The sequence below is a fragment of the Oncorhynchus clarkii genome, chromosome 3, assembly GCF_045791955.1.
Source record: "Oncorhynchus clarkii lewisi isolate Uvic-CL-2024 chromosome 3, UVic_Ocla_1.0, whole genome shotgun sequence".
Taxonomy (NCBI): domain Eukaryota; kingdom Metazoa; phylum Chordata; class Actinopteri; order Salmoniformes; family Salmonidae; genus Oncorhynchus; species Oncorhynchus clarkii.
In genome coordinates, this window is record NC_092149.1 from 27,794,757 (window position 1) to 28,328,704 (window position 533,948).

General features: G+C 42.8%; 13 protein-coding genes and 1 long non-coding RNA gene across 38 annotated transcripts in view; 8 read left to right on the plus strand and 6 right to left on the minus strand.

The window, feature by feature from the left end:
- LOC139392213 (chondroitin sulfate proteoglycan 5-like) overlaps positions 1 to 10,150 on the plus strand; it is a 62,046-nt gene extending 51,896 nt beyond the window's left edge. Inside the window, exons 3-7 of one of the 9 annotated variants that reach the window (XM_071140067.1) lie at positions 734 to 922; positions 4,261 to 4,417; positions 6,326 to 6,382; positions 8,004 to 8,105; positions 9,298 to 9,389. In XM_071140067.1, coding sequence (XP_070996168.1) covers positions 734 to 922; positions 4,261 to 4,417; positions 6,326 to 6,382; positions 8,004 to 8,090 — 490 coding nt within the window. In that variant the 3' untranslated portion in view covers positions 8,091 to 8,105; positions 9,298 to 9,389. Of the gene's footprint in view, positions 1 to 733; positions 923 to 4,260; positions 4,418 to 6,325; positions 6,383 to 8,003; positions 8,106 to 9,297 lie in introns of all 9 variants that reach the window. The other 8 variants (XM_071140090.1, XM_071140022.1, XM_071140059.1 and 5 more) reach the window with 8 other exon arrangements.
- Positions 10,151 to 26,855: 16,705 nt separating this feature from the next.
- LOC139405872 (elongator acetyltransferase complex subunit 6) lies at positions 26,856 to 30,165 on the plus strand. The gene is made up of 7 exons (XM_071148310.1): positions 26,856 to 27,352; positions 27,442 to 27,520; positions 27,736 to 27,806; positions 27,951 to 28,075; positions 28,405 to 28,603; positions 29,212 to 29,370; positions 29,496 to 30,165. The coding sequence occupies exons 1-7, from the start codon at positions 27,299 to 27,301 to the stop codon at positions 29,616 to 29,618; spliced, it is 810 nt and encodes a 269-aa protein (XP_071004411.1). The 5' UTR covers positions 26,856 to 27,298; the 3' UTR covers positions 29,619 to 30,165.
- A 148-nt stretch (positions 30,166 to 30,313) lies between these two features.
- On the plus strand, positions 30,314 to 59,356 carry LOC139392256 (sterol regulatory element-binding protein cleavage-activating protein-like). Of its 3 annotated transcripts, none has more exons than XM_071140114.1 (21): positions 30,314 to 30,483; positions 38,377 to 38,583; positions 41,628 to 41,748; positions 41,975 to 42,132; positions 42,240 to 42,460; positions 45,179 to 45,457; positions 46,278 to 46,404; positions 47,194 to 47,306; positions 48,193 to 48,287; positions 48,447 to 48,545; positions 48,837 to 49,049; positions 49,498 to 49,877; positions 50,034 to 50,180; positions 52,631 to 52,832; positions 53,007 to 53,122; positions 53,505 to 54,006; positions 54,250 to 54,418; positions 55,207 to 55,373; positions 55,527 to 55,607; positions 56,217 to 56,423; positions 56,571 to 59,356. In XM_071140114.1, the coding sequence occupies exons 2-21, from the start codon at positions 38,462 to 38,464 to the stop codon at positions 56,814 to 56,816; spliced, it is 3,765 nt and encodes a 1,254-aa protein (XP_070996215.1). In that variant the 5' UTR covers positions 30,314 to 30,483; positions 38,377 to 38,461; the 3' UTR covers positions 56,817 to 59,356. The 3 variants fall into 3 exon arrangements, with proteins under 3 accessions (XP_070996215.1, XP_070996232.1, XP_070996223.1); XM_071140131.1 differs by lacking the exon at positions 30,314 to 30,483 and adding an exon at positions 36,527 to 36,749; XM_071140122.1 differs by lacking the exon at positions 30,314 to 30,483 and adding an exon at positions 37,859 to 37,951.
- A 102-nt stretch (positions 59,357 to 59,458) lies between these two features.
- Positions 59,459 to 88,651, minus strand: LOC139392250 (tyrosine-protein phosphatase non-receptor type 23-like). Its single transcript, XM_071140102.1, has 23 exons — positions 88,420 to 88,651; positions 78,745 to 78,819; positions 78,498 to 78,625; positions 69,987 to 70,063; positions 69,822 to 69,871; positions 69,511 to 69,642; positions 69,343 to 69,423; positions 68,979 to 69,110; positions 68,828 to 68,875; positions 68,674 to 68,730; positions 68,472 to 68,530; positions 68,200 to 68,279; positions 67,932 to 68,112; positions 67,670 to 67,815; positions 67,270 to 67,584; positions 67,026 to 67,180; positions 65,386 to 65,537; positions 62,614 to 65,134; positions 62,121 to 62,305; positions 61,913 to 62,017; positions 61,643 to 61,781; positions 61,340 to 61,456; positions 59,459 to 60,653 (listed from the first exon to the last, which is right to left on the minus strand). The coding sequence occupies exons 1-23, from the start codon at positions 88,501 to 88,503 to the stop codon at positions 60,048 to 60,050; spliced, it is 5,625 nt and encodes a 1,874-aa protein (XP_070996203.1). The 5' UTR covers positions 88,504 to 88,651; the 3' UTR covers positions 59,459 to 60,047.
- A 272-nt stretch (positions 88,652 to 88,923) lies between these two features.
- LOC139392273 (GA-binding protein subunit beta-1-like) lies at positions 88,924 to 94,315 on the plus strand. Of its 5 annotated transcripts, none has more exons than XM_071140171.1 (9): positions 88,924 to 89,063; positions 89,929 to 90,036; positions 90,185 to 90,352; positions 90,568 to 90,762; positions 91,032 to 91,137; positions 91,322 to 91,402; positions 91,590 to 91,754; positions 92,542 to 92,660; positions 92,747 to 94,315. In XM_071140171.1, exons 2-9 carry the CDS (start codon positions 89,929 to 89,931, stop codon positions 93,212 to 93,214), a joined length of 1,410 nt encoding a protein of 469 aa, XP_070996272.1. In that variant the 5' UTR covers positions 88,924 to 89,063; the 3' UTR covers positions 93,215 to 94,315. The 5 variants fall into 5 exon arrangements, with proteins under 5 accessions (XP_070996272.1, XP_070996244.1, XP_070996252.1 ...); XM_071140143.1 differs by having other exon boundaries at positions 88,930 to 89,063; positions 91,032 to 91,164; XM_071140151.1 differs by having other exon boundaries at positions 88,968 to 89,063; positions 89,926 to 90,036; positions 91,032 to 91,164.
- Positions 94,316 to 126,071: 31,756 nt separating this feature from the next.
- LOC139392297 (semaphorin-6D-like) lies at positions 126,072 to 283,559 on the minus strand. Of its 9 annotated transcripts, XM_071140216.1 has the most exons (23): positions 282,673 to 282,855; positions 263,950 to 264,030; positions 259,542 to 259,587; positions 253,651 to 253,756; positions 203,353 to 203,549; positions 171,467 to 171,675; positions 165,467 to 165,581; positions 165,041 to 165,098; positions 160,634 to 160,690; positions 160,100 to 160,201; positions 158,064 to 158,154; positions 157,679 to 157,801; positions 157,331 to 157,419; positions 153,696 to 153,913; positions 153,246 to 153,377; positions 152,917 to 153,072; positions 151,887 to 152,060; positions 151,416 to 151,553; positions 149,136 to 149,213; positions 146,361 to 146,419; positions 145,925 to 145,975; positions 141,773 to 141,937; positions 126,072 to 129,845 (listed from the first exon to the last, which is right to left on the minus strand). In XM_071140216.1, exons 6-23 carry the CDS (start codon positions 171,612 to 171,614, stop codon positions 128,479 to 128,481), a joined length of 3,321 nt encoding a protein of 1,106 aa, XP_070996317.1. In that variant the 5' UTR covers positions 171,615 to 171,675; positions 203,353 to 203,549; positions 253,651 to 253,756; positions 259,542 to 259,587; positions 263,950 to 264,030; positions 282,673 to 282,855; the 3' UTR covers positions 126,072 to 128,478. The 9 variants fall into 9 exon arrangements, with proteins under 9 accessions (XP_070996317.1, XP_070996303.1, XP_070996309.1 ...); XM_071140202.1 differs by lacking the exon at positions 263,950 to 264,030 and having other exon boundaries at positions 282,673 to 282,880; XM_071140208.1 differs by lacking the exons at positions 259,542 to 259,587; positions 263,950 to 264,030 and adding an exon at positions 173,465 to 173,622.
- On the plus strand, positions 218,862 to 422,327 carry LOC139385358 (soluble guanylate cyclase gcy-31-like). The gene is made up of 20 exons (XM_071130460.1): positions 218,862 to 219,020; positions 383,838 to 384,096; positions 384,203 to 384,236; positions 405,117 to 405,293; positions 405,599 to 405,731; positions 405,858 to 406,032; positions 406,173 to 406,264; positions 406,822 to 407,079; positions 409,045 to 409,137; positions 411,461 to 411,608; positions 412,231 to 412,428; positions 412,740 to 412,860; positions 416,206 to 416,335; positions 416,675 to 416,821; positions 417,145 to 417,291; positions 417,520 to 417,676; positions 418,416 to 418,525; positions 420,793 to 420,882; positions 421,185 to 421,303; positions 421,543 to 422,327. Exons 1-20 carry the CDS (start codon positions 218,862 to 218,864, stop codon positions 421,943 to 421,945), a joined length of 3,150 nt encoding a protein of 1,049 aa, XP_070986561.1. The 3' UTR covers positions 421,946 to 422,327.
- Positions 422,328 to 430,225: 7,898 nt separating this feature from the next.
- Positions 430,226 to 437,848, plus strand: LOC139392367 (tumor necrosis factor alpha-induced protein 8-like protein 2). The gene is made up of 3 exons (XM_071140310.1): positions 430,226 to 430,682; positions 434,693 to 435,016; positions 435,184 to 437,848. Exons 2-3 carry the CDS (start codon positions 434,699 to 434,701, stop codon positions 435,424 to 435,426), a joined length of 561 nt encoding a protein of 186 aa, XP_070996411.1. The 5' UTR covers positions 430,226 to 430,682; positions 434,693 to 434,698; the 3' UTR covers positions 435,427 to 437,848.
- A 319-nt stretch (positions 437,849 to 438,167) lies between these two features.
- LOC139392360 (lysM and putative peptidoglycan-binding domain-containing protein 1-like) lies at positions 438,168 to 440,744 on the minus strand. Its single transcript, XM_071140298.1, has 3 exons — positions 440,154 to 440,744; positions 439,638 to 439,960; positions 438,168 to 438,546 (listed from the first exon to the last, which is right to left on the minus strand). The coding sequence occupies exons 1-3, from the start codon at positions 440,334 to 440,336 to the stop codon at positions 438,390 to 438,392; spliced, it is 663 nt and encodes a 220-aa protein (XP_070996399.1). The 5' UTR covers positions 440,337 to 440,744; the 3' UTR covers positions 438,168 to 438,389.
- Positions 440,745 to 445,626: 4,882 nt separating this feature from the next.
- LOC139392372 (uncharacterized) lies at positions 445,627 to 446,891 on the plus strand. The gene is made up of 5 exons (XR_011629663.1): positions 445,627 to 445,691; positions 445,812 to 445,911; positions 446,039 to 446,143; positions 446,246 to 446,369; positions 446,656 to 446,891. It is a non-coding gene; the product is annotated as an uncharacterized lncRNA (long non-coding RNA).
- A 1,356-nt stretch (positions 446,892 to 448,247) lies between these two features.
- On the minus strand, positions 448,248 to 459,197 carry LOC139392345 (tropomodulin-4-like). Of its 3 annotated transcripts, XM_071140286.1 has the most exons (11): positions 456,171 to 458,892; positions 454,599 to 454,707; positions 454,207 to 454,388; positions 453,538 to 453,694; positions 452,828 to 452,950; positions 450,111 to 450,203; positions 449,871 to 450,001; positions 449,611 to 449,718; positions 449,342 to 449,485; positions 448,948 to 449,092; positions 448,248 to 448,677 (listed from the first exon to the last, which is right to left on the minus strand). In XM_071140286.1, exons 3-11 carry the CDS (start codon positions 454,312 to 454,314, stop codon positions 448,655 to 448,657), a joined length of 1,032 nt encoding a protein of 343 aa, XP_070996387.1. In that variant the 5' UTR covers positions 454,315 to 454,388; positions 454,599 to 454,707; positions 456,171 to 458,892; the 3' UTR covers positions 448,248 to 448,654. The 3 variants fall into 3 exon arrangements, with proteins under 3 accessions (XP_070996387.1, XP_070996369.1, XP_070996378.1); XM_071140268.1 differs by lacking the exon at positions 454,599 to 454,707 and having other exon boundaries at positions 458,873 to 459,197; XM_071140277.1 differs by having other exon boundaries at positions 454,599 to 458,881.
- Positions 459,198 to 498,280: 39,083 nt separating this feature from the next.
- Positions 498,281 to 500,814, minus strand: LOC139392375 (induced myeloid leukemia cell differentiation protein Mcl-1-like). Its single transcript, XM_071140331.1, has 3 exons — positions 500,139 to 500,814; positions 499,705 to 499,955; positions 498,281 to 499,573 (listed from the first exon to the last, which is right to left on the minus strand). The coding sequence occupies exons 1-3, from the start codon at positions 500,641 to 500,643 to the stop codon at positions 499,457 to 499,459; spliced, it is 873 nt and encodes a 290-aa protein (XP_070996432.1). The 5' UTR covers positions 500,644 to 500,814; the 3' UTR covers positions 498,281 to 499,456.
- Positions 500,815 to 501,249: 435 nt separating this feature from the next.
- On the minus strand, positions 501,250 to 509,992 carry LOC139392383 (alpha-endosulfine). The gene is made up of 3 exons (XM_071140344.1): positions 509,805 to 509,992; positions 506,820 to 506,942; positions 501,250 to 504,127 (listed from the first exon to the last, which is right to left on the minus strand). The coding sequence occupies exons 1-3, from the start codon at positions 509,856 to 509,858 to the stop codon at positions 503,957 to 503,959; spliced, it is 348 nt and encodes a 115-aa protein (XP_070996445.1). The 5' UTR covers positions 509,859 to 509,992; the 3' UTR covers positions 501,250 to 503,956.
- Positions 509,993 to 510,766: 774 nt separating this feature from the next.
- Positions 510,767 to 523,512, plus strand: LOC139392392 (HORMA domain-containing protein 1-like). Its single transcript, XM_071140354.1, has 13 exons — positions 510,767 to 511,370; positions 511,506 to 511,542; positions 511,638 to 511,658; positions 511,741 to 511,767; positions 511,892 to 511,959; positions 518,218 to 518,369; positions 520,191 to 520,348; positions 520,445 to 520,531; positions 520,674 to 520,731; positions 520,877 to 520,938; positions 521,126 to 521,209; positions 522,602 to 522,670; positions 522,911 to 523,512. The coding sequence occupies exons 1-13, from the start codon at positions 511,318 to 511,320 to the stop codon at positions 523,001 to 523,003; spliced, it is 969 nt and encodes a 322-aa protein (XP_070996455.1). The 5' UTR covers positions 510,767 to 511,317; the 3' UTR covers positions 523,004 to 523,512.
- Positions 523,513 to 533,948: the final 10,436 nt, after the last annotated feature.

Genomic DNA, 533,948 nt, shown 5'->3' on the forward strand with positions numbered 1-533,948 from the left:
GTTCCCGCATAGATGTTTCTATTGTGTTGTATGATCGAACGTTTGCCAATGTGTAACTCTGTCTTGTTGTTTTTGTGGCACTGCTTTGCTTTATCTTGGCCAGGTCGCAGTTGTAAATGAGAACTTGTTCTCAACTGGCCTACCGGGTTAAATAAAGGTCAAATGAAAAAAGTACAAATCTGAGATTGTCCATGATACTTCCACAATACGGATTGAATCCAGCCCTGAAAGCTTTCAGACTCACATAATGAAGCACTTGGGATAATTATAAACAGAAATCTTGATTTTCTTAAACAGAGTGGAACTGGATGTAAATGTGTGCCAACCATTCAAGCTTGAACTATGAATGGTGGTACTGCCCTCACCCTAATCTAAATCATTTAGAGCCTGCACACACACACAGACAGAGACACACACACAGACAGAGATACACACACACACACACAATTTTGTTGAAGTGTTCTATTTGGTAAATAAACCCTCTTCCATTTCTCACCCGCCCTTCTTTTCTCTCCATCCTTGATTTATTTCCTTTACGCTCCTCTCATGGCCTCTCTCCACTCTTCCCTTATCTGGCCATTTTATCTGTCACCATATCTTTCCCTGGCTACTTCCCCTCTTCGTCTTCATCTTCGTCTTCCTGTTCTTCCTCTTTCTTCTTCTTCTTCTTCTTATTTTTCTCTCCTCTCCTTTTTGCTCCCCTGTCTCTCTCCATCCCTCCATCTCCTTGCAGGTGTAATGCCCAGGACTACATCTGGCACAAGGGTTCCCGCTGTGAGTCGGTGGTGACAGAGTTCCAGGTGCTGTGTCTGACCATCGGGGCGTCGGCCCTCATGGTGCTGCTGCTCTTCATGATCATCGTCTGCTTCGCCAAGAAGCTCCACGTGCTCAAGACCGAGAACAGCAAGCTGCGCAAACGCAGGTAAGCTTACAGCGGGGGCCTGGGGAAACCTGCACAAATATAGGGGAGTCTATGGGCCAGATAAAACCAGTTAACACAAAGGTGTAAGAAAACCAGGAAAAAACAGGCAGAGCAACCAGAGATCATAGAACCCATGGAAAACTGGCTGTGCAAATGCAGGTGAGCTTATGGACTAGAACAACCAGGCAGCAGATAGAAAGATATTTGAGCTCTTGTATTCTCACAGCATATGTATGTGATTTTTTTTTTAAATCACACTCACTATCAACAAAGCTTAGCATTTCTAGCACTTTTTAAAATGATCATATTTAGTATTCGAGAGAAGAGGCTGAGAGGGAGGGAGGGAGGGAGGGAGGCTGGACTGGAAAGAGGAGGATGGGGGATGGGTCACAAACAAGAAGAGGCGATAGACAGAACAGACAGAGAATTGGATGGATCAGATAAAGGGGGGAGGATATTAAATGAGCGAAGGAGACAATGAAGGAATGCAGAGGAAGAGGAGGGGGCGGAAAACACGATGACAAGATAGATGAGAGAAGAAACGCAGAAAGAGAGAAAATATAAAGCAGAGAGAAAGAGAGAGAGAGAGAGAAAAAGGGAGGGATTGAGTTTGCATTGAAAGAGAACAGGATGAGGATAGATAGAACGAGTGCAGTATGAGATGCGGCTGTGCCTTCGCTGGTCGTTTTGCCTAGCAACAGTGAAGTCATGTAGGAGGGTGGATGAGTGTGGATGCTTCCATCAGCAATGCACATTTCTTAGCTGAGGATGATGATGTTAGCATTATGATGATGATGAAGGAAAATGGAGCAGTCAGTGCGGTGGATAGCGTGCTGATGGCTAGCGCGCGGTGCTAGCTGAAAATAGTGATGTCATTGCTGCTCTGGCTCCAGCTGAAAGTAGGGCAGTCTGATCAGGAGTGTATGAGAGGGGAGGGGAGACAAGGCAGGGGAGATGAAGTTGACCTACATACAGCTGTGCGACCTGAGGGTGTGTGTGTGTGTGTGTGTGTGTGTGTGTGTGTGTGTGTGTGTGTGTGTGTGTGTGTGTGTGTGCGCGTGCGCACGCGTGTGCACGCGTGTATAGGACACTGCTGATGAGGCTCATGTATACATGAGACGCCCACCTCTCTCTCCCTCCATCTGCTGCAGATAATTGCAGTGGCCTGCACAATGTATGTGCCGCAGTCAAGATGAGGTATGCTTCCCTGTCAGAGAGAGAGGCAGAGAGAAAGATGGAGGGAGAGAGGTGCTGGGGAAGGTGGGGAAAGAGAGAGGTCATGAATGGGAGGAAGGGGGAGAAAGGGAAGGAAAAATAGTAGGGATTGAGGGAGGGAAAGAGAGAGAAAGCGAGAGGGGTGACAAGAGTGGCAGAAAGTGAATGGCGAGAGAGTGTGACAGAGAGAGAGAGAGAGAGAGATGCAGGTAACGTTATCTTTGCAGAGAGGAGAGTGTGTTCTGGCTGAAGAGCCAGATTAAAACTGACACACCCTGGCTTTAGTCCCTTTTCTCCTGGGCCACGGCTTAGAAACCACACTTTCTCTCTCTCTCTCTCTCTCTCTCTCTCTCTCTCTCTCTCTCAGCCCTGTAGTATCCTCCTTTCAATTAAATTAAATTGCTTTATTGGCATGATATAACAATGTATGTATTGCCAAAGCTTACTTTGGAGATTTCAATATTAACATAATTAAAATAATAATAATAAATATTGTCAACTTCTTTCTGTCTCCCTATTTATTTATTTCTCTACCCCATCTCTCTAGCACACTCTCCCTCCTCATTACTTGAGCTTTGATTGGCCTGTCATATGAACGCCTGTCATATGAATGTTGGCGCGGCATCTCAGTCAGACAGTAGTAGGAATTGATGGGTCTACTTCAGAGGATGTTTAACTATGGATATGATGAGGAGAGGGAGAGAAGGAGATCGAGAAGAGACAGAGAAACTGAGAAACTCTTTCCAGCCAGCAGACGTTTCGAGAATAACATAAAATGACAAATGACTGTTTGGGAAGTCTGTTTTGGATATCAAGTTTCTCCAAGTTTTTAATTGGGTACACAAAGTGAATCACAGTGCTTCAATGGTAGGTCAATGGTGAGTCATTGTTGCCTGTTTGGAAAGTACCTCTCATTTTTGTTTTCAGTTGCAAAACATTTTGCTATACAGTGTGCCCTATTGAATGCAACCCAGGATTGACTTTCAGTGGAAATAGCTATAGTCTACTTTTGATTCACAGCTGATTTGTTGCATCACAGAGGGTATCTGTCTGTCTGTCATCTGCAAACTGAAGTCTTACACTTGCACTATACTGTAACTAACACTGCTCTCTCTTGCTTTTTCTCTCCCTCCTTCCTCCTCTCCCCACCTTCTTTGCCCCCTGTTTTCACATACTTTCCCCTCGTCCTTGAATCCTGATTGTGTCCTCCCTATTCTCCGTTCATCTCTCTTTTTTCTCTTCTCTCCACCTCTCGCTGCATCCTCTTTTTCAATCTCCCCCTCCCCATTGACACTCACCTTTTCCTCCACAATGTGACCACTCATACTTTCCTCCTCGTTTAATCCTCTTTTACCTGTTCTCCCTGGTCCCCTCACTGTCGTCCCTTTCTCTCGTCTCTGGTCCCCTCCCTGTCCTCCCTTCCTCTCGTCTCTGGTCCCCTCCCTGTCCTCCCTTCCGCTCGTCTCTGGTCCCCTCCCTGTCCTCCCTTCCTCTGGTCCCCTCCCTGTCCTCCCTTCCTCTTGTCTCTGGTCCCCTCCCTGTCCTCCCTTCCTCTCGTCTCTGGTCCCCTCACTGTCGTCCCTTCCTCTTGTCTCTGGTCCCCTCCCTGTCCTCCCTTCCTCTTGTCTCTGGTCCCCTCCCTGTCCTTCCTTCCTCTCGTCTCTGGTCCCCTCCCTGTCCTCCCTTCCTCTGGTCCCCTCCCTGTCCTCCCTTCCTCTTGTCTCTGGTCCCCTCCCTGTCCTCCCTTCCTCTGGTCCCCTCCCTGTCCTCCCTTCCTCTTGTCTCTGGTCCCCTCCCTGTCCTCCCTTCCTCTCGTCTCTGGTCCCCTCACTGTCGTCCCTTCCTCTCGTCTCTGGTCCCCTCCCTGTCCTCCCTTCCTCTCGTCTCTGGTCCCCTCCCTGTCCTCCCTTCCTCTCGTCTCTGGTCCCCTCACTGTCCTCCCTTCCTCTCGTCTCTGGTCCCCTCCCTGTCCTCTCTTCCTCTCGTCTCTGGTCCCCTCCCTGTCCTCCCTTCCTCTCGTCTCTGGTCCCCTCCCTGTCCTCCCTTCCTCTCGTCTCTGGTCCCCTCCCTGTCCTCCCTTCCTCTCGTCTCTGGTCCCCTCCCTGTCCTCCTCCTCTTCCCAGCAGTAAGTACCGGCCTCCATCGGAGCAGCACAATGATAATTTCTCCCTGTCCACCATCGCTGAGGGCTCCCACCCAAATGTAAGGAAACTGTGCGACACCCCTCCTAACGTCCCTCATGCCCGTGCTTTGGCTTACTATGATAACATTATCTGTCAGGTAACGTGGTTCTCGTCTCTCTCTCACCCTTTTCTTCCTTCCCTCCTCCGCATGGGCTTGAGTGTCACCTCTCCGGGGTACAAGGCGGGTGTTACAGTGGGGGCGTTCTCCTTCGCTATGGGACAAGTCTACAGGCGTAGTACTACTCCCGGTTACTGAGGCAACACTGTTACCATAGCAACAACGTGGCTGTAAAGTCTCTACTGTGTATTGCTTATTGTCAGTTATTGGTTGAGTTTTTTTGTTAGCTATTGATCCCACTTGAAGGTGACACAAAAACACACATGCATGTACACACACTGCAGATGTGAAATAAGTTGATCTTACCTATACATCTGCCTGACCCGGTGGTGTGGTCAGTTCTGCCTATCTGCCTAGGCTAAGACTTGACCAAGAGAGAACTCCTATAGCCCTCACTGTAACCCCCTCCACCCTATCTATCCCTGATCTGCTCTCCCTTTGATCGGTATGTCACTGCATGCCTGCTCTATCGCTCACATGGTGGCCCCCCCCGGTGGCCATGTCAGCCACTGCAGCAGCCTGTCCGTCGCTCTGCCTCTGTATCTCTGTCCGTCTGTTTCACTCGTTTATCCTGACTTGGGCTGGATAGGTTAGAAAAGTGAAGAAGGTCTCATGATTGGTCGATAATAGAGCTTTGGGCGGGGGGGGGCATTAAATGTATTTAGTTTATGGGGTTATTATCAGGTTGATAGAGGATGGTGTGCGAGATGTGTGCACGGTGGGCGGGGCTATTAAGTCAGGATAAGCATTTGAGATGCAACGTAGGTGGCGGGGGAGAGTATAGAACTAGATGCACAACTAACGGAAGCATGGGGTAGCATAGCGCTAACATGGTCGTAGCAGCATGAGTAGAAGTAGTGCTACGACATAAGATGTGGCGCCACATTCTCACAACTCATCAAATAGTTCTGGTCGTCATACTTGGTATAACCACAAGCAAATTGCTTCACTTAGCTTTCTTTTGCTCGTTTCTTTGTTTGTTTGTAGATGCAGTGTTATTCTTCCTTCCGGGGATTGCGATAATGTTTCTGTAAATATAATATATTGACAACTTGGGGGGCATCATATTGCAGTGGTTCATACCATGATACAGAACACTACTAACCGTAACCACAACCCAATATCATCCACAACCAAATAAAACACCATATAACACCCCCATCTTCCAGACATCTTCTAATCACTGAAACAGGATAGCTCTGCTCTTTGAGTCTCAACCTGGGTTTGCAGCTTAGCTCTACAGCTCTAAGTCAATGTATTAGTACATCTCTCTATCCATAGGAGTTCATATAGAGCACCAGTATAGAGTATCTGGAAAAAAGGTCCTTTAAAATACTATGTAGATTCATCTGCAGAGAACAGTCAACACCATAGAGACATACTTCTTACTAAAAAAGCTCAGAAAACATAAACTAATATTGTGAATAACCAATACCTCAAATCCCTCCATCTAGTTCATGAACTAAAACCCCTGTGTTTCTATGTCAACACGGTACCCTCAGAAAAGTTTAATCTAACATTTACTATGGTAATGTCAAGGCCACAAAGCACCATCGTTACTGAGACAAATCCTTCAGTGTCCTTATATGGGCAAGACAGTCTCTACCTCTCAATGTGAGCTGGGAATATCAGCTATCATCCTTAGGAAGTTCCCCTTACTAGGTCTCTTCTCTTCTCTTCTCTTCTCTTCTCTTCTCTTCTCTTCTCTTCTCTTCTCTTCTCTTCTCTTCTCTTCTCCTCTCCTCTCCTCTCCTCTCCTCTCCTCTCCTCTCCTCTCCTCTCCTCTCCTCTCCTCTCCTCTTCTCTTCTCTTCTCTTCTCTTCTCTTCTCTCTCTCTCTCTCTCTCTCTGAGGATGTTATGTATATAACCCTCTTCCCCCCCTTCAGAAAACCATGAGCAGATACACCTGGGAGTGTAAGACCAAAGAGGAGCCTGACAGTGAGGTAAGATAAACCCCCTCAGATGGCCCGTCCCCCTCTCCCTTAAACGGCTCTCGTTGTACTGTGACCCTGTCAGTCACCCTCTCTCAACTCAACGGACCAATCCACGGCCCCAAACTTGGCTAGTCAGAACCTAGTGCTGTTACTTCTAAGTGCTGATCTAAAGTCAGTTTATAAGTTAAGTTAGCCATTACCTCTTAATGGATCATTTCCGGATTCGAGTAAATGCTGATTTTAGACATGATCCATATCTTTACATATTGTGGGCTCTTAAAATAACAACTACGAAATAAACATAATTTAAAATATGAAATGCACAGTCTTATCTAGGTTAAATGGCACAGAGATAAGCATTGTAGCAGTCCAGTAGCAGTACGATTTTGTCCTTGTAGTGTCCTTCAGAAAGGGGATATCGACCCTTCCCACATGAGTTCTTAGCAGAAGAGAAAACACTGCAGTAGACTGAAACCAGAGAAATCTCATTAGACAGAGACTCTCTCTTCAGATAAACACACGGTCAGAAACGGTACACACTCCAACATGCATAAAAACACTATAATATATGCAGAAACACAGATAATACAACTAGAGAGTGAAATATTGTTGGAGGGAGAATAGTTTCTCTATTTTCAGCATTACATGGACCGAGTACAGTGGATTGTATCCGTTTACCCTTAATCTCCTATCAACATTAATACTTGTCCTTTTATGGACCATGCTGGTTTACAGCATATATTTAACTATGGCTTGTGTCAATTCCATTCTAACTCAGTCAATTGACAAAATTATAAAGATGATAAGTCTATATTTAGAGTAATTCATATATGTATATGTTTATGTGCTATGTATTGATTTAATTAATATTAAATTGATAAAGTGATTATGATAGGATTGTACTGATACTTAGTAACATGTTTTCATAATACTGACATGTCCTTGTTAAGTTGACATGCCAGTCTTGTGCTGTGGATTAAAGTCCCGGGATGTATAGTACCGGTGTCCCTATTGTCCAGTCCTGCCCCGTAGGCTGTGCTTTGCTGTGCTGTGCTGAGCCATACTGTACTGTGCCGTGGCAGTGAAGACCATTGAGGCTCTTTATCTATCTGTAACAAATCGTTTGACTCAGTCCTGTCCCACCCTCTTCGTGTCCTTCCTCTACTACGCATACACAGATACGCATACACACACACACACACACACACACACACACACACACACACACACACACACACACACACACACACACACACACAAAGTCGTTGTTCCAGACACACTCACATACACACACACACACACAAAGTCGTTGTTCCAGACACACTCACATCAACTCTGAACACACACACACACACACACACACACACACACACACACACACACACACACACACACACACATACAGACACACACACACATACAGACACACACACACACACACACACATACAGACACACACACACATACAGACATAGTCATAAAGCAGGAAGGATACAAAGATCTGTCCATGTTTCATCTTCATCTCAACACCCCGTATATCTCTGTTTCAAAAACTCCCCACAAAGTCCCTCTCACCCTCGTTCCCCAATACAATGGAAAACAACAGCAAACAAACAAACACATTTTCCAGTTTCACGCTGACGGAAGGAAAGATGGCCCCTATCCTGTAACCATGGAAGTGACGTATCCCCACGTCCTGCCCGAAGTTACTATCTAGGCCATCAGCCAATGGGTAAATGCTCTCGCCATCCCTTTTGTGTGCCATTGAATAACAAGCATTCAGCTCTGTTTCGTAATGGCACAGCCCTCAGGGTCTGCAGTGCGCGTGCCTGTGTGTGTGTGTGTGTGTGTGTATGTGTGTGCCTGTGTGTGTGCGTGTGTGTGTGTGCTTGCGCGTGTGTGTGACTGTGTGTATATGCGTGTGTGTTTGTATATGTGTGTGCATGTGTGTGTCTGTCAGTCAGCCTGAGCACAGGCAGACACTTCTACCTCAAGACAGCAGGGTCGATGAAGCTATGCAATATTAATGAGGATAACAGGCTAGGAATATCAGGTTCAAATGAATGCCAATCCATTCTTGTTCTTGACCTTAATTAAATGCAGCCAAAAGGATGAATTGAAGTGAAACAGAGTTGTCTCCTAATGCATTGTTTTTCCAGCTCCAGCTGTACTGTAGGTATGTATGAAGGTGGTTCCACAGACAATGTGTTTAATGCCAATGAGGGCACAGCTCATTGTGTTTTAATTGGGACAGTAGCGAGGTGAAGGGGGCTGGATGAGTGATGGTGGGGGGGGTTCTTGCATGTGGATATGCATGCGCTTCCTGGTTGGCCTGGATGGGGTGCTTGTTGGTGGGTTATGAAGGGTGGGAGGGAGTCGCTCATACAGTTCTCCAATCACCTCTATGTCACTTCAACCAAAACAAATGTGCAAAGAGAGCATGATGTTGAAACAATTGGATAGCCACGGCCAACGTACATGGGTCTTTTTAACAGTTAGCTGACTCACAGCTCTCTTCCATTGACGGATAGTCAGGTAGTGTGAGGATAATATGGGATTTTGGGATATTTATATCCAAACAATATATTAAATCGGATTACAGAGAGGGATGGAGGGGAGAGGGGTGGTAACAGGTGGAGTTAGAGGCTCTAATATTTGAAGATGTTAAGATGGTATTTCAGATATCTCTTTAAGGGAATGAAAATATGCAATAGCAGTGGTCTGTCTATAAGGGTCTATACATTGATTGGTTGAAGGCCATCTATTGGCCAATGCTGTGACAGTCCCAATAACAGGATGCAACAAAAGACCACATGGTAGACCAGAGGGAGGGTTTGGTTTATAACAGTTTTGGGCGGTCTGACTGGGTGGGCCTAACCGTGTTTTCTCTTCCCTCCGTCCATCTGTCCGTCCGTCCCTGGCAGGATGATCCTAATGCCCAGAACAAGCTGGAGGACCCCGTGAAGGCCCCGGTGCCCAAGGAGGACGACTCCCTGAACATCCATAACTCCCTGACCCCCAAACACGAGAACCACAAGGTACTGGGCGAGGAGAACTCCTCGGAGGTAAACTCACTGCAGAACAACATGATGTAGAAGCCTGGGTCGGGATGAGAGCTCCAGTCCTGCTCTCTATCCCAGCCACCACGCCTACAACTGCTACCACCAGCCAACCACCGTCTACAACACGGCAACACTGCCACCAAGCGGCCCACGCCGCTGCAAAAAAAAAACACCACCCCAGCTGAAACTCCCCCCTGACCTGCCACCGCCTATAGCGACCCCTTACGCCCAATCACGCCCCCCTGCCTCGCTGCCCTGCCCCTTCGTTGCTGTCACTCTGCTCCCCCTTACCCCCTGCCCGCACGCACATACACACACTAGAACACACAAACCGACACACCAGAACACACAAACACACACATATATGTACATACACACACTCACATATACACTCATATTCCCCTGCCTGCATTGGTGTATTTTGTAAAAAGAAAAAAATCATATGGAGTTTTAAAAAAGAAGTTAAACATTGTAAAAAAAATATAAAAGTTACTGAGAGGTTTCAATGTTTGTCTGACTAATTAAGTGAGTATGTATAAATATATGAAAAAAATGCTTGGATTGATATAAAAGAAACAACACAATGTGTCTTCGTTTTCATTGATGTGATTTCTAATCCTTTGATGTACTTGTTTTATTTTGTACTTTTTTGGGAATACAGACTTCAAAACAGAGAACAAAATCTGAGTTGTTGAAATAAACCTTTTTAACATGACACATTTGTCCCTGTGTTTTCCTGAACAACACTGTCCCTTTCCCTCTCAAACTCTTGCATGGCTTATTACATCTTGGTAGCTCCTTAGGTTGCGCTCACACACACACACACACACACACACACACACACACACACACACACACACACACAAGCACACACACACACACACCTGCAGCTTGCATGGATCCTGTAGTTTGCGTTCTCACAGAACTGCAGCTGAAACACACAAAACGAAAACTCTTCTCTCACCACTCATGCCAAACACACAAATAACTATCTTTCTTCCTTACACACACACGCGCACACACACACCCTCTGTTACATTCCCCGTTCACACATCATTTTTCATACCGGACAGCATTCTCAATGAGTCTCAAAGGAGGCCTCTCCGATGCCATGCTTTTGTCGGAGTGATCATTGAGAGAGTTCTAGACTGATTGGACAGAGTCTGGTATTGTAGGCCCCTTCTCAGGCTGTGGGACCTTTGGTTGGGTGGATGGGGGATGGAGGAACCATTTCCCATCAATAGGGACAGAGAAATATTCAAACCACTACAGAGGAAAAGTTTGGCTATGGGAATGAACAGCAGACAAGCAGCTACAACAGCACTTAACACATTCTCTCTATCTCTCCCTCAGTCTCTGTAATGTCAGAGAACAACACAGCACCCATGGTTCAAACGAGAAGACCTATTGGCTTTGCACCTTTCTCAGACAAAAATGTTACGCTTTGCACAAACACACACATACACACACTGAAGAAGGTGTAAAGCTGAAACGTTTGTGTGTCCTTGGGATGGACAGAGAATATAAAATCAATCAACCTGCATGAGCTAAAGCTCAGCAACTTGCTCCTCAATTGTGCCTGGGTTCCAGCCTTGGTGTGAGACCAATCAGGAGAAAGTGGTACTTGTTATGTAACAGCTTGACGTCCGTTACATTAGGGATTGTTATTTGGCATTTTAGCAGACCGAAGAACTCTCCAATGAATCTGTTATGTTTCTACCCTCATCTCTTTCATTTCCGCTTTATCTCCAATCAACACCAATGAAACTTGAGGACTCCCTTCCCTGGGGGCCACTCTGGGTTTGACTGTTTGTGTGTGTTTCTGTGTGCATGTGTGTGGGGGTGTGTGTGTATGCATGCGTGCGTGCGTGCGTTTGTGTGTGTTCAGGCTTGTCTCTGGGAAGAGAGAGCACAGTGTCCATCACACCACAGGAAAGAGGTGATGGTGTGGTTGAGAGAGCTGGGCACTGAGATAGATGTCTATCTCTATTCCTCTAAAACCCGTTCGCCCTTTCTAAATATATTTTTATACAGCCCCCCACCCCACCCTCTTTCCCTTTTGTTCCCTTTTGTTCTTTTTATACCTCTTTTTCTGGCATCAACCTCACCCCCTCTCTGTCTGGCTTATTCCCCCTCTCTCTCCAGAAAATGTTTCACATCGTTCCCCCAGTCCTCTCTCTCCTCTTCTCTCTCGTCTCTCTCCTATCGCTCCTCTCCTCCCTGTTGCTGGAGGGTCTTTACAAATGCCGTCTCAGACAGAGGGGGCACCGTTGCCATGGAAACCAATTCTGTCGCTTTGGTCCAAGCTTGAGAGGACCAACTCAATGACCTCACCATTCCTTTCTTTCTCTCTTTCTTTCTCTCTCACACACACACACACACGACTACACACACACACACACACACACACACACACACACACACGATTAGAACAGCCAGACTGTGTCGCATTGTACTGAGACTCTGATGTATAATAGATATATAAAATCAAGAATGCATTATACAGATTTCATGTTTATCTAGGAAAACATGAAATGTTGACGTTAAATACACTGATTCCACCCCCTTACAATACTCCCTCTCTCTCTCTCTCTAGCTGACATTAACATCCCTTTGTGTTCTTATAGCATTTTTACACCGTTCTGACGATGAATGCACTCCTGCTCACCTTTACCAAATAATTGATCTGGAGAGGAGAGAGGAAGGGCACACTTCAGGTAGGGAGAGAGGGGTAAGGGGGGAAGAGAGGGCACAAAGAGGGCGTGTCAAGATTTTTCTCTGCCTCCCTAAGCCTGCTGGGATGTTGGATTCATCCGCACACTGCCATTGGCTGAGGATGTGGTGGAACGATGGTGTGTGAATTCCACAGGGAGCCTCAGGATTGGCCAACGCAAACACATACACACACAGACAAACATACATGCCCGCACGCACAGTCACGAGCGCACACATACACACACGAAGCACACAAAATTGCACAAAGTCAAAGTATACACAAACACACAGACTGGCAGAAAAGCTCATAGAGCAGCTGGGAAGCAAGTGTTAAAACTCAAAGGCAGGGTGTGGGTGGGTGAGTTATGTCTGATTGAACCATTTTGGCATTACTCTGGTTTATTAATGAGGATGTCTGGAATGCAGACGATCATCAGAGAAGCCTTTCTGATGGAAATGTGCCCATACGTTACCACACTGAGGTCAAATCCTACTCCCACTTTCCCCAAAGAAAGGAGAGAGGGAAAAAATAAACATTTATTCACACCACAGAGTTTGGCCTTTCTCTGATGTGTTATCCTGTGTAGATCAATGTACGGCTGCAATGGAGGTTAGGGGTAGAAGGAAAGGTTATATGTAAAGAGCTGGATGGTACAGGTAACTGGCTAATTAAAATAAATACTTGAGTAAATGAGGGATGCAAAGTCAATTGAAAGCAGGTGCTTCCACACAGGTGTTGTTCCTGAGTTACAGTTTTTTCCGATTGCTAAACGACAGTGGGCACAACTGGAGTCACATGTGCAAAACTCAGTCTGCACTACCAACAGTCAACAGTCACCTGAGCTAAACAGTTCACATCACCTGCAAAACTCATTCCAAGCAACACAACTCTTAACACATGGCTCAAAACACGCTCAGTGCAGCCAAACACTATGCACAACCCTCACTGAGATAACACACACTGTCACTCAGAACACACTGAGAGTAAAAACACTAGCATCAAACACCAATACAGAAAATACAAACTTTTCATCTTTACAGTTTGAACAATTTCAGTGACTTCATACAAAGTAATATTTTCTTCAAAGAAAAGAGTGACATTCTTTCACATGATTTATTCAAATTTTTAGAACATACCAATTATTTAAGGTAAATGACAATTAGCAGTTTGCTTCAATAGTCTGTAGCAATTTACGGAATTACAGTAATGAGAAAAAAAAGGTAGAAACTAAAAGTACATACTGTAATTCGAACAAATAATTGAGGGGCTAATCCTGCCTCTCTCTAGCATCAAGCCACAGGTTTTCTTCAACATCACATCTAATGTTTTCTCTTGCCATGCACCTGGGGAAGAACCTTCTGGAGGGCCTTATCCATCCCTGGCAGTCCTCTGGACTCGTGTCCTCACATCCGGCACGCATGGCTTCCAAAAGAGACATTTGGTCATGTGGGTGGTGACCAAACACTTTCCACCTCCAGGCAGAGAAAAACTCCTCTATTGGGTTGAGGAAGGGTGAATATGCAGGCAGGTACAAAACCATAAATCTGTGATGTGCTGCAAACCAATCTGTGACAGCTGCAGAGTGGTGAAAAGCAACGTTATCGCAAACTATGACAAAAACTTGGGGGTTTCTTACTGGCTCCCCCTGTTCTGCTGGCACTAGCTGAGCATAGAGCTGTTCTAGGAAAGCTATAAGCCTTTCTGTGTTGTATGGGCCAATGAGTGGTGTGTTGAGAAGCAAACCATCATTGGCCATTGCAGCACACATGGTGATATTTCCCCCCCTTTGGCCTGGAACCTCCACAGTGGCCCTTTGACCTATAACATTCCTTCCTCTGCGCCGTGTTTTGGCAAGGTTAAATCCAGCTTCATCGATAAATACAAATGAATGTGGTCTTTCCAGTGCTTCCACCTCCATTACTCTCTGAAAAACAGTAAGTACACAGTTTTACTGTAGAAATGCTAGTGTTTTATTTTCCTGTAAATATTTTGTATAGCTGTGTACGTAACCTCAGACGTCTTACCTGGACATATTGGTATCTTTGCTCTTTTACCCGTTCACTGTTTCTCTCGAACGGTACAGTGTATAACTGTTTCATTGTAACTTGGTGTTTCTTTAGGACTCGAGCAATAGTTGTTGTGCTGACAGAATTAACATTTTCAAATATATCATTATCAGCCAGCACTCTATCTTGAATCTCCCACAGTTTTATTGCATTGTTGAAAACAACCATGTCAACAACAGCATTTTCCTGCGCATCTGAAAATATTTTTCCTCTTCCCCCTGTTGGGGGCAGCCTTTGGGTCCTGTGTAAAAATATATTTTACAGTCAAACTTACTGTAATATATATCTGTGTAAATATTCTATAATTGCAATAAAAAATAGATTCCTGTAATGTTTTAATTTACTGTAAGGATGTAACTCTCACCTGTTTGCATGATGGAAAATTTGCATTACAGATGCCACTGTGGATCTTTGCAGATTGGGTTGCACCCTCAACCCTGCCTCTCTCAATGAGAGACCATGGTTCACGACATGGTCTATAAGTGTAGCCCTTATTTCATCTGAAATAACAGCTCTTTGTCTTCTTTGTCTTCCTCCACGCATCCGCCCTCTCCCTGTTTCATATTCATCACCAAACCCACTGGCTCCAGGTCATCTTTAAGTCTTTACTAGGTAAAGCCCCATCTTATCTCAGCTCACTGGTCACCATAACATCACCCACCCATAGCACACGCTCTAGCAGGTACATTTCACTGGTCATCCCCAAAGTCAATTCCCCCTTTGGCCGCCTTTCCTTCCAGTTCTCTGCTGCCAATGACTTGAACAAACTGAAAAAAAATCACTGAAGCTGGAGACTCATACCTCCCTCACTAACTTTAAGCACCAGCTGTCAGAGCAACTCACAGATCACTGCACCTGTACATAGCCCATCTGTAAATATTCCATCCAACTACCTCATCACCATACTGTTATTTATTTATTTTTGCTCCTTTGCTCCCCAGTATCTCTACTTGCACATTCATCTTCTGCACATCTATCACTCCAGTCTCTATCACTCCAGTGTTTAAATTAAAATTGTAATTATTTTGCCACTATGGCCTATTTATTGCCTTACCTCACATACAGTGCCTTGCGAAAGTATTCGGCCCCCTTGAACTTTGCGACCTTTTGCCACATTTCAGGCTTCAAACATAAAGATATAAAACTTTATTTTTTTGTGAAGAATCAACAACAAGTGGGACACAATCATGAAGTGGAACGACATTTATTGGATATTTCAAACTTTTTTAACAAATCAAAAACTGAAAAATTGGGCGTGCAAAATTATTCAGCCCCTTTACTTTCAGTACAGCAAACTCTCTCCAGAAGTTCAGTGAGGATCTCTGAATGATCCAATGTTGACCTAAATTACTAATGATGATAAATACAATCCACCTGTGTGTAATCAAGTCTCCGTATAAATGCACCTGCACTGTGATAGTCTCAGAGGTCCGTTAAAAGCGCAGAGAGCATCATGAAGAACAAGGAACACACCCGGCAGGTCCGAGATACTGTTGTGAAGAAGTTTAAAGCTGGATTTGGATACTAAAATATTTCCCAAGCTTTAAACATCTCAAGGAGCACTGTGCAAGCGATAATATTGAAATGGAAGGAGTATCAGACCACTGCAAATCTACCAAGACCTGGCCGTCCCTCTAAACTTTCAGCTCATACAAGGAGAAGACTGATCAGAGATGCAGCCAAGAGGCCCATGATCACTCTGGATGAACTGCAGAGATCTACAGCTGAGGTGGGAGACTCTGTCCATAGGACAACAATCAGTCACAAATCTGGCCTTTATGGAAGAGTGGCAAGAAGAAAGCCATTTCTTAAAGATATCCATAAAAAGTGTTGTTTAAAGTTTGCCACAAGCCACCTGGGAGACACACCAAACATGTGGAAGAAGGTGCTCTGGTCAGATGAAACCAAAATTGAACTTTTTGGCAACAATGCAAAACGTTATGTTTGGCGTAAAAGCAACACAGCTGAACACACCATCCCCACTGTCAAACATGGTGGTGGCAGCATCATGGTTTGGGCCTGCTTTTCTTCAGCAGGGACGGGGAAGATGGTTAAAATTGATGGGAAGATGGATGGAGCCAAATACAGGACCATTCTGGAAGAAAACCTGATGGAGTCTGCAAAAGACCTGAGACTGGGACGGAGATTTGTCTTCCAACAAGACAATGATCCAAAACATAAAGCAAAATCTACAATGGAATGGTTCAAAAATAAACATATCCAGGTGTTAGAATGGCCAAGTCAAAGTCCAGACCTGAATCCAATCGCGAATCTGTGGAAAGAACTGAAAACTGCTGTTCACAAATGCTCTCCATCCAACCTCACTGAGCTCGAGCTGTTTTGCAAGGAGGAATGGGAAAAAATGTCAGTCTCTCGATGTGCAAAACTGATAGAGACATACCCCAAGCGACTTACAGCTGTAATCGCAGCAAAAGGTGGCGCTACAAAGTATTAACTTAAGGGGGCTGAATAATTTTGCACGCCCAATTTTTCAGTTTTTGATTTGTTAAAAAAGTTTGAAATATCCAATAAATGTCGTTCCACTTCATGATTGTGTCCCACTTGTTGTTGATTCTTCACAAAAAAATACAGTTTTATATCTTTATGTTTGAAGCCTGAAATGTGGCAAAAGGTCGCAAAGTTCAAGGGGGCCGAATACTTTCGCAAGGCACTGTATACTGTAATATGTGTGTGTGTTCACTAACAAGTCTAAAACAAGACACTTGCTTAGCCTTTCAGCTGAAATTGCAATCAGCAGTGTTTGAAAGGCACAAGGCTGAAATCTATTCCGTTTTGAATGTGTGGTTCACAGTTTTGACAGCAGTGTGTTAGCATTTGAACAAAGTGCTGTAAATCCACAGTGTTGTGCAGGTTGTGGTTAAAGTCATGGGATAAGTGTGTAGAGTTTTGAAAACTGTGTTCAAGCAATGAAAAACAAACTAGAGTTTGGTCCACATGAACTGCTGCTGTGCAGACTGTAGTTAGAGTTTTGCACATGTGACTCCAGTTGTGTCCACTGTCGTTTAGCAATCGAAAAAAACTGTCAATAAGAAATCCACATCCCATCATGCTTGGCGTTATGTATATAACCCAATATGGGAGATTCTGGAGCAGCGCCTGAGACTGCATTTTCCACCACCATCAATAAAACACCAAATTATGGAATTTCTTGTGGAATAATGCTGTCGCATCCCTCCAATAATAGAGTTCCAGACACTTGTGGAATCTATGCCAAGGCGAATTGAAGCTGTTCTGGTTTGTGGTGGCTCAACGTCCTATTAAGGCACTTTATGTTGGTGTTTCAATTCTGTAGAAAACCGTTTTAGGTAGAAGTAACCACACAGGTGTGTGTGTGTGTGTGTGTGTGTGTGTGTGTGTGTGTGTGTGTGTGTGTGTGTGTGTGTGTGTGTGTGTGTGTGTGTCTGTTGCTTGTGTTCTTAAAGGGCGAGGTGACCATCGAGATGGAGCTCTACCGTCCCAAAAATGCCAAGCCGAGGCCCCCCTGCAGTCCCCTGATCCAATATGACATGTACCTCTACAAGGTGCCCAAAGCCCTGTCCAAAGCTCCTGTTGTCAACCGGATAGGGGCCAGGCCCAGGGGTAAGGTATTGAGGTGGGAGGATGACATGTACCCCCCTTCACACCCCTGTCCTATGTACAACCCCCTTAGTATACGGTCATTACCGACTATAGACGCCAAGGGTTATAGGGCACGACCACAGACAGCCAAGGTGTGCACTCCCTAAGCTCTGGGTCAAACATCGCCACACATCTATCTATCACTGTACAGGACTATACTGACATACAGTATACATGCTAAAACAGAGTGTTGCTATGTACTGGAACTAGAGACTGAAAGAATGTACTGAAAAACAATGAAATAATACTCATATGGACAGTCATACTGAACTTTCTATCCATCGCCAGTGGGTGTTGGCGAGTTAAAGATTACTTTTCTATTCATAACCACAGGACCACAGAACGAAGACATATGGTATGGGAAGCACATGGAGCAGGGGATCACAGGTTCCCTGCTTCTTTCAGTTCATACAGTCTGTACTTGTGTAAGTGGCCTAATGGATATGGCACTTTCCTTCAAAGCCATGGATTGTAGGTTTGGGTCAATCTGGGTGGTTAGTAGCAGAGTGGAGCACTGGAAGCGCATTGGAAGCCCACTGGGCCCATAACCCAGAGGTCGATGGATCAAAACCTTCCTCAGTTGTCTTTTTTTTTTAATCTTTTTTTTTTTTAAAGGACATGAAAATGTAATGGGCGGATCTTCCATGCTGATGTTCCCACAAGCTTCTTACATTTGTGAGTTCAAATGATAGGTTTCGTATACGATCAAGATTCACAGAACTCAGCCTCCCCTGGCTCAGAGGGATATGCTACAAAGCTCAGCTCAATATTCAGCTCAATATTCTGACATAACTTTATATTTTTTTAGAAAGATAAGCTTGAAATGGCATGATGTAGTTGACTCCACAACCAAAAACACAAGTTTACATTTCTTAATGAACCAGACAATAGGTGGTTATTTCTCTTTTTTAATCTTTAGTTAGCTGACTAACTCATTGATGCTGCTTTTTGTAGTATACCCCCCAGGTGACCCCCCCCCCCCCCCATGCCAAACACACAACCAGACATTGATTGATTGGAGACAGTTTGTGTCAATTACTGAACATTTTTTAGAATTTTCTACATGCAGCGACATATGTGGCAATATATGTAGAATTGCAGGAAATTAGCTTTAAAATAGCAACATTTTCCCTCAGCCTCATGGAAAAATGTTAGAATAGCATGCAATTATTTACAAAACTGCACGCCACTCTGGAGAAAATCTTCATCAGTTTTTAGAGATTTTTTTTCTTTCAATTTTTGTGATTTTTTTTGCATTCATGTAATCTAAAGAAGCACATAAAGCACATACAAGCTTCATAATTCATAAATGTCATTACTGACTGATATTATCTCATAGAACAAAAAGTATAAGATCTCCTAAACCTGTGTTAACCTCAGACCTTATTTTCAGCGTTTATCCCAAAACCCCGTTCTTTCTGCATTAATTTCCCCCATAGGAATGGCTGAATGAACCAGAGCTATGGCTTGTTAGTGGTCGTTAGAATAATTAGCGCTTTTGTCCCAAATCCATTACAGTGTTTTAGGTGCTAAGCTTATGGTCATATTGTAGCAGTGTGTAGGAGGGAGATTCCTAGATGTGAGAAGTGTGCAGGAGGGCATAAGACAAAGGAATGTGTAGTTGCAGCCTGGTCTCATAGACTAGACATAACATAATAAATGAAAATATGTAACATTCAAATTAGTATCATATGTTACATTTGGTATGGTTTCATAAGACAGATAGTTACTTAAGGCAAAAACTAAAGTAGGGTGGTTGGTAGGGGAGGATGGGTAGGTGTGTAACGCAAATGTCGAGCAACCAAAGGTTGCGAGTTCAAATCTCAACACGGACAACTTAGCATTTTAGCAACTTTTCAACTCCTTACTACTTTTTAGCTAATTTGCAACTTCTTGTTAGCATGTTAGCTAACCCTTCCCCTGACCCAGGGGTGGGCAACTCCAGTCCTCAGGGCCCTGATTGGTGTCACACTTTTTCTCCATCCCTATCAAACACAGCTGATTAATCAAATTGCATTCTAAACTGAAGATCATGATTAGGTGATTTCGGAGTCAGGTGTGTTAGCTGGGGCTGGGGAAAAACTGTGACACCAATCAGGCCCCCAAGGACTGGAATTGCCCACCCCTGCCCTAACCCCTTAACCTAACTCCTAAACTTAACCATAACCTTAACCCTAACCCCTAGGCTAGCTAACGTTAGCTACCTAGCTAGAATTCATAAAATATCAAAGTTTTTGCAAATCATAACATAAGGTATGTTTTGCAAATTGGTAACATATTGTACATTTTGCAAATTCGTAACATATAATACAAATTGTAATTCGTAACATATCATGTGAAATTAGTGATGAAATCCACAAATTAATACATACCATACGTAACATATACTAACGAAATGCTCTGAGATCAGGTTGCAGCATCGGTGGGAAAAGTTGTGTGTGTGTTACCTGTAGGTAGGAGTACCCATGGTGCTGGAGATCAGAAGTGTCTGGTGATGGAAAGGCAGGTTGAGGTTGCCAGGATCAGAGTAGTACAGAAGGTGTCGTATGCCGAGGCAGTGAAGAGTGTAGTAAAGGAAGATGGGTCCAGGGAGAAGGATCCTAAGAGGCTCCCTTTAAGTAGCCTGTAGCCAATAGAGAGTGATAGGAATCACATGTGCTTCAGTAAGGTTGGATTCTCAGCATTCGTAGCCATGGCTATCAACTGTACATTAGAAAGGGAATGTAAATCACAGAAAATAGATGTTGTGGTGGCAGCTGCAGAGAAGTACTTGGGTGTATGACATTTTACTGCAGAAGAGTTACAAGGTGTGTTGAATGACAGTGGCCCGTCCTCCGAAGCTGCCGGCCTGGTGTAGGGTAAGATAGACCCAAGCAGTGGAAAAGTGCTGATGTTTTAATGGGTGTAAGGTTAGTTGGTCGGCCATTTTTTCTTCCCTTTTCCCCGTAAATTTCACTTATTCTTTGTGTCACAAAGTGTAATGAATTCACACTCCAGAACAGTAGGAGGAAACACAGGGCTAGAGAGGAGGAATTGATTAATAGAGAGGCCGTGACCTGCGTCACACTCCAGTACAATTGCGGTGTACGCACCTCTCGGTTGCCATCCGCCAATAAAACTTTATTGAAGATGAAGAATAACAAGCGTGTGTATGGAGCAAATGCATCAATTAAATGCATCCGTGATTCCTCCCTTGATATTTTCAAATGCAAATAGCGCTTCATATCAATAACCTATAATTGAGCAGTGCTCAATTTCCATGAGAGCAACATATATTTTAAAACATGTTGTGTAAAATTTGTTTGTGAAATGTCACAAAAAATGTCGACAGACTAAAGAAGCGGAGAGCTGAAGGTTTTCCACCGTGACGAGAGTAGAACAGTTAAGTTTGGGGCCTCTGATCATGAACAGAGTTAAGTTTGGGGCCTCTGATCACGAACAGAGTTAAGTTTGGGGCCTCTGATCATGAACAGAGTTAATTTAGGGGCCTCTCATCATGCTCTCAACATGTTGGCGTCCGGAGAAGACACGTTTCCGAGGTGAGCAGGATTATGAGAGGGAGTTATGTCGGGATGCCACCGGGCCGCAAGCAAAGTCAGGGGAAGAGGAATATTGGGATAGGGACACAGAGAGGTGTATTCTGATGAAGAATAGAGGGGAAAAAGAGGAAGAAGAGGTTGAAGATAAATGAGGAAAGGAAAGGTTGAATTTGAAACTGAGGAAGATGGTGATAAAAATAGAGATGGGGTGTTGAAGAGGATTGATGTCAAGTGCGAACAGGGTGAGCCGTGTGCCAGACCGAGTTCTGGAGGAGAAATGGAAGTGAATGAGGGCGAGTTAAGTGAGGTGGAAGGTGTAGTGAACAGCTCGGACCCGAGCCTGGCATCAATGGACATGATAAAGAAGAATCTGGTCCAGTAGGAGTGACATTTTTGGAGAAAGTGGGTCCTTACCTTTTGGCGGATCCATTTGTGGTTTCAGGGTGGGAGGGAAAGGAGGTGGGTGTACCTGTTGAATCAGGTAACATGTAGTGGACTTGTGATGTTTTTTTTGTGTTTCTTCTGACCAGAGGGAGTGGGCGCTCGGTGTCACGTTACTTGGTTCAAGATCTGTTTCTTGCTTTGCTCTTAGGAACAGGGCACAATTGAAATGAGTGATTTCTGGGGTAGCGTTAAGTGTGGAGGTGGATCAATTGAAGCTTAAGATTCCTGGTGTTTGTGATGCCCTCAGTTTGCAGTGACGCAGACCCAGTGGTGAGTGTGGTGAAACAGAGGAGTCACTGTCAGTCCTTCTGAGTTTTGAGTCATTTTAGGATTTATCCTGTTAGAGCTTTGGTACACAATCCCCTGCGCTGTTTCAGGTGCAGCGTTTATGGTCATGTCGCAGCAGTTTGTAGGACGGAGATTCCATGATGTGTTAAGTGTGCAGGAGGGCATGGGATAGAGAAATGTGTATCGTTTCGGGTTTATGAAGTTGTGTGTGTCAACTGTAGGGCTGCCCATGTTGCTGGGTATCGGAAGTGTTCAGTGCGAGAGAGGCAGGTTGAGGTGGCTAGAGTCAGAGTAGTGCAGAAGGTGTCGTATGCTGAGACAGTGAAGAAAGTATAGGAAGGTGGGTCATGGTTGAGGGATCCTGAGAGAATCCCTGTGAGTAGTAGATCTGTGCCACCACAGAGGGATAGGCCAACTAGTGTTATTCAGTACCAGTCAAAAGTTTGGACACACGTACTCATTCAAGGGTTTTTCTTTATTTTTACTATTTTCTACATTGTAGAACAGTAGTGAAGACATCCAAACTATGAAATAACATATATGGAATCATGTAGTAACCAAAGTAACCTGTGTTAAACAAATCAAAACATATTTCAAATTTGAGATTCTTCAAAGTAGCCACTCTTCGCCTTGATGACAGCTTTGTACAATGCTTTTCCAACAGTCTTGAAGGAGTTCCTACACATGCCGAGCACTTGTTGGCTACTTTCCCTTCACTCTTCGGTCCAACTCATCCCAAACCATATCAATTGGTTTGAGTCGGGTGATTGTGGAGGCCAGGTCATCTGATGCAGCACTCCATCACTCTCACTCTTGGTCAAATAGCCCTTACACAGCCTGGAGGTGTGTTGGGTCATTGTGCTGTTGAAAACAAATTATAGTCCCACTAAGCGCAAACTAGATGGGATGGCGTATCGCTGCAAAATGCTGTGGTAGCCATACTGGTTAAATGTGTCTTGAATTCTAAATCATTCACAGACAGTGTCACCAGTAAAGCACCCCCAAAACCATCACACATCTTCCATGCATCACGGTGGGAACCACATATGCGAAGATCATCTGTTCACCTAGTCTGTGTTTCACAAAGACACGGTGGTTGGAACAAAAAATCTCAAATTTGGACTCACCAGACCAAAGGACATATTTCCACTGGTCTAAGGTCCATTGCTAGTCTTTCTTAGCCCAAGCAAGTCCCTTCTTCTTATTGGTGTCCTTTAGTAGTGGTTTCTTTGCAGCAATTTGACCATGAAGGCCTGATTCTTGCTGTCTCCTCTGAACAGTTGATGTTGAGATGTGTCTGTACTTGAACTCTGCAAAGCATTTATTTGGGCTACAATTTATGAGACTGGTAACTCTAATGAACATATCCTCTGCAGCAGAGGTAACTCTGGGTCTTCCTTTCCTGAAACTGAGAGACAGTTTCATCATAGTGCTTGATTGTTTTTACAACTGTACTTGAAGAAACATTCAGTTTTTTTAATTTTCCGGATTGACTGACCTTCATGTCTTAAAGTAATGATGGACTGTCATTTCCCTTTGCTTATTTGAGCTGTTCTTGCCATAACATGGACTTGGTATTTTACCAAATAGGGCTATCTTCTGTATACCATACCTTGTCACAAAACAACTGATTGGCTCACACACATTAAGAAGGAAATGAAAATTCCACAAATTAACTTTTAACAAGGCACACATTCCAGATGACTACCTCATGAAGCTGGTTGAGAGAATGCCAAGAGTGTGGAAAGCTGCCATCAAGGTAAAGGGTGGCTACTTTGAAGAATCTCAAATAAACAAATCTAAATCTATGTTATAAAAATGTTTTGGTTACTACTACATGTGTTATTTCATGGTTTTGATGTCTTCACTATTATACTACAATGAAGAAAAAAGTCAAAATAAAGAAAAACCCTTGAATGAGTAGGTGTGTCCAAACTTTTGACTGGTACTGTATGCTTCAGTAAGGTTGGCTTCTTAGCATTCATAGCAATGGTTATCAATTGTACTGCAGAAATAGAACATAAATCACAGAAAATAGATGTTGTAGTGACAGATGTCACTAGATGTTGTAGTGACAGATGTTGTAGTGACAGATGTCACTAGATGTTGTCATGACAGATGTTGTAGTGACAGCTGCAGAGAAGTATTTGGGCATACAAGATCTGATTTCAGAAGAGTTACAGGAGGTGTTGAGTGGTGGTGTCCCGTTCTCCCAGGCCGTTGGTATGGTGCAAGAATAGATAGGGTTTATGTAGTGGAATGGGGTCGTAGATTTTTAATGTGTATGATTAGTTGGAAGTTTTTTAATTTAAAAAAATGTTGTATCACAAAGTATAATGGATTTATATTATAGTTGAGTTGGGGGCGGTAATGCAACATATTGGATGCCACCCGCCATTAAACTCCAACGAAGAAGAAGAAGGGTTCCATATGGAGATTGTGACAGCTGGCTAAATGGCATCCCTTGAGAAGGCAAGAACAAGATGCATGTCAGGGAAGTGTATGATTATCATAAGGAGTTGTATACTTGGAATAAGGAGGAGCAATGGAGTGAAAAGAGAGGCAGAGGAGATCTAAGAGAGAGAGAGGGGGGAAGAGGGTGAGCTTGAGTCTGTCACAAATAGTGGGGAAAAGGGAGATGGTTTGTTAAAGTGGAATGGTAGAAAGTGTAAGTAGAGTGACCTGAAGACAGGAAGAGAAATGGAAGTGAATGAGGTCAAAGTATCGGAGGTGGTAGGTGTGGTGAAGTTCTCGGAGAATGAGCCTTGCACCGAGGGTCAGGATAAAGATGGAGTGAAGTTTTTGGAAAAAGTGGACACTTGCCTTTTGGCTGATCCATTTGTGGTTTCGGGGTGGGTGAAAACAGAGTTGGGTGCTGTGGAGCTGGACCCCCTAGAGCTTCCTTCTACCAGCACGTGCATCGCCCCTCCTCGGCTGCCGAGGTCCTACTAGGTTCCATCCTCCAGTACCTGAGCTCTGAGCCACCCTCAGATGAGTCCATTATACCCGAGGTGGAGAGCACCGGGAACCACACAGAAGCCAAAGACAAGAGCCCATCCAGACGCAAGAGCCTGTCCACCTGCTCCCAAAGAAGCTAATCAAGTGCTGGCAACCCAGATGACCAGTCTCTCTCTCGCCGGGGCAGCCAGAAGCAGGACGACCAACCTCTCTCTCGCCGGGGCAACCAGATGTCAGATGACCAGCCTCTCTCTCTTGAGCTGGACCCCATAGAGCTTCCTTCTACCAGCACCGTGCGTCGCTCCTCCTCGGCTGCCGAGATCCTCCTAGGTTCCGTCCTCCAGTACATTAACTCTGAGCCATCCTCAGACGAGCCCTTTGTACCCAAGGTGGAGACCACCGAGAACCACATAAAAGCCAGAGTCGATAGCCTACCCAGACTCAACAGCCTGTCTTCCAGCTCCCACTTGAGCTTGTCCAGTGCTCTTGCACCTGTGGTGGAGATCACTGAGGACCTGAGCCCTGAGCAAGGCTCAGATGAGGCCGTTGCACTTGAGGTTGAGAGCATTGAGTACTACTCAGACACAAGAGACATGAGCCCACCCAGATGCAAGAGCCTGGCTGCCCGGTCCCGTCGGAGCTCGTCCAGTGTTGTTGGCGAGGATAATCAGAAGTGGTCTTGTGATAATTGTTTGTGTTACTGCTGGTCAGAGGGAGAAGGCGCTCTGCTTTAAACGAATGGAGGCAAGAAATGTGAATTGTTTTGCTCTCAAGAAAAGAGCGCCATTGAAAATAGTGATTACTGGGGTAGCAGTAAATATAAAAGTTGACCAACTGAAGGGGAAGATTCCCGGTGTTTGTGATGCTCGTAATTTGGTACAACGCAGACAGGGTGACGTGAGTGGTGAAAGAGAAAAGTCATTGTCTATTCTTTTGAGTTTTTATGTTGAGTCTTTGCCTGACAAAGTGATGTTAGTATAGATAAGTTATCCTGTATGAGTTTTTGTGCCGAATACATTACGTTGTTACAGGTGTCAAGCTTATGGGCATGTGGCAGCAGTGTGTAGGAGGGTGGTTCCTAGGTGTGAGAAGTATGCAGAGGGGCATGAGACAAAGGAATGTGTAGCATTGGGGATAGTAGTGGTATGTGTTAATTGTATGGGTGCCCATGGGGCTGGGGATCAGGGATGTCCCGTGCGAGAGAGGCGGGTTGAGGAGTGCAGAAGTTGTCATATGCTGAGGCAGTGAAGAAAGTAGAGGAATATGGGTCAAGGGGGAGGGATCCTGAGAGGAGTGGTGTGAGTTGTTGATCTTTACCAGTACAGAGGGATGGATCCTGAGAGGAGTGGTGTGAGTAGTAGATCTGTACCAGTACAGAGGGATAGGCCAACAACTGATATATGTTTCAGTAAGATTGGATGTTTTGCATTTACAGCAATGGTTATCAACTGTATTGCATGTATGGAAAGTAAATCACAGAAAATGTAAGTTGTGGTGGCAGCTGCAGTGAGGTATTTGGGTGTGCGAGACTTGACATCAGAAGAGTTACAGGGTGTGTTAAGTGGTGGTGTCCCATCCTTTCAGGTTGTTGGCCTGAGGTAGAACTAAATATATTTAAATAGTGGAGTAGGGAGATTTTTGGGAGGAATGTACTTTTAGAAGGTAGGGTATTTGTTTATTTGTTTCAAGCAAAGTATAAGGGAGTTGTACTCCAGTCTAGTAGGTGGCGGTAATGCAACAATTATTGGATGCCAACCGCCGTTAAACTTCATCGAAGAAGAAGTCGAAACGCTTTTCACATACTCAGATTCTACTGCACGAAGAGAGGGACAAACTACGGTCGTGTATCATGTTACTTTTTCACAACAAACATTCGGAAAAAGAAGTAGCTATGAATAGGGAATTGTTTTGAACATATTCAATTAATGTAGTTATTATTGATGAAAATGTACTTTGAGTTGTTGTGATTTGTCCTGGATAACGCAAAAAAAAATCGTGTCAACAATCTAGCCAACTTCATAGCCTCCCTCGACAGTCTGCACTACTACTGTAGCTAGCTAAATGTACTTTCCTGGTAGTGTTAAGCTTTTATATGTAAAGACATTGGTTAAGATATCTAGCTAGCTATTAATAAAGTATTATCTAGCTAACTAGCAACTCACCAGAAGACATCCCAAAGATTCGTATGAGATAAATCTTCATCCCTTCGCAAGATGTTTGCAGAGCTCAACAGTATTCTCAATACTAGTCCTGACAGCTTCAAGCCGGTAACCCTAACCTCACCTCTAACCGTAACCAATGTAAACCCCTATGCCTAATCCTAACCTTTGTGGATTTATGTGTGTTTTTTTTACAGGGAGAGTTTATTTTAGTGTCTGACAAACATACAGACGCGTCCTTCCTCATTCACCATTTCCTCTCCTTTTATTTACGAGGTGAGGATTTATGTGAGTGGACTGATGTCTAGTTGACTGATACTTGTCTGTAACACCATGCCCTCTATTGATGTTGACTGTAGTGTTAGGTGAAAAGACAATAATAGAGGGAACAAATGGGGCCAAGTTGTGTACTATGATGCACTCTCATAAGTGGTCAAAAATAAAATCTGTTGAGGCCAGACGAGCTCAGAATTTTTTTGTGTGATTTACAGCGGGCTGTAAGGTGTGTTTCCTGGGTCTTGTGCAGTCCTTCAGTCACTACAGTGCAATCAGTCAACGGTTGGTGAGTAAACTTTCCCCCAGCCCCTCTTATACATACTGTGCAAGTAAATGTGTCTTTACAGTTGTGTATGATTTGCTGTTGCTTGGTGGAGATGTATTAACTACATTTTGTATGGGTTCTTTCATTGTGTTCCATGTTAATCAGGGTGTGAGTTTGACCCAGGCAAGGGAGAAAGGGCAGCTGGTGTTCCTAGAGGGACTAAAGGAATCCTTGGGGGTACTGCTTCAGGGGGAGGCCAGCAAAGGAACCCGGACAATGGACTTCCTCAGGTACCACCTGTCTGTAGTGTTGACTTCGATTAAGCCTACTCCTGGACTAAAAAGCATGTTCATTCAGTGCAGAAGTTCCATTGAAAGTGCTTTTTGGTCCTACAATATCATAGACTTAATCTAGTTCTGGGAATCCAATATGTATTGTTTGACACACTCATACACCTTTTTTTCTGATGTAATCGAAGCAGTTAATGATAGTATGAATCTGAAAATCTCTTCCTGCTTCATTTATCTCCCCCTCTATGTCCCCTTTCTTTCTTTGTCTCTCATCCTTCGCCCCCTCAATCTTTCTCCCTGTCTCTCTGTTCCCTTCCACCTCTCCACAGAGATCCCAGTTCTGGCCTGCGGGGTCTATATGACTTTGTGCGAGACAATGTAAGGGGGGCAGTGGGTGGAGCTGAGGAGTGGGGTCCCCCTGTGCTCCTGGTGGATGACCTCAGTGTGGTCCTGAGTCTGGGGGTCAGTGTTGGGGCGGCGCTGGACTTCAGTCATTACTGCAGAGCCACTGTCTGCTCCGAGCTGCAGGTCAGATAATACAGTATATCACATTTTACATTTACATTTGAGTCATTTAGCGGGCGCTCTTATCCAGAGCAACTTAGTTAGTGCATTTATCTTAAGAGTAAGTACATTTTCCTCAAAGTAGAAAGGGTGGGGGGCTGTGGGATGATTTAAGGTACTCTTTGAAGAGGTAGGGTTTTAGATGTTTTCAGAAGATGGGAAGGGTCTCTGCTGTCTTAGCTCTAGGGGGAAGCTGGTTCCACCATTGGGGTACCAGGACAGAGAAGAGCTTGGACTGGGCTGAGTGGGAGTTGCTCTCCCATAGGGGTGAGAGGGCCAAGAGACCAGAGGAGGCAGAACGGAGTGCTCGGGTTGGGGTGTAGGGTTTGAGCATAGCCTGAAAGTAGAGATGGGCAGTTCCTCTTGCTGCTCCGTAGGCAAGTACAATAATTTTGTAGTGGATGCGAGCTTCGGACGGAAGCTAGTGTAGTGTTCGGATGAGCGGTGTGACATGGGAGGTGCACGCTATCACAAGTTCGCTGTCTCTCCATTGTCTGACTCTGTTCAAATAATCACACACAACAATCACACACATTCCTCTATCTACTATCCCTTTCCCTATTGATCTGCAGGGCAGCATGGTGATGTTGGTGCGATGTGAGGCAGAAGAAGAAGAGGAGAGTGATGATGAAGGCTCAGAGCGGCTCCTGAGGGGCCTTATACACCAGTGCAGCCTCACACTCCAAGTACAGGGTCTTCCCACCGGCTACTGCAGGGACATCCACGGACAAGTCAGATGGATTACATTATTTGTGTGTGTGAGTGAGAGAGTGGAAAAAAAGAGAGAAAGAGATTGCATGTTATATGCAGTAGAAAACTGTTAAGCTGAACCGTACTGTGTGTGTGTGTGTTTCAGGTGGAAGTGTGCTGGCGAGGACAATGTGACAGGCAGCAGGCCCAGAAGAAACTCTTCCAGTACAAGGTCCATGATAAGGGGGCTTCCTTTTTCGCCAGGGGAATGTCCAGTGCAGTCCTTTGAGCCCTCAATGGATCCCTTCTGCCTCCCTTCCCAGTGTTGATTCCCATTCCCTCACCTCTGTCACATGGCTCTCTGGGCTCAACCATAGAGAATGATAGAGACCAAAAGGCTATATTAGCATGGGCAGCTATTGGACCTCCGCCATTTTAAAGTAGTCAACCTTATGGAACTTCCAACTTCATTGGCTGATCCCTCCTGGTGACTGTTGGAATCATGTCCAACTGGGTCATCAGAAGGGATCAGTCAATTGTGAAGAAGAAAATGGACTACTTCAAAATGGAGATGCCTTAATGGAGCTGCCTATGCTGTCATATATGTAATGGCACAGCTACAAAGATGGTCATGATCATGAAACAGGTCGGGATCAGTTTTGAACTGGAGATGTGGTATTGAATTGAACATTGGATTTCTGCTTTAAAACCAACCCAGCACATGCATTGCAAAGCTGACATAGGAAGCCTGGGTGAATAGGTAATTTCTCAAGCAACATGTGAACTGACCTGACTAGGTTGCACGTGTTATACAAAACAATAAACGGCACATTTAAGACCAGTGTAAGAGTTTTTTTGGGCGTTGTTGGTCATGATAGTAAAATACTGTGTGGTTTACAGTAGTAAAACACGTTTTCAATAATATCCAGCGCGTGTCGCTATATCCTCATGCTTTCCTGTCTTGGGTGAAGTAAAGGGTGAGAGGTCGACAATTCACGCTGCTGATGAAAATACACAGTGGTGACATGGTTCTGTTGTTGCAGTCAGTTTTTTCCAGTTAAGTTACTATAATAAGTAGGTTAAGACCGTACACGAATAGCTCCTGGATAGCAGGACCAGCACTCGACGAAGACACGAGAAAGTTATTCAGCCAGGCAAGTCAAGTGTAACGTAGTAGCTAGTTAACTTTGGTGTGTGTTAACTTCGGTAGCTATAATTGACTCGATTAGCCAGCAAAGCGGCCCATAATAATATTTAAACTAGCTAACGAAGTTAGACGGGTAGAACCTAGATTGAAGATATTTTTTTCGATCTAGGGTAGAACTTAACTGTGTTTGGCGGGGGGATGAACGCGGGACTCGCGATTAGGTGGTTTTTGGTAGCTAACGTTATAGCCAGCGAAGTTCGCTTAACTATTAGCTATAAACAGACGATGTCACTGGCATTACTCGGCAAATCGCTAGCTAATGTGATTATCTAATTGCTAGCTGCCTGCCATACTATCAGCGTAAGGTCAACAACCCTGCCTTGCTGTCATGGATACGTTGCTGGTGTTGGTTGGCATCATTCAGCAAAGTGTTAACAAGCATTTACCATATCTGCTAACAGAAGCTAGCTAACGACGTAACGCTTGATTCAAGCGTTGAAGCTGATTTTACAACGTTCCATATTGCAGAATTGTGGATTACCATTGTTTTTGACATTTCAGTTGTATATGGTAATACGAAGGAAGTAAATATTGGCTAGGTAGTGGCATTCAAATTAAGTTGCCCTGCATTCGCTAACGTTAGCAAGCTAAGTAGCACCTGTTAAAGCTAACGCTACTGGTGACTCGTTTGACAGCGCGCCCTCTCGGGAGGCCTGTAAAGTTTGTTCTCATGGAAGAAAACTAACACTAATTATTCACCCATCAAATTAATTACCATTAATCTAAGCATTGGGAAAACTTTCACACAATTGATTTGAATGAGATCACGTGCAGGGATATTTATTGTGTTGCATCACCATCACCACCCTCACCTACTGTGTTCACAGACGAGGGTGACTGTTTCTGAATTATGTTTTAGCAGTAGTACTAACTGTAATTGGTACCAAATTGTGAAATTAAAATGTAAATTTTTTTTCTGTCTGGGGAATTTATATTGTTACAGAGCTTCGCCACACCAGTTGGTTAACGTTGACCAAGTGCAATTTGATTGATCAACAGCTATGCATTAAGTAACTGTGTATTTGGACCTTTGTCACTAAAATTGCTTTGACATTTGAAAACGGTCTGTTTTGTAGGCCTGGCCCAAACTTGTGTACTCTGTCACCTCTGGCTGCATCGCAAATGGCCTAAAACATACTGTTGAGGTGCGAACTTGTTAAGCACATTTGTATTCCTGAACTTATTTAGGCTTGCCATAACAGTGGTTGAGTACTTATTGACTCAAGACATTTCAGCATAAAAAATAAAAAAAACATTTATAAAAATGTCAAAAAACATAATTCCACTTTGACATAATGGAGTATTGTGTAAGAAAAACATATTTCTCTCCAACTTTGTGCACACATTTGTTTACATTCCTGTTAGTGAGCATGTTTTTCTTTGCTAAAATAATCCACCCACCTGACTGGTGTGGCATATCAATAAGATGATTAAACAGCATGATCATTACACAGGTGCACATTGTGCTGGGGACAAAAGGCCACTCTAAAATGTGCAAGTTTTGTCACACCATACAATGCCAAAGATGTCTTAAGTTGAGGGAGCATGTAATTGGCATCCTGACTGCAGGAATGTCCATCAGAGCTGTTGCCAGAAAATTTTATTTGAATTTCTCTGCCGTAAGCACAAGAAGTTCTGTTTTAGAGAATTTGGCAGTATGTCCAACCGGCTTCAACCGCAGATGGCGTCGTGTGGGTGAGCAGTTTGCTGATGTTAACGTTGTGAACAGAGTGCCCCATGGTGGCGATGGGGTTATGGTATGGGCAGGCAAGTTACGGACAACAAACACAATTACATTTTATCGATGGCGATTTGAATGCACAGAGATCCTGTGACGATCCTGAGGCCAATTGTCGTGCCATTCATCCACTGCCATCACCTCATGTTTCAGCATAATAATATACGGCCCCCTGTTGCAAGGATCTGTAATCAATTCCTGGAAGCTGAAAATGTCCCAGTTCTTCTATGACCTGCATATTTACCAGACATGTCACCTGTTGAGCATGTTTGGGATGCTCTAGATCAAGGTGTACGACCGCTTGTTCCAGTTCCTACCAATATCCAGCAACTTCACACAGCCATTGAAGAGGAGTGGGACAACATTCCACAATCAACAGCCTGATCAACTCTATGCGACAGAGATGTCTTGCTGCATGAGGCAAATGGTGGTCACACCAGATACTGACCAGTTTTCTGATCCACACCCTACTACCTTTTTTTTAAGCGTACACTATATATACAAAAGTATGTGGACACCCCTTTAAATTACTGGATTTTGCTAATTCAGCCACAACTGTTTGGTGAAGGAGGAATAATGGTCTGGAGCTGTTTTTCATGGTTTGGGCTAGGCTCCTTAGTTCCAGTAAAGGGAAATATTAACCCTACAGCATACAATGATGTTCTAAATGATTCTGTGCTTCCAACTTTGTGGCAACAGCTTGGGGAAGGCCCTTTCCTGTTTCAGCATCACAATGCCCCTGTGCACAAAGCGAGGTCCATACAGAAATAGTTTGTAGAGATTGGTGTGGAAGAACTTGACTGGCCTGCACAGAGCCCTGACCTCAACCCCATCGAACACATTTTGGATGAATTGGAACGCCGACTCTGAGCCAGACCTAATTGCCCAACATCAGTGCCCAACCTCACTAATGCTCTTGTGGCTGAATGGAAGCAAGTCCACACAGCAATGTTCCAACATCTAATGGAAAGCCTTCCCAGAAGAGTGGAGGCTGTTATAGCAGCAAAGGGGGACCAACTCCATATTAATGCCCTTGATTTTGGATGAGATGTTTGACGAGCAGGTGCCCACATACTTTGGTCATGTAGTGTTTCTGTGACCAACAGATGCATATCCGTATTCCCAGTTGTGAAATTCATAGATTAGGGTCTAATCATTTTATTTAAATGAACTGTTTTCTTTATATGAACTATAACTTGGTAAAATTGTTGAATTTGTTGTATGTTGCATTTTATATATTTTTTGTGTGTGTGTGTGTGTGTATATATATATATATATATATATATATATATATATATGCATGCATACATGCACAGTATTAGGCAAAGTTTGGACACACCTACTCATTCAAGGGTTTTTCTTAATTCTTACTATTTTCTACATTGTATAATAATAGTGAAGACATCCAAACTAGGAAAAAACACATGGAATCATGTAGTAACCAAAGAAGTGTTAAACAAATCCAAATATATTTTATATTTGAGATTCTTCAAAGTAGCCACCCTTTGCCTTTGACAGCTTTGCATACTCTTGGCATTCTCTCAACCAGCTTCATGAGGTAATCACCTGGAATGCATTTCAATTAACAGGTGTGCCTTGTTCAATTGTGGAATTTCTGAACTTCTTAATGTGTTTGAGCCAATCTGTTGTCTTGTGACAAGGTATGGTATACAGAAGATAGCCCTATATGGTAAAATACCAAGTCCATCTTGTGGCAAGAACAACTCAAATAAGCAAAGGGAAATGACAGGCCATCATTACTTTAAGACATGAAGGTCAGTCAATCTGGAAAAGTGCAGTCGCAAAAACAATCAAGCGCTATGATGAAACTGGCTCTGTTTCAGGAAAGGAAGACCCAGAGTTATCATTGCTGCAAAGGATAAGTTCAGTTGAGTAACCAGCCTCAGAAATTGCAGCCCAAATAAATGCTTCAAAGTTCAAGCAACAGACACATCTCAACATCAACTGTTCAGAGGAGACTGCGTGAATCAGGCCTTCATGGTCGAATTGCTGCAAAGAAACCACTACTAAAGGACACCAATAATAAGAAGAGACTTGCACGAGCAATGGACATTATACCGGTGGAAATCTGTCCTTTGGTCTGATGAGTCCAAATTTGAGATGTTTGGTTCCAACTGCCGTGTCTTTGTGAAATAGAGTAGGTGAATGGATGATCTCCACATGTCTGGTTCCAACTGTGAAGCATGGAGGTGTGATGGTGTAGGGGTGCTTTGCTGTTAGTGCTTTTATTTACAGTCGTGGCCAAAAGTTTTGAGAATAACACAAATATTAATTTTCACAAAGTTTGCTGCTTCGGTGTCTTTAGATATTTTTGTCAGATATTACTATGGAATACTGAAGTATCATTACAAGCATTTCATAAGGCTTTTATTGACAATTACATGAAGTTGATGCAAAGAGTCAATATTTGCAATGTTGACCCTTCTTTTTCAAAACCTCTGCAATCCGCCCTGGCATACTGTCAATTAACTTTTGGGCCACATCCTGACGGATGGCAGCCCATTCTTGCATAATCAATGCATGGAGTTTGTCAAAATTTGTGGGTATTTGTTTGTCCACCCGCCTCTTGAGGATTGACCACAAGTTCTCAATGGGATTAAGGTCTAGGGAGGTTCCTGGCCATGGACCCAAAATATTGATGTTTTGTTACCCGAGCCACTTAGTTATCACTTTTGCCTTATGGCAAGGTGCTTCATCATGCTGGAAAAGGCATTGTTCGTCACCAAACTGTTCCTGGATGGTTGGGAGAAGTTGCTCTCGGAGGATGTGTTGGTACCATTCTTTATTCATGGCTGTGTTCTTAGGCAAAATTGTGAGTGAGCCCACTCCCTTGGCTGAGAAGCAACCCCACACATGAATGGTCTCAGGATGCTTCACTGTTGGCATGACACAGGACTGATGGTAGCGCTCACCTCTTCTTCTCTGGACAAGCTTTTTTCCGGATGCCCCAAACAATCGCAAAGGGGATTCATCAGAGAAAATTACTTTACCCCAGTCCTCAGCAGTCCAATCCCTGTACCTTTTGCAGAATATCAGTCTGTCCCTGATGTTTTTCCTGGAGAGAAGTTGCTTCTTTGCTGCCCTTCTTGACACCAGGCCATCCTCCAAAAGTCTTCGCCTCACTGTGCGTGCAGATGCACTCACACCTGCCTGCTGCCATTCCTGAGCAAGCTATGTACTGGTGGTGCCCCGATCCCGCAGCTGAATAAACTTTGGGAGACGGTCCTGGTGCTTGCTGGACTTTCTTGGGCGCCCTGAAGCCTTCTTCACAACAATTGAACCGTTTTCCTTGAAGTTTTTGATGATCCGATAAATTATTGATTTAGGTGCAATCTAACTGCAGCAATATCCTTGCCTGTGAAGCCCTTTTTGTGCAAAGCAATGAAGACGGCACGTGTTGCCTTGCAGGTAACCATGGTTGACAGAGGAAGAACAATGATTCCAAGCACCACCCTTCTTTTGAAGCTTCCAGTCTGTTATTCAAACTCAATCAGCATGACAGAGTGATCTCCAGCCTTGTCCTCGTCAACACTCACACCTGTGTTAATAACAGAATCACTGACATGATGTCAGCTGGTCCTTTTGTGGCAGGGCTGAAATGCAGTGGAAATGTTTTTTGGGGACTCCGTTCATTTGCATGGCAAAGACGGACTTTGCAATTAATCTGATCACTCTTCATAACATTCTGGAGTTTTTGCAACAAAAAAAATGTTGCTTATAAAATGACCTGCTGGACAAAAAAAAGTCAAATATCGACTTATTGACATTTTGTACACTTTCACATTTTCAGACACACTTCTCCCATTCATTCACCTACTGTATGTTTCATGCATGTTGATAACACACAGATCCACACATTCACATTGTATACAGTTTTCTTTTTAAATAAGCAGATATTTTATTCAACTCAGTATGTGAATGTTAAGGAGTTTAGTTTTTTTTCACAATACACTACGTAGGCCCACTAATTTTCTATTTAAATATTCATTGTGTCTCATCACTAAAGCCTTTATGACGGGTCGCTCAACGTTTTCATTGTAGTTTTTGGACCAGGTTTTTGCCATTTTCAATGATATAATAGTGGTTACTGATTGACTGGGCCAGTTTGCTCCCTGTGTGTTTGTAAATTGGTGGCTGTAAATGAGTTGTGTCGCAATAAAGCCTGCAGGCATTAGTCCCAGCTGACATTGACTCAATAATGGTCTGTACAGTTATGGGGCATTAGAGTTGAGGAGCAAGTACTCGGTTCACTATGGGAGAAGTGAGCTGAAATACCATCTTGCTGCTTCTCAATGCAGCCTAAAATCTCTGCATTTATGGTGCTACTTGCCAGGAGTCTTAGCTTTTTTACGTTGGGTTTTAAGACCCCTTACACAGGTGTGGATTATGGCAATGGACTGTATAGGATCCAGTGATGCCTTCAAACTGGGGATTTTAGGAAGCATCGTTAGGAGGTAAGCATTTATTTGGTTTACTTCAGGCACACTCTTTTTCCGAGCAGCATATGATGAAATCTTAAGCCTAGTCTTGTGTAACTCTGTTACCAATTCCTCCATGAGCTAGCAAACATGTTTCTGAGAGAAGTGTGTCTGCACATTTGTTGGAAAATGTAGTCTACCGGTACGCACCATTTCACTTCTATTCATCTTATTTTCATTTCCTGGGAACTTGCAACTAGAAAAACATGTCTACAGTCCACACAGGCTACTATGTAAAGAAGAGGTTTATGGTTTCGAGAGGCATTTTTGTCCCTGACTTTCTCTCACATGTGCTTTTGGAACATAATGACATGCTCTGTTTTGTCAGAAGCTGTATTGTTTGCTGTATGAGTGGTTAAGCAGGTAGGCCTACTGAAGGGGAACTGCTGCCCCCTCCCTGAGCTGGGCTACTGGAATCCACAGTGGCACATGTCTCAAGACTTGGCATCATAAAGTCTCTGTGGTATTGCTGGCTGGGTCCAGTCGTTTTTTTTGTCTTAAAATGCCTCATAGTCTGAGGTATGCACTGACTCACTATCATGTGCAGACTGACTTGACTGCCTGCCTGATGTGTGTACAGAGTGTTACCTGTTAAGTCTGCCTCACCCGTGTAGCTGCAGGATGGAGAGACTAGGGGAAAAGAGGTAGAGAGGGTGGGGGCGTAGACCTGCGAGCGTCGTCGTGGCGTTTCCTATCCCGGATTAACTCACTGACGGAGATGATGTTGAGCACCTGCCAACTCAGGCCTCGCTTTCCTGCACCACAACACCAGGGAATGACCGAGGAGATGGACGCACAGGGCATGATGGGACCTACAAGCTAGATATCAGGTCAATATGTAGAGCAAAGTAGAAATGGGGTGAGTCAAGGCACTCAAGGTCTCTTTGATTAAATTCAACCCTCGGTTTACTCTCTACCCATTGTGTTGGTATGTGTGTTGTGCTGCCTGCTGTGTTTACTGTATATAGAGTATTTATAGTGGAAGATCAAGCCGCTCCAGAGGTAGGCTAAATTCCCCAGAGGAATGTTTCCAGAGTTCTCACACTTTGGCTGTGGTGCCTGAAATAGGACTCTGTTATTTTAAGCCAAGGATCTCCGTGAAACCTTTTAAAATCTGGTGCTTTTGGGGGACAAAGGCCAAACAGGCATGAGAGGCAGCCAAGCTTCCCTCTGAACAGGTACTGGGACAGAAATGCACTTTTTCCAATATCTATGGTGTTTCTGATGGGACAGGGAGTTAGAGGGCTTCTCTTTGGTTTCTGCAGTGTGTGGCCATACAGGGGTTTGAGGTGTTTTGTGTAATAAATTGGTAATAAGGCAGACCCATCCAAAGCAACATGAACACGGGCTACGTTCAGCAGCAGCTGATTATGTGATGAGTATCCTCCAGGGTTGCGGCCAATTCAAATTGAGAAAGTAAAATGGAATTCCAATTCAATAATATAAAAAAATACCTATGTTCATTGCTTTAATTCAAAGCTTTTCCATTCATTCATTTTAAATTCAAATAAATTCCTGAATTGACTGCATTCAATTTGAACCCCAACCCAGGTATCCTCTGAGTTTGTTTTAACCCACACCTCTTGTCTCTGTGGTTCCCTAGGTCCCTGGATGCCCCGCGGCGCTCGGTCCTCGCCCACCCGCGCACGGCGCCCCCCGATGGCCGGCAGCTGACCCCGCCCCCCAGGATGACGGTGAGAGAGCGGCTGCGGGAGAAGATCTCGGCGGCGTTCTACCGCCACGGGCTGCTGTGCGCATCCTATCCGGTGCCCATCATCCTCTTCACCTCCGCCAGTATCCTTGCCTGCTGGTACGTCTGAGGAAGGGATGTGTGTATGGGGAGGGATGTTCTGGGGATGGGCTTTCTGGGGATGGGCATCATCAAGAGATGATGTGAGTTCTTGTACTGCTTTCTCTGAACACGTTCATTTTTGCTATAAGGCAAGTTGTGAAAGGATTGTATCAATTTTTTTATCAACATGGGCAGAGGTGAGATGGTAGGTCAGGAGAAGAGAAGTGGATGGATGAAAGTAAACAACAGAGCTGGGAGAAAAAGGAGCAGACCCTGCAAAACCCAGTCAACTAAATGAAACGGCCGTAGCCATACACATAAATCAGCACTCGGGAACAGAACACACACTTTTCCACCTCAGAGTTCCACATTAGAGGTCAACCCTGTCACAGATGAGAAGTCAGGACACGATGGAACGAATATGGTACAGCATGGAACCGTGGAGGCAGCAGTGCAGTGCCAAAAGCACGGCTGGCTGACGGCTGCACTGAGTGCAGGGAATTAAGGGGGTGGGATCAGAGTTAAAAAGAGAGACACAGCAGAGGGCTGTGAGAAAGTGACCCCTGGAGAATAGGCCTATCTGTGTGTTCCTGGCCCTCCATCTGCCTCCCAGGAGGTGGGGGCTCCTGCTGCAAAACAAAAGCCCTTTGTGGCAGTACAGTGACCTTAGAGAGGGAGGGAGAGCGAGTGGGAGAGAGGGTGTAGTGTCCTCAAAGAGAAATCTGTGTCCCGTGGCCCCGGGCCTAACAGGCTGCCAAAGAACCAGGATGAAAGAGTGTTAAAGCACTTACTGAGCAACACTGTCAGTCACGCCACTATTAAAAAAACACAAGCATTTCGCTACACCCGCAAAAACATCTGCTAAATATGTTTGTGACCAATAAGATTATATTTATTGTACTATACTTTGGAACTATGCAAGCTGCACATATTGATGTGGTGCAGGTCAGGATACTGAGTCAGTGTTTAGTGTGTAGAACACCCAGAAACGTTTCAGTGTGTTCAGTCCTCACATGAAAATCTATTTCCCAATGACCTGTTGGAATCTTCAGGAGGTTTGAAATGCTTTTGCTCATCTTTGGAGGTGGGCTACAACTTCTCAGCAATAGAGCTAGGCCTATACCCTTCTCAGTGGGGTAATAAAATAACACAATTGTAGATTTTCACTCACAAGGTCTGGATATTTATAGAACTAGGTGGCACAGAGATTTTAACTGGCTATGGTTGGCATCATCCAAATGTGTACCTACCTTCATCCCTTTGCTACAGTATTGCCAGGCTGTCATCATCATTTCCGGTCGTGGTAAAGTGTACCCAATGGCCTGACAGAGACAGACAAATGCAGCACTGTCACTCTGGCTGAATTTTGGAGGTGTCCTTGAACGTAATGGGCTTGTTGGTTTTCTTTGTGTGTGTGTGTGTGTGTGTGTGTTTTCTCATTTAAAATTAGTTTGTTTGCAGGGCAAACGGGCCCTAGAAAGTGGGCCTTGAGTGAAGATGATGACAAACTGGGATGAAAGGTTGTAGTTACCTACTCATGCATTAGGGTGGAATTAGTGGGCATTAGTTAGACTCATATTTTAAAAACACACCAGCAGTGGCTTCTTCTTTTTTCTCTCTTACAGACATTCTCACACTCAGGGATGCTTATATACACATACATGTGTTATTATACTGAACAACAATATAAATGCAACATGTAAAGTGTTGGTTTCATGGGCTAAAATAAAAGATTGTAGAAATTCTGTCAAATTTTGTGCACAAATTTGTTTACATCCCTGTTAGTGAGCATTTCACCTATGCCAAGATAATCCATCCACCTAACAGGTGTGGCATATCAATAAGCTAATTAGACAGCATGCTCATTACACAGGTGCACCTTGTGCTGGGGACAATAAAAAGCCACTCTAAAATGTGCAGTTTTTTCACACAACACAATACCACAGATGTATTAAGTTTCGAGGGAGTGTGCAATTGGCCCACATTCTGCTTCTTCACCTGTGGGATCGTCTGAGACCAGCCATCCGGACAGCTGATGAAACTGTGGGTTTGCAGAACCGAAGAATTTCCGCACAAACTGTCAGAAACCACCTCAGGGAAGCTCATATGCGTGCTCGTCATCCTCACCAGGGTCTTGACCTGACTGCAGTTTAGCATCGCAACCAACTTCAGTTGGCAAATGCTCACATTAGATATCCACTGGCATCCTGGAGAAGTGTGCTCTTCACGGATGAATCCCGGTTTCAACTGTACCAGCAGATGCCGTCGTGTTTGCGAGCGGTTTGCTATTGTGAACATGGTGGCAGTGGTGTTATGGTATCGGCAGGCATAAGCTGCGGACAATGAACACAATCGCATTTTATCGATGGTCGATTTCAATGCACAGAGATCCTGAGGCCCATTGTCGTGCCATTCATCCGCTGCAATCACCTCATTTTTCAGTATGATAATGCACAGCCCCATGTCGCAAGGATCTGTACACAATTCCTAGAAGCTGAAAATGTCCCAGTTCTTCCATGGCCTGCATACTCACCAGACATGTCACCCATTGAGTATGTTTGGGATGCTCTGGAACGATGTGTACGGGAGCTTGTACCAGTTCCCGCCAATATCCAGCAACTTCGCAATAGCCTGATCAACTCTATGCTAAGATGTCGTGCTACATGAGGCAAATAATGGTCACACCAGATACTGACTGGTTTTCTGATCCACGCCCCTACCATTTCTTTTAAGGTATCTGTGACCAACTGATGCATATCTGTATTCCCAGTCATGTGAAATCCATAGATTAGGGCCTGAATTTATTTCAATTGACTGATTTCCTTATATGAACTGTAACTCAGTAAAATCTTTGAAATTGTTCCATATTGCAGTTTTATGTTTTTGTTCAGTGTACATACATTTAACTGTAAGGCAATGATCATTTTGGTAGAGGGTGTATATTTTAGTGCTGTGATAAGATTTCGCAATACTCAGGCCTGTAACTAATATTCAGACCCAACTGTCACTTATTCTCTAATCCCATGTTCTCCCATGTCAACGCTCTCTCCCCCCTCTCTCAGTTACCCCCTGCTGCGGCTGCCTCTGCCGGGAACCGGGCCGGTGGAATTCACCACACGGGTCCGAGATTACACCGTTCCTTCCCATGAGCCCCAGGGAGACCTCGGCGAGCAGCCTGACTGGGTAAGACTCATGGTTAAAAGATCACCCCACTTACAGTATCTACATGGCTTGACTGTTGACATGGTACATTTGTAACATCATAATCTTTCAAAATTAAACTAACACCACCAAGTACTATTTGCATTGAATTCTTTGAAATACCAACTGAAAAAGGGACTGTAAAATAACTAACTCATTCGCTTCTCTGACATGTTTTTCAAAACCCTCTATTGCTCTGTTCCTCCAGTATCGGGGTCCTCCGGTGGCCTACATCCAGCCGGTCCTGGTGAAGGCAGCTGTGTCTCCCTGGGACAGTACGCTGGTCCCTGTGGACGTGTTCCGCTCCCCACTGGGCCGTGTATTCAGCCTGCTGGAGGAGATCCGCAACCATGTACACGACGACGGGTATGGGAAACTACACACGCACATCCAATGTCTCTCCCCCACCTTTAGCTTGCTCTATCTTAAAATGCGCCTTGACTTGACCGGACTTACCTCTCATCTTTTTGCAGTTCTGGGATCAGGAGCTTGGAGGCGCTCTGCCTGCAGGTGACGGACCTGTTGCCGGGGTTACGGCGTATGCAGAGAGTGCTGCCGGAGCACGGTTGTCTGCTGGTCTCCCCCGGCAACTACTGGCAGAACCAGCGGGAGCTGTTTGACTCTGACCCCGACCTGCTGAAGACCGTCCACCAGCACGAACCCAAAGGACTGCACACCTCCGCCACACTGAGAGGTAGAGAGGGGAGGAAGGGAGGGAAGGGGTGAGGTAAATGGAGGGCAGAGCAGAGGAAGTATGAGCTAGTGCTCATTGAGCCCCAACCGGAGCGTGTGAGCAGAGCCGCTCATCACTAATGGAGCGGTGCTTGCGCTCGATGTCCTTTCCTCTAAAAACCCGCTCCAAATTCGCTCCATTTATTAAAATCACAATTTAACCAACACCCATCTATTTTTGTGACTACCTGGACCTAGAAATCAAATTGTATTTGTCACATGCGCCAAATACAACAGGTGTAGTAGACCTTACAGTGAAATGCTTACTTACAAGCCCTTAACCAACAATGCAGTTTTAAGAAAAATAAGTGTTAAAGTATTTGCTAGTGAAAAATAACAAATGATTGAAGAGCAACAATAAAATGACAGTAGCGAGGCTATATTTAACTTTTATTTAACTAGGCAAGTCAGTTAATTAAGAACATATTCTTATTTACATTGACGGCCTATATACAAGGAGTACCGGTACAGAGTCAATGTGCAGGGGCACAGGTTAGTCGAGGTAATATGGGTAATATCTACGTGTAGGTAGAGGTAAAGTAACTATGCATAGATAATAAACAGAGAGTAACAGCAGCGTGGGGGTGGGGGGTTCAATGCAAATAGTCCGGATAGCCTTTTGACTTGGGGGTAGCAGCTGTTAAGAAGCCTTTTGGACCTAGACTCGGCACTCTGGTACCGTTTGCGGTGCAGTAGCTGAGAGAACAGTCTATGACTAAGGTGACTGGAGTCTTGGGCAATTTTTAGGGCCTTCCTCTGACACCACCTGCTATAGAGGTCCTGGATGGCAGGAAGCTTGGCCCCAGTGATGTACTGGGCCGTATGTACTACCCTCTGTAGTGCCTTGCGGTTGGAGGCCGAGCAGTTTCCATGCCAGGAACTTATGCAACTAGTCAGGATGCTCTCGTTGGCTGTAGAACTTTTTGAGGATCTGAGGACCCATGCCAACACGACTGTGTTGTTGTGTTTGGATAATGATAGTCATTGGTGATGTGGACACCAAGGAACTTGAATCTCTCAACCTGCTCCACGAGAGCCCGATCGATGAGAATGGGGACGTGCTCGGCCCTCCTTTTCCTGTAGTCCACAATCATCTTTGTCTTGATCACGTTGAGGGAGAGGTTGTTATCCTGGCACCACACTGCCAGGTCTCTGACCTCCTCCCTATAGGCTGTCTCATCATTGGCGTCGGCAAACTTAATGGTGGTGTTGGAGTCGTGCTTGGCCATGTAGTCATGGGTGAACAGGGAGTACAGGAGGGGACTGAGCACGCATCCCTGAGGGGCCCTCATGTTGAGAATCAGCGTGGTGGATGTGTTGTTACCTACCCTTACCAGCTGGGGGCGGCCCATCAGGAAGTCCAGGATCCAGTTGCAGAGGGAGGTGTTTAGTCCCAGGGTCCTTAGCTTAGTGATGAGCTTTGAGGGCACTATGGTGTACCAATTGTTTTTTAAAGTATTGAAACCAAACCATATGGATTTGAATGAAAGGTATTTGAATAAACATGTAAAGGTGAATGTAAGAAGCGAACATAATTTAAAATAGGCTACATGTTATATTAAACAGCATATAAACACTCTAAATAGGTCAGGAGCCAGACAGGGAGCCTAAGAATTAACAAAAATGAATTATTTAGGCTATTATTTCAATTATTTCAAGGCTATAGCTTATAAAGAAATACATGCATTTGTGAATGCGACACCAGGCTGGTAGGAACATAAAGCGCTCAGCATTTAAACAACATTTAGTTGTATTAAATCATTATAGTCTGTTAATTGTACACTTAGGCTGTGACTTACTTATAATTAAAAACAAATTAAATGAAAAAATGCCTTATTACTCTGTCTACAGTGCCTTTTAATAAATGTTTTGAATACACGCCCGTCTGTGTCTTCGTGTGATGGTTCCTGGAGAGGTCAGCAGCAGAGAATTCCCTCTCCACGCTTGCAGAGCAACTGGGGATGCTAAACACCCTTTTGGCCACTCTTGCCAGCCTGAGCTGATATGTTTTAAAAATGTTCTATAGGTAGGCCTAAAGGTTTTTAGGCAAAATAAACCAAGCAAAACGGAAAGCTCCTTGAAAGTGGGAATGTAACATTACCAGGCCTATTGGGCCAAAATATTTATGGACTATTTTATAGATCTCTTCTAAGAGATCAGATTTTTTTTGTTTATAAATACTTTGCTACAATGACACACTTTAGTTATCTATAAACCTTGTTCCTTTCTTTCAGCATGTGCATGTAGTAAGTATACTATCATGCTTTCGGTAAACGTGTCAGATTCCACAATGATTCTGTGGTTGTAGACTCTACATCACCACACTCCCTCTCTTGCTTTCGGTCACCTTTGTTTTGCACCTGTGTGTTTTATCAGTTTCTTTATAAAAATATTTAGTGAACTCCATAGCTATAGCTAAAGCATGGGCATATAGCAACACACAAGTAGACTACAAATACATGCTGGGCTGGACATGCCCTGAGCTCCTGAAGTGAGCGTTACTTTTTTGGAGCGGGCAAGATGGCCGACGCTCCAGCCTTTTGGAAATCTCACTCCGTGCTCCAGTCAAATTGGGCACGCTCCTCACTGCTCACATACACTGGCCCCAACTAGTGTCAGGCAGACTGGTAATGCTGATATTGTTCAATGCTAATTGTGTGTGTGTGTGTGTGTGTGTTAGACCTGCTGTTTGGCGTCCCGGTGAAACACACAGGGGTGAGTCTGTACAGCAGGAAGAGAGTGGTCACCTACACCATCACCATGGTCCTGGGCAGCTACGACGCCAGGTTCCTGTCTAGCCTGCGGGCACGTCTCCGCCAGCTGCACCCCTCGGTGAACTGCAGCCTACGCGAGGACCACATGGTGCATGTGCACTTCAAGGAGGAGATAGGCATGGCCGAGCTCATCCCTCTGGTCACCACCTACATCATACTGTTTGCCTACATCTACTTCTCCACACGTAAGTCTCTGACTGGAGTCTGGGTGCTACGGGGGCATCTCAATAGTTTAGAGGTTCACTTCATCTGCACTGATCTGAAAGAGTTGGCTTAGTTTCAATTAGTTAAAGATGCATCCTTCTTTCCATCCCTCCTTCCTTGAAGTAATGTGTCCCATTACTAAGGCCGGTGGGGGGAAATTGGTTTCAAATGAAATGCTGAAGTCAACTTTCTTGCTTTGGGGGCCCCTCGTTTTCTCTGGGATATTGTGCCCGGTTAAGCCCACAGAGCCAAGACCCAGATTAGTGTGTGTGTTTGACTGAGTCCTAGCCAAGGCTGTTCCTGTCTAGTGCAGGGATAATCCCCTATACAGGAACACTAGACCACCATACGAATCTACCATGATAAGACTCACCAACAATATGCTGACACACACACACACACACACACACACACACACACACACACACACACACACACACACACACACACACACACACACACACACACACACACACACACACACAGTCTACTGTACACAAACCACATTTCAACTAAGAGCTGCATAAACTCTCATGCTCAGAGACATTCTTCTTTGTAGTGTGTGTAGACTCTGTCTATGTTAACTCTTTCCTCTCGGTGTGTGTAAACTCTGTCTATGTTAAGTCTTTCCTCTCAGTGTGTGTAAACTCTGTCTATGTTAACTCTTTCCTCTCAGTGTGTGTAGCCTCTGTCTATGTTAACTCTTTCCTCTCAGTGTGTGTAGCCTCTGTCTATGTTAACTCTTTCCTCTCAGTGTGTGTAAACTCTGTCTATGTTAACTCTACTTCTTCCTCTCTCCAGGTAAGATTGACATGGTGAAGTCAAAATGGGGCTTGGCGCTGGCTGCCGTGGTAACAGTGCTCAGCTCTCTGCTTATGTCTGTGGGGCTCTGCACCCTGTTCGGCCTGACGCCCACACTCAATGGAGGGTAAGAAACACACACACACACACACACACAACAAAAGCATGCCCACACACTTACTAACTCACACACACTCTCACACTAAAATCCCCTGACCATCTCCTGCTCATTGAGCTGTATGGATTACTGTGGGACTGCAGATGTTAATGTACAGTGAGTGGCAGGGGACTGTGTTACCAAGGGCAACAGATGTGGACTTAAAGGGGAGGAGGGATTCTTTAGAGGGCGGGGATAGATATTGATGTGGCGTACCTGGCCAATCACACCCAGCTTATTGGAATGTAGAGGATGGCATGACCATCTCACACCATCCAAATCTCATTGATCAAGATTCCAGGGTCCACACGCACATAGACCTACATACCCACTGTTGTGCATATTGACACAATGGCCACATAACACGCGCATTTAGTCTTTATCTTCTGTGGTGAAGTTTTGTTCCGTACTGACCTCCAACCCTTATCTTCACGTGTCATGATAGCATATCTCTGGTTTACTGTCCGTCAAACCTTGTCTGTCTTCAGTCGTCCCTTCTCTCTTTCTTCATCTGTACTCTTGTCTACTAAATGTCCCATTTCCTATTTTTAACCTGTTTTTTTATTTGTACCACAAACATAATGACAACAATCAAATCAATCAAATTGAAAAACCTGACCTCTCTCCCACCCTAACATCCAAACTTGCATCAATCACCTGATCCACAAATAAGTACTCTGAGAGCACTGGTTACTCAAATGAGATGATGAAGTATTATTCACAACAGCCTTGTAATCATGTTGTCTCTCTCTCTGTCAGTGAGATCTTCCCCTATCTGGTGGTGGTGATAGGGCTGGAGAACGTCCTGGTTCTCACCAAGTCTGTGGTGTCCACCCCTGTTGACCTGGAGGTCAAACTACGTATCGCTCAGGGTAAGAGTGTGTGTGGGTTGGTTCTTCTATCCCCATGAGTCCCCACAAGGATTAGTAAAACAAGGAAAATTATCTTTCCCATGGCCCCATGATGACAAAGGGTGTTTTAAGGTTAGAATTAGGGTAAGGGTCCCTCCTGAGTGGTGTAGTGGTTTAAGGTACTACATCGTGATTGAGGCGTCCCTACAGACCAGGGTTCGATCCCGGGCTGTTTCGCAGCCAGCTGCAACCGGGACACAATTTTCCCAGCGTCGTCCGGGTTAGGGGAGGGTTTGGCCGGCCGGGATGTCCTTGTCCCATTGCGCTCTAGCGACTCCTTGTTGCGGACCGGGCGCATGCACGCTGACTTCGGTTTCCTCCGAAATATTGATGCGACTGGCTTCTGGGTTAAGCGAGCAGTGTGTCAAGAAGCAGTGCGGATTGGCAGGGTTGTGTTTCGGAGGACGCATGGCTCTCGACCTTCGCCTCTCCCGAGACCGTATGGAGTTGCAGTGACGGACAAGACTGTAACTACCAGTTGGATATGACAAAATCGGTATATATATATATGTATGATAATAACAATTGGGGTAAGGGGCTAGGGTTACAGGTTAGAGTTATGATAAGTGTTAGGGGTTAGGGAAAATAAGATTTAGAATGGAAATTAATTTTAGGTCCCCAAGAGGATAGAAGAACAAAACGTGTGTGTGTGTGTGTGTGTGTGTGTGTGTGTGTGTGTGTGTGTGTGTGTGTGTGTGTGTGTGTGTGTGTGTGTGTGTGTGTGTGTGTGTGTGTGTGTGTGTGTGTGTGTGTGTGTGTGTGTGTGTGTGTGTGAGAGTGTGTGTGTGTGAGAGTGAGAGAGAAATCCAAGCATTTGTTAATGTGGTATTGTGTTGTCCCTCTCCAGGCCTTAGTAATGAGAGCTGGTCTATCATGAAGAACATGGCCACAGAGCTGTGCATCATCCTCATAGGATATTTCACCCTGGTGCCTGCTATCCAGGTAACACACACACATCTATCACACACTGGCGTATGAACACAGGTTGACGCACACTTTCATTCACATAGACAGAGTAGAGCATACTGCCACACAACATGCACACACCCACTTTTACTGTGTATGTTTTGAGTGGCCTGCTGTTTATTTCTGTGTTTCCAGGAGTTCTGTCTGTTTGCTGTGGTGGGACTGGTGTCTGACTTCTTCCTTCAGATGTTTTTCTTCACCACAGTTCTTTCCATTGACATCCGACGCATGGAGGTGAACACACACACACCTTTCCTTAGTAATTTACAGCATGGAAGTGAGGTTATAGACACACACACACATTTGCCATGTGAAGGTGAGATCTCTTGAGACGAGTCATTTCCTCAGTCTACAGTGCTCTTTAAAATATTGACAGTCTTTATCCACCTTGTTCCCCTGTTACAGTGATATACACATGCATACTCTAACACTAATTCATACACATGTACTCACATACTTGTTCTCTCATACGTGTTGCACACTCCCACATGCCCACGCTCCCTAAAACTGTCCTCTCACACACAGTTGGCCGATCTGAACCGGCGTCTTCCGGCCGAGGCGGGGATGCCCCTTCCCAAACCGGGCCCCCTGCGCCCTCGGGAGGCGCCTCCTCCCCCACGGCCCTCGCCCCACACCATCACCCTGCAGACGCCCGCCTTCAGGAACCTGCGCCTGCCCAAGAGGCTCCGTGTGGTCTACTTCCTGGCCCGCACGCGTCTGGCCCAGCGCTTCATCATGGTGAGACTGGCTGGAGGCACCTCCTGAAAAGATCGTTTAAGTTAGGGTTGCACGATTCTTTTGGAAAATGCACAGGCTTTTCAGAAATTAGGATTGGAAGACTCCTGATTTCCTTCTTATTCCCGTCTGATTCCGGGAATCTTCCAACTGGATTTTCTGGAATTTTGCGACCCTAGTTTCACTTAGTCCAGTGTTAACAAATGCTCGTGTGAAAGGAGGGTGAGTTAGCACTGGGATAAGAACATGCAGTGTGAAAAAGCCTTGAGGGTGACTGTCTCATGGCCTTTTCACAGAGAGTCAGTCTGTTGGGCCGTCGTGTCTGCGTGTGTTACGATCTGTCTTGCCTGTCAGTATTTGTCTCTGTATGACTGTCTGAACATTTCCAGTACTTCCTTGAAGTAGTCCTCTGTATGCGTTGACATGTCCCTCTATCCCTGTATTATTGTAGGTGGGTACAGTGATCTGGATTGGCATCCTGGCCTACACGGACCCCGCTGGCCTCCGTACCTACCTGGCAGCCCAGGTGTCAGAGCAGAGCCCCCTGGGGGATGGCGGGGCCGGGGGTCTGCCTCCGCACCTGGGAGTAGCCCCGGTCTTCCCTGGACCAGGAGGGGACCCCGCCGGCACCCTCAGTGTCCTCCCCGCCCCCGCTGAACCCACCCCGCTTCCAGAGAACCAGTCCCAGGGCCACCACGGGGCCCCCAGGGAAGGAGTACCCCTGGTGCCCCAGATCAGCTGGGGGGCGGAGGATGAGGAGGGCTGGAGGAGGCTGTCTTTCAGACACTGGCCCTCGCTCTTCAGCTACTATAATATTACTCTGGCAAAGAGGTAGGTCAGGGGAGTTGGAATGAGTTACTGGGTGTATGTGAGCTTATGTGCATAGTGTGTGTGTCACTGTTGACCCTATTTACCATGCTTTTGGGTTAGGTTGAATTCATTGTTTAATGTTAGGAAATGGAATTTTGTTACCTTTCTGTCCCACAGATACATCAGCATCCTGCCTGTCATCCCCATCACGCTCCACCTGAGCCCCCGGGAGGCCATTGAGACACGTCACCCCCAGGACACACGCCACCCCCCGCCGCCCAGCCTCAAAACTAACGACCTGCCCGCAGACCTCACGCTCTACAAGTCAGTATCGACATACTCACACACACACACACACACCAACCTCTATATCCAACTCCTTCAAACTACAGATTGACCAATATTCCCCCTACCACCATCCATGCACTTCATGTTTTTCAAATACACACACACACACACACACACACACACACACACACACACACACACACACACACACACACACACACACACACACACACACACACATACACACACACCCATGCACACACACACCCATGCACAGTGCACACCACTTCAAAGTCCATGCAGGGGAAAGATCAATGTTATAGTAAACGATTATGGCTTCAAGGCCAAGAGATACAGTGATAATCCACACAGTCCAAACCCACATCTCATACAGTATAGGCCTACATTTGTCCCAAGTAGGGTTGCAAAATTCTGGAAACTTTCAATAAATTCCCTGGTTTTCCCCAAATCCTGGTTGGAGGATTCCCAGAATCAGGAAGGAATAAGCAGGAAATCCGGAAGCATCCAACCAGGATTTGCAACGCTAGTCCCACACCTCTCTCTTCTTCCTCTCTTTCTAACCTTGCAAACAAAACAAGGCCAAACAGTCTGGTTATCTCAAAAAAGGTAGGAAGAAAGGAAATTGTTTTTTTTCTCTTATCTCTATAGTTGAGTTGATTGGCTATTGGGCGAGGTTGGTTTTGCATCGGTGCCCCCACCCACCCGGGGCACAGGGCCATGCAAAATGAACTCCCTCACTGACTCAGACTTTGGCCCTGTCTACCGGCTCATCTGATTGGCTGTCAGGTTACTCGTAAGATGTCCGTGGGTTGATGATGTCATGGTGGAGTGGGTGATGGTTGGTGTGGTTTTTGGACTGAGTGAAACGGTCTCTCAACTGTGTTCTCCCTAGTAGGGGGCAAAGGTTCCTCAAAGTAAGGCAGTACAGTACGGCTAACGTCAATGTTTCTATTAGAACAAACAGAATTATGCAGGGGGGTGCTGTGCTGCTTGAGACGTGAGGGTGGGAATATTGTTTTCAAAGACCATTTTCCTGCAGTATACTACGTCCTTGACCAATAGCATATTAAAATGGATCCAACATTGGAACTGTGTCCACTGTGATGTGTAACTCCAGGGAGGTTTTTCATTGGACGTGGGCGGTTTGAATCATATTCATCAGGTCATGGTCATCTGTGAAACCCAGATCCGTGTTCACGGTTCATATCTGAGATAAAGGTCACAGTGGTGAAGGTCATCTCTGGAACACAGGCCAGGCACAGATGGAGATTGATCTATTAGAATTGTTGGGTCAGGTCAAGGAGGAGGGGCCTGGATGGTTCTTCCAGAATAAAGTAGGATCTGTCGTATCTATGGTTGTCCAATCAAAGACGGTTTCCTGGAACTCTTGCTTAGGTGGACTCTGTTATTTTCAGAGAATCTCCCTCAGCCTGTTTACAATAGTCATAAAAAAATAAACTGGTTGCCAATCAATGTTAGGCACTTTTATTATTAATAATATTTTAATACACTTTTATTATTATTATTAATATGATAATTTTCTAACATTTCAAGCCTCAAATGGAAAGGCTGCTTTCTGTTGTCGTGTGAATGGAAAGGCTGCTTTCTGTTGTCGTGTGAATGGAAAGGCTGCTTTCTGTTGTCGTGTGAATGGAAAGGCTGCTTTCTGTTGTCGTGTGAATGGAAAGGCTGCTTTCTGTTGTTGTGTGAATGGAAAGGCTGCTTTCTGTTGTCGTGTGAATTGAAGTGCAACCTTAAGGTGAGGAAAAACAGCCATTTTGTCCCTGGCTGTCAACGGTCCACATATGCATACTTCCACTGAAGATGTCTAATTGGCTTGAACATGTGCAGCCAGTGTGCACACCACATGGGTACAACGTTTCCCTAAGGGGACAATAAAGTCAGTGTGTACACGCTGACTCCATGCATGAACATGTGTGGGAGAGTACGTGTGCTGGACCAATCAGACTCTGCCGTGGTTTCAGAACTGGTATTGCACGTCGAGCTGGTCACACCAGTGCGTCAGGCCCTGTTGTCATGACAGTGACTCATTCTACACTACAGGTGCTGTTTAGGCTTCTGCCTTTACCCCCGTCTCCACTAGAGGGACACACTGGACTCATTACATCTGCTTTCCAGGCTTTCCTCACGGGGGGGGGGGGGACAATGAACAGTCCGGTCATGTTATGGAATGTCATTCTGACGAGCTGATGATTTATGTCGGTACGTCATTGCGTCAAGTTCACACCGTTCTCAATGTTCAAGTCTTTCTATTGTAAGATGCTCTGTGGGCTACGTGATGGCTTGGTCTCCCCGTCATTGGTACTCTCTGTCTCTAACGTGCTCTCTCTTCACACGCTTAACCCGCTCTCTCTCTGTCAGTGCAATCCAAACCAGCTTTATTGGCACGTATGGAGAAGGCAGCAAACAGGTTATTAACCCTGTCTGTCTCTCTCTCTCTTTAGGGTAGCAGCTCTGGGCCTGGCGGCAGGGGTTCTGCTGGTGCTGCTGCTCTTCTGTCTCTACCGGGTCCTCTGTTCCCGCAACTACGGCCAGAACGGCGTGGCCCACGGGCGTCGTCGTCGCGGTGACCTGCCCTGTGACGACTACGGCTACTCGCCACCCATCAGCGAGATCTCCCCCCTGCTGCTGTGTGGACACAGCATGGTGAGAGACTGGGCGCACACACACGCTGACACAAATACCATTGTTCATTTGCATGAATATTTACAAGTATCTCTCCTCTGCGTTCTCTCTCTCTCTCACTCTCACACTCACTCTCACACTCACTCACACACACACACACACACACACACACACACACACACACACACACACTAGGATATAGAGTGTCTGGCGAGTGACGGCATGCTGTTGGCCAGTTGTTGTCTGGCAGGACAGATCCGTGTGTGGGACACTCAGACTGGAGACTGCCTCACCGTCATTCCTAAACATGGGTAAGACACGCACACAGCGTGTCCACATACCATATCCACAAGGTCACCTTGGCCAATACAGGATTACATACACACACGTACATACACACACCTATGGACAGTTCATGCTTGTGTTCATGCATAATGTGTTATATTTTTTGGCCTGGCACCACCCACCTCTTTGGAGTACAACTTGTATTATTTTAATAATAAATGTACAATATTAATTTTACATATGTAAGTACAAGTCATTAGATGTTGTTTTTTTTCAGCATAGTTTTTATGTGTTCTCCTTTCGTCCCATTCCCATGTCCTTTTATTTATTTCTACATGGTCTTCCAACCTGTTCTCCTATATGCATATCCAGCCTCCTGGTCTGAACATTAAACTGTCTCTCTGTCAGGCTGCGGCGGAGTAGCAGCAGTGGCTGCTGGGAGCAGCGGGATGGTTGGGACGCCGTGGGTGTGGCCGAACCTGAAAATCTGGGGGGCGGGACAGAACCAGGGGGCGGGGTTTTCGACGAGGGCGAGGGCTACCCCCTCAGGCGGCGGACCACCCCACGTCCTGCCCTCTTTGAGAACCAACCCGACCTCACCCCCCTCATCGACACCAACTTCGACTCCCAGCCCCCCTCCCACCTCCTCCTCACCCCGCCTAGGGATGGCTTTGACTTCGGGGGGCTGGTGGAGAAGGCCTACCTGGAGCACGAGCCTCCCTCGCCGGGCCTCACGGCCTCCTACCCCTCACCCCTGTCGGGACCCCCACCCCAGAGGAGACGCAGCCTGGGGTACATCCAGCCCCCTGCTCCACAGAGCCAGGAAACCCCGGACTGGGAAAGTGCCGTGTGGGCCATGGAGCTCCGGGGGAACCTCATCGTTGCTGGGAGGAGCAACGGCAAACTAGAGGTGAGACCCAATCCCAAATCAACCCCCCTACACCGTCACTAGACACTTTATGATGCTCCCTTGTAGAACAGAAAGAAACAACTGGATGGGTGCAGTGGGAGTGGGTGAGATGGAAAGAGAGGAGGTAGTCATAATGAGAAAGCAGGAAACAATATTTGCAAGAGGAGAGTGTCAGTAGGAGAAATTGACAAAGGGAAAGTGAGAAAAAGCCAGGGCAAGTGTACTAATGTGTTATGTGGTTAGCTGTGGGACGCAGTGGAGGGCTCGTTACGCTGCAGTAATGAAGACGGCGTCTCGGGGATCACAGCCCTGGCCTTCCTCAACAACAGGATCGTGGCGGCCAGACTCGACGGCTCTCTAGACTTCTTCACTGTCGACATCAACAAGCCTCTGGGCTTACTGCAATACAGAGGTGAGCTTCACACACACTGTCAAACGACCCAATGATGTCAATATACACAGAGTTTACAAAACATTAGGAACCTGCTTTTTCCTTGATATATACTGACCAGGTGAAAGCTATGATCCCTTATTGATGTCACTTGTTAAATCCACTTAAATCGGTGTAGATGAAGGAGAGGAAACAAGAAAATAATTAAATAATGATTTTTATGCCTTGAGACATGGATTGTGTATGTGTATCATTGAGGGTGAAAGGGCAAGACAAAATATTTAAGTGCCTTTGAACGGGGTATGGTTGTAGGTGCCAGGCGGTCAAGAACTGCAACGCTGCTGGGTTTTTCACGCTCAACAGTTTCCCGTGTGTATCAAGAATGGTCCACCACCCAAAGGACATCCAGCCAACTTGACACAACTGTGGTAAGCGTTGGAGTCAACATGGGCCAGCATCCATGTGGAACACTTTTGACACCCTGTAGAGTCCATGCCCCGACGAGTTGAGGCTGTTCTGAGGGCAACAGGGGGTGCAACTCAATATTCGGAAGGTGTTCATAATGTTTTGTACACTCAGTGTATGTCTAATATGCTTGGAAAGTCGATTGTGTCACAATCAGTAAAATGTTAACAACTGGAGTCACATGTTATTGCCCGGGCAGTACAACAGTAGCTATAAATAGTGTAGTTAACTAATTATCAAGTAAAGTGTCTCCAGACATGTTTACTTTTGACCTTTGTGACGTCCTGACTTTCGGAGCGTTTTAACTCTAAACGTATGTTGGGTGTGTGTGTGTGTGGTGCCAGGTCCCCCCGGGCGTAGTAACATGCCGCCCTCGCCCTGCTACAGCAGTGAGGATGTGATCTCATGCCAGCTGACGCGCTCTGTGCAGTGTGCCCACCAGAAACCCATCACGGTGCTGCGAGCCGCTGCCGGCAGAGTGGTCACGGGCAGCCAGGACCACACTGTCAGGGTGAGGGAGGACACGCTCACAGAAACACGCTGACAGATGTACAGAAACACATACACACACACGTGTATATCGTTCACCAACCTTTTGCATGATAATACAGTATAAAATCAACACTCACACACTAAAAGCCTGCTGTTTGTCCCTGTGTGTCAGGTATATCGTCTGGAGGACTCATGCTGTCTCTTCACGCTCCAGGGCCACTCTGGGGGAATCACTGCCATCTACATAGACCAGGTTAGTCAATGGTACAGTCTGTATCCCCCCCCATCGGGGCAGTCCGATGGTACGGTCTGAATCCCCCCCCATCGGGGCAGTCCGATGGTACAGCCATGTCCCCCAAAGCTGTGTTACAATGGCTAAACTGTTGTCTGGCTGCCTTCCAACCCAAAGTCTGCTCCCTTTAAGAATTTCCCCCAGAAGGATAGTTATGTAATGGGCTCACCTTGCTCCTAAAATTCCACCTTCTCCATACCTTCTGTACCAGTCTTGCTGGCTGTGCAGGAGAGTCACTAAGGCACAGGCAGCCCAATTCTGATATTTTTTACACTAATTGGTCTTTTGACCAATCACATTAAATCTTTTCAAATCAGATCTTTTTCAGAGCTGGTCTCATTGGTTATAAGTCTGCCTGTGTAAACGCGGCCTAAGGTACTCCTTTCCGATCAAAATCCATTCAACTGTAAGCCCCCCTTACTAGGGCACATCGTAGCAAAACGTCTTGCAACGGAATATTAGGATTTCTTATGAACAACTCCAGGTAGTCCCTCCTCATAGCAGTCCACTTTTTTCTGTTTGTACTTAATGAATATGACCCATGTGAAGTATGTCATTGTCGTGTTGCAGACCATGGTTCTGGCCAGTGGGGGGCAGGATGGAGCAATCTGTCTGTGGGATGTGCTGACGGGCAGCCGAGTGAGCCACGTGTACGGTCACCGCGGCGACGTGACCTCACTGGTGTGCACCACATCGTGCGTGATCAGCAGCGGCCTCGACGACCTCATCTGCATCTGGGACCGCAGCACGGGCATCAAGCTCTACTCCATACAGCAGGTGCGTCTCTGTATGTGTTTGGCTAATTTGGGAGAAATCAGGTAAACTAGTCTCCTGTTATTCAACGATAGTTTATGCCTCTTCTATCCCAATTTTTCCTTCCTTCTTAAACCTAACCTGTCTTTCTTTCTTCCCCCCCTCCCCCAGGAGGTGGGCTGCGGTGCCAGTCTGGGGGTGATCTCTGAGTCTCTCCTGGTGACAGGAGGCCAGGGCTGTGTGTCCTTCTGGGACCTGAACTTCGGGGACCTCCTCCAGACGGTCTACCTGGGCCAGAGCAGCGACGGCCAGGGGGTCCGCCAGCTCGTGGTGCTAAACAACGCCGCCATCGTCTGCGACTTTGGCTCCGAGCTCAGCCTGGTCTACGTACCCGCGGTGCTGGAGAAGCTGGACTGAGCAGAAGCAGAACTAGGACAGGCGCCACACAGTGGCCTGGAGGAGTAGACAAAATGGTCAGTACTGACAATGGGGATATATGCAAACTCAACTCATTTTGGCCCTACACTACGCTGCAGTTGGTCAATCTTCTTGGAAAGAGTTGTGGCTCATTCAGATCGTTAGCGCTTCACCTGATTTAGCTGGCAGGGCATTTCTATAGCAATACATAACCTTTTTTATAAAGCTAATGTCTGGTTGGAGAGACAGATGTACAGACAGACTTACAAGGGGTCAACCTGCCACAGGGTGAGGTCTGTCTGACCAGAAAGATGACCCTTGACCTTGTTACTAGCTTTTATCCAAGCATTGGATGGTTTGGGGTACACACACCCCAAGGGGGTTTCCATCCCAAAATCAGACTGTCACTGCACACTATGCTGCTGTCATTGGCGGAGTGTTTGATACCACGCCAGCCAATCAATGTAGTGCAGCTGTAGCAGGCTCATGTCATGAAGTCTGAGGGCCGCTGGGCTAAGCAAAGCAGTTATTAGCATGTGTGTGTTTTGTGTCCTGGGGAAGAAACAGTCCCTTTTTATGGTGAAAACATTGCTGACAAAAATCATTCATTATTGTGTGTGTGTGTGTGAGAGAGAACTGGATACGATTACTGTAATGAAATGCACCTTGAGAGGGGGTTGTTTTTATGTTTAAATCTATTTATTAGTGATACATTTTTAAGTAACAATTTGAGGTGTGCATAATATAATGTGGAGTTGATGTCATTTTTTTTAAAACATTGGTTATGATGAGATTAAGATTTGTAAAATTATTTTGGAACTGAAATCGCTTAAGTGTTTTCTTGGCGTTGGGGATTGAGGGGGAGAGGTTCCTTGCCTTACCCCAGCCTCAAGCTCTGATTTTAGGGCTACTGTTGCTGCAAGAGGACCCATCTGGCCCCTAAGAGCCCCTTAAACTGTAATAGGCTCTATACTTTCTGCTTGAATTTGAGATTTGCATCTGAAGGTGTGGCAGCTCTACATTGGCTGCTCTCTTCCCATGTTGACTGTTCCCAGGAGAAATGTCAGATCTTTTGAGATTGTGACTATATTCAATTGCACGGTGTTATGTTAGTAACATTTTCATGCTACCTTTGTACGTCTTGTTCTCTGACAAAAGGTTCCATTGAGGATATTGCGTTACTTTTTTAAATACCTAAAATGGCTTCCTCTTGAAAAGAAATCTTACAACTGTGTTTCTCTGTCCGCTATGTTTTTCCCAATTCACTGAAAAGGTATCTTTTCTTTCGGTCTTATGTCTGTAATTCTCTGCTTGTGAGTTTGAGAACCCTATCAGGCATAAAAGGAGAGGATGGGTAGTGTACCAGTAATGTGGTTAACTACACCTTGTCTTTTCATGTGAGCAAAGGAGTCAGGGGGGGTCTCAGACTAGGAATATGATGGTACCCTCTAGGTTGGAGCCTCTCTACTAATAACTCAACCTTTCTCCCAGCCCGTTACCTCTGAGTGACTGTAGCGCTAGCCTGCAGACACACACAATGCAGAGAGAGCGTAGTGTACTTGACCGTAGACGTTAGCCTACTTGGTTACTTACACCCATAGCTGAATGTAGATGCTTGATATTGAAAAGCAAATCCACTCAACTTCAACCAACAGAAATATAACACTAACTTGTGCACTAACTCTTAACCCTCTCAAATGCACATGCTCACACACACACTAGGCACTTTGTAACAATGTATAGAAAGACATTCAGAAAACATAAAAACGCACACATCAGACTTGTGAATGCACGGGTGGACAGCTTTAGTGTTGCGTTGTCTGCTGGTTTATGATGAATTGAAGAGAAACGAAAACCCAGACACACGCCATCCCAGAAGGACTGGAGTTGTGCACCCGTGTGTAATGGTTCTAATTTATTTCCTTTTTTTAATGTACATAATAGGTAAATGCTTTAGAGCGTGTCGATTCACTTATAATTGTAAGGATATAAACTGTTGCCTGAGTTAAATATGGTTGTGTTCCAAGTCCTTTTAAGCTGCCTTTCCTTATCTCCTTGCTTGCAAAGAATGATACGATAGTTATATGACACCCACATACACTGTCACAATATGTGGCCTATGCAGGAATGAAACCTCATCACTCTGGGGCTGCGAGCACTATGCTCCCAACAACATTGGAATGTTTATGGAACAGGAGTTTCTACATTTGTTTTACAGCGTTCTGCCACTGTAGTGATGAAAGGAGATGAGAAGGGAAGCATTTAAGATAATTGGAACACAGCCCATGTCCCCTTGATCTGACCCTTTTGGTCCTACAAAATAGTTGACGGAGGGAGGGGCAGAAAGAAACCGGTGTAAATATTGTTTTTGTGGAATCATAGGCCTGTTCTGCCTCCCTCCTCCTGAACCCCCTCCCTTCGGTTGGCTAGGGTGCCACAGACTGTAGTGGCGGTAGCAAATGTTCTGGGCAATTTTACTATTTTTAACACAGGAGCAAAACTTTTTACTAATTTCCAAATAAAGAGGCTTTGATACCTTGTCATGTGGTCTGTAGTGTGTGATTTTCTGTAGGGGGGGAGAAGTTATCTTATGGAATGTTTGAGTATCCACGGTTGGTGTGTTTTAAATACAGTAGTCAAAACCATGCCAACCTAAATTTATTCAAGATATATTTACAGTGTTAATGAAAGACAAGAAAAAAAATATTGTTAAGACGTGCTGATTCTGCTCTATGTATGCGGTTAACATAACGAGAGCCTGCGTCTGCAAGCTCCTCCCCCACCCTTTGGCAATCCTATCAGTCACTATCATCTGAGTCCACGCCAACCCCTTGCCCAGAGTGACCAGCTGTAAGAGGGAACCATAGACACTGCTGCTAGGAGTGCATGCTGGGATGCTGAGTGGCCAGCTCTGAAGCAGCGAGTGAAGAACAGACCCATCTGGTACAGGTAGAAAGACAGGGAAAGAAAAGACAAGTGCAGTGATTCGGTCCCAGAAGCACAGCCAGGCCACCAGTGACGGAATGTAGGACCCCTGAAGTGTCCCTAAAGCGTTCAAAACCAGGTTCAAACCAGCCCCTACCACTAATAACTTCTAGTTGTGAATCTTGGAGTTTCCACCATTCTAGTCATTTTGGTTCATTAGCCGAGAATCAAGAAGAAATAGTACTAAAGGCTACAGGTCAGTTTGACACAGCTATGAAGTGAGAACGAGGGCATCGTGGCTGTGTTTCAGTTCTTGTTGAGGCTCCAGAGGGGGTCGAGGTTGCTCAGGGGGTCGTCTCCCTCCTCCTCGCGGGGCCCCTGGTGGAGGCCCTGGCCCTCGGCAGGCTGCAGGAAGCTCTGCTTAGTGACACGGTGCTTCCCCTTGCACCCACCACCCTCCATGGAGAAGGCCTCGGCCGTCAGAGAGGCCAGCAGCTCCAGAGAGTTCAGGGCCGGGCCAGAGGAAGGGGCTGGATCAGGGGTCACCTGGTTATTGGCTGTGGGGGGTGAGGAAGGGGCGGTGGTATCCACACCATTGGGTGGTGGGGACTGAACCTCCTCTGGGGAGGAGAGTGGGGGACTGAGGGAGGAGGGTTGGGTTCCGCTGGGAGAGGGGTCCCGGGCAGGGGTGGCGGCTGGCTCTAGCTCTCTATCCAAGGGCAGGCCGGTGGGGGAGGTGAAGGATTGGTCCTCTAGGCCAGAGGGGGCACCAATGTCAGGGACAGGGTCCATGGCTGGGTCAGTGGCACTGGGGGGCCGGATGCTGAGTTTGGCGATGGTGGCCTGAATGGAGCTGATGGTCATGTCACCTCCCAGAATGATGTCCTGTTGGGACTCCTGGCGAGAGTAAGGCTACAGGGAGAAGACAACCAGACAATATTTAAACAGGAGGGAGCAGTAAAGCAGTAGTGTAGTACAGAAGGGTTGGTTGTTAAGCAACAAAACCAACACGTGCACAACTATGGGGAAAAACAGACGTGGTTGGCTTAGATTGTTGACAACGTGTAAACTATATTTAGTCTCCAATGTTTATTGAAAACAAATGTGCACAATGAACACTTGTCTCATACATCATTACAGTTGTTGATTAGCTAGCTAGCAAATGTTTTGCCATATTAACATGAAATCAGTCAAAACACGACATGGTATCAATATACCATGTCCATGATAAATATACCATGTCCATGATAAATATACCATGATGAAACTAGCTGACACGAGTCACGATTCCCCACATGGCAGTTTCTTGTCATTGTTGGTAGCTATCTTGCCATCCAGAATCACAACAACCCATGTAATTCTTGTGAGCCTGGTTTTCGTGACGTTGTCAGCTAACCCATCTATAGGGCCTCTCAATTTTAGCTTACATCGAGTACCACCAAAATCTAAGAAAATACAAAATAGTTTTTCGACTCACTTTTCAATAGGAGCATATTTACGACCTCAATCACCACTACTCACTATCCATGCAGGTGTCTGAGACCCTAAAGCCCGAATGCCAAAAGGATGAAAAACTGCCTCAGTGAGACTGGGCTCACCTTGGTGGCAGCAGTGCTGGGTGTCCTGCTGCAGGGGGCGGTAGGGAGGTAGCCGTGTCTCTGGAGGACCTGCTCAGCGTGTTTCAGCACCGCCTCGTAACAGAACTTCAGGTGCAGCTGCGGACAGACACCAGAGAGAGGAGACACCTTGAAGAGCCATCACACCAACAAACAACATTGACTCAATGCACTGGGAAAGTGACATGAGCTTTTACTAGAGAACTTGCCTATGTGACGTCACTCTTATGAAACTGCACAGTTAACCCCTTGTAAAGCAGGAGCTTGTTAGGAGTGTGTTCTTACCTTCTCCTGCAGCATGTTCTTCCTCTGCTGCCTCATCTTCTGGACCAGTAGAGGTAGGTCAGGGATGCTGTTCCCTGCCTCCAGCTCCTGTACCGCTGCATACAGCAGACAGAGGGCGCCGGTACGCCCCACGCCAGAGCTGAGGTCACGGAGAGAGACTGGGTTAGTGTCAATACTGACAACACACACATGTACACACACACACACACTTGGTTTTGATTAATCATCATGATGTTTGGTGACAGTAATAAAATAGAATGTGTGTGTTACCTGCAGTGCACAACAATAGGTGTGTGTAAGGGCCTCTGGTGCAGGTAGTATCCATGAACCTCCTGGATGAAGCAGATTAGATTGCTCTTGCTCTCAGGAAGACCCCTGTGGGGAGAAAGAGAGCGAGAGAAAGAGAAATGGTATTCGTTAGCCAGATATGAATTTCCATGCATACAGTGGTTATTCAGTTGTTACCGTGTGGACTCACAGCTCAGGCCAGGAGGTGAACTGTAGGTGTATGACGGTGCGTTTGAGGCTCTGGTCACGGTATTGCAGGCCAATCATTCGCTCCACGTGGGTGGGCGTGGTCTTCTGCGTAGTCAGGGTGACTGTGATTGGTCCCTGAGCAAGCTGCTGGCCGCGTTCTGTCGGGAAATAGCACAAAACCTTTCCCTACGGAAACACAGTAAAGAAACGACTAGGAGTTGGGGTTCTCTCAATAAATTACAATGTGTCAATCAAAATATGGACTGTTAACTTCAAATTAAATAAGAAATGTGTTTTCACAGACGTTTCTGTCAATAGTCAGAAAGTAAAAAAAACATCTAATCAAAGTTCTGCCTTATCCAATTCCTTACCTACCTTTTATTCCTTCTTGGGTAAAAACCAAACAGGTGGTACATCTACCACCCACAGTAGAAAGCCTTTATAAGCGACCCCTAGAATGGCCCATTCCTTCTCCCCTAAGTGTGTGTTCATACCTTATCTAACTCCTGCTCTGAGACCAGCATGACCACCAGCGAAACCTTCTGCTCCCACACCATGAGCCAGAAGTCGGCGGCCGTGCCCGACAGCGGCGCCTGCGTGGCGATGAGGCGCGGGCAGTAGGGCGACAGCTCCTCCACAAAGCTGCCGTTGATGTAGTCGTCCTTGCCAGAGCGCAGCAGGACGCGGTTACAGTCGTAGGGCATCACGTCCTGGTGACGGTTCTTCATGGTGTAGCAGCGGGCGATGGCGATGGACAGCTGCCTGGCGTCCCTCTCCTGCCCCTCCTGGAGCTCCTTCCAGCGGGCATCCAGCGGCGACAGGCCACCTTCGTCCACCGACGGGCGCTCCAGAGACTCCACGGCCGACCGGAAGAGTTCGAGTTCGCCACAGAGGCGGGCTACGCGTTCGGGAGCTTGGTACGGGTCACCCTGGATCAGCCGGACACCCTGGGAGCTCTTCTTGCGGCGCTCCCCGTCCTGAGGGTCAGCCTTGGTGGGTTGGAGGACGTTGGCGGGGGCTTTGGGGCCGCCGGGCTGGCTCTCTGGGCTGGAGGAGAGCAGGTCGTCTGTGATGGAGTTCTGGCGCGGGAAGAGGGAGGTGGAGGGGGATAAGGAGGAAGGGAGAGAGGGTGGACCACCAGGGGTGGGAGCTGGGGAGGGCCTCTGAGGAGCCAGGCCTAGGGAAGAGGGGCCCGGGGAGGGAGAAGGGGAAGGGGAGGGCGAGGGAAGGATGACGTTAGGTGGGAGGGCCACTGGAGGAGCTCCAGCGGTTGGTGGAATCATGTGCTGGGGAGGGGGCCGAGGTTGGCCCATAGAGGTGGGCTGTGGTGGGACTCCAGGAGAGCCGTTCACACCTGGAGGAGTAGGGTACATGGTGGGGGTCATGGGGGCTACAGGCTGGGGAGCCTGGGACTGTTGGGGGGCTGATTGAGGCATTATAGGAGGCTGGTAGCCCTGTGGTAACTGGGGCTGGTAGACATGTTGGGGGGGTTGACCAGGGTGGGGCATCTGGGGCCCCTGAGGTGGGAGGGGGCCCCTGGACAGGTAAGCCTGAGGGAGGTGGACATGTTGGGGCTGGGAAGCAGGGGGCATGGGCTGGTGCAGGCCAGGGGGCATGGGCTGGCTGGTGGGGGGCAGGTAAGCCTGGGAAACTGGGGGCATTGGCTGGCTGTTAGGGGGTATCTGCTGATGAGGGCCAGGGTGCATTTGTGGATGCGGGTGCATTTGCTGGGTGTTGGGATGCATTTGTTGTTGTTGGGGAGGTAGCATCTGCTGATGAGGGTGCAGGGGCATCTGTTGGTTGGCAGGTTGCATGTATGGTTGGGAGACAGGGGGCATGGGCTGGGAAGTGGTGGGCATCTGTGGGTGAGGGCCCCTTGGGATCATGTGTGGGGGCTGTTGGGGCAGGTAGCCCTGCTGAGGGTGTTGAGGCTGATAGCCCTGTGGTAACTGGGGCTGGTAGCCATGCTGGGGTTGTGGCTGGGGCTGACTAGGATATGGCTGCTGATACTGGGGGGGCATGGGTGGCCGGGGCTGGTGCTGGGGGGGGATGTACTGTGGGTAACCCTGCTGTGCCTGGGGAGGGGGTCGGGGCCCGGGCATCGCCCTGGGGGCAGACTGGTAGCCAGGGGGCAGCTGCCCAGGAGGGTGTTGGTACTGATGCTGTGGATGTTGGTGTGGCACCTGGCTGGGCGCTTGCATGGGCACCCCAGGCTGGGTCATGTACTGTGGGTACACACCCATCTGTGGGGGAACAGCGTAGCCTGCAGAGACAGTAGGTTGTACAGGGTGGCGTGGGGCTGAGTTATAACTGGGGATGGGAGTCTGGATACTATCTACTGTAGTAGTGGAGGGACGGAAAGGGGCACGGGCAGGCCCGACTCCCCCAGCTTGGGGGGCTTGCGGCTGGGGAGGGCCATAGCCAGAAACAGGGTTCTGCTGGGGGGGTAGCTGAGTGAAGGGTCCGCGAGGGAAACGCTGGGCGGGGAGTGGGCCGGGGAACTGAGGCGGGCGATAGTTTGGTGGGAACTGAGGGGTATAGAGCGGTGCCCCAGGCGCCCCTGGCCAAGGTAATGAAGCATTGCCACCCAGGTTGGCACTAGGAAGGAAAGCCTCAGGTCCCGGGCGAATGGCAGAGTGCAGGGAGGGGTGGTCGGGGGGTAGACTACGGAGCTCGTCAGGCAGGTCTCCTCCCAGGCTCAGTATAGCAGCGTTGATCTGGGCTAGCTCGGCATCCTCCAAACTAGAACAGGCAGAGTCCACGTCAGAGCCCCCCTTGGACCCCAGGGACGGTTTGGCTGCAGTGGGCCGAGAAGGGGGATTCTTCTGGGTCTCCCTGTCCAGCACGGCCTTCCTCTCCTCCTCCCTGGCCTGACACAGAGTCTTAGCTCTCTCCAGCAGGCGGGAGGACTTGGTCTCCAGGTCCTCATAGAACTCCTTCCCCTCCTGGGACTTCTTCATCAGGTCCTCGTAAGCCTCGTAGGACGCCACCAGGGTCTGCACCGTGCCGTTCCACCTGAGAGTTGGAGCGAGAGAAAGGAAGGAGAAGAGAAAGGGAGAGGTGAGAACTTCTTCAGTAACAATGACATGAGGCTAGTGCTTTATGTATCTAGTGTTTCCAGTGGACATTTGTCTGCTCCGATTTGTTTGTGTGTTCTGATTCCCTATATTGGCCCCTTCCCTATGACCTTGGACTGGAACAGCGTCAAAGTCCTTTGACCAATAATGGTGGTGTCCTACTAAAACCCTTCCCAAGCCCTTGCTCACTTGTGTTCCGTCTCGGTGAGACCCTTGCGGACCGAGGCGTATTGCACGTTGGCTTCCGTCAGAGCCTTGAGGATGTTCTCCTGGGCAGACAGGTTCTGGTCGATGTACACCTTCACCTGCTCATACTTCTTCAACTGCTCCTCAAACAACCTCTATAGGGAGAGAGGGAGGGAGAGGGAGGGAGGTGAGGAGAGAAGGAGAGGGAGGGAGGTGGGGAGAGAGGGAGAGGGAGAGAGGGAGGGAGGTGGGGGGAGAGGGAGGGGGGTGGGGAGAGAGAGAGGGAGAGGGAGGTGGGGAGAGGGAGGGAGGTGGGGAGAGAGAGAGGGAGAGCGAGAGGGAGGTGGGGAGAGAGAGAGGGAGGGAGGTGGGGAGAAAGAGAGGAAGGTGGGGAGAGAGAGAGGGAGGGAGGTGGGGAGAAAGAGGAAGGTGGGGAGAGAGAGAGGGAGGGAGGTGGGGAGAGAGAGAGGGAGGGAGGTGGGGAGAGAGGGAGGGAGGTGGGGAGGGAGGGAGGGAGGTGGGGAGGGAGGGAGGGAGGGAGGTGGGGAGGGAGGGAGGGAGGTGGGGAGAGAGGGAGAGGGAGGTGGGGAGAGAGAGAGGGAGGGAGGTGGGGAGAGAGAGAGGGAGGGAGGTGGGGAGAGAGAGAGAGAGGGAGGGAGGTGGGGAGAGAGGGAGGTGGGGAGAAAGGGAGGGAGAGAGGGAGGTGGGGAGAGAGGGGGATGGAGGGAGGTGGGGAGAGAGGGAGGTGGGGAGAAAGGGAGGGAGAGAGGGAGGTGGGGAGAGAGGGGGAGGGAGGGAGGTGGGGAGAGAGGGGGAGAGAGGGGGAGGGAGGGAGGGAGGTGGGGAGAGAGGGAGGGAGGTGGGGAGGGAGTGAGAGAGGGAGGGGGAGAGGCAGGAGGAGAGGGAGGTGGGAAGAGAGGGAGGGAGGGAGGTGGGGAGAGAGGGAGGGAGGGAGGGAGGTGGGGAGAGAGGGAGGGAGGTGGGGAGGGAGTGAGAGAGGGAGGGGGAGAGGCAGGAGGAGAGGGAGGTGGGAAGAGAGGGAGGGAGGGAGGTGGGGAGAGAGGGAGGGGGAGAGGGAGAGAGGGAGGGAGGTGGGGAGAGAGGGAGGGAGGTGGGGAGAGAGGGAGGTGGGGAGAGATGGAGGGAGGGTGAGGAGAGAGGGAGAGAGGGAGGGAGGTGGGGAGAGAGGGAGGGAGGTGGGGAGAGAAGGAGGGGGAGAGGGAGGTGGGGAGAGAGGGAGGGAGGTGGGGAGAGAGGGAGGGAGGTGGGGAGAGAGGGAGGGAGGTGGGGAGAGAGGGAGGGAGGTGGGGAGAGAGGGAGGTGGGGAGAGAGGGAGGGAGGGTGAGGAGAGAGGGAGGGAGGTGGGGAGAGAAGGAGGGGGAGAGGGAGGGAGGTGGGGGGAGAGGGAGGGAGGTGGGGGGAGAGGGAGGGAGGTGGGGAGAGAGGGAGGTGGGGAGAGAGGGAGGGAGGTGAGGAGAGAGGGAGGGAGGGTGAGGAGAGAGGGATAGAGGTGGGGAGAGAGGGAGGTGGGGGGAGAGAGAGGGAGGGAGGGAGAGAGAGAGAGGCAAAACATATAGTGTGTTAAGAGGCATGCGTTAGTCTAGAATGTCATGAAGATCAAACCCACACACAATGTCCTGTACCTTCATGTCAGTGCGCTCGGTAGTGACCAGGGAGGAAGTGATGTCGTCCTGCTGGATGAGGTCACGCAGCTGTTTCTCTAGGGTGCTCCTCTGGTCCCTCATCTCCTGCACCTTACCCAGGATCCTCTTCATGCACTGCAGCCCCGCCACCTCCTCTGTAGGAACACACACACATATATATTTAGAAACACACTCCAGATGACACCACAAACACCATAACTCATTTCCACTTTCCTATACCCACCCTGGTTGAGTTGTGGCCTCGGCAGGGCGTCTCTCAGGGCATCCAGTGGTCCCCCCAGCAGCCTCAGGTTACTGATGTGCAGGTTCATGGCTCTGTGCAGCTCTGTGTTGGTGAAGCTGGCCTTCTCATGGGCCTCCATGTACTTCTCCAGGTCCCTGCGGATCTCAGCCAGGGTCTGGGCATGTGCCTGGGGGTGCAGCTCCGCCGTGGGGCCTGTCGCCTCTTGCAGCGCCCGTACCCCGGCCTCGTCCTCCTCCAGCACGTCCCGGATCTCCCTCAGAGACGCCTCCACGTCCGTGAACACACCAGACAGGACTGACGGAGAGAGACATAGGGATAGTATCGAAAGGCTGTGTACATATATGTGTGTGTATGTGTGTGTCCCAGGCCAACCACTCACCCTGCATGGACTGAATGAGGCTCTTGACGGTGTCTGGTCTGACACTGAGCGCAGCACACTTCTCCATAAGTACAGGGGGGATGTGACTGTACATGTCCAGGTTATCTACAGAGTCTGGCTCCAGACCCAGAGAGTCCATAAACTGCCTGTAAACCCAGAGCTAGATCAGTAACCACACAAAGTCACTATATTAAATCGTAAAAGGCACGACACAAATAGACGACACAAATACACACACAGCCCTTCCGACTCTCCTACTCACTCTAGAGTCTCATTCCTGCTGTCTATCTTGGCCATGATGTCCCGTAGCAACTTGGCCTTCTCTTCACTGTAGAGAGAGGAGGCCTCGTGGGCAGCCATGGGCACCAGCTTGGCAAACAGGTCTGGTCCTGTGACACTGGGATCAGTTGGGTTCACGGGCAAGGCCTTCACCAAGGGGGCACCTAGAGAGGACATGATGAAAATATAGTATATGAAATGCAGGAGAGGTTGTGTGTGAGGATAGGTCATAGGTCAGGGTTCAATGTTACCTTTGACGGAAGCAAGAGTCTCCAACGAGGGGACAGTCTCATGGTAGATGAAGTCATTGTCTTTCTTGGCAGAGTTGAACCTACGAGGGACAGGGGATAAGGAATAGCAAAATAAAACAGGAGAGGAAGGATCAGAGAGAAACACTTCAGCAAGAGTGCCACTGTTTGAGTGACAGAGTGTGTGTGACTGTCTACCTATCTCAAAGGGTAAAGATTGTACCAACCTACCCACTATCATAAGTGAATATACAGTAGGGAATATAGCTGCTTACTTTCCCCCTATCACGTCCATGGTGAACTTCAAGGCCTCCTGCACACTGTCCGGCTGACCCTGTTCAAACAGAGAGAATGAGCGGAAGGTGCATAAAGACAGTTACTTTGTTATTGTAAGCTTGATAACAGATTCAAAAGAAACCATTTCAGAAGGCCAAATCGAAAAGGTTACACACAGAGTCAATTGGAAGGTGACTGTACCTTGGCCAACTTGATGGCTTCACTGAGTTTGTCTAATGAGCTCTGCAGGTAAGCCAGCTGTTAAAAACACGGAGAGACATTGGTATGTAGAAGAATGGAGGTATGCAGAGGAATATACACGAGGGGAGTAGGGATAGTCAAGAAGGTGACATACCCGCTCTCCATATTTCTGTTGTTCCTCAGCCTGCTTCCCCATATGCAGCTGAAAATAAATATGTTATTCAATAACAGAGTATCCGTTAACCAAATTGAGAACACATTCGCAATACACTCCCTCACAACTCACTGTCCTGTCTCAAACTCACATGGGCGATGGAAGCAAAGTAGGAGATCTTCATTTGCACCAGTTTCTTCCAGTCCTTCTGGATTTTACCCAGCATGGAAGCCGTGTCAGAGTTCTCCAGAGCCCTGCATGCCTCCTTATAGTAGTCCACCACCTGCACCAGGCCAACAACAGAACAGTCGCACACCTGGGTCGTATTCATTAGGGCACACCGTAGCAAAACGTTTTGCAACAGAAAACAATTAGCATTTTCTTATTGGACAAGTTCAGTTAGTCCCTCCCCGTTTGATTCCTATTGAGAACGACCCTGCTCTACGGCAACTGAGGTCTAGAGGGTGTTATCGTGCCCTGCTACTACGTCTTGTGTTGAGAGAAGGGAAATTTACCTGAGCACTGATGCGGGCTACAAGGAAACTCTTCCTGTTGTCCAGCATGGACTTCTCCAGGAGACACTCTTGAGCCTGACCCTGAATGGAGACAAATAACCACGAAGTGTGTGAGTGTGTGTGTGTGTGTGTGTGAGTGAGAGAACACGTGCGGTGTGCAATAGTTACCAGCATGAGGTTGATGTTGAGGTTAAGGATCTGGTGACTCATGTCCACGCTGAAGTTGTGGCTGAAGTGGTCCCTCAGGTAGGAGAAGGCCCCCGCGGAGCACTGGAAGTGTGTACATGATACCTTCATCCCCTAGGGGGAGAGAGAAAGGGGAAGGGAGACAGAAGGGAGTGAGGATGGAAGCGAGAGAAATAGACAAAGGGACATATTGAGTTTCAGAAAGAGGGGGGCAACACAATGGATGTCAGTGTGAGATGTCATGGAGAGAGAGGTTAACGTGGTAGAGATAGACGGCCATTGCTTCTGCCCACCTCTTCGGACACCCTGTTATCCATGGCTCCCAACATGGAGTGGAGAGCACCTACAGAGAAGACAACATTATGGCAATCAGGACATAGCTGTTTAGCGCATGGTTTTGCCCTCAGTGCTGATCTAGGGTCAGTTTTACACTACACCATTCAAATGGTTCAACTCACCCAGGTTGTAGAGGATGCAGGCTTGCTCATAGCTGATGTCATCATGAGTGACTGTTTTTCCAGAAAATATTTCTGTCCTGGTAAGAGAGAATGAAATTGTTGACACACTGTTTTGCATAAATGAGGGTGTGGTGTGTGTCTAAAGTTGAAGTCGGAAGTTTATATACACCTTTGCCAAATACATTTAAACAATTCCTGACATTTAATCTTAGTAAAAATTCCCTGTCTTAGGTCAGTTAGTATCACCACTTTATTTTAAGAATGTGAAATGTCAGAATAAGAGTAGATTATTTATTTCAGCTTTTATTTCTTTCATCACATTCCCAGTGGGTCAGAAGTTTACATACACTCAATTAGTATTTGATAGCATTGCCTTTAAATTGTTTAACTTGGGTCAAACGTTTCAGGTAGCCTTCCACAAGCTTCCCACAATAAGTTGGGTGAATTTTGACCCATTCCTCCTGGCAGAGCTGGTGTATCTGAGTCAGGTTTGTAGGCCTCCTTGCTCGCACACGCTTTTTCAGTTCTGCCCACAAATTTTCTATAGGATTGAGGTCAAGGCTTTGTGATGGCCTCTCCAATACCTTGACTTTGTTGTCCTTAAGCCATTTTGCCACAACTTTGGAAGTATGCTTGGGGTCATTGTCCATTTGGAAGACCCATTTGCAACCAAGCTTTAACTTTCTGACCGATGTCTTGAGATGTTGCTTCAGTATATCCACATAATTTTCCTGTCTCATGATGCCATCTATTTTGTGAAGTGCACCAGTCCCTCCTGCAGCACAGCACCCCCACAACACAACTTTTAATGACTCCAACCTAAGTGTATGTAAACTTCTGACTTCAACTGTACATGTTTTTGTATGTATTATGGATCCCCATTAGTTAAAGCCTTGTGTTCCTATTTTTTGGTTTTAGTCTTGGGCTGTTGGCGGTAGGTGCACTCGATTCAGCTGCCCTGCGCCCCGGGTAGGTGAGCTGTTGCCATTCTGAACCATTGCATGTGTCTGAAAGTACAAAATCTGCCTTCCCTACGGACCCAGAAAGCAAATGAAGTGCACTATAGACCTACCGCTGGCCAATCGGATGGCTCAGATGACCGTGTCTGCAGTAACGTAGCACGGCATAAAGGAAAGCCACAAAAAGTTGATACCGTGACATTTAAAACTATGAGTAGAGAGAGACTGTCAGCGAATACAGCAAAGAGATGCTGTTTTTATGACTGAGAGATGCTGTTTAAGTTCTTACTCAGCACTGTCAACACTTTGTATTCAACACTTTTATAAGCCATAAAATGTGCGTTGTTCCTATTTCCACTCAGCGCTACAACAAGCACTGCAGCAGTAATGAATGAGTAGGAAAGTGTATCTATAGGCTTGTGTTATTGTTATTATTAGCGGCTTGGGTCTTTTTTAATTTCGAGGAATATTTCACTTTCTCTGTTCGACATGACTTTGTGCATGAGGCAGAAATAATGCGGTGCGAGTCGAGTTTCGCCAGCTGGAAGAAGGTGTCCCTTTTTGGTCAGTGTCAGTGGAGGAAAGGGAGAGCGGAGGGATGTTGAGAGGCGGACCCTCAGTCTGCTGCTCTCTCCCACCGCTGAGACTCACCATCAGATGCAGGCACCATCAGCCCCCCCAAAAAATGTTTAAATGTATTTTTTATTGCCTGAACAACAATGCATTGGCAGGGCAATTCAAGCAAAGCCAATATGCAGTGATAATGTATTGGGCCTATAACTTACTGCACAAACCTCATTGCTACAGAACTGTTATTGATTGTTTCATAGGCTTACATTTTTTTAAAGTCATGTTTAAAGAAATATCTGAGTAGTAGATCTCGACTCAGTGATCTTGACTCAGACACGGTTGGTGACCACTGTTCTAGAGTTTTCCCTGTTAACACTATCAACGTTTCCATTTACCGTGGAAATTGTGATCGAATCAATGCAATATTACCGAAACAAAACAAACTATGCAAGAGATTTTGTTGTAGGCAGAAAGCATCAGAGTATGATTCTATTGCATTCCCACGCACTACTCAGCCCGTACTCTACACAGACCGGTGCGGTATGAACAATCAGAGCTGCAGTAGACCTATATGCAAATAGATCATTGCCATATATGGTATGTGCCATTTACTTTGAACTGGACTGTGTTAGCAGCATGAGTGGTCGTGAGTAGATGCTCTTCATTTGAGGTCAAAGTAAGGGCTGCTGTAGCCACGTGTGCACATTTTGTTCATATCCTTTGCTAGTTAGTGAGTTATTAGCCCAGTTATAGATCATTTGTAGTCAGCAATAGGGGGAGTGATTGCTTCCTACAAGAGCACAAAACGTACATTTCTAGACGTCTTTGAAAAGCGAGTCAGGTAAAGAGCTTTTTTTTATATCTTAAAGGGGCAGTTTTGTATTTTGAGATAGGGATGAATAAGCTAAGTAGCCAATAGACAGAGGGTAGCATAATTTGTCTGATTCTCTGTAATAACGGTATGGGAATAATAATGTATTTTGTAAAGTGGTTTCTTGCACCAAACAACAACAACATTTTCAGTCACCTCCTTGTCTGAAGGACAAGTGGATAAACAGGTTAATGTCAAGCCCTGTATGTTTTTCTCTCTCTCAAAAGTCTCATGGAATGTAGGCCTACAATGAACAACACACATTTGCTGCTACATTAGGCTGAATGACAGAACAGCCGTTTCCATGTTAAAATGTTATGGGATGCATTTTCTCCATTGTTTTGATGTTAGGCTACTCTGGTTGGCCTACATTATGATCAAATAGCCACAGTAGCCTACTTGGCCACTGTTAAAACTGTAACTTAAAGCGGGTACAACCTCAGTGTTCACAGTAAACGTGTGCTGAAAGTTGCACAGAATTTTCACAACATTCAGGTTAATGTTAAGCAGACCTGAAATTTGCTCAGTGTAGGAAAAACATTGAGGGAACATTACAAAACGCATACGCTTTTCCAGCAGCAGATTATTACAGATAATGTCAAAAGTTGCACTGAAGACTAACAAAACAATCTGTGTATTACTTATTATTTTATTAGCCAATCATCAGTGATTTGTGTAAGTAGCGTACATGTTGAATGCCCGTCCCTATAAGCGTTTTGAAAATCTGCTGTTAATTTGTTTATCGTGAAATAGCATTGTATCTGGTCAAACACTATTTTGATCCAAAAGTTTACTAAGGGTTGGTAACAGGCTGATTGGTTGGCTGTTTTAGCCAGTAAAGGGTGCTTTGCTGTTCTTGGGGAGCAGAATGACTTTTGCTTCCCTCCAGGTCTGAGGGAACACACTTTCCTGTAGGCTTAGATTGAAAAGATGGCAAATACAGTGCCTTGCGAAAGTATTCGGCCCCCTTGAACTTTGCGACCTTTTGCCACATTTCAGGCTTCAAACATAAAGATATAAAACTGTATTTTTTTGTGAAGAATCAACAACAAGTGGGACACAATCATGAAGTGGAACGACATTTATTGGATATTTCAAACTTTTTTAACAAATCAAAAACTGAAAAATTGGGCGTGCAAAATTATTCAGCCCCTTTACTTTCAGTGCAGCAAACTCTCTCCAGAAGTTCAGTGAGGATCTCTGAATGATCCAATGTTGACCTAAATGACTAATGATGATAAATACAATCCACCTGTGTGTAATCAAGTCTCCGTATAAATGCACCTGCACTGTGATAGTCTCAGAGGTCCGTTAAAAGCGCAGAGAGCATCATGAAGAACAAGGAACACACCAGGCAGGTCCGAGATACTGTTGTGAAGAAGTTTAAAGCCGGATTTGGATACAAAAAGATTTCCCAAGCTTTAAACATCCCAAGGAGCACTGTGCAAGCGATAATATTGAAATGGAAGGAGTATCAGACCACTGCAAATCTACCAAGACCTGGCCGTCCCTCTAAACTTTCAGCTCATACAAGGTGAAGACTGATCAGAGATGCAGCCAAGAGGCCCATGATCACTCTGGATCAGGGGTGTCAAAGTCAAATGGACGGAGGGCCAAATAAAAAAATCAGCTACAAGACGAGGGCCGGACTGTTCGAATGTTCATTGAAAATTTTTTAAATGACGCATATAGTCTAGTGAACCTAATTGAACCTACTGAAAACCTAACAAATATATTACAATATGATCAGATAAATAAAGCAATATTTTCTTATGGCTCTGTCAGTAATCTTTAATTTTCAACAGACACAAAAGACAAATTTCCTTTATATAAATATCCCCATAACATGAACATTAAATGAAAGAAACCGGTATTCAAGGCACCATCAGTAGACTATATTTTCTATTTTAGCAAAAGTGGGCTAAATTTACTTCAAAGAAAAAACAATAATAGCAATTTTCTATCATCCACTCAACTGAAATATTTTTAAAATATAATTGGATTGAAATACAAAAAAATAAAGTGCAAAAATCTATTAATCAAAAACAACACTTTGTTTAAGGAGAAGTAACATGCAGTGAAAACAAATATTAAATTTTAACTTTTAAACTTGAACTGAGTAAAAACTCTAAATATGTGATTGCACAGTAATGTTCACTTGTTTGAGGTTGAGGGTGATACTTGGTGGTGTCCCATCTTTTCCACAAGTTCATCAATGTTCGGGGTAAGGCTCTGAGCTGAAGAAATCCTCAGAATTGAGTGGAGGTGTTCAGCAGTAAGTCGACTTCTGTGTGATGTTTTGTTCAGGTTCATCAAAGAAAACAGTTGTTCACACAGGTATGTGCTGCCAAACATAGACAACGTTTGAGCAGCCTGGATGCGCAGCTGGGGCATTGTGCCGGGGAGGAAACGGGCGAACTCCGCAGCACCCACTGCCGCATATTTTGCCCTCAGTGCATCATTGCATTGGAGGTCAATCAACTCCATTTGGAGGTTTGGTGGTGAGCTTTCCACGTCAACAGCAAATGGGTTACCGAGCAGTTCCAACCTGCTTTTTTGTGCTTCAAAGTCAGCAAATCGGCGTCGAAAGTCAGCGGCAAGCATACCTATTTTATCAGCCAACTGTGTGCTCGGGAACGCACTGGTAGAGAGCTTCTCTTTCATGGTCTGGCAGCTGGGAAAGTGGCTCAAATTTTCTTTCCGCATCTGCGTCTCCCACAGAGTCAGTTTGGTTTTAAATGCCTTCACTGTACTGTACATATCAGAGATGACACGATCCCGACCCTGCAGCTGCAAGTTTATTGCATTCAGATGACTCGTAATGTCACACAGAAAAGCCATTTCACACAGAAACATTTCGTCTCGGAGTTGTGTTGTGTCTTTCCCTTTGCTGTCCAAGAACAGACAAATCTCCTCACGAAGCTCGAAACATCTTTGAAGCACCTTTCCCTGGCTTAGCCATCGCACCTCTGTGTGATAAGGCAAATCACCATGCTCCGTTTCTAACTCCGTCAGAAATGCCTTGAACTGGCGGTGATTCAAACCTTTGGCTCTGATAAAGTTAACTGTGCGCGTGATGATGCTCATTACATGCTCCATTTTCAAGGCTTTACCGCACAACGCTTCCTGGTGTATGATACAATGATAAGCTGTCAGCTCACCTGTCGCGTTTTCCTCTTGCATCTTTTCCCGTATCTTCGCCACCAGTCCGCTCCTGTGTCCACACATCGCAGGTGCTCCGTCGGTTGTCAAACCCACGAGTTTTTCCCAAGGCAGCTCCATCTCATTTACACATCTTGACACCTCTTCATACAAATCATGCCCCGTAGTTGTGCCATGCATAGGACGTAAAGCCAAAAACTCCTCTGTCACGCTTAGGTTGGAGTCCACTCCGCGGATGAAAATTGACAACTGGGCAATGTCAGAAATGTCGGTGCTCTCATCCACAGCCAAGGAATATGCAATAAAATCTTTTCCCTTTTTCACAAGCTGCTCTTTTAGATTGATGGACAACTGGTCTACTCTCTCGGCAATGGTGTTTCTGCTCAGACTCACATTTAAAAAGAGTTGCCTTTTTTCTGGGCAAACTTCGTCACAAACTTTAATCATGCAGTTTTTGATGAAATCCCCCTCCGTAAATGGCCGGGCTGATTTAGCGATCTCTTCTGCCAAAATAAAACTGGCCTTGACAGCAGCCTGGCCTTGTGATTTGGCTTTTTTGAACAGAGCCTGTCGAGATTTGAGGCCTCGTTTTAATTCCTCTGCCTTTTGTAGCCTTTGTTCCATGTCCATATTCTTGTTTTTGTCCGCGTGTTTCGTTTCATAATGTCGTCTCAGATTATACTCTTTCAGTACCGCCACACTTTCTCCACACAGAAGACACACAGGTTTTCCAGCTACCTTCGTGAACATATACTCCGACTCCCACCTTGTTTGAAACCCCCGGTTCTCAGTATCCACCTTCCGTTTTGCCATTTTTGATGGGTATCTGAAAGTTAATTTTACTGTGATGCTGACGACTGCTGTGCCAATAAATATTGAAATGAAGCAGCCTACTGCTCGGTGCGTCACCTTTGCATTGTGGGAAATGTAGTATTGGTGCGTGTAAAAGATCTGCGGGCTGCCGGCTTGCTGCGGGCCGGTTCTAATAATAAATCAAGATCATCCCAGGGGCCGTAAAAAACCTTCTTGCGGGCCGGATGTGGCCCGCGGGCCTTGACTCTGACATATGTGCTCTGGATGAACTGCAGAGATCTACAGCTGAGGTGGGAGACTCTGTCCATAGGACAACCATCAGTCACAAATCTGGCCTTTATGGAAGAGTGGCAAGAAGAAAGCCATTTCTTAAAGATATCCATAAAAAGTGTCGTTTAAAGTTTGCCACAAGCCACCTGGGAGACACACCAAACATGTGGAAGAAGGTGCTCTGGTCAGATGAAACCAAAATTGAACTTTTTGGCAACAATGCAAAACGTTATGTTTGGCGTAAAAGCAACACAGCTGAACACACCATCCCCACTGTCAAACATGGTGGTGGCAGCATCATGGTTTGGGCCTGCTTTTCTTCAGCAGGGACAGGGAAGATGGTTAAAATTGATGGGAAGATGGATGGAGCCAAATACAGGACCATTCTGGAAGAAAACCTGATGGAGTCTGCAAAAGACCTGAGACTGGGACGGAGATTTGTCTTCCAACAAGACAATGATCCAAAACATAAAGCAAAATCTACAATGGAATGGTTCAAAAATAAACATATCCAGGTGTTAGAATGGCCAAGTCAAAGTCCAGACCTGAATCCAATCGAGAATCTGTGGAAAGAACTGAAAACTGCTGTTCACAAATGCTCTCCATCCAACCTCACTGAGCTCGAGCTGTTTTGCAAGGAGGAATGGGAAAAAATGTCAGTCTCTCGATGTGCAAAACTGATAGAGACATACCCCAAGCGACTTACAGCTATAATCGCAGCAAAAGGTGGCGCTACAAAGTATTAACTTAAGGGGGCTGAATAATTTTGCACGCCCAATTTTTCAGTTTTTGATTTGTTAAAAAAGTTTGAAATATCCAATAAATGTCGTTCCGCTTCATGATTGTGTCCCATTTGTTGTTGATTCTTCACAAAAAAATACAGTTTTATATCTTTATGTTTGAAGCCTGAAATGTGGCAAAAGGTCGCAAAGTTCAAGGGGGCCGAATACTTTCGCAAGGCACTGTAGGGGGCACTGTAGGGGTCCCCTATTATCCCCAGTAATTTCCCATCCAAGTTGTCAGAACCAGGTGGCTTGTCATTGTTGATAGACAACAATATTTGTTTCACCTCTTCCACACTCACTTTACAGAATTACAATGCTTGTCTTCCATTATTTGGTCAGTTATGCATGGATGTGTAGGTTCAGAATTTTTTTGGGGCATGTCAAGCCAAAGTTTGCTAATCTTGCCAATGAAAAACCAATTTAAGTAGTTGGCAATATCGGTGGGTTTTGTGATGATTGAGCCATCTGATTCAATGAAGGATGGAACCGAGTTCGCCCAAAATGTAATGTAAAGTGATCCAAACCTTTTTACAAGTTCGCCCAAAATGTAATGTAAAGTGATCCAAACCTTTTTACCATCATTCATCTTTGTTTCATAGTAACTGTTTTTCCAGAAAATATTTCTGTCCTGGTAAGAGATAATGAAATTGGCGACACACTGTATTACATACCTGAGGGTGTGGTGTGTGTCTACGCGTATGGTAGGGAGGGCTTATGAAAGTGTGTGTGTGTGTTCGCTCACACTTTATTTGGATAGTCCAGATTGTCCATCTGTAGATGCTCTGTAGATCTGTTCATAAGCAAATGCTTGCTACGGTTACAGTTAGGGATGGTTCAGAATAAGGGTTAGGGTTAAAGTTAGGGTTAAGTTTAGGGTTAGGATAAGGGTTAATGTTAGGGTTAGTAGATAGTCCATCTGTAGATGCTCGACAGACTATCCAAATAAAGTGTTACCTTGTGTTCTTCCGGTCTTTTCGTAGCTGTCTGTTGTAGAGTTTATGAAAGCCAGTGTGTGTATGATAAGGATCTCATGGGTAAGTATGTAAAGATAGAGCCCTATGTGTACTTTATTGCCTCATACCATGAGATGGGTACTGCTGCTTCCTGCCCAGGCCCCAGAGGCACACGGCTCTGGAGGTAGTGCAGCTGCCCAAAGTACTTCCTCAAAATGCTGCAGCCCTCAAAGTCCCGCGTCACATTCACCGCACCCTGCCACAAACACTTACTTATTATAGGATAGAAAGACAGTACAGTATAGTATATGACCGACATAACAAATAAATCACAACATATGACATTTGCATAGCACGCTCAGTCCCAGTTCATACCTGTCTCAGTGTCTCTAGCTTCTTCAGTTGTTCATTATAGCTGTCTGGATTCTCCCCATAGTTCTTCAGGATGAACTGAAAGGACAGAGGGAAGCAGATAAGAGGGGCCATTGGGAGCACAGCAAATAACCTTTATTTAACCAATAAGGTCTATTCATTCAATCAGAAATAGATTTACAGTACCAGTCAAAAGTTTGGACACAACTACTCATTCAAAGTTTTTTTTTTTTTTTTACTATTTTCTACATTGTAGAATAATAATGAAGACATCAAAAGTATGAAATAACACATATGGAATCATGTAGTAACCAAAAAAAGTGTTAAACAAATCAAAATATATTTTATATTTGAGATTCTTCAAAGTAGCCACCCTTTGCCTTGATGACAGCATTGTACACTCTTGGCATTCTCTCAACCAGCTTCATGAGGTAGTCACCTGGAATGCATTTCAAATAACAGGTGTGTCTTGTTAAAAGTTAATTTGTGGAATTTCTTTCCTTCTTAATATGTTTGAGCCAATCAGTTGTGTTGTGACAAGGTAGGGGTGGAATACAGAATATAGCCCTATTTGGTAAAAGACAAAGTCCATATTATGGCAAGAACAGCTAAAATAAGCAAAGAGAAACAACAGTCCATCATTACTTTAAGACATGAAGGTCAGTCAATACGGTACTTTCAAGAACTTTGAAAGTTTCTTCAAGTGCAGTCGCAAAAACCATCAAGGGCTATGATGAAACTGGCTCTCATGAGGACCGCCACAGGAAAGGAAGACCCAGAGTTACCTCTGCTGCAGAGGATAAGTTCATTAGAGTTACCAGCCTCAGAAATTGCAGCCCAAATAAATGCTTCACAGAGTTCAAGTAACAGACACATCTCAACATCAACTGTTCAGAGAAGACTGTATGAAATCAGGCCTTCGTGGTCAAATTGCCACAAAGGACACCAATAAGAAGAAGAGACTTGCTTGGGCCAAGAAACACGAGCAATAGACATTATACCGGTGGAAATCTGTCCTTTAGTCTGATGAGTCCAAATTTGAGATTTTTGGTTCCAACCATGGTCTTTGTGAGACGCAGAGTAGGCCTAGAGAGTTGATTAGAGGAAAATGTATGCCTACAAGAAGCACAACAAACTTCTTCTTGAACGGATGATCTCAGCATGTGTGGATCCCACTGTGAAGCATGGAGGAGGTGGTGTTGAGGTGCTTTGATGGTGACACTGTCAGTGATTTATTTAGAATGCAAAGGCACACTTAACCAACATGGCTACCACAGCATTCTGCAGCGATACGCCATCTCATCTGGTTTGCGCTTAGTGTTTTTCAACAGGGCAATGAACCAAAACACACCTCCAGGCTGTGTTAGGGCTATTTGACCAAGGAAAGTGATGAAGTTCTGCATCAGATGACCTGGCCTCCACAACCACCAGACCTCAACCCAATTGAGATGGTTTGGGATGAGTTTGACCGCAGAGTGAAGGACAAGCTGCCAACAAGTGCTCAGCATATGTGGGAACTCCTTCAAGACTGTTAGAAAAGCGTTCCAGGTGACTACCTCATGAAACTGGTCAAGAGAATGCCAAGTGTGCAAAGCTGTCATAAAGGCAAAGGGTGGCTACTTTGAAGAATCTAAAATATATTTAGATTTGTTTAACACTTTTTTGGTTACTACATGATTCCACATGTGTTATTTTATAGTATTATTCTACAATGTAGAAAATAATAAACATAAAGAAAAATCCTGGAATGAGTAGGTGTGTCCAAACTTTTGACTGGTATTGTAGATTTGGAGGAACTTTATTGTCCCAACACTAGAACATTCAATTAGGCCTAGAGAGTTGATTAGAGGAAAATGTAGGCCTATAAGAAGCACAGCAAACTGAATGGCCCTCACATTGTCAAAGAATCCTGGGGAGAACCCTGCAGGCTTGTACACAAATATTTAGTTGTCCACATCGCTCATGGCCTGAGAGAGTCCCTGGATTTGTGTAGGGTGGGTGGTGTATGACTATAGTGCATTCAAGCAATGGTGATTCTATGTTTACCCAGACACCATTCATATGGAAAACCTATAGTACATAGTACCTGCATAGATGGTTTATAGTTTTATTAGGCATAATTGTTGGACGATTTCAGAGTTTAAAGCATGTTTGTTCTACTGCAAGGGTCGGGGAAATTCTAAAACGATTTTTTTCTGGTACCTTTTTGGCAACCAATTGACTATCAAATCAGTCAGGCCATGATAAACTGTTTTTTGCATCAACGTCTGAGATAAAAGGCTGTCCCACAGTTGCTGCCAATCATATTGGTTTTACAATAATAAAAAGGTGGAACATACTGTGTGTGCATAGGCTACAACAGATCATCAGTGGAATTCACACAAGACACAACATCGCAACAGATAGAAAGACTATAGTAAGTTCATATTTGTCATTTGGATCAAAGGTTTCAGGGTGGAGAGGAGGCCATTATCAGAAGGTGAGGACACACCACTTCACCTGACAAGACTGAATTCAAACATTACACTGTTGATTTTAAGTGCATTTTACATTTGCTGTACTTTTCACAGATTGATGCAATATAAAACAAAATCATTACAAGGGTTTGAATGAGAGGTCAAACTGGTGTCTCCAAGTGGCCACACAACTCTCCAAAGTGTGCACAGTTCCTAAGTAACTTCAATTGTCAGCTTCCCAGCACGCTGCTCTATGAATAGAATCCCGGCCTAAATCTAGTCTCTTGTTTTACTTGGTCATCAAGAGACACTGCAGTATTCTCCTGTAGATGTTGAGAAGAAGAGCAGCAGTGACGTCTGGATCCGAGCCTGGATCTTCTGACAGCGGAGAGATGAGAGACTCCCGATCAGGATGTGGAGGTTCCCACAGCCGACAGGAATGATGGCGATATCTGGAGATGGTTGTTAGGGGACGGTGGACCAAATGGATTAAGCCGATTGAATGTGTCTTGATTTTCCATGTGTCTTGATTTTCCCTGCCTGATTGTTCATCGCATCACTGATAAAATTCCTGTCAATGTTTTGATTGTGACAGGGATAATGAGGATCTTTGTAACAATCATAATGACGGTTGTTGTTATCAATGTTGTGTTATCATCATGATTGTTGATTGGGACACATGCTCATACAGATCCGGTGGCTGACCTGCACCAAACCAGGAGTCAGTTAGGGAAAGTCTGTTTGATCATCCTGCTGGGCCCCTCAAGGACATTCAGAAACTTGTCCCGAAGCCACTCCTGTGTTGTCTTGGCTGTATGCTTAGGGTCGTTGTCCTGTTGGAAGGTTAACCTTCGCCCCAGTCTGAGGTCCTGAGCGCTCTGGAGCAGGTTTTCATCAAGGATCTCTCTGTACTTTGCTCCGCTCATCTTTCCCTCGATCCTGACTAGTCTCCCTGTCCCTGCTGCTGAAAAACATCCCCACAGCACAATGCTGCCACCACCATGCTTCAACGTAGGGATGGTGACAGGTTTCCTCCAGAAGTGACACTTTGCATTCAGGCCAAAGTGTTCAATCTTGGTTTCATCAGACCAGAGAATCTTGTTTCTCATGGTCAGAGAGTCCTTTAGGTGCCTTTTGGCAAACTCCAAGCGGGCTATCATGTGCCTTTAAATGAGGAGTGGCTTCCGTCTTGCCACTCTACCATAAAGGCCTGATTACAACTGTAGTAATCCAATCCTTACTGGGTCTGCAGGCTTCTGTTCAAGCCCAGCACAAACCTGATTTAACTTACCAAACCTAATGAGTTGATAATAACATGTATTATTGCTGGACTGGAATAGAAGCATGCTCACTCTGTAGATCAGAGAGTGGAGCAAGGTTGGCCACCTCTGGTATGGACTTTTTTGTACACCTGAAATTATGCTTTAGTAATAATAGGCTAATTACTAAGATGTGTAACATTTACAAACAAGTTAGATTGTTTGTACTTTTGAAATGATTTTCTGATTCATTCCATGTTGATTCATTGAAGTGAAGTGTTTAAACGTGTTTTAATTGTTAACTTAAAAACATTATTCAAGATGAACTACAGTAGTGCCAATGTTCATTCATCACAGATCACAATTCTGCAATAAAGGTGTGAACGGGATCTGTCTCTAATTTATCTGTGTTTCTGTGTTGCTTTCTTAAATGAACATGAACTTTTTGTCCAGTTGTGTGTTCTCCAATTTAATGCGATACCAGCAGATAATGTATATGAGGCTAACCATGAGCCAGATTATTTACATGATTTTTCTGACCTGAAATTGTTTAGTGCAAATCCAACACTTGTATTCTAGGTACAGTACTGTACATGAAAATAAGGAGCTAGCAATTTGTAGGCTAATAAAAATGTAAAAAGGGAAAATAATGTGGTGTTGTACTTCTATCTTGTTTATTTGCTCAGAATAATTTTAGAATAGAGACTAAATCAGATGGTCAATTGCAGAAATGTTGGTGTTGATTGTGGGTAAAGAGAAATTTGCACAACAACATTTACAAGTCAATGCCCCAATTCATTTACCCAAAGTACCCATTCATGTACATGTACGCCTATGTATTTTACAGGAAGTGAGCTATAATCATCAATTTCATGACACAAGTATAATGAAAGTGCCATAAACTATAATATATGAGAATGTCATGTTAAGATACCATAATCCAAATTGGAAGCATTTTACATGGAAAAGTCATGCTTAGTGGATGATTTAGAATCTTATAATGCGTGTTACTGGTGTTTTCTATCCTTTAGTGGGCACATTTCACAATTTAATTTACTCAACACATTCACAAATGGTGGCTTTGATCACAGTTGAGGTTTAAGAGCACACGCTCATTGTTGTGTAAATCTCTCTTCACCCACCATGAATAACATCAACAATCTCTGCAATCCTCCTCCATGCCATTTACCTTATGATTTTGTCTCTGTATTCTAGCATAGCAAAATCATTAATATAATTGGAAAACCAGACGCTGCTCGGAACTAATGACAGGCGGAACTACGTTTCATGAATGAAAGATTATCAAGCAAATATCTGCTCCTCACTTGATTGGTCAGTGGCAGCGTGCATAAAGTAGAGCAGCGATACATGTTTTATATCGCTCCGCTAGCAGGGTTCCCAACGCTCACCTTCTCACAATCCCCTGCGCATTTCTCTGTGTGTTCCAGTTGAAAATAAATGGGGGCGTAACTTTTGGAAGTGGTGAAAACCCTTCGATAGAAGTACCTGGCCTGCTTCTCGCTAATGTCAAACGTAGGAAAGTGCCCAGCTGGGCGTATTTTCTTCACCTCACACAGTAAGTCAACAAAGACCTTTTTTTATTTTATTTATCCATTCAAATTATTGTGACGGTATGCGAATACTTTGTTTGAATGGTTTTGTGCGTCGAAATAGAAACTGTATTTAAAAAAACGTAGCTATATGCAAAAAAGCCAACAGACAAGGACCAGGTAGGCATATCAGTGGAGGCTGGTGGGAGGAGGTATAGGAGGACGAGCTCATTGTAATGTCTGGAATGGTATGACTGGAACAGTATCAGACATATGAAACCTTATGTTTGACTCTGTTCCAAAAATTCCATTCCAGCCATTACAATGAGCCCGTCCTCCTATAGACCAGAGTGGGAGGGGCTATAATAGCTATAATTGGAAACACAAAAACCTCAGATGTAAAGTAGGGTCTATGCTAACATATGTGAATATGAGGGGAAAAAATATGAGTTTAAGCGTTTAGATAATTGATGTTAAAGGTTCAAATCAGTTTTCTTATCTAGAAATTCTGAAATCATTTGACAACCCTGTTTGTAAGCTTTTACATTTTTATCAAACTCAACTGTTTATATTTTCCAGTGATGAAGACATCTCAGACGTCTCATGGTATGGTGGGGTACAACAAATGGGTAAACTTTGAGCAGTTTTATCTTCTGAATGTTTTGGCATTTCTGACCACTTCTTTCATCGGCAAACATGTATGGAAAGTTTTTTGTTTAAACCAAAAGGGATGCTGTCAAAAGGTGATTGAATTTAAATGGATTTACCCTTCAATGGTTTCTATTTGCATTGATGTCAAAGGTGACCAACGCCATGATACACACAGTACTGTAGGTAACTATTTTTGTTAAGAAATACATGTTTAATAATCAATGATGTGTAGTTTTGGAAGGATGTCTTAGTTGATTAATATTTTGATTTTGTCAGACGGATTATTGTACAGTTATTCAAATCTGGTAAGTGGTGGACAAAATTTTAATAGTATTGACATGACTACATGACCAAATGTATGTGGAAACCTGCTCGTCGAACATCTCATTTCAAAATCAAGGGCATTAATATGGAGTTGGTCCCCCCTTTGCTGCTATAACATCCTCCATATATGGGAAGACTTTCCACTAGATGTTGTAACATTGCTGCGGGGACTTGCTTACATTCAGCCACAAGAGCATTAGTGTGCTGACGTTGCTTACAGAGGCAGTTTGGAACTCGGTAGTGAGTGATGCAACCGAGGACAGACGATTTTTACGCGCTTCAGCAGTCGGCGGTCCCGTTCTGTGAGCTTGTGTGGCCTACCACTTCGCGGCTGAGCCGTTGTTGCTCCTAGACATTTTCCCTTCATAACAGCAATTACAGTTGACCAGGGCAGCTCTACCAGGGCAGCTCTAGCAGGGCAGGCATTTGACGAAATTACTTGTTGGAAACGTGTGTGTGCATTCAGAACGTATTCAAACCCCTTAACTTTTTCCACATTGTTACATTACAACCTTATTCTAAAACTGATCAAATAAAACACTTTTTCAATCTACACACAATACCCCATAATGACAAAGCAAAACAGGTTTAGAATTTTTTGCCAATTTATCCAAATAAAAACAGAAACACTTTATTTACATAAGTATTCAAACTCTTTGCTATGAGACTTGAAATTGAGCTCAGGTGCATCCTGTTTCCATTGATCATCCTTGAGATGTTTCTACAACTTGATTGGAGTCCCCCTGTGTTAATTTCAAGTGATTGGACATGATTTGGAAAGTCACACACCTGTCTATGTAAGGTCCCATAGTTGACAGAGCAAAAACCAAGCAATGAGGTCAAAGGAATTGTTCGTAGAGCCCGGAGACAAGATTGTGTCGAGTCGGAGATCTGGGGAAGGGTACCAAAACATTTCTGCAGCATTGAAGGTCCCCAAGAACACAGTTGTTTCCTTCATTCTTAAATGGAAGAAGTTTGGAACCACCAAGACTCTTCCTAAAGCTGTCCACCTAGCCAAACTGAGCAATCGGGGGAGAAGGACCTTGGTCAGGGAGGTAACCAAGAACCCAGTGGTTACTCTGACAGAGCTCCAGAGTTCCTCTGTGTAGATGGGAGAACCTTCCAGAGGACAACCATCTCTGCAGCCAGACGGAAGCCACTCCTCAGTAAGAGGCACATGACAGCCCACTTGAAGTTTGCCAAAAGGCACCTAAAGGACTCTCAGACCATGAGAAACAAGATTCTCTGGTCTGATGAAACAAAGATTGAACACTGGCCTGATTGCCAAGAGTCATGTCTGGAGGAATCCTGGCACCATCTCTATGGTGAAGCATGGTGGTGGCAGAATCATGCTGTGGGAATGTTTTTCAGCGGCAGGGACAGGGAAACTAGCCAGGATCGAGGGAAAGATGAACGGAGCAAAGTACACAGACCCTTGATGAAAACCTGCTCCAGAGCGCTCAGGATCTCAGACTGGGGGCGAAGGTTCACCTTCCAACAGAACAACGACCCTAAGCACGCAGCCAAGACAACGCAGGAGTGGCTTTGCAATGTCCTTGACTGGCCCAGCCAGAGCCCGGACTTGAACACGATCGAAGATCTCTGGAGAGACCGGAATCTGCCGAGAAGAATGGGAGAAACTCCCCAAATACAGGTGTGCCAAGCTTGTAGCATCATACCTAAGAAAACCCGAGGCTGTAATCACTGCCAAAGGTGCTTCAACAAAGTAGTGAGTAAAGGGTCTGAATACTTATGGAAATGTGATATTTAAGGGTTTTCATACATTTGCAAAAATATCTAAACCTGTTTTTGCTTTGTAATTTTTGGGTATTGTGTGTCGATTGAGTGAAAAAAACACTATCATCCATTTTAGAATAAGGCTGTAACTTAACAAAACGTGTACGTGCATCACATGCTAAATTTTAACCTGGATGACAAATACATGGTCAATCTGTTTTAACATTGAACCGAATCTTATCAACATTCCCTTGTCACGGTTGTCTATGACCCTGTTGGCTGGACTGGGAGGAGTTGGCCCCCAAATTGCTCTGGAGCAATCCCATCATGCCCTGCTGTGGTAAGTATTCTCCAGTCAGTGATGAGCCTCTCTAATAAGCAGCTACTTATAGTCAGACTCACTGGAGCCACAGTCTGGAGGTAAACAAGACCATTATTTGTCCTTATTACAAGCCACGCACACAAATGCCTCCAACATAATATCGGTCTTCAACAAAATATATTTGTCAGCCGTAGCCAAATAAATCACACACGGTTGTCTATATGTATTGTACTCCAGCTGCACTGCTAGTGTAACAGTATAGCTTCCGTCCCTCTCCTCGCCCCTACCTGGGCTTGAACCAGGGACCCTCTTCACACATCAACAACTTCCTCCAACGAAGCATCGTTAGCCATCGCTCCACAAAATCCGAGGCCCTTGCAGAGCAAGGGAAACAACTACTTCAAGGTCTCAGAGCTAGTGACGTCACCGATTGAAACACTATTAGTGCGCACCCCGCTAACTAGCTAGCTTGCCATTTCACATCTGTTACACTAGCCTAAACAATGGAACTCTTATTCTCTCTTCATTATTATCTGGGATGTCTTTCTCCTTCTTTCCATTACTTTTCCATGGACTGTTATGCTTAATTTAATTTCCAGATAAAATCTGTCGCTGCTATAATAAAAATCGTAACCGTCATTGAATGTCATTGACAAACGTTGCTAGAAAATGTATATGGTACTAAGGCAGCAAAAAACAAGGACCAAAGAGGGCAAAAGTCCTCTAGTAATATCTGGCGCAGGTGGAAGAAAGGAGATTGGCTAGTAAGGCATAAAACGTAATTGTGGTGGGTGTGTTACTTTGCAATATTTCTCAATACATATTGTGAGGGATCATTTCCTCAGACATATGTTATGATGACTAGGGCAGTTTTCCCTGGCTCTACTATGACCCTTCACCTAACGTTACTCTGCTGTTCTCTAATTTGAACTCATTCCAGCAATAGTTTCTGAATGTCTTGGCTATTTTTCACCCCCCGCCCCCTTAATGACAACTGGCAGGTGTGTGAACATACAGGATTCCAACCTGCCAGACTTGTCTCTATATCAAAGCAAACTGGTTCAGGGTGCATGTGACAATGACATCATTATTTTAAAGACTATTTATTTGTTGTGACTGGGGTATCTGCACATAAACTACATGTTGACATAAATAGCTAACTAATTATCAATTTAGCTAGCTAACTGTAAACAAAGGCGATTGTCATGGCTGACACAGCTAACCCGATACTAGCTAGCTAACTATCTTTACTTGATGCGTCAGGCTAATAACAGTCTAGATGTGCTCGATACGTATGATTATCTTAATCCTCGTCTGCTTGACTTCCGATCTCAACCGCCCGAGAGTGCCCGGTTATCCCACTCCCTCACCCATCTCACCTGCCTCACGGACGGGCTGAACTCAAACTCTCCTGCCTCTTTCAGATCCAGCCAGATCATTGGCATACGGGGGACCGCCTCCATCGCTGCCAGCGACTGCACCGAGCCCGAGTTCAAGTGACTATTTAAATATCACTTCAGCAGTTTTGAATTCAGTGGATTTATACTATATTGTTTCTTATAATCCCCAAACAACTGTCATGTCCCCATTTACACTTCAACAGGAAACGATGGATGCTAAGGGACGTGACGCCAGAAGGAATGTTCCAGTGTGCAAATGTTTATGGAAAATGTAGTTCACTATATTAGATCAGACTAGTTGTTTCACCAGAGGTTTGAATTTGAAACATCTTGCTATATTCAGTATTTTTGGTTGGGCAATAACTACATTACATATTAGTATCACTTTACATAAGATATACTAGTGTCTCTTATCATGTTTGAGCGTGGGAACATTTGTGGAACATTTTTGCTGCACACTACATACTATTACCACTTCCGGTGTGCCTGGCCGCCATATTTGATTCTGCAAAAAATATAAATATTATGTTTGTTTAGCTGTGTAGAAGTTACGAAAGTGTAATAAACACACATTCGGCGGCAGAAATTAGAAGAGTTGCACTTTTAGCTAACGACTAGCTAAGGTAAGCAACACTTGAAAACCTAATCCATTGTTAGCTGTAGCTAAATATCAACAAACCGTGTAAAAAAATAAAAAATAAAAGCTCAGCAAACTTAGCTTAACGTTAGATAGCTAGCTACTTTTAAAACTAAGCCATTGACATTATTAGCTGTCTATCTAGCTAGCTATCTTACACTGTAGCTAAATAACCAAAACGCCAACGCGAAATACTATTAAGATGTTATTGATTATGTGTCGGGGATATGCTCTCTTTGAAGTCTTGTGAAAATCAAAACCATCTTCAGTTCTGAATGCTAGTAACTAGCTAGCAATAATAGTGCGGATGTGGAAGTAGACAGATTTGGTGCCCACTTTGCCATCCGTAGTTTCATATTCGACTTCCACCGGAACATACCACCAACCAAGTATCAAAGCTTATATTGTTGATTGTTACATTATATGTATTACTAGCTAACGAGAAAAGTTCAAGCCCAGCTAATTGAACTGTGCGATAATTCAGTCAGTGTTTCTTCAGCTAGCCTGTGATTTGACACTGTATTTTAGCTAAATAAATCATTTCACTTTTGCCAAGTTGGTTCTTATTGCTGCCACAATTTCACATGTGTTCTGACTACGATTGCTTCAAATGTACACAAACGGAATATTTCGTAGTACTGCAATTTTCCTTCAATACAACCATCAACATTACACCAATAAATCACATTGATGCAACATGTTTCGCAGAGCATAAACAATTATATTTTGGCAGCAAAAACCTTTCTCTAGAGACTTTTTTTTTTAGCAGTGCCTGGCTTCTATTCACTCAAGGGGTTTGTCTTATTGTTTTGACATTCTTACGCAAAAGCACTCTTTCTCTCTCCCAGTAGATGTCACTGGTGGACCTGGGGAAGCGGCTGCTGGAGGCTGCACGGGCAGGGCTGGATGATGATGTCAGGACCCTCATGGTCAATGGAGCTCCCTTCACCACTGATTGGGTAAGGGTCTCACTGTAGGGATACTCCCATCTACACAATTTATGATTTCACACCGCATGTAGCCTAACACAGAGATATTGTTCTTTCACACAATCCAGACACAGTGTTGTAGGGACTGCGTCCTCATAAACCAAACCGTGTGTTCTAGCTGGGGACTTCCCCGCTCCATCTAGCTGCTCAGTACGGACACCACTCCACGGCTGAGGTGCTTCTCCGAGCAGGCGTTAGCAGGGATGCCCGGACCAAAGTGGACAGGACCCCACTCCACATGGCGGCCACAGAGGGTCACTCTAATATAGTGGAGCTGCTAGTCAGTGTAAGGGCAACCAAATGTAAAGCTGACAGTATTCAGCTGTTTATATGAAAAACATAATAGTTATATTTTTATTAAAGTGACTGACAAACAAATGTTATTTTTTTCATGTTGAATGTTCACCACCCACATTTTGGAATCTAGGCTACTCGTCTCACCTTCCTATCTCTTTCCTACCACTGGGGGGGGGGGGGGGGGCGTGCTGTGCTCCCTAACAGAGCGGAGCGGACATCAACGCTAAGGACATGCTGAAGATGACAGCCCTGCATTGGGCGGCCCAGCACGGTCATAGAGAGGTGGCAGAGCTGCTGCTCAAATATGGAGCAGACGTCCACTCCCTCAGCAAGTTTGACAAGACGCCCTTTGACATCGCCATGGATACCAGCAACACTGAGCTCATGATACTGTTACAGGTGAAGGGACTGTGTGTGTTGTTTTTTTATGGCTCTGATGTTCATTTGTTTTCACAAAAATGCCCTTATGTCTGTATAAGAAGGGACGTGAACACAGATGAATATTATTTTTTTATCTAAACATGTGCAAGTATGTGTTCTTATCACTGGTTTATGTAACACGTGTTGAGGCCCTGAAGGTTAAACTGTTGCCCAGTATGTGGGAGGAACTGTATCTGTGTTTTTGTGTTAGATAACACCTTCAAGGTGTGTTTTGTGTATGTACACAGGATGGCATGCAGAACCAAGTGAACATGAACCCCGAGCCCCAGTTCATCATCTCCTCTGCTGGGGTCGTGAACCTCTCTGACCTCGTCAACACCACCGCCAAGTCAGGTATGGGCAACTGGAGCACAGGTTACAGTAAGTTGGGTACAAATTAACTAGAGGTATATCAAATATAACTCGCTGACATTTATCATTTATATAAATGGGGAACCTTAGTTACCACCTGACGTCACCCAAGACACTTTTAAATGGGATGACTTGATTGAGGTTTTTCATTGTCTTATTATTCCAGGAGAATCTGTCTCTACCACCTCAGTCCTGGCAACACTGGCAGCCCTGGCAGAAGCCTCAGGTCCCATGGGTAAAAATGCAGGTAAGTGATGTCTATGCATAACCATGAGGATAACACTACAAATTACTCTGAGCTACTCATGTTACAATTAATAGTACTTTGATCTATATCATATTCTATAAAATGATAACTCTGTGAGTTCGGGCTAACTCAGATCTGTATTATAGTTCTTAGACTGCAATGGTAAGTAACACTATCTTTCCCACAGGCAAATCTGAGGACGCAATCGCTGCAGATTCTGTGGATTCGGCCATTCAGCATGTAGTGGGTGATGGAGGTCAGAGGGTCATCACCATAGTGACGGACCAACACGGCAACTTGCAGCCAGCGGGACTTGGGCAGCAGTTCTTTGTCACTATGCAGGGGCAGCAAAGTAAGTAGGAAACCACATCTATATATACACTCAGTGGCCAGTTTATTAGGCATACCACCCGTTCACGAAAATGGTTCGCTCCTACAAACAGCAAGTCAAGTCGCTGTAACTTGCTATGAAAAGCAGGTAGACAGGCATCGGGGCATTCAGTTACTGTTTGATTGACTGTTAGAATGGGTAAATGAGTGACCTATGCTACTTTTGAGCATGGTATGATTGTCGGTGCCAGGCTCACCAGTTCCAGTATTTCAGAAATGGCTTTTCCTGGGCTTTTCATGCATAACAGTATCTAGGGTTTACAGAGAATAGTGCAACAAACAAAACATCCAGTTAGCTGCAGTCCTGTGGGAAAAAACTTGTTGATGAGAGAGGTCGAAGGAGAATGGCAAGAATCGTGCAAGCTAACAGGCAGGCCTCAAACAGGCAAATAACAGTGCAGAACGGCTTCTCGGAATGCACAACTTGTCGATCCTTGTCACGGATGGACTATTGCAGAAGACGACCACACCGGGTTCCACTCCTATCAGCTTAAAAACAAGAAAAAGCTTATTGATAGGTCCCTTGATACCAATTGAGCAACATTTGAACACCACAACTTAGTAGAATCCATGCCCTGCAGAATTCAGACTGTTCTGGAGGCAGAGGGGTGTCAACCCGGTACTAGATATGTGTACCTAATAAACTGGCCAATGAGTGTATGTTTATATAGATTTTACTTGTGCTCATGTCAGCCTTTTTCAAGACATTACAATGAATGCATTCATGAGTTTGTGTTTTGTTTCTGTAGTGGTGGCAGTCCCGGCTGGTCAGATCACAGAGGAGGTGGTGGAACAGGAGCCTTATCCCTCTCCTGCACGCAAGAGGAGAATAGAGCCTGCAGCCATCCTAACCAGACCCAAAGACAAGGTCAGCAAAGGTCCCCATTTTTGTGGCTTGGCATAATATTCTGAAATAGTTTCTCTCCTCTTACTGTGTGTGTCCATTGTTCTCAGAAAGCGAAGTCGGGGGACAGCAGTCGGGAGCAGCTCCAGAAGCAGTTGCAGGAGGCCAACCGGAAGGCCCAGGAGTACCGCACACAGCTCCTACAGAAGGAGCAGGAGGCTGAGCAGTACCGCCTCCGACTAGAGGAGGCCATAGAGCAACAACAGAGCAACAATACCAGCAATGCTACTGGTTCTACCTTCACAGGTGTCCAGGAGGCAGAAGAGGAGGTGGTCCAAATGGAAAAACAACCCGAGACCGAGGAGAGAGTTGTGGAGGAGGACAAAGTGGAAGGGGAGGAGGACGTCCCATTTCCGGAAGACACCATTCTGGTTAAAGTGGAGGAGGAGCTGGATTCAGGGGAGGGAGAACAGATAACAGTGGATGATACAGAGGAAACGGAGAAGGCTTCAACTAAGGTCACAACGACCCCCAAACGGGGGAGAGGGAGGGGACGAGGACGTGGAAGGAGGCGGTAGTCAAGCGTCCCTCTGTTCTCTTGGTGTTCTCTCATATGTCTTGTTTTATGCATTTATATTAATATTAACAGTTATTACTTGTTTATTTTAGAACGATAACATTGTATTTGTAACTAGGTTTTGAGATTATTTTATTTACTTGCAATACTTTTGATGAAGAAGCCATTGGCGAGCACTTGTAAGCTAACGCTGAGCCCTGTAGGAGGAGTTAAGGATGCAGATGGCTCCACCGTGTACAAACATTTCTGTGAATTTAGAGAAAGTAAAAAAAGGTATGTTTGCATAGGAGTGTAAATACTGCAATGTGGGTTTGATTGCACTGTGCATTCATTCTCCTAAGAATAAGGTTTGCAACACATTCTAATATAGGATATTCAATCCCCAGCATTTCTGGTTCATGTCTTCAGCGTCATGTTTAAAATAGAATCAAGTTAGCTCAAGTGTATAGTGCTAACTGAGAAAATGCATCTGATTCTTCAGAAAATGTTCTAAGGCTGGCTAAGTTCTAGTTATTTGCGTACCTGTATGTGTGAGTGTTTGGGCATCTGTGGGTGAGGTCGAGGTGTGGGATATCGGTGTTTCTTTGCTAGATGGCCAGCTTTCTTAAATCTGTCTTGAATATCCTATTCTAGTACTATTTTAGCTGCAGACCACTCAGACACTAAGATACTGTAGGTTTTCCTTTTTTGTTCCAAGTAGTGTTAGATTTTAGAGTTAATGTGTAAGTCACTGTTATTCTTAAGCTCTTATTTTTGTTCCTTTTGTCATTTTAAAGCATTACACTCTGTATAGACCAGCATCTGTCAATAGACATTGATCTGTCATCGCAGTCCAGTTTAAACTAATACTCTCAGAAAAATATTGTTTACATATGCTCTCTTTATGGCTGGTTAATTTGACACTAAGTGTTTCTTTATGAACATTATAAAAGCACAATCAGGGGTTATCTTTCAGTTGGTTAGGAGAAAAAAAAATACAATTTTGCTACAAAATAATGTTAGTGAGAAAATATGGGAAATTGTTTTCTATGTTGAATACCCCTTTCTTAAATGTATTTTTAGAATTCAATAAATAAGCGTTTATTGTTATTCTATCCATGCATGCTACTTGTCCTTTTGATTTATTTATTCTATGACTATTGCTCATCGACAAACTGCATCTACATACAGTGTACCTAACATTAGGAACACTTTCTCCTTCCAGGACAGACTGACCAGGTGAACCCAAGTGAAAGGTTTGATGCCACTTGTTAAATCCACTTCAATCAGTGTAGGTGAAGGGGAGGAAACAGGTTAAATAATGATTTTTTTTATGCCTTGAGACATGGATTGTGTGTGTCCAATTCAGAGGGTGAATGGGCAAGATAAAAGATTTAAGTGCCTTTGAACTGGGTATGGTAGTAGGTTTCCCGTGTGTATCAAGAATAGTCCACCACCCAAAGAACATCCAGCCAACTTGACACAACTGTAGGAAACATTGGGGTCAACATGGGCCAGCATCCCTGTGGAATGCTTTTGACAGCTTGTGGAGTCCATTCCCCGATGGGGGGGGTGCAACTCAATATTAGGAAGGTGTTCCTAATGTTTTGTACACTGTGTATACCTGCAGGCATATACAATCTTGTGTTTTGAATTAGTGCTGGCTGACTAGTTTAAATTATTTTTTTTGGTTGCATAATGTTCATCATACAGCTTCTGTAAGTAATTGGCACAATGGGGCATTTATTTTTTGTCTCGTTGAGCCTGAGAGGTTTTTTTAATTTCATATTTTCCCTGGAGGACTGCTTAATAAGCTCGTCCAACTTCACCTCTATTTATAGCATTCATTTCACAATGATGTCCCTGGTGACCAATCAGGAAAATTCCAAGCAATTTTTTAAAGTGCTTAGCTGTACATGTACGTTGTCTATTCTGTTCTTTTATACAGCTGTGATGGTTTCAGCAATGTACCATAGTACATCAGTCTCTCTATGTGGTCATGGTATGAGCTGTGCGCCATGTTTCAACCCAAGAAGCTTAGAAGAAAGAAGTAGTATAAAGTGCATGTACCTTAAAGGCCCAGGAGCCTTTTCAAATGATATTGGTTAGATTCATTTTCCCTTTTTACCTACTGGACATGTATCCTGTAGCTAGTTTTCTCTACACCCATTTCTTCCTCTTGTCAGTAAATGGAGGTAAGATAAATGTTGTACCCCAACAGAGGAATCATTCCCCTGCACTGCAAAATTGATTGTGCAATTCCAATATCCTCTTTAAGTCCCACTCATGGCCATTCCCACTCACAGGGGAACATTCCCAAGAAAACTGTTTACGGACCATTAAATAAACTTGCATAGATTACAGCATAAAAACTAAAACAGCCCCTTTGGGAATGAAATATAGTCAGTACATACAGTATATGTAAGGTGGCTGAGTGTGTGTAGTAGACCTTAAAGAGCCACTAAACACACAGATTGGTATGTATCGGGAGGGGGAAGCTGAAAATGTAACAATTTTCACAATTTCATAATATTATTCCAATCTTATAGTGTGGAAATATACAGTGGGGTCTGAAATTATTGACACCCTTGATAAAGATGAGCAAAAATGAATGTATAAAATAAATAATTCAAATACTGAGGTATATTGAATGCCAAAAAAAGGGAGGGGAATTATATTATTTTATACTAATACAATTGCTCAGAGAAAGAGATTGTGTTGAACAAGTAATCTTTTTTTTTCTCAAAAAGGTATGGATCATAATTATTGACACCCGTTTTCAATACCTCAGTTTGCAAGGATAACAACACTGAGCCTTTAAAAAAATTTTTGAGAACACATTGGGAGGGATCTTAGACCATTCCTCCATACAGAATCCTTCCAGATCATTGATATCCTTTGTCTACGCTTATGGACTGCCCTCTTCAATTCGATTCACAGGTTATCATTGGGTTTCAAGTCTGGAGACAGATGGCCATTGCGAAATTTGGTCACTCACACCAGTGGTGGGTTTGGCGTCAAAATGAGAAGGCATGAGCAAAAACAATTCCATACTACTGTAAAATATGGTGGTGGATCTTTGATGTTATGAGACTATTATGCTTCCACTGGTTCTGGGGTCCTTGTTAAGGTCAATGGCATCATGAACTTTACCCAGTACCAGGATATTTTAGCCAAAAACCTGGTTGCCTCAGCCTGGAGGCTGAAACCTTGCAGCAAGCGGATCTTCCAGCAAGACAATAACCCCAAGCACACATCAAAATCCACAAAGAAATTGATAATTGGCCCCAAAATCAACAATTTGCAATGGTCATTTCAGTCTCCGAACTTGTGGTTTGAAATGTAGACGGCAGTCCATAAGTGCAGACTAAGGATATCAAGGATCTGGAAGTTTCAACTCTACACCCAACAATGCAATAATCAATAACAATGTAATACCAGGAGGAAAAAAACCCACATGAGAAATAAGAAGAACACAATAAGTAAGTAATTAAGCATACTTGCTTTCAGAAAATATTCAGACCCCTTGACTTTTCCACATTTTGTTACGTTATGTGTGTAGATTGATGAGGGGGGGGAAACGATTTAATACATTTTTTAATAAGGCTGTAACGTAACAAAATATGGAAAAAGTCAAGGGGTCTGAATACTTTCCAAATTCACTGTACACAGTGAGTTCCAATACCATATTTACAATGTGAAGGGATACAGGAATGATGGAGGTAGATAGGTACAGGGGTAAGGTGTACAAACAAACAATGCAAAAATAAAAATACAATTAACATACAAGGTTAACTCAGATACTCAGTGTTGCTATTTTGTTAGCTATTTATCAGTCTTATTGCTTGGGGATAGAAGCTGTTCAAGAGCCTGTTGGTGGCAAACTTGATGCACCGGTACCGCTTGCCATGCGGAAGTAGAGAGAATAGTCTATGGCTTGGGTCTATGGCTTGGAGTCTTTAACAATTTTCCAGGCCTTCCTACCACACCGCCTAATATACTGTAGATGTCCTGGATGGCAGGGAGCTCGAACCCAGTGATGTACTGGGCTGTCCGCACCACCCTCTGTAGCGCCATGAGATCGAGGGCGGTGCTATTGCTATACCAGGCTGTGAAGCAGCCAGTCAAAATATTCTCAATGGTACAGCTGTAGAACTTTTGGAGGATTTGAGGGCCCATGCCAAACTTTTTCAACCTCTTGAGGAGGTAAGAGGCGGTGTCACGCCTTCTTCACGACTCTGTTTGGACCATTTTAAGTCTTTACTGATTTGGACACCGAGGAACTTGAAGCTCTCGACCTGATCCACTGCAGCCCCGTCAAAGGATTCTGTATGGAGGAATGGTCTAAGATCCCTCCCAATGTGTTCTCTAACTCATAAAACATTTTAGAAAAAGGCTCAGTCTCGTTATCCTCGCAAGGTGAGGTATCGAAAGGTATTGAAAATAGGGGTGTGAATAATTTTGACCCCTACCCTTTTGAGAAGAAAATATATGACTTCTTAACCGTGCTTGACTTGGATTGAAATTGGTTCCGGTAGTCATTTTGGGTGACGGTACAGTTTGTATTTAGGTGCAGGAGCGCCACAATACTTTTAAGCTAACATTCTATAAGAGGAAAAGGAACATTTGAGGTGCAGGTACTAAGCTCCAGTGAGCTCCTACCCAAGTTAAGCACTACTTGATTATACAAAATCTTTTCTCTGAGCAATTGTATTAGTATACAATAAAATCCTTCCCCCAAAAAATGTAGCATACAATATAACTATAACTATTTGAATGATTTATTTTATACATTCATTTTTGCTAATATATCTTTATCAAGTGTGTCAATAATTTCAGATCCCACTCTATATAAAACACAGGAAAGTGAAGTTTTTGACTGCACTGTGCGTTTAAAATAGTCATGTAATTAATGGGTTCATTTCATTTACAAGAGTCATTATCAGTTATTGATAATTGATAGTTATTGATCCCCACAGGTTTATGTCCTTACCATGAGCAGAGAACTCCAAATTACTGTAGTAGAGTGTGTGGATATGGAAATGGAATTCCTGCTTCTAGCAGGAAGACACACAAAGGCTTTGTATTCCATATTCCAATGTTAGTGTATGTGTATCTTTAAAAAACAGACAAAGAGAAGTGTTGAAAATATAAAAAAATATATTTGGAAAACATTTAAGGTAGATAATATGAATTACTGAAGACCTCTACAGCTTATTTGAAAGATATGTAACAGCATTGTACTAAATGGCATAATAACAATTGCTTATTGCTTTACAAAAGCGTTTTAATGTTTCACAAAATGATTGTACATAAATGTTTTAAGATGTAATATTAAATAGGTTCCCCATCCCTGTCTGTCTATGCGATAATTATATATATCAAGGCACACCATTTGTGTGTCACAGTGAATTGTTATTCTGCATGGTATTGGATCCGTCTCGCTCGAAAGAGCAGCCCTTGCCTGCGGCTGGAGCAATAGCAGGTGTGTCTATTGGCCTGATGAGAGCCAGACAAAGTGCCTGGGTTCACACAAATGACACAGACGGCTGCGAGCCACCCCTGCCACAAGCTGGAAATGTGTTAAAGAGAAAGTTCACGTTTTTACCCATATCATGAGCTTGGAAAGGGCATAATTAAAAAATAATAATGATGTTTTTTTCCCCTTAACTTTTTGTCTGATGTTTGACGTAATAAAACAAAAAACAAAAAAGGTAATGCATCGTAATTACTTTTATTATGAAAGGAAAGAGGCTCAAGGCAAGCGTAATACACATTCAAAAGAAGACTCAAACGTTGACAGTGAATACTGTACTGTACCGGATAAATAACAGCAGCATCAACATGTGTAAAGCACTCAACATGCTTGGAGGGGAAATTTTGCAAAAACATGCAAAGACACTTGTGCACAGAAAGGTACCACTAAACTGATACATTGTGATAGCAAAAGACCACAGTTTATCACAAGAACATCACATGTCAAAGTGTGAAAGCACACTCATTTGGTAGGTGTATGACATCTGCTTGAAGTGCATAACATATTTTTCTGTCAGCTATTGACTATCTGTAAACATGCTACTCTATAAGGCGTACAGTTAAGGAGTTGCCCAAATAAAGAGACACAGACATTGTCCATAAAGGGATAGTCCAAGGTGTGATAATCTGTTCAGATGTAGCACACTGCTAACATGCCATCTGTGGGCAGTGATATGCTTTATTTTATTTCAGATATGAAAATGATATTACATAGAACTATAGCAAGATGCTATCTACAACAGAACTACTGGTATGAATCTTTTTGACTCATTTCCCTAAAATGCTCATCTAGATGTTCATAATTAGGCACAAGTTACGGCACAGTAAACATTTCAATAAACCTCATTTGGTCATTCAGATTTATGACTCTGCATCCTTTCCATAAAAAGTGACAAAGTTGTCTATTTGTAATTTCTTTTGATTGCAGACATTGAATAGTTAACATTTATCCCATTGCTAACATCAAACATCTAAGGCCCATTGAAGCCACCCAAAAAACAATGAAGTCTCTTTAAAGGATACTTTGAAACATTGTCTACCTCTCTTTCCATGATGGCAAGAAAACAAAGAACCTGGGTGACAAAGATATGGATATCAATGTTATGTTATAGGCTGGCTGATGTTAAAGGAAATATCTCTCTTCCAATTTCAAAAAATATCAACCAGCTCAATGAGGGTCAGGGTCTTTGTGAGTGCACAAGGCGCTGGTTGGCATAAATGTAACTACATTTGTTTTTTCTGTGTAAGTGTATTTTTGTTTGAGCGATACTTGATTGATTGTTTGTGCATTTTGTACCTTGGCCAAAGTAGACAATTGAAGTAAAAAAAATCCACAGGATACACTGTGTATATACTGAGGACCTTGCAGCAAACAAGCAACTTTATAGCTTCAAACGGCATTCAAATGTTTTTCTTGTTCTTACATGGAGTTTAATTCCTTTAAGTACACAATTGAAATGTAGGCCTATTTGCAGGAGGAACTGTTGCATAGAGCACCTGTAGCCCTTTCCTGCAGTCGAATGACCAAAAGTGGTCTCATGGGTGGAATGTTATTCATATTTCTCATAATTAATACAAATTCAGCGTTGCTATGTCAAACGGTTGTGTTATATTTCAGTACTCTGTGATGTCTATAAAATGTAATATTGAGATGAAAACTCAAAATTGAATACATTTCAACTCTATATCTGACATGGTAAAAGTGTCTTATTTTTTAAAACCCATTACTATGTGTGTGAGGTTTTCACTTTTTTTTCTAAGTCGATTTGTTTAAGACTACCAAGAAAGGTTAAGGGGGTGGGGTAGTGAAATGATGCAATAGTAGTGGCAACAAGGTAGCCTGGAGAGTGTCTTCAGGAGATAGATTTGATAGGTGTTACAGCAGGTACCTTAGGTGATTGCCTATAGTGTTAGACCATTTGGTAGAAGATGTTCCTTATAAGTGATTCTATACGAAACCAGAACAAACAAAATACGATGATTTGGGGATTTTTGAAACATTTCATCCATAGAATGATGCTTTGGAGAAAGGATTGTTGACATATATTTGACAGTTGTATCTAAACGCATAATTGAGAAATACTGAATCAAAGTTGCCATATTATGGCATTTTTGCCATACCCAGGCATCCTTTAAGACTCCATAAGGTTTCATCTGTAGATGCTAAAAAGCAAAAATTGGTGTCATATGTAACTTTAACACTTGCTCTGTAATATGAGTAGTATTATGATTTCAATAACATTTTTGTACATTCATTTATGAATATTGAAAAATATAAACATTTATTAACATAAACATGAATATTGAAAAATAGAAACAAATAGAATATTGAAAAATAGAAACATGAATATAGAAACAAATATGTATTTGGCAAATGTTTCATTATATTGTTGAACATAATATACTCTAGGGGCATATCAAAGTTCCAAAGTGGGATCAATGCTAGTTTAACTTTATGGCCCATTTTATATAGAGAAATTGGCACAGCAGACAATGTAACCAATCCCAGCCCTCCTTTTACTAGCATCATTGCACCTCATGCAAATCACCAGCAGAGGCCGACCATTTTGAATCCATTTTAGTAATGTTAACAAACTGGATCATAACTATAAAAGTAGCATAGATCCCACTCTGGAACTTTGGTATGCCCGTAGAGCAGTTGTGTCAAACTCATTCCACCGAGGGCCGAGTGTCTGCAGGTTTTTGGTTTTTCCTTTCAATTAAGGGAGTTCCTTATGTGGGAGGGCCGTAGAGTATTATGTTCAACAATATCAAAAAAAAATTGCCAAATCCAAAATGTTGTTTTTTCAATATTCAGGTTTTTATTTTTCAACATTCGTAAAAAATAAAAAATAAAAATGCTACTCATATTACAGAGCAAGCGGTAAAGATTAATATTACACCAATTTTCATCTTTGCAGCCCATACAGATGAAACATTATGGCGTATTTTAGGAGGCCTGAGTAAGGCCAAAATGTCATAAATATGACAACTTTGATAAATTATTTCTCAATTATGCTTTTAGATACAAATGTCAAATATTTGTCAACAATCATTCTTCCAAAGGACCATTCTATGGATGAAATCTTATTTTTTTTAAATCAGCAAAATGATGGCCTTTTTCCCCCCTGGTTTCGTATGGAATCACTCGTATGTGTTGTCATTAGGGTAATAAGGGCTGGCTATTACTGCTCATGACTGCAGTAATTGGTGAAGGAATTGATATAACATGTTACAATAGAGCAGACAAAGGCCTTTAGGTGATGCATGCTCAAAGGCTGCATCTAATACAAAGGGGTCCCTGGTGGTTTGGCACCGGCAGTCATACAGCATGTGGTCCTTGGGCAAAATGGATTAACAAAGTTGCTCCTCGAGCATTGCAATAGTTGACAGTGCTTCAACTGAAAAACAGTGTCGAGGGAGCTCCTTAGGTCCTCCTTAGACAATGCGGTAGTCAAACGTGTCCTTCTCTGTGTGGTCTGTCCAGTTGGAGGAGGGCATGCTGCGGTATGGGTCCAGCAGGATGCGGAAGCAGCGCACGATGAGCAAGGCCAGGGCGATGAAGAGGAGGAGGATGAAGACAAAAGCAGCCTTCCCCTCAGCCATCCTGGACCCCTCATCCATCTCGTCACTGCTCCTCCTGCCTTCCTCAGACAATCACTTACAGATGTGGGAAGATACTGGAGCACTGGTGGCTCCTGTAGTGAAAGCCAAACCAATCAAATATGAGTAAATGCATTGTATATAATCAGTGGCGAGCCGTCATTCAGGGCAGGTGGGGTTTGCCTGTTTTGCATGTTATTTTGGTATTAATACGTGTCACATATCAGTTTGCAAACAATATATATATATATTTGAGTTTGTTTTCTTGAGTAAGGCAGCTCCAAAATGCAGGTGTTTCAGCCTAGCTTAGTGCTTTCTGTGGTGGTGGGGCAAGCCAGCTGAAAATACGGAGTGTTGCGCCATGATTGGCTCAGTGTTCGGTCACTCATGGGGACACAACGTTACCGCCAAGTCTAAGGGTAGATATCGGATATTCTAGCCCCTTGGGTGCTGCCATAGAGTTGAAGTGCCCATCCAAGAAGGCTCAAGGTTATTGGCCACAGATAAAATGATGTCAAATCATGTTATTCAGTAGGTTTGATTGGACTGATCATGTCAACATCATACTTTACAAATCTTCACTAGCAGTCATCATGATGAACGGGACAGCAGGTAGTCTAGTGGTTAGAGCGTTGAACTAGTAAATTAAAGGATGCAAGATCAAATCCCCGAGCTGACAATGTAAAAATCTGTCGTTCTGCCCCTGAACTGTTCCTAGGCCGTCATTGAAAATAGAATTTGTTCATAACTGACTTGCCTAGTTAAATAAATACATGAATCAATCTACTGGCTAATCCTAAATAATGAAATAATGAAGAGAAATTATAGATAAAACGCATTGGTGCTCATCGGCCAATGGACATAAACATTACACAACAAGATGGAAATCGCAAATTCAACAATGAGTGGTTTGGAAGGAATCTGTAGCTAACTGCAAGCATTGCAAAGCAATCATTAGCCTGCTATTCAGTGGAGTGGCTGTGTGGTTCCAAGTCTAAGATTAGTTTAAAATTATACACATTGGCCATGCTGTCAATGAAGCAAGATTTGTGCTGCGCTCAAAACAACTGTTAACTCGGAACTGCAAAATCTGACTTTAGTGAGTTCAAGACAACTGGGAACTCGGTTGAGTTACGACAGGGAAAATACGTTTGGAACTTTCACTCAACTCGAAATTGTAAATCCGGAACTCGGGCCTCTTTCTAGAGCTACGACCTGAAGAACACTGACGTCATCATGATTCAAACTTTTTTTCTTCCAGTTTCCAGTTGTCTTGAAAGCATCCTAAATCCAGAGAATGCCAGACTTTTATGACAAAGTTTGATGACAAAATTTTCCCATGAAGGACCGCCATGTTCCTGTTCAAGTGAGCACAGCACAACAAGGTGAGTCCTAAAATGTCTTGTATGTTGCTGCATAAATTATTTAATATGCCAGGAAGATATTTTTACTGTAGCTAAGAAAGTAATAAAGTAATAAACTAAGTGTATGTTGTGTAGTAAGCTGTTAGTAGCCCATGTGCCTCACCCTAATAATTTTGCCTACTGTTCTGACTTGGTGGTATTTGAGAAATGTAATCCTTGAATATTGTAAGAGCTTTCATTGTCTGTCTCATTTATCCTACGGTTCTGACTTGGTGTACAGGGAGAACACTGTAAGAACGGCCCGTGTTCTGAATTAGGTCTCCGTACATTTCAAAAGTGCTGAACAAATAGTTATATCGACTACGTCCGTCCTAGCTCGCTCATTAGTCTTAATCGAAATTACAGATTGCCTCTGATCCGCATGTCGACCCCCTTATGCCATAGATTGTACATCTCAATTGTCAGTAGAAACCACATTTGTTTAAGAAAATCAGCCCTATCAGCTATGGTTTTTTAAAAGGCAGCAAATAAGGCTGAATGAACTGTTTCGCTGCCAGACAAGGCTCCACTGATAGCCAGGTGTAGCAGTGGTATAGTGCAATTAATGTATATTTTAGTGTTGTGTAGTGGCTTTGCTGGCATGCATCACACTTTTTTGTTTTGCCCCACCAAGATTTACATGCTAAAATCACCACAATGCTTTACAGTGGAAATAAAAATGTATTTTAGATTATTTCTTGGTCTACTAATGTAGAGGCTAGGGAAGAATAGTAAATACTTGCAAGGGTAAAAAGTATTCTAACTACTGGCTTGTCTACATCAGAACACTGCAACATGGCCATGTAATAGGACAAGCCAAGCGGGGGCAGCAAACACAATGCCAGCAGAGTGTGTGGTAACACTCTTAAACTGGAGCAGGGTGGCTCCCTGTTGCTTTGAATGGTTCAGGCTCCGAGCAGCAGCATTGTGTAAGAGTGTTTTGCTCCCTCGACTGTGAGCTTTAAGAGGCTCTTTTGGGCTGGATTTAGGCCTCATGGTTCTGTAAGCGTTATGCGTTGTCACAGAGATTGAGAACGTCACCTGGGAGGGGATGACAGGCAAAGCCGGTGGTGTTATGTGATGGCTTATGGTGAGGAGGAAGACGAAAGAGCCCTTTGTTCTAGACATATCTCTGCCAGTGACTCTCGGGAGAGAAGCCTTCAACCCTGCTTCTCTGTGAGGGGCAGAGGATGAACATCCTGTAATCCATCACACTTAGGGCTCAAGAATGATATTTCACCCTGCTGACTTATAGTGTTGCCAGAGGAAAGTGACAGGTGATGTGGCAGTAAGCACAGCTGAAGGAAAAGGAACCAAAATGATTTTTTGTCTGGTTTACGGTAAAAAAAATAAAATCGGTCTGATGTAAATCAATATTAGTTAATACAATATACTTGTTGATGAATGTAAGCTAATATCCATTTCTTACCACGATGAAATTAATAATTTAGACTACAAAAAAAGAGAACATGTTTAAGCAGTGCTTTTGATATAGGCTACCTCCTCCAGTTCTTTAATTCTGTCCCTTCGAGGTACTATTGTTGAGCAATTAAGTCTAGCAACCACATTTTACTCTGCTGATTGTTGTTAGGCAATATAAAATCAAGTCTCCTCACATTTACTTGACCCTTTTGCATTGTCATTGCATTATGGAAGCCTCAGTTACACAAAGAATCAAGGAGGCAGTTGACACATTAAAGAATATGATTGTTCATGCCTGTGTAGACATGGACAGAGTTGACTATCAAAGTGCCAAGAGAATGAGTTTTGTTTTGATTTATGTTTTTATTCTACAGCTGACTTCTAGTGTCATTTTGTAGGGTGGGCTGTGAACAGCATTAATTAAATATGTTTTTATTAGTCAAACTGGAGAGAATAATAATTTTATATGAGGGGTTCCATACGTTATGTTACTGATTCTACAGTGTCGAGAATATATCTCATAACAAACACATACTTGCCTGGGATCTACTGACTTCTGAAATAATATAACAGAATGGCACGTGTTGCGCATTGACAAGCCACACCATTTTGATAATAGAAAACAGCTATATTTAGAAAACAGGACACACCCTTAAATACATGTTTATTTTCAGATGTTTTGTAAGAGTTTATAGACTATTACAATAACAATCGATATCAGAACATATTCTATCAGTGAGACATTGGGAAATTAAAAGCAACATTCAAGGCATTCTCTTGCCTGCGCGCAGGTGCCGAAATGATAATACACAAAAATAGGCAAGTTTGTCTCTTTAATGTCACTCAATGAGCAGCATGGCATTAAAATGCTAAAATAAATTACCAAAACATTACTCAAAATAATGTATGTATTAGGCCTACTTTAGACTAGTGAGAAGATGGAGTGACGCTTACCTGTTGTATCAGAAGAGCGCGGGAAATTCCGTCAGCGCGCGCACCAAAGGCAATACATTTATGAATAGCGTAATATTTATCAGTATTTTGCGAGAAAAACAATAACAAGAATTTTATCTAAACATACCCATTTTCATTATCTTTCTTTCAAGCTGTTAATATTTCTGCCTGCTCATCCACCCAGAGCTTTTGTCGTCTCCCTCACTCACTCCCACCAAAGCGATGTAGTAGGCTATCTCGTCGCCAGTGGCAACCTGTTGCCATAGTAATCCATCCGTACAGGTGTAAGTGCACGAGAGAAAGCAAGGTGTGGTTCTGTCTGTGTGTTTCATGACATAGCAAATTGATAAGCTTCTGTTTGAGACATATACGAATAACTGGTTCTTCCACAACCTCATTGTTAGATAATTATTGCAAAATGTGCAGAATATCGCAATAGATAGAGATAACACATCGAAAAGACAAAATTCTGGCCTTTGATTTAAAACATTTTTTTTTACTTCGCTGGAAGAAACATGTAGAGAAACCTTGCACAGACTAGTATCTTGGTTTTGACTCATATCCCATTCCCTGAGTCCCACAGATAGTCCAGGCTACCAAACTATTGCCTAATATCCGAATTATTTTTCATAAAAAACAATGGTTTCCTAATGGTCTGTGAGTAATAGGCTACAATAGACATACCTCAGTGGTAAGATGTGACTGAATTACTTGATTCATAAAATAAGCAGACCAATATTGTTTTGGGTCACAGAGAGTGGGTTATTTGACCTCAGTGTTCGATGAACATGATTTGCTCTGAGCCAGACATCAAGCAGTTAGTCTTCCACATTTAAGAATGACGGGTCAGACTGCTTGCAAAAACCAAATCACCATTGTTGTTCACTAATCTAAAACTCACTGATGGGCCTGGCATACAAAGCCCCACAGAGCTCTCTGGTGGTTATTTTATGCATTGCAGTTCAAAGCACACAATGGAGACACTCAATGTACAAAACAGGAACCTTTGCTCTTTACATGACATATACTGACCAGGTGAATCCAGGTGAAAGCTATGATCCCCTATTGATGTCAGCTATTAAATATACTTCAATCAGTGTAGAGGAAGGGAAGGAGACAGGACAAAGAAGGATTTTTAAGCCTTGAGACAATTGAGACATGGATTGAGATGTGTGCAATTCAGAGGGTGAATGGGCAAGACAAAAGATTTAAGTGCCTTTGAACAGGGTATGGTAGTAGGTTCCAGACGCACTGATTTGAGTGTGTCAAGAACTGCAGCGCTGCAACAGTTTCCCTTGTGTATCAAGAATGGTCTACCACCTAAAGGACATCCAGCCAACTTGACACAACTGTGTGAAACAGCCTCAATTCATGCCCCGATGAATTGAGGCTGTTCTGACTGCAAAAGGGGGTGCAACTCAATATTAGGAAGGTGTTCCTCATGTTTTGTACACTCAGTGTATAAGAATATACTGTATAACCTGGTATTGAGCCTCAGGCGTTTAGTTACCGGACAGCGATGGGCCTATACCAGTGCTGCCATTGGCTCAAAGGGAAGCTGAATCTCATTCATCTACACCCTCACTGCATGCAGGCTATTATTATGCAAAAACAATACACGTATAGGTAAACAATATGTTTTTATGTTTAAGTAAGAATCAAAGATGTACTGTACTCATTTGTTGATCCCTATGGAAGTTCCACTGTTAACACTTTGGGAATTTGTAGCCGCTGACTGTGTCTTGCTTTCTTTCCAAAAGAGAACTGAAAACAGTCTTTGATTACCTACCCTCCAATTAGTAGACATTCTCACTTCATGTTCTTTTCTGGAAATTAATTGAAATGAACACCGCTCATATCAAACACCATTTGCATAGTAATTCAATAAGCTATATACTCAAGAAGCTGGCTACATTTGACCATAACACTTTAGTTCACACGCCAAAAACAAACCCATATGAGTTTAAAAAGGAGCATAAAAAATATATTTTACCCAGGGGGAAGGTGGTTGCAGAACAGATGTAACCATTTTCAAACATGCACTCAGGCCACCCCTTGATAGATGCTTTTCATGTTGGCTACATAGCTTACAGAGCTTTAAGGTCAAATTTCTACAGAGAAATGCATGCACATGGAAACCATATTTTGGATGAGTTCAATACCATTCCATTTATTCCAATCCAGCCGTTACTATGAGCCCATCCTCCCCAATTACAGATTTTTAAAAATCCGTTTGGTGCAATTTTCACAAGTATGTGGTACATTTTTACAACTCTTAGTACGAAATCTATAAAGCAGTTGTTCAAAACTCTAAGCACATTTTCAATTGACTAAGGCCTAAGGATTTCATCAGATCAAGCGTTAACCGGCGATAGCCGACACCCGCATAGCTGATATTTTGGCTGTGTCATAGCTGATGTTTTGGATGTGTTGGAGGTGTAACTGCATTGGACCTGTCAAAATCTGTAAGCAGCTGCTGTTGATCATCGTCACAAAGCCATAGGCCTACCCCTCCCGGCTGACATCTGATTGAACAACACACAAAATCATACAGTCACTTTTTCACCAAACTTAATCAGTGTTTCAGAAATACATGTTTCACATTGCAATGCATGTTCATATAAAGTAATTGCCTTTTACAATGCAATGCTCACATTACTTTTGATATGATATTACTTAATCCGAATGCTCTTTAATGATGATCACTTAAACGTTTGGTGAACCTATAGATTTGACATGTAAACTGGTTTGTCTACTACAGCTTTTGAGAACAACAATGAAAATGTATGTCTAAAAAGTAGAAACATAAAAAGTATGATATGTACTCCAATGAACTATAATAGGCTAAAGGGTGACTGTTATGATTTTACTTCAGAGTAAGTTTTCAAAAAAGTATATTGAAAAGATCAGAGATGTACTGTTCATAACAAATCCAATCAAATGAAAAGGGTTTTGGTTACACAGATTAGCAGATGTTACAGCAGGTGCAGCAAAATGTTTGTGTTCCTACAGTGCATTAATACAATGTCAATACGCAATACAGTACGGTATACCGTAATATAAGCCATTTAAGTAGCAGAAACTTTAATCCAAAGTGACAACAGTCCACACATTTTGGTATTTGACCCCAGTGGGAATCGAACCCACAGCTCAGGTGTTGCTAATGCCATGCTCTTATGAACTGAGACACGTACAGGACCACAACAATACATACGTACAATACTGTAAAATACAACACACGATTACAATTCAGGTGGAAGATATAGGACTTCCATCCCCATGAGCGTACCACTCTCCTTCAGGCCATGGATGATGAGGACACAATGATTTCAATCCAGACCAGTCAGGCTTGGATTAGCGATGCCAAAAGGCTTTTCCCCAAGTACTTTTACTGTGATGTTGATGAGAACCTATGAACCTATGGCCAAATGCTCAAGACATGCTTGATGCAATGGTGCCTGCTAAACATTGCTTCTTTAATTTGATAACATTGTGAAAGATGTCTTGAGTGATGACACCTTTGATCACACATGGGATAGACATTTTGTACACTTGATGTTCAGTCAATTTTAATGGGTAGTGCAAGTGTATTGAAATACGGTCATTGTCACACCCTAATCTGTTTTTACCTGTCTTTGTGATTGTCTCCACACCCCTCCAGGTGTCAACCATCTTCCCCATTATCCTGTGTATTTACACCTATGTTCTCCGTTTGTCTGTTGCCAGTTTGTTTTGTTTCGTCAAGCCTACCAGTGTTTTCCCCTCTGCTCCTGTCTCTCAATTGTTCCTGATTCCTAGGATTCCCGGTGTTGACCAATCAGCCTGCCTGCCGTCCTGTACCTTTGCCCCACCTATCTGGATTACTGACCTCTGCCTGCCTTTGACCCATCTTTTGCCTGCCCCTGTTCTGTTAATTAACTGTTGTTACTTCGACGTTGTGAGCATCTGTGTCTTACCTGAAACATGATAGTCATGTACTATAATCAACAAAAAAGCAAAGATATCAATATGTTTTGGTGATTAAACCAATGACCTCATATTTTTGAGAATTCAGATTCTCAATTGGATTGAGGTCTGGGCTTTGACTAGGCCATTCCAAGACATAAATGTTTCCCATTAAACCACTTGAGTGTTGCTTTAGCAGTATGCTTAGGGTTATTGTCCTGCTGGAAGGTGAACCTCCATCCCAGTCTCAAATCTCTTGAAGACTGAAACAGGTTTCCCTCAAGAATTTCCCTGTATTTAGCACCATCCATCATTCCTTCAATTCTGACCAATTTCCCAGTCCCTGTCGATGAAAAACATCCCCACAGCACAGGATTGTGTTCTCGGGGTGATGAGAGGTGTTGGGTTTGCATCAGACACAGCGTTTTTCTTGATGGCCAAAAAGCTAAATGTTAGTCTCATCTGACCAGAGTACCTTCTTCCTTATGTTTGGGGAGTCTCCCACATGCCTTTTGGCAAACACCAAACAAGTTTGCTTATTTATTTCTCGAAGAAATTGCTTTTTTTCTGGCCACTCTTCCGTAAAGCCCAGCTCTGTGGAGTGCACGGCTTAAAGTGGTCCTATGGACAGATACTCATACCGTCCCTGGGAGGGGTGCGTCACCTGAGTGGGTTGAGTCACTGATGTGATCATCCTGTCTGGGTTGGCACCCCCCCTCCCTTGGGTTGTGCCGTGGCGGAGATCTTTGTGGGCTATACTCAGCCTTGTCTCAGGATGGTAAGTTGGTGGTTGAAGATATCCCTCTAGTGGTGTGGGGGCTGTGCTTTGGCAAAGTGGGTGGGGTTATATCCTTCCTGTTTGGCCCTGTCCGGGGGTGTCCTCGGATGGGGCCACAGTGTCTCCTGACCCCTCCTGTCTCAGCCCCCAGTATTTATGCTGCAGTAGTTTATGTGTCGGGGGGCTAGGGTCAGTTTGTTATATCTGGAGTACTTCTCCTGTCCTATTCGGTGTCCTGTGTGAATTTAAGTGTGCTCTCTCTAATTCTCTCTTTCTCTCTTTCTTTCTCTCTCTCGGAGGACCTGAGCCCTAGGACCATGCCTCAGGACTACCTGACATGATGACTCCTTGCTGTCCCCAGTCCACCTGGCTGTGCTGCTGCTCCAGTTTCAACTGTTCTGCCTTATTATTATTGGACCATGCTGGTCATTTATGAACATTTGAACATCTTGGCCATGTTCTGTTATAATCTCCACCGGCACAGCCAGAAGAGGACTGGCCACCCCACATAGCCTAGTTCCTCTCTAGGTTTCTTTCTAGGTTTTGGCCTTTCTAGGGAGTTTTTCCTAGCCACCGTGCTTCTACACCTGCATTGCTTGCTGTTTGGGGTTTTAGGCTGGGTTTCTGTACAGCACTTTGAGATATCAGCTGATGTACGAAGGGCTATATAAATAAATTTGATTTGATTTGATACTCCAATCTTGTCCGTGGAGCTTTGCAGCTCCTTCTGGGTTATCTTTGGTCTCTTTGTTGTCTCTCTGATTAATGCCCTCCTTGCCTGGTCCGTGAGTTTTGGTGGACAGCCCTCTCTTGGCAAGTTTTCTGTGGTGCCATATTCTTTCCATTTTTTTTTATAATGGATATAATGGTGCTCTGTGGGATGTTCAAAGTTTCTGATATTTTTTTTATAACCCAACCCTGATCTGTACTTCTCCACAACTTTGTCCCTGACCTGTTTGGAGAGCTCCTTGGTCTTCATAGCACCGCTTGCTTGGTGGTGTCCCTTGCTTAGTGGTGTTGCAGACTCGGGGGCCTTTCAGAACAGGTGTATATATACTGAGATTATGTGACAGATCACGTGACACTTAGATTGCACACAGGTGGACTTTATTTAACTAATTATGTGACTTCTGAAGGTAATTGGTTGCACCAGATCTTATTTAGGGGCTTCATATAGGAAAGGGGTGAATACATATGCACGCACCACTGTTCCGTTTTAAATTATTTCAAATTATTTTTTTCATTTCACTTCACCAATTTGGACAATTTTGTGTATGTCCATTACATGAAATCTAAATAAAAATACATTTAAATTACAGGTTGTAATGCAACAAAATAGGGAAAACGCCGAGGGGGGTGAATACTTTTGCAAGGCACTGTACATGTGAAAACAGTACCAAAGCAACAACAAAAAAAGTGACACCAACCTCCTGTGAGACACACAACTAACCTTGTGGGGACACACAATTTAGTCCCATTCTAAATCCTATTTTCCCTAACCTCTAACCCAAATCGTAACCTTAACCCAAAAACCTAACCTTAACCCTAATTCCAACATTTGACCTTGTAGGGACTAACAAAATGTCCCTACACACACACTCTTGTACAACTAATCTTGTGGGGACACACAATTCAGTTCCAATCAAAATCCTATTTTCCCTAACCCCAAACCTAACCTGTACCCTAACCTTAACTGTAACTGTAACCTTAACCCAAAAACCTAACCTTAACCCTAAACCTAACCCTAGCTCCTAACCTTAACCCTAAAACTAACCCTAGTTCCTAGCCCTAACCCTAATTCTAACCTTAACCCTAAACCCCCTAGAAGTAGCCTTTGACGTTGTGGGGACTAACAAAATGTCCCCCAGTTGGTCAAATTTTTGTTTGTTTACTATTTTTGTATAGTAAAACACGTCCACACACATAAATGCCCACTCGACAAAAACACACATATCCTCTCATGTGAAATCCCGATTTTCCTAAACTATTCACCAGGCACAGCCTCAGAATAACATTAAAATTATTATACACTGCTCAAAAAAATAAAGGGAACACAAACAACACAATGTAACTCCAAGTCAATCACTCTTCTGTGAAATTAAACTGTCCACTTAGGAAGCAACACTGATTGACAATAAATTTCACATGCTGTTGTGCAAATGGAATAGACAACAGGTGGAAATTATAGGCAATTAGCAAGACACCCCCAATAAAGGAGTGGTTCTGCAGTTGGTGACCACAGACCACTTCTTAGTTCCTATGCTTCCTGGCTGATGTTTTGGTCACTTTTGAATGCTGGCGGTGCTTTCACTCTAGTCGTAGCATGAGACGGAGTCTACAACCCACACAAGTGGCTCAGGTAGTGCAGCTCATCCAGGATGACGCATCAATGCGAGCTGTGGCAAGAAGGTTTGCTGTGTCTGTCAGCGTAGTGTCCAGAGCATGGAGGCGCTACCAGGAGACAGGCCAGTAGATCAGAAGACGTGGAGGAGGCCTTAGGAGGGCAACAACCCAGCAGCAGGACCGCTACCTCCGCCTTTGTGCAAGGAGGAGCAGGAGGAGCACTGCCAGAGCCCTGCAAAATGACCTCCAGCAGGCCACAAATGTGCATGTGTCTGCTCAAACGGTCAGAAACAGACTCCATGAGGGTGGTATGAGGGCCCAACGTCCACAGGTGGGGGTTGTGCTTACAGCCCAACACCGTGCAGGACATTTGGCATTTGCCACTGGCGCCCTGTGCTCTTCACAGATGAAAGCAGGTACACATTGAGCACATTTGACAGACGTGACAGAGTCTGGAGATACCGTGGAGAACATTCTGCTGCCTGCAACATCCTCCAGCATGACCGGTTTGGCGATGGGTCAGTCGTGGTGTGGGGTGGCATTTCTTTGGGGGGCCGCACAGCCCTCCATTTGCTCGCCAGAGGTAGCCTGACTGCCATTAGGTACCGAGATGAGATCCTCAGACCCCTTGTGACACCATATGCTGGTGCGGTTGGCCCTGGGTTCCTCCTAATGCAAGTCAATGCTAGACCTCATGTGGCTGGAGTGTGTCAGCAGTTCCTGCAAGAGGAAGGCATTGATGCTATGGACTGGCCCGCCCGTTCCCCAGACCTGAATCCAATTGAGCACATCACGTCTCGCTCCATCCACCAACGCCACATTGCACCACAGACTGTCCAGGAGTTGGCGGATGCTTTTGTCCAGGTCTGGGAGGAGATCCCTCAGGAGACAATCCGCCACCTCATCAGGAGCATGCCCAGGCGTTATAGGGAGGTCATACAGGCACGTGGAGGCCACACGCACTACTGAGCCTCATTTTGACTTGTTTTAAAGACATTACATCAAAGTTGGATCATCCTGTAGTGTGGTTTTCCACTTTAATTTTGAGTGTGACTCCAAATCCAAATCCAAATCCAATTCCCTTTCATTTTTTCTGAGCAGTGTATATATATTTTTTAACTAGTGGGCTGAAATTGATTTCCTTTCATTATTTTTGTATGACTGCATGTATACATCTCATTCCAAAATCATGGGCATTAATATGGAGTTGATCCCCTCTTTGCAGCTATAACAGTCTCCACTCTTCTGGGAAGGCTTGCCCACTAGATGTTGGAACACTGCTGCAGGGACTTACTTCCATTCTGCAAGAGCATTAGTGAGGTCGTGCACTGATGTTGGGCAATTAGGCCTGGCTCGCAGTTGGCGTTCCAATTCATACCAAAGTTGTTTGATGGGGTTGAGGTCACGGCTCTGTGCAGGCCAGTCAAATTTTTCCACACCGATCTTGACAAACCATTTCTGTATGGACCTCGCTTTGTGCACAGGGGAATTGTCATGCTGAAACAGCAAAGGGCCTTCTCCAAACTGTTTCCACAAACTTGGAAGCACAGAATCATCTAGAATGTCATTGTATGCTGTAGCATGAAGATTTCCCTTCCCTGGAACCATAAAAAACAGCCCAGACCATTATTCCTCCTCCACCAAACTTTACATTTGGTACTATGCATTCGGGCGGGTAGCATTCTCTCTGCATCTGCCAAACCCAGATTCGTCTGTCAGACTGCCAGATGGTGAAGCTTGATTCATCACTCCAGAGAACGTGTTTCCACTGCTCCAGAGTCCAATGGCAGTGAGCTTTACACCCCTCATGTCTACGCTTGGCATTGAGCGTGTGTTAGGCTTGTGTCCGCTGCTCGGCCATGGAAACACATTTCATGAAGCTCCCGATGAACATTTCAGTTCTTGTGCTGACGTCGCTTCCAGAGGCAGTTTGCAACTTGGTAGTGAGTGTTGCAACCGAGGACAGTGAATTTTAATGCTCTATGCGCTTCAGCACTTGGCGGTCTCGTTCTGTCCCGTTCAGCTGTGCGTTCAATTTTATACACCTGACATCAACGGGTTGTTGCTGAAATTTCCAAATACACAAATTTGAAGGGGTCCGCAATACTTTTGTATATATAGTGAATGTGTACGTATGCGTGCATATACAGTTTATTATTATTTTCTTTGCTACTGCAGATGAAGTAAATAAATAATAATAATAATAATAAAATCAATCAAATCCCTGCTTTTCTTTAGGCATTTCCAGCTAAGACATACTTTGTCTGACACCAATAGTTCCTCTCCATTCCATGTAGACTCGTCTGTGTTCTCCCCAGCCTCAATTAATTAATAGCTTTGTGCTCACTTCAACAAATTTATTCCCTGTATTTTTTAGACAAAAATCCCAGTAGGAATAACCTCAATAGTCTAATTTGGAGAGGAGTGTAATAGTCAGAGTCTGCTCAGACATCATTAAGTATTACTTTGACTTTGAACCAAGAATAATACCTACAATGCACGTGTCCCACTTAGCAACACTCTTGAGACATATTTTCAAGTTTGACAAGGAGAAATGTGTTGATGACATTTAAATGTATTAATGAAAGGTCTATTTACTAGAATGACGTTTAGTGGCTTTGGGGCCTGAATGAACTCGGTGTGACGAACATATATTCTATTTGGAAACATACCTAACTCCACGTCTCAGTAGTCTGACTGATTTCATGTGTATATTGTAGTAATATGCTATGTTGTTGGATGGTGTTGATCTGTCAGTAAAACATGTGGTCTATTGAATGTGTAGTGAAAAAAATTAAAGTAGACCCTTGAATCTTGAACAAAATAAAGAAAATTAAATAAAGAGAATTCATTATTGACAGTTCATGCAACAGTTAACATGACATTTGTCCATCAGAGAGCTCATAAGGGCATGGGAGGACTTCGCAAATGGATTAACAGTTGCTACGTTTCTATCCACAAGAGGGCAGTATAATATTATAAATCTCATGTACATATCCAAAAAAGGACCTGTAGCCAGACGCCGTTCATGTAAAAAGCAGTAAATAAACATCTCAAATGTTTATTGACCATTGCCTAGATCCTGTCGAACATGGATTTTGCTGCTCTGTAAATTTGATTCACAACAGCAGCCCTGAAAGTGGCTTTTGTGCCTGGAAAATATCCTCCATGTACTGTACAGGAAGTTTGACAAGTGTTTAATTTCCTGAAGTGACTGTCTGGGAGAGTTGTGGCCTCTATGGTCTTGGCAGCTCTGCAGCAGAGCAGGCCCACTGTATACAACTGTAGAGCAGACCACTAAAAATATCAGAGTCCCAATCGCTCGCACGCTCTCTCTCTCTAAGTTATTACAGCATGTTCGCTTCTCTTCTATAAAAATCCATGTAGAAATCACTGTACTCTCATCTTTAGTGGTGATGTGGAGCTAGTAATGTCTGGATGCTTTTGACTTGATTCTGCTCTGTTTACAATGTAAATTAAGGGGATCACAAGCACTTTTAAAACATATACTTTGCTGTTAATTACCATGAGTAATCAACCTTTTGATTGCCACAACAGGATTCTATGATGTATCACATCATTTGAATTAACGAGGCAGAGAGCAGATACATTTGGTGTGAAAACAGAAATGAAATACAACATGAACTATCTGCTTCTCAGACTGCAGAATCCCTATTGGCGAGGATTCTTCATCACTCAAAGATTCCTCTGTTCTGTGGTCCATCTTTATTTTGTGTTCTTGTACTTTGGGGGCAATCTACTGTATGTAATATCCATTAGCAGATGAATGACAGATTTCTTTGTGAAAGTGAGAAATTTGTAATTACATGATACACACCTCTGTGTTATCAGCAGCCTCGCACTATGCATGATGGACAATATACATTCATTCTTCACAAAAACAAGTTGAAAAATCTATGAGCTAAGGCTTCATGATCAATTCTTAGGCAGTGCTTCTGGTCTTCACGTTCCCCTCTCTCATTCTCTGGCTTTTTACCTGATGGAACTGTAGAGAATCCGGAAATAGCCCAACTCATTTAAAATGACAAAGACTAAAATGTTACTGCCTGAAAAGAAAATCAGCATTTCTCCAAACTGTCATCTCCTCAATCTCCCAAAGACAGTAATGATCCTTAGGCTGAGCAATTTAAGGAAAAAATTAGTTTGGGGGAAAAAAAAGAAAGAAGGAATGATGTCTCGGGGAAGGATGGGAAGAGGTTCCGAATCATTAGCTCTGTGGAAGTGCCGCTGTTACAGGACTAATTGAGTGTCCGGGTGAGCCATCGTTGGGTCGGCCTCAAAGCGCCGGCGTCAGCATAACCAGGTGGGCGGCTGTAAAGCTAGGAAAATGAAGCCCCACTTCCAGGCAGGAGTGCATTTTAATAGGGGCGACTTTGAGCCGATTCGAGCGGTGGGCGGCATGAAAGGTCATGAAAGGCAGAGCGAGGGAGTGTATGGCGTGTTAAGTGAGGTTAGGTACACGTACTGCTGAGTTAAGCAATTTAATTAGAATGTACAAACACCCGAAGATGTGTAAGGAAGTGGAAAAATGGTCTATTGTCACAGTACACTCCCCGTTCTGTTTGATCTTGCTCATTTCAACAATGACTTTAGAATCCAGGTCACACCGCCTTTCTCAGACACTGGAACAAAGTGAACGGTGGTTGAATGCTTTAGCAGAGGATCTTATCTTTCTTCACTCCTTGCAGCCTAGAGTCTTGCAGAATCACCACACACGGGTGGAGGAGTCTTCAGCTTCATCACTTGTAGATCTTAACTTTTAGGATAATAATGATATCATTCCCTTGCTTCACATCCTGCAAGTCACATAAGCCATTTACATGACTCAGTGAACTTCACGTGAAGTTTATATACCCACTCTTTTTTTACGTCAAGAATTTAGAAATGATGGTATTCCTCAAGAGCTATAACCACATAGCTGCTAGACGAGCTACCCACTGAGCTGGAATTGGAAACCAGTTTCATAATCCATTCCACTTCATCATCCACAACTGGGCAGGACGTATATCTCTGCATTCAGGATTTCAGTGCAGAGGGGGGGGTCTGTTTTATTGCACCTATCCTCTTCAGAGCCAAGTTGAGAACGGCCTCTGTTTAACACTAGGATAACGGGACGCGCTGTGACCACCACTAATGGCCCATGATGAGAACACTCAACCTGTCACTTCCTGTTTCCTCTGGCTCTGATCACCTCTCTGTTTATGCTCCCCGGCCGTTCCATCACAGAGGCTTTAATGGGGCAACACAGAACCAACCAAACAAACAATAATCACCCTGTCAGGTGTTAAAACCCGGAGGTGTTCACCACATCACAAGGCAAGACTTACCTTCCCTAAAGACATCGATAGTTGATGTCGTGGTGTTGCTGTCGGGATAATCAATTTTGGTCCGCTCTCGACTGCAACAGAAAGCCTTGGGTTTGTCTGAGGACACAGTCTAAATATAGGTGTAGCTTCCAGGGCAGCTGTGGTTGGGGTTAAGTGTTATGATAGGTATCAGTGTGGACTGGACTGGCTGAAGGCTGTTTAGACTGGTTGTGCTAGGGGACTTCCAGTTGTCTGGCAGGTCTGAGGCCAGCAAGTGTTGTGTGTTGGGGGTTGTAACTGTGACGGGATGTCCTGGTCTGGACAGGTGCAGGGTGAACAGGTTGAGACAGGCAGGGAACATGGGAAGAAATGGGAGGGGGCACGAAGGGCGAGGAGTGGGTGGTGAAGGAGGGGAGGGGCAAAGGGGCTCGTCAGAAACGGACAAGCACAGGTGGCTTCTTGTCTCCGGGTGAAAGTGTCAGAAGTGCTGAGTCGAGACCTCTACTGTGCCGGAACCGGCCGGATTGAACCAGCACCCTTCCCCTCCGCCCTCTGCCAACTGGGGGTGTGCTACGGTCCACGGGTGCCGGACGTGCCAACCATACAGCATAGCTCTCTACTGACCTAAGCCCTTATTGTGGCTGAGCCCAGCGCGACAAGCCTCCTCACCCCACAGTGTAAAGGCCACATAGCTGGAACAAAGAGTGTAGCACTGTGGATATGGGCATATGTTTCACATTCCCCATTGAACAACATACACACAGTCTGGGGCTTTCCCAATGGCTAGCTCACAAAGGATTAATGAATAAGCCAGTGAATTTAGTTAAACATAATAACTTTCCTGTAAGCTCATTTTATCCAAGCCCATTTTAAATGTACTGTATATATTGTATGTTCCAGGTCCAGGAAATAGGATCTTGTTTTAGGCAATAGTTGAAAATGTTGAAATAACCCTTGAGGTCAGATTTGTGGGCAGAAAAAAAAGGAAAGCAATTTAGAAAGCCCTGAAGAGAATTATCCAATCAATCACAAAACATGCAGAAGAGAAACAGAGAAACTGTCTGGTAAACCAATACATTTCAGAGGGAGACTTGATGGTACGTGGTTGATTGCTTTGCAGTGGTAGGAGGCCAGAGGGTAAGAGAGGACAAGGTCAGTGTGATCGTGTTGGGCAAGCTACTGTAAGACCTGCATGGGTCCAGAGTCAGATCAATGTTGAACAGGGGCCATAAGAGGCCACTATATGGTTAGTATTAGTGTAAAAAGCCTCACCCCATGAGATCTATAGCCTAGCTGATAGGATTTCACCCGTAATTCATAATAGGTATGCCTGTCAATTACCCTCGCACGACACGTTTGAGTTGGTGATAATGAATTTTGAACAGAGAATGGATCCTATAGTATCTATGTGGTGTAGATGAAATACTATTACAGCACATTCCCCCCACATTATTTTCAGCATGAAAGGGTCTTTCATGAAAAGGCAATAAAGGAAGAAGGAGAGCATGAAAGAGAAATTTCATATTTTTCATACTGCAATTCTCAGGAAAATTAAATGGTTTTCACCCTAGTAGGAAAGAGACTAGAGGCTGCTTGTCTCTGTGCTGTTGAAGCCTTGTGTTTCTCCACCAGTGTTAATGGGCCATTTAAAAGGCTCCAAATGCACTGTGGTTTGTGGCCTACTAAACCTTCCCAACTCCTCTCTGGGAACGAGGCCAAACTGGGCCTACTGTAAAAACAAATACTGCAGAAATAGTGAGGAGTTTGAGTTACGGACACTGGTTCTGTGGATAGAGAGTTTTTGGCTTATATGTCTGTAAGCTCTTCCATCGTTCTGGCATCCATTTTTATTTCACTGAGTGTAGCTTCTACAGAGCTTAGCAATGATCTGGTCAATAAATGTTTTCATTTTTCAGAAGGAAAACCATTCTGAGAGGATCTATTGCACATACTCAAGTACAAGACCAAAACAAGATATTTGAGGATGTGTCCCTCTTCTTCTCAAACAAATAATAAATAGTATTCTTATCAAAGAGGAACATGATTAATTATGATTTGAATCTATCTTGACCAAATGCACTAAGGGAGTCTTGTAAGGAACGTTTTGCATCCAAGAACAAGCATCATAGGGTACTGGACCAAATTAGTCATTTCAATAACCCCCTTATCTGATCAAATGTGTACTAATGCCCTTCAAAGCGTACCAAAGTTAATTCAAAACTGACTTGATAAAAGCCTAACCTTGGTTTCATCCTCCCCTTGTGATACATACTGACAGAAGATAGCATGCCACTGACTTTTAAGTGAAAACTTCTTTACTGTCAACTTCAGCAAGATGTTTCTGTCGCCAAATGAGATGAAAGCCTTGGTGGTGGAGAATAAAACAAGCTCAAATTAATATCCATTTTAATGAGGAGCTTCCTCCGATCGTTTCCATCGAGTCTTGGGGGCATTCATAAATGGAGTCCTTGTATTCTACTCTCTAGAAAAAGCACAGGGTTGAATTTGCCCTCAGAAGGCTGGTCCCTACATCTCTTAGTTGACTGTGAAAAGAAAATTAGGAACTTTGAGGTTAGAGATTTTACAGTATTTATCATTCACCAAATAATGTGCAATCAAATAAAGTGTGTTAATATTGTAAAGCCTGGATTCACATTAGTTGAGAACTCAATCAAATGTTAGCAGTGGGAAAAGCAGTGGGAAAAGCAGTGGGAAAAGCAGTGGGAAAAGCAGTGGGAAAAGACTCCACCATATTTCTTTATTCTGTGGTCCTATTTGTTGTCTGGATTGTCAAACAGCAATGCTGTGGTCTGTATAGTGACAGCCAGGTTCAGTGAGGCCACCTTCTTTGTTTAAGGCCAGTGACAGTGATGAATGGGACTATATGAACGGGCCACAGAAAAACACAAGAAAGGTTGATGGAGGGAAAAGTATGAAAACAAGGAAGAGACAAGCAGCATTACACGTGTCCTGAAACCTGGATCAATGTTCTCAGCATCGTCTTTTTTTTTTGCAGGCAAAACCCTGTCAACTTTTCAGTGACAGTGATTATTTCACTGACAGGTCTCGCTGGTAAGAAATGGTGACTGCGTCTGCCCAGCCGTTCAGACGATCCTGTTGGGAGACATGTAATGAATTCTGATGCCAGCTGTCAGTGTGCTGTCGCAAGGGTGGACACATCGGGAATAGGAAGTCATTTTAAGGCGATTCCATGATTCCACTGGAGCTATATTTGTTCGGGTAGGGGGAGGGGGATGGCTTGGGTTGTGGAGAGTGGAATGGGTTGGGGGGTGCAGGTAGGTCACGATGGAATAGCTGACAGCATATAAACCTATTTAGAAGGAGAAAAATACATGGCTTGTGAAGTCAACAGTCAGGCGGATTAAGGGAGGTGTGGGACCATGCAAGGTAATTGGAAAATGTATTTTTCTGTCAATCATACGTGGTGTTTTCTTACATCGGTATTCTATTAGTTTTTCTTCGATGTAGAAAGTTGAAGGACCAATCTAGTCCTGGAATTTTCCAGACTGACTTATTTCAGGGCGTTTGATTTTTCTCATCAGGAGAAAAAGTGTAGGTGGTGTTCTGATCGAATTTGTTTCACATTCAGGGGTGAAATTCCTTTATTTGAGGCCAGAGGGCTTTCTCATACACCTTAATTCAAAGACCAGACACACACAAAAAAACAGTCTTCCCATATGGATTCAAGTCACACAGGTGTAGGCTTAATTTGTGTCAGATAAACCAGCTTTACGCGTAATAAACTGAATGCAAGCAATTTAATATACTCTTTAGTTTCCCAAAGTAAAATATTTGCAGTTAAAAGCACCAAAATAAGGTTTATACCTTCATTAAGGTGCAAAGTGGTTTAAGTGATACGTCTCTGATAAGCCATCATAAGTTATTTCAAGGGTCGTCTACTTATTTGACCACAGCAGTAGACTCCTATTAAATAAATAAAACGCCTCACCTCTGTGTGAGTGGGGCATTTTGACTCTGTAGACTCTCTTCACTCCCACCACTACACCCATGCTAATGCAGTCATGATTACCCAACAGGCACTGGAGATAATTGTGTACGCTAATCAATACAGGCCTGTCAGGTGGAGCCAAAGTCAAGCATTTTCAGCACAGCATTATTGCACCTCATCAACAACATGGAGAAGGTTTACAGCCAAGAGGACAATCCCAGGTCACATCAACACATGTAAACAGTCCTCTTGACTAGGATTGAATATTTCCCCGGTATTTTACAAATTCTTTATCCCAAAAATAAATCACTTTTCTCCTGGGTAACCCAGTGTTTCCCGCTAAAACCGGAAGTGTCAATCTTTAGCATACAAATACTGTATGTCTGCATTGATTCGAGCTTTGATCGGCATGACAATTCAAGCCGGATGCTGCCTGATAAGCCATAGACTATGGACATTTTATGAGCTCTACATTAAATACATTTTATGAGCCCAAGCCCAATGAAGCCCAAATGATTGTGCAGTCATCCAATACATAACCTATGGTGACTCCCTGCTTATATAAAGGTAAAATAAAATATATAGGTTACCTCACATTACACACGACAGAAAACATAAAAGCCCATAGATGTAGCTATTCTGTCTGAAACAAGCTCCACTAGGCTACATTTTCTTTTTTGAGTGTGGATGAAGGCCATTCAGAGACTTTCCTAGAAGCCACTCCTGCATTGTCTAGGCTGTGTGCTTGCGGTCGTTGTCCTGTTGGAAGGTGAACCTTCACCCTCAGTCTGAGGTTCTGAGCGCTCTGGAGCCGGTTTTCATCAAGGATCCCTCTGTCCTTTGCTCTGTTCATCTTTGCCTCTATCTTGATAAGTCTCCCATTCCCTGCCGCTGAAAAACATCCCCACAGCTTGATGCTGCCACCACCATGCTTCACCGTGGGGATGGTGCCAGGTTTCCTTCATGACGCTTGGCATTCAGGCCAAATAGTTCAATCTAGGTTTCATCAGACCAGAGAATCTTGTTTCTCATGGTCTGAGAGTCCTTTAGGTGGCTTTTGGCAAACTCCAACTGGCCTGTCATGTGCCTTTTACTGAGGAACGGCTTCCGTCTGGTTACTCTACCATAAAGGCCTGATTGGAGGAGTGCTGCAGAGATAGTTGTCCTTCTGGAAGGTTCTCCCATCTCCACAGAGGAACCCTAGAGGTCTCTCTGAGTGACCATCGGGTTCTTGGTCACCTCCCTGACCAAGGCCCTTCTCCCCTGATTGCTCAGTTTGGCTGGGCGACCAGCTCCAGGAAGAGTCTTGTGGTTCCAAACATCCATTTGTGGTTCCAAACATCCATTTAAGAATGATGAGGCCACTGTGTTCTTGGAGACCTTCAATGCTGCATAAATTCTTTGGTACCCTTCCCTAGATCTGTGTCTAGACACAATCCTCTCTCTGAGCTCTACAGACAATTAATTTGACCTCATGGCTTGGTTTTTGCTCTGATGTAAACAAGTGTGTGCCTTTCCAAATCATGTCCAATCAATTTAATTTACCACAGGTGGACTGCAATCAAGGTGTAGAAACATCTCAAGGATGATCAATGGAAACAGGATTAACCTGAGCTCAATTTCAAGTCTCATAGCAAAGTGTCTGAATACTTATGTAAATAAGGTATTTCTGTTTTTTCTAAAGACACGCTTTTGCTTTGTCATTATGGGATATTGTGTGTAGATTGCTGAGGATTATTTTTATTTTTAAATCCATTTTAAAATAAGTTTGTAACATAACAAAATGTGAAAAAAGGGAAGGGGTCTTTCCGAAGGCACTGTATATAATATACACTGAACAAAAATATAAATGCAACATGTAAAAAGTGTTGGTCCCATGTTTCATGAGCTGAAATGAAATGAAAGATCCCAGAAATGTTCCTTAAAACACAAAGCTTTTTTCTCTAAAATGTTGTGCACAAATTTGTGGAAATCCTTGTTAGTGAGCATTTCTTATTTGCCAAGATAATCCATCCAATTGACAGGTATGGCATAGCAAGAAGCTGTTAAACAACATGATCATTACACAGGCGCACCCTGTGATGGAGACAATAAAAGGCCACTCTAAAATGTGCAGTTGTCACACAACACAATGCCACAGATGCCTCAAGTTGAGGGAGCATGCAATTGGCATGCTGACTGGCAGGAATGTTCACCAGAGTGGTTGCCAGAGAATTTAATGTTAATTTCTCTACCATAAGCCACCTCCGTTGTTTTAGAGAATTTGTCAGTATGTCCAACCAGCATCACAACCAGGCGTCGTGTTGCAGAGGGGTTTGCTGATGTCAAAGTCGTGAACAGAGTGCCCCATGGTGGCAGTGGGGTTATTGTATGGGAGGCATAAGCTACGAACAAGAAACACATTTGCATTTTATCAATGGCAATTTGAATGCACAGAGATACCATGACAAGATCCTGAGGCCCATTGTCGTGCCATTAATCTGACGCAATCACCTCATGTTTCAGCATGATAATGCACAGCCCCATGTCTCAAGGATCTGTACACAATTCCTGGAAGCTGAAAATGTCCCCGTTCTTCCATGGCCTGCATACTCACCAGACATGTCACCCATTGAGCATGTTTGGCATGCAGTGGATCGACGTGTATGACAGCATGTTCCAGTTCCAGCCAATATCCAGCAACAACACACAGCCATTGAAGAGAAGTGGGACAACATTCCACCGGCCACAATCAACAGCCTGATCAACTCTATTTGAAGGAGATTTTTTGATTCACGCCCATACTTTTTTAAATGGCGTCTTCGACCAACAGATGCACATCTGTAATTCCCAGTCATGTGAATTCCATTGATTAGGGCGTAGTTAATTTATTTCAATAGACTGTTTTAATTATATGAACTGTAACTCTGAAAAATCATTGAAATTGTTGCATATTGCATTTATATTTTTGTTCAGTGTATATACACATCTTGAATAGGATGATCTATTTGGGACACAATTTGAATGAAATTGAACACTGAGTGCTCAAGTATCCACTGATTTAAAGCAATTATATTCAAGTGATAGGCTGTTAAAAAACTCTGCAGCTGCGAATAAAAATATGAATATTGTTACAATTAAAAAGTAAAGTGAACCCCGAAAGATGTGTAAATTAGACGTCCATTCAGTCCTTATATGATCCTACTGTGGCAAAGGCTATGCTGCAGCTAATGTAGACCTACCTGTCACAAATAAGTTACCATGATAAGATCATACATTGGACTGCGCTCCATAGCCTACTGAGATGCGCTCTGTCCCAACCCTGAGCGTTGATGATTGATCACGCAGATAGCAGAGAGAAGGCCGGTGAGAAGCCAGATTTAGCCAGATACAATTTAACATTTCAATTTCATGTCCTGTTGTTGATATAAATAATTGATTACAATTTAAGGGTTTTTCGCAGTTATTTATCCCGGGGAAAAGGGAGTGGGTTTGGGCGGGAAGTCTCGGTAACCCTGTTCCCACTATTCAACCCTACTCTTGACAATGGTTTATAAAGATGTTAAATACTTTTGCAATAAAACACAGGTAACTTCTATGTGAGAGTAACGTGACACACATCAGAGTCAGTGACACACTCGCAATGTATTTTATTTTATTTCTATTATAAGAGACATACAATGGTATTCTGTGAGACCAAATTCATAAAAGCCCAAGAGCTTCTGCCAAGAGAATGAAGACATTCTGAATCAACGAGCCCCCCCCCCCCCCCCCCAAGATAATGTATTTACACTCTGTGCAATACTGATAGCTATTAAAAGTCTAATAGACCATTCCCTTTCCCATACAATCTCAATGCAAACTCAAATAAACTTCACTTCAACTCACCAATAAGTACTGTAGCTGCCCTTTTCCTGTTATGAGATATGGTCACATTCAAAATAAAATACTGGTTTCATGTGTAATGAGAGGGATCCATATGGTCTGTGAGGATTCTACTTATGCGTGTGTTGCATCCACACAACTAGTTTGTCTAAAACACAAGAATGTAGCCATCTATAACTAATGTTGCAGTTTATGCTCATGTATCTATCAGTCAGCCCAAGGTGAATTCAAGTGTGAATGGTAAACTTGGGGTCAGACCAGCTTCATGAATCTAGGGCATAAATAGTATTTTCAGATACAGTAATAGTGTTTTTTTCTCTCTCAAATAATTGACCATGAATCCAGTAACCGATGAAGTAGCCCAGAAAGTGCAACAGCAGAGAGTTCCAGAGGGAGTGGTATTTCTGAGGCCAATCTGACTACTTTCCCTCTCTCTCCCTGAGGAGAACGCCTGGCAGACGCTTCCGGTCTACGCTCATCAGATCAGGGAGTCCATTCAATTTCTACCTAAAACAATTATAACATCTTCTGATCAGACAAGAAAACACTAAATCCCAACCTTGTGATCTTTTTCACTACCTGTGGTGTTGAGGTTGAGACCAAGTGATATGTAGGGAGTATCAGAGAGCCTGAATAATCTTAACATCTGAGGGACTGATGTCCCCCCTTTTAATCTATTGAGTAGCCTGCTATGCTACAAACAATCAAAAGGTAAAGTTAGCAATCAGGGAAAAAGCCAACCCAGTGAAAACACATGAAAAGGAGGCAAACAAAAAAGATGCAGCCTCAAGCTGTGGTAGTCGCTATGCCAGGGCTGGCAGGCTCACAGTTCAGGGATATCAAAAACCCTAGTTAGAAATACAAATCTACAATAGATATGACACATTCCGAACGACCATAACAAAAAAAAATCGAACACCTATTATATAGCATCTTGGCGCCTTGCATTTACCCCTACCCCATACCACATACTATATTAAATAAGGCACACATTTACACATACAATTAACATTTGGCTAGTATTATTCCTTTATTTACAACCAATAGCCAAAGTTAATAATTATAATAACTGCTGTCTGTACCATGTTGTGTTTTTTGGGGGTGGATGGTCTGATCTTGATCCTGATTCATTGGGGGTTGAGTGTCTGGTCCTCTTTGGGTGTGATACATGATCATTATATTATAATTTATGAGGATCAACTAAGCACCAATATGATAAAAACATTCTTTAGGAATTGTAGTAGACCGTATTTCATAGACCAGCTGTATTAATGCCTTTCATCTGTTTCTCAGGACTTGGCAGGATAGTAGGGTCTCCATTTTCCAAAAAAGAGAACCGCCTAGCATAGTTGCTTTGAGTAGTTTCCTTTGCTTGTCAGTATCCACCATATTGGCTCTTTTTTTGAATGTGAGTAGTACATTCACCATGAACTTGTTAATATGGTAAATTATTACTTATTCTCCTAGTCCACATACTAACCATGCTGAAACAGGGGCAGGCGGGGCCTTGTCTCATTTCGAGAACTTATATTTGAGATGCCAAACACCAACCAGTAATGTATTTCAACATAATGGGTTCAGTTTCAAAGTAAGGCAAAAAGACAGAGCTACCTTTAAAGGAGTTTTGTTGATGTCATTTCACGGGATACATATACTGCATATGTATATGTATACATATACGGTGTAGATATAAAACACACATATATATACACACACATGCATATATAGAAACACGTTAGGGGGATCAGGACTGTTTGTCAACACTACATAAGAAAAAGGTAAGCAAAAGCAAGTTTCATAGGCATCACAAGAAGCTCTAGATTGAATCTTAAGCTGTCCGATGTTTGATGGCAAACTCTTCCATAACTAAGTTGCATGGTAAATCCACACTGAGGACATTGGCAGCATAATGTAAGGGGGTCACGTTTCACCAACCCCAGTCCCTCACCTTCTATAAGCAAGTAGTTGAGCAATACCAATATGGTACAAAGATATTAAATTGGACAAAAAGGGGGAAATCACAAGTTTGTTTGAGGTTTGTCGACAGCGAGAATGGCTGCCATAAAATCAAGGGCACGTCTTCCACTTTTCACCAATTGAGAGGAGAGGACGAGTCCTGTTCTCCTCCTCTCCTCTTTCTCCTCAGTAGTTGAAGTTTCCCTGTTGGTTGACGGGAGAGGAGGCAGGGATGAAGAGGGGTTTGGGAGGGACATCGGGTTTGAGGGAGGTGGTCCGGCGGACTATGGCCCCTCGGTGGAGGTATCCTCCGGTATCCTCCTGTTGCTCTCCATTGTAGCTCTGCTGGCGTGTCAGGTACCCATTGGGGATGAGCGGGTAGTGGATCTCGCAGGCGCTGCCGGTGGAGTTCATTCGAGCCAGCATAGGGGGTGGTTGGTGCTGGTGGCCGTTACGCTGGCTGAAGCTTTGCTGTCGGTGAACCATCCCTCCACCACCCCCTCCGTTGGCAATCTTAGTGGCAGCGGTAATCAGTGAGTGTCTCTGGGAAGAGTGCCTCCGCTCCAGGGTGGACTGGTGGTGAGGGGGCATGTCCGGAGGTACGTCCATGCGGCGGGTCAGGCTGTCTCGGGGCAGGGTGGACGAGCTGTAGTAAGGCGCCGACTCGGTCTCTGGGATGTGCGGCTGGATGCGGTTGGCAAAAGCTAGTTGACTCCCATGGCACCCGCCGCTGGCTGACAGGCTGGATGAAGTCATGACCTGGGTGTTCTTGCTGGAGTTGGCCTCGTGGATGTGTTTGAGCAGCTCGTCCAGCGATGTGACCTCCATCACCTTCTGCGGGTAGCAGGGGTAAGGCTGCTGGACCAACATGCGCTCAGTATTGTGGATCTTGCGCTCCTCCAGGTGCTGTGGTCCACCGACCAAGGCTTGCCCATTGGCCAGAGCTTGCCCATTGGAGAAGCTGCGAGAGTATGGGTAGATCTGCTGGTGGAGCAGGCCTGAGCTGGGCCTGGAACCTTGTCCCATGTTGTGGGACTTGGGCTCCTTGGCATTGTTGCAGTTCTGGTTCTTCTCCCACTGGTTCTTGAAAGCCTTCATGTTCTTGATGGGCAGTTCAGGGGTGGAGTCTGGGGTGGGCAGACCAGAGAGCTCCGAAGAGTGGTGTAGGTGATGGGGGTGAACCAGGTCTCCCATGGTCATCCCTGGGTGGTGACCACCGTTCCGTCTGGGTGCTCCTTGACGATGCTCCTTCCCGTTCTGGAAGAAGGAGTTGTAGAGCTTGGGCGAGGACACCTCCATTTTATCCTCCTTGTTCTGGCTGTCCAGCAGGCCATTGAGCTTGGCCAGGCTGCGTAGGGACAGGGCGTGAGGGATGGGGGCCTCCGGGTCCTTGGCCAGCCTCTTGGTCTTGTTGCCGGTGTGGTTGCAGTAGCAGGAGACCAGAAAGCCTGAGAGGAAGGCTCCAAGGACAAAGGCCACCAGCACACAGGCGATCAGCAGGGTGTAGTGGACACTGTGGTTGGTCTTCTCCATCTCGGGAGGCCGTCGGACACCTTCACAGAAAAAGAGAGTGAGAACAAAATGGTCTTTAGTGTAATGAAACCAGAGACCTAGAAGAGACTATAATTTCTATGAGGTCAAGCAGGCAGCAGCTGGAAAAGACCGGTTGTGTTTACAGAAGCTCTACTACGTGGGAAGCAGCATTGCAGAGGTGTTGGAACTAGCCCCTTGGCTTTCCTTCCTCTGTTAATGAATCAATAAACTATTTCTTGCCAAGACCTCATCTTTCGTCTCCAACTGCAACGAGTGGCAGAGGGCAAGAGCTCCCCAGTCAGTGAGAAATCAACTCCAAAATGAGTTTGGGCTTTAAATATTGATGGGTGCACTGGCAGGAGTCTGATGTCTTTCACACTGGCTGTGCTTTGAAATGCATGGATCAGGGTGAGTGCACCTGCGATGAACTTGCCAAAAATAACCAACTCGACTAACTAGCTCATAGAATACATCACTCTTTAATTGAACGAGAGTCTGACTGATTCAAAATTTTGTTTGGGAAAACATCTGAACTGCCGCAACTAAGCACCTGAAAATGTCAAGGTTATCTCAACACTATGAAAACGCCCTTGGATGGTGTGACCCTGCCACTATATTTGCCTAATGGCATCTGAGATTCGACAAGAGGAGTGATACTAGCCACCTCTCCCACAATCAGAGCTCATTTACAAAGGCTGCTGCCATCTGTGGTGTCAGGCCCTTCTCCAACCTTAATGATAGTCTCTGTGAAATTGATAAGTCTGGGGAGGGGAATTGGCCCGCACTGGGAGGAGAAATGCAGGTGTCTCAAATAGGCTAATTTCATCCCGTAATGAGAGCTCAGGTTAGGCAGCAATGATAGTGCCAGCTTTAGACGTAACTGTGTTGATGGGATGTTGAAGATGATGAGGAGGGGGTGGGGGGGTCTAAATGATTGGGCCCAAGAGAGACTTGTCGAGGGTTTCTCTCTTTCGATGAAATTACAAAGAGTTGCCACATGCTTCAGCTTTAACAGAGTGAGGGCACTTGATTAGAAGGGAATTTCACTGAGGGAATTTACAATTAGGCGTTTAGCGGCATCAAACATCTCGTACAACAATTTCAATGACAGCAGTGTCTTACACTTCATAATTTCTTTAAATGGGTTGTGTTCAAATAGGTTGGCAAAACATTATTCTGTCTGAATACGAAAAACATTGTTGGGTCGAAAACTGGAGTGTGTGAGGGTAAATGCAGGCAGCATACCAATACCGTTTGAAAGATATTCATTCATTTATAAGGGAAAGGGAGATGTGAATAATAACTCACATGAATCTACAGTACATGCAGAACACAGCACAGAATGACCTTGGATACATTTATTTAAAAAATAAATGCTTTTAGGTCAAGTGTGTGTGTGTGTATATCATTAGGTATATATGTGGAGAACAAGTATGCAGTGCACACACAGTATGTTCTCAGGTATATTCTGAATGTGGAGAACAGGTATGCAGTGCACACACAGTATGTTCTCAGGTATATTCTGAATGTGGAGAACAGGTATGCAGTGCACACACAGTATGTTCTCAGGTATATTCTGAATGTGGAGAACAGGTATGCAGTGCACACACAGTATGTTCTCAGGTATATTCTGAATGTGGAGAACAGGTATGCAGTGCACACACAGTATGTTCTCAGGTATATTCTGAATGTGGAGAACAGGTATGCAGTGCACACACAGTATGTTCTCAGGTATATTCTGAATGTGGAGAACAGGTATGCAGTGCACACACACACACTGTAGGCTGAAGAAATGAGTAGCAAAGCTCCACTGTAGCTTCAAGCACAAACTTGTCATGAATCTATACAAGTAACAAAAGCACAACAGGGAAAATCTCAATGTGTCAATAGAGGAGCACAGACTTGAAGCTCCTGGCACTTTGCTAGTAACTCTAAAGGGTACTTGTCACCATTACCGTTTGTCTTCGACAGCCTCTTAATACAAACAGAGAGAAGATGCATCAAACAAGGATTGGTTATTTGGTCTTGAAGGAGCTGCCGACACGAGTGTCTCTTTGCCTGGTGTTGATGGAAAGTTATATGTAGGTCACAAAGTTACAGGAGAAGTGTCTGCTCCCTGTCTCTCTCCCAGCGCGATCAGGAAGTAAAGGCTTTTAGACCACTGTAAAGCTCTATATCACTATCAATTGGGCCATTTGCTCTACATCAGTGAGTAGAATAATGAGTGCCATTCCCCTATAGAGAGATGCAATATACTGTACTATCACATTCTCCTGGCGATAATGTTAAATTCACAGAGTAAGTTTGACGGGCTGCTTTGAAATCGCGAGTTCTATCCATTCAAGTGCTATATCCATTGTATTTCTATGGCGTTGGCATGGCGATGCTTCGTTTATCCTAAATGTCCTAGGCCAGTGTGTCAGAGTGAGCCGAGGCAGTGTGGCAGCATGGGGGTTTTATGAATAATACAGGCCAGGATGCCCATGTCTCTGTGTGGCTTCCCCCAGCCTCCCTGTGGCTCCCAGTCCTGTGACTCATCTGGGACCCCTGACCAGGACCCTATGACTATTGAAGAGTTCCACATGGCTGAGGAGCTATGAGTCAAGCGACACAGTGGGGATACACAGATCTTCAACCCCACGCACAACCTGTCACAACACGTTTGGGGCTGGAGTGGATGACTCAATCGGGCCGTATGCGTGACATATGGTGGCATGGTCACAGTGAAATTAATACCCACTGAATCATGCCATGGGGAGACTGGTGTGCTGTTAGATGTCACACAGGAGGCATAGCATGCAGGCAAACAGTTGACGATAAAGCATTGCCTCAATACAGTGTTGAAAGAAATTACCTTTAAAAATGGTCAAATGAATCATTTTATGAGCCAATATTGTACGACATCTCTGATAATGAGGTGAAACAAAAAGGTTTGAGAGCGCTGCTTTAATGTAACATGTGACCATTAATTGGAGTTGTCTGCACCTGTGTAGTGGTAGAGTTGCATTAAAAATGTTAGTAAAATATAGGTGTGGTATATAAAGATATATGGTGCCGCAGGATAATTGAAGCTACTCAAAGAGACAAAAACCTCCTCTCAATGGTTTATATAATGTTAATAACAGTGTTTTTCCATGTTTGTTTTTCTCGGTTGTCACACTATATCTTTAGCCAAAGTGTGGGTTCAGCATGGTCTCTGCTGAACAGAGGCCTACTATACGTGTAATCCGTGACATACAGGAACACACACACATTAAGAACTCTCAAGTCTTCTAAGAAGGTAAACACACATATGGTTGAGATTTGACAGGAGGGAAGGAGAGGAGAAATGGTGACAGAAAGGGAGAGAGAGGGGGGACAGCTGGAAGTATTCATGCTCGAGAGGAAGAGAGCGACAAAGAGAGAGAGATACAGTAGGGAGAGAAAATATAACTTCAGTAAGAAACTGCCAGGCAACGGAAAAGAGAGAGAGCAGAACAGGACAGAAAAGAGACGAGCAAGAGAACTAGAGAAAATAAAATGAAAAAGAATGTGGCAGAAAGCTGGGGACAAAAAGTGACAGAAATAGAGTGTGAGAAAGAATGTGCAGGGAGCAGATTGTAAGGGGGAGGCTGGGAGATGATGATGGAGAGAGAGAGATGTGTCAAAGTGAGTGACAGATTGTCAGCCTGGTGGGTTTTGAAGCCTCGCTCTCAGAAGCAGCTGTGTTTTGGTACGTAGAAGGACCCCGCTTGACGCTCTATACCATAATGGTAAAAATAGACAAGGCTGTGCATTATGTAACTGAGCTAAAGCGATACGCAACCTGTAGTCTGTTCTGTGTTTCACTAATTGGGGATGGGTTGCGCGAGGAGCGAATCTGGAGTGTAAAGTGCTATTTCGGCAGGTGATAAAATAACTCCAAAACAAACAAAAACAAAAGAAGTGAAACACAAACAACGCAAGCAGGGGTTTTCACCTTTGACTCACATCTAACCCTTCTCTGACATGCTTAAAACCGATAGCTATATAAATCATACAGATTCATTTATTTCCATAAAATGCCCAAATGAACTACTACTTTTCATACCTCAGAAGTGTATCAGCGTCATGCTGTGCTTTATTCTACTGCATGCACAGAATCAGTTAGCCATCTGCAGTGTTGATTGCAAAATGGATGGTCTTGAGAATCAGGGATTTAGGATAAACTGGACAGCAACCGATTATTGAGCTGGGATACTATAGTGCTTTTGGTAATCTTGATTGCTGATACCTAACTATGGCGTGGAATGTTGGAATATAGACACGGCTCGACTTTGGGACAATTTCAAGGTACAGTACGCAAATGTTGTTTTCAAAGTGAACTATCCCTTTAAAGATAACTTATCCATTGTGTCAATACACTGCTCAAGATGGCACTTACAGTGCCTTCAGAAAGTATTGATACCCCTGTACTTACTCTACATTTTGCTGTGTTATAGCCTGAATTCAAAATGTATCAAATGTATTATTTTTCTTATCCATCTACACACAATACCCAATAATCACAAAAAGGAAACATGTTTTTAGAAATGTGCAAAATGTATTGAAAATTAAAAACAGAAATATTTAATTTAATTAAGTATTCACACCCCTGTCAATACTTTGTAGAAACACCTTTGGCAGCGATTACAGCTGTGAGTCTTTCTGGGTAAGTCTCTAAGAGCTTTCCATACCTGGATGGTGCAACATTTGCCCATAATTTTAAGAATTCTTCAAGCTCTTCATCAACTTTCACGTCTTGCCATAGATTTTCAAGTAGATTTAAGTCAAAACAGTAACGTGGCCACTCAGAAACATTTATGGTCTTCTTGGTAAGCAACTCCAGGTGTAGATTTGGCCTTGTGTTTTAGGTTATTGTCCTGCTGAAAGGTTAATTAATCTCCCAGTGTCTTTTGGAAAGCAGACTGATCCAGGTTTTCCTCTATGATTTTGCCTTGCTTAGCTCCATTATGTTTAATTTTTATCTTGAAAAACTCCCCAGTCCTTAAAGATTAAAAGCTTTAAATTTTTTATGAATTTGTAAACATTTCGAAAAACATAATTCCACTTTGACATTATGGGGTATTGTGTGTAGGCCAGTGACCAAAAATCTAAATTTAATCGATTCGAAAATTCCGGCTGTAACACAACAAAATGTTGAAAAAGGGGTGTGAATACTTTCTGAAGGTACTGTAGCTAGGCACTGGAAACGACTCCTGAGTACTATATTTGCATCAAGTAAAGACGTTCCAAAATAGCCTGATTAGTTTCTGTTTCTCTACAGCTGAGGGGAGAATGTAATAGATCCATTAAAGGGTACTTCATTCCGTAGTGCCGCAATGAGTCAAAATGGCCCCAGGCTTCGCAGGCAACCATTAACCCCAACTAATGCCAGAGATGTATTTTCTGCTGTGGAAAACGCAACAACAAATCATCGGCTGATATACTACAAGCACTGTGAGTGTTTTCAAAATTAGACACGAACAGGAGTCTGCTAACTAAAATTCGGAGTACTTTGACAGTTCAAATAGCTGATGCTTGGGTAATGATGAACACAGTTAACGCTCTGTGTTTGTGTGTGTGGTGTGTGAGCGTGTGCAAAAGGGGGTCTGGGTGTTCATGTGAACGAATTCAATCATGTACTCTCATTATTAAGAATATGCATAATATTACACATCAGTGCCCAACCAATTGGACGCGGCTTGATTTATGCACACACGAGGTAATATGATACGCTGTAATGTAACTGGTTCAGTCCAATTGAAAAAGAGTGCTAATGACATGATGCCATTTTATTAGAAGTGTGCTGATGCATGTAGAGCATCAAGAGGTTTCACTGAGGAGACTTGTGTTGAATACTAGTCAAAAAATTAAAAAAGGTGCTAATGGAGAGATCGAAATGTACACATTAGTTACCTGGAGGAAAATGGGGGAGGGTCATGCTTTTTCAATTTCAGTCAGGGGGAGGGTTTAGTGTAACAACAATATCATGGAATAAAATATAATAAATTAGGAAATGATAGTTTCTCATATAGACTGTTCATATAGGCCTACCTGTTATGTGGATGCGGTGTTAAACAATGAGTGGCTTTTTCTCGAATTCAATGATGATCAGATACTTCAGTTGTATCTGGTTCTGTTGCGATACATTTTAACAGTTGATCACTTTAGCACTGTTCCAAACTTAGACTATCCTCTTTTTTTTGTGGTACTTTTACCCCATTTTTCTCCCCAATTTCGTGACATCCAATTTGTAGTTACAGTCTTGTCCCATCACTGCAACTCCCCCACGTACTCGGGAGAGATGAAGGTCTAGAGCCATGTGTCCTCCAAAACAAGCTGCAATGCTTCTTGACACACTGCTCGCTTAACCCGGAAGCCAGTCGCACCAATGTGTCAGCAGAAACACCGTCCAACTGGCGACCGTCCAACAGAGTCCACTTGCAGGCGCCCGGTCCACCACAAGGAGTCGCTAGAGTGCGATAGGACAAGGCACCCCCCCAGCTGGCCAAACCCTCCCCTAACCCGAACGACACTGGGCCAATTGTGCACCGCCTCATGGGTCTCCCGGTCAAGGACGGCTGTGACACAGCCTGGGATCGAAACGAGTCTGTAGTGATGCTTTAAGCACTGCGATGCAGTGCCTTAGACCTATGCCGACTATCCTCTTTTTTAACAATAGCCAGAATTTAAATCTAAATGGCTTCGGCGCTGCAGCATGCGTTCATTCGTTGTCATGCTCTGTTGTAGTATAAGAAAATATTCTGCTAGTCTCCAGTCATTTTCATAAAAATGACATAGAATTGCATAGAAATGCATTTATAAAAGGCATTTTTTCATAGACTAAGTGAATAAGAGGATAGATTCATGCAGTGCTTTTATTATAATGGATATCTTTTCACACACTCTTGTCTGTGGTGGTTTGAGAATCCACAACCTTCTGGCTACTTTGCATTGTAATTCTTACAAAAAAAGGCTCTCGTCTGTCCTAAGAGTGAGGGTAAACAGTAAGCATGTTTTTTGCTATCCACTTAATATTTTAATTATTATTTTGGGTATTGGGGAGTTCAGGGAGGGTCAGATAAAAATATATTTTACTGAAGGTAAGGCCATCCATTTTAATTTCAGAGAGATCCGATTTTCTCCAAGTATCCCTCATTACAAATTACAAATAACATAGTCGTGGCCAAAAGTTTTGAGAATGACACAAATATTAATTTCCACAGTTTGCTGACTCAGTGTCTTTAGATATTTTTGTTAGATGTTACTATGGAATACTGAAATATAATTACAAGCATTTCATAAGTGTCAAAGGCTTTTATTGACAATTACATGAAGTTGACGCAAAGAATCAATATTTGCAGTGTTGACCCTTGCATGCTGTCAATTAACTTCTGGGCCACATCCTGACTGATGGCAGCCCATTCTTGCATAATCAATGCTTGGAGTTTGTCAGAATTTGTGGGTTTTTGTTTCTCCACCCGTCTCTTGAGGACTGACCACAAATTCTCAATGGGATTAAGGTCTGGGGAGTTTCCTGGCCATGAACCCAAAATATCAATGTTTTGTTCCCGAGCCACTTAGTTATCACTTTTGCCTTATGGCAAGGTGCTCCGTCATGCTGGAAAAGGCATTGTTCGTCACCCAACTGTTCCTGGATGGTTGGGAGAAGTTGCTCTCGGAGGATGTGTTGGTACCACTCTTTATTCATGGCTGTGTTCTTAGGCAAAATTGTGAGTGAGCCCACTCCCTTGGCTGAGAAGCAACCCCACACATGAATGGTCTCAGGATGCTTTTCTGTTGGCATGACACAGGACTGATGGTAGCGCTCACCTTGTCTTCTCCGGACAAGCTTTTTTCCGGATGCCCCAAACAATCGGAAAGGGGATTCATCAGAGAAATTACTTTACCCCAGTCCTCAGCAGTCCAATCCCTGTACCTTTTGCAGAATATCAGTCTGTCCCTGATGTTTTTCCTGGAGAGAAGTGGCTTCTTTGCTGCCCTTCTTGAGACCAGGCCATCCTCCAAAAGTCTTCGCCTCACTGTGCGTGCAGATGCACTCACACCTGCCTGCTGCCATTCCTGAGCAAGCTCTGTACTGGTGGTGCCCCGATCCCGCAGCTGAATCAACTTTGGGAGACGGTCCTGCCGCTTGCTGGACTTTCTTGGTCGCCCTGAAACCTTCTTCACAACAATTGAACCGCTCTCCTTTAAGTTCTTGATGATCTGATACATGTTTGATTTAGGTGCAATCTTACTGCCAGCAATATCCTTGCCTGTGAAGCCCTTTTTGTGCAAAGCAATGATAATGGCATTTGTTTCCTTGCAGGTAACCATGGTTGACAGAGGAAGAACAATGATTCCAAGCACCACCCTCCTTTTGAAGCATCCAGTCAGTTATTCAAACTCAATCAGCATGACAGAGTGATCTCCAGCCTTGTCCTCGTCAACACTCACACCTGTGTTAACAAGAGAATCACTGACATGATGTCAACTGGTCCTTTTGTGGCAGAGCTGAAATGCAGTGGAAATGTTTCTTTGGGGATTCAGTTAATTTGCATGACAAACAGCGACTTTACAATTAATTGCAATTTATCTGATCACTCTTCATAACATTCTGGAGTATATGCAAATTGCCATCATACAAACTAAGGCAGCAGACTTGTGAAAATGTATATTTGTGTCACTCAAAACTTTAGGCCACGACTGTACAATCCCTTAGAACCTGGCAAGTAGAGACCAATTTGCCATAATATCTCAGTACAGTACATCACTCAACGCTGACTTTGAAAACCAAGATATTATCTGTCAAAACATGAGCGATAATACAGTTCAAAGACACATTTTCTATTTCAAACAGCTTTGAAACAGACATAGTTCAAGTAGTGTCTGATAGCCTCATCCACCATCAAATCAAGCATGGCACTACATGCATTGGGACATTTCACATGCAGTTGCATCAGGAATAAAGTAAAGAGAATAAAGAGGGCATTCACCATTCAGCACCTGGTAAAGCTACTGTATTCCAGGGCCAATCCCTAACATAACTCCCTAAACAAACATTAACTGTCTGGATAGAAAAGCAGCTCTGGAAGAACCATAGTGTCCCCAAACAGTGGCCTGAAACACACGCCTAAAGCCACAGAGAAACAACTGCTTGTAGGCAACAAACACACAAAAAGCACAGTTTCAGTCATAGGCTTTGAAACTGGGTAGAGAGTTCACAGGGGGAAAAGGGGGAGAGAAGGAGAGGAGGATTCAACCAAGGAGGCAGATAAGGGTTAGTCAGTCCAACCGAAAAACAGGCAGGTTAATAGAGAACTATTCCCCAGGGGTAAGGGGTCGAGGAGACAGAAAGGGATAATGGGTTGGGGTTAGGAGTCAGGACAACTGCGTGTGTGGATCTGTACACTGTGGGCCCAAACGTCACTGGGACACTCAACATTCTGATGTTGACTAACACTCTGGTTTCCATGGTGTTAACATGATAATACAAATGTCATGGTGACACTAAGCACTCTGAACCCGAGGGTGACAGTAAACATATAGGAAGTTTCCCCAGACTCAGATTAAGCCTAGTGCTGGATTTAAAAGCATGCTCAATGGAGAATCACCATCAGCTTTTTTGTTGTTGTCCAGGACTAGGGTTAATATGTGAACGGGAAACCAGTCCCTAATGTTGTCAAACAGGCAAGAACATGTTGTGAACAACTTTATGTATAGTGCATGTTTTGAGGTGTTAATTTTGCTGCGTATGGAAATATGTAGTATTGTGTATGTACTGTATATGACCAGTGGGGAGGTGTACAGTACAGAGCCCTACAGTGTATGTTTTCATAGTAAAAGCTGATGTTAATCATAGCTGTTATGAAGAGCGAGTAATTCGGGCAGAATAATTAAAGGAAACTGTGGTCTAGTTAAAGTAACCTTTATTTAATGTCATTACTACATGACTAAGTAGTGATGCTAAATTGGCTGTAACAGCTGTGACTGAGGCACTTTAGTGAGGTGGGTAACATTTTCCTGGTTATGATGAATAGCTTAATGTACACACCCAGCTTGAGGAGGATGCTGCATAGGATTGTTAAAATGCCTAAACTATCCATGTTTTTTGAGTTTATAATGCACAACTTAAAATGGATTTAACGACATAGCATGATGATGTCGTAATCAAGAAGAGAGGTGATATGAGTGTTGAGTTGTATTGATGGCTAGACAGGAAGTGATGTAACCTGGTGTCTATATTCCTCGAGCCACTGAGATATAAACAAGAGTAAGGAACTGGCACCGTCCCTCCAGGACACCAACCCCTTTTCAGCAGCAAAGAGAAGTTCAGCCTGAGTTCATTCTCTGCTCTTCTCCTAGTGCTTTAATGAGTTTCAAAGCCTTGCCTGCTTGCCTCTTATCGAGTTGTCTCCCTGTACTTGTCAGCTAAATTAGCTGCTAGCAAGGTTATTTTTTTGCCGTACCCACACAGGTTCATTTGAATATGGAGACGACCCCGGAGGTCTGTTTAAAATAAGCTAAGCAGGAAATAACACTGGGAAAACAAACAGCGAGGTCTAAAAGCTGGGTCTAAATAACGTGTGTTTGTGTAGGTTGAAGCATTCTGACACTGTAGGGAGGTAGGCGTTCTCCCTTGATGGAAACACAGTGTCGAACTGCAGCTAAATGATTGCTGGAAATGTTCATAACAGCGAGGTCTCAAAAGGGGTGCTTGTACTTGTATTTTGGTCAGTCAGTCTTTATATAATACATTGTTTCTATCCGTAGCTGGATGAATCATGTCACCTTGTATTTGCGTCTGTGTAGGCCTTACATAAAATAAAAACTAAAGCTGTTGGGATGCAATTCTAGAGGGCTGCAGAATTGCTATTACTAGCTTGCGGTAAATTGTTTTTGTTTATTGTGCCAAAGATGTTTCAAACCTGTCTCAAGGCCAACCTTAAACTTACATCAGCGCTATCTAGGCTCTTGTCAAATTAACCTCAGTTTACAGAAGTACATTATGAGTTGTACTGGTGCTGAGCTAGAACAAAAGCCTGCACCCACAGCTGCCCTCCAGGACCAGAGTTTCTTGACCCCTATTCTACCTACAGTGTTTGGGTGCATCAGAGAGAGAGAGGCCTTCCTGGAACTGCCACGCTGTTACTTCCAGAACAGTTCCTCTCTCGCCTTATCAGCCGGGTCCCCCGTGCTTTTGATTGAACCGGCAGCCAGGCGACACTAGCCCATGCTGAAATAGATTGCGTTGCCCAAGTTTCTATTACGGTTTCCCCTTGTCCGCACGCCGGCTGCTGGTTATTTATTTGTTACAGGCTTTTCTCATTTGAGCCTGGGTGGCTCATCATTGCAGCCGGAGACTCTGTCGGCCTGAATGGAACCCATCACTACACAGGATTTATGGACTCCTGACAAGGCGCCAGAGGAGCGTAGCAAGGAGAGCCTGGGCTAAAAGAAATAGCATCAATGAACAGTCTTCCCATCCTGCTGAATATTAGGAGCTCCGGTTGGTTTCCTATTGGGAGTAATCTGGGAATGACATTTAGGAAGCAGCGTTCTAGACAGCGTGAGAAGAGAAGACGTGCTTGGTCGTGTGTGATTATGAAAGTGTGTCCCGCTGGAGAGGGGAGAGTAAGCTACCCTAGAATATGGACAAATTAAGAGATGAGGAGACAAGCAGGAGTCTTGTTTGGACATTGATTTGAAGAGTTAATTGAAGGGTTAATTGGAGCCAATGCAGTATCTATTTAAGTGATTAAGCCTCTCTGACTCATGGTTGCTTCATTAAGTGAGTGGATATATGGTTAAACGCTCGGTGTCCTACTCAGAGTGTTAGAGTGTTAGTGATCAGCATGGTTAGCAGTGTGCAGTGAAGCTTCAGGGCCCATCAATGCAATCCAGTGCAGGTCAAAGTTCAGCAGACACAGACACCCCACCCCCTTACCCTCCATCTCCACACTGATTGGTTCCGAGTCAGGTGACCCCTGGTCCCCAACTGGGACTGGAGGACCGCCATCTGGACCTGTACCTCTTTCAGAGTCACCTGCCACCTTTGGGAATGGGGCCACCTGATTGGTTGTGCTGGCAGTTGTTGTGGGTGTGGTCTTCCCTGTTGTTGTGCAGGTGGGGGAGGGGTAACAAAGTAACCCGTTAGTGAAATGGAAATGCAGCACACAAAAACACCTAAATATAAAATGTTGTTTTATGACCAGGGAAGGATTCTTAGTGCCTTGGAGAAAAAATGTAAATCCAGCATGAAAAAAAGATTACTGTCATAATTACTGTGAAGCTGATGATGACAATGAGGACATTAACATAGAGTGCTTTGAAGAGAATTTAATCCATGAGTGCAATAAATAAAGTAGGTAGCCTATACATTACACGTAAAGCACTCCTCCATAGGTGCAACATGATTCAGTGCTTTAGAACCAACGTTTTCCCCCACTGTTTAATGCCCTTAATAGATAAAACATTCAGGTGTTGCAGCAATTACGAGTCATTGGAGAAATACACTCAGGGGCAATATGGTCATGAGTTGGCTGCAGTGCCGGCCTTAAGATTTCCAAACCTGCTGCCTTTGTTACCGAACCAGTGAGAAATCTCTTGACCCGGCACTGCAGCACATTCTACACAGCAAAACCCTGTTGTTGTGGACGCTACCAGCTGGTGCATGAATGACTCTTCCAGCACATACAAACTTTGATATACAGTTACCTTTCACAGCCGATTTTCTTTACTAAGTAGTTTGACAGATGAGGTGAAATGGATACCAGTAGCTGAGGTAATGGTAGGTAATGACTTACAGCAACTTCCGGTTCTCTGCTTCACTAAACTGTTTTACAGGTAGTTACCGTCTAACCTACATAGGGAATGGTCTATGGAAAATGTGACAATGTTTACAGAAAATGTGACAATGTCAACATATGCAATTAGGATCTATACTGGTACTGTGGGGTTATGTGGGGTCTGAGTCTGTGGATCCAATACGGGTCTGTACTGTGAAAGACCTGGCAGAAGAAAGCACTGTCATCGTCACAACACCCATCATGAGTGTCTTCCTAATTCTCTGACAGTGGATGTCCTTGAGGCCTTGTGTGCAGCACGCCGCTATTGACGTGGACGTTTCGCTAATACGCCGGCCATAATGTTAGCATACTGGAGGGTGCCAGCCCAGATTGAAAGCGAAAGGCCCGCTCTCGATGCCAGTTGATAGTTTTCACTCTGAATAAGATGCCCTGTCAGAGCACCATCTGCGCCAGGCAAATTAAAACGGCACACCGGGGGAGTTCAGCCTTGGCATGCCAGACAACAGCTCCAAGGGCTGCATTATTAGTTCAATTTATCAACATTGTGTGTGTGCATTGTTTTCTCCTTTACAGAGAGAAAAGCACAATATGCAGTGGGGAATGGTTTGATTGTCCACACTGCTGGGTGTTTGTCTCTCGCTGCTTTCTCTATGGGATGGGATTGTTCCATTCCCGGGGAATAGTAAGAAAGGACTTAGGAACCAATGCACATCAGCGAGAATGGTATTGTTCAACACTATGGGGTGTTCTATTGTTAGGAAACCTTGATCTTCAGCTTGGACTCAAAGGTTTTTGTCATTCTGCAGGTCTGAGTCTGAAGTATGACAGTGTGTGAAGTACTTCAAACAGAGTACAGAGGCATGGATGGAGGAATCGCCTGGTGGAATTAGCCAGTGGGGTTGCTCATCTAGTCCCACTGAGCAGCACTACTTCCTTCAGCAGAGAGGATACGGAGAACAAAGGCATTGTGGGAATGTGGAGGTCTGAGGCTAAGCTGCAGTGCAGACAGTATTGCTTCTGTTCTGAAGTAGATGAAAAGGCTGGACTGGACACTGGATGGATGGTATTGTTGAGATATAATGGCCAGCAACTCTCACTAAGATGGTCTCAATGCTGTGTTTATCACTTCTAGGGATAAGCAGCCACCATCAGTACCCATGGATAATTTGTAAGGTGACAAAGGGATATAGAGTTGAAGTCGGAAGTTTACATACACTTAGGTTGGAGTCATTAAAACTCGTTTTTCAATCACTCCACAAATTTCTTGTAAACAAACTCCAGTTTTGGCAAGTCAGTTAGGACATCTACTTTGTGCATGACAAGTCATTTTTCAAACAATTGTTTACAGACAGATTATTTCACTTATAATTCACTGTATCACAATTCTGGTTCATTCTTGGGAGCAATTTCCAAATGCCTGAAGGTACAACGTTCATCTGTACAAACAATAGTATGCAAGTATAAAAACCATGGGGCCACGCAGCCGTCATACCGCTCAGGAAGGAGACACGTTCTGTCTCCTAGAGATGATGGTGCGAAAAGTGAAAATCAATCCCAGAACAACAGTAAAGGACCTTGTGAAGATGGAGGAAACGGGTACAAAAGTATCTATATCCACAGTAAAACGAGTCCTATATCGACATAACCTGAAAGGCCGCTCAGTAAGGATGAAGCCACTGCTCCAAAACCGCCATAAAAAAGCAAGACTACGGTTTGCAACTGCACATGGGGACAAAGACTATCGTACTTTTTGGGGAAATGTCCCCTGGTCTGATGAAACAACAATAGAACTGCTTGGCCATAATGACCATCGTTATGTTTGGAGGAAAAAGGGGGAGACTTGCAAACTGAAGAACACTATCCCAACCGTGAAGCACGGGGGTGGCAGTATCATATTGTGGGGGTGCTTTGCTGCAGGAGGGACTGGTGCACTTCACAAAATAGAGGAAGGAACATTATGTGGATATATTGAAGCAACATCTCAAGACATCAGTCAGGAAGTTAAAGCCTGGTCGCAAATGGGTCTTCCAAATGGACAATGACCCTAAGCATACTTCCAAAGTTGTAGCAAAATGGCTTAAGGACAAAACAGTCAAGGTATTGGAGTGGCCATCACAAAGCCCTGACCTCAATCCTATAGAAACTTTGTGGGCAGAACTGAAAAAGCATTTGCGAGCAAGGAGGCCTACAAACCTGACTCAGTTACACCAGCTCTGTCAGGAGGAATGGATCAAAATTCACCCAACTTATTTTGGGAAGCTTGTGGAAGGCAACCAGAAACATTTAACCCAAGTTCAACAATTTAATGGCAATGCTACCAAATACTAATTGAGTGTATGTAAACTTCTGACCCACTGGGAATGTGATGAAATAATTAAAAGCTGAAATAAAACACTACTATTATTCTGACATTTCATTTTCTTAAAATAAAGTGGTGATCCTAACTGACCCAAGACAGGATTTTTTTACTAGGATTAAATGTCATGAATTGTGGAAAAACAGAGTTTAAATGCGTTTGGCTAAGGTGTATGTAAACTTCCAACTTCAACTGTATCTATTTTTTTTTCTACCAGCAACTACTTTTAGGGAAAATTGTGGATTCCCATTGAATTAGACTGATAAGTAAGTTTGAGAGGAGTGAGCCTGAATGAGTTCACCAATTGTATCACTACCTACCTCACTAGTTAACTAACTAGTTGGCTAACTCAGCTAACCGAAAACCATTGAGCTACATCAATAAGAGCAGTAAACAATTCTGCTCTCTGACAGAAAACAATCATTAAGTCATGGCCCATGGATGTCATTATCATCATTTGAAGGTAATTCAACAGTAATTGTTTATTAATGCTACGTTAGAATACATCTCAGCTGAGAGCGCTAGCAATGTGCTTTAGTGCCTGCTGCCAGCCACTGAGCTCTGTAGCCACCCTGCTCTATGGGCAGGCAGTGGGGAGTAATGGAGTGTTACAGGGATGATGATTCTCCTTAATAAAGGGAAGTAGGCAGCTTGGCCACTGGCGCTGCTAGCCTGTTAAACATCCATGCTGGTGCTGCTGCCACGACTAGCTTTGGACAATAGCTCCAATGTTAAAGATAGCTGTTCGTGTGAGAGAGGTGGTGTTGCTGTTCTCTGCAACAAACGTTCCTGAACTTCTCATGTTGCATAACAACTTCAAAAAAGGGGAATAGAGATGTTGCTTACCAGGCTTTGCTAGCGTTAGCCTGTTTGCTAACAACCTCAGACAGTTCGACAAGCTTTAAAAATAGAGGATAAAGAAATGTCAACTGACCATATGCTGAATCAGCAAGAGTGTTTTGCTTGCGTGTGGTCGCCAGGACGTCTAGAGAAGACAAGGGAAAGCAACAGACATATTGACAGAACAGTACATTGTGTAGGTCTGAGTCGTGGTTAAACACTCAAACTGTGCTTAGTTAAATGTATAATTGACTGCTTGTTTAACGTGCACATCTGCAAGGGAAAATTGAGAGCAAAATTCCCACTAGGGTACTCTCTTCAGCTAGGAAATGACAGGCTACTTATACTTGTATTGAGTTGCTGATTAATTTCATTGTAATATCATGCCCCAGGTATGGCAATCACTTTTTCTGTATCATTTTGGACAATTAAACGCACTTGATAAGCTTCGCTTGTTATGAAAGAGCTTTTATGATGGCTCTGTGCCAGTAGTGGAGAGCCATTAAGAACAGATGATTGGTCCACCTTACCGTGGCAGCTATCTGGGTAGTGAGGGTAGCCGTTCTCCACATCCTGCTCAAATCCGCCCCTGAGGAAAAACAAAACAGAAGAGGACAAAACGGCCTGTCAGCGTGTATGTGTCATTCCTCTTTCACCATTTTAAACACAACCTCCGCCTTCATTAATTGGGTACATTGTCAAGCTTTCCAAAATGGTTCTGTTGATGACAAAGACTTAAATAAATTGTGCTGCAAAAGAAAACCATTTCATTGGTTTTGTCTCTGCAAGGTCAGGCTGACTGTTTTGTTAATTCACCTGAGTCCAAATTCAAATGGATGTGTCGAGGTGCTATCATCTAGCTAGAATAATGTTTCACCACCAGTTGCATCCATGATGATTCTCTAGTTCTCCACCTTTTTCTCTTATACAGCAAAATAAACACTGCAGTATTTATTTCCATTTGGTTGTGCTCCAGTGCATTGGACACTTTCTTGGACATCTTTCTTCTATGAATCAAAGGCTTATACACATTCAGAAATCATTCATTCCCCCTGGTGAGTAATGTGACTGCGTTGATGCACAGTGGAGTGAGTGGCCCCTTAGTCAAGCAGAACATAACATCAATGACACTGAATCTTCTACAATGCAGTATCGACTGAGCAGGCAATCAAAGACAATAACATATAAATAATCATGAACATTCACACATATGAAAACACACACACACAAACACACAGGCAATCAAACACACACATCTACACACATACTTTCCAGACGCGGCCAAAAACAAATTACATCTAAATGAAATGCAGGCCTAGATGAGTGAATACAGACCCAGTGAGCAAATCAAGAGTGAAAAAATAAAACATGGAATTCAGAGGGGAGAAATAATAAACTCAGAGAAATAATAACTTCACTTATCTTTCTATGCTCAGCAGTTGGCCCACTGACAGCCGATAGCATTAGTTGTATTACCACAGCAGAGTGGGTTTGTTTGTGAGTGAATAGGTCGGCCTGGGGGATTTTGCGTGATTGTGTGTCCGTGTGTGTGGACCACAACTAGTTACCAGTATTACCATATGCCTCCATTCCCTTTCTGTCTGTTTTATTAATGTATTTCTTTCTTCTGAGAGAGTGTGAGAGAAAGAGCCATGAAGAGAGACCTAGACTGGCCTTTGTGGCACGCCATGTCCCCAGGCGTTGACAGTGATGGGAGAAAGACAGGAAACCATGGAAACGGTTCACCTCTGGCTCAACCGCCCCCCCCCCCCCCAAAAAAAAAGCAGCCAGAAGAATTTATGCCACCTCTGGAGTGAGAGAGTAAGGGAGGAGAGAGAAGGGGGTGGGATGTGTCCCCTGTTGCTCTCCGGTCCAGCCCCATTACAGCCTTTATGAGCTGTTGCATCTGTTCTGGAGGCATGGCCATGCTTGGGTTCTGACTATTTCACACCATATCAACTCTCTCTGACGTGGACAGAGCAGGCACAGCGTAATAGCTCTACTGACTGCATGTATAATATTTGCCAATCTCTTCGGTTCCACTCCATTGGCTTGCTGCATGGCACTGTCCCGCTGGTTAAAAACGTGATAAATCAAGCCTCAGTCCAATTCTGATTACCTGCCCAGCACGTACACACCGCCGCACACACACATACACACTTTTGGAATCTTCCATTAACCTCTGGCTGTGAAGCTATGGCAAATAAAACCCATGGGTGGCCAATCACAGGATATGCAATAAGTCAATCCCCAGCAGAATAATCAATTTGAAGCAGTCCATATGACTATTAGGATAGTGGCAGCTGCCTTTACTGTGATGCCTGTCCACCCATCCACACTAAGTTTACAGCCCATGTTTGCAGAGGTGAATACCTACAGCAGGTGATTTAAAGCCATACTGAAAATCAGAGGAACAGCGACAGCCCAGTCCCTGAGTGTCAGGAGGCAACATAGGAGGTGAAATGGTGTTTTCTACTGCTTCTCCTCCTCTACCTCTCTCCTTCCCTCCCTCACTCCTTCCGTTCGGAAGACAGTGAGGTACACACAACATGATTGAAATCCAGCCAGCTGAGCATTACTTTCGATTCCATGCTACAGTGCAGAAAGAGAAAGACAGTGGGTCAGGAGGGAGTCTCAGACAGAGGAATTGATTGGCTTTTTGTTTGCACACACACACCCTGCTTGGCGCTGACACTGAGCCAGTCGATAGCGCTAAGTGTCAAATGGCCTTCCAGTTCATCAGAATGGATCAGTAAATTACATTGAGGTCATTTTGATCGACGCCTTTCAGTCCCACCCCAGAGTGACGCATGACCCCTCCAAGCGGGTATTTGGGGTTTCATTTCCGAGTGATTGCAGACAGGTATGTCCGCCACATATAAATAAACAAGATGGATGCTCGTCCTATATGTGAAATGGAGCCGACAGACCAATGTTTTTACTGTATTTTAGAGGCCGTATTCATCACGTTGACAATCTGGGCAAGTCAAACTCCAGATTAGGTATCGATTATTGAAAGCATACAAGGAAGTGGTATGCAGAGTACTATGAAGCTACTGCTACTTCATTCATTTACTGTATGTTTCATGCAAGGTCATGTCTATGGCCATTTGATGTTGATAAATTGTCAGTAAAATTAAATTTTTCTGATCGAAGACTCAACAGTAATATTTGACACATAGTACTCAACAAAACCAGGACCAAGGAGTAGGAGCTAGGGATGGGTTTGGTACTTGGCCTCTAAACCTAATCTCTTATGATTGGCTGCGTGGTGGGGTGGTGCTTATGCAGCGTCTGTGACTTACCTGAATCCGGGCACCACCGTAGCACAGCTCCCCGTCCTCTGCCACACGCAGTAAGGGTCCCTCGAGGACAGACAGCTCCTGCGAGACAGACAGACAGTCAGAGTTCGGTGTGTGAACACTATCAAAAAGTAATAGACCAAATACATATTTTAATGAAGACTCTTTGGTGAGGCATGACCTGAAGTGATATGTGATATCTATTCACCTATCAACACCCCCATATTCTGGAGTGTCTCATTAACATCACAGGCCACAGTCACACCAGACGAAGTAAAACAGATCAGGCCAGGGTGTCATTTTACCTCACAGAAAAAACCTGCCATTTCATTTTTTCAACTGCAGAGTGAGCCTAGCTTGTAACTCTCCTATCTAGGAGCTCAGAAAGAGGCAGAGATGAATATGAGAGATGGTCAACGTAGTGTGACTGGCTGTCGGTCTGTGAGGCTGCAGACCGCAGTGTTTGGTGAGACCCCCCTGGGTGTCTGGAGCCCCCTGCGTGTCTGGAGCCCCCTGGGTGTCTGGAGCCCCCTGGGTGTCTGGAGCCCCCTGGGTGTCTGGAGCCCCCTGGGTGTCTGGAGCCCCCTGGGTGTCTGGAACCCCCTGGGTGTCTGGAACCCCCTGGGTGTCTGGAACCCCCTGGGTGTCTGGAACCCCCTGGGTGTCTGGTAGCCAGAGGCAGTCTTGGACAAGGACTCAGTGACACAGCCCAACTAACAGGCCAGTATGTAGAAGAGATGTAGGGAGCCAGAGAGGAGGACTGAGAGTTAGGTCAGTCATGCTCAACATGGTTTACAATTCAGAGGGCCGTGTAGACTGGGAGGGTGGAGGGGTCCCCACCAGACCAGCATTGACAACATGTCAGAGTTAAAGGTAATGACCCCTATCTCTAGGGGTGACTTGAAGCATTCCTGCCGGCTCCTTTTCTCTGTGCCTGTCAGGACATGATGAAGACACAGGTGTTCCTCTCACCTATGGGACCACTAGAGCTGTGTATATATCTATAGCTCTGTATGGAACCATTCATTAGAAACTGTCTGTCTGGAAGAAAGTCCACCATGTCTAGTCTCTCCTCTCTCTGTGGTGTAAATTCATGGTGTCTCCTCCCTACCTGTGGCTTGTCAGTTTTGCTGATTTTCTGTTCTTTACTGAGAATATCACCCCTGGTATGTGGGGTTACAGCTGACCTATTCTGGGGGTTCTCATTAATCCAGCACTGTGATGCAAAACAGGTGCAAATGTGACAACTTTTTGTAACTTTTGTGCTTAAATAACTAAAAGGGGGGAAATCAAAATGTTCTGAACATTGTGTGGGTCAGAGGGTTGAGAATGTCACAACTTTTGATATCTCTCTTTGACATCTTTTTCACTAAATCTCTTTTCTCTATATATTTCATTCAATGTGTTTCTGCCGTCTGAACCATATCCATTGCTGAAACCTAATAGAAACAGCAGCTGCAGCGAGAAGCGAGAGATAGACAAATGGTTTTGCTTTGTGCAAAATAGAGGCTACAGTAAGGTGGAGAAATAGACCAAACCAACCAAACCTAATTTGGAGGCAGACAGATGGAGAGTGTGGAGAGGAGGATATGGGGCCTGAAACCTGACCCCTGCAAAGCATCATGGGGCTTAAGGGGCCCGTAATCCCTGGTTGATGTGCACTGGGCTGTTTCAGAGGGATCCAGCAATGGAGGGGCTTTAAGCCCTCTAAAGTGAACAGGCCTTATCGTTCTTGGCCTGTCGCCAATCAGCTGGTTCCAATTTGTGCGTAAATGCTGTTGAGCACTTCTCTAAGGCTCACAATGAGGGTTTAGCATGCTATGGGGGATACGCATCCCCATTCAATTTTAATACAAATGTTTTTCTTGGGGGGTTGGGTAGAGGCGGGGGGGAACATTCCTCCACAACCCCAAAATAGGACACAAGATTGTCGAGTACACTAGATCAGACAAAAACATCCCTAACAAAACAAATCACCTCCAGTAGTTGCTCTGACTGCAAGGAAGCCCTTTTCACTGCCCTCATAACAACGTCGGCTTCTAAACTATTGGTGATTCATATTTTGAATATAGGTCTGATCAATATTTGGTATAAACGATACCACCCTGCTGCTGATTGATTGTAAGTGTGTAACTTCACATCACCATAGTAGCACTGGGGGAAGGAAGCCTCTGTAGCGGCAAACACATGAAAAACTGAATTCCACTGCATTATATTAACACACACTTGGCAACTGTTAACAGTGCAGTACTAGCTCTATATAATAGACCGGGTATCACTCACTCCTTGCAGGAGCCATAGTCGTTGCAGCGGCTCAGAGGTACTCGGATCACACAGCTGGAGAAGGCCACAAACAGGGCGTGATGTTCCCTGTCCAGCTCCAATCCCAGAACCCGTCTGTCCTCTCCGCGGATGTTACATCTAGGAAAGGGGAAACAACAAACACGACTCTTATTTCTGCTGATGGATGGTGACAACAGCAGCATCCTGGGAGACTATGCAAACGAGAGAGGAGTTGAAAAGCTGTTCAGGACACGTACTAACAGCCCCACAACACATATCTCCATCTTATTACAGTGGAGTCGGCTTGAAAGCATCACATACAATAATCATCCTCTTACAGTGGTCAATAAATAGGGACTTTTGTTTGTTGCTGAACCAATACAAGGGAATGTTATGAGAGGAGTGCACTGTATTATAAAACAAATAGTTTGTATCATATATCTGAAAGAGAATGGAGAAAGGGAGGCTGACTTGGTGGGGTTGTAGACATCGATGTCCTCCAGTAGCTGTGTGCTGAAGGAGGCGTTGAGATGGGTGCTGGCCAGGATCTTTAGTACCCTGCCGTCCTCGCTCCCCAGGAACAGCACCGTGTGGTTCTTATAGGGCCCAGCTGACGTATCCACTGCTAGCTGGGTTAACTTGAACCTGGGTGGACACAACAACAGGGTTGTGGTTCAGGGTTAAAATGATGATACCTCGAAAGAGACAAAGCATCTGCAATTAAAGATGTGAATTATTGTCGTATTGAGTGTGTCCATGCACTGCAACCTGACACCACTGTGTAAGATTATGCAGGACACTATTGTACGTAAAAACCATCCTACTGCTCTCAACTTTCCTTCAGTCCCACACAAGTTGACGACATGTTTACTCAGAACGTCACACTAACTGGCACTACGCTAGTTAAATGACTCAACAAAGTGATGCATTCATCTTTGAAGCTCCGTTGTTCAACTCGTCTCGGGAGAGTTCTGAAGCAGATGTGACGTTAGGAGGCAGAATTGAGACAGACAACGTGCCCTCCCTCCGCTGTGTGAAGACGCCTGGTTGTCTGTCAGACTGGCTCGGCTTCACCATGTAAGTCACGGCAGGGGATCGAGCTAGGGGGCTGTCTGACAGCCCTCTGACACCCACTCTACATTCAGCACCACTACATGTCTGGGCTTCTAATGAGCCACTGGAGCTATTTCCTGTGTTAGTCTGGTAGACCACAGCCGGATGTTGTTTTTAATTGATGCGCTTTTCAGCTTTTCACAGACCCCCTTCTGGTTGGATCTATAATTTGGGGAGGCCCTATCCTGCTTGTGTCGATCTTTGATGTGGTGTTTTGGAAGACCCCATCCTGACTGCGTCTAACTTTAATATTTAAAAGGGATTTTCATGTTGATACAAGGGACCAACTGTTATCTATTTCACCAAGGAGATCGATTAAATAGTTTTCTACCCATCAATTTTCCCTTTTATCTTTTCATCCCTCCATCCACCCTGCTGCTGTAGCTACCTGCTGGTTGTGCGTGTGAAGTAGGGCCGGTGGTTGACGGAGGGAACCGCCTCGTCCATCAGGGGGTGGTTCTTGATGAAGGTCAGGGTGTTGTCGGGGAAGGTCGTGGACGACTTGTAGGCAGCGGCAGAGCCGTCGCCGGCACAGCAGCCTGGTCTGTGAGACAGAGAGGAGGAGAAGAAGCTTGTCAGTGGAGTTTCAAAGTCAGTGGGCTAGATTTACTAAGCATTCACGCCGAGGGAATATTATATTTTAGATGCAAACTTTTGTTGACAGTGTTTACACTGGAATAAAGTAAATATGTCTGGACTGAGGCTGCCAAAGCTTACCTGGGTTTGGGTACCTGCTCCTCAGGCACGGGCGTCCAGGTTGACTCACTGTTCCTCTGCTCCTTGAACTTCCCATTGAAGGCCTTCTCAATGTCATCCATGTAGAATGCACATACTGCTGAGCCTGTGATACTGATGAGGAAAACAACAGAGACATTTGTCATGGGAAAGGCCCATATTAACCCAGGTTATAATGGATTGTATAGCTATAAAAGCATTCAAGACTGCTGCACAGGGTTGTAAAGGACATTAAACAACAATCTTATAAAATAGGCTTTCAAGAATTTACAATATCAAGGGGTATGATATTGCAAATGTGAACATGATCTTTTTTTCTTTCTATTTTCTAGAAGAAGAGGTACAGTAAAACCTCATTATACTCATTGTATGAGTATGTACTGTATATCTGTATGGCCGTCTGTAATGTTGCTGCCTGGTACTGTGATTGACCTGTTGGCCTGTGTAGTGAAGACCCCCAGCACGGCTGGTCTGTGATTGATCTGCAGCACGTTGGTCAGCGACTGCAGAACGTCAAAGTAGAAGAAGGAATCGCCTGGCACCGAGCAGTTGAGCCGCGCTTTGAGGAACGACGTCCAGTAACGCTCTAGAACCCTGGGAGAACCTCCGTTGTCGTTCTTACATACACGAGCCACTCTGGAGAACACAACCTGAGGGGGAAAGAGAGAATGGAGAAAGGTTAGATTTGATAGGATTTTTCAACAAATGTTCATTCCTTTTGTGTTCATTCAGTAACATAACACAGTGACATGACATTACACTGTTTCACATGACATTACATTCATATGTTACAGTGAACAACAGAAGTTTTGTCTTCTCAACACCCCCAGACAGCTGAGGTTCTCCCAGGGTTCTATAGTGTTACTGGACGTCATTGCTAAAAATAAAATTGATTGGACATGATTTGGAAAGGCAAACACCTGTCTAGAAAAGGTCCACAGTTGACAGTGGATGTCAGAGCAAAAACCAAGCCATGAGGTCGAAGGAATTGTCCGTAGGCAGGATTGTGTCTATGCACAGATCTGGTGACGGGTACCAAAACCTTTCTGCAGTATTGAAGGTCAAGAAGACAGTGAGCAATCGGGGAGAAGGGCCTTGGTCAGGGAGGTGACCAAGAACCCGATGGATGGTCACTCTGACAGAGCTCCAGATTTCCTATGTAGAAATCTCTGTAGCACTCCATCAATCAGGCCTTTCTGGTAGAGTGGCCAGACGGAAGCAACTCCTTAGTAAAAGGCACATGATAGCCCGCTTGGAGTTTTCTAAAGGGCACCTAAAGGACTCTCAGACCATGAGTAACAAGATTCTCTGGTCTGACGAAACCAAGATTGAACTCCTTGGCCTGAATGCCAAGCGTCTGGAGGAAACCCGGCACCGCTCATCACCTGGCCAATACCATCCCTACGGTGAAGCATGGTGGAGGCAGCATCATGCTGTGGATATGTTCTTCAGCGGCAGGGACTGGGAGACTAGTCAGGATCGAGAGAAAGATGAACGGAGCAAAGTACATCTCTGGAGAGATCTGAAAATAGCTGTGCAGCGATGCTCCCCATCCAACCTGACAGAGCTTGAGAGGATCTGCAGAGAAGAATGGGAGAAACTCCCCAAATACAGGTGTGCCAAGCTTGTAGCGTCATACCCAAGAAGAGTCAAGGCTGTAATCACTGCTAAAAGGTGCTTCAACAAAGTACTGAGTAAAGGGTCTGAATATTTATGCAAATAAGGTATTTCATTTTTTTGTATTTTTTTGTACATTATCAAAAATATCAAAAAACCTGTTTTTGCTTCGTCATTATGGCGTATTGTGTGTAGATTATTTTTTACTGGTACAGGGTGATCTTCAGATGAGTCTTGAGGCTTGTCGGCGTCCTGGAGCAAAACAACGAACATGTACGTATTTGTGAGAAACTCACCTTTCCACAGAGCGGTCATATTAGTGTGTAAACGAAACTGTTCGGACGTTACAGACAGAAGTTGGCAGGTCGGCAAAACAGAGAACACTATTGTGTTCGTGAGAGTCTCATCTTTCCATAATAGTTTGTCGGACGCTAAAGATGTTTTTGTGAGATGATTGATTGGTCTGACAAACACCACTCGAGCTCTGCCACCTTTCACCGCAGATGTGAAAGTGTGACATCAGCGGATGCGGTGGATTGAGACGCATGCAATGCAAAAAAACATACAGTGGGGAGAACTAGTATTTGATACACTGCCGATTTTGCAGGTTTTCCTACTTACAAAGCATGTAGAGGTCTGTAATTTTTTTATAATCGGTACACTTCAACTGTGAGAGACGGAATCTAAAACAAAAATCCAGAAAATCACCTTGTATGATTTTTAAGTATTAATTTGCATTTTATTGCATGACATAAGTATTTGATCACCTACCAACCAGTATGAATTCCGGCTCTCACAGACCTGTTAGTTTTTCTTTAAGAAGCCCTCCTGTTCTCCACTCATTACTTGTATTAACTGCACCTGTTTGAACTCGTTACCTGTATAAAAGACACCTTTCCACACACTCAATCAAACCGACTCCAACCTCTCCACAATTGCCAAGACCAGAGAGTTGTGTAAGGACATCAGGGATAGGACCTGCACAAGGCTGGGATGGGCTACAGGACAATAGGCAAGCAGCTTGGTGGAGAAAGCAACAACTGTTGGCGCAATTATTCGAAAATGGAAGAAGTTCAAGATGACGGTCAATCACCCTCGGTCGGGGCTCCATGCAAGATCTCACCTAGAGGGGCATCAATGATCATGAGGAAAGTTAGGAATCAGCCCAGAACTACACGGCAGGACCTGGTCAATGACCTGAAGAGAGCTGGGACCACAGTCTCAAAGAAAACCATTAGTAACACACTATGCCGTCATGGATTAAAATCCTGCAGCGCACGCAAGGTCCCCCTGCTCAAGCTAGCGCATGTCCAGGCCCGTCTGAAGTTTGCCAATGACCATCTGGATGATCCAGAGGAGGAATGGGAGAAAGTCATGTGGTCTGATGAGACAAAAATAGAGCTTTTTGGTCTAAACCACTCGCCGTGTTTGGAGGAAGAAGGATGAGCACAACCAAAAGAACACCATCCCAACTGTGAAGCATGGAGGTGGAAACATAATTCTTTGGGGATGCTTTTCTGCAAAGGGGACAGGACGACTGCACCGTATTGAGGGGAGGATGGATGGGGCCATGTATCGCGAGATCTTGGCCAACAACCTCCTTCCCTCAGTAAGAGCATTGAAGATGGGTCGTGGCTGGGTCTTCCAGCATGACAACGACCCGAAACACACAGCCAGGGCAACTAAGGAGTGGCTCCGTAAGAAGCATCTCAAGGTCCTGGAGTGGCCTAGCCAGTCTCCAGACCTGAACCCAATAGAAAATCTTTGGAGGGAGCTGAAAGTCCGTATTGCCCAGCGACAGCCCCGAAACCTGAAGGATCTGGAGAAGGTCTGTATGGAGGAGTGGGTCAAAATCCCTGCTGCAGTGTGTGCAAACCTGGTCAAGAACTACAGGAAACGTATGATCTCTGTAATTGCAAACAAAGGTTTCTGTACCAAATATGAATTTCTGATTTTCTGATGTATCAAATACTTATGTCATGCAATAAAATGCAAATTAATTACTTAAAAATCATACAATGTGATTTTCTGGATTTTTGTTTTAGATTCCGTCTCTCACAGTTGAAGTGTACCTATAATAAAAATTACAGACCTCTACTTGCTTTGTAAGTAGGAAAACCTGCAAAATCGGCAGTGTATCAAATACTTGTTCTCCCAACTGTATCTCTAGCTTAAACTAACTGATTTTGATGGGGATTTTTTTTAATGCTAATTAGATTTTCATGGGGTCGCGGAAATTGAATCTAGGGGGTAAATGGTCTTGCTCAAGGGGCCAACGGTAGGGGAATGTCTTGAGGATGAGAACCCAGCAGCCCTCTAGTTGCTAGATCAATTCTACCCTTTTTTTCAGCGCCTGTCCCGGGAATCGAACCGGCCACCTTTCGGCTACAGGTCATTAGCCGCTGGGCTACCTACCACCCCCTTCTGTAGTATTGAACTACAACTCTTACCTTGCCAAGTGTGGTGTACTCCACAGCAATCTCACTGAAGAAGAAGTACACGTAGTTCCCATACTCAATGGCATGGAGGAAATGAGGCTCTGAGGAGACAAAGGGAGAAATATGAAACAGTAGCACTGACTGTCTTACAAGGTATTCACAACAGTTAAGCATTAGGCAGTCAGTGTTTTGGTAGGAAGCATCACTCATGTGGGTACCAAACTTTGATTTAGAATGAAATACTGCTCTAATATGTAATGTACTGCATACAAATAGATAATGATATTTGAGGAAGATTTTGAGTAAGGTTCTAAAGGTAAATTCACAAGTTGAGACCTAAGGCCAAGGCCAGGGGCTCACCTCGTAGCCATTTGGAGTCGTACTTCACGGTACGAAGCACCGGGCTGCTCTCTCCCAGACTACGGTAAATTACTGCATCACTCGCCAGGAAGTCTGTCATGGTGGCCGAGTAGAAATCACCACCTGAGGAACAAAATCACTCATTTAAGAAAGGTTTGCTTTTTTCAAATGAACACAATTGCAATGAAGACTAGAAACCCATGCTTCCCAATGTGTATTTTTACTTCATGGCTACACTTGATGTAGGTGCTGTGCTGCTCTCAATAACACTGTGTGAACTATGTCTAAATGTCACTGGCAAATTGGCAAGATTGAGGGCAGGTTTACTGATCAAGTTGCTGCCCCTAGCTGACATGTCTCTCTGTCTCTGTCCAGAGCAACTCACCAGCGAAGAGGCCGACGTTGGATTGGCGAGACTCAAAGGGACAGCGGGCCTGACCCACCACCTCCTCACCGTCCTGTTCCAGTGTGGACATCTGGGAGAGAGAGGGACGAAAGAGAAGAGGGGACTCAGAGAGGGAAGGGGGTACTTCATAAAGCTATTTATAGGAGTGTAACTAAAAAAAAATAACTCCAAGGAGCTTATATTGAAAAACCTCAACTAAAATAACTAGGTCAGTGTTTGCAGTTGTTAAGTTTACTGTTTTCCCCTTACTGAAAAATCGATTTCAGTCCAAACTTGAGTATTGTTCTGTTTTATATCAGGTTAGCTTTACTGCTAACTGCGAAGTTATAAAGTCGACCCCTTAAAGTCATTGACAGAATGTGCCTCTAGTCAATCCTGATGAATAAATAGGAACACGTGTCATAAAGATACCTTTTATTTAGTACATTTTACACTGCATTGTAACAACAGTAAAGTCAAAAGGTCAGGAGTAACACTCCTGTCAGCCTGCACTATGGCTGCTACTCTGGCAGCACTGTGAGGAGACAGTATCTCCTAACCACAGATCTTTAGCAGCTATTCCTGCCCCACCGTTAACAAGGTCGTAAACCTCGGCTCAGACAATATGTGTGAATCCCGCTGTGGTGGTGGGGGGCGGGGCTGCAGAATGCGACCAGGAAGAGAGGTCATTCTCAGCAGCTCCAGCAAACAGCTACCTTCACAAACACACACAGTGACAGCTGTCAACATCTGTGTTTATATTTAACGCTGGGTTCCCTATGGGTACACTCTCTAAGTGAGAAATCCACCAATGTTACATCTCTGATCTGTCTGCTAAACCATGGTTCTGGGGCTTCAGTTCTACAGTACAGTGTGATTTAGACTAGAGGATACAGGTTTTCACTTCCTGGTCTAGCTACCACCTGATCACACAACCCCTGTCTTTGATCCAGCTGGCTCATTGGGCAGAGTGTTTTGTGGCGATCAATTTACATGGAAAATGCACTCTGTGCAAAATAAAACATTTTTGTCCACACCCACAATCCAATCCACTTCACCCTAACACACCCTCTCCTGACCCCACTGCCCTCCTCAGTCTTTCCAAGGAATTTTGCAGACAGATTGCATGATATGATTTACACTTCAGCACACTATTCCCAGTTCTCCAGATAGTCATCGCTCCCGGTTTTTCTCAGACTGTAGACGTTACATCCCCTCTTCCAAAAAGCACACTGTGAATCATTGCCCAGAACCATGATGTCACCTCAGCTCAACCAGACTTCTTTTGTATTGGTAGACATCCTGGGGAGTATGAATCCATCTATGCACCGTTGTCACGATTAACGTATCGCTATTTTCCTATTGTATGTTTCCACTCAGCCGACATCTCTCTCTGGCACACTTTGGGTTGTTAATCATTTGAGCAGTCAGATAGCAATAGAGTGTAGGTGGCGTGAGTTCCTTCGTGGAACTAAAGTAGTGGCTCCCCTGGGATTCTGACTCTAGTTTTCAGGCATGTTTTGTTTTCTCTCCCCCCTCCCTTCTCTCTCTCCCCCACTATCTCTCTCCCCCACTCTGTCCCTCGGAGGATGAAATGATCTCAAATCATCTGCGGTTGCAGTTTATTCCTCAGATGTGTGAATAAAGACGGTTATTATCATCCTGGATCTGTGTTCAGTCAACAGACCGTTGCCAACCTCGGTTGAGTCAACATGTTTCTCCATCAACATCCAGGATAGCAGCACTCCTTTGAAGTGGTTCTGCATTCTGGAGCGCTATTGGGGTCTATCTGTGCACGACAATGTCGACTTGATGATTTTATACTCTAGATAAAGAGAGGACACTTTTTTCTCACAAAAAGTTAGGAGAAAGTCAGGATGTCAACACCTGTATGCAATGCCCTTAACTGCTAAACCTCCCCATGCTAACAATTTTTTTAACTAAGCGTATTTACCCCAGCTGTTATGTTTCAGGACAGTGCTGGGTATGGAGCTGGGGGCTTTAGATAGAAAGGTGACTGAGGTGAAGTGTCCTACCTTGTAGTTGCGGCAGGTGGGGTTAAAAGCGTTGGTCCCACAGGCAAATAGCGTCTCATCGTTGCGTGGAACCAGAACTTTGATGTAGTTGTAGCATTCATCCTGTCAAAGGGAACCAGCTGGGTTTCAGGGGATGGCAATGTGACTACTGGCTGCTGGTGTTATCACCCCACCTGCAGTGTCATTGCACAGCTTATTATGCACTGAATGGCATTTTGCTGAGGGCACACACACACACACACACACACACACACACACACACACACACACACACACAAACAAAACTTCCCTCTCAGTCATACTTCTGTTCTTATTCTTGTCATTACCATAATCCCTGTGCTGATCTCTATGGTTTCACTAGAGCTCTGGGAGGCTGGCACTGCTTGTGCCAGAGACTGGTTCTGGAACTACAGATACCTGTGGTGCTGATTTTGATAAGCAATCTATGCTATTGTTAGTGCTACCCTCCCACATCGCAGACCAGACAGTGGGGGAGCGAGAAACAGAGAGAAAGAAAGGGAGAGAGATACTCACGCTGTTCTTCCCCCTCACTGTGCATTTATCCACATCTTTTGTCTTCCAAGTCAATTTCTGCAACACACAGACAGACAACCAACTGTCAGAGCAAGAAAGAGACCCTTTTTTCACCCAGACATTCAAATGCTATTAGGAGACAGCTGTGATGAAAATCTCATCAAGTTCAATTAAGCTTCTGACAAACAAACATCTGAAACACACGAGGAGCTGTGTCTAACCTTGTCAGCGTGCAACTAAAAACTATTGTTCCTCTACAATCCATCTCCCATTCAATCCATCCCAATCCACCTGTACTTCGTAACAACAAGATATCTCTATGGATAATTAGACCAACAAGAAGATCAAGGAATAAGAAAGGAATCTGCAATGCATTCCTATGGGAAGTAGATTGCCCTGATACTAGCTATCTATGGTCCTCCTGGACGTCCTTATCTCCTAGCATTGGCCCCACAGTGGGCCCCCGCTAGTGGAGTGAATAGGAAGAGATCCATCAACTTGTTAACAAGGTTGCCTGGTTGAAGGTGGTTTAATGCACTGCCCACCAGTGCAGATCCACTGTTCCACTGCCGACTGACTGGGAGGGTGTTTTGCTGATCCCGCTGTCCTCCCTGCAGGAGCTCCAAACTCATCAACACCATGGGGCATGCTGGGAAATAAGATTTATCCAGAGACTAAGGTGAAATCCCTATTTTGGCTCAAAACTCAACTGCTACCCTTCTGGGCCTTAAAGTAGAGTGAAATGTATCCCCCAAGGCTCTTCTCACTTCCCAATTGAAGATCCAATATGATAGGATAAATAAGATAGACGTCAGCAATATGATAATACTTCCCCCTAGACCTCTGGCAGAAAGAGGTGGACTTAGCTATTTGATATACAGTATCTCTGAGTTGGGGATCATGGTGGGCCTGGTGAGGAGACTGGGGATTAGAACTGAAACTGGGCAATAGAAAATGAATAGATGAAGCAGACTGTGGGTTTTTGATTATGACTCAGGCGCACACTAATGAGCTCACTGAGACAGATAAGAAGCATGGGAAGGTGATAAAGCCAGGTTAGTATTATGGCTGATGACCAATGACCATCTACTAGTCCTGGCCCACTAGCTTTTCTGAACGCTGTGTCCCCTGCTCGCCTAGCGTAGTAGTGACTACCGAAAGCCACCCTCACCAAATAAAACATTTAAAAATGTTTTAAAAAATTCTCCCCAATTGTGTGGTATCCAATTGTTTTAGTAGCTACTATCTTGTCTCATCGCTACAACTCCCGTACGGGCTCAGGAGAGACGAAGGTTGAAAGTCATGCGTTTATACTCTAGATAAAGAGAGGACACTTTTTTCTCACAAAAAGTTAGGAGAAAGTCAGGATGTCAACACCTGTATGCAATGCCCTTAACTGCTAAACCTCCCCATGCTAACAATCCGATACACAACCCAACCAAGCCGCACTGCTTCTTAACACAGCACGCATCCAACCCGGAAGCCAGCCGCACCAATATGTCGGAGGAAACACAGTGCACCTGGCAACCTTGGTTACCGCGCATTGCGCCCGGCCCGCCACAGGAGTCACTGGTGCGCGATGAGACAAGGACATCCCTACCGGCCAAACCCTCCCTAACCCGGACGACGCTAGGCCAATTGTGCGTCGCCACACGGACCTCCCGGTTGCGGCCGGTTACGACAGAGCCTGGGCGCGAACCCAGAGTCTCTGATGGCACAGCTGGCGCTGCAGTACAGCTCCCTTAAACACTGCGCCACACGGGAAGCCCCTATTGCTGGTCTTTTGACCCTATGGTCACTCGGCTACACAGCTGATGCCCCTAATTTTATTTACCTGTTTATTTACCTTTTTTTTTTTTATTTAACCAGGTAGGCTAGTTGAGAACAAGTTCTCATTTGCAACTGCGACCTGGCATATGCCTTGACTACGGCTGTCTTGGCTAGTTCTTATTATTTTATTTCACTGTAGAGCCCTCAGTCCCGCTCACCTTGCCTTAGATAGCTCTTTTGTCCCACCCCACACACATGCGGAGACCTCACCTGGCTTAAATGGTGCCTCTAGAGACGAAACCTCTCTCATCGTCCCTCAACGCCTAGGTTTACCTCCACTGTACTCACATCCTACCATACCATTGTCTGTTCATGCCCTGAATCTATTCTACCATGCCCAGAAATCTGGTCCTTTTATTCTCAACGCACTAGACAACCAGTTCTTATAGCCTTTAGCCGTACCCTTATCCTACTCCTCCTAAGTTCCTCTGGTGATGTAGAGGTTAACCCAGGCCCTGTAGTCCCAATTCCACTCCTATTCCCCAGGCGCTCTCATTTGTTGACTTCCGTAACCATAAAAGCCGGGGTTTCATGCATGTTAACATCAGAAGCCTCCTCCCTAAGTGTGTTTTATTCACTGCTTTAGCACACTCCACCAACCCTGATGTCCTAGCCATGTCTGAATCCTGGCTTAGGAAGGCCACCAAAAATTCTGACATTTCCATCCCAAACTACAACATTTTCCGCCAAGATAGAACTGCCAAAGGGGGTGGAGTTGCAATCTACCGCAGAGATAGTCTGTAGATTTCAGTCATGCTATCCAGGTCTGTACCAAAATTCTGACATTTCCATCCCAAACTACAACATTTTCCGCCAAGATAGAACTGCCAAAGGGGGTGGAGTTGCAATCTACCGCAGAGATAGTCTGTAGATTTCGGTCATGCTATCCAGGTCTGTACCAAAACAGTTTGAGCTCCTACTTTTAAAAATCCACCTTTTCAGAAATAAGTCTCTCATTGTTTCCGCTTGTTATAGACCCCCCCTCAGCCCCCAGCTGTGTCCTGGACACCATATGTGAATTAACTGCCCCCCAATTATCTTTAGAGTTTGTACTGTTAGGTGACCTAAACTTGGATATGCTTAACACCCCTTAACCTAGCAGGTACAACCCTAAATCCGTAAACACGGGCACCCTCATAGATATCATCCTGACCAACTTGCCTTCTAAAAACACCTCTGCTGTCTTCAGCCAGGATCTCAGCGATCACTGCCTCATTGCCTGCGTCCGTAATGGGTCCGCAGTCATACGACCACCCCTCATCACTGTCACCCCTCATCACTCTCATCACTGTCAAACGCTCCCTAAAACACTTCAGTAAGCAGGCCTTTCTAAGCAGGCCTTTCTAATCGACCTGGCCCGGATATCCTGGAAGGATATTGACCTCATTCCGTCAGTAGAGGATACCTGGATATTCTTTAAAAGTGCTTTCCTCACCATCAAATGTGAACTAAGAACAGATATAGCCCTTGGTTTAAAATCTGGACTCCTTTGGCCACCTCTCCTTCCAGTTCTCTGCTGCCAATGACTGGAACGAATTGCAAAAATCACTGAAGCTGGAGACTTATATCTCCCTCACTAACTTCAAGAATCAGCTGTCAGAGCAGCTTACCAATCATTACACCTGTACACAGCCCATCTGTAAATAGCCCACCCAACTACCTCATCCCCAATACTATAATTTTTTAAAAACCCTTTTCACCCCAGTATCTCTACTTGCACATTCATCTTCTGCAAATCTATCACTCCAGTGTTCATTGCTAAATTGTAATGTTTTCACCACTATGGCCTATTTATTGCCTTACCTCCCTAATCTTACTACATTTGCACACACTGTATATAGATTTTTCTATTGTGTTATTGACTGTACATTTGTTTATCCCATGTGTAACTCTGTGTTGTTGTTTGTGTCGCACTGCTTTGCTTTGTCTTGGCCAGATCGCAGTTATAAATGAGAACTTGTTCTCAACCGGCCTGGTTAAATAAAGGTGAAATAAGAAAAATACACTATGTACTATGCAATGCACATATTGTTAGTGCTCCTAACTTCTTTTAAAATACATACGTTCTCTTCTGACAATTCTCTGCACTACACATCATTCTGCTCATGTATTTCCACTGCAATCAAATACAAGTCAATAACATTAGATCTCATTGATGTTGAGTGGGTCCCTTATGGAGATGACTCATGCTGTAAATGAATCTAAATACAATAGTGACATGCAAACACAAACCCAGGCCTTAAAGTGATTTTTGTTTAAGAGCAATCGTGTTTGACAAATGGGATTCAGATGGAAGAGAGAGAGCACAGCACTTCAAAACCAGGAGTGCGCGACAAAACTTCTATTGGATATCTGTCTGAAGTGAAATGGCTTTGTATCTGCTTGAATGAAGAGACTGGCTGAGTAAGAAGAAAATGACACAAATAACCTATATTTAAAAGATGAGCAGAAAAGTAGGAGCCATTGAACCACCAGTAATGCTCTTATGTTCAGCCAGCTGCAATGATACACTACTCTATGACCCATGAGGTCATGACTCATGTAAACAATGTGTTTGTGAGACAACATAAGGCTTACCTGTTGTGGGACGATCTGCTCAGAGGAGGCGCTGAGACTGATAGCAAACACATGATCCCTGTAAGAGGTCAAAGGTCAGAAAACATTTGAAGATGTCTCCTCTCTGCCCTGAAACCCAATCCCACCACACCACACCCAAGCTGCCTGTTCTTAGCCTAAATTAGATTGATTAGGGTCAGTCACACAGTTCTTTAACACAGGCTTATTGATGTAGAATGGCTTCTTGCTGAGCCTGAGGTACCTTTTACATAATAAACCTACAGTATGACAATATGGACGTAACGGGAGCTATCCAATACGGTTGACTGATACAATGACAGAAATACTACAAAGGGATTCAATGAAGAGTAGTCAATACAGGGTTAATGTAAGGCAGTCCAGTGCATTGAAGATGAGTGAACAATACTGAGAGGCGTGTTGACTGACCTGGCTGCGATGTAGAGCATGTGGTTGATCCGGAGCATCCTCTGGAAGTCCAGGCCCAGTCGTACTGTATCGTTGTCCGACATGAGGCCATGGAAGCTTGGGTACAGGTAGGAGTCTGCATGGGGAGGGGGAAAGAGTAGCAAGCTCAGTTCAGTGACAGTGTTAATATCCATAATGACAAACCAAGCACTAAAGAAATCAAGGGTGTGAATCTGAAAATAAGGTGTATTCAAGCACAAAAATAAAGATTGTTTGAGAAAGTACAAGAGAGCGAGAGAGAAAATAGGTTGTTGACTTGATATAACCCTCTGATTGCAGTATGCTTTCTCAGCTTCTATTTTGTATGCTTTTCCTTTGCCCCACATTTGCTGCAGATGCCCAGATTGCAATTTGTTCTAACTGTCATGTGGTTGTTAATGTGGGCTATCCCATGACTCTATTCTGTGCTGCTAGAGATAATACACTTAACTGTAAATTAAGAGGGGGAAGCGGGAAGCATCTCTAGACCCTAAGTTTATCACAAGAGCTATACAAAACAAAAACACTGTAACAACTGGGACATGCTTAAACCACCTGACCAAGTCCTAAAGCAATGGGAATCACGAAATCTTCCTCAGATTATTACCAAACACCCCCAAAAATGCTACTCTCCTCGATGTTATCCCCACAAATAATCCTGATCGGTATCAGTCTGGTGTTTTCTGTATTGACCATAGTGATCACTGTTTTACAGCCTGCGTTCGTAATGGCTGCTCAGCGAAACAACCTGTCCTGCTTTGTCATAGACGCTTGCTGAAAAACTTTAATGAGCAAGCCTTCCTTCATGAACTGGCCTCTGTAAAATGGTATAGAATCAGCTTGATCCCCTCTGTCGAAGACGCTTGGACCATCTTTTTTGATATTTTCAGTGGTATTGTTAAATTCTTGGTGACAGGGGGGCAGTTTTGAGTAGCTTGGAATGAATAAGGTGCCCAAAGTAAACTGCTTGCTATATTATTAGTAGTATTGGATAGAAAATACTCTGACGTTTCTAAAACTGTTTGAATGATGTCTGTGAGTATAACAGAACTCATATGGCAGGCGAAAACCTGAGAAAAATCCAACCAGGAAGTAGGAAATCTGAGGCTTGTAGGTTTTCAAAGCTTGGCCTATCGAATACACAGTATCTATGGAGCCATTTTTCACTTCCTAAGGCTTCCACTAGATGTCAACCTTCTTTAGAAACTTGTTTGAGGATTCTACTATAAAGGAGGGGCTCATGAGACCTGTTTGAGTCAGTGTTCTGGCAGAGTGTCTTGGTCTCATGATGCGCGGTCACGAGAGTTAGCTTTTCTTCAGACATAGGAATTCTCCGGTTGGAACATTATTGAACATTTATTTTGAAAACATCCTAAAGATTGATTCTATAATTCGTTTGACAGGTTTCTACGGACTGTTATATAACTTTAACTTTTCGTCCGACATTCTGCTGGACCTGCACGCGCGTTTGGATTTGTTTACCAAACACCCTAACAAAAAGATCTATTTGGACATAAATGATGGACATTATCGAACAAATCAAGCATTTATTGTGGACCTGGGATTCCTGGGAGTGCATTCTGATATAGATCATCAAAGTTAAGTGAATATTTCTAATGCTATTTTTGACTAATGTTGACTACCCAATATGGCGGATATCGCTTTGGCTTCTTTATTGTCTGAATGCTGTTCTCAGATTATTGCATGGTTTGCTATTTACGTAAAGTTTTTTTAAATCTGATACAGCAGTTGCATTAAGGAGAAGTATATATCTAATTCCATGTATAATAGTCGTATCTTTATCAATGTTTACTATGAGTATTTCTGTCATTTGATGGGGCTCTAAGCTAAATCATTGCATGTTTTAGAACTACTGAACGTAACACGCCAATGTAAAATGAGATTTTTTTATATAAATATGCACTTTACCGAACAAAACATAAATTGATTGTGTAACAATTACAGTCCTATGAAGTCCTATGAATGTCATCTGATGAAGATCATCAAAGGTTAGTGATTCATTTTATCTCTATTTGTGCTTTTTGTGACTCTCTTTGGCTGGAAAAATGGCTGTGTTTATTCTGTGGCTTGGTGGTGATCAACATAATCGTTTGTGGAGCTTTCGCTGTAAAGCATTTTTGAAATCAGACAGCGGCTGGATTAAGAGGAATTTTATCTTTAAAATGTTGCCTAATACTTGTTGTTTGAGAAATTTGATTTATGAGATTTATGTTGTTTCGTATTTGTTGCCCTGCAATTTCACTGGCTGTTGGCGAGGGGTTCAACAAACACGCCCCCATAAAGGAAATTAAAATTAAAAACAGGTTCAGCCCCTGGTTCGACCGTCATCTTGCAGAATTACTCCACCTCAAGAATTGCATTTGGCGAAAGGCTCGGCACATACATACTCACGCTGACTGGCTCCTGTTCAGGCAAATGAGAAATAAATACACCCAGGCTATCTGGAAGTCCAAAGTTAGTTACTTTAAGGAGCAGTTCTCTCTCTGTGGGTCTAACCCCAAGAAGTTCAGGAAAACGGTTAAAGACGTGGAGAATTAACACCCCTCCTCACAGCTGCCCATGTCCCTTAATGTTGATGTGGTTGTTACTAACAAGAAGCACATGGCTGAGTTCTTTAATCACCACTTCATTAAGTCAGGTTTCCTATTTGACTCAGCCATGCCTCCTTGCCCATCCAAAATTTCCTCATCTCCCTTCTAATGCGACTAGCCCCGATGCTCCTCCCTCTTTTCCCCCTGCCCCGCTACAAAGTTTCTCCCTGCAGGTGGTCACTAGGTGCTAAAGGAGCTCCTTAAACTTCATCTAAAAAAACATCTGGGTCAGATGGTTTAGACCCTTTCTTCTTTAAGGTTGCTGCCCCTATCATCGCCAAGCCTATCTCTGATCTTTTTAACCTCTCTCCTCTCTGGGGAGGTTCCCATTGCTTGGAAGGCAGCCACAGTTTGTCATTTATTTAAAAGGGGAGATAAAGCTGATCCTAACTGTTGTAGGCCTCTTTCTATGTTTATGAAAAGTGTTGGGAAAAATTTTTAATAATCAACTGGCTTTCTTGATGTCTATAGTATTCTCTCTGGTATGCAATCTGGTTTCCACTCAGGTTATGGATGTGTCACTGCGACCTTAAAGGTCCTCAATGATGTCACCATTGCCCTTGATTTTAAGCGATGTTGTGCTGCTATTTTTATTGACTTGGCTGAAGCTTTTGATACGGTAGACCATTCCATTCCTGTCGGCTAAGGAGATCCGGTGTCTCTGGGGGGTCTTTGGCCTGGTTTGCTAACTACCTCTCTCTCGAAGAGTGCGGTGTATGAAGTCAGGACATCTGCTGTCTCAGCCACTGCCTGTCACCAAGGGAGTACCCCAAGGCTCGATCCTAGGCCCCATGCTCTTCTCAATTTACATCAACAAGATAGCTCAGGCAGTAGGAAGTGCTCTCATCCACTTATATGCAGATGATACTCATTTATACTCAGCTGGCCCCTCCCCGGATGTTGTGTTAAATGCTCTACAACAAAGTTTTCTTGGTGTTCAACAATATTTCTCTGCCCTTAACCTTGTTCTGAACACCACCAAAACAAAGGTCATGTGGTTTGGAAGAAGAATGTTTCTCTTCCCACAAGTGTGATTACTACCTCTGGGGGTTTAGAGCTTGAGGTAGTCACCTCATACAAGTACTTGGGAGTATGGCTAGACGGTACACTGTCCTTCTTTCAGCACATATCAAAGCTACAGGCTAAAGTTAAATCTAGACTTGGTTTCCTCTATCGTAATTGCTCCTCTCTCACCCCAGCTGCCAAACGAACTGATTCAGATGACCATCCTATCCATTCTAAATTACAGAGACGTATTTTATAGATCGGCAGGTAAGGGTGCTCTCGAGTGGCTAGATGTCCTTTACCATTCGGCCATCAAATTTGCCAAAAATGCTCCTTATAGGACACATCGCTGCACTCTATACTCCTCTATAAACTGGTCATCTCTGTATTACCCGTTGCAAGACCCACTGGTTGATGCTTATGCAAGACCCACTGGCTGATGCTTTATAAAACCCTTTTAGGCCTCACTCCCCCCTATCTGAGATATCTACCGCAGCCCTCATCCTCCACATACAACACCCGTTCTGCCAGTCACATTCTGTTAAAGGTCCCCAAAGCACATACATCCCTGTGTCGCATCTTTTCAGTTCGCTGCAGCTAGCGACTGGAACGAGCTGCAAAAAAGACTCAAACTGGCCTGTTTAATCTCAATCTCTTCATTCAAAGACTCAATCATGGACACTCTTACTGACAGTTGTGGCTGCTTTGTGTGATGTATTGTTATCTCTACCTTCTTGCCCTTTGCGCTGTTGTCTGTGCCCAATAATGTTTGTACCATGTTTTGTGCTGCTACCATGTTGTGTTGCTACCATGTTGTTGTCATGTTGTGTTGCTACCATGCTGTGTTGTCATGTGTTGCTGCCATGCTATGTTGTGTTGTCTTAGGTCTCTCTTTATGTAGTGTTGTCTCTCTTTATGTAGTATTGTCTCTATGTAGTGTTGTCTCTCTTTATGTAGTGTTGTCTCTCTTTATGTAGTGTTGTCTCTCTTTATGTAGTGTTGTCTCTCTTTATGTAGTGTTGTCTCTATGTAGTGTTGTCTCTCTTGTCGTGATGTGTGTTTGGTCATATATTTATTATTATTTTTTTAATCCCAGCCCCCGTCCCCGCTGGAGGCCTAATGCCTTTTGGTAGGCCGTCATTGCAAATCAGAAATTGTTCTTAACTGAGTTGCCTAGTTAAATCAAAATCAATCCGTCGAGGCTGGCCTGTGACCATCTTCTCTCCCATAGTGCTGCATTAACTGTTCAGGCCAGGGGTATCAAACATATGGCCCATGGGTCGGAGGGGGTACGACCCCTGGGAAAAATGAGTTTGATACCTCTGGCTTAGGCCTTCCTGTCCAACTTGGCTTTTGTAGCTGAATTAGCAGACCTCTAAAATGGGACACTATCTGAAATTACAATCTCCTCGGGGGAAGCATCTTTCCCCCAACCAAGCAAGTCCGACTCGACTGTTTAAAGATTTCAACTCGGGGGTGATTGGGTCAAGCAGAGCAGTGATTCGCTGTGGGGCAGAAAGGGAGAGGGATAACTCCACCTCGGCGACCTCTCGTCCCTTTAATTACTCCTCAGCACTTTCACTTCCTTCAAAGTTTTGGGCGCCACGTCGCCATGGAAACCTCTAACCCAGTTCCTCCAATTAGCCTCTGCGAGGGAGATGATTCCGGCGGTGGAGCTGGGCGCTGGATGTATTACCATACATAATGGACATCCTGGGGAGTTGTGAGGGGTTCTGACGCCCAGACACCTTCAGACCTGCTGACAAATGGCCCTCATTACACCTGAGATGGGCTCCACATATAGATCTATTAGTGTGGCTATTTATGCAAATGTTCCACTCCTCCAGATAGATCAATTAAAGCGCCAGGCCTTAGTCTCTGTCAACTCTTAAATAAAGGATGAGGCTGGCGACTGCAAACGCCAGGACCTCCTTACCACACCTCCTACTGATTAGGTGCCACTGATGGGCTGTACGTGTGGTCCAATCAGATTTTGTATTATGTCATATAGCTAAAATGTATAGCTATTTTATTTTGATAGTCATAATTATGTATTTGAACAGGGATGCCCAACCCTCTTCCTGGAGATCTACTGTCCTGTAAGTTTTCAGACCAACCCTAATTTAGCATATCTGATTCAGCTAGTTAAGATCTTGTTGAGCAGCTAATTCGTAGAATCAGGTGTGTTAAATTAGGGTTGGATTGAAAACCCACAGGACGGTAGATCTCCAGGAAGAGGGTTGGGCAGCCCTGTACTGACGTAGATCTGTAAGACGACTGACAAAATATGTGTACATACAACATCAGAACTTCATGCCCCCCTGAACTAAGGAGCAACATTGCATAATGACGGGCTTGCACTCACGTTCTCTCCCCACAATGCTGATTGGCTCCAGGTCCTGGGGGAAGGGTGTGACTCCCATGGCCAGGTGAGGTAAGAGGGCTGTGAGGGCTAGAGCCAGGCCCACCGCCAGAAGGGGGAGGGGCCGAGGCGACCCGGGCACCAGCCTCATTTTGGCAGGGGTTCACCACACCTCACCAGAACAGCATGGCCAACAGCGGGCACACCACCACCTAGAAGAGGAGAGAGAGTGAGAACAGGTTAACCTAGCTACAACCAAAGTTAGCTGTACCCATATCTGTTAAAATGGTCACAGGCTAATGTGAATGACTACAACAGCAGCATCGGTTTCATAATGATCACTATAATTCTGCCATCAAGTTCTACAGTAGCTGTTGGAACTTTCTGAGTTTGGATGCTAAGCTCTCATTAGCATGCGATGCACATTGCCAGTGCGGCATTGTGATTGAATGTTAGCTGAACTGTGATGGCAGTGTGAACACAGAGAGAGAGAGAGAGAGAGAGAGAGAGAGAGAGAGAGAGAGAGAGAGAGAGAGAGAGGAGAGAGAGAGAGAGAGAGAGAGAGAGAGGGGGAGAGAGAGGGAGAGAGAGGGAGAGAGAGGGAGAGAGAGGGAGAGAGAGGGAGAGAGGGGGAGAGAGGGAGAGAGAGGGAGAGAGAGAGAGTGACAGGAACAGAGAGAGAGGTGAGGCCACAAGGGCCCCTGACTGGGACACCTGGCTCATTTACTCCCAGCCTTCAGTCTTTCACAGGTGACTTCACACAATTAACCACCGCCCCCACAGGGGAACGCGACTCCCTCTGTCTGCACCAAGGCACCAGGCCCAAGGGGAGGCGACAGGTACCCACTTTCACCTAATATACAAAACAAACTATAAATTGTTTGACTAGATGGGAAAAACGAGCGGTTCCTGTAAGAAGGTCAGAAGATTCAAGTTTGAGCAAAGTTTGCTCTCTGCATTATTAATCACTCAGGTAAGCTATGCGTCAGACCTGAATTGTCTCGAAATGCTAATTTCCACATCTGCTTGATTTCTGAGATGAGACCGGGACAGATGGATGCAGATTGCGCAGGGATTTGTTCAACTAAATCTCCAGAATGCTGTGACCTGTGTTTTGGCACCAACTTAATAAGGGCAGCGTGTCCTCTAAGGGTTTCAACTCAGCACAGCCCAGATTGATGTACTGCACCAATGAGATCCTGCCACACAGCTTTTAAATGGGGAGCCGAAAACAAAGTCAACAGAGATATGAACCCCATCAATATTGATAACGGGCTGCCTCATTCTGATTCAGAGGAGATGGTTGCATTTAGCGATGAGGTCAAGCGATGATCACAGTGTCATAAATCGAGGGGAGGTGGTGTCTGCTCCTGTTTACTTCATGAATTAACGCCTCCTGCCTGTCCTGCCTGGGCGATATATGAGGACATTACTCCCAATGGATTAACTCACAGGCTTTTAGGCTTCTCAGAGGAGGCAGACAGCTTGAGCAAACAGGATATGATGCTGTGGCTTCCTGTCTGAGCAGGCCAAACAGCATGTCCCCCTAACACCACTGTCACCCCATCTAACCTGAATCTATCATTGAAGATCTAAGATCTTAGTACATGCTCTGATGGTTGAGCAATGCCCTCAAGTTAAAGAGTAGGCCCACATTTATACTGCTTATGCAAATGCTTGAGGGATCTTGAAATATAAAAAAACACTTGGTAAAGTTGCAGCTAAAAACCATGCTAAATAAACTCCATAAAACTATGAAATTATTTGCATAACTGTCTCTCTGCTCTCATGAATATGCATAGACTAGACCGACGATCATAAACATGTAGAGTGCGAAAATCAAAGGTTATGGAGACTGGGCAGAGATCAAATATCGACAAATCGACATTTATCCAATGGCTATAAAGCCAGGAAAATGCAAATATGACTCACAACAAGACAAGCACAGTGCCTGCAGGAGCTTAGGCAAGACAGTCCAACAAATGCACTGACCCTACAGACCCTCTGAGGCTTCTGGACCTTCCACAGACTTCCACACAAAGGCACTGAGTGGATGAGCTTCTTGGCGTGTTTATCAGCAGCACCCTGAAGAGTTGCCGTTTCTGTTTGTGAAGTTCTCCACACGTTGACGAGCCTCACAGCTGGGGATGGATGTGGAGCTTGTGGAAGTGGAAAATGCTATTACGAAATGCACAACGTAATCCAATTCAGTCCTAGCTACAGTAATGTAATATAAACCAGCATAAGTCCCTTTGATCTGATGCATACACTGTTGTTCTGGGGTTCACTTCCAGACGGGTGCTGGTGGTGGGGATTTGGCAAGAGGCCTTTATCTAGGGCTTGATGACAGTGACATGGTAGAAAGAACCCTATCATGTAGACTTGAAACGTACTGTATGTGAGGCACGTCCAGTCTTTCATGCTGAGTGAGAGACAGATGTGATGCTAAGCATCACTGCGAGAGCAGGGGCCGACTTCCACCTCTTTATAAGACATGCATAGACAGTCGACAGTGACAAAGTCAACATCTTTCGAAGTTGCAAAAGGGACAGAGACTCAGAGGCTCACTATGCTCAATCCCCATAAAGCCAATGGCTTCATTTAACAGTGTTTTAAGATGTGGTTTTACAAATATATTTGCGGACTGCCTTCAATTGCCCTGCATGTGGAGCATCTAATGTGTTCATGTGGTTTATCGCCTCAACCCGTAAATTCTTCAGCTTCTTCTCAATGGGATATTTATTGATCTAAAACCGGATCCAGCTGCTACCGCCACACCGAATGCCGCCCGCCAAAACATGCCAGTTCACAAACCCACCGCACCCTCCCCATAAACATGTAAACCATGGAGCACCCTTCAGGAATGTGTTGCTCTCCTTTTTCTTTCTCTAATCAATTGCCTTTTACAGAGTGAATGGGGAGGCAGGCTGATGAGCTGACAGCTGTCGATGGGAAATAAGCCACTGCGACCCACACTCTCTCTGTGTTCTGTTTTGGATGGTAGGTGTGGGATCATTTTGTTTTTAATGAACTGGACTTGTCAAGCCATCTGGGAGATACTGGCAGTTGGGCCTCTTTGTAGGGCAAGGAATTGAGGGCCGCTGGGGCCGCACATTGATTATCTGACATTCATTTGGATTAGACCAGTGCTGGTTCTGTGGTTTGATGAGATGTCTTCAGGCTGGTGGTTTGAGGGTTTTTCACAGCACTGTGCGAAAAGGAAACTTCATGATGAGAAAATGGGAGCCTTTATGAGTGGTGGATGAGGCCACGGTGTCATCTTTAAAAAGGATCCATTTTAATTCATACATAAACAAGTCAATCTTTATGACCCAGCTTCAGTTTGGCCAGGGACCACTGTTCCATAAAAATATGCAATTAGATATTAAATGTAAATTTAATCCTCAAATCAACTGCTTTATGCACCTGTCTGCTCCAGGGATGTTTATTTTCTGCCAACACCTGTCATTCAAACTAAATCGAGGCGCATTATCCCAATGCAGACCCACCCCCTCTGATATGCTGTGACCTCACAAACTGAACACCGTTGACATTTTACTGGGGGGAGGCTAATCCCTTCATTGTTTCGGATAACAGGGCAATAGCTAACCAACACCTCTCACCTCCCGCTTCTGTGCCTTGGGATGCCACAGGGCCCCAGAGAAGTAGGAATTGAATGAGTCCACCCCCAGTATACTTGGGCCTACATAATGAGGGTGCATGTCTCTGGCCATGGACCATTACCCACCCGGGGCTCTGCTGGGGACTCTCACATCACCATGGCGATGAGCAGGGACAGGGGGCCAGATGATCTGCCGCAGAATGTGTGTATGGTCGGAGTGTGTAGCCTTTTGTGGATGTGTGTCTACCTCATTTGGGAAAGGGAACGCTGCAATGCCTGTTAAGCTCTCTGACCATGTATCCCCTGACTGTCGTGACTTTTCTCTGGTCTGTTTACTTTCAGTGATCCAATGATCTTCACAACTCATAGCTGAGGAACCATATTGTTTATTCAACACTGAGGTTACCTCAGGAATTGGCACTCAGTTTTCTTTTCATTCCGACAAACAAGTTTGACCAACAGCTTATACATTTTCTGCTGTGCAAAATCAACTTCATTGGAAGAAAACTCATCCAAGACATGCATCTTGTGAGTGACCTTGCGCTACAAAAGATCCCGTTGTTAAGAATGGGCAACATTGTCTTTACCCTACTCTCAGAGAGTTCATCTGACTGTCGATGTCTGAACACTGTCCCATGATGCACCATCACAAGGCTGACGATTAGCTGCTGCACAGAGACCGTTTTCTAGTCTCACACACAACTCTCCTCTTACCCCGAGACATCCACTCTCCTACAGAGTACTCACAGTGTGGCAGCATTGAATGCAGTTGATGAGTCACATATGGTTTTCAGGAAGTATGATGCTCCTCTTATCACTCTGAATTCTCAACTCTCTGCCTTCGGTAGATTTTGTGTTACATGCTACTTCTCAACAAGACCCTCAACTTCCCGGGGCCCTTTCAACTATCTACATGACCCCCTCAGACAGAGGAACTTCGCTAATTAGATTTCCAATGGCTAACCACACAGACGCCGATGAGGCAATTGGAATTGGGATCAAGGAGCATTGGGCAATAATTGGGGAACAGACCCCGCAGGACACGGATGAGATTTCTATGGGTGACTTTCAGACGACTACTATTGGTGGTGCTAGGAGTTCATCCTACTGTTGCTAGTAAATTAACTTAGTTTAAGCCTGGAGACTTTGAAAGCACCTCTACGAGTTCAACCACATCTAGCAAGGCCAGCAGGCTTCAGGCCGTTTATAGCCTCTGCTGGTGTAACTACTTTCACAGTAGTTTTAAACATTTCTTTATCAGTTACTTCTGAATTCTACTTTCAGTTGGGGCAGAAGTGCAACAATTTTGGATGTCAGGGTCAGAGTTGCAATATCGGCAGGCTTTGACGGGCCAAGTTCTGTGAATGAAGTCAACACTTGATCTAGATGAGGGACAGAAACTTAAACTTGCTGTTGAATAACAACATGTCAGTTGAAGTTGATGGGGAATTTCAGAGGCCCTGTAGTAGCAACATGAGAGTGGCTCAAGGGGGGTCTTAGAAAGCTCTATTAGCATGCCGGGTCAAGAGGGATTGACGGCTGGCTGCTTTCCTTTTGGCCCCCATAGTCCCTTAGTTCTGGAATTTGCATTTCAAACTGATGGGGGCAGTGTCGTGGAATCTCTCCTTATAGTCTTTATCTGAACAGTTGCATGGGCAGGAGGAAAGAGGTTGGGGGAAGGAAGCGAAGATGTGGGGCACCATGGCATCCAGGGTGAGATGTGTCTGTCAGTGGAGGTCAGGACCCTCCCTGCCATCACTGCCACTCAACTTGCCTCAAAGGGATGCTGTGATGCCCTCCTCACCCATAGGGTTCAGACAAAGTGACGGGTCGTCCTGTGAGATGGGCCATCTATTGTCACCCTACGTAGGAGTGCTCTACGCCGTCCACATGGAAGGGTCCCCACAGATTAAAGCCTGTTTGTTAGCCACAGGCAGCGCATCAAGCCTCCAACTCATCCCCACCAGCTCCTCTCTCTAGTAATGATGTTGGGCTGAATCAAGTTAACAGTGAGAATCAACTAAAGTTGTACTGTAGGAAGAAGTGATACTGTACAAAGTCAGTGCGAAAACATGTTCAGTAACCCTGGGCTGAAGGCCCTCTAAAAATGGGACAAAGGCAGTCCCTAAACATTAGGTTGAAATATCGCATCAATGTTCAAGGACCGAGAGATGTTGACAACCAAAACATACAACAGCAGAAAAATAACTGTCACCCATTACTTTCTGTTTACTTGTATCAATCTCTGAGAAAAGTGCCTCTGCCACCAGTCTGGGCCTAAACCTGTAAGGCATCCTGCCACAGTGGACGAGCTGGCCAGACTTCAGAAAGGGATCTATGCGAGACACAGACACTGAAACGGTCGTCTGATCGATCGGGAGAACTGCTGAGAGTGTCATCCATCGTCTTTGTGTCTACTTGAGATGAAAAAATCCCCAAAGGCTATCAGCGAGAGAGAGATCAGACGCACAATAATGTTATCCTGCCTCGTCTTCATTATTTATTTTTTATCTTCAGACAAGCCCTGTAATTCACAAGCAAATCCCTCTCTCTCTATCCATCCATCTACAGTATCTATCCATCTACAGTTGAAGTCGGAAGTTTACAAACACTTAGTTTTTCAACCATTCCACATATTTTTTGTTAACAAACTATAGTTTTGGCAAGTCAGTTACTATACTATACTTTGTGCATGACAAGTCATCTTTCCAACAATTGTTTACAGACAGATTATTTCACTTATAATTCACTGTATCACAATTCAAGTTGGTCAGAAGTTTATATACACTAAGTTGACAGTGCCTTTAACCTCTTGAAGCTAGGGGGCACTATTTTTATGTTTGGAAAAATAACGTTCCCCAAGTAAACGGCCTATTTCTCAAGACCAGATGCTAGAATATGCATATAATTGACAGATTAGGATAGAAAACCCTCTAAAGTTTCCAAAACTGTCAAAATATTGTCTGTGAGTATAACAGAACTGATATTGCAGGCAAAACCCTGAGAAAAATCAAACCAGGAAGTGGCCTCTATTTTGAAAACTCCATGTTCCATAGCCTCCCATTGCTCCATTTAAAGGGATATCAACCATATTCCTTTTCCTAACGCTTCTTTAAGGTGTCAACAGTCTTCAGACATAGTTTCAGGCTTTTATTTTGAAAAATGAGCCAGAAAGATAACATCGCGTCAGGTGGTCACATGAGTTTTGCTCGCGCAACAGAGTTCGGACAGCCATTTCCTTTCCCTCTCCTACTGAACAAGACAGTTGCGGTTGATATATTATCGATTATATATTTTAAAAACAACCTGAGGATTGATTATAAAAAACGTTTGACATGTTTCTATGGACATTAAGGATATTATTTGGAATTTGTCTGCGTTGTCGTGACCGCTCTTTCCTGTGGATTTCTGAACATAACGCGACAAACAAACGTAGGTATTTTGGATATAAAAATAATCTTTATGGAACAAAAGGAACATGTGTTGTGTAACTGGGAGTCTCGTGAGTGAAAACATCCAAAGATCATCAAAGGTAAACGATTAATTTGATTGCTTTTCTGATTTGTGACCAAGCTACCTGATGCTAAGTGTACTTAATGTTTTGTCATGCGATCGATAAACTTACACAAACGCTTGGATTGCTTTCGCTGTAAAGCATAATTTCAAAATCTGAGATGACAGGTGGATTAACAAAAGGCTAAGCTGTGTTTTGCAATATTGCACTTGTGATTTCATGAATATGAATATTTTTAGTAATATTATTTGACTGGGGCGCCATGCTATTCAGCGGTTGCTGATGACAATTATCCCGCTTAAGGGATGGGTAGCGTCAAGTAAACAGCTTGGAAAATTCCAGAAAATTATGTCATGGCTTTAGAAGCTTCTGACAGGCTAAATTACATCATTTGAGTCAATTGGAGGTGAACCTGTGAATGTATTTAAAGGCCTACCTTCAAACTCAGTACCTCTTTGCATGGGGAAATCAAAAGAAATCAGCCAAGACCACAGAAAAATCATTGTAGACCTCCACAAGTCTGTTTCATCCTTGGGAGCAATTTCCAACGCCTGAAGGTACCACGTTCATCTGTACAAATAATAGTACGCAAGTATAAACACCATGGGACCACGCAGCCGTCATACCGCTCCAGAAGGAGAGGCATTCTGTCTCCTAGAGATGAAGGTACTTTGGTGCGAAAAGTGCAAATCAATCCCAGAACAACAGCAATGAACCTTGTGAAGATGGAGAAAACGGGTTTTAAACTATCTATATCCACAGTAAAACGAGTCCTATATCAACATAACCTGAAAGGCCGCTCAGCAAGGAAGAAGCCGCTGCTCCAAAACTGCCATACAAAAAGCCAGACTACAGTTTGCAATTACACATGAGGACAAATATCATACTTTTTGGGGAAATGTCCTCTGGTCTGATGAAATAAAAATAGAACTGTTTGGCCATAATGACCATCATTATGGATGGAAAAAAAGGGGATGCATGCAAGCCGAAGAACACCATCCCAACCGTGAAGCACGGGGGTGGCAGCATCATGTTGTGGGGGTGCTTTGCTGCATCATGTTGTGGGGGTGAACTTCAGAAAATAGATGGCATCATGAGGCTGGAAAATTATGTGGATATATTGAAGCAACATCTCAAAACATCGGTCAGGAAGTTAAAGCTTGGTCGCAAATGGGTCTTCCAAATGGACATTGACCCCAAGCATACTTCCAAAGTTGTGGCAAAATGGCTTAAGGACAACAAAGTCAAGGTATTGGAGTGGCCATCACAAAGCCCTGACCTCAATCCTATAGAAAAGTTGTGGGCAGAACTGAAAAAGCATGTGCGAGCAAGGAGGCCTACAAACCTGACTCAGTTACACCAGCTCTGTCAGGAGGAATGGGCCACAATTCACCCAACTTATTGTGGGAAGCTTGTGGAAGGCTACCCGAAACGTTTGACCCAAGTTAAACAATTCAAAGGCAATGTTACCAAATACTAACTGAGTGTATGTAAACTTCTGAGCCACTGGAAATGTGATGAAATAAATAAAAGCTGAAATAAATCACTCTACTATCATTCTGACATTTCACATTCTTAAAATAAAGTGGTGACCCTAACTGACCTAAGACAGGGAATTTTTACTAGGATTAAATGTCAGGAATTGTGAAAAACTGAGTTTAAATGTATTTGGCTAAGGTGTATGTAAACTTCTGACTTCAACTTTATCTATTTTTTTTAATACTTTTATTTAATCAGGTAGGCTAGTTGAGAACAAGTTCTCATTTGCAACTGCTACCTGGCCAAGATAAAGCAAATTAGTTCGACACATACACAGAGTTACACATGGAATAAACAAACATACAATCAATAATACAGTAGAAAAATCTATATACAGCATGTGCAAATGAGGTAGGATAAGAAAGGTAAGGCAATAAATAGGCCATGGTGGCAAAGTAATGTAGGATGTGCAGAAGATGAATGTGCAAGTTGAGATACTGGGGTGCAAAGGAGCAAGATACAAATATAAATAAATACAGTATGGGGATGAGGTAGATTGGATGGGCTATTTACAGATGAGCTATGTACAGGTGTAGTGAGCTGCTCTGACAGCTGGTGCTTAAAGCTAGTGAGGGAGGTAAGAGTCTCTAGCTTCAGAGATTTTTGCAGTTCGTTCCAGTCATTGGCAGCAGAGAACTGGAAGGAGAGGCGGGCAAAGGAAGAATTGGCTTTGGGGGTGACCAGTGAGATATACCTGCTGGAGCGCATGCTACGGGTGGGTGCTGCTATGGTGACCAGTGAGCTGAGATAAGGCGGGGCTTTACCTAGCAGAGACTTGTAGATGACCTGGAGCCAGTGGGTTTGGCGCCATGTATGAATCGAGGGCCAGCCAACAAGAGCATACAGGTCACAGTGGTGGGTAGTATATGGGGCTTTGGTGACAAAACGGATGGCACTGTGATAGACTACATCCAATTTGTTGAGTAGAGTGTTATTTTGTAAATTACATCGTCAAGTCAAGGATCGGTAGGATGGTCAGTTTTACGAGGATATGTTTGGCAGCATGAGTGAAGGATGCTTTGTTGCGAAATAGGATGCCGATTCTAGATTTAATTTTGGATTGGAGATGTTTAATGTGAGCCTGAAGGGGAGTTTACAGTCTAACCAGACACAGAGGTATTTGTAGTTGTCCACATATTCTAAGTCAGAACCGTCCAGAGTAGTGATGAGGACAGGCGGGCAGATGCAGGCAGCGATCGGTTGAAGAGCATGCATTTAGTTTTACTTGCATTTAAGAGCAGTTGGAGGCCACGGAAGGAGAGTTGTATGGCATTGAAGCTCATTTGGAGGTTAGTTAGCACGGTGTCCAAGGAAGGGCCAGAAGTATACAGAATGGTGTCGTCTGCATAGAGGTGGATCAAAGAATCACCAGCAGCGAGAGCAACATCATTGATGTATACAGAGAAGAGAGTTGGCCCGAGAATTGATCCCTGTGGCACCCCCATGACTGCCAGAGGTCCGGACAACAGGCCATTCGATTTGACATACTGAACTCTATCGGAGACGTAGTTGGTGAACCAAGAGAAGCTATCATTTGAGAAACCAAGGCTGTTGAGTCTGCCAATAACAATGTTGTGATTGACAGAGTCTATATAGCATCCATCTATAGTATCCATCCAACCACAGTATCCATCCATCTACAGTATCCATCCACAGTATCCATCCATCCATCCACAGTATCCATCCATCCATCCATCCATCCATCCATCCATCCACAGTATCCATCCATCCAGCTACAGTATCCATCCATCCACAGTACCCATCCATCCATCCAGCTACAGTATCCATCCATCCATCCATCCATAGTATCCATCCACCTACAGTATCCATCCATCCAGTATCCATCCACAGTATCCATCCATCCACAGTATCCATCCATCCATCCAGTATCCATCCATCCATCCACAGTATCCATCCATCCAGCTACAGTAACCATCCATCCATCCACAATATCCACCCATCCAGCTACAGTATCCATCCATCCAGTATCCATCCATCCAGTATCCATCCATCCAGCTACAGTATACATCCATCCACAGTATCCATCCATCCATCCATCTACAGTATCCATCCATCCACGCTATCCATCCAACCATCAATCCACAGTATCCATCCATCAATCTACATTATCCATCCATCTACAGTATCCATCCATCCACAGTATCCATCCAGCTACAGTATCCATCCATCCATCCATAGTATCCATCCATCCACAGTATCCATCCATCCACAGTATCCATCCATCCACAGTATCCATCCATCTATAGTATCCATCCATCTATAGTATCCATTCATCTATAGTATCCATGCATCTACAGTATCCATCCATCCATCCATCCATCCACAGTATCCATCCACCTACAGTATCCATCCATCCACAGTATCCATCCATCCACAGTATCCATCCATCCATCCATCTACAGTATCCATCCATCCACAGTATCCATCCAGCCACAGTATCCATCCATCCAGCTACAGTATCCATCCATCTATAGTATCCATCCATCTACATTATCCATCCATCTACAGTATCCATCCATCCACAGTATCCATCCATCCATCCAGTATCCATCCATCCACAGTATCCATCCATCCATCCAGTATCCATCCATCCACAGTATCCATCCATCCATCCATCCACAGTATCCATCCATCTATAGTATCCATCCATCTATAGTATCCATCTACATTATCCATCCAGCTACAGTATCCATCCATCCATCGTATCCATCCATCATCCATCCATCCAGTATCCATCCACCTACAGTATCCATCCATCCATCCATCCATCCACAGTATCCATCCATCCAGCAACAGTATCCATCCGTCCAGCTACAGTATCCATCCATCCAGCTACAGTATCCATCCATCTACATTATCCATCTATCCACAGTATCCATCCATCCAGCTACAGTATCCATCCATCTATCTACAGTATCCATCCATCCATCCATCCACAGTATCGATCCATCCACAGTATCCATCCATCCATCCATCCCCAGTATCCATCCATCTCAATGTTCTTCTACTGTTTCTAGTGCGACATCTTCAGATGAGTGTAACCCCGGGTCACCTCATCAGACATACTGGCAGGAATATGCAGATGTCGTTCAAGCTCCCTCCTCAACCCTCCTCCTGTCGTCTTCACCTCATAACTAAAACGGAATGTTATCTACCTCCTCCTCTCCCCATCATCAATAATTCAAAGTGTTATTGAGAAACACTACCTGAACCTCTATTGACAGAAACTCAAGCACTGTCATTCCCTCAAGGGCATCATAATTGAATCCTCAAAGTCTGCTGCAGCAGACCCAGGCGGGGGAACGGGAGTCTGTGTTTATGTTTTTTGTTGAGGTGTCATTGTGTGTGTGTGTGTGTGTGTGTGTGTGTGTGTGTGTGTGTGTTTATTATTACATATTTATTTCAGTTCTCCAAACCGGCTGCCTCCAGACCCAACAGCACACAGCAGGAGCCATCCCATGCATAGAGTGACTCGGGCCGGTCTTAGGACCATTCCCCTCAGGGGTGTTGTAAAAGGTGGGCGGGAAAGTGTTTGGTTATCTAGCACCGTGGAGAAAGGATTGTGGAGGGATTACGGATGAGTCAGATTGGGAAGGACAGTGATGCTCTTTATCAATTGCAGTAGTGCACTTTCTCAAACCTGGAGGGGGCAGTTGTTTGGCACAAGTCAAAAGGTGAAGAGAGGTGTATTGCAAACAGGAGTGACAGCTTTTGAGAAGCTTACAATTCTGAGAGTTTGATTTCACAAAGCAACTCCCACAGTACATGCTTAAAAATAACAGGCTCACCAGTATGACATACTGCATGTTATGATATAATTGTATGTCAACAGCTTTAATATTTCAGTGTTGATGCGGGTGGTAGAACAAAAAAAGATACAGCATTCATAGAGCTAGATTAAAGTTTAAACAATAGCGAAACTGTCAAAAACAGAACTACAGTATTCACACTAAACATCTTCAACGACAACGTCAGTAGTATTCAAAGCTTCGCTTTTATGCACAATATACAAATATGGCAAACTCAATGGTGCTGTTGTGCAGTGTCCACTCCTCTGACAGCTCAATAATAGGAACAGAGATAGTGCTCCCTCCCACTACGCTTTGTAGACTATAGTACCAGCAGAGCCTATCATTATTTCACCAGAACTACCGACCGAACGGAGGGGAGGGGAGGCGGGTAGAGGAGAGGAGAGAGCAGCCAGATGATGATGCTATTCACCACACTCCTGCTGGGAAAGATGAAACGCGCCACACCGATATAAGCGAGGGAGAGTAGAACGGGAGGAGAGGATGAGGTGAATAAGCAGCGCTGTCAGGTTGCTGATCGCTCAGCATTCTCCAGTGGTTCTTTATTGCCACCAAGGGGGGGCTAGCCCTGGACCCTCCTATCACTTAGGACCCCTGAGTTCAGCCTTGGTGGTACAGTACAGAGCAGCAACGGGGTGGAGATGTGTCTTCCTGCTGGTGCCAGGGCCCCTTGGGTGGCGGTGCAAGCTAATGGGCGGGGGGACCGAGCTAAGCGGCTGGTCTGGCTCCTTGTGATTATATTTGGGCTCGTTGAGAGAGAGAGAGTGAGAGCGAGCAAGGGTGTGTGTGTGGTGCTGATCCCCCTCATCACACGGCTCTGATTAGGCACTGCGGTGGTTCTCTGGCTTGGCAAGCCGTTGTTCTGCTGCCAATGCAAAAAGCGAGCACCCAACATAAAGCCTGTCTATCAGCGCATCAGAGCCAGGCTGATTCTGAAGGACAACAGTAATTATGCTCACTGCAGAGCAGTGAAAAACAGAAGAAACGAAGTTTACTGTTATGGCCAACCTTGAACTGTATAGTAGGTTTAAGAACTAAATGTTCTAACATGACAAAAGGAGCAATTCGTGAAGGAGACTGAGTGTTCTCTGCTAAATGTTTTTCTACTTTTCTATACCATGACCTTATAAGGAGAGGTATTGAGACTGAGCCCCATAGAAATGGGGTTAATTAAGTGAATAAAATGTTTTAAAACATGTGGAGAACAACTTTTCTTTACGGTCCTTAATGGTGCTTGAGCTGAGGACTGCTGTGATGATGCTCTCATGACACCTTTGTATCTGTCTTTGTATTTAAGGTGGGGAACAATGAGAGAGTTCGACATCTCTATTAACAGAAAGCTCTTCGATCTCTTCTTTCTCTATGCTCTCCAGCAAATGGAACCCCCCAGGCACCAATTAGATGGGTGCACTGTTTGCACTTCAATCTCTGCGTTCCAATTCTGAAAGTTGGAAGACACATGAATTATCGATGTTGCAGAACTTTTGATCCCCCCCTGATAAAAAAGTGAATTTGGAGTGTCACTGTGTTAGGTTTCATTTGCGAGTGAACTTTAGAAGTAGTGAAGGAAGATGAGTAAATTGAGGGGTTTGACTTATCTCAGCCGCATCGTGCCAACTGAATATCTTTATTTTATTCTGTTTGAAGGGCCTGCACCATAGATAGCGCACTTATAACGCAGGACAAGCACACAACGATACGTGTGAAAACATGTAGAAAGCACCTAGTCAAGGACTCAGGCGTAACATTAGAGACAGAGTAGTTGTGAAAGGAAGATAAATACCGTCTGCAATCACGCTGCCATCACCCACCAGATCCATCCTTATCACATTACCTGAAAATATAATTTTAAAAAAGGAAGTGGGCACACGCAAGACGGGTTGGTGACAGCAGTATGTTCTGAGCATCTTTAGCAGCCGGCGCACAAAATGTCCGACCTCTTTAATAAATGAAAGATTTTCCAATCTGAGAAGTCGATGCTGATGAAGGGACATATAAATCAGGTGAGGAGCGGCGGAGGTGTTCTGGAGAATGCTCCTCGCTGTAATGGTATTATCATGCCTGCGTGCTTCACTGTTCCTGTGGAGATTAAACACTTTATCATTGTCTTGGCTACAAACAGTCCCCATTCCCAACATACATCCCATAATCAAACACCTTCCCATTCAGACCCACCAGGCTGTCTCTCTTAACAGCACCATCACACACCGCCTGAGCGAGAAAGAGAAGGAGCGAGCGAGAGCATGGGGTTTCAGGGCATCCCTACGTTCGGGGTTATGGCCTAGTGGATGAACCTGACATCATTAACGCCTTCTCACAACTGATGACATCATCGAGAGGCATCTCTGAGGCCCCGGGGACTTTTTGCTCCATTTATCTCATGTTATTGCTGTGGCACTTCTTTCTCAGCTCAAGAAAGTCCATTGGCTACTCATACACAGAATGTGAAGTGAGGCTCTTCTCGGTGTGCTGAAGGCTATATTGTGTCAGTCTGAAGTACTATCAAAATGCTTGGGTTGGTAGCGCAGGCCTGTCTGACTAGACTATGTCCTGGAGACATGTAGTCTAGCCCTGTTGTGCTGAGAAAGAACCAGTCGCTGTAAACGAGGATGATGTCTGTGACCTCGCAGTGCACTGATCTGGAATCAGCCAGGCAATCAATCCTCCTACTCAATATCAGTTCAGCAGATGTACTGACAGCTCCACACAACATTGAGAGGTTAAGGTGCCAAAACAGGCACACTAGAATAACACTACCTATAATATTTATTTTAGGACATATTTGATTTAATTTCTGGATGGTGTATTACAGTAAACAATGGATCTCATGACTCTAGCCCAAACCAGAGCTAGAAGGGCACCAGACCAGAGCTAGGGGTGCACTGGAAGGGGAAGGAGTCATTGAGGAGCAGGACTTCCATACCAGTATCGTGATACTCGTTAGTATCATGGCAAGGAAACAAAACATGAAGAGGATTTAACTTCTTTAGGAAAACAACCCTAATGTTGAAAACAAACATCATTATGTTGTCATCCAGTCACATTCATTTATTTTCCAAGCTACATACAGCACACAACATTTTACAAAGAGTTGGGTCTGCTTGGTGTTTTCATTTTTGCCATGGAAAAAAACATGACGATACTGGTATCGTCCCGGCCCTACTAGTTGGTAGTCTGTGTGTGTGTGTCTGAGCTGTTAAAGTGAATCTCTGATCACAGTGCAGATATTGTAGATCCTGCAGCCGTTAGGGAGGATAAGCTCTCATCTTTCGGCTAAATCCCAAAAGTCGTTAAGAGGCGCCGGAGCTGCTTAGAAGTCCAACTAATTAGAGTTCAAATCATTTTCGGTAACACTTTACTTGACACCTAGCGTCATAACCATGTCATAACAGCTGACATTTTAATTTTTTTTTTTTACCCCGTTTTCTCCCCAATTTCATGGTATCCAATTGTTTAGTAGCTACTATCTTGTCTCATCGCTACAACTACCGTACGGGCTCGGGAGAGACGAAGGTTGAAAGTCATGCGTCCTCCGATACACAATACAACCTTGGTTAGCGCGCATTGCACATTGATTTCAGGAGGACCAGACACCCTCTTTTTGACTGATGACTGATATAAGGGCATGTAGGTCTATCTGGTCTATCTGGCTCATATGATTATGATGTCATAATGCTTCTTGACAGTGTCATAAAGTGCATTTTCTACAAGTTATTTATAATATGATGGGGGAAAAAAATGACTAAAGAATTCATTACAACAACAAAGGACTTAAAGAAACAAACTTTCAAACAAAAGGACACTTCTTGGCAGGGAAAAAACTATTGGATAAATGTGGGTTTCATAACCAGCCATAAAATAGCGCAATATGTCACAACAGGTGTAAATGTATGGGTCATGACTGTGTTATGCCCATATGACAGGTGGGCAAAACAAGTTATGTCAGCTGTTATGACATATGACATAGTTATGACCATGCCATGACGCTACTGTCATGTTTTACCAAATGTTCTCCTTCTAGATAGATTTTTATGATGGACATACAGTATAATACAGCTAGTGTATCCAGCCATTCTACCATTCTGTTGAGACACTGACTTTAGTTCACAAAGCACGATCAATGAGTTATCAAGTTAGCAAAATTACTGTACACTGCAGCAACCCTTGTTTCAAATGTATAGAAAACAAACCAGCCTGGTCATTCTTGACAGATATTTCGTTAGGGTCGAGATGAGGTGAGAACCGTTGCATAGAACGCTGCCCACAACAGTCACAGTGTGGATCAAAGCGCCAGATGTAGTATTCATCTGTCGAGCCTCCCACTGCTCCTCCGTCCAGGCACAAACACTGATCTGCATTTGTTGTCCTGAAGTCAAAAAGCGAAACGTGGCAGTCACAAAGACAGACCAGACAAATCCACAGGGCGAGGGCGAGAATGAAAGATGGACAGAAAAACAGAGAGCGAGAGAAGGGGATAAAAACAAAAGCTGTCTGTTGCTTCCAGCATCCCCCAGACTTACCACCACCCACTACTCACTTCTCTTCCTCCTCTCCCTCAGCAGCCCTGGGAAGCACAGGAAGTTGGTGGCCCCTTAATTGGGGAGGACAGGCTCGTGGTAATGGCTGGAGTGGAATTAGTGGAATGGTATCAAATACAAACACATGGAATCCATGTGTTTGATGCCATTCCATTTGCTCCATTAAGACATTATTATGAGCCGTCCTCCCCTCAGCAGCCTCCACTGCTGGGAAGGTATGAGCAGGCAGCCGTAATGGAAAAGATAAGAGACCAACAGGCCCATCTATAACAGGCTAGATAGTGGTGTATGGGTGCTGTTACGCCTGGGCGATGGTGTCATTACGTGTGAGTACGTGATAAATGCACTCTGCTTGTCGTATTTGAGATTCTCTGTGTGCAGTAGGGAACCGGAGGCTATTACTCTTGTGGCTGCGGTGACTCCGCGCCGAGTGTGTGTCTGTATCTAGTGATTGTGTTTTGTTGTGTACGTGAGTACGAAGGGAATGTGCGTTTCACGTGTGTGGCAATGTACAACTGTGAGGGTGTGTAAAAGAGTTTGATAATAATCTCCTTCTGTGTGTCATGGTGAAATGCTCTGTAGGTGTGTACATACAATGAGTATACAAGAACACCTGCTCTTTCCATGACAGACTGACCAGGTGAAAGCTATGATCCCTTATTGATGTCATTTGTTAAATCCAATTCAAAAATCAGTGTAGATGAAGGGGAGGAGACAGGTTAAAGATGAAGGGGAGGAGACAGGTTAAAGATGAAGGGGAGGAGACAGGTTAAAGATGAAGGGGAGGAGACAGGTTAAAGATGAAGGGGAAGAGACAGGTTAAAGATGAAGGGGAGGAGACAGGTTAAAGAAGGATTTTAAGCTTTGAGACACGGATTGTGTATGTGTGCCATTCAGAGGGCGAATGGGCAAGACAAAAAATGCGTTCAATATTAGGAAGGCGTTCTTAATGTTTGGCATTATCAGTGTATATAGGAAGTGAACGTGTGTTTTTGCTTTGTGTGTTGTGTCAGGTTTCTCAAATGCTCCCTTCAAGGTATAGACAGCCACAGCTATAGCAGCAGCCAGCCGCAGAACGACCTGTGGGTTGTCTGGACGTCTGCTCTGTTCCAATCAATACTTGGAGATAGAGTAACAGGACACCTGGCCAGACACTGTCGTCCCTAAGCCTCCTCTCCCCCCTGCTCAACGGGCAGGCAGCCCTTTATTGGTAGTTGTTTATATCAGTGCTGGCTTATCATAGAACATCATAGGAAATGTGAGAACAGCCACTTACAGGTTGGTGACACTTTTAATTCGTCTCGGGTGATAGGGTTTGTCAAACTATTCCTGGGCCGCCTCATCATCACCGACCGCATTTGCTCACTTAGAGATGGACTTTCCCCCTCTTGTGAAATGTGGCGACACTACCGCTATCTTGACCTTGATGTTGAATTGCATCATGTTTTGAATTTAATTTAATTTTCGAATAGGAAAAGTCCTCCAGAATGGAGACTACATTGTACTGAAATACATTCCGCACAACAACGAAGAAGGATATGAGAAGAGTTTAAGAGTTTTTAATATAGATGCCCTTTGCAGTATCTGCTCTTCAAATCATCAGGTTAGAAAAATAACTAGCTAAATCGAAATGAAGTGAGATATTTTAAAGATATAAGATGACACCATATAAACAGGTCTCTGCTTGGTGTTTGCGGATGTCTAAGGATACAAATGAACCAATATGGTACTGGGGTATAAAGGAACTTTCCTAAATAGGTCTTCCAAATAAAGTGTGCAGGATATTCATTAAGGTGGCATCAAAATAGCTTTTAATGGATTGTGTACTGGAAATAACTTCCTAAATATTATTTTCATGGTTTACTTCTCAATCTGACCCAGGTCTTACATTGAATTACCAAGATAAGATGCTATTAATTATTTGGATGGATATTACTTTGAAACAAGGGAAATATGATTAGAAAACCACAGAATCATAAAAAGCTGAGTCGAACTCAACTCTGCATGCTATAAAATAGCTCCTTCTGATAGTTGTATTGTTTATTTACACAAATCTGCCCAACAGACTACAAAAGCGTCAATGTGTCAAAATGTGTAAACATGCAATAAAATGTACATTTTATGACTGCACTCCTTTCCCTCTCTTAAATCTTTCAAATTTATGATCTGGCATTCATCCAAATCAAAACAATTTTTTGTGTGAATTGAAACAAGGACCCCACCCTCTACTTTCACTAGAAACCACACACACACACACACAAAAGGACCGATCAAAACATTCCATACAGTGCTAAGCTTGGTCGTTAGGGTTCATAAAATCCCCAAATAGCAAGTGATGCCTTGTAAAGCAAAGGACGACTTTGCAAGTCACGTCTCTTACACCATAACCCTACGATAGTTAAGTTTCAATCGAAACAGACTGACATCTCTAACGAGACCCAGGTATAGTTACAGCCCAAATAAAAATGATCTAATGTTCAAATTGTCTTCCAGAGTAGAAACTATAACAATATTATTTATTTTGGGAGTGGGTACAATTACATTTTTGTCTATTCTATTAAACTACTAATCATACTGTAAAGAGGTTAAAGTAGCTTCCTTTGTGTTGAAATGCCATGCCAATTAAAGTCTGGAAGTAGCAATAGTGACGACTACCTTCCATTACATTACATCCCTGTGCCATCTAAAATTAGCCATGCTCATAGTCTCTCGCCCGGGTAGAGATCCACTTTAATCTTTGTTATTTTTTTCTTCATTCCGAGGATTGGCGGTGCAGATATCTTTTCTGTGTGCTTAAGCTCCACAGCCATATGTCGCAGCTGCCCTGTCCATGACACGCACACTTTTAATCAGCGCTCAGTGATGGACCACATTGTGTCCTTTAGACCCAAAGCTTTGAGTCCTTGACTGATACAGCCGTGCTCTGAGCCGGTTGGCTGCCTGCTTCCAGTGCTGAGCTTCATCACACACATTCCTGGGTAGCAAAAAGTTAATAACTGTGACCCATAGGAGTCTCATTATATTTACATCTTTCAGTGGCTGGCATTTAACAAACTGAATATATACAGCAGATAATGATAGAGGGAAAGTCCTCTATCCCTCTAGCCCAGGGAACATCAACTAGATTCAGCCACGGTCCAATTTTGTCTTCAGCGTATGGTCAGGGGGCCGGAACATAATTACAAATCATTTGAAGACAGCAAATTGACTGCAAAAAGCCCAAACAGATACACTACATGACCAAAAGTACGTGGACACCTGCTCATTCCAAAATTATGCACATTCATATGGAGTTGGACTCCCCTTTGCTGCTATAACAGCCTCCACTCTTCTGGGAAGGCTTTCCACTAGATGTTGGAACATTGCTGCGGAGACTTGCTTCCATTAAGCCACAAGGGCATTAGTGAGGTCGGGCACTGATGTTGGGCGATTAGGTCTGGCTCGCAGTCGGCGTTCCAATTCATTCCAAAGGTGTTTTGACGGGGTTGAGGTCAGGGCTCTGTAAGGACTAGTCAAGTTCTTCCACAACGATCTCGACAAACTGTTTCTGTATGGACCTCGCTTTGTGCATGGGTGCATTGTCATGTTGAAACAGGAGAGGGCCTTCCCCAAACTGTTGCCACAAAGTTGGAAGCACGGAATCGTCTAGAATGTCATTGTATGCTGTAACATTAAGATTTTCCTTCACTGGAAGTAAGGGGCCTAGACCAGAACATGAATAACAGCCCCAGACCATTTTATTCCTCCTTCACCAAACTTTACAGTTGGCACTACACATTCGGGCAGGTAGCGTTCTCCTGGCATCCGCCAAACCCAGATTCGTCCGTCAGACTGCCAGATGGTGAAGCGTGATTCATCACTCCGGAGAAGGCATTTCCACTGCTCCAGAAACCAATGGCGGCGAGCTTTACACCACTCCAGCTGACGCTTGGCACTGTGCATGGTGATCTTAGGCTTGTGTGCGGCTGCTCGGCCATGGAAACCTATTTCATGAAGCTCCCGACGGACAGTTCTTGTGCTGACGTTGCTTCCAGAGGCAGTTTGGAACTCGGCAGTGAGTGTTGCAACTGAGGACAGATGATTTTTACGGGCTATGCACTTCAGCACTCGGCGGTCCCATTCTGTGAGCTTGTGTGGCCTATCACTTTGCGACTGAGCCGTTGTTGCTCATAGACGTTTCCACGTCACAATAACAGCCCTTACAGTTGCCCGGGGCAGCTCTAGCAGGGCAGAAATTTGACGAACTGACTTGTTGGAAAGGTGGCATTCTATGATTTTATACACGTCATATATAGTGTATAATGTTTGACTAAAACAATAATTTCAAACCTTGCTTACATTTGTATATGATCAAGTTTCTCTCTATTACGCTTGGGAATACTTGGGACCAGATTTCTTAAATTAAAGTCACTTGTAGCTGATTTCCTGATGTTGTTAGTCTTATGTCCAACAAAAAATGTATGCTATTTTTTTTGCTAAAAAAAACTTGATCTAGCCTCTTAGGCAGCCAAGCCAAGGGGGTATGCAGTCAATTCAATCAGGAAAGGTGAAGTGTGAAAGATGCTTATGTGGATTAATGTTGACAATATTGGCATAATAATGCAGATGGCAGATGAAAGACTTCACCCACACTCATGTTCCACTGTACAACATCAAATCAGAATTCCTACTCAGAATATACTGTACTTTAAGGACAGTGCGTGTAAACGTGCGCATGTGTGAATGCATGTGCCCCCGCCAATTATGTAGATTTTAAAAGCATTCTAGGTTCACTTCAATGCCCTGCACTGAAAAAGGGGCAATGTCAAGATGACAAGTGCAAACAGCCAAAAGCTAAAAAAGGACTTCCTATTAAAACTAAAGTATCCATTTTGGATGACAGCCAACTGTCCAAGTAAATCAATTTTAATTTGTTCAGGAGTTATCTGAAGGGTGAAAGTGATGTAATTTTAATAAGGAAATATGAACTTTAAGATGATTAAATTAATTTAGATTTTTCCTTCAAAGTTTACATTATTCAATAGCTGAACACATTTGCATATATGCAGAAAACTCAGTAAATGTCTTAAGTCAAATAGCAAAAACAAGCAAGTCCCATTACCTTACAGGCAAACCTGCATTTATTAATCTACTGAATTTTCTTTCATTAGTTTATCATAAAACATTGCAAAGGCTTTAGGACTTTCTAAATCTGCAAGAAAACCAGGACTGTTAGAGCCAACAAGCATCATAGTCACCTTCTGAAATGAGAACACTTTCAGTATTTATTTAGACCTCAAACCAAGAGGCTGGCAAAGAATCACCCTGGGAGGTGGTTTAGTGGGGTATAGCAAAACACAATCAGGAAACCTGAATCTCCTACCTGACTGATGTCTTCATCCAGACCGGACGGGTTGGGAGAGGAGAGGAGGAGAGAGAGTAGGACAGAGGGTAGTGGAGGTCAGATAGGCCATACATAACCAGCCTTGCTGTTGACATTGTAGAACTCATTCTGTGGTTTTAGAGGCATTTCTCTTCGACTTTGGTGAGAGGATTTATTTACATGTCTCTCCCTGCAGCTTTCATTTGGCTAGATTTTAGGGAGTGAGAGAGTCCTAGCGTTTGGGGGAGTAAGGTCTGCAGATAGTATGTGCTGACAGTAGAGCTGTAGAGCTGTTATCACAGAGGGAGTGCTGCTTGTCTCCTCACAGCTTAAGTACTTAAGGGTGTGTGTGTGTGTGTGTGTGTGAGAGTGAGAGTGAGAGTGAGAGAGAGGGAGGTTTGGATCGAACCCTACAGCCTGGAGTGTCTTAGAGGACACCTCGTAAAACATTCCATGCTGTGTGAAGTTCATATTTTTCAGAGGAACGTTCACTGGATGAAGAAGTTGCATCATTAATTTGCCCCCTTTAACATTCCATGTTACTTCAAACTCAGCAAAGTACAAGGATACCGAGGGCCAGACCTCAATCATTTTTTGTAATTTGTAATGAAATAAATTAAAATACAAATATATATTCTGTACACAAAGAAAATAAATTACAGGTCAACATCTAAATATTGCCCCTAGCATTCATCAAAGCTCAGGACGCTTAAATTCTTTATTTGACCACTCTAATCGCACCTGCCTTTGCGAACAAGTGGAATTATGAACAGTGGTCTGTTCGTTATGATCACCTGCATCCCCCTGATTTGCCTTTTTAACAACACATTCACCACTCTCTCAAAAGGCTAACTCCACCCTCTCGCGGCACAGGCCGAGTTATTTTACTTATTCCATATTTTGTTGTGTTACACCCCTAATTCAAAATGTATGATTTTTATTTTTACACACAATACCCCATAATTAAAAAGTGAACATTTTTGGGGGGGACATTTTAGCAAATTTATTGAAAGTGAAATATACAAATATCTAATTTAAGTATTCACACCCCTGAGTAAATACTTTGTAGAAGCACCTTTGGCAGCGATTACGGCTGTGAGTCTTTCTGGTAGGTCTCTAAGAACAAGACAACCACTTTAAGGTCTTGCCATAGATTTTCAAGCAGATTTAATTCAAAACTGTAACTCTGCCATTCAGAAACATTCATTGTCTTTTTGGTAAGCAACTCCAGTGTAAATTTGGCCTTTTAGTTTATTGTCCAGCTGAAAGGTGAATTCTTCTCCTCCAGTCTGGTAGAATACAGACTGAACCAGGTTTTCCACTTGGATTTGGCCTGTTCTTAGCTGCATTCCATGCATTCTATTTTATCATGAAAAACTCCCCAGTCCTTAACGATTACAAGCATACCCATAACATGACGCAGCCACCACTATGCATGAAAATATTGAGAGTGGTACTCAGTAATGTGTTGCATTGGATTTGCCCCAAACATAAGACCTTACACCTTTAGGACAAAAAATTAATTGCTTTGGTAAATTTTTTACAGTATTACTTTAGTGCCTTGTTTTAAACAGAATGCATGTTTTGGAAAATGTGTATTCTGCACAGGCTTCCTTAATTTCACTCTGTCAATTAGGTTAGTATTGTGGAGTAAGTACAATGTTGTTGACACATCCTCAGTTTTCTCTGATCGCAGCCATTAAACTCTAACTGATTTAAAGTCACCATTGACCCCATGGTGAAATCCCTGTGCTGTTTCCTTCCTCTCCGGCAACTGAGTTAAGAAGGACGCCTGTATCTTTGTAGTGACTGGGTGTGTTGATATACTATCCAAAGTGTAATTAATAACTTCACCATGCTTAACGGGATATTCAATGTCTGATGTGTGTCTTTTTACCCATCTACTAATAGGTGCCATTTGTTCGATTGGGTTCAAGTCCAGGCTTTGGCTCGGCCACTCTAGGACATTGAGACTTGTCCGGAAGCCAATCCTGCATTGTCTTCGTTGTGTGCTTAGGGACGGGTTGGAAGGTGAACCTTCGCCCCAGTCTGAGGTCCTGAGCACTCTGGAGCAGGTTTTCATCAAGGATCTCTCTGTACTTTGCTCCGTTCATCTTTACCTCAATCCTGACTAGTCTCCCAGTTCCTGCCTCTGAAAAACATCACCACAGCATGATGCTGCCACCACCATGCTTCACTGTAGGCATGGTGCCAGGTTTCCTCCAGATGTGACGCTTGGCATTCAGTCCAAAAATTTGGTTTCATCAGACCAGAGAATCTTGTTTCTCATGGTCTGAGAGTCCTTTAGGTGCAAACTACAAGTGGCTGTTGTGCCTTTTACTGAAGAGTGGCTTCTGTCTGGCCACTCTACCATAAAGGCCAGATTGGTGGAGTGCTGCAAAGATGGTTGTCCTTCTGGAAGGTTCAGCCATCTCGACAGAGGAACTCTGGAGCTTTGTCAAAGTGACAAGCGGGTCCTTGGTTACCTGCCTAACCCAAGGCCCTTCTCCCCGATTGCTCAGTTTGGCCGGGCGGCCAGCTCTAGGAAAGTCTTGTTGGTTCCAAACTTCTTCCATTTAAGAATGATGGAGGCCACTGTGTTCTTGGGGACCTTTAATGCTGCAGATTTTTTTCTTCTTCCCTTCCCCAGATCTGTGCCTCAACACAATCCTGTCTCTGAGCTCTACGGACAATTCCTTCAACTTGCTGGCTCGGTTTTTGCCCTGACATGCACTGTCAACTGTGGGACCTGACATAGACAGGTGTGTGCCTTTCCAAATCATGTCCAATCAATTGAAATGACCACAGGTGAACTCCAATCAAGTTGTAGAAACATCTCAAGGATGATCAATGAAAACAGGATGCACCTAAGCTCAATTTCGAATCTCATAGCAAAGGGTCTGAATACTTATGTAAATAAGGTATTTCAGTTTTTACGCTGTTTTTGCTTTGTCATAATGGGGTATTGTGTATAGATTGATGATCATTTGTATTTTATTTTTCTGTTATTTTACCAGGTAAGTTGACTGAGAACACGTTCTCATTTGCAGCAACGACCTGGGGAATAGTTACAGGGGAGAGGAGGGGGATTAATGAGCCAATTTATTAATGCATTTAGAATAAGGCTGTAACGTAACAAAATGTGGAAAAGGGAAGGGGTCTGAATACTTTCTGAATGCACTGTAAGTGTATTTTTGGTGTACAGAGATGAGGCAGTCATTCAAAAATCATGTTAAACAATATATTTGCACACAGAGTGAGTCCATGCAACTTATTATGTGACTTGTTAAGCACATTTTTACTCCTGAACATGGAGTATTTAGGCTTTGTTAGGAGGTGAATACCCTCCTAACAAAGGGGCTGAATACTTACTGATTCAAGACATTTCAGCTTTTCATTTTTATTTATATTTGTAAAAATTGAAGAAAAAAAACATACGGAGCAAAAATATTTAAAACCCAACATGTAACAATTTCAAAGATTTTAATGAGTTACAGTTCATATAAAGATATCAGTCAATTTAAATTAATTAATTAGGCCCTAATCTAAGGATTTATCGCGACTGGGAATACAGACATCCATCTGTTGGTCACATGGGCGTGGATCAGAAACCAGTCATAGGCGGCAGCGTAGTCTAGTGGTTAAAGCGTTGGACTAGTAACCGAAAGGTTGTAAGATCAAATCCCCAAGCTGACAAGGTACAAAATCTGTCGTTCTAGGCTGTCATTGAAAATAAGAATTTGTTCTTAACTGACTTGCCTAGTTATAAAGGTAAAATAAAAAAATTGAAAAAAGTCAATATCTAGTGTGACCACCATTTGCTTCATGCAGAACAACATATTTCCTTCTCATAGAGTTGATCAGGCTGTTGATTGTGGCCTGTGGAATGTTGTCCCACTGCTCTTTAATGGCTGTGCGAAGTTTCCGGATATTGGCGGGAACTGGAACACGCTGTAGTACACGTCGATCCAGAGCATTCCAAACATGCTCAACATGTGACATGTCTGGTGAGTATGCAGGCCATGTAAGAACCGGGATATTTTCAGCTTCCAGGAATTGTGTACAGATCCTTGCAACATAGGGCCATGGAGGCAGCTTATGGTAGAGAAATTACCATCAAATTATTTTGCAACAGCTCTGGTGGACAGTCAGCATGTCAATTGCACGCTCCCTCAAAATTGAGACATCTGTGGCATTATGTTGTGTATCAAAACTGCACATTTTAGAGTGGCCTTTTATTGTCCCCAGCACAAGGTGCACCTCTGTAATGATCATGCTATTTAATCAGCTTCTTGATATGCCACACCTGTCAGGTGGCTGTCATATCTTGGCCACGGAGGAATGCTCACTAACAGGGATGTAAACAAATGTGTTCCCAAAATTTGAGAGAAATAAGCTTTATGGAACATTTCAGGCATCTTTAATTTCAGCTCATGAAACATGGGACCAACACTTTTTACATGTTGCATTTATATTTTTATTCAGTGTAATTCCACTTTGACATTATGGGGTATTGTGTGTAAGCCAGTGACAAAAAATAAAAATAATCAATTTTAAAGGCTGTAACACAACAAAATGTGGGAGGGGTGTTAATACTTTCTGAAGGCACTGTCTGTCAGTCAGGTGGCTAGCTGCCAGCTCTGGTCTGGCTAGTATTACTTAGCCAGTTAGAAAGATGAAGTAAGAAGCTAACAATAAATGGAGCCTACCTCAGCAGGATAAAAAAAAATACGCTACTAAGTTCTCATTATAACTTTTCTTTACAGAGAGTAGGCTACTGAGATACAGTGATGTGGCGCTCAGTGGTAAGGCTGAGGCAGGCTGCAATGCTTGCAGGAGGAAGCAGACAGAACAGAAGCAAGCAAAGAGAGAGGTCAGTAGAGTGGTTCTGAAACTTGGGGTCAGGGCCCCATGTGGGGTCCCCTGAGAAAATCTGTACTAATATTATCAAACAAGTTAGGAACATAAACAAGAGGATGTGTTTCCATATGAACATATCTACCCGCCTATCTTCCCTATATTAATATGCAATCAAAATGCAAACAATACAGTTATTAAAGTTTTCGCTTCGTCGCTATTTAATTCCTTGAGAGGAAAAACACAGAGGAAATACCGTGAATGCTTTTCTAGCCTAGCTAGTTTCTTTCTCACTCATCTCCACCGTGTTGCCTCCCATGATCTCTAAGGACCCGTCGAGGTTGGGGCGCATTAGCATTCCCACACAGAAGATCCCACAGATGCTCAGGGGAAAGTCCCACAGGATGCAATGATCTGTGGATCAATATCCGGAGCTTAACGCAGTGTGCTCACAGAATATTAAGTCATCGTGGGAAAGTTATCCCATCACGCTCCAGGTGAAAATAGCCAAAGCCCACAATTATCTTAAGCCAGCCAGCCACCCACCACGCTACGGTTGGAGATGATCAAATGCAAATCGTATCAATGAACAGAGAAAAACTACTTTCAGGTAGGAGTCTGTCGACTTACAAAATGCGAGAGCTACATCTGTAAGCAAAACATTGATGCATAAATCAAAAGTAAGCAACATGCATCAACCTGCGATGAAACGTAGGAACTGGATTTATTTGAATAGTGTCCACAGGGACTTCGGGCATTCAGACACAAACTCATTGCTCAAACGTCAACAACGGCAACTGTGTAAACAGAACATCTCGTTGTTGACATCCTGACATGTACAGTGCCTATATTGCTATAAACCCCAGAGTCCCCTAGGCCTTCCATTAGTCTGACTCTTGTCTCTGTCAAATCCCTCCTTGTCCCTCGCTTCTTTTCAAGGGGAGCGGAGCCTGTGACATGTTACGCGTGCATCCACTGCACACATCATTGATAGTAATGGGGAGGTAAAGTAGGCAGGGAGGGGTGTGTGTGAGAAAGTGTGTATGCAGGGGGGTTAGCAAGTCAGGATTACACAAGCGTAGCATGTGTGCCGCTCCGCGAGATCAATTCATGTCACCATGGCAAACGGCGTGACAACCAGTCCCCTCCCAGTCACCATCTGCCTTGTCCCCAAGCCAATTTGTCACAGCACAGTCATGTGTGGCGATGCCCTCCTTCAACATTGAGGAAGGAAGGAAGGAAGGAAGGAAGGAAGGAAGGAAGGAAGGAAGGAAGGAAGGAAGGAAGGAAGGAAGGAGGAAATCGCATTGACAGAGGGTTTAAGCTTGAGCCCTGGAAACCAAGTGTGAACGGCGGCAGGAGTTCAGAACAGTTGGCAAAGGCAAACTGGCTAAGGAACTTTTGGGAAATACTGCCAGCCACTTATTGAGATACTACTGGTTTGGACTGGTGTCAGAACTTAATTTGCACCCAACTGAATTAGAATGACCTAATTGAGGTGAACACCCTACAGCATTTTCTCACGTAAGATGCCGTCATTCTAACGTGACACACAGTTGCCAGGAGCCATCTGTCTAAACAAACGTGGAACTCATTTCTAAGAATCATGATTTTGCTCATCCGCCTTACACTAGTTCATAATTTTACACTCTCTGAACCTATGATGCACTGGCTACTACAGCAAACCATGCTCGATCAGCTGAGCCAACTATTGCTACCCTGTTTGAATAGCCATTAAAGTAGGTAGTTTGCCAGCTTGCTGATGAAGTTGTAGGGCACCAAAGTTATGGGACTGTTGTAAGAAATCAGCATGCGTCTGACTGACAGCTGGCACGGTGCCTTGCTGCTTTGTAACATTTGGCCAACGCCATAACACCGCAGAGAGCAGTCAGCTGTGCTGCAAAACTCGGCGCACTTGTCACGGCAGAACAGAAACTGCCTTATCATGGAAACTCACTAGTGCTATTGGCTAGAATTTCACTACACTAGCTAGCGTGAGTATTCAGCATTGAGTGTGTGAACTCGCTAGAATCTCTTTAATTTCATATGGATTGATTTGAGACTGGAAAGAAGGTGCCGACAGACATAGCAGCTCTGCTTCTAGCTCCTAAGCAACTTTGCAGTATTGTTTTTGTGTTATTTCTTATATTATTATAATATATGACACCCTAGACTCACTTCAATTTGGTAACCGCCCCAATAGATCCACAGACGATGCAATCGCCATTGCACTGCACACTGACCTATCCCATCTGGACAAGAGGAATACCAATATAAGAATGCTGTTCATTGATTACAGCTCAGCCAACAGTATAGTACCCTCCAAGCTCTAAATCAAGCTCGGGGCCATGAGTCTGAATACCGCCCTGTGCAACTGGGTCCTGGACTTCCTGACGGGTCGCCCCCGGGTGGTGAAAGTAGGTCCTCAACCCAGGGGCCCTACAAGGGTTCGTGCTCAGCCCCTTCCTGTAGTCCATGTTCACCCATGACTGTGTGGCCACACACACCTCCAACTCAATCATCAAGTTTGCAGACGACACAACCATAGTAGGCCTGATTACCAACAATGACGAGACAGCGTACAGGGAGGAGGTGAGGGCCCTGGCGGAGCGGTACCAGGAAAATAACGTCTCCCTCAACGTCAACAAAATGAAGGAGCTGATCGTGGACTTCAGGAAAAAGCAGAGAGAGCACCCCCTTATCCACATCGACGGGAGAAGGTGGAAAGCTTCAAGTTCCTCGTCGTACACGTCACTGACGATCTGAAATGGTCCACCCACACAGACAGTGTGGTAAAGGTGCAACAGCGCCACTTCAACCTCAGGAGGCTAAAGAAATTTGGCTTGGCCCCTATGACCCTCACAAACTTTCACAGATGCACAATTGAGAGCATTCTGTTGGGGTGTATCACCACCTGATACGAAAACTGCACCACTTGCAACCGCAGAGCTCTATATACATAGACATGGAATCACTATTTTAGTCAATGCCACTCCGACATTGCAGTCCTAATATTTATATATTTCTTAATTTCATTATTTTACTTTTAGATGTGTGTATTGTTGTTAATTATTACAGTATATATTTCTGCACTGTTGGAGCTAGTAACACAATCATTTCGCTATACCCGCAATAACATCTGATAAATGTGTATGTGACCAATAACATTTGATTTGATTTCAGACAGCAAGCAGGTCACTAGTTACTAGTGCACATTTAGATTTTCATACTGATTCTACAACCACAAAACACCTTAGCTCAATGTAGAATTAAGTAGTGAAGATTTACTCATGAACCCCCCTCCCTCCCCCCATCAATATCAGCTACAGGTTTATAGTTTTTGGTAAGATGAACTGAATCTTGAGGATGAAAGGCAGTTCAGTTTTGTGGATGAAATTAGTGTTTTCTAGTTATCAGACAGATCAGTGAAGACCCTCCAGTGACAATGGAAAAGGTTGGATGAATGTCTTATATGAGCTGTTATAGAGTAGTGAGGTTTGGGACAGGGCAATAAACTGGTGCCAACCAAGGCATTAAAATGAGTGTACACTACAAATCAGAGCTTATTTCTTACCATCTTTCACTAGAAAAGGCAGTGAAACAACCTTTGCAGCGATGCATGAAAGATCTGAATATAATTTTACACATTTGTGCCAGTATGTGAGGCCACTGGGACGGGGACAGTGCTTTATGGTGAAGTGAGTGGGTGTCAAGGTATGAAAGCAAAACGAGACAGTCTTCTCATACACACACACACACACACTGTTTGCTCTGACAATTCCTCCATTCAGTGCTCCGTCTGATCACATTTCATGCCTATGCTCCCACTGACTGGTGTTCCTTCCCATTTTACCGTTTGTGGCAGCCATAATGAAAAGCAGAACATTTCCAACCATAGAGCCAGCTGTAGACACCCAACTACTCTGCCAGTGACCAACAGCACAACACCTATATCCTTTTTCTACATGGCCAGCACACCAAACTCAAATGCATTGTTTTCCTGCTAACATATCTGACAACAATGCAAGTTGCTGGCTTGCACTCACTTTGATTGATGCACAATGCTACACAATGGCCCGTGGTGTTTGCATACATAGCCGGCCAAAAGAGGACTATCAGTACAAAGCCAATGCACATAAAGGGGTATGAAAGCAGAGGTGTCCAATGTGAACCCTCGTCCCGTCAAAAGGTTGAACATACGGGCAACAGGGAGTGAAAAGGGTGACAGAGACAGAATAGCAGCTGTGTTGTTGTTATATAAAGCATTGAGGGCGGTTGTCCATCAAAGCCGGGCCTGTACAGGTAGGGCTTCAATGAAAGTCCTGAAGGGCTCATTTCCACGGCGGACAACAATCACGTCATGATGTGAGGGCTCACGTAGTCAGCTACGGGTGTTATCCGGAAGCCCATTGAAACATCTACTATAGGTATCATAGCACACCACTCTGTGACAATTGAGTTATAGAACACCCATAAGATACGAGTCATCATTTATTACACCCAGCATGTTTGACGTCATACTCCATCTAAACCCATGGGTTAGACTACTTGGATCCTGTTTTCAAGCCAAGTTTCTATGTCTGAAATGTAGACATGAAGAGGGAAGAATAATGATGACAGTACTCACTTTCTGTATCAGTACAGATGAATTACACCACCAAATGGCTCAGTTGATCTTTGGTTCCTCACAACAGATGTGAAGAATTCAGAGGGTCCGATCCGATAAGTACGGAGGGGGAGGGGTTGTGCAGTTGGGGGAGGGTCAGGGGGTTGAACCCCCCTCAGATTTTTTCACAATTAGTTTTGCAATCCTCAGCAAACTTCCTGTGAGAGAAAAAAAAAACAAGAGACAAACAACATGAGCGGTGCGCTGCAGCAGTGACGGCCCAGTATGTAAAACAACGGGAGGGAGATTCTCAAAGCACAGCTGCGCTGCAAACACACAGGCTAATAACCTCTGCCTTTTCAACGCACAGCCTCAGCAGGATACTGCAACGGGCCACTGACCTATGACTGAGGAAGACGTGCAGGGGGGGGGGGGGGGGTGCGGCACACATCCTCTTAGCATAATCTCCTCAGTCACTTTACTGTCATAACATAGCAACATAACACAAGCAGATGAGCTCTAAATAGAACCAGATGCATGGGGCTCCACAGGGGTAGAGGCGGTGAGGCGACAGAGACGCTGTGGCGCTACAATATAGTGAGAACTTATCTCTATACTAATCCCTTTCTTAAATAGCCAGTTTCCCCATAGTCCCAAATTGTTTAGATTATACAAACATCTGACAACAGATGTGTAATATAGACATTAATGAAAAAAAAGAGCTGTCAATCACCAAAGGTTGTTTGTTACATACAGTAGTAATGCTAACAGCCTAATGGTTCTTCATATAAAGTTGCTGCTAACAACTCTGTTACAAATGGTTATTCCAGTAAAGCTTGTTTATGAGCTTCAGAGCCTCATCGGTTCGGAACTATCTGTGGGTTTGAATTATAACCGGCCTTGTCAGCTAACTGTATCGTCACGGCTTTACCATCTCTCCAAAAGAAACCCCCTTGCAGTGATGGGAACCCGTGACAGATGAATTTCCCTTCAATCCATTCCAGACTAATGGCATGTGGTCGATGCGTCTTGCGCCCATTGCTAACAACCAGCGCTGACTAATGTCATGTGGTCGATGCGTCTTGCGCCCATTGCTAACAACCAGCGCTGACTAATGGCTTGTGGACGATGCGTCTTGCGCCCGCAAATACACCCCCCGCCGCATATCCATTCATGCGCACAGGGTCGCACACAAATGGCTGCGGATTGCAGGTCGTGACCCTGGAGCTCTCACTTACATCCTGTGATTACTAACGTATGTCCACTCACTGAACTGACTCACACAGCCCAGCGGATGAAGGACATCAGTCTCTCTGACCCCCCTGGATATTAACCCAGCTGACTGCAGCTGCTATAGACTGCAGAGTGACTCAGGAGCCTAACCAACAGTGGTCTAATGCACCCATAAATAAGGCTATAAACCCAGAACCATCCCAGCACTCTCCACATTAACTAGGCTAGTGTGGGTTCCTTGGCATAACGACCCACAGTGACTAAACCTGTGGTGAAGAGGGGGACGCGACCCTTCACTCACACGGTGTGGGTCGGTAGGGGGATGCATTTTGGTCTACATGACAGATGACAAAGGTTCCCAATCATGGGAAACAGAGGTTTGCTGTATAGGACTGATGTCAGTGCAAAATACTTGTTTAAGAACACCAGGCTCAAGTACAAACACCCTCTACCATTAATTTCCATTTTCATATACTTAAGACGACATTGGTCACATTTGGCACAGAGCAGCCATTTTGGAGTCACACTAAACCATCGCAGATGCCCTGTCAACATGTGTTGAAAGACGACAACAACAAGCATCCTAGATAGGTAATTTAGCAGCCTCTGGCACATAGGATAGCTCAAATTAAGGTCAGCTGATTTCGTTGGCACACAATGTGTCTTTTCAGAGTAGAGGCTAAGAGGAGGCATGAGCAAGGGGTTTTGTTATTTTTGCTTGCTTGTTTTCCCCAGCCCAACATTGAATGACTTGCAGTATCGATTTCACAACATTTTCAAAATGTTGATGCTATATTTATAATCATATAAAATGTATATAAAACAAATTTTCCACCAAAAGGTTTCTGTGCCAACGCATCACAACCAATAAGCAAAGCATACCGACTTTTGCCGCTTCATTGTCATGGCTTGCGATTTCAACACCATCATCTGCACAGTTTGGAGGCTGGAATTATATTTTGGACGAACGTGCACAGGTAGCCTACAGGAGATTTTTGAAGTAGTCTAATCAGATTAAAACATTGTGACTAGAGCTGTGATGATACCAGTATCGCAATATTTTTTCCATGGCAAAAATGAAAACATGAAGCAGCCCAAACTCTTTGGTCCTTTAAAATCCTGCTGTATGTCAAATATTGTGTGCTATAGCTTGAAAAATAAATAAAATGTGACTCTGGATGACAACATGATGATCCCACTGGGCACAGATGTCAGTTCAAAATGTAGTTTTGATTTACATTTGGTTGAGTTAACTAACTTGAATTCAACAACAAATATGGGTTTGGGTTAAAAGTTGGGTAAAATAAAAAAAAAGACAATGCCCTTACATTGATTACTTTTTGAAAATCCAAATCAGTTTTCCACGTTGATTCAACGTCTTCCCCTTTAACTCTGCATTGTTGTAAAATGACCCGTAAGTAAGCATTTCACTGTTCGTCTACACCGGTTGTTAACGAGGCATATGACAAATTCATTTTATTTGATCACATTGATTTTCTTGGTTGAAATGATGTGGACACTAGGGATTTAATATTTTATTACTGTTCAAGTACTCGCATGATTTCTTTTGGTGTACGAGTCAACTAGTTATATTATATTGTGGAACACAATCTTCAAAAAAGTAGTAACCTCAGCATTGCTTGTAGAAAGCTTTGCTTTGTTAATATAGTAGCCCTTATCTCCTGAGCCCTTATCACAGTCAAGACATCTACAGTGGGGATAACAAGTAAGTATTTGATACACTTCCGAGTTTGCAGGTTTTCCTACGTACAAAGCATGTAGAGGTCTGTAATTTTTATCATAGGTACACTTCAACTGTGAGAGACGGAATCTAAAACAAAAATCTAGAAAATCACATTGTATGATTTTTAAGTAATTAATTTGCATTTGGAACAGCTATTCTCAAAGAGTGATCATTTGAAACATGGCGAGTTGAAATCAATTTCAATATACAGACGTTCCATTTAATATATTCAAACTGTTCTTTGGAATTTACAAAATGGATTAACAGTTCCACATGGAATACTGCATGGTGATAAATGATGGCCATTGCATCTGTTTGGTGAGCAGGTTTGTGTATTTTCAGTGTGAAACCTGTCTATGTTAAGCCTAAACAATTTTCAACTTGGCTTTCACCTGGTCAGTCTACGTCATGGAAATGTTTTGTACACAGTGTATTTTCCTACATCAATCAACCAGTCCATTTTGTCAAGACAAAAATGTAACTTGCCATTTTGGGCAGCCACAAAGCACATTCCACCAAATAGTTTTACAGCATTTGAAAAAAAATGTGATCTCTGGTTAAAGATTGAGCTTTGACGAACTCATGCCCATCCCTAGTGGAAACAACGTTGAGTCTACCCATTTTTGCACAGTGGGATGTTTGTTTCCAATATTAGGGCAGTTTTCCTAAAGTAAATACATTTTTAAAAGTTCAATGACAAATATTTAGGGTATATTGAAGCTTTATTGGTTCTACGTGCGTAAGGACTATCGGAGAGGAGGCAGAGCACGCGCTAAGCTTTCCTGAATAACTGGGCCAGCTGGGAGCATATGTGGTCACATTATTATAGGACGACTTGAGAGAATGATGATCTACAACAGACAGCGCATCTCAGTATCAGAACTTAAAATACAGCCAGACCTGCTTGCTACTGTGCCTTTCTATACCTTATAAACTGTTCATTAGACCCCTGATCCAAATGGAATGAAATATTCAAAATCCCAGGGCATTATTCAAATGACATTTGCACTGCAGTTTACAGCCTAGAGTAGAATTTTGTACTCACTTGAAAACAATAATGCAATTATGCATTGTAAGGTGGTGTTGTAGGCTAGTCTAGGTAGGATAATTGTATTGTTCTTAAACCAGATCAATAAGGGAGCTGCGTGTCTCATGTCTTCACTGTTCTTTACAATTATATTGAAAATTGGTGCAGCTTTGAATGATTTTATGTGTAGTATGATTGCTAGTTTGCATATTGCAGAACTGGACAAACGATCCACCTACCACAATTGTCCCTATGAATGGTGGATAGAGGGCAGGATAGACAGCGTGGAAAGTAGCGTGGGAAGTAACAAAACACCTTGATATAGGAAAGGTACATTCAAGCAGATGAGGAAATTTGGCTAGGATGGAAGAAATGATAAAAAATAGTAAAACCTGCAAAAGGGCAAATGCAAACCAGGGTGAAAAAGGCACTACCCTCCCCCTGTACCCAGTTCATCTCTGCCCTCAAATCTCTCCTTCTTCCCAATGCAGGCTCCTCACCTCTCATTCTCTATTTTTATCACTTCCAACCTTCACCATTTATGTGCAATTCCTCCCGCTTTCCAAAAAACCCATTCAGTGTCCTCCTTAAGACATTGCAAACCCTCTCTCCCTCCTCCACACCCTCCCTCCATCTCTCCGATCATTCTTCCCTCCAGATATCTCCCAGCAGGCATAGCACAGTGTGGTGGTTTGCTTTGCTGTAGAGGTGATCAATGGCCCCTGGCACCTCTGGGCCCCTGAAATGGAGGTATTAATAATGCAGGGCCTGGCTGTCATATCCTCCATTAGCTTGGGGGAGACATGGGGCCCGGACGGCTGATTGATTACTAATTGGATTAATTGCAGTCTTTTAGGGGAGGAGAATGTAATAGTCTAGAGGCCTAGCTGGCAACTGAGAGGGGAGTGCATTTGGCATGCTGGCATTCAGAGATAGGAATACCGAATGCTGAAACGGGTAGCGTAAACTGTGAGGGGGTTGGGTAGACTGTTGTTGCCTGTTCAGTTTCTTTGGTTGACGCCAGGGTTGAGAGTGTATGTCATTTGAGATACCGTAACATTTGTGCAACATGCACTTGACAGAAACGAGGAATTGATCAAGCGGCTTCTCAATAGAGGCGTTTTCCATTATTGCACAGTGTGTGTCTGCTGAACGAAATTAACTCAACACCCTGTACACCAAATCACTCATCCTGATGATATCGTTACTTTCATTTGCTAGCTATTTCCTCCTCCTATTTCCTTTGGAGGTATCTTCTTAGCCATCAACATCTGGCTACACACTTTGATATGACAGATGTAGATTTGGTACAATGTATGTAATGAAAGTGTTATTCATCAGAAACATTCTGTAATCTGCCTCCCGAATGGTGCGGTGGTCTAAGGCACAGCATCGCAGTGCTAGCTGTGCGACTAGAGATTCTGGGTTTGAGTCCAGGCTCTGTCGCAGCCGGCCGCGACCGGGAGACCCATGGGGCAGCGCACAATTGGCCCAGCATCGTCCGGGTTAGCGGAGGGTTTGGCCGACAGGGATGTCCTTGTCCCATCGCTAACTAGTGACTACTGTGGCGGGCCGGGCACAATGCACGCTGACACAGTCGCCAGGTGTACGGTGTTTCCTCTGACACATTGGTGCGGCTGGCTTCCAGGTTAAGTGGGAATTGTGTCAAGAAGCAGTGCGGCTTGGTTGGGTTGTGTTTCGGAGGACGCACGGCTCTCGACCATCGCCTCTCCCGAGTCCGTACCGGAGTTGTAGCGATGAGACAAGACTAACAACCAATTGGATACCACAAAATTGGGGAGAAAAAGGGATAAAAACATATTTAAGAAAAAATAAACATTCTGTAAGCTTCTAACCCTCGTTTTGAGATAAAGTTAATAAACCTCATCACAGCCATGGCACACAGATCTCCAATTAACAACCCAATCAGCACTGTAACAGTATTTCAAATGTAATCTATATGTAGATACACTGGGTATACAAAACATTAAGAACACCTGCTTTTTCCATGAGAGACTGACCAGGTGAACACTATGATCCCTTATTGATGTCACTTGTTAAATCCACTTCAAACCAGTGTAGATGAATATTAGGAAGGTGTTCTTAATGTTTACTATACTCGGTGTATACCCGATGAATTTACACAATATATACTAAGAATGATAAGTACAGCAGTGGATATATTAGAGCAAGCTATGTCACGAATTCAGTATATAAATACATATCCTGTGTGTATAAACAGTAACTACAAAGCAATGTACAGTAGTAGAAATGTTAAAACTAACTAAGTCGAGAATACAGTATTTAAAACACATCATGAAACCCCATGGCAAAATTGATAGAATTGCAGCTTCCGGACCAGATTCCGTGTGTGAGTGTGAGTGTGCGTGTGAGAGTAAGAGATATATATATATACACACACACATACATACTCAGTGGACAGATATTAAGTACACTCATCTAGTACCGGGTTAGACCCCCTATTGCCTCCAGAACATCCTGAATTATTCGGGGCATGAGCACATTGCTCAATTGGTATCAAGGGACCTAACATGTGCCAGGAAAACATTCTCCGCCCCATTACAACACAGCAAACAACCTGTACAGTTGACACAGGAAGGATGGGGCCATGGACTGCTTACGCCAAATCCTGACTCAACAGGAACAGGGATTCGTCGGACCAAGCTATGTTTTTCCACTCCTCAATTGTCCAGTGTTGGTGATTGAGTGCCCACTGGAGCCGCTTCTTGTGTTTAGCTGATATGAGTGGAACCCAGCGTAGTCATCTGCTGCAATAGCCCATCAGTGACAAGGACCGATGAGTTGATGCGTCCCGAGATGCCATTCTGCACTGTTATTTGCCTGTTTGTGAACCGCCTGTTAGCTTGCACCATTCTTGCCATTCTCCTTCGACCTCTCATCAACGAGCTGTTGTTGCCCACAGGACTGCTGCTAACTGAATGCTTTTTGTTTGTCGCACCATTCTCGGTAAACCCTAGACACTGTCGTGCGTGAAGATCCCAGGGCACCGTCCATTTCTGAGATACTGAAACCGGCACACCTGGCACCGACAACCATACCATGCTCAACGTCGCTTAGGTCACTAGTTTGGCCCATTCTACCGTTCAATCGAACAGTCACTGAATGCCTCAATGCCTGTCTACCTGCTTTATATAGTAAGCCTCGTGACTCTTGCAACCTTACAGTTAACTAGTCCAACGCAATAACGACCTGCCTCTCTCTCGTTGCACTCCACAAGGAGACTGCCTGTTACGTGTATGCAGTAAGCCAAGGTAAGTTGCTAGCTAGCATTAAACTTATCTTATAAAAAACAATCAATCATAATCACTAGTTATCTACACATGGTTGATGATATTACGAGATATTATATAGCGTGTCCTGCATTGCATATAATCTGACTGAGCATACAAGTATCTAAGTATCTGACTGAGCGGTAGTAGGCAGAAGCAGGCACGTAAACATTCATTCAAACTGGTATAAATGGTATAGAGGGAAATAGTCCTATAATTCCTATAATAACTTCAACTTCTTACCTGGGAATATTGAAGACTCACGTTAAAAGGAACCACCAGGTGTCATATGTTCTCATGTTCTGAGCAAGGAACTGAAACATTAGCTTTCTTACATAGCACATATTGCACTTTTACTTTCTTCTCAGACACTTTGTTTTTGCATTATTTAAACCAAATTGAACATGTTTCATTATTTATTTGAGACTAAATTGATTTTATTGATGTATTATATTAAGTTAAAATAAGTGTTCATTCAGTATTGTTATAATTAGCATTATTACAAATAAATAATTTTAAAAAAAAAATAAAAAAAAATCGGCCGATTAATCGTTATCGGCCTTTTTGGTCCTCCAATAAATCGCAGTTGAAAAATCATAATCGGTCGACCTCTAGTATGGACAGTATGTGAATAGAAAATGTGTTATATAGGACGAGCCATGACTAAAAGGTTCAGGGCAAGGTAGTGGGTGGAGGCCAGCTAGTGGTGACTGTTTAACAGTCACCACCTGGAGACCTGGAGATAAACAGCTTCTGTCAGTCTCTTGGTCCCAGCTTTGATGCACCTGTACTGTCCCCGCCTTCTAGACGGTAGCTGGGTGAACAGGGCGAGGTTTGGGCGGCTAAGGATCTTGATGATCTTCTTGGGCTTCCTGTGACACCGGTTGCTGTAGATGTCCTGGAGGGGAGGCAGAGTTTCCCCCTGATGATGCGTTGGGCTGACCGTACCACCCTCTGGAGAGCCCTGCGGTGCAGTGCTTGCATGTATGTGCATATTAATGCGTCTAATGCTGTGCTTATATGTGTTGCCCTTGGTAACTGGTGGTCAGGCATAGATCATGGTTGGAATAACTAGTGTGTGTATACTGTATATTTTGGCTGGTATGACTAAACTTATTACAACACGCCAACACCCACAATAGAAACAAATCCACTTATGCATGGATCTGACACATAGCATTGTGTCTGTGTGTGTGCACTTGCGCGCATGTCCACATTAAAGCATGGCAAGTCATATCCTGCCAGCTGGGGCACAGAAACCTCAGGAGTGTGTGTACAGTGTGTGAAACAACACACCGTAATGTCCTACTTCCAAACTCATCAGGTTATTTTGAAGGGAAAATACAATTTACAAAGGCAACTCATTATTCCTGAATACAGTACAGCCGGACTGCCTCATCCTTTCCCCAGTATAGAATGTCAGAGTGCTACACTACTGTAATGGGATTTAAAGAAGAGGTCCTTTGTCTGATCCTCTCGGTCTTATGAATCATTTGAAAATCCTCATCCCTTATCAGGATTTTTGACCGTATGAGATGTCATTCCGCTTTCTTCCCAACAAGGTGTTGTCAGGATTCCATCATGGTTTCAAACAGTAAGCCTATCTAAACATTAATCTCTTCATTTCACTCTCAAAGCGCGCACACACACACACACACACACACACACTTTCGTTCCAGGCATACAAACGCGTTCTTCCTTGGGAAGTCGGGGACAAGCACGCCTCTCTTTCTCTCTCTCGCACTGTGCTGCACCTGCTCCACATCCCATCCCCTCCACCCACTCCGCTCCTCAGCCGCTCCCGCCATCTCCTCCCGGCCCCTGTGGCTAGCTGCAGCGATGGCCCACTGCGCTAATTGAAAGCGACCCTGACTTGTCCTTTCCCCCAGGCTCTCCAGCCGATGCCCCATTGTTTTCTTTCACCGGCCGTTGACAACTGGCCTTTCAGCCGCGGCGTGCTGCAGCGCAAACTCTGAACCCAGCGCTCTGTCCTCTGGAGCTAACCCCTCCCCCCCACATCCCATTTTCAGGCCCACGGTGAAATGGAGAAACTGCAGAGTTGCAGATTTGGTTGTTGTTCTGCTTCTAAGGTAAGAATGGTTTGTCAAAATTAGACAGAATTGCATGTAAGTGGCTTAAGTCATTTTAATAATGGTCCACTTATTGGAGCCAACAACCCAAGAGGTGAAAATGAGACTGATGTTTAAATACTTTGTTTGAGTGCTGCTGATGATAATTCATTACATCCCCTTTCTAAGCGAGACTCCCCAAACTTTTAACGGATAAAACATTAAATTGGAACTCTGATACACCCACAACACAGGCAATGTGCTTAGACATCATTTCCTTGATATAATTTCCTTTTTTGCACCTTGTGAAAAAAACAGCAATGTCCCCCTGAAATGAGGCACGTGAACAGGGAGTTTTCCCATGGCGGTAGGCTGTTCTTATCACCCACACGGAGCAGAGCTGGAGCCCATAATCTAATAGCCTCGCAGCACAGTCATAAATCACCCTGGGAGACTGCATGCTGCAACACACTGACACTTCCAACCTGTGTCTTTATTAAAGACCACATTATACGGGGGAGACCCCCTCTTCTCCCTCCCTTTCCTCCAAATATCCTCCATCCTCCATCCTCCATTGGAAAAGCATCCTGTACACACACACGAAAACGTTAACAAACACAAACACACACAGAAGCTATCCATGCCGTGTAAAATGTATGACATGCAGACTGAGAGGGGAGGGTCATGAATTCTAGCGTGATGGCTGTAGTTAAGAAGCACACTTCAGTGCATGTCTGTGTGTTTGTATGTGCAGAAATGCACACGGTATGGTTGGTTTTTGCCTGGCTGCCTGCCTGCCTGCGTGGGTCCATGCATACATTCGTTTCCTTTTAGTAATTTTGACAACATTTGACTGGAAAATGTCAATGTAAACATGGATTCTGACAAACCGTAAAAAATGTAAGATCTAAGATTGCCATCTTAGGCTCTCTCGATAATTATAGCACAGTCACACAGAGAAATTACAAACATAGCACATCCAAAATGGAGAGAGAACATTGGCCCAGGGACGTAATAAAACTAAATGAACAGGCAATTATAAGCCATCCCATCCCACAGGTCTAGCTTATCGAACCTGCAGGACCAGCAGGCCTATTATAAAAGCATTAACATTTTGAAGAGGAGACAATGATTTTGGTAACAAATTCACAGCTATTCTGTGCTCTTTCGATCTACGAAAGCTTTCTCTTTAAAGTTTGCAGAAATACTTTACCGTAGACTACTTTACTGTAGAATCTTTGTCAAGACACTAGATCCATCGCTCATTGGGGCAAATGAAGCTTACTGTACATTTACCAACCCCTCACTGAGTACAAGTCGCTCAAGCTGACAAAGTGACATTTTGAGTTGTACAAACTTTGGTAGAGAAATCTATTAGACTGTGTCTAATTTTAGAACGAAAGCCGTTGACTGTTTAAACTCACTGAGCGATGCATGTACCAATCAAATGAAAAATTCAGCTTTCGCTGCCTGCCTCAGTACTCTCAACCAAAATAATGCAAATTCCGAAAGGAGAGAACTCCCAAATACCCTTTTTCCCCCCAATCCGTGTGTACACATTAAGTGGCCCACTGTAAACATTGCAGGAGGAACATAACCTCCAAACCGAGCCTTACTGTGGAAAGACATGATATTTAAATAGCAGTTGTTATTCTGTAGCAATACCGTTGAAGAAGTGGATAATACAAAGACAAGAGTCAGGGCTGTTCTTGGGGTTTTCTTGTAATCCATTCCACTGTAATGTGACCTGTAGTTCTGAACCACAAGAGACAAGTCTCAGAGGACCTCTCTCACACACAGAGCTTCAGTGTAGATCTTTATCACACCCTGCCGTGCTTCAGAACCAGACACCTCCAGTCTCTCTGCCAGCAGACATCCAGACAGCAGCCCCCTCACCTGTGTCAATACCACACATCCTCCCAGACCCACTGTGGAAACATGGGCACTGTGCAACTCACAACCAACTACCGCTGCTGTGCTGATTGTGTTATGGCTCTGCAACAACACAGAGACAAACACTCACACAGTGAGTCAAAGTCTTGGCCGGTGTCGTTATCTCTGCTGACGTGGATCGTTGACACAGACAGGTAATCCTGGATTACAGTCCAGTCGTGTCATTTCCTGGATGCCCTTTAGACGTGAGCGTAACCTCACCCATCCTTCCATCCTCTCCTTTGGTGTCCATCAACAGAGCGCCGTGCCCCTGCATAGATGGAGAAATAATGAGCTCTAGTTGCCTTGTCAACGCTGTCCTTTCTACCACTGTGCTCTAAACTCCCTTTTGCTAATTCCCTCCCCACCAGGCTCTTTGGTAATCATGGGGGTCCAGGAGGCAGATGAGATTTCATATTGTCTGAAATCCCTAAATCTCTGACTGGAAACCAGGAATGGAGCTTGCATACCCTGGCTGCATAACTACACGTGTAGATTGGCCTCTTAACAGCTTCTACCCCCAAGCCATAAGACTCCTGAACAGCTAATCAAAGGGCTACCCAGACCCTTCTTTCACACTGCTGCTACTCTGTTTATTATCAATGCATAGTCACTTTAACTCTACCTACATGTACATATTACCTCGACTAACCTGTTCCCCCGCACATCGACTCTGTACCGGCACCCCCCGTGTACAGCCTCGCTATTGTCATTTTACTGCTGCTCTTTAATTATTTGTTACTTTTATTTTAAATTGTTTACTTAACACTTGTTTTTCTTAAAACTTCTTAAAGCATTGTTGTTTAAGGGCTTGAAAGTAAACATTTCACTGTAAGGTCCTGTTGTATTCGGTGCATTTGATTTGATTACTTCCACGCAGGCGATGATTATAAGGGGATCATGTAAAATGCACCTCAAGGAAAAGGTCACGCTTTGCCTCTGATCTCAAAGCCAGCAACCTGGTAATAACAATGACAATAGATGAGGTGTTTTATATCGGAGGATTTAACAGCCCTTTATATTGGGTGGAACGAACTCACCATGAGCAACAAAAATGACCTCGTTCCCAATTGGGTGACTCACTACAGCCAGTTTACACCAGTAAGCTCACCGCACAATTATCGCTATAGGGCGGTATCCAACCAACTTCCATAAAGTCATACATCAAACGGAAGAGAGCATTTGCTTGCAATTATGGTGGTTGGTTCTGGCTAGAAGTGGTTGACTTTCTGGTTTTGCTTCAAGCCCTCTTAGGTTCATCACTCTACTACATGACTTGAGAAGACACAGCATACTATGACATTTCCTGTGGGGGAGCACTCTGTAACAACATGGTGTCAACCTCACTCCAAAACAAAACCTCAAATTCAGACAAACTGAAAAGTTGTTTCCTCGTGATGTAGGCAGTCTGCCATGACTAAATAAATGTATTTAAATGTATGTAGAATGAAAAGCGTGTGATGTGTTGGTATTACGGTTCAGAGAAACATTTACAGGTTGAGCTTTTCAGCATTCTCAACCTCTAGGTAACACAAAACGTCCTCATACCTCAGGTTAACGCTCTACTTTTTAACTCCGCTTCTCTTAAGCCTTCATATGCATGACAGAGCATTTTTCAGACTAGCTTTTTGTATATTCATTGCTTAAGTGATTCTTACTTCTAACTGCCTTCACCTTGTGAATAAAACATTACTTTAAAAAGGTCAAACAGGAATAACTAGTATGGACTTTCTCAGTATTTACTCAACCCATTTGTCTTTTAAAATACTTTTAGAAAGGGAAGTTCTACTAAACCAAAGGGTGTGTGTAACTTCATCTACAGTCCCAAAAGCTTATTAGGCTACTTCGTACTCTTCATCCCTTCAAACAGCCATTGGTGCTTAATGTACTGCTAATTTAACAGTTACTATATCAGACAGACTTGCAGTTCTGGCAGCAGGTTAGAATTAGCTCATGCTTCTCTCCCCATAACGGACTCATATATATTTGAACAAAAAAACTGAGATTTTTTCCTCAACAAAAGCAGCTGCTCAAACAAAGAGAAAACACATGCTGACATTCAGAAAAACAAAATGTCTCTTTACCGAGCTTGGTTAATTCCTACTCAAAATCAAATCAACACAAATTGTTACACATCCAATTGGAAAAGGAGCATGTTTCCAATGTAATGCTAACATTTCACAAACATTACAATTCCCCAGCCCTGGATATGGAGATGCCTCATGTTTCAATAGCTGAGCAAAACATAGATTACATTTTGTTTTACTAGATAATACATTCATTTTTGACAGCCACTGAGTTACTATAAACCATTACTCATGAAATGTTCCAGAAAATACAAAAAAACCTGACCCTTGAACCATCGGAGGGTGCACATTAATGACCGCACTACCGTAGGTCAACATGCTGTTTGGATGAATGGATGCAGTGAGGGCCAGGGGGAAAGGGTGCCCATACACACTGACATGTCGTGGCCTGGCACGAGCCAGTGTTTTGGAAGGAGACTCATGGAAACCAGTGGGACACGGGCCGCCAGGCAGGCCCTCTACAGGACTACTCTGGTCTGCTAATGGTCCTCAGGGTTTGGGGCTGCCAATGTCGGCCCCACTGATGTGAGTGCCAGAAGGACCAGCCTCTTTCCATCGCTCCACCAGAGGAAAAATACTGCAGTCCCGCTGGCCAGCACTGCACAAACACACACCCACTCATAATGAGCATACATACAAACACACGGGCATAGACATAGAATACTGTACACGAAAAGGTGGATGTACTGCACATGGAGGAACATATTTGCAGCAGGACTGTACTCCTCTAACACAAACTAACCCACATACAAAGAGTAAAGTGACTTGGCAAACTCACCCCGTACCTGATACTTCAACAGCACACACAGCCAAAAACAACTGAAAGCAAGATGGGCTGTTGAGATCGCCTGTGCCGATTCTTGGCGTGCTCCCAGCGCTTTATGAAAAATGTGTGTCTCTCTTTCGACTGATTCGTATTCAAGCCAGGCAAACGGGATCCCAACAGGAAACACTAAACCTCCCGTGAAGAGAAAGGGGGACAGAGAAACAAGAGTGCAAGAGAGGGAGCAAGCTAAAGACAAAATAAAAGGAGAAAGCTAAAGAGGTTGTGGGGCCCCGTGTGTGCCCCGTGGTGGGCCATTTCACAGTCCCACAGACTGACTAACACTGACAGGTCAGCTGGAAGACTCGCTGCCAAGAGAAACCCACAGCGGAAAGATCCAGGCACAAGGCTGCACACACAGACCACACCTTCCAGCACAGCAAAACTATTTCCTTTCCAATCTGCCACACAATAACTGGACCGCTGTTTATTGACCTTTTGCATGGGCTTTCAACAGGCAATCAGTTCCCTGCTCCAGATACAGAAATATAATCTAAGGTCTCTGCCCTCGGCTGTAAACTCGCCACCTTCCAGTTGGATGGAGCTGCTAACCCTGATTCTCCATTCACATCAGGGTACGTCAGGGACGTTGGGCTGCGAGCGCCTATGGGACTGTACGTCTCAGTACGGTCAGCTGTCACTCCTTTCAGAGTTGATAAAATCATCATGGGTGACAATGAGATATATCGCAATAATTAGTGGAATAACAAATCAATTAACTGTAATAAATGGAGCTGAAAGGCTCCATACACAAGGGGGTGTGAGAGACAATGTCTGAATGCTTTGAGTACTCATATGTCCCTTTGATTGCAACACATCATTCATTTATAGGGTGAATGTCAACATTCCATATTATGACAGTGTGAAATTGCAAGCCACTTTCTGGTCTATGGGATACTGAATCTTTATAAAAACATACAAGGAAAAAAAATAAACAATAGGACAGAATGTGAAAATTATAGAACTACAGCGTTTCAGCATCACCCTTTCTCAGCGCCAAACTTTTGGAAAAGTTTTGGCAACAAGCTTTTGGTTTGACAGTTTACAGCAACACTTGTACGAGCAAGTCCAAATAAATGACTGAATTATTATCATTCAGAAGGTTCTGTCCTATTGTTTAAAAACCATTTTAGCAACATAAGCTACCTCGAACATACCATCGCTGTGATGCATAGGATCTTCAGCCATGTGGACTTTCTATTTTCAGTTCATTATTTCCATTACCGTCACTATCTGTGTAGCAGAAGGAGCTGTTCTGTTGATTTGGACTCTCGCCATCTCTCTCTGGGACAGGGGATTAGGCGATGGTTGGCGACGGGGGTCCCATCGCAGTAGATACCTGCCCGTCCCGCATGAATAACGGTGACAGTGCGAGTCCCGTTCGACTGACGAGCGGCAGGAAGCCAGGCGGGCAGGCAGCGGCTTATCTGCCAAAACAGCTGGAGTGCTCCGCATCCCCAGCTGTGAGCGCCGCCGCGACTGAATGACCCCACGTAGAGAGAAACAGTATAAAAAGAGGAAATTGGAAAGCGTGGTAGAGGGAGAGAAAAACTAGGTGGGAGGAATCACACTCGCTCTCTCTACATTTTGTGCTCCCTCACCTGGAGATTACACTAGCCTTGTTCCGCTGTTCACTCACGGCTCGTTCCACCTCCTCTGCTGCCATTTCAATATAGTCCCAATGTAACGCATCCGGAACGCACAGGAATTCCATTTGGGGCAGCGCTCTGTGCCAAACTCATCTCCGGAGCCTGTGAAGGGTTGACTAAGCATGGGGGGCCACTGTCAGGGAGCTGTACTGGGCTTTGTGGAAGGTGTGAATGTGAGACCCAAGTGTCACTTTAATTGAGACTGCGATACTGCTGTAGGAGCAATACAACTGAATTGTGGGTGGACATTTTAACTTTGCAACAATGTATAACCTTACTGAGACACTGAAAGTGTCTCATCCCCAGTCACAGCCATAGTCCCAGAGAGGGTTAAGTCCCTAAACAGCAAAAGGGAAACAGTGGTCTGTCAATGAGTCTGTCTGCTGCATCGGCACACTGGCTCCTTTTTCTGCCGTTGTAATGAAATTACAGTGGGCCCCGTCTGATTGATGAAAGTGTCATGTCTGCGAGCACCTCTTTTACATAAAGGAGAGGCTCTCCCGCAGACTGCAATTCATCATCTGACAGTCGGATGGCTCCATTCGTCTTAATTCACGCCAGACCCAAAAGCAAGGGCTCGGGTCGTGCAGCCCTGCCTCAACCTCCCTGCTCGGGTTGGGGAGGGGTTGCCGGGGCTATCAAAGGAGTTTACCCTTGTTATGTACTGCCACTCAACCTCCCTGCTCGGGTTGTGGAGGGGTTGCCGGGGCTATCAAAGGAGTTTACCCTTGTTATGTACTGCCACTCAACCTCCCTGCTCGGGTTGGGGAGGGGTTGCCGGGGCAATGAAAGGAGTATACCGTTGTTATTTACTGCCACTCAACCTCCCTTAAGACAGAGTGTATGCATTTTTCTGGGTCCAGTAAAAGATGAGACAATACAAACAACAAATGATTACTCAGATCCTGTGCTCTCTATGTATTCCTATGGCAGTCCCTACAATCTATATGAAGACAGGCCTACACCGCCCAGGGGTTGTGATGAGGGGTCATTGTAATAGAGACCTATTCATCCCTTAGTACCACTCAGACTGTAAGGAACATCCCCCCCCAACATCGGCCAATAACTCTGCCACTTTTAACCACCACCACACTATACACAGAAATGTCACCCTCCCCAAATAGACTGCCACAATTGCAAGTGAATCCTGATCCAAATACTCAGCGGCAGATAGAGGGTAATGTGGTGTGATCACACACTACAGTGAATCCTGCTATCCAGAGTGAGGTAAGGAAAACCCTACCAGCCACAAAAGAGGAAAGTCTCATCTCCAACTCTGAGGGTAAACTGCTGGTCAGTACCATCTTGGATATTTGGGATGTCCTTACCCTAAATCCTAACTGTAACCCCTACCCTAAACCATTTTCACTTCAAATGGGGGGGTAGTGACATCCCAAGAATCCCAGATAACACAGACCATACACTGCCAGCCTTATGCAGTTAGGCCAAGCCACATGTGAAAGAAACAAAGCCTATGGATGCAGTCCATAACCTACCATGAAAAAACATGGTCATTTGAAACGTCATTACATTGCGTGACTGTTTCTTTTGACTCATGTAGTGAATAGAAGTGGTGCTTTAGAAATGTGTTTGTCTCAGCAAGTGAGAAAATACCTCTATTTTTTTCTCTCTCTCTTTCATTGTTCTTGGCAAGTCAGCAGGGGTAATTGGCATGCATGCCCTTGCAGTGCACTCGACGAGCCAGGTCTTGAGTTTGGGCACGGAGCACAACGGTTCCGCTATGCCCACGTAATTTGTTTAAAGCTATGATTCAGCTACAGGCAGCGTCCTGTAGGGCTCAACTGTTGCAATCCATCACTGCAAATCCATTTCTCTAGGTGAAAACAACTGATCCACACTGCTCTCTCTCCCCATACAACCCCCTGCAGCCAGTTACCACTCCTTACCACTCCTTCAGAGTAAACAGCAGGAACGAGGTGAAACTAAAGAAGGCTGGGAGGTGGCTAACCAGTCACTACCCTTACAGCCATGAGTCAAGCAGTCAAGAGAGAAAAGCAGTGGCGGTGATAAGGGGCTGGGGATGAGGGGGAGGGTTTCAAGGGGCTCACATCTTCTCATTAACTTTGGCCAGGCCCGGGGAGTGTGGGAGGATGAGGTGGAGGGAGGGATTGGTTTAATGAAGACTCCTGCCGTGAGGGTCCGTCTCCCAACTGCGCTGCCCTGTGAGTAAGCTTGGCCAACAGATGGGCTGAGGAATTGATCACTAGAGACTGTCCAGAGACCTGAACAGACAGAAACGCTATATATGAGTTCATCCACAGTTCTAGATATGAAAACAATGATTTCAGGATCTGCTAATTATTTTAATTTGACCTTTATTTAACTAGGCAAGTCAGTTAAGAACAAATTCTTATTTTCAATGACGGCCTAAGAACAGTGCCTGTTCAGGGAGAACGACAGACCTTGTCAGCTCGGGGATTTGAACTTGCAACCTTTCGGTTACTAGTCCAACACTCTAACCACTAGGCTACCCTGCCGCCCCATCAAGAGGAAAGGTTGTATTTGAAGTGGATGCACAGCTGAATTTGAGGGATGAGATTTTTACTCAAGGTGCACCACATCAGAAACACTTCTACTAATTCTTTATCAAAACAAAAAAACATGGCAGACGCAACACCCCAGAGCGCAGGAGACCGATGAATAAACATGTCTGTGCACGTGTGCTCAGGTCAGTATTCCCCACGAATTAAGAAAGAACCGTCTGGCATTTGGTATCATCCCTGCCCTGGCGCTGTCACTCCGCTGTCCTTCTGAGAGCTGTCCTACTTTCAGCCTCTGTGTGACATCCATCTTTTCAACCTCCCTACCAGTCTCATTCTTTTGTTCAAGGCTCAGAGATGGAACCCGGCAATTCTGTCATCTGCAGAAGCTCAATACCTGCCTGCCCCACTGATAAGCAGACAGGTGCTAGTCGAGGCAGAAAACAGCACATGCAGTCACAGGGAGGGCACCTATTTGTTCCATATAACCAAAGCAGAGCATTTTGAATCAAGCCCTGAGGACAGGGAATATGGCTTTGTTGCGGGCCAAGAATTCAAACCCTGCGTGAGTGACCTCTCAGGCTAAAGCTTCCCATATCCCTCCTGTGTGATTGCAAAATTCATGCCTAAGGGATATAAGGACAGTTGGGAGAGAGTAGAGCATCTGAAATGTTCATTTTGTTTAACCTATTGGTAATCTCATTGTATGTATAATTATAGTGTCGCTTGGGAAGTGAGCAGGTTAGATATGTATACACTCTCACTTCTGACAACACAGGCAGACGATTAGCATAGCACAGAAGAATTAACGTGTTACCACACCGCTAATTTTCCCTGTATTGTGCACTTTTGTCAGTGCAGACAGTGTTCTGGACTAGCAAATATGCAGATAGTGTTCTTTGTCCAGACTAGCAAATATGAGATGAAAATTTATTTTCTATTGACGTCAGTAGATGCTTTTTCTTACATCTCTATAACCCTTTAAAAACATCCTTGCAAGGTAACAAGGGCTGCTAGGCGCCCAGATTCAGATCGCTCAGTGGTACTCCCTGGAGGCTCTGAAACCTCTAGCTGTTCAGAGCACAGTCACCATAGTTACTACTGCTTGACGCTGCTGGAAAATAGACTGACCACAATGGGGTACACGGGAGGGCACTGCCAAACACGCTAAGGGTCTTCACACACAAACAGCTAGAGGGCACCAGAATCGCCCTTCTAATGCCATTCAGGGAATGCCAGTTGAGGTTAGTACTTTCAGGAAGTTGTCCGAATGCTTTTGTAGGGGAAATGGACAACTACAGGGGAAGGACTTGCAGGCTAGGTGCCTCTGTCTCTTGGTACAACATGGAATGTTTAATTAGGCCTTAAAAAACAGGACATCGCTCTCTTAAATGTCACATCCTTGTGAGGAAAACAGGGATGGCGGCGAGTTAGATTGACTTCTGTGAACTGATTGATGTCAGTGTTTATTTACCTTTCCCTCGGCAATTCATGCTCCCCATCCCCGCCTTTCCCTCCGCCTCGCTCTTTCAGCGTTCCCTTTCTCCCTCTCCGTTCCGCTGTTTACTCTGATGTATGGCTTCATTTCAAGTTAGGCTTTTTACCAGAATGAGATTACAATCTGTGCAATTGTGTGGAAAAAAGATAGATTTAGCCAAAAAAAAAAAAATGGGAAAAGGGGAAAGAATGTAAAAATGGACAGCAGTAGCACTTTTATAAGTCCTTCCCTTTCTGATGTACAATATTCTCTCCTTACCAAAACATGTCCTGTTGCATTGAACTTAAAAGTGGAGGTTCTGATAAGGTGTCCTGCAGACCAGACTGTGCTTAAAACAGACCATGGAAGAAGGTAGGAGGAGAGAAGAAACAAATATCAGAGTGGTTTGTAATGAGAGGCGACACTTGAAGAATGCAGCCGGCAGCAGCCTTTTAAATGGCAGGCCTCGTTACCGGGCTGGTTTCATACCGTCAGAAGGGCAGAGACAAAGATAAAGGGAGCATCGTTAATGGATGGGGAACACGAAGGGCTGACATGCAGCGAATGAACTAGCCAAACTCGCAATGTCACGGAGGATACATGACAAAATACCACACAGTCCATGGATATGTAGGCTATTTGCGTTCATTTCCTGGTTCTGTCCTTGACATTGCTTTGAAATAGCTCTACTTTTCCTGAGTAATGTCTAGTGATACAGTATCAAAAGAGTGGCTTGGGGTGCTCTTTAAATAATTAAGCAATGCAAAAAATTACTTGAAATAATAATTGCCTCTCTCTAAATTCCCACCAAATTAATCAAACAGGCACCAAAAAGATTGAAAAATGGACCATTCCTTAGCAGAGGTGAAAAGACTGACTGACTCATAGCAATGATCTGGGGCAATTTAGCTGTCATGATGGTTAATGCTTGGGTGGGGACAACCTTTTTTTTTTTACAAACTTTGAAGCCTGTCAAGGCAATGACTCAGGAGTATGTTCCCAACCCTCCCAACAGAGGGAGTGCAGCAATTCACACACTCTGAAAACAATGCTTTAATATTCGAAACTAAATGTCACAGGGAGAATCTGAAAGAGTTTCATAAGGAAGAAAAAAAGGGTCGAAGCTCTGAGGAGTTGGATGGGTTACACACAGGCTGCCAGCTCGCGTTTCATCTCAGTGTTACAATTTGTTTGGAGAGTGTCATGGACATGCTAAAAAGAGAGGGCCCAATGGCTGCAGACCTGCTAAACCTCACTCAATCTTTCAGCCAACAGGGAGGGAGAAAGGGACAGAACAAGAGAGGGGGAGAGAAGGAGAGAGACAGAGAGAGAGGCTCATGCATCCTAATCCGTGCCTCCTGTGGTGCTTGCAGTATAATCTGAGAAGAGACTGTAGAGTTCAGGTTTCAAAGGTGGGAGATGTCGAGGGATTGAACCCATTTTCCATTCTAGCCAGGCACACATGCATCTACAGTGCCTTGCGAAATAATTCGGCCCCCTTGAACTTTGCAACCTTTTGCCACATTTCAGGCTTCAAACATAAAAGATATAAAACTGTATTTTTTTGTGAAGAATCAACAACAAGTGGGACACAATCATAAAGTGAAACGACATTTATTGGATATTTCAAACTTTTTTAACAAATCAAAAACTGAAAAATTGGGCGTGCAAAATTATTCAGCCCCTTTACTTTCAGTGCAGCAAACTCTCTCCAGAAGTTCAGTGAGGATCTCTGAATGATCCGATGTTGACCTAAATGACTAATGATGATAAATACAATCCACCTGTGTGTAATCAAGTCTCCGTATAAATGCACCTGCACTGTGATAGTCTCAGAGGTCCGTTAAAAGCGCAGAGAGCATCATGAAGAACAAGGAACACACCAGGCAGGTCCGAGATACTGTTGTGAAGAAGTTTAAAGCCGGATTTGGATACAAAAAGATTTCCCAAGCTTTAAACATCCCAAGGAGCACTGTGCAAGCGATAATATTGAAATGGAAGGAGTATCAGACCACTGCAAATCTACCAAGACCTGGCCGTCCCTCTAAACTTTCAGCTCATACGAGGAGAAGACTGATCAGAGATGCAGCCAAGAGGCCCATGATCACTCTGGATGAACTGCAGAGATCTACAGCTGAGGTGGGAGACTCTGTCCATAGGACAACAATCAGTCGTATATTGCACAAATCTGGCCTTTATGGAAGAGTGGCAAGAAGAAAGCCATTTCTTAAAGATATCCATAAAAAGTGTTGTTTAAAGTTTGCCACAAGCCACCTGGGAGACACACCAAACATGTGGAAGAAGGTGCTCTGGTCAGATGAAACCAAAATTATGTTATTATGAAACCAAACGTTATGTTTGGCATAAAAGCAACACAGCTCATCACTCTGAACACACCATCCCCACTGTCAAACATGGTGGTGGCAGCATCATGGTTTGGGCCTGCTTTTCTTCAGCAGGGACAGGGAAGATGGTTAAAATTGATGGGAAGATGGATGGAGCCAAATACAGGACCATTCTGGAAGAAAACCTGATGGAGTCTGCAAAAGACCTGAGACTGGGACGGAGATTTGTCTTCCAACAAGACAATGATCCAAAACATAAAGCAAAATCTACAATGGAATGGTTCAAAAATAAACATATCCAGGTGTTAGAATGGCCAAGTCAAAGTCCAGACCTGAATCCAATCGAGAATCTGTGGAAAGAACTGAAAACTGCTGTTCACAAATGCTCTCCATCCAACCTCACTGAGCTCGAGCTGTTTTGCAAGGAGGAATGGGAAAAAATGTCAGTCTCTCGATGTGCAAAACTGATAGAGACATACCCCAAGCGACTTACAGCTGTAATCGCAGCAAAAGGTGGCGCTACAAAGTATTAACTTAAGGGGGCTGAATAATTTTGCACGCCCAATTTTTCAGTTTTTGATTTGTTAAAAAAGTTTGAAATATCCAATAAATGTCGTTCCACTTCATGATTGTGTCCCACTTGTTGTTGATTCTTCACAAAAAAATACAGTTTTATATCTTTATGTTTGAAGCCTGAAATGTGGCAAAAGGTCGCAAAGTTCAAGGGGGCCGAATACTTTCGCAAGGCACTGTACATGCCAGTTGACTGTTCGGAGGCAGAATCTTTTGACTCTACAAGTTGGTCTCGTCTTTCGCTCTATCCAAATGTATCCCACGGGCGCTGAAAACCACTCTATATGTAGGACAATGTTCTTCTGTATCAGAGAGTCCACACATTTTTGTTGTTGTTGTTGATGGTTGTTCCCTTCCCTTGGTGGTTGCAATTTAACTTGTTCTAATTTTGAATCGAATTAGCTTATATGAAGCTTTCATTGCCTAGCCCACACTGGTATAAGAACCATGAGCAAGAACCAATGACTGTTACAAAGTTATCCCTATCTCAGATAAATATCAATCAGTTCTTGGTGGATTCAGCTGGATCCTATTATTTCAGCTGGTCCTGTAAAAACAGTGTCTGCAGGTGTTTTGGCTCGCTTAAGAACCAGGTGCTAATGTTGAACATGCAATCAAACGTCAATGTGCTTTAAGCATCAAATTCTGTGAATGACAGCGTGGTGAAGAGCCCCTTCTCTTGGCTGACATGGCTGCTTTGATTATCAAAACATAATGTAAAACGGTGATTAAAACTCAATTACAGCGCACACCAATGAAAAGTCAATTAGCACTTTAGAGGCTGGGAACGGGCAGCTGCCAAGGTGAGGATAGAGGGAGAAGAGAAAGGAAACAAGAGAGAGATAAAGAGAAAAGGGCTGGAGGAGTAAGTCGGAGAGAAGAAAACAGTCGCTGAGGGAGCGACAGAGAGCAGCAGTGAATGAGTCAGATAAACACAGCCTCTTGAATTCTGGAGTCAGACTGCGAGCACAATTTACAGTAGAAAAGGATTTCTGTCAGTCCCTTCACAAACCATCCATAAATTATGACCAATTTGCATTAGGAGGCGTTCAATTAAGAGCCCGATCCATTGTGGGACAAGCGGGGCCCTTTTCTGATGAGGCCCCCAAAAAACAAAGGCCCCTTATTCAAAGAACACCATTATACAGTCCCTGAGCTTCCCTCCAGGCCAAGTTCTTTCTGATTGATCCTGCATTACTTATTTATGCACCCGTAATGACTGTTGAATATAAAAAAGAGAGAGATGGAGAGGGAAGGGGGGAAAAGCTCAGGCATGGTGCCGTGCGGGAAGCCCGCAGGGGAGTGGTGTTTAAATACAGTAGTGGTGACACACCGTCGCACGAGCCGCGTCGCCATGGGAGAGCAGGCAGAGGTTTAACAGCATATGTGGCACAAATCAGCCGTCACGTAGAGCCCCTTCCATGACAAACCAGCCTGCGTCCCCATGGACTGCCCCAACGGAAAATAAATACATAGAAATTAATATTCGGCAGTAGTGCTGCTTAACCCTTCGCATGAATTATTGAAAAATGGCTGAAATTAGTGATACACGCAAGGCTCTCGTGCTGAAGAGGTTTTTAAGAGGGTAATGAGAGGGTTAGGACAAGAGGAGATCATTTCAGAGAGCTGCCAACCTGGGGCTGACATGCAAAGTGGATATATTTTGAAGTGTTTGGCTGCCTTTTAAACAGTTCATGGAGTGGAGGAATATTTCAGGGCCTGGTCTTTAAACGCATTGCATTTGCTTGTTACTCAAGATATTTGGTAGAATCCAAGACGGCATACACACATACACGCATGCGTACACACGAAGTCCACACAGGGCAATCAATTGACGCACGCACCACCAGCAGGATTCCGGCACACACACTCACTCACTACCCAGTGAAAACAACCACAGGGTGAAATGTTTACTCAGAGCATTTTTCCCAAGATCTGAGGCCTGGAAAGGTCTGGGAATTCAGACCAGTGTTATCTGAAGAAAAAGTCTACAGGATATCAATTAGGGTCACTGACAGTGCATGGTCCAGACAGCCAGCAGTTTCAACTGTACTCTCGCCAACAGCGCCAATGGCCATTGCCTCATCTGTCTGTGTGTGTGTGTGTGTGGTTAATAGAGAATGAAACACTCAATGGGCATGAATCACAAATAGAACAAGCCTCAAAAGCTGTCCTCCCTCTACATTAGTCTGTGATTGTTTTCTTGTAATGCTGGAATTATTCTTCGCTTCTCTTAGGATTTTTTAGATGGTGTGTGGGTGCATAAGACATGTGAGTGTATTTACATGCAAATTAGTTATTCCCTCCAATCTGTTTTTTTTGTTTGTGTGCAAATCTTAAGCCACCACCCAATTAGCTCAGGGGACCAGACTTGATAGAGCTCAAAATGGTTGGTTATTGGCAAAGTCCATCCGCAACCCTCAAGGAAGAGTCATCCAAGGATTCAAGCGGTTTATATTACTCCACAGAAAATTGCATCAGCTTCATTCGTCATGGTTTGGGCATTAGTCAAGGCAATACCAGCAGAAAGCTGCATAGGCATCAGCTGAATAAGACTCATGGCTTATCTGGATTCTTCTAAATGGGGGTGAGTGCACAGAGAGGACAACACCGTGCACATGTTTTTCATTCAGCCTTCACTTCATTACCGCAATAACAATAATCATAGACCCTGGGTGTTGTGGTGAAAAGCTGGAGCCATCTCTCAAATGATTTAGCAGAGACCAGATTCTCGGCAAATGGCGGCCGATGCCTTGGAAACCCTGCATGAGCGCCCATAAAGGAAAGCTTTTAGGAATAGAGTCAACTCTCGGCCAGGGTGCTCTAACATGTTCCCGCAGCATTACCATTTTAAAAAAGAGGAGAGGAACACACCAGGAGAGAAAGAGTGAGGGGAGAGGGTGAAACGGTGCGTTTCATCCCACTGACCTCTGGGAACCTATAGAATACAGGCACAGTCCAATCTTACATTTTTTTTACTGTATCTTGTGTGCGTTTCAAAGTTCCAGTTACAACCCTTTGATACATACGAACACACAGGTATGATCATTCTACAGTGATCTCCGCAGCGTACACTCAAACCGGTGTGATTAGAACACTTCTTTAGAACATCCAGTTACGATTGATGCAACTGTCAGCGTTTGAGCTGGCCACACTTTCTTCACAGAAACATGTTGCACAAACATTCTTTACAATGTTATGTCCTCAATGTAAGCAGTTTATTTTGGGATGCCATGTTCAGACATTCACAGAAGTAGTGACAACATTCTCATCCAAACCATAAAAATGTAGGCTACATTAGTCCTAGCGATGAGGAAAGAGTGACCTAACACAAGTGGTTATATTTAGCGAACTCTCGCCTGACAGAAATCATAATGTAATTTAGTTAATAGCAATTACTATTTAACTTCACTAGGGTAGGGGGCAGCATTCGGAATTTTGGATGAAAAGCGTGCCCAAATTAAACTGCCTGCTACTCAGGCCCAGAAGCTAGGATACGCATATAATTAGTAGATTTGGATAGAAAACCTAAAGTTTCCAAAACTGTTAAAATAATGTCTGAGTATAACAGAACTGATATGGCAGATGAAAACCAGGAAGTACTATTATTTTTTAAAGGCTGTTTTTCCATTAAAAGCCTATCCACCATACAAAGACTTATGACCCAGTTCACGATCTCTATGGCTTCTTCTACATGTGGCCAGTCTTTAGGCATTGCTTCAGGCTTTTACTCTGAAAAATGAGAGAGATACAGCACTTTCAATGAGTGGACAGTGGAAATTTCCAGACATGAGTCCAGCGCCTGATCGGGAGTGCGCCTTTCTTGTTTCTCCTTTTCTATTGACAAAGGTTTTGTCCGGTTGAAATATTGATTATTTATGACAAAAACAACCTGAGGATTGATTTTAAACATCGTTTGACATGTTTCTAGGAACTTTTATTGTACTTTTTTGACTTTTCGTCTGGATGTTGAGAGCGCGCATTGTGCCTTTGGATTACTGAACTAAATGCACCAACAAAACTGAGGTTTTTGGACATAAGGAGGGACATTATCAAACAAAACAAACATTTATTGTCTAATATGGAGACCTGGGAGTGCCACCAGATGAAGGTCATCAAAGGTAAGTGATTCATTTTAACGCTATTTCTGACTTTTGTGACACCTCTCCTTGGTTGGAAAATGGCTGTATGGTTGTCTGTGGCTAGGTGCTGACCTAACATAATCGTGTGGTGTGCTTTTGCCGTAAAGCCTTTTTGAAATCTGACACAGCGGCTGGATTAAGGCATTTATCTTTAATCCTATGTATAAAACTTGTATTTTTCATCAATGTTTATGAGTATTTCTGTAATTCTCTGAAATTTCACCAGATGTTTGTTTGAGACAATGATTACTATACATAACGCGCCAATTTCAACTGAGGGACATTATCGAACAAAACACACATTTGTGTAAAATTAAGTCCTGTGAGTGCCATCTGATGTTGATCAAAGGTTAGTGATTAATTTAATTGCTATTTCTGACTTTTGTGAGCCCTCTCCTTGGCTGGAAAATGGCTTTCTGTGACTAGGCGCTGACCTAACATAATCACGTGGTGTGCTTTCACAGTAAAGCCTTTTTGAAATCGGACACAGTGGTTGGATTTACAAGAAGTTTATCTCTAAAAGCTGTATAATACATGTATGTTTGAGGAATTTTAAATTATGGGATTTCTGTAGTTTTGAATTTGGCGCCCTGCAATTTCACCTGCCGTTTTCGAGGTGGGACGGTACCGTCCCACTGGTACCAGAGAGGATTAGCAGCAGGCAACCTTGTCACGGAAATCAGAAAAGCAATCAAAGTAAATCATTTACCTTTGATGAACTTTGGATGTTTTCACTCACAAGACTCCCACGTAGATAGCCAAAGTTCATTTTTTCCCAAAATATAATTTTTTGTAGGTGAAACAGCTCCGTTTGTTCTTCACGTTTGGCTGAGAAATCATCCGGAAATTGCGGTCACCACAACGCCAAAATTATCTCCATAATAATCGACAGAAACATGGCAAACGTTGTTTAGAATCCATCCTCAAGGTGTTTTTCTAATATCTATTCGATAATATATCCGGCAGGACAATTTGTTTTTCACTAGGACCGATTGGAGTAATGGCTACCTCTGTATTTTACACGTGAATCTCTCTCGGAGCCACCATGTGACCACTTACGCAATGTGGCCGCCTACGGCTATTCTTCAACAGAAATGCGTACAACTATGTCACAATGCTGTAGACACCTTGGGGAATACGTAGAAAGCGTAAGCTCGTTGATGGTACATTCACAGCCAAATAGGGAGTCATTGGAACGCAGCGCTTTCAAAACCTGGGGCACTTCCGGATTGGATTTTTCTCAGGCTTTCGCCTGCAACATCAGTTCTGTTATACTCACAGACAATATCTTTACAGTTTTGGAAACATTAGAGTGTTTTCTATCGAAAGCTGTCAATTATATGCATATTCTAGCATCTTTTCCTGACAAAAATTTTTGTCCATTTTTTGTCCTGACAAAAAAAGTTTTTTTTCAAAAATGAAAATACTGCCCCCTAGCACCAAGAGTTTGCTGAAAATAAACGTAGTTGACAGTGAGAGGATGTTTCCTTTTTTGCTGAGTTTATCTCAGATAGGGGGGAGTGAGGCCTAAGAGGGTTTTATAAATAAGCATCAACCAGTGGGTCTTGCGACGGGTATACAGAGATGACGGGTATACAGTACACTTCAGTTTACAGAGGAGTATAGAGCACAGTGATATGTCCTATAAGTAGCATTGGTGGCAAATTTGATGGCAGAATGGTAAAGAACATCTAGTCGCTCGAGAGCACCCTTACCTGCTGATCTATAAATTACGTCTCCGTAATCTAGCATGGGTAGGATGGTCATCTGGATCAGGGTTAGTTTGGCAGCTGGGGTGAAGGAGGAACGATTTAACTTTAGCCTGCAGCTTTGATATGTGCTGACAGAAGGACAGTGTACCATCTAGCCATACTCCCAAGTACTTGTATCAGGTGACTACCTCAAGCTCTAAACCATCAGAGGTAGTAATTACACCTGTGGGGAGAGGGACACTCTTCTTACCAAACCACATGAACTTTGTTTTGGTGGTATTCAGAACAAGGTTAAGGGTAGAGAAAGCTTCTTGGACACTAAGAAAGCTTTGTTGGAGAGCATTTAACACACAATCCAGGGAGGGGCCAGCTGAGTATAAGACTGTATCATCTGCATATAAATGGATGACAGAGCTTCCTACTGCCTGAGCTATCTTGTTGATGTAAATTGAGAAGAGCGTGGGGCCTAGGGTTGAGCCTTGGGGTACTCCCTTGGTGAAAGGCTGTGGCTGAGACAGCAGATTTTCTGACTTCAAACACTGCACTCTTTGAGAGAGGTAGTTAGCAAACCAGGCCAAAAGAGACACCAATATTCCTTAGCCGTCCCACAAGAATGGACATGTCTACCGTATCAAAAGCTTTGTCCAAGTCAACAAAACAAGCAGCACAACATTGCTTAGAATGGTGACATCATTGAGGACCTTTAAGGTTGCAGTGACACATCCATAACCTGAGCGGAAACCAGATTGCATACCAGAGAAAATACTATAGACATCAAGAAAGCCAGTCAGTTGATTATTTACAAGTTTTTCCAACACTTTTGATAAACAGGGCAAAATATAAATAGGCCTATAACAGTTAGGATCAGCTTGATCTCCCCCTTTAAAATATAGGATGAACCGTGGCTATCTTCCAAGCAATGGGAAACTCCCCAGAAAGAAGAGCGAGGTTAAAAAGGTCAGAGAAAGGCTTGGCGATGATAGGGGAAGCAACCTTAAAGAAGAAAGGGTCTAAACCATCTGAGCCAGATGTTTTTCTGGGGTCAGGTTTCAGGGGCTCCTCTAGCACCTCGGACTCAGTGACTGCCTGCAGGGAGAAACTTTGTAGTGGGGCAGGAGAAAAAAAAATAGAAGAAGCATCGGGGATAGTTGCATTAGAAGGGGTGGGAGATGAGGAAATGTTGGACAGGCAAGGAGGCAGGGCTGAGTCAAATAGGAATCCTGACTTAATGAAGTGGTAATTAAAGAGCTCAGCCATGTGCTTCTTGTCAGTAACAACCGCATCATCAACATTAAGGGACATTGGCAGCTGTGAGGGGGAGGTTTTATTCTCCAGGTCTTTAATCATTTTCCTGAACTTCTTGGGGTTAGACCCACAGAGAGAGAACTGCTCCTTAAAGTAACTAACTTTGGCCTTCCGTATAGCCAGAGTGCACTTATTTCTCATTTGCCTGAACGAGAGACAGTCAACCTGAGTATGTGTGTGCTGAGCCTGTCGCCAAATGCAATTCTTGAGATGGAGTAACTCTGAAATATCACGGTCAAACCAGGAGCTGAACCTGTTTTTAATTCTCATTTTCATTATGTGGGCGTGTTTGTTAACAATACCACTGAAAATATCAAGCATCTTCGACAGAGGGGATCAAGCTGATTCTATAACATTTTACAGAGGCTAATTCATGAAATAACGCTTGCTCATTAATTTTTTTTAGCAAGTGTCTATGACAAATCAGGACAGGTCGTTTCACTGAGCAGCCATTATGAACGCAGGCTGTAAAACAGTGATCACTAAGGTCATTACAGAACACACCAGACTGAACCATATCAGGATTATTTGTGAGGATAACATCAAGAGAAGCCTTTTCTGGGTGTTTGGAGTCAAACCTTGTGGGATTGGTAATAATCTGATAGTCTGTGTAACCAATAGAGTGTCGGAACAAACCGTCTGTTCCACAGTTGGGTAAAGAAAGTTTGCAGTTAACAAAGCATGAAGGAGTCAGAAGGCAAATATCAATATGCACAATAAAAAAATATATATAACAACTTGGGGCTAGCCATTGTAAGTTCAGAGTCCCTCACCAACAGTGCACGTGTGCTGGAGGCGAGCGAAAGCCTGGGAGAGAGATAGGCCAGGGCAGACGGTGAACAGATCGCCAGGTGGAATCCAAGCAGCAGTGCAGCAGGCAATGGGAGTAGGTGTCACCCACTTGGGAAAATATTTTATTTCTGGAGGCAGATTTCTTGTAGAAAATGCCAGTGGATGGTCTTTGAACAGCAGGAGGGGGCTTCAAGGCCTCTGGATCTGGGTGGGGTAGCCTGCCATTTGTTGGGCTCAAAGGCTTCGACACCTCTCGCTTCACATGTCAGTGCTAATTGTAGCTGTATCTCTTTGTCCTAGCAAAGCTTGGTAGCCTGAGCATTCAGTCCTTATTAAGTAATATATATAATTGTAATGTATTTTTCTTCTTGGCTTTTGAAAGTACAAAAATTGCTTCAGACTAAGCATTACTCACTCAGCTCCAGGTTGGATGGGGTTTTCAGGTCTCTGCTTGTTTGCCAGAGCATTTGATGTATAGTTTGGGAATAATAATCTTTGAATGTAGGAAGCATTCCAAGTAATTCCATCCAAAATCAGGTTGTTGGTTTGGAGTTTCAATTGGTAGTGAAGGTTGTTGTTTAGGGTAGCATCCTGTATATGGCTATCCCAAAAAATCTAAGTTTGTCTAACTCTAAATCTATCTATTTTTAAAAACATACTGAAAATTGTGGGAGCTCATCTGCTCATGACCGCTATCAAGCAGAAACGACAACATGATATACAGAAACTATAATGACTAATGTTGTTAGGCCAGAGATGAAGTGTAGGGCCGGAAAACCATGCCAATATATCCTCCAAACACAGGCTTTGAGGGCATTATCACTTTGATACAAAGGGTTACCAACATATTCAAATAATGATTGACATATTTTCATAAAAAAAATTCATTTTTATGAATTTATTCATACCATTTCATCCTTCCAAAACATATAGTCCCGAAACAAATCTAGGGTTGCTACCCAAGCCGGCTGGTCCTTCGTTCATTGGTTCGGTTGCCAGAGACGCGACCCAGTCGTTCAGTCTTTTTGTTCTGTATCTATGGACGTGACCCAGTTGTTCAGTCTTTTTGTTCTGTATCTATGGACGTGACCCAGTCGTTCAGTCTTTTTGTTCTGTATCTATGGACGTGACCCAGTCGTTCAGTCTTTTTGTTCTGTATCTATGGACGTGACCCAGTCGTTCAGTCTTTTTGTTCTGTATCTATGGACGTGACCCAGTCGTTCAGTCTTTTTGTTCTGGATCTATGGACGTGACCCAGTTGTTCGTTCTAAATGTTCCATTGCCGTACTGGCTTGCAACATTCTTATGTCCTGCTTGCCAGCTAGCTAACTACAGCTAACTTACAGTCACATCAAACAGTGCAGACAGAATAACAACAGTAGCTGGATTTGTTTAAGCTCTTTTCTAGTGACATTTATTTGGATACACCCATAACAAATGAGCTAATGAGACACGATTTCGCCTGGCATAGAAAATGTGCTCTCTCGTTAGGACACTGTTGTTCAGAGGAGCTAGCCAACAATACAGCTAACACAATAACTTCAAACTGAAGCTGGAAAGACTGCAAACTAGCTGCATTTCGTTTGGCTTACCTTTTTTCAATTGACATTTCTTTGTATATATCCATAAAAATGATGCCAGTTGATTCATGATTTTGACTGGCTGAGAAACGCTGCCTGCCTCTCTCTCTCTCTCGTCCCGACTTCATTACTATGGGACAGTTGGAGATCGAATTTGAATATTGTAACCATGTTGCAAATGTCAGGGACACAGCAAGGTTTATACAAATCTCCACTAATGTTAGTCTAAAATAAAATGTTAGATAATGTCTAGATGCTTTTTATAGTGAAGATCAAGTTTATAACTTCCCTGCCTGGGCTGATGAGACAATGGATTGCGCACTCAGATGGAACAGAGTAAATAGCCATTTTAACGTCATAGATTTAACCGGTGGTAACTTGTGGAATAGACACCGGCTGGAATACGCCTTTAACGCCTTTAACCAATCAGCATTAGATCCACCCGTTGTATAATGAGGTGAAACACCTGAATTCAAACAGTTGTTAGAAAATAAACGCTTTTAGAAAATAATTTGAAATTGACAAGTTGAAACCGATAATTAGCAGGCAGTCTACCTTGGTTTGAGGGCAGCATGGGTTAACTGCCCTGTTGCATAACAATCACATTTTGGAACAGTCTGTCACTACCTGCATTCTGAATGCACATCACGCACTGGGGCGACCGTTAGAGATATTTGGAACTCACACGTGAAAGGTGCATTCAAACATTTGACTGGAAATGGAGGAACAATTTCAGAGATTTGTAGCAGAACCACTTAAACTCTCAAACATTCATTGCCTGGTTCAAATGCCACTGTTAGTTCTCCCGATCCAATCTCTACACCGTTCACCACTGCATTGTTGCCAGGGTTGGTGGAAATGTTTTGAGATGGAGGTGTGAAGAGTCCTGCATCCGCAGTAGACAAGTGTTATCGATTTCTCAACCTCTTCTCGAAGAGACACTGGGAAGGGCAAAACATTGAGAGGAGGGAACTCAGAGTCACACACATCGTTGTGTTGGTGTTATCATTTAGCTAGTTTTTCTGAGAACCGGTTGGTCTCCTCCACCCCAGGGCAGGTGCCTGCAAGCAGGTAGTGACACCTGTTTCCACATGCTGTTGTTGGGCGTTCTCCACCAGCAGTTCCATCCTCTTTTATTTTTAGTTGTTCAATGAGTTCCACCCATTCAACAGCTGAATGCAGGCACCCACGCATACATACATGCTCACCGACCGATCTAGAACAGCTATTTCACTATACACTGAAGCACAGACAGTGGCCACAAAGCCATATAGACTGAGGAATGGCTGTGGCCAACTGTTTCGCTGGTCTAAGCTAAACAACTTTGCCTGTTTTTCCCTTAATCCCTTGGGATGCAGTTTTGGGTACGGCTGCAACGAAAGAATGTGGCGCTTCTCACATACAGTAAATAAATGCAAATACCCATTCTATGGAGTAAGCACAAGAGACATTTCTCAGACAAAAAGGCTGGCGATCATTACAGGGAATCAACTAACATTAGGGAAAGTGTCCCCAGTCTACCTGCTCTGCCCAATGGCCAATTCTCGACAGCTTGATCCCATGTTCTATAGCCCCATGCGCTGAAGGAGGCCAAGAGTGAAAGACCGAACAAAACCTCTGCAAAAGTGTGCTTGACAGGGCAATCTGAGAGTAATGGAATTGAAGTTCTCTACTTAGAGCACAGAGAGTGGAGAATCTCCATGGAAACCCAGATGGTGGCTTGGCAGTTTTGAGCTTTCTGCAATTGAAACCCTGTTATTTGGGGGACCTTAGGTATGGTGCCATTTTGGAAGTGATTTCCTTGAGAAGTGTGAAAAACCCTGCTTACATACTGTACCCCACTTACATACTCTGATCTGCAAGGTAATCATGGCAGCCACACAGTTAGAGAAAGCCTTAGCAGTGGGTGATAAAGGCTGGGAGATTGTCAGTAGGCAGCATAACTTCCGAGCTGCTTGTTTCAGCAGTAATTATGGAGAGTGAACGTGTAAATAGCTTACAAAGCCTTTTGCTTGTGATGCAATGTCAACGAGCTACTGGAGGGAAGTCAATCGAATAAGTAAAAGTGACTATAAAGCCAAACAAAATGTCTTAAACAAAGACATAAGAAGTGGAAAGTGGAGAGACTGTTGGAGGGATGCAGAGGGAAGGGGGCAGGGGAAAGAGATGTGTTCAGAAGACTATGAATAGGGATGAGATTGGAGAGCACACCGCATCAGTGAACCAATCACAGGCATATTGAAAAATCTGGAGAGAGTGGAGATAAGGAAGGAGAAAAAGAAAGGAAGAGAAGATGGGAATAAATAATGGAGTGGATGAGAGGTCTAGCATAGCCACGGGAGCAGGTGATTGAAAATAACCACCAACAGGATGAACAGATTGATAGAGATATGCTGACAGAGAGCAAGGCTGTGTGTGTGTGTGTGTGTGTGTGTGTGTGTGTGTGTGTGTGTGTGTGTGTGTGTGTGTGTGTGTGTGTGTGTGTGTGTGTGTAGGGGGTCGCAGGTTGCTCCATCCTAATGCCCATCACAAAGTACATGGAATCTATCACCTCCCTCACCCCCCTGGTCTGCCCTAAGTAATCTCCTTTTCCCTCCACCTCCTCATCTGCCCTTCTTGTCCTCATCTCATCAGTCTGCCCTCATCCTTCTCTCCCTGTGTCATACAGGTGCCTGTAAGGAGGGCGCTTAACCCATCTCTCAGGCTTGACCTGGCAGATATGGAAGGAGGGTGCCGGTGGAGCATGGTAGCAGCAGTAGGTACACAGTGTACAGTGCCTGTAGAAAGGCTACACCCTCCTTGAATTTCTTAACATTTTGAGTTACAAAGTGGGATTAAAATTGATGTAATTGTCAACGATCTACACAAAATACTCAAAATGTCAAAGTGGATCATTTTTTATACTTTTTTTTAAAAGATTAATGAAAAAGAAAACACTAATATACCTGGATTAAATAAGTATTCACCCCCAAGTCAATACATGTTAGAAACACCTTCTGCAGCGATTACAGCTGTGAGCCTTCTTGGGTAAGTATCATAACAGCTTTGCACATCTGTATTGTGCAATATTTGCCCATTATTATTTTCAAAAGACATCAAGCTCTGTCAAGGTGTTGGGGATCATGGCTAGAAAGCAATTTTCAAGTCTTGTCAGTTTTTCAAGCAGATTTCAGTCAAAACTGTAACTTGGTAGCTCCGGAACATTCAGTCTTCTTGGTAAGCAACTCCAGGGTAGATTTGGATTTGTGTTTTAGGTTATTGTCCTGCTGAAAGGTGAATTCTTCTCCCAGTGTCTGGTGCAGGTTTAACTCTAGGATTTTGCCTGTGCTTAGCTCCATCCTGTTTTTCATCCTAAAAAACTCCAGTCTTTGCCGATGTCAAGCATACCCAGACCATGATGCAGCCACCACCATGCTTGACAATAAGGAGGTTACTCAGTGATGTGTTGGATTTGCCCTAAATATAATGCTTCGCATTTAGGCGAAAAAGTACATTCCTTTGCATTCTGTATATTTGTATTCTTCTTTTCACTCTGTCATTTAGGTTATGTGGAGTCACTACAATATTGTTGATCCATCCTCAGTTCTCCAATCAAAGCCATTAAAATCACCAATGGCTTCATGGTGACATCCCCAAGCAGTTTAGTTCTTGTCATGCAGCTCAGTTCAGAAGGACAACTGCATTTTTTATTTTTTTATTTTATTTATTTCACCTTTATTTAACCAGGTAGGCTAGTTGAGAACAAGTTCTCATTTGCAACTGCAACCTGGCCAAGATAAAGCATAGCAGTGTGAAGAGACAACAACACAGAGTTAAACATGGAGTAAACAATAAACAAGTCAATAACATAGTGGGAAAAAAAAGAATCTATATACATTTTGTGCAAAAGGCATGAGGAGGTAGGCAATAAATAGGCCATAGGAGCGAATAATTACAATTAAGCAGATTAACACTGGAGTGATAAATGATCAGATGAACATGTGCAGGTAGAGATACTGGTGTGCAAAAGAGCAGAAAAGTAAATAAAATAAAAACAGTATGGGGATGAGGTAGGTAAATTGGGTGGGCAATATACCAATGGACTATGTACAGCTGCAGCGATCGGTTAGCTGCTCAGATAGCAGATGTTTAAGTTGGTGAGGGAGATAAAAGTCTCCAACTTCAGAGATTTTTGCAATTCGTTCCAGTCGCAGGCAGCAGAGAACTGGAAGGAAAGGCGGCCAAATTAGGTTTTGGCTTTAGGGATGATCAGTGAGATACACCTGCTGAAGCGCGTGCTACGTGTGGGTGTTGCCATCGTGACCAGTGAACTGAGATAAGGCGGAGCTTTACCTAGCATAGACTTGTAGATGACCTGGAGCCAGTGGGTCTGGCGACGAACATGTAGCGAGGGCCAGCCGACTAGAGCATACAGGACTGCTATTGCAGTCCGCCACAGGATGTTTTTGTGCTGGTCAAGGGCAGTCAGGTCTGGAGTGAACCAAGGGCTATATCTGTTCTTGGTTCTGCATTTTTTGAACGGAGCATGCTTGTCTAAGATGGTGAGGAAGTTACTTTTAAAGAATGATCAGGCATCCTCAACTGATGGGATGAGGTCAATATCCTTCCAGGATACCCGGGCCAGGTCGATTAGAAAGGCCTGCTCGCAGATGTGTTTTAGGGAGCGTTTGACAGTGATGAGGGGTGGTCGTTTGACCGCAGACCCGTAGTGGATACAGGCAATGAGGCAGTGATCACTGAGATCCTGATTGAAGACAGCAGAGGTGTATTTGGAGGGCAAGTTGGTCAGGATAATGTCAATTAGGGTGCCCATGTTTACAGATTTAGGGTTGTACCTGGTGGGTTCCTTGATGATGTGTGTGAGATTGAGGGCATTAGGACCATGCCTCAGGACTACCTGGCCTGATGACTCCTTGCTGTCCCCAGTCCACCTGGCCATGCTGCTGCTCCAGTTTCAACTGTTCTGCCTGCAGCTATGAAACCCTGACCTATTCACCGGACGCGCTACCTGTCCCAGACCTGCTGTTTTCAACTCTATAGAGACAGCAGGAGCGGTAGAGAAACTCTGAATGATCGGCTATGAAAAGCCAACTGACATTTACTCCTGAGGTGCTGACCTGTTGCACCCTCGACAACCACTGTGATTATTATTATTTGACCCTGCTGGTCATCTATGAACATTTGAACATCTTGGCCATGTTCTGTTATAATCTCCACTCGGCACATCCAGAAGAGGACTGGCCACCCCTCATAGCCTGGTTCCTCTCTAGGTTCCTTCCTAGGTTCTGGCCTTTCTAGGGAGTTTTTCCTAGCCACCGTGCTTCTACACCTGCATTGCTTGCTGTTTGGGGTTTTAGGCTGGGTTTCTGTACAGCACTGAGATGTCAGCTGATGTAAGAAGGGCTTTATAAATACATTTGATTAGATTTTTATAGTTACCCATGTAACAATCACTGCACTTCTCTATGAGGATTTCGGAAAGCTCTGTGGTCTTTGTACTTGAATCTGTGCTTGAAACTCAACACCTGACTGTGGGACCTTGATGTTGTATGTATGGAGGAGAGTTCATATAACTTATGTGATTTGTTAAGCCAAATTTGACTTCTCAACTAATTTTAGGCTTACCTAAACAAAGGGGGTGAATACTTATGCAACAACAATTTTTTTGTGATAGAATTTGTATTAATTAGACATTATGGAGTATTGTGTAGATCAATTACAAAAAAAGAACAGTTCAATCTATTTCAACCCCACTTCGTAATGGAACAAAAGGTGAAAAACTTCAAGGGGGTGTAGACCTCTACAGGCACTGTACATGATCTGGAAGAAAATGGATATTGAATGCAGGAAGGGACGGGGGCCCCGGTGGAAGATCATTTCACCCACCCACATAGGGAGCAAGGGCTATGAGCAAGTCGATAACATTGAGTATGGGGAGGGGACTCCGGACCAAGAGGTTTAGTGACCATGTCCAATCCACCGGTGTCGGCATCCATAGAGAGGTCATTCATCATGGGACAGACAAACGGCAGTGGGGGAGGGAAGGTTTGTGATAAGAATGGGAACCTCCGGATTGCACTACAAACTCAATTGGCTGCAAAAATGCAAGGTTGTGGTTCGGTAGAAAAAGTAATATAATGACATGCATTATAAACACGGAAATAGGAAATGTGAAATGTCCTTGAAATGCACAGCCACGTACGAATGGAACTGAATGGGAGGAGTCAAACAAATGTGGCGAGAGGTCAAGTAAGGGAAAGCAACTATTTTATTGTCTGTATTTATTAATGAAATGGGCCCGTAGTACTTCCATATAAATAAACTCCATTAAACACAAGCAGAGTGCATTTATATTCCAGCAAATGGCTTGCAATTACCTATTTAAAAAGACATACGTGTGCAATTAATACAGCAATCCCTGTAATGCTGTACCTAGGGAATTTATAAACATCAATTATATTAAATAGGAGAGTCAATGAGATAGAACTTGTAGCCTGCTGCAGCAGTCACAGCATGATACCACTACCAGTAAACATCCCCCTCAACGCTAACAAATGCTCCACTGGACAAAACCATCCAACTCCACCATGTCATTTCCAATAGAAATTCTGATTGGGGGTTTTGTGATCTACTGAAAATACCAACAGTCTTCACATTGTAATAACACAGAAAATAAAGAAGGAATAAAGGAGGAGGAAAAACAACCTGCCACTGTAAATCTCCAAGCCCTGCTCCCCTGTCAATATCGCTCATCAGACTGGTTCTTCCACATGATGCAGACAGCTCCAAGTCCATTGCTGCTTACAGTATCAGTCTTTCACATACACCTTCCGTCTCATGGACCAGATCAATACACGCGGTCTCTCCAGCTCCCTGCAAAGGGTAGGCACTGTTTTTGTGGACGCTGGACAGAATACACTCCAAAACACAGGGCTCTACAGTGCCACCATTTTACACGCATATGCACCTACATATTTGTGTGCGACCTGGATTTTCTATTTAGGAGCAATAGTGCGCCTAGATTTTTTTTTGACCCAGATGATAATTGTTGCAATGATCACACGTGCTCTTTGTTACTAAGGTAAGAGTAGAGCCCTGGTACACAATACAGTACAGTAACTCTAGTCGCTGTATATTATCAATGCAGTCACTTTACCCCTACCTACATGTACATATTAACTCAATTCAATTGACTAACCTGTACCCCCGCACATTGACACGGTACACTAACTTTTTTATACTTTAGTTAGATTATTTTTGAGCAAATATTTTCTTAGTTAAGGGCTCGTAAGTAAGCATGTGACAAATACATTTTGATTAGAAATTTCAAAGCTGACATACAGTGGTTGCTCCATTAAAAGTTTTGCGATTATGCTGCGGGACTTGAGGTAATTTGTGGTTTAGTACGGTACCCTGCGCCACTCCTTCATTGCTCCAGACCAGTGCAAGGGGGAGCTAGGACCCAAAAGCATAATCTGTGATCTAAGGCGCTACTCTGTCTCTGTATTACTGTAGCCTACTCCCGACTGGTCTCATTGTACAGCACTTGAATGGCGCAGCGGTCTAAGACACTGAATTGCAGTGCAAGCTGTGTTGCTACAGATGCTGGTTCAATAAACGTGCCGGCCACGACTGGGAGACCCATGAGTTGACTGTAGGTTTTTTGGTTTCTCAAAACAGAAATTAAATAATTCTAAATAACAAACTGGCTTTATTTACAAATTAGTAACAATGGCTCACCCCATGTTCAAAAACTGCCCTTTTCCTCGCTCATTTTACGTTATTTGAAAACGAAATAATCAAACAAAGATTATTATTAATTTAGAATTATATAAAAGCCCCTTAGATATTCTCACAGATGTATTATTAACCAGACAATATATATTGGTCATGGCTCCCGAGTGGCGCACAATGGGATTGCCTTACAGCTGTATGTACTGAAATAGCGGTGGGCAAGCGAGGTTCAAGGCACGAGGGCAGGGGGCACGGGATGGGCCACAGAGCCTCGTACAGAAGATGGACCTAGCCCATGGGGAAGGGAGGAGGTAGCAGAGGGTAGCAAAGAGCAACACTTTAAGGGGCGTTGCACTAATGGCGCTGACTAGGGAAACATTTCCGCTGTTCTTAGAGCCTGTCTGCACACATGAAAAATGCCTCTTAGATATGAATTCGGAGGGCAGATATGATTAAATATTAAAGCATTAGATCGCTCACTAAAGGCGTCACTCAAAAGTTAATTAAATCTGAACTGGATTTAACAAAAAATGTTGTGAGAAGCACACATTTGTAAATCCCAAACTCTAAAAGTAACTGGAAAGGTAGATACAAATTATTTGTATCATTGTGGTTACAATAAAGAATGTAAACAAGATATTTATCATTTACAGTAGTGATGGACAGCTGGTGGCATTTTGAAAACAGCTTTTCAAACACTTATAGCCTGATTAGTAGGACAAAAAGACTCTTTATAGCCCGGCTACTGTAGGTGTGAAAGTCACACGTTTCAAGTACTCCTCACACCGCACCAAAATCACCCCCTTAACACAGTTACCATTCAAAAACGAGCTGTTTATCAACAACAACAAAATTACATTGTGACCAAAGAGAACAGACTAAATGGAATTTGTTTTCATCAAGCCAGCATCTTTCTATGGTGCTACCCTTTCCAGGGTTAGGACCGTAAACACAATTTGAAAATGAGCCGGAGCAGAGAGAATCACCAAAACTTAATAAGGTATTTTGGTTTCAGTGCATTTTCTTTTAAAAAATGTATATAGCCTATCAATGTGTAGGCATACTGTGTAATAAAATAGATATTTTTTGCAGAGCATAAAACCATGTCGACAACCATCCGTGGAGATCAGTGGACAAAGGGCTGGACAATGGGCCGCCCTGAAAAAAAACACATGATTGCCAAGAAAGTGGTTAGTTTTGCTAGATTCTTAAAATGTGTACGCAGCATGTGTGTTGGAGTCACTTTTAATTCTTAATTGATATACCGTTTCGATCATAGACCACTCTAATCGATGGGGGCTCAGGGCGGTACCATTCTGCTCATCTGATAAAGGTGCACATGGATCGGATTCAAACTTTGAAGACCGAGTCATTGAAGGCAGACCAGTAGAAAGAGAAACTGAGGGCAGAGATACGGGCGACAGCTGATGCATTGGTCCAGAGCCAGGCGGCATTGGAGGAGAGTCAGGCGGAGAATGGCGTGTTGAAGAAGGCGAGGAACGACAAATTAAATCTGCTAAATAATCAAGTTGATGGCATAGTCATATAGCCTTGGCACCTACATAAAGCTGTGTGTGTGCGACCTCATGCAACCGCAAAATGTTGGATAAAGCATATACTGTACAGTACTGTATTTCTTCATCAGCATCTTTATGCTTTCGTTAATAATCAATAAGAATACCGACCACTTTGAATCCCACCGTACCTTCTCCACTATGCAATCTGGTTTCAGAGCAGGTCATGGGTGCACCTCAGCCACGCTCAAGGTCCAAAACCATATCATAACCGCCATCGATAAGAGACATTACTGTGCAGCCGTATTCATCGACCTGGCTAAGGCTTTCGACTCGGTCAATCACCACATTCTTATTGGCAGACTCAACAGCCTTGGTTTCTCAAATGATTGCCTCGTCTGGTTCACCAACTACTTCTCAGACAGAGTTCAGTGTGTCAAATCGGAGGGCCTGTTGTCCGGTCCTCTGGCAGTCTCTATGAGGGTGACACAGGGTTCAATTCATGGGCTGTATACATCAATGATGTTGCTCTTGCTGCTGGTGATTCTTTGATCCACCTCTACGCAGACGACACCATTCTGTATACCTCTGGCCCTTCGTTGGACACTGTGTCAACTAACCTCCAGACGAGCTTCAATGCCATACAACTCTACTTCCGTGGCCTCCAACTGCTCTTAAATGCAAGTAAAACTAAATGCATGCTCTTCAAACGATCGCTGCACACACCTGCCCGCCAGTCCAGCATCACTACTCTGGACGGTTCTGACCTAGAATATGTGGACAACTACAAATACCTAGGTGTCTGGTTAGACTGTAAACTCTCCTTCCAGACTCACATTAAACATCTCCAATCCAAAATGAAATCTAGAATCGGCATCCTATTTCACAACAAAGCATCCTTCACTCATGCTGCCAAACATACCTTCGTAAAACTGACCATCCTACCGATGCTCGACTTCGGCGATGTCATTTACAAAATAGTCTCCAACACTCTACTCAACAAATTGGATGCAGTCTATCACAGTGCCAACCGTTTTGTCACCAAAGCCCCATATACTACCCACCACTGTGACCTGTACGCTCTCGTTGGCTTCATACTCGTCGTCAAACCCACTGGCTCCAGGTCATCTACAAGTCTCTGCTAGGTAAAGCCCCACCTTAGCTCACTGGGCACCATTGCAGCACCCACTCGTAGCACACGCTCCAGCAGGTACAGTGGGGCAAAAAAGTATTTAGTCAGCAACCAATTGTGCAAGTTCTCCCACTTAAAAATATGAGAGGCCTGTAATTTATCATAGGTACACTTCAACTATGACAGACAAAATGAGGGAAAAAAATCCAGAAAATCACATTGAAGGATTTTTTATGAATCTATTTGCAAATTATGGTGGAAAATAAGTATTTGGTCACCTACAAACAAGCAAGATTTCTGGCTCTCATAGACCTGTAAACTTCTTCTTTAAGAGGCTCCTCTGTCCTCCACTCGTTACCTGTATTAATGGCACCTGTTTGAACTTGCTATCAGTATAAAAGACATCTGTTATCAGTATAAAAGACACCTGACTAAATACTTTTTTGCCCCACTGTATATCTCACTGGTCACCCCCAAAGCCAATTCTTCCTTTGGCTGCCTCTCCTTCGAGTTTTCTGCTGCCAATGACTGGAACGAACTGCAAAAATCACTAAAGCTGGAAACTCTTATTTCCCTCACTAGCTTTAAGCACCAGCTGTCAGAGCAGCTCACAGCACCTGCACATAGCTCATCTGTAAATAGCCCATCCAACTGCCTCATCCCCATACTGTATCTATCTATCTTGCTCCTTTGCACCCCAGTATCTTTACTTGAACATTCATCATCTTCTGCACATTCTACCATTCCAGTATTACCTCGCCACCATGGCCTATTTATTGCCTTTACCTCCCTTATCCTACCTCATTTGCACATACTGTATATAGACTTTTTCTACTGTATTAGTGATTGTATGTTTGTTTATTCCATGTGTAACTCTGTGTTGTTGTATGTGTCGAACTGCTTTGCTTTATCTTGGCCAGGTTGCAGTTGCAAATGAGAACTTGTTCTCAACTAGTCTACCTGGTTAAATAAAAGGTTAAATAACAAAATAAAATGATAAACACTTAAAATACTGATGTTAATTTAGTTATGGTTCTATAACTAATTACTATGTGAATAAATATCACTGAATTACAGAAATATTGGAACAAGGGTCTCTAATGAAGGTAAACAAATTGTTGCTTACTGGAAAATACTCTTTCAAAACACACACGGTCATGTTGTACAGCACCATTATGGCTATTAGCAGGTATCTGGACAATAGACTTGCCTAGGAGGAGGGTAGGGGAGAATTATATCGTCAAATGCATTTCTTAGTTAGGTTGGCTGTGCTGGTTGCAATTTCAGTTTAATCCACCAGAAAAGACAAAACAAATAATACCACAAAAAGTATTATTAGTGATGCACCGATATGACATTTTTGAATAAGTCATGTCATGTCATTGTAAATAAGAATTTGCTCTTAACTGACTTGCCTAGTTAAATAAAAGTCACACACACATACACCACACTTACCAAAAAGTTATTTTGTTGGCATTTACGTATGTCCCCTTTACCAGTAAAACATAATCAAAACCTATTTCTTTCACTTACTTGCTGTGCTGTTTCGTTGGTCATTTGTTCAGTCGTTTCATTCTCAACCAGGATTTCTATGGAACGCCGTTTGGATCTTTGATATGGAATGCAGTTCGGGTTTTTGCGTGTCAAAAAGAAAACAATGAGCAATAGATAACACTATTTGACATGTCAAATAAGCTTGCTGACCAATCAGGACCGGAATATGACTTCACGTCACAATAATTTAACAAGTTCATTAATTACACTATCACTTGCATTTCATGTATGCTATGATGCTGGGGAAGTTGTCTCGCGCACCTACAGTGCTGGTCATAAAAAAAGCTAGCTAGCTCATGGATGCAAAAAATGTTCTTCCCCAAAAACATAGTAAAACTACATAATCTGTTTCAGTAGCTGTAGTTAGCTAGCTAACTATATAGCTAGGTGTCATCATCTAAAATAACCCTAATGTATAAGAGTTTTTATTTGATTAATGGTGGTCAGACCCATCTATGTGAAGCTAGCCACAATAAGGATTAGCCATAATAGTGGACTTTGTGGTTAGCCTTCAAAATAAAAGTATGGCATAATTCTACTATTTGTATTCATTTGCATCACTGTTAATGACATACTTTTATTTTGAAGGCAAACTTCAAATTCCACTATTGTGCCTAATCCTTATTGTGGCTAGCTTCACAACACATAACCCGGTCCGGTCGAGCTTCACTATTTATTTTCATGAACTGAAGTTACATTTCAATAGGCGAACAACAAATGGCAACCTTGCTAATACTTACTCACAAGGATTCCTAAATCATTGCTAAGAATTATGAAAATTACTGCAAATTCTACTGGTCTTACTTGTTTTCAGGCTGGTCGTATTGGTACCAAGCTAAAACTAGCTACCCCAGAAGTTGCGGTCAAACAAATGATGCTTTATTACCCCTCAGAGCCTGGTTCCTCTCTAGGTTTCTTCCAAGGTTCTGTCCTTTCAAGGGAGTTTTTCCTAGCCACAATGCTTCTACATTTGCATTGCTTGCCGTTTTAGGCTGGGTTTCTGTACAGCACTTTTTGACATTGGCTGATGTAGAAAGAGCTGTGTAAATACATTTAATTTGATTACCAACGCGGTATTGTAAACACATCGTTTTGTGGTCGTTGTTTGCAGTCTTTTTTGTACATCTTTGACAGTGCTACTGTATCTTTTTTGACACGCAAAGACCCAAACGGCGTTCCATAGTATGTATGTCTTGAAGCTAATAGCAGTGACGCTATTACTGTGTAACTCTGGTAGGGCAACATCTGAAAAATAGTGCACTTGGTATTGTGAACCGGTGCTCGACCAGTCGGTGAAAGCCAACATCACCCACGACATAGAACGGTTGATTGTCAAGGGCAATGAATTCCATTATGTTGGCTTTAATGGATTTCGCCTTTGAGTTCTCTCGCTGAAATGTTCTTACTCTTTCAAATGACTGCTCGACTTGTTGACTGCTTGACCCACACAGCAGACATTGTGGGCTAGGTTATGAATGCTGTGTTGCACGTGTAGCGCAAAATTGTATGTGGCGTCATTACGGCATGTACCTACGTTATATAGGTATGCACGTCAACTTTGACGTCTTTTTTGCACATCGGCTTTAAACTAGACCTCAGGCCGATACCATGTTGGCATTTTTAGATAATATCTTCCGATTCTGATATGTTTACCGATATATCGTGCATCCCTATTTATTATTATACATCACATCTGACCATGATTAGGAGTCCCATAGGGCGGCGCACAATTGGCCCAGCGTTTCTCCCCCTCTAAAAACAGAAATAAATGTTTTGGCCTCGAAATAACTTCCAAAATATAATTATATATTATCAAGTTGATGGCACAGTCCTATAGCCCGGCACCTACATAAAGCTGAGTGACTCACTCATTCATGGCTTTGGATCAAAATAAATAAGTGCCAACATTCTTCCTGATAGTCTTTAATAAAGAAATGTTTTGGTTATCTTGACCTGGACACCACGTACAGTATTATAACAGCCCTCCTGTTTGGCGCAGGGATCTTAGACACTGCATCGCAGTGCGAAATGTGTTGCTACAGATGCAGGTTCAATACCTGTGCCGGCCACCACCGGGAGACCCATATGTAATTATTGGCGGTCACATCATTGAACAAACATATTTTTCGATATACTGTAGGCGACATTAGTCTCACTAATGTTGAGTAATGTGCTGTTAAAAGTGGTGTAGGTCTTATTTATTTAAAGAGCATTAGAAGCAATAGGATTTGAAGCCATAACATACAACTATTTTAGCACCGTTAGAAACACCATAATATTAATCAATTGAATTAAGCAACATTTCTTAAAATCAGTCCCATATACTATGTTCTTACAAAAAAAAGTTAAATGATTTAGTACAGCCACTATTGAAGGCTATCAAATTATTCTCAAAGATGCCCTCTGGTGGTCAAACTAGCACTAACTAGCTTTAATGTTTACAATGGCTGACACTTAAATAACGTGCCATAGAATTCTGTGGCACCATGCAAGCTGTGCTGCAGTACGCTGCAACTTTTAAAGGACGAACCACTGTAGAAATAAAGTATTTTTATCACCTAACAAAGGAGGGAAAAGGTATGTAAATAAATCTGTAGAGAATGATCTGCACTAAATAATAGGCTAGGGTTTGCTAATTGAATAAGCTCAATGAATTGTAAAAATCACATCTACTAATGTATCTGTAGTTAACAGAACCTCCTCATTATTCTACTAAACCTTGCTGACCTCTTACACTGGGTTAGCCCAGGACAAAGCTGTCTCAGAGCATTAGGACAGAATCCCACTTGCCACACATCCCAGCACTTTCCTGGTCGGGAAGGCAAAAAGCATCATCTGGAGCCGGGGGAGTTCACTTAAACTAATTGCCAGGTTGCACGGGCACGCTGCATTCGTTAAACAAGCGAGCAGGCAAGTATTCAGGAGTAAGGAGTCCTTCACTGTAATCATTCCTTTATTCCAATCAAGGGTCTAAATTGAGCAAGCCCTCTCAACCGTCCAAGCAACAAAGACTTCTGATTACATTTAAGTAACGAGACAAATAACTCAAGAGGATGACAAAATGAGGACAAACATTTTAGAAAACTGGATTTCCACTTGGTCGGACTAACAAGCACACGGGCACAAACATTTGTACTTAAACACTTTGAATTTGAAGCCCATAAGATTAGTCATGCCAATTAAAATAACAAGTATGGTATTGTGTTAAATCATTTCTAAGAAAGGGCGACAGATGCTGAACAGAAAACTCAGAGAAAATGCATACTAACAAAATTATTATCACAGGCTTGTTAAGACAGTAAACTACTGTTGATCACAAAAAAATAATAAGTGCAATGACCCTGAAAATCCTACTAAGCTGGCATGAATCCTTGCTGCTCCAATCAAGAAAATTGTTCTCTGAGAATCTAACTGAGTATGAGGACCCAAAAATAATGTACATGGTAGTAATTGGAGTGATTCTTGGCAAAGGAGCTGTAAAATTATAAACAGTGCGATGTCTCACAATTAATACATCCAGAGCCAAAAATCTGACTCACGATACATCCTATACATAGATAGACTTATGACAGCTCAATGAACATAATCTGACAAGATTGGCACAAGGCAAAGGTATCATCAAAACTATAAATGATGAGGATCAATAAAAATTCCCATATTCAGATTTAGGAGTTTGTCAATTCAAGAATTAAAAAGACTTAAAAGGAAGGGAGAAAAGGGCTTTCCATGTATTTATTTTTTTCCTGTATTTCACTTGAAATGGTACCTTTAAATTTGGTAGCAGCTCTTCAAATTGAGAAAAATAGCTTCACAGCCCTGCCATCCTTCTGTCAGGTTTCACATGTTATGGCCAGAGAGGGCCTCCACACACATCTGACAAACCAGCTATCCCCCACCCAGTACCCCAATCAAGAAAGCCATCCCCTCGAGACTGAACTTCTCAGTGTTGCCTTGGGGAAAGTGCATAGGTAACGTTTGAGGTGACCCTCATAGCAGGTTTGCTCACAGCAGACCTCATTCGCCAAGCCCACTTTCTCAAGCCTTGTATCGCTGTGACTTTGAAGTCTGGCCAGATACGGGCTTTGAAAAGCCAGCAATCTCCACACCATGACCAGGCACAGGATTAGCAAGTCCCTGTAGGATTGGGTAGGAGGACAGGGGGTCGTTTTTGGGGGGTAGTGTGTGCGCAAGAATTTCCCCTCCGGACAGAGCTGGGGATTAACAAGCTACTAAGGAAGCAGAGAACAAGGAGCCAGCCTCTTTCTTGAGTTCCTCGGAAACCAATTTGTATTGGGAGGAACTGAGGGAGGCAGCTAATTCTGCCCGTGACCTCTCCGCATCAACTTTCTCTTGTTTTGCTGCTCAGAGTCTAAAACTATTTTCTCAGGAAAAGAGAGCTGTGTCCAGGCTGTCAATGTCCCTTTCCTTCACAGTGGCTTTGAAAAACAAGCCTCTACAGGGCATAGCAGAATAAGAGCCTGAGCGAAGGGGAGACTTCAATGATCGAGCATTAACAATTTGGCATTTACTGTTTGAAGAAAATAAAAACACATTTCTCCAACTGACGACATCTCTGACAAAGTGTCGTGTCAAACTGGCTTTGAAACAAATAAAAAAGCCCTGAAACTACTGAACACACTTGCATATTAACTAATCAGTCCTTAAAACATAACTATCTGACAGAAGCATATGTTTTCAACTGGAACTGTGTCAACCATTTGGACACAGGACCATAGATAGCTTTCCCACTAGCATTTGTAGATTAATGAGGTCTTTGTCTTTTCTCTGATTGAAAGGAGCCTGAGGAGTTTGCCCTCTATGTCTTTGTTGAACAGAGTCTCTTATGGAAATGGAAGATTGGCCTGTATGTGTGGGTAAGCAAGGTGGATGGGCCACATCCAAGTTCAACTGACTTAATAAAGCTTATCTCCATCTACCCCGAGATCTCCTCACCCCAATTATACGCCTGACACCTCTAACCTCACCCCCGGTCCCCAATCCAGCTCTTGTCCTGCCCCTCCCTTCACTGCTCTTAAATCACTCTACAGGGCTGGCGAGTGTTGGGCTGATGTGGCAGTCATTCCCCAGGCTCCTCTCACTCAGTTTCTGGACCTGGCTGTTTGAATTGGGCCAGGGTTGGGGCATCTCCTCTGAGAGCCCTGGATGGTCAAGTGGCAGGTGAGATGGGAACTATTGAGAAGAGAGAAGCTGCTGTTTAAGCAATAGAAGGACACACTCCCCAAAGACTGCATATGTGTAGAAATTGCTCTAATTATACCTGTATGTCCTCAAAATGTAAAATAAAATGTAAATCACTCACTAACAGACACCAAACAATAACAAAGTACTGTAAAATGGGTCTTAGACCGATATTATGGACATGTTTTTTTAGACATTTGCACTGGTTCTACCCTCAGATTGGTCCAAGGTCACAGCTAGATTGCATCTGGCCAACCATCTGTTCAGACCCATCCCATGAGATGGCCTGTCACCAGCACACCTTGGCCCTGTCCTCTACTGTCCGTGGTCATGGTCGCCAGGGACTGTCAGACTAGACAGGATGCCTCTTCATCTAGGCTACAGTCACTAGGGGAATCTATGCAGTTGTTTTTTTCAATACCTGCATTACTGGCGGGTTGGCCATAACGCAATTTAAGACACTTTCCATCACGGCCTATTCCTCAATCTGCTATTGTCATGCTAATAAACACATATTATCATGTTATATCTAATCTACTTCTACAAAAACAAAAAGCAAGGATATTTCAAAGTTATGAAGAGTTACCCCCTACATTTGCCCAAGAAAATTACTCAGCTCTGCAGACTGATTAAAATATTGTATAAAATCTAATGAATAATATATGTAATTACAATTAAAAAAGTGGCTTAATAACCTTTCACACTGCTTCCATTTATCAATCTGTCACTGGGTGCCTCCAGCCAGCAGAACTTGCACTCATCCCATCAAACCACTCGTATCCAGAATTATTAAAGATCAAACAGTAAGAAGAACGTTCATAGCCAGAGCTACAACTCCAAATCAACATTCATCTCACTGCAATTAAAATTCACGGCAGTCTTACCTTAAACTTTCGACAAATTTGACTGTAGAGATTCAGCCAGCTGACACGGATAGATGACTGGCACTAGCTGGTTAGGATCGCCACCCCAAGTGAAGACATCCACAATCTAAACAAAAACCAAAATAATAATTATTTAAAACGGGCAAATTCAAGATGGACTTACAGTCAGACATTCACCATATGTAATGTTCTATTTCTTGGCTAGACCATCTGCTCCATTTGGTCATTTTAATCAAAAATCGGGCTTTTAGCGTAAATTAAGATCTTCACACCTCGAAGGTCCTGCATGTCACATCAATCAAATCCCTCTGCCGCTGTCATGCATCAATTAATATATTGTGAAGCAGGGTTCCCAAAGTTCCTTTAGAACACAGACACAATTATATTAACAAGTGGACTTCTTCTTAAAAACAAGATGGAGCAGGTCAATAATATTAGAACTGGACAGTCAAGAAACTGTATGAATGAAGGGCTATTATCATTTCTACAGTTAGTTTAAGTCATTTTAAAAAGTAATATATATCTCCCCTTTTAAGGATCCACCCCTTTTTCCCCCAACTTTCGCCTAAAATGACATACCCAAATCTAACTGCCTGTAGCTCAGGACTTGAAGCAAGGATATGTATATAAAGGAAACACTTTGAAGTTTGTGGAAATGTGAAATGAATGTAGGAGAATATAACACATTAGATCTGGTAAAAGTTAATCAAAGAAAAAAAACGTGTTTTTTTTGTACTATTTTGTACCATCATTTTTGAAATGCAAGAGAAGGGCCATAATGTATTATTCCAGCCCAGACGCAATTTAGGCTTGTGTAGACTGAGCCAAAGAACCATTGCATTTCTGTTAAAATGTTTGTATCAAGACTGTCCAAATGTGCCAAAGTTGGTTTATTAACTTTAAGTTCATAACTGTGCACTCTCCCCAAACAATAGCATGGTATTATTTCACTGTAATAGCTACTGGACAGTGCAGTTAGATTAACAAGAATTTAAGCTTTCTGACAATATCAGATATGTCTATGTCCTGGGAAATGTTCTTGTTACTTACAACCTCATGCTAATCGCATAGCCTACATTAGCTCAACCGTCCCAGGATCGGTGGGTCCCCCACGGAATGGTTGAGCTAACACACACACACACACACACACAAAAGATTGGGGTCACTTAGAAATGTCCTTATTTTCCATGAAAACATAAATGAAATGAGTTGCAAAATGAATAGGAAATATAGACAAGACGTTGACAAGGTTATAAATAATGATTTTTAGTTGAAATAATAATTGTGTCCTTCAAACTTTGCTTTCGTCAAAGAATCCTCCATTTGCTGCAATTACAGCCTTGCAGACCTTTGGCATTCTAGTTGTCAATTTGTTGAAGTAATCTGAAGAGATTTCACCCCATGCTTCCTGAAGCACCTTCCACAAATTGGATTGACTTGATGGGCACTTCTTACGTACCATACGGTCAAGCTGCTCCCACAACAGCTCAATAGGTATGAGATCCGGTGACTGTGCTGGCCACTCCAGTATAGACAGAATACCAGCTGACTGCTTCTTCCCTAAATAGTTATTACAGTTTGGGTCATTGTCCTGTTGTAGGAGGAAATTGGCTCCAATTAAGCACCGTCCACAGGGTATGGCGTGGCGTTGAAAAATGGGGTGATAGCCTTCCTCCTTCAAGATCCCTTTTACCCTATAAAAATCTCCCACTTTACCACCACCAAAGCACCCCGAGACCATCACATTTCCTCCACCATCCTTGACAGATGGCGTCAAGCACACCTCCAGCATATTTTTATTTTTTCTGCGACTCACGAATGTTCTTCTTTGTGATCCGAACACCTCAAACTTAGATTCGTCTCTCCATAACATTTTTTTCCAATCTTCCTCTGTCCAGTGTCTGTGTTCTTTTGTCCATATTAATCTTTTATTTTTATTGGCCAGTCTGATACATGGCTTTTCTTTGCAACTCTGCCTAGAAGGCCAGCATCCCGGAGTTGCCTCTTCACTGTTGACGTAGAGACAGGTGTTTTGCGGATACTATTTAATGAAGGTGCCAGTTGAGGACTTGAGGCATCTTTCTCAAACTAGACACTAATTTACTTGTCCTCTTGCTCAGTTGTGCACCAGGGCCTGCCACCCCTCTTTCTATTTGGTTAGAGCCAGTTTGCACTGTTCTGTGAAGGGAGTAGTACACAGCGTTGTACGAGATCTTCAATTTCTTGGCAATTTCTCGCATGGAATAGCCTTCATTTGAGTGACTGATGAGTTTCTGGCCATTTTGAGCCTGTAATCGAACCCACAAATGCTGATGCTCCAGATACTCAACTAGTCTAAAGAAGGACAGTTTTATTGCTTCTTTAAATCAGAACAACATTTTTCAGCTGTGCTAACAATTTCAAAAGGGTTTTCTAATGATCAATTAGCCTTTTTAAATGATAAACTTGGATTAGCGAACACAACGTACCATTGGAACACAGGAGTGATGGTTGCTGATAATGGGCCTCTGTACATCTATGTACAGTCATGGCCAAAAGTTTTGAGAATTACACAAATATACATTTTCACAAAGTCTGCTGCCTCAGTTTGTATGATGGCAATTTGCATATACTCCAGAATGTTATGAAGAGTGATCAGATTAATTGCAATTAATTGCAAAGTCCCTCTTTGCCATGCAAAGGAACTGAATCCCCCAAAAACATTTCCACTGCATGTCAGCCCTGCCACAAAAGGACCAGCTGGCATCATGTCAGTGAATCTCTTGTTAACACAGGTGTGAGTGTTGACAAGGACAAGGCTGGAGATCACTCTGTCATGCTGATTGAGTTTGAATAACAGACTGGAAGCTTCAAAAGGAGGGTGGTGCTTGGAATCATTGTTCTAACTCTGTCGATCATGGTTACCTGCAAGGAAACACGTGCCGTCATCATTGCTTTGCACAAAAAGGGCTTCAAAGGCAAGGATATTCCTGCCAGTAAGATTGCACCTAAATCAAACATTTATCAGATCATCAAGAACTTCAAGGAGAGCGGTTCAATTGTTGTGAAGAAGGCTTCAGGGCGCCCAAGAAAGTCCAGCAAGCGCCAGGACAGTCTCCCAAAGTTGATTCAGCTGTGGGATCGGGGCACCAGCAGTACAGAGCTTGATCAGGAAAGGCAGCAGGCAGGCGTGAGTGCATCTGCACGCACAGTGAGGCAAAGACTTTTGGAGGATGGCCTGGTGTCAAGAAGGGCAGCAAAGAAGCCACTTCTCTCCAGGAAAAACATCATGGACAGACTGATATTCTGTAAAAGGTACAGGGATTGGACTGCTGAGGACTCTGAGGAAGCCCCTTTCAATCCCCAATTCTTGGGGGCATCCGTAAAACAGCTTGTCCGGAGAAGACAAGGTGAGCGCTACCATCAGTCCTGTGTCATGCCAACAGTAAAGCATCCAGAGACCATTCATGTGTGGGGTTGCTTCTCAGACAAGGGAGTGGGCTCACTCACAATTTTGCCTAAGAAACCAGCCATGAATAAAGAACGGTACCAACACATCCTCCAAGAGCAACTTCTCCCAACCATCCAGGAACAGTTTGGTGACAAACAATGCCTTTTCCAGCATGATGGAGCACCTTGCCATAAGGCAAAAGTGATAACTAAGTGGCTCGTGGAACAAAACATATATATTTTGGGTCCATGACCAGGAAACACCCCAGACCTTAATCCCATTGAGAACGTGTGGTCAATCCTCAAGAAGCAGGGGGACAAACAAAAACCCACAAATTCTGACAAACTCCAAGCATTGATTATGCAAGAATGGGCTGCCATCAGTCAGGATGTGGCCCAGAAGTTAATTGACAGCATGCCAGGGCGGATTGCAGAGCTCTTGAAAAAGAAGGGTCAACACTGCAAATATCGATTATTTGCATCAACTTCATGTAATTGTCAATAAAAGCCTTTGACACTTATGAAATGCTTGTAATTATACTTCAGTATTCCATAGTAACATCTGACACAAATATCAAAAAGACACTGAAGCAGCAAACTTTGTGGAAATTCATATTTGTGTCATTCTCAAAACTTTTGGCGACGACTGTAGATATTCCATAAATAAATCTGCCGTTTCCTGTAATTTACAACATTAACAATGTCTACTCTGTATTTCTGATCAATTTTATGTTATTTTAATGGACATTTTTTTTAGCTTTTATTTAAAAAAAACAAGGACATTCATAAGTGACTCCAAAACATATATACTACCGTTCAAATTCTTATATATATATATATATACATACATACATACATACATACACACACACACACACACATTTTTTTTTTTACTTTTTTTTCCACCCGTGGGCAGGATTCGTATGTTCGATACCCCTCTCAATAATATAGCCAGGTTTATAGTGGAAGGCAAACAATGGATTATTGAAGTAAAGGAAAGACCCAAGCAGCAAAAACAAGAGATTTAAATGTCCTGTGCTTAAAATGTCAGAAGAGAAATACCATTGACTAACAAAGCAGAAGAGGACAAGTTTCTTTACAGGTTCTTCTCTATTCAGAGAAAGGGAAGTTAACAAAATTGCACTTAGTTTACATTGATAATGGGCAGATTATGAACAAAATCTGTTGACAAATCCTAGAGAGAGTTGGAGATGGCCAAATCACAGGGCATCTCAGAACACAATCTGTTCTGGCAATCTGCTTAAAGAGAATTAGGCTTCACTTTGCCAGTTCCCCTTTCAGCACAGAGTGGTTTGAGAAATATTTGGATTTCTCTCTTTGAATTCTCCACTCTCTGACAATATGGCAAAGAGATCTTTCAAACAGTGACAAATAACAACCTGTTGGTTTCCTAAGTGATTTTGTTCCTCTGGATAGGCTGACACCTAGATTTAGGTCCAATTTTTTAATGATGGCAGAACATGTCCATGCTCTTGCAGTACATGGCTCATGTTGTGAATTATAGCACATTATGAGGGTTATCCAAGTCCTTGGCCACAAAAACATACACTACAGAAATCCCAAATCAGGACAAGGCCTTGCTTAACTTTTTTAAATTTAAATAATGATTTCACCTTTATTTAACCAGATAAACAAGTTGAGAACAAGTTTCTCATTTACAAGTGCGACCTGGCCAAGATAAAGCAAAGCAGTTCGACAGATACAACACAGAGTTACACATGGAGTAAAACAAACATACAGTCAATAATACAGTAGAAAAATAAGTCTATATACGATGTGAGCAAATGAGGTGAGATAAGGGAGGTAAAGGGCCATCAAACATGAGGGCCATCAATCACAATTAACATTTTGTAAACACATTAACCTGGTCATTGTTCTGGAAAATTCCTTCTGCTAGTCGATTCAGCAGAGCCTCAAGAAAGTGCATTTCCCCTCCCATTGCAGTGGCTATTTATAGTTAGACTGAACTTGGTCGGTCAAAATCATCTGCAATTTAACATTTTTGAGGGCATGATTAGAGACAATTGGCCTAAATCCAACACTAGGACCTTATCTATCCTAGACAAATGGTCAAGGTCGTGTATGTGACCTAGTTCCCCAAAAACACAGGTAGTTCAACCTGTAAAGACATGTTAAAAAAAGAAGACACTGGACTAAAAAAAAACAAATAGACCAGCTGGCAGCCACATGCCAACGCTGGTTCCACTATTGTCTCAAATTCTATAATAGCTCTGTTTATTTGTACTTTCTTCTATTTTATCTATGCCCCCAGTATGAGTGAAAAAGGCCAAGAGCACCAAGAGAAAAAATCTAAACTGTAGTGTATCAATAACAGCCTATTTGTGGGTTGCGTGATATGCATGGGCTTCTGGCCAATATTCTATTGTTTTGCTCTTTTTTGGTCTGTAGCAAAATGTTGATCGATGAATGCTGGTACTTGCCATCTGTAAGAGCTGTAATGGATCAGTTCAGATTTCAAAGCACAGCCTGGGAAAGAACAAAACAAAACAATAACATATTCAGCACTTGTGTGCAGTGAAACCCAAATTCCATTTCAAGTTCAACAGCAAAACATGATTAACTCCAAGGCACTAAAAGGTCCCAGACTTCAAATTGCTCCCAAATGCCCAGTAGATTTATTTTAGAGGGTAGGACTATGCATTTTATTTTCCTTTGGAAAAGAGGAGAAAGTTGCACAGTTTAACACCACAGATCAATAAGCCACCTGTTAGTACGAGCATGATCCTATCTGATTGGTGCACTGCGATCAACTCGTCAACACAATTTCAAAATATATTTTCCAGGAGTAAGGGAAAAAGCAAGCATCTGTTCAGGGTTCAGTAAACTTTCTAGGCTCTTACCATATCGCATGTGGAGCTCAATCTTATTTTCCTTAAACAATAAGAAAACTCGCCTCAATCTAAAAGTATGATATGCAAGCCAGCATAAGAGTAGCATAAGCTAAACACCTAAAAAAGGAAAAACAGAAATGTGAATTGGAAGGGAAAAAAAGATCTGAGAGGGCTTTGAGATAATGGTGCCAGCATAATCTTTTCTGATTGGGTAACATTAGTAGAGAGGAACGAGTCCACCACCAGAGCTAAGGCAACAAAACTGTCCAGCCTGGGCTTCCTCTCAACTCTGTGATAACATGTAAACACCGTTACAAAATCCACTGTTCGTAATCACAACTTGGTACGTAATCATGTACAACTCTGGCCGCTGAAACATTTTACAGGATGTTTGTTTTATTTGCAACTTCATTCCACTCTTTTCAGAAGCTTCCATATATGGTTGGAAGGACAAACAAGCAGCTCACACACCTACATGTTAAAAACCTGTTAGGGATAGGGGGCAGCATTTTCACTTTGGATGAATTGCGTGCCCATAGTGAACTGCATCCTCCTCTGTCCTAGATGCTAATATATGCATATTATTATTACTATTGGATAGAAAACACTCTGAAGTTTCTAAAACTGTTTGAATTATGTCTGTGAGTATAACAGAACTCATAGGGCAGGCAAATTTCCAAACAGGAAGTGGACATTCTGGGGCTGGTCGAATTTCAAGTCATCGCCTATTCACATCCAAACAAGATATGGATATGTTCGCACTTCCTACGCCTTCCACTAGATGTCAACAGTCAGTCGAATGTGGAATGAAGCCTCTAGTGTGATGTATGACCGGATGGGAGGGGAATGAGTCACTGGTCTGGCAGAATGCCAGTTCCTGGTTGGGCACATTACTGTTGATATCGCCTGCGTTCCATGACCCTGTAGACAAAAATGAATGCTCCGGTTGGAACGTTATTGGATATATATGAAAATAACATCCTGAAGATTGATTCTCTACTTAGTTTGACCAGTTTATTCGACCTGGAATATAACTTTGAAGTTTTCGTCCGAGTTCGTCTGGACCAGCGCCAGCTTTTGGACATGTGAACTAACCGTGCTAGCAAAAGCAGCTAATTGGACACTAGTAATGGACATTATGGAACAAAACAACAATTTATTGTGGAACTAGGACTACTTGCACTGCATTCTGATGAAAGATCATCAAAGGTAAGGGAATATTTATGATGTAATTTCGTATTTCTGTTGACTCCAACATGGCGGAGAAATATTGTTATGTCTTAGCACCGTTTTAGATTATTGCATGGTATGCTTTTTTCGTAACGTTTTTTAAAAATCTGACACAGCGGTTGCATTAAGAACCAGTGTATCTTTAATTATATGTAAAACATGTATCTTTCGTCAAAGTTTATGATGAGTATTTCTGTTATCTGGCGTGGCTCTCTGTAATTACTCCGGATATTTTGGAGGCATTTCTGAACATGGCGTCAATGTAAACCGAGATTTGTGGATAAATATGCATGTGTAACATGATGTCATATGAGTGTCATCTGATGAAGATTATCAAAGGTTAGTGATTCATTTTTATCTCTAATTCTGCTTTTGTGACTATCTTTGGCTGGGATAATGGCTGTGTGTTTTTTTGGGGATTTGGTGGTGATCTAACATAAATATATGTTGTGTTTTTGCTGTAAAACATTTTTAAAAATCGGACACGATGGGTAGATTAACAAGATGTTTCTTTCATTTGCTGTATTGGACTTGTTAATGTGTGAAAGTTAAATATTTCTAAAAAATATTTTTGAATATCCCGCGCTGCCTTTTCAGCGGAATGTTGGGGGGGGGGGGGGGGGCTAGCGGAAACCCTAGCCATAAGAAGTTTTTAACGTGTGTTGACATGAGCATGTGCGATTCTGCATCGATTCTGAATATGGATCTTCAACAGTGAAAGAGATACCACATCTCCAAAGAAACCAGAAAACCTCCATTAACCAGCAAAATAACACAAATGACAACCACAGATCTCGCCACGCGGAGGAAGAGATGAAGGAAAGGGATAGAGGTTAGGAGAGGACAGATTTCTTCCAAACCCTGTGTTCCCTCCACTGACCTGGTAGTAGTTTGATTAAATCACAGAGACTAAAGAGGGAAGACTTAGCTGCTCATTATCCAGGATCAGGACCAGGGTGCAAAACCAGGGTTCAGGATCAGGACCAGGGTGCAGGATCAGGACCAGGGCTCGACATTAAGATATTAGGATCATCTACAGCTGTGGACGACCATGTCACTGCGGGTGGTGCCATTGTCCAACCCCCCTTGAAGGTTTAATACAGGGGCTCCAAAATGGTAATTGTTCAAGCATATGTTTCAAGCTCCCCTAATTTCTGTTACAGTCAATATTAGCAATGCTTTGCGGTTCAAACTACCTCATGGACTACCTCAAACTACTAAAGGCGAGTGTGCCAGAATTTCTATTTTGACAATGTTGATGATATCTCCGATTACTTGAGAAGAGGAGAGACATCTAAATTGTCAATTAAAATGTAGACTTTTGAAAGGGACTAACTTGGTGCACATAATTGAGCCCTTTTTCTAGAAATGCATGAAGGACCACATATAGACACTCAAAGATCATCAAAATATCATCAGTTGAGTTCAAGCTAAACCCAAGAGCTCTGTTGTGCATGTCACCTCATTGCATTGTCAAAACAACTTTACTAGGAGAAAATGCAAGACAAGCAAGGGAGTTTTTCGGCTCTAAATAACATTTTAAAAGAACTGACCACAGAAATGAGCATATCTACAAAATACCAAGAACATGTTCATCGGGCACACAGAGTACCCTGTAACTATCCTTCCTCCTCTCAGCTGTCTATTAGTGGGTCAGTGAGAGTGAAATCACAAGGAGCACACACACAGTCCAGCAAAATGGCGAGGCATGTTGTGACTACTTGTCTCTCGCAATTCCTTCACCACATTCCCATACTCTGTCTTAACAGAAGATAAGGGTACATGACTTGACCTCTCTCCTAACATGGCCCCCTTCCCCAGATAACCACAAAGAAAATCAATCAGTATTCAGATCAAGCCACAACTCCACCTTAACTCCTGACCCCACCCGGCTCTCCTCAGACCATGACGGAGGTTTGTCTGCGCTGCCTGTGTCAGGCTTTAACAAAGTCCTCGTGTCAAGGGGAGGAGCAGCGGTCTAACCCTGTCAAGGCCAACACAATCAATCCAGCGGAGGAGATCAAGGTGGTCTGACCCACACCTGACCCTGACGCTGAAACCATGGCAACAAGCTCAGCCAATGATTTTCCCGTCAAACCCCCACCACCACAGAGAGTGTCTGAGAAACAGTCCAGGATATGCTCATGTTTCAGAGGAGGCACTGGAGGAGTTTATTTTTTATTTAATCGTTGCTCTAGTTTCACTCCATCTACAATAACACGACAGTCTAATCTGCAAGGCTGAACAACCCTGCTGCAGGTATAACTGGGGACCAAGGGGAGGGTATTAGCATAGCATAATTACACTGGGGAAAGATCCATGGAACAATAGTGTGGACACCAGGGAGCAACACATAGCCCACAATTTGCCATTGTGCTCCTTCCCCCTATCTTACCCCATTGATATTGGAGAATAATGCCGGAATTCAGACTGTTAGTTTAACCGATGGTGCATTTAGTATAATAATACCAGGCGGTGCACACGGTTAATGTGATTAGCAACCCTGTGCTGACACCTCACCATCCTCCCCCCGTGGGGTATTATCATGCTAATCTAAAAGAGAAAAAAATTGATTTGACTGAATGGAAAATATGGTAGGAGGCAGGGACCTCGGAAGCCAAGTGAACACAATGCCTGCGTATTCAGCCTAGTCTGCCAAGGCGAGTGGGTAGACAAATGGACATAGACATAATGCTCACTGGTTAATTAAAATAACATAATTAAAAAGGTCTTGTGTGTGAATGGTCGCCTCAATGCAATCACTGACCTGATTGTCCCATACATGTTCCTCAGAGCTCAGTCTGTCTCTCTCCATTACGACTCCATTAGCACCTCAGAAGTGTTCCGACTGAGAAAAAGGAAAGACCAAATGGGACAAACTATAGAGATGTGTAGTTTATTGTGGTGGCTTGCTGGTTAGATGAGACCTATCCCATCTGGACAAAAGGAATACCTATGGAAGAATGCTGTTCATTGACTACAGCTCAGCATTCAACACCATAGTACCCTCCAAGCTCATCATCAAGCTGGAGGCCCTGGGTCTCAGCCATGCCCCCAGGTGGTGAAAGTACGAAACAACACCTCCACTTCACTGACCCTCAACACTGGGGCTCCACTAGGGTGTGCGTTCAGCCCCCTCCTGTACTCCCTGTTCACCCACAACTGCGTGGCCATGCACGCCTCCAACTCAATCATCAAGTTAGCAGACGACACAACAGTAGTGGGCTTGATTACAAACAACGACGAGACAGCCTACAGGGAGGAGGTGAGGGCACACGGTGTATGGTGTCAGGAAAAGAACTTCTCACTCAACATCAACAAAACAAATGAGATGATCGTGGACTTCAGGAAACAGCAGAGGGAGCACCCCCCTATCCACATCGAAGGGACAGTAATGGAGGTGGAAAGTTTATCTGTGATATGTACGGCGAAGAACTTCAAACTGAAAAGGTCCACCCACACAGACAGTGTGGTGAAGGCAGCGCAACAGCGCCTCTTCAACCTCAGGAGACTGAAGAAATTTGGCTTGTCACCCAAAAACCCTGACTAACTTTTACAGATGCACAATCGAGAGCATCCTGTCGGGCTGTATCACAGCCTGGTCCGGCAAATGCACCACCCTCAACAGCAAGGCTCTCTAGCGGGTGGTGCGGTCTGCACAACGCATCACCGGGGGCAAACTACCTGCCCCCCATGACAACTACAGCACCCGATGTCACAGGAAGGCCAAAAAGATCATCAAGGACATCAACCAACCGAGCCACTGCCTGTTCACACCACTACCATCCAGAAGGTGAGGTCAGTACAGGTGCACCAAAGCTGGGACCGAGAGACTAAAAAACAGCTTATATCTCAAGGCCATCAGACTGCTAAACAGCAATCACTAACTCAGAGAGGCTGCTGCCTACATTGAGACCCCTTCACTGGCCACTTTAATAAATGGATCACTAGTCATTTTATACAATGCCACTCTAAATAATGTTTACATATCTTACATGACTCATATCGCATGTATACTGTATTTTATACCGTCTATTGCACCTTGCCTATGCCGCTCAGCCATCGCTCATCCATATACTTATATGTACATATTCTCATTAATCCCTTTAGATTTGTGTGTATTAGGTAGTTGCTGGGGAATTGTTAGATACTACTGCACTGTGGGAACTAGAAGCACAAGCATTTCGCTGTGACAAACCTTTGGAACCTTTTTTGTAACCATCTAAAATAGTCACGGACACAGACTGTGATTATAGTAGTAGGTAATGGAACCATGTTTAGAGTGTGACAGTGGGAGGTAGGGGTCATTTCCGCTGTGGTGGCTATTTGGGTCCTTTCAAATTAGGTGACTAAAGACATACCCGGTTTACTGTACCTCTCTCTCATCTCTCTGAGACGAGGCAGTAAAGCAGTATCAGGCTCTGCAGTTGGAGACTTGTTTACCTTGAGTTGTCTTTCATACCGTCCGTCACCAGTGATTGCCCCTCGGGGAGAGACTGGTCGAGGCAGAGAGATAATGTGGGAAAGCAATAAAGGAGGATCAAATGAAGACGCCTTGGAGGCACTGGGCAGGAGAAAGAGAACCTGTAGGAGTGCGTTTGTGTGTGTCAACACAAATATGTTTACTGTATTTGTGTAAAAGACTAAACACATAGTAAACATCGTAACAGCTGTTATAACACGCAAACACCCACCACACACACACACAGCTGCATGTATGAGTCACCACATAGTTAACCTCTCTTGGGCAGGGGGCAGCTTTCGGAATTTTGGATGAAAAGCATGCCCAAATTAAACGGCCTGCTACTCGGACCCAGAAGATATGATATGAATATAACTGGTAAATTTGGATAGAAAACACTAAAGGTTCCAAAACTGTTAAAATAGTGTCTGAGTATAACAGAACTGTTTTGGCAGGCAAAAACCTGAGAAAAATACATTCAGGAAGTATTTTTTGGGGGGTTTTGAAGTTTTCTATTCAATGCCATTACAGTATCCATTGACTTAGGACTCAATTTGCAGTTCCTATGCCTTCCACTAGATGTCAAAAGTCTTCAGAAATTGTTTCAGGCTTGTATTCTTATAAATGAGGGAGTAAGACCAGTCTGAATGAGTGGACGCTGACGTGTCACAGAGCTTTTTCATGCTCAATCCCGAGAGAGTGCATTTCTAATTTAACCTTTTATATTGACGACGTTATTGTCCGGTTGGAATATTATAGATCATTTAGGCTAACAATCTGAGGGTTGAATACAAACATTGTTTGACATGTTTCTATGAACTTTACGGATACAATTTGGATTTGGATTTTTTTACTGAAGAAAACGCAAACTAAAACTGAGGTTTTTGGATATAAAGCGACTTAAAAACTCTTAAGTCTACCCCCTCCTTTTTCAAACATTCTGTTAAAAATCGCGCAACTTTTCAGCGTCCTGCTACTCATGCCAGGAATATAGTATATGCATATGATTAGTATGTGTAGATAGAAAACACTCTGAAGTTTCTAAAACTGGTTAAATCACGGCTGTGACTATAACAGATCGTGTGTTTCATCGAAAAGCGCAAGAAAAACTGCTCTCTGAAAGCTAAAAATTATTTCCATGCGTCACTTTCATGGGTTGTTAAAAGGGCACAAAATTAATTATCGACCTGCATGCAATTCCTACAGATTCCACACGATGTCGCCATTGTCGTCATTTTCCAGGGACTTTCTTCTTGGTAAATCCAACTAACTGGATTCAATTTCTTCCGGTCTCCACCAGGATGTTTTGAATGTGCACATTGGCAGCCATTGATTTGAAAACGAGGAGCTATTGAATATACATCGCCCTGTAATCATTTTGATAGATTATAAACGTTTACTAATACCTAAAGTTGGATTACAAAAGTATTTCGAAGTGTTTTGTGAAAGTTTATCGTCAACTTTTTTAATTTTAAAAAATGACGCAGCGTTTAAAAACAATGTTTTTTTCTGAATGACACAGCTTCCATAGAAAGCTATTTGGGGTATATATGGACCGATTTAAACGAAAAAAAGACCCAATAGTGATGTTTATGGGGCATATAGGAGTGCCAAGAAAGAAGCTCGTCAAAGGTAATGAATGTTTTATATTTTATTTCTGCGTTTTGTGTAGCGCCGGCTAAGCTATATCTTTGTTTACATCGCATTCAGGCATTTTGGGGTGTTGCATGCTATCAGATAATAGCTTCTCATGCTTTCGCCGAAAAGCATTTTAAAAATCTGACTTGTTGGCTAGGTTCACAACGAGTGTAGCTTTAATTCAATACCCTGCATGTGAATTTTGATGAACGTTTGAGTTTTAACGAGTACATTTAGCATTTAGCGTAGCGCATTTGCATTTCCAGGTGTCTACTTGAGACATCTGCGTCTCAAGTAGGAGCAAGAAGTTAATCGAACAAAAGGAAAATTTATTGAGTAAATGAATGTCTTCTGAGTTCCACAATATGAAGATCACCAAAGGTAAGGGATTAATTATAACTCTATTTCTGAGTTTTGTAACGCTTCTGCTAGGCTAGTTACTGTTTGCAATAATTTGTCAAGTGGGCTATGTTCTGGGCTAGGTATGCTTTCGCCGAAAAGCATTTTATAAATCTGACACCGTGGTTGGATTAACATGAAGTTAATCTTTAAACCTATGTAAAATATGTTTTGTTTTCTGAATTTTTATAATGAGCATTTCTGTATTTGAATTTGGAGCTCTGCAATCTCACTGGAAGTTGGCCAGATGGGACGCTAGCGTCCCACATGACCTCTCTAGGCTAACTGGCACACCCATGAAATCGGACAATTGCAGTGAAAAGGAGGGCGGGGGGGGGGGGGGGGGGTCAATTGTACACACCCTGGCCGGGTGCCCTGGGTAGAATTATTTGACACTAACTCCCTGGACCTCTACCCCCACAGAACGGTTTAAAAATAACCCTGATTCAGGCGAAAGGGGCTGGAGTTCTGAGAAACCCAGGAAAATGAGAGCGATAGAAGTCTGTTACTGAACTAATCTTGCACCTCGTCCAAACCAAACGACTGTTCGCATTATCACCACCCAGAGATGTAGACCTATTCTGCAAAAACCAACACATACACATGCAGAAACACACACACATTGACGTTAAACAAAGCGAGGACTAGCAGACACTTGAATGCAATCCATTGTCATCCCTTACCTAAGTGCTTACATGTCAAGTAAAGTCTTGATAGACCCCGGCCAAGTTTTCAGTAACAAGGTCGAACAAGACAGCTATTTATGGATAGTTGGGGAATTCAATGCAGGGTTTTGAACAAGCTAATAAAAATCCAATTGGCAGTATGCATGTCATATAACACCAATGTGTGAGACTAGCATATTTATTTTTCAATAGTCGCATGATACCATTCAACAAAGAAAAAAAACTAAGCGGTTTAATGAAAACACTTTTGTGTAAATTAATACCATTCACTTTTAGAGTGCGTGTAGAGCCTGAATGAGGCATCACTGCATGAAGCAGCGGCTTTAAGCGGGAAAAACAAGCTTAGGTTTTTAATTTCCTGCTTCATTTCACGTTTCGGGCCCATAAAAATCCTAATTTCCAAAAACTGCAATAAACTACTTTGAGACATGATCATGACTCTATAGAATAGGTTAGATCATGATCATGAACATGATCATGACTCTCTAGAATAGGTTAGATCATGATCATGAACATGATCATGACTCTCTAGAATAGGTTCTGCAGTAGCTGTACTCTACATAGATTTTTTCCCATGCAGTTATTGCTTTACAGTATAAGCTATATCTGTGACAACAGACACAATAACTGTGCCCCAGATTCTAAGAACACAAACAAAGACAAATGGGGGGAATTCCGACCAAAGTTAAGCACGCGTAAATGGAACTTACATTTTATTTTTATGCACTTTTCTCTATATCCGTATTCTGATGTTATACCTAAGAAAAGCATGCTATTCAGCTACTATTCATTTGGGGTAGAGATCAAAGAAATGAAGGTGTGGCAGAGGTGTTCACAGACACACTGTATTCTATAGGTCGACCGATTAATTAGGGCCGATTTCAAGTTATTGCGATCGGAAATCAGTATTTTTGGGTGCCGATTTTAAAATATTTTACACCTTTAATCTTTATTTAACTAGGCAAGTCAGTTAAGAACGCATTCTTATTTTCAATGACGGCCTAGGAACGAGGCAGAATGACAGATTTTTACCTTGTCAGCTCAGGGGATCCAATCTTGCAACCTTACAGTTAACTAGTCCAACTCTCTAACCACCTGCCTCACGAGGAGCCCGCCTGTTACACGAATGCAGTAAGCCAAGGTAAGTTGCTAGCTAGCATTAAACTTATCTTATAAAAAACAATCAATCAACGACTGTCGTTGCATCAATGTGTACTTAACAATAAACATCAATGCCTTTCTTAAAATCAATACACAAGTTTATATTTTTAAACCTGCATATTTAGCTCAAATAAATCCAGGTTAGCAGGCGATATTAACCAAGTGAAATTGTGTCACTTCTCTTGCGTTCATTGCACGCAGAGTCAGGGTATATGCAACAGTTTGGGCCACCTAGCTCTTTGCAAACTAATTTGCCAGAATTTTACGTAACTATGACATAACATTGAAGGTTGTGCAATGTAACAGGAATATTTAGACTCATGGATGCCACCAGTTAGATAAAATACGGAACGGAATAAACGTTTTGTTTGAGGTGATAGTTTCCGGATTTGACCTAAGGCTCGTATTTCTGTGTGTTTATTATAGAGCAGTCTGACTGAGGGGTGGTAGGCAGCAGCAGGCTCGTAATAGTCAAAGGTATATGGTTTAGAGAGAAATAGTCGACGCGTTATAATTCCTGTAATAACTTGCGGCTGAACTTGAAAGGGGTTCCTTCGTTATTTTACCGTTCATGTCTTCCATAGAGAATGTATTGATCTAATTCAAATAAGGTCTGTGTTTCGTGCAGGCTTAAACCGCCTCGGCGTTTTGATACATGTGTAAATCTCACTAGTATAAGGTAACGTTTGTCAACATGTTTTCATAAATCCACTCAACAATTTTTTAAATCTTTGCTTATATTTAGCCAATATTGATCAGAGTTACCTTGTCCTATGGATATCTACACAGGTGGTGTAAGCCTACACGAAACACAGACCTTATTTTAAGTGAATCTAAAAATATCCTATGGAATAAATTAATGAAGGAACCGCTTTTCAGATTTTGCTAAAAGGTGTCATGGGAATTATGACTCGCACTTTGGTAGTCAATTCTTACCATGTCCATTATTAAAATACGATTTCCTGCATATAGAAATTACAGTTTTTGTTTTCAACATTCATCACAGGTAACTTAAACTCTATTTTTATTCCAACAGTTGAGAGTATTTGTATTTGACTCCTAATCAGACTCTTCAGTATCATTGTCACTTCAGAGCTGTGTGTGTGTTTTACAGATGGCAGAGAAAAGCAGAGCACCAGCGTGGGACTATTACATGGAATTGGCACCAGGGAAAGCAAGGTGTCTTATTTGTGATAAAGATGTACGCATGGGGTCAGCAATGACTAAATCAAAAAATACCACCAACCTGTGGAATCACCTTAAGAACACCCATCCAAAAGACCATATGTATTATATTAAGTTAAAATAAAAGTGTTCATTGTTCTTTCAGTATTGTTGCAATCGTCATTATTACAAAAATGTGTGTAATAATATATCCAGTGGGGCAAAAAAGTATTTAGTCAGCCACCAATTGTGCAAGTTCTCCCACTTAAAAAGATGAGGCCTGTAATTTTCATCATCGGTACACTTCAACTATGACAGACAAAATGAGAAAGAAAAATCCAGAAAATCACATTTTTAATGAATTTATTTGCAAATTATGGTAGAAAATAAGTATTTGGTCACCTACAAACAAGCTAGATTTCTGGCTCTCACAGAGGCTCCTCTGTCCTCCACTCGTTACCTGTATTAATGGCACCTGTTTGAACTTGTTATCAGTATAAAAGACACCTGTCCACAACCTCAAAGAGTCACACTCCAAACTCCACTATGGCCAAGACCAAAGAGCTGTCAAAGGACACCAGAAACAAAATTGTAGACCTGCACCAGGCTGGGAAGACTGAATCTGCAATAGGTAAGCAGCTTGGTTTGAAGAAATCAACTGTGGGAGCAATTATTAGGAAATGGAAGACATACAAGACCACACAAGATCTCACCCCGTTGGGTCAAAATTATCACAAGAACGGTGAGCAAAAATCCCAGAACCACATAGTGGACCTAACGGTGGACCTAGTGAATGACCTGCAGAGAGCTGGGCCCAAAGTAACAAAGCCTACCATCAGTAACACACTACGCCGCCAGGGACTCAAATCATGCAGTGCCAGACGTGTCCCCCTGCTTAAGCCAGTACATATCCAGACACGTCTAAAGTTTGCTGGAGAGCATTTGGATGATCCAGAAGAAGATTGGGAGAATGTCATATGGTCAGATGAAACCAAAATATAACTTTTTGGTAAAAAGTCAACTCGTCGTGTTTGGAGGACAAAGAATGCTGAGTTGCATCCAAAGAACACCATACCTACTGTGAAGCATGGGGGTGGAAACATGCTTTGGGGCTGTTTTTCTGCAAAGGGACCAGGACGACTGATCCGTGTAAAGGAAAGAATGAATGGGGCCATGTATCGTGAGATTTTGAGTGAAAACCTCCATCCATCAGCAAGGGCATTGAAGATGAAACGTGGCTGGGTATTTCAGCATGACAATGATCCCAAACACACCGCCCGGGCAACGAAGGAGTGGCTTCGCAAGAAGCATTTCAAGGTCCTGGAGTGGCCTAGCCAGTCTCCAGATCTCAACCGCATAGAAAATATTTGGAGGGAGTTGAAAGTCTGTGTTGCCCAGCAACAGCCCCAAAACATCACTGCTCTAGAGGAGATCTGCATGGAGGAATGGGCCAAAATACCAGCAACAGTGTGTGAAAACCTTGTGAAGACTTACAGAAAACATTTGACCTCTGTTATATACCCTTTGTTGGCAATGACAAAGTATTGAGATAAACTTTTGTTATTGACCAAATACTTATTTTCCACCATAATTTGCAAATAAATTCATTAAAAATCCTACAATGTGATTTTCTGGATTTTTTTCTTCTAATTTTGTCTGTCATAGTTGAAGTGTACCTATGATGAAAATGACAGGCCTATCATCTTTTTAAGTGGGAGAACTTGCACAATTGTTGGCTGGCTAAATACTTTTTTGCCCCACGGTATACTAAACACTTTTTTTTTTGTCCAACAAATCGGTGTCGGCATTGAAAAATCATAATCGGTTGACTTCTACTGTATTCTGATGTTGACTTAATTTCGTCATAATTCCAACACCTTTACGCAAAATGAAATTATGAATAAGGTCAAGGAACCTGTCAGTTCCAAGTACAACATCTTTCTTTTACAAATTTACAGAGCTATTTGAGTAATCCGTTTGGATAAGGGAATTGTACATATGACAATTGTTTTAGATCTATTTTACCTTATGATCCATGGAGACAAATGTGAAACCAGTCATATTTCAGCAAGCTAAAAAGCATGTCAACATGACAGGTATTTCGTACTCTTTTCCACAGTGACGTATAAAAGAGCTTTGCCGTTATTCAGAATTCTAATTGTAGGCCTTAAAAGCTTCATCATTTGTGGGTCTGAAATTTGGATACCCAAGCTGAGGCTCTAGCCTATGAAACCCTGTGCGCACTGACAGTAGCTGCGAAGCTACCGAGTTGTTGTATGCACTCTAGAATTATTTAATTATATGGCCGGACATTTTTGTATTTAAAAATATATATATTTGATTTCTATCATATTAAATACTAGCCGATATCAGTAGCCACCATCAGTAATACCCACAGAAATAAGCCTACAGTGCCTTCAGATAGTATTAACACACCCCTTGACTTTTTCTACATTTTGATGCGTTTCAGGCAGAATTTTAAATAGACTAAATTGAGATTGTCCCCCACAATACCCCATAACGTCAAAGTGGAATTATGTATTAAAAATGTAAAACGGAAATGTCTTCAGTCAATAAGTATTCAACCTCTTTCTTATGGAAAGCCTAAATAAGTTGAGGAGTAAAAATGTGCTTAACAAGTCACATAAGTTGCATGGACAATGATGTTTAACATGATTTTTGAATGACTACCTCATCCCTGTACCCCACACATAGAGATGATTGTAAGGTCCCTCAGTTGAGCAGTGAATTTCAAAAACAGATTCAACCACAAAGACCAGGGAGATGCTCCAATTCTTCACAAAGAAAGGGACCTATTGGTAGATGGGGAAACACAAAAAAGCAGACACTGAATATCCCCTTTGAGCGTGGTGCAGTTATAAATTACACTTTGGATAGTGTATCAATGCACCCAATCACTATAAAGATACAGGCGTCCTTCCTAACTCAGTTACCGGAGAGGAAGGAAACATGAGGCCAATGTTGACTATTAAAAAGTTAAGAGTTTAATGGCTGTGATAGGAGAAACATAAGGATGGATCAAAAACATAATTACTCCACAATACTAACCTAAATGAAATACAAACAGAATAGAATACAAACATTCCAAAACATGTACGCTGTTTGCAATAATGCACTAAAGTAGAACTGCAAAAACTGTCCTGAATACAATGCATTATGTTTTGGGCAAATACAACACGTCAGTGAGTACCACTCTTCGTATATTTAAGCATGACAGAGGCTGCATCATGTTATGGGTATGCTTGTCATTGACAAGGACTAAGGAGTTTTGTTAAGGATAACACTAAACGAAATAGTGCCAAGCAGGCAAACCCCTAGAGGAAAACTTGGTTCAGTCTGCTTTCCAACAGACATGGCGACACATTCACCTAATAACCTAAAACACAAGGCCAAAAATACACTGGAGTTGCTTACCAAGAAGACATAGGAACATTCAATGTGGCCTAGTTACAGTTTTGACTTAAAAATGTATTGAAAAAAATCTATGGCAGGACTTGAAAATGGCTGTCTAGCAATGATCAACAAACAATCCAAGTTAAAGTATTTTTGTTAAGATAGATTCTCTTATACTTCCTAAAATCACATTCCTATCTCCTATAAACTGTGCATAAGTAGTCACGCCCCGAGTGAGGTTGGTGAGCGTGTCAGATGGACGGCGCCGTCCCCTTTCGCCAGAGTGCATAAAAAGCCTTGTTAACGGAATTAACATTTGACCAGAAAACATGAGATGTTAGCTACATGTTTGAAACTTTGAGCCTCAACGCGAGGGGAAGATAAACTCATCTTCCTTTAGACCAGCTAGAGGAAAAGCTGCAGCCCTTTTCCATAGTGGTCTTGCTATCAGCGTGAAACAGCAGGAACCGGGATTCATTAGACCAGGCAATGTGTTTCTGATTCTCCAGTATTCAGGGTTTTCTCCATTTAGCCCACTGCAAGCACAGTTTCTTGTTTTTGCTGAAAGAAGTGGAACTCTGTAAGGTCATTGACCTCCATACCCCATTCGTTGTCAAGGTACAATGAGTTGTGCATTCTTTTATTGTTTTTTGGGCACCAATGTTGTACTTGACTGTTAGTTGACTAACTGTACAATTGTGTCAGCCTCCTTTGTTGAAGTGGATTTAACAGATGACAACAATGAAGGATCATAGCTTACACCTGGATTCACTGGTCAGTCTGTCACAGAAAGAGCATGTACACTGATTGTACACTCAGTGTATATTCTAGTGTATAATTAAAAAGTTAAAGTATTTAAAGGGATGGTTTTAGATACATGTACTGAAAACACTATTGAAAACTCCACAAGAAAATCTGTTGGCCAGCAAGTGGGAGGTTTTTCAGAGATTCAATGTAATTGATTTAACGCCCGCAAGGGAATCACACCTGAAAAGCCCGTTATGCACCTGCATAAGGTAAGTCTGAATACCAACTACTGAGAAGTGCCTAGGAAAGGTGTGCATAAAAAGGTGTACATTTCCTAAATCTGCATCGGGCCCTAAATGCATAAGGATTACATGTATTTTGTGGCATGAATGATGGATTTTTGTTGATGTTCTTCTCCTACTTACTCTGCCTATTTCCCAATCTCTCTCGCTCTCCCTCTTTTACTAATGTCCTCCTCACACATTTTCTCTCTGCGGAACAGATCTTTCCTGCATGCTAAGAAATTGTGGGTCGATTTCCAAGAATAACACGCTCCAGCATGCACCCACATGTAAAATTCCTGGAACAAAGTTAGTAGAGTCGGTTTTGTATTTTATTTCTAGCCTAAAAATAAAAACCTATTCTGAAATCATGCAGGAACTAGGTGGTTTTCAGCTATGGTGAAATCCATTGCATGATCACCAAAATAGACTATACAAAAACTGCATGAATGCACCACCAGAAACAAAATCAACTTAACCCATTATAAGGATTTCGGATATAGCTAAGCCCAAACACCAGCGAATCCAAAGTAAACATTTAGTGAAGTGAAGTGGACGGACTGCTTCGGTTTCAACATGAGCAGCTAATCAATGAGGCAGGATCGAGGGAGGCTGCCCTCATTATGAAGTGATTAAGAGATCATTTGGAACAAAAACCACTGCACCTTTAGCCCCACTAGGACTGCGCCAATCAATAAAGTGTATGTGTGGCCAGCACCAATTTACAGGAGGGCTTATTTCGTTAACTTGCATTCTATGAGAAGATGAGCAGCAGAGTAACAAGATTGTGGCAAAATATGTTGCTTCCTGCATCAAGTAGCCAGTGGGAAAGTGTTTTGATTCAAGTTTACTGATACCTGTTGGTACTGTATTAGAGGTCGACCGATTATGATTTTTCAACGCCGACACCGATTATTGGAGGACCAAAAAAAGCCGATACCGATTAATCGGACAATTTTTTAAAGATTTATTTGTAATAATGGCAATTACAACAATACTAAATGAACACTTATTTTAATTTAATATAATACATCAATAAAATCTATTTAGCCTCAAGTAAATAATGAAACATGTTCAATTTGGTTTAAATAATGCAAAAACAAAGTATTGGAGAAGAAAGTAAAAGTGCAATATGTGCTATGTAAGAAAGCTAACATTTCAGTTCCTTGCTCAGAACATATGAAAGCTGGTGGTTCCTTTTAACATGAGTCTTCAATATTCCCAGGTAAGGCGTTTTAGGTTGTAATGAAATCAAATCACTTTGATTTGAGAAGTTTTAGGTTGTAGTTATTATAGGAATTATAGGACTATTTCCCTCTATACCATTTGTATTTCATTAACCTTTGACTATTGGATGTTCTTATAGGCACTTTAGTATTGCAAGTGTAACAGTATAGCTTCCGTCCCTCTCCTCGCTCCTCCCTGGGCTCGAACCAGCAACAACGACAACAGCCACCATCGAAGCAGCGTTACCCATGCAGAGCAAGGGGAGCAACTACTAGAAGGCTCAGAGCGAGTGACGTTTGAAACACTATTAGCACGCGCTAACTAGCTAGCCATTTCACTTCGGTTACACCAGCCTCATCTCGGGAGTTGATAGGCATGAAGTCAAACAGCACAATGCTTGACGCACAACGAAGAGCTGCTGGCAAAACGCGAAAGTGCTGTTTGAATTAATGTTTACGCGCCTGCTTCTGCCACCACCGCTCAGTCAGATACTTGTATGCTCAGTGAGATTATATGCTACGCAGGACACGCTAGATAATAACTAGTAATATCATCAACCATGTGCAGTTAACTAGTGATTATGATTGATTTTTATAAGATAAGTTTAATGCTAGCTAGCAACTTACCTTGGCTTACTGCATTCGCGTAACAGGCAGTCTTCTTGTGGAGTGCAACGAGAGAGAGGCATGTTGCTTTGGCGTTGGACTAGTTGTTCTGTAAGGTTGCAAGATGGTGACCCCCGAGCTGAGGGTGGGTTGTCATTGAAAATAAGAACGTGTTCTTAACTGACTTGCCTAGTTAAATAAAAAGGTATAAAAATAAAAAATAAATTACAAAATCAGCGCACAAAAAAAAACGATTTCCGATTGTTATGAAAACTTTAAATCGGACCTAATTAATCGGCCATTCCGATTAATAGGTCGACCTCTATACTGTATGCATATAATAGTATCTCAATGCCTGAATATTGCCCTTGAGTTTGTTAATGGTGCATTGGGGGCTCTGGGGGATTGTGGGTGTTGCAGTTAAATGTGAGTTTAAAAAAGGCAATGGTTTTAGTCATCGCTCAGTAATCCTCAGGGAGGATGAGACTCAATGTGCAAATGAAGAAGTAGCTACCTCCTCAGATGAAATATGCATGAAAGGGAAAGACTTTTCATCTCAACAGGATGTATTTCTTGCCCAAAACTCTTCTCCCTTACCAGCCCTGAGGGTACCGAGCACAATCTTCCCGTCACACTAATCAAACAGCCGTGTGTATGTGTGTGTGTGTGTGTGTGTGTGTGTGGCCAATCTCTTTTGAGGAAGACAAAGAGGTAGTGGAATCTAAAAGGATTACTCAACTGCAGATTGTAATTCTGTGATTTGGGAAGGTGTTTCAAACAAACATAGACAAGCCACTCTGACAGCATGATTTACATACTAATATAACACAAATAAAGTAGGATGAAACATTTTCACATGTAAATACTTTTTTAAGGGTTGGGAAACCTTTACTGACCTGAATACATAAATGAGATACTGCTGACACAGGTTACATTCCCCTTGTAATTGCTGGAACCCTTCCACTTCAGTTCATGGAGCTTAACCAGACAGTTACCCAGCATTCTCGGCCCGTGGCTGCTGCAGGTTAGCTGAGCAGCCTAAGACCATGTTTGACAAGGGGTTAACACTGCTGAAAAACGCTTTATAAAACCACAGGAAGACAGCCAGTCTGGAAAGGAGGACCGAGGCCTGTCACTTGTCCAGAGTGTTCTTTTTTCATTCTATCCTTTGGTTGAACTCAACTCTTTTTCCTCCCAAATTCACGCACTCACCAGCTCTGGTATAATTACCCGTACAGTGCTAACCGCTGCGGTGTGACAGGAGGGCAGCCATCGCTCGCCTGTTTTTTAGAATCAGAGCTAATTACTGCCCTGTCAAGGACTGTATTTAAATGACTGCTACTGATGGGGCTAATAGGATAAAACAGTGTCAATATTGAACACAGTCAATTAAATCAGACATTTATTTTGGGCACGCAGGTCCTGGTATGAGTGCTGAAATTAACATAGGTGATATCATGAAAAGAGGTGATATTCAAACCAATACTAGAAAATGCAATAAATCATGCCAAATCTATGATGACCAAATACAGTGAAGCTTAGCATTGCAATGAGGACTCAGTAAAACAAGTTTCTGCATTGTGAAGAGCAAACAGCTGAAACACAGTAAAGTACATTCCCCCTACTGGTCCCGGACAATGACTGAAGACCCCCTTCAGCTGCCATGGCAAAGCCACGAGGCTTTCCTAAACCCACCATTTGTAATGCTTGATGCTACATGTTAATGTGATTTTCTCCCATGGTCCGTTGGAGGGGCCAGACCTGAAGGCCAAAGCCTGGTGGTCTCAGCAGATAGCTGGGACAGGCCTGTCCCGTGTCAGCCTTGGGTTATGGATGATGGGGAGGCTCTGGGGCTGACAGGTAATAATTCACTCCCCAGGGTTCCGGAACCCTTCGCTGAACAGAAGCAGGCAGGCAGGGAGGGTGGAAGACTGCACGGCCTTGCAAAACCCTCCTTTTCTTATTCCCCCCCTTTCCACTCGCCCCTAAGCCAGATATGGGGTCCCCATCAGCTGCCATGGGTAACAAACTACCATCAATATGAAATATGAGACGCCACAGTCCAGTGCTTCACTCCGGTGCAGGGCCAAACAAAGTCCCATATGCTGGGGGGTGGGAGGCGAAGATTAACTGTTGCTTCTTCAAGCCAAACATAGTCACACTGCCCATTATTTAAACCCTAGCAGCCTTCCAGTGCCGTAGGTAGTACTTCAAAGTCACCTCAGACATATTGGTTACTGTCAATCCTCTACACTTACAAAAAATATACTATAAAAGTCATATTGATCTCAAAATGGAAGTTATCAACACAGAAGGGACAGATCACAGTAATTCAACCACTGCAATTGATGTGCCAGGGCATCTGGGGTCTCTCAGGTTCCTAACCGAAACCATTCAATATAATATTATGGATAGTATAATGGTACCGCCGTCTTCCGCAGAAGACAGTTGACTCAAAAGACAGTTGCTTCTCTAAACAGTACAGTAACTTGAGTCTGGGCCAGTTCTGAAGTGTGTTGGAACAGTTGGAGAGGCAGCAGAGCTGGATGAGGGAATATCTGCATCATAGGGGTGACCGTGGGCTGGGAGGTATAGGCTGTACTGTACGTCCCACAGGACCATAGTCCTGGGCCGGAGCCTATTTCTGCCCTCATTACCCCGCAGACCATTATAGAGACACAGCCATCCACACGTCACAGCCCAGCACAGCCCTGAAGCAGACCACCCGTCATTTAATACAAAACTACAGCTCCATCGGAAATTGGAAATAAAATTACACCCTAGTCTAAATGCACCATTAGCCATGCTAACCGAGCGCCGGCTCTTTCAGGGCTGAAATGAGAGCCGGACAACATGCAATTTGGGAGCCGACAGAGAGGGAATGGGCTGCCGACACTCGCCTCTCTCAGCTCCAGTCATTTACAGCCATCACCCACCAGCCTGCAAGACCTGAGTTACTTATTGAATGGGGTTGTGTAATAAGAAAGCGGAGATGTGTGTTTCTGGGAGGTAGAAAATGAGAAAGCGAGAGAGCAAAGTAAAAAGAGTTCAGAGAGGGCATACTGGTTGGGTAGGAGTTACAAATAATATGATAACCTTATTATTCAAAAATGACAAAACCAGAAAAAGCTACAAACCTGTAGGATATTCCAACTCTGGTGAAGGGAAGCAATAGCACCGCTTGTTGATTAGGCTATGACATCTAAACTACCTACTGTATAACAGTACTGTCATTTTCTCTGACAGAGCAGCCTAGCCCTGACGACAAGGACCTGTGAAAAACTAGGATACCAACTACAACTTTGGTTTCCTTTTTAACATGTCAAAGATGTGGGTGAATATAGTTTTTAATAAAATATCTGCGACAAGAAACATTTCAAAAGGAGAAAAACAACCTTGTTTGTACTGTAAGATAATGATACCCTAGAGCTGGTGAGTTTTGCACCAGATTAACATGAATATTTAAATTTCTTCTAAACTTTGGAATCTAGACACAGTAATCACACATCACCAAAACTATTATGGAGGGCAAACACAGTGGCATTAAAGATGTGTATTTATGTTAGTTGTGCATGCTGCCAGTGGCGTCATGACCATCGGGGGCACAAAGGCCCCCTAATATGTCACGTTTTGAAATTAGTCATCTTCATTTCTAAGCCTGTGTTTTATCATAATTATTTATAAAAAAGATCTGTCAGCGGTATTTTACAGAGGGGACACACTGACTGGACTAGGCAAAGACAAAGAATACCCCTCCCCCATTCTCCCTAGTAAGTGGCCCCTTCCCAGGTGCACCGAGAAAAGTAAGGTAGGACACTATACTCTAATGTGTGTAGCATCGTCAGGAGGAGGAGGAGAGAGTGTACAGTAGAGTGACACACAGCGTTGGATTTGATTTTAGCTGACAGTGCTGGGTCGAAGGTATTTTTTTAAATGAATGTGATCAAGCTATGTAGCCTATTGATTTCTTCTTCATGAATACATAAAACAAAAATGTTCTGTTGTTTGTCTGCTTCTACATCGCTTGCGGTTTGGGGTTTTAGGCTGGGTTTCTGTACAGCACTTTGTGGCATCAACTGATGTAAAAAAGGGCTTTATAAAAACATTTGATTGATAATACTAGCCACCGAGCAATTTTATGAAATTGGATTTAGATAGCCAGCTAGATAGATTCCCAATCTCATATCTAGCTACCAAGCCATGTCAGGCTATCAATTAAATTAGATTAGCTTGTCTAACCTGCCTGCGGGCCAGGTTGCTAGAAATTATTAAATGTACAGAATAAGACTCACAATCCTTTCAATACTTGACCCAGATTTGAGCAGAACCCACCCCCCACACACAAGTACTTCATGCCATACTTTGGTCAAGATATTTGACTTGCAGATATAAGCCTACTAAAAGCTTCTCTCTGTTGGGCATAGCTGAGAATGGTTCTAAAGAGCATAAAAAGAGCCTATTTTTTGTCTCAATCCAAGTCTGTAGGCTACACACAGACTGTCACCCAGACCTGTACCTTCAATGTCCTCCCATCCGGAACTATTGGACATTATTCTTCTTTGACACAATATTGGCTATTATATTTTGGCTAGTGTTTATCAAAACGCATTAAACTACATGAAAACAACTCATATCAACATGTAACTCGAATCACTGTAGCCTCAAAATACAGCTAGAGGCTATACATATGTGCACAAACTCAAAAACCATAAAACAATGTAAGAATCAAGTTAATCAGCCTAAACATACAATCAAAGGATTCATCATTTGTTTCATTGCATTGGGACAGACTGCAGTTGTTGTGGAAAATTCAAAATCATCCACAACTAAAATCCCCCAATGCGCATTTTAATTAAGCTGCTGTCAAAATGACAAGACATTGTTCTATAATATAAAGCTGGTGAACCAAGTAAGGAAAATCTAGGTCTACAACAACAAGTTTGTCATACCACACAAAGGACTGCGAAATCTGTGAAATCACCCAACTCGATACATCTTGGCGCACGCAGCTACGCATTTCAACTTACTCTAACTGGCAACAATTTTCTACAAACGCGATCTGGTATTCACATGTTTGGTTGCAGGTCTATTATATAGCCTACTCAAGTCTCATTTTAATGTATGTAAACTATAGCCTACACAAATACAAACATACGTCCGTCTGCACAACGACAAAACACAATCATATAGCCTATCCAAATACGGATAGAGTATTCAGAGTATACTATTTTTGCATATTTATTTGCTGACAAATGCTCTTATCGCATGCATTTTGCTGAAAAGATGATCGAGCTGTAGCCGATGGTTTAGGACAGGGTTTCTCAATCTCGGTATTGGGGCCCCTCCTGGGTGCACGTTTTGGTTTTTGCCCTAGCAAGACACAGCGGATTCAAATAACTAACTCTTTATCAAGCGTTGATTATTTGAATCCGCTGTGTAGCGCTAGGGCAAAAAACAAAACGGGGGCTGGAGGTAGGTGGTCTAAACTGGCCAAACACGTTATGAATGGTAGACCTTCCTATAAGTACCTACTAAGAACTAGAAGACGACATCGTTTTGTTTTGAATAGCCCAATGTCTTCTGTGTACTATGTAGATACTGAGGCAAACTTGTGGCACCACAACATACTCCGATGCGCAAGTGAAATGTAGGTGCAGCAACTGAGACAGTCAGCTAATGGAGAAAGTGCCGTAGTATAACTCTTACCTTTTTCTTTCGTTTTGGCTATCTTGTTTCGTTGACAATAATTTGATTCTTGCAGGACAGAGACCAGTGTTACAGAAGCGTTGAGACAATATTAGTTATTTTTTTCCAAAAAGGCTCGTATTCCCAGAGCGCGAAAGAGCGCCCTTTGTTATGACAGAGACCCGCGCACGCTCGAGCTGGACTGCAATCACAACATACTTCACCCAGCGAAGAGCAGCGTCGGCGAATACACGCCCAAATGTGTTGAATTGGCAGCCAGTCGGTCCAATGGAAAGGGGGTGGATAGTACCAGACCTTGTTTGAGACGTGTTTTGTTCAAACCTTTTCTTTTGACTTCTCCCTCCACATCTCATTTTTGTCCAGTTGTTGGACACCTACACATTTGGATCCTTGCAACCCGAGCCTGCAGCCAGTCTATCCGCCAAGGGTATTTAAATCGAGATACCATTGAGCATCTTTCTGAAGGAGGTTGCTTTGCTCCACATTGAAGAAAACTGAAAAAAATACTTTCATTCTGTCAACAAGTTTCTTCTCCGTTGCCTTCAGTTATTAATAGTTGTCCAAATATCAACTAGCATGGACCTAACTTACTCCATGTTTTGCTCATACATCCCTATAATTACAAACACCGTGCCGTTTTAATAGCATTTAGAGTTTTCACATTAAATATGTGTAATAGCTTCCTTTGTATTGTAATAATGGTTAAACAGTAAATCTGTTCTTCTACAGATTATCGAACAAAAAAAGCGGCGCACTTAGTATAGGCTGCACAGAGGCAATAGTCTATGCATTTCATTTCTGTTTTCAGTAGGCCTTTTAGGTTCAAAATGTGTGCAGCCTATCATACAGTATGTTAAGGTGCTAAGTCGAGCTGTCCTGTCTATGTTGACAGGCAGGGAATTAGGCAGGAGGAAGACAGAGTGCATATAATGAGGGAACCAGTAGGGTTAATTGGTGAAAGAAGTTATACTGTGTGAAGCTATTGCTCCCCTACTGGGGGATTCTAATGATCTGCATAGCCTTGCTGATCATTATAAATGATCCAACTGCAAATCACTGTCTAGTGGAGATAGTAATCATGTAGATAGACATGATTAAATATTCCGGTCACATCCTGTCTTTTAGATAAAAAAATATACATTTTTATTTATCACAGAAGTCAGCTGTTAATGAGATTTTATTTTTTATAGCTTCTTGGTTACACAAATAACAGATTAACTTTAGTTTTATTTTGACGGTTTGTATCCACTCTTAACATGCTTAGTCATGAACATTTCATTGGGTTCAGGGCGGCTGGAACCACAAAAAATGGCCGATAATTGTTGGTGAGTTTAGGGTCAATGCTGATAGATTTACTCCAGTCATTTCTCTTAGCAGTGAAATAGAGTCTGTGAGCCCGGCCATTGTGGTAAGGTGCCTTCAGGAGTAAGGAGAGGACAAGCTCCCAAGTCCGCGATCTGAGTGGACACCCTAAATCTCAGTAGGCACATGTTCAGTGTCAACTTTGCCAGTAGGGTTTTACTGGTTTTGGCAGTCTAAAATAAAAGAGCTGTTCCACTTCATTTTCTCATTTTTAAGTTCAATAGGGCACCAGCGGAGTTTCATGATAGTGTGTAATACATACATACCAAATATCTTCAAAGCAGGACAAAATGTACATGACAAATTATTACCCCTCACTGGCACAGTTTTCAACCCATACCAACTCACCTTCTTGCGTGAGTAGGCAACACATTCTGGGTAAGGTTATTAGAGAACTAGGTTAAAGATATCCAATCAATAACATCACGCTATCTTGCCACACCATGGGATTGCAGAAAACAGACACACTGTATTTCTCCTATGCCAGCAAGCAAAATAAAAGAAATGCCAAGAAGCACTGGCTGTTATCAAAAAGACAAGCATTCTAAAACTGGTCCAGCAACATATTGACACTTTTTTTTTACACAATTGAATTGCAGTGAGCCAATGGGTGCTAAGTGAGGAGAAAGCATGTGAGCCCATCAGCACAACAGCTTAATTAATATAGACTTGTGAGTCCATGGGAATGACTAGAGGACTCTTGTCCGGATGCGATGTATCCATATTACCATGAGGCTCTTTTCAGAGGGTTGAGAAAGTGAATGGCATTGAAAGTAAAAGGTAAAGCATCTTGAATAATGCTGATAGTGATACTCCGAAAGGACACTGTGTTTGCATGCTGTGAGGCCTGAATACCTAAGGGTCTTCAAATCTTCCAAGGAACAATGCCATTTGAGTGTCAACTCTGTCGTTAACAGGACATGGGTGTAATGCCAGCTAGCTTATACTGTCCAGAGCATTTGAGAGCAGACCAAATGGACTGTGATTCTTCTCCCTCTCTCTCTCTCTCTCTCGCTTCCTGTCAACACCTCCAGTGCCTAGCCTCAGACAGCTTACTGCTGGTCTGGGTCTGTCACAAGACATCTTCTCCACACTGTCTACACACACTAAAACATATAGACACATGAACTACATGTGAACATGTATGTTTTTGATTTATACATAGGAAAATATGCTCATGCCGGCACACACAGAGTATACAGTTGAACTTGGAAGTTTACATACACCTTAGCCAAATACATTTAAACTCAGTTTTTCACAATTCCTGACATTTAATCTTCGTAAAAATTCCCCGTCTTAGGTCAGTTAGGATCAGCACTTTATTTTAAGAATGTCAGAATAATAGCAGAGAGAATGATTTATTTCAGCTTTTATTTTTTTCATCACATTCCCAGTGGGTCAAAAGTTTACTTACACTCAATTAGTATTTGGTAGCATTGCCATTAAATTGTTTGTCTTGGGTCAAATGTTTCAGGTAGCCTCCCACAAGCTTCCCACAATAAGTGGGTGAATTTGGCCCATTCCTCCTGACAGAGCTGGTGTAACTGAGTCAGGTTTGTTGACGACCTTGCTCACACACTCTTTTTCAGTTCTGCCCACAAATTTTCTATAGGATTGAGATCAGGGCTTTGACAACCTTGACTTTGTTGTCCTTATGCCATTTTGCCACAACTTTGGAAGTATACTTGGGGTCATTGTCCATTTGGAAGACCCATTTAACCCAAGATTTAACTTCCTGGCGGATGTCTTGAGAAGTTGCTTCAATATATCCACATAAAGTTCCACCCTCGTGATGCCATCTATTTTGTGAAGTGCACCAGTTCCTCCTGCAGCAAAGCGCCACCACAACATGATGCTGACACCCCGTGCTTCATGGTTGGGATGGTGTTCTTCTGCTTGTAAGCCTCCACCTTTTTCCTCCAACCATAACCATGGTCATTATGGCCAAACAGTTCTATTTTTGTTTTATCAGACCAGAGGACATTTCTCCAAGAAGTACGATATTTGTCCCCATGTGCAGTTGCAAACCGTAGTCTGGCATTTTTATGGTGGATTTGGAGCAGTGGCTTCTTCCTTGCTGAGCGGTCTTTCAGGTTATATCGATATTGGACTCGTTTTACTGGGGATATAGATGCTTTTGTACCTGTTTCCTCCAGCATTTTCACAAGGTCCTTTGCTGTTGTTTTGGGATTGATTTGCACTTTTCGCACCAAAGTACGTTCATCTCTAGGAGATAGAACGCGTCTCCTTCCTGAGCGGTATGACGGCTGCATGGTCCCATGGTGTTTATACTTGCGTACTATTGCTTGTACAGATGAACGTGGTACATTCAGGTGTTTGGAAATTGCTCCCAATGATGAACCAGACTTGTTGATGTCTACAATTTTTTTTCTGAGGTCTTGGCTGATTTCATTTGATTTTCCCATTATGTCAAGCAGAATGGCACTGAGTTTGAAGGTAGGCCTTGAAATACATCCACAGGTACACCTCCAACTGCCTATCGGAAGCTTCTAAAGCCATGACATAATTTCTGGAATTTTCCAAGCTGTTTAAAGGCACAGTCAACTTAGTATATGTAAACTTCTGACCCACTGGAATTGTGATAAAGTGAATTATAAGCTAAATAATTTGTCTGTAAACAATTGTTGGAAAAATTACTTGCGTCATACACAAAGTAGATGTCCTAACTGATTTGCCAAAACTATAGTTTGTTAACAAGCAATTTGTGGAGTGGTTGAAAAACAAGGTTTAATGACTCCAACCTAAGTGTATGTAAACTTCCAACTTCAACGGTATATAATTCATCCTGTTTACACAGGATATACCCTGTTTGTAACACATGACAGGAACACACACACACACACACACATTCCAATCAATCCTTCTGTGGACGTCATGCCTTGCTGTATGGGTGTCATCATCTTCTCCTGTGCATCATGTGCTCACCCTTCCAGGAGCCTGGTTGCAGTGAACAGCAAGTGACATTGTTGTCAGAGTAGGGAGTTATAACAACGGGAAAATACTATCTGTCAGGCTTATCTTTTCTCGTTTGTGTTCAATCACCAGAAAGAGCCAAAACTTATAGTATCGTGCTTAACAGGACAGTAAAATTATCAAATTCAAGCACTTATCAGGAGAACATCCCTGGTCATCCCTACTGCCTCAGATCTGGCGGACTCACTAAACACAAGTACTTCGATTGTGAATGATGTCTCAGTGTTGGAGTGTGCCCCTGGCTCCCCGTAACTAGATAAAAAACAAGAACATTGTGCTGTCTGGTTTGCTTACAGATGGACCACAGAGTTTCTAAACCCAGAGACGCAACATGGCGAGACTTCCGGGCATGCTTGCGAAGCAGATCAAGCAGTCCAGACCAGGGTTTGGGGTTTGAGAAGTCATTGAGAGAAGTGAAAATTCACAGCCAACTAATAATTTATCTTGAAATCTAAAGGTACAACCTAGTCTGTCTTAATTAAACGAACAACCTCGCGAAAGTGACCAACTGACATGTCAAAACAAACTTAATATCGAAGGAGTGCCTTTGATTTGACGGCCTGCACATGCGCAGTTCGATGCGAGATGACCATTAGACCCAATGACTTGTTTCTGAGCATGAGCTTAGCGAGCCAACGTCGCCATGACATCGCTTACAAGCGTGATCTGAGATTTCTATTGGATAAACAGTTTTAGCCTGTCTTCATACTGTACTGTTTTTGGATGTATTATGCAGAAATCACTCTACCATTTCCTGGTTGCTAAAATGTTCATAGTTTTTCAGTTAATTTCAGTTTATGTGACAAAACAAGCAGTCATCCTGTAGACTGTAGAGAATCATTGTACCATCTAAACCACTGTTAAATATATTTTCCCTTACCAAAAATATTGTATTTTCAGCTCTTCGAAGCTGGTGTACAAAAAACTGAAAGTAAAAAAATGCAAAAGGAAACTTATGAACTGATACGGTAAGCATAGAAATAGCGCATATAGAGCAGATCTACTGCTTCTTAGACTTGCTTGTAATGAGAATGAATGGCCTATAACTCACATTTCTATGTGAATTTGGTCAGGCACCTAAGTTACATATTGTAGCTTTCATATAAGGAATTTTAAATAATTTATACATTTACTTGTGATACTTAATTAATTGCTAAAATATACTTAAATTTTGATGCTTAAGTATAAAAAAGTTTCAAAAGTACCAGTCAAAAGTTTGGACACCTAATCATTAAAGGGCTTTTCTTTATTTGTACTATTTTCAACATTGTAATAATAGTGAAGAAATCAAACTATGAAAAAACACATATGGAATCATGTAGTAACCAAAAAAGTGTTAAACAAAATCTATTTTATATTTGAGATTCTTCAAAGTAGCCACCCTTTGTCTTTTTTTTACCTTTATTTAAAGGTCAGTTTACAACAAATTCTTATTTTCAATGACGGCCTAGGAACAGTGCCTGTTCAGGGGCAGAAAGACAGATGTGTACTTTGTCAGCTAAGGGATTCGAACTTGCAACCTTTCGGTTGCTAGTCCAACACTCTGAACACTAGGCTACCCTGCTTTGGACTCTCTTGGCATTCTCTCAACCAGTTTAATGAGGTAGTCACCTGGAATGAATGTCAATTAACAGGTGTGCCTTGTTAAAAGTTCATTTGTGGAATTTCTTTCCTTCTTAATGCGCTTGAGCTAATCAGTTGTGTTATGACAAGGTAGGCGTGGTATACAGAAGATAGCCCTGTTTGGTAAAATACCAAGTCCATATTATGGCAAGAACAGCTCAAATAAGCAGAGAGAAATTACAATCCATCAGTACTTTTAAGAAATGAAGGTCAGTCAATGCAAAACATTTCAAGAACTTTGAAAGTTTCTTCAAGTGCAGTCGCATAAACCATCAAGCGCTATGATGAAACTGACTCTCATGAGGCTCGCCACAGGAAAGGAAGACCCAGAGTTCCCTCTGCTGCAGAGGATAAGTTCATTAGAGTTACCAGCCTCAGAAATTGCAGCCCAAATAAATGCTTCAGAGTTCAAGTAACAGACACATCTCAATATCAACTGTTCAGAGGATACTGCATGAGGCCTTCATGGTCGAATTGCTGCAAAGAAACCACTACTAAAGGACAGCAATAATAAGAAGAGACTTGCTTGGGCCAAGAAACCTGAGCAATGGACATTAGAACGGTGGAAGTCTGTCCTTTGGTCTGATGAGTCCAAATTTGAGATGTTTGGTTCCAACCACTGTCTTTGTGAGATGCAGAGTAGGTGAATGGATGATCTCTGCATGTGTGGTTCCTACCATGAAGCATTGAGGAGGTGTGATGGTGTGGGGGTGCTTTACTGGTGACACTGTCAGAGATATATTTAGAATTCAAAGCACACTTAACCAGTATGGCTACCACAGCATTCTGCAGCGATACGCCATCCCATCTGGTTTGCGCTTAGTGGGACTATCATTTGTTTTTCAACAGGACAATGACCGAAGACACCTCCAGGCTGTGTAAGGGCTATTTGACCAAGTAGGAGAGTGATGGAGTGCTGCATCAGATGACCTGGCCTCTACAATCACCCGACCTCAACCTAATTGAGATGGTTTGGGATGAGTTGGACCGCAGAGTGAAGGAAAAGCAGCCAACAAGTGCTCAGCTTTTAGACTTTTACTTAAGTAATATTTTACTCTGTGACTTTATCTTTTACTAGAGTAATTTTCTATTAAAGTATCTTTACTTTTACTCAAGTATGACAATTGAGTACTTTTTCCACCACTGACAGAATTACTTAACTATTGAAGTCTTTATATATCATTTTGCCGACTCAAAAAACAATGTGATAGCTGTGAACAATAAAAATTATCCAGCATAGGACAACAATAGAAACAATATTTGTATTGACAGCATATCACTTGTCATGTTACACTCACAATCACATGTTCTCTCATTAATTATTTCGCTGAGTAAACATCTCTGGAAAGTTGTGGTCCCATCCTAATGTCCAATTAATATGCTGGAAAAGCTCCCTTTTACAAGAGGAAAGCAACCAAACATTTTATTTTGGGGAGAAATGCAGAGAATTTGGCAATAATCTTGGTCAAAAGTATAATGCCATTAATTACAGAATAGAATAGAAGGATACAAACTGAGGATATGGGATGATCTCTGAAATGTCAATGCTTCAGAAAAACATCCACTTTGCAGCCAAGAGCCAATTTACGGCTTGAGGTAGAACAGGGACTATATACCCAGCATCAAGCCTTTTTGTGGCAGAGTAGCCAAGACCACCCTCCACACAGCACAATTACCTGGCGATGAAGGAAGAGTCAGGTCACTGAGGAGAGAGGAGAGGAGGGAGGAGGGGAGAATGAGGAACCAGCTTAGTAAGGACCTGTCTATTATTACGTCTCTAATAGTTCAGATGAATGGGATTTCACTCAACTGCCATTTATTTTGGGGCCATTTAGAAAGTTACAATCAAAAGTGGGCAAAAGTTGTTGAAGACTTTAAAGAAAATTACTTATTCATATCCGTTAAACTACCCACCGCCTCTGCTCACCACCATGATTGTAGCTGGCTCAGAGACAGAGGCTGGCCTGACACAGAGGATGATGGAGCCGTCTCCGTCGGGCATGTGAATAACAATTAGGGAAGATTTTTTGGGAGGTTGGTGGGATGTTAGGTTAGATCAGTTGGGCTGCTGAGCCGTGCCCTTGGGTGAGGGTCGTGGCTGAGTGAGCAACCTGGATACCCTGCCCTGGGGTACTACTGGCCAGACTCCGATGCTAACTTTGGGCTGACATCTGCCTGCTGGCTCCTCTGCTCTTTCACTGGTGGGTAGTTAAACGCCGACTCATATTATAAAACTAGCCTGAGACCCCCTGGCCCTGGGCGGATATAGGGCGGTATTTTAAACAGATCAGATCACACCATCCTGGCCCTCGTGGTGTTCGGTGAATAAATCTGGGCCTTTTAAAGAGCAGCGATAAAATGTTTTACTGGGTCCGTCTGCTGCGACTCAGGAATGAGGACTGGTTTAGTTCAGAGAAATTAAATAAAATCCTGGTTTTACTCAGCATTGTTTAATGGCTTACAATGTTGATGGCTTTTTGCTCTGCAGACATCCTCCTGAGATGTCCTGAGTCAGTTATTGGCCATGATATTAAAGCCTAATTCCTCCAACCTTCATTGTCTGTTTGTCTCGGGAAAGGTTAGCTAAAAGCTCCTATTTGTTTAGAACTAAGAGAAGTCCTTGCAGATGAGCTGGGGAAAGTGCTTTTTTTTTTTAAATGTCAAGAGAACATCGTTTAATAATTTAGAGGACCATGGGATTTTACAAAAGATAAATGCCTCATACCCTACTACACTGCAACATGACACTTTTCTCTACCAGCAGCAGCTAAACAGTAGGCTTGTTTACATGGAGCAGACAGCAGGAAACAAACAGCAGTTGGTGTGGAAGGAAAGAAAGGGCTGTAGATGGCATCGTTAGAGCCAGTGGCTTGGGCTGGGAGCGGTTGGTGGCATGGTGTTAATCAAACCAAGGTGGCAGTATGGGAGCAGGGGGAAAGAGGGGAAAGAGGGGGAAGAGGTAGGAAGGGAGGGGTGATTAGTAAAGAGGCAGGGCGTTGATGACCCATAACTCCGGAGGGCATTTCCCACTCCCCACCCCATTCTAACACTGTATATGTGTGTACACACACACACACACACACACACACACACACACACACACACACACACACACACACACACACACACACACACACACACACACAGAAACATTACAGCTCAGAGCCTATACTAAATAAGACTAATTAGACTGTCAGAGGGACAAGAGGGGGGCTATACCCCACCCACCACCCTCCCCCCAGTGAAGTGAAAGCAATTAATTCTGTGCTGAATGTGGCTGTAATGGAAGTCCCCATCCTGGAGGTGACAGGCACACTGACACCTCACCGTACCCCAACCCTGTTCTGTCGCCCGTAGTGGAAAACAACAATAACAACAACAACAATAAACAGGAAGATAGACTGGGAATGAGGCGTTCTAGGTGCTACATATTCCACTGCTGTAAATATGGTACACTGAATGAGTCCACCCTAATGGAATTCAAACACCACACAGACAGAAAATCTGTGCAATCTGACAAATGATCTGAAATTAGTGTAGCCTGCCAAATGATTATGAATGACCATACAGTAAATTTAACATAAATCCACACTGTTAAAACAGCTATCATAAAATCTGACAAATAGTCTAACAGCAGCATATTCAGACAAACTGAAAAAAATTGATTCTAATTATAACATACTGAAATATAAATGTAATCTCATCATCTGAAAAAGGTAGGCAGATGAAACTGTCTCTCACATGCACAAGTGTCCACAGTATCTTGACAGTTGCCCTCTGCTACTGATCTCCTCTCCTCAGTGCTCCATTGAGAGGCGACGCACGTACCTTTCCACCCTGTTGTACCTATCTCGTATAATACCTCAGTGACTGTATTAAAGCGGGTGCCCCGTGTATTGTATTTATCTGCATAACAATATGGGGCCTGTTATATTGCTGTGTAATTTCCGTCAGATCCCTGACCTGATTCATCTAGCGGGTCTGCTGCTTTTCCATAATTGTCGTCCTTGTAACAATTACCTTGGGTGAAAGAGGGGCCGTTGCATGAGCTAACACGTGTAGATAAAATAAAGGTTAGAGAGGAGAGAGGGAGAGAGGAGGGATGGAGAAAGAAGTAGGGCAGGCCTACTGTTCATCTCAGCAGGCTCCATGGTTGTGTGATAACCAATGCATTCCTATCACACCCTTTAACTGTAATAGTACATCCTAAGATGTACTTACTGCAACAGTAAGACCTCACCCAGCATTCACACTCACACTATCTACAGCACTTCATGGCTGAGAGCAAGTAGCTTCCTGTCCAGGCATAATTCAATAATATTGACACAGCGACATGCTACGGCCGGTCGGCCACTCAATCCCCTGCTGCTCATTCTCTCCATTGGGAGATGAGAGATGGTGATTGCACTCTGTCACTTCCAGTTTTGCTCTCTGTAGAATTGCAGAGGACCAGCCAGATGTCTGCATTTGATCAAATCAGACTCTCACAATATCCCCGCACCGCTGGCATTTGAATATTTCAGACATGATGAGGAGGAAAGGGAAGAGGAGTGTCAAAATGGTGACATTTCACTAGTGTAGGTGACATCACTCTGCTCACAGCTTTCCTTTCAACTTTCCTAAGGGAATGAGGTGGGGAAGGTAGGAGATACGTCATCCACCAGAGCAGAAATCAGGTCAGGTAAAGCAGGTTTAGCCATAACACTCCTTCCACCTCCACCAACTTCCTAGATCCTGGAAGACGGCAAGTTGAGCCATGATCCCCTCACCTCCGCCTCCCTCTGGTACCCAGTTTTGGCTGGTCAGACTCAGACCTGCTAGGTGTATGCAGAAATATGGATAGAGGCAGAGGGCAGGATTGCCCATCTTATCCAGGGGCCTCTAAAGGCACCCAGGGTGTGAGATAATGACCTGTTAGTCTTATCCTAAACAATAAGGGGGCATTCAGCAGTGAAATTTAAAGACAGGTTTACCTATGCAGACGGGTCCTAAGTCCTAAGAGAAAACCCTATATTGTCATATTCAGCTTTCTATTAATGGTGTATTTAATGGGAGTAACCCAGCAGAAAGCTAACATTCAAGGAAAGTTCTGTGAAAGCAACCAGATAACGTTCCTGGAAGGTTTCGTGAAGGCAAACAGTTAACATGGCTGGAAAGTTCTGTGATAACAAACCGCTAACGTTCCTGGGCCTGGTTTCCCAAAAGTATCTTAAGGCTAGGTTCATTGTTCAAATCTTCGTAGGAACAACGTTAGACCTTTGAGTTGTTTCCCAAAACCATTGTTGCTAAAGTTGTTCTTGAAAATGCTTGTTATTTAACGACTGCCTCAGACAACTTGTAGAACAGCTAACTATGTTATTAGATGCTTTTTTGACCTTCCGCATCACTTTATACACAGGAGATATCCACTAAACACAATATGAAGATGTTTATCTCTCTTTCCTTGACCGCAGATAACAAATGAGTCTGTCACACACCCTGATCTGTTTCACCTGTTGTTGTGCTTCCCCATTATCCCCTGTGTATTTATACCTGTGTTCGCTGTTTGTCTGTTGACAGTTTGTTTCGTGAAACCTTTAATATTTATTTATTTATTGCACCTATATTTAACCAGGTAAGCTGGTTAAGAACAAGTTCTCATTTACAACTGCGACCTGGCCAAGATAAAGCAAAGCAGTGCAACAAAAACAACACAGAGTTACACATAAACAAACATACAGTCAATAACAAAATAGAAAACAAAATAGAAAAATCTATGTACAGTGTGAGCAAATGTAGAAGAGTAGGGAGGTAGACAATAAATAGGCAATATAGGCTAAATAATTACAATTTAGCATTAACACTGGAGTTATATGTGCAGATGATGATGTGCAAGTAGAGATACTGGGGTGCAAAAGAGCACGAGGGTAAGTAATAATATGGGGATGAAGTAGTTGGGTGTGTTATTTACAGATTGGCTGTGTACAGTTACAGTGATCAGTAAGCTGCTCTGACAGCTGATGCTTAAAGTTAGAGAGGGAGATGTAAGTCTACAGCTTCAGTGATTTTTGCATTTCGTTCCAGTCATTGGCAGCAGTGAACTGGAAGGAAAGGTGGCCAAAGCAAGTGTTGGCTTTGGGGATGACCAGTGAAATATACCTGCTGGAGCGCGTGCTACAGGTGGGTGTTGCTATGGTGACCAGTGAGCTACCTAGAAAATACTTATAGATGACCTGGAGCCAGTGGGTTTGGCGACAAATATGTTGTGAGGGCCAGCCAACGAGAGCATACAGGCCGCAGTGGTGGGTAGTATATGGGGCTTTGGTGACAAAACGGATGGCACTGTGATAGACTACATCCAGTTTGCTGAGTAGAGTGTTGGGGGCTATTTTGTAAATTACATCTCCGAAGTCAAGGATCGGTAGGATAGTCAGTTTTACGAGGGTATGTTTGGCAGCATGAGTGAAGGAGGGCTTGATGCGAAATAGCAAGCCAATTCTAAATTTAATTTTGGATTAGAGATGCGAGTCTGGAAGGAGAGTTTACAGTCTAACCAGACACCTAGATATTTGTAGTTGTCCACATATTCTAGGTCAGAACCGTCTAGAGTAGTGATGCTACTTGGGCGGGCGGGTGGGGGCAGCAATCGGTGGAAGAGCATGCACTTAGTTTTACTAGCATTTAAAATCAGTTGGAGGCCACGGAAGGAGTGTTGTATGGCGTTGAAGATTGTCCGGAGGTTTGTTAGCACATTGTCCAAAGAAGGGCCAGATGTGTACAGAATGGTGTCGTCTGCGTAGAGGTGGATCAGAGAATCACCAGCAGCAAGAGCAACATCATTGATATATACAGAGAAAAGAGTCAGCCCAAGAATTGAACCCTGTGGCACCCCCATAGAGACTGCCAGAGGTCCGGACAACAGGTCCTCCGATTTGACACACTGAACTCTATCCGCGAAGTAGCTGGTGAACCAGGCGAGGCAGTCATTTGAGAAGCCAAGGCTATTGAGTCTGCTGATAAGGATGCGGTGATTGACAGAGTCGAAAGCCTTGGCCAGGTCAAAGAAGATGGCTGCACAGTACTGTCTTTTATCGATGGCGGTTATGATTTCGTTTAGGACCTTGAGCGTGGCTGAGGTGCACCCATGACCAGCTTGGAAACCAGATTGCATAGCGGAAAAGGTACAGTGGGATTCGAAATGGTCGGTGATCTGTTTGTTAACTTGGCTGTCAAAGATTTTAGAAAGGCAGGGCAGGATGGATATAGGTCTATAACAGTTTGGGTCTAGAGTGTCTCCCCCTTTGATCAGGGGGATAACCGCGGCAGATTTCCAATCTTTGGGGATATCAGACAATACGAAAGAGAGGTTGAATAGGCTAGTAATCGGGGTTGCAAGAATTTTGGCGGATAATTTTAGAAAGAGAGGGTACAGATGTCTAGCCCAGCTGATTTGTAGGGATCCATATTTTGCAGCTCTTTCAAAACATCAGCCGTCTGAATTTGGGTGAGGGGGGGGGGGGGCTTGGGCAAGTTGCTGCAGGGGGTGCTGAGATGTTGGCCGGGGTAGGGATAGTCAAGTGGAAAGCTTGGCCAGACGTAGAAAAATGTTTCTGGAGATTATCGTAGATTTATCAGAGGCGACAGTGTTTCCTATCCTCTGTGCAGTGGGCAGCTGGGAGGAGGTGCTCTTATTCTCCATGGACTTTACAGTGTCCCAAAACCTTTTTGAATTAGTCCTTAGCTTTCCTAACTGACAGGGTATATTGGTTCCTGACTTCCCTGAAAAGTTGCATATCTTGGGATCTATTCGATGCTAATGCAAAATGCCACAGGATGTTTTTTGTGCTGGTCAAGGGCAGTCAAGTCTGGAGTGAACCAAGGGCTATATCTGTTCTTAGTTCATTTTTTTTTGAATGGGACATGCTTGTTTAAGATGGTGAGGAAAGCACTTTTTAAGAACAACCAGGCATTCTCTATTGATGGGATGAGGTCAATATCCTTCTGGATATCCGGGCCAGGTCGATTAGAAAGGCCTGCTCGCTGAAATGTTTTAGGGAGCATTTTACAGTGATGAGGGGTGGTTGTTTGAGTGCGGACCCATTACGCACGCAGGCATTGAGGCAGTGATCGCTGAGATCCTGGTTGAAGACAGCAGAGGTGTATTTAGAGGGCAAGTTGGTCAGGATGATATCTAAGAGGGTGCCCATGGTTACAGATTTAAGGTTGTACCTGGTAGGTTCCTTGATCATTTGTGTGAGATTGAGGGCAACTAGCTTAGATTGTAGGACGGCTGGGGTGTTAAGCATGTCCCTGTTTAGGTCACCCAACAGTATGAACTCTGAAGATAGATGTGGGGGTGATCAATTCACATATCGTGTCCAGGGCACAGCTGGGCACTGAAGGGGGTCTAACAAGCGGCAACGGTGAGAGACTTGTTTCTGGAAAAGTTTATTTTTAAAAGTAGAAGTTCGAATTGTTTGGGCACAGACCTGGATAGTATGGCAGAACTCTGCAGGCTATCTCTGCAGTAGATTGCAACTCCGCCCCCTTTGGCAGTTCTATCTTGCCGGAAAATGTTATAGTTAGGGATTTAAATTTTAGCATTTTTGGTGTCCTTCCTAAGTCAGGATTCAGACACGGCTAGGACATCAGGGTTGGCGGAGTGTGCTAAAGCAGTGAATAAAACACACTTAGGGAGGAGGCTTCTAATGTTAACATGCATGAAACCAAGGCTTTTACGGTTACAGAAGTTTAGCTACGGTATTTGTACGCCACTGTCCCTAAGTTTTGCCTCAATATATTTCATGATGTGGAACATGTGCGGAATGATGTGGCACATTTTGATTTAGTGCATTATTATGGGGTACGCATTAGAACAAGACACCTCAATATTTGTAGACATAGGTGATATCTCTCTAGGAGCTGATCCATTGTCAGTATTTTGGAATAATTCTAATGTTAAGGTAAGATTGGAAAGGGAGAACGCTGATCCAAGAGCAGTGCTTCCTTTCTTTCGATCCTATCAGTATTGACACATGCCTCAACGATGCACTTATCAAATGTTCTCTCTGCATGGTGTTTTGGAAAACACATGTTACGTCTTCGGCCGCTGTAGGAAAGAAACATCATTAAAACACACATAAGCCTAAGTTCCAGAGCAATTGGGAAACGGGCCCTGGACAGTTCCGTGACAGCAAACGTCCCTGAAAATTTGTTTACAGAAGTCAGCTTCTATTAAACTTCCTAGTCATGTAGGAAATCTAACAGAGGGAAACGATGCTGGTGCAAAGGATTATGGGCTTTGTCTGACCTTTAGGCCTAGTGCTCCTGTGTAGGGCAATGAGGATCTCTCTCCAGAGCAGAGTAGGAGACTATAGCCAGACTGGCAACGTTCAACACATTAACAGTATCCATATTCATAAAGGCGTTCAGCTGTCACCTGTTTTCCATTGATCTACATTTGTATGTGGGAAGCTGACAGATGTATGAGGATGCGTTTAGTCTTCAAACGACACTGTGCTGCCCTGAGGCGGCGCAGTGGGTAGAGAGCAAAACTCAAAGTTAGTCTCTGTCTGGGCCACTCACCTGGCTGTCAGTGATCACTAAACAATGTCTCCACTAGAACATTCATTGAAGTGCTCATTTGAATGGGTGTATTGTATTCGTGTGTGTTTAGATGAATATATGATTCACACGCAATCCAGTGATCCTCTGTGGCTAGGATACTAAACCACAGTGAAGCTGTTAGACATTTGTTTGACTATTAACCTTCCTGTAATTAGCGATTCTGAAAGGTAGTAATGATATCAAAATTATATTTGTATACATTTTTTAGGTTATATGGTGTTTGTTTACATGTACATTGCTTACAAAGATTGGAGTAAAACTTATTATATTTTGGTTTCTGATGGGGTGTGACAGTTGAACTAAGCTCATGAGGCATTTATAAGTTTCTTCAAGAATTAATGGGTACATATCGTTAACTTATATGTCCAAAAATGGATGTAGCAAGTGCAGATTGCCCCTTTAAGTATTTAGGCTGTGACTGAGTCTGAGTCATGGTAAACTTAGTGACACTTTGCGTTTACTTAACTTTAGCCTGAGGACCATTTCCTGACAGAAGCATCAATGAGAGTGGGCAAAAAAGCTCTCCCCAACTTCAAGGGTACACCGGAAGGTCAAATATCATTTTAAAGGGTGCACTGGCCTTGGGCACCAATTCTGGAAAATATTCCCTAATTTAACCTTCTGTCAGAATCTGAAGCTTTTCAACTCCCCAAATGTGGAAGTGATCAGACAATATCATATGTGAATCTGCTAACCCCAACTAGACCCTCTCAAATATTACTGGCTTCAAAGAGGATGTGAACTGAAGACATGAGCAGAGAAGAGGGCTCCTCCGTCCGGGAGAGAATCATATCTAATTCACAAACCCAGAAACACACTCTGGGTGTGAGGTTAACAAGAGCCCTGCATGTGTTTTGCTCAGAATAATGAATTCATATCACCCACTCCAACCGAGGTTACAGGGGTGGAATCATTAAACAAACTATCTAGAGAGTTGGAATACTACATATACATAGGTACAGTGAACTTTGATACTTTCAATGTATAAAGTACTTGAAAGACAAATAATCAAATATTGGGCTTACTTGGTTGTATTCCACATCCTGTAGGTGTCGAGACTGATGATTTGGAGACGTGAGATCAACTTTGAAGTAAAAAACCCTATTTTGCCTTTAGAGAACTTTACTGTTATGTGAATGTCTTCTCCGTTTCATCAATAAACCACTGTTTGGAGAACATCAGAGTTGGAAAAAAAGTAACCTTTATTTAACTAGGAAAGTCAGTTAAGAATAAATTATTATTTGCAATGACTGCCTACCCCATCCAAACCCTAACGACGTTGGGTCAATTGTGCGCCGCCCTATGGGACTCCCAATCACGGCCAGTTGTGATACAGCCTGGAATCAAACCAGGGTCTGTAGTGACGCCTCTAGCACTGAGATGCAGTCGCTTAGACCGCTACACCACTCGGGAGCCATACCGAGCTAATGAAAAGCGAATAAAAAGTTACCTACATAAACCACTGTGTCTCAAGGTCCTATCGGAGCTTTTTGTGATGAATACTCTAATGGTGTGACCTTGTTCTTTCCCTTTCAATGTCACTGTAGGCATAAAAGCAACACTTCAACAACAACAGATATTCATTTGTTGGTGAGGCGGTGAAATATGTTAATGCTGTTTCTGTTTATGCCGTATGGATGCGCTAACCTTTTCCGCCCACGCAAAGGCTGTTTCTCCCAGCTAATGTGTTTAGTGAGCACCGCTGTTTATGTTTCCAACCTGCAGCTTCTCCTCTCTATATTAAATGGTCTCCGTTTCTAAAAGAATAAGTAACATTCTTTTAAATGGCAGGATACAGACTTTCATTTTCAGAAATAGCAACAGATCTAATGACATGAATGCACGAGTGTGCCAAATCCAGAGAGAGAGAGAGAGAGAGAGAGAGAGAGAGAGAGAGAGAGAGAGAGAGAGAGAGAGAGAGAGAGAGAGAGAGAGAGAGAGAGAGAGAGAGGGAAACAGTCTTTTTTTAAACCTTTGAATGAGTTTGAGGTTTGAGGAGTGAAGCCATCATTTATTATACATGGACTGTTTTATTTGATTTTGCGAGGTCACATTTCATTTCGTGGTCAAATGTTGATATAGAATGAATGGTATTACTTTGGCAAATAGAAGTGGAGGAAGTGACTGTTTCAATGCCCCCAAAAAAGCCAAGGGGTATTTTATAATGGAAGAATGATACAGTGGACTCTCTAAACTGGTAACTAGAATCTGCCTATTATACACGCTGATTCTTACACACAAGCCCCAGTTCAATTCCCATTATCTCTTCCTACCTCCATATCTCCATCTGTCTGCATCTCTCTCTCACTCCTCTCTGTCTTTCTCTCCCATGGTTGACCTCCGTTGCATGTGAATGAGCTGAAGGTGGCATCAGCTTAAATCTTTCCCGGAGACGCCGCTGGTTCCTATTAGAGAGAACATAAATCAGGCTGGTGCTGCATGGCATGGTACGGAGCCCCTGCGGGCATGGTGCCAGGCTCGCGTGGCAATGGCACTGTGCTCATTACTGTCACCATACAAGCTGTCCTAGAGGGTTCCTGTCTGCAGACAGCTAGGCTGGAATGATGCTCTTAGTCTATTCCCTGACATGACCAAAACTGTGCCTAGGAAACCACTGCAGGCATTATGGTGTAATGTTGGATTGTCACAAGACTCTGTCCACCTTTCAATACCTGGGCATCAGCTTTGATGTTTATCCCCCTTGGATAATATGCGCTCAATAACACAAACCTGTTTGAAACAGGTTTGAGCACAGCTGTGCGTGAATGAGGCAACATTCCTGAGTAAAGAAAATTATTAGAATTGGAACAGTCTTCTCTGCCTGACAGAGGACAAACTGAGATTAAAAGTCAAAATATCTGCATGCAGATTTTAAAATAATGTTGTTCTGCTACTGGCCACGCCACCCTGTATCCCTCCGCTGGCTTTCATCTGAAGCTAAGCAAGGTTAGACCAAGCCAACAGTTGGATGGCAGACCACCTGGGAAAATGAGGTTGCTGCTGAAAATGGTGTTGGAGAGTTAGTAGAGGTGACTCATCCACCTGGTCTGAAGGAAACCCTGAATCACACAGGGCAGTGATGAGGAACCCTATCCTGCAAAGAACTTCCAGGTCCTGTTCCCAACCTTGACAAGACTCGTGGCAAGTACAATATGCTATAGTTCTAGCAAAAACGAGGAGGGTGCATTTTCAGAAAGAAAAGTAATGTGGTGTTGAAAGGTCAGTAGACCATACCAAAGCAATGAACCAGTCTCTTTATCACATAACCTATAGAACTAACCTGAATCCTCAGAGTAAATTGTTAGGATAATTAATACTAATGCTGTCACTTCTACTGCGGCTGCTAATGTTGAGCATTATTGATGAGAGTCAACACTTTGAAGATGACATGTCTTTAATCAAGAATTTCAGCTGGTCTTGCAACTTCTGGGCTATGTGCATGAACACGAGGGTGTTCATGCTTTCTGGTGAAATAAAGGTTATATTGCTCAAGTAAATAAATAAAAGCCAGTGGCACAGGGTTATAACAGGTGGCTACTGCCATTGGCTGTAAACTATGTATGCTCTCTCTAATTCTCTCTTTCTTTCTCTCTCTCGGAGGACCTGAGCCGTAGGACCATGCCTCAGGACTACCTGGCATGATGACTCCTTGCTGTCCCCAGTCCATCTGGCCGTGCTGCTGCTCCAGTTTCAACTGTTCTGCCTGCGGCTATGGAATCCTGACCTGTTCACCAGACGTGCTACCTGTCCCAGACCTATTATTTGACCATGCTGGTAATTTATGAACATTTGAACATCTTGGCCATGTTCTGTTATAATCTCCACCCAGCACAGACAGAATAGGACTGGCCACCCCTCTTAGCCTGGTTCCTCTCTAGGTTTCTTCCTAGGTTTTGGCCTTTATAGGGAGTTTTTCCTAGCCAACGTGCTTCAACACCTGCATTGCTTGCTGTTTGGGCTTATAGGCTGGGTTTCTGTACAGCACTTTGAGATATCAGCTGATGTACGAAGGGCTATATAAATACATTTGATTTGATTTGATTTAGGGAAGCTTTGAAACTCTACCTCCTCTAAACCCCTCTCTGGTGCCCCTCTTCACGAAACTGGTTTTGATTTATAGAAGCAGGGCATTTCTGTCCACAATCCTCTCCTATAACCCTACCGTACACTTTTGCTGCCTTACTATGCCACAGTCAAGTCCCATTAGCAGTGGGGCTAGTGTGTCTGTAGAGCCCCAGGCCCACCAGTAAATGACTTCTAAATGAAGACCAAATGTTGGTTTAGGGGGGAGGAGAGGGACGGCACTGAAAGAGTGGGACTTCATTTGGGGAAATAAGCTGGGTGTAAGGGTTAGGGGACGTGGGGAGACCTAGGGGGTGATTCTATAGATTTGGGGATATCGTGGGAGTGCGAGGTGAGGAATTATAGCTCCTATGTGTTGACACACTGAGAGGCAGGTCATGGGGGAGAAAAATGTACCTCTTGTTCAACATATGTGCTAATTATATGAGAAGCTGTGTGTGTTGCTATAAATGTCTATTCATAGTGTATTCTACATCAATGTATTCTACACATTTATTCAAAACACATGATATTTTATCTAAATGTATGTTTCCCCTGTAAAAGTTTAGCTGGGGGTAATTCCCTGAAAACCTTTACAGTAAGATGGGAAACGTCATTGCATGCAGTCTGCAATGAAGTGTAGAAATTCAATGTGGTCTCATGGGTCCACTTTTATTGAATCGAAAGTTGCCTGCTATATTAAAGAAAAAAGGAAGGATCTTGAAACCATTACCGCACCACAACAATATACTGTATGTATATGGCCATCGTAATTCATCCTAATTTGACAGTACACAAAGAACTTCTGTGAAGACATTTTCACTGGAAAAACAACTATTATATATAATTATAGATTAATATCCAGGAATTCCACAAAAAGGAACAATTGCATGTTAAAAAGTATAATGCCTAAGACAGTCAGTAATGACAAAGAGTTTAAATTGGAAGAGATGATCAGTAACGCTCGCTTCGTCAAAGTCACACCACAACTCAGTGCTAATATCTTCATGCCAGAGGGGATGTATCTCTCAGAGGGGCTCCATCTCTGCATGAAGTGTAAACTGTGATGACTTCTCTGCTCAACTTGGGACTGGGGATGTAACTGTTACAGGGGACTGAGCCAGACACCAGACGCTCTGCCTACAGATTTATCAACCCCGACTATCCAGCTCAGTATTTTAATTTATATTATTCAGCAATACAATACTGCTTCCAGGGAAACACAACTCAAATAAGCTATCTTGCACATTATGGTAACGATAGCTCTAATTACTGACTTTACATAGACTTAAATGCAAACTAGTCAATGGACCATTATATACCAGGCAAGTTCATCAAGTTCTTTGATAAGCAACCAAGCTGACAGGTTCCCAATTTTAGTAGCTCTGCTATTGGTCGAAAGTTCTAAGGAGATGTACAAGAACCCACAAATATACTTGTAAACTTCTACTTCAGTTACCCGAAATCTGAATGTATGGGCAATGTCACTCTGTCTCACAGTTCCCTGACAGCTTAATCAGATTCAACCCCCCCCCCCCCGCTCAATCACACCCAGGGCCATTTCCAATGCATACACAATAAGCTGCTTTTGTGCTTGTGTCAGACTGGGAGCGATAAAGAGAGCAATGCATAGGGGTGACTAGCTGAGCTGAGGGAGAGGCTGCCTCAGAAAGAGTGCATGAATCCGAGAGTACCCTGAGATAGATAGGGAGACATTAGATGGTTGTGGGTGGCGACCGTGCCAGGCTGTAAATTGGTCCACTGGTCAAGTCTTGCTGCTAAAAAAAAATCACACCCGGAAGGAAGTGACACCTATCTGTCATGACATATTTTCAAAACCACGGTTGTCACCAAACCAGGGGCGGTCCAATTTAGTGGCTGGCGACGGGATTCGGAGGGAACTCAATGAGGTTGTCCTGACCTTGCAGAGGCTGTGTGTGGTTTTGTATTTGCGTCACTGAGGGAACATGACAGGATTAGTGTCCTAGCGAAACGCAGGAGTCTGTCGGCAGGACGTAAACAGTCTTGTCTTACCCTCCGTTGGCTACTTAACCTGCATGACAGCAGCAGCAGCATAGGAGAGGGATGTGGTAACACATTGAGCCATGAGCCATGAGCTGAATGCACTGCAATTGAAGATTAACTTTCTCATTCAAAGGGAATCAAAGCTTGAGCAAAATATCCAAACTTGTGAATGAAACAACGGCCACTTCCTGGGTTCAGGTGATGGAACATGAAGTAAATAAAACTAAAACTCAAGAATAGGGTTCGCACACATTGCAACAAAACGTGACTTTATTCTCAGGTGTCCACACACCACATCTCCAAGGTCACATGACAGGCATCATAATTCTCAACTTCTGTACTCTGACACTAAGTTAGACTTTAGTTGAGAATCCTGTTACATGTAACTAAACAGTCAAACATTACAGTGACAAAAGTTAATCTGGTCAGTCATTCATTCTGTATGGTAGAAACCATCCAGAGACTATTTCACACACAACTCATTACAGCTATCCTTTAAATGTCACAATTATCTACAGGATTTCCCTTTCATGACCTGCTGGAAGCTTTCAGTACTCCTCTTGCCTGTTGTTTATCATTTCCTGGAGACTCATCATGTCCAAGCTTTTATAAAGCTAAGTGTTTTTGCCTTTAAAACCTTGTGACTGATTTACAGTAATTATTCAATCCTGCTTCCGAAATTGCTGTACCGAGAGTTTCTATTTCATTCTTTGAAAAAATAAGGTGGACATTTTTCATATTGCTCTGAAAAGATAAATTCATGTGGACATTGGTCTGAAAGGGCTAAGTCTGTCTACGCCTGGTCTCCAAGGTTGTCCTACCTCTACTCTTCGTTCTCTTTCTCCTTTCTATGCTCCCTCTCTTCATAACACACACAAGATGAAGTGGCAAGTTTCTATCTGTCAGAAATCTTTCCTGAATAAGGGTTCTTGACTCTTTCAATCGTGTCCTTCAGCCTTTGAAATGGCTTTGATTATACTCACTATAATGCTCAAGAGACGGTATGATTGCAGGGCAGGTAGGAACCATTATCTTCACTCTTGATAATCTAAAGGATGCATGTGGTTGTGGGTGGATAGTATACTTGTGTGAGTGTGTGTGAGTGTGAGCGTGATTGCGTGCAAGTGCGCGTGGATGTGTGTGTGAGAGAACTTTAACATAGTTCTAGAAAGCCAACCCACCACCTTCCCTCTCCTACCACATCTCCTTCAATGACATAGGTCATTACTAACATAGAGAGGGTGACAGGAACAAAGAGCAGGATAGAGAGAGAGAGAAAGATTAAGGGGATGAGGAAGCAAGAGAGACAGCAGGAGAAAGAGAGAAGGGAGGAAGAACAGAGGCTGACAGGAGAAGAAAGGAAAGATTGAAGATGAGGATGACAGAGTGGGAAGGACAGAAAATGGAGGCAGACTTCAGGAGTGATAATGACTGAGAAATAAAAAGAGAGGAAGGAAGAAACCAGGAAGAGAAACACGGGCTTTAGTAACAAAATGGTGGTGACTTTTTATCTACGCCCAACCATTAACCTCATCAGGTCCGAGGACCCCAGTAAAATTCAGTGTTTTTTTTGCGACTTTAATTTATTTGCATGTCCAGCACTTATATTTAGCATCATTTTGTTGCAGTGTGTCACGTTCTGACCTTAGTTCTTTTGTTATGTCTTTGTTTTAGTATGGTCAGGGCGTGAGTTGGGTGGGTTGTCGATGTTCTGGAAATGGTTCTCAATTAGAGGCAGCTGTCAATAGTTGTCCCTGATTGAGAACCATACTTAGGTAGCCTGGTTTCACTTTTGAGTTGTGGGTGCTTATTTCCTGTTTAGTGTTTTTGTCTTTCACCTTACGGGACTGTTCGTTTGTTATTTATTGTTTTGTTCAGTGTTCTAGAACGTCATTAGAAGCTATGAACACTTACCACGCTGCGCATTGGTATTCCTCTCTTTCTCCCAACGCCGAACGTTACACAGTGTCATGTACACATTTAAAGTGGCGTTTAAATACAAAACAAAATTGACAATACAACTTTCATAACAGTTACATACCAATAATAAAAAAAAATGTAATAAAGAAACAAAACATATATTTTTTAAAGCCTGCTGGCCTTATGGAGTCGATAGGAACATTAGCCCGAGCTATTTAGGAGGGATATCACACCTGGCACAAATGATTGTCTAGTTGTGTTTTTCCTGCTGAGGGGTGCCCTATACCTGTGCCCAGAGGGGAGTAGTTCAGAGTCCAGGTACAGGGGGTGGCTTTGGTCTAAAATGATTTTGTGAGCCTTACGGAGGGCCCTGAACATAAAGATCTCATCCAGGCCTGACTGTTTGACTCCAAGTACCTTGCTTGCTGTGGTAATAATCCTTCTCAACATATTTCTCTGGCTGACAGTGGCATTGCCAAACCAACAAACAATACAAAAAGTTCAAATGCTCTCAATAAAAGATTTGTAAACAGAGTAAATATAGTACAGTCGACATTAAAAGATCCCAGCTTTTTGAGAAAGTACAGTCTCTATTGGCTCTTTTTGTAGATCAGGTCTGTACATTTACTCCACTGAAGCTTATTGTCCTAATTCACCAACGTCACCAACACCAACTAATTCACCAACATCAGATAAACTATTTGAATTCCATTTAGTAAAATATTTTCTGTGAGCTTAATGCATTTCTCTAGAGATAAATCGGATCATGCCCGAATTGTGCGATGTAGTAGGGAGTTGTAGTTTTCAACAGGCCAATATTCTACATAGTTTGATACAGAAAACGTGGTAATTCACTACAATGACCATAATCCATTGCACTTATTTATCCAATCTGTGTGGGGCGAGAAAAACGTGCGATGGAGAGAGATAGAGAGCAGTTGCTTCATATCTCTATCTGAGAATACAGCCGCCGTCAGAGAGTATTCACACCTCTTGACTCTTTCCACATTTTGTTGTGATAGCCTGAATGTTAGATTTTGTGTCATAATGTGTAAGTGGAATTAGGTTTTAGAAATGTAATTTTTTTAAATAAAAAATGTAAAGATGAAATGTCTTGAGTCAATGAGTATTCAACCCCTTTGTTATGGCAAGGCTAAATACGTTGAGTATAAATTTGTTTAACAAGTCACATAATTTGCATGGACTCACTGTCTGTAATAATAGTGTTGAACATGATTTTTGAATGACTACCTCATCTCTATACCCCACACATACAATTATCTGTAAGGTCCTTCAGTCGAGCAGTGAATTTCCAGCACAGATTCAACCACATCTACCAGGGAGGTTTTCCAATGCCTCGCAAAGAAGGGCATCTATTGGTAGATGGGTAAAAAAAAAGAAAGCAGACATTGAATATCCCTTTGAGCATGGTGAAGTTATAAATTACACTTTGGTGTATCAACACACCCAGTCACTACAAAGAAACAGGCGTCGTTCCTAAATCAGTTTCCGGAGAGGAAGGAAACCACCAGGGATTTCATCAATAAAAAAATTCTAAAACATGCATATTGTTTACAATAAGACACTAAAGTAAAACTGCAAAAAAATGTGTTTATACCCTGAATACAAAAAGTTATTTTGGGGGCAACTCCAACACAACACATCACTGAGTACCACTCTTCATATTTTCAAGCATGGTGATGGCTGCATCATGTTATATGCTTGTCATCGGCACATTCATTTTTTTTTGAATGAAAGAAACAGAATAGAGCTAAGCACAGGAAAAATCCTAATGGAAAAACTGGTTTAAATCTGTTTTCCAACAGACACTGGGAGACAAATTTACCTTTCATCAGGACAATAACCTAAAACACATGGCTAAATATACACTGGAGTTGCTTACCAAGAAGACATTGAATGTTCTTGAGTGGACTAGTTACAGTTTCGACTTAAATGGGCATGAAAATCTATGGAAAGACTTGAAAATGGCTGCCTAGTAATGATCAACAACCAACTTGACAAAGGTTGAAGAATATGGAAAAGAATAAGGTGCAAATATTGTACAATCCCAGTGTGCAGAGCTCTTAGAGACTTACCCAGAAAGACTCACAGCAGTAATCACTGCCAAAGGTGATTCCAACATGTTTTGACTCAGGGGTTTGAATAAATATCTAATCAAGATATATTAGTGTTTTATTTTTCATACAATAAATGTTTACGCCCCCCAAAATATTCCCATTGACATTAGAGTATTTTGTTTAGATTGTTGAAAAAAATTACAGAGGAAATCGCTCATGTTTTGCCTCCAGGACAAGGCTCATGGTAATAAACGTCAACCTGCATAAAAGTGTGCCTTATTTCCTTTGAAGAACTATAAAAAAATATATATGATTTTGTCAGACAGCATAGACAGCAGCTCTATAGAGATTAGATGATGACTTGGAATTAAACAATAAAGTAATAAAATAATATACACAACAACGGAATATTTTCTTAATGTGAATAAATGGGGGTTAAGAAGTAATAAGCAGTAATGGGAAGTCACTACCATCATGAGACTTCATTTATTGTTTTATTCTGGGTTGTTACAGCATTCAACCAACATAATGCATAGTGCATTTAATGTGGAGGGGGAGATTTTTCAGGGGGTGGGGGACTGTTGGGGTGTCTCGGATGGTTCAGGGGCAGCTCTCGGGAACTGTGGGGAGATCTTGTATGGTTGGGAGCTTGGGTGTAACCAACTCACTGGTTTGGGTCCCTAACTTGACTTGGTGGGAGATCTGTCAAAGTGCCCTTGGGCGGGACGCTTGACCCTGGTTGCTCCAGTGGGTCGCTCTGGATGGGAGTGTCTGCTAGATGACTGAAAGTAACGTAAATGTTGAGCAGCTTCACTGCAGGTAGATTGTTTTAAAATTCAATTTAAAAAATATACAGTTGAAGTCAGAAGTTTACATACACCTTAGCCAAATACATTTAAACTCAGTTTTTCACAATTCCTGACATTTAATCCTAGTAAAAATTCAATTTTAGGTCAGTTAGGATCACCACTTTATTTTAAGAATGTGAAATGTCAGAATAATAGTAGAGATAATTATTTATTTCAGCTTTTATTTATTTATTCACATTCCCAGTGGGTCAGAAGTTTACATACACTCAATTAGTATTTGGTTGCTTAACTTGGGGCCTCCTGGGTGGCGCAGTGGTTAAAGGGCGCTGTACTGCAGCGCCAGCTGTGCCACCAGAGACTCTGGGTTCGCGCCCAGGCTCTGTCGTAACCGGTCGCGACCGGGAAGTTGTCCGGGTTAGGGAGGGCTTGGCCGGTAGGGATATCCTTGTCTCATCGCACACCAGCGACTCCTGTGGCAGGCCAGTGTTTCCTCCGACACATTGGTGCGGCTGGCTTCTGGGATGGATGCACGCTGTGTTAAGAAGCTTGGTTGGGTTGCATGACTTTCAACCTTCGTTTCTCCTAAGCTCCTGAGCCCGTACGGGAGTTATAGCGATGAGACAAGATAGTAGCTACTAACAATCGGATACCACGAAATTGGGGAGAAAAAAATGTAAAGATTAAAAAAAAAAATTGGTTTAACTTGGGTCAAACGTTTCAGGTAGCCTTCCACAAGGCCTCCTTGCTCACACACACTTTTTCAGTTCTGCCCACACATTTTCTATAGGGTTGAGGTCAGGGCTTTGTGATGGCCACTCCAATACGTTAACTTTGTTGTCTTTAAGCCATTTTGCCACAACTTTGGTCATTGTCCATTTGGAAGACCCATTTGCGACCAAGCTTTAACTTCCTGACTGATGTCTTGAGATGTTGCTTCAATATATCCACATAATGTTCCATCCTCATGATGCCATCTATTTTGCACCAGTCCCTCCTGCAGCAAAGCACCCCCACAACTTGATGCTGCCACCCCCACAACATGATGCTGCCACCCCCGTGCTTCACGTTGGGATGGTGTGTTCTTCGGCTTGCAAGACCCCCCACCCCCCTTTTTCCTCCAAACATAATAATGGTCATTATGCCCAAACAGTTCTATTTTTGTTTCATCAGACCAGAGGACATTTCTCCAAACCGTAATCTGGCTTTTTATGGTGGTTTTGGAGCAGTGGCTTCTTCCTTGCTGAGCGGCCTTTCAGGTTATGTCGATATAGGACTCGTTTTACTGTGGTTATAGATACTTTTGTACATGTTTCCTCCAGCATATTCACAAGATCCTTTGCTGTTGTTCTGGGATTGATTTGCACTTTTTGCACCAAAGTACGTTCATCTCTAGGAGACAGAATGCGTCTCCTTCCTGAGCGGTATGATGGCTGCGTGGTCCCATGGTGTTTATACTTGCGTACTATTGTTTGTACAGATGAACACGGTACATTCAGGCGTTTGGAAATTGCTCCCAAGGATGAAGTCTACACATTTTTTTCTGAGGTCTTGGCTGATTTCTATTGATTTTCCCATGATGTCAAGCAAAGAGGCACTGAGTTTGAAGGTAGGCCTTGAAATACATCCACAGGTACACCTCCAATAGACTCAAATGATGTCAATTAACAGAAGCTTCTAAAGCCATGACATCATATTCTGGAATTTTCCAAGCTGTTTAAAGGCACAGTCAACTTAGTATATGTAAACTTCTGACCCACTGCAATTGTGATATAGTGAATTGAAAGTGAAATAATCTGTCTGTAAACAATTGTTTGAAACATTACTTGCGTCATGCACAAAGTTGCTATCCTAACCGACTTGCCAAAACTATAGTTTGTTAACAAGACATTTGTGGAGTGGTTGAAAAACGAGTTTTAATGACCCCAACCTAAGTGTATGTAAACTTCCAATTTCAACAGTATATCTTTCTTTTTAAATAACATCTTTGCTACATTGAACAAACAGAGAGAGACACTCATCTCCTCCTCCTAAAATGGTGTCTAGGAACATTTCCCCTAACAAAGCCCCCACATTGCTACTCACCCATTTAGAAACCCACTCACTCCAAACTCCCCATACATGGGCAGGGAGTGGGAGGACGTATGTAATTGGTTATTAGATAGATTCCCACTAGGTCGGCTCATTACAAGGGGAAATGGATGAACCTAAATGGGCTACTTTCTCGCCCATTTCCCAACCCTAAAGAGCTGCTACAAATGCTGCAATTCCAACAACTGGCAATCACAAATGCCTGTCAACATCTAATGGCTAGAGTGCTGTGTGTGGGTGTGTGACTTATTTTTTTTAAACCTACCTAGTGGGGGAAATGTTGTTGCTGCCGGTGTGTTTTTAGAAACCATATCCATAATATGCAAATACTGTAGGTTGTGTCAAATGCATAGTGACCAGGGTACTAATTACAGCAATTTCACCAACACAATAATGATACTATGATGCCACTCAAAGAATATAATTTGAACAGTAAACAGGGTCTAAAATTATACTAATTACAGCCTATGGTGGCTTGACAAGTAGCAGTGTTACTTCCTTTACTATACAGTATTTGTGCTTCTGGCTGTGGTCGACATGAATTGAAATGACTGGCACCAAGTTGTTGCTGGAGGTAGTCGAGACCAGTGTCCAGTACCAGTAAATTAGTCATGCTCCAAAGATGGGGTGAGCATGCAATACATCAAGCACTTCTCAACACCACTTTAGAAAACATTGAATGTGAATAATTTCAGTGACCAACGTCCTTCAATGGTCCCAATTCAATTGTTTGTCCCTGCTAATACAATTGTTCAGCTATTTCATTTTATTAGCGGCAATGAAAGCATAATCCTTCTTAATCCTCAGCCTGGATCATGTATTTGTTTCATTGTTTTATCAATTTATTTGGAATTTAGCAGAAAGGTATTCTTGCCAGTGTGAAGGGTAGAACATGGCAGCGTTTGTGAAGTTCTGTTTGTATGGGACAAGGGGGAGTGTTTGTCCATGTGAGAGTGTGTGTGCACTCGTGCATTTATAAATATGTATGTTTGCAGCAAGTCGCTGGGGAATTAGAGGAAAGCCTGTCTGTTTCACCTGACTATTTCATTTCCTAATCGCGGCTTATCGATTGTTTGGCTGCTCGATCAATATTTGTTATCCATGGCGTTTTTCTCCCGGTAAGCATTTCAAGCCATGGTTTTACTGGGGTCACATCTGCAAAGCAAACGATTTCTTGTCGAAACTCTAAGAGACATTGTAGAGCAAATTTGTACAAATTTGCATTGCTTGCTCATTGTGGGATTTAGGCTGGGTTTCTGTATTAGCACTTTGTGACATCTGCTGACGAAAAAAAAGGGCTTTACAAATACATTTGATTGATTGAAGGATAGATACAGTGCCTTGCAAAATTATTCACCCCCCTTGACGTTTTTCCTATTTTGTTGCATTACAACCTGGAATGTAAATTGAATTTTATTTGGATTTCATGTAATGGACATACACAATATAGTCCAAATTGGTGAAGTGAAATGAAAATAATTGTTTCAAACAGTTCCCCCCCAAAAACGGAAAAGTGGTGATTCTGTAGGTTTTCCTACTTACAAAGCATGTAGAGGTCTGTAATTTTTATCATAGGTACACTTCAACTGTGAGAGACAGAATCTAAAACAAAAATCCAGAAAATCACCAATTTTTAAAATCATACATTTTTAAGTAATCCATTTGCATTTTATTGCATGACATAAGTATTTGATACATCAGAAAAGCAGAACTTAATATTTGGTACAGAAACCTTTGTTTGCAATTACAGAGATCATACGTTTCCTGTAGTTCTTGACCAGGTTTGCACAAACTGCAGCAGTGATTTTGGCCCACTCCTCCATACAGTCCTACTCCAGATCCTTCAGGTTTTGGGGCTGTCGCTGGGCAATACGGACTTTCAGCTCCCTCCAAAGATTTTCTATTGGGTTCAGGTCTGGAGACAGGCTAGGCCACTCCAGGACCTTGAGATGCTTCTTACGGAGCCACTCCTTAGTTGCCCTGGCTGTGTGTTTCGGGTCGTTGTCATGCTGGAAGACCCAGCCACAACCCATCTTCAATGCTCTTACTGAGGGAAGGAGGTTGTTGGCCAAGATCTCGCGATACATGGCCCCATCCATCCTCCCCTCAACATGGTGCAGTCATCCTGTCCCCTTTGCAGAAAAGCATGCCCAAAGAATGATGTTTCCACCTCCATGCGGTTGGGATGGTGCTCTTGGGGTTGTACTCATCCTTCTTCTTCCTCCAAACACGGCCAGTGGAGTTTAGACCAAAAAGCTCTATTTTTGTCTCATCAGACCACATGACCTTCTCCCATTCCTCCTCTGGATCATCCAGATGGTCATTGGCAAACTTCAGACGGGCCTGGACATGCGCTGGCTTGAGCAGGGGGACCTTGCGTGCGCTGCAGGATTTTAATCCATGACGGCGTAGTGTGTTACTAATGGTTTTCTTTGAGACTGTGGTCCCAGCTCTCTTCAGGTCATTGACCAGGTCCTGCCGTGTAGTTCTGGGCTGATTCCTCACTTTCCTCATGATCATTGATGCCCCACGAGGTGAGATCTTGCATGGAGCCCCAGGCCGAGGGTGATTGACCATAATCTTGAACTTCTTCCCTTTTCTAATAATTGCGCCAACAGTTGTTGCCTTCTCACCAAGCTGCTTGCCTATTGTCTTGTAGCCCATCCCAGCCTTGTGCAGGTCTACAATTTTATCCCTGATGTCCTTACACAGCTCTCTGGTATTGGCCATTGTGGAGAGGTTGGAGTCTGTTTGATTGAGTGTGTACACAGGTGTCTTTTATACAGGTAACGAGTTCAAACAGGTGCAGTTAATACAGGTAATGAGTGGAGAACAGGAGGGCTTCTTAAAGAAAAACTAACAGGTCTGTGAGAGTCGGAATTCTTACTGGTTGGTAGGTGATCAAATACTTAGGTCATGCAATAAGATGCAAATTAATTACTTAAAAATCATACAATGTGATTTTCTGGATTTTTGTTTTAGATTCCGTCTCTCACAGTTGAAGTGTACCTATGATAAAAAATTACAGACCTCTACATGCTTTGTAAGTAGGAAAACCTGCAAATTCGGCAGTGTATCAAATACTTGTTCTCCCCACTGTATGTATTCACCCCTTTGCTATGAAGCCCCTAAATAAGATCTGGTGCAACCAATTACCTTCAGAAGTCACACAATTAGTTAAATAAAGTCCACCTGTGTGCAATCTAAGTTTCACATGATCTGTCACATGATCTCAGTATATATACACCTGTTCTGAAAGGCTCCAGAGTATGCAACACCACAAAGCAAGGGGCACCACCAAGCAAGTGGCACTATGAAGACCAAGGAGCTCTCCAGACAGGTCAGGGACAAAGTTGTGGAGAAGTACATTTAAATATATATTTAAAAACATCCCAAACTTTGAACATCCTACAGAGCACCATTAATTGGCTCATTCATCCCACTCCTCTCCCCTGTAACTATTCCCCAGGTTGTTGCTGCAAATGAGAATGTGTTCTCAGTCAACTTACCTGGTAAAATAATGGATAAATAAACTAAAATAAATTAAATCCATTATTTCAAAATGGAAAGAATATGGCACCACAACAAACCTGCCAAGAGAGGGCTGCCCACCAAAACCCACGGACTGGACAAGGAGGGCATTAATCAAAGAGCCAACAAAGAGACCAAAGAGAAACCTGAAGGAGCTACAAAGCTCCACAGCGGAGATTGGAGTATCTGTCCATAGAACCACTTTAAGCCGTACACTCCACAGAGCTGGGCTTTATGGAAGAGCGGACAGAAAAAATAAGCAAACATGTTTGGTGTTCACCAAAAGGCATGTCGGAGACTCCCCAAACATATGGAAGAAGGTACTCTGGTCAGATGAGACTAAAATGTAGCTTTTTGGCCATCAAGAAAAACGCTATGTCTGGTGCAAACCCAACACCTCTCATCACCCCGAGAAGACCACCCCCACAGTGAAGCATGGTGGCGGCAGCATCAATCTGTGGGGATGTTTTTCATCGGCAGGGACTGAGAAACTCGTCAGAATTGAAGGAATGATGGATGGCGCTAAATACAGGGAAATTCTTGAGGGAAACCTGTTTCATTCTTCAAGAGATTTGAGACTGGGACGGAGGATCATCTTCCAGCAGGACAATGACCCTAAGCATACTGCTAAAGCAGCACTTGAGTGGTTTAAGGGGAAACATTTAAATGTCTTGTGATGGCCTAGTCAAAGCTCAGACCTCAATCCAATTGAGAATCTGTGGTATGACTTAAAGATTGCTGTTCACCAGCGGAACCCATCCAACTTGAAGGAGCTGGAGCAGTTTTGCCTTGAAGAATGGGCAAAAATCCCAGTGGCTTGATGTGCCAAGCTTATAGAGACAAACCTCAAGAGACTTGCAGCTGTAATTTCTGCAAAAGGTGGCTCTGCAAAGTATTTACTTTGGGCGGGAGGGTGAATAGTTATGCACGCTCAATTTTTCAGTTTTTGGTCTTATTTCCTGTTTGTTTCACAAAAAAATATTTTGCATCTTCAAAGTGGCAGGCGTGTTGTGTAAATTAAATGATACAAACCCCCAAAAGCCAATGTATAGGGAATCACCACTCTGGAACATGGGCAATATCTCCTTCTCAAGGTTGGGTCTTCAAATATTTGCGTCTGTTTGGTCATAAATAATGTGATCACAGGTTAGTGTAAGCAGTAATATCTGTGCTCAACATCCTCCTAATGTACAGATATTTTTTAGCTGCTTTTATGTTGGCAGAAAATCAAGGCCAGGCTAGCTTTTAGATATCCCTCCATAATTTCACTGCTGTGCATTTCCCTACTGACATAAGAGAGAAGAATTACTACATAATGCAATGTCTATAGGGCATTACCAAATTACCTGGCTGCATTTGTAATGTTGCACATCCTTTCAAACTGCTGTTGTTGTTTTTAGTTGTTTTGAGCTCTAAATGATCAAGATAATTGACTCATTATCAGCAGAAGCAGGAACAATAATCTAGATAAAAATGTGTTTATACACATTCCTAATATACACACTCACATGCACGCTCTTCCTAAACTTCTATTTAAAACCCCAGAAGGTAACCCAGGATCTACTATTCATATGGGACAGTGCTTGTCACACCCTGATCTGTTTCACCTGTCTTTGATTGTCTCCACCCTCCTCCAAGTGTCACCCGTCTTCCCCGTGTTCCCCTGTGTATTTATACCTGTTTTTTCTGCCTGTCTGTGCCAGTTCGTCTTGTTTGTTCAAGCCTACCAGCGTTTTGTCTCAGCTCTTTTTCTCACCCTCCTGGCTTTGACCCTTGCCTTGCCTGCCTGACCCTGAGCCTGCCTGCCCTCCTGTACCTTTGCCCTACCTCTGGATTATCGACCTCAGCCTGACCTGAGCCTGCCTGCCATCCTGTACCTTTGCCCTACCTCTGGATTACCGACCTCAGCCTGACCTGAGCCTGCCTGCCATCTTGTACCTTTGCCCTACCTCTCGATTACCGACCTCAGCCTGACCTGAGCCTGCCTGCCATCCTGCCTGCCAGCCTGACCTGAGCCTGCCTGCCTGCCTCCCCCACTTCTTTGGACTATTGACCCCTGCCTGCCTTGACCTGTCTATTTTGCTTGCCCCTTTGGGATTTGGTCTGCATCTGGGTCATACCTTCATACCTGATAGGTGCTGCTAAATACAGTATAGGTCATTAACATTCCGCCCCCTCCCAATTCCAAAATTAGAGGCATTGTTTTGTTTTTCTATACAACACATTTTCCACTAATCTTTCTTCTGAGCAAACCTTTAGAACTGTCAACAACAACAACCACATCTTTAATGATGACTAATTGCATCCAAAACTCATCTGTTTTCCCCCCCAAAAGAATAGACAAAAGAAACCATCAGAATAACAAAATTATGATACGCCGCTAATCATTTAGTAATTAGGGAAGATGGATTAATTATAGTACCTGCTGAGAGGGTGAGAATACTAATGTTTCAGAAGAAATCCCAATACTGTGTCAATCTAGCCACAACAGGTGTTCCAAACTTTGATCCACAGATATGTATGGACTTATGGGTTAGAGGCCATGGGGTAGATTGAAAGGGAATGGCTAAAGGTTTACAGACTAAAGAGAGAAAAGTGGTGAGGATAAAAGTGATATTCAACAGTATTTCTATGCAGTGAAGTACTTAAGTCGTTTTTGGGGGTATGCGTACTTTACTTTACATCTTTGACAACGTAAAAGTTTACTTCACTACATTCCTAAAAATTCTGTTCTTTTTACTCCATACATTTTCCCTGACAGCCAAAAGTACTCGTTGCATTTTGAATGCTTAGCAGAACAGAAAATGGTCCAATTCGCACACAAAAGAACATCTCTAGTCATCCTTACTGCCTCTGATCTGGCGGACTCACTAAACACAAATGCTTTGTTTTTAAATGTTAATGTTGGAGTGTGACCCTGTCTATTCATAAATAAAAAATTTAAAAACAAGAAAATTGTGCTGTTTGGCTTGCTTAATATAAGGAATTTTAAATTATTCCTACTTTTGATACATAGGTTTATTTAAAAAACTTTTTCACTTTTATTGAGTCATTTCCTATTAAGGTATCTTTACTTTTACTCAATATGACAATTGAGTACTTTTTTGACCACTGTGTAGAATTCTGGAAGAAAATGGTATCAGAAAAAACAGACATTAAGTAATTGAATTACAAATCACTTAAATATAATGAAAAGACTGTGAAGACCCTTTCACTGAAATGCTGGCTCAAAAAAAGAGACTAACCATACTACAAAATGTAAAAAATAATATAGTGGTGATATTGATTTGCTGGCTGCACATGGCCCTCTCACCACCTTCATAATCACATCAACCTCTTCAGTATAGCTCCACAACACATTGTATTACTCTACCACCATCTGACAGGAGGCCTTAGAAAAGGGTTGGGAGACGAAGTCAGTGACTTTTCCATTTGAAAAGCCTGACATATGACCCAGCAGAGCTAGCCCCTTATCAAAAGAAAAGACAATATGAGGAATTCTTGAAACGGACATGCCAAGTGAGGACATGCCAAGAGTAAGGACATGCCAATACCCGCTTTGACGATGGGGAAAACGTGGGACAACTGTTAAAAAGGTATGTCAAGTCATAATCCTCTGCTTACTGTCAGGAAAAATGTACAGCCTTTCTAAGGACTGTAATTTACGGCTAATGTAGCGTACAGTATAATAATTGTCCTATTCGTGAAATTGTCGGCTATGCAGTGCACAGATTATGACTATTTAACTGTGAAATATGCCATGGAACTTCCAAACTTTTTAAGATTATGAATAAACATTTGACTTTTCCATGGAAGCTCCATCACTACATTGAGAAGGAAGGATTAGAGCAGAGTAACTTTGTATTACAATGAAAATAGTACTTACCTAAATAATACTCCCAGCCTCCACTAATACCAATGGTTTCCTGGACACAGAAGCACATTCAATGGATAATCTCTATTAAACATGCTTTTTAGTGCAGGACTAGGCTTAATCTGTGTCCGGGAAACCCTAAAACCAAATGGTTCTATAGTGTTCATGTTAGTCAAACAGTCCCTGCATTTGACTGAATAAGTCACATTATTAAATTGCAATCCATGGACTTCATACTTCTGAAAAACATCTCTGCAGGAGGTCTTTTGCCTTTTGGTAGGCCGTCATTGTAAATAACAATTTGTTCTTAACTGACTTGCCTAGTTAAATAAAGGTTTTTCCATTATATAAACATTTAAGTCAATCAATTACTAACTCACTCAATCCATCACTTACTCACTGACATAGCACAATAACTCTCCACTAACTTCTGAGCTCATTTCTCCCCTGAGTCGTATGGTGGGCAGGGCATGACATGTCAGACAGTGTGGCTGGGCTGGGTGATGCCAGTGACAGGGGCATGCCCCTGACTGTCACCAGCCTGCATGGCACTTCCAAGGGACAGAGCACAAGCTAGAGGGAGAGTGTGTAAGTAAAACACCCTTCAAAGTCTGTCTGATGATACAGACATACAACACCTCACTCTGTCTCAGAGCCTCCCTGATGACATGCAGCACCAGCTTTACATACAGTATGGGAGAGTAAGCACAGAGAAACTGTATCAGACTATTGTGATCTGGAGTTTTCAGTTAGTGCCATGATATATTTTATTGCACTCTTTCACATCTTTGTTAGTTTGCATGTTACATTGCTAAAATGTCAGCCATAGTGTAAACACAAGCAGCCTGGTATCATAGACTAGACGTAACATAGTGGACATAAATTCGGTACACTCAAATTAGTGTGACATATATCCATATCAAACGTAACATAAGACAGAAGGTTCTTTAGGAAAAATGAAAAGAAGGTTGGTTGGTCGGGGTAGATGGGCAGACGTAGAACAAGAACGTCTGGTAACCCAAAGGTTGTTTGTTCAAATCTCATTAAGGACAACTTTAGTAAATTAGCATACTTGCAACTACTTACTACTTTTGAGCTCCTTTGCATCTACTTAGTGTAGGAGAGTTAAAAAGGTTATTCCATCAAACTTCAAATTATTAGAATAGTACACAACACAGAACAGAACAACCAGGTTGAGGGTCAGTGGCCAAAGCCCGTGAACAGGAATATTCCAAGTTCAGACAGAAGGGGGTAGTCAGATCACTATGATCGCCATGAACTGTACTTTTGGTGTCTCTTTTTAATTGTTGCATTACTGGTGCTGCCTGTTGATGTTCGGTAGGCAGCTACAGTAGCTGAATGATGTTAACATCTTCGGGTTGTGTTTCATTAATTGTATTTTATTTCATCTGGGTGCTTGCGTCACCTACTAACACCCTGGTACTACCCATAGCTCCCGTTCTCCTCAGTCCGAGAAAACACTGAGAGAGAAAGGTATGTGTTGCAGATTACTCCTTTGTCAAAGTCCATAATGTGAAATAAATAAAACATCCCAAGCTTAATTCTGCAGATATTATTATAAGGGAGTTTGAGACTATTGAAACATGTAACTTTCAGAGTTTTATTGTTGTTATTAATATAGTTTACAGAGTGCTAAAAGTGCTGCTGTTGCTAGCTAGCATGCCTTTCTGTGATGCAGACGGTTAGCGTTGCATTATGGGAGATTATGGGAGTTTTGGCACTCTGAGGTCTGAATGGGATAGAGGCGATTTCACGTTGTAACTTGTTTGTACATGAGTTGTTGTATTTTGGTACGGTCAACACTGAAAACACCTAGCAATGTATTGGGGATGTGAGACAGGATATGTGTTTTACCTTTCTTCATGCTCCTGTGTAGAACAACTTGTCAGATGGTGCATTGGAGACTGATGTGTTCCTGTCTTTTCACAATACTATTGCAGGTATGGTTCTATTGTCTAAGAATTAAGACTATACATTTGTTGTATTAAGGACTAGTTATTATTTTATACTATACATTATGGCTTTCTGTATGAATGTGATTTGTGTGAGTCCGAGAAAACACAGAGAGAAAGAACAATTTGTCAGATGGTGCATTGGAGACTGATGTGTTCCTGTCCTGTCTTTTCACAATACTATTGCAGATCAACATAAAAGCCAAAAAGACAGCCGTGGTGTCGCTCTTCATTTCTTGGTTCTCCTGTGGTACATATAAGACCCGCTACATTGGCATTCCAGCTAACCCTTCCCCTAAAACCCACCTTCAATTTTAACCTAACTCCTAACCCTAACTTTAATCCTAATCCTAACCTTAACGTTAGCCACAACAAATTGGAATTCGTAACATATTATACATTCGTAACATACTGTACAAATTGCAATTCGTAACATATCATACGAAATGGATGATGGACGTCCACAAATTAACACATACCATACCAAACGGAACATATCATACTAATTTGAGTTTACTATCTTACGTCTACCCCTAGTCCAGGTTGACACAGGATATGCTCGAGGTAATTCAGTGGTGTTCCACTGTTATATCTCTGAAGCATTTAGCTGTAGAAAATCAATATGCTCTTGAACCGCAAGTTACCGCTTACTGCAAAGTAATGTTCGTGAATGTGGATGTTGTTACCATGGGGGAATGAGTTAGGAGACATAAGTAGCTATTAGAGGTGTTTAAACAAAATGCTGTAATCTAAAAGACTCTTCGGGTTCTTCTGCCCTTTGGCTGTGAATCACTTGGGGTCCCAATTAATCGTTGGATGCCTTGAAATTGGTGTAGCTCTGATGTTATGAGAAGAGTGGATACTGAGAGAGCAGACGTATCAGGGAAATAGCTGGCCCGAGGCTAGATAACACAATTGCAGCACTCTCATTCTTTCCACAGCTGATAAAGGCTTGGGCTGTCTGTGTCTGCATAGAGTGTAGCTGCCTTGTGAGAATGGGAAAGATTCTCCGGCTTGCAGGCAGGAAGCTGTTCATTAAAAACCATGCAGAATATGACACAAAGCAGGAAGCTAAATGTGCCCTAGTGGATGGGTGTTGACAATTGAACAGCTGTTGGCTTCATCGTACAATACCAATCGATTAGATGGCAGGATATGAATCCCTGTGCCTGGCAACGCAAGGTGTGTATTTTCTCCTGTCTGGTTGAAATTGAAATATATTATTTTTAAACAAGAGTTTCCTGTGTGTGTGTGTGTGTGTGTGTGTGTGTGTGTGTGTGTGTGTGTGTGTGTGTGTGTGTGTGTGTGTGTGATGTGAGAGGTGTGTATAATGCATTAGAATAGATGTTGCCCCAGTAACAACAGGAGATTTAGCCCTGGCCCTTGCACATCGTTGTCCCAATGTAACATTATGGGATGTTATTGCTCCTTTGCTCAGCTGTTGCTCTTTTTTACTCAACTGTAAAAGCACTTTAAAATCACTCCATTAAGCCGAACTAAACCCACAGACTATAACAGGAACTTGTATTATCTGTATGATAATTCTGGACTCCCGAAGCGACACACTATGTCACTTGAAATCACTGTAGCATCTCCGGAATACCAACCAGAGGATTAGGATGGGAGAGACAATGACTTTTAATAAATCGATTCATATTTTCCACCCATAAAAAACAAGTGATGCAAAAAATCGGCTCCAATCTCCTCTCTTGTCAAGCAATCCACAAGCCCCACAAGACGCGATTACGCCTGAGATAAGAGGATTTGGGCTATTATTCACAAGGAGATTGTGTCTTTTTTGGACTGCAAAAATCAAAATGGGTCTGCCGATCAGAATCCCCTATTTCTGTCTCAGTGGTTGCTAATCCATGATGATACTGAAGACTGCACACTCACGTGATCTTGAATATGTTTCAGAGAACTACGTCAAACTAACACTGGACCACGCCTAAACATTGGGGAAATGTTAAAATGCCTATTGCTCTGTGATCCTGTCTAAATGAATCCCAGTAGAGTTGGCCAGTTCTAACACAGATGCACTACTCGTTGTCACCACACTAATAAACTGTCTCTGTAACATTCAGCCAAACCCTGCCACGTTCACAATCCATCAGTGCTTTTTAAAGGCTTAATAAATGACCATGTCTAATGCCTAAGACATACTCAAGGCTTCAGAGCAGCCTCAGAGATATAAGCATATTCTAATAAGCACTCAGACAGTCAGGGTAAAAATGATAACCATCTGGACATTTCCATATATGTCTGGTCATTCTCCATTCATTTGCCTTATGACTGGCCCTGTTTTCTGAATCTGTTCCAGTGGTATGAGACAGCCAAAGGACAGACAGTCTTTGAGAGCTCTCTTAGGGTTCCGGCTGCAGACAGAGAAGCAGTCACAATACGGGCCATTTTCTCACTGTAAACACTTTACCCAAATCTAAGGGTGAAAAGTTGATTGTGTCTATTGAAAGAGGGGAGGGAAGGGAATGAGGGATGGAGGGGGGAGGGAAGGAAGGAAGGAGTAAGGGAAAATGAAGTTGAAAGTGAGAGCAATAAAGAAGGTGAAAATGAGAGCAATAAAGAGAAAGGATTGGTACACATATTCTTTTAAAATAATTTAACAACAGTGACCTGGATATGTATTGCATTAAGAGGAATATGTGGAAGATGTCATTTCCTCCTCTCTGAATGTGCATATTTTGGCAAATAATGTTGCCTGAAGACCTGCAACCACTTAACTTTAAACAGAAGAGCATATATTCCACCAATTCGGTGCTTTCTGAGATGTGTAATTTGGTGAGAAATAACACATCTGATTTCACAAAAAAAATCATTTCTGTCAAAAATATATATATATAAAAAATATTTAAAAAATGATTTATTGAATTCTCCATGTGGTCTTTTTTACTTAATTGACTATAACAGGCTTTTAAAATGCAATATTGGTGCACAATTTCTACTACAAATATTAAAGGGTCACTCATTCCATGGAACGACACAGTAATGTAAAATACTTGTTGGGGTATTGGTTTCTATTCAGCTCCAATATTCCCTCATACGGTATAGGCAAGAGTCAAGACAAATTACTGGAAATGTTGTGCTCAAAACACTGGAATGCCCATCAAAACCAACATTAACAAAAACTGCATGCATGTAAAACTGACAGCGATCTAAGCTAATCTGCAATTCCATCAACACTGGCCTGCTTTCCCCACTGAGCTGAGGCAGTATACAACCAGTATCAGATTCCAGTCTGAAGACAGTAAAGGTGACCATCAAACCACCCATAAAAAGCAAGTATCACCAGGCTTATGGTGACACATTGAAGTGTTGAAGCCCAGTTGTGGTTGACTGGATCTGTGTGTAAAGTCAGAAAATCCCTCCAAGCTGGTGCTGAGGCTCCATAATGATATAATGGGGCTGTGGTGCATTCAACAGAGACGTTTTGGGCCATGATACAGAGAAATGGAGCCATAAAACCTAGATCATCGGCTTAACGTACCGGACTAAAGCTATACACTACTTAATCTGAGGAGAACTTGTCTATCACTGTAATGGAGTCGTAGTCCTTACAATACCTTGTAAGAGTATACATCTGGCTGTCTTTTTCAAGTAAAGAGATACTATGTTACTACAGTACACTCACAATCACAATATACAAATCCAACCTATATTATGCAGTCAGGCATTTGCTTTGCTGTTGTTGAATAAACAGATGTGTATTCTTGCGAATACTCACGCACAAATGATATCAGTACTCCATACTGCTACAGTGTGACTCATTACAAAGGTGCGCCATGACAGAAGAATACTTGATACAGAAGCTACCCTGCTGCCACTGAGGTGCAGAGTGTAGTCATCCATCTTGTTCCCTGTAAGCCAGGGTTTCATCTCGCAGGGCTTTTGACAGATGGCTGCAGGGAACTGTTTCCCTGTGAAAGGTCAGGATCTCTCCAGATCTCATATGTGGTGTAGACTCTTCATGTCACAGGGGGAGCACATAGACATGAGAGGGGAGAGAGGTGATGCTATCAGATACAACCTAGCTTTATGTGATGTTTACTAAAGAAATGTTGTATATGATCAAATGGTATTTATAGTTTAGAGACAGTATGTTTCTAAGATGGGGTAATAGCCTAATATTGGAGAATGACTTATACAGTTAAAGTTTATGTAGCCAATTGGAAGGTCTCGCATCTATCCTATTGCATAATGGAACCCTTCTCTCTCCTGTGCACCCCGTGAACATCATCACCACTCCTTACTGCCTCACCCAAGCTGAGAGACACTAATTAAAAAAACAGGTATGGAGGGTGGCGTCGCTGCCGAGTGCAACACAGTCACAGCCGTCAAAAACCTCATCTTGGTAATTACACCCCTCAGTTCCGTAACATTTACAGCGTGGCACTAATTGCTTTCTCTGTAATTGTGTTATTTTTTTTTATTTCCCTGTGAGAGATAATGAAGGAGAAGTCATTGGCCATCTGCGCCAGAGGTACCTGAAAGAGCCTGGTAGAGATTGGAGGATCAACACTGTATGCGTCTATAATACATTGACAAATATGGGTCCATTTAGCAATGCTAAGCAGCTGAGAAATGACTTCTTTATTACGATGACAAGGCGCACAGGTGAATTATGGGTGTTTAGCGCAGCACGCCATGGGTGCGGTGCCTGGAGCATCATTTTTTATACTCACAATTTAATTACATCCCTGTAATCGATACAGGACTTTTGATGAATGGTTTAATAAGAGAGTAACTTCAGTCACATGCACACAGATGCGCGCACATACAGTACACACACACACACACACACACACACACACACACACACACAAGCGCCCTAAAATGGCGCCAGATGAAATGGCAGCAGTTTTACTTGGGCCCAACCAATTGTGCTATTATGTGGGGTTTTTTCGCGTTATTTGTAACTTATTTTGTACATAATGTTTCTGCAACCATATCTTACGGCAAAAAAAGATTTCTGGATATCAGGACAGAGATCACTCACCTCGGATTAGACAAAGATTTTTTATACAACCTAGACGACGCACAAGACATTCTCCAAACACCCCACAGGACCAACATCCCTGTTATTTGCAAGAGGAAGCGACGCAGATAAAGAGGACAAAGAGCCGGATGCCTGGTCAGGACCCGGCGAAGGCGACTGGGAAAGCTGCCATTACCGTCAATACTACTCACCAACATGCAATCATTGGACAATAAATTAGACGAGGTACGATCACAAATATCCTACCAACGGGACATCAAAAACTGTAGTATCTTATGTATCACGAAATCGTGGCTGAATGATGACATGGATATGCAGCTAGCGGGATATACGCTGCAGGGAGGGGGGGGGGGGGGGGGGGGGGGGGCTGTGCATATTTGTAAACAACAGCTGGTGCACGAAATTTGCTCGCCTGAAGTAGAGTACATTGTGATAAATTGCAGGCCACACTACTTGCCTAGAGAGTTCTCAGCTATACTTTTTGTGACTGTTTATTTACCACCACAGACAGATGCTGGCACTAAGACCACACTCAGTCAGCTGTATAAGGAAATAAGCAAACAGGAAACCACTCACCCAGAGGCGGCGCTCCAAGTGGCCAGAGACTTCAATGTAGGGAAACGTAAATCAGTTCTACCAAATTTCTATCAACATGTTAAATGGGCAACCAGAGGGAAAAAAATTCTAGATCACCTGTACTCCACACACAGAGACGCGTACAAAGCTCTCTCACCCTCCATTTGGAAAATCCGACCACAACTCTATCCTCCTGATTCCTGCTTACAAGCAAAAATTAAAGCAGGAAGCACCAGTGACTCGGTCTATAAAAAAGTGGTCAGATGAAGCAGATGCTAAACTACAGGACTGTTTTGCTATCACAGACTGGAACATGTTCCGGGATTCTTCCGATGGCATTGAGAAGTTACACCACATCAGTCACTGGCTTTATCAATAAGTGCATCAAGGACGTCATCCCCACAGTGACTGTACGTACATTCCCCAATCAGAAGCCATGGATTACAGGCAACATTCGCACTGAGCTAAAGGGTAGAGCTGCCGCTTTCAAGGTGCGGGACTCTACCCCGGGAAACTTACAAGATATCCTGCTATGCCCTGCGATGAACCATCAAACAGGCAAAGTGTCAATACAGGGCTAAAATTGAATCATACTACACTGGCTCCAACGCTCGTCTTATGTAGCAGGGCTTGCAAACTATTACAGACTACAAAGGGAAGCACAGCTGCAACCAGTGACACAAGCCTACCAAACAAGCTAAATCACTTCTATGCTCACTTCGAGGCAAGCAACACTGAGGCATGCATGAGAGCATCAGTTGTTCCGGACGACTGTGTGATCACACGCTCCGTAGCCGACATGAGTAAGACCTTTAAACAGGTCAACATACACAAGGCTGTGGGGCCAGACGGATTACCAGGACGTGTGCTCCAGGCACGTGCTGACCAACTGGCAGGTGTCTTCACTGACATTTTCAACATGTCCCTGATTGAGTCTGTAATACCAACATGTTTCAAGCAGACCACCATAGTCCCTGTGCCCAAGAACACAAAGGCAACCTGCCTAAATGACTACAGACCCGTAGCACTCACATCCGTAGCCATGAAGTGCTTTGAAAGGTTGGTAATGGCTCACATCAACACCATTATCCCAGAAACCCTAGACCCACTCCAATTTGCATACCGCCCAAACAGATCCACAGATGATGCAATCTCTATTGCACTCCACACTGCCCCTTTCCACCTGGAAAAAAGGAACACTTATGTGAGAATTCTATTCATTGACTACAGCTCAGAGTTCAACACCATGGTACCCTCAAAGCTCATCACTAAGCTAAGAATCCTGGGACTAAACACCTCCCTCTGCAACTGGATCCTGGACTTCCTGATAGACCGCCCCCAGGTGGTGACAGTAGGTAGCAACACATCTGCCACACTGATCCTCAACACTGGAGCTCCACAGGGGTGCGTGCTCAGTCCCCTCCTGTACTCCCTGTTCACCCACGACTGCATGGCCAGGCACGACTCCAACACCATCATTAAGTTTGCAGACGACACAACAGTGGTAGGCCTGATCACAGAATATGACGAGACAGCCTATAGGGAGGAGGTCAGAGACCTGGCCGTGTGGTGCCAGAATAACAACCTATCCCTCAACGTAGCCAAGACTAAGGAGATGATTGTGGACTACAGGAAAAGGAGGACGATTCTCATCGATGGGGATGTAGTGGAGCAGGTTGAGAGCTTCAAGTTCCTCAGTGTCCACATCAACAACAAACTAGAATGGTCCAAACACACCAAGACAGTCTGGAAGAGGGCACGACAAAGTCTATTCCCCCCCCCAGGAAACTAAAAAGATTTGGCATGGGTCCTGAGATCCTCAAAAGGTTCCACAGCTGCAACATCGAGGTTGCATCACTGCCTGGTATGGCAATTGCTCGGCCTCTGACCGCAAGGCACTACAGAGGGTAGTGCCTACGGCCCAGTACATCACTGGGGATAAGCTGCCTGCCATCCAGGACCTCTACACCAGGCGGTGTCTGAGGAAGGCCCTAAAAATGGTCAAAGACCCCATCCATCCCAGTCATAGACTGTTCTCTCTACTACCCTATGGCAAGTGGTACCAGAGTGCCAAGTCCAGGACAAAAATGCTTCTCAACAGATTTACCCCCAAGCTATAAGACTCCTGAACAGTTAATCAAATGGCTACCCGGACTATTTGCATTGTGTGCCCCCCCCAACCCCCCCAAACCCTCTTTATATGCTGCTGCTACTCTCTGTTTATCATATATGCATAGTCACTTTAACTATATATTCATGTACATACTACCTCAATTGGTCCGACCAACCAGTGCTCCCGCACATTGGCTAACCGCTACTGTATATAGCCTGTCTTTTTACTGTTGTTTTATTTCTTTACTTACCTATTCTTCACCTAACACCTTCTTTGCACTATTGGTTAGAACCTGTAAGTAAGCATTTCACTGTTGTATTCGGCGCACGTGACAAATAAACTTTGATTTGATTTGATACCTTGTTCAGTTCCTTCATACTGAAGTGACGTTGTCACTGAAATTTGTAATAGCGAACCACAGGGTTTCATAGCAATAAGAGAAGAGTATCTAAACTGAATAAACAGTTTATATATTTTTAAACTCAAATATAAAGTGCTAAATCTGAATGAATATGAGATAAAAAATAATAAATCATATTTGAAATTCTACCCTTCACGGACAGAAGTGTTTGGAGTAATTTAGACTTGGGTTTCTTTCATGTTTTGTGGTCAAGTCCTTTTCTTACTATTCTTCCTATGTTACAGTTACAAAATGTGCTGATAAGGCTCTGGCTCTGTGAGCTTATTAAATCGTTAATATTTGTAAAAAATTCTTAGAGCTTTCCTTGGATATTAAGCATTTCATATTAATGGGAATATCCCACATCAAAGTTCTCTTTGGATTGGGGACAGAAATGATTGTCGCAGAAGTGAGGTGCAAAGTGTAAGTGAAGTTTGGCTTACATCCTGCAACCGTATCCCTCCATATAAAGAATAAGCTGACGGATCATAAAAAGGAGAGGGATTTTAAAGTTCTGGAGCATATCCAGTCCAGGGACTGGAACTGATAAATTTTAAGTTATAATAAGGTCTTTGAATCCCCTATGGATCTCTCTCTCTTTCTCTCTCTAAATATTGAACTAGCTTTATGGGACAGTGCTCGGTGTTTTCTGCGGACTGTTTTGTGTGGAGAACATCAACAAAGACAAAGAATAAACTCATCCAACGCTTGGCACAAGATGTCTATTTCGTCATATATTACAACATACAGTAGTAGCCCACTGTAGGTTTATTTGACATCAAAATATCCATGGGTTAGCTTTCTCACCACTGCACCTGTCACAATATTATGATGTGATTTATCACATGATAGAAATGCCAGTTGATGTGTCATATTTTGAATAGTATTCTGTGGATATTTGAAAGTGGACTTTCAACATAAATCCTGTGACTGAAAATATTGTGACCTCAACAGACCTCAAGTGTTTTATCAGAGGTCAATGGCTTGTGACCTCATTAGATCAAACCGAGCAGTGTTTTATCTCCAGTACTAACGGTCAATGGCTTGTGACCTCAACGGTCAGAGGTCAAACCGATCTGGAGCAGTGTTTTATCTCCAGTGTTTTATCTAATAGTCAATGGCTTGTGACCTCAACAGAGGTCAAACCGATCTGGAGCAGTGTTTTATCTCCAGTACTAACGGTCAATGGCTTGTGACCTCATTAGAGGTCAAACCGATCTGGAGCAGTGTTTTATCTCCAGTACTAACGGTCAATGGCTTGTGACCTCAATAGAGGTCAAACCGATCTGGAGCAGTGTTTTATCTCCAGTACTAACGGTCAATGGCTTGTGACCTCAATAGAGGTCAAACCGATCTGGAGCAGTGTTTTATCTCCAGTACTAACGGTCAATGGCTTGTGACCTCAATAGAGGTCAAACCGATCTGGAGCAGTGTTTTATCTCCAGTACTAATAGTCAATGGCTTGTGACCTCAATAGAGGTCAAACCGATCTGGAGCAGTGTTTTATCTCCAGTACTAATAGTCAATGGCTTGTGACCGGCAGAGATGCCGTGGAAATAAGGCAGCCTTCCAAAGCCTGGCGGCTCTTAAGAAGGGCATTGCTTCACACCAAAACAATGTGAAGTCACACTTGAATGTTTGATCTCATTAACCACAATGCATTGCATGCCTCATTGCTGGTTTAATGTACCTCAGCTTTTCCTCCTACACATCACCAGCTAGGTAATGGCTGTAGGGTATACGAAATCTGACAAATCCTCCATTGACACAGTTAGCGTTGAAAATGTTCTCCCTCCAGAAGGACAGAAGAACATGTCTGGTAACAGCAACTCAAGATGATCAGTTATGGATCCAAACTGTACAATTACATTTGTTGACTGCCAATGAATGCTAATGGCATTCTTACTTCTAGAATTGCCACAGTTATCGGGAAGTACTGAATTATTACAGAAATATGCTAATAGGTTGCATGAACATTAGGAATAATGGAATTGTTATCATATAGCCTTGCTACTTAAGGTATGTTTTATTGTCAATATTGCAAGGTCTTTACCAGATGTACTTGCAGACAGCCAGTTTGTCACCTGTTCTTCAGTGATTCAATGGTACTTACCATCTGTGCAGCAAACTTTGTGGCAGCCAGTTCTCAGTCAATCTCTTTCCTCATTAACATGACCCAGATAGGTCTAGCATTTAACTTTTGGCGCTTTTGAAAATCAAACAAGGAAAGTAGTCTCGAGACTACTGTTAAGATGGTCATGCTAAGCTGTGAGAGCACTTACAAAACCTGCTGGATCGCTTCCATTTAATTAACTAGTCTCACCATGGAAACCACAGCGCCAGACTATAGACCTATTACTGTGTTGAACATTGGTATCAACTCCAAATCAAAACTGAAACCCTCCTGACAATCCTGCCACAGTGCCTCTTCTCCCGGACGATGAATCAATACAAAGAAGTCCCAATGCAAGATGGAGAGGTATATGAATGCGTGGTGAAATGATAGAGGAGCCAATAAAAACATTACCAAAGAACATTTCAAGCAATAGCTAGCTCCCTGCACCCCTTGTATATAATAAGGTTTTGCCTTCGACTGGTGTAATCATACAGCACTCTGTAGTGGAGTCTTGACACAGGCGGTGGGCAGGAATCATTATGCCGTCTCATCAGGGATTACCCATTTTAATTACTTCCCCCTCTCAGCTATTGACGTCTGCCTCAGTCTGGATGGGCCTCCTCAAGCGACATGCTATTCAAATCAATTGCTGAGATCTGCACAATGTTTGCATGATAAGCTACACTGAGGTATTTTCTGGGCTTTGTAATCCAGTTTGCATTGAATAGATAAGGTTTATTGCTTGCTGGTTAATCTTTAGATGTCTGGCACCATTCCGACTTATTCCAATTAGTTTGCTTACCAAAGGCGTCCAGCACAGCAAGACCAACGGATAGAGCAAATAATTAGCATGTTTTGATATACGTACATGCTAACTATATAATGTACTTTTAAGTTACCCTACAATACCAGGTTGAATCATTACACACTGACTGCATACTGTTTACGGACGGTTTTGCGGTGCCTCAATCAATCCAATCATTGGTTCAAGACAGCAATTACTGACGCTAGCGGCAGATGCCACGGGCTGAATATGTAAGACAACAAGGCTATTGACAAACACATGCCCAATGCAAGATGTACTGTAGATATGCTGAACAGAAGATCAATCTTCTTGACTAGGATATATGAGTGTGTTGGTGTACAATGTTCTCTACCAGAAGTATGATCATAGCCTAACAACTGGAGCTAGTTAGGACCGCTTTCCCAAACACCTGTTCCAACAGCTAGCAGATGTTTGTTAGGTCCACTTATGATTATGGGTATATAGTTGCTGTTACAGTTGGAAGTAGATATGTAATATTGATGAATTTGACCAAATGTGTATTTGGCCGATGATTAGCATGGACAGACTCTTAAATAACTGCCAATAACAACAAGCACAAACCACCCATGAGCCGTATAGACACCTCCATACGAAGGAGACTGGTCAGACTATTTGATAGAGTAGAAAAGGCTCATTAAGGGTTTCTCACTGTCAGTTTCAATGGTTCGAATGGCACTGACTATGCTCTGAAATACTTTAGTGGTCTCACCAACAGCAGCCTCACTGACTATGAGAGAGGGAGTGGGGAGGAGACAGGGGATTGAGAATAAGAAAGGAGGAGGAAGAACAAGAACAAGAAGAAGAGATAAATAGAGAGATAGCGGGTGAGACAGAAGGTTAGCTTTAAAAGTGTCAACGGGGTATAGAGTGAGAGGGAGAAAGAGAGAGAAGCTCATCAGTGTTAGGGGTGCATTAAAGAGGGTCACAGCAAAGAGACTCAACTCCACCATGTTAACAATGCGTCTGTGCATTAGTCCAGAGATGACCTTATTTAAGCAGCAGACAGGATCAATTGGGCTCCCTAATGCAGCAAAACGAGATGGCCGCCTCCAGTAAGACAGGGTCAAGCACTTACCGCAAGTCTGGTGAGCACATCTTAATTTGAGTTAATAATGTAGATGTGATGCGATGTGGAGCCTACTGACGTAGCAGGCGCAAATAAAAGCCCATTTGTTATTGAGCAGTGTTGTCGTTAAGCACAGAGGCTGCTTTCTCAATAAATCACTGCTCCGTATTAGTCACCATGGATGTGGGTGCCAGGCAACTGTGACCATACACGAAAAAATAAAAAATGTGTCCCTTCAGCGTGTGGTTTGACGAATGTGCTTTGTTCGTTGACAATTGTAGAGCTCAAGCTAACGGTGCCAACGTCAGGAATGAGTCACAAAACTTCAAGTGCCAGGTTCATTGTTACCGATTAGACAAGTCTGCTGTAAAGATAACGTCATTACAGTTCCTTCAGAGAACTTAGGAGAATAGTCAGGCTCATTTGCGGCCTGCTTTGCTTTGGTCTGCGTGAATTGTGAATCCGATCACTTAGCCTGTGCCTTTACAAGACTCAGTGGCTATGATGTCATTGATGACCCATGAGGCACATCCACTGTCTGTAATTTTCCAATCAAATTAAGGCAATAAAACAAAGTACATTTTCTTACTAGAACAGTGTGCTTCTCTAGTAAACATCAAATAAACCATGCTGTATAGCAAATTAGAAGGATTCAAAGGATTTCGCAAGATTTTTATCTATTATAATTGTTGCTTGTTCAAATATTTTGACTTTGTTTAAGCATACATGTTCAGTAATTATGTCTACATTCATGTTTTGGGGATTTTCTTGGAAGGGCAGACCAAAAGCCAAGCCAAAGTTTTTGCATGTATTTCTTGTGTAAGTGAATTGTCTGTTATTACATGTCTGTTAATGCTCTCTTTTCTCATATTTAATCACATTAGGCCCCATAAATTGCTTTTGGATATTGTCTTCTGTAACGGCATTCTTCCTCCTCTTCTGAGGAGGAGTAGCAAGAAGGATCGGAGGACCAATGCGCAGTGTGGTAAGTGTCCATAACATTTATTTTAAGACATAAACTGAACACTATGAAATACAAAACAATAAACGTGAACATGAACGAAACCGAAACAGTACCGTGTGGCAACAAACTCTGCTCTCAGGACAGACTGGCGGCTCTGGCGGCTCAGGACAGACTGGCGGCTGTGGCGGCTCAGGACAGACTGGCGGCTCTGGCGGCTCAGGACAGACTGGCGGCTCTGGCGGCTCAGGACAGACTGGCGGCTCAGGACAGACTGGCGGCTCTGGCGGCTCAGGACAGACGGGAGACTCTGGCGGCTCAGGACAGACGGGAGACTCTGGCGGCTCAGGACAGACGGGAGACTCTGGCGGCTCAGGACAGACGGGAGACTCTGGCGGCTCAGGACAGACGGGAGACTCTGGCGGCCCAGGACAGACGGGAGACTCTGGCGGCTCAGGACAGACGGGAGACTCTGGCGGCTCAGGACAGACGGGAGACTCTGGCGGCTCAGGACAGACGGGAGACTCTGGCGGCTCAGGACAGACGGGAGACTCTGGCGGCTCAGGACAGACGGGAGACTCTGGTGGCTCAGGACAGACGGGAGACTCTGGCGGCTCAGGACAGACGGGAGACTCTGGCAGCGCTGGACAGGCGGGAGCACCTGTAGGGAGAAACCAGAGAGACAGCCTGGTGCGGGGGGCTGCCACCGGAGGGCTGGTGCGTGGAGGTGGCACCGGATAGACCGGACCTTTCAAGCGCACTGGAGCTCTTGAGCACCGAGCCTGCCCAACCTTACCTGGTTGAATGCTCCCCGTAGCCAGGCCAGTGCAGCAAGGTGGAATAGCCCGCAATGGGCGAGGTGGAATAGCCCGCACCATGCGTAAGGCTGGTGCTATGTACGCCGGCCCAAGGAGAGGCACTGGAGACCAGATGCGTAGAGCCGGCTTCATGGCACCTGGCTCGATGCCCACTCTAGCCCGGCCGATACAAGGAGCTGGAATGTACCGCACCGGGCTATGCACCCTCATCGGGGACACCGTGCGCTCCACCGCATAACACAGTGCCTGCCCGGTTCCTCTCGCTCTCCGGTAAGCATGGAAAGTTGGTGCAGGTCTCCAACCTGGCTTCGCCACTCTCGCCACTCAATACATTTTTGGGGCTGCCTCTCGGGCCTCCAGCCGCGCTGCCGTGCTGCCTCCTCATACCGGTGCCTCTCTGCTTTCGCTGCCTCCAGCTCTGCTTTGGGACGGCGATATTCCCCTGAGTCCAGGGTCCTTTGCCGTCCAGAATCTCCTCCCATGTCCAGGAGTCCTGTGTTCTTTGCCGCTGCTGCTGCCCTTTACCACGCTGCTTGGTCCTTTGTTGGTGGGTGTATCTGTAACGGCATTCCTCCTCCTCTGAGGAGGAGGAGTAGCGAGAAGGATCGGAGGACCAATGCGCAGCGTGGTAAGTGTCCATAATGTTTATTTTAAGACATAAACTGAACACTATGAAATACAAAACAATAAACGTGAACATATGAACGAAACCGAAACAGTACCGTGTGGCAACAAACACTCACATGGTAACAAACACCCACAACTCAAAAGTGAAACCCAGGCTACCTAAGTATGATTCTCAATCAGAGACAACAAACGACACCTGCCTCTGATTGAGAACCATACTAGGCTGAACTCAAAACCCCAACATAGAAAAACACACATAGACTGCCCACCCCAACTCACGCCCTGACCATACTAAAACAAAGAATAAAATAACAGAACTATGGTCAGAACGTGACATCTTCTCTGATATATGACCCTCATAAGAAAATAGCTGTTTATCCGGTGGTGGGTGATGGTAACTTCATGTTGTGTTAATTAATAGATTGTTCTCAACTTCTAATATTGAGATATTAAGCAAGAAATTAGGCCTTACACAATCAATCAAATTATGTAATGCTGACAAATGAAATGTCACAGAAATGCCAGCTGGTAAATATGTAATAGCCACTAAGCCAAATCACAAAATATACATTTTCAAATTCTATTTCAGACTCCAGTCCAGCACTGGGCTGAAACTGCTCCATGTTACTTAATAATGTCTCCAATGAATCCCTTTGATTAAGGAACAGTTTGAAAATTATTCGGTTTCCCAGAATTCACCACTTTTATGACAGCGAGAAGCCTGAGTTAGCGCCTTCACAAAATCTGTCATAATCTTGCAGCAGTAAACAGAGCATGAATGAGAAGTGGTCTCAGTAGCTAGTGATGACAGTGCATTAGAACAGGATAAACCAGATCCTCTGTGGCAGAATGGCCTTGTTGGATTGAATAGATGCCATTGCAGAACAGCGGGATCCAAACCATTACATGTAAGGGGATTTTCGATGTATCATCTACATGGGGACTTGATATAATTCCGTGTTCCAAGGAGGTTGACAATCCAATAACTGGGAAATGATTCAGAGGAGATGTGCAGGGACATGTCTGGAGGCAGCAGACAGTAGGCTATTACAGCATTGCCAACCTCTTTATAGTTTATATTTAAGGCAGCATTTTAGTTACCGTACAAGGAGTCAAGATTTCACAATTGGGTCAGATTTGAAGAACTATCATATCGCTGCTGTTTAAAACACAAGTCAAAAGTTTGCACATACTTACTCATTTAAGGGTTTTTCTTTATTTTTTACTATTTTCTACATTGTAGAATAATAGTGAAGACATCAAAACTATGAAATAATACATATGGAAACACGTCGTAAACAAAAAAGTGTTAAACAGATTCTTCAAAATAGCCAACATTTGCCATAATGACAGCTTTGCACACTCTTGGCATTCTCTCAACCAGCTCCATGAGGAATGCTTTTCCAACAGCCTTGAAGGAGTTCCCACATATGCTGAGCACTTGTTGGCTGATTTTCTTTCCCTCTGTGGTCCAATTTATCCCAAACCATCTCAATTGGGTTGAAGTCGGGTGATTGTGGAGGCCAGGTCATCTGGTGCAGCACTCCATCACTATCCTTGGTCAAATAGCCTTCACACAGCCTGGAGGTGTGTTTTCGGTCATTGTCCTGTAGAAAAACAAATGATAGTCCCACTAAGCACAATGGGGTGGTGTATCGCTGCAGAATGCTGTGGTAGCCATGCTGGTTAAGTGTGCCTTGAATTCTAAATAAATCACTGACAATGTCACCAGCAAAGCACCCCCACACCATCTCCTCCATGCTTCACGGTGGGAGCCACACATGCGGAGATCATCCCTTCACCTACTCAGCATCACACAAAGATAAGGTGGTTGGAAGCCAAAATCTCTAATTTGGACTCATCAGACCAAAGGACAGATTTCCACCATTCTAATGTCCATTGCTCATGTTTCTTGGTCCAAGCAAGTCTCTTCTTCTTATTGGTGTCCTTTAGTAGTGGTTTATTTGCAGCAATTCGACCATGAAGGCCTGATTCACTCAGTCTCATCTGAACAGTTATGTTGAGATGTGTCTGTTCCTTGAACTCTGTGAAGCATTTATTTGGGCTGCAATTTCTGAGGCTGGTAACTCTAATTAACTTATCCTCTGCAGCAGAGGGAACTCTGGGTCTTCCTTTCCTGAGGTCGTCCTCATGAGAGCCAGTTTCGTCATTGCGCTTGATGGTTTTTGTGACAGTACTTGAAGAAACTTTAAAAGTTCTTGAAATGTTCTGTATTGACTGATCATGTCTTAAAGTAATGATGAACTGTTGTTTCTCTTTGCTTATTTTAGCTGTTCTTGCCATAATATGGACTTGGTCTTTTACCAAATGGGGCTGTCTTCTGTATACCAACCCATACCTTGTCATAACACAACTGCTTGGCTCAAACACATTAAGAAGGAAAGAAATTCCACAAATTAACTTTGAACAAGACACACCTGTTAATTGTAATGCATTCCATGTGACTACCTCATGAAGTTGGTTGAGAGAAAGAGAAGAGTGTGCAAAGCTCAAAGATAAAGAACCTCAAAGAATCTCAAAGATAAAATACATTTCAATTTTTTTAACACTTTTTATGGTTACTGCATGATTCCATATGTGTTATTTCATATTTTTGATGTCTTCACACATACTCTACAGTGTAGAAAATATTAAAAATAAATAAAAGCCCTTGAATGAGTAGGTGTGTCCAAACTTGACAGGTACTGTATGTTGGATGTTTTCATCTTCTGCACAGTGGTCGTTATATCTTTCTCAGAGGGACCATTTTGTGCAGTGTGGGGGCGTAATATAATATTTGGGGATATTGAAAAATATTTACACGTTTACTGGGTCTCGAATTGGGAGGGAAATGTGATCATGGCTCCCTGTTGAAGAGCTAAGCCACTGTTTGTCTGAGCCTCTGCAGTGACCCCATTTAAAAACAATTTGGTTGCTGGGTACCCTAAATGTTTATCCCAGTTCACATCGGCAGCTACCTACACAGTCCAGCTGGAGGCCCCAGGCTTGGCAGAAAAAAAACATGCTGCTTTCTGAGGAGAGAGAAAGTTCCATCTGATTGAAGTGAAGGACAAAATGAAGTGGGGTGATGCTTAATTGCCTAATGTTGACGGCAAAGGTGTTCACGTGTTACATATCCCGTGGGGAGGGTTATGTAGCTGTAGGTTGTCTAATGATGAAGCCAAGCAGGCAAGGAGGGATGCTGATGCGCTACCAGTGGGAATAGAAGCTACAGCCAGCCCAGAGAGGCTTGGCTACTGCACTCAGGGCGCTGGTGTAAAGGGTGCCCAACTCAATATTGACTTAAGGTTCTCAGAACATTCCCAAAACGTTTGAAAAGGTTTTAAGTAAGATAAAGGAAACTTCCTCAATGCAGGTTTTAGAGCTGTTAGAAGGTAATGTTTTCAGAGCAGCAAAAGTGAAGAACAGTGATTTATGTCCTGACTGAAGTTTGTAATGCAACTGATGGAACTTAATAGGAACGTTACCTAATGGGGGGTGGGGGGGCTTCAGCGCCAACTCTATTCTGCCTCAGTCGTGTTCCTCCATCAGTGGTTGGCCTGGCTGGATAATCCCCACCAATCAATTACTCTTCATAGGCAAAGTCAATCAGGCAAGGCTGGCAAGGCTTATTTCGTCAGTCCCCGAATCAAGGGAAAAATGAGAGAAGCATTTAAGCGCAACACACTCATTCCCCAACGCTGTATAGCTTGCTAATGGAGCTTCGAATACTGCTGAATCCCATGTGACCCTCGCTCAGGAAGTGATGGATTCAGGTGGTTTAATGGTGGTCTCCTGCTTTCATTTGTTCTGTTTCGGTCACTTCTTTCCTAAATACGACTATTTATTACAAGTGGATGTTAGGCTTGATGCTGTGAAGGAGAACTATTGCACAGGCTTGGCATAGCAACTCACAAATTACTGATATTGTCCTCAGTTTTTGGTCCCGGCCTCAGAAGTTTGTGAAGAACTAGTAAATTGTGATTATTACATGAGTCACAACATCACACTTGATATTTCTTTAAGTTAACCAGCATCAAAGCCAGAAGGACACCTTTTAAATACAAGATCCCACTTCCACTATTTGTCTTATCTTCTAAATCCAAAACAAATCCCCCAGTACTCTAGTGGAGTCTACGGGGCTTAAGGCAACACACCACCATAGAAATCTAATGGCGATAACATCTGAGGACTCAAACTGTGTGCTCCTTCAGGCATAGTCACACTGTATTTCATATCCATTAAGAAAAAGGATGTGTATTACCCCCACTGTTGGCGTTCAATGCAATCTCTGCCAGTTTATTCTACAGATGATACAAGCACTAATCTAACAACAAAAAGAAGGGGAAATTGCCACTCTCAAACACTCTGTTACAGTGACCCTCAAGGATGTTTGTGTGTGTGTGTGTGTGTGTGTGTGTGTGTGTGTGTGTGTGTGTGTGTGTGTGTGTGTGTGTGTGTGTGTGTGTGTGTGTGTGTGTGTGTGTGTGTTTTTGTGTACTACTAATCATTATGTGAATGAAGGATAATGAGAAGGAATATACAGTGGGCTCTTAAAATATTGGCACCCTTAATAAAGATGAGCAAAAATGACTGTATAAAATAAATTATTCAAATACTAAGCTATATTGTACGCTAAACAAATTGGGAAATGATACTGTGTTATACTAATACAATTGCTCATAGAAATAGATTTTGGAATCTTTTTTTCTCAAAAAGATAGGGGCCTGTTTTCAATACCTACCTTTGTGAGGATAATGGCACTGAGACTTTTTCTAAAATGTTTTATGAGATCGGAATAAATATTGGGAGTGATCTTAGACCTCTACTCAATACAGAATCTTGCTCTGATGGACGGCCCTCTTCAATTCAAACCACAGGTTTTCAATGGGATTCAAGTCCGAAGTCTGAGACTGCCATTGCAAATGTGGATTTTGTGTTCAATTAACCATTTTTTTGTGGATTTTGCTGGGGGTTATTGTCTTGCTGTAAGATCCACTTGCGGCCAAGTTCCAGCCTCCTGGCAGAGGCAATCAGATTTTTGGCTAAAATGTACTGGTACTGGGTAAAGTTCATGGTTCCGTTGACCTTAACAAGGACCCTGGGACCAGTGGAAGCAAAACAGCCCCACAACATCAAAGATCCACCACCATATTTTACTGTAGGTATGTGTTTTTTTTTTAATCAGCTTCTGCGTTCTAATTTCTATGCCAAACCCACCACTGAGTTCTATTTTGATGTCATCCAAGAAATGTAAGCGCTTAGATTTTGCTAAATGGAATTGGCACTTGGATTGAAACCGGTGCTATGGTCAGATAGATTACATGAAAATAGAGCTCTTTGACCACGCACACCAGTGTGGGTTTAGTGTCAAAACAAGGATACATAAGAAGAAGAAACAATACAATACAATATTTTAATTATTTATTTTATACAGCAATTGTTTTGCTCATCTTCATCAAGGGTGCCAATATTTTCAGACCCCACTGTACATTACTTAGAATTACTTATACAATTTTGAACCTTTCATCTGTGTCCCACTGTTTACATTCACATCAAATCAAATCAAATGTATTTATACAGCCCTTCGTACATCAGCTGATATCTCAAAGTGCTGTACAGAAACCCAGCCTAAAACCCCAAACAGCAAGCAATGCAGGTGTAGAAGCACCTTATGGTGGAGAGTGAGTCAGTGAGTCAGTGATTTCTGTAAAATGGTGCCTTCCACCACATTGCTCATCGTTTCCCCTTGATACACTGCAATCCTATAAAATCATGTCAAGCAGACTCTCTGTCCTCATGACATGTCCCCCTGGTGGTCTGCCATGACAGAGGACTGATCATGTGTGAATGTGTTTGTACATGTGAGCCACATCAATGTCCGTGCGAGACATAGCATATGAAATTGTACATTACCCAAAACATCCCTGCTCCCTAGGACAGAGCCAACATCGCTTCATTAACACCCACCTGAACCTGCCTGAATGGACCAGACTGCTCCAATGAGGCAGCAAAAGGAGACAAAGCACTCATATGGGTTAGGAGCAGAAGGATGGAAGGGGGTGGGCATGTCACTCTCCTCCGCAAGGGACAATGAGTCGTTTTGTGGGGGACGGAGGCTAAGAGACAAGCCATTGACCCGCTATAGTTGGTCACTGAGAAACCAGAGCTATTGTTCCCAGGTTCGTTTTGAGGATGTTTTGTCAGAAAAAGGGATGAGAAGGTCTGTGACAATGAGCTTGATGGATGTCCATGTCTCTACCCCTAACATCTGTGGTAAATAATTATTTTTATAGGGGCTTGTAGTTTTGTTGGATAGTGACAGAAAGGAAGGGTTGATCTTCAGCCAGATACTCATATTGTACAAAATAAAGTTCCCCAAAAAGTTCTCACAGTTGATGGAAAAGCTCAGAATATTTCTACATTGTCATCCTCTTCTAGGCGTTTCAACTTACTGCTTTCAAAACAACAGCATACCAACTAGCCGGGCACAGTAGCATTAATGCTAAAGCATATCCTAATTACACTTCCAAATATCTGAAGTGTTGGTGCTGCCTCAAGCCAATACTGGTAACTATAATTGGTCTATTCTTTGAGATACAGTATGTTAATCAAGCATGCTGATGGTTGTGATTGGGCCTACTCTCCAACTGATTATGGGTCTGATTGGATAAAAACAAGAGTAGACTTACCGGTAGCATAAAATAGGTAAACCTGTGTTAATCATACTTTCTGAAATGTGGAACATTGCCTTTGCCCTTGTAGTCCACTCTGTCTCTATATCATGAAAGTGCCTTCATAATGTAACTGGTAATCGCTGGGCATGTCCAGTTTGTCATCAAAGGATCTATGAATGACAAAAAATCATAATGATAGGGAGCATAGCAAACCTCTTCCAGCCTTCAAAGTTTTATTTGAATTGATGAGCAGGTGTCAGGAAGAGAGACAACGACACAACACAGTAACAAACAACGTCATTGCCTTTGTGACACATCTCACTGAGATGGAAAGTGCTGAATAGGACTTTGTCAGCTCTCCATTTGTGCTCAAGCAAGTCCATTTATGCTAACCCGTTCTTACCACTTCTTGTATGCTTTTCCGCACTAGCTTGTATTAGCATACGGTGATATATGTATTTTATGAAGTTCTTTACATGTTATTTAAAAATATGTATACAGTACCCGTCAAAAGTTTAGACACCTACCCATTCAAGGGTTTTTCTTTATTTTTACTATTGTCTACATTGTAATAATAGTGAAGACATCAAAACTATGAAATAACACATATGGAATCATGTAGTAACCAAAAAAGTGTTAAACCAATCAAAATATATTTTATGTTTGAGATTCTCAAAGTAGCAACTCTTTGCCTTGATGACAGCTTTGAACACTCTTGGCATTCTGTCCCAGTCTGTCTGGATAAGTGTCTGCTGAATTACTAAAATGTCAATGTGAATGAATGTAAAACACAATCATACAAAACAAACACATTCTTCAATGAAAAGGTCTTCAATCAGCCAACCAATAAATCCAATTTTAGAGAGCCTTGGAGATTATTCCAAAAGAAAGGTGTAAAAAAAACTCTAATCAGATTCGCCTAAATCAGTGGAGATTGAAGTGATCTCCAGAGTTAGCCATCCCTGAGAACGGCTCTGCTATCTTGTACGTCTGTCTATAAGTTAACAGTGAAGTAAGGTACCGAGGAAGTTTATGCAGGAGGGCTAAACAAAAGAGTGCAACGCGTTTATCTACGAGATTTCAAAAAGGGCCAGCATTCTCTTGATACAGAATGCAGTGATGCGCACTGAGCCTATCGCCCATAATAAAGCACAGTGCATTTTGATAAACTTTGTCCAATGGCATCAATACAGCGGCAGCTGCAATCAGGAATGAATTAAAGCTGTACAAGCAGTTAATTAAGTTGCACAGGTATCATCGAACTACAGTTGAAGTAGGAAGTTTACATACACTTAGGTTGGAGTCATTAAAACTTGTTTTCAACCACTCCACAAATGTCTTGTTAACAAACAATAGTTTTGGCAAGTCGGTTAGGACAGCTACTTTGTACAAAATTACACAAGTCATTTTTCCAACAATTGTTTACAGACAGATTATTTCACTTATAATTCACTGTATCACAATTCCAATGGGTCAGAAGTTTACATACACTAAGTTGACTGTGCCTTTAAACAGCTTGGAAAATTCCAGAAAATTATGTCATGCCTTTAGAAGCTTCTGATAGGCTAATTGACATCATTTGAGTCATGTAGAGGTGTACCTGTGGATGTATTTCAAGGCCTACCTTCAAACTCAGTGCCTCTTTGCTTGACATCATGGGGAAATCAAATGAAATCAGCCAAGACCTCAGGAAAATAATTGTGACCTCCACAAATCCGGTTCATCCTTGGGAGCAATTTCCAAACACCTGAAGGTACCACGTTCATCTGTACAAACAATAGTACGCAAGTATAAACACCATGGGACCATGCAGCCGTCATACCGTTCAGGAAGGAGATGAGTTCTGTCTCCTAGAGATGAACATACTTTGGTGCGAAAAGGGCAAATCAATCCCAGGACAACAGCAAAGGACCTTGTGGGGAAACAGGTACAAAACAATTTATATCCACAGTAATACACGTCCTATATCGACATAACCTGAAAGGCCGCTCAGCAAGGAAGAAGCCACTGCTCCAAAACTGCCATGAAAAATGCCAGACTACGGTTTGCAACTGCACATGGGGACAAAGATCATACTTTTTGTAGAAATGTCGCCTGGTCTGATGAAACAAAGATAGAACTGTTTGGCCATAATGACCATCGTTATGTTTGGAAGAAAAAGGGGGGAGGCTTGCAAGCCGAAGAACACCATCCCAACCGTGAAGCACGGGGGTGGCAGCATCATGTTGTGGGGGTGCTTTGCTGCAGGAGGGACTGGTGCACTTCACAAAATAGATGGCATCATGAGGCTGGAACATTATGTGGATATATTGAAGCAACATCTCAAGACATCAGTTAAAGCTTGGTCGCAAATGGGTCTTCCAAATGGACAATGAGCCCAAGCATATTTCCAAAGTTGTGGCAAAATGGCATGAGGACAACAAAGTCAAGGTATTGGAGTGGCCATCACAAAGCCCTGACGACAATCCTATAGAACATTTGTGGGCAGAACTGAAAAAGCGTGTGCGAGCAAGGAGGCCTACAAACCTGACTCAGATACAACAGCTCTGTCAGGAGGAATGGGCCAAAATTCACCCAATTTATTGTGGGAAGCTTGTGGAAGGCTACCCGAAATGTTTGACCCAAGTTAAACAATTTAAAGGCAATGCTACCAAATACTAATTGAGTGTATGTCAACTTCTGACCAACTGGGAATGTGAAGAAATAAATAAATAAAAGCTGAAATAAATAATTCTCGCTACTATTATTCTGACATTTCACATTCTTAAAATAAAGTGGTGATCCTAACTGCACTAAAACAGGGAATTGTTACTGGGATTAAATGTCAGGAATTGTGAAAAATTTAGTTTAAATGTATTTGGCTAAGGTGTATGTAAACTTCCGACTTCAACTGTATATGTGTTGAGCTGAGCTTAGCATACAGGCCTGAGGAAAGTATACGGAAACAAGTAATATAACAATTTGGGCCTAGTTGGTAAAGTTCGAGAGGTATACGATTGAGCAATTTAAGTCATCTGTTGTGTGTCACATGCCCTGCAACGTACCCTAAATGCATTATCATAAAGATGTATGCATGCATTCTGCTTTGCATTGCAATCTCATTAGCGTCTCAGTAAGACATGGACATTACCTTCATGCTCCATCGGTGGCGAATGCCCCCACACTTAGAGCTAGTGGTTTATTCATCATTTTCAGAGAAACAACACATTATGCAAATGAGGCAAAAAAGGATCCATTCAGCATATTCCCAAAAGCCTTTTCCTGTTCTTTATTCAGTGTCCGTTGTTGTGCGTTGTTTTGTGTTTTTGATGAATCAAGCGAAGCCACAGGCTATACATCACTCCATGTCTGACAGCAGGAAATGAATGGTTATTTGTAGCCGTATTTAAAGCTTTTGTCTGCCATCCCCTTTAAGATAGGAAGGAGACCAATGACAACAGGGGATGGGATTGATCAGTGATATTACAATTCATTATGCGTTAACACATGGCTGTGACTGTGTGTGGCAGTAAAGAATACACTTAAATTGTTCCCAGAATTTGTCTACGGAAAAGGTACCTTAATGATACATCTATTGAGACCATTGAGGTCAGTCACAAATGAATAAGTGACGAAATAAATGACAAGTTAATTTATTATGCACTTCTACTGTAGACAGGAAAAACGATCAAACAAAACCATCAGTGTAAATCTATGCTGGGTTTGGACATATTTTGTGTGCTATATTTCTATCCCTCCCACCACCTTGTCGTTGTCTTCCACACTCTCTTCCTGAAGGTCAGATGTTCCTTGTGTTCATCCCTCCTCACCAACCCCCCCCCCCCCCCCCCCCCCCCCCCCACCCCGTCTCCATCTTGCTAATCTGAGAGTCAACATTAGATGTACAGCCCCTACCGTGTACCTAGAACACAAACACACGAACACCCACACACGCACTGGAAGCTGAGATAGTCCGTCTGAAATCAGAGTGCGACTGAACATGTCTGTAAATATACATTGGGAATTAGGGAGAGATTGTGATGGGAGACAGTTGAGTCCCCTCTCTGCTGCTCTCAATCAAACTTCACTGATGACAGGTGGCAACAATCCCAGACGAACAGACAGGTGCTGTAACAGTTTCTCTGGCTGTTAGGTTGCTAAACAACATTGATATGCTCTTGTTACTCCCCACCAGTATATAAATGAAAGCAAACCTTTATTGTTCTGATATACCTGTTTTGTTGTGTTTTATTATAGAGTGAACATATTGGAAATAACCCAAAGCGTCTCTGTATTCTCATGTTACTCTTATTGTAGGAACAATGGCCTGGAGACTATATCATGCCATCCAATGTCAGTCTGACCATGTGTGACACATACAGACTTACCGTGGCTTCACACTGCCACTGTGCATAATCAATACATGGCATGAAACACAAACATCCATTAACATCATTTGTGCCCACTGAACAAATGAGTATGCTGAGCACACTTAGGTTCACAGAGTCCATATCCATTCTGAATCACTGTAACGTCAGCCGCCGTAGCACGCGCCACACACTTGGAATTGCCACAAACACAGAGTCACAGTCACAATATCGCTCGCCTTCTGTCTCACATTAGAACAGATATCAGAGCTTCAAGGTCTCGAGAACAGAATTTCATGCATACATAAAATATGAGCACTAATGACTATTGCCTCATTACTCCAATGTTCAATTAGCATTATAATGATTTGCCATTTATTTGCTTTTACAGCGATGTGAAAGAATTGGGTTTCATTAATAATTTGTGAATGTGAAATCAATTGAAAGATACTGCCATAGCAGCTGTGTGTCCTGTTTTGCATAGGGGGGCACAATTAAATGACGCTTCTCTGCCATGTCGAAATGTGACCTGGGTTTGAAGACCAAGGAGGAGGTGGTGGGATGAAAGGGGGGGGGGAACAGACAACTCACACTGATAGACTAATGTGGCCTGTTAGGCTTGGCTACTGTCATTGTGTCATCTCTCACAGCACCTTTTTGTTGTTTCCCACCACGGTGCTGCATACTGATTGGCTCTCCTGGCTCCCAGAGAGAGAGAGAGAGAGATATGGTAAAGTAAAAGAATCACCTGCCCTCTACAACCCTGCTGACAGCTGCTTTCCATTGAGCTGTTCTCCTCCCCTCCCTAACACCAGACCTTGAGGCTGTTGCAATAGTTATGCTGCCCACTTTTGATATAGACGTATCACAAATATCAGCTCTGCATCTGTCAAGGACAATATTATAGGTAGATATTACAGTACTAGAGTAGCTTGGTTTCATTTTTCAACTGAGCCTTTTTAAAGAATAAAGCATGTTTACACGGGTAGAGGTAATCTGGGATACAGCCGGCAGAAGTACACAATCCACCATATGTTCCCCCAAATGTGCAATGAACATTACATGAGAAAGACATACAGTACACAACATATATTGTTGCTCCTGTATGTATGGTGTTTGGATATACGGTTTACTAAGAGTGTAGTATATTTGCACATTCATTGTGTATCAACAGCAAGAATGTGATGGGAGAAAAAAAATCACAGCTCAATCAACATTGATTAATAAGCAAATAAAAGCCTATGTCTTATTTAACTAGGCAAGACAGTTAAGAACAAATTCTTATTTTCAATGACAGTCTAGGAACAGTGGGTTAACTGCCTGTTCAGGGGCAGAACAACAGATTTGTACCTTGTCAGCTCGGGGATTTGAACTTGCAACCTTCCGGTTACTAGTCCAACGCTCTAACTACTAGGCTACCCTGCCTGTGCTGTCTCCCAGTCAGTGAGTCCCTCTGAGCTGCTAACACAGAGGTAATACCCAGCCCTGTCCCCTGGAAGGTCTACACTTCCCTCCCCAAATCCTTCTAACACACACTGCATTAGGCGTGAGGGGTAAATCATAAATAACGTATACCGGGGTATTTAGAAGTAGCCATGGGATGGTTTTTCAATACCGTCAATAGAGTTGAAACTATTTATTTGACAGTTAAAAAAAAAAAAAAGTGAATATTTGTCGCTACTGTTTAAGAAAATACAGTGCCTTGCGAAAGTATTCGGCCCCCTTGAACTTTGCGACCTTTTGCCACATTTCAGGCTTCAAACATAAAGATATAAAACTGTATTTTTTTGTGAAGAATCAACAACAAGTGGGACACAATCATGAAGTGGAACGACATTTATTGGATATTTCTAACTTTTTTAACAAATCAAAAACTGAAAAATTGGGCGTGCAAAATTATTCAGCCCCTTTACTTTCAGTGCTGCAAACTCTCTCCAGAAGTTCAGTGAGGATCTCTGAATGATCCAATGTTGACCTAAATGACTAATGATGATAAATACAATCCACCTGTGTGTAATCAAGTCTCCGTATAAATGCACCTGCACTGTGATAGTCTCAGAGGTCCGTTAAAAGCGCAGAGAGCATCATGAAGAACAAGGAACACACCAGGCAGGTCCGAGATACTGTTGTGAAGAAGTTTAAAGCTGGATTTGGATACAAAAAGATTTCCCAAGCTTTAAACATCCCAAGGAGTACTGTGCAAGCGATAATATTGAAATGGAAGAAGTATCAGACCACTGCAAATCTACCAAGACCTGGCCGTCCCTCTAAACTTTCAGCTCATACAAGGAGAAGACTGATCAGAGATGCAGCCAAGAGGCCCATGATCACTCTGGATGAACTGCAGAGATCTACAGCTGAGGTGGGAAACTCTGTCCATAGGACAACAATCAGTCGTATATTGCACAAATCTGGCCTTTATGGAAGCGTGGCAAGAAGAAAGCCATTTCTTAAAGATATCCATAAAAAGTGTTGTTTAAAGTTTGCCACAAGCCACCTGGGAGACACACCAAACATGTGGAAGAAGGTGCTCTGGTCAGATGAAACCAAAATTGAACTTTTTGGCAACAATGCAAAACGTTATGTTTGGCGTAAAAGCAACACAGCTCATCACCCTGAACACACCATCCCCACTGTCAAACATGGTGGTGGCAGCATCATGGTTTGGGCCTGCTTTTCTTCAGCAGGGACAGGGAAGATGGTTAAAATTGATGGGAAGATGGATGGAGCCAAATACAGGACCATTCTGGAAGAAAACCTGATGGAGTCTGCAAAAGACCTGAGACTGGGACGGAGATTTGTCTTCCAACAAGACAATGATCCAAAACATAAAGCAACATCTACAATGGAATGGTTCAAAAATAAACATATCCAGGTGTTAGAATGGCCAAGTCAAAGTCCAGACCTGAATCCAATCGAGGATCTGTGGAAAGAACTGAAAACTGCTGTTCACAAATGCTCTCCATCCAACCTCACTGAGCTCGAGCTGTTTTGCAAGGAGGAATGGGAAACAATTTCAGTCTCTCGATGTGCAAAACTGATAGAGACATACCCCAAGCGACTTACAGCTGTAATCGCAGCAAAAGGTGGCGCTACAAAGTATTAACTTATGGGGGCTGAATAATTTTGCACGCCCAATTTTTCAGTTTTTGATTTGTTAAAAAAGTTTGAAATATCCAATAAATGTCGTTCCACTTCATGATTGTGTCCCACTTGTTGTTGATTCTTCACAAAAAAATACATAAATATCTTTATGTTTGAAGCCTGAAATGTGGCAAAAGGTCGCAAAGTTCAAGGGGGCCGAATACTTTCGCAAGGCACTGTACCTGCAGTCAACTTGTGCACTACCTTAGGTTCTATCACATAATTGTTGTTTACAAGCACACATCGATGAGAGACTGGAGCCTTGTGAGTCACTCACTTGGGTCTAGAAATGACCGGAGGGATTAAACTAGCAAAAGAGTGGGTGGAATATACAGTAAGTTAACATCCTCTGCATCAGATGTATATAAAAAAAAAAGCAAAGAGCCCTCAGGAAAAACAGTTTTTTGACATGTCCTAACCAAGGCAAATTTGGTGGCAGCAAGCCTTGTAGACAAGGCTAAAGAGGACACCAAGGATATACACTGCTCAAAAAAATAAAAGGAACACTAAAATAACACATCCTAGATCTGAATGAATGAAATATTCTTATTAAATACTTTTTCCTTTACATAGTTGAATGTGCTGACAACAAAATCACACAAAAATGATCAATGGAAATCAAATTTATCATCAACCCATGGAGGTCTGGATTTGGAGTCACACACAAAATTAAAGTGGAAAACCACACTACAGGCTGATCCAACTGTAGTGTCCTTAAAACAAGTCAAAATGAGGCTCAGTAGTGTGTGTGGCCTCCACGTGCCTGTATGACCTCCCTACAACGCCTGGGCATGCTCCTGATGTCTGTTGGTGGATGTAGCGAGACATGATGTCCCAGATGTGCTCAATTGGATTCAGGTCTGGGGAACGGGCGGGCCAGTCCATAGCATCAATGCCTTCCTCTTGCAGGAACTGCTGACACACTCCAGCCACATGAGGTCTAGCATTGTCTTGCATTAGGAGGAACCCAAGGCCAACCACACCAGCATATGGTCTCACAAGGGGTCTGAGGATCTCATCTCGGTACCTAATGGCAGTCAGGCTACCTCTGGCGAGCACATGGAGGGCTGTGCGGCCCCCCAAAGAAATGCCACCACACACTATGACTGACCCACTGTCAAACCGGTCATGCTGGAGGATGTTGCAGGCAGCAGAACGTTCTCCACGGTGTCTCCAGACTCTGTCACGTCTGTCACATGTGCTCAGTGTGAACCTGCTTTCATCTGTGAAGAGCACAGGGCGCCAGTGGCGAATTTGCCAATCTTGGTGTTCTCTGGCAAATGCCAAACGTCCTGCACGGTGTTGGGCTGTAAGCACAACCCCCACCTGTGGACGTCGGGCCCTCACGCCACCCTCATGGAGTCTGTTTCTGACCATTTGAGCAGACACATGCACATTTGTGGCCTGCTGGAGGTCATTTTGCAGGGCTCTGGCAGTGCTCCTCCTGCTCCTCCTTGCACAAAGGCGGAGGTAGCGGTCCTGCTGCTGGGTTGTTGCCCTCCTGCTGCCTCCTCCACGTCTCCTGATGTACTGGCCTGTCTCCTGGTAGCGCCTCCATGCTCTGGACACTACGCTGACAGACAGAGCAAACCTTCTTGCCACATCTCGCATTGATGTGCCATCTTGGATGAGCTGCACTACCTGAGCCACTTGTGTGGGTTGTAGACTCCGTCTCATGCTACCACTAGAGTGAAAGCACCGCCAGCATTCAAAAGTGACCAAAACATCAGCTAGGAAGCATAGGAACTGAGAAGTGGTCTGTGGTCCCCACCTGCAGAACCACTCCTTTATTGGGGGTGTCTTGCTAAATGCCTATAATTTCCACCTGTTGTCTATTCCATTTGCACAACAGCATGTGCAATTTATTGTCAATCAGTGTTGCTTCCTAAGTGGACAGTTTGATTTCACAGAAGTGTGATTGACTTGGAGTTACATTGTGTTGTTTAAGTGTTCCCTTTATTTTTTTGAGCAGTGTATAATGAACAAAAATATGAATGCATCATGCAATAATTTCAAAGCTTTTTCTGAGTTACAGTTCATATTTGTGATCATAATCCCTAGCTGTGTATTGCCGCTTTCCATGTTGTCTGTTGTCTGTAGCTTGTGAGGTATGGAAACACTTTGTTGCTTTTATGAATTTTGTCTTGCTGCTTTTTGTTCTATGTTGCTCTGTCTGTATGCTACGTCTTGCTTGTCCTATGTTGCTCTGTCTGTATGCTACGTCTTGCTTGTCCTATTTTGCTCTGTCTGTATGCTATGTCTTGCTTGTCCTATGTTGCTCTGCGTGTGCTCACTGCTCAATGATTGTGTATATTGTAATTGTTTTTAATAACCTGCCCAGGGACTGCGGCACTTTTACTGAAACGTTGATTCATGTGCACTGTCCCTGTAAAAATAAAATAAACTCAAACAAACTCAAATATGAGGAAATCAGTAAATTTAAATTAATTAATTAGGCCCTAATCTATGGATTTCACATGACTGGGAATACAGATATGCATTAGTTGGTCGCAGATACCTTAAACAAAATCTCGTCACAGTATTTAGGTGCATTTGATTTTTTGCCATAGATAAAATGCAATTCTGTTCGTTGTCTGTAGCTTATGCCTGCCCATACCATAACCCCACTGACAGCATGGGGTAGTCTGTTCATAACGTTGACATCATGCATTTATATTTTTGTTGACTATAGTTAACACTCAAAATGAAAAAAGAAACACTACAGAAAGAGTCTTCAGAACAGCATTAGAAGGAAGCTAAACATCACAGCCACTGGTCCAATAAATTGACTGTCAGGAGTTAAATGGACTTGACATGGGGAGAGTCATCGTGGGAGGTTTTGAAAACTAAGGTAGGAAAATTCTGTACTGGGAAGCTAATCTGAATATGTGCTTCATATTATCACATAGGCATATATTCTCATCCGTGTGTTATATTCCGATAGTGTGATATTTGTTCTACTGCTACATTGATGTCTTGAAATTATATGAAATTCGGGTCTTTTAAGCCCCACAGATTAGTATGTGTGCAGATGCATATGGCAGGTGTTCTGCAGTGGTCTAACATTTTTTGCTGTAAATTGATGTCTAGAAAATTACGCTAAAAGAAATTCTGACTTGTTAGATGCGGGGCTTACACAAGAATCGGCGCAGTCCAAACTACCAATGGTCACAGCAAATTAACGTTCCTAAAGTTATAATATTGTATAGAACAATCTAATGATTAATTACATGTAATTAATAATGACATAGGGCAAAGAATACTACGTTTTGACATACATTTCGTTGCACCCTCTTGAATTGCCTCCCGGATCAAGAGCCTTGTTGTCTAATATTTGTTTTGTGCGTGCAGAAAACTGTTGTATAACTTTATGAGCTGGGATGTCTGTCCTGCAAATAATTTAGGTCAGAGACTATATAAAAAGTTAGCAATGTACTCGTTAGCATTTAGTTAGCATTCTCTATAGGATTTTAATTATACCTTGAAGCTATTTTATCGCCCACAGAAACCTCCTTTTATTCTCTGTTTCGGACGTCCTAGACAACCAATTCTCATAGCTTTTAGCCGTACCCTTATCCTACTTCTCCTCTGTTCCTCTGGTGATGTAGAGGTGAATCCAGGTCCACTCCTATTCCCCAGGCGCTCTCTTTTGATGACTTCTGTAACCGTAATAGCCTTGGTTTCATGCATGTTAACATTAGAAGCCTCCTCCCTAAGTTTGTTTTATTCACTGCTTTAGTACACTCTGCCAACCCGGATGTTCTAGCCGTGTCTGAATCCTGGCTTAGGAAAACTCTGAAATCTCCATCCCTAACTACAACATTTTCAGACAAGATAGAACGGCCAAAGTGGGTGGTGTTGCAATCTACTGCAGAGATAGCCTGTAGAGTTCTGTCCTACTATCCAGGTCTGTACCCAAACAATTTGAACTTCTACTTTAAAAAATCCAACTCTCTAAAAACAAGTCTCTCACCATTGCCGCCTGCTATAGACCACCTTCTGCCCCCAGCTGTGCTCTGGACACCATATGTGAACTGATTGCCCCCATCTATCTTCAGAGCTCGTGCTGCTAGGTGACCTAAACAGGAACATGCTTAACACCCCAGCCATCCTACAATCTAAGCTTGATGCCCTCGATCTCACACAAATGATCAATGAACCTACCAGGTACCACCCCAAAGCCGTTAACACGGGCACCCTCATAGATATCATTCTAACCAGCTTGCCCTCTAAATACACCTCTGCTGTTTTCAACCAAGATCTCAGCGATCACTGCCTCATTGCCTGCATACGTAATGAGTCAGCAGTCAAGCGCCCTCCACTCATCACTGTCAAACGCTCCCTGAAACACTTCAGCGAGCAGGCCTTTCTAATCGACCTGGCCTGGATATCCTGGAAGGATATTGACCTCATCCCGTCATTAGAAGATGCCTGGTTATTTAAAAAAATGCCTTCCTCACCATCTTAAATAAGCATGCCCCATTCAAGAAATTTAGAACCAGGAACAGATATAGCCCTTGGTTCTCTCCAGACCTGACTGCCCTTAACCAACACAAAAACATCCTATGGCGTTCTGCATTAGCATCGAACTGCCCCCGTGATATGCAACTTTTCAGGGAAGTTAGAAACCAATATACACAGGCAGTTAGAAAAGCCAAGGCTAGTTTATCTTTTTTTTGCAACACAAATTCAAAAAAGTTCTGGGACACTGTAAAGTCCATGGAGAATAAGAACACCTCTTCCCAGCTGCCCACTGCACTGAGGATAGGAAACTCTGTCACCACTGATAAATCCAATATAATTGAAAATTTTAATAAGCATTTTTCTACGGCTGGCCATGCTTTCCACCTGGCTACTCCTACCCCTGTCAACTGCCCTGTACCCCCCACAGCAACTCGCCCAAGTCTTCCCCATTTCTCCTTCTCCCAAATCCAGTCAGCTGATGTTCTGAAAGAGCTGCAAAATCTGGACCCCTATAATTCAGCTGGGCTAGACAATCTGGACCCTTTCTTTCTAAAATTATCTGCCAAAAATGTTGCAACCTCTATTACTAGCCTGTTCAACCTCTCTTTCGTGTCGTCTGAGATTCCCAAAGATTGGAAAGCAGCTGCGGTCATCCCTGTCTTCAAAGGGGAGGGGACACTCTTGACCCAAACTGCTACAAACCAATATCTATCCTACCCTGCCTTTCTAAGGTCTTCGAAAACCAAGTCAACAAACAGATTATTTCGAATCCCACCGTAACTTCTCCGCTATGTAATCTGGTTTCAGAGCTGGTCATGGGTGCACCTCAGCCACGCTCAAGGTCCTAAACGATATCTTAACCACCATCGATAAGAAACAATACTGTGCAGCCGTATTCATTGACCTGGCCAAGGCTTTCGACTCTGTCAATCACCACATCCTCATCGGCAGACTCGATAGCCTAGGTTTCTTAAATGATTGCCTCGCCTGGTTCATCAACTACTTCTCTGATAGAGTTCAGTGTGTCAAAACGGAGGGCCTGTTGTCCGGGCCTCTGGCGGTCTCTATGGGGGTGCCACAGGTTTCAATTCTTGGGCCGACCCTTTTCTCTGTATATATCAATGATGTCGCTCTTGCTGCTGGTGAGTCTATGATACACCTCTACGCATACGACACCATTCTGTATACTTGTGGCCCTTCTTTTTACACTGTGTTAACAACCCTCCAGACAAGCTTTAATGCCATACAAATCTCCTTCCGTGGCCTCCAACTGCTCTTAAAAACAAGTAAAACTAAATGCATGCTCTTCAACCGATCGCTGCCTGCACCTGCCCGCCCGTCCAGCATCACTACTCTGGACGGTTCTGACTTGTGGACAACTACATACAGTGCCTTGCGAAAGTATTCGGCCCCCTTGAACTTTGCGACCTTTTGCCACATTTCAGGCTTCAAACATAAAGATATAAAACTGTATTTTTTTTGTGAAGAATCAACAACAAGTGGGACACAATCATGAAGTGGAACAACATTTATTGGATATTTCAAACTTTTTTAACAAATCAAAAACTGAAAAATTGGGCGTGCAAAATGATTCAGCCCCTTTACTTTCAGTGCAGCAAACTCTCTCCAGAAGTTCAGTGAGGATCTCTGAATGATCCAGTGTTGACCTAAATGACTAATGATGATAAATACAATCCACCTGTGTGTAATCAAGTCTCCGTATAAATGCACCTGCACTGTGATAGTCTCAGAGGTCCGTTAAAAGCGCAGAGAGCATCATGAAGAACAAGGAACACACCAGGCAGGTCCGAGATACTGTTGTGAAGAAGTTTAAAGCCGGATTTGGATACAAAAAGATTTCCCAAGCTTTAAACATCCCAAGGAGCACTGTGCAAGCGATAATATTGAAATGGAAGGAGTATCAGACCACTGCAAATCTACCAAGACCTGGCCGTCCCTCTAAACTTTCAGCTCATACAAGGAGAAGACTGATCAGAGATGCAGCCAAGAGGCCCATGATCACTCTGGATGAACTGCAGAGATCTACAGCTGAGGTGGGAGACTCTGTCCATAGGACAACAATCAGTCGTATATTGCACAAATCTGGCCTTTATGGAAGAGTGGCAAGAAGAAAGCCATTTCTTAAAGATATCCATAAAAAGTGTTGTTTAAAGTTTGCCACAAGCCACCTGGGAGACACACCAAACATGTGGAAGAAGGTGCTCTGGTCAGATGAAACCAAAATTGAACTTTTTGGCAACACTGCAAAACGTTATGTTTGGCGTAAAAGCAACACAGCTGAACACACCATCCCCACTGTCAAACATGGTGGTGGCAGCATCATGGTTTGGGCCTGCTTTTCTTCAGCAGGGACAGGGAAGATGGTTAAAATTGATGGGAAGATGGATGGAGCCAAATACAGGACCATTCTGGAAGAAAGCCTGATGGAGTCTGCAAAAGACCTGAGACTGGGACGGAGATTTGTCTTCCAACAAGACAATGATCCAAAACATAAAGCAAAATCTACAATGGAATGGTTCAAAAATAAACATATCCAGGTGTTAGAATGGCCAAGTCAAAGTCCAGACCTGAATCCAATCGAGAATCTGTGGAAAGAACTGAAAACTGTTGTTCACAAATGCTCTCCATCCAACCTCACTGAGCTCGAGTTGTTTTGCAAGGAGGAATGGGAAAAAATTTCAGTCTCTCGATGTGCAAAACTGATAGAGACATACCCCAAGCGACTTACAGCTGTAATCGCAGCAAAAGGTGGCGCTACAAAGTATTAACTTAAGGGGGCTGAATAATTTTGCACGCCCAATTTTTCAGTTTTTGATTTGTTAAAAAAGTTAGAAATATCCAATAAATGTCGTTCCACTTCATGATTGTGTCCCACTTGTTGTTGATTCTTCACAAAAAAATACAGTTGTATATCTTTATGTTTGAAGCCTGAAATGTGGCAAAAGGTCGCAAAGTTCAAGGGGGCCGAATACTTTCGCAAGGCACTGTATATGTGTATGTGGAATATGTGGACAACTACAAATACCTAGGTGTCTGGTTAGACTGTAAACTCTCCTTCCAGACTCACATCAAACATCTCCAATCCAAAGTTAAATCTAGAATTGGCTTCCTATTTCGCAACAAAGCATCCTTCACTCATGCTGCCAAACATACCCTCGTAAAACTGAACACCCTACCGATCCTCGACTTCGGCGATGTCATTTACAAAATAGCCTCCAATACTCAATAAATTGGATGCAGTCTATCACAGTGCCATCCGTTTTGTCACCAAAGCCCCATATACTACCCACCACTGCGACCTGTACGCTCTCGTTGGCTGGCCCTCCCTTCATACTCGTCGCCAAACCCACTGGCTCCAGGTCATCTACAAGACCTTGCTAGGTAAAGTCCCCCCTTATCTCAGCTCACTGGTCACCATAGCAGCACCCACCTGTAGCACCCGCTCCAGCAGGTATATCTCTCTGGTCACCCCCAAAACCAATTCTTCCTTGGCTGCCTCTCCTTCCAGTTCTCTGCTGCCAATGACTGGAACGAACTACAGTGGGGCAAAAAAGTATTTAGTCAGCCACCAATTGTGGCTGACTAAATACTTGCACAATTGGTGGTTGACTAAATACTTTTTTGCCCCACTGTATCTCCCTCACTAGCTTTAAGCACCAACTGTCAGAGCAGCTCACAGATTACTGCACATGTACATAGCCCATCTATAATTTAGCCCAAACAACTACCTCTTCCCCTACTGTATTTATTTATTTACTTATTTTGCTCCTTTGCACCCCATTATTTTTATTTCTACTTTGCACATTCTTCCACTGCAAATCTACCATTCCAGGGTTTTACTTGATATTTACTTCGCCACTATGGCCTTTTTTTTGCCTTTACCTCCCATCTCACCTCATTTGCTCACATCGTATATAGACTTATTTTTCTACTGTATTATTGACTGTATGTTTGTTTTACTCCATATGTAACTCTGTGTCGTTGTATGTATTGAAATGCTTTGCTTTATCTTGGCCAGGTCTTAATTGTAAATGAGAACTTGTTCTCAACTTGCCTACCTGGTTAAATAAAGGTTAAATAAAAAAATAAAAATGTATTGTACTTGTGGGCATTTCTAACCTTCGTATTGGGGGTTGAAAATAGCGCCCCTTGGGTTCAATCAATCAAATGTATTAACATCAGCAGATGTCAAAGTGCTTTACAGAAACCCATCCTAAAACACCAAACAGCAAGCAATGCAGATGTAGATGCACAGTGGCTAGGAAAAACTCCCTAGAAAGGCAGGAACTTAGGAAGAAACCTAGAGAGGAACCATGCTCTGAGGAGTGACCAATCCTTGTCTGGCTGTGACGGGTGGAGATTATAAGAATACATGGCCATTAAGACCAGATTTTTCTTCAAGATGTACAAACAGGCAGGATATAACCCAACCCACTTTTCCAAAGTACAGCCCGCACACCACTAGAGGGATATCAACAGACCACCAATTTACTACCCTGAGACAAGGCTGAGTATAGCCCATAAAGAGTATAGCCCATAAACCCGAGGGGGCGCAAAATCAGACGGGAAGATCACGTCTGACTCAACCCACTCAAGAGACGCACACCTCCTAGGGATGACATGGAAGAGTACTAGTAAGCCAGTGACTCGGCCCCCATAATAGGGTCAGAGAAAGAGAATCCCAGTGGAGAGAGGGGTGCCTGCCAGGCAAAGACAGCAAGGGCGGTTTGTTGCTCCAGTTCCTTGCCGTTCACCTTCGCACCCCTGGGCCAGACTACACTCAATCATAGGACGTACAGAAGAGATGAGTTTTCAGTGAAGACTTAAAGGTCGAGACCGAGTCTGCATCTCTTACATGGATAGGCAGACCATTCCATACAAATGGAGCTCTATAGGCGAAAGCCCTGCCTCCAGCTGTTGCCTTGTAAATTCTAGGGACAATAAGGAGGCCTGCATGTTGTGATACGTGTAGGTATGTACGGCAGGACCGAAACAGAGAGATAGGTAGGAACAAGTCCATGTAATGCTTTGTAGGTTAGCAGTAAAACCTTGAATTCAGCCCTAGCCTGAACAGGAACCCAGTGTAGAGAGGCTAGCACTGGAGTAATATGATACAATAGCAGCCGTGTTTAGCACTAACAGAAGTTTATTTGGTTCTTTATCCGGGTAGCCGGAGAGTAGAAAAAGTTATGATATGTTTGTCAAAAGAGAGATCAGGGTCCAGATTAATGCATAGGTTCTTCACAGTTTTATTTGAGACAACTGTACAACCATCAAGATTAATTGTCAGATCCAACAGCATATCTCTTTGTTTCTTAAGACCTAGAACAAGCATCTCTGTTTTGTCCGAGTTAAAAAGTAAAACATTTGCCTTCATCCACTTCCTTATGTCTGAAATACAGGCTTCCAGGGTAGGCAATTTTGGGCCTTCACCATGTTTCATCGAAATGTACAGCTGTGTGTCGTCTGCATAGCAGTGAAAGTTGACATCGTGTTTCCGAATGACATCACCAAGAGTTAGAATATATAGTGAAAACAATAGTGGTCCTAAAACGGAAACTTGAGGAACGCCGAAATGTACAATTAATTTGTCAGAGGACAAACCACCCACAGAGACAAACTGATATATTTCAGACAGATAAGATCTAAACCAGGCAAGAACTTTTCCGTGTAGACCTAATTTGGGTTTCAAATCTCTCCAAAGGAATGTGGTGATCGATGGTGTCAAAAGCAGCCCTAATGTCTAGAAGCACAAGGACAGATGCAGAGCCTTGGTCTGATGCCATTACAAGGTAATTTACCACCTTCACGAGGGCAGTCTCAGTTTTGTATATATTATTTGTCTTCAGGAAGGCAGTGAGTTGCTGCGCAACAGCTTTTTAAAAAATTGTTTAGAGGAATGGGAGATTCGATATATGCCGATAGGTTCTTCATTTTCGGGGTCAAGGTTCAGCTTTTTCAAGAGAGGCTTTATTACTGCCACTTTTAGTGAGTTTGGTACACATCCTGTGGATAGGGAACAATTTATTATGTTCACAATAGGAGGGCCAAGTTCAGCAGTTCAGTGCCGGTATTACCAAATATCCTGGTATGGCACAAGGTCCGTATGAAGGTATGACAATCTGGACACCGCCCAAGCCTACACTGCATCACCCTGCTCCAGAGGAGATAAATACATTTTCCAGGGTACCTTCTCTCTCTCCCTCTCTTTCTCAGGGGTCATGTGTCAAGGGCATACACACAGTATAAGCCAGCCCATATATTGCACAATGATTCATAACACAGCAGAATAGAAATAAGACACTCTGGGGAAAGGGAGAGATCGGCAGTTCAGTGGTGATGTCTAGTGACATGTTGGGATTTGTGCTGTAGCAGTGGTCAAAGCAAGATTGTGGTGAATGTGGTGAATTGAGTTTATTGTTTGAATGCGCCCCCGATCAAAGGTAAAGCATATACTCAGAGTCTGATATCAACTAGAAGGGATTATGTATACTATAATCTATAATCCATAAAAAGGACAAAATACCTGAGGCACTAGCTACGCCTGCACAAAATCCATAAAGATGAGAATATTTACAATGCTGACTGTCAGTGTGCTCATTGTTTGCAACATAAAAGCTGTTTCCTCTGTTTTTTTTTTCCAAATCTTGTATCTTTCTCAAGGTCGGACATCTCCTCATGGGGAAACAACAGTAACATGATGAAAATAAGTCTAGATCTTCTCCTTAGCCAAACACACAGATAGTTATTTGCAACCTGGCCCAACCTTGGTGAAACAACATAAAACATCAATAGAAAAGCTTTACAAAAAGCTTGTTTACTTATTTTCCCTGGTTTTAGAGCTTTTTATGTTATTGAGTGAATTAATTTGAGTAGACTCATGTTCATGACATGGTTATTTTTATCTGGGTCTTTTTTTTTCTCATTAGCAGTAATAGCCGTATTTTGTTGCATTTCAGTTCCAGGGAATATTTTCCAGTTTCTGAAAGGTGGGCATTAGTATTAACAATGTTAAAGGACATTGATTCTTTGGTCTTCTGCTAAGATACTGTATTGGATTGGCCCTAAAACCCCACAGGCTTACCAAGAATACAAATGACAAAACATGAAATGACAAAACCTCAATCAGACAAGTAGAAAACCCAGTCTTTTCATTTCATTGCACATTTTACACTATTATTTCCCCTGTTTGGGCCAGATGAACCCCTTTCACCTAGATCTGCTCCATTCACTAACACCAGCACATTCATAATGATTAGATGCTGCCATTTCCATCAGGGCTCTCTGGAGAGAAGTGCAGAGAAACAAATGCTATCTTGCCATGATGATATTTGAGGAAAAGGTTACTGTTATTGCACAAGACAGAACAGGGAAATGGAAGGGGGCGTCACCAAGCTCTCTACTAAGGAACAAGCTAATAAGATGGTTGCAGCTGGTATTTTCTGAATTAAATAAATACAAAGGTCACTGGTCTGAGCCAACCGTGCAAGGCGTCATTGTCCTAAAACCTTTCCATTCTGATGTTGTAAGATGTTGTCCTATGAAGCTTTTGGCGTTGCTGTCCAGTCAGTTACTTCCGGGTAGCATATTTGACACACAGGCTCGATGCTTCTCAAAACAATCAGAGAAATATCAGTTTTTTCAATTGCTCAATTACTGCCAGGAAACAGTAACTTTTTCCCACAATAATCTAAGGCTAAGGTCTAAGTACCCCGTTTTGACAACACAAAAAAAGTGTCACTATGTCCAAGATACCATAATACTCCTAAATCCATAATTGTTCAATCATCCACAGAAGCCGGCGAAAATGTATGCACACAATACAACCACAAAACCTAAAATAAATGCTGGTCCGACTATTTGAAGAACGACTGCTTATTTTGATAACACTGCTGCATTGTCATCCTGTTAAAAACACAGGGGTTGACAGGAAGTCTCACTCGGCATCCAGATGGCTTTGGAATCACACCCGCTGCTCTCATTTGCTTTATAATTATCCCTGGACAGCAACACCCTCAGGCCAAAGGCTGCTGCACTCATTCACTATGGTCACCCTGCAAAGATAGGCATCATTCTGGCTATCAGTGGAATAATGGTATCCCTTGCCCACGTTTTTATAACTAAAGTACATGTGTTGTGCATGTTCTTTGAAGTACAAATAATATACATTTTCAAGGATGTTCCTGCTTGGGAAGTTCACTGGTTCATCAGATGGTGTTGATGTTTCAGAGGACACAGGCGAATAATGCTAGGTTAGAACGTGGCTGTCTTTACCATCCATCGATGAACCAATCATCCCTTTCAGTGTATGCTGTGCGGCTCTGCAGTGTGTTCCAAACAAGCCAAGTCCACCATGTTATTTGTCTTCTGTCACTAGGGTCAATTGGACTTCGGGGAGCAACAGATCTTTATGGACTCAGAGAGGAGGCTGGGAACTGAGGAAGCAACATTCCTGTTACTGCTCTATTGCAATGAAAAGGTGTCTATGTACTTACTCAACCGTATACAGTAATTTAACGCTTTTCTGAGCCTTTGACCACATCATCAAATGGGGTCCGACTTAGAGGGAAGCAAAAAGAAGGTAATCATTATAACTCTTACTCTGATGGGTTAGTGACAGCCATACAATATGAAATGCTTTGAAACCTACTGAGAGAAGCTAGTTGGAATTCATTAGTATTAGTATCATTTCTCACCAAGGCTCCCTTACTATCAGCCCTCGTCGCCTCCCACCAGGCTTACATCCCTCTGTGCATCTATCTATCCATACGTATGGAGGAATGAGCTCGAGCACACTGCCACATACAGCCCATCCATCCGTAGCCCATCTCCATAGGCCAGTGATGGATGGAAGTCATCAGATTGTTGCAGCCTTAACCAGTTTATCCAGGAATGCCGTGACATCTATTTCTAATAACATCTGCGTTCCCTGAGAATCAGCCTAACACACTCTGACAGACACATATGTCAATACTGTGCATGTGCAATTTCTACTCTCCTAAGCCCAACTGTAAATTAAAGAATAAGAAAAAAATGTACAAATGAAAAACAGATAAAACACATCTACAGTATGGACAGTAAAGTTCTAATTAGTCATTGGGATGATTAAAGAACATTATTTAATCAAACTGGTTAGAAATGTGGCCTTTTAGTTTCATAAAAGGAGCAGACTAATCAACATTTCATAATCGTTTTGATATCAAGTGAACCGGTAGCAGTGGTGTGTATTCATGGATGCCATGTGAAGCCAGGCTTCCCCACAAAAAAGAGAAAACAAAAACATAATAATTTATCTTTCATCTCTCTGCGTTTTATACAGTTCCTTCAATTTGCAAGACGCTGAATGTATCTCACTGGGGAAAGTATTCGAGCGAAAGAAACAGCACCCCTCTGTCTCAGTATGTGTAGCACATCTGACGCTGTCTGGTCAGAAAGAGTATGACAATGTTGCCACATGTAGCATTGAATGCAAGGGAAGCCAGCAAGCATTTGGCCTCCCTTAATAATTAAATAAAAATAGCCAATCAGCGTTGAGCTAAACTGAGTGAGCTAAGCTGTGAATAGTCCTGGTCACACAAAAAAAATTGTCAAAGGACGCCAGTTTGGATTTGGCCAATCACATCACAAGCCAAACATCAATAAAAACTTGAATTGGTGCATTTTGTTGTGTTGTTGCCCTTCAGTGGCTAGCTAGCTATCTAAAAATCAACCCTTTCCTGTCAAGACCCGGTTACGAACTCGGGTCTCCGGTGTGAGAAACAGTCACTTAGCAAACTGAGCCACTAATAGTCGGCAGAACCCAGAAGATGAGGCAGACACAGCAGTACTTGAGACGGTGTTTTAATAAAGTAAAAAGGAAAGTTCAGGCAAAAATATAAATCCACAACGTCAAAAGTAATTCCAAGAGAACAAAGGTAATCCTCTAAGTCAAAAGGTAAATCCACAAGGTGGTAGGTACAGCAGAAAAAGCCTAAAAAGATCATCAAAAATAAATAAACGAGAACAAAAACAGAGTACCACAAGCGCGTCCAACTGGAGCAACAAATGTTCACAGCATCGCTGGGGCTGGGTGCTAACATTCAAACACAGAGCAAAGAACTGAGGAAAACTAAGGGTTTAAATACATTCAAGGGAAACGAGGTGGCACAGGTGCAAATAATAACTGGGAACAAGGGAAAACAAAAGGGTCAAAAAGCACAATGGGGGCATCTAGTGGCAAAAACCAGAACAACCCTGGCCAAATCCTGACACTTTCGTAAATTAGCCATGGATGGAGATAGGAATTTGGACTTGTGGTTTTACTAAATTCTCTGTACTGGCCAATGTTTATAACAGTGTTTCTGATCCAACCATAAATTCTGACATTGTGCCCCTAGCATGAGAGGATGGACGTTCAACACGTAGCTAGATGCAATATGCTAATGTTAACTAGCTGGCCTGGCGCATCGCCGCTCATGAAAGGAAGTTAGGCTAGTGAGCAAGTATTTTAGCCTAGGACAACAAAAACTAAAAGTGTGTAGTGTATGAGAGATTCATAGACCATTTAGGCAACATGAATGAGGAGGATGCCATTGGCATTTCTCTACAATTAGGGTGAGTCAACATGTTTTTTCTACATGCACAGATGCACGCACACACACACAGAAATAAGAACCATGGACAGCCACATCATATTTAGCTTACGTTGATTGGAATAAATCGTTTTTGGTATCTTTTAGTTGCCACTGTAGTAGACTAATCAGAGGTAATTAGATAATGTTGAAATGTAGAAGTTGAAATGGTGCTGGAATAGTGGAGGCAGCTCCTGTGTTCTTTACGACTTGCGGTAACTCTCAGTGGTTCTAAATCAATAGTTGTTTAGTAGTGCAAAAAATGTGGAAACATTACCCTGCTTGACCATGCTGTAGGTCATGTAACTGTTTGTTACAGGCAATATGCTTTGTGGACTTCACCAGACAGATGTTGCTCTACGGTTTTGTAATGAAACAAAGGTGTGATTGAATTTATTCAGCCACTGTGTCTTCTTATTGTCTCGGCCTTAGGCCTATATATCAGGGTGTCAAGGCATTTGAACTAACAGGTTATATAGCAAACAACACAATTATCACGACACATATGTTGTAAAAAGGCTTTTTTTCCTGGATAGGATTCCCAAGTGCTTATTCCCACGCACCGCTACTGACAGGTGACACATGGGACTAAACCAGTTAGATAGGGACCACACTGGGACTTTCTCCTTTTTACAAGATCTATGAATTCAAATACAATTTCTAAAATTAGAGTCTGCACATTTCCATTCAAAACGGGAGGAAAAAGCAATATGTTGATCCTGCTCATTCTGTCCAATTCCAAAGCAATATACATCTCTGGGTCATCATTTATTTATCAGAGATTACATTAAAATCACAGCTCTGGTCAAAGCACATTTAATCACTTTTTTCTCACTCTTTCTTTACAGTTCTCATTATTGTTGTATAACACATTTGAGATCAGTCTCAACACTTCCTGCCTCTGAAAAAAGCTATTTATTCATTCAGTCCAGAGCCAGCCCCATGCTCTGACTTTCCCCTGACTCGGCAAGGCCGTATGAAATAACACTGTTTCAATTTAGACCGCTCATCCAATAACGAGATGGAGTTCAAAAGGTGCTTAATCTCACCTGCCACTCAAGAGACTTGGCAGGAAGACTGACAAGAATGGAGCGCAAAATGGTGGCCGGGTGTGGACACTGTCTGCTGAACTAGCAAGAGTGCTTTTTAATGAAACATCTTAAAAGACCGTTAGTGGATTCACTCCAGTCTTGCAGGACAAACATTTTTTGTTGGTCCTAAGCTACTATACTCTTGATTGGTCTGATAAAATGTAAGCCTTATCAACATCAACAAAAACAACAACACTACAGTGCAAACATTGATAGGTATGGATTAGTATGAAATACAGACGTTGTATATTAAAAATACGCAAGTGCATTCAAATGATCAGGCACAGTACGTAATGCATAATATAGTCCTCATATATCCAAATGTATGGGCCGTTATACAGTATATTTCTGGTCTGCACTACATTTTAAGGGAGCCATACTTCTGGTGTGACTCAGCTCCTAAAGGCCCATCATTCTCTTTTGTCGCCAAGCTCGTAATCAGTGTATAAATATGCATGAGTCGTGCTCCAAGTGCTTCTGGAGGTGTAACTCTTCACAATGGAACAGACCTCAGACCTGCCACAAATCCTGGCCAGAAGTCAGCAAGTTGTTAGGTGGTGAAGAAATAATTCTATGAACGTTTTTGACATGAGAAATAATGCAAAAAAGAATATGTAGGCACCTGACCCATTTCTTTAGCATTCCACAAACAACCTAATGTATTTCTTCTCATTCATTTACAAAGGGTGAAATATGGGATGTCAGAATGTGAACTATTATGGAAAACTATAAATGTTTGACCAATTTGGACAAGGGTATGAGCATGTCAGGGAGCTGAGAAGAATGCCTTTTCAATTTGGCATCTCTTAGTGGCCTGCCAGGTTCTCTCTCCCTGCGGTAAAGTGCCATTTCTCCTTGTACTAATTGAATACTCCCCCCGCTCCCCCCACACCATAATGTCTTGCTCATCTATCATTGTTTGTTGGGAGCCCGTGTGGTGTCCTTTCCCCTGACTTTGAGAGAGCACTTCATCTTATTTGTTTGTTCCCTGACACGGCCATGATGCACTCGACCAGGCTGGCCATTTAGAAGCTGGGTAGCGTTCAAGAATGGAATACTTTATCATAGAACACAACCAAGTGGGGTAGATTTGTAAGAGGACTATCTATAGAGGTTATTTGTCACACGAGTAAACAAAAACCATACATCATGGATTCGCTTTGGAAACTATAGTTTACTGATAGTAGTGGTACTTGTAACAAAAATTGTAACAGATGGTCATATAGAGAACAATATTTCCAAGAGTACTTATTCATATATTGATGCAATCAATAGTCTAGCCAACGCCAGAGACTATCCAAAACCCGTAAAATCCTTAAATTAGTCCAAAATATCAACTGAAAACCAGCAGACACTGCAGGCCTTAAAGACTGAAGCTCCTGTGCTATAATATGAAAGTCACTGCAGCCCCAACATGAGCACACAAGCAGAACCCCTAGGGACCCTGACAACACAGTGTAAATCTGATGAATATGTAGAGGGGACAATCAGGGGGTGGTGAAGACTGGAGGCTTCTGGGGGAGTATGGTTCTGTGTAGTAAACCCTCAGGTATAGTAGAGCGATATGGAAGGACATGATTTCCCTAGATATGAGGTAACATTTATTTGCAGTGCATTTGCCATCACAGAGCCTTCAATTAGATGCAAGTCACTCTCTGGTATAATCTATTTACCTGCAGCCCCCATCTGACATCGATCCCCCGCAGTGCAAACTCTGACCGGTAAAAACAGAATGCGAGGTAGGTGATTGCAATATGGCCGCAAGCGTTGTTTTCACATACCACTTCAAACGATTTTGTACCCTCACTCAAAGCTATTTTTCTATTAATTAACTAATGTAGAAGACAAACAACAAGACTCCATATGCTATCAACATATTGGTCCAGCTCTAGATGATGGATTCGTATTAGCTTTGATTGTCCTGTTAGGGACTAGAGGTCCCACTTATCTCATTTATAATGACGACCCTTATAGGCCTAATGGTGATTTTGTTATCACGTCGGGGTCACCGACGATGTTAATGATGTGGGGAAAACCTTTGGGCTCTGACTTGTTTTAACTATGTACTGTATGCCCTTGGTGTGCCAAAACCAGCATGTCAGCCCCATAAACTAAAGTATTGACAAAGCAATGGGTATTGTGATGATAGCCTGGCGTCTTTTACTGCCACTGTGAAAGAGCCCAGCATGATAAAGCACTGAGTAACCTTCCTGTAGCTTAAAACCCACAAATATGATTATGTTTTTTTCCCTCCCATTTCCAGTTCAACTGAGGATCTTGTTCCAGGTCCCTCACCTGGGAAGTGTATTCAGGCTCTCTTTTTTTCCTCTCTCTCTATGTTATTCTCCTTCTCTTCTCTCTGATGATATTCATTGTTGCAGCTGGACGATGGTAGTTTTTCAGGGAGCCGTGGTTTGTTTCTCCACACCACCGGTCGAGTTATACCCCTCTTAGGATGGGTTGAGTAGGTAGAGCCGTCTCTAATGAAAACCACAGGGCAGCTCTTTGCTCGGCCCGACTGAGCCTCTCTGGGATGGAGTCCGTTTGACCTCCAGTCCAGTTCGACCCCTAGCTGTGTATTACTTTAGATGGTAGCGGGAAATGAACCCACATCTGGTGCTAATTCCAAAATTCACTGCTGTTTAGAAGAAATGGACAGCAAAAGTAAAACAGTTGCATATTTGAAATAACATGATTATTTAGTCTAAACAGTGTTCAGTTTGACTGGCCATGAATGCATCTTCATTTAGAATTCAAATCAACATCTGTTCGGTACAGTAATTTAGATTTAGTTTAATTTGTAATTTGTGTTTAATTTGTGTGCTTGGATAGACTGATGCAGGGATATGACAGCTCCCTTCGTGGCAACTTTAAATGTTTGTAAATAATAAGTAAGCGTAGTATTTTCAGGCAAGTAATTCCAATGAAAATGTTGCATGCTTATACAATCACAGCGATAGACAATGCTGATAACAATCTCTCTTAAATGACAGAAAGCAGATCTGGGTAAGATCTAGGCTCTGTATATTCTGACAGGGGTAAACCAGGGACTTTGCTAAGGTTATATGCTTAGGCAATTGGCATATGAAAATCTGTCAACCATTTCATTTGATTTAATTTCCATAATGCTCAGACAAGTGAAATGTCCTACTTAAATATCAACTCAAAACCCTCTAGAATAACTGTGTTCTACTTAGCTACATCACACACCCTCACTCGATTGCTGATAATATATCTTAAAGGATGACAAATACAAATACATTCGTCACGTACAGTAATCTGTGGCCATATGAAAAAAGTAATTTCCTTTTCTTTTCCTGCACCACACATCGCAAGCATCACTTGATTAGCAACAGTGCTTCGATTATCCATCACATTGGCATAGGAAATATATCCTACTACACTATCTGAAAAAAAAGACAAGGCTGGTCCGGCATCTTCTCTTTGTCAGCATGGGCTCATATTGTGTGCAAACACAATTACAAACTTCGAAAGGCTTTTGAAACATCAAATACACTACAACTTAAACATGTCCTGCATGGCAGGAAAGTTCTCCTGCAACAGGGTGATGAAATACAGATCCTACATCTGTATTATGTAATATGAAATGCTTCTTAGGCCTTATGCCAGCACATCACTCCCTCTGGCATGAGCATAGTTCAAAGGGAGTCCACATAGTCCTCTGGCAATTCTACGGTTTGGTTTGTTTATCCTAATGTTTTACCCACCTGGGGGAAAACAAGATAGGGCATCATAATCAAGTGACTGATGAATCTTCGAAGAGAGTTTGGGGTGAATTTGGTTGGTAAGTGGAAAGTCCAGGACAAGAGGAATCTATTATTGTATCTTTACAAAAGGCCTCAGGTACAGGTATTTACATCAATATGGTAATGTATATTATGGGCCAATGACTCTACACCAGGGGTGTCAAACTCATTTTGCCCCGGGGACACAACGAGATCCAGAGGGCTGCACAGAAAATGTGTTATATTTCCTTGCCGTTAAAATGTACAAAAATTGTCCTCTATATATTGTTTTTGGAATTTCCGATGCTCTCTGACCCTATAGCTTTCATTTCAGTGATTATTAACGAGCTGGGGACAGTCAAGAAACAGTATGAATGTAGGTCCATTATAATTTTTACACAGGTTTAATTCGGTTTTAGTCCTTTTAAAGTATGTTGAGTTCGCCCCCCCCCCCCCCAAAAAAAATGTGTATTTAAAAGAAAATCGCTCCTGGGAGTGACTGGACCACTTTGAGTATGTTTGACATCCCTACTCTACACCGTGTCTCAACAAATGTGCTGTTATCAAAAATGTAACTATCACATGCTGACGAGTCATCCAATGATATGTAGAGAGAGACGGTGGGGGGGAGGGGGGGGGGGGGGGTGACAGAAAGAAAAAAGAGTAATGACAACTGGGAAAACTAAAAATGAGGGTGCGGGGAGCATCCCTCAACCAGATATTGAGGTCATCCCAAAAAATATTAGATTTTCCCCTCAGTCACTGTCACCCATTCCAGTATAACTTCAGCCCATTAGCACTGGTTGTATTTAGTCAATCAACCGCTATTAGTAGAAAGTATATACATTTTAGCAATGCTATTTACAATCATTACCTTGAATTTGGAATTTAGTGTGTTTGTGCTACTGTTACAGTATGTGTGATGATTTGTCACTAATTGACTGTATTCTCCTGGCAGCCAGAGTTACTTCAGAGAAGCCGTTGTGTGGAGTTGCTCATTGCTCAGTGCCGGGCACAGATGTGGAGTAGACGACATTTGCACGTTTGCAAAGTGCTGCGTTGGCATTCCATTTACAGCTAAGGCACTAGACAGTGTGGTTTGCTGCTAACTATGTCAATAGTGCTGATACTCTACAAGACGAAAAAAAACAAAAAAAACAATAACAACTACAAACACTGTCAAAGTTCATAGGGGCAGGGCTAATATAAAACCCTCACTTTTCACATGATCTCTGTCTATGCACAACAAATCCTAACTGAATGCACCCAAATCAATCAAACTCCAATTCAAATCATAACATTCTAAAGACAATGGCAATTTTGGTCATGATGACTGGATATCCCTGTGGAGGGCAGCAATTGTAATCAAGCCTTTATTATCCTAGAATGGATTGGGACATTTTGGTTGGGACATCTGATGTTCTATGTTGGGTGTTCAGGGGCTGGGAAGCATACATGCCTGCTCCCTATCCTGTGAACCATACATCCAGAACCACCCTCTGGGTCAGACGAACAAATGTCTGAGAAGAAAAGGGACAAGGAACAGTTTGAAGAAACCCTGTCGCATCCCAATGTTTTGTGTCTCTCCTGTGCCAGTGGGAGGGAGAAGCTGTCTGTCAGTGGTGGAGAGGTGACCTTGATGAGAAGGGAACGGGGCGTTTGGGGGTGCATGGGGGGATTGATGCCAGGCCTTGGCCCGCTGTGGTCTGTCAGACTGTTATCAATACAATTGAGCTCTGACGGTAGGAGGGGTGTGAGAAGGGAAGGGAGAGACATTGACAGAATAACTGGAAATAGAGGGAAAGGGAGGGAGAGCTGAAGGTAAGGATGGATGGATGGAGGGGAGGAGGTATATGCAGGAGATGGCCCGAGGTCGTGGCGTTGTTTGTTCCCTTACTGGCTGTCAGCCGGCAGTAATGAAGTTAAATGAGGGCAGCAGCTCCGTGGAGGGGATGGGGATCACCTCTGTGCAGAAGAAAGGAATGTGGAGGAGAAGGAATGGAGGTGATTGACCGAGGGAGGGAGGAGAGAGGGTCGGTGCGGTGCTGGTTCAGTCAATCAAAAGCTTCTTTTCTCTCCAACTAACCACCTCCACCTCCGCCCCCCGTCTCTCCTGACCATGACAGGGGAGGCTCTTCGTGTGTCTGCATGTGTCACCAGGCTTAAAGGGAAAGTCACCTTCTCCTGTCATTTAATAGGATTCTTTAACAGAAGAAGCCTCCCTTTGGGGCTCTAATGCAGTTCTCCATGTGCTGGGAGCCAGGTGGTCCAAAGTCAGGGAAGACTTCTCTTTTTAGATCATCTCTCAAATGTAGAGGCACAGCCCACAGACAACTACAAAGTGGCTAGTGTGCTCATCACATCAAACCAAGCAGCACTCAGTAAAACAGTATCTGCTCTTAAATAAGCCCTTGTACTACATTGATAAGATGACCAATATCTAAATATACAATAAACATATTTATCATACAAAAGAGCTCAAACTCTCAGTGAAGTTTCAAATGTTTACTCAGCGAAGACATCCAGCTGAATATATCCATTCAATACAGTGCCGTGTCCACTTATAACCTTAGCTCATGCCCCTCCCTTCCACAAAGATGTACTTGAGGACTTTTCCATCACCCAGGATATCTCCGTGCATATCACAGGACTTCGTATCAGCCAGGAGTATGGCTGTTGCAGTGACCGTATTACCGCCACACCGGTAGTTTTGAGTCATGACCGCTGTAAATTTTGAGTTAAGGTAATCTGCTCTTATGCACTCTGGACATTGCTAACGGTCATCAGGTCCTAATGGCCTGGACCCAGGGCTCTGTTGTCCCTCTAACCATTCTGACATCAATGCAAATGAAATCTAAAATCATCAAAACAGTATTGTGCTTTTAAAAACTCACCTCACTGTGATTGATCAATTTGATGAAAGAATTTCAATGACAGATTGAAACTGAGTGGAAAACATGGTCGTTGTGGATGTTGTTTCAAAGCCTAACACAACGAAATGGACAGCGCTTTTTAAGGTGATGATTCATTCAAAACACCCATATTCATATTAAAGCTCATGCATACACATAGGCCTATATATGAGCGCAAGCCCCCCCCAAAAAACCTAAATTCAAATAATGATTGTGCCATTATACAATACATAGCCTACCGCATATTATGCATGGCCCAGGTACTTCCAAACTGGGGTATGCGTACCGTCGGGGGTATGCCAAAGAAAAATGTGATTTACGTTCCAAAAAATTATAATAATAACAAAAAACAATTCTTCACATTTTCAAACATTATTTTTTCCAACAGGGCTATACATTTGGGTGATGTTTTTTCTCGCCTGAATGATCTGAATCTAGGATTACAGGGACTCTCCGCAACTATATTCAATGTGCGGGACAAAATTGAGGCTATGATTAAGAAGTTGGAGCTCTTCTCTGTCCGCATTAACAAGGACAACACACGGGTCTCTCCATCATTGTATGATTTTTTTTGTGTGCAAATGAACTCAAGCTTACGGACAATGTCGTGTGATGTAGCGAAGAGAGCCTCATTGAAATTGCAGACTTATGTGCATCCTTTCATGCACACCCTTCTCATTAACCTGTGATGAGTTATTCACAATGTAAGTTATGAACAAATAAAGTTTTATATGTAAGATGGCTAAATAAAGAGCAAAAGTATTGATTATTATATTATTATTTGTTCCCTGGTCCAAAGAGCTCTTTGTCACTTCCCACAAGCCGGATTGTGACAAAAACCCATACTCATTCTTATGTTTAATAAATGTATCGTATAGTGTGTGTGTGGCAGGCTTACAATGATGGCAAAAAACATTTGAGTGCGCTGACCCTGGTGCTAGTTAATGTTTGAAGGGGTACGGGACTAAAAAAAGTATGGGAACCACTGGTCTAGTCTATACTAAAAAATTAAACAAATTCAGAGTTCGCCTACAACTATAATGAATTTGTATTCGATTTTGTATAGCCTGGTAATAGGGAATTGTTTGAAATTGCATTTTTGTCCCCCCAATTTATAATTGGAATGTGATACAAAACGAGTTAGTGTGCTTTAGGACCATGTGGACGCCTCAGAGCAGTAGGGTAGGCTGTTTGGAGTTTGTCTGACTGGATAAAACAATATGCATACACTTCTAAAACCAAAGTTGCACCCCTGGTCAATTGAAATAGGTTTTGTGAAAACATGTTACCATTGATGTTCCCAAGCAGATTTAACTTAGTTTCTCAAATTAAGCACTGGGAGACTGCAGGAACAGGGTTGGAGAGCCCATGGCATACAGAGTTTAGGCGGAATATCACCTGGTGTGCAGCGTGAGACTACAAACTCCTCAAACAGTGGTTGATGTGTGGAGTGAAATAGCTGGATTAGCTTACCTGCCATGTACAGTACCAGTCAAAAGTTTGGACACACCTATTTCTTCAAGGGTTTTTCTACACTGTAGAATAATAGTGAAGAGATCAAAACTATGAAAACTGTCAGGACCCGGTTACGAACTCAGGTCTCCGGTGTGAGAAACAGTCACTTAGTAAACTGAGCCACTAATAGTCGGCAGAACCCAGATGAGGCAGACACAGCAGTACTAGAGACAGTGATTTAATAAAGTAAAAATGTATATCCTCCAAGACAAGGAAAATCCACAAAGAGGTAAGAACAGCAAGGGGGAAAAAACCTCAAAAGAATAATCAAAAACAAAACCAGAGTACCTCAAGAAAATCCAACTAGAGAAACAAGAGTTCACAGCATGGCTGGGTGCTAACATACAAACACAGAGCAAAGAACTGAGGAAAACTAAGAGTTTAAATACAAATCAAGGGAAACGAGGCACAGGTGCAAATAATAACTGGGAACAAGGGAAAACAAAAGGGTCAAAAAGCACAATGGGGGCATCTAGTGACCAAAACCGGAACAACCCTGGCCAAATCCTGACAATAACACATATGGAATCACGCAGAAACCAAAAAAGGGAGAAAAAAAATCAATATACAGTGGGGAGAACAAGTATTTGATAACCTGCAAAATCAGCAGTGTTTCCTACTTACAAAGCATGTAGAGGTCTGTCATTTTTATCATAGGTACACTTCAACTGTGAGAGACGGAAACTAAAACAAAAATCCAGAAAATCACATTGTATGATTTTTAAGTAAATCATTTGCATTTTACTGCATGACATAAGTATTTGATACATCAGAAAAGCAGAACTTAATATTTGGTATAGAAACCTTTGTTTGCAATTACAGAGATCATATGTTTCCTGTAGTTCTTGACCAGGTTTGCACACACTGCAGCAGGGATTTTGTCCCACTCCTCCAAACAGACCTTCTCCAGATCCTTCAGGTTTCGGGGCTGTCGTTGGGCAATACGGACTTTCAGCTCCCTCCAAAGATTTTCTATTGGGTTCAGGTCTGGAGCCAGGCTAGGCGACTCCAGGACCTTGAGATGCTTCTTACAGAGCCACTCCTTAGTTGCCCTGGCTGTGTGTTTTAGGTCGTTGTCATGCTGGAAGACCCAGCCACAACCAATCTTCAATGCTCTTACTGAGGGAAGGAGGTTGTTGGCCAAGATCTCGCGGTACATGGCCCCATCCATCCTCCCCTCAATAAGATACAGTTGTCCTGTCCCCTTTGCAGAAAAGCATTGCCAAAGAATGATGTTTCCACCTCCATGCTTCACAGTTGGGATGGTGTTCTTGGGGTTGTACTCATCCTTCTTCTTCCTCCAAACACAGCGAGTGGAGTTTAGACCAAAAAGCTCTATTTTTGTCTCATCAGACCACATGACCTTCTCCCATTTCTCCTCTGGATCATCCAGATGGTCATTGGCAAACTTCAGACGGGCCTGGACATGCGCTGGCTTGAGCAGGGGGACCTTGCATGCGCTGCAGGATTTTAAATCCATGACGGCGTAGTGTGTTACTAATAGTTTTCTTTGAGACTGTGGTCCCAGCTCCCTTCGGGTCATTGACCAGGTCCTGCCGTGTAGTTCTGGGCTGATCCCTCACGATCATTGATGCCCCACGAGGTGAGATCTTGCATGGAGCCCCAGACCGAGGGCGATTGACCATCATCTTGAACTTCTTCCATTTTCGAATAATTGCCCCAACAGTTGTTGCCTTCTCACCAAGCTGCTTGCCTATTGTCCTGTAGCCCATCCCAGCCTTGTGCAGGTATACAATTTTATCCCTGATGTCCTTACACAGCTCTCTGGTCTTGGCCATTGTGGAGAGGTTGGAGTCTGTTTGATTGAGTGTGTAGACAGGTGTCTTTTATACAGTTAACGAGTTCAAACAGGTGCAGTTAATACAGGTAATGAGTGGAGAACAGGAGGGCTTCTTAAAGAAAAACGAACAGGTCTGTGAGAGACGGAATTTTTACTGGTTGGTAGGTGATCAAATAATTATGTCATGCAATAAAATGCAAATTAATTACTTAAAAATCATACAATGTGATTTTCTGGATTTTTGTTTTAGATTCCGTCTCTCACAGTTCAAGTGTACCTATGATAAAAATGATAAAAATGACATGCTCTCTACATGCTTTGTAAGAAAACCTGCTAAATCGGCAGTGTATCAAATACTTGTTCTCCCCACTCTAGATTTTACATTTTAGATTCTTCAAAGTAGATACCCTTTGCCTTGACGATAGCTTTGCACACTCTTGGCATTCTCTCATCCAGCTTCATGAGGAATGCTTTTCAAACAGTCTTGAAGGGGTTCCCACAAAAGCTGAGCACTTGTCTGCTTTTCCTTCACTCTGCTGCCAACTCATCCCACACCATCTCAATTGGGTTGAGGTCGGGTGATTGTGGAGGCCAGATCATCTGATGCAGCACTCAATCACTCTCCTTCTTGGTCAAATAGCACTTACACAGCCTTGAAGTGTGTTGGGTCATTGTTCTGTTATAGTATCAAGGCACAAGATGAGACCCAAATGCAGACACAGGAGGCAGATGGTTGGAGTCTTACAATGTTTATTAATCCAAAGGGGTAGGCAAGAGAATGGTCAGGAACAGGAAAACATGTCAAAACCAGATCAGAGTCCAGGAGGTACCGAGTGGCAGACAGGTTCATGGTCAAGGCAGGCAGAATGGTCAGGCAGGTACAAAGTCCAGAAACAGGCAAGGGTCATTACCGGGAGGACTAGAAAAAGGAGAATGAACAAAGCAGAAGAACGGGGAAAACGCTGGTTGACTTGGAAACATACAAGACGATCAGGCAGAGAGAGACAGGAAACACAGGGATAAATACACCGGGTGAAGGTAAGCGACACCTGGAGGGGGTTGCGACAAGGACAGGTGAAACAGATCAGGGCGTGACAGATAGTACCACTAAGCGCAAACCAGATGGGATGGCGTATCGCTGCAGAATGCTGTGGTAGCCATGAGGGTTAAGTGTGCCTTGAATTCTAAATAAATCAGACAGTGTCACCAGCAAAGAACCCCAACATCATCCCACCTCCTCCTCCATGCTTCACGGTGGGAACCACACGTGCAGAGATCATCCATTCACCTACTCTGCATCTCACAAAGACATGACGGTTGGAACCAAAATCTCCAATTTGGACTCATCAGACCAAAGGACAGATTTCCACAGGTCTAATGTCTATTGCTTGTGTTTCTTGGCCCAAGCAAGTCTCTTCTTATTATTGGTGTCCTTTAGTAGGGATTTCTTTTCAGCAATTTGACCATGAAGGCCTGATTCACGCAGTCTCATCTGAACAGTTGATGTTGAGATGTGTCTGTTACTTGAACTCTGTGAAGCACTTATTTGGGCTGCAATCTGAGGTAACTCTGGGTCTTCCTTTCCTGTGGCGGTCCTCATGAGAGCCAGTTTCATCATAGCTCTTGATGGTTTTTGCGACTACATTTGAAGAAACGTTAAAAGTTCTTGAAATTTTCTTAAAGTAATGATGGACTGTCGTTTCTCTTTGCTTATTTGAGCTGTTCTTGCCATAATATGGACTTGGTCTTTTACCAAATAGGACTATCTTCTGTATACCACCCCTAACTTGTCACAACACAACTGATTGGCTAAAATGAATTAAGAAGGAAAGAAATTCCACAAATTAACTTTCAACAAGGCACACCTGTTAATTTAAATGCATTCCAGGTGACTATCTCATGAATCTGGTTGAGAGAATGCCAAGAGTGTGCAAATCTGTCATCAAGACAAAGGGCGGCTACTTTGATGAATCTCGAATATAAAATAAATGTTGATATGTTTAACACTTTTTTGGTTGCTACATGATTCCATATGTGTTATTTCATAGTGTTGATTGATGTGTTCGCTATTATTCTACAATGTAGAACATTGTACAAATAAAGAAAATCCTTAAAAGATTATGTGTCCAAACTTTTGACTGGTACTGTATTTTCTCCCCTGCCCCTGTTACTACCCATTTGATAAAGGATCATTCTAAATCGAAACTGGTTTGACATATTAATAAAGACCAGATTCAATTGAGCATAGTCTGAATAGGGAAAATATGATAACTTGATGAGAGAACAGCATGTGCAGTCTGAGGTAAGGAAGAGAGTGCATGCTTTTTTTTGTGACTTTCTCAAATCACCAATAGCCTATAGTCACATCATGCAGCCTATAGTCACATCATGCAGCCTATAGTCACATCATGCAGCCTATAGTCACAACATGCAGCCTATAGTCACATCATGCAGCCTATAGTCACATCATGCAGCCTATAGTCACATCATGCAGCCTATAGTCACAACATACAGCCTGTAATCACATCATGCAGCCTATAGTCACATCATGCAGCCTATAGTCACGTCATGCAGCCTATAGTCACAACATACAGCCTGTAATCACATCATGCAGCCTATAGTCACATCATGCAGCCTATAGTCACGTCATGCAGCCTATAGTCACATCATACAGCCTAGTCACATCATACAGCCTATAGTCACATCATGCAGCCTATTGTCACTTCATACAGCCTATAGTCACATCATGCAGCCTATAGTCACATCATGCAGCCTAGTCACATCATACAGCCTATAGTCACATCATTCAGCCTAGTCACATCATACAGCCTATAGTCACATCATACAGCCTATAGTCACATCATACAGCCTAGTCACATCATACAGCCTATAGTCACATCATACAGCCTATAGTCACATCATACAGCCTATAGTCACATCATACAGCCACATCATACAGCCTAGTCACAACACACAGCCTAGTCACATCATACAGCCTATAGTCACATCATACAGCCTAGTCACATCATACAGCCTATAGTCACATCATACAGCCTAGTCACATCGTACAGCCTATAGTCACATCGTACAGCCTATAGTCACATCATGCAGTCTAGTCACAACATACAGCCTATAGTCACATCATGCAGCCTATAGTCACATCGTACAGCCTATAGTCACATCGTACAGCCTATAGTCACATCATGCAGTCTAGTCACAACATACAGCCTATAGTCACATCATGCAGCCTATAGTCACAACATGCAGCCTATAGTCACAACATGCAGCCTATAGTCACAACATGCAGCCTATAGTCACGTCATGCAGCCTATAGTCACATCATACAGCCTATAGTCACATCATGCAGCCTATTGTCACTTCATACAGCCTATAGTCACATCATGCAGCCTATAGTCACATCATGCAGCCTAGTCACATCATACAGCCTATAGTCACATCATACAGCCTATAGTCACATCATACAGCCTAGTCACATCATACAGCCTATAGTCACATCATACAGCCTATAGTCACATCATACAGCCTATAGTCACATCATACAGCCTATAGTCACATCATACAGCCACATCATACAGCCTAGTCACAACACACAGCCTAGTCACATCATACAGCCTATAGTCACATCATACAGCCTAGTCACATCATACAGCCTATAGTCACATCGTACAGCCTATAGTCACATCATGCAGTCTAGTCACAACATACAGCCTATAGTCACATCATGCAGCCTATAGTCACATCATACAGCCTATAGTCACATAGTACAGCCTATAGTCACATCATGCAGTCTAGTCACAACATACAGCCTATAGTCACATCATGCAGCCTATAGTCACATCGTACAGCCTATAGTCACATCATGCAGTCTAGTCACAACATACAGCCTATATATGTTTTGATTTCAAAGACATTCTAAGGTTTGTATCATTCACAACTAAATTTGCCAAATAACTCAAAATCTAGCATTTAAGACCTGTTTCAAATGATCACTTTTACACTCAACATAGCTATTTCGCTCCAGAAAGCAAAACATATCCTTTCTATTTTAAGTTAAATTATATTCTTATCAATATAAAATCATACAGTATACTATCAAATAAAGGCGCGGGACTTATAAGCATATATTGTCTGCTAAATGAACAAGCCTATAGCCTATGACATGGCGCATAGCCAGATAACATATTCTCATATTCTGAAATACATTTTCTTCTTATCATAATGTTTCTTTAGACCTGCCTAAAATAATGGATTTATTGTGATGGTGTATATTTAATTGATTTATTGGACTGTAGATGTGTGGAGGCCTGGAGATGCTAAATGTGTTAATTAATGGTCAATTACCGTGAGACAGTTTTTTGCTTGACAATAACCGTCACAGCCCTCGTCAGGAGGCCTTGAGTTATTGGAAGTGCACATTCCTACAGTCCACTGCAGTCCACTATAGGGTTATACACAAAGAGCTTGAACCTAACGCTACATTCAATCTTTAAGGATATAAACACAATCTATTCATACTTAGAGGATATAATGATATAAAACAGTAAAGATATAAAACAGTAATTTACAATCTAGCAACATGAATAAATTAAAATGCCCACCTTGCGGGAGAGCATATTGTTACTCCATCTTGGTCTTAATAACACACCAATTCAATAGCGGGCTGTGACCTTAGACTTGGAGCTCAGGGTCAGTTTTTCAAAAGTTATCTGGATGTCGGCTATCGGATAGGATTAAATGCATAGAAATAGAAGGATCGAACAGACAAATCATCGACTTGAATGGGGAACTCTTGTTTTATTCATTCTATTTTTATGCATTTAATCATATCCGATAGACGAAATCCAGATAGGTCATTTTTGAAAAACTGGACCCGAGTGTTTCTCCTAACTCGCTCCTGTTACAGTATGTAACAATGCTACCAGGTTGACATAGATGTGTGGTATACACGGCTATTCCGGAAATTGGCATCAAGGAACGTTTCTCTTTCTGATCAATTTAGCAACAGAGGTCACAAGCCCTGTCATCCCTGCTGTACGGTATTTTTCAATCCAATTAGTAGAACAGGAGATGAGTTGTCCAACCTTGTGAAGGTATAAGACAGAGAAACGGAGCCAGCGGGGGACAGAGTGTACTGCCGGTAGGCTACTCAGCATTCTACTGATCACGATGGCATTGCAACTTGTCAAACACTCCGGAATGACTCAACAGCACACTCTAATCAGAGAGATACTGGAGCTTGTGTTGTTGCTGTAAGAGAGTACTATCACAGCCCTGAACTTAAGGTCAGGAAGTCCTACCACAACGATTGCCAATGACATGGTACTCTACAGTCTGGCCAAAATATTTTCAATTACCTTTATTGGTGGTGTGTTCTTTTGTTCTCTTTAATGTCTAGCCAGCGTTAATTAAATCCTTAATTGCATTTTAATTGGGAATAAGGTGCCATTTGCAATAACAGCAAGGGCAAGAGGCTCGGCCAATGACAGGTGGATGACAAAAGGTCGATAATGAATTAAGATCAACAATGAAAAGGTCCATCATAAAGAAACCTCTAAACAATCATTTACAGCCGCCATTTTGTTGAGCTCATGTCCCTTATTGTTTCTCCTTAATCTATCATGCATCACATTTTGATGAGGAGTCTCGCTTCACTTATTCCATTAACTTTATTACTAATAATATATTTCATTATGCCCATTATTAAATAGAATTGCAATCTGCTTATGATAGCCCACGTCCAAACAGTTAATTAACTAAATGAATGGTGAAACCCAACAAAAAAAACACAACAATTTGCATACAGTAATTGAATGTCACTATTAGTTATTCTGCTTTCTTGAAAGGATGGATGGGCACTATATACACACACCATGGTCTTCAATGAAGAATGATACGTGCATGCAAGTGTGTGTGAGGGTAAAAAACACGCATGCACACGCACACAAGCATACGCACAGACACACACACAGACACGCACACAGACACACACTGTCTGCAATGTTAAATACAATTATCTCCACAGACTAATCTACAACATTGACTTCGACAGTTCATATTACGCTTCAGTCCTTGAAGGCAAATTATAACTAACTCTCTGCCTTGGGGCACATCAGCTGTGGTGCATCGGGTCAATCACATGTCTACAAGCTGAATAGCAACCATTCAATGGAATGCCTCATGAGATTCATTTCATAACCATCCACACTTTGTTTACCACAACAAAAAAACAAATGTTGGGATGAATTCAAAGCGGTTAGCATCATGTCCTAAAGATACTTCTTACTGTACGCTTTAGAAGCACAATGGCAGTTCAGACCAAACCAAGATGGCTTCCACTATAAATATCAAGTCATACAATATACCCGCGAGCAAGAAAATGTCATTTTCCCACCTCACTGCTCCTGCTATAGCACCTTTTGCAGAGCATCAATATCTCTGGTGAAGATCACATAGCACATGGCAGGAGCTCCATCTCGGCAAGGAGATATATTTCATAGACAAAGTGAGGCAGGAGGGCCAAGAAAGAGGATCTTTGCTCGCTCTTAATGAGGCTAAGGAAAAGGATGGGCCTTTTTCCTCTCCTTTCCCCCCTCCTTCAGCCCCTGAGAAGCCTGGCCAGGCACGATAAAGGGGAAGAAATTGAATTCTTTATGGAAGTGGCACTAGCTCGAGCTCCGGAGAGATGAGGGAAGACTCCAGAAAAAGAGAGAGTTAGATGTGCTAACATCATCCTCTAACGACAAATGTGTTTCAGCCCTCTGTCGTTTCATTCCTCTTATCTGACTGAGGAAACTTTCTTTCTCGCCCATTTCCAATTTTACGTGTCTAGCTAGCTACTTAATTTCCTCATACAGATGTGGTGTTTCATCAACCTCTCCTCTCTCTGTCTGTTATTTTGTCTTCATCCACTTTTGTTCTCAACTCCATGGCCCCCTTTCCCCAACTCCCCTGTGCTAAATCACCACACTTCCCATGCAAATTAAAACTGACATTGGACAGGGGGCATCCTCTATCATAAAATGTTTACACATTTCAAACTAAAAATGTTAATACTTTGCCTCAAAATCTAAATCCCGAAAGCTTGATACATTTCTTCAGCATAATATTATATTTTTAGGGTTTGTGCTTTGGATGCTATCCTGAAATTAAGCTTCAAACAGAGCATCACTATGTTTTTATTATGAAGAGATGTTTGAAGATAACACACAGTTTGGTTTATTTTGTCAGTAAGCTGACTGGGTGAGGAAGGGAACATTTTGTTCCAGATTCTCTGCTCCCTGGGGTTAGACAGACCAGCTGCAGACATGACTGACTGACCACTTGTCACAGGGAAAACAAAAACACAAAATTAAGCAAACCAAATCATATTTCCAGATGGTGTGGCAAAAATAGCATTATTTAAATCAGACATTCACACTCTGCAACCTCCCAATATGACCTGTAGCAGCCAGGTTAATGACAGTGGGATGGAGGTTTCATTTCATCCCGTTAAACCCTGGGCCCATAACAACCCTAGCCATCTACAGGTGTTGTCCTGTCACTCTCAATTAAACGCCCAGCCATCCAGCCACGGAGCTACCAGACCGAACTACACACAACAAGAGTCAGGGCATCATTAGCCATGGGTCAAACAGCATTAGGTTCCAACACCCATACAGTCATGGCTAGGTGCACAGTACATTTTGCAGTGTTAAATCAACCCATAAAGAGTACATTTTAACACTATATCAGAGTACATATGGTCCCACTCTACAGAGTGTAAAAAGTACTCTGATTATAGTGTTAATGTAACACTCCATAGTATAAAAAATTACACTTGGGGTAATTAACGCTCAGTGTTATTTTTATTCAACACTAGGTAGACTCAACAAAATTACGTTGCCACGAGCAGCACCGCAGATATTGAGATGAACGAGATGCAGGACTTCACCAGGGCACCAAAACAGCAGAGAAGTTGAGCCTCATGCTTCAACGATCTTAGTTCCAGAATTTGAAATTGACCTAGTGGGCTGTTTACCTTCTGCATCTAGGCCATATCGCTGAGTCTAACTTTAAGACTGTATGGTGTAAAGCCTAATTTGCATATTTCACATGGTGCCTTTTCTTTGAGTGAATTGTAGAGTTACCACCTATGACTGTATTTGTTAGTAACAGTGACATGGTTGTTGAATTATTTCATTTTAAAGGCCTGTGCCTTTCACCAAATGTGTAGCTCGGTGTGTGTTATCATTCAAATGTAACTTTATGACAATTAGTGATGGGCAGTTCAAGTCTTTTCAGTGAGCTGGCTCATTTGGCTCAGTTCACATAAAAGAGCAAGCTCCCTGTCACTCCTTCACTAACCTCTCTGATTTCCAGTGCGTACTGGGGTATCAGCCGGTTCTGGCACAGTGGCATCAGAGCCAGATCGAAGCTCCTGAGGTGGACGAATGGTTTAAGCGCTCGGAGGAGACCTGGGACGCCGCCCATGTGCACCTACAACGGGCCGTGAGGAGGCAAAAGGCGAGGGCGCCGACCGCCACCGCAGCGAGGCCCCGGTGTTCGCACCGGGGGACTGGGTCTGACTCTCGACCCGAAACCTGCCCCTCCATCTGCCCTGCCGGAAAATGGGCCTGCGGTTTGTGGGGCCATTCAAAGTCCTGAGGAGACTGAACGAGGTATGCTACAGGTTACAGTTTCCCCCAGATTACCGTATTAATCCCTCGTTCCATGTGTCTCCTCAGGCCGGTGGTGGCTGGTCCACTCCAGGAGTCTGAGGTGCGGGAGGTTCCTCTGCCCCCTCTGGACATCGAGGGGGCCCCGGCGTATGCTGTTCGAGCCATCGTGGACTCGAGGCGTCGGGCGAGGGGCCTTCAGTACCTCGCGGAGTGGGAGGGGTACGGTCTGGAGGAGAGATGCTGGGTGCCGGTGGAGGATGTTTTGACCCTTTGTTGCTGCGGGAGTTCCACCGTCTCCATCCGGGTTGCCCTGCGCCTCGTCCTCCGGGTCGTCCCCAAGGTCGGTGTCGGCGCGCTGCTGGAGCCGTGCGTCAAGGGGGGTACTGTCACGACTTCCGCCGAAGTCGGTCCCTCTCCTTATTCGGTCGTCACCGGCCTTCTAGCCACCGCCGATCCACTTTTCATTTTCCATTTGTTTTGTCTTAGTCTTACACACCTGGTTTCACTCACCCAATTACCTGTTTATTATTTAACCCTATTTGCCTTGTATTTTTGTATTTTGAGTACGTTGATTACTAATTTCTGCTGTCCTACGCATGACTCTTCACACCAGCTACACACATGACCCCATTACACTCCGAAATGGCTCTTCCAACCTAGAACCATGACAAAAGTGCTCATCTCCAATGTAAAGCCCAAAAGAAAGGATAGAAATACATTATTACCTGGCTAATTATTATAAGGCCTGAAAATATCTGCATGGACCAGTTGCACTCTCCCCACTATTTATTGTTTCTGCAGTGAAGGTTCACCCTCGCTACAGAATTATTTTGTAACTTATCTGCTTATCTGTAACTTACAAATCAAGGAGTCTAATGTTGCGAAGATCTGTTCAAAAAGAGCGGTTTGTTTGAGAACAACCCATCACTAATGACAATACAATACATTCACTGAGTGTACAAAACATTAGGAACACTAATATTGAGTTGCACCCCCCTTTGTCCTCAGAACAGCCTCAATTCTTCGGGGCATGGACTCTACAAGGTGTCGAAAATGTTCCACAAGGATGCTGGCCTTGCTGACTCCAATGCTTCCCACACGGGAAACTGTTGAGCGTGAAAAAACCTGAAGCGTTACAATTCTTGACACAGTCAAATCAAATCAAATCAAATTTATTTATATAGCCCTTCGTACATCAGCTGATATCTCAAAGTGCTGTACAGAAACCCAGCCTAAAACCCCAAACAGCAAGCAATGCAGGTGTAGAAGCACGGTGGCTAGGAAAAACTCCCTAGAAAGGCCAAAACCTTGGAAGAAACCTAGAGAGGAACCAGGCTATGTGGGGTGGCCAGTCCTCTTCTGGCTGTGCCGGGTGGAGATTATAACAAAACATGGTCAAGACACAATCAAACCAGTGCGCATGCCTGGCACATTCTACCATACCCCGTTCAAAGGCACTTAAATCTTTTGTCTTGCCCATTCACCCTCTGAATGGCACACATACACAATCCATGTCTCAATTGTCTCAAGGCATAACAATTATTCTTTAACCGGTCTCCTCTCCTTCATCTCCACTGATTGAAGTAGATTTAACAAGTGACATCAATAAGGGATCATAGCTTTCACCTGGATTCACCTGGTTAGTCTATGTCATGGAAAGAGAAGGTGTTCCTAATGTTTTGTACACTCAGTGTATATCATGAGGCCTTACTTTGATGGCTTAGTTTTACCCTAACACAGTGATGTTAGGAAACTCCTGGTTTATAGGCCACATCAGGCCCACAAGTCACATTATGATGGCTTGCAAAGTGTTGTGTAACTCATATTGGAATCTAGCCAGAGTTAGACCATCCAACAGTTGAAATGTGTATGTACCTGCATTCAGAATGATATCCAGGGTTAGGAAACTTGATAGCAAAGACTACCTAAACTATTTAAACTGAAACAACCATTTCAGTAAAAAGGTACAAACCGATTGGCTTTTTGGATTTATGTATTTTATCTTTATGTAGCATAAAATGAATTAATTGGTTGATTAATCCCAGCCATGCTATCCCAACCATGCTATCCCAGCCATGCTATCCCAGCCATGCTATCCCAACCATGCTATCCCAGCCTTGCTATCCCAACCATGCTATCCCAACCATGCTATCCCAACCATGCTATCCCAACCATGCTATCCCAACCATGCTATCCCAGACATGCTATCCCAACCATGCTATCCCAGCCATGCTATCCCAACCATGCTATCCCAACCATGCTATCCCAGCCTTGCTATCCCAGCCTTGCTATCCCAACCATGCTATCCCAGCCTTGCTATCCCAACCATGCTATCCCAGCCTTGCTATCCCAACCATGCTATCCCAGCCTTGCTGCCCAGAAAATAATAAGTAATGCTGTACACTTGCTGCCTTGAATCAGGTTTGAAGGCGAGGAAGAGCAATCAAAGATTAATCAACCAATTAATCAACCAAGACACAGACACACAGACATTGAGAACAATCCTAAAAAAATCTACCTGCAGTAGAGCATGCTGGGAAATATGAGTGGGTGTGGTTTTGATGGGACTGTTTCACTCTCCAGTGTAAAACAATAACTCTGGTTATTAACACCAACACTGGCGGTTATTTTACACCACTGACTGTTAATTTCACTCTTACAGAGCGAATTTAACTCCTGAATTAAGATTATAAATGTTACACTGAAAAATCAACACTGGTCATGTTGCTGTGTTGGTGAGCCCACAGCACACTGGTGCAGCTAGATGTCAGAGCAGGTCAAGATGGATACAACTCAAACAGCCATGCTATCCAAGCCTTGCTATCCCAGCCATGCTGCCCAGAAAATAATAAATAACGCTGTAAACTTGCTGCCTTGAATCAGGTTTGAAGGCGATGAAGAGCAATACGAGCTCGTAATGAAAATAAAAAACATGATGCTTGGTTGAATTAAAGATCATGTTTGGCCATCTGCCCAGCCTCCATCAGATGAAGAGACTGTTGCTTCTATAGCCTAACTATGGGGAGTTTCCAACTGTTTACACAATACTGTATATACTGTATATGTTTTGCAAAGGCTGGTTTATTCAGGTAAAAAAATATCATTTGATCCAAGATGATTATGGAGAATGTAGCTACATTTATGCTTTAGTGTAGATAATTGCAATGTAGCTGTCAAGACTTCGCTTCTGACTAAGAGCATAGAGAACTGAGCTAAAAACAGCCTTTTTGTAAGCTGTCTTAAGTCATTAACCATGAACAGTAAACCTTCTCATTTGAATGTTCTGATTGGTTCCTCACACCTTCATACGTCTTACTGAAAAATACAAAGGATAACATAATTCCATGCAGTGCAGGAAAATATGATAAATACAATGCATTATTTGTCACAGTGTGCATGCACAACAGAAAATGTAATTTCACAGACTTTATTGATGCACAGTTTGTGCTCATAATTCAATAATTTCTCCAAGGGTGGGAAAGCATTTTCCAATCCTACCCACTAAACCTTGCAGAGATAATGATACACTTACTGAATCTATAAATTATGCCGTTTTGGAAGCATTTCCTTTCACATACAACAACGTTCAAAATCCATATTATTGGGCGACTTCAATTCGAGCAGTCTTTGTTTACTGTGGAGGTTAGTTATCGGTCTTGGAAGTCTTGCAAAGCCATTATAGCTGTAGTGACCCAAGAGCAATCTGAGAGCAGAATAGACAGCGGCAGTGGCGCTGGCAGAATAGACATTAAGATCCCTTGATGTAGCCAATCAAGCTGCAATACAGTTGTTAGTCTCATTGGAAGATATATCATTTCAAATAATTCAATTTTCATTCAAATGTTCCAAAGAAATCTTTATTGAAAGGGTTTCTATAACAATTCAGCCTAACAACAAAAAGACATCAGTATCCAGAAGCATACTCTTCAATATCGTTTGACCCTAATAGCACACCTTGGGAGCACTCTCCCAACCTCGAATGCATTACCCAACTATAGAGATATAGTATATCATCACAACAGGGAAAGTCTGAAACAGCATGATGGGTATCGGCAACAACTTAAGTTACCACACACATCTCGCTGTTACAAATCATGAGATGGGGCACAGGGTAGGAAGGATGAATGTGCATCTAGCGGTATCTAACTTCCCTCATCCTTGCAGGGGTTGGTTAGGCTGCCTGGGAGGGAACAGAGCAGCGGAGGGAATGGGATGAGATGAAAGGGATTCATTCTCCAACAGTTTGAGGTTAACAGCTTGTCATTGGGCTTCCTTATCTGATGCCTAAGATCGATGGCAGAGTGGCCAGTGACCACAAACACATCCCTTCTCTAACCCCACAATGAACAATCCTGCCAATCCCCAGTATGTCGGCAGCAGGGGTGAATGGTGATATAAAATCATTAACCACCCTCCTCAATTGCTGTCCACGGCCTGTATTCTTGTTTTTCTCCCAATACTGCATAAATGGAGGAAATTCAAGGGTTTGGCAGAGGACGATGCCAATTACAAATCATGTTTTTCATTCGTATTGTACTGAGAAATGAGAAATGTCATGCTTTTGGAAGAAAGTTTGATCGATGGAGGGAATGACTGCACATGTCTTTCATTCTTACGAATCTGTTTCTATAGGCTACTACTTTGTTGAGCAGGAGGTAAGACGAGCCACTGAAGCGGTGAGTGTGTCCAGGTGTCTGTAGAAAGGTCACCAAGGGGTATTATAGCTGTGGGATGTCTTAAAGGTTACCGCCATCATGCTCCATCCAATATTAATAACACCAGACTACCTAGCAAGACCCCCTGCAGGTAAACAAGACCATTTAGAAAAGGAGGTGTCATAAGGATCCATAGAGGACTATTACAGAGTACTTTGTGTCAATGTACTTCAAGCCAAACCTCTTCTAGTGTTACCTCATGTCTAGTGTAGGAAACAAGTGAAAGCTAAACCACTGTACAGAAGTGAATATGTCGTCTTTTCAAACCCAGACATTCTTCAGGATTTCTTTGGAAAGGTCACACAGTCAGGTAGTCAATGACCCTTTGACCTTGTGTTTCTAGTGTTTTCCATGACTTTATCGATCCAGTGACGACATCAAGGAGAGCTTAAAGGTTATAGCCAAGCAGGCCATATTTTGCGTTGTCTACCTGTATGTCTAGGTCCAGGATATTATAATGACTGGCTTTCATAGCAGCCAAGACAAATGTTTTGCTATTAAAAATGCTAATAAACACAAGGCCGTGTCCTCTATAAGGATTTGGAATAGTCTTCCTCCGGCTAATATTTTTAAAATGTGCATTGCTCAAAACACTCCCAAAATGGAAATATTTGCCTGTTAAATGGGTGGTATAAACAATGGTAAAGAAAATATCAAAATGTGAATGAATCTTTTGCTGGCGAGTCACGGACAACAGGCATTTGTTTAAGACAAAGGCAAAGACAGATGTTGGCCAGATGTTTATGTGCATGTAAAACGCTGCCACCTTACGTATTGCCAAACATTTACATATTGAACTGGTAGAGAAATTTATAATTATTCATTTTCAACCTAAACTTTTTGGTTGCTACTGCTCTATCCTCTCACTGGTTAAGTCCCATCCCTGGAATCATTTCCATCATTGCTGTTTCCATGCCACAAATGTGGATTAGATCCCAAATCTGGTATTCAAAATGGAATGCAAATAAGCTAAACCTCAAAGCTGTTGCCTGTGGCTTTTTAAATAGGGTACAGTGCCTTGCAAAAGTATTCATCCCCCTTGGTGTTTTTCCTATTTTTTGCATTACAAACTGTAATTTAAATGGATTTGGATTTCATGTAATGGACATACACAAAATAGTCCAAATTAGTGAAGTGAAATGAAAAAAATAACTTGTTTCAAGAGATTTAAAAAATATATATAATAATTGGTGCGTGCATATGTATTCACCCTCTTTGCTATGAAGCCCCTAAATAAGATCTGGTGGAACCAATTACCTTCAGAAGTCACACAATTAGTTAAATAAAGTCCACCTGTGTGCAATCTAAGTGTCACATTATCTCAGTATATATACACACCTGTTCTGAAAGGCCCCAGAGTCTGCAACACCACTAAGCAAGGGGCACCACCAAGCAAGCGGCACCTTGAAGACCAAGGAGCTCTCCAAACAAGTCAGGGACAAAGCTGTGGAGAAGTACAGATCAGGGTTGGGTTATAAAAAAATATCCCAAACTTTGAACATCCCACGGAGCACCATTAAATCCATTATTAAAGAATATGGCACCATATTATTAAGAATATGGCACCACAAAAACCTGCTGAGCGAGGGCAGCACACCAAAACTCACAGACCAGGCAAGGAGGGCAACAAAGAGACCAAAGATAACCCTGAAGGAGCTGCAAAGCTCCACAGCGGAGATTGGAGTATCTGTCCATAGCACCACTTTAATTCGTATACGCCACAGAGCTGGGCTTTACGGAAGAATGGCCAGAAAAAATACATTGCTTAAGAAAAAAATATGCAAACACGTTTGGTGTTCGCCAAAAGGCATGTGGGAGACTCCCCAAACATATGGAAGAAGGTACTCTGGTCAGATGAGACTAAAATGTAGCTATTTGGCCATCAAGGAAAACTCTATGTCTGGCGCAAACCCAACACCTCTCATCACCTCGAGAAGACAATCCATGTAATTCATCGGCAGGGACTGGAAAACTGGTCAGAATTGAAGAAATGATGGATGGCGCTAAATACAGGTAAATTCTTGAGGGAAACCTGTTTCAGTCTTCCAGAGATTTGAGACTGGGATGGAGGTTCACCTTCCAGCAGGACAATGACCCTAAGCATACTGCTAAAGCAACACTCGAGTGGTTTAAGGGGAAACATTTAAATGTTTTGGAATGGCCTAGTCAAGCCCAGACCTCAATCCAATTGAGAATCTGTGGTATGACTTAAAGATTGCTGTACACCAGCGGAACCCATCCAACTTGGAGTTGGAGCAGTTATGCCTTGAAGAATGGGCAAAAATCCCAGTGGCTTGATGTACCAAGCTTATAGAGACATACCCCAAGACACTTGCAGCTGTAATTGCTGCAAAAGGTGGCTCTACAAAGTATTGACTTTGGGGGGGGGGGTGAATAGTTATGCACGCTCAAGTTGTCTTATTTGTTATTTGTTTCACAATAAAAGAACATGTGCATCTTCAAAGTGGTAGGCATGTTGTGTAAATCAAATGATAAACCCCCCCAATACATCTATTTTAATTCCAGGTTGTAAGGCAACAAAATAGGAAAAATGCCAAGGGGGTGAATACTTTCGCAAACCACTGTAGTTTGTAGTGCTCTCTCAGCCAATGCTTTACCCGCAGGAGCAGAGCGGGTGTCTTTCTTTGTTGTTGTATTTATGCAACAACTTAATACTATACAGTTCAAGACCCCGCCCTTCTCCATAGCACAAAGCCCTGGCTTCTTAAGGTGGGCCTAAGGACTTGACTAAAATCTGAATACCAAATATTGCGAAGAACAAATCTCCTGCATAAACGTGCAGGTCCTCTTTTACAGAGCAAACAAATCAATGCACAAAATAAGAGAATGTTATCTTCCTCTTAGCTTAAGGCACAGAGAATAAAGGTATATTGGTGCTGCCAACACACCTCCGCGGCTTTAAAAATGGCCTCAGTCTGCTGCTCTTTTGACCTAGCTAAGAGGTCCCAAAGTAGAAAATCGTCTCGCTGCAACAAACTGCCATACATTCACACAACCTTGTAGGAAGAGAATGTACAAGTATTCCTTCCTTCCCACTATATGGTATACCTCCAACACAGTTCAGTGAACTGTGCATCCCCCTAAGGCTCTGAAAAGCCCCTCAGACCCGACCTTCCTGCTGCCTTGATCTTGTGTTTAACAATAGATGGTGGCCAGGCCAGCTAGTTACTGTTTCCTCTCCCTTTACGGAGCCTCCTAGGCCAGGCTACAAGGCCACTGGACCTGGATACCTCAGCAGCAACTTCCCTTTTCTATTCTGCGGCACTGGGCTCCATGGTGGTAAGAGAGAGCTTTGATGGTATCTTTCGGCAGTTGATATCCTTTCAAAGTAAATGAAAAATAATTTCCCCAAAACTGACAAAGGTCAGTGAGGAAGCATTGTACACTTTCTTCTTAGCGTTTCTGTATAATGCCTGTATTCCCATTGATCAAAACAATATACTATGCACGTATTTTCAGGGATGAGAACTCCATAAGTAAGGAGACAATAGATATCAGACTGTGAATAAGGCATACAATCCATCTATTTAATTCAGAATGAGACTGGGCCTAAAACATAATCTAAATAAGCATCAGAATTGCAGTGCAATACCCCGAATCTCACTTGGCGTCAAATATGCACCAGATTACTTCTATGGTATATCTAGTCTGAAAATATCTCCAGGACAATGAGTGGCAATATAGTGAAACCTTGAAGGAAGACTTTGAACTGAATTATGAACCCAAACGAACAAGAATTTAAAAAGAAAATACCCATGTAGATGCATTCACAGAAGTCTGGTTCTCAGTATAAGCGAATCATCTCAGGTGAGAGAGAGAGAGAGAAAGGTAGGGTTAATGCTTGTTCATTTAGCCTACATTGGATATCAATTTGGGGAGTGTTTCTGCGAGCAGCCTCATCGGAGAGTATCGATTTATTGATTTATGAGTTAAGTTGAAACTGCACCATGGGAAAAAGAGCCTCGTTCTGTTTATATGGGAATCGATGCTACAACTCTAAATGGTGAGAAATGTGTGTGTGTGAGAGAGAGAGAGAGAGAGAGAGAGAGAGAGAGAGAGAGAGAGAGAGAGAGAGAGAGAGAGAGAGAGAGAGAGAGAGAGAGAGAGAGAGAGAGAGAGAGAGAGAGAGATGTTGGAACATTACACAAGGTTACTGCCTAAACTCTGTGATTTGATTTAGGATCACTTTTACCATATAACAGGCAACAGCCTCTGTTTCCCAGGTAGAAAACAAGACCAAGGAATAAGAAGGAGAAAGAAATTGAAGGATTTATTCACAATACCCTATTGCTATTGCATTATATATCAATCACAGTGTATTACTCCTGGGTTATTCAAATATCTGCACCGTTGATATATCAGACCATCTTAGTTCATCATTTCACTTGTCAGTTTTCGTGTGAGAGTCGAGGGGAAATAACATTAAATGTATCCAAAATATCAATATGTTATAGAAATGTCACCATAAAGATTCATTTTCGATAAGTTATTCCATTCAGGGTCAGATAAAAGCTTGAAATAATATGAGAGAAATCTCATCTAATGACTTTCCCAGCTGTGGATAAAATATTAAACAGAGGCCTCTGGGGCACACTAGCTATGTGATTCTTATTTTTTTTTTTTAAACAACATTTTAAGTGAAGTTAATTGCTTTAAGAAAACGGGAGAGAGGGAAATAATTGTATTGTATTATGGTGCATAGGTTTGCATTATGTGTATTGGGCTGTATTCCTGATGCATTAGAATGAATGCAAGTGTTGCATTAGCTATTATGAATGGGCCTAAAACATAGATACACTCAAAAGACAATGGCTAATATAGACACCTACGACCTTTAAAACAGAGTGGACTGCCTATTGCTGTCACACTTTAAGCATAGTATATTTGATAAAGGCTACATAAACCATTCATAAACCCTTCATCGATTCTTAATTTGACCCTCATTTGAAATGAAAGAGAATTATCTTTCTTTTATGTAGGCCTACCATTTATGAGGATTGGGGTTTACTTCCAGGCTGTCCAGGTTCTGAAGAATCCCCAGTCTAGACTATCCCTTTACCGCTGCAGCCATCTATCTCAGAGACGGTCTTCTGACCCAAACTCATTCTATTTTTTTATCGTCTATTGTCACCAGGCTTGTTCAAATGTACCTCACTCTCTAGAGAATGAGACAGAAAGAGAGCAAGAGAAAATAAGAAAAGCCTGCTGTTATACAGATACATTTTCTCTTTGGTCAGAATGCAATAGGTCCATTTATAGTGCTTTCAGAAATGTAATCTAGCTTGGCGGTGGAGAAATGTAGCCTGCCTTGGCTTCAGATGATTCTGATAGCAGAGTGATAACAGGTAAAGCCCTAGACGTTCTGCTGAGCATCCTGAACAGTGTTTACTCCCAACTCTGTCCTTTCTGCTGTCTGTGTGTGGCGATGACAATGCAGCCAGGGAGATTTGCCCACCTCCTTTCTGCCAATGTCCTCCCAGGCTGATGAGATGCTTAAGCAATGTTAACAGAATACAGAGCGATGGGTGGAGAAGAGTGGGAATTACAAAATGCTGAGCAGCAATCTCCTTTACAGCATTCCTTAGGCGGGCTCTTGGACCCTAAACACATTGACTCTCTCCCTGAGGGTGGAATAGGGGTAGATACGAATGTAAATGGACTGGAAAAAGAGACTGCTGAGTCCACACACAGATGGTTGTGTCAAGCTGGCACTGGCAGGGTGGCACGTGGATGCCTTGGCACACCGCAGCATCTGGCACGGGTGGCATGGAGGAAAGCACACCCCGCCAGAGTTGGTTTATCTCACCACCCAGCATTCAGGAAGACAATAGCTGTGGAAATGCAGTTTCCGCCTCTCCGCCCTCCCCTGCTGGGGTGTTGGTTTGGGCCGTGCGAGGGGAGGGAGGGTCAGGGTTTTATGGTAATCTCCTTCTGTGGGTGACAGAATTACTCTGGGCTGGGTGGTCGCTGGGAAGAGAAGAGAGCGTCTTTCACTAAACAAATGAGAGGTTTTACTGACTAAATGAGAGGCCGTTTCCTGTGGCAGCACAGCTCTCACTAAACTAAAGCACACTTGAATGAATCGATTGAGTTCCCACCTTCTCTGGCTAACAATCCCTTCCCAAATATAGTTGGCAGACTGCAATCTCCATGTGATTATGTAATTGGTCTTAAGCTTAGTGTTCTTCTCAGGAATAATAATGGTGATTATGTAACAGACAAATAACATGGCTGCCTAGAGGAGGAGGGAGGAGAGGAACCTGGATGCAGCCTGAAGCCCAGAACCAAGGATAACAGAAAACTCAACAATAGGTTTTGATTACATGATGGAAATGACGGAAAATAAACCATGTTAAGTGGTATTCAACTTACTGAGCTTTTCTATCGCTCTCTTTCCTTTTGAGTAGTTGTCGGTATCGGCGAGATGTTTATAAACCATAAAGTTAATGACTGTTTATTTTCTTTTAAGCAAAGGCTGAATTTAGAAATAGACAACAAAATCCAATCCAGAATGAAGAGATAACCACCGTTCCCAGACAATTGACATCTATCCTTAACTGAGCCATGCTAAATCTTTATAACAACCACAGATTTTATAGCACAGCATATCTACCAAAATAGAAAAGCAACAGAGAATAGGATGGTATCAGTGTGAGGCACAGCTCTAGATCCTCCTGTAAATGTCCTGAAGCCAGTGTGTGTTCCTGTTCCACACACAGAGCCCCATCATCCTCCCCTGGGTCTGTGTTGTTCCTACCGCAATACAACTCATTACCGGGGCTCACGGTCTGCACATCACTGTGTACCACTCACAATGTATGCTACCTACCTACAATTACCAAATAAAGTGTGTATATTAAACTAATCTGCAATATAAATGTTTACTTTTATTGTGTCGTTTTTCATGTATACTGTAACTAACCTGAAGTTTTTTTTTTTTTTTTTACTGTGAACAATTGAATAAAAAGAGGATTTGGTGGCTTCATTACAAGAATGCTTTAGCATTGAGCCCATAAAGATTCCAGCAGGCCAAACAGAACCAAACAGAAGCAAGAGGATTAGTGCTGGGCCAATCAATCATATAGGCGGCCATTTTGGCAGACACCTCATAAGTCCGTTCTACATAAGGTGCCAACAGTCTGGTTTCCATTTCCCCATATTGTGTGGAGATCCTGCAAAGTCCCAAAATTTGGCATAGATTTTCCATTAAGGCAGCCCAAGCTTAACTACATTGAGAGATGCCTAGGGATCCACAATTAAAACACACACACACATGCAAGCAGTGGCACACTCACACACACACACACACACACACACACACACACACACACACACACACACACACACACACACACACACACACACACACACACACACACACACACACACACAGCCAGACAAAATAATCTAAAAAGAGGTGACACGGAATACATTTTTGTTCCTCTGATTCAAACTATTACTTATATTGCGGCACAGACATAAAGGCTGTTGTACGCAGGAACAATAGGTATTTACAGCCATGACCATAATCAGGCATTACAATAAACCCTCTATGAGTCACCTGCAAGCTCATAGAAAACAGAACAGAACATTTTATAAATACTTCTAAGTTAATGAATTGCATTCAAAATGGCTGACAGAGCCAAGACAGTATAATAATTTTGAAGGTCTGTCCAGTACTAGGCTGAGGCTCCAATCGAGAGAAAAGACTTTGAGTGGGATTAGAGGGACATTGGGCCCTTCCAGAAGGACAGAATGGTGCAGTAGTCTCCAGCAGAGGAGCATCATTAACTCACCACAGACAGAAGTGCTGCTGGGCTGAGGAGAAGAGTTGCAGTGGATTAACTAGGGCCAAAGTTCAGTACTACTATCGATCATTGAGAAAAAAGTTTTACAATCCACTATCTATATTAGATCAAATGTGAAAATGGTAATGACATAATATATTCCTTTGGTTTCAATTAAACATGGTGAACAATTAATTCTGGGATTTTAAATTTAACTAAGCAAGTCAGTTAAAAAACAAATTCAAATTTTCAATGACGGCCTAGGAACAGTGGGTTAACTGCCTTGTTCAGAACGACATATTTTTACCTTGTCAGCTCAGGGATTTGATCTTGCAACCTTTCGGCTGCTAGTCCAACGCTCTAACCACTAGGCTACCTGCCACCCCAGGTGGGGGCGGCGGGGAGGAGCGTTGAATATGAGTAGGAGCAAAAAGGTGGTGTTATACGATTGATTCACTATGAAAGTGACTGAAAACAACCACACACAGTGCATAAATCACATTTCACACTTTATCTTAAAAATATGGTAATGGTGTTGTTGTGTGAATGATTTATGACAGACACACACAGACACAGACACGCATGCTGCAAGCAAAGCGACAGGCATGCAGCAGACACATTCTCTTTTACACACACTCAATGCTGATAAAGCAGATTCAGCAGTGGTGGGCTTTTGCCTCACATACTCAATCAAACACACACACACACACACACACACACACACACACACACACAGCGACACCATTCCTTTGCATGCCTTCACACAGAGATAAGCCTCTCAAGTGAGAAAGACTGAGCTGATCAAACACCTCACAAACACACAAACAGCCTGTCGCTTCACCACGACCTCCTCTCAGATTATTGCTTTCTGATGCAATTATCTCCCATACAGTGGGGATTATGTGTTCACTTTTGTTTCCCAGTGATCTGTGTCTGCCATCGTTCTAATGTGTTCTCTCTGTGCACCCTATTCTCAGGAGAATCCTAACAAAGACTAGCTGACCTTGTCTCTATTTAGCTGCTTCCACTCTCTGATGCTAACCCACAGGCGTTACCGGACAGGGAATGGATTGGAACATGGGGAAATGATTCCCATCAGATATAAAGGAATACGAATGGGAGATTATGGTTCACTGCTCTGGAAAGTGGTGAGAGTGAGGAAGGGGCATTATCAGCTTTGCACAGTTTGGACTGTTTTTCCAGTCTTTGTCATTATGGATAAGTCATTAAAAGTACTAGATTAATAGCGCAATAACTGCCCAGTTCAGCATTTGCTGAAGTGCCAAGAGTGTGCAACGCTGTCAAAGACAATTACTTTGAAGAATCTCAAATATAAAATATATTTTGATTTGTTTAACACTTTTTTGGTTACTACAAGACTTCATATGTGTTATTTCATTGTTTTGCAATGTAGAAAATTGCAAAAATAAAGAAAAACCCTGGAATGAGTAGGTATGTTCAAACTTTTGACTGGTACTGTATACTATATATTTTACTGCTCTATGCATATAATTACTGCTTGGATAACCTTATTTACTAATATGTATTGATTTATTTGTTCACTCTTTATGCGGTGCGCACTGCAGAAAACACTGGAAGAATTATCATTGAATTATCACAGTGAATTATTGTAATGTATGTTTATGTGTCAAATCCCATAAGGGATGGGTTGACAACTAGAGGTCGACCGATTAATCGGAATGGTCAAATAATTAGGGCCGAGTTCAAGTTTTCATAACAATCGGAAATCTGTATTTTTGGACACCGATTTGGCCAATTTTTTTTTTTTTTTTTTTACACCTTTATTTAACTAGGCAAGTCAGTTAAGAACACATTCTTATTTTCAATGACGGCCTAGGAACAGTGGGTAAACTGCCTTGTTCAGGGGAAGAACAACAGATTTTTACCTTTTCAGCTCTGGGATTCAATCTTGCAACCTTACAGTTAACTAGTCCAACGCGCTAAACACCTGCCTCTCATTGCACTCCACGAGGAGCCTGACTGTTACACAAATGCAGTAGAAGCCAAGGTAAGTTGCTAGCTAGCATTAAACTTATCTTATAAAAAAACAATCAATCAATCAATCAATCATAATCACTAGTTATAACGACACATGGTTGATGATATTACTAGTTTATCTAGCATGTCCTGCTTTGCATATAATCGATGCAATGCAGGGGGATGATTTAACAAAAGCGCATTTGCAAAAAAAGCACATTCGTTGGACAAATGTACCTAACCATAAACATCAATGCCTTTCTTAAAATCAATACACAGAATTATATATTTTTAAACCTGCATATTTAGCTAAAAGAAATCCAGGTTAGCAGGCAATATTAACCAGGTGAAATTTTGTCACTTCTCTTGCGTTCATTGCATGCAGAGTCAGGGTATATGCAACAGTTTGGGCAGCCTGGCTCATTGCGAACTAATTTGCCAGAATTTTACGTAATTATGACATAACATTGAAGGTTGTGCAATGTAACAAGAATATTTAGACTTAGGGATGCCACTCGTTAGATAAAATACCGAATGGTTCCGTATTTCACTGAAATAATAAACGCTTTTTTTTTTTCGAAATGATAGTTTCCGGATTCGACCATATTAATGACCATATTAATGACCAAAGGCTCGTATTTCTGTGTGTTATGTTATAATGATGATTTGATATTTGATAGAGCAGTCTGACTGAGCGATGGTAGGCAGCAGCAGGCTCGTAAGCATTCATTCAAAGAGCACTTTTGTGCGTTTTGCCAGCAGCTCTTCGCAATGCTTCAAGCATTGAACTGTTTATGACTTCAAGCCTATCAACTCCAGAGATTAGGCTGGTGTAACCGATGTGAAATGGCTTAGCTAGTTAGCGGGGTGCGCGCTAATAGCGTTTCAAACGTCACTCGCTCTGAGACTTGGAGTAGTTGTTCCCCTTGCTCTGCATGGGTAACGCTGCTTCGAGGGTGGCTGTTGTCGATGTGTTCCTGGTTCGAGCCCAGGTAGGGGCGAGGAGAGGGACGGAAGCTATACTGTTACACTGGCAATACTAAAGTGCCTATAAGAACATTCAATTGTCAAAGGTATATGAAATACAAATGGTATAGAGAGAAATAGTCCTATAGATACTATTGAACTACAACCTAAAACCTCTTACCTTGGAATATTGAAGTCTCATGTTAAAAGGAACCACCAACTTTCATATGTTCTCTTGTTCTGAGCAAGGAACTTAAACGTTAACTTTTTTACATGGCACATATTGCACTTTTACTTTCTTCTCCAACACTTTGTTTTTGCATTATTTAAACCAAATTGAACATGTTTCATTATTTATTTGAGGCTAAATTGATTTTTATTGATGTATTATATTAAGTTAAAATAAGTGTTCATTCAGTATTGTTGTAATTGTCATTATTACAAATAAAATAAAAATTGGCCGATTAATCGGAATCGACTTTTTTTTGTCCTCCAATAATCGGTATTGGCGTAGAAAAATCATAAATCGGTCGACCTCTATTGACAACTCGCCATTTGAAAATAAAATACAATGTAATTTATTCATTCAGTCATTCAGATAGGGCAATGGGGAAATCGTAATGCTAACAATGCTGTGTGTGTGTGTGTGTGTGTGTGTGTGTGTGTGTGTGTGTGTGTGTGTGTGTGTGTGTGTGTGTGTGTGTGTGTGTGTGTGTGTGTGTGTGTGTGTGTGTGTGTGTGAATGAACAGAATGAACAGGGAGGGGGGAATCAGTATACAAAACCATGCTAGAGCTGTCACAAGCCAAGTCGAAATTGGATTAGTGTCACCCTTGATAAGGAGAAGGGCAAAAAAAGGAAGAGGGAAAAATTGGAAGAAGGAAACGGCTACTTTTTTTCTCCCCCTTGCAATAATTTCATTTCAAATTCAGGGCACTGAACGCATAAACACACTGTTATAGAGCCGGGTAAAGTTAATGGAATATTTATATGCAGACTCCAGAATATTTCTTTCTTTTTCTCAGCAGTCAGTTTTTTCCTTCGTTTTACAACTGCCTTTGTTAGGCTTTGACACCATTTCTGCACCTCCAAGAGGACTGTGTTTCCATTGGCGGCTACTGAAAAGGCCTTGTAGAGAGCGAGGAAATGGGAGCTGTGATTTGTCAGGGACTATTAGCTTCTCACCACACCGACTCACATAGAAATCAATGCAAAGGAATAACGGACCGCCCTACACCATGCTTTCTAAACTGCCCTGGAAGATTCAATAAACTAATGCAGAGAGGGAGGGAAGATAAGAGTATTAAGTATTAGTGCGACCCATAACAATATAGCTAGCTACAGTACAGCATCTCTGCAGGGATGAGGGAAGAGAGAGACAGAGAGAGAGCGACAGAGAGAGAGAGAGACAGAGAGAGAAAGAGAGAGAGAGAATGTATTGAGACTGGGACAGATGAGAGTGAAAAAAAGAGTGTAAAAAGTGTGGAAAGGGAAAGAGGAAAATGGGGAAAAGACAGACAGACAGACAGACGTAAGTATACAGTAAAGCCACACAATTCGCCCCATCGCCATTGCTGTTAACATTCAGCTAGAGTAGCTGCTACCTCTGCTGCTGTGTATACAGTAAAACCAATAAGAGGCTGGTATCATGGGATTGAGGGAGAGAAATATGGCACATTGTTGGCTGGGAAAGTGATAAGGGAGGAGATTGAGAGATGGGAGCCGGATAGACTCCTATTAAGTATTCAACTACAGGGCACAATAGTTACAGCACCGTAGCTGAGATTTCCATTTGCCCCATCCTGTGAATCATCCATACAGCTATTGTGCAGTCACGGCCCAGTTTTACTACAGGATTTACAATTGTATCACTCTTTCAATGGAGCAGACCATTTATGCAGCCAACTTAGGTGTGCGGAATCAGGTATGCACTATGCATGGTCTCTTCCACCTGGCACCCTTGTGATCAAATCATCCACCAGTTAAGCTGGTTGAGGCTGATAACTCCTTCTAAGATAACAAGCAAGGAATGGGGGGGGGCTTTGGAAAGTAGCATTGAGTGCAGATGACAGATCAGCGTGTGCAGTTGCACACTACCATTTCAGATATCATTTGAATGGACTGGGCTGCTTTCAGAAACTACAGTCCCTTTACACAGGTACTACATGATGTAATATAGCTGAAATCAAAGCAAAATCTTTAAAATAATTGTCTTTAGGCATCTGTGTGGAGAGATACTTCTTGGCACCAACAGCACATTGTTATCTTCCTCCATTTACCAGCTTAGAGGCAGCAACAGACCTCCTGGGTCGCTCCTGCACAGTTGTAGAGAGGCCATTAAATAAGACAGTAACACCTGGAATAAAGGAAGAGGTGGCGAGAGTGAGAAAGGGAGGAAATCCAGCTCTGGCAGGAAATGTGGAAGAAGATGCTTAATATCACACAAAATAAAATAACTATCTCTGGTTCACCACACACCTGTCATATTGTTGTAGAGAGTGGGAGAGGGGCCATTTGTGGTTGGAATAGATTAAAGTAATCTTGTTGAAGAAGTATCACCACATACAGGAGGACCTGGCTGGCATTATAAGGGCTAATTTCTGCCATTGATTCAATAAACAATTTGTTAGCCTACATTTGGTTCCAGTGCATGAATAATACATAAGATCCCAAATTAAAATGCGTCTGTCTTTGAGTTTCCTCTTTGTAACAACAGGTAGGCCTTGAAGAGCTGTAGGTTATGATGGGAATGGTTGGCAGAGCAGACAGAACTTCCGTGGTCAAACAAGTTGTTCTAAGATTATCATAGACACTCACAGGAGCATTAAGGATGTGAAGTAATCAGCAGCTACTACGAAAATTTCAAGATCTGACATAATGGTAGCCTACTTTTTTGGATTTGTAATGGATATTTGTTATTTGTTTCATGGTTCTATGTAGATTTTAAGGCATTTTTAAAAGAAGAGTTGTTTGGGAACCAAATGAGCCGGCTCTTTTATGTGAACGGAGCCAATCGAAAAGACTCCGAATGCCCATCACAAGTTGTAATGTAGTTTCTCTCTCTGGTGACGTCCATTGATGTTTTCATTTGAATGGAGAGCGTTGTAACGGTGCCCCCTAGCGAATATTTAGAGAAAAGTAGATGAGCGCATGAAAACCAAGTCAGCTGTAGGTCGAGCCTATTCTGTCTGTGTGTTGTGTTACAGGCGTGCGTCTGTAACACAACACACAGACAGAATAGGCTCGACCGACAACTGAGTGAGTTTTAATGCGCTCATCTACTTTTTTATAAATATTCGCTAAGGGGCACCGTTACACTGCTTTACAACAGAACTAAAGCTTCGAAAATTAAGTGTTTATAATTGTATCATTGGCTTGCTTTTGAGCGCGGGACGCAGGAAGGCTGTGACCGCCTAGGCCAAAAGTGGTAAGGCTGGTGCACTATATCTGTGAATACATTTTTTTATTATTAAGAAAATAAAACTATAGTTTTAGTAGTTTTTCAAACCAACCTGTTCTCAGTCTCAAATGATTTGGCTTTTGGAAACAGGCTACGGATAGATTTGGACCTACTTGGACAATATGCCTGTAGCCTGCCCTATAGGATAACAACATAGCTGATATATACTCTTCCCTTCAGAGTTTACAGAACAGGCAAAACCATTGCCTCAATAAGCAGGGCTGCTCGTAACGAATTTACATTAGCCGAGGGCTATAGAATAGAAACGTTTTAAAGGTAAGCATACTATCACCATCAAGAACATGTTCACACTCACAGGGCTTTCTCAATCCATCTGTATTTACACTCACATGGCTTTCTCAATCCATCTGTATTTACACTCACATGGCTTTCTCAATCCATCTGTATTTACACTCACATGGCTTTCTCAATCCATCCGTATTTACACTCACATGGCTTTCTCAATCCATCCGTATTTACACTCACATGGCTTTCTCAATCCATCCGTATTTACACTCACATGGCTTTCTCAATCCATCCGTATTTACACTCACATGGCTTTCTCAATCCAAATTAAATTGACACAATTTTCCCGCGGGTTCTGAAAACGGGTGCGCTTAGCATAGCACTATAATAGAGCGGTTCACAAGCTAAGGGTACACCAATGCACATTACCTTTTTTTATTTTTTTTTTACATTTTGGATTAAAAAACGACTACAGGTTACACTTGCACTTCTAAAACCTGGTAGGTACATATTTATATCTTTAAATATCTTCTCTTTGTCCGGCCTGCAATTGAATTATTTTTTTTTTATGTACAAATCAAACCCCCCAAAAATCCATTGAAGGGCTGGTCCAGATGTTGCCCATCCCATGAACTAGGCCTATAGAGCCTACGGATTTTATATTTGCACTTCATAGTCCATAGCCCTATATGTACAACTAGACAGTATGTTGATTTATTTAAAACATTTAGACTTATATCACAGGGGGGCATTCCCCTCTTAAGATATTCCCCACAATAAGCCCACACACTTTTCCCTTTGGCATTCATAACCAAGATCCAAACACAGACTTACAGCACAGTACACACACACACACACACATTGGCCTGCTATGCCTTCAGCGAGCTAGAAAGTCACCACTATTACCTTTTCTTTGGTAGCTGCCAGAAACATGCCTTGGCACTCTTATTTTAGGCCCTGCCACCCATTGACTTGACAGAGAAGTGTCTGAAGAGGGCCAGTGTCACGAGCAGGTGTTTGGCCAGTCAGAGCAGGGAGCAGCATTTTGGTGTTCGCTCCCACAGTTGGACCAGCGAATTACATACCACTGAGGGACTGCAGGTAAGGGACTCATATTTTCACCCTCTTCTTCTGCTTTTTCTTTGGGAAAACCTTTGATATACTATGGGTAAACATCTGTGTTAGCTGGCTAAATGCTGTGGAACATAGATTCCGGACAATTTTAGGTCCGAGGTGCCATAGACTAGAGGCAGTACTGTGCAGTGTAGTGTCTTATTTAAAGATGAGTCTTTAAAGGATAATCTTCTGCTATTCTAAAAGTATTCTGATCAACACTGACAAAAGAGTATTGTGTAACAGTGTGCTTGGGTAGGGAGGTGTTTGAGGAGGTTACCTGACACTCAGACCTCAGGGTAAGAGTGTAAAGTAGCTCATTATGCCTGTATATGTATGCATGATTTGTGTGCATGTGAAAATGTGTTTGTGATATAGGTGAGATTGATTTTTTTTTTAAATACTACATGTGAAATGCAAGTACTGCACATGTGCTAGTCCTAGAATAGAGCTGAGAGTAGAGCAAGATTTCAAAGGGGAGAATCTTGCTCTGTCTGAAAACCTCATTCATATTGTTTCATGTCAATCCTATTCAAAATACCCAAAAGGGATGATTTATTGTTTTTGAAAACATTTTGTGACAATGTATAATGAGGGACTTCATAGTTTTTAACATCTAGTTCATCCTATATGCAAAATGACTCAGACTGCAGGTCTTTCCTTACCATTCCTCAGTAAAGCAGTTAAACTTGGCAGAAATCTGGAGGTTCCCAACCCCCTTAAGATGTACGGCCTGTACTTGGAAGCGGTGAATGATTATATCAACGAGTCGTACGGAGAGGATGTATGGAGGCTGATAGAGGCCCGGGCAGAGATACCGCATCTCAAGTTTGTCCGCCATCAGATGTACAAGTACGGCCATATCCCATCTAACTGTCGGAGCTAACTATTTCTCTGTAGCCATCATATGAGTCATATTTACTTTATATTCTAACTTTACCAGGAAGGGAAGTCACTTGAGGTTTCACTTGAATCTCTTTCCTGACAGACTTGGCAAAAGCGCATCAAGTTTACATAGACCATCAATACATAACACACACATAGACAACCGGTCAATGAATGCACTAATTGTAAGTCACTCTGGATAAGAGCATCTGCTAAATGACTCAAATGTCCATGTAAATGTCATATCTAGGTATCCTCCTTCTTCCCTGCAGTGACAACCTGATCCTGCGGCTGGCCAAGGCAGCAGGCGAGGTCCTGGGGAAGACCCATGATGAGCTCATGTATGCCTTCGGGGTTTACATGGTGAAGAGGATCGGGAACTACGGCTACGAGAGGATTCTCAAGGTGACCTAGTGTTTAGTGGCCCTCCTCAAGTGTCTGAGTTAACACTAGGCATAATTGGCCCTAATCAATGTTCAATACACTGGTGTGTGTGTAATATCATAATTAATCCCTTATCCATTCATCCAGGTGTTGGGGCGTAATGTGCGTGACTTCATCAATGAGCTGGACAACCTGCACGAGTACTTTCGCTTCTCCTTCCCCAAGGTGCAGCCTCCCAGCTTCTGTGTGGAGGAGGAGTGTGAGACCAGCCTCACCCTGCACTACCGCAGCACCCGCAAGGGCTTCACCCAGTTTGTCAAAGGTAGGTAGGGAGCACCACAGAGGACAAACATAGCAAAAACGATTTTTCTGGAAGCACTATATTTGGTAATACTATACATAGGGTTCATGTCACACATCCCCAATCTGTAAAAATACTTTTTCTCTCTTCCCATACTGTAGGCCAGCTGTCTCAAGTGGGAAGGCAGTTCTACAACACAGACATTGAAGTTGAGATCCTGTCCAAAGAGGAGACTGAAAAGATGACATATGTGGTATGTACTGTACATCTACCTTTCTGAAGCTACTTCTTTTGAACAACGTTATGTACACGCCAGCACACGTGCAAGTAACTCCTCCGACCTAGACCTAGGACTGCATCACTTTCCAAGTGTTACTCTTTGCCCTATTGTCAAACAACTTCAGTGTCTGGCCCCATTGTCAAACAACTTTAGTGTCTGGCCCCATTGTCAAACACATTTAGTGTCTGGCCCCATTGTCAAACAACTTTAGTGTCTGGCCCCATTGTCAAACACCTTTAGTGTCTGGCCCCATTGTCAAACAACTTTAGTGTCTGGCCCCATTGTCAAACAACTTTAGTGTCTGGCCTCATTGTCAAACAACTTTAGTGTCTGGCCTCATTGTCAAACAACTTTAGTGTCTGGCCTCATTGTCAAACAACTTTAGTGTCTGGCCCCATTGTCAAACAACTTTAGTGTCTGGCCCCATTGTCAAATAACTTTAGTGTCTGGCCCCATTGTCAAGATCTTTACAACCTTAAGACCCTCACAGCTGCGTCGCCATGATTACCTTCAATGTCTCTTTGCCGCAGATCTACAAGATGAACTTTGACAACGCTGCCTTCAAGCACCGCATGCCCCAGCAGAAGACGGCCCCGGGGTATGAGAAGCTACCCATGAAGAGGGGCATCTTTTTCGACATGTTTCCCTTTAGCGTGATCTTCCGCCGGGACATGACCATGTACCGCATCGGGGACGGTCTAAAGGAGGTCTTCTCCGACCTGCAGGGCAAGAAGGTCAACGAAGAGTTCACCCTGGTGCGGCCCATGCTGGAGTTCAGCTGGGACAACGTGAGTACAGGAGAGAAGAGAGGGGGGTGAGGGTTCTGTTACATTTGGTATGGTTTTTCCACTTACCTAGGCTATTGTTGTCAATCCAGAGTTTTTTAGTGGATATTTGGATTATTTAGTTACATTCAACAAAACCCCCTTTAATGGTCCAAACAGTGGAAATCGTGTTTTTCATCACATTGGATGATATTTGGATGAAACCAACACAAAGTAGAGTAACCCAAGTATGAAAAATTACTGTAGCTGGCACACTGATAAAGTTTGATAATAAAGTTACTGGTCCCCTTCCCCATGTCAAACGCTTGGATTCAGTCAGGCATTACTAAGGATTTACTTCCTGCTTTATCCAACGTCACATAAAGCCGGAAATGTAATACACCAATGGTAGCGTCTTATGATCTCAACTAATTTAAATATGTACCGCCTTAAGAGCGTCATTGCATGTGTTCCTACGGTTTGCTTTGGCTTTGTTTACAAACTGTAGGCAAGGTGCTTATAGCTAGCTCAAGCAGAACGCGTGACCAAGTAATATATATATATTTTAAATATACTGGTAGCCTTTTATCTGTGGTGTGACTGTTAGCTATCAAGCTACTTACCCGCATGCCGGCAAAAAAACACATTGTAACAAGATGCTATAGTGTACATTTAACGTTACACTATTTTCTGAAGAAGGAAGATATCCGACAGCAATATCTCATTTTAATTTTGTGAGGACAGGCTGCACGAAAATTACAATTATGTTACGGGTGTGCAGTGCACATTTGGAGCGAAGTTGCTTTATCAATTGTGGAGAATATTCGATTGGCCTTGCCAGGAAGCTAATCCTAAAGACGGATGCAATACCATCATTGACATTGGAACAGTGGATCTTGCAAGCGCTGACCATAATGTAAGTATCATTATTATTTTCACTTTCCATCTACTTTTGTCTTTTCACTATCATCAAGCTGTAATGATAGACATTTTTGAAAATCCAACATCTATTTTGTCTGCACAGCTTTCCAGGCAACCACCACAGCAGGAATGCTGTGAAACATGTGAAGACAGACCAAAAATACTGTACATCATTTATTCATTTCCAGTGGTGGAAAAAGGACCCAATTGTCATACTTGAGTAAAAGTAAAGATATGTTAATAGAAAATTACTCAAGTAAAAGTGAAAGTCACCCAGTAAAATACTACTTGACTAAATGTCTAAAAGTATTTCATTTTAAATATACTTAAGTATCAAAAGTAAAAGTATAAATCATTTCAAATGACTTATTAAGCAAACCAGAAGGCACAGTTTTCTTGTGATTTTATTTACTAATAGCCTGGGGCACACTCCAAAACTCAGACAATTTACAAACGAAGCATTTGTGTTTAGTGAGTCCGCCAGATCAGAGGCAGATGAGATGACCAGGGATGTTCTCTTCATAAGTTTGTGAATTGGACCATTTTCCTGTCCTGCTAAGCATTCCAAATGTAAAGCTAACTTTTGGGTGTCAGGGAAAATGAATGGAGAAAAAAGTACATTATTTTCTTTTAGGAATGTAGTGAAGTAAAAATGTTCACAAATATAGATACACCAACAAATAACTTAAGTAGTACTTAAGTACTTTACACCACAGTTTATTTCAAATCTGCACCAATTAAACATTTCAGGCAGACAAAAATAAAAAATACAAACATTGAAAAATGTCACAAAAAAGTGCACAATTGCATATTTCAAATGGAATACTTCAAAAACACCAGAAAACACATTGTAGAATGAATAGATCACTACATCAAAGAATCGATAGCAACGTAACTCGGAACAGTAAATAAAAGGAAAATAAATTCACTACCCATTTAGCAAACATTTCCCTTTTCAAAAACATTACAGGCTCCGTAAACGGGCTCCTGGATCTCCACTTCAACTAGGTCACTCTTGAGCCAGCATGTTACAGTATGTGGGGAAGCTGTGTGTGCTGTCCATCCCAGGTTCCCTGTTTTGCCCAGTGTGAGAGGCCTGACAAGGAGGAGGCCATAGCTGGATTTGTGTCCCGCTTCAATCTTGGGAATGACTGTAGTCAAGTGGGTGACTGAAGTCTGCTTGATTGAAGCGAGGTACTTGCTGCCCCTCCCCCCTTTTTTAAAAATTATTTCACTTTTATTTAACCAGGTAGGCTAGTTGAGAACAAGTTCTCATTTACAACTGCGACCTGGCCAAGATAAAGCAAAGCAGTGCGACAAAAACAACAACAGAGTTACACATAAACGAACATACAGTCAATAACACAAAATCAAATAAAAATAGAAAAATCTATGTACAGTGTGTGCAAATGTAGAAGAGTAGGGAGGTAGACAATAAATAGGCCATAGAGGTGAAAATAATACAATTTAGCATTAATACTGGAGTGATAGATGAGCAGATGATGATGTGCAAGTAGAGATACTGGGGTGCAAGAGGGTAAGTAATAATATGGAGATGAGGTAGTTGGGTGTGCTATTTACAGATTGGCTGTATACAGTAACAGTGCTAAGCTAACAGTGTGTAAGCTGCTCTGACAGCTGATGCTTAAAGTTAGAGAGGGAGATATAAGTCTCCAGCTTCAGAGATTTTTGCAATTCGTTCCAGTCATTGGCAGCAGAGAACTGGAAGGAAAGGAGGCCAAAGGAAGTGTTGGCTTTGGGGATGACCAGTGCAATATACCTGCTGGAGCGTGTGGGTGTTGCTATGGTGACCAGTGAGCTGAGATAAGGCGGGGCTTTACCTAATAAAGACTTATAGATGACCTGGAGCCAGTGGGTTTGGCGACAGATTTAAAAATATATATTTTACCTTTATTTAACCAAGTCAAGTCAGTTAAGAACAAATTCTTATTTTCAATGACAGCCTAGGACCAGTGGGTTAACTGCCTGTTCAGGGGCAGAACGACAGAACTTGCAACCTTCCGGTTCCTAGTCCAATGCTCTAACCACTAGGCTACCCTGCCGCCCCAGATATGTAGTGAGTGCCAGCCAACGAGAGGATACAGGTCGCAGTGGTGGGTAGTATATGGGGCTTTGTGAGTCTGGGAGGAGAGTTTACAGTCTAACCAGACACCTAGGTATTTGTAGTTGTCCACATATTCTACATCAGAACCATCCAGAGTGGTGATGCTAGTCGGGCGGGCGGGTGCAGGCAGCAATTGGTTAAAGAGCATGAAGAGTTTTACTAGCATTTAAAATCAGTTGGAGGCCACGGAAGGAGTGTTGTATGGCGTTGATGCTCCTCTCCCGCTCCCCTCCCCATCAATCTCTGTGGTTAGTTGCATTACCTAAAGCCAAAGTAATTCACTTTTACATGATATCACATTTTGTTCATTTGTATGTTTTTTTGTCCAAGCATTTGGATGGGAGATCAGTGTTACAAATTGTACAAAACAATGGGATCCTGGACGCTAGTGTGGCTGGGTGCCTATATTAGGCTTATGCTCTAATAAAAAAATGTTTTTATCAAATGATGTCTCACCACTATTTCTCACCATTATTTCTCATGAGTGTTCATGTTTATCAATGTTTTGGGCTATGCTGTCCTAATGTAAATAATCAAATAAATGTCTGATCAATACATACAATCATTTCGCTACACCCTCGATGACATCTGCTAACTATGTGTATGTGACCAATAAAATGTTATTTGATTTAATGCTGAGGCACCAATAAATTGTCCAGTTCACTTATTATATGCTGTTTGTACTTTATTTTATGTGTAAGCTTCTAAGGTGACTCAGGCTTTACTAATTCTTGTGAAGAAGTATGTCAGTGAACTGTATATTGTAATTAGTTCTAAAACAGTAGAAATGCAATTGTGTGTTGCTGCTGTTAATCTGATATCCAACAGTTGTTTACTATGAGAGCATTTTGCAGAGAAAATGGGTTGAGCCTACAATTTAGGCTCGGAATGAGATGTGGCCCATTGTTTACCTTGTTACAATGACCACAAGGGCGTTTTCAAAGAGCTGTCAGTCAAGGCTAGCTCATGAATATAAGGTCCCCGCCCACTCAGCCTGTTCTTTCAGGCTTCCTGATAGTTAGAAATGAGAGAAAGGGTAACATTTCTCAATTCTGATCCTTTTAATAGTGTACAAATATTATGGGTGATGTTTTTGTCATTCAAAGGCTATTTTTACTTGGGAAATATGATGACTGTGCTAAACTTCACTATGTCTGCATATATCAGGGCCAGTCTCAGAATAAATAATCTCAAAGTAAGAGTGCTGATCTAGGATCAATGTTGTCTTCATAGTCACAATAAATAAGGTTACATTGACAGTGTGGACCTGATCCTAGATCAGCACTCCTACACTGAGACGCTTTGTGAATACGGGCCCTGGACTTGAATGAAGTCATCTGTTCCCATGCTTTCCCTCAGATCTACACCCACCTTAACAATGTGTTTGAGCTACTGTCCAAAGCTGTGGTGGAGAGCAAGCAGAAGGTGAATGTCCCTAAACTGAGCAAGGAAAAGGAAGACGAGGGAAAAGAGGAGAGCGAGAAACCCAAGAGAGAGGAAGAGAGAAGTACAGAGAAGTCAAGGGTCCGCCCGTCGCCACAGTCAACCGACAGGAGAGGGGAGTACTTTGTCTCTAACAATCTCTGGCACATGTCTAATGTTTAGGTGATTTTGATTAATTAAGGTCCAATGCAGCAGTTTTTATCTATCTCAATATCAAATCATATCTTGGAAACAATTAAGTAAGTTACTGTGATTGTTTCAACTAAAATGAAAAGTAGCTTCTTAACGAAGAGCAATTTCTTAAGCAAGAATTTTGCTAGGACTGTCTGGGAGTGGACAACTGAAAACTAGCTGTTATTTGCAGAGAGGTTTGGAACTCTTATTGGTCTATTTACTTAACTTACTGCCTGGTGATGTCAACAGGCAGGCCAAAACTCCATCCCACCAAAAAGTCTGAAATTTCAAGCAGTTCTTTCAAACAGCTCTTACACTAAAGGGGTATTATCATAATTTTCATAATTTCACAGTATTATTTCAACCTCATAGTGTGGAGATTTATATATATATATAACACAGGAAAATCAAATTTTTGACTGCAGTGGGCTTTTAAAGTCTTCCAATCTCTCTGTCAGTGCTGTTACACGCATAAGTGAAGTGCATTAAACAAATGTTACTCACTCACTCAGCCACCCATCCTCCCTCCCTAACTCAGTCATTCCCTCCCTCCGTCATTCATTCCCTCCTTTCCTCTGGCTCATTAGATGTGAAGTCTGTGGAGGAGATGAAGGGGGACCAGGAGTTCAGCAGTGCTCTGACTCAGTACAACAGCTCAGCCAACTCAGGGGGAGAGGACATCGAGCTGCTTGCCTTCCAGACTGTCACCGGTGAGAACCCCTTCTTCCTCGCCCTTCACACATCTTCCCACCTGTCCAGCTCACCAAGATAAGCTTACATGCTACATAGCTTTGTTCTCTTACATTTGAAAGGGGTACAGACATCCAACACAATGCCAGAATCAGTGATTGCCCTGTCTATTTTGAATAAAGTATTAACTATACCATTTTGAATAACTAGAGTGTAAATGGTCTTGGAATTGTTGGTGACAATATGGCACAGACGACAATTCTAAATTTAAACCAATGTTTCCACGTTCTATGTCTGTGGATGACCCCACCCTGCTCTTCGTCATCCCCAGGAAAGTGCAGTGAAACTATCTTTGAGGATATGAGGGAACCTCCCAAGAAGCCCCTCCACCTGAAGGGTCAAATGAAGTACGTCCCCCAGTGGGACTCGCTCATCTTCCTCAGTACACCCATGTAAGGCCACCCACAACATCCTTACAGTACCTAGCCCTTATCTGACTATAAAGGCAATACGTAATCCAATTCAAAACTTGCCTTGAGGCTACAGCTATGTGATGCCACGGTCAGACGCGTTTACAAAGCAACCAAAAAAGGAGAATACAAAGCTTCGATAGTATAAAAACAAATAAAACGGTAGTTTACAAACAAAGATTTAATCTACTATAGACCATCCAGACCTACCTGAGCGATAATACCAAACCACAAAATAGGTATAGGGATGGGGAACATGGGAAGAAGGGGGTGTACCCAGGTGAGGCTCCATTTGGCAAATCTGATCATAATTCTATCATCCTGATTCCTGCTTACAAGCAAAAACTAAAGCAGGAAGTACCAGTGACTCGCTCAATACGGAAGTGGTCAGATGACATGGATGCTGCGCTACAGGACTGTTTTGCTAGCACAGACTGGAATATGTTCCCGGGATTCATCCAATGGCATTGAGGAGTATACCACCTCAGTCATTGGCTTCATCAATAAGTGCATCGACGAAGTACATATTCCAACCAGAAGCCATGGATTACAGGCAACATCCACATCGAGCTAAAGGCTAGAGATGCCACTTTCAAGGAGTGGGACACTAATCCGGACGCTTGTAAGAAATCCTGCTACGCCCTCAGACGAACCATTAAAAAGGCAAAGTGTCAATACAGGATTAAGATTGAACACTGGCTCTGACGCTCGTCGGATGTGGCAGGGCTTGAAAACTATTACGGACTACAAAGGGAAACCCAGCCGCGAGCTGCCCAGTGACGCAAGCCTACCAGATGAGCTAAATGCCTTTTTATGCTCACTTCCAGGCAAGCAACACTGAAGCATGCATGAGAGCACCAGCTGTTCCGTACAACTGTGTGATAACGCTCTCGGTAGCTGATGTGAGCAAGACCTTTAAACAGGTCAACATTCACAAAGCCGCGGGGCCAGACGGATTACCAGGACGTGTACTCTCAAAGCATGCGTGGACCAACTGGCAAGTGTCTTCACTGACATTTTCAATCTCTCCCTGACCGAGTCTGTAATAACTACATGGTTCAAGCAGGCCACCATAGTCCCTGTGCCCAAGGAAGCAAAGGTAACCTGTATAAATGATTACCGCCCCGTAGCACTCATGTTGGTAGCCATGAAGTGCTTTGAAAGGCTGGTCATGGCTCACATCAACAGCATCATCCCGGATACCCTAGACCCTCAATGTGAGTAAGACAAAGGAGCTGATCGTGGACTACGGGAAAAGGCGGGCCGAACAGGCACCAATTAACATTGACCTGGCTGTAGTGGAAAGTTTCAAGTTCCTTGGTGTCCACATCACCAACGAACTATCATGGTCCAAACACACCAACACAGTCGTGAAGAGGGCACGACAACACCTTTTCCCTCTCAGGAGATTTGGCATTGGTCCCCAGATCCCCAAAATGTTCTACAGCTACACCATCGAGAGCATCCTGACTGGTTGCATCACCGCCTGGTATGGCAACTGCTCGGCATCTGACCGTAAGTCGCTACAGAGGGTAGTGTGTACGGCCCAGTACATCACTGGGGCCAAGCTTCCTGCCATCCAGGACCTATATACTAGGCGGTGTCAGAGGAAAGCCCAAAAAATTGCGAAGACTCCAGTCACCCAAGTCATAGACTGTTCTCTCTGCTACCGCACGGCAAGCGGTACCAGAGCGCCAAGTCTATGACCAAAAGACTCCTTAACAGCTTCTTCCCCCAAGCCATAAGACTGCTGAACAATTAATCAAATGGCCACCCGGACCATTTACATTGACACCCCCCCATTTATTTTAATACTGCTGCTACTCGCTGTTTATTATCTATATGCATATTCACTTTACCCCTACCTACATGCACAAATTACCTCAACTAACCTGCACATTGACTCCGTATCGGTACCCCTGCATATAGCCTCATTATTGTTACTTTTAATATTTTTTTTACTTTAGTTTATTTGGTAAATATTTCTTAACCCTTTCTTGAACTGCATTGTTGGTTAAGGGCTTGCAAGTAAACATTTCACAGTAAGGTTGTATTCGGCACATGTGACAAATAAAGTTTGATTTGATTGCTTTCAAATACCCATGATAACCATAATAGAAATCCCAAAACATGATTTTTGTAAGAACAGACGCTTGGGAGACGAGAAGCAAGTACAGGGAGTTAATATTTAATACATAACCGACATGAAACAAAACACGGACAAGGGAAACATAATGACATTAATGCTGACTCGGGAAAGAAACTGAGGAAGTGACAGATATAGGGGAGGTAATTAATAACGTGATGGAGTCCAGGTGAGTCCAATGAAGCGCTAATGTGCGTAATGATGGTGACAGGTGTGCGTAATGATAAGCAACCTGGCAACCTTGAGCACCAGAGGGGGAGCGGGAGCAGACGGGACAGATTTCAATAAATCTATATTTTACGATTTTAATAAGACAAGCCATAAACATTCATAATGAGACTGAACGTTAGGGAATTTGGCTTCAACATTTACCTTAGATAGTCCTTACCTTATGCTGTGTCTGTGTTTATTAGCATATGAAAATAATAAAAACGACATACAATATTTATAATATTACTGTATGCCTCTAAATATGTGCAGTATGCATAATATAATGTATTTGGTCCCATGTTTCATGAGCTGAAATAAAAGATCAGAGAAATGTTCCGTATGCACAAAAAGCTTATTTTTCTCAAATTTTGTGCAGAAGATTGTTTTCATTCCTGTTAGTGAGTATTTCTCCTTTGTCAAGATAATCTATCCACCTGACAGGTCTGGTATATCAAGAAGCTGATTAAATGGCATGATCATTACACAAGTGCACCTTGTGCTAGGGACAATAAAAGGCCACTCTAAAATGTGCAGTTTTGTCACACAACCCAATGGCACAGATGTCTTAAGTTTTGAGCGAGCTTGCAATTGGCATGTTGACTGCATAAATTTCCACCAGAGCTGTTGCCAGAGAATTGAATGTTCATTTCTCTACAGTAAGCCAGGAAGTTTAAGACGATTTGTCAGTACATCCAACCTCATAACCACAGACCGCGTGTAACCACACCAGCCCAGGAGCTCCACATCAGCTTCTGTGAGGGAAAAACTCATTTTGATTGGCTGGGCCTGGCTCCCAATTGGGTGGGCCTATGCTAGTTATGATCTGTAACAGTAAAATAATTGAAATTGTTGCATGTTCCATTTATCCACTTCCCTCTACCTTTCCAATCCCTTCTTATCTCCCTTTCAGCCACTCACCCCATCCTTGCTGTCTCTCTCATTCCACTTCCACTTTTTTCTTCCTCTTCCAGTATAGAGACAGTGGAGGACATGATTAAAATGGGCGTCTATGTGAATGATCTGAACCTCCATGACTCCAGCCGAGAGCTCATCTTAGCCGGAACACAGCAGTCGGCTGAACTTCAGCTGGCTCTTGACCAGGTAAGCCATACACATTTCATATATATGACATACCACCCTTTAGAACAGCACACAACCATACCTTGGTACATTGTTAACGTTATCAGATAACTCCTGTACTAACTGGCCCAAGTTTGCCTCATCTAAGTATGCAAGACATACTACTATACCCACACACAGTCCTGCTCATAGGCAGCTTCATTTTCAAAGTTACAAATAGACATATGCAGTGTATAGTTCACACTGAAAGGAAGAGGCAAAGACCATCTCAAGCGCAGGGCTGGATAGGCCTTTGAAGGAGGATGAGGAGGAGTTAGTTGACTGAAAGCTCTCTCTCTCTGGTGGCTCCTCCCACTCCAGGAGCAGCAGAAGTATGCCCAGCTCCAGGAGATCATCAAGAAGCTTGACGAGGAGAAGAAGAGAGGAGACTCCCTCCTCTACGCCATGATCCCCAAAGCTGTGGCTGACCGGCTCAGGAAGGGTATCACGGCCCTGGAGACATGCCAGGTACTAGCCGTACATTTACAGATACATATACAGATATACAGGGTGCATCCAAAATGGCACCTCTTTCCCTATATAGTGCACTATATAGGCCCCGGCTCTGGTCAAAAGTAGTGCAGTATATAGGCAATAGGGTGCCATTTCAGACACAGCCATAGAGTTTGTAGAGGAAACTATCCTCCATGTTGGCTCAAAACATTCAATGACATTAAGGCTCAATTAGATTCTGGAGCCAACTAGCCACCTCATTTCTATCACACCAGAAGAAACACCACAGTAAAATGTCAAGCATTTAAGTGTGCTGGTATTTCCTTTCCGTTTCCCAGGTGTTCCCGGACGTGACCATCCTGTTCAGTGACGTGGTGAAGTTCAACGAGATCTGCATCCACATCACGCCCATGCAGGTGGTGGACATGCTCAACGAGATCTACATCGTCTTCGACACGCTCAGCGAGAAGCACAACGTCTACAAGGTGAATGACATGGACAATACAAAACAAGGGCCTCTGTGGGAACAATATGCCTGAATACTCAACCAAGGTTGGCTGGACCAAAAAGGAGAACAGACTCTATTATCATGCATTGAGTGGCTGTTGCAATGTTTTACAAAGTGGAATGTTTAGTTTATTTCATTGGTAGGATATAATGTATACAGTAATGCTTCTAAACATACTACTTGACTCTTATTCCCCTGGGTTCAGGTGGAGACCATCCGAGATGCCTACATGGTGGTGGCAGGCGTGCCCAATAAGACAACCTTCCATGCCCACCACATATGTGACATGGCCCTGGACATGCTGAGCTCCATCGACCACCTCAAAGACCCCTCCACTGGAGACAACATCCAGATCAGAGTCGGTGAGCAGAGACCATTGAAATACAATCTAGTCACTCTATTTCTTATGGCACAGACAGTGTAGACAGGAGTGGGCCTTACCATAGAAATATAATTATTACATGTAATCTGATTACAAAAAAACTGTACCTGTAATACATTACTAGCAGAAATATTGTAATCAGATTACAGATACTTTTGAAAAACTAGATGATTACTTCATGGATTACTTTTAAATTCATAAAGGACGATTGCGGAACAAAATACATTATGACACCTTTCTGTTTTCTCAATGACATTCAATTCAACATTGAAAAAAAGGCGCAAGTTTAAGTTTGTTCCACAAGTCAGAGACCACTATGATGACACACCAAAATGTGTTTGATGGATCCTTTGTCTTCCTTTAATGCCTCTTAAGGGGGAAAGTAATTCAAAAGTAACCAGATTACATTACTGAGTTTGGGTAATACAAAAGTTACATTACTGATTACAATGTTGGTCATGTAACTGTAACAGATTGCATTTATATAGTAACCTACCCAACCCTGCATATGACAGACATAAAGCATACACATACTGTACGGTGTCTCTTTATAATCCAGTCAAAAGGAAGTCAAAGGCTTGATATTGTCTTGCCATGTCCTGACTGTGCTCCTCAGTTAATGCTGCCAGATTTATACTCCTTAAGGCACCCTGAATCTATAGCCACTGATCCAGGTTCAGTAAAGCAGTTTAACTTCATTGTGTGTTGTTTCCCTTCAGGGATCCACTCAGGGATGGTGGTGGCTGGGGTGGTGGGGCTGAAGATGCCTCGCTACTGTCTGTTTGGAGACACCGTCAACACTGCCTCCCGCATGGAGAGCAACGGGGTGGTGAGTTCTGACATTAGAACATAATCTCACTATAGGGTAAATCCATGTGAATTAAATCACTTTTTGACAGCATTCCTTTTGATTTAAACAAAAGGTTCCATACATGTTATATTTCTACAATTGACACCCACTCTGTATTCAAGAGCATGTTGTGTCTCAACCAATGGTGGTCACAACCAAAGTTCCCTCAAAGAAATGTAGGCACTGAGCAAATTTCAGGTCTGCTGAGCGCAAACTTGAATGTTGTGAAAATTCTGTGTAACTTCCAGCTCGCATTTACTGTGAACACTGATGCTGTATCCAGTTTAAGTTAGTTTTAACAGTGGTCAAGTAGGCTACTGTGGCTATTTGATCATAATGTAGGCCTACCAAAGTGGCCTACCATCAAAAACAATAGAGAAAATGCATCCCATAAAATGTTTACATGGAAATAGTAGCAGCCAATGTGTGGTGTTCAATATAGGCCTACATTCCATGAGACTTTTGAAAAAAAACATGCAGGACTTGACATTAACCTGTTTATCCACTTGTCCTTCAGACAAGGTGACTGAAAATGATGTGTTTGATGCAAGAAACCACTTTACAAAATAAGACCCATAATTATTCCCGTACCATTATTACAGAGAATCAGATAAATGATGCTACCCTCTGTCTATTGGCTACTTAGGTTATTCATCCCTATCTCAAAATACAACACTGCCTCTTTAAGACAAAAAAAAATCTCTTTACCTGACTCGCTTTTCAAGATGTCTAGAAATGTACGTTTTGTGCTCTTGTAGGAAGCAATCACTCCCCTATTGCTGACTACAAATGATCTATAACTGGGCTAATAACTCACTAACTAGCAAAGGATATGAACACATAAAAATGTGCTTTGATCTCAAAACAAGTGCGTCTACTCACAACCGCTGTAAACCATGCTGTAAACACTGTCCAGTTCAAAGTGAATGGCACATGATCGGCTATGAAAAGCCAATGATCGGCTAGGAAAAGCCAACTGACATTTACTCCTGAGGTCCTGACTTGCTGCACCCTCGACAACTACTGTGATTATTATTATTTGACCATGCTGGTCATTTATGAACATTTGAACATCTTGGCCATGTTCTGTTATAATCTCCACCCGGCACAGCCAGAAGAGGACTGGCCACCCCTCATAGCCTGGTTCCTCTCTCGGTTTCTTCCTAGGTTTTGGCCTTTTCTAAGGAGTTTTTCCTAGCCACCGTGCTCATTCACCTGCATTGCTTGCTGTTTTGGGCTTTAGGCTGGGTTTCTGTACAGCACTTTGAGATATCAGCTGATGTAAGAATGGCCATATAAATAAATTTGATATTCATAAATGGCAATGGTCTATTTGCATATATGCCTACTGCAGCTCTGATTGGTTATGGCGCACTGGTCTGTGTAGAGTAAGGGCCTGAGTTGTGCCTGTCATTGCAATAGAAACTTACTCCGATGTGTTCTGCCTACAACAAAATCTCTTGCATAGGTAGTTTTGCATACTTTGTTGTGTTTCAGTATATTGCCTTTAATGTGGCTAATATTGCATTGATTCAATCACAATTCCCACAGTAAAGGGGAAATGTTGATAGTGTTAACTAATGGGGAAAACTCTAGATAGTTGAGTGAAGGTCAATCTCTTGCTTCTCTGCGCATGCTGATATTTCTTCTGAGTGGCAGTCCCGGGGAGCTGCGTGCCCATGCGCAGCTTAGTGGGAACATTGGTCACAACACAAAAATCTCAGATGTCAAATAGGGTCTAAGCTACAATGTATGTGAATATAACATTTTTTTTTTTTAAATTGTAAATGCATTCTTTGATAATTGACGTTTAAGGTTAAAGAAAGAATTACATACTTTAAAAAAAATGTGTCAAATAGTTTGACAATCCTGTTTGTAAGCTTTTAAATTATACCAATTATCAACTGTTTCTATTTCCCAGTGATGAAGACATGGATGTCATGGTATGCTGGGGTATGCAGAATAGGTCAACTTTGAGCAACTTTATCTCTTGAATGTTTTGGCATTCAGGTCCAAAGGTCACTTTCTGAGCACTTCTACAATGGACACATTTTTATGGAAAAATTTGTTTAAAAAAAAGGGTGCTGTCAAAAACTGATTGAATTCAAATGGATTTACCCAATAGACACGATCAATTAGCACTGTATAGCAAATCATTTATTTTGTAAGTAGGCCAATGCGACATTGAGTGAGCTGAATAGTTAGCACGATGTCAGCCATCAACCTCTATGTGTCTGTCTGTACAGGGCATGCAGATCCACATAAGCCAGACCACCAAAGACCACTTGGAACATGAGCCCTACATAATTGAGGAGAGGGGAAAGATCTTTGTGAAGGTATGTGTATGATGTTCCATCATGGCACCGTGTGATGCTCCACCTGCCAAACAGACAAAAATGCACCACACTAAATCTATTTTTAAAATCTATCTATTAAAATATATTTTGATCTCTTCAGCCAATGGATGAGATCAACTCAGCCAATGGATGGGCTGCAAATGACCATTTCAAGACTTGAATTTTGATAAAACTCTTGAAATGGTCATTTGCAGCCCATCCATTGGCTGAGTTATGACAGGTATTGAACATAAGGATCATGAACACGGTACTATTTCTGCCTAAATTCTGTCCAATCACAGGGTAAAGGCTACATGAAGACATATTGGCTGAAGGGGAAGAAAGACCTGTCGTTTAAGACTCCAGCAGAGCTCCGCTACAGCAGTGAACAGAAGGACTCAGAGGACAGGAGCTCCAATGGGTAAGTGGAGCAGGGGAGGAGGCAACACCAATCTCTTCTGTAGGGATATACTGCAAGATGCCCTATCTCATATGACTGTGAACTGTTCATTGAATTTCACTACTGTATAGTAATGTTCCAACATCAGCCTGTTTGTGGAGAGAAGGGCTTGCATAAGAAAAATACACCTGCTACTAATTTGCTTTGCTTTTGTACATACTGTATGTGGTAATTGTTTTAATATGTTTTTTTACACACAGGTCCACCTGCACCAACACCAAGCGCTCCACCTCCAACCTGAACATTCCCAACGAGGAGCAGGCAGAGGGCAAGCCCACCCCCACAGAGCTGCCTGCAGAGCCCTTACCTTCACTAGAGGGCGCCCCCGAAGACTCTACAGACCCCACCGAGCCACAGGAGAAGAAAGTCAAAAAGAACACTAAGAACAACAACAAAGGGGGCGCGGCCAAGCCCGAAGCTCCTCCGCAGCAGGTCAATGTGGTGCAGGAGAGTGCAGTGCCTCCTGCTGCTGCCCAGGAGACCCCCACAGCCCCCCCGGCCACCACCGCCCCAGTGCTCAACAACAAGAGGAACAGCTTCAGGCAGCATACCAAGCTGCCCGCCCACCTTCCCATGCGCAGCACTTCCTGTTGCCTACTGTGAGAGGAGAGGCTAAAATAATGTGACTGGCCTGCATCTTATTGACAGTCCTGTGAAGACAAACCCTGAAACTGACCCTAACCTTGAACCTTAACCAATTAGGAAATTCAACATGGTTTCGCTGGTCAGTCACATCCCTTTTGTTTTTCCCTACTGTGAGATGGACCAGGCCAGAGTTCAAGACTTCTCATCTCAGATTATTGGCCAGCCTTCCTGTTCAATATATTGTATGACGCCTGTTGTTTATCCTATGTTTTTCCTTAGGCAGGACCTGAGTGTCCCCACAGCAACATTCAGGGCAGCCCACACCTAATGTAATGTATTCATCCATTTATTCAAGGCGGACCACCCCACTTAAGTATTAATAGAGGAAACATTGATGCCCCTAAAATAAAAAAAGTGACATTGCTGATTTTTTTTTAATCTTCCAACAAATATATACCGATACTCATGTCAAACAGTGGGCCTCTTTTGGTAATACAAGCACCTGGCTAATGTCACAGATTTGTGCATGTTGTTGAAAGGACATGTCAATAAATGTAAAGTTCAGTTTATTACTGTCGGTGAAAACAAACATTACAGGATCACAATGGATTGGTATACAGAGGAAGATGAGATGTCAAGAGATGGTTGTATTTTATTTGCATAAACTAGTTCTGAGAAGTCTGACCCAAGTTACAGTTCTTATACTGTGTTTAATGATGGAATAATATTGACTTTAATATTCATTTATATAATAGCGCTTTTCCTAATGCTGTAAGTGCTTTACCTTTTCTGTTTTGTATTTGTAATTTGTTGCACGTTTACTGAATGTTAGCATATCTTTGTCCATAAAAACTGTACAGACAAGCATGTCAAGTGTTCATTTCCTTGTTGATATCTTTAAATGTTTTGCTTAATAGCGAATTGTGATTCGCTCACAATGTCAGAGGGACAGATGAAGGCAAAGAAAAAAGGGAAGCTATAGCTCAATAGAACTGGGGATAGTTACTTTTTTCTATAACATGCTCATCAGTGCACGTGATGGGGAAAAGGCTAGTCACAGTCAGCTGCAGACATATAAGATTATATCAAGGATCTTCTCTGAACCGACACACTGTTATCTAGATGTTACCTGGCCCCGTATCAGATAACACAGCTAGCGGAGATTATGTGTGCTCAGAAAACTGCTAAGCACCAGTCAGAAAATACAAAGACTTTAGGCCTACACTGAGCTCAATTAATGTCCAAATGGAAATCCCATCATGACATTTATTTAATATACTTGTATGAATTTCTTCACTAAGGTGGGAAGCCCAATGTCCTTTATCTTTTAACTAAGGAGGTAACATATTATACATAAGCTGTGCTCAAAGAAAAGGTACATTGCCTTCAGAAAGTATTCATACCCATTGACTTATTCCATATTTGTTGTTACAGCCTGAATTCAAAATTGATAAAACATATATATCTCACTCATCTACACACACTCATAATGAAAGTGAAAACATGTTTTGAGAAATGTTTGCAAATTGATTGAAAATTAAATGTTTACACCTGAGTCAATAATTTATAGAAGCACCTTTGGCGGTGATTTACAGCTTTGAGTCATCTTGGGTATGTCTGTATCCGCTTTGAGTCGTCTTGGGTATGTCTGTATCAGCTTTGAGTCGTCTTGGGTATGTCTGTATCAGCTTTGAGTTGTCTTGGGTATGTCTGTATCCGCTTTGAGTCGTCTTGGGTATGTCTGTATCAGCTTTGCACATCTCGATTTGGGGAGCAGCGGTGAACAGCAATCTTAGTCTTTCCACAAGTCTGGGCTTTGGCTGGGCCACTCAAGGACATTCACATTGTTCTGAAGCCATTCCAGCATGGCTTTGGCTGTATGCTTGGGGTCATCTAAGGTCGTTTGCACTCTGAAGCAGGTTCTCATCAAGGATTTGCCTGTATTTGGCTCCATTTATTGTTTCCTCTATCCTTACCAGTCTGCCAGATCCTGCTGCTGAAAAGCATCACCATAACATGATGCTGCCACCACCATTTTTCACGGTAGGGATGCTGTTCGACGGGTGATAAGCTGTGACTGGTTTCTCCAGACATAGCGCTTTGCACTCAGGCCAAAGAGTTTAATTTGTGTCTCATCAGACCAAATAATATTTTGCCTTATGCTCTCAGTCTTTCATGTGCCTTTTTGCAAACTCCAGGCATGTTGTCATGTGCCTTTTTCTCAGGAGTGGCTTCCGTCTGGCCACTCGCATAAAGCCCAGATTGGTGAAGTGCTGTAGAGACTGTAGTTCTGTCAGAGTAGTTATTGGTTTCTTGGTCACCTCCCTTCCAATGATGGAGACCATTGTGCTCTTGGAAACTTTCAACACTCTAGAAACTGTTTTATACCCTTCCCCAGATATATGCCACATCACAAGTCTCTCTCTTTCTATTCTGGTTAGAGCCCGTTTCTGTTCTGTGAAGGTAGTACGAGATCTTCAGTTTCTTGGCAATTTCTCACATGGAATAGCCTTCATTTTTCAGAACAAGAATAGACTGACGAGTTTCAGAATATGGTTCTTTGTTTCTGGCCATTTTGAGCCTGTAATCGAACCCACAAATGCTGATGCTCCAGATACTCAACTAGCCTAAAGAAGATCAGTTTTATTGCTTCTTTAATCAGAACAACAGTTTTCAGCTGTGCTAACATAATTGCAAAAGGGTTTTCTAAAGATCAATTAGCCTTTTAAAATGAGAAACTTGGATTAGCTAACAGAACTTGCCATTGGAACACAGGAGTGATGGTTGCTGATAATGGTCCTCTGTACACCTATGTAGATATTCCATTAAAAATCTGCCATTTCCAGCTACAATAGTCATTTACAACATTAACAATGTCTACACTGTATTTCTGATTAATTTTGTTATTTTAATGGACAAAAAATTTGCTTTTTTCTCAAAAGCAAGGAAATGTCTAAGTGACCCCAAACCTTTGAATGGTAGTGTATGTAAATTAGATATTTCTGTATTTCATTTTCAGTAAACGTGCTAAAATGTAAAAAAAAAAAAAAAAAATCACTTTGTCAAATTTCTAAAAACGTGTTTTCACTTTGTCATTATGCGGTGTAGATGGGTAAAAAAAAGAGATTGAATCCATTTTAAATTCAGGCTGTAACAAAATGTGGAATGTCAAGGGGTATGAATACTTAGCAGTTAGTGAGTGCAACAGGCACTCACGCATCTGAACTCTCCTTATAGACATTTCTGAGAGAGATGTCATTACATGATTAAGAGGAAGCCGTCAGGAAACCGCTTAAGCCCTATTTCCTGTCTGTTGCCATGGTGACAGGCCCACTTTTACAGTTGGCTATCTCTAGTCAGTTAATTTCTTGCTGGAGGAAAGAGAAAAACACAAAGGTGCAGGTGTCTTTGAATCCCCACTGCACACTGTGGGCTTTTATCTGTTCAGACTCTCCCTTCAGTTCAACTGGGCCTTGGTCTGACCGCTCACCCTGACACCTGAAAACAATAATTGGCTCAAGGGCCTTGGCCCCATTGGATGGAGCTTTTTTTTTCCTGGGTTGAGCCTCAGCAGGCTGGTCCAGCTGGATGTCGTTCGCATAAACCTACAGATAAACAGAGCTTTTGAATCAGGAAATGGCCAAACCTGTTATGAATCAGAGCATTCATGAATTGTGGTTAGTGGAAACACAAAACACATTTCCCTTAGTAGGAATTGTTGATATTTATCAAATGCACCCCCTTTATAACTCAAGATCTGAGACTAGGATATCTGGAATATACAGTTGCTAGCGGCCGGGGGGGGGGGGGGTTAAAATAAAACTTTTTGGGGGGGCTTCACTTGGCTCATCACACTCTAGCGACTCCTTGTGGCGGGCCAGTCGTCAGTTGAACTGTGTTTTCTCTGACACGCGGTTGTTAAGGAGAAGTATATCTTTCATTCTGTGAATAACAGTTGTATCTTTTATCAAGATTTATTATGAGTATTTCTGTAAATTGATGTGGCTCTCTGCAAAATCACAGGATGTTTTGGAAGCAAAACATTACTGAACAATGTAAACTGAGATTTTTTTATATTATGCTTTTTGTGACTCCTCTCTTTGGCTGGAAAAATGGCTGTGTGTTTTTGAGACTTGGCTCTGACCTAACATAATCATATGTTGTGCTTTCGCTGTAAAGCCTTTTTGAAATCGGACACGATGCGTAGATTAACAAGAAGTGTATCTTTCATTTGGTGTATTGCACTTGTTAAGAAGTGCAGTTTGGCGGGTCATGTTTCGGAGGACGTATGACTCTACCTTCGCCTCCCAAGACCGTTCGGGAGTTGCAGTGATGAGACGATCGATATTTGGAGAGAAAAAGGGGGTCAAATAAAATGTTTGGGAAAAACCTGCCTCACTCTTATAGAAACCTAACCCTGGGATAGAATTGTACTTTTCAGAGGAACAATTACACAAATGTTAATAACAAAATGTTGAGTGTTTCTGAGTGGCCCAATGTCAGTTCTGACTTAAATTCGCTTGAAGGTCAGAGACAAGATTTGAATATTGCTGTCCATCAATGATTCCAAAACAAATTTACTGAGCTTGAGCAATTGTGACAAAAACAATGGATATAACTTACACTAAGAGTTGTGCAAGGCTCTTATGATTCACAGCTGTAATGGCTGCCAAAGGTGTTTCCACCAAGTATTAACTCTGGGGTGTGAAGACATACTCAATCAAAACATACAGTGGGGCAAAAAAGTATTTAGTCAGCCACCAATTGTGCAAGTTCTCCCACTTAAAAAGATGAGAGAGGCCTGTAATTTTCATCATAGGTACACTTCAACTATGACAGACAAAATAAGAAAAAAAATCCAGAAAATCACATTGAAGGATTTTTTATGAATTTATTTGCAAATTATGGTGGAAAATAAGTATTTGGTCACCTACAAACAAGCAAGATTTCTGGCTCTCACAGACCTGTAACTTCTTCTTTAAGAGGCTCATCTGTCCTCCACTCATTACCTGTATTAATGGCACCTGTTTGAACTTGTTATCAGTATAAAAGACACCTGTCCACAACCTCAAAGAGTCACACTCCAAACTCCACTATGGCCAAGACCAAAGAGCTGTCAAAGGACACCAGAAACAAAATTGTAGACCTGCACCAGGCTGGGAAGACTGAATCTGCAATAGGGGGGGGGGGGGGGGGGGGTTAAAATAAAACTTTTTGGGGGGGCTTCACTTGGCTCATCACACTCTAGCGACTCCTTGTGGCGGGCCAGTCGTCAGTTGAACTGTGTTTTCTCTGACACGCGGTTGTTAAGGAGAAGTATATCTTTCATTCTGTGAATAACAGTTGTATCTTTTATCAAGATTTATTATGAGTATTTCTGTAAATTGATGTGGCTCTCTGCAAAATCACAGGATGTTTTGGAAGCAAAACATTACTGAACAATGTAAACTGAGATTTTTTTATATTATGCTTTTTGTGACTCCTCTCTTTGGCTGGAAAAATGGCTGTGTGTTTTTGAGACTTGGCTCTGACCTAACATAATCATATGTTGTGCTTTCGCTGTAAAGCCTTTTTGAAATCGGACACGATGCGTAGATTAACAAGAAGTGTATCTTTCATTTGGTGTATTGCACTTGTTAAGAAGTGCAGTTTGGCGGGTCATGTTTCGGAGGACGTATGACTCTACCTTCGCCTCCCAAGACCGTTCGGGAGTTGCAGTGATGAGACGATCGATATTTGGAGAGAAAAAGGGGGTCAAATAAAATGTTTGGGAAAAACCTGCCTCACTCTTATAGAAACCTAACCCTGGGATAGAATTGTACTTTTCAGAGGAACAATTACACAAATGTTAATAACAAAATGTTGAGTGTTTCTGAGTGGCCCAATGTCAGTTCTGACTTAAATTCGCTTGAAGGTCAGAGACAAGATTTGAATATTGCTGTCCATCAATGATTCCAAAACAAATTTACTGAGCTTGAGCAATTGTGACAAAAACAATGGATATAACTTACACTAAGAGTTGTGCAAGGCTCTTATGATTCACAGCTGTAATGGCTGCCAAAGGTGTTTCCACCAAGTATTAACTCTGGGGTGTGAAGACATACTCAATCAAAACATACAGTGGGGCAAAAAAGTATTTAGTCAGCCACCAATTGTGCAAGTTCTCCCACTTAAAAAGATGAGAGAGGCCTGTAATTTTCATCATAGGTACACTTCAACTATGACAGACAAAATAAGAAAAAAAATCCAGAAAATCACATTGAAGGATTTTTTATGAATTTATTTGCAAATTATGGTGGAAAATAAGTATTTGGTCACCTACAAACAAGCAAGATTTCTGGCTCTCACAGACCTGTAACTTCTTCTTTAAGAGGCTCATCTGTCCTCCACTCATTACCTGTATTAATGGCACCTGTTTGAACTTGTTATCAGTATAAAAGACACCTGTCCACAACCTCAAAGAGTCACACTCCAAACTCCACTATGGCCAAGACCAAAGAGCTGTCAAAGGACACCAGAAACAAAATTGTAGACCTGCACCAGGCTGGGAAGACTGAATCTGCAATAGGTAAGCAGCTTGGTTTGAAGAAATCAACTGTGGGAGCAATTATTAGGAAATGGAAGACATACAAGACCACACAAGATCTCACCCCGTTGGGTCAAAATGATCACAAGAACGGTGAGCAAAAATCCCAGAACCACATAGTGGACCTAACGGTGGACCTAGTGAATAACCTGCAGAGAGCTGGGACCAAAGTAACAAAGCCTACCATCAGTAACACACTACGCCGCCAGGGACTCAAATCCTGCAGTGCCAGACGTGTCCCCCTGCTTAAGCCAGTACATGTCCAGGCCCGTCTGAAGTTTGCTAGAGAGCATTTGGATGATCCAGAAGAAGATTGGGAGAATGTCATATGGTCAGATGAAACCAAAATATAACTTTTTGGTAAAAACTCAACTCGTCATGTTTGGAGGACAAAGAATGCTGAGTTGCATCCAAAGAACACCATACCTACTGTGAAGCATGGGGAAACATCATGCTTTGGGGCCCTTTTCTGCAAAGGGACAAGGACGACTGATCCGTGTAAAGGAAAGAATGAATGGGGACATGTATCAGCAAGGGCATTGAAGATGAAACGTGGCTGGGTCTTTCAGCATGACAATGATCCCAAACACACCGCCCGGGCAACGAAGGAGTGGCTTCGTAAGATGCATTTCAAGGTCCTGGAGTGGCCTAGCCAGTCTCCAGATCTCAACCCCATAGAAAATCTTTGGAGGGAGTTGAAAGTCCGTGTTGCCCAGCAACAGCCCCAAAACATCACTGCTCTAGAGAAGATCTGCATGGAGGTATGGGCCAAAATACCAGCAACAGTGTGTGAAAACCTTGAAGACTTACAGAAAATGTTTGACCTCTGTCATTGCCAACAAAGGGTATATAACAAAGTATTGAGATAAACTTTTGTTATTGACCAAATACTTATTTTCCACCATAATTTGCAAATAAATTCATTAAAAATCCTACAATGTGATTTTTTTTCATTTTGTCTGTCACAGTTGAAGTGTACCTACGATGAAAATTACAGGCCTCTCATCTTTTTAAGTGGGAGAACATGCACAATTGGTGGCTGACTAAATACTTTTTTGCCCCACTGTATTTGGTATTTTTACTCATTTTTATTCATTTGGAAAAAATCCTTTTAATTTTCTTTCACTTCAAATGTAATGCCTTTTTTGAATGTATTTTAAGGCAGCAAAATGTGTAGAATGTACAAGGGATGTGTAGACTTTCACTATGCACTGTATTATTTTACCTCAGTCTACCTATGTCTATGTATTTGCTTTTCACAAATTCAACATCAATTGAAACTAAGACAACACAAGGAGAGATAAAATCTATGGCAACCAATGCAAACAAAGCTGGTAAATAGGTCTTATATAGCCATCAGTCTTTACTGACTTCCCTCCATTTCAAACCAATGTGAGCTCAGTATTTTGAAACACTGTTCATTCATGCCAATGTTATAATACAGTATATACAGTATACACTCCATATGGTATAATCCCTTCATACTCTATGTCACCAGGGTCAAAATTATACTGACAAAAGTAAAGCAGTGAAAATGTTAAAGGTTTAGGATGAACAGATGAACTATATGAATTTATACATTGCTGGAGAGCAGAGGTGACATGGAGTCCATTGCTGACAGAAGCTGCATTCCTGCAATGATGAACACAAAAAGGGTTAAGCCGCTCCCCTTTCAAATGACTGTGTTACTGGATTATTGCTAAATTCTTTCTGGGGTTTTCACTTGTCAGGACAAGCAGAGGCCCACTGTCAGCAGATAGAGAGAGAGAGAGGAACAGAGTGGATGAGAGAGAGAAACAAAAAGAAACGGGGAGACTGATAAAGTATGAAGAGGGATGAAAGCAAGAGAGAGATACTGTAGTTTGAAGAGGAACAAAAGTTTTCATTTGAATTTTATAAGGAAACACAAGAGAGAGAAGGAGAGAGATAGAAACACTAAGGGGTGTGTCATAGCAATTTAGTTCCTCAAGGAAGTACAACTGACATTTATCTTGAGATGGTGGCGAGCAGCACAGATAGACGCGACACAGAGGGATTTTCTTTTATTTTCACCTGATAAGATGAAGGGATTCCATTAACGAGTGCTCAATGCTGACAACCTGAGCCACGTGCCGTGGGGACTGAGACGTTTGACACGAAGGAGGGAGGGGGACTCTCTCACACACACAGGTAAGAAGACTCTCAGGGCTTTCTCTATCTGATAACAACTCAACAATGTCTTTTCTATGCACAGTTAGCTCTACCTTTGACAGAAATAACGTACGCTCTTGCAAATACAACACTTGTGTTATTATTTTAGCGAGCTTGTCGTTTTTTGTTACATCTTTCAATACAGTTTAGACCTATATGTATAAAGTGAGAAGGAAGGTGGTACTGAACGAACAAATAAGATAATGTGTGAATTCCTCTTCAATACTTTTCTAACTTACACTGGACGTGGGAGACGTGTATGTACGTACACTCAGTCATGCTGAAACAGGTACAAACGGAACCCAGTCCTGACAGACAGCTATATATGTGAGGAGAGAAACCATCTGTGCCTGGTGGAGCTTGCACAATCAAATGAGCTGTGGACTTTATTTTCCTCTATACTAGCCTACACGGATTGAGAGTGCCAGAGAGCCAGTCAGAGCGAAAGACAAAGACATGGAAATGACACATCAATGTGTTGGACAGACAGTAAGAGGTAAAAACAAAATTGGTCACCACAAACCAACTGCTCTGTTTCGCTTCCCTAATAAGCCAGCAGAGTTGTGTGTCAGTCTTGAACAACAACTCTTCAAAGACGTTGAGAAACGTTACAAGACTGAAAAAACATGTGCAAAAATCATATTGTATGAACACTTTTGAATGAGAAACTGCCAGCATCAAACAGCAAGCATTCAGTCCAACACCATTGTTAATAAAGCAATAGTGTTGTGATGCCAGTTTTTTGGTCCATTATTGTGCCACATGCTGAACCTGCACACACACGGGACATAGCCTGATTTAGAAACCCATACCAACTAAAGTTCCGCACTTTATGAAGTCCTCTATTGAAAAGAAAGGTCTGGACCTGAGCTCATGATAATGGCACCAGGAGTGTGTTCAATGAGGTGGTAGAACTGCACATATTCTCTGTGACTAAAAGTCATATGATTAAAAGTCATGTCCATCCTATATGATATATTTCTATCTGAAATACCCTGAACATTTCACCCTTCTGAATAGACACTATAGGAACTGGGAGGCCTCAATGCCTCATAATACCACTCAAGTCTGGTGACAGGCAGCATGTGACATAAGCCTATAGGGCTAGTGTTAGTGGAACATGTCTGCTTGACCTGGTGCTTTGTAATAGCAGCAGTAGAAGTCACGTTCTGTCCAGGGAAGTGGAAGGGACTCCCCAATTCCCCTGCTAAGCCCTGTGGGTACAAACACACACACACACACTCGTACACACACACCCTCAGCAGTCATCTACGGAATGCTAAATATTTACCTCTCCCTCCCCAATCTTACAATCAGCGACCACTATCTCCAAGTCAGTCAGCACAGCTCTTCTTGATCCACACAACCTGCCCTCCTAACACTGGAGTAATGGAAGACCCACATTGCTTGGCTTTTCCATTTCCTGAAAATGTACTAATGTCTGGTTTCATAAAATTGGTTCCTTTTGTTAGAGGAGAAGTTAGTGCTCTTCTATCCATAGCAACTCAAATGTACCTTATTGAGTGCTCTCTAAATGTGTACATGGTCATTGTTGCTGTATTCCACATGAACTGTGTAAACATAAAAAAGCGTTATCAGTCTGCCCTGTGCTGTCCATTACGGGAGAGTGTTTTTTCTTGTACTCTGGGCTGTCGCATGAAGACAACCCAAAAATCATATTTCTTACTGTAAACAATTGACCCTTAGCAGACTAGTCAAATAAACAGAGTGACTTTTCCTTTAAGCCCAGCCAAAGAGCCAGCTGTCTCCAGCTGTGGCTCCATATTTATGGAGGGAGGATACATGGCTGATGGGTGCGCTCGTCTCCCAATCCACACTGGGCTTTTCTGCACTGGAATGAGATTGAGAGTGAATCTGAAATAGCTATCATGCTGTTCCACTTCCATTATCATCGTTAAGGGAAATTAATCTAATGAATGTTCCCGCAGAGAGCGGAGGCTTTGTACTGGAGTGTACCATTAGAAATGTGACACTGGATATGCATGTAATAAAAACCCAGTGGGATGTCATATGGGAGATATGTGTTTGCTGATTGTGGAACATAGGCTATTAGCGAGGTATGCCTATTAGTACGTCAGGATCATTTGATTTATTGGTGGGAAAAGTCATTTGCATTCAGTGCTTACTGCATCAATTGTGAGTCAGATAGACGACTGTCATTAGGATCACGCACGCATGCACGAGTACACACACACCTGGACCCTTATTCATAAAGCCTTTCAGAATAGGAGTGCTGATGTAGGACCATTTCCTGTCTGTCAATATAATATTTTTTATTATTATCCAAAATATTAAACTCATCCTAGATCAGGACTCTGAGACTCTTTGTGAATAAAGGCCCTGAAGCAATTTAAAGGATACCTCAATGTAAGACATTTTGCCTAAGGGAGGATTCCAAGACAGTAAATATACACTCTTGGGGGAAAAGTGCTTTCTATAACCTAAAAGGGCTCTTCGGCTGTTCCTATAGGAGAACCCTTTGAAGAACCATTTTTGGTTCCAGGTAGAACCCTTTCCACAGAGGATTCTACATGGAACGCCAAAGGGTTCTACCTGTAACCAAAAATATGTTTTCCTATGGGATAGCCATTGGGTCTAGGGCCATGACTTGCTCCATTCCCCCTGTTCTGATGCAATCTAGGAGCACTTGTAGAAACCTGCCTGAGCTATGCAGTCTACCTGCCTCTCTCACATACTTGTCCACACAGGCCTTAAGTGGAGATTCAGCCCTGAAATTATCACCACAGGATGATTGTGAATGCTCTCAACATGTAACAGAAACCAATGGTAGAAATTGCGTAACCTTTTATACATAGTTCGTACCCATTTTTACAATGTTGAAAATTATGTGGAAATGATGTGGCCACAATGTAAAGTTACACAAAAAATTATCTATTTCATGTATAAAGGCGTATACTAAAAAGTGGTACCTTCTGGGCATTAGACTATGTGTTGCATGTAGGTTAGGCCCAATTCCATAGGTGTACCATGGAACCTACTGTGTTAATTTGATATTGAATACATCAAATGAACCTGTAACACAGCTGCAGGACAAAGCTGCAATGACACTAGTCCTGTTAAACGGTGTGTGGTGCAACAGTTGTGTGTGTTTACGTGATGTAGGTACACTCATGTCCTCCCATGAGGGTTAGCTCTCTGTATCTTCACTCCCCTGACAGGGACACGGTGTGGGGTGAGGCTGTAGCCTCAGTGGGTATTACCCAGTGGTGTAAAGTACTTAAGTAAAAATACTTGAAAGTACTATTTAAGTAGTTTTTTATGCTATCTGTACTTTACTTTACTATTTAATATTTTTGACAACTTTTATTTCACTACATTCCTAAAGAAAATGATGTACTTTTTACTCCATATATTTTCCCTGACAACCAAAAGTACTCATTACATTTTGAATGCTTAGCAGGACAGGAAAATGGTCTAATTCACACACTTATCAAGAGAACATCCCTGGTAATCCTTACTGCCTCTGATTTGGCGGACTCACTAAACACATGCTTTGTTTGTAAATTATGTCTGAGTGTTGGACCATGCCCCTGGCTATCTATAAATAAACAAATAAAAAAATAAATGATGCCATCTGGTTTGCTTTAGATAAGGAATTTAAAATGATTTATACTTTTATTTTTGATACTTACTTTTGAAAACCAAAATACCTTTAGACTTTTACTCAAGTAGTATTTTACTGGGTGACTTTCACTTGAGTCATTTTCTATTAAGGCATCTTTACTTTTACTCAAGTATGAAAATTGGGTACTTTTTCCACCATGGGTATTACCCATGGAACATCCCCTGAGCTTAATGTATGTCTCAGTTGGATTCTCTGTGATACGAAAACAAAAAGCCCAGAAAACTGAACTGAGGGAGATCCTGTGGCACGGTTGAGCTAGGAATTAGAAATAACATAATCAGCCATCCCTGCTCACTGCTCACTTCTCTCTCCCAACCCCCAGGTAAGGATGGAGTCATTCAGCTCCAAGGATATGGCCATGCAGGCCCAGAAGAAGATCCTCAGCCACATGGCCAACAAGTCTGTGGTCCATATGTTCATAGACGACACCAGCAGTGAGATTCTGGATGAGCTCTACCGTGTTTCCAAAGAGTATTCAGGCAACCGCTCAGAGGCCCAGAAGGTGGTGAAGGACCTGATCAAGATAGCAGTGAAGATTGGCGTGCTGTTCAGACACAACCGTTTCAGCCCAGAGGAGCTGAGTCTGGCCCAGGACTTCAAGAAGAAGCTACATCAAGGAGCCATGACAGCCATCAGCTTCTATGAGGTAAACATGCCGGCATCTTGCATAACTCTATAATGTTACAGTGAGTTAATTGATCATAGACCTCTATGCATTAACGGCTCATCATTCTCTATCAAAACAGATAAGACGATGACAACATAATAACAACATTGTTATCTGATCTCTATTTCCCACTTCTTCTTGTTCAGGTGGAGTTCACCTTTGACAAGACAGTAATGTCAGAGATCCTGACAGGTTGCAGAGATCTGTTGTTGAAGCTAGTCGACTCCCACCTCACGCACAAATCCCATGGTCGCATCAACCACGTATTCAATCATTACTCCGATCCAGAGCTTCTGACCCAGCTGTACAACCCTGATGGATCCTTTAAACCCAACCTCACCAAAATCTGCACCGGCCTCAACCGTCTGCTGGAGGAGGGGACATTATGAGAGTGTGAGCAAGTCTATGATTGTGAGAGAGACACTGGGAGATCTGCTTGAAGGGGTCTGCTTAGAACTCAAGAGAGGACTGTGTGTAAGGACAGGAAGTGTCCATGCTCTAAATGAGAACTGGTGAGATTTGTGACCCAAGTTTTACTTGATGTAGTCACTCACTGATCTGTTATTTTCCAAAAAGGGTACTGCCCAAAGTGAAAGAATATGAGAATATGCAGGATGATGTATAGTTAATGTCTCCTGATGAATTGTGTCTCCACGAATGGAGTTCCTGGAAAGTCAGGATTAGGTTAAGATTGTGCCAACCACCTGATTTTATACAGTGGAATTTCCGTCCAAGGTTTCACATACTCATTTACTATTCTAGTTTTTCTGTAGTTTTTTCTCTCTTGCTCGCCATATTATGTACTGTATAGGGAAAGATAAGCCTCAAGGACTGCACAATACTGACTGACAGAATGAAAACAAGGGTTAAAAGCAAGCGGTGAAATATTAGAATAGAGTACTACCATCTAGTGGTCTAGCTGGCAATGACTCAGTACTGCATGTATCAAAGAAAATATAAACGCTTATGGAGAAAACAGTGCACATTTATTGTGGAGATACAAGAGAGTAATTTCATAAGGCCCAAAGAGAAACTGGATTGGAATATTTAAAAATAATTTGGGCCTTATAAATCATAGGATTGGAAAAAAATAAATGGCTTGTAAATTAGTGCCTTTTTTATTGTCCATTTGTGAATATATTGACTTCACATCTTTAGTTAATGTTATTAAATGTACAATGCTATTAAATGTACAATATGTGCAATTTATCAATAAATTGACAGCAATGTGTGTACATACAGTACCCGTAAAAGTTTTGGACACACCTACTTATTCAAGTTTTTTTTTTTTTTACATTGTAGAATAATATTGAAGGCATCAAAACTATGAAATAATACATATGGAATCAAAAACAAAAGTGGCCACACTTTGCATTGATGACAGCTTTGCACACTCTTGACATTCTCTCAACCAGCTTCCTGAGGAATGATTTTCCAACAGTCTTGAAGGAGTTCCCACATATGCTGAGCACTTGTTTGCTGCTTTTCCTTCACTCTGCGGTACAACTCATCACAAATCATCTCAATTGGGTTGAGGTTGGGTGATTGTGGAGGCCAGGTCATCTGATGTAGCACTCCATCACTCTCCTTCTTGGCCAAATAGTCCTTACACAGCCTGGAGGTGTGTTGGGTCATTGTCCTGTTGAAAAACAAATGATAGTCCCACTAAGCAGAAACCAGATGGGATGGTGTATCGCTGCAGAATGCTGTGGTAGCCATGCTGGTTAAAAGTGTGCCTTGAATTCTAAATAAATCACGACAGTGTCACCAGCAAAGCACCCCCACACCATCACAGCTCCTCCTCCATGCTTCACGGTGGGAACCACACATGTGGAGGTCATCCACTTACCTACTCTGCATCTCACAAAGACATGGCATTAGGAAGCAAAAATCTCAAATTTGGACTCATCAGAGCAAAAGGACAGATTTCCACTGGTCAATGTCCATTGACAGGCTCAAACGCATTAAGAAGGAAAGAAATTCCATAAATACATTTTTAACAAGGCACACCTGTTAATTGAAATGCTTTCCAGGTGACTACCTCATGAAGCTGGTTGAGAGAATGGCAAGAGTGTACAACGCTGTCATCAAGGCAACGGGTGGCTACTTTGAAGAATCTCAAATATAGAATATATTTTGATTTGTTTAACTCTTTTTTGGTTACATGATTCCATGTGTGTTATTATGTCTTCAGTTTTTATGTCTTCACTATTATTCCACAATGTAAAAAATATAACAAATAATGAAAAACCCTGGAATGAGTAGATGTGTCCAATCTTTTGACTGGTACTGTAGGTGGTTAGCTAAATGGAAATACCTGGGTAAAAAAGGGACAAACTAGTGAATTAACAGTAACATCACATATAAAAACCAGTAACCAGGCCAGATGCTTCTGAAATAACTAAGGCAAAATCAACTATATATTGTACTTCGAAACTACACCTCTGGATTTATTTAAAACAGCAGAAAAGTTTACAGTGTGAAACAAAAAGGAAACCATACCAGAGGAATATCGTTTTGTCTTTTGTTGAAATAGCAAGGAGAAACAACAAGTTCCTCACTTTGATTGAGTATAGCCAATTCAGTACTGTAACAATACAGTTGGTTGGCAAAATTTAATTAAATACCAAGGCAACCTTACCACTTACTACAACCTAGTGCCAGGATTAGAAAATGAAAGTGCAGTGCTCAGTATTCTTCTAAAAATAAATATGTACATTATTGCATAATTGTAACAAACACCCAATGAAGACTAGGCTATACCAACTCACATTGGTTTCAATAATAAATACATTTTTCAGAGTCAACTTCTATTGTTCTCCAAGACTTGCATTTTTTTCACATTTCTGACATTGCATAAGACACTACAAGGTAGCATAACTCAAATGATCTAGCGCCTGTGGCTAAGCATAACTTGGATAGTTACATGATCACACTAACATATAAACACAAGTCAAAGTACCACATTCTGACTCTCGTTTTGTGTAGTAAACAGACAACCAGACAGTGCTGTTCTGGACATGGCAAATATATAATACGTAATCTATGTACTACAACTTTAAATAACTTGGTAGTAGTTAATTACTTGCCTAATAAGAAGTATTCTTATGTCAAAATGAAACTCACGCTATCAGCAAAACAATTATATCAACAGTGCTAACGACCAACTTTCAACTACCAAGTCCATAGAGCAGCAAGTTACTCATCAGTGAAAATAAGAACTCTCCTAAATCTGTAATGCCAGATTAGCATAGACGTCTATCCCTTTGATTTTTGTATTAGTACCATGTGTCCCATGATCTGCCTGACAGAGGCAATGAAATTACAACTCAAAGATCTCATCCTCTCTTTCTCACAGTTTCTTGGTGCATTTGGTGATGGTGAGGGGCACTGCACCAAGTATGGCTTGCTGATGCATTCTGGGAGAGGTGACGATCGTGGCACTGTTTGACCTTGTAAATCGACGGTCTGTTGTCTTGCTGGTACAAGCTGCTTCCAAAGATGTCAAACTGTGATGGAAAACCCCAACAGGTGAAATAAACAGAACCTTGACAAAATCAAGCATTGTATGAAGAGCTAAGCACATAATACAGTGTTGTCCAAACCATGGGGTCACGAGAAAAATGTAAATACATTTGTTTTACATTGCGGTTGCCACTTGATGCAATTAACAGAATGGTTTCTGTTTTCTTCCTACAAATATGTCTCCATCTCTTGAACCGTTTAAGCTTCAAAATGTTATGACCCCATCACTCAAAGACAAGACTTTGTTTCCTTCTAGAATGACCACAATGCTGCATTGGAATAATTAATAGAGTGGACAATACCAGGAACTAAATAAGACTTTTTTAGACACAATATAAAAATATTGCCTGATAATCTTCTGAACTTCCCAATACTTTCTGTTGCATTTCTGTCACTTCAAACCATACTTTCTTCAGATTGAAATACTGTCAAAGTACTGTCTTAGTCACAATTTAAAAAAAGAAACATTGGCTGTTGATTACATACCCTTTTTTTATATGGTGGGGTGGCACAATTCTTTTTATTTCAAAATGGGGTCGAGGGCCCCAAAAATTTGGGAACCATTGACATAATAACATGCTACTGATGTCATGACATCATCACATTGACACCCTACTCGTTTAGATGGATATTATAATAAGTTATAATAAGTTAAAGTTAATGTAATTTTTGGGCGACCGACCAATTACACATAGAAATTTGTGTTATAGATCTGTCCTTCTCATTGAATGCAAGTCTAAAAAGCGGTATCTGTTCTATGTGAGCTATTTCTATGCTTCCTTTTCTTAAGATCGTTTTTGCATATTTTTTCTTTCGGTTTTGTACACCATCTTCCAACAGTTGAAAACAATATTTTTGGTTATGGAAAAGGCATTTCACAGCGGTTTAGATGGTACATTTATTCTCCACACTATACTTGCTTGTTTTGTCACAATCTGAAATTAGGCAACCTATTAGATTTTTTGCAACTAGAAAATGGTGGAGCGATTTTGCATAGTGCATCATAAACTAGACTGACCACTAGTTTATGACAGGACAGAATAATACAGTGATGAAGTTATCTGGGTGAATTTACCTTTTCTCTCCCTCTTGGCATCTTTTCACAGCTGCTTGCTTGGTCTGGCTGATCATACGATCCATCCTTTTCAAGAAATTCATTGGAGAAAGTTCTGATGTACCTTCTTCTTGTGTCTTTTCAGAATTGTTCACTGGCTTCCCATTTTGAGTAGAGACTTTTTTACTTGTACTGTCCTGTACCTTGCCTGAGTCCTCCTCAGTCACATCTACCCCAATATTAGCATCACTGTTGTAGTCTGACAGCACAGGGATAGAAAGATACTTCTTTAGGAATATTGAGTCATTCGTGTACAGTCTATTTGCTCTTTTGATTTGTTCCATCTGTTAAAAAGATACAATTGCAGATGTGGGTTTATGAATGTAAACACATTTATCACCATAGCATAAGTTCTCAAATTGCCCATTTAAATTAACATGCAGTTAAAACTCCTCCTTGACAGGATGTGTGCTGGGGCAACATTTCAAATACTCAAACATTTTGGAAGAATGGCAATGCCAATGTCTAGCTACTCACAGATACTCCATATTTCAACGCGAGTCCTTGCAACGTCTCTCCTGGCTGAACTTGGTGTTCAATTCGTCTTTGTCGTACCGGAGAAAGGTTGGATTGTACAAGACTGCCGTATGACCTCGTGCGGTTAACGGGGAGTGGACCGGCTCCACCCGTTGAAAGAGGAGCCCGTTCCCCGTGGAACATGGTTGAGCTTATCTAGCCCCCCTAACTTGCTAAATTAGCAATAACGTTAGCTAGCGTAAACCAGTTTACGTTTCTGGCTATAGTAGTTACTATAGTTTGCCAGCTAGCTAAATTGCCTATACAGTTAGAAAACCTGTATCGTCGTTATTGTAGGGAGGTGGTAGCTAGCTAATAATAACATGAGTTTAAGTGCATGTAGCTAGTTTACCTTATCTCGTCAACTAGCTAGTTAGTTAGCTTTTAAACAAAATCTTGCCATAGGAAAAATGTATTCAGTCAGCTGTCTGTTTCCATGGCTGCCGTGGTATGACCAAGTCCCACAATTCCTCACTGAAAGCAGGAAGTAGCTAGATTACAAACGGTTTTGAAGATGTTTGGAATAGCTAGCTAGTATTCAGTCAGCTGTCTGTTTCCATGGCTGCCGTGGTATGACCAAATCCCACAATTCCTCACTGAAAGCAGGAAGTAGCTAGATTACAAACGGTTTTGAAGATGTTTGGAATAGCGAGCTAGCGATTCGCAAATAAGGACCTTACTAACAAATATATTTAGCTAAACCTATTAATCTAAATGTCGTTTAAAAGAGAGGGCAATGATCAGAGTCAATCGAATATCCTCAAGGCGAGCCATCTTATTAGTTGTTACTTACACAGAAATCAATTTGTACTTTAGCTTGCTAGCTACATGCGAAACGGGCACGTTTGTCATTTTAACAAGCTAGTTAGTTAACGTAGCTAGCTAACGTTAATTGTTTATTTTCCAGAAAGGGCGTGTTGTAGAACTCCTGTCCAATTTCATTCCAGAGGATGAGGTAGCCTTGATGAAAAATGAAAGGTGAAGTACCTGCTGTGCCGAAAATCACCCCCTGACAGAACACCCCCCCCAAGCAATAAACATTAAAATAAGACATGGGAGAGATTACACATTTTGGCAAAGAGATTTATTTATAGACTAATACGCTTGAAACAAATAGCCAAATCGAAAACTGCAGACATTACTAGTTTTACTAGTATTTATTTTTTTATTTCACCTTTATATAACCAGTTAGGTCAGTTGAGAACAAGTTCTCATTTACAACTGTGACCTGGCCAAGATAAAGCAAAGCAGTGCGACAAAAACAACAACACAAAGTTACACATAAACAAACGTACAGTCAATAACACAATAGAAACATCTATGTACAGTGTGTGCAAATGTAGAAGATTAGGGAGGTAAGGATACATAGGCCATAGAGGTGAAATAATTCTAATTTAGCATTAACACTGGAGTGATAGATATGCAGATGATGATGTGCAAGTAGAGATACTGGGGTGCAAAAGAACAAAAAGATAAATAACAATATGGGGATGAGGTAGTTGGGTGTGCTATTTACAGATTGGCTGTGTACAGGTACAGTGATCAGTAAGCTGCTCTGACAGCTGATGCTTAAAGTTAGAGAGGGAGATGTAAGTCTACAGCTTCAGTGATTTTTGCAGTTTGTTACATTGGCAGCAGAGAACTGGAAGGAAAGGCGGCCAAAGGAACTGTTGGCTTTGGGGATGACTAGTGAAATATACCTGCTGGAGCGTGTGCTACGGGTGGGTGTTGGTATGGTGACCAGTGAGCTGAGATAAGGCGTGGCTTTACCTAGCAAAGACTTATAGATGACCTGGAGCCTATGGGTTTGGCGATGAATATGTAGCGAGGGCCAGCCAACGAAAGGAGGCTTTGTTGCGAAATAGGAAGCCGATTCTAGATTTAATTTTGGATTGGAGATGCTTAATGTGGGTCTGGAAGGAGAGTTTACAGTCTAACCAGACACCTAGGTATTTGTAGTTGTCCACATATTCTAGGTCAGAACCGTCCAGAGTAGTGATGTTAGTTAGGTGGGCGGGTGCGGGCAGCAATCAGTTGAAGGGCATGCAATTAGTTTTACTTGCATTTATACGCAGTTGGAGGCCACGGAAGGAGTGTTGTATGGCATTGAAGCTCGTTTGAAGGTTTGTTAACACAGTGTACAAAGAAGGGCCAGATGTATACAGAATGGTGTCATCTGCGTAGAGGTGGATCAGAGAATCACCAGCCGCAAGAGCGACATCATTGATATATACAGAGAAAAGAGTCAGCCCGAGAATTGAACCCTGTGGCACCCCCATAGAGACTGCCAGAGGTCCGGACAACAGGCCCTCCGATTTGACACACTGAACTCTATCTGAGAAGTAGTTGGTGAACCAGGCGAGGCAGTCATTTGAGAAGCCAAGGCTATTGAGTCTGCCGATAAAAATGCAGTGATTGACGAAGTCGAAAGTCTTGGCCAGGTCGATGAAGGCGGCTGCACAGTACTGTCTTTTATCGATGGCGGTTATGATATTGTTTAGGACTTTGAGCGTGGCTGAGGTGCACTCATGACCAGCTCGGAAACCAGATTGCATAGTGAAGAAGGTACGGTGGGATTTGAAATGGTCGGTGATCTGTTTTGTTAACTTGGCTTTCAAAGATTTTAGAAAGGCAGGGCAGGATGGATATAGGTCAATAACAGTTTGGATCTAGAGTGTCTCCCCCTTTGAAGAGGGGCATGACTGTGGCAGCTTTCCAATCTTTGGGCATCTCTGACAATACAAAAGAGAGGTTGAACAGGCTAGTAATAGGGGTTGCAACAATTTCAGCGAATAATTTTAGAAAGAGAGGGTCCAGATTATCTAGCCCAGCTGATTTGTAGGGATCCAGATTTTGCAGCTCTTTCAGAACATCAGATTTGGGTGAAGGAGAAGCAGGGGGGGCTTCGGCAAGTTGCTACGGGGGGTGCAGAGCTGTTGGCCGGGGTAGGGGTAGCCAGGTGGAAATCATGGCCAGCTGTAGAAAAATGCTTATTGAAATGTTCAATTATCGTAGATAATAATTTCCTAGCCTCAGTGCAGTGGGCAGCTGGGAGGAGGTGCTCTTATTCACCATGGACTTTACAGTGTCCCAAAATGTTTTGGAATTAGTGCTACACGATGCAAATTTCTGTTTGAAAAAGCTAGTTTATTTCCCTCAATAAAATGCAAATCAATTTATAACATTTTTGACATTTGTTTTTCTGGATTTTGTTGTTGTTATTCTGTCTCTCACTGTTCAAATAAACCTACCATTAAAATTATAGACTGATCATTTCTTTGTCAGTGGGCAAATGTACAAAATCAGCAGGGGATCAAATACCTATTTCCCTCACTGTATCTGTTCTTAGTTCTACATTTTTTGTTTATTTAAGATGGTGAGGAAAGCACTTTTAAAGAGCAACCAGGCATCCTCTACTGATGGGATGAGGTCAATATCCTTCCAGGATACCTGGGCCAGGTCAATTAGAAAGGCCTGCTCGCATGAAGTGTTTTAGGGAGCGTTTGAATGTGATGAAGGGTGGTCGTTTGACTGCGGACCCATTACGGACGCAGGCAATGAGGTAGTGATCGCTGGTAGGTTCCTTGATTATTTGTGTGAGATTGAGGGCATCTAGCTTAGAATGTAGGATGGCTGGGGTGTTAAGCATATCCCAGTTTAGGTCACCTAACAGTACGAACTCTGAAGATAGATGGGGGGGCAATCGATTCATATATAGTGTCCAGGGCACAGCTGGGAGCTAAGGGGGTTCTATAACAAGCAGCAACGGTTAGAGACTTGTTTCTAAAAAGGTGGATTTTTAAAAGTAGAAGCTTGAACTGTTTGGGTACAGACCTGGATAGTATGGCAGAACTCTGCCGGCCATCTCTGCAGTAGATTGCATCTCCGCCCCCTTTGGCAGTTCTATCTTGTCGGAAAATGTTGTAGTTGGGAATGGAAATTTCAGGATTTCTGTTGGCCTTCCTAAGCCAGGATTCAGACACGGTTAGGACATCAGGATTGGCGGAGTGTGCTAAAGCAGTGAATAAAACAAACTTAGGGAGGAGGCTTTTGATGTTAACATGCACGAAACCAAGGCTTTTACGGTTACAGAAGTCAACAAATGAGAGCGCCTGGGGAATGAGAGTGTTGCTGGGGGCTGCAGGGCCTGGGTTAACCTCTACATCACCAGAGGAACAGAGGAGGAGTAGGATAAGAGTATGGCTAAAGGCTATAAGAACTGGTCATCTAATGTGTTCGGAAGGCATAATAAACAGACAAGGGTATGGTTGGATGTGAGTACAGTGGAGGTAAACCTAGGCATTGAGTTAAAATGAGAGGTTTTGTCTCTAGCGGCATCAGTTATGCCAGGTGAGGTCACCCAATGTGTGGGGGGTGAGACAAAAGGGCTATCTACAGTGAAATAAGACAATAATCACTAACCAAAACAGCAATAGACAAGGCATATTGACATTAGCATATTGACATATTGCCAGCAGCATACCACCCTGCATACCACTGCTGGCTTGTTTCTGAAGCTAAGCAGGGTTGGTCCTGGTTAGTTCCTGGATGGGAGACCAGATGCTGCTGGTGGTGTTGGAGGGCCAGTAGGAGGCACTCTTTCCTCTGTTCTAAAATATATCACAATGCCCCAGGCCAGTGATTGGGGACACTGCCCTGTGTAGGGTGCTGTCATTCGGGTTGGGATGTTAAATGGGTGTCCTGACTCTCTGCGGTCATTAAAGATCCCATGGCACTTATTGTAAGAGTAGGGGTGTTAACCCCTGTGTCCTGGCTAAATTCCTGATCTGGCCACGGTCACCTAATAATCCCCAGTTTACAATTGGCTCATTCATCCCCCTCCTCTCCCCTGTAACTATTCCCCAGGTCGTTGCTGCAAATGAGAATGTGTTCTCATTCAACTTACCTGGTAAAATAATGGATAAAAAAAAATAGGGAGAGGCATGTGTAGCCGAGTGATCAAAGGGTCCAATGAGTAGCAGTAGGTGAGTCTAGTGCCTCCCCCAAGATCAAACTGACATAAAAAATCTAATGAAATGCAACCTACTGTGATCAGAAATCTCAACTAGCAAGCAAGTCTGGCAGGGGGAGATTTTCTGCACAACACCGTTATCATTGCTATCAACTGGAATGAATCCTTACCCAGATCTTACTGTTGTTTTCATTTGGCAGACTAAGCACTTCTCATGAGCATCTGTATTTTTCCTAATTCCCGTTCAAGATACACCTTGTGTGTTCATACCGCCTTGTTTTTGATACAGTTGACATTCTGACATTACACATAATGGGGAAAATACCTTTTCTGTGTAATGTCAGCATATGAATTATACATTATTTTCCCAAGCAGGAAGCTATATCAAAACCGTCCGTGAAGGCTGAATGTGCCTACACTAATCCTTTCTGTGCCAGGGATGAAGTGGTTTTATGGAAAGAAAACTGAAAAATGAGATATCTTAACGAAACCATGAAAACCATGTTCAAGCTGAAGATAGCCGACAGGTAAAGCTATATACCTAGCTAAGTTACTCAGTGAAATATTTTGTCTTTGTAAACCTGAGGCTTTATTTAGACTAGTGTAAACCGGAGTGTTGACCATGCGTCATGTTGTTTCCCCCATAGGAACCCTCTAGTTCTGCCCCCCTGTTGACACAGACATGTAAACTCACCCACCACACCTTACTGAAGACTGTAATATATTTATTTGGCACAAAAAGACCAGGTACTCTATGCTGAAAGTGATATGTTATTGTGAGTAGTTATTATTACAATCACATTTTCATTGATCTTTTTAAAGATGTATTTCCAGTACTAAGTACTAGTTTCGGACTGTGTTCCATTCCAGACAGTGACATCAGCCCCTCCAGCACAAGACTATCATCACCACATCAAACGTCAGTGGAGACAATGATAAGACATCATGTCATTACCCAGTTCCAACAGTAATACACCAGGTAAAGTCTAGATTTATTGTAAATAACATGATCATATTACAAATCTATAATGATTGGTCTCCACCGCTAACCCTTTTGTTCATTGCCATTCATCCTCACTAGTCAATCAGGGATCGTGTCTAATTGGGAGAAATAAGGAAGTGTGTAAGAAGGAGTCAGCCAACGGCGACACAGGAGTCGGAACCTATGACAGCTCAAAGGAGGAGCATTACCTTAAATTGAAAAGGTACTATGTAACTAGAAAGTCTTGACTCTCATTCAGCGTCACCGCTAATCTGCATTTGTCAGTTGATTCCAATTTCTCACTGGCTTCATGCATATTTTAAGTTTTGTTTTGAATAGTTTATTAAACTTGCCTTTCCCCATGTGAACATTAGCAGGGTAGTGTGACATCGTTATTCAATTGAGTTGTTTTTCAAATGTGAAGGCTGCAGTTATGTAAGTTCACCACCTAGAGTTCAGTATGGCATTTTAACTTTTCTACCACCTCGCTCTTTCACTTTCTGCCTCAGTGCGGGACGGCTGCAGGACAGGAGTGACCCGTGGGTAAAGGATGAGAATGTGGAATTTGATTCAGATGAAGAGGAACCCTCATCCCTCCCATCCTCCCACTGACTCAGAGGGCTGACCAGATGAGCAGCAGGGACCAGACCTCAACACCAGCACCTTCCCACAATCCCTAGCCCTTTCCTCAAACCCTGCTGCTGACACAAAGGTCCCATTTGGACATACATCTGTTGACTCAACAATTATGAATGGCACTCTGTTGCAGTAATGACAACACTATAAGAGCAGCACTAGAAAATCTTGAACTGCCTCCATGCTTCCTTTGTTTACTCTATCTCAGGGTAGACACATTGGTGCTTGAGACAATGCTTTGACTGTTGTCACCCTGCGAGGGGTGGGAAGGGGGACGATTCTCAGCACCCTTTGTGTTATTCCGTTCGCCCATTTTATTTAGGTCCAACACCTCCCCTGTTAAGGCTAAGCTGTGATCTTACCATAAATCATCAGCAGATAGGACAATATTACTGCTAATCTTGGTAGTGTAACCACCGGTTAACATTCTTCAGAAGGTTCTCATTTGTGGCTCACCCCTAGACCACTCTATATATTGGATAACCCCCCTCCCTGGAGAAAGCGAGCGTGCGGACTTAACGTGGGTTAGTTTAAAACGATGACGTTAAAATGTGGCAATCTGAGTACCTGATTATTATTTGTGAGCTCATTGCGTGACTGCCACAAGGAGTTTGGAATGTTTGTTGACTGCATCGACACAGGAGCTCAACTGTCTTGTGTCATCAAGGCTGATGATGTTATGGAGTTAAATTGTCAATGCAATAAGTCACGTTGACTTTATCATGTTACTTGTACTTTCAGATGACTAAACAAAACAATTGTCCTCCACTGCTAACAATATCTGTTTGAATAACCCAGATACAAGGGAGTAAAATAAAGCACCACTTAACTTAGAATTGTATACCAGGTCAGTCACTAAATACCTTGCATGGTACCCTACATAACTATAAATACACATGCACTTTACTGTGGCTGAATGATCAAAGGGGAATAAATAACCCCGGGAATAGCATCTGGTATGGCAATACTGACCTTAAGTCACTACAAGCCTGGTCCCTGTGCCATTTCTTTACAAGAAATTCTGAAGGTTGCTTAAATTGAGCATAATAATCAAAACGCATTGCTTAATACAGGTATAAAATGAATGTGTACATGGAAAATGGAGCCACTCCAATGCTGTGAAAATCCTCAGATGTTAGCAGCTGTTTGGTGAGGGTTCATGAATCTCCTTGGGTGCATATGGGTGCCCCTCCCCTTCAGACCCTTTAAAAGTTGGTATATTCTGAGCAGGGTAACTCAAGCCCAGAGGACTAGGTTACATACCCAATAGAGGGGGGTAAAAATAGGTTGGGGTTTGGGGGGATCCGGCGGGCTCAATGAGGTATTGAATAGTTACGATTCTCACGATCTCGGAGCACACAGCGTACTCTTGTATCTGCTCGCATCTTGTACCTTGTGTCAGCTCTGAATTTTGAACCATAGATTTTATGAATGTTGAAATGGCAAAAATATCACATTCAGCCCATTAAAACAATGAATTATTTCAACGTTTATTAAAAGTATTTACAGATATTATTTTCCTAGATATAGCACCACTACCATGTAGGAGTTTTATCACCTCCATTTTCAGAGTATTATCATGGCGTACTCTAGAAGCATAAATGACACTTTACAACGATGTGACCTATGTATTCTTTTATGATGAATTCAATGGTCTACAAAAAGCTGTGGTAAACAAAATGCTTGGACACAGAAATCGAAATGAACACCCGGACTTGTGACGAGGCGCAGAGGGGTTGTAAAGGCTAGTTGCGCCCCATTGACAAAGCTAGCGCAAAGCTGTCAATGGCCGTTTTTAGAGTTGTTAGGTCCAAGGGGCTGAGTTGATTGTGCTCTCAAGACGTGAGCCTATCTTGTTGCTCCACTCTCGTCTCATCTTACTCTCTGTTGACGAACTGGACAGAGAAAGAAAAGGAACGATATGAGTCAGCCAGAGTACATTATCAATGGTCATCCGAAAGCTGAAATACCTCAGAACATGCAGAACACCTAGGACAACTAAACATGAACTGAAATGTAATCTGTCATTATCTCAGAATTATTGCCAGCCTCGTCACAAAAACCCCAACAGGAAGAATGTCAAGCACTTTAACATTGACCATGGCAGATGACGCACAACTGAAATACAATAATTGACAGTATGCATGCATTCTCCAGACACTCACTTATGTCGTTGTTCCTGGTGATGGCGATGGCTGCTCTAGCCCGAGGCCCCTGCTGGGTGAAGTGGTAGCCGATCTTTACGATGCTGGAGTTGTTCTCCAACATGGTGGCAATCTCCATCTCACAGGAGTCCCCCAGTTTCTGTCTCTAGGAGTGGGGTGGGTTAAAGGATGAAAAGGACTTCAATAACCCCATAACCACACAATACAATCATAGCATTGTCTTGTTATAAGTTTATCATTGTTTTTTCTCTCTCCAAAGTCTTTTCGTGTTTCTTGAGGAACTCATGAGGAATTTGTTTTATATTCTGTTGTTTATACAGCCTACATACAGTATGTAGCACTATTCAAATGCATGTATTCATACTACAGCATACTTTCTGTATGGGTGTCTGACCTGGTTGTCGATCTTGATCTCGGTCAGTGTGGTGTTGTTGGCCAAGGCCTTGACGATGGCATTCATGCCCTCGCAGGTGATGAAGTTAGACTCGATGTTAAGACTCTGCAGAGTGGTATTCTCCTGGAGCATCTCAGCAACAGCCTGGTTCACACACATCCACACTTATGTTACTAGAGTCACATTCATTAGTAACAGGTGAAAATTACAATAAGGATGTGAAAATGAGGAATCTTTGTGGCTTGTCTGCGGGAGAAGGATGTACTCACATAGGCCACGGGGTCGTTGCTACGGGTAGCGGCAATGCTCAGATACTCCACGTGGGTGTTGCCCTTCATCGCCTCAAAGATCTCTTTCAGTGTTGGGATGGGAACGTCCTACAGGACAGACAGACATCAATCACTGTATGCTGATTCAGTACGCCATAACACACAAGGCTACACGCTACCATAAAGGGATCTAATCCTCCATTGTAGAATTGGTCACGGTGTACGTTCAAACCATAGGATCTAAAGCCCACTGGCTTCACCTTGATGTTGTTGAGGTTGACATCAAACAGGCTGCTGTCGTTTTTCTGGATCAGCTGAAGGGTTTCCTCCACGTTTGTGGGGTTGGGGGGCTCGTCTGGGAAGACCTTGAATGCATCTGGTTTTACTACACCTGAAAGCACAGGAGTATCACAGGTTAGTGTAAGACTTTCCTAAACATGTAATATACAGAATACGTAGTAGGTATGTTCTGCTCTGCTGGTCAACCTCTTCATACGTACTGTTGATGCCCTCTGTGTTGGCGATGGTACCAGTGGTGCCCAAGGCGTCGTAGTACTGCTTGTTGCTCATCAGTGTGTACATTCCCAGAATAGCTGCAAAGAAATGGGATGGATTTATATATCTGTAACTCTCATTCACCATCCAGTAATATTTCCTCAGTTCAACATAATTAATGGTAGCTGTCAGCTGAGACCTTTAGCATGTTATTGTCCCAGTAAGTAATCACAAGGCCTTAATTATAACTAAACTGAGAGTGTATGTGACTGCAATTATTTATGAGGGCATTGTTTTGACAGGCAGGTCTCCCAATCTCAATTATACTCTACATATCTTCACGTAGAGAGGTGTATCTATTTCAACAACTGAATTGTACGTTTACAGTATACACCCAACACTGTGCAGTACATTGTATCATGAGAAATACTAGGTACAGTATTTACCATGTTATGCACGTGCCTACTCTGTGTCTGCTTGACCAGATAAGGACATTGTAGCCTTTCCTCAGTTCTTACAGAGAGAGCTGCAGTCTCTGTCTTTAATCTCAGTGCCTCCAGGCCCTAAGGACGTTATGACACCAAACATGAATGTGAGCCATGCAGACACATCAAGCCCAATGTTATTCTAACTGAAAATGTGCCAACACGTAATGAATGGTTATTCGGCCCCTCATTTAGATGCATACATAGACATAGAGGCCATTGTATTGTTCAGTTTGACACCATGCCCTGGGGACGAGTACTTTGAATTCCAAATATGCGGGTGAGTTAGCGCAGCACTGCTAATTTGACAAGATGGGACGTTGGATGTAGAACAATGGGCTCCTAAAAATATAGACTGGTGCTGCTGTTTCTTTGCTCAAATCTCCAGTAGAGGGCAGCACTTTGAATGCCTCTCCCAGTCTCATTACAGTCAGCCCCTCGCCACCAAACTGTGTTACACACCAACTGCTGTGGCAGCAAACCCCCAACGGCCCCTGCCCCCGGGCTCCAATCTGGGGCAGGCTGGGAATTATAGGAGGGAAGGCCTTGTGAGGAGAGAGGTATCCAGAGTCAGCTGGTCTGGTGCAAAATGTGCCAATGTCACCCGGCTTGACTCTACAGTAGCTTTACAGTACAACCCAGCCTCTCAATAATAACAACAATTCCCAAAATACCATCAGTATTATTAAGAGTCAAAAGTATTAATTAAATCTCTACCGACTGAGGTCTCCCTCCCTTGCTGCTGGTGGAGCCGGCCAGGCAGCTATGCTATTGTGGACTCAGATCCAGCCCTAAACAAAAGAGTGACAGAGGCTAACGAAAGTTTAATCCTCATCTGGACTCCCTCCAGGGTCAAAACTTTGTTCTCAATGAGGGGGTTAATGACAGGCTAATCTATGTGGACATACAGTTCCACTCCCCAAACTCCCCCACTGTGACTTTCCAGACACCTATGCTCTGTGGCTGTGGCTCTGCCATTAAAGGAAAAGCAGTTAGGAGGCCTGCCCCTCGGACTGAGGCAGGCCTGGCTCCCTTGCACAGTGGGTGGATACGGACGGGGGGATTTAACTATTGTGATAAACAGTGTTTGTTCTGGGCCATACTCTGAATTATATATGCATAAGGGTGTTATGGTCTCAAATGGTTGTGTAGCTTAAAAGAGGATTCTCATCGAATTAGATATCATTTGGAAACAAAAAATGTACGGTGTGTTTTTTGGGTGAAAATCGCCTATATCAAATTGAACCATAAATAACTTTGTTGTTTTGAAAACAATGTCAGAGAGCACAGATGCAGTAAATGATGAAGTCCTTGTTATGCGTTGTTATGAAGTAAGCACAGTGAGAGTGTAAAAACAACCAACAAATCTGGTTGGTACTGTAAGTGTTGACCGCACGAGACCAAAGTATCTGTTGAACGCATGTTCAAGCTGAACTGAACTCATTTGACATCTCCATTGGGGTAAACATGAAAAAAAATGAAAACTTGTTGATTCAATTAATTACCTTTAAAACAAGGTTGCCTCTTGTTTGGTATAAATTGATATAGTAGCTTTACCCAACAGACAAGTCTTTGACTCCCTCCCCATCCCTCTTTCCATTCCTTCCTTCTTTTGGTGGCTCTTGGCCAGCTTATTTTCGTGTTGCTGCTGAGCGCATGGAATTGGAGCCCCCCCATGCCATGTCCCACATCCCATGTCTCTGCATGTCTCTATGTGTGGGAGTGGGTCTGTGAAGCACTGGAACAATAATATTATGGATCAATGAGGAATGGAATAATGTGGGTCTATGACAAAATAATAAAATAGGTCACTGTAAACAATTGGGTTCCGATACACAGGGCTGGCTGTGAGCCAATGAGGTAACCATGGGCTGTTTTCCCCTAAGGTGGGCGGGGCCACAATGTTCTATCTACCAGCTGGGAGTATTGGGCAACATCACATTGAAACAATGTAAGGACACAGAGGGATAGGGCGGCAGGTAGCCTAGCGGTTGGGAGTATTGGGCAACATCACATTGAAACAATGTAAGGACACAGAGGGATAGGGCGGCAGGTAGCCTAGCGGTTGGGCCAGGTAACAGAAAGGTAGCTGGTTGGAATCCCTGAGCTGACTAGGTGAAAAATCTGATGATGTGCCTTTGAGTAAGGCACTTAACCCTAAATGCTCCTGTAAGTCGCTCTGGACAAGAGCATCTGCTATATGACAAACAATGTTTTTAAAAATGATAGATTCTCACCTGCGATGTCACACATCTCAGCGTCTGTGGCATTCTTCAGAGCCTCCTCCAGCTCAGGCTCCAGGGTGATCTGCTCATGGTCGGGGATCTTTCCATGGCCCTCCTTAGGAACAAATGCTCTCCCTGGTGAGGGACAGAGAGAGAGAGAAGAAGGAGAGAAGGAGAGAGAAAGGCACACATACAAAGGGACTGTCAGGGCAACAAGTATCCAAGGGGTCATTAGCAGACTGTGTAGCACGTGTTTTTTTGGTACAATCGAGGGGAAAATCTTTGTTCTCTCAGTAAGTATCTTGTATCATATAACATTCTTTGAGACTATAAAAATTGCCATGATTGTAATATGCCCCTTACAGTGGATTTGTCTGTGTTGTGGTAAAAAAAAATGATTTGGATTGTTTCTGAAAACACTAAGAACACCCTGGTTTATATGGGCTTTGTGAATAAACTCCAATAAACTCCATTTTCTATTGTATAATTGTATGCATCTCATTTCCATATCAATGTTACACAAACCGCTAAAATTACACTTTTAAGTCATCACTTACCATTACTTATTTATAAAGTTCAAAACATTGGATTGTTTTTCAGTTTAAAGCAGTGGTTCTGAAACTGTGGGTCGGGACCCAAAAGCCACTCATGGAAGAGCCCCCCCCGGTGTAGTGTGGAGTAGTGGAGTCAATAGTGTTGTTCAGTAGTGTAGTGTACCGTACCTTTCTTCTCGCCAGTAAAGGGCACCAGGTCATCTCTGTCCTCGTGCTCCAGAGCTGTTTTCTCTAAGTGATCCAGCAGGGCGTCACGGTCAAACGCCCCCGTTGGGCTCTTCTTGGTCTGGTCACGCTGGCGGTACCCGGCTGGCAGGATGGCATTCTGGGACAGAAACAGTAGGGGTCAGAGGGCATGTGGACATTGTACAAAGAGTTCTGAATCCTCTGGGGTTCTAGTAACTGGTTGTGTGAGACTGTGTTTTTTTAGATGTTGGAAAATGGATTTATACGATTTATGACTACAGTATAAAGCTACGTAATCCCCAGGGAATTCCTAAGTAAGTCTTACAATGTCAGAGAACAAGATAACATGGGGATTGTGTTCTGTGTGTATCAGTGAATCTGTTGTACAAGGCACGCCAGGATTGTGGGTTCGGTTCCAGGGCCACCCACATGTAAAATGTATGCATGGATGACTAAGTCGCGTTTGGATGGAAAGTGTCTGCTAAATGGCATATTATTATTATTATTATTATTATACAATGAGCCTTGTGCATTCCTCAGTCTTTGAGTCCTAAAGGCTTCCCCCATGCCCATATATTGTGTGCTGGGGGTATCTTTTCTACAATGAATTCTCTTTTTTTGTCACCAGGGGCCCTCTGGGGCCCTCAGTACCTCGGGGTCCATCTCCAGCAGCTCACACTCTAGCGCCTCTATCTCCTCAGGGCTCATCCCTTTGAGGATGGCATCCTCGTCGATGTCCCGGGGGTCGCTTTTCGACATGTCTGCAGGCTGGCTGGGCTCTTAGCTAGGGTCACAAACACACCACACACCCCTGGGGTAGAGCAGGGCACTGTCTGTGGGGAGAGCCAAGAGAAAGGAGAGGATGCACTTGTGAGACAGGGATATAGATTGGACAGCTCTTGACAGATATGACCTCTGATAATAACAGTGAAGGATACTATGTGTTGGTGTCCTGTTAGGACTAGCCAGTGTGACAGAACCTGGGTAGCTAGGACTTAAGCACACCAACTATTTTCATGGACTGTGTCTCGTGAGCAACTTACGATCTCCATTGAGTATTATTGTTGCCAGTCCACAGTGTTGCCTCTATGAGGGTATGATGGTAATAATAACTGTACTTCCAGTGATCAACACATATTTCACTAGGAAACCCTGCGGTACACATGAATGCACAAATAAGCACTACTGGGCTACAATGCACAAACACTGCAACATTTGAACTGAGCACTCCTTTTCCCTCCGGAAACTGAACTGAAATGAACACACTCCTATAGAACTGAAGCTATGGATTCAAAAGGTAGAGGGAGAGAGCGAGGGAGAAGGAAAGAAAACGTGAAGGAGAGGGAGAGAGAGTGCAGGTTCTTTGCTATTCTTAGTTCCAATGTGGTGAGCTAGGGGTTTAGAGTTACAGAGGCGAGGACAGCGGAGCAGAGGGATGCGTTCCCTTATTTATCACTGGCTGACACCCGCTAGCGGCCCCACCCGTATTCCCTCTACACCCACCGGTGGACAAGCCCAGATAGAGACACAACACAGATCTGAGTTCAGTTTCAAGCGAGAGATGAGCTCAACCATGAAACAAACACAAAGCCTTGGCACTCAGTGGAATAAATACAACAACAATATCATACTGTATATACCTCTGGCAAAACAGGTGACTCATAGGTATGAGTAACGCACCTATCAAGTGTAGGGTCAAAGCCATTTACGTTTTCAATTTTAAATCCACATTCCATTTCATATTAGTCTTATTAGGAAATGTTTTCAGAATTGACCCTGACCACTTATGTGGTAAATAAAACACAAAATTGGACCTTTATGTGAACCGCAAGTCTACCATTGAAACCGAAACAGTTCTATGAGAGCTATTCAAGGTTACTGACAAGCTCAAGTCAATGATTGGTAATTTAACACTCCAAGTCAATAACAGAAAACCTCATTCATCCATCAATAGGAAATCAATGTCCTGAGTGTTGAACAAGTCCATTAGTAGCTGATTGTTGTGGTGTCTAACCTTGTTCCTTTCTGCAAAGGTAACAGTGGTGTGCTTTGCAGCCCTAGATCAAGTTACAATGTCAAACGTTATTAGAGTGGCCACACACACATCTTGTGACTTATTGCAAACACACACCGACACACCTTGTGACTAACGAATAGACTGCATTCATTGAATGCTTAGTCTACCTGTAGGTAATGCTCTGGGGATGACAATACCCTTTGTGTGTGTGTGTGTGTGTGTGTGTGTGTGTGTGTGTGTGTGTGTACGTGTGTGTACGTGTGTGTACGTGTGTGTACGTGTGTGTACGTGTGTTTTGCCATGTTGTAATTAGTGAGTTATCATAGACTTACAGTAAAACATGCCATTACCACAGAAATATTGTAAAGGGTGTGTATAATAACTTCAAGTGTGTGAAGTGTTTTTGTGTGTGACGACGGCATGTGTCCATGTATGTTTGTGCTGCATTGTGCTGAGGGGACACCTCGTCAGCTGACGAGGGGACACCTCGTCAGCACAATGCAGCTCTAATGTGTTAAGCCAATGACACAAACATTGGATCAAACAGCTGAGTGTGTAAAAAGACGGAAGTGATTATGGAGCAAACAACTGTATGTACCTTTAAGTTTCCATCTTTCCCTGATGAAGACGTAGTGCCAAGAAGCATTGGCATTTTGTTTGTTCTCTTGAACATTGCAGGAACAACTTGGACTTGACTGGATGCAAAAGCAGCACGGCTTTCTCCTTTTCTCATTTGCATGGACAGATGAGGACAAACGTACAACTTCATCGAGCTACATTCAGGTGTAACACAACGGGGCAACATCCAAACATGAATCTCCTGATTCAACTGCACCAAAGCCCTTGAGCCCACGAGGTTTGTTTGAATAACTAGGCTGCATGAACTATCGCTCGGAGTTTTACAACATCCTTGCCTCAGTATACAACACTACCAAGTGCAGAAGTTTTACTGTGTATGAATGAGACTATACCCTTTCAGCACAACAAGTGTTCTGAAACCTTAAAAAGCCTTCTGACAAATGTGCTTGATAAGTGTTCAAGAGGCAGAATGCCATGTTTTGATTCATTATGTGATTTTAATGGGCTTTTAAACATACAGCTTTCAGGATTTAATGAGCATGTTTCATATTCCTGGGAGATGTCAGACTGGAAAGTAGTGGGCACACACCGGTTCATAGTATTCTCATTGGGTTCCTATGGGAACCAACCAACCTAGTATCTGAGGGGAACAGTGTCACCTGACAAAGCCTGCTGGACATTTCTTTCAATCTGGAATCTCAACTATTCCCTGCACCTGGGTTATGCCTGGCTAAGAGATTCTCTTGGTAAAGATAGTTATTTAATCGCTACACACTACTTAACCACATACCACTTCAAGCATCTTTATCTTAGTTGTGGCCGCTAACCATCTGAGGAGTTGGTTAGCAAAATCCCAGCGACCTGTGCCGCTCCGGGGGACCTCTGGTTCAGCCAATCAAAACTTCAGAAAATGTGCACCTGGCTGCACAGATAGCCACTCGGAGCACATCTGTTGAGAGGAGTGGGGACCACCAAACTGGTGCATCCACTTATATTCATCATGGCTTTATGTTAATTTCCCATCAACTGCATGGCATGGTGGCCATGATGTCACACGCTGTTGTGTTAGAGAGGCTCTGCTTTTTCCACTAGTGTCATCTGGTTCTGACAACGCTCACTCCCACTTTGTAATCTCAGCTACTCTGTGCAGGTCCACTAAAAGCTTGTGGAACCTTGGGACCAAATTAAGGGTCCACAAGCTGTATGGTGATGTCCACTCCAAGTTTAATATCCTACAAAGTCCAAGTCTCTGAGAGGTACAAAGTTCCAACAACTCATACAAAACAACTGTCTTGTTGTACAGTCAAAAGTGACTGTTCGTACAATGTTCCGACAAGCCACATGACTCGGGTGATACTGGAAAGATCATTAGAGAGAGGGCCCAAAGTGTCAAAGCAGTGAGTCATTCCTCCGTTTGACAGGTCAAAATATTTCACATTATTGTGTAAAATTCCAAATCAACCGCAGCTTAATTTTAGCTTCACAGGTCAGCTACTTCCAACGGTGTAAATCTTTCCCGGCTTTGGTTGCGCCATTCACCCCACACTGGAGTTCCACTTGGAGGACTTAAAGCAACTTGTCTGAGAATATCGTCTACTGTCCAACATGGAAGGGTTGTTGTTCCACTGAATTGTGGGAGGAAAAAGAGGCAAAGGTACCTGAAAAATGTTAATGCTCATATTTTTTATTTAGCTGAGGAAACTGTTCTCATCTACATTGTATGAACATATGTTCTTGGCTTCCATGGTATTTGCCATTCACCATAACTACAATGTTTTGATGACAACACATCAATATGGAAGTTTTCATAGCCTGAATGCAAGTAGAATTGCTTTTAAAGTACAAGCAACTGTTCAGAAAAGAGTAAGAACTCTCTAATAGGTGGGAATATATCTTTACAGCAATACAAGGACATTGTAATTCAGCTCCATGCGTCTCTAAACTGCCGTAAGTCCACATCGTTAGCCACGGTGAATACACACATTTTGTGCCTGTTTTAAAGACTTTAGCACAAATCAGCTGCAACTGGCCCTAAAGACGACTTGATCCAGCCAACACAGCTATTCAAACGTCATGTGCTGCAGTGAAGTTAGCTGGGAGTGGGGTTGAGGGACGACCCCTTAAATCTACCATCCCCTGAGACAACACCACAAAAGTGTAGAGCGATGGACAGCTATGAGATGACTTAACCCCAGCATACCAGAAAAAGATCTTCAATTGAGTGACAATACTTTAGCTTAGGGTTTCACTGGACTCCCATAGGAGAAACAGGAAAACGTCTCTGCAGACTTCCAGTCAGATGCAAATGTATTTAATTGTGGCTGAGCTTTCGGTCAGTCAACCTTCATCAGAGCACTGGACTCCCATTGGAAATGCCCAACTGTCAACTGTCAAAGCCGTGGCCAAAATAATCCAAGGCAATTAGAAGACCAACACACCAACTTCTACAGTCAAAGTGAAGTATTCAAGCAATACCAACATATTCCAATGTTGGATGAAATGAACCTGCTATAAAGTCGTTCAATTCTAATGCTGTCAAACTATATTCACAAACTCGTCTCCCTAACTTTTCTGTCCCTGACACAGTCTCTCACACACAGACACATGCACATTGGGTATAGCTTAGCCCCAAGCAGACACAGAGAGAGAGAGATTAAAGAAAGGGCCACCCTCATGCCAACGGTATCCCCACAGTTGAGAGAGAAGCAGCCTCCCACCTACCTTCACAGAGTTGCAGTGCTGGAGCCCTCTACAAGGCAAAGCCTGCTGTTGGAACCTGAGAATGGTGGTTCTCTTTTTTCTATCCCCTCCCACCGGTTTTCTTTTTTCTATACCCCCCTCCCCTCCACTCCCTTCTCCTATCTCCCCCTCCCCTCCTATCTCCCCCTTCCCTCCTCTCCCCTCCTCTCCTCTCCCTTCTCCCCCTCCCCTCTCTTCTCTTCTCTTGCTGTCCAGCCTTCTATGCTGAGACAGGGATACTGGCAGCACTTTGAGAGGTCAGCATTTTATTACTCTGGCTTTGCAAGAGTGACTGTGAATCACTAAGCAGAGGGAGAGGGAGAGAGGGAGAGAGCGCGAGAGAGAGAGAGGGAGAGACATGAAGGGAGGGGCTTGAGTGATGCCAATGTACTAATCAGTGCCTCAATTAATAGAGAGCCAACCAAGTGTAGTAGGTAACAGTGACATCTACTGGTGCTTTCTGAATCTCTGACAAAAGTTGTAACTACAGTTTATCAGGTTAAGACAGTATACAGTGGTACTCTGTGGTATTCATAATTCCTATCGTACCTTTACTCGACATCTCCAGCCCAGACTCCACTTTAATAATATGCTCGGCTACCACATTTAGCGACAACATGTGATTTGAGTATCAGAGGGGCCTCCTTGTCCAATAGGGTCATCAGATGAGTCCATCAAATTGACCAACACTGGGGTGACCTAAACTGTGAACTTCCAGTGACCTGAAACAAACAGAACATGACATGGAGGAGCGTTTCAAGGGGTTGGCTACCTAAGCGTAAGTGAACAGGTTACATGTTTGGGTTTGGGTCAGTGTTACCGTCAGTTGATATTTTTAGGAAGAGATTAAGGGACAGGATAAGGATTTTAGACCTGGGTTCTAATAACTGCCACTACAGTCTTTATCTCTTCCCTTATGTAGATATATTCCTTGCCATCCTTTCTCCCAACTTCTTTGATTCATTCTCTTTGTCGATGCGTGTTTTCTTCACTGTGAGGAACTGTGTGCTAAGCACCAAGAACTGCCCTGGGCCCATCTGTAAGATTTAATTGCGCCTCTATAAACTCTATTCAGTACAGCAGGTTTAATATCAGGTGCAAGAGACAGTCTAACAAATGCCCACACGGTGGCAGCACATACTCAAAGTTGAGTGTGTCCTAATGATTCATGACTTATAAGAGTTAATATGGGTAGTTTCTTGTATTTGGGGGTTGTTTCTGATAGTATGATGTTTTTGGGTTGTATCGGGTTGCTAGGATCCCAACATATGTGGCTTGACATAGAGTTCTCTGCCTTTTTGAATGAACAATAGGTTGGTTTACTGTTGAATTAAATCAATCATTACATGTAGGGAAACTGCCTTCTCCAAAGCTAGGTGCCAGGTCGTCAAGGTGGTGTTTCCAAGTATTTTCTTTGTTGACTTAGAGCAGTTTAATCAAACAACCTGCTACCAAGATCTACGTCTTATCACAGTATCAGTCTGATGTTTTGCTTCAAGGTTGTGTTTTCCACCCTCTTTGGTTTCATTTTGACGTTTTTTGATCATTTGAGGCTCTTTATCACATACTGTTTTGATCATTCAATGTAAAACTCAACTAAACCTCATGGTTTGTTTTGCACATTGGCATCACTCAACCCCCCCCCCCCCCCCCCCCCCCAACCAACCAGAGAGAGAGAGCGAGAGACACAGAGAGAGACAGAGAGAGATACACAGAGAGAGAGACACACAGAGATACACACAGAGAGAGAGAGACACAGAGAGAGAGAGAGACACAGAGAGGGAGAGAGAGACACACAGAGAGAGACACACAGAGAGAGAGAGAGAGACACAGAGAGAGAGAGACACACAGAGAGAGAGAGAGACAGAGAGAGAGAGACACACAGAGAGAGAGACACAGAGAGAGAGACACAGAGGGAGAGACAGAGAGAGAGAGAGAGAGACGCCAGGGCTATTATCAGTCAACAGGAAACTACACTAGAGTTGGTAGAATGGGGCTCTCCCCTGACGTTCAAACACTCACACCGCACCCGATCCCCAGGGACCTAAGCAAATGAAGTGGTTTCTGAAATTCTGTTTATATATATATATATTACAGAAGAAACCCCTCCTGTTTTAATAGTAACCAATGGCTCTAAGACCACCACTTTGAATAAGAAGTGGGTGTATTTTTCCCATGAATTACCGTCACACAACTACCTGCTAACTAGAAAAGAGAAGTCACATACACAGGAACGTACACACTTCCCCATTCAAGGCTGTGAATTGAATGTAGAAACCTATTTTCGATGACAGAAATAGGACTGAGCTAAACAGGGGGCCTCTGTCTTAAAAACTCAGCACATCCCTTTTTCAGGACCCTGTCATTCAAAGATAAAAATCCAAATAACTTCACAGATCTTCATTGTAAAGGGTTAAAACACTGTTCCCCATGCTTGTTCAATGAATCATAAACATTTAAGACACTTACAGACGGTAGGCATTTAAGGTCATAGTTATGAAAACTTAGGACACTAAAGAGGCCTTTCTACTGACTCTGAAAAACACCAAAAGAAAGATGCTCAGGGTCCCTGGTCATCTGCGTGAACGTGTCTCAGATGTGGCCAGGGCGATACATTGCAATGTCTGTACTGTGAGACGCCTAAGACAACGCTACAGGGAGACAACATGGACAGCTGATCGTCCTCGCAGTGGCAGACCATGTGTAACAACACCTGCACAGGATCGATACATCACATCTGCAGGACAGGTTCAGGATGGTAACAACAACTGCCCAAGTTACACCAGGAACGCACAATCCCTCCATCAGTGCTCAGACTGTCCGCAATAGGCTGAAAGACGGAGGGCTTGTAGGCCTGTTGTAAGGCAGGTCCTCACCAGACATCACTGGCAACAACGTCGCCTATGGACGCAAACCCACCCTCGCTGGACCAGACAGGACTGACAAAAAGTGTTCTTCACTGACGAGTCGCAGTTTTGTCTCACCAGGGGTGATGGTCAGATTCGCATTTATCATCGAAGGAATGAGCGTTACACCAAGGCCTGTACTCTGGAGTGGGATCGATTTGGAGGTGGAGAGTCCGTCATTGTCTGGGGCAGTGTGTCACAGCATCATTGGACTCAGCTTGTTGTCATTGCAGGCAATCTCAACGCTGTGCATTACAGGGAAGACATCCTCCTCCCTCATGTGGTACCTTTCCTGCAGGCTCATCCTGACATGACCCTCCAGCATGACAATGCCGCCAGCTATACTGCTCATTCTGTGCATGATTTCCTGCAAGACAGGAATGTCAGTGTTCTGCTATGGCCATTGAAGAGCCCGGATCTCAATCCCATTGAGCACATCTGGGACCTGTTGGATCGGAGGGTGAGGGCTAGGGCCATTCCCTCCAGAAATGTCTGGGAACTTGCAGGTGCCTTGGTGGAAGAGTGGGGTAACATCTCACAGTAAGAACTGGCAAATATGGTGCAGTCCATGAGGAGGAGATGCACTGCAGTACTTAATGCAGCTGGTAGCCACACCAGATAGTGACTGTTACTTTTGATTTTGAGTCCCCCCCCTATGTTCAGGGACACATTATTCAATTTATGTTAGTCACAGGTCTGTAGAACTTGTTCAGTTTATGTCTCAGTTGTTGAATCTTGTTATGTTCATACAAATATTTACACATGTTAAGTTTGCTGAAAATAAACGCAGTTGACAGTGAGAGGACGTTTCTTTTTTTGCTGAGTTTAGAAGGAGGATGGAACATGGTGAGCCCATAACTGACAATAGGCCTTTGTCCCAAGGAATGTTCCCACAGAGCTGGTGTAGCAGCCTACATAGAAGGATCAGAGCAGTTGGTGCTGTGTTTACAGCAAACAAGCTCTGTCCTTCTTGGACTTGACTGTATGTTCCTCCATGTTTGTTATGGTTGAAGAACACTGTCACCCATAGGCTACATGGGATATAAGACAACAAGCACATACTGTACCATTCCAACACCACCTTAATATGGATCATCTGGTAGACTTACTAAATCAATTAAAACCTGCCTGTGTGGTTTGTGTAATAAATTGTGACCACAATGTTCAATGTGTGTGTACTGTATAAGCTGTATCCTTGGTGATAGGTCAATTCATGGTCGTAACTCAGTTAAAGTACCAGATCAAATCAGTTAAAGTACCAGAAGGCCGCTCCCTTTGACTCATCTAAATGCCTATACAAAGTCTAGTGACTCTCAGGTACATTGTGGATCTGGGCAGTGTTCAGGGTGGAATTACATTACTTGAATGTTGTAACACATAAATAGCGTTGAGCTGAATATTTGTGTTGTCTGAGTATTGCCAGCATAGCAACCGAGACTCCAATCGTGTGTAAATTACCTTAAATATTTATTGAGATATCAATAACCTTTTGAATTTCTGTCCTTGCCGCATGATTATGATATCACCTGTCCATATTTTATTTTATTTAACTAGGCAAGTCAGTTAAAGAACAAATTCTTATTTACAATGACGGCCTAGGAACACTGGGTTAACTGCCTTGTTCAGGAGCAGAATGACAGATTTTTACCTTTTCAGCTCGGGGATTCAATCTAGTAACCTTTCGGTTACTGGCCCAACGCTCTAACCACTAGGCTACCTGCCACCCCTATAGGGAGGTAAGTAATATGGGATTGATAAAGACGGCATGCTATGGTTATGAGGTCCCACCTTGAGTTGCATGTTTCAAACACGTAAAGAGTCAGCTTTTAGAACTGAGATAAGCCAATTCATTTGAAACCTCTCCCTGTCACCTACCTTTCTCTTCTTCTGAGCATGTGCAGTCCAGATAGCTCAGTTGGTGGTAGTATGATGCAGGCAACATCAAGATACATTTGTAAATAAATACATGTATAAATAAATAAAGGTGAATGGGAAAAAGCTGAATGGAGACGGGTATGTGATCTATGAGTTAGGACATAGCGTTCATGGTCACATGGCTGATCGTATTTCCTTTGTCCCTGAACCTCACAGGGTGCTTTGTCTGTGAGAGGGGATCCGATTTCCCCTCTTGTTTGATGTCTCCTCCTCCCACACCGCTCCCCCTATTCCCCTTACCACCCCCCCCCCCCTCTGTTCAAGCAATACAGAGAAACTTGATATAAAACAGCATCTGCCGTGGCTCTAAATCCTACTGAGTTAGCAGTATGCTTGAATGTACCACGAAACACACCTCTTTAGGACAAAATGTCTAGGCACAAAAAGGAGTATTTGTGCTATTCCTTTAAGTTTTCCTAGCAGGGTTTGGTATGTATTTGGTATGTATTTTTTATTTACATTTTAAAAAACACATGACCTGAATTTCTATACCCTCCCCAGACTATAGGATAATCAATTTTAACGATCGAGACGATCTCAACCAATTTATACTGGGAAACAACATGTGGTATGTAAAGCATCCATTTGAATGTATTGTGAGTGGGTTCTCCTTTCTGGCTGGTGGGCTGCCTGAGAGGCTCCTGCAGACTAACAGGGTCTGCTGGGTCAGGGGCCTCTTCCCGTAACACAGGCGCCATTGAGCGGCATTACAAGAACCCCCTCAGCGTCCTTCCTCCAGCCAGACTGATGTAAGGGCTGTGGAATGTGGAAAACAGATCGTACAGATCGCCTTGTTCTCCCTACTGAATAGTCCTTGGGCAGGAATCCAGACCACATGCCACACAGAAGGTTGGGGGGGGAGAAGGCAGAGAAAAAAAAATAACTTTACTGGAAACTCAGTGTGAAAGTAGTCAGAGAGAAAGCCAAATTGTGATCAAGGGAGAGAGAAAACATTGGTACACTGTAAAAGAAAGAGAAAAGGAGCGAGGACAAAGTGAAAGAAGTAGTTTGTCAGTAGAAAGGATGTGGATGAAGAGTGGAGGGAGAAAAAAATAACCACTATATCAATCAAAACGGAGAGGGGAAATCCCAAAAAACAAAATGAAATAGAACTATAAACAAATCAGAAGAAAACCTTGAGCAAAGTAAAAACACCTAAAAGACTAGATGAGCCTAAAGTAGCTGTACAGTGCATTCAGAAAGTATTCAGACCCTTTGACTTTTCCACAGCCTTATTCTAAAATTGATTGAATAAAACAATCCAATAAATAACAATAAATCAACAATAAATCAATCGACATACAATAGCCCATAATGACAAAGTGAAAACAGGTTTAGACATTTTTGCAAACGTATTAAAAATAAAAACAGAAATACCTTATTTACAGTGCATACGTGTTCAGACCCTTTGCTATGAGACTTGAAATTGAGCTCAGGTGCATCCTGTTCCATTGATCATTCTTGAGGTGTTTCTACAACTTGATTGGAGTCCACCTGTGGTAAATTCAATTGATTGGATATGATTTGGAAAGGCACAGACCTGTCTATATAAGGTCCCACAGTTGACATTGCATGTCAGAGCAAAAACCAAGCCTTGAGGTCGAAAGGAATTGTCCGTATAGTTCAGAGACAGGATCGTGTCCAGTCGGAGATCTGGGGAAGGGTACTAAAATATTTCTGCAGCATTGAAGGTCCCCAAGAACACAATGGCCTCTCCATCATTCTTAAATTGAAAACATTTGGAACCACCAAGACTCTTCCTAGAGCTGGCCGCCCAGCCAAACTGAACAATCGGGGGAGAAGGGCCTTGTTCAGTGAGGTGACCAAGAACCTGATGGTCACTCTGACAGAGCTCCAGAGTTCCTGTGTGGAAATGGGAGAATCTTCCACAAGGACAACCATCTCTGCAGCACTCCACCAATCAGGCCTGTATGGTAGAGTGGCCAGACGGAAGCCATTCCTCACTAAAAGGCACATGACAGCTCGCTTGGAGTTTGCCAAAAGTCACCTAAAGGACTCAGACCATGAGAAACAAGATCCTCTGCTCTGACGAAACCAAGATTGAACTATTTGGCCTGAATTCCAAGTGTCACCTCTGGAAGAAACCTGGCACCATCCCTATGGTGAAGAATGGTGGTGGCAGCATCATGCTGGGGGGATGTTTTTCAGCGGCAGGGACTGGGAGACTAGTCATGATCGAGGGAAAGATGAACGGAGCAAAGTACAGACAGAGCTCAGGACCTCAGACTGGGGCGAAGGTTACCTTCCAACAGGACAACAACCCTAAGCACACAGCCAAAATAATGCAGGAGTGGCTTCGGGACAAGTCTCTGAATGTCCTTGAGTGGCCCAGCCAGAGCCCGGACTTGAACCCGATTTAACATCTCGGGAGAATAAGGCTGTAATGTAACAAAATGTGGAAAAAGTCAAGCTTTCCGAAAGCACTGTATGTGTTGGATAGGCATCAGTTTGTTCACTTCAGTTCACTTTACCTTATTGGCCTTTGAAATTAATAAGCTCACACTTCTCAAGCACTTAAAACACAATAGTATATTGACAATAGTCAACAGGTGAGAGGGAGAGAGAGGCAGAAAGATGGAAATCACGATGGTCATACAGTCGGACATCAGATGCGTTATCAAGGACGGTGGTGCAAAGCACCAGTAGGTTATACACACAAAAACAGATGATATCATAACATGAAAATTACATCAACAAAAGCAACATAACAGACAAGAGACAAAATATGATTAAATAATGAAACACAGAAAGTGAAAGTGTGGCGTCATGATTGAGAAAACAACCACAAAACAAAACAGAAAATGCAAAAGTTAAGCTAATGAAGGTATGGAGTGCAATCCTCCCCAAATTCCCATGACCTCATTTTCTTATCATGGTGAGCTGTTACGCCATGTTTTGAAACTAATGCACATCTTCTGTCTGGAACAAACTGTCCGCCTTACCACACTGTACATTTAGTTCCATAATACTGTCCTCATTCTGTAGCAGCATGACATTCCCCTGAAATGAAGTAGGATTACGGTGTCTGAATAAGTACATTAAACATGTTGACGGGTTACTAAAGAATGATTAGCACCAATCATAGGGTGTTTGTTTTGCTGCAGTGGTATGTCATCATACGTGCCTTCCGCTGCCTAACGCTGGAGGATGAACTGACCATGTCATTCCATGTCATTTCAGCATCACGTAATGTCTGTTAAAGGGGCGACGCCTCTCTCTTATGTAAGATTCCTCCTGCAAGCCGGGGCATGCTCCCCATGCAGGCACAGCCCAATGCTGGATTCCTAACTGCTGTTCGAGACATAGTGTTCCTCCTTTGGCCAGTGATGCAAAGGTTCCATTAGGCATCCATGAGTCTGAAAACAAGCTGAAACAAGTTCCTTTCCCATAATATTTGTCTTTGTCACACTCACATAGCTGGTCTCGTGTTCACTCCTTCGTTCACAACAACGCACGGTAACAGTGCTGTCATATGAAGATTACTTTTTGTCAATTGCACACAAGGTCCAACCAAAATTTGTCTTCCGCTTTTACAGGTTTTGGAGAGGTGTGGGGGGCTGCCACACTGGGCGCCCAGGGAGCTGTTGTTGTTGGGGGGTAAGAGCCTTGCTCAAGGGCACATATGGTACAGTGACAGTGCAGGCATAGACTAGGAGGAAAGATGGGTTGTGTAAAAACATTGCATGTTTACTGTTTCTACATCTGATAGTCTATGTAGGTCATAGATATTAGACCCTGACCTGACCACTGAAATGACATTTTCGGCTCATGTTATGTTCCTTTTTAGAGGGTTAATACTAGGGGTGGCAGGTAGCCTAGTGGTTAGAGCGTTGGGCCAGTAACCGAAAGGTTGCTGGAATGAATCCCCAAGCTGACGAGGTAAAAATCAGTCGTCCTGCCCCTGAACAAGGCAGTTAACCCACTGTTCCCTGGTCGGCCGTCATTGTAAATAAGAATTTGTTCTTAACTGATTGGGTAAACATAATTCCATGGGTTTGAGGGCTGTGTGACTTGTGAATGTAGATATTCCACGGCAAAATAGTCTGTGGAACCTTGCCAAACTTCCACAGAAATCTACCCATTACCCACTAGATAAATCCCATGTAACTCCCATCTGCAGCCCTGGGTACAATTGAAAAAGCACATAGGCCTAAATATCTCTATCACTAATAAAAACAATGAATCAGGCCTAAATATCTCTATCACTAATAAAAACAATGAATCAAGTGAAGTGCTGGATGGATTTCAGGCAGAGCTCGTTAGTCAAATTTGCACAAGACAATTATGAGTATATTCAACAATGAACAATTTCATTGCAATTAAGAAACCAGGAAAACATCCTGGTACTTCAATCTAAAAACAAACAATCGTGCCTCTGCAGGTGATTTGAAGGAGCTGTATGACTGCCACATGACTAAGAAGGTGTATGCTCCATTCTTTGTTCAATCTTTCACTTAAGAACATTTCAACTATTCCTGGACAGCCAATCCTTAGTTTGTTTTTAATGGGTGCGGCGTGGCATAATAGCTCAGTTGATATGTAAGATTCTAACAATCTCAATACTAGGAAGGTGTCCTTAATATTTTGTACACTCAGTGTAGGTCTGGCTATATTTACTGTATAATATATATAGCCCATAAAGTGTGTTCATGTACTGTATGGTCTTGGATACTAAAAACTTTGAGATAAGAGGTAACCCTTAGACACAAACCCATACCTTCATATAAGACATAAACCCATATATCTTTATTGACGACTGGAACACAACACACATTAACATTATTGAGACCATATCGAAATCTTGGGTTTGAATGTATACACACATCACCTTGGCTTGGAGACAAATCACTTTGCAGAGCCTTCATCCGCTCTTTTGGTGCATCTGCCCATTTACATTTCGTCACTGTGGGGCTCACACAGATTTTTTTTTCTTCTTTTTTTGTTTACAGCTCTGATCCTTCTCCCAGCTGTTGTAAACATGGGATCTGGCAGAGTGTCAGAGTAAATGACACAACAGACAGCAACACTGGGATAAAGGTGCCGCGCTGTACCCGGAGACGGATACACAATTATGGTCCTTTATAGCTCCTCACAAACCATTGAATATCCCTTATTTCTTTTCATCTGTTTAACACTTTTTTTTAACACAAATTCATGTCGGAGTCCGACCGACCAAATTGGTCTTTACGATTTCCAGTAGTGGTGAAGTATTAATATTCTCAATATTTGAATTGTTTTTATACAATTTGATGTACTTAAGCACTTGAAGAGTTTATTTACAAAATGCTATAGACACCAATTTTTCACATTTGTGTTTTTTCCATCAGAAATGATTGCTTTTGGGTACCTTCATGTGTCTGTAAAATATTGCTGTTATCAGATTCTTAAATCGTAGATTTTAGAGGTGTATGCTTTTTTTCTATATATCCATTGTACATGTATATCCATTGTTTATGTGGAATGTTCTTATCCTGTATATTTGACAGTGATGTGTGGTTGCCTCACCTAGCTATCTGAAGATGAATGACCACTTACTGTAAGTACTGTAAGAGAAGAGCATCTGCTAAATGACTCAAATCTGAAAGTTTTACATTCAGATCTCATATTACTGTATTGAAGTATAATATATATATATATAATATATTGATTTCACAAATGTATCATTTGTAAATGTCTTTATTAAAAACGTAGATATTTGTTACATTTGACTGTGTATTTCTCTGATAGTGAGAAATACACATTTGTCTCTCTGATGTGAAACCATCAAGTGTTAGAAATGTATTTTATATTTTGTACTGTCACCCCTTTTTCGTGATATCGATTTGGTAGTTACAGTCTTGCCCCATCGCTGCAACTCCCCTATGGACTCGGGAGAGGTGAAGGTCGAGAGCCGTGCGTCCTCTGAAACAAGACCCTGCCAATCCGCACTGCTTCTTTTTTTATTTCTTTTTATTTTACCCCTTTTTTCTCCCCAATTTCATGGTGTCCAATTGTTTAGTAGCTACTATCTTGTCTCATCGCTACAACTCCCGTACGGGCTCGGGAGAGACGAAGGTTGAAAGTCATGCGTCCTCCGATACACAACCCAACCAAGCCGCACTGCTTCTTAACACAGAGCGCATCCAACCCGGAAGCCAGCCGCACCAATGTGTCGGAGGAAACACTGTGCACCTAGCGACCTTGGTTAGCGCGCATTGCGCCCGGCCCGCCACAGGAATTGCTGGTGCGCGATGAGACAAGGATATCCCTACCGGCCAAACCCTCCCTAACCCGGACGACTCTAGGCCAATTGTGCGTCGCCCCACTGACCTCCCGGTCGCGGCCGGTTACGACAGAGCCTGGGCGCAAACCCAGAGCCTCTGGTGGCACAGCTGGCGCTGCAGTACAGCGCCATTAACCACTGCGCCACCCGGGAGGCCCTGGCACTGCTTCTTGACGCACTGCTCGCTTAACCAGGAAGCCAGCCACACCAATGTGTCAGAGGAAACACCGTCCAGCTCAAGTGATAGATTTTAAACAAATATATGTCTGTCATTGAACAACCCAATGCCATGATTGGATTGATCTCTTTTATAATTTCTTTAAACAATAAAGCAATTTAAGCAATAGGGCCCGAGGGGGTGTGGTATATGGCCAATATACCACGGCTAAGGGCTGTTCATAGACATGACGCAATGCAGAGTGCCTGAACACAGCCCTTAGCCGTGGTATATTGGCCATATCACAAACCACTGAGGTGCCTTATTGCTATTATTACTGGTTACCAATGTAATTACAGCAGTAAAATTAAATGTTCAATATATTTATAAACTGGGTGGTTTGAGCCCTGAACACTGATTGGCTGACAGCCGTGGAATATCAGACTGTATACCACGGGTATGACAACATTTTTACTGTTCTAATGACATTGGTAACCAGTTCATAATAGCAATAAGGCTCCTCGGGGGTTTGTGATATATGGCCAATATACCACGGCTAAGGGCTGTGTACAGGCACTCCGCATTGCGTTGTGCTTAAGAACAGCCCTTAGCTGTTGTACATTGTTATATAGCCATTATATTGGCTACATACCACACCTTCTCGGGCAGTATTGCTTAAATATAGCGTTTTAGAATGGTTTCAGTGCACTTGTTCTACCAATACAAAAAAACAATGATGGAATTCAAGTACAATTTCTGTTGGCACTGAAATCGCTCCATATTCCTCACAAATATACTTTGATTGTGCACCACCTGGCAAAATGGGTACTTTCTGGGCAAAATGGGTACTTTCTGGGCAAGCATGGGTACTTTCTGGGCAAGCATGGGTACTTTCCTCTTGTAAAAGCACAACTACCAAATAGGTATATGGGTCACTAACTTTGTCTGCTCCACCTCATAGCTTTATGTGACATGATGGTTCATCTGAAACCTCTCGCTAACTAACTGTACACTCTCACACACTAATAGTGGTCTGTTTTACCGCATTCTACCCCTTTCGGAAATGTCTCTTTCAATTCCACCGAGGGACCTTTTTCAGATTTCCAGCTGTCTTAACTGGTAGAACAAGCCAGCCCCCATCCAGTACCCTGCCCTGAACTTTAGTCACCGTCAATAGACGGCTACCACCTGGCTACTCTACCATGCACCAGAGGCTGCTGCCCTATGACCATAGTCATTGAACACTGGTCACTTTAAATAATGTTTACATACTGCTTTTCCCACATGATATGTATATGATACTGTATTTTAGTAATGGCCAATCCTATTTAACTATTGCTATACATATACTATTATTAGGATATACCACATAATCTATCCATAGGCTGCCTAAACTGTCTATACATCCCGTCACATATATACAGTACCAGTCAAAAGTTTGGACACACCTACTCATTCAAGGGTTTTTCTTTAGTGTTACTATTTTCTACATTGTAGAATAATAGTGAAGACATCGAAACTATGAAATAACACCAATGGAATCATGAAGTAACCCAAAAGGTGTTAAACAAATCTAAATATATTTTAGATTCTTTAAAGTAGCCACTCTTTGCCTTGATAACAGCTTTGCACACTCTTGGCATTCTCTCAACCAGCTTCATGAGGTAGTCACCTGGAATGCATTTCAATTAACAGTTGTGCCTTCTTAAAAGGTAATTTGTGGAATTTGAGCCAATCAGTTGTGTTGTGACAGGGTAGGGTTGGTAGACAGAAGATAGCCCTATTTGGTAAAAGACCAAGTCCATATTATGGCAAGAACAGCTCAAATAAGAAAAGAGAAATGACAGTCCATCATTACTTTAAGACATGAAGGTCAGTCAATGCAAAACATTTCAAGAACTTTGAAAGTTTCTTCAAGTGCAGTCGCAAAAACCATCAAGCGCTATGATGAGTTTGCAGCAGTTACCTCTGCTGCAGAGGATAAGTTCATTAGTTACCAGCCTCAAAAATTGCAGCCCAAATGAATGCTTCACAGAGTTCAAGTAACAGACATGTCAACATCAACTGTTCAGAGGAGACTGTGTGAATCAGATCTTCATGGTCGAATTGCTGCAAAGAAACCACTACTAAAGGACACCAATAATAAGAAGATACTTGATTGGGCCAAGAAACACTAGCTATGGACATTAGATCAGTGGAAGTCCAAATTTGAGATTTTTGGTTCCAACCGCTGTGTCTTTGTGAGATGCATAGTAGGTGAACGGATGATCTCCGCACGTGTGGTTCCCACCGTGAAGCATGGAGGAGTTGTGATGGTGCTTTGCTGATGACACTATCTGTAATTTATTAAGAATTCAAGGCACACTTAACCAGCATGGCTACCACAGCATTCTGCAGCGATACGCCATCACATCTGGTTTGCACTTAGTGGGACTATCATTTGTTTTCAACAGGACAATGACCCAACACACCTCCAGGCTGTGTAATGGCTATTTGACCAGAAGGAGAGTGATGGAGTACTGGATCAGATGACCTAGCCTCCACAATCACTCGACCTCAACCCAATTGAGATGGTTTGGGATGAGTTTGACCGTAGAGTGAAGAAAAAACAGCCAATAAGTGCTCAGCATATGTGGGAACTCCTTCAAGATGGTTGGAAAAGCATTCCAGGTGAAGCTGGTTGAGAGAATGCCAAGAGTGTGCAAAGCTGTCATCAAGGCAAAGAGTGGTTACTTTAAAGAATCTAATATATATATATATTTGTTTAACACTTTTTTGGTTACTTCATGATTCCATATGTGTTATTTCATAGTTTCGATGTCTTCACTATTATTCTACAATGTATAAAATAGTAAAAATAAAGAAAAACCATTGAATGAGTAGGTGTGTCCACACTTTTGACTGGTACTGTATACAGTATTTATACTCCGGACTCAGACATTGCTCGTCCTAATACTTCTATATTTCTTAATTCCATTATTTTACTTTTTAAATGAGTGTGTATTGTTAGATTTAACTGCACTGTTGGAGTAAGGAACACAAGCATTTCGGCTACACCTGCAATAACAACTGACAAATATGTGTATGCAACCAATAAAATAGATTTTTTAGTGATTAGGCTGGAGTCACTTCCTCCTAGCCATATATGGCACTGACTTCCTGAAACAGTCACTGTTAATGCTGTAAAGATAATGGAATGGAATGGGGAAAAAACGTCATTACCACATACTTAGAATGCCTTATCAATTTCGTTCCCACGGCAGCTATAATTAACTTCAACATGCATGACTGTGAACAACAAAGTATGCGACAAGCAAAATATAGAAACATTTTAAAAGATCCAGAATGTGTTGACTTGACACCTAATATTTTGTCAAAGTCAAACTCCAAGCAAACACCTCCCAAACCCTTGGGTAAGTACAGCGTGGTGTCTGCTACCAGGACCTGCATAATCCAAAACAATTTGCTCTTCACAGGAATCAGGACTCTCTCCCAGTGTCAGCTGACGATGTTTTTCCCCTAAGGTGCTTACAAAGCAAAAACAGCTCATTTTCCTGAGAAAGGCGTGGGAACACTGTATTTTAGAGCCAGATGTAGCTAGCTAACAATGAGCTCAGGCAAGACTATACCTCACATTGCACTAATCCTGCTCCTACCTTGCTGGTTAGGAATAACCCTCCTCCACCTGCCACCCATACCCACAATAGAATGGGTGATACCAACAATAAATTGAGCATGTTGGGTCTTGAAAGAGGATGCTAATTGCAGCGGCATTGCCAGCAGTTCGTTTGATTACTAATGTTTACATGTAAGGGTGTGATATATAGACATTCAAAGTAGTGAGCATAGCCCAAGTGTAGCCCAAATCATCGTACTACTCCGAGGAACTGAAATTAACCTCAACTCGGGTTCATAACTGAATTAGCCTAATTGAATTTGAATTGAATTTGTCCTGCAAATCTAAATCACTAATCCAAACTTTGTAACAAACACACATGAAAGAGCTTGTTTTCCTCAAGTACACAGTTCCATTGGCTTTGCTGGCAGCCTGGACAGAAACTTAATTTACCACACAGTTACAGTACATACTTACCATTCCAAGCACTACTCACTAAACAAACAGTCACAAAAACAGTATCTGAGAGAATAAGCTATTTCTTATTTTATTCCGGCTGGTTCGAGCCCTGAATGCTGATTGGCTGAAAGCCGCGGTATATCAGACCGTATACCATTTATTTTTACTGTTTTAATTACGCTGGTAACCAGTTTATAATAGTAATAAGGCACCTCATTGATTTGTGATATTTTGCCAATATAACCAGGCTAAAGGATGTATCCAGGCACTCCGTGTTGTGTCGTGCAAAAGCACAGCCCTTAGCCATGGTATATTGTCCAAACGCCACACCTCCTCAGGCCTTATTGCTTACACATACTGTCCATCTTATTCAGTGGGAAGACTATGTTACCGAACATGGTTTATCAAGGGCCATAACCAGAAGACAACAACACATCAGATGAGAGAGGAGCTGTGTGTGCTAAATCTAATTTCCTGGTATATGGCTTCACCACAGACAAGCCTGCTCTTGTATGCCTGCCTACTGATAAACTGGCCAGGGTAAATTTGTTTTAGGAGGAAGCAAACATCATGTGTAAGGAGTGGGGAGAAGGACAGAAAGCCTATGGGAAGGAGTGGGGAGAAGGACAGAAAGCCTATGGGAAGGAATGGGGAGAAGGACAGAAAGCCTATGGGAAGAAAAGTGGAGGCTGTGGAGAGAGGGAGAGAATATTGACTGACACTTACATTTCTGAAAATAACATTATATTTACTGTCAGTGTCAAATGTCACTGGCTTGTCACGGCAAGGACAAGACAGGTGACTGTGACAATGGAGGGGAAGGGTGAACAAAAGCAGGAAGTAAATATGAATCCAGGAACACACAATGAGAAACACACAATGAGAAGTTCATTTGTTGAAGATTGTTGATGTGAGCTGAAATAGGTTAAAAGTACTACCAGGCAGACATGTTAGCTAGAATATTTGAGATATTTTTATTTTGCTACTGTGACAGAAGAAAAAGAGATCCAAAGATTTGGCCAGCCATTTATAAAAGGGGAAATGACCAGACAACAGCACACCAGAACAGTTCTATTGAAGTCTCATGAGCATCAGTCTATGCTTACTCATCCAAACCATAATAAACCCACTGGAATGTTTAGGGTGAATCATAGACTGGCCTTTAGTGCCACAGAGACTAAGTAAGGTAAAACACTGAATATTGTGTGGGTGTAGTGAAGTGTGTCTAAAAGCCTGAGTGTGTTTGAAACTTGAGAGCCGCTTCCTTAAGAGACTGTGCGTGGGAGGTGAAAGCATGCGGTGAGCCGAGCCAACCTGTCATTTTCTGTAAACGTAGACGTAAATTCTCAGTCTACAGACTCCAACACAATGGCCTTTAATAAAGCTAGCACTGAGTGGGAGAGCCAGAAGTTGATCAAAACCCTGGAGGTGTGTTAACGCCTGAAGGCGGGTTTCAGTTCAGAGATGGGTAAATACCAGACCATAATAAAAAGTACAGATCATAAAGGAGGGTGTTTTCCTATATCAAAACAAAGTGGGAAAATACTTGTGCAAAAATACAACTTTAATCAATTAAGAGGAAAGATCCCCCTTCTAGAACAAATTGTAAACATACCAAAATAATTGCTCCATTTCACTATGTACTTTTGGGATCCTGCAAAAAAAAACACTCCGTTCTGTTCTCATTCATGGGATTCTTTGACCTTCTCTCTTGGCAGCTCATTCAAGAGTCTGTGAAGGGCTATCTACACCTCCCTCCCCTCCCCTCACCTCCTTGAAATCTAGAGGCAAGGTCAACGACATAGTATGTTCTTGAACCATCACTGGCTAGAAAACCCTCCCCTTATCTACAACTTTCTTCCTAGGTGACTTTTACATGTTATAACTGTTTTGTGTTTTTTCATTTAGTATATCTGTCAGCCTATCCTCTCTGCAATGTAATGTGTTTCTCTTCCCCTCAAGTATTTACTTTGTTCCGATATTGTGGGAAATTGCTTGTCCTGGGTTGCTTGGTTCCATTCTCAAGAACCTGCTAATCTGCTGAATTCCTGTGTTGAAAAGAGAGAGAGAGAGAAAGAGAGTGAAACAGTGTCCCTGGGTAAAGAAGATCATGTCTGGTCACATCAAACAACCTAAGTCTAACATGCTAAAAACATATTTTCATTCCAAAAAATCTACAAGCAAGCGATGACACGTTCTTATCATATATTATATATACAAAAGTATGTGGACACCCCTTTAAATGAGTGGATTTGGCTATTTCAGCCACACCCATTGCTGACTGTGTATAAAATCAAGCACATAGCCACGCAATCTCCATAGAAAAACATTGGCAGTAGAATGGCCTTTCTGAAAAGCTCAGTGACTTTCAATGTGGCACCGTCATAGGATGCCACATTTACAATAAGTCAGTTTGTCAAATTTATGCCTGCTAGAGCTAGCCCCGGTCAACTATAAGAGCTATTATTGTGAAGTGGAAATGTATAGGAGCAGCAAAGTGGTAGGCCATACAATTCATAGTGCCAACTGTTAAGTTTGGTGGAGGAGGAATAATGGCCTGGGGCTGTTTTTCATGGTTCGGGCTAGGCCCCTTAGGTCTAGCGAAGGGAAATCTTAACGCTACAGCATAAAATGACATTCCAGACAATTCTGGGCTTCCAACTTTGCAGAAACAGTTTGGGAAAAGCCCTTTCCTGTTTCAATATGACAATGCCCCTGTGCACAAAGTGAGGTCCATACAGAAATGGTTTGTTGAGATCGGCGTGGAATAACTTGACTGGCCTGCACAGAGCCCAGACCTCAACCCCATCGAACATCTTTGGGATGCATTGGAACGCCGACTGCGAGCCAGGCCTAATCGCCCAACTTCAGTGTCCGACCTCACTAGTGCTCGTGGCTGAATGGAAGCAAGTCCTCGCAGAAATGTTCTACCATCTAGTGGAAAGCCTTCCCAGAAGAGTGGAGGCTGTTATAGCAGCAAAAGGGGGACCAACTCCATATTAATGCCCATGATTTTGGAATGAGATGTTTGATGAGTAAGTGTCCACATGTAGAGTATTTTGACATAATGTAATTTCACCAAAGTGTAAACATCAATTAAACAATATGATTTGGATCCATTCAAGATAGAGAAAACCACGACAAGCCAAGCTGTCAACATTTGATTTATAAGAGTAGCTTGTAGATTTCCACACTAAGGCACCAACAGCAAGTACAGTACCAAACAAGTCAAAGAGTCAGTACCTCACTTTGCAGGTGCAGCCCCTAGCTGTTATTAGTAGTGCCTGTTTAAAAGAGTGAGCTATTAGCCATTGTGCTGAAGGCTAAACTTTAAACACTGATGCCATTAATGTGTGCTGATAACATGTGCTCGTGTGTACCTGCATTTGCATATTTCCAGACCAAAACAAACTTGCTTCAAAACAATGAGTTGCAAATACACTACCGGTCAAAAGTTCAAGAACACACACTCATTCCAGGGTTTTTCTTTATTTTTACTATTTTCTACATTGTAGATTAATAGTGAAGATCAAAACTATCAAATAACACATATGAAATCATGTAGTAACCAAAAAAGTGTTAAACAAATCAAAATATATATTATATTTGTCAGGCTGTGCGCTACTGGTAAGAAGTCAGGTGCAGGTGAGCGGAGAGTTGTGATCAGGTGCGCACTTTAATTGGCAGAAGTAACAGACGGACGCAACTGCATCAAAAAACCTCCAGCCAAAATGGCAAAAGTGCAAAGCGCGACAACAGTCACAATAATGCATAAGTTAACCTTTTGCGTGTAGTGCAGTATTTTCGTTTTTTGGCTAAAAAACGTACCCATTTGAAACTGCCTATTTCTCAGCCCCAGAAACTAAAATATGCATATAATTGTCAGATTAGGATAGAAAACACTCTAAAGTTTCCAAAACTGTCAAAATATTGTCTGTGAGTATGACAGAACTGATATTGCAGGTGAAAGCCTGAGGAAAATCCAAGCAGGAAATGCCTCTTATTTTGAAACCTCTCTGGTCCTATGCATGCCTATCTTCCATTTAAAGGGATATCAACCAGATTCCCTTTTCTATGGCTTCCCTAAGGTGTCAACAGTCTTTAGACATAGTTTCAGGCTTTTATTTTGAAAAATGAGCGTGAAAGATCACATTGCGTGAGTGGATAGTTGGAGGTTCTCAGAGTGAGTTTTGCGCAAAAGAGTAAAGCGGCCATTGTTCCTCCCGGTCCTATTGAAAAAGTTCCACACTCAGTTGATATATTATCGAATATATATATTTTTTTGTAAACATGAGGATTGATTATAAAAAACTTTGACATGTTTCTGTGGACATTATGGATATTATTTTGAATATACGTCTGCGTTGTCGTGACCGCTCTTTCCTGTGGATTTCTGAACATAACGCGACAAACAAACGTCGGTATTTTGGGTATAAAAATAATCTTTATGGAACAAAAGGAACATTTGTTGTGTAACTGGGAGTCTCGTGAGTGAAAACATCCGAAGATCATCACAGGTAAACGATTTTTCGATTGCTTTTCTGATTTTCCTGACTTAGCTACTTAATGCTTAGTGTACATAATGTTATGTAATGCTATCGATAAACTTACACAAACGCTTGGATTGCTTTCGCTGTAAAGCATAATTTCTAAATCTGAGACGACAGGTGGATTAACAAAAGGCTGAGCTGTGTTTTGCATTATTGCACTTGTGATTTCATGAATATGAATATTTTTTAGTAATATTATTTAACTGTGGCGCTATGCTATTCAGCGGTTGCTGATGACAATTATCCTGCTATCGGGATGGGTAGAGTCAACAAGTTAAACAATTAAACACACTCGGGTTCAACACGGTACCAGGGGAAAAACACACCTGTCGAGTAACACGAAACATGTAACAAAACAATTCCACCCAAAGATATGGGAGAAACAGAGGGAATATATATGTAGTGTGATTAGGGAATGTAAACCAGGTGTGCGGGGAAACAAGACAAAACAAATGGAACAATGACAAGTAAAGCAGCGATGGCTAGAAGACCGGTGACGCCGACCGAACAAGGAGAGGAGCCGACTTCGGCGGAAGTCGTGACAATATTTGAGATTCTTCAAATAGCCACCCTTTGCCTTGATGACAACTTTGCACACTCTTGGCATTTCCACAAAGAGCTTCATGAGGTAGTCACCTGGAATGCATTTCAATTAACAGGTGTGCCTTCTTAAAAGTTCATTTCTGGAATTTCTTTCCTTCTTAATGCGTTTGAGCCAATCAGTTGTATTGTGACAAGGTATGGGGGTATACAGAAGACCAAGTCCATATTATGGCAAGAACAGCTCAAATAAGCAAAGAGAAATGACAGTCCATCATTACTAACATAAAGTCAGTCAATGCGGAACATTTCAAGAACTTTGAAAGTTTCTTCAAGTGCAGTCGCTACAAACCATCAAGCGCTATGATGAAACTGGCTCTCATGAGGACCGGCACAGGAATGGAAGACCCAGAGTTACCTCTGCTGCAGAGGATAAGGTCATTATAGTTACCAGCCTCGGAAACTGCAGCCCAAATAAATGCTTCAAAGAGTTCAAGTAACAGACATGTCAACATCAACTGTTCAGAGGAGACTGTGAATCAGGCCTTCATGGTCGAATTGCTGCAAAGAAACCACTACTAAAGGACACCAATAAGAAGAAGAGACTTGCTTGGATCAAGAAACACGAGCAATGGACATTAGACCGGTAGAAATTTGTCCATTGGAGTCCAAATTAGAGATGTTTGGTTCCAACCGCTGTGTCTTTGTGAGACTGTCTGTTATTTCATAGTTTTGATGGCTTCACTACTTTCTACAATGTATAAAATAGTAAAAAACAGTTGAATGGGTGGGTGTTCTAAAACTTTGGACCGGCAGTGTATGCAGATTCTGCTCAAGGATGTTTGTTTGATAAACTCAACTCAATTCAGGAATCACATAGGATTAGTTACCCACAGAAAGAGTGTGCGGGTGTGGGATTGAATGGAATTGGTTTGAATGGGCACACACTCACGTCATAGAGCTTTAATTATCGATATGGGCATTAAATTGTGAAATACGTCCGGGGTTTGATACCTTGTTCACATGAATAATACAACTTTGGTTGAGTAGCAGGATGACGATAGTAGACAGTGGTGTTCAGTTTCTCTGTTCCCTAGGTAAGTGGGGGGTCAATGAAACTACTGTTTCCTTATTGACTGTCTTTCACGTGTGGTCTTTGGGGTTGTTGTTTTCCCTCAATCTATTTCCCTCCCATGGGTGGGAGCCCTCCAGGAAGCAAAGTTATCAGTGTTACCGATGAGAAAACTACCTCCATGTAAACTAGGAGAGATGCTAATAAACAAACTGCTAAACACACACACCTAGGGATTAGGGTTGGACAGTACTCAGGTGAAATTTTCACGTGATGCATTCACTATTTACCTATTTTCCAGTCACCTTCACCTGATACCACCTAAGCTTCTAGATGTACAAAACAAACCATGCTGCATTGCAAGCTGAAACCATTATAATCAATTTTGAAAGCAGTTAAGATGTGAAGCTATGGTCACTTCTTAATCCATTCAATTTCTTAAGTTGAACTCAAGTATTTTTGGTTTATGATGTCATAACATTCTATTTTATACAGTTGTTAATTTAGATTTACACCAACAGCTACACTATGTAGTAAAAAATAAAGGTTACCACTTTATTTGATGGTATAACAATGGACAGTTATTTATAGGAATTACATGGCAACATTGTAATTAAAACACAATAATAACCCATGAACCACGATCAAAATAAAACACCATAGGCACCACTTGGTACAAGTTAATAACCAATAGTTTAATCTTTTACAAAAAGTACCAGTTGATACAACACATTTCCTAATAAATACCAGTGGAAACTACCATCAAATGAAGTGTTACCAACAATGTGCTGTTGAGGTTGACTACCTCCAACTATGTATTTATGATGTTTATAACATAGCTCATGATATAAAAAAACTAGGAAACAACAAATTAAGCACGAGACAGGTACAGGCCTACTGCTCTCCATTGACCAAAACTACAAACACATGGTTAAGGCTAGTGTAACGGATGTGAAACGGCTAGCTAGTTAGCGGTGGTGCGCGCTAAATAGCGTTTCAATCGGTGACTTCACTTGCTCTGAGACCTTGAAGTAGTAGTTCCCCTTGCTCTGCAAGGGCAGTGGCTTTTGTGGAGCGATGGGTAACCATGCTTCTTGGGTGACTGTTGTTGATGTGTGCAGAGGGTCCCTGGTTCGCGCCCGGGTATGGGCGAGGGGACGGTTTAAAGTTATACTGTTACACTACACGTTAAAGAAATAACCTGTGGTGGTGAATCACCAGCATTCACTTCATCAAAATGTCCTCCGGTAACCTTGACTGTAGTTTATGATCGAGAATCAGCACTCTCATTGGCTGAAAAAACCCCACAAGATCTCTCAAAGGTTAACATGGTCATAAAACATGTAGCCCTATGCGCCAAACTGAATAACCAACTAGTACTATGGCACACAAATACACGGTGGAGCTTTGGCTTTGAACGTATGAATGTATAATACCATCCTTATTATACTGTCATCTAAAACCATTAGCAAAACTACTTGTCAATAGTGACACGTGTATTCCAAAACATTGGGTGATGACTAGGGCTGTTACATTGACCCTATTACCTCCACACACACACCAGTCATGACCAGTCGAATTCCACATGACCGTTTAGTCATGGTAACTAGGCTTCTCCAAAATCCCTGATGCTGCTGATGGTCATTAGTAGCCCACCAAACTTGCTAACTGCTTGGTATTCAGCTCTCTTTTATGCCTCTAATCACTCTGACATCAATGCAAATGTTTTTGAAAATGAAATAAAACACTTCAAGAGGACCCATGAGCTCATGTTGCACAACATTTCTATAGGCCTTGCAATTGCGCGAGAAAAGTGTTTTGAAGCCCTCTATTAAAAAGAGGAATCCATCAGTGTTCTTTCTATATACTATATTTATTTATCAATTTTCCTAATATTAAGCACATTGCTTCGCTTTACAATAGGAGTATAGCCTACCTGGCTGGCATGAAAATGAACGGGGAAAGCGTCCTTCATTCACTATTTAAGTATAGATGACATGTATTTTTTTCCCATGTCCCTGTTCCGAGACAGGTGCATGATATCGGTCCATTCTAAATCAAAACTAATTTGACACATTTATTTAGTATATGTAAAGACAGCTTGTGAATGATGCCCAGCGTGTGCAGTAAGACAAGAAACAAGCCGTGCCTTTTTTACTTGTGACTTTTTCAAATCATAGTCGCACACCTCATGTAGTCTAGCCCGTAGGCCTACAGTATGTTTATCACAAGCAAAGTGACCAAATAACTTCTTAAAATGAAGCACATTATCCATTTTGCAACCAGTGTAGAGCCTAACTGGAATAGTTAGGCGGCGCGTGAGTTTCAAGTTTGGGGAAGATAATTTTCACCATAAAAATGCACCTTTATAATAATATAATAAAGGCATTTGCTGTCACTTTTGAGAACAGTGTTTTCCCACTAATTGATTGGATTTTGGAACATTCATGCTTATAGCGTACGGCTACGCTTATAGTGTGAGGAAATAGCCTAATAGTTTTACATTTTAGCTAAACGTTCTGATCGGTTTCATCAGCCTCGTTGCTTTTAGAAGTTTTTTGATGCGAGTGGTTGTATTAATTGCATCCGACAACTGTCCCAGAGATGGTTTTAAATATTTATTTATTGCACAGAAGGACAAGTTGACCAATATAATAGGTAAACTTTTGTACTATGGGGATAGTAGATTGACATAAGCTAGTGCTTGTAACGAGTGTGCTGGGTGTCGGGAAGCAAGTACAGGGAGTGAGTGTTTTAATAAATAAACAAAACAACAAACAACTCACCGAAATGACCTGAGGAAAGAAGCCAGGGGAGTGACAGATATAGGGGAGATAATCAAGGAGGTGAAGGAGTCCAGGTGAGTGTCATGAGGCGCTGGTGCACTTGACAATGGTGACAGGTGTGCGGGATAATCAGCAGCCTGATGACCTAGAGGTCGGAGAGGGAGTATACGTGACACTACCCCCTCCCCGACGCGCGGCTCCAGCCGCAGGACACCGATAAAGGAGACAAACCCGGGGATCAGGAGCAGATTGGTCACCCCTGCTGAAGCGTGGAAACCTGTCACGCCGGCTGAGGCGCGGGAACCTGTCGAGCCGGCTGGGGCGCGGGAACCTGTCAGACCGGCTGAGGCATGATATCCTGACAAGCCGGTGGAAGCAGGGGAGTCTTGCGATCTGGCAGAGGCATGAAAGCCCGATGAGCCGGCTGAGGCAGGGGAGTCTGGCGATCCGGCTGAGGCAGGGGAGCCTGGCGATCCGGCTGAGGCATGAAAGCCCGATGAGCCGGCTGAGGCAGGGGAGCCTGTGGCGGCTCAAGGACCCAACGTAATTTACACTGACACCTTTTAGGTGAGGTGTTATTCTGTAATGAGTGTGCTGAGAGTCGGGAAGCAAGTACAGGGAGTGAGTGTTTTAATAAATAAACAAAACAATAAACACAAAACACAAACAATGTACAGATATGAAACAGAGTCAATAACACCTGAGGAAAGAAGCAAGGGGAGTGACAGATATAGGGGAGATAATCAAGGAGGTGAAGGAGTCCATGTGAGTGCACTTGATGATGTTGACAGGTGTGCGGGATAATCAGCAGCCTGATGACCTAGAGGCCGGAGAGGGAGTATACGTGACAGTGCTTTTGCTGTACGTTAGACATAATAATTTTGTTGGCTGATGTAAAATAGGCTAAATGTGGACAGTTCTTCCAGCATCGTCAATATGCACCTAGGAATTCGATATTCGAGAAGCGCAGTTGCGTCCCCAATGTGTCAGTCTTCACTTGTAGCCTTCTTCTTAGCTGAAAGGCCTGTGAAAAGGACCTGATCATGTGACAGGCATTGGCGAATAAGAATTGAGATATCTGAGAGAGCGATGTGAGTGAGAGGTGCTTCGGAGCTTGGCAGCCAGGGGAAGGGAATTATAATGATTATATTCAGCCCAAGAGCACCACGGCCACTTTGGCAGCAAAAGGCATGAATTTTTTAGGGGGCATTACGGCCACACAATTGGGATGCTGCCAGGAAATTCAAGACCTGGTGAGATTGTTATCAAGTACTTGTCAAATTGTAAATGAGAGACTGATGAAGTGTGTGCAGCCTGCACAAGAAACAAATCAGAGCTCATGCCTTTCATGCAATTTTTTTCAAATCATAATTTGAGTTGCATCATGTAGCCTTTGAATGTATTAATCAAAACATATAGCCGAACGTTTGTTTCACAACTAAAGTTGCATGAATAACTCTAAATGAAGCGTATAGGAGGACCTGTTTTTTTGTTAACCGCTCAACACAGAATAGCCGCATCTGCGCACTTCCTTGGAAATCATTTGGAGAAAATATCCTTTCGATGTTATTCAACTATCTTCAATTGTATTCTTCATACAATAAAACAAAATATTGCCATGTAATTCTAAGCAAATCTTTTCTGCTAAATGAACTTGTGTAGCCCACAGCCATATCAGGGCCTAACATAATGACAACTAGACTACATTTTTCTTCATAACATGTTTCTTTAGACCTGTCTAAAATAAATCATGGACTTATTGTGACGGTGTGGAGGCTATATTAAATGGACTTATTAGACTTTTTAAATGCAGATGTTCCAAAAGGTGTGCATCAGTGGCTTGTAGGCTATGAGTGGAAGCCAAGAGATGCTAACTGTGTTTATGTTAATTAACGGTCAATTACCGTGAGCCAGTTAATTGCTTGGCAATCCCCAGCTGACAAAAATGTCATGATTGCCACAGCCCTAGTGGGAGTGTTTCATGGTTAAACTACTGTTCAGCCAACAAACATCATCAGTATTAGCCTTTTGGGAGATTAGGATTTTTCATGTTTTTCATCATGTGAAAAACCTGTAGCTGATGTAAGATGAACAACAACATAAAAAGCAGCAGGCCAAAGTATAGGGATCATTTGTTAAACGGCACTCTTGGAAATAGCTTTTGACAACATCACTGTCTCAGTCAAGGAAACAGGCTTGAGCTGGTCTGGCTTTTTCTGTCACTTAACAGCAAAGCACTTATTTTGACTGTGTTGTAATCCCCCAGTCATCTACAGGGGGAGGATAAAAGGCTTAAGTGCTGACCCAAATTCATATGTAGGCCTATAGAGACAAAACACACGCTAACATTAAGAAAGATACCCTCTAATTATTGTCTTTATAAGGGTAAGACACAGATAAACCACATAACAATTGAATACATGTTAAACTTGCTGAATATAGACTACAGTGTTGAAATAAATCACGAATAAGGCTGGCATTTGGATTCCCAACAGATCATAGATGATTTGAGATTAAACCAAGACCATTGATGTTTGATTTGTAGTCACAATTAGGCTATTGCCATTTCTGTCTTTACTTGTACAAATCCCTCACAATGTTACACATTGAAAACATGCCATAATAGTGGATGCTCAGCAGCTCTAATGATTCCAAATAAAAATAGTAATAATTATACTAGTTATTGTGAGGTCACTTCTACTTTTGGGGGACATTGCCATGGCTCATCATCAACATTGATCCCTGTGCTAGATAATAGATGTCCCAACACTTAGTCCTTCAGACTGAGTCACATCCTGTGACAGACATATGACCCTTTTCCTGCTGAATGGAACATGTGGTACATGATGTACCATTAAATGGTGGAAAAAGTACAGATCATTTAAAGTAAAGATCATTCATATAAAATGACTAAAGTAAAAGTCACCCAGTACAATAACCCTTTGACCCCTACCCACTTAATGGACTCACCATATAAAACAACATCACACCTGAGAGCGTCAAGGGCAAACAAGTCTTGGCCTGTTGCAGCTTGACCTCAAGAAGCTAAAAGCCATGGAACAGGTCTACAGGTCGATTTAAATGTTTGCCACAGAATCTCTACGCAAACATGACACCAAGGCACCATTCCAAAGGCACAAACGGTTACAGTGCAATGGGTTCCTATGAGTTTCTGTAAAGTCAAACAGTGTCTAGTTTAAAAACTGCATTTTCACCTAGTTTCATGGTAATTAACAAGTACACATAGTGACTCTGTGTACAAACACACATTACACTGTGGCAGTTGAAAGAATGCAATTGTGACTCTTAAAATAGTTACACAGTAAATGGAATGACCACCTATGCATGAAATGTGAAACTAATTATTAAAAGGTAAAAGTAAACCATTGACAAACACAATAGTGGATGTCAAAACACTAGAGGAGCCTATAACCACTGCAGGGGGTGGAAATGTCCTCAAAGATGGGTGTTGCCTGGTCTCCAAGTTAGAATCCACAAGGAATGCAGTGTTCTGGCTGGATTGGTATTCTTAGTAACATAACATCACCCACTGCTTCCTTCCGGTCTGTTATGAGTTGGGATTCTTGAGAACATGTTACACCCCTACTGTAGGGAATATTTGTCACTGGACTGCACTGTTGTCCTCTCACAGAACGTGGGGAAACAGGCCCTATCTGGAATGGCCCAATGTGCCCTCACATCTGAGGTTACTGCCCTCCCTGAGACTACATGTACTGAGAAGGGACAGTTAAAATGTATCTCTTGCACCAATAAGTTTGAAAAAGTAAACTTATACTGAACAAAAATATAAATGCAACATGTAAAGTGTTGGTCCTATGTTTCATGAGCTGAAAGAATAGATCCCAGAATTGTTCCATACACACACAAAGCTTATTTCTCTAAAATGATGTGCCCAAATTTGTTTACATCCCTGTTAGTGAGCCTTTCTCTTTTGCCAAGATAATGCATCCACCTGACAGGTGTGGCATATTAGATGATTAAACAGCATGACCCTTACACAAGTGCACCTTGCGCTGGGGATAATAAAAGGCCACTCTAAAATGTGCAGTTTTGTCACATAACCCAATGCCACAAGTGTTTTGGGGGAGCGTGCAATAGGCATGCGGACTGCAGGAATGTCCACCAGAGACATTGCCAGATAATTGAGTGTTCATTTGACTACCATAAGCCCCCTCCAATGTTGTTTTACAGAATTTGGCAGTACGTCCAACCGGCCTCACAACCGCAGACCACGTGTAAACACGCCAGCCCAGGACCTCGACATCTCGGTTCTTCACCTGCCGGATCATCTGAGAAGCCACCGGGACAGCTGATGAAACTGTGGGTTTGTACAACCAAAGAATTTCTGCACAAACTGTCAGAAACCATCTCAGGGAAGCTAATATGTGTGCTTGTCGTCCTCACCAAGGTCTTGACCTGACTGCAGTTTGGCGTCATAAACGACTTCAGTGGGCAAATGCTCACCTTCGATGGCCATTTGCACACTGGAGACGTGTGCTCTTCATGGATTAATCCCCATTTCAACTGTACAGGGCAGATTTTAGACAGCGTGTAAGTAAGTCATGGTGTGGGCGAGTGGTTTGCTGATGTCAATGTTGTGAACAGAGGTCCCCATGGTGGTGGGGTTATGGTTTGGGCAGGCAAATGCTACGTACAACAAACACAGTTGCATTTTATCGATGGCAACTTATGCACAGGCATACCGTAACAAGATCCTGAGACTCATTGTCATGCCATTCGTCTGCCGCCATGACCTTATGTTTCAGCATTATAATGCACGGCCCCATGTCACAAGGATCTGTACACAATTCTTGGAAGCTGAAAATGTCCCAGTTCTTCATTGGCCTGCATACTCGCCAGACATGTCACCCATTGAGCATGTTCATGATGCTCTGGATCGACGTGTACAACAGCGTGTTCCAGTTCCCGCCAATATCCAGAAGTTTCACAGAGCCATTGAAGAGGAGTGGATCAACATTCCACTGGCCACAATCAACAGCCTGATCAACTCTATGCAAAGGAGATGTGTCAGGCTGCATGAAGCAAATGGTGGTCACACGAGATACTGACTGGTTTTCTGAGCCACACCACTACCTTTTCTTTTAAAGATATCTGTGACCAACAGATAGTCTGCATTCCCGGTCATGTGAAATCTATTAGTGTTTAATGCATTTATTTCAATTGGCTGATTTCCTTATATGAACAGTAACTCAGTAAAATCGTTGAAATTGTTGCATGTTGCATTTATATTTTTGTTCAGTGTAAAATTAACTTGGCCTTAATGTTGGTAAATGTGGAAGAACAAGTTATTCTGTTGAAGGCAAGGTAGTCCAAAAGTGGAACAAGTTATTCCTACAAAAGCAAGACAGTCCAATGCAAGATTAACAGCTCAACTGACAGACAATGAATGTGCTTTACATTTGATGACATGACACAGTGTACCATGTGGATGAGATGTGATCTCAGCCCAAGGGCCATGCAACTCGGTGTGTGGGACTGGGTTCAGAGTTCACACTGAGGTGGCCTATATTACAGCACCTCTGGAACTGGGCAAACTCCCTCTAGAATTTCCTAAGGCTATGCTCTGGCCCTGCACGACATCTCAGGTCATATTAATCCAAAGTATGAGTGCACCATTTGATTCAGAAGTAAATGGACTGCGTAGAAGAGTAGTCTCTCCATTCTCTCTGCTGTCAGAGATAAACTTCTGTGTCAGCTGACTTCTGGGAAACTGTTGCTTTTTTAAGTATCAGGGGCGGGACTTAGTTGGCTGTTGCTAAGGGGAAGTGGAGAAACTTTCAGCTAATCTTCAACTTTGCTTTATTGAACACTGCAGTTAAAGCCAGCCCTCTTGTAGAAGTTACATAAACTTGCAAACAGCCTAAATCCCAATCTTATTGAGAAAAAGCTTTTTTGTGTGAGAGAAACTTTAGTGAATTAAAGATGGTGAACTGATTTAAAACAAAAAAATGTAGCTTTTAGCCTGTTGTGGTTATAGTCAGACATTTTCTTTTCTCACAACATCAAAACTCCATGGTTTCATCATACTCAATGATCAAAACATTCCTTGATGTTAAAGGTAGGCCCGAATGGAGAGGGTAAATCTTCCACATTCCAGAAAGAGATAATGAAGGCTACAAACTAATTAAAAGCATGTAAACTACAAAGTCTTTGATGGCATAGAAACAAACCTGTTTACAACGTGCTCTAAACCTGTATAACACTACAGGTGACAAACCTTTGCTGTGCAGTGTTGACTTTATGCACAGGCAGGAAATGGCAAGAGAGAATAAAGGTATAATCTGGGACACCTTATCTAGTGCACTACCTATTTTTCTTTCCTCCGGTAAAGTCTGCTTTAACATACTGTAGGTAAACATGCCTTCAAAAGTCACATTTATAGAATGCTTACCTTGCAACCACTGGGTGAAGAGAACACCCCCACAGGTATGCATGCTAGTAATCCACTCCTGAGCTACAGGTATTTGATTCTGTGTTGGTGGTTGGCTAGTTTCACAGGAGTGACCAGGCAGAGATGAGGCATGATTAAGAACAGTTATTATTACACAAAGATACCAAATGTACATGTATGTTAACAGGGTTTTCCAGTCTGGTCCTTGTGAGTGCATATGAATAGATGCAAATAAGGTTTTATATGACACACATTTATTTAAAAAAATGCAACAGTGTTTGGGGGGGGGGGGGCTGCATTAGTCTGCAAAGTCCTCCTGACTTCAGAATCTGGAAAGTCTCTCACTCACACCCACATGGCAATCACCTCATGGCCCCCCCGAGCGCCACCCCCTTCCAATAGAACTGTTGGATTCTCTCATCCAAAACAACTTCAGGATTTTTGTCTCCCTAGCTGTCTTAACACTTGAGTCGCATCAGGAAGTCTAGGACTGCGTAGGGTGGATCGCCTGGACCCTGAAGTATGTGTGATGTGAAGCCAATCTGGTACAACTTACACTGAAACTTCCTTGCCCAACCTTAATAATGAGCCTGGTCACAATGAGTAGGACTTTCTTGAGAACTCAGGCCTGGCTCCAGGAGCGGAGAAACTTGTGCCCCCCTCAATTTTTGTTTTATGTTCCTATATAAAAATAGCTAAAAAGCCTCCCGGGTGGCACAGTGGTCTAGGGCACTGCATCGCAGTGCTAGCTGTGCCCCCAGCTAGCACTGGGTTTCCATAAAAAGCGGGAAAAACATCTCATCTTTTGTAGACATCACAGACTTGTTTACGTGCTGCTGTGCGTTTTGTTGCCAACCTTACTTTGCTACCTGACAACTTTACGGTTTTTACTTATTAATTACCGTTAATATTTGTAGTTTTTCCCTCACTCAACTTTTTTTTCATTCAACTTTCACTCTGGACGTTTTATCTGGACATGGTCCATCAGGACCTCCAACAGCCGAAGCTAAGTAGTAACATTAACATGATGCCTTCTAATTGCAGTCGCTGTACTCATAATATACAGGAGAATGATCGACTTGCAGCGAGGATAGCTGTGCTGCAAGCCCAGCTTCAGATGCAATCGTTAGGCAAGGGTAATTTCAGTATAGGAAAGGATGAAACCGCGTCTGTGCCACCAGTAAGTACAGATAGTAGTATAAATCCCCTCGCACGGTCCCCGCAGACGGACAACTTTCTCATGGCTTCTGGAGGGAAATGCTGTAGGAATGCTCAACCAGTGTCGCTCATTCAGCCGACAAACTTTCAACTGGTTCTCCCCATTAAGCAGCGAGTCGGAGTCAGAGGCCGAGACTTCACTGGTCTCTACTCCTCCCGTTATGGGGTCTGAGACGCCGAAGCTTCCCACCATTAGCTCTGACAAACTGAAAACCCTAGTCATTGGCGACTCCATTATCCGCAGTATTAGACTTAAAACGAATCATCCAGCGATCATACACTGTTTACCAGGGGGCAGGGCTACCAACGTTAAGGCCAATCTGAAGATGGTGCTGGCTAAAGCTAAAACTGGCGAGTGTAGAGAGTATAGAGATATTGTTTTCCACGTTGGCACGATGTTAGGATGAAACAGTCAGCGGTCACCAAGCGTGTAAATCAGTGTGTAAATCAGCTAAAAAGATGTGTTGGCATCGAGTAATTGTCTCTGGCCCCCTCTCAGTTAGGGGGAGTGATGAGCTCTAGAGCAGAGTCTCAAATCAATCGCTGGTTGAAAACTGTTTTCTGCCTCTCCCAAAAGATAGAATTTGTAGATAATTGGCCCTCAAGCCTGGCCTGTTGAGGAGTGACGGACTCCATCCTAGCTGGAGGGGTGCTCTCATCTTATCTACGAACATAGACAGGGCTCTAACTCCCCTAGCTCCACAATAAAATAGGGTGCAGGCCAGGCAGCAGGCTGTTAGCCAGCCTGCCAGCTTAGTGGAGTCTGCCACTAGCACAGTCAGTGGTCAGCTCAGCTATCCCCATTGAGACCGTGTCTGTGCCTCGACCTAAGTTGGTTAAAACTAAACATGGTGGTGTTCGCCTTAGAAATCTTACTAGAATAAAGACCTCCTCCATTCCTGCTATTATTGAAAGAGACTGTGATACCTCACATCTCAAAATAGGGCTCCTTAATGTTATATCCCTCACTTCAAAGGCAGTTATAGTCAATGAACTGATCATAATCTTGATGTGATTGGCCTGACTGAAACATGGCTTAAGCCTGATGACTCTACTGTGTTAAATGAGGCCTCACCTCCTGGTTACACTAGTTACCATATCCCGCAAAGGCGAAGGTGTTGCTAACATTTACGATAGCAAATTTCAATTTACAAAAAAAAAAAAAAACGTTTTCATCTTTTGAGCTTCTAGTCATGAAATCTATGCAGCCAGCCTACTCAATCACTTTTTATAGCTACAGTTTACAGGCCTCCTGGGCTATATACAGCGTTCCTCACTGAGTTCCTTGAATTCCTATCGGACCTCGTAGTCATAGCAGATAATATTCTAATTTTTGGTGATTTTAATATTCACATGGAAAAGTCCACAGACCCACTCCAAAAGGCATTCGGAGACATCCTCGACTCAGTGGGTTTTGTCCAACATGTCTCTGGACATAATCACTGCCACAGTCATACTCTGGACCTAGTTTTGTTCCATGGAATAAATGTTGTGGATCTTAATGTTTTTCCTCATAATCCTGGACTATCGGACCACCATTTGATTACGTTTGCAATCGCAATAAATAATCTGCTCAGACCAACCAAGGAGCATCAAAAGTCGTGCTATAAATTCTCAGATAACCCAAAGATTCCTAGATGCCCTTCCAGACTCCCTCGGCCTACCCAAGGACGTCAGAGGACAAAAATTAGTTAACCACCTAACTGAGGAACTCAATTTAACCTTGCGCAGTAGCCTAGATGCAGTTACACCCCTAAAAACATTTGTCATAAGAAACTAGCTCCCTGGTATACAGAAAATACCAGAGCTCTGAAGCAAGCTTCCAGAAAATTGGAACGGAAATAGCGCCACACCAAACTGGAAGTCTTCTGACTAGCTTGGAATGACAGTACCGTACAGTATCGAAGAGCCCTCACTGCTGCTCGATCATCTTATTTTTCCAACTTAATTGAGGAAAATAAGAACAATCTGAAATGTATTTTTGATACTGTCGCAAAGCTAACTAAAAAGCAGCATTCCCCAAGAGAGGATGGATTTCACTTCAGCAGTAATAAATTCATGAACTTCTTTGAGGAAAAGATCATGATTATTAGATCAAATTACGGACTCCTCTTTAAATCTGCGTATTCCTCCAAAGCTCAGTTGTCCTGAATCTGCACAACTCTGCCAGGACCTAGGATCAAGAGAGACAGTCAAGTGTTTTAGTACAATATCTCTTGACACAATGATGAAAATAATCATGGCCTCTAATCCTTCAAGCTGCATACTGGACCCTATTCCAACTCAACTACTGAAAGAGCTGCTTTCTGTGCTTGGCCCTCCTATGTTGAACATAATCAACAGCTCTCTATCTACCAGATGTGTACCAAACTCACTAAAAGTGGCAGTAATAAAGCCTCTCTTGAAAAAGTAAAAACTTGAACCAGAAATTATAAAAAAACTATCGGTCTATATCGAATCTTCCATTCCTCTCAACTTTTTTTGAAAAAGCTGTTGCACAGCAACACACTGCCTTCCTGAAGACAAACAATGTATACTGGTTTTAGACCCCATCATAGCACTGAGACTGCACTTGCGAGGGGTGGTAAAATACCTTTTAATGGCGTCAGACCGAGGCTCTGCATCTGTACTCGTGCTCCTAGACCTTAGTGCTGCTTTTGAAACCATTGATCACATTCTTTTAGAGAGATTGGAAACCCAAATTGGTCTACACGGACAAGTTCTGGCCTGGTTTAGATCTTATCTGTCGGAAAGATATCAGTTTGTCTCTGAATGGTTTGTCCTCTGACAAATCAACTGTAAATTTCAGTGTTCCTCAAGGTTCCGTTTTAGGACCACTATATATTTTACATCTTGGGGATGTCATTTGGAAACAATATTAACTTTCACTGCTATGCGGATGACACACAGCTGTACATTTCAATGAAACATTGTGAAGCCCCAAAATTGCCCTTGCTAGAAGCCTGTGTTTCAGACTTAAGGAAGTGGATGGCTGCAAACTTTCTACTTTTAAACTCGGACAGAGATGCTTGTTCTAGGTCCCAAGAAACAGAGATCTTCTGTTGAATCTGACAATTAATCTTGATGGTTGTACAGTCGTCTCAAATAAAACTGAAGGACCTCGGTGTTACTCTGGACCCTCATGTCTCTTTTGACGAACATATAAAGACTGTTTTCAAGGACAGTTTATTTCCATCTACGTAACATTGCAAAAATCTAACTTTCTGGCCAAAAATGATGCAGAAAAATGAATCCATGCTTTTGTTACTTCTAGGTCTGACTACAGCAATGCTCTACTTTCCGGCTACCCGGATAAAGCACTAAATAAAACTTCAGTTAGTGCTAAATACGGCTGCTAGAATGCTGACTAGAACCAAAAAATTTGATCATTTTACTCCAGTGCTAGCCTCCCTACACTGGCTTTCTGTTAAGGCAAGGGCTGATTTCAAGGTTTTACTGCTAACCTACAAAGCATTACATGGACTTGCTCCTACCGATCTTTCCGATTTAGTCCTGCCTTACATACCTACACTATGGTCACAAGACGCAGGCCTCCTAATTGTCCCTAGAATTTCTAAGCAAACAGGAGGCAGGGCCTTCTCCTATAGAGCTCCATTTTTATGGAATGGTCTGCCTACACATGTGAGAGACGCAGACTCAGTCTCAACCTTTAAGTCTTTACTGAAGACTCATCTCTTCAGCAGGTCCTATAGACTGTCGTTTGGCCCAGGAGTGTGAAGTTGAACGGAAAGGCTCTGGAGCAACAAACCGCCCTTGCTGTCTCCACCTGGCTGGTTCCCCTCTCTCCAATGGAATTCTCTGCCTCTAATTCTATTACAGGGGCTGAGTCACTGGCTTACTGGTGCTTTTCCATGCCGTCCCTAGGAGGGGTGCGTCACTTGAGTGGGTTGAGTCACTGACGTGGTCTTCCTGTCTGGGTTGGCGCCCCCCTTGAGTTGTGCCGTGGCTGAGATCTTTGTGGACTATATTCGGCCTTGTCTCAGGATGGTAAGTTGGTGGGTTGAAGATATCCCTCTAGTGGTGTAGACTATCTAGAACATAAAATGGTTCTTCTGCTTTCCCCATAGGAGAACTCTTTGAAAAACCCTTTTGGGTTCCATGTAAAACCCTTTCCACAGAGGGTTCTACATGAACACCAAAAGGGTTCAACCTCAAACCAAAAAGGCTTCTCCTAAGGGGACAGCCAAAGAACCGTATTGGAATCATTTTTTCTAAGAGTGTAAAATCCTACCCTAGCCACAGGTATTCTGTCCAAAAACATTAATTGAATAGCAACTGGTTCATAAAAAGAGAGTGGTTGGAATACTTGGTTAATGCAGAATTTAATATAATTCCAATGTAAGAATCCAAATAACACCGCTGGGTATAGCTACATTTCGGGTTGTTGTACTAATGAGCGGCATGATTTTCAGTCCAACGCTTAACCACTAGGCTACCTGCCGTGCCATGCGATTCTCGATCTGATTTTTTGTTTACTAGGCCTACTTGGTACGGTTGTTTTGTTCTGATCGCATTCATTCGTTTGCATTCCCAGTTGTGTCGGTATTCTAAGCCAAACTGCTATTCAGTATTTTTGTTTGCATGCATGAATAACTAGGCTACTACTTTCAGCATGTGTACTGCTGCATTCACATAGGCTGTTGTAATAGGTGAATTACCATATCAATCTTGTAGCCTATATTCATTACCAAAATGGTCTTGCTTTAGTCTATAGGACGCTGTCCATTGTGCTGATACAACGCAGAGGAGATAGGTTGGCGGGAAATCTGTAGCCTGTCATTTCAAAAGCACTCGATGGTCTCGGAGTCTCGGCATTTGAACTTTATATTTGTGGCATAGTGTGATATAAGTATAATATAATTCCAAATGCAAGAAACCCCCAAAATTATGCCCCTCACCGATTTCAACTGCCCTAAGACTTACACACACGTCAGCAGAACTTGGCTAGTTGAACTGAACGAATGTGCTCGCATACACCCTTAAACCTTTGCTAGAAAAACGAAACGTGGCAACACTGTTTGCCCATCTTGAGACGCCATAGCATGCATGCATAAATATATATATCCCAAAAATATGGGGGATTGGAAATTATGCATACAATTACATTGTTGCTTCCATCAATCTATCCGCAATATTAAAGCTGATCAAAGTCTATAAGACTTTTAAAGCTGATACACACACACTTTCAAAATAGTCAGAATTGATCTAAGATGACCCAATACATTTTATTAACTTAGGTGTTTCTGCAAAGTTAATCTTTTAGTCGTGTAATTTTACATCTAAGATGTTGGTGCAGTATTTCTTAAGTCATTTTTGGGGGATGAAAACAAGTAGTTTATAGTTGAATGACAAACACGTAATTGAAGAATCCCTACTGTTGGCCAATTGACAAACAAAAAGGCGTAGACTTCGGCGACCAAAATTCGGGTTGCCGCGAGAAAAATTTGCACAAACAGATGAAAAAACCCTTGTCGAAGATAAAAAAAATAAATAAATGTCATTAGCACAAACTGTTCCAGATGTGAAGCATGCGGGCGCCTTTAGACACTTTATCCTGGCGCCATGCCTGTGGGAACTACCCTTTACCTTAAAAAAAAAAAAAATCCACTCTGAAATAACAGTTTAGTTACGGTGTCATATGTGATTTGTGCTTACTATCAATCTATTTTTATGGTGTAATATGTGGCTGCCTCAGCAACTCCAGTCCTCGGGGACCTGATTGGTGTCACAATTTCCCCCCATCCCGAGCAAACACCTGATTTAAACTAATTGCATTTAACTGAAGATCATGATTAGAGTCAGGTGTGTTAGCTGGGACTGGTTCAAAAGTGTGACACCAATAAGGCCCATGAGGACTGGAGTTGCCCAGGCCTGATGTAGCTAGTGCCTAGCAAGGCCCACTTGAACTAGCCCTTTGATGATGGTAACCACGGTGGTTGCCAACTTCATTAGCAGGAGGATTAGGGGAGGTCTGAAGTGAGCATTAGTCACCATGGAGAGGCTCTACCATGATTCCTCATAAGACCTCTATGGGTGTGTGTTTGTGCTGTAACCAGAGACGACAAAGGAGAGCTGAACAAACAGAACTACCACACAGAGTGATCATTAATGACTAAGCGCAACATAACCCTTTGAAAAGGTTCCCTTAATTGAGGCTTGATATAGCTGCAGGCCTCCTGCACAACCTTGTTCACATGAAATTAAAGTACATTGTATGTTTACTTTAACATATTGGTTGTTTCCATACCACTTCTCATTACCAAAGAAAATCCTCTTTATCTGAAGTACGGCATGCTCTGACCCAGGTAATGTGAATTTGTTGCAAGATTTGCCTAGGTGAGACTAGTGAGTCTTCTACAGATGTCATTTTCTCATTGACAACCTCATGAGTTACACATACTACATTTGGAGAACGGTTCTTATGAGGCAGAGCGCAAACAAAAGTGAACTTAAATTCCCTCTCAACTTCCGCCACTACCCTGTGATATCTCCAACTTTGCTCGGCCAGGCAGAAGTCAAACAATACCTGCTCTGTGGCTGATTTCCATAGCTGTCTAAAAGCATGCCTGATTAGATTGTACATTGCTGACCTATGCTTCCTTCCGCCATCAGCCCCCGATCTGCTCCAGTTCTCCTTAAGCTTCAGGGGAAAGCGTTATCTACAATAACCAGTCTGGTTCTGACCTTTCTATACATCAGTGACGGACACATATGCAAAAGGAGAAGTGTGGTATTTCCGGGCTGTCGCTCAAATCAGCCATTTTATGGCCTATGCGCAAGAGGGTTACAATGTCATGTCATTTTAAATTTGCACATCATTAAATAAATTGAGACCGGATGCATCTCACCTGTGGCACTCGGAGATAGAATACTTCTTTGGTATGCAGAAGCAATTCTCTAGCTGGTAAATTAGTGTGAACAACAAAGGATGTGGTTAATATTTGCTTCAACTGTTGCAATGCTATGATTGTGGTGCAGAATGAACTGTCAGATGCAATTTGTGGAAACATCTCTAAAGTGTAAAATATCTTTGGACTACTGTCAACTTATTTTATTGGCACCCAACGGGCTCTGGCAGTCTTAATTTAATAATTATGTTTCTGACAACTGAGGCTGCAGCGATACAGTGGTGGCCTGCCTATGACACACATATAGGCATGGTTACCACAGAAGCTTCATTTCTAGGAAATAACCTCACAGTGTATGTGAATATACATGTTTGACTGCGTGTGTGTAGATGACTATGTACAACACAGGAATTCATTTGTGTATGTGGTTACTTTTCATCACCAGAAACTAGCACAGTGCAGATGTCACTGCTGTCTTTTCACAACCCCCCCCCCCCCTTCTGAGAAGTAGTCTCAAAGTTGACAGCCAAACTTCTGCTTTCAGACAATTGCTGCCACAAAGTGAATAAAGTCACAGTCTTTATTCATTGCAGTCACAAAAGTTGCATTTATCCTTTAATCATATAACTTCAGGAGATTAAAGGAATTTGCCAGCAAGATGCATCAGGGTTAGTGCTAGTTTGTTAGGTGGAACTGCTGTACACGTTTACAGTCCAGACAATCTTGCCTCTATTGAACCAATGCCAGCTACCATTTGCAATCTTTAAGCTCATATTCAAAACGTAAACCTGTGAGCACATTGCATTTACATGGATATAACTTGGAAATGAAACGCTTCAAATACAAAATCAGCATAGTCTTGAGTGGAATTTTGAACTGACTTTAAAACAGGTTCCCCCTTCCCCCTCCCAGTGCAACAGCCACAAGATTTCCTTAACCAGGAAGTCACATTACAGCCACGCAAATGCAATGCCAGGCATCACTGGCAAATCTACCCCAAGGAACAGCAATATGATCTTACGAATTGGGTGTAGGCGAGATGACATGCATGTAAGGCAATTAATTGCATGTAGAATACAGTCTTCCCTGCTGTAAGAACTTTACATTTTCAATGCCCATAAACTGGGTATACCTTAGTTGAATTCTAAGGCCCTTACTGGTCAGTTCAATGCAGATTCTGTCTTTCTTACACCAATCCCCATTTGTACATGTATGACTAATATCACAAGTCATTTGAGCCAACTTTATGGTCAGAGGCAGAACTTTGCCATGGTGAAGTCTAGCTATTAGCTAAGGCTTTTCCATCTTGATTACTTAAAAAGAGTGAGTTGAAAATTTGCAGATTAATTAACTGTTTCTATACATTTATTACAAAAATAAAATGTCTGTACTTTTTACATTAAATAAAAGCTCCATTTAACAAGTCCGTTAGATTTAAGTAGTCAGATGAATATATTTGGAGACTGTTCCAACAACTACCAAATATCCTCAAATAGCCACTCAAACAACAAAAAAAACAGCACCAAAACATGATGCGGAAAAAAGCTAACTTGAGCTTGACACCAAAGCACTGTCCCAATTCAGTCCGCCACTATAATCCAACAGACTGACCCTCTTCTTTGACTAAACAGGACATCATTGGGTAGTCATTCCAATCATGGTGATATTAAGGATTTCAGAGAACTTGCGGGAATAGTCCATTTTCTTTGTTGAAAAAAGTAAGATGTCTTTTATAGTTCAATTCACCTGACCAACATGGCGAGTGTTGCCCCAAGCCCAGCAAATCCAGCAAAGGCTATGAGGGTGTTCCTTACTGAGGACTCTGGATCTTGCACATGAAAGAACTCTACAAATCCATTCTGAGTAAGAGACAAAAATACAGAGTTAGGTTTATGATTAGCTACTGGACAAGTAGGCTAAATAAGATTAACGTCCTCATTTAGATTTGAAGATGTGAGGCAATGACGCATGGGCCACATAGAAGACTCACCCAAGCATTGTTTTTGACCAGCCAGTCCCTTTGGTCAGAGAGGAGGTATGTGGCGATCTTTTGGCCCACCGACTCAATGCAGTGTCCCCTGCCCATCTCCTTCAAGTGCTGGCTCACCACTGCTCCAAATGCCACCAGGCTGGCGATGCGACCCCAGTTCGTGGTCCCATCACTGAACATGGTCTTGGCCACAGAATTGATGAAACTCATGTCATCGCATCGGTCATCTAAGTCAAGTTTGGCGAGCATACCTAAAAAATAAAAATAAGTCTGAGTAAAACGAACTAACCACATTCCTGATAATATTGCTCTGTTATTAACCAAGTTAACGCATTATGAGCTCAATGCCATCTTTAAAACAGACTATACAGTTACTTAGTTAGGTAGTGCCAGTGATTTGGATCTATAGAGATGATTACTGTAAATCTACGTACCATTGTATGCGTATCGGTGCTTTGCTATTATATCCTTCACCACTTTCTTCATCGTCGTAAGAGCCTTGCTTTGCTTACAACGAGACGGAGACCGTCCTGTATAGTCCACCAATACGTTTTCAATTAGTTGTCTTGTATCATGTTCCAATACTTCATCGCCCGATTGACAATTCGATAGTTCAGGCCCACATTCTGACGCCACCTGAGGAGTGCAGGGCAAAGAACCGTCAGAGTCGTCATTATTGCTTCGGTCTGACAAATGATTACCCAGGACGTTGCTTTTCACGACATTCACTCCTAACTTCGTGGGTCGTGGTGGAGTGTCGCCAGTCCCATTACCCAAGTCAGTATCCACTTTTGACTTCGGTGACGCCCCAGCACGTACATCCCCAGTCTCGCCGAAATAGTACAAAGAGCCTCCAGGGTACGAAGAGCCTCCAACGACTCCATTTTGAAAATTCAACATCGTAGTTGTGGCTCGTGTAATCGACTTCGACAGACTCATCTTGACTTTATCTAAAGGTTAAGAAACAAGAGATTGAAAAATAAAAGTACGATTCTGGCAGTTATTTTACGAAAAGCTAGCGCTTAGCTACTTTGTTGCTCAAATATCCCACATCATTGACTGCTAAGTACAACAGTGAGCCCGAAGAGGAAATGACCAACCTTTTGTCGTGTAGTTAAGAGGGAGGGGGAAAGTGGGAGGGACTTCGATGACTTTCGACTCTGCCTCCATTGGGTCTCCCCTCTTCCTTGAAGTAGTTTCACAATTCTATCTGGGATGGTTTTCCATTAACATTCAGATAAATACCTCCACGAAGAGAGGATATAAAAATGCATTTCTCTGCATTGAGCGATACAGATAATTAACACATTCTGTACACTTTGCTGTAGCTCTTCAGAGACCATTGATAGTGAATGCGGAGTTCTGCTGTCCCCTAGTGGCCAATGACGGGTTGTAATATAGACTCATTTATCAACATATAATGATCCTAGACTTTATGTGATTTATCAACATAAAGTGGCGGTATCCTGCCCTGTGTGTTTGTAAAGATTACTGTAGCTAGAGAGTTGGTTGGTTATTGGTGATCAAATCAATGTGAGAAGATAATTGAAAATAGCCAAAAGTAATTCATATTCATGTAAAAGTTTATTTCAAATACTGACAAATTTGCTCCACTACTTCCACACAACAAACATTATTAGTACTCATGTACTTTCTAATTTCTTAAAATCAATCTTTTGTTTTGTCTCCAGCGCCACAATACACATATCCTTAAGTAAACCCCCAGTTATTGGGAGCAAGGGTGCTCCAGATATCCCTGCAGTTATCTTGGGCCAGGATAAACTTTTGTTGTAGTTATGTAGTGATGTAAGAGAACACTAAAACATATTTACTGTACGCAAAACCAAAAACAGTTTCAGTAAGCAGCACAGTCACTTTCATTTGTTTACATTCTGGCACATACTTATGGTTGAACAGGAGACATGGTATTTTAACATACCCTGCTATATCCCTCATTGCATTGCTCCATACAAAGCCAGACAGTGCACAAAAACATAGCAATCAAGAATTCCTCTGTTGTTTCAACAACCTTAATTTCAGCAGCATATCCAATTATATTAGGACACTTTTTAAGCCTGCAATGGCAAGCTACAATTATTTAGGATTCTGAACGGTCTTTCTGTTCAAATTCAAGTAACAAGTTGGGGTCAATTAAATTTCAACTCCTGCTGGCCAGTTCCCAAAATGGATTGCATTGGGCATGGGTAGAATTTCAATTCATATCCTAATTGAAATGGAATTATACCCCCAACCCTGGAGGGGTTAGTCAGTCTCCAATTGGCAGACATTATTCATGGTAGGAGTGGGTCCAATTGTTTTCTTTATAGGGTAATATCTCAGTTTAAGATTTGTCATCGACTGAATCAGCAGCATTTACACATTCATATTATACAGATGAAGGTCTCTGTCGTAAAAAAGAAAAAAGCAGAAGTAGTGTATTCACCGACAGGAGAATGGAAACATTGAATCAGAGCACAAGTAGTGAAATCAACAGAAAGAAAAAATATCCTCAACCCCCAAGTCTATTTACACCCGCTGGGACAGAGAACAGCAGCATATTCATACTAACCCAGACAAACACACTATCTTCTTCCCTGCAATTTGACACAGGTCCGTGTCTAATATTCAAAAGCTGCCAAGATGGGAGTGATCAAGTGTGTATTTTATCATTTGTGTGGAGTGTGTGATAGGACGACTAGCCTTTACTTTTGTATGATTTATCTAACACACCCCTGACCATAATTATTTTGCAAGTTGAGCCATCCCAACAGGTGTGAGCAGGGTCAACTAAATACACACAATTTTCCCCCTCTCCTCATGTCATAAAATCCCTTCCCTTTGCCATGTGTCAAGTGAGCATATCTCTAAAGCACGCTGTGTGTTCCAGTTAGGTGTGTGTGAGCCAGGGGCCAGTAAGGCTGCCTGTTTATCAGATGGCTGACTGTTTACCCCATTACTGACATCGCAGATTTTTTTATTTAGAATGTAAATACGTGAGGCTATATGCTTTAGCAGTACGATGTGAGGCTCCTGCTACATTGAATTTGAAGGAGAGACCGAGGAGAGGTTTAGCAACTAATGTAATTGGGAACTAGGCAGTAATCTTGTGTTACTGGAAGAGTTTCTCAACAGGAGCTGCCATTAACAGTGAAGAGCCAGATTGTAGTAAATGGCTAATGCGTGACAATGTACAAACAACCCATTAAAGACACAAATCATACCAAATGTCACATTTCTCAACACAATACAGAAATATACACTGAATTGATCCCCTACAAATCATTTAGGCTTTTTGATGTGATGTAATAGCCACAGAATTGAGATTTAACTTGAGTATTATACAATTGCTTATTTTCCCAGCCTTAAAATGATAAATGGGTATTTAGTTTGCTTTGCCATTGCTTTCGCCATGGGCAGCCTACAGACAGTGTGTGGATTGTCAGGACATTGAGAGGGAAGGAAGGAAGGTGTGGAGAGTGACCATGGACATTCCAGGGCTCCATTTGGTTGCTTGCTACTTCCTATGAGTCGTCTAACCCCTCCAGATTTGCACATTTTGTTACATGTTACAATCATGCAGCATATTTAGAAAAAGAAGAGCAACAGGGAGTCAAGAATTAAAGCGACATGAGCAGAAAATGTGCAGTTTCATATCCGTTCGTTCAGGTCAGCGTGGATGACCTTGGATTTTTGTTTGACAAAACATGAGATAAAGGAAACCTTAAAATCAGTTTCCACATTTCCCTCTGATTACCACTCCATTCCTTTGGATACTTCACCATGGTTCCCTTCCCTCCCAGATTTGGTGTGCAAGCAAAATATGCAAACATCTACCCCCAGCTTTGACGAGAACACAACATCGAAAAATGTGGAGCGATCATGGTTCCTAACTCCCTCGTCAACAATATATTTTGGTGTCGTTCGGGATGCAAAAACAAACTGTACATAATACAAAGTGCATTAACCTCAGCCTCCCTGATGGCACATCTACTTTATGTACCTCTGAACACCAAACCAAGACATAAGGGAGGCAGAGCAGAGTGCGCAGAGAGCAGAGCTGTGTGGAGAGATGGTAGAAAAGGTCCCAGCTCACCTCCCCACCCTACCCACATACAAGCAATATGTACTGACTTTCACAGCTCTCCCCGATATGTTAAAGCCAAGTGGAGCCTGGAGATGACTAGGGGTGGGCATTGTTGGGGGACAGGTGAGGAACGTTAGCTGGGGGCCTGGTGGATGGGTGGAGGCTAGGCTAGCCTGCTAGTTTGCTGGTCACCAAGGAGGACCTCCTCTGGGGCAGGTCCTGTGGCGTGGGAATGTGGTCCCCTGTGACAAGGTTCTTGTCAGGGCCCGCCACGGGCAGCTGTTTGTTCTTCATCTTGGCCTTGGCCATGTTGTAGTCACCTGAGTCAAAGTATTTTTGCTAGGTGGGGGCAAGAAAGAAGGAATTCAATTCAGGTTGTCTGGAGTAGATCTGCTAGTTAAAGTTAATTGGCAGGTTTCCATTGACGCCGGTTTATTCACCAAAAGAAACCTTTGCGATGTGTCATATAGGAGAAACGTTCTAAAGATAGACAACATTTTTATCCATTCAACAGGGGTGGATTTTCTTTTGTCTAACTTTATTGCGACAAATGGAAACAATGTTTTTGGAATAAATTGTGATTGTCGAATCATTTTGAAGGTACGCGGGGGCATGTGACAGGTAACTATAAAACTCCACTCCACATTTAACTCTAAATGCCTACTGCTTGCAAAATCCATTTATTCAACTATAAAAATAAGGTTTCTTTGCAGGACAAGGATTGTCCTGACTTTCAAGAATGCCTAAATTGCTTAACCTTGCTTTTCTGGTTGGTTGGCTGGATGCAAGTTTCAACATCCAATTATTTCAGATTTACAAGAGTGCAAGTTTCACCATGGCGATACATTGACGATACATGAGAATTATTAGAATATGGAAATATTAGTCAATTATTGCATTCTATGGATGCTGGCTTTCCCTGGCTATACCCGAGACATGAAACAGATACAGTGGGGTAAAAAAAGTATTTAGTCAGCCACCAATTGTGCAAGTTCTCCCACTTAAAAAGATAAACCTGTAATTTTCATCATAGGTACACTTCAACTATGACAGACAAAATGAGAAAAAAAATCCAGAAAATCACATTGTAGGATTTTTTATGAATTTATTTGCAAATTATGGTGGAAAATAAGTATTTGGTCACCTACAAACAAGCAAGATTTCTGGCTCTCACAGACCTGTAACTTCTTCTTGAAGAGGCACCTCTGTCCTCCACTCGTTACCCGTATTAATGGCACCTCTTTGAACTTGTTATCGGTATAAAAGACACCTGTCCACAACCTCAAACAGTCACACTCCAAACTCCACTATGGCCAAGACCAAAGATCTGTCAAAGGACACCAGAAACAAAATTGTAGACCTGCACCAGGCTGGGAAGACTGAATCTGCAATAGGTAAGCAGCTTGGTTTGAAGAAATCAACTGTGGGAGCAATTATTAGGAAATGGAAGACATACAAGACCACTGATAATCTCCCTCGATCTGGGGCTCCATGCAAGATCTCACCCCGTGGGGTCAAAATTATCACAAGAACGGTGAGCAAAAATCCCAGAACCACACGGGGGGACCTAGTGAATGACCTGCAGAGAGCTGGGACTAAAGTCTACCATCAGTAACACACTACGCTGCCAGGGACTCAAATCCTGCAGTGCCAGACGTGTCCCCCTGCTTAAGCCAGTACATGTCCAGGCCCGTCTGAAGTTTGCTAGAGAGCATTTGGATGATCCAGAAGAAGATTGGGAGAATGTCATATGGTCAGATGAAACCAAAATATAACTTTTTGGTAAAAACTCAACTCGTCATGTTTGGAGGACAAAGAATGTTGAGTTGCATCCAAAGAACACCATACCTACTGTGAAGCATGGGGGTGGAAACATCATGCTTTGGGGCTGTTTTTCTGCAAAGGGACCAGGACGACTGATCCGTGTAAAGGAAAGAATGAATGGGGCCATGTATCGTGAGATTTTGAGTGAAAACCTCCTTCCATCAGCAAGGGCATTGAAGATGAAACGTGGCTGGGTCTTTCAGCATGACAATGATCCCAAACACACCGCCCGGACAACGAAGGAGTGGCTTCGTAAGAAGCATTTCAAGGTCCTGGAGTGGCCAAGCCAGTCTCCAGACCTCAACCCCATAGAAAATCTTTGGAGGGAGTTGAAAGTCTGTGTTGCCCAGCAACAGCCCCAAAACATCACTGCTCTAGAGGAGATATGCATGGAGGAATGGGCCAAAATACCAGCAACAGTGTGTGAAAACCTTGAAGACTTACAGAAAATGTTTGACCTCTGTCATTGCCAACAAAGGGTATATAACAAAGTATTGAGATTAAGTATTTGGTCAATAACAAAAGTTTCTTTCCACCATAATTTGCAAATAAATTAATTACAAATCCTACAATGTGATTTTCTGGATTTTTTTGTCTGTCATATTTGAAGTGAACCTATGATGAAAATTACAGGCCTCTCATCTTTTTAAGTGGGAGAACTTGCACAATTGGTGGCTGACTAAATACTTTTTTTGCCCCAATGTATGTAGGAGGGCATAGAGAATGCTCTTTAATAGATTGACGACAATTTGCCTAAATGGGTAATGGAAACACCTCAACCACTATATTGTTAGTTGACACTAGGTTTTCGCAGAAAATTCTTATTTTTTTTATAGGTGCGAGGTCATTAAGTATAGCTGTTTTTAATGACATAAGATAGTTATATGGAAATGCACCGTAGAAGGTAATTGTCACATCTATTTTCTTTGTGAACTTTCTAAAATGTGGACAAAAAATAATAATAGTATCACTGGACAAGTTAATTGGAACATAGCTACTGCCACAGGCACACCAAGGCAATCTGAGATCCTCATGAATGCAGAACGTATCGATATGTCTTAAAGAAGAATATTCTAAGCCTATGCGATTTCCTAGTCAAGTGGTCAACAAGGGTCTGTAGGCATTTGTTCCAGCCTAGCACGTCACTAACATGTTGAATCAAAAGCATGCATTATCTGTGGCTCGCCGGGAGAAGCGTTCCACCTACCCCTTTCTGTAGCCTCTTCATGAGGAAGTCGGAGCCTCCAGGCTTCTGGCCCAGGCCGGGGTACTTGGCCTTCAGCTTGACCTCTTCGCCCTTCACAAGGTTGGCATTCTTTTCCTGAGAGTCCTGTCCAGGCAAAGAAAACATTTCGATGTGCCGTCATATGGGTACTACTTGCTACGTGCAAGGAATTTAGCTAAAGAGGAGAAACATCTAAACTATAGCCCTATATGCTTCATCATAATGTCAGCCATGATGCGCAGAGAAGAGCAAGCATAGGCTTTTAAAATAGACATTCTCCATTTAACTGTCCAACACCTTGTGATATGCAGTAACATGTCCTGATGCCTTGTCACCTTACCTCTACAATTATCTACCTCTATCACTCCAGTATCCCTGCACAATGTAAATATGGTACTGGAACTAACTGATCCTGTATATATTATGCTTACTAACTTCCTCGTGTTCTTATTTCCATTTCTTGTGTGTTTGTGTTCTACCCTATATTATTTTTCGTATTACATTGTTATTGATTACAGCATTGTTGGGGTTTGAGGTTACAAGGACATTTCACTGAACTTGTGAAATTAAAACGAATAAGAAGGTTATAAGATGGTCTGATGATGACAAAACAACTAGGTTACTGGGCTGGCATTGTGCTCTTCAGAAAGGATTGCATCTGAATCATATAGCCTAACCCTACTCATATTCAGCTGTGAAGTGGGCTAACGCCATGAAAATTAGTTGAGGGAGTTGAAGCGTCTTCATAGTATGAGTCACTCTCTGCATGCTCTCCTGCAACACTATCTCTCACGCCCTCATGGTTGCCTGCGATGAACAACTCACACAGAAGACGAGTGTTATGATTGAGTAAGAATTATGTGACTAGAAAGCAGTTCAAATCCATTATTTCCCCCTCTCACACACTTTTCTTCAGCTGATGTGGACAAAACAGCCCTGTTACCAGTTTCCCCATCACTGACATGTTATTGGTGCCATAAAAACAAATTGTTTTCCCCTCATAAAGCCATTTGTCTGCAAATATGTACAAGCCAAGTGTGGCCTTACTTTATGGTTATTGAAAAAAATATTATACAGAAACGGGCCTTGAGTAATTGCTGACCAAAGTCTAGGTACACAGAGCTTGCAGAGTGGTTATAGTTTTCACATGACACCTTCATGCTAAAGCTTTTTGTAAGGTGTAAGCCTATGATTTACTGGAGGCAACTCCTGCACTAGACAAACTGGTTTACCCTTTACTGCCAGTGTGGAGTCCATGGACAGATGCCAGTGGAAAGTGGGTTAACAAGACACACCTTGTTATTGCCCACAGTCCAGATAGACTCTGAGCAGAAGTAAGCAAAACATTCCCTATTGGGGCAATTCCACAGTAACAGAGTGAAGCTGAGACTGATTTTTCACTTTAAAATGTCAAACAAAAACCAATGATTGCAAAGTTAAATAAACCATACAACTCTATGCAGAAGGACTACTTTCAACAATTTCCACATTTCTTAAAAAAAAAAAAAACATGTACTTACAGAACAGTGCAGATGCAAAGTTTGGTAACAGAATTACAGCACAAACACAACCCGTCATACTGTTTGTATCTGCATTATTCTTCAAGTAAATGTGTTTTTGTCAATTTTTTTGTGGAAACTTAAAAAGTAGTCCTTGTGGATGCATGCTTTTTTAACTGTGCAATCATTGTTTTTTTTGTTTGGCATGCATTTTAATTGGAAACATATGAGTCTTAGCATCACTGTTAACATGGAATTGCCCATTGTTAACTTACAACACATTGTGACTTATCTGGCTAAATAAAGCTAAGAAAACATTGAAAAACCCACAAAACACTGCAATTTAAGTACATGAGAATATCTGCCATTCAATGTAGAGGACAGTGAACGCAAAGCTAGCAGGGGCAGGGACAATAAGTGGCTCAGAGTAGAGAATCCAATGAACAGATTATGTTACTGATTCAATTACTGATCCATAACAAAAATGTAAAGGTTACTATATTCAGGCCCAATGAGGGAAAATGCAAGAGTGGACCGGATACTTTACACTCCCTCAAACAGTTCCAAACTGCTAGACTAGACCCATAGTAGCTAGCTACCATGAAATGATATTTTCTCACATGACCGGTTTCTCTTCTTGTCATTGTATCAAAATACCATTGTATTATTAGCACCCATTATCATTGATAAGACAAAGTATAGCATCAGTAACTTCCCTATGTAGACATGCTAGTCAATGCATATTGATATGACCAGTGGGTTTGTCAATAGACCTCTGACCTTCACCAGCATCCACTCAGGATGCTGCCTGTACAAGTGCCTTTTCAAATGTACTCCATTTGATAGATGTCACATATTGATATAGATAGGCCTATATTATATACAGCTAAGCCTATTATCAGTGCCACACTTTAATTAACATTCACAAAGTATATGGGACTGAAAACGAGTATGAATCAATAGATCTAGCTTATACATCCTTATAAGCTTTGTGTGACTGATCAGCTAGCACATAAGTGACTGTGATGATTAACCCTGGTTTCCATTAAAACACAGATTTCAAAGGATAGGCTACAGTATTATTGTTTGCATGACAGTATCGAACGCCGGTAGACTCAACCTCAACTACTGCTGTGTCAGGATAGACCAATGAGGCCCAGGCATATCTCATAACCTATGGACCAGCAAGCCAATGGCACAAGGGAAAACTCAATAAATAACTCAATAATACAGTACCTATGTTATTATTGATTATCGGGAGCCAGGTACATCTTACTCAAAACCTTTCCAAAACATTTATACACACTGACATTGTTGGTAAAAGAGACGTTTACAGGTTTGATGCCATAACGAAAGCTAACTAGCTAGCAATCAATTCAAACACGTTACTTGTAACGCGTTACAACAAACAGAGCTAGCGTTATAGCTAACTGACAAACTCAAGATAGAGTCATGATATTAAACCCACCTGTTTTTCATCCTCATATTCCATTTGAGTATCTGATAGATTTTCGGACGACATTACGCAGCTATAATGGACTGGAAGTCCGATTTGCTTGAAAACGCAGGTTAGAATGTATGCAGGGGTGCTCCTCTAGCTTCCACAAATCTAACCTGCCTCTTGTGAACAAGACTCGTCGACAAAAAAAGAAGGCTAAATAATTTCTGACGTCGTCGTGTGGGTTTGCCATTTGTGACAGACATATACAGTAACCAATTGTATAAGGAAACACGCTGTATTAGATACCAAGAGAGCCAATGAAATGCTACTACTCGTAGAGAAATGCTGATTGACAGGGCTGTGTCCAATAGAGTGCGGATATTCAATTTGTGCGCAGCGTTGCATCAAACTACACCAACAACAGAGCAAATTCCATACAGTGCCGCAACATAAACACCTTCATTTAAAACTGATGTTTACCTCGGCCAGGACATATCACTCACTACCTTTGATAAATCTATTCACGCAATGTATGTTGTGGTGGCAAGAAAATGTACGTTATCTAAGGCTGCCCTCTGATTGGCTACTTTAGCTGTCCTTTTTGGCGGGTAACTGTGCGTCTGGCGCGAGTTTGACCCAACAGCCAACAGTTTCTTAGTAAATTCGGTCTGGCTAGCTAGCTAACTTGTTTTTGGTAGTTATTACCAAAAAAACAGGTTGTGTGATTGCGCTCTATCTAGGTAGTAATGGCTAGCTATGTGAGCTATGCAATTTCATACTAATCACAATAGGTTGTAGAGTAAAGTCAGTTACATCAGTGGCTGTGTGTACTGCTGCTAGCTACGTTAGCTAGCAAATGTAATGTAGATAGCTAGTTAGCTAAATTAGCTAGCCCAGATTAGTATAAAATATTTCTGTATCTATCTGTGTAAACTAGTACTTAGCTAACTAGCTACATATTTCAACATAGCTTTACCTTGATAGCTAGCTATCTGGCTTATAATTAATCTTTATTTTGTAGATTTGACAACTTGTTATCAACTAGTATTACTACCATGGCATGTGAACAACGTTTGCGGGCTGCTCAGGGAAAACCTCTGGCTATCCATAGCCAGACATTGGTCCTATTGAATTGCTGTTTTATAGCTAGCAAATGGCATGTTCTAATAACGTTAGCATGTTCTATGGATATCTACATGCCTCTATTTATTCAGACATCTTCAAGTTGCCTTGGTGTAAGCGCCTGCCTTTGTTTTATTTTATAGGGCACCCAGTTGCTGCCAAATGTAGTTTCAACAGAGCAGCAGTCCTTGATTGTTGTGAAGAAACTGCTGGCAATTGCAGTCTCCAGCATCACTTATCTCAGGGGTCTTTTCCCAGAAAAAGCTTATGGGAGAAAATTTGTTGAAGGTCAAACACATTTTATGTTATTTTTAAATGTACTCAATTGTTATTGAAATGATAATGATACTGTAGCTAGCCAACATCTTCAAGAAGTAGACTTACACTTTCTTGTCTCTATGCCACAGAGCAGAAAGTTATGATCCTCAGGGAGGAACGCACCTGCCCTGGTGCCAGTCAAATTGTACAGTGGTTAGTATACACCACCAAGCCTCAGTGGGGAAATTCCAGTACAGTGTTTTCTCTGTTGCCAAATCCTTTCCCTTTATCCTGGTTAGATTATTTATTCAGGGTTGATTAATTAAGACTATTTTATACACCTCCCAGGATGCAGGGATGCTTTGATGCCCTTCAGAGAAAATACGTAAGTGAGATACTAGTTGTTTAGTTGTTTATTCATTATCTACATGTTATTAATGTTAATTAATTACATATAATGAATGTCTTGTATTCCAACAGTTGCGGACGGTCGTTATGTCTGTGAGTATATCTCATCAAATATTTTCTTCAGCATATAAAGCATTTTCAGTTGCTAAAGTTTGTATCCTTCCACTTTCTATAGATATACACAGACTTAGATAATCCAAAGGTAATAGACAACTTTTTAACCCCATAGGTATCGATCATAGTAATGCTTTGATTCTCTGCACTAGAACAAACTACAGTATATTTATTTTCTCATTGTGACACTGGTCTTTCTTTGCGATTTGCAGAAGGTTACTGAATGCTACCAGTTCAAAGTCCAATACACTGAAAAGGGACCCAAAATTGACTTTGAAAGGTATAGCTTTGTGAATGTGTATTAGGGTTGAATGGCAGGAACCCGGTTACTGAGATTTACTGCCCAAAACCACTCCCTTTTCCCAGGATAAATAACTGAGAAAACGGTAAATTATAATAAATTATTTATATGAACAGCATGACGTGAAATGGAACTGTTAAATTATATACAATGTCTAAATCTGGATTCTGTAAAGCCTTCCCTCTGGTCACTGCATAATGAATCATCAACTCTCAGGGTGGGAACCGACAGCCCACCTCAGTATGTAGACCTTCCCTTGGTAACTTTTTTTTATTGTGATCGGTGGACCTACATTTGCTGCAGCATAGCCTACACTACAGTAATATAAAGACCGAATGCGCATCTAATTTGCACATCACCATCTGGCGTTCGGGGATCACCTTGTTTTTTTTATTATAAAGGTTATATATTTTTTTGATTGCAGAGTTTAAAACACTCCTATATCGTTTCTTTAAATCAGTGCATGAGTGAACACTTTCTCACTGTCTTTCTCTCTCTCCATCAATTCCATTCAAATTGCATCCAAAATAGATAATCATGTTCAAGATTGATATATATAGGCCTATATATACAGTGCATTTGGAAAGTATTTAGAACTGTAATGAACACGACGGGAGACAGAGCTGGTTTCAAGCGCAGGGCGCAGCAGGTGTTTATTTGTAAAGGACCACTGGAGGAGGCAGGTAGCTGGGTCCAGGGGCAGGCAGAAGGTCATACACAGGGGGTCCAAAAAAGGCAACAGTACAGGCAGGGAAAAGGCTAGTAACGTCGTCCGGGGGATCAGGCAATAGGTTGATAACAGGAAATTCGAAAGGCTAAAGTACAGGCAGGAAATATCACATTTACATACAGTTGAAGTCGGAAGTTTACATACACCTTTGCCAAATACATTTAAACTCAAGTTTTTCCCAATTCCCGACATTTAATCCCAGTAAAAATTCAGTTTTAGGTCAGTTAGGATCACCACTTTATTTTAAGAATGTGAAATGTCAGAATAATAGTAGAGAAATTATTGATTTTAGCTTTTATTTCCTTCATCACATTCCCAGTGGGGCAGAAGTTTACATACGCTCAATTATTATTTGGTAGCATTGCCTTTAAATTGTTTAATTTGGCCCATTCTTCCTGAGAGAGCTGGTGTAACTGAGTCAGGTTTGTAGGCCTCCTTGCTCCCACACGCTTTTTCAGTTATGCCCACAAACGTTCTCTAGGATTGAGGTCAGGGCTTTGTGATGGCCATTCCAATACCTTGACTTTGTTGTCATTAAGCCATTTTGCCACAACTTTGGAAGTATGCTTTGCGACCAAGCTTTAACTTCCTGACTGATGTCTTGAGATGTTGCTTCAATATATCCACATTATTTTCCATCCTCATGATGCCTTCTATTTTGTGAAGTGCACCTGTCACTCCTGCAGCAAAGCACCCCCACAACATGATGCTGCCACCCCCGTGCTTCACGGTTGTGACGGTGTTCTTCGGCTTGCAAGCCTTCCCCTTTTTGCTCCAAACATTACGATGGTCATTATGGCCAAACAGTTCTATTTTTATTTCATCAGACCAAAGGACATTTCTCCAAAAAGTACGATCTTTGTCCCCATGTACAGTTGCGTACCGTAGTCTGGCTTTTTTTATGGTGGTTTTGGAGCAGTGGCTTCTTCCTTGCTGAGCGGCCTTTCAGGTTATGTCGATATAGGACTCATTTTACTGTGGATATTGATACTTTTGTACCTGTTTCCTCCAGCATCTTCACAAGGTCCTTTGCTGTTCTTCTGGGATTGATTTGCACTTTTCGCACCAAAGTACGTTCATCTCTAGGAGATTGAACGCGTCTCCTTCCTGAGCGGTATGACGGCTGCGTGGTCCCATGGTGTTTATGCTTGCGTACTATTGTTTGTACAGATGAACGTGGTACCTGCAGGCGTTTGGAAATTTCTCCCAAGGATGAACCAGACTTGTGGAGGTCAACTATTCATTTTCTGAGGTCTTGGCTGATTTCTTTTGATTTTCCCATGATGTCAAGCAAAGAGGCACTGAGTTTGAAGGTAGGCCTTGAAATACATCCACAGGTACACCTCCAATTGACTCAATTGATGTCAATTAGCCTATCAGAAGCTTCAAAAGCCAAGACATCATTTTGTGGAATTTTCCAAGCTGTTTAAAGGCACAGTCAACTTAGTGTATTCAAATTTCTGACCCACTGAAATTGTGATACAGTGAATTATAAGTGAAATAATCTGTCTGTAAACAATTGTTGGAAAAATTACTTGTGTCATGCACAAAGTAGGATTCTTATCTGACTTGACAAAACTATAGTTTGTGAACAAGAAATTTGTGGAGTGCTTTCAAAACAAGTTTTTTAATGATTCCAACCTAACTGTATGTCAACCTACGACTTCAACTGTAAGTATTCAGACCCTTTGCTCAATGCTTTGTTGAAGCACCTTTGACAGCGATTACAGTCTCGAGTCTTCTTGGGTATGACACTACAAGCTTGGCACACCTGTATTTGGGGAGTTTCTCCCATTCTTCTATGCAGATCTTGTCAAGTTCTGTTAAGTTGGACGGAGAGTGTCGCTGCACAGCTATTTTGAGGTCTCTCCAGAGATGTTCGATCTCGCTCAAGTCCAGGCTTTGGCTGGGCCACTCAAGGACATTCAAAGACTTGTCCTGAAGCCAATCCTGCGTTGTCTTAGCTGTGTGCTTAGGGACGACAGGGCTGCAGCGGAGCAGGTTGAGAGCTTCACCAACAAACTAACATGTTCCAAGCACACCAAGATAGTCATGAAGAGGGCACGACAAAACCTACTCCCCCTCAGGAGACTGAAAAGATTTGGCATGGGTCCTCAGATCCTCAAAAGGTTCTACAGCTGCACCATCGAGAGCATCCTGACTGGTTGCATCACTGCCTGGTATGGCAACTGCTCGGCCTCCAACCGCAAGGCACTACAGAGGGTAGTGCGAACGGCCCAGTACATCACTGGGGCCAAGCTCCCTGCCATCCAGGACCTCTATACCAGGCAGTGTCAGAGGAAGACCCTAAAAATTGTCAAAGACTCCAGTCACCCTAGTTATAGACTGTTCTCTCTGCTACTGCACAGCAAGTGGTACCGGAGCACCAAGTCTAGACAGCTTCTAAACAGCTTCTACCCCCAAGCCATAAAACTCCTGAACATCTAATCAAATGGCTACCCCAGACTATTTGCATTGCCCCCCCCCCCCCCCTCCTCTCTTACTCCGCTGCTACTCTCTGTTGTTATCATCTATCCATAGTCACTTTAATAACTCCACCTGCATGTACATATTACCTCAACTAACCAGTGCCCATGCCTCCCGAGTGGCATAATGGTCTAAGGCGCTTTAGTAGTGGTCTAGCTGTGCCACTAGAGATTCTGGGTTCGAGTCCAGGCTCTGTCGTAGCTAGCCACGACCGGGAGACCCAATTGGCCCATCGTCGTCCGGGTTAGGGGAGGGTTTGGCCGGAAGGGATATCCTTGTCTCATCACGCACTAGCGACTCCTGTGGCGGGCCAGGCGCAGTGCACGCTGACATGGTCGCCAGGTGTACGGTGTTTCCTCCGACACATTGGTGCAGCTGGCTTCCGGGGCATTGTGTCAAGAAGCAGTGCGGCTTGGTTGGGTTGTGTTTCGGAGGACGCATGGCTCTCGACCTTCGCCTCTCCCGAGTCCATACAGGAGTTGCAGCGATGAGACAAGACTGTAACTACCTCTAATTGGGGTGGGGGGAAAAAACTAACCGGTGCCCTCGCACATTGACTCTGTACCGGTACCCCCCTGTATATTGTCTCGCTATTGTTATTTTACTACTGCTCTTTAATTACTTGTTACTTTTATTTCTTATTCTTATCCGTATTTTTGTTTAACTGCATTGTTGGTTAGGGGCTCTTAAGTAAGCATTTCACTGTAAGGTCTACACCTGTTTTATTAGGCACATGTGACTAATAGGATTTGATTCGATTTGAACTTTCGCCCCAGTCTGAGGTCCTGAGCATTCTGGAGCAGGATTTCTTCAAGGATCTCTCTGTACTTTGTTCCTTTCATCTTTCCCTCGATCCTGACTAGTCTCCCAGTCCCTGCCGCAGAAAAACATCCCCACAGCATGATGCTGCCACCACCATGCTTCACCGTAGGGATGGTGCCATGTTTCCGGCAGACGTTACGGTTGGCATTCAGGCCAAAGAGTTCAATCTTGGTTTCATCAGACCAGGGAATCTTGTTTGTCATGGTCTGAGAGACTTTAGGGCCTTTTGGCAAACTTCAAGCGGGCTGTCATGTGACTTTCACTGAGGAATGGCTTCCATCTGGCCACTCTACCACAAAGGCCTGATAGGTGGAGTGCTGCAGAGATGGTTGTCCTTCTGGAAGGCTCTCCCATCTCCAAAGAGTAACTCTGGAGCTCTGTCAGAGTGACTATCGGGTTCTTGGTCACCTCCCTGACCAAGGCCCTTCTCCCACGAATGCTTAGTTTGGCCGCGTGGCCAGCTCTAGGAAGAGTCCTGGTGGTTCCAAACTTCTTCCATTTAAGAATGATATTGTCTTCTTGGGGACCTTTAATGCTGTTGAAATTTTTTGGTACCCTTCCCCAGATCTGTGCCACAATCCTGTCTCGGAACAGACACAATCCTGTCTCGGAACTCTACGGACAATTCCTTCGACCTCATGGCTTGGTTTTTGCTCTGACATGCACTGTCAACTGTGGGACCTTATTTTGGCAGGTGTTTGCATTTCCAAATCATGTCCAATCACTTGAATTTACCACAGGTGGACTCCAATCAAGTTGTAGAAACATCTCAAGGATGATCAATGGAAACAGGATGCACCTGAGCTGAATTTCAAGTTTCATGGCAAAGGGTCTGAATACTTATGTAAATAAGGTATTTCTGGGGGGTTTTCTAATAAGTTTGCCAAAATGTAAATAAAATTGTTTTCGCTTTGTCATTATGGGGTATTGTGCGTAGATTGATGAGGAAAAAAAGAAGTGAACTCAAGGGGTCTGAAAAGTTCTCGAATGCACTCTAGATGTGCTAACCTACCTCTTTCAGGAAATAAATCCAAATGCAGTATTATTCTTATATTTATGTAATGAATGATGGGTAATGCATAATAAGTTTCTAACTTATATCCTCGGTCTCTTGCAAAATACACACGCACCTGTGCTCTGTTGGACTCTGTAAAAAAAATTCCTTAGCTCTTGGAGTTCCATGCAGGAAAAGCTAGACTAGAATAGCTTGCTGGAAATGTTGTTTTTTGTATTTCTTATACCAATAGACTATACTAAGAGGGACACAAGCTCTTGTTTGCCAAATGTTAAATACAGCAGCTAATAGAACTCTTGGGTAGTTTGAAAGAAGAGCGAACGTGGGATGGGGGTAGGCTATAGCAGTTAATTATGCAGACCCATAACCATCCAATCCTCATGAAGAGAAGTGAAAGGCTTTTGCATCTCATTCTAGTCCTATATTATTCAAGCATGTCATTAGAAGGATGAAGATAAGGACAACAACACTTATTTCATTTAACTGTTGAAAGCAAGGAAGGAATGAAGCAACACTAGAGAGAGAAAGAGGAGGTAGGCTAATAACATTAGGGGAAATATTATGAAAAATGTCAATCAAATTCACTAGCCTATACTTGTAACTTTGTAGGCTGCATGTGCTGCACCAGAATCACATGTTCTCTCCCTGCTTTATCATGGTTTGAACAAGGTGCGTAGTTCCAGCCCATATAATACAGTGTAAACAATGCAGTAGAGTAATACAGTTCACACTCAAAAAGATTACTGGAGCTTGTTTCATTTATTTACCAAAGAGAGCATATAGCTAGCTACATCTATGTGCTTTTATGTTTTTCTGTCTTATGTAATGTTCAGTATTGGATAACGGTACAATCATTTGGGCATTTGGGCTTGGGCTCATTAAATGTCTTAAATGTAGGGCTCATAAAATGTATTTAATCAGGCATGAATTTTCGATCAAAGCTATAATAAAATCCAGACATAGGTCTATTTATATGCTTTGTAATGCTTTTGAATGACACATCTGGTTTTGGCAGGAATTACAAAAGTAATTTATTCTCGGGATGGAACATTTGTAAAATACCGGGAAAATATTCAACCCTAATGTGTATAACATAATGATAACATGGCAGAATTTCATTGAGAAACATTGAAGAAAGAAACTTTTAATTGTCTAAAAATGTTTACATTTATTCTTGTTTTAGCAAAAACAGCAAGAATCTGGAAAAGATGGCTTGCAGCAACACAAAAAAGTCCAGCATCCTCCTGGTGCGTAAACTCTACACACTGATGCAGAACCTGGGTCCTCTGCCAGACAATGTCTGTCTCAACATGAAACTCTCTTACTACAACGACGGTAAAGACGACACAATGATGTCAAGTAGGCAAAAAGAAAAGGGATGATGTGACGCAGTACGCTGCGCAAGTGACATCATACTTCCGGGATAATGTCCTGGGTCTTTTAAGATTATATGATCAAATTCATTTAATTACACTGAGTATACCAAACATTAGGAACACCCCATTGACCTCAGAACAGCCTCAAATCATCGGGGCATGGACTCTACAAGGTGTCGAAAGCATTCCACGGGGATGCTGGCCCATGTTGACTCCAATGCTTCCCACAATTGTGTCAAGTTGGCTGGATGTCCTTTGGGTGGTATATATACATATATATATATATATTTTACCTATTTTTCTCCCCAATTTCATGGTATCTAATAGTTTTTTTTAGAGCTACTATCTTGTCTCATCGCTACAACTCCCGTACGGTCTCGGGAGAGAGTTGAAAGTCATGCGTCCTCCGATACACAACCCAACCAAGCCGCACTGCTTCTTAACACAGCGCCATCCAACCCGGAACCCAGCCACACCAATGTGTCGGAGGAAACATTGTGCACCTGGCAACCTTGGTTAGCGTGCACTGCGCCCGGCCCGCCACGGGAGTCGCTGGTGCCCGATGAATCAAGGATTTACCTACTGGCCAAACCCTCCCTAACCCGGACGACGCTAGGCCAATTGTGCGTCGCCCCACGGACCTCCTGTCGCGGCCGGTTACGACAGAGCCTGGGCGTGAACCCAGAGTCTCTGGTGGCACAGCTGGCGCTGCAGTACAGCGCCCTTAACCACTGCGCCGCCCTGGTGGACCATTCTTAATACACACGGAAACAGCATTGCAGTTCTTGACACAAACCGGTGTGCCTGGCACCTACTACCATACTCCATTCAAAGACACTTCAATCTTTTGTCTTTTCTATTCACCCTCTGAATGGCACACATACACAATCCATGTCTCAATTGTCTCAAGGCTTCAAAATCCTTCGTTTAACCTGTCACCTTCCCTTCATCTACACTGATTGAAGTGAATTTAACAAGTGACAGTAAGGCATCATAGCTTTCACCTGGTCAGTATATGTCATGGAAAGAGCAGGTGTTTTGTATACTGAGTGCATATTTAAGCAATAAGGCCCCAGGGGTGTGGTATATGGCCAATATACCACAGCTAAGGGCTGTGTCCTAGCACAACCCCCGTTGTACCTTAATGCTATTATAAACTGGTTACCAACATAATTAGAGCAGTAAATATAAATGTTTTGTATTACCCATGGTATACCATGGCTTTCAGCCAATCAACATTCAGGGCTCAAACCACCCAGTTTTTAATTGTGTATTGATTTGCTCATACCCGATGCCTTTTATCAAAATATTTGAAGCTGAATAAGTAAGACACATCACGTAAGTTAGAAAAGTCTCATTTGAACTACATCTCCTGCAGCGTTGTTAGCATGCTGGAGCATGCCTGTTTGAGCTGAGGACTTACAGGAAGGTAACAACCTGTTAGTTACAGGCTTTTTTATATTAGATTAGCTGGGAGTGTTTTTCACTGAAAGTTGCCAACTACTGCCTTTTGATTTGTAGTTTGTGTGTGTAGTTCCAATGAAACGGTTGTAACTTTTCCGCTTCGTGCTTCTTGAGCGTCAAATACGTTGAAAACCGGCATATGGTATATAAATATATACAAAAACACTTTAATATATATCTTAAATGACTGCGTTTTTATGAATTTGACAATAAACATTTTAAGCCCATTCTTAGCCTACAAAACCCGGACGGAGTACGGAAGTAAAATTGAATTTGTGTGTGTGTTTGCATGTGTGTATATATATATATATCTCAGTCACTCCCCAGGACTACCAACCCCCAGGCTTCATGGAGGGGGACAGCGATAGCATGCAGTTTGAGAAGGAGCCTGTCAACCTGACCATGGGCGAGGTGGTCACTCCCTTCCACACCCTGAAGGTGGATGTGACCACAGAGAGAGAAAGGCTGGAGCAGGTATGAAGGAAAGGGGGGAAATAACTAGAGTCAGAGTAATGTCAACCAGACTGGCAGGTGACACGTTGATTAACACCTGTCCCCTTTTCTCTGTAGGTCGATGACGTGCAGCCGATCTGCATGAGGGACAAGTGGGAGCTGAAGATGGAGGAAGGGACAGTGACCAAGATCAGCAGTCAGCAGGTGAGACTTGAGGCCTCTAGGCTAATTTGACTGGGTGCCGATGGCATGGCGCTATTGTTCTAACCCAGTAGGGGGTGTTGCTGTCTATCCCATGGGATGTACCTATAGTCTATAACATTTTTAATGGGGTTTCTACTTTTAGACTCGCATGATAAAAGTAATGGAAAATCCGGACAACGAGCTTTACTTGGACAATTCCGGTAGGACCTCCTCTCTCAAATCTTAGTATAAAGCAGTTTCGCTGAACATGATAACAGTAGTGCTATTTTCTCTTTTAATAAGTCAAATGCAGTCTAAAATCCATGTTTGGTTTTATTGTGTTTTCATCATGTTTGATGCTCAAAGAGGTCCAGGTGAACTGCCAGGAGAAGATGGAGGTGAGTGAGGAGAGCACAGAGAACTCTCAGGTAAAATAACAGCAAAATGTACATTCTGCATAGTCACAACTAAGATAGGCCTTTGTATCAAGCACATGCATATACAGAACAATACAAATATATAGGTGGGATAGTACTGTATGAATATAAAGTAATATAGGGGCTGCTCCAGTTGTGAAGGTAACGGTCTGTCGTTTGATTGACCTGTCTGTCTCAGATGGACACTTTGGTAAAGAGGACATCTGACCTGGAAGTGGCCATTAAGAGGACCAGGAGCGGACGCGTCACCAGGTCCACCCTGGTCAGTGTCCCCCAAAACATACAACCCTATCTAACTCCTACTGGCCCTGTTCAAATGGAAGACATTTTTGTATAGCGTAATGTAAAAATGACCACGAAGGATGTACAGTTGAAGTCGGAAGTTTAAATACACTTAGGTTGGAGTCATTAATACTCGTTTTTCAACCACTCCACAAATTTCTTGTTAACAAACTATAGTTTTGGCAAGTCGGTTAAGACATCTACTTAGTGCATGACACAAGGAAGCTTCTGATAGTCTAATTGACATCATTTGATTAAATTGAATGTGTACCTGTGGATGTTTTTCAAGGCCTACCTTCAAACTCAGTGCCTCTTTGCTTGACATCATGGGAAAATCAAAAGAAATCAGCCAAGACCTCAGAAAAAGAATTGTTGACCTCCACAAGTCTGATTCATCCTTGGGACCAATTTCCAAATGCCTGAAGGTACCACGTTCATCTGTACAAACAATAGTACGCAAGTATAAACACCATGGGACCACGCAGCCGTCATACCGCTCAGGAAGGAGATGCTTTCTGTCTCCTAGAGATGAATGTACTTTAGTGCGGAAAGTGCAAATCAATTCCAGAACAACAGCAAAGGACCTTGTGAAGATGCTGGAGGAAACAGGTACAAAACTACTGATATCCACAGTAAAACTAGTCCTATATCGACATAACCTGAAAGGCCGCTCAACAAGGAAGAAGCCACTGCTCCAAAACCGCCATATAACAGCCAGACTACGGTTTCCACATGGGGACAAAGATCGTACTTTTTGGAGAAATGTCCTCTGGTCTGATGAAACAAAAATAGAACCGCCAATGTTGTGGTAAAATGGCTTAAGGACAACAAAGTCAAGGTATTGGAGTGGCCATCACAAAGCCCTGACCTCAATTCTATAGAACATTTGAGGTCAGAACTGAAAAAGTGTGTGCGAGCAAGGAGGCCTACAAACCTGACTCAGTTACACCAGGTCTGTCAGGAGGAATGAGCCAAAATTCACCCAACTTATTGTGGGAAGCTTGTGGAAGGCTATCTGAAACGTTTGACTCAAGTTTAACAATTTAAAGGCAATGCTACCAAATACTAATTGAGTGTGTGTAAACTTCTGACCTACTGGGTATGTGATGAAATAAATAAATTCTGAAATAAATAATTTCTCTACTATTGTTCTGACATTTCACATTCTTAAAATAAAGTGGTGATCCTAACTGACCTAAGACAGGGAATTTGTACAAGAAATTAAATGTCAGGAATTGTGAAAAACTGAGTTTAAATGTATTTGGCTAAGGTGTACGTAAACTTCCGACATCAACTGTATATCTATGGGACTAGCTTCACAAGCACTTCCCTGCAGTCTGTGATTTACTGTCTTTGGTCTGTGTGTGTGCAGGAGAGAAAGGCTGAGACTGAGGTGCACAGCGTCAGCAAGAAGAAGCCCTCTCCCATCGAAGACAAAATGGTGGGAGACACCCCCCCTCGAGCATCATAGATTTCATCCCCCAGTCTTACTCACAGGAGTGATAATAATGTGCAAATTGTCTTTTAAAGATAAAAGTTCCCTGACCTACATGTTTTTTAACAAGTCAATATGACTCATTCAATCCATCCCATCTAGATGTATGCAGAATATTGTTTGGCAATCATTATTCATTTTAGAGTCTTGCATTAGTTAGTAAACTGTCTGTCACTCTCTGATTAGCAGATATCGCAGTTCGAGTTCCCCTGCAGTCAGGATGTCCAGGCCTCTGTGTCGAAGAAACGCAAGTTCAGCGAACCCAAAGAACGCTACTGACCTCTGACCTTTCCACTTTACCTATAAGATACCTTTCAAGACAAGAACCGATTTTCTAATTTGCATGGGCAAAATCTCTAGTCTTTTTTAGTTGTTTTAAAGGAAAGGTGTAGTGCCCACCGCCAACACCACCATAGTACTGCTGCATTCTGTTGTTACAATGGAAAGGATAAAGGAAATGGTTATTTCTAGTCCACCTTGTTTATGTTTATACTTTTTCTTTTTCATTGTTGAGTTTCATGCTAGTGTGTGATATGAAGACTGGGGAAAATGTATTTTCTACAATTGTATATTGGTGTCTGTGAAGTGCGAAACTCACAGTTTTATTTATTTCAAAGGATGGCATTTTTATTGTGACAATACTGTTTTTTAAATTTAGTTTGTTTTATGATTACCATGAACTTTACACTGTGCAAAATTGTGTTTCTATTTTATATTGTTATATAATGTATCAATATACAGTACCCTCCAGTTGTAAGTTATTTGATTAAATGTATGTTTCTAATAAATTAAAGTGCCTTTTCTCAGTTTTGAAAAAAGGTTTGTAATTTTGGTCTGTATCATTAAGAGCAGATAGTTCTACACACTAGTGCTGAACCTCAGATATAACTGCTTCCATCAGCAGCAAACCTGGGTGCACCTGTTTTAGTGTCGTGGTTGGAAAAAGGAAACAAGTTCTTGCTACAATTCAAGATCAAAGAGCTTCAGCTTCCTGTCTGCAAGACCTGATGCTGTTAGCATGAGCGCAAAAAAATCTACAATACCGTATAACCTTATTAAATAATAGCCAACCTTAAATAAAGGGACTGCCAAATGGCAGCATTTGCATGAGGTGTGACTTAAATTAAGCTGTTAAGTGAAAGTGGATTATATCTGTACACACTGACCTTTGGGCTGAGATAACCGGCCATCAGCAGCCTTCTGCCAGGCTGCTGTGTGTTTTTAATCAGCTGTTATTTTTCCCAGAGAGGGACATTTGCTGATAGACTGCCTTAACCCACTGCAGATCAATACTGCAGGAAGCCTTTGTGATGCATATCCAAACAGGCCCTCTCTTCTCTCCACCACATCAGCTGGTGGGAGAGGGAGAGTCCATCAAATCAGCTCCTACATCCAAACAGGGCTTGTCTTCGACACTGGAGAATAACCTCATTTCATTGTCTCTTGTTTTTTATGGGCACTGGAGATAACATTCAAGTGGAAAGTGGAATGGACTGAAAAATCTAGTGCAATGCCCTCTGCGCCTTTGACAATACACACACAGCAGCGAATTGACAATCTGAATGAGCTGTGAAAAGCATTTTTCAACTGTTTTTATTATATCGACAGCCCACTGTCATAAAATGACAGTAAGAAAGTCTCTCTGTAGTCATGTTATACTATATTGTAGTTACAGTACCCGTGTATCCAGGTTGATTTTTCTAACCAATACTTAATCTAATAGTGCACATTGAACAGGTGGCTTTTATAATTTAAGATTAATTTAACTCCAATCGCTTGATAACAGTGGAGGCTGGTGAAGGGAGGACGGCTCATGGTAATGGCTGGAATGGAGTGAACACATGGAAACGTGTTTCATTCCAGCCACTCCATTCCAGCCATTACAATGAGCCGTCCTCCCTTCACCAGCCTCCACTGCTTAGTAATTATTGGCAACTGGCTACTTGGCGGCATTGATGGGACTTAAAATGTAGCAACAGTTTTAACGTGTAGTTTATAGTAAGGTTTATTTGCTGTTGTACACATTAGTGTCTAAAAGCTGAATTGCAGTGTATATCAGGTGTGTGATACATCAGAGAAAATACAGTATGAGTGAAGCTCTTCAGCCTACTCCAATGAGGTAAAGTGCACAAATGAATCAAAAACGACACGCCAACATCAGCAGACAACATCTGAATTGCAATGCTACTTACCTCCACTCCCTCAAACAAGAAATGAATTCTGAAATTAAATTCAGGGACACACATCGAATGGCAAGTGTTAACAGATCAATCAGCTGGTCAAACATGAGGCTGGTTTCAGAGGCTGTCTCTCCCCCTATGTGGAGCCAAGGCCCGGGTCTCTGAGTCAATATGAACCGGCCGATGCGGTTCGTGTGATGAGGAGGGGAGCCCTGTCAGACAAACAGACAGAGGGACTGATAGACGGATGGACTGGCCCATCCCTGGGCCTTAGATTAGAAAGACTCTCAGGCTGCATGTAGGGGGTGCTGGGATTATGCCTGCAGGGCCTGTGGGCCCCAGAGGCGGTTGGGGTTTAGAGGCGAGCGGGGGAGAGGACTGGACATTCAGCCAGGGACCGTGACCCCTTCGACCTTGCCAGAAGGGCAGCAAATGTTTCCTAGCTGATTAGCAGTTCTTCAACAGAGCATCGTGGCTGATGTGATCTCTTTGCTATAAGGTAAAAGGAAACTGGGGGATTCTCCTCTGAATATAGATGACATTGTATCTGAGCATGACTATGAACAATAACAACAATTTGAGGGTAAGCCTGATATATATTGATTAAAGTCTGCAAAAATAAACAATAGGGGAGCCGTGAACTAAATTAGAGAAAAACACACTGAATAGCTCTAAACTAGTATAGATAATATGTATTACAAAAGTATTTAAAAAACATACTATACTGTAATTTGCAGTTTGGTAGTTTTGAAAATGACCACAAGGGGGTGATAGGCTGCTACAGAATATTATGAGACTCAGGCCAAAATGATAAAGGATGCAGTATCTGTAGGCCTATGTGACTATTGACAAATACTTCCATGTACTTGCACCAATGAACAGGTTTATTTATTTCTCCACTGTATTCACTTCCAACTGCATTACATTTTAATCACAAATTAAACTCTCTAAAATGATTTGTTTTGTGATGCCATAGAAAGCACTGTCTGCAGAGTGATAGCCTATTCCTATTTGATTTGCATAAAATAAGTTAAATAAGATTCCATGTGAGCAGGTGTTTCCAGGGAGAACAGATTATGAGATTGAATCTGTGTACATGGTCAGTGTTGAGCAGTAGTGTTACCTACTTGAAACAGATGCTCAAAGATGTGCTTCCATTGTGATCCAAGTAGACAGCTGAATTGTTTACCAAAGGCCCTTTCTTCAGTTCAGGACACTTACAATGGCTGAGTTCTGACACTGAGGATTTCTGCGGGAGTGGGAGGGAGGAGGAGGGCAGATTGAAGGGAGAGCTTCTGCCTTGTACCCCTTTTCTCTGTGCTCAGATGGACCTCACCCTCCCCCAAAGCCACCGGAGGGCAGGGGTTTAAATGTCACGCTTGGTCATCAGAGCGCCCGGCCAGGCTCGTGTCTCTGGGGGGAACACGCCAGGAGAGAAAGGGGAGGGAGGGAGAGACACTTGCCCTCACCATTGTCCATTACGATAGGCATGAGCTGCTAACTGACTCCAAATCAAGTGTATCCTCTCGCCACGTGAACTGCCTGTCCAACTTGGTTAAACACAATGCTTTTATCCTTATGAAAAAGCAGTCCTGGTCATGGTACGTTTTGTTGAAAAGCTTTAAGGAATTCGGATATACATTTGGTCAGCAGGTGCATGAAAAATGCTCTATATGTCACCTGGAGCCTTTGAGATCGTTCTGCACATTACACTCTAGCATGTCCTTAAACGTGACAACATCTATGCAAACTTTTCCATTGAGTTACATTCAACCCAACTTGGAAACGTAAAAGGTCAACTGATGAGACCAACTTCAACTTGAAATACAAGCAACGAACAAAATCTATGAGTGGCTGGTGACTTCACCCTGGCCAAGGTCTGAGGCCATACTTTACCCACTCACTTGATTGAGTGTTTCATGTATCTATTTGTTCTAAATACTGACACACTTGACCTTGGGCGAGATGTGTGTGCTTCTAACATAGCCGAGAATCATCCCTCTGTCAGGATCAAGGGAATGACCTTGAACTGCAAGCACAGGCGTAGCTGAATGCACAAACTCATTTAACTCCTGGGTTTGCTATCGACATGCTGTAATCGTTAACATTACGGATGATGAATAACTACTGACTGCTGTACCTACAGTACCCAAGGCTAGGCAGGAGAATGCATGCTGATGGTCAGATGACTTGGGCGACATCCCTTATACCAGTTTTATAGAGCCACGACAACAGGGCCAGCACAGATCTAACACGCAGTAAAGCCCTTGAAGGTGTAGGCTATGCCTTCTTTAATGCATTACTGTAGAAAACTAAACCTACAGTACATCCCACATGAAAAAAAGACAATAGTGTATACTATGGTAGGAATGTTTTTGCAGACTTTTTTTGTATTTATTGTATTATACTGTAGTATTTACAGTTTACTATAGTATAAATACTCTAGTGAAAAAAAGAGTAGTATATACTATGTTATAAACTGGGTGGTTCGAGCCCTGAATGCTGATTGGCTGACAGCAGTATATCAGACCTTATACCACAGGTATGACAAAACTGCCTTAATTATATTGGTAAACAGTTTATAATAGCAATAAGGCACCTCGGGGGTTTGTGATATATGGCCAATATACTACGGCTAAGGGCTGTGTCCAGGCACTCCGCGTTGCGTCATGCTTAGGAACTGCCCTTAGCCATGGTATATTGGCCATATACCACACGCCCTCAGGTCTTATTGCTTAAATAATGACTGTAGTGCTTTTGCGGACTGTAGCATACAGTAGAATTTTCTATAGTGTTTTGGCGGGATGTCGTACAGTATACTGTAGCATTTACTGTAGTATTTTGGGGGTCATTACAGTAAAAAACATGTGTTTTTATTATCTGTGATATAGAAGTGGAGGCTATCTCCTTGAGGAAACCTACTGGAGAAATGTTCCATAATCTGTAAGTAGGTAGGACTGGCTTCTGAAAGGATAGTTCAGAGATTCTGCTCTAGGGAACACAATATATGGGTGGCGCAAATTGTGTTATGGGCGAGGGGAATGGGCAGGGTGTACGCAAATGAAATACTGTAGTATTTACTATAGTTTTTTTTTGTTTTTTTGCGGACTGTAGTGTTTTTGCTGACATTTCTGTAGTATTTATTACAGTGTTTATTTGTGGATAATACTGTAGTATTTACTATAGTATTCTACAGTATACTACAAATTCTATATTAAGTACTATACATGATCGAGGGATACTAGTATGTAGTATAGTATTGTACAGTATACTACAGTTTAATACAGAATTCTATAGTAAGTACTGTAGTATTCTATAGTAAACTGTAGTATCTTCAGGAAGTTCCGTTTGCATGCACAAATAAAGCTGAGCAGCTGAAGTTTAGCACCAGGTTCTCACTTTGACAGCTATCACACACAATCTGCTGGAGGGAAAGAAAAGTTTGACTCCTTGATTCTCCTTCTCTCCCACATGCCGAGGCCCGGGGAGGCTGACTTCTGCCCTGGTAGCGTATCCTCCTCTCCAGGCTGAAGGGTTTTCATCTCAGCGGGATGCGAGGGCAGACACTTTCCTCCTCTTTCTCCCTCCTCCCATCCAGCACGCACAAACACTACAGTGATTTCCATTTCTGTTGTAGTGTGTGGAGCTAACAGTAACCACCCGGGGCTGAGGTAGCCGCCCAGATAACGGCAAGTCTCCAACACAGGAATGGAGATGGCATAGGAAGAACCCCCGAGACCTGTCTGGACCCACAAGTCCTGTGGATAGTGGATACATCCCAAGTTAAGTATGTTCATATGACACACTCTCAGCCTTTTGCTCCTTTATGGAGCATGGACCTCAGGCTCAGCTACTTGGTGTCAGAACCGTGCCACAAAGCACAGTAAGACCTACAATGAATTTGACAAGCCACTTTAGCGTGAAGCTCATACACTCTTAGAAAAAAGGTGTTGAAAAGGGTTATTTGGTTCAACCAAGAACCATCTTCATCTGAAGAACCCTTTTTAGAAGATGAGGGTTCTTTGTAAGGAAAAGAGTTCAACCTACAACCTTTCTCATCCTAAAAAACGTTTTTGGAAAAAGGATTCTTTGGAAGGCAAGAACACTTCTGAATCTGAATATGTTTTCATTGTATTTAAAAATATCTATATTTTAAATAGTGCCTAAGCATTAGTGTTTATCGCAATGTTTAAACTTGAACACTTTAGAGTTTATTAAAAGGATAGGTATGATAATGTTTTAAACTGTAGCTACGCTGCCTTCGGAAAGTATTCAGACCCCTTGACTTTTTCCACATTTTGTTACATTACAGCCTTATTCTAAAATGTATTAAATTGTTTTTTCTTCTCATCAATCTACACACAATACCCCATAATGAAAGCAAAAACAAGTTTTTAGAAATGTTTGCTAAGTCAAATTTTTAATCAAAAATGAAATATCACATTTATATACGTTTTCTGACCCTTTACTCAGTACTTTGTTGAAGCACCTTTGGCAGCGATTACAGCCTCGAGTCTTCTTGGGTATGACGCACACCTGTATTTGGGGATTTTCTCCCATTCTTCTAATGCAGATTCTCTCAAACTCTGTCAGGTTAGATGGGGAGTCTGGCTGGGCACTCAAGAACATTCAGAGACTTGTCCCGAAGCCCTTCCTGCATTGTCTTGGCTGTGTGCTTAGGGTTGTTCTCCTGTTGGAGAACCTTTGTCCCAGTTTGAGGTCCTGAGCACTCCGGAGCAGGTTTTCATCAAAGATCTCTCTGTACTTTGCTCCGTTCATCTTTGCCTCAATTAGTCTCCCAATCCCTGCCGCTGAAAAACATCCCCACAGCTTCCACCACCATGCAGGGATGGTACCAGGTTTCCTCCAGACATGACAGTTGGCATTCAGGCCAAAGTGTTCCATCTTGGTTTCATCAGACCAGAGAATCTTATTTCTCATGGTCTGAGAGACTTTAGGGGCCGTTTGGCAAACTCCAAGTGGCTGTCATGTGCCTTTTACTGAGTGGCTTCCGTCTGGCCATTCTACCATAAAGGCCTGATAGGTGGAGTGCTGCAGAGATGGTTGTCCTTCTGGAAGGTTCTCCCATCTCCACAGAGGAACTCTAGATCTCTGTCAGAGTGATGATCGTCTTCTCGGTCACCTCCCTGACCAAGGCCCTTCTCCCCCGATTGCTCAGTTTGGCCGGGCGGCCAGCTCTAGGAAGAGTCTTAGTGGTTCCAAACTTCTTTCATTTAAGAATGATAGAGGCCGCTGTGTTCTTGGGGATCTTCAATGCTGCAGACATTTTTTGGTACCCCTGCCCAGATCTGTGCCTCGACACAGTCCTGTTTCAGAGCTCTACGGACAATTCCTTCGGCCTCATGGCTTGGTTTTTGCATGCACTGTTAACTGTGGACCGTATATAGACAGTTGTGTGCCTTTCCAAATCCAAATCATGTCCAATCAATTGAATTTACCACAGGTGGAATCCAATCAAGTTGTAGAAACTTCTCAAGGATGATCAATGGAAACAGGATGCACTTGAGCTCAATTTCGAGTCTCATGGCAAAGGGTCTGAATACTTATGTGAATAAGATATTTCAGTTTTAAATATCCTGAGTGTTGGTGTTAATAAGTGTGTAAGTGTGTGATTGTGTCATTTGTACTCTGTGTAGAGTAAAATACTCAAAACCATTGTCACGCCCTGACCTTAGAGATCCTTATTATTCTCTATGTTTGGTGGTTAGGTCAGGGTGTGACTCGGGTGGGAAAGTCTATGTTTTCTAGTTCTTTGTGTTTGGCCGTGTGTGGTTCCCAATCAGAGGCAGCTGTCTATCGTTGTCTCTGATTGGGGACCACATATAAGTTGTCATTTTCCTTTTGGGTTTTGTGGGATCTTGTTTTCTGTTTAGTGTCTGTACCTGACAGAACTGTGCGATTTCTTTTTCACGTTTGTTATTTTTGTTTGAGTGTTTTTTGAAAATAAAAATCATGAACACTTTCCACGCTGCCCTTTGGTCCACTCTTCCTTCTACCAACGAGAGCCTTACAACCATTCCCATCATTGTCATATTTTCTAGCATGCGCTATTGCAGGTTGATTTAAAGAATTGTTTGTTTCACTATCTGTGTTTTTGCATGTACATTGATTGATTGATTGATCTTATGCTACACAAAGATAAATAAGATACATTTTTCTAAACTAATCAAATCCGATTAGGATTTAATGCACCCATTACTGAGATGGCTGTTCCAGTTGAGATGATTTCATTAGTCTCTTTTATCAATCTCCCCTACCTTGGCAGTCATTCTGAATGCAGGTTGCCGGTGATTAGAAGTTCAAATTGTTGGATATTCTCACTCTGGCTGGATTCTAATAGGAATTAGACATCACTTTGCAAGCCAGCACAATGGTCCTGTGTGGCTCCTTTTTTCTAAGATATGGCTTTGCCACAAAGGTTCTGTCTAGACAATATATGGGGCATACAGTCCAATCTAACCATTACAATTGACCCCATAACATGTGGCACAACTACAACTAAATTGTGGCTGAATTATTGATACAATAGTATATACAGCATTAAGAGGGGGCATGAAAGGAACCAACATGGGAATGGTCAGCTAATTTCATATGGGAGCCTGAGGGCGCATTCCACCCAGTGAAGACCAAACATATTGACATCTCTGTGTGGGGAGAGACTGTATATATATCCGGTTGGTACTGGACAAGAAAAAATAAGCAGCACCAGTCCGCTTCTATGCATTCTATGTTCCCTTTTTTTTTGTAAACATTGACATCCATAACCTACTTTGACTGACTACATGACATGCTGGAAGTAAAATAGGCCATATTATTTTACTATATTTTTCAAAACCTAATACCATATCTGTCTGTTTATTAGCAGCCTCACACTGAATGAAACTGACACTACAATAATAATTTGCCCCCCCCCATATCAATAGGTCATGAAAAAATGTTGGTTTGGAGACCAGATGAATTGTGAAACAGTACAAGCCTATAGTGTATTGGTAAGGACAAGGTGTTTTTATTGAAGATGGTTGACCATCACCAAGCTCATTGGCTAACATTTCTAGAAGTGTCCAAAAGCCTTTGTCCACTCTGCACTTCCATTTCCACCTATCTAGGAATTGTGATGACCGTGCCTCGGGGCGACAGAGACACCTTGAGGAGCGCCCACCTTTAAATCCGATGCTCCATGACTTCAACCATGACCCCTAGCTGGGGGGATCCCTCAGGCAGGATTTAAACGAGCTCCCCCAGGTCCGCTGCGGCTCCTCTCACACCATTACGTTTAAAAGAGATGAATAGACTTTTATTTAGCAGTTGGTTAAATATACTCATTCGACTATAGAGAGACGATTTGGGTAAATGGCTACAAATTTGGGTGAATGCACCCTGACTGTAGGCTATGCGTAAATATTGAGACTAAAGGAAATGGGTGATTATGGAGTGGCTGTGACAGAATGTTGAGGGCTGTGAGAACATTATTCTGCCCCCGAAAACATACACATTTTTGGATAAAATGCATTTCAATGCTCGTTTTAATGTACATTAAAGCATTTCAGTTGATCATTAGAGTTTTCTAGAAATAGTATCTCTGACATTGTCCAATTATTTGTTCTATCTTTTGCTATTATGGAGGACGGAAGGCGAGAAAAGCATACAATATTGGGATATTGATCCACGCCCATCACTGCAGAAAAAAAGTCGGTTCAGAGGGCTACACAATTCAGACTGGACACCCAATCGATAAGATACTCTATCAGCCGTTTCCATGGAAACTCGCAGAGCAAGGACAGAGACTGCCATGTATTTATTTACACCTGCCTATTTCATATACCTATGGTGATAATGAAAGTGTCCGGGAAATTAATGCAACGATGTTGGAATTGATATATATTCCACTTTTAAATAAATGATTCAATGTGTAATAACTTTGAGTAGGCCGAAATAAAAAAAATAGTAATGGGACAGATATTTAACGATAGGGGTTTCATGTGGCAATAGAAAAAAACTAAAATACATTTTATTATTTCAGAAAAGCTAATAATGCACATAGTACTGTTGAAATCAGCAGTTGTTTCCTGACATTGGAGAGGGCTTCTTTCGTCGTTGACCTCAATTTGGAGGTCGAGCAAGCATGATCAATGTGCTGGCCATTAGCTCACCATGAGCAAAAATAGGGGCAAGGCCAGAGAGCAGAGAGAAATAGGATGAGAGAGAGGGAGTGGTTGAGGGATTGCCTACGCTTTCCTCTTGGTCAGCACTGAAGATCAAAACGCTGCACCAGAGCCAGACAGAATGTCAAGAGAACTTGACACCAGACATACTCTTGTCTGTCTGTAGTGTGCATTGAACTTATCACACTTTAAACAAGGGACTCATTGGCTCCTGGTGCTCCACTGGTCCGCCCTAAGTGAGGGGGATGGATATCATGATCTGGTCTGTGTTGATCATGTGTTGTTGTATTGATCGGCAATCGAAACTACTGCTGAAAATGCAGGAGGAGAAGGGAATTGGTTGTGGGGACTTGCTACAGTGGATCTGGTGTACAATGCTGCGGTCATGGACATTGAGTCGGAGGAAACAGTGGTGGAAAACCATGTACTGTATTTTGAGGGCCTTTTTTAAAGATTTTCTTCAATCTAGTTTGGTTTAAGTTCATGCAGCTTTCTGTTAACAAAACTTTTATCAAATTAAATCACATGCAAATTCCTAAATGATTATGTATTTCCTGACACTATTACATGATCTATTTCAGTGAAAACAACTACAATGTAACATTATATGCTACATTTGTATTGTACAGTGCCAGGTAGTCAAGTAGTGGGTCAGAGTGCACCATTGCATTGTATTGCTGAGATGGAGGGAGCAGGGTAGGAGAGGCTGTTCCTGTTTTGTAAGCTGTGACATAGTGATGTTGATGGGCACGTGGCTCTGCAGAGTTGTTCAGGGGCTACTGGCCACTGCCTTGACCTTTGACCCAGGCCTTCATTGTGGGGGTCGGGTTCTCGACTCCTCGTACCTCCCATCCCAACACC

Excerpts from the sequence above, each read along its gene's own strand:
- LOC139405872 (XM_071148310.1), top strand. The coding sequence starts at position 27,299 with ATGTTTGCAGAGCTCAACAGTATTCTCAATACTAGTCCTGACAGCTTC. Across the intron at positions 27,353-27,441 it reads GTCCTGACAGCTTCAAGCCG|GGAGAGTTTATTTTAGTGTC; the intron begins GTAACCCTAACC and ends TTTTTTTTACAG. Across the intron at positions 28,604-29,211 it reads CTGTCTGCTCCGAGCTGCAG|GGCAGCATGGTGATGTTGGT; the intron begins GTCAGATAATAC and ends ATTGATCTGCAG.
- LOC139385358 (XM_071130460.1), top strand. The coding sequence starts at position 218,862 with ATGGTTGGCGACGGGGGTCCCATCGCAGTAGATACCTGCCCGTCCCGC. Across the intron at positions 406,033-406,172 it reads CTTCACCCAGTTTGTCAAAG|GCCAGCTGTCTCAAGTGGGA; the intron begins GTAGGTAGGGAG and ends CCCATACTGTAG. Across the intron at positions 417,292-417,519 it reads AGAAGCACAACGTCTACAAG|GTGGAGACCATCCGAGATGC; the intron begins GTGAATGACATG and ends CCCTGGGTTCAG.
- LOC139392367 (XM_071140310.1), top strand. The coding sequence starts at position 434,699 with ATGGAGTCATTCAGCTCCAAGGATATGGCCATGCAGGCCCAGAAGAAG. Across the intron at positions 435,017-435,183 it reads CAGCCATCAGCTTCTATGAG|GTGGAGTTCACCTTTGACAA; the intron begins GTAAACATGCCG and ends CTTCTTGTTCAG.
- LOC139392273 (XM_071140143.1), top strand. The coding sequence starts at position 89,929 with ATGTCACTGGTGGACCTGGGGAAGCGGCTGCTGGAGGCTGCACGGGCA. Across the intron at positions 91,403-91,589 it reads TCCCATGGGTAAAAATGCAG|GCAAATCTGAGGACGCAATC; the intron begins GTAAGTGATGTC and ends TCTTTCCCACAG. Across the intron at positions 92,661-92,746 it reads TAACCAGACCCAAAGACAAG|AAAGCGAAGTCGGGGGACAG; the intron begins GTCAGCAAAGGT and ends CATTGTTCTCAG.
- LOC139392392 (XM_071140354.1), top strand. The coding sequence starts at position 511,318 with ATGATCCTCAGGGAGGAACGCACCTGCCCTGGTGCCAGTCAAATTGTA. Across the intron at positions 520,732-520,876 it reads GCTTTACTTGGACAATTCCG|AGGTCCAGGTGAACTGCCAG; the intron begins GTAGGACCTCCT and ends TGATGCTCAAAG. Across the intron at positions 522,671-522,910 it reads CTCCCATCGAAGACAAAATG|CAGATATCGCAGTTCGAGTT; the intron begins GTGGGAGACACC and ends CTCTCTGATTAG.
- LOC139392360 (XM_071140298.1), bottom strand. The coding sequence starts at position 440,336 with ATGTTCCACGGGGAACGGGCTCCTCTTTCAACGGGTGGAGCCGGTCCA. Across the intron at positions 439,961-440,153 it reads CGTTGAAATATGGAGTATCT|ATGGAACAAATCAAAAGAGC; the intron begins GTGAGTAGCTAG and ends TCTTTTTAACAG. Across the intron at positions 438,547-439,637 it reads TGCCAAGAGGGAGAGAAAAG|TTTGACATCTTTGGAAGCAG; the intron begins GTAAATTCACCC and ends TTTCCATCACAG.
- LOC139392383 (XM_071140344.1), bottom strand. The coding sequence starts at position 509,858 with ATGTCGTCCGAAAATCTATCAGATACTCAAATGGAATATGAGGATGAA. Across the intron at positions 506,943-509,804 it reads AATATGAGGATGAAAAACAG|GACTCTCAGGAAAAGAATGC; the intron begins GTGGGTTTAATA and ends TTGCCTGGACAG. Across the intron at positions 504,128-506,819 it reads TGAAGAGGCTACAGAAAGGG|CAAAAATACTTTGACTCAGG; the intron begins GTAGGTGGAACG and ends GCCCCCACCTAG.
- LOC139392297 (XM_071140193.1), bottom strand. The coding sequence starts at position 171,614 with ATGAGGCTGGTGCCCGGGTCGCCTCGGCCCCTCCCCCTTCTGGCGGTG. Across the intron at positions 160,202-160,633 it reads CAGTGAGGGGGAAGAACAGC|GATGAATGCTACAACTACAT; the intron begins GTGAGTATCTCT and ends TCCCTTTGACAG. Across the intron at positions 152,061-152,916 it reads TTCACACGCACAACCAGCAG|GTTCAAGTTAACCCAGCTAG; the intron begins GTAGCTACAGCA and ends GTGTCCACCCAG.
- LOC139392256 (XM_071140131.1), top strand. The coding sequence starts at position 36,682 with ATGGCAATGGACTGTATAGGATCCAGTGATGCCTTCAAACTGGGGATT. Across the intron at positions 38,584-41,627 it reads GCCAGTATCCTTGCCTGCTG|TTACCCCCTGCTGCGGCTGC; the intron begins GTACGTCTGAGG and ends CCCCTCTCTCAG. Across the intron at positions 46,405-47,193 it reads ACGCCCACACTCAATGGAGG|TGAGATCTTCCCCTATCTGG; the intron begins GTAAGAAACACA and ends TCTCTCTGTCAG.
- LOC139392250 (XM_071140102.1), bottom strand. The coding sequence starts at position 88,503 with ATGGAGGCGGTCCCCCGTATGCCAATGATCTGGCTGGATCTGAAAGAG. Across the intron at positions 68,113-68,199 it reads GACTCTTGCTTCCGTCAAAG|GTGCCCCCTTGGTGAAGGCC; the intron begins GTAACATTGAAC and ends TGTCCTCTCTAG. Across the intron at positions 61,782-61,912 it reads CCTATTGTTGTGCACTGCAG|CTCTGGCGTGGGGCGTACCG; the intron begins GTAACACACACA and ends CCGTGACCTCAG.
- LOC139392345 (XM_071140268.1), bottom strand. The coding sequence starts at position 454,314 with ATGTCGAAAAGCGACCCCCGGGACATCGACGAGGATGCCATCCTCAAA. Across the intron at positions 453,695-454,206 it reads TGCTGGAGATGGACCCCGAG|AATGCCATCCTGCCAGCCGG; the intron begins GTACTGAGGGCC and ends TTTCTGTCCCAG. Across the intron at positions 449,093-449,341 it reads AGATCAAGATCGACAACCAG|AGACAGAAACTGGGGGACTC; the intron begins GTCAGACACCCA and ends CCCCACTCCTAG.
- LOC139392375 (XM_071140331.1), bottom strand. The coding sequence starts at position 500,643 with ATGAGTCTGTCGAAGTCGATTACACGAGCCACAACTACGATGTTGAAT. Across the intron at positions 499,956-500,138 it reads GCACCGATACGCATACAATG|GTATGCTCGCCAAACTTGAC; the intron begins GTACGTAGATTT and ends TTTATTTTTTAG. Across the intron at positions 499,574-499,704 it reads TGGTCAAAAACAATGCTTGG|AATGGATTTGTAGAGTTCTT; the intron begins GTGAGTCTTCTA and ends TCTCTTACTCAG.